The 476643-nt window shown below is 30.2% G+C and overlaps 12 protein-coding genes and 1 long non-coding RNA gene across 24 annotated transcripts; 6 read left to right on the top strand and 7 right to left on the bottom strand.

The window, feature by feature from the left end:
* Positions 1-10133: 10133 nt before the first annotated feature.
* Positions 10134-10742, bottom strand: LOC136969481 (uncharacterized). Its single transcript, XM_067263650.1, has one exon. It carries the CDS (start codon positions 10740-10742, stop codon positions 10134-10136), a length of 609 nt encoding a protein of 202 aa, XP_067119751.1.
* A 12864-nt stretch (positions 10743-23606) lies between these two features.
* Positions 23607-149097, top strand: LOC136969462 (protein Fe65 homolog). 6 transcript variants are annotated; one of them, XM_067263626.1, is made up of 17 exons: positions 23607-23803; positions 72783-72886; positions 81892-82171; positions 86390-86614; positions 94689-94951; positions 95505-95620; positions 96101-96210; positions 96279-96318; positions 98048-98203; positions 98442-98623; positions 109865-110151; positions 110219-110421; positions 115366-115436; positions 116894-117002; positions 117643-117717; positions 131384-131482; positions 146797-149097. In XM_067263626.1, exons 2-16 carry the CDS (start codon positions 72865-72867, stop codon positions 131441-131443), a joined length of 2199 nt encoding a protein of 732 aa, XP_067119727.1. In that variant the 5' UTR covers positions 23607-23803; positions 72783-72864; the 3' UTR covers positions 131444-131482; positions 146797-149097. The 6 variants fall into 6 exon arrangements, with proteins under 6 accessions (XP_067119727.1, XP_067119726.1, XP_067119729.1 ...); XM_067263625.1 differs by lacking the exon at positions 131384-131482 and adding an exon at positions 24262-24315; XM_067263628.1 differs by lacking the exon at positions 131384-131482 and having other exon boundaries at positions 98496-98623.
* Positions 149098-152250: 3153 nt separating this feature from the next.
* LOC136969461 (uncharacterized) lies at positions 152251-208076 on the bottom strand. 2 transcript variants are annotated; one of them, XM_067263622.1, is made up of 21 exons: positions 207694-208075; positions 190242-190389; positions 184115-184232; positions 182986-183051; positions 176816-176881; positions 176528-176709; positions 176033-176109; positions 175853-175929; positions 175621-175778; positions 175230-175496; positions 173709-173928; positions 173529-173636; positions 173385-173429; positions 172789-173322; positions 172589-172711; positions 172118-172235; positions 171897-172047; positions 171765-171827; positions 171628-171700; positions 152549-152602; positions 152251-152476 (listed from the first exon to the last, which is right to left on the bottom strand). In XM_067263622.1, exons 1-21 carry the CDS (start codon positions 208034-208036, stop codon positions 152303-152305), a joined length of 3165 nt encoding a protein of 1054 aa, XP_067119723.1. In that variant the 5' UTR covers positions 208037-208075; the 3' UTR covers positions 152251-152302. The 2 variants fall into 2 exon arrangements, with proteins under 2 accessions (XP_067119723.1, XP_067119724.1); XM_067263623.1 differs by lacking the exons at positions 152251-152476; positions 152549-152602; positions 171628-171700; positions 171765-171827 and having other exon boundaries at positions 171925-172047; positions 172118-172213; positions 207694-208076.
* Positions 204490-207677, bottom strand: LOC136969467 (myb/SANT-like DNA-binding domain-containing protein 4). Its single transcript, XM_067263636.1, has one exon. The coding sequence runs from the start codon at positions 207327-207329 to the stop codon at positions 206505-206507; it is 825 nt and encodes a 274-aa protein (XP_067119737.1). The 5' UTR covers positions 207330-207677; the 3' UTR covers positions 204490-206504.
* A 9001-nt stretch (positions 208077-217077) lies between the features above and the next one.
* eIF5B (eukaryotic translation initiation factor 5B) lies at positions 217078-337457 on the top strand. Of its 2 annotated transcripts, none has more exons than XM_067263620.1 (23): positions 217078-217290; positions 227347-227448; positions 236276-236366; positions 238193-239335; positions 239476-239611; positions 246096-246181; positions 246308-246424; positions 246722-246872; positions 246960-247064; positions 253063-253457; positions 261819-261926; positions 262012-262122; positions 262211-262275; positions 269453-269594; positions 269701-269832; positions 276153-276335; positions 330641-330802; positions 331653-331784; positions 333513-333644; positions 336087-336163; positions 336247-336550; positions 336766-336927; positions 337013-337457. In XM_067263620.1, exons 1-23 carry the CDS (start codon positions 217244-217246, stop codon positions 337118-337120), a joined length of 4191 nt encoding a protein of 1396 aa, XP_067119721.1. In that variant the 5' UTR covers positions 217078-217243; the 3' UTR covers positions 337121-337457. The 2 variants fall into 2 exon arrangements, with proteins under 2 accessions (XP_067119721.1, XP_067119722.1); XM_067263621.1 differs by having other exon boundaries at positions 238193-239339; positions 239501-239611.
* A 13763-nt stretch (positions 337458-351220) lies between these two features.
* Positions 351221-353887, bottom strand: LOC136969452 (protein sprouty homolog 2-like). The gene has a single exon (XM_067263612.1). The coding sequence runs from the start codon at positions 353288-353290 to the stop codon at positions 352448-352450; it is 843 nt and encodes a 280-aa protein (XP_067119713.1). The 5' UTR covers positions 353291-353887; the 3' UTR covers positions 351221-352447.
* A 5751-nt stretch (positions 353888-359638) lies between these two features.
* Positions 359639-362838, top strand: LOC136969451 (ras-related protein Rab-9B-like). The gene is made up of 2 exons (XM_067263611.1): positions 359639-359866; positions 361966-362838. The coding sequence occupies exon 2, from the start codon at positions 361969-361971 to the stop codon at positions 362641-362643; it is 675 nt and encodes a 224-aa protein (XP_067119712.1). The 5' UTR covers positions 359639-359866; positions 361966-361968; the 3' UTR covers positions 362644-362838.
* A 471-nt stretch (positions 362839-363309) lies between these two features.
* Positions 363310-387556, bottom strand: LOC136969471 (uncharacterized aarF domain-containing protein kinase 2-like). Its single transcript, XM_067263640.1, has 8 exons — positions 386792-387556; positions 378491-378585; positions 378247-378396; positions 374595-374723; positions 374321-374428; positions 363899-364129; positions 363688-363813; positions 363310-363609 (listed from the first exon to the last, which is right to left on the bottom strand). Exons 1-8 carry the CDS (start codon positions 387402-387404, stop codon positions 363502-363504), a joined length of 1560 nt encoding a protein of 519 aa, XP_067119741.1. The 5' UTR covers positions 387405-387556; the 3' UTR covers positions 363310-363501.
* A 780-nt stretch (positions 387557-388336) lies between these two features.
* LOC136969450 (mitochondrial ornithine transporter 1-like) lies at positions 388337-403904 on the top strand. Of its 5 annotated transcripts, none has more exons than XM_067263606.1 (6): positions 388337-388484; positions 389229-389348; positions 389586-389988; positions 391042-391214; positions 391292-391441; positions 402956-403904. In XM_067263606.1, exons 2-6 carry the CDS (start codon positions 389243-389245, stop codon positions 403084-403086), a joined length of 963 nt encoding a protein of 320 aa, XP_067119707.1. In that variant the 5' UTR covers positions 388337-388484; positions 389229-389242; the 3' UTR covers positions 403087-403904. The 5 variants fall into 5 exon arrangements, with proteins under 5 accessions (XP_067119707.1, XP_067119708.1, XP_067119709.1 ...); XM_067263607.1 differs by having other exon boundaries at positions 388348-388408; XM_067263608.1 differs by lacking the exon at positions 388337-388484 and adding an exon at positions 388667-388734.
* Positions 403905-416547: 12643 nt separating this feature from the next.
* On the top strand, positions 416548-417292 carry LOC136969468 (uncharacterized). Its single transcript, XR_010879832.1, has 2 exons — positions 416548-417014; positions 417181-417292. It is a non-coding gene; the product is annotated as an uncharacterized lncRNA (long non-coding RNA).
* A 3503-nt stretch (positions 417293-420795) lies between these two features.
* LOC136969449 (phosphatidylinositol 3,4,5-trisphosphate 3-phosphatase TPTE2-like) lies at positions 420796-467591 on the bottom strand. Its single transcript, XM_067263604.1, has 16 exons — positions 467446-467591; positions 447524-447781; positions 438777-438824; positions 438552-438713; positions 438325-438444; positions 437792-437946; positions 436340-436404; positions 428421-428481; positions 426849-426930; positions 426536-426686; positions 426145-426225; positions 423330-423435; positions 423134-423231; positions 422962-423057; positions 421503-421576; positions 420796-421439 (listed from the first exon to the last, which is right to left on the bottom strand). The coding sequence occupies exons 2-16, from the start codon at positions 447775-447777 to the stop codon at positions 421310-421312; spliced, it is 1683 nt and encodes a 560-aa protein (XP_067119705.1). The 5' UTR covers positions 447778-447781; positions 467446-467591; the 3' UTR covers positions 420796-421309.
* Positions 449424-451238, bottom strand: LOC136969480 (uncharacterized). The gene has a single exon (XM_067263649.1). The coding sequence runs from the start codon at positions 451236-451238 to the stop codon at positions 449424-449426; it is 1815 nt and encodes a 604-aa protein (XP_067119750.1).
* On the top strand, positions 451543-452832 carry LOC136969479 (uncharacterized). Its single transcript, XM_067263647.1, has one exon. The coding sequence runs from the start codon at positions 451543-451545 to the stop codon at positions 452830-452832; it is 1290 nt and encodes a 429-aa protein (XP_067119748.1).
* Positions 467592-476643: the final 9052 nt, after the last annotated feature.

Genomic DNA, 476643 nt, shown 5'->3' with positions numbered 1-476643 from the left:
TAGTTTTCGATTGAAAGCTGCAGAGCCTATTTGTTATACAGGGGCGCCCGTACATTGGGACACTTGGGGTACGTGCCTCCCACCTTTGTCATAGGATTGCCCTTTTCTTAATCCCCAAGGAAACTCTAAAATTTCATTTTATTTTTAAATTAGTTACATATTTTTATCATTAAAAACTTTTTTACTGATGTAAAAAAATTATATAAAAATATTTATTAATAACCGAAAATTTGTTCCAGTGGATCGTCATTATTCGGTCCAGTACCGAGGTACCACCTAATTTGATTAACGCAATTTTGATATACGCGGTAGCATCGAAGGATTAATTAACTACGTTAATCAAGGGATATTTGTATATATACTGTATATTTTACATAATAGTTTATATCCTTTTTTTTATAGGATGAGGGCGCCGCTGCTTAGGGCCATAAAATTTAGCCCTGTTCCTGTATAAATAAAAATATCCGGTATATGTACCATAAAATTATTGGAGACATGTTAATGCTATAGTATGAATTTTAATTATAGACACATACGTGTACGACACGACATCAGAGTTGCTCCGCGATAAGACCTTTATACTGAAAATAGAGTAACATTGAATTATAGCCTGCCGAGAAGCAAAGGATGTTATTGCGTGAATATTTTATTTTTTATTTGAAAATTGTTTTTCTTCGTTAAACTAACGTAAGTTAATAGATAGAGAATATTTACTTATAAGAGAATATATAGTGGATGCATCTATATTAAACTGACAGCATAAACATTTCTGTATATAGTAAAAACTATTGAAATTAGGTATTTCGAAACAATGCGAACCTTATTCGGATTCATTCAAATTTGAAATCGCTCTATAAATTGATTTTTGAAAGCACCTACAGACTCGTCTAATATCGTTTACTAATGTAAAAAATATGTAAATAAATTTATTTCTCAATAATAATTATTATAGTCTGTTCCTATTAGATAATAAAAGATTACAAGTTTTTTAACGATTATTTTTTATTTAAAAAATTTCCCAACGTAACTTTTATTATCAATGATGTAACGATTTAAAAAAAGGAGGAAAGATTGTTTACCGAATCAAATATTGTTTAGAAAAACTAATATAGCTTAATCCTTTAAAAAAAACAAGGTTGATCGCGCATTTGTATTCGAGTAGAAATATATTTATCTGTAACAGCACGATCGTGGAATTTAAAATATGGTCTCACGAACCATTTATTTGGGTTAATATCTTTTTTATAAACGTTGAAACAATTTGTTGATTATCTTAGTGATTTATCTTAAAGCAGTAATTTACAAATCATACTCGAATATTTATTACAAACTATATTGTTAATAGAAAGGCAAGAACGTTACACCTGTTTGGACTAATCTAATTTACAATTTTGAATAAAAGATAGCTTTTTAATAATCTATACAAGTGGTACCCAATCTACGACTCTGAACTAAATTCGGCCTGCAACACACGTTAAATTCGGCCCGCGAACATATTCGACACATCACTTAGAACTATTTCTATCACTTATATTTTTAGTATAGTATATACGAAATATACAAAATATTTGTGACCCGCCTCTCTTCAAATTATAGGCAATTTGCCCGCCAATCGAAAAGTTTTGGCACCACTGATCTACAAAGAATTTACATTTCGAATATAAATCGATGAATCGATTCATCATTCCTTTAAATCGATCTTACATGAATATATTAAACAATCAAGCAATAAATTTGTTCATTGTTTTAAAACTATATTCTGTATTAACGACTGCTCAAATTATAGCATTATTTCTTTATACGAGTTGCTTAGAAGTTAGATAACTAAGATCGGCCTATATTTAAAGAACAATTGAAGCAAGGCACCTAATTTTGCTCACTTCTTACAGAAATGTATTTTTGTTTTATTTATCTGTTTGCCGAAAAGATAAAATGTAATTTTGAACGTTAAGTCTGTGTACTATTATCAATAACGTAGGATATAAAATTGACAATAAACCGTAATTGTATGCACGTTCAGAATAGTGAACATTGGACTTTAATCTGTCTGTAAGCATTATAATAAAGCTACTAAATATATTGAGGAACATTTTAATTATAAGTAACTAATTCGAAAATTCAAGTGCTGTTCAAATTTAATAAACATAATTCCAGTTATTAGATTAATTATTTGATTTAGTAATAATTTTAATTATAATAATTTCGAGTCTGATATTAATTAAGAAAAAATACGTATATAATTTTTTGGTAATATTTTATTTGTTATGAAAAATCAATATATTTTTAATTAAAAATCTACTTATTTTCTTTTTCATAAATAAATATTTAAATTTATTTTAATAAAATGTTATCATCAGGGTCCTAGGCAAACTAGGCAATTGCCTACAACCGCATCTGATTGGTTCATAAATCGATTTTTAAATTCACATATTGAATTTACGTATTTCTTTAGCTTTCGCATATAAATAAATTTATGTTGAATTCATATGTGAAAATTAAAAATAATATAAGCGTATTCTGTATAGTAAATATATGAATACACTAACATTTTCAGTGGTAACCATAACAATTAAAACTACTCACACTTTTTGGGGTCAGATCGCAAATTTTCCCAAGGTTCGAAATTTCCACGATGCGGCACTGCGTGAATTTTAAATATTTTCTTAATAATATAATTTTAAACATTTTCCTAATAAAGTACATTTAAACTGTTTAAAATTTGTTCAGTGAGTCGAATGATTATACATCGAAAATATTTTCTAATCGTTTAAAAATTATCGATAATTACTGAAATAATTTATAAGGGTTCTACATGAAATGAATATTATTATTGAGCAAAATCAATATTGAACCTAGCCACATAATCATTATGCACTGCACCGTTTGAAATCAATAGATAAGAAAACTTCTACGCTCCAATATAATAAACCGACTGTTAACAGGGTAGTGCGAAAATATAAATAAATATATATATATATATATATATAAACTTTAATAACATTTACTTATTCATTATTACTCACAAGAGGAAATAAACATATTACATTCTTCGCAAGGTGAATAATTAAAACCTCTTAGGCATTCAAATTAGCCACCTGAAATTATATTCATTTCAGAAAGCAATTCAATCTGTTCACCTATTTCAGTAGACCTATTTCAATTATAAAAAAAAGAATAAAAATATAAGTTAATGGATTATTAAAAAAACAATTAATAATAATGATACGTCGTAAACTCACAAGAGAATCATTTAATCTAAAATAAATTATTAAATAAATAAATATTGTGGAATGACCTAATTATATTCAAGAAGTAACAGTAAAAAATCGATTGGCTACAGAAAAACTTATTGTAATCAAGTTTAAAATAATTAATGAGAATCTGTAAATTTTCAAATAAACAATAAAGAAATGATATGTGGATGATTCAGTAACGAATGTCACGGATTCTGACGAGTAAATAATTTATAAGGTTTCGCAACTTTAATTTTATTAACCAAGCGGGTCCCCAAAAACCCGGGTCTTTTGTACTGCACTGTATGCACCTGGTCCTGGTTAGTTCTATCACTAGAATGATTTAGACAGAAAACATTTTCCAAGAGATCTTAATTGGAAGCGAAAAATCTTGTAAAATTATTATTAAAAAAAATTCAATAAAAAAAATATATATATATATATTTTATCTTATTGCATATTAATATAGACGAATGCAAATTAAATGAGCGACAAAAATAGCTGAAATACATTTCTAACGTGCATCTACCATCAATAAATCCATATTCCCATCTGTTTCGATTGCAGACGATCGCAATAAAATATTAATTCGTTTGATATCCACAACACATTCTCATTAATATAATTTTAGTTTAGTTATTTTAGAGATATTTGTGTAAAATAATATAATAATTGAATTCTTTATCATAAAATGTGTGAAATATAAAGATCATTCTTCCCAAAATAATTATTTTTAGAATTACTTTTTAAAAATATTGTTATAAATATTTAGTAACTACAACTTAATAAAATTTAACAATTAAACAAAAGTAATAAATCCTTATTGTATTACTTAATAGAGAAAATAACTATCATAAACCTCTTTTATTCGTAATAAAAATATTAAAATTAAATATAATAAATAATTTAAAATATTATGGTAATAAGCGATAGTTTGTTTAGAATTCGAGAAATAGAGATTTAAACGCATTAAAATAATTTAATAAGTTTTTATTCTATTTTGAAATTAAAGTAACAATTAATTAAACAATCGTTACCTTAATTAATTTTCCTAATTATTTTCTGATTCCAACCAACAGAGTTTGTACAATTTAATTCTTGAATTTTCTCACATTAAATAATTATTTAGGAGCAACTTCTATGTATATATTTAAAACATAAAATTAATAAAAACAAAGAAATAATAAATAATCAAAGAAGTTTTAACTAATTTCACGTTAACAAGACTTATAAATACAATCAAGATTATTGAAAAATGTAGATAAATTATGTCAAATAATTACCTTTTTTCATTTAAATTATTAATGGTTTATGTTAAATACCGTATTTTACGGACTATAAGACGCTATGGACTATAAGACGCACCTGAATTTTGGAGGCAATTTTTCGAAGAAAAAAGTGCGTCTTATAGTCCGTAAAATACGGTACTGTATTTAATATGAAAATTAGAATAGGAAGAGATCACAACCTATAATAGAACTTATAAGAACTTCTTACTCCATTAAATCATTAACATATACTGTATAACTTTAAAATGGTTAGACATAACAGTAATTTAGGACAATTTAATTTAAAATAAAAATAGCCTTCAATGTGTTAAGAAAGCGTGTTAGAAATTCGCAGAAAATTTACCAGGAGGGGCAAAACCTGGAGATAAATAATTACATCAGTAAATTTTTATTTAATTTTGGAGTTTTTAAGACAGACAAAGCGTATATATCTCAATCACTTTTACGATTATCATTTGTGGATTTTTTTAATTCAATTCCAGGGGAGGACAAGTGTCCCGTTTGTCTCCTCAGCGGATCCCATGCTTATAAATCATTACAAGTTATGAAAAATATTAATTTAAAAAAGATTAATATTTTTCATAATTATAGAAATACGATTATTTAATTATAATAGAATACTCTAAAACAAACAATAGAAAACAATATTTTTTTTAAAGAAAATTCTCGTGTAAAATTTCTAAAAAAAGTTGTCACAAACTCGATAAATATGAAATAAAACAGCATATTCGAATGGAAAAATCTTATAAAAATATTGAATATCGGATAGTTTTGATATGTTTCTTTTTTATGTAAACGAAAAAAATTCGACATCCGTCTATCGTTCTAAAGCATAGAATATCAAAAATAACATTTTTGCAGAAGAGTCTCAACAGATGTCCTCTGCAAGTTTCTTCATAGGATATTTCTATTTAATCTTCTTTACACGGTTTAAAAGTGTTGCTTCTTATAAAAATATTTTGAAAAATATAAAATTTTTAAAATAAATAAATAATAAAAGATGAGTCATGAAATTTTTGATATTTAGTAATATTATTGAAGTTATTAGATATGTTATTGTAATTTTATAAAGAAATTTATCAACATCATAAACAAGATTTATATTTTTCTCTTATTAACATCATGTAAAATATTTTTAGGTATAGTATTTTGATATGTTTAATATATATATATTTTAAATTAAATACTGTCATGTATAGTTTTTATAATCTAAAAATATTTATATTAAATCTGTATATATATTTAAAAGTATTTATTCTATTTTAATTTTTAAATAAAAAAATATTCTTAATTTTTATTGAAAATAAAATGGAAGATATTGAAACAATTTATACATTTATAGAAAAATAAAAATTATAAATCTAATGTATGCAAACCAGTTATACATCACGTATTTAAATATTGTAACGCCATCTGTTGTTATTAAAATCAATTTTTTGTTTCGAGTGAAATATTTATTCTGTAGGAATAATATATAAAATAATATTTCTTCCCCTCAACTCTTATTTTGTACAACTTGTATATATCTTAACATTTATAATATTAAATTCAATATATATACGCATGGGAGGATGCGGCTTGTTCAAACAGCGTGGAAAATATATGGACCGGCTGCGGCGCATCTGATAATTTTCCGATTTTCTGATAATCCCATCTGCTCTGTATATACCGTATATAAAGTATTCTTCATGTCATAATGTAAAAATTAAGAATAAAATTATTATATATATATATAGAGAGCCTACTAGCAGTGGCGTAGGCTAATCAAATACTACAATACAGTATAATAAATATTAAAACGAAAACCATATAAAGAGTTTGATTTTTTAGCCTACGATTGTCACGTTTATCGCGATACTCGGATGGTAATAAATGGAACAATTTCATTGGTCAAGTAGACACCAATTGAAAATATGAAATCTTAAAAAATTTAAGATGTCGTATTCTTTCCTAATGTTAACTCTAAGAAACTATACCATTCACAGCCGAATATCAAACGGTAATCTTCTAAGAAATCAAATTTTGCGAAAAAACGGACCAAATATTTAAACTTGGCTCCCTCGAAAACCTCTTAAATTATATTTTGTGCTCGCCGGTAACCTCGTATTATGTAATTTTCCCATTCGAATGCCCCCATACTGCTGGTCAGATAGAAAAAACGAACTGTTGCGGGATGAAGTTGAAGTAATTCGACCAAAAGTAGTCGTTGACCTCCTCCCGGAACAGAGGATGCTCAGGATGTCAACGACTACTAATTAATACTGGTCTACTCTTAATATTGAAAAGTGATCCGTGTTAGACAGGTTGTGGTGGCCCCCTGCATGTGATCGAAGTTGCTAACCTTAACGTCTTTTTTTTTTTAACTCTTTCCGCCCTGTGGGCACTAAGAGGGCCTCTTTTAGTAGGCCCATTATGGGTTCGGCCAGGCCCACAATGGGGCGACCGGGTGGTGAGGGACGGGGCCCGACATATCCGAACGGACCACCCTCCCGAAAAATTCCTGGGGATTTTTCGACCCGTTTGGATTCGATCCCGGGTCCCCCAGAGCGGTAGGCTGCCACCTTGACCGCTCGGCCATCCGGCCATACCTTAACGTTAGAAACAGGGCCGGATTAAGCCTCTAGCGGGCCCTTGACAAAATTTAAATTGGGGCCCCATTTAAATAAGTTGCTTCTAAACAAATCTTATATAACGTGACATTAGCGTAGCTAGCATGGGTGACACCCGGTGCGGATATCGTAGTGTCACCCCAAGTCACACCGTAGTGTCACCCTTTTTAACTCTTTTATAAAACACTATTCAATTGTAATATCTTCGCACTCGAGCAACTTGAACGCTATACCGAATATGCGATGTCGCGACGTATAAGTTTAGATTTAGAAAATAAATCATAACCATATATCAGGAATATTTCTAGATGGTGCGAGAGATGTCGTAGCGTACATTACTTCTGAGGCACGGGTTGCTGTTGACTTTTTATTATTATTATTATTTTAGGTAATGGCTAGTCGGGTGAAGCTTAGTAGGAATTCTTAAATACAGCCTTTTCTGTCCTATCGAATTTCTTAAATAATTTTAACTCGTTTTGAAACAGAGAAATCTTCTGCACTGAAGCCGGGCCCCTCCGAATTACGGGCCCTAGACATTTGTCTACTTTGCCTATTCGACAATCCGGCCCTGGTTAGAAAGGCTTCACATGACTTGCTTAAATAAAAAAAACAATCTTGTCAAAATGCGAGAATAATTGCTTTTATCAGATAATAGTGTTTAAATTCTTACAACAAATTGTATAGACTTCGTGGGAAGGATGTTCTTGTGAATATTGCGTTTATAGAAAAATTATTCGGCCGCAATTTGAAAAAATTGTAGACCTACAAATTCGGATTGTCCTCCGCCTGATGTCTGGCTGTCTGCCCTTCCTTAATCTCAAGAAAAGAGTTAGATATTTGAAAGTAGAGACCAGATGTGGAACGTTTAGGAACAGGAGGCCCCGATTAACTATAAATGAACTTTTAGTTTGGAACGGAAGTCACGTTACATCGATTCAAAATTTTCCCCCCGAAAGGAATTAGATAGATGACCGACACGACTCTATTGCTAACAGGAAACGTACGTACGATGTACTGTACAGGAGTAAGACTACCACTAAAGGAATTGAGAACATTGTGACAAAAAGTCGCAGCCAGGCATTGTGACATCGTAACAATGCCGGGCTGCGACTTCTCGTTAGAATTAGTTTGGTTTATTTGGACACGTGAGCGAACTGCCAAGTGGGATGCATCCCAGAAAGACTTTTATGAAAGCGGAACCCTATTTAGGTATTACTAACGTGAAGAAAACCCGGAAAACTGCACATGGCCAGCCCGTTGGCCATACAGGAACTCATAACTAACTAACTACCAGTGTTTGGTGGTTTTATCCACTCGACTCTGGAAGACGCTTACTAGAATTAAGAAAGTATCGTTCAGAAATGAAAAAGCCCGAGTTGTTAGATGTGGAAAATTAAATACTTATATACTTACTATACACTTTTCACAGGGTAACACATTCGATTGCACGCAGGCAAGTGCTATATGTTACCTTTTTTTTTTATTTGTGGTTTTAGGCCCTTTACCGCTCAGAGAGCACTAAAAGGCCAGAGAATGTTGTATTTCAAGAGTGTGTAGGTTCGTAGATGTGTCCCAAGATGGACTCGTGGGCTTCCATATAGGGCTCATAAGAAATAACTAGTTCCTTGTGAGGGCTCATAGCATTACGTTTTATATGTTGTGTTTCAAATTTTATTCTGCATGGTATATTTTATTTTTGTGCTATTACAACTTACCTTCTTCTTTAATGCTGCCGAATGGCGTTTGCGACTTCATATTGATATAGTTCTCTGTCTTGCACTGTGTGTAGAATTTGTTCTGTTGTCATGTGAAGTCAGGTGTTGATGTTGTCTAGCCAGGCCATTTTCGGTCTGCCTGGACGTTTCTTGCCTTCAATCCTGCCCTCCAGGATGAGTGGCAGTAGATGGTATTTTTGGTGGTTCCTAGTGATGTGGCCTAGGTATTTGCATTTCCTGCTGATGATGGTTCTGATCAGGTCCCGGTCCGTGTGCATGTTCTGCAGGACCTGTGCGTTGGTTATTTTGGCCGTCCACAGGATTTTCAGCATTCTTCGGTAGAGCCACATTTCGAAGGCCTGTAGCTTTTTTGTAGTGGCTGATGTTAGAGTCCATGTTTCTACACCATAGAGCAGGATTGGCCAGATGTAGCATTTCAATGTGCGTAATTTGAGCATGATGTTCAAGCTTCTGTCGGTAAGGAGTGTTTTCCATTTGGTGAATGCGTGCCTGGCTTGTTCGATTCTGCTCTTGATTTCGGCCTCGTGGTTCAGCTGGTCATCAATGAGTACTCCGAGATACTTGAAGCGGTGTACTTGCTCCAACTTTTCGTTTTTTAATTTGATCGTGATTTCGCTTGGAGTCCTGCTGACCTTTATCACCTTTTTCTTTTTGTTGATTCGTAGCCCCCATGCTTGGCTTTCTGTGTCCACTTCATTCAAGATGGTCTGTAAATCTTGTTCGGAATCCGCTATTAGTGCTGTGTCGTCGGCATATCTTAAGTTATTGATGTATTGTCTCGTTAACTTTTATGCCGATGTTCTTGTCGGCCAGTGTTTGGTCAAAAATCATTTCCGAATAGATGTTGAAAAGAATGGGAGATAATGGGCAGCCTTGCCGGACGCCTTTTTGTATTGGTATTGGGTCTGTCAGGTCGTTGTCATAGCGGAGCCGGGCTGTTTGATTCCAGTAGAGAGTTGCGATAAAGTTGATATCGTTGTTTTCGAGCCCAAGTTTTCTCAGTTGGTCAATTAGGAGGTCGTGGTCTACTGAGTCGAAGGCTTTCTCATAGTCAATAAAACATATGTATACTTCTTTTTGGTGTTCATAGCACCTCTGTAGCAATATTTGTAAGCAGAAAATTGCCTCTCTGGTGCCTAGTCCCCTGCAGAAGCCAAACTGTGTGTTTCTTAGTGCGTTTTCGCATTTGCATCGTATTCTTTGCTGAATCACCTTCAGGAAGACTTTTAGCATCTGGCTCATTAGACTGATCAACCTGTAGTCTTCTCATTTTCGGCTGGTAGCCTTTTTTGGTAGGGCCACAAAGATTGATTGAAGCCAGTCGGATGGTATAACGTTGTTGTAGATTTGATTGAACCATTTCGTTAGTTGCTGGATGTTGTTGTAGTCTAGTTGCTTCAGCAGTTCCACGTGAATCTGGTCAGGTCCACAGGCCTTGCCTGGCTTTGCTCTTCGGATGGCATGTTCCACTTCAGACGTTAGTATGTGGAGATTGTCTTCCTGCACTCGTTGTTGCATTTCTGCTGGTTTTCTGTTGGTGCCGAACAGATTGCATATATAGTTCTTCCAGGTGTCGAGTTTGGCTCGTTTGCTTAATATAGGTTGATTGTTGTCCATATATAAGCTTGGGATAGGAGCCAGTTTGTAGATGCTTCCAGCTTCTTCGAGCTTCTTGTGCAAGTTAAAGTTATCATTTTTCTTGATTAGGTCTTCGATTTCTGCACACTGCTCTTCCATCCATTTTTCCTTCGCCTTTCTTGTTTGATTTCTTGTTTGATCTTTTGTTGTATTTCTTTGTATTTTTCCTGGTTGTTGTTGCTTTTGAATGTTCTCCGCTCGTCCATTAGATCTAGAATGTGCTGGGTCATCCACCATTGTTTCTTTTTCAGTGCCTGATGTCCTAGCAGGGTTTCTGCTGTTTCATTGATGCACTGTTTAAGTGAACGCCCAAATGCTTGCATGTCTGTTGTTGCTGCTTTAATCGATTGGATTGTAGTGTTGAGATGAAGCTGTAATCGTTGTCTGATGGTGTTGTTCTTCAGCTTTTCCAGATCGATTCTTTTTGTTGGGCTTGTGCGTTTTGCTGATAGTAGTTTAAGGCGTAGTGTACAACTTATCATAATCAATTATTAAATAAGAGGAAAAATAGATGGATAGGAAAGTTTGCAGTTTGCATTATTTTAGCCAACCAGACCTAACCAACGTTTCTGGGGAATTCGAAGCTACTGAGGAAAGGAAAGTAGCAGTGAGCAATCCATTGATAATAATGTCCAGCAAATTTTGAATAAGAATTTTGAAGGAAATAATACAACACGCCACACGGGTAGAATAATATTTGCCTTCCGGGAAGACTTGAGGGGAGCTAGCCCCCATTTGGAAAAAGAGGTGGAGGAAACCCGGAAAACTCCACTTGGCCAGCTAGGGGAAAAAAACCAAAAATTTAGTTGAGAAGTTTAACTGAGTTCAGAATGCTTAATAATGACATAAGGTAACAAATACAATAGGAATGCTGGAAATTACTACCAGGTGAAAAAGTAAATATAATGATAAGAGCAGATCCTAGAAAAGAAGTGACTTTACCATACAGTCTCCAACAGATGTGTAGTTCTGTGTGATGTGCGTTGAACTAAAACTTGCAATTTGAAATATTTCTTTGTTAGTACCTAGCAGAGGGCTGAAAAAGGAGCCCTACAGGGCTAGATAGAGAGGAATAAAAACAAACATAAAAGGACAAGCAATAGCAGCAGTGGAGAGGTACAACGGCCCGTTAACGCCACGCCAAAAAAGGCGCCCACGGATGGAAAAAGGCCTCGGGAGGCGAGATGGAAGTGCCCGTTGCCGACTGCTGACGGCAACCCCAGAGCTGCCGATTAACCGAGGGATACCCGTACCAGGATCAAAGCCACTACCCGAAGAATGAAAAGGCCATGCACAGTAGCCGAGGATGTGCACTCGACCGAAGTGACGGCCCCGAAGATACAGGACGGGCGAGTCCAGTGCAAGAACCTCCACACCTAACGCCCGACCAGAAAGAAAGAGAAATACCCGGCTAGCTATGTGCTATGCGTATAGCTATTGCACTAATGGTAGGCCTATTTCGCACCATATCTTTGTCGCAGTAATTAAATGAATATAATATATATTTTTTTAAATTATATTCTTTTTATAAAAATTATATTTAGTTTATTATTTTGTTAAATTTTTTGTCAATAGCTGGCGCTACGTGTAAACCATCAAATAGCGTGTTAATAGAAATTAATTGATTTACAGAAATTCAATAGATATTTTGGGTGGGATATACGACATGATCTATGTTAGAAGTATGTAAACGCAACTGCCGAGTTATGTAGCAATTGTTCGAACTGCTTAGGAGTGTATAGCGAACAAACAAACATTCTCATTTATATATATATAGAAGATATACAGGTATCACTTGATTAACGTAGTTAATTAATCCCTCGATGCTACCTCGTATATCAAAATCGCGTTAATCAAATACAGTGGTACCTCGATACTCTATCGAACAATCCCGACCCGCTGGAACAAATTTTCGGTTAATAACAAATATTTTCATTTTTGTCATCAGTAAAAAAGTTTTCTATTATAAAAATAAGTAACTAATTCAAAAGTAAAATGAATCCTTACAGCTCCCCGGAGGATTAAGAAAAGGGCAACCCGACGACAAGGGAGGTACGTGCCCCAGTACCCTAATGTACCGGCGTCCATGTATACTAGTTTCAACTCTGGCTTAAAAGTTTTGCCTAATTCTAATTACAGCCGATAGCTGATGCTCGCCAACAATTACAGGATTAAGGAGGAAATGACATGCACTGTATTTCTCATCACTTGACATCAAGGTCCTAGAATATATATTCTAGGACCTTGACTTAGCATGGCCATCGAGAGTTGTATGGGGTCCGGGGTAGAGCGGTCTCTTTTACAAATAGCCAGACGTTCGGGTCATCGAGTCGAACGAAACTTGGTGAGCACATAGCCTTAAACACAAACAGCTCCTTGTTTAAATCTGTGATCTCCAAACCTTTTTTGATCGCGTACCACTAAGAAGAAAATAATTATAAGTTGTACTGTACCTCCTATAATATAATAAAATTTGTTAAATTTTCACTATAAATACATATTTTCTGCTAAATTTCCCGCTACCGGCAATTTGAATTTTTTCTGTATATGATCGCTAGTGATCGTGAGACTACTTCTTGGGGAGGATGACTGTAAAATCAGACAGACTGTGAACAGGACACATCTACAGTATTTTGAAGGGAAACTTGGCGTACCCCCAAGTATCACTTTGGAGACCACTGGTCTAAATAATAGGACCCACTTCTCAATCGTTTCCCGGAAAGGGCCTCTGAAAGTTGAGCGTTTAGTTTATGTCTGAAAATTGATTGTTTAGTTTATAAGTCTGAAAGTTTCACGTTTCTGAGCGACGATAACCGAATGGATAAGACGCTAGGCGTTATAGGTTATACTTTCGGGTATTAGTTTAGTTTCTTTTTTTATGTGTAACATAATTATTTTATTATTTTACTTCATCATTAGCTTTATTATTAGAATTATTATTCCTCACATAGAAGCTTATTAAAACAAGAAATTAAAAATTGTGACGTTATTTCCCGTTTAGCGAAAACAAGTGTCCGTGGATTTGATTAGGTTGTTAGGTTGTTAAAGAAAGCTTATTTCATCACATTTACTTTCACGTATTTTTTTGTGATTATATATTATGTTTACACAAGCGAATAAGCTTCAGACGTTACTACACATGGACGTAAAAACAAATGATATGAAAATAGGGTAACATACTCGCACAGTTTTATTTTTTTAATTGTTACACTTCAAATATCACAATATCATTATATATGAAAATTAACATTTCGCTTCGACTTACCAAGCTTATCTTTACCAATGAAAAACTCGTTTGACTGTCATCTAAATTGTCATAATTTTTACTTGGCGCAATTTTTTTTTTTTTTTTTTTTTTTACATCTGAGGTGTTTTTGCATGGTTTAATAATTTTAAAACGCCAATGAATAAAGAATGATCTAAAACATTAGGTAAATGAGGTAATTCTAAGGTAATTGAGTAACATTCTCCGAAAACCACAGAGAACACTTGTCTTGGTATTTAGGACTCTGCCTTGGCAGCATCCATATTCCCAAAATCCTCGCTACTCTACTGTACTAGAGGCGAGTATTTCACGCCGAGTGCCCAGATAGTTTTTACCTGACCTTGAACTAAAAAGATGTTTCAAGAGTTTTTAGATATAATGAAATTAGTTTTGAGTATTTTAAATTTATAAATACGTTATTAAAATTTACATTCTTATTACAGTTCAAATTATTTGTTTTTATTAGTAACTAACAGACATTCGGCATTGCCCAGTCAAAAAGTAAAAGGATAAATGTTAAAATGAAAACCATATTAAAAGTTTGATTATTTCAATTTTAGCCTACCATTGTTATCACGAAGTGTTAAAATCAAATCAGGAATAGGGTGGGTTGTCCAGGTTTTATGGCAAATTGGTAACCTGTATTTTCCTCGGGGTTTCAGGGAATAAGTACGAAAAATTTGGTGCAGATCGATCAAAAAGCTCAGAACAGAGAGACAAAAACATTCTATTATACACTGGAGGGCAAAAGCTAAGTTACAAGTGTTATTTTTTATTCTTACTTTAAAACAAAATAGAAACTTTATTAAACTAACAAATTTATTCACTCAATAGGGCATGTGACCACTCCTTAAGCAATACATGCTAGACACCTGCTTCTCATACTCTTTACAAGATTATTGATCAATTCATTAGAAATTAAAGTCTATTCTCTTTTGAGAGCAGTCCTGAGCTCATCGAGGTTTCTGGGTGGGGGATAGAGACTTTCCACCAGTCTTCCAAGGGTATCTCAGGCATGCTGCATCGGGTTCAAATCTGGAGACCTGGATGGCCAGTCCATTCTTTGTATTCCAACGTCTTGAAGATACTGAGTTACCTAGTATGCTCTGTGGGGACGAGTATTATCGTCCATAAAAACAAAATCTGTGCTTTCTTTGTGAGCCATTGGACGAATATAAATGCTCAAGGATTTCATCGCAATACCTTTGACCTGTTAAGGAACCTCCTTCAAAGACAAGGAAATCGGTGCACCCAGTGAGATAGATGCCTGCCCAGACCATCACACCACCTACACCGAAGTTGTCTTTTTCTCTTAAGTTTGATGGCGTATATCGTGTTCCAGTCTCTCTCCAGATAAAGCATCATCGAGAATCATTTGTAGGCTAAAGCAGGATTCATCTGTGAAGAGAACTTTGCTCCAGTTGTGGTCTATCCAGTCTTGATTTTGATGACTCCAATTCAAGTGCGCTTTTTGTGGAACGGTGACAATGGAATACACACAACCGAGCGTCTTGCATAAAGACCAACAGCAGCAAGCCTTCTGGATACAGTTCTGACAGAAATTCTTTTTCCTGTGGCTGATTCAAGCTCAGAAGCAAGCATCCTGCGTGTTAGTCCTCTATTGCATTTGGCAGTTACTTTCAAAAATTGGTCATCTTGCAGTGTGGTAACTCTTGGATGTCCTTCCATGGGAATTCTGGAGATATCCCCTCTAACTGTAAACTGTTTCCAGAGTCGTAAAACCGCCATTCTTAAAACTTTTAGGTGCCTTGCTGCGTCAGCTTGACTAAGCCCCATTTCCATCCATCCAATAGCATGCTATCTTAAAGAATCATCTAAACGATGCCTAGAAGCCATTAGAATGTTAATGAATATGCCTTAATTAAACAAAAAAGCAGTTTAAATAAAGTTTGTTTACAAAAAAATCAGCAAAGTCAAAGGAGAGAACCACTAAAGGTTGAATTAAACGTACGTAATTTGAATATTGACAAGATATTTTGTTATTTTCTTATTTGTCATGTAAATTTGCATATATGTTTACATTTTCAAAACGTTTTGGTGCTTTATTTCAAAAGTTATGAGGCAAAAACTATTTGTAACTTAACTTTTGCCCTCCAGTGTATATACAGTATATTGTGTGTATAGATTTATCACGTATAATTATGATACGTATAAATTGCAAACAATCAAAAACATTCCATTTATTACTACGGTACATATTTTACGGTACATATATACGGTACTTAACTTATATACTCTCAAATAATCCATATTTGAGAGGTACGGTACATATATACGGTACGGTACATATATACATACGGTACGGTACATATATACGGTACTTAACTTATATACTCTCAAATAATCCATATTTGAGAGTAATATCATTTTCGTTATTTCGCTTCCTTACACAAAGAAATAATGTTTTCTATTTGTCGATTTCATTCCGGAACCGTCTAGTTTAGAGGTGGCCAACCCCAAAATGGCACAAATGAGAAATCACTTGGCAGGTAACGTATCGTACGATTTCGGTTTATCACTTGTCTTTTTCAACCATCCTTTCGGTTTATCACCAGATCATCTTTTTTCATTCAGCTTCTTTACATTTATTCTAATTAAAGCGTATTTGTTTCGTTTCTTTGAATATCGTTATTTGCAGTCTAAAACTTTGGCACGCATAAACATTATTATGTGGCACGCGTGTTAAAAAAAGTTGGTCATTCCTGATCTAAACCAACTAAGCAGTTTTCCGTCGAAACACTTCCAATAGTTCCAGTTCCAGAAGCTGAATTGGTTTTCCTGCTCAGCTTCTGGAACTGGCACTGCGCTCAGACTCTCGTATTACACATAATAAATTATAGGATTCGGATCGAAGTCTGGATAGTCCATAATCGTAAGCCGACATCTCATCGCGCGATGTTTTTAAGCATTAGCCTAATTTTTAATATTATACAAACCTACTTAGAATTTGATTTTTGCGCTAAACTATAAGTTTTAAAAATTAATAAATAGTTCTTCGTTTCCGGTTTAAATTTATGCACGCAAATGATACATCACGGATGAGTTATATACGGTATTATTGCAATTTTGTTGTTTTTAACGAGAAAAATTCAATATATAGACTATGGTCAGGACTAAAATTAATCGACTTCGAATGGATAAAACACAGAGAGAAATGATCAACATGGAATGGTTAATAATAATTAAAAAAAAAAAAAAAAAAAAAAAAACAAGCTCCAGTCTGAAGTTATAAATATTACATTGTATAATTATGTAACAAAAATACTCATTAATTTATTTACATCGAAACAACTAAAAGAAAAAAATTTGCGCTTATTCACGCAAAAGTGTGCTTAGATTCTTCCGCAAAACATGGGTTTATCTCTTATTATTTGATATGGTCTACACTTTGATCCCCCTTATCGTGATATTTCACACGATATGCTCACAATAAAATAAAATGTTTTCGAATAACAAAAATAACCATTTTCATTCGAATATATACGTCTGTTTTTACTTCTCCAGCTGTTATATATTCTATATAACAGAGGGGAAGCATGGCGATCGGTCAAAAAATAATCCCCCTAAGATTTTTATATTTTTGGACTTAGAACACTTTGAAATGTCGAGAAATGCAAAAAACTTCGGGGATAATTTCTATGTCGGAGAGCATAAGATGGCGCTACCAAAATTTTAGATGTTGCCGGGAAATGCCGGGAATGCCGGATAAATAAACCAGCAGCAACTCGCTGCTGGTTTATTTATCTTTATTTGATTATAAATTATTCATCGAAAGTGAATTAAATTCGAAATTAATTAAATAAACGAATAAATGAAAAATCTGTGTATTTAAATGTTTGGATTTTAACGATTAATTATTTATTGTGACATCGTCACAATGAAGAGCTGCAATTTTTAATCATGTTCCTAAATTTTTATTTAATTTAAAATATACGTTCTCCATCTCAAATTAGTAGTGTCTCTCTGCTGTACTGTACATCTTACTTTTCCTGATAACAACAGTCGTGCCGGTCATCTATGTAACTCCATTCAGGGAAAAATTTTTGAATTTAAATAATGTGACTTTCGGTCTGGACCGGATGTTTGTATATAGTTAATTAGTGTGTCCTGCTCCCAAGCTTTCTGTCTGTCTGTTCTTCCTTAATCTTGAGAACGGAGTTAGATAGATAAAATCAGAGACCAGATATGGAAACCTCAGGGAGTGGAAGTCCCAATTATATGAAGTTCAGATGCAAACCGAAAGTCATGTTATTTCAATTCAAATTTTTTCCCTGAAAGGCGTTAGCTAACTGACTGGCACGACTCGATTGCTAAGGGAAAAGTATGATGTACAGGGGCAATACACTACTAATTTGCGGCGGAGAGCACGTATTTTAAATTAAAAATATGATTAAAATTTTCAGTCCGGCATTGTGACGATGTCACAATATATAATTGCTCGTTATTTTTATTTTTTAATGAATCAATCTTTATAATTTTTAAAAATGCTTAAATTATTAGAATCGCATTCGTTGTTTCCCTGAACTGAGCGAGATTTATGCTTAAATCAAGACTTTACTTACTGTATTTGAAAACAGAAGCAATAATATCTGATTTGGTGGCTGATTTTGGAAACTCGGTGCCTTTCAAACTTTGCTTCCGAACGACTTAATTCATGTTTGCTAATATAAAAACGAATATAAAGCTGTTAAGCTGGAGTTGAGACTCAATTTTTATGTTAAATCGTTTAAAATGCGAGATATTTCAATCAAAAATTGAGTGGCATATGTTTGTTTATGCTTGCAAACAGGACTGAACTGCTGCGTGCGCTTTGTAAGCACTCAAAATCCCAGCTTGGTTAAAGGCAGAATTTTCTCGTGAAATTCCTCAAAGACGGTCTGATCAAGATTCCAAATAACTTATGACATTCACCGATCTGGGTGCCTAGTCTCCACTTATGTGACTAACAACATACGTATTGATAACATCATATTAGGGAGGTTGAAGCCGAAGTTTTCAACGCGAAAACGTGTACGTCGGACGTTCAGCGCCGCTTTCCTGTAAGCCTAGAAGTTTGACTGACAATGGCGTTTGGAAGGTCGAGCACGATTCCACTGACTTTCCAAACGCCATTGTCAAACTTCTCGGCTTACAGGAAAGCGGCACTGAACGTCCGACGTACACGTTTTCGAGTTAAAAACTTCGGCCTCAACCTCGCTATTGTATCAACTCGTTCAGTGAATGATCTCACTGAAGGAGTTGATACCACATGATGTTCTGAACATTTCGTGTTGCCACTCACATAACTAGATACCTCGGGCTTGATGTTCATAACAAATTTGGTGAAGATTGGTCAAGTGGTTTCGAAGTTTATTTAAGTCCAATGACATTCGAATGTAAAGAAATGAGTTTCGCTTACTCAGCTCAATAATTTATTCTCTTGTACTTTAACATTTCAAATATTTATAAACATTTTATACATTTTTATGAGTAGTGCATTATATATGTATTAAATACAAATTCAATTCAATTCAATTCAATTTTTAAAAAATCGCGACATGTTTTCACGATAATGATGTGTTAATCTCTAGTTGAACGTTTTAAGTAATATGTTATACATTGTAACGCAGTCATGTAAAAAAACTAAAGAATTCCTATTTTGATAAGAAATCACAACTTTTTTTAGTGTTCTAAAAACTGAATCATATTTAAAATATGAAACTCTACTGCTCGAGAACGTTTCTAAAAATGCACTACGTTCGAAAGTCGAAAACCGGCCATAGATAATAAAAATTCAATAAATTATGCTTATGTATGCATTTAAATTGGACATAAAATGATTTATTAATATTTATATTCGGCTTTCGGCTTTCAGCTTTTAGGTATAACTATACTTAAAATTAATATTTAAAAATAGAGGTCAATATATATAACAGACATGGGTAAATGCGGTTTCGAGAGCCCGCATGCGGCTCTTGCTGAACGTGTTAATTTCTGTTTTTTATTACTATTTTTACAATTTTATTTTTTAATTTTGTGAAAATATGTTTATTAAAAAAATTCAATATTTGTTTTATATTATATTTATATTATATAATAAAATCGCGCGCCTTACCATACTATCCGCCACGACAGTGCAGAACTGCGGCTCTCATGTACTCGTATTTCGCAAAACCTACATTTCGGCTCCCACTGAACTCTTGCTTGCCCACCCCTGATATATAATAATGCATATAAAATATGTATTATTACATATTTATATGAATAATGAATATTTTTACCGTAATAATATCATACTAATGATAATATAAATACGCATATTTTATAATAACTAAATAATGCATACGAACTATACATCATTTGATCATGCTTTCTCTCAATTGAATATTTCTAAAAATAAAATATTCTATCAATTAATTCCCGCAATATCAAATTGATAATGTAATATGAAAATTCACTTTTCTTTATGAATAAAACTGTTATTTTACGTTTAAACTAAGATTTGTAACGTAAAACGCAAGAGTTCTAATTGGAATTGTAAAGATTTTCGAATGACTACCGCTACGACTTTCAAAAATAATAGCTGGAAATCATGGCTTATACCTCATATTGACTTTATTAACATTCAGGCAAGCTATTACACTAAAATGACGCTGCCCAATTTACAATTTATGAAAAATTTTCATGGGTCGTTCCAAGTTACCCTTAGTGTATTTGGAACTTCAGAAATATTAAAAATTGTTCTTCAATGTTTGTACTTAATCATATTAAACGTATTTATAATAAATATATAATTTTTGTGATCCTCTATCAGCCGTTTTATTAATATGTAATAATACATTATGACCTTTCATATACTTGCTGATAAATGCGGTCTTTTGATTTATAGATGCTGAACAGAGCTGCATTGAAATATTAATGAAGCCTTTCGGCATAGAATGTGATGAATTTTCATTAGATTCTGATAAACTATCGATTCTTCATTTCGATTTTATTCCCTGTTTTATTTACTAAAAGAAGCATTATTTTAATTTTGATTTTTTAAATCATATTTTTGAATTAAATTTGATCAGAAATTGCAGTTAGAACAAAAGATTTCATTACTTTTAATAATCTATTCTATTCTGAGGAGTTTCAGTTTAGCCGAAAGCTAATAATTTCGAACTTTTTCATTTGCTTCATTTTGATAAAGTTATATTTAATGTAGATAAATTCATTCTTTATCTTATTATTGTCAAAATTTCATTACTTTTCTTTATATCGATGTGACATTTTTTAGTTTTCCGGCTGTTATACAGTAGCTTATATAATAGAGGAAAAGTATGGCGATCGGTCAAAAATTGATTCCCCAAAATTTTTATATTTTTGGCCTTGAAACATTGAGAAATACAAAAACATTTGTGTTTTCTTCCCTGTATGTATGAATGTTAATATGTGTGTGTGTGTGTGTGTGTGTGTGGGTGTGGGTGAATGGGTGGCACATCTTATTCGTCTAATTTGAAGCTTAATAATTCCAGTGCTTTTTCCAAAATTTCTGAAATTTTACAGAGCGGTTTCTATATTAGGAAGATTGATGCTATTAAATTTTGATGGTTAAATCACGGAGTAGAGAGATAGAGAGGGTCACGTGTCATATCTCGAATGGGGTTGGTCTTTTAATGAAGATTTTACTCGTTATTAGCATTTACAATTTTTTAAAATAAAACTCATCTTTACTCTCAAAATTAAGCTTTTTGCCATTTTATAATAATTAATAATATACAAATTTTCTAAAATATAAGATCATAACAGATGGTACCACATACAACTTTAAATTATTTTTCCGGGAAAGTTACGCAACTCGTATCTGGATTTTTACTATTGCTTCGTATAAATCGATTAACAAAAAAAATCGAGCTAGAATTTATTTTATTTACACCACCTTTCTTTAAATTTAATTATTAAAGTATATCAGAAGGACAAAGCGTTATATTATGGCGTTATAGTTTTCCAGTTGTTCGTAAACGGTTTCGTTTTGTTAACAATTTTATTTATGTAAGCATTTCAATAAAAGACTTGACCTTTTTAATCGTAACAAGAAAATTTTAAATATCATATGTATTTTATAGTATTTAATTAATTTATTTATATTTAAATATTATTTTTGTACAATAGATTAACTGAACAAAACATTATTGGTCAAATTATCTATATATCATATAATACTGTATATCCAAGGATGTGGTGGAGAGTATACTTCAATACATACGGTGTACCCCGTGCTTTTTTTGTAAAAATATCGTTCACTTTCTAATTTCACAATTTTTCGTATAACCAGAAGGTATATAGGATAGCCTAATAAATCTATAGAATAGTTTTTTTTTTAAATTTACTAAAACCATCACCTTTATTTTTTTTACAAGTATCCTAAATACCATGTTTTCTTCTTTCTAATAAGTCTTAAACGTTGAAAAAAAATTGTAAAATTTCATATACTCTCTGCTGAGTCTACGACTGTTTCCCTCGTCCTTCACCACCAGCCGAACCCATAATGGGCTTGCTAAAAAGAGGCCCTCTTAGTGCCCACAGGGCGGAAAGAGTTAAAGAAAAAAAGAGTCTAGACTATAACATTGCGTGTACAATATATACTGTAATATAATAGTTTTTGCCGTTAAGACAAATATATTGAAAAATAATAATAAATATATAGACTATATTAATATTTTTATACATGTAGTATTGTTTTCTGTAAGTTTTAAAGAATAAATGATAAGTTATGGTACTTCCTGATAGATCTTAACGCTAAAAACAAGGCATTTGTTTGTAGGATTTTTAAAAGGGTAAAGTTTAGAAAAAAAAATTCGTTTTTCATAACGTAGTTTATTAATTTTTACAATATACGTATATATAATAACACAATACAGTAGACTTAGAAGCAACTGAATAGATACAAAAGAAATTTAAGTTATAAACAATATACTGCTTAATTTTAATTTAATTTTATTTTTCAAATGAAAGAGGTTAAACCCCAAATCTTGCCCGTGTGCATGGCCCTGCTAAAAAAATTACTGTGGAAAAGTTTTCTTCTTATAGACAAAAGAAAAAGACAAAATTGATTTTACTCATTTAAATTTATTATTATTATTATTATTTTAAAAAATATGATTTCGGAGAAGGTTCGAATATTCACCGAACAGGAAACAAATTTAAATATTTTAGGCTATATAATTATTAATTATTGTTACTTTGGTTTTTATGAAAAGAAAGAATTTTACGAATGAAAATGCATTTACACTATAAAATTTTTACATTTAAATCATATGTAGTATATTAATTGAGTAAATTCAAAATCCGATTATATAACTTATAAGGCAAAACTATATAGATATGAACATCTCATTTAGTTTACATGATATATTTATTATTTTTCCTTATTAACTTATTTATTCCTATTTTAAATGTATATAATAATATTTTTTTTTTTTTTTTTTTTTTTTTTTTTTTTGTAATTTTTAGTAGTTCGCGTATTCAATTATTTTGAAATCGAATTTCATATAGAGGAAAATTAAATCTTAATGAAATCCATCAGTATAAACATTATACATGTAAAAAATAATTTAAGAAATTTACTAAATAAAATTGAATATACCATATTTTATAATTTTAATCTAGATTATACACACGATATATAATTAAAAGAAATTTCTTAATATAAAAAAATAAGATAATCGTATTGTAATTAATACTATTACGGATATCCTAGTTGAATGGAATTACGAAAGGTTATCTAAACATTTCTTTATTGTTTATTTCCGGTTACATTAGCACAGAAACTCGTAGCGCCATCTGGAGCCCCGCCGTGCTTGAGGGTGTAACCTTTGGGCGAGAGCGAGAGTTTCCAATGGAGACGGTGGAAGAGGTTTATGTACGACGGAAGATCGATAATACAGGTTGTAAATAAGAAAATAAATGTGTTGGGAATCTTTTTGTTACAGTATTACAATCTACATATAACGATGTTATTAGAAAATCGTCTAAAATGATAACAGTTGAGGTAAGAACTCGATATATTCCCATTTTTAACCCTAAAGTTAGGCCTAGGTTGTTTGTTTGGTTGCTAGGGTAATAGTTTCGCGGGGAAATTTTTGCATTTTTATCATTTCTTTTTTTTTTTTAAAAAAAAGTTAAAATAGTAACTTTTATCACGTAGGAATCGTATTACGTTTAGTTAATGCTTAAAGCCAGTAATTAATCTTTTAAATGTTGAGTTAACGTTTACAATATAAATATATTCACAGTATTTGTTGTTGTATGATTGACATTGATGCACGGATTAAGAAAACGTGTAGAAATAATTAAACTGGAAATGGAAATAATAATTGTAAATCGTGTTTATGTCGGAAACTGAACGTCGGTTATTACACTCGAAGTTTTCTAAAGAAATAAGAAAAGTCTTCGATTGGGATTTTCCCATCTCTGCTACAACTGTAATAAATTTAATGTTTGGGTTAGAAAAGAATTAATCGTGAACATCTTGAGATTTCTAGCCACTTTCCTTTGGTTTTTGTAAGTAAATTCTATTCGTTACTTTATTTACATTATAATAAATGTAAATAGAAATTAAGTGTGATTTTGTTTTCGTGTAAATAATATAAATTTAAAATAATTTATATACTGTATACAAACATCCATTATGAAACAAAAATATATGCTATGTGTAGTACGTTTTATATATAAGATAGCTATCACATACAATTTCTATTTTTCATTTTATTGTGGAAATAATATATTGGTTATAAAATAAAATATAAATTTGTATGTTTAGCTTTTTTTTATTTGGAAGTCTTATTACATCTACTGATATGAATGTTTGTGAGAATATTAAAATATTCATTAATTACTACATATTTAAGTTTATTAAAATTATATGAATTAATAATAATAATTGTAAGAAATGAGTTTCTGTATTTTTTTTTTTTTTGCTTTCTCGGTATGACTTTGCTCATTAGATTATAAGCTTTGTCATTAATAATTAGACTTATATAGTAGAATTAATATTGAAATCTGGATGGAAAATCAATTTATTAAAAATTAAGTTTGTAATTATCTTATTTTTAATTATAAAATATAACTTATTTTAATTAATTAGTTTTAAATGTATTTAACTATTATTATAAAAAAATAAATACAGATTCTATGTGCAGTAAACTAGAACTTTGTATAATAAGTTTCACAACACCTTTCTTTTTTTTTCTAGCATCTTTAATGTAACTAACGTTTTTGGCTATTTTAAATTTACGTTCTGATTTATTTTATAACTGATGTTCTAGTTTTATTTAACCCGAAGAAGACCATTTAAAATAGCCGAAAACGTTAGTTACATTAAAGAATTGCTAGAAAAAAAGAAAGATGTGAAACTTAAATACTGATTATTATAAGATTAGATAAAAATCCAAAATTCTTCTTTATTGAACTCTAATAAATAAATTTTGGGTTTTATCAGAGAAAAATTTGGAGTTTATTCTATATATTACAAGATTAGAATTATAAAAGGAATTTCACAAATATTTCACTTTTTAGCTTCTTTTTTACAAAATGTTGTATTTGTATATTGTAAACTTTATATATTACAATATATTACACATTTACTGTGTGTGTACACATACAAAAAATGAATTATAAAAAAAACTATTTTTTTTATGATTAGTATTTAATATTAGAATAATTATATATTTTAGAAAAACAGAATAGTTAATAATTATTAACATAGAATTGATAAGTAAATATATTTTATGGTGTCTTATAATATTTGTATATAAATAGATTGGTTGAGTTACTTATTTATATGTTTAAATAACAATGACAATAACATGAATATAAAATTAAATTTTGTAAATAAATAACATAATTTATTAAGGCTTACATATTTTAAAAACTGTACTGTAAATTTACAGATGTTTAGATCTTCAAGTGTTGTGTAAGAAAGTTATGTATAAATAACTAAAGTAAGATTACATTTTGAAATTTTTCAAAATAGACAAAATGTTTCAAAGATTAATTAATCGTTTCTTATTTATATATTTTTAAATGTTGAAACAAATAAAAGAAATGGTGTTGCTATATTTTAGATATGTTAGTAAATAAAGGTTTTACAAGTTGTGATGTTTATGTTATTGTAAATACAAAAGTATCATTTTTATTTTCTGTTTTCATATTTCTTACATCATTTAAATAAAAACATGCACATTTTCAAAATAAACTTAAGGAATTGTTAAATTTGATTAATAGAACAAAAAGAACTTAAAAATTTTATCTTTTTAAATTAAAATGTACTGTACCATACATATGAAGCATTTCAGAATATTTAAGAAATTTGATATTCCTTTCTGTTCCATTTAACTAAATTTATTATTCTTTCAGTTTGTTATCTTAAATATGTATAGTTTTTATTTTTCGAATAAAAGTATTATTTTTAGTTTTACTACACAACAGTAATTCTATAATCAGCAAAAATTTATAATTTTTCAAGTTTGTTGCAAAATAATTAGATGTTGAATTAAAAAATCTGATTTAAAATTATTTGTTTCTTAGATATAATAAATGCAATTGTTAGGACTGAATGTTGTTTGTTTCATTGTTTAATCTGTAATAAAAAGTTCTATTTTTCAATTAAGTACTGAAGGTAGTAGATATTAAAAATATAGTAAGGTGAAGTAACAATTATTGTCAATAAAAAATTTTTTGATGTTATTTTTATTAAAATAAATATAATAAATTAACATAGATTTATATAAAAAAAGAAATTATTTTCATAAATTAAAACAATCTTATCTTGCAAATTGTATGTCAAATAATGACAAAAATTTATCAAAATGAGTACAACATAAAATTAGCTGCAGGAGTGGTTTTTTGGTTTGAAAGTTCTAACATTTTGTTGGTTTACCTTGATTTTTTCACTTTAATAAGTCTTTGGCATGCCAAGAATTAAGTCTTGCATTTTTTGATGAAGCAAGTTTTCCAAGAATTTATGATTTAGTTAGAAGTTTGGTTATTGTGCTAAATTCAGGATGACTGTTGTAAACAGCATTGTAAGCAACATCCAAACATTCTATAGGATTTAAATCTGGCAAGAGGACAAGCCATTTCCTTACTTCTTTCCTTCTTGAACTACTACTACACTACTCAAGCTCTATTAACAGTGGCATTGTCATGCTGGGAAATCATTTGTTTCTTGCCACAATTTTCCCAAAATATAGAAAAACAGTTTTCAGCATGTGCAAATAACTTTGAACATTATATTGTCTTTTAAAAATTTGGTTAATGTTACCCTAGGTTCCGAGATGGCGACGGGGGAAATTTTTCCCTGCGTTGGAGACTGCGACGGGGAAAAAATTTTTCCCTCGATTCAAGATGGCTGCGTTTCCGTTCGCCATCTTGAATTTCTCTGCAGACTCTGCGGACGTTAACCAAAATAACCAAAAAAAAAAAAAGAATGTTTTTACTCACTTTTCGATGGTGGTTGCCTACTTCTTCCTACTTTTTTTTTCCTTTCCGATCCATTCTTTCTTCGGTTTTGCCAGCTTGGATACTTTCCTTTTCTCTTGGTACGGCTCTTTTCTTCCCTGTTCTTTTCGATTTGATTGCTCTTTTATTGGTCGATTGGCGTTTCCCTCTGTTTGATTTATTACTACTTGGCCATATAAACGACAGAATGCAACCCCAAGAAATGTGGCCAAAATTACTTTTAAATGTTCCTTCAAAGGCAGAAGTCTTCGTTCCACACTTACTACTTCGCAAGAAACAGCTTTCTCTATTACTCCGATGATATAATTTGCATTTAGAATCGCACGGAATGCAAACGGACTCGGTCGGCTGTATGCCTAATTTTACAGCAAATTTCGGAAATCTCAATGTGTTATCGATACGGGGAGGCAAACCTAGCTCCAAGAAGTCGTCTTCCATTAACTTGTAGAAATCACGTGTGGTGCAACTCGACCGAAATTCGTCATTGAAACTCAAATCGGCAAAACTACTCATTATCGAATAATAATTGGCAATAAACTAAACGCGGGGAGGTGGTGAGGAAAAAAAATGAAATATCGTAACCAGAAAAATAAACAGCAAATATTCCAATACGCAATTCGTCGCAACACTGCAGTAAACGATTCCAACTGGAAACTAGTCGATTTGCATAAAATTGCATTGAAATGAACAGAAATCACGTCAAAGAACGAGCATTTGCATATTCGTTCGTAACACAACTACGAATTTCCCACCGATATTACTCTCGCACGACGTCACGAAAAGGCTCCCTCTACTGTCGCAAATTTACACACGACCGTCGCCGTTTCGAGGTTACAAGATACTCGGCAACGTTGATCTCAGGGTTGAAACCTGAACGGGGAAAAATTCTCAACGGCGTCGACGTCACGACTCTAGGGAAAAAATTTTTCTCCGCCGCAGTCGCCAAGATAGGGAAAAATTCCCACCGCCGCCATCTCGGAACCTAAGGTAACATTAACCAAAAATTTTAAATTGCAATTTGTACTGTATCCTATTGCACCCCAAACCATGACTGAACCACCATCTTGTTGCTTTTTTTTAATAAAATTGGCTCTTTTTTTTGCAGAGACCATGAAAAAATATGTATATCCATCTAGACTATCAAGATTAAATTTTTTGTCTGAGAAATGACTTTTTTCCATTTGTCAGTCCATGACAAATTGCAACCTTCTTTATTAAGAAAAAGCATCAGGAATTGAATTTTTTATGTACAGTACAATGTGTTTGTAATTCTTAATAGCATGATGAGTCATAATTTTAAGGCAGATTAAGGCTGAAATTTAATACTGTTCTAATAATTTGATGAGTTGAATTCATCAAGAGTTCATGGTCTTCCAGAACCAACATATAAGCCATATTACTTAGGAGCATTAAAATAATTTTTTATAACTTCCTCATTTCTGTTTAAATGACAAGTAGTTTTATAATTTGAAAGATTTTGCAAGTTCATTGTATCAATTTGTCCTTTTTTGTAGTCTGATAAAGCAATGCCACATTCCATTTTTAAGCGATGATGGATAACTGCTATAAACTGAAATTTTTCTTCATTGAGTTATTTCATATTATTGCACAAACAGCATTATTTACCATTATAAGTAATACTGTTTGTGCAAAATGGAAATCTCTATGCATTCTATTTTGCATATGAATTCACATGGATGCAGCTAATATTTTTGTTGCATCTAAGGGGTCATCCATAAATTACGCAAGGGCGATTTAGGCCATTCTAGACCCCCACCCACCCCTGTTTAAGAAACTGTAATATTTTCTTTGATCCCTCCTCCCCTTCCCTACCTTACGTAATATTTAGGCATGATTTTATAGAAACATTTTAACAAAAACAAATTTTTTATGAAACCCTAAAAACCTTAGTTCCAAAATATATGATTATTAATTAGTTAATTAATATGTACTATTATTTATAAAAGACTTTATGTGAACAAATTTAAAAATATAAAAATTTAATGAATTCAAATGAACAATTTATTTTAAGAACTTTAATTTTTAATTATTAACACTCTTTTTATTATTGTTATCATTAATCAACGTCATAATATTCATTTTTATATTAATTTTAATTTTCACAAAAGGATGCAAAAAACTTTGACAGATTGACTAGCTAGTGCACATGTAAACAGAAATGTCATACAAAATAAAACAAGCGAGAATAGAGAGAAATCATATTCCGTTGCTATATTTACATCTTGGCTAAGGCCAAGAAAATAAACTACATGCTGCTAAAATGTGCTAGGTGCACTTGGGGACTAAATTATAAAGCTTGTAAAACTCTACATAATTGGGCAATACAACCAATGCTAGTAAAAATTCAGTAAAATAAATTATGCTCTCTTCAAAGACAGTTTGCCATCAGAATTTCAAAGTGCTGCAGAACTGTTTCTACTAATGCCTCTCTGATACTAGCAGAGCTCCTTCCTTTGCCACTATGTATTGTAGAAAAGGTTCTAAACTGCTACATCAGAACTACAAACATCGAGGCTCAACAACGGTCTCTACTCCTATCTACGGCTGTTCATATGCTACCACATTGCAATTACCCTACTATCTCTGATCATCACCCTGTAAACAAGGTTATTTGGTGTCATCTGCTTCCTCCATGGATAACCATGTAAACATCTACACAGATGGGTCCAAAAGCCCCCTTCATGTCAGCTCAAGTATCTGTATGTTCTTCCAAACTGATATATTTTGCCCAAAATATGTAGAATGTACAGATACCCCCACATACCTCCATCTATCAAGCTGACAAAGATGCTGTCTACCAAGCTGTTCAGTGAGCCACTTTACTACCAAACAAAACTCTGTCTATCAACATTTACAGTGATTCTCAGTCTGTCCTAAAAGCTCTAGCAATAAATTAAATCCCAATTGCAATAGCAATAAAATCACATATATCCAGCACCATACTAAAAGTCATGTAAATAAGATAACTTTTATATTTGTTCCTGGCCATACTGGCATACTAGGAAATGAAAAAGCCGACTTTGAGGCTAAGTCAGCTGCAAAGGACACTGACTTGGACTACACTCACATCCCTCTCTCATGTAGCAGCCTTAAAAATTATATTCATGACAATGCTATGCAAGAGTGGAATCAACAATGGTTGAGCAGTAAAACTGGTAGAATAACAAGACTATTTTCCTAGTGTTGAATGCAGGTTCTTATTACCACTTAGAGATATAATGTTTGCTACTGCTCAACTACTTACTTAGCACGATAATTTTAGAAGTTACCTGGCGATGTATAACCGAGCAGAAACTGCTCTTGCTTTTGCTCTACAGAAAACCTAGACACCGTTGACCATATGATTTATCATTGTCCAATTTACGATCAACATAGACTTATTCCGAAATTAAAAATCTTTACACATAGTTTCAGGTGGCCATGTCCACTCGATAAGCTTGTTCAGAAGCCACTGTTTGATGCTTTTTACAATTATGTTCAAAAAATATGGAAGAAAAGACTCTCTATAGTTTCTAGTTTTACATTTTAGTTTTCACTAAAAGCCGAATACTAATTTTATGTTTACTTTGCATCATGTATTTTGGTTTATGTATTCTTAGTGTTATACACCCATAGGAATAGTGCACTTATTCTAATAAAAGACAAGAGAGAGAAACCACCACATGGTCTTTCTCCCATGATAAATAAATGTATAGAGCGTAAATCTGCTAGCGTTATTATTCAGAACAGTGCGAAAACACAAATCTTCTTCAAATGATGTTATCATGTATGCACAAAGAATGGCTGAATGAGAGCTGAACTGATGGATGATTTCCTAAATGTCAAATGAAACAGAATTCTGGATGCTCTATGTAATCTGACTAGTATGTTAGTTGTTGATGCATTTCATTGATACATATCCAAAGAGTTTAAGAATGTAGTTGAAAAGTATATGAATTTGGTTTGGACACAGTCAACTCAGCAATAGAAATTATAAGAAACATTCATGTAAAATTTATTTCATGATTAATCACAATTTTCTTGTAATTTAAAATAATATTTAATCTAAGAAGCATGTGAAATTATCTTACATTAATAATTAATATATGTTGTTTTGGATTTATTAATCTTTTAAAATCTAAAAATTTGTAATCTTTTCAAATTTTAATTTTGCACTTTTATACTTTTAGCATCTTAAATTTAATTTGAAGAAATCATGTAAATAAAACAAAAAAAATTATTAATTATGTGAAAGAAAGGTGGGAGGAATCTAAAGTCTCTGAAACAAATGTTAACGAAATGAAAAGGTGGTTGGCATGAACCCTTAGGTCACTTAAGCCCCTGTGAAATTGCATAAGAGGGAAACAAACCAGATCACCATTTCTGAAGTGAAACAAAAAGAGATGCAGAGAAGTATTAGAACTGATTCATACCGACATTTGTGGACCAATGAGAACCAAATCATTGAGTGGATCGCAATATTTCATCACGTTTATTGATGATTATTCTAGATGGTATGAAATATATTTCATGAAAAACAAAAGTGAAGCTCTTGAGAAATTCAAAACATACTTAGCCTTTGTAGAAAATAAAACAGGAAGAAAAATAAAGGCAATAAGAAGTGACAATGGAACTGAGTGTACTAATAGAGAATTTCGGAACTTCTTGAAACATAAAGGGATTAGGCATGAGAAAACAGCCTGCTATTTGCACCACAACAAAACGGCATTGCAGAGTGGAAATAGGAAGATGCATGTGACTTCAAGCAGGATTGAGAGAATGTTTTTGGGCAGAGGCTGTTTATACTGCATCATATATTAGAAATAGATGTCCATCAAAGAGCTTGGAAGGCAACATACTCTTCAAATTATGGACTGGTAGAATGCCAACGTTAAAATATTAGGACATTTGTTCAAATGGCATTCTCATTAGAAAAGAAACCAGGAAAAGGAAAATTCCATGATAAATCCACCAAATGCATATTTATAGGCTATTCTAATGAAACAAAAGCATATCGTCTATTGAACATGAAAACAAAAAGAGTTATAACAAGCAGAGATGTCAAATTCATCAATGAATTCCCAAACAACTCAAGGGACAATATTGAAATGACTGAAGATGACAGGTCCTATGAAAGGGAAAGACTCAATAATAAAGAAGTGGAATTAGATATTGAACCTGCTAAGGAACAATTACAACTCGAAGAAAACGTCTCATCCGAAAATGAAGATGAAAACAAAATGAACGAATGGAAAGCGAACAGAATAATGAACTGGTAAGAGTGAGTGGGAGGCCACGAATCACTCGAACAGGACAGAGGGAGAGACCCAGAAAAGAATATAGAATGAAAACCATAGAAGAATCTGCCACAATTAGTGAAAAGATAGTCAGGGACAATGTAGAGCCTTTGACATATAAAGAAGCCATGGAATCAAATGACTCAGCCAGATGGTGGGCTGCCAAGGAGGAAGAAATGGAATTCCTGAGAAAACATAAGGTACAAAACTTAACAGAACTGCCAGAAGGGGCAACAACTATCAAATGCAAGTGAGTATACAAACTGAAGGAAAGTAACACAACAGGGACAAAGAAATACAAAGCACGATTAGTGGCAAATGAGTTTGCACAACAAAGATTCATAGATTACGACAAAATTTATTCCCCTTATCGGATTTTGACATGATCAGATTGCTAACAGCCCTAGTGATAAGCAAAAGTTGGTTCTTGGACCAATATGACATAAAGTCAGCCTACCTACATAACAAATTGAATGAAGTGATATATCTGGAACAACCAAAAGGATTCCGAAGAAAGGGCGAAGAACATCTATACTGTAAACTTAACAAACAAAGCAATCTATGGTCTTAAGCAAAGTGGACAGTGCTGGAACAATCACCTGGAAAAATGCTTGAGAGAATCTGACTTTAAAAGAAGCACAATTGGTCCATGCATATATAAACTGACAAGAAAGGAAGGGATGATAATCCAAGCAGTATATGTAGATGACATTCTGGTAATTTCACAAAATGAACACATGAGAAAATTGGCACAGGAACTTCTAAATAAGCATTTTGTCATTAAGTTTCTAGGACCTGTTTCTTAGCTTCTTGGAGTAAGGTTCACACGTCAGAAAAACAATATTACCCTAGACCAGGAAAAATATGTTGAAAAACTGCTAGAAAGGTTTAATATGCTGGAAGCAAAGGACATTACTACACCAATGGAATGTAGACCAGTCCTGAAAGCAGAAGTTAATAACTCAGATGAGAACTTAGAGAACTTATAGGCGGATTCATGTATATATCGCAGAAAACAAGGCCTGACATCACATTTGCAGTTAACAAACTCGCACAGTACTGCAACAAATACTCAAGAAAACATTGGAATGCAGCTAAAAGAATATTACATTATTTGAAATCAACGACGATTAGGAATATAGTACACAAAGTCTGGAGGAAACCTTTTCGCATACTCAGATGCAGACTGGGCAACGGACAAAGAAAATTGTAAAAGCACAACTGGATACATCGTATTTATGGCAAGAGGACCTGTGGCTTGGAAGAGCACAAAACAATCTGTAATGACCCTCAGTACGATGGAAGCTGAATATATACCCCTATCAATGTGTTCAAGAGATATAACCTGGATGAGAGAAATGCTTAGACAGTTGGATCAGCATGAATTACTGGAAGAACCCACTATCATCAAATGTGACAATCAAACAGCGATAGGACATGCCAAAAGCTATGGGATAAACTGTAGGACCAAACATCTAGCCATGAAGTATCATTTCATTCGAGAGAAGGTCACCAATGGAACAATATGAATACAGCATACGGATACTAAGAACAACGCTCCTGACATCCTCACAAAACCATTGGGGACTGAACCTTTCCTGATCCAATGGTTTTTGCAGTTTTTTGGCGCAAGGGCCACAAAGGCCAAGCTGCACCATCCAATGTAAATATATAACTAGAGAAGAGATCACTAAATAAACATAGCGTCTCTTTGAGAGGGGGGGGATTGTTAGGAAATACAAAACTAAAGCATGTGTTGATATAACAAATTGTGTATGAACTGGCAACACCCTGTGTAAGACAGCTTGAGGTGGGAAGAGACCTGTTGTTCAGTTGCATACCAAGTTATGGATGAGTAAACAAGTGTATATATAGTCTTAGATTAGAATAAAGTTCAGTTCTAAGTTAAAGGACTGCCTCATCATTGTTCTAACATGTAAAAATCTTCAGTTTTTGTTTAAAGATTTTACATATACAAATAAATTAGTGAAAAATATTTTCTGAACAAAAATTGAAAGAAAATTTGAAATTTTGTTTAGTTGCAGCTGATGACTTGTTGAAGTGAAAAATATTTATGAAATAATCCTCAAATGATATGAAAGAAAAAAAGAAATGTATTATTAATCTGAACTGCAAATATTTTGTTACACATTTACATGTTTTCATTTATTTTAATTTGTTCACATGTATTTCAAAACTTAGCATATAAATTTGAAGCAATGAACTAAATTCTATTTCATCACTAATGCTTATTTTAAAGTTTTTCAACTATCAATATATTACTCAAAAAAATTTTTATTAAAGATATTATTATATATGATAGAGGATTATAAATAAAAATATACTTGCTTGCTGAAGAGACAATATCATAAAGTAAACAACCATTCAAACTTCAGCATAAATTCTTTAATATTAAGAACGTTTTCAAACGCATTAAGCGTCCATCATCAGTTACTTCTTTAAATCGAATATGAAATTCGAACAAATATTACGTAAATTAAGAAGTAACTGATGATGGATGCTTAATGCGTTTGAAAACGTTCTTAATATTAAAGAATTTATGCTAAAGTTTTAATAGTTGTTTATTTTATGATAGAGGATTATAATGTTATTCCATAAAAATGACATTAAAAAAATGTTTATACAAAATATAATTAATCATCTTGTCTAAAATTATTTGTCTAAAAATGTAACAAGCAATCCTCAGTTAACATGGTAGATATGTTCTCTTGAAGTAGCATTTTATGTAAACACTTCCATGTAGTGCATACTAGTGACTCTCTCTAAAACTGCATTATGCCAAAAACATGGCACATGGTTTATCAATTAGGACAATTTTTGTACTATTTACTTTCAATTAAAGAAAATATTTTAATTGAAATAATGTTGATCAAATACTATGTGTACTATTATATTTTTTTTTATGTTGGTCATGAAATAGTATTATATACAGTAATAGTGGTGATACACAAAATAGTAATCTACAATGAGCAAATTACTTATTGTAACATTGTCGCAATGCCAAGCTGCAATTTTTAATTATGTTTTAATTTTCAAAAAATCATGTGACTTCTAGAGCAGACTGGAAGTTCATATATAGTTAATTTGGGCCTTTGGTCCCTAAGATTTCCAGATCTGATCTCAATTTTTATCTAACCAACTCTGTTCTTAAGATTAAGAAAGGATGGACAGATGACAATGGGAATCTACAGGTCTGCAATTTGAAAATTGTAGCCCAATAATTATAAATATCAATCTTTCTGTAAAGCTTCAATATAACATCAAATTTTTCTTCTTTTCTTATGTTTTTTATGATATGAGATGGAAGAAGCTTAGACCCGTGCAAATTAGTGCAAATTAAAATAAAAATTAATTTCTTGGTGTTAAAGTACAGTATAATTAAAACTCTAACATAAGTAAGAGATTCTTATAATACAAACATTTTTGATATTTCCAAAATATTATCATCAGGGATTTTTCTGAAGTTATTTCAAAACATTCAAGGTAAAAAATTTTTTCCAAAAAAAATTTATTGATAGGTTTTTTTCCCTTACCTTTTTATTGGATAACAAGCAATTATTTATTGTGAAATTTTTTTTTTTTTTTTTTCGGATTTTCGTAGATCGGTATTTCTAATTTACTTAATTTAAAATATATGCTCTCCACCGCAAATTATTAGTAGTGGCTTGCCCCTGTACATCATATTTTTCCTTTAACAATAGAGTCATACTGGTCATCTATTAACTGCTTTCAGGGAAAAAGTTTTGAATTGAATTATTGTAACTTCTGGTTTGCATCGGAAGTGCATATATAGTTAATTGGAGTCTCCGGCCCTTAAAGTTTCCATATCTGGTCTCAAATTTCATTTATCTAACTCTGTTTTTGAGATTAAGGAAGGACTGATGTATGACAGTGGGAATCCATAGGTCTACAATTTCAAATTGAAATCCAATGAAATAAAATATGTTGAAAAAGAAAAAAGATGTTTCTGAAGTTGGTTGATTTTATTTTTTTTTAGAAATAGTTTTTATAATTTATAATAAAGACTTTTACAAAAGATACAAATTATATTTGATAATGGCATTCTTTAAGAATACATATATAAAATTATTGAAATTCTATCAGAAATTCTGGTGTATCTGCATGTAATTAATTATTAATTGAAATGAGCATTTTATTATATAAAAATAATAGGTTGATATAATACTTTTCACTAACTTATTTTATAGATCCCTATTTAGTTTGTACAAGATGATTTTACTGTAGGAAAGAAATGTAGATCTGTTATGTACGAGTAATTTAAATCTATGTTTGTCACAATTCAAATTGCAAACTTGAAAAAAGCTAGCCACTAACATTTAAATAATGTCTTACCTTCACAAAAGTAGAAAGATTATTATATTTAAACAGCTTCTAAAATTTTCTTTTTTGAGATTAAAGCTTTTAGAAATGTTTGTTAGGTTTAATAGTGGTTTCTGATTATTCCAATATAAATTGGCAGTTGTAATAGAAGACTAAATCATTTTTGACATTTGAAGGAGAGGAAATCTTAGAAAAGATATATATGTCACTGTGAAAGACTGAAATTAGAGAATGTCAATATTCTCCAGTGAATGTTGACACATACAAAATACGTCAGTGAAAGACCGAATATTTGGTTATATTATTATACATTCAAACAATCGCTGGTGTATGTCGACAAGCACAAATAAGCTTTCGTGGAGGCCGAAACAAAAAGTTGCATCTATTTGTTATACTCTCGAACACTGCTGTTTGTCAGTCATATGCAAGATTTGTTGGTGCATGCAATGTTAGGTTAGGTTAGGCAAGATTTCTCCAAGAGAAGCAGCTGCAACTAATTCAAGAAGTGGAAGGCAAGGCTATACATGCTGTAATTGCAAAAAGAAGTGTTTCATGACTAAATGCAGTTGTAAAAGCAAGGGAGTCTTGTGCAATTCAGTGTCATAACAGTTTAAGTTGTTGCAATAAATACGATTGTATGACGTTAATCACATAATTTATGTCAAGTTTATTATAGGTATTATTTTTCTTTTCTGATTAAGAATATACTGTTTGTCTCAGGTTCAACAGTTTATTTACATGTTCTGTTACTTAAGCTTTCTCCTATTTTGATATATCATATAAAAAAGTAGCATTTTTGAATGTAAGAAAATATTTTTGTTCAGCATTCACCATCAGTGCATGCTGAATGTTGACATTTGCTGATGTAAGTGAGAAATAATGATATTTAGCAAATATTTCATACATACACGAAACAACTGTGTGAATGCTGACATTCACCGGAGAATCTCGACATTTGCCAGATATCGGTCTTTCACAGTAACATGTATATAGTCAGTTATTTACCATAATTACCTTTGCACCTGTTTGAAAAGTTGTTCAATGTGTTTTTATAATTTCCAGCTTATATTAGAAATGTTATAGTAGTATTTAACATATAAACAAAATTAACATTGTAATATTTTAATTATTATTTAAAAATTACTAAAATATTATCCATATTATGGTATTATTGATTAAAATTGATACTGGTATAAATTAATTTTGTTTTATTCTGAAAAAATAAACTGGATATGTCAGAAATATACTGTAAGTTGTTAGAGAACTTTTGGTTAGATTTGTAAAACTTTTGAGTTTTTCACTTTTTAAATGTTTAAAAACTCTCTAGTGAATAGTACAAGAAATTAACACTTAAATCTAAATAGAAGAAAAAAACATTGGATCTGGATCCAAGAATTTTTAAAGAATATAATGGCTTTAGATCCAGCAAAAAATGACTGCTCTATCTTCAGGAAGCTCTGACTGGCTCTGGCTTCAAAACCCTGCTCAGCAGTCTTCTCCAGTCTTCTCAACAGTCTATCTTATGATCGTCTGCTTTTGGATCTGCCTGAGGTCATTGCTCTTTGCCAACCCACTATCTTTTGCAGACAGTATTTTCATATATATTCATTTTTCTTTATCAATGTCAACTTTGTCCAGAAACAACTCATTCTTTTGCTCTTGAAGAAGATTTTTGCAATTGACAGTATTGATGTACTTTATTGTTGTCACTAAGAACATGCGATAACTTTCTAACTTGCTGACTTTTCTTAGTTTTCATGAATGTTGGGATACAGTGAGCTGTAACATGTTTGGCCTTTCTGCTAATGTCTGAGTTGTCTAACATTTTTCCTAAACAATAAGTATTTGCTACATTGACAAAAGTTATTTATAAACTCAATCCAGTCTACATATAGTATATAGCATTAACTAACAAAATTAAATAGTTTGTTCTTCAATATTTTATTGATGTAATAGTACAGTAGAGCATTGATTATCCGACTTAATTTGGGACTGGGGTTGGTCGGATAACTGAAAAGTATGAAAAAATACATTATTAGTATAGTGTATTAGGCCTGGTTTTAATACTAGCCTCCCTTTCATGGTCGAGCCAGTGCTGCCAGCTAAAACATGCAAAAATTTAACAAAAATAATATTAAAGTAGCCAAGACATAACCAAATATTGTAGTGCCACATCACTAGTGGACATTTGAATTTGCCGACTAGAACGCGGTCGGTTAACCGATAAGTCAGTTAATCGGGGGTTGTATAATTGATGCTCTACTGTATATAACATTGTTGTTATAAATATTTTTTAGAAATCATATTGTATACTTATATATATTATATACATATCAATATGATAAACAGAAGGAAACATGTGATAGGGTAGATGTACCAGTTTTGGCCAGTGTAGTACTAGTTCTGGTCAGAAAACAAATTTAACTTAAAAATATAATCACAAATGAAACAAACTTTTATTGTTAACTGTGTGAACAGTTAACAATAAAAGTTTGTTTCATTGGACAGATTTGAATATGTGGTGATTATATTTTTAAGTTAAATTTGTTTTCTGGCCAGAACTGATACACTGGCCAAAACTGGTACATCTACCCTATATAATATTTTTACACAAACATAAACCTTATTGGTATAAAAAGCAAGAAACTTGGGTACAAAGGTTTTTCTGCTGATTTAACAAAGGTTATAGTTTGAATTACAAGTAAAATAATATTTAAATTAAAAATAAAGTAATTAAAAGATATCTTAATAAATTTAATTTCAATAAGTTAAATTTATTCAACATAAACAGAATAGAATACTACACTAAAAAATTATAAACAAATTTTGCATACATTAGGAAGTCTAAGCTTTAAAAAATAAAATAAGATTATTCAAATGCCATATGATAAACAGAAATTATGACTAGTAAAAAGAAAACAGACAATTGGGAGAAAATTAATAAAGGAATATGAAAGCTTAATTTCAAAATGTACAAACATGTGATATATATATATATATATATATATATATGTTTGCACACTTATTATATATATGTACAAATATATATTCATTAATATTTCACTATTAAAAAAACTGACATATTGATATAAGGTCTTGTGAGTAAAATATATTTAAAACATAACTGCAATAATTTTTATGCTTGGCATAATGCCATCATTTTCCCCCTAAAAGTATATTCAAATATATTAAAGTATTATAATGAAGAAAGCTTGTATGTATGGATTTTTCACAATATGGCAGAAATCTGACAAAAGTCATTATAAGAAAAATAATTGAGAATAAATAAGAGTTGTATTTTTACTTTTATATACTGTTTCCAATGAGTATTAGTTTTTCACAAAAGTGATTTTCTTATTCCTTAATTTTTGTATCAAATAGTAATAAAAAAATACAGTACTCTTACATAGTTCTCTCATATTTATCCTTTTAGTTGTAAGAATATGTTTTTCTTGAACATAGAAAGTGCATTAAAAAGCTGGTGAATAAAAAAAGATCAGGTTTATATATATAACAGAACTTTGTTATATAGGCACAAAGTATGTCTTTATATTGATTTAAGATGCTTGGGTTAAGTGCAGAATGTAAAAAATAATATAATTAAAGCAAGCAATTATTTATTGTAATAATATCACAATGCTGGGTGCAATTTTTAATCATATTTTTAATTTAAAATATGTGCTTTCCACCTCAAATTAGTAGTCTTGTCCCTGTACTGTATATCATACTTTTCCATTAGCAATAGAGTCATGCAGGTCATCTATATACCTCCTTTCAGGAGAAAAGTTTTGAATTGAAATAACGTTACTTTTGGTTTTTACCAGAAGTTTGTATATAGTTAATTGAGCCTCTTACCCCTAATCTTTCCATATCTGGTCTTGGCTTTCATTTATCTAACTCCATTCTTGAGATTAAGGCAAGACAGTAGATGGATGACAGTGGGAATTTATGGGTCTACAATTTTTTCAAATTTCAGCCCAACAAATAGTGATACTTTCACAAAGTATAGTGATTAATTATAACCTGTTTTAGTCTGCTTACCAATCAAAATGCAGTTAAACCATACCAGATGACTTTCAAATAATTGAAATTCATTATAGTTTTTGTCATTTATAATTGGTAGTTTTCTATTCTATACTTGGTTTAGAAGAAAATTGTTACTAAAAAAGATTTAATGAGGTTTAGAAATTATTAGGAATGGTTTTTTTTTTTTTTTGATATAGTTGAACCTATGTATCCCAAACAGGCTTATCTCAAAAACCTCTATCTGAAAATTTAACTTTTTTCCTGCATTTTCAGCCTAAATTCAATATAATTTTCATGTTTATCTTAAATAATTTTCTCCCAAAACCCCTATATTTCAAATTATGGACTGAGTATCAGTTACAATTTCAAAGCTTGACAACTACATTTTAATAGCATGAATTGTAGTTGAGAAACATCTCTTGCAATACAGTACATAGTTACAATTAATGCTGTTTTTTCCTGATTGGCTACAGGTTTAGCTTGTGACTTATTGGTTGGAGAAAGTTGGGCATCAGAAACTATTGACAAACTATTCTTGTTAAGGTATGTCAAAAAATCTTTTAGTTATACCTAATACAGCTGTGTACTTGCTATTGTATTAATAAAATGCCCTACCTCAAATCAAACCTATTACTGTTTATTGTGGAGGAACCTCTATATCTCAAAACCTATCTCAAATTTTTTTTCTTGTTTCCATGAGATTTGAGATAGATAGGTTTGACTCTATGTGAAATGATAATCTTATAGTAATGCAGTCATATTTGGATTTTTTCCAGTTATCTAATTTGAAGTTAAAATTGTAAAAATTTGGCACAATAATTCTGATTTTGATGATAGCACAAATAACTTGCTTCAATAAATACAATATATTTTTATTAATCCAGAGAAAAAAAATTTTAAATGTTTTCATATACAGTGATATCTCGGTTTTCATTGATAATCCATCTGAAAAGAACTGACGAAATCTAAAACTGAGGCAATTATTTCCATATGAACAATGTAAAACCAATTAATTCATTCTAGACACTCCAAAATAATACCAAAAACATATTTTATAGAGCATAAATATTGTGTTTAATACTAAAAACAATAAGAAATTAATATAAAATGAATATAAAAGACTAACGTAAAGAATAAATGAGTGTTTAACATAGCATTTAATGTGGCATTCAAAGGGTTGCTGGCTCTGGAAACTTTCTTTTGTTCCATGATGGAGCTAAAAGGAAAGGAAAGCAATGGAATTGTTGTGCTAGATGCACGAGGTAATGCTCACGCAATGAGAAACAATGCTACACTGAGCTGGGAAATGCATGGGTTGCCTTATGTTTTGCAAAATTAGCAGGAGATCATGTAGGCACGCCGATGAAAACTGAGACAAATTTTCTGCAAAAAAAATCAACCATAACCAAAGTCAACGAAAACCAAGATATTACTGTATTGAATGTGGATACATATTTTTTTACTTTGACAAAATAGATAAAAAAGTTACGTTTCTTATTAAGTAGCTATATATATATATTAAAAATACATTTTAATACTATATTTCCAAAATTGGTTAATATTAAAAAGTAAAAATATTTGTTTTAAACTGTGTTTTTTTGTAAAATTTGTGATAAAAACATGAAGATTGATTGTTTTTAAGACCCAAGCTTAGTCTATTAAAGTATTTTTGTTCTATTAATAGTTTAATCCTTTTTATTTATTTTTTTCTTATATTCTCTGGTGAGAAGTCTGATTTCTGTAAGTAAAAGATATCATAAGCAACTTATCATATTAATAAAATTATTGTTCTAATCATTATATTGTTTTATAAGGTATTTTTGTGAAACTATATTAGGAGTAGAATGGCTTCTTATATATTTAAAATTCTAATTTATTTCTATGTAATTGAATTTCTTATATTAAATATTACATACATACATAATTGATTAATTAATATTTAATGTAAATATCTTTATATTTAAATTTATAAATTTTTAATTTAAAACTTTATGTTCCTTTTAAAGATTTTTACATTAGTGAATTTAAATGCAAATTTATAAAATTTTAGATAATTATTAATAATCTTATAGACCTATATAAAGAAAATTTAATGAAATATTTTTGTCATGAAACTTTAAATGTATGGTCATTATTTGTCTGATATCTTATAAGAAAAATTTTTGTTATAGTGTAATTTCTACAGTATTAAATAAATATTCTGTTGTTTATGATCATAACAGTGCTTTCTAAAATTTTTCAATTTGTAAAGATACTCATTTCAAAAATTTAAATTTTTTAAATATTATATAAAAACATTTGCAATGATTCAATCAAAATTTTAAAGAAGTTACTGTTAGACAATTATATTTTTAGTTTTAGATATAAAAATATTAAATTTAATAAAGTTTTAAATTAAAATTTCCTGAAAATTGTATATTTAACTGTATTTCTAGTTTTTCTTGATAAGTAAATCTGATAGTTTTTCCAGTTAAATATTTTAACAACAGATACATTCATACTAATATTTGCTGCACCTAAAAGGAATTCATAGTAACCTTGTAAACACTAGTAAGCAATAAATTCACTTCCTTTTGCAGTAAAAGCGAATATCCTTGACCTCCTCCACTTTATTCAAATTTTCTAAATTCCTATTATCCTTCATAATTCTTACTGTAATAATTAAATTTTATACAATGACGTTTTAAAATTATCAAGATATTTGGATTTAATATAATTTTGTACTCTTAATCGCTATTAACATTTTACGAAAAATTTTACTGTTGAAACTTTAAGGTTTGAGGAGAATTTCAACTGATATGTATTTTTACTATATATTATGTCATTGATTAATGTCAGGAATTAATTATGTTCTTATTTTTGTCAAGTTTTTATTACGTTTTCCTTTTACTATGGATTTCTATGAATTTATAAGGAAATAATAAATTGGAAACATTTTGCGCTATTTCACTACGACCCTATATTAGACATGTCGGCGCCTACTAATTATGAAAGAAACACAACTCCATATTGTCACGCAATATTAAACTTTTTTCATGCTGTGTATTGTATGGTGTGTAACGTAATCTATATAAACTTTTATCAGGTCTACAGAAATGGAAATTAATAATAATTAAAATTTGGATCCAAAGTATTTTGCATTTCACATTTTAAAACATTGTTAATAGAAATTTGTAGATTTGATTGGTTTGCAAGTTAACTTCTAGAGCAAAGTGAATAATGTCTTTTAATCATATCAAAATCAGAAATCTATTTTAGTGTGCATCTTATTTATAAAATGATCATTTAAATATTTAAACCATTATATATATTTAAAACATTCCATTATATTAAATACTAAACGATTTTTTTAAAATTTTAATGCAGTTAAGAGATGTACCTAGTAAATCATTTTTTTTCTCCCTTAGTCTACTACTATTACTACTACTACTACAATTGTACTCGTAATATATATTTGAAGGGCATAGCACAAAAAAGGTTGGGAAACACTGGTTTAAACACACTTAAATTTTCTCTTTAATGTTTTTTTACGCTTATAATTCAAGAGATTAAAATACTCACTTTAATTATTGCATCTTGTAAAGTTTTAGATTACATATGTTTAAAAAACTATACAAAAAATTATTTCAGTACTGTATTATTTCAGCTTTATCGATTTACTTTGAAAAAGTTTCATACAACCATAAAATTCCATAAATTTTCTAAATGAGAGAACAGAATAATTGAGAATTTGGTTCTTTTCTAATTTCAAGTAAATCCATTATTTGACCAAAAGCTCTATCACAATCCAATTCTTCCTATTTATTTTAAAAAAGTGTAGCTTTTTATATTTTCTATTATCTTCGTTCGTATTCGGATTACTGATTTGTTAAAGTTTTTGCAAAGTTCTTTATCAAAATGCTATGGTTTTCATTCTTGAAATTCCGAAAACGATCATTATTTTAAACTTTTTTGGTTATTTTCTATTTCCACAATTCTAATATTTTAAAACTAAGTTTTTGTAGTAAAATCGATGTAAAAATACTTTAATGACATTTGCATTAAAAAATTAAGTATGGCTCACAATACTACATTAATTTTACTGAAGAAATAATTATTGCTAATTATGAAGTCATTTTCTTGTTTTAAGTTTTGTGATTTATGGAAGAAATTATATTAATCATCAAAAGGATTTTCATATCAGTCTTACTAACTCATACACATATATGAACGGTATGGATATTTGGTCGAACTGGATTATACTGTTCCGAAAATGCATGAGAAACGAGTCAGAAACGAGCATCATTCCATCCGAATCAATCCTGATAAGCCAGGAAGTTCGCGATCACATTCGGACTCGGTGGTATGGAACTCTTGTGCAATCATTCAGAGTAAAAGCCATTTAATGCTACAAATGTAATTTGAATCTGTTGTTTTAATTTTTTTTATGAATAACGTGTGTGTGTATATATATATATATAATATACATATACACGTTGAATCGTATAGCTATTTAGATTTTAAATTAATAATTTTTATTTTTATTCATAAAACATTTGGGCTAATTTTTCATATGTAGAAAATGAGGGTTTTTTTTTAAATTCTAGAATTCTATGATATAAAGAAAATATTAACACAATTTTTGATATAAAATGCAGTAAAATTATTATTATATGGGAAAATTTTTATAATAATAATAATATTTAAGAATAAATTTTTTCAATCAAAATTCAATTTTTAAATGTAAAATTGCGATTGTTTAAATGAATATACGGCATCCCGCTCATAAAATTAACCTAGAATTGGAATATTGCCTGTATATATATATATATATATATATACACACAGGCAATATTTATAACTATAATTCAGTACTATTTATAAATTTGTGTTTGTACACATACACACACCAAAAATATTTATAAAAAGGTTAAAACAACAAATTTATACATAAATTTAATCCTGCAGTTGTTTAACTAGGATTAAATTGGCTTTTAATCTGAATGATTGCACAATAAAGTTTCAGTATCACCGAACATGGTTGAGATCCTTCTGGCTTATCAGGATTCAGGTTGGAATGACATTTCTCGTGTATTTTCGGAACTTAGTGCGGTACACTTTGATCATAATGGGCAAGATTGAAGTGTGTATCAAAAAGTTCATTGTACTGTAATAGTATCTTGGGTCAAAAATCAAATTTATATGAATATAGAATTAATTAATACAGGGAAAAATTAGATAGAATGATTAGAGAATGAAGATATTAAAAACTAGCAGGTAGGCCCGGCGTTGCTCGGGCAAAAGTAACGGTAGCGAAGATTAAGATTATTACATTATAGTCAACCTTACCCGTTTTCACAGAATGCAAGAATTGGGTCCCCCTGTTTCCAGACTAATTAGAGAATTGTTAGGTGGGTCTAAAAATATGTTCGATTTCCCGCAAAAACGAAAAAAACTGCATCTCTGTCTTGCACGTCGCTTTCTTTTAACAATTTCATTGTTACGTAACACTTCCATTGTTGACACTTCCACTGTTACTTAACACTTCTATTGTTACTTAACACTTCCATTGTTGATGGAAGTGTTAAGACTTAATCCTGTCCCACTCCCCCGTGGGGAGGAATTTCGAAAAAATCCCTTTTTAGTGTGCGTCCTTGTGACATACCCTAACTGTGTACCAAATTTCAACTTTCAACTCCTTACCGTTTGGGCTCTGCACTGATTATTATTATTATCATTATGATTATTATTATCAACTCGTTTCGATTATATATATAGATAAACAGTAGAATATTTATTTTGGCTCCAAGTATGATATTCAGAAGTTCATATTAGAGGAGATAAAATACGGAATTTTGTTAGTTAATATGCCTATGTGGGGAAAAATTATGAATAAGAAAAAAAGCAGAAGAAATTTACTTTGCTGCAATGAATCAATACTGATTGATTGTGAGGGATCATAACAATAAAATTATCCAAACAATTGTTTTATTTTGAAGTGAAAAAATTAGGAGTATTTTAGTATAAATTTTTATGACAAATTAATATTTATTAATTGTCATATACTATTAGTAATTCTAGTAGTGAGTGTTATATAAATTCTGTCATATTCTGCTTTGATACAAATAATAAAATAGCGAATGTAATTTTTTTTTTTATAAATTAGACCATGTAATACGTTAAAATCGAGTAAATAACGGATAATACAATAAAATGACTGGGCCAATCGAATCTTATTGAAAATAGTCGAAAAATTTATACAGGTTATAACTTATCCAAAATAACTATAGTGGAAACTCGGTTATCCGAAACGGTTAAAAAAAGTATAGCATTGTACGGTACATAATAGAGACCAAACTCCATTTGACTGGAAATCACTACGTCATCTGTCGATTATAGCGCCGCAAAACGAGGTCATGTACTGTACGTAGCATTAGTTAAATTTTGAGTAAATTAATTTACCTTTAAATACAGTAATTGCACTGAATTATTTACAATTCGTGAAAATTTACATGCACGGTGCTTGATATACCAAAAACACAAACAAACGAGTTTTTGGAATATTCGAAATTTCGTTATCCGAAAGACCTCTGGTTTCATCATGTTCTGATAATCGAACTCCACTGTAATAACTTGTAATTGTCATCAAAATCGTAATTTTTCTTTTGTTAATTTAATATAGAAATAAAACGATTTATCATAGGAAATGAAAATAAATTTGATCAGAAATAGAATTTTTAGCATTTTAATCATATGATATTAAAAAATGAAAATCTGACTTTTAATTAATACTTAATTGTTATTACTATTATCACTAACATCCTGAAATATATATATAAAAAAACCTTTATTATACTTTATTAAACCTTTATTAAACCTTAAATATACTATTAGACCCACAACAGAATCGACTGGTGAATGATAACCAATCGAATTTTCAAATCAAACTGCTCATGAAAAATTCGTATGGTCCTAGGATTCGTCAGTCTTAACAAACAGTCTTGGCAGTTTTGTAACAATTGAAAATACAGTATATCCAACGCGAATAGGTTTTTTTTGGCTGTTGATATTTGAAAGAAATCGAGAGAAAAAGAAAACAGTAAACATAACTTTTTTTTATTTTACCGGCCTTAATTGTCATTATTCAAAACACTAAAAATAATTTACATTTTTCAAATGAGAATAATGAATATGAAGTATGCTGTATAATAATATATGCATGGACTTTATAAATAGTAAAAAGAAAAAAATCTTTGCTGTATTTGATTTATAAATGAAATTTTAAAGTACAGTATATACTTCGCTATATTCTACTTATTTAGTTGAAAAATGATGCCAACTTTGACAATACATCATATTAGTTTATTTATATATGAAACAAGTGTGTAATACATTTTTAGTCTTACCTGTCAAGTTGTCAAATTTCAGAAAAGGTACAAACTCATCTTCGTCCTTCATGCCATTCATGATCATATTAGAATAGCAACTTTTATAATCGGCAAATATATTTTTAAGCTTTCTGAATATAGATTTTTCTACAAATTTATTATATTTACTTAGAACGAATGGTTTCTGATTTTATTTTATTTTTAGAATTCTGTACATGATCCGTTACAGATTCTTAGCTTTGTTTGTAGATTGAATTATTTATTATTTGGCAGCAGTAGAATTACCATATTGAAACTGGCTCGACTTAGTTTAGAATACATTATATGGGAAAAATGTAAGTCCAGCTTTTAAGTATGAATAGCTTTTATGTTTAAATGCATGGCGATAATAGTCCCTTATTATATCGCCCATTCGGATATATCACGTTTGTTTTTTGCCTTTCAAGTATAAAAATGCTTTAGCTAATAATGGATAGATACATCTGTTACAGCTATTATTTGGTTTGTTTCCCTATATACTCTGTTTGTATTCCTACATGCGTTATATCATTCATATAGGGAAATAAACTGAGAGGGACCACTGTAATAACGAAAGAAAATTCATAATTAATAATAAAATACAACTATTTCAATAAAAATGTTTATTTTTTTTAATTATGAGTTCAAAAAATATCTTTATTCTTACACAGAATAGGTTAAATGTTTTCTGTTTGTATTATTAACTTTCATAAAAAATATATTCTTTCATTGTGAGTACAAAAATGACTTCGATCTTATACAGCATTGGTTAAATGATCGCGTGACTTTTTCATAGAGCAGACGAAATAAGAGGGAAATGGCGCCTCGTTGGCGCACTTGGAATTCAGGTGAAGTCAGTTACCGATCGATATTTACACCGTAATTTCTATATCTTTAGAATGTACCAGCCCTCTATATGCGGAAAGTGTGGCAATACTGCCTTTTCCCTTTATATTAGACGACAACGAAATGTTAGCAGGTATGATGCCGCGTGCTGAAACGTCGTCAAAAAGTCTAGCACGACTGTTGAAAGGGAGGATGATTTATTTTACCATCCATCAAATAACATTTGATTATCATACCGTTTCAAAATTGGATTAAGACTTGCAGTTTTATTCTGTTGTAACTATAAAAATATGTTTGATCATTTAATTTCAAACGCTTCAAATTCATTAAAAAAGTGATCAACGTTGTCTATTAAAAAAATTTATAATAGAGTTTGTTTTAGTCTTTTCTTCGATTTTATCGATTTTGTTTTATTTCATGTTTCATTAATATGTAATTAAGACATTGTAATTTGAATATTTTGTGATCTCCAGATGCACGTTCTAATTAAATAATAACTGACTTTTTGTAGTACTGTTTATTAGATAATACTATGTTCTTGATTAAGAATTTCTCTACAAATTCTCTCAGACTTTAATTTACGATTTTGATGTATTCATCTAAAGTATACCGGAAAATTTCTCGCGCTAATTTAATTCAATGGTCTGTATAAAGTGAATTCAATAGTAGCATAATGATGTAATATTTTACGGAGGTTGAATTATCGATTATAACCTGGATCTTTATGCATAATTGCTTATAAGCAATTAAGGTTATAGTTAATAAAATATTCAGTTAGCTTCGGAATGTATCAAAATATCACGATTAATGTTAAATGTATATTTTATCTAAAGTATACATTTATTAGAGATGGGTGAATATCACTTTGCTCGAATTCGAGTATCAACCAGATTTCGAATATCTCGAATATTTAGTGAATTTAATTACCTTAGATGGCTTATTTAGTTAATATTTAACATTTATTATTTAACTTGTTTTATTTATTTCAATATATAAATTAATAAAATAAAACAAAAGAAAAACAATTTGTTAAATGTTAAGAAATGAAATTTCAAATTTTCAATTTTTTTAAGGTACTTTTATCACAGCTACAATAGATTAAGAAATAATTGTTATCATTCTCGCTTGCTGCTGATTTTTATTTAAGAAAAGAAGAATTCGAAAACGTTCCGGGTCTAGTCTACTTCTTTTCTTGTCACAAATTAAATCAGACCTGCTGAAAAGGCGGTGTCTATACACGGTGGCGGATACAAGGGGATACCATTGACACAAAAAAAATTGTTCGAACTCAAAATATTGTTTTCAAAAACATTTACCGGTATGATAGCAAATATGGTTTATCGGAACGTCCGCAATACATTCAGCGTGCAGGTGTTAATAAAAGATATTTATTAATCAAATAATTAAAATTTTTCAGTTAGTTTTCTTTGAATGCTTCTGGATCCGCCACTGTGACTATACGTATGACAGTTAGGGAGGGAGATACTTGTAGTATTCGAATTCATTTATTTTTTCCAATGTAAACTTCCAGATCTCTAATCTTTATACATATGCAGCAGCAGCAGCAGCAGTAGTAGTAGTATTTATTGAATTAAATTGTCATTATATTCAAACAGAATGATACTTTGTGGATCATTAATTTATTTGATATTCAATATGTTCTATATAAGTAAAAGTTAAATTGTCGTTAATACATAAGAATGAAATTGAAATATGCTTTATTGCCTGTTTGAATAAATTATATTAGATATGTTATCCTATTCTTAAACACACAATAAAAATATGGATTGGCTTCAATAAACTTTTTCGTTCCTGTTTGCAAACAGATCTGGTTCTCTATAGTTACGTTTCTACATTATTTCGGATTAACTGAATTAGAATGATTTGTTTTACTATTGATAAAAAGTTGTATAAGGTATTAAATATAATACGTTAAGCAATTATAAGCAGTTTATATCATGCACGTAACAGTTTATAAGGCATAACTGTTTATAAATAGTTATGAAATTTAGAATTATTTTTATAAAATGAAGCTTTTTACAGGTTTCCAAAATTAATGTTGCAAGCAATTTTGAACCGTAGCTGTAACATATCAAAAAAGAATCAGATATACAAGTATTATCTTCTCCGTAAATGTGATAAATGATATATTTTTATTTTTGTCTCTCGTTATATTGCGTAAAATTGTTGTAAAATCTCTTATTTAAATAAAACGAAGAAAATAGTTTTGAACTGAATACTTTTTGTTTTTATTTTCAAACGTAACTGCTTTAATATCAAATTTCATAAACAAGTAATATTATTTTGAAACTAGTTACGTAAATATCAATGTATAATGTTAAAAATGACATGCTTAAGACCCTCAGTTCATTTATTTTTATGAAGGAAAAATAATTCTAATTAAAAATATTAACTGCAACGAATTTATAAACTCTAGTAACAGACTGGAATATTTTTATAAATCTCTATTTATATTATACATTAATAATTAACTTTAGTGAAGAAAAATATTGCGAAAGTTTTTGAAACCAATTTTTATTCAGAAATCGATTTTTAGAAATCTTAAACGTTTTTCTTGGACACAATGTAAAATTAACGCTAAAAATATCGATTGAATTATGTGTAAAATGCAATCATATGATGATAACTTATTTTATTAATTCAATTTGAATTATAATTTATTTTAATATGTTAATTCGACTATTCGATTTATTTTATTTTATAATTACTAAAAACGTAATTCTCGAAATGTTTTTTTTATTTTAGTTTTTTTTTTTTTTCAAAGTCTAGACATCCTTTATAAACATATGATTGCAAACATGGGATGATATTGATCAAATTAGAACGAATTTAATAATATTTAAAAGTGTATAATATAATTTTTGATTTTTAACAGAATTCTTATTTTTCTTATTTTTTAAATTAGGTTTTGTCTAAAAGTCATGAAGTATTTCAAAATCGAGATCTTTAACAGGGAAGAATTAACTTTGCACACTTTCAGTGTGGTGTTCCATGAATCTATAATTTATAATAATATCTATTGCTTTGTTTGAAAAAAAGATAAATTTTTATTGAACAAGAATATTGTTTCGAAATAACGATACATGAGAGATGTTATGGAAACATTTTTAGCACAGAGAGAGTTTTGTAATACTGAATTATCAATATGAATAGTATTTAATATAATGCTATAGTACATTGGCTTCGCTGACTCACGCATTCGTTCACTGACACGAAACGTTTGAGCTTCTTACCAAAAAAAAAAAAAAAAAAAAAAATGAAATAATGCATTCGAAAAGAGGTCAAGTATATTACCAGAAAAATCTGAAATCTCAAAAAAGTCAAATATTTTAAGCCCTACGAGATGTCAATACTTGAATCCCGATGCCTCCTAGAATGTTAAGACTTCCATTGGACGAGTAATCTAAACGTTATATTAAAATCTGCTCCGCATTATTTTAAATAACAGCGTTTTTATTTTGCCATCGATTATTCTTTATTAGACTTTTAAAATATTATTTTTAGGTTTTAAAACTCTATATTAATTAAATAATTATACATTGCAACACATACGAGAACGTCGCAAAACGACGAGGTTAGGACTATTGAAGACGTTAAGGGGCTCCGTCTCTAGTATGTATGTATATATAGTACTTCAGTATATCCTGTAGAGAAGTGTCTCTTACTCTTCCGCTGCTTGTGCTCTTGAATTTTTAAAATACACTCGTACTTTACGAAAAAAAATTCTTTATAAAGGATAGGATCGTTTTATGTTCTTATATATATATGTTAGTCAAAACCCGTTTTTAGTTAGAACGCGTTTTGTCTAGTTGAAACTAGTTTTAACTCAAATTCATTTTTGACTAGCAGTAAATTCTAGTTTTAACTAGACAAAACGGGTTTTAACAAAGACATCCAGTATAAACTAGTTTCAACTAGTTAAAACGCATCCTAACTAAAAACTGGTTTTGACTGCAACATATAGAGTGATTCGGGGTAAGATGGTAAGCGGGGAAGATGCCTACTTTTTGATATTTTCAAACAGTGACGTCAGATATTGTCATGTGTTTGTATGATGAGTCGTTGGCCAATATTAAGTGCGGAAAGCTGTAGTTGGCTACCGTTACCTCATTTTCTACATCTGAGAGGAATAAAAGCAAGATAAGAACGAAGTTTTTGTTGTGAAATGTTTCTAGAATCATTTTAAAACTAAAAGTTAAAATAGAATTTATTAAAAATTGCGTAAAACAATTAATGTGTGATGTAGTTAAGGTTTTAAAGTTTCCATTGTGAGCTACTGCCGATCCCGATCGGACATGCTAGAACACGTGACTCCACTAGGCATCTTACAAATGGAAAAGATGCAACATTTTTCTTGGGGTAAAAAGGCCTATTGTTTGTTAATTGAACTCAAATATGCCTATTTTTAATAAATTTTTGTTTTCTCGTTTTATTGCAGGATATGCATAGAAATTATATAAGGACGTCTCAAAAAGGTTTTTGGACTGAAAAAAGCTTTCAGCTAGCTATAGAGCAGGTTAGAACGGGCGGAAACTTAACAATACTTATACTGCGCTGTTATACTTACTATGAAGTACTTTGTACTACATATGCAATAAATTAAATTTGGTTAAGATATTCGAAAATTAATTTTATGCAATTATATTTATCTTACCCTAATGGCATTTGGCATCTCACCCGGATACTTGGGGTGAGATGCCTAAAATGCCAGACAGTAAAAAAGTCGTCATTGCAAACACAATATACAATTATTTTTGATATACTCCAAAGTTTTATTTGAAAAACGTGTTCAAGAATGTGATATTTTCGTTAGAGGCCTCCAAAACCCAAATTATCGCTATAATTTCCTTCATAAGCAAAATGTTAGGCATCTTTCCCCGAATTACTATACATAACTTTATTTCCCCCAAACATATTTATGTAGCTAAAATTAGTTTTAACTAATGTTAAAAGTTAAAACTAGTTTTATCTAAAATCAAAACATGTACTGTACAGAAGTAAATTAACTAGACAGAACGGGTTTTGTCTAGTTAAAACTAGAATTTACTGCTAGCAAAAATGAATTTGAGTTAAAACTAGCTTTAACTAGACAAAACGGGTTTTAACAAAGACATCCAGTATAAACTAGTTTCAACTAGTTAAAACGCGTTCTAACTAAAAACGGGTTTTGACTGTAACATATACATATATTTTAGCGTTATTTAAGTAATTTAGCAATTAAAAAGGAAATTCGTCTGTTCTCATAACTTAAAAATATTTAGGTCAAAATTAGGAATTTTTACAGAAAAAATATATAATTATACAATTAAATTTGATATTGCTACATTTTTATTAAGATCTTATTTTAAATAAATACTTGGTCTGTGATGAAAAAGATGAAGAGATTTTAAAAATTATATTAAAGAGAAAAAAATTATTTTTCATAAAACGTGTGTCGTTGAAATCTCTCACCTCCGGGTGTGTTCATCTCAGAAGAATCACTACTATCGAGTATGTTGTGTTCTAAAACGTTCCATTTGCAACATCTGCCTTAGCATCAGGATTCCGGATAGTGTTTCAAGTTAATAAAATTTAAATTTCTCTTTTCATTCGAAGATGCTTTATGTAAACTTATTTACGAATTAATTGGTTGACTTGAAATTGATATATATACGTTGAATGTGTTTTTATTAATTTAAGTCTAATTCTCTTTGGTTTATTACATGTTTTTAAAACAGTTGTATGATTTGACTATAAAAATTTTCCAAATGAATAAATGTTTTAAAAAGCAATTTTAATATAACAAATATAAATATACAGTAATTAGGAGTTTCTAGAAAAATTAATTTTTTCAGAATTTTAGGATTTTCTGTTTATTCGATACAAAAATCTCTGCATATTCTGGAATCCCGATTCAGTCTAGTAGTACTATTATTTAGAGAATTATAATTTTTTTTTGGTTTAATTAATCGTTTGACGTAGGTAAATAAAATGATTTTGTTTTTTTAAATTTTAGCATTTCTTCATAAAATTAATAAACAATACTTGTTCTTGAATGTAGACTTGATTGTGGTAGGCTATGACTGTTTGTCTACTGAAGATTAAAATATATACTTACTTATTTGACATCATTATTTTTATTAATGTTGCTGTTTTAATATTGTTAAATCAGTCTTCAGCTTACATCTAACTATATTTAACAAAAAATAAAAACTTACTTAATAAATTTAATTCACGATTAATGAGACAGGTTTAATTCAACCAAATATAATTTTCCATTAATGACTGGATGTTTTAAAGTTTAAAAAATGTTCTACATAATTTCTAATTACCCTAATTTGAAGTTTGAAATTAACGTTCTTGAATCAACAAAATACAAATGGTTAAATGCTGGTTCGTTCTTTCTTTTTTTGACGAATTTTATTTTCAATATACTGTCAGGTTTTTTAAAAGAAAAATGTTTCAGTCGGTAATTAAATAAATGGTGTTAGTTACAAGTTTGTATTGTAATGGATATTCGTAATAAACTTCGTTTACAAATTATCTGATTCGATTGTCAAAACAGACATTGTGATTAACCTTTACCATATGTACGAAGTACTGTGTATAATTCATTGAAATCCAAGAAACTATAAATTTTATATTCAATATTTTTGTGTAATACAGGTATATATATGTTTTTTACTTCGAAACATTTATTTTGAGAATTGCCGTTAACCATTAATCCTACATTTCGAATTTTGAAGACGTTAAGGGGCGCCGTCTCTAGTATGTATGTATATATAGTACTTCAGTATATCCTGTAGAGAAGTGTCTCTTATTCTTCCGCTGCTTGTGCTCTTGAATTTTTAAAATACACTCGTACTTTACGAAAAAAAATTCTTTATAAAGGATAGGATATGAATATTTTTTAATATTTATACAGTATTGTGTGAGTGAGAATGAGATTTATACACCTAGAGAACAAAGGGCCATTTCTGGCAGAAGGGGTTGCAAAAGGCCCGCATCTGGACAGTCAAACCCAGGGGCGGCCGCAGACCGTTTATTACATGTAAAAGTTTGACTAATAAGAGCAAAAATTAAAATATACAGCGACAAGTTGCCTAACTTTCCCGGCAACATTTGGTGGCGCCATCTGTTATGATGTTTTATTTTAAAAAGTTTTATATTTTTAATTATTACAAAATAGCAAAAATCTTAATTTTTGAGGGTAGGAGTGAGTTTTATAAAAAATTGTAAATGCTAATAACGAGTAAAATCGTCATTAAGTCCGACTCTACTCGCCATACTTTCCCTGTAATAGATAACAGTTTGGAAAGTAAAAATATTTATTTTGCATGATTACTGTTTAAAACTAATACTGTTTATATAAATACACAGACACACACAGCAAATTATTATTAATTTATTATTATTTAATTAAGGACAGATATATTGGTTTTTGCATCTGGGCGGCCACCAACCCTGCTGTATGTGTTATAGAGTCTCTAGAACAGGGATCGCCAAAGTGGTCAATGTCGACCCCCAGGGGTCGATATAACATTATTGGGGGTCGATGAAAAGACTAAAACTTACAAATTTTGAACCGAATATTCCTAATCTTGCTAAGGATCATCAAGCTTATCTGCCTCATTGATTGTCAGTTACAAAAATTATTATTAACATATATACAATAAATGTAAAAAATGTGAAATTAAAAGAAATATGTTAAAATAGTAAGAGCTTTTTTTTATTTGTAACACAAACTTTTTGGTAGGGGTCGATGTGAGGTTTTGAAAAGTTGTAGGGGGGTCGACGATAGAAAAGTTTGGCGACCTCTGCTCTAGAACTACCGTTTCTACAGTTTAGGGTGTGTGTTTATTATACATCATGGACCGCAGTTTTACAGGCTCTGTATTTATATTCAAGTTTATCCACAGATCACTCGATGGAAAAAGTAACATTTTCTATATCGTATACAGAGAATTCCAGATTTTTATATTTCTGGTATCTTAAATGGTTTTGACTTTTGAGAACATTTACAATAAAGTAAAAGTTATTATTGGTTAAATAATAGCTTAAAAATAAGTGTTTCAAGTTACCATTGTGCTCATTAACGAGGTTACGGCCGAAGTTTTCATCTCTAAAACGTGAACGTCGAACGTCGAGCGCCGCTTACAAGATAGCGGCGCTCGACGTTCACGTTTTAGAGATAAACTTCGGCCGCAACCTCGCTATTAACAAGTATTCAAAATTATATTCATTCACTAAGTATTGAGTCTCAGTAAAGCTTAATAATAATTTTGAAATTATAAGATTATGTAAAGTATGTATTATAGCGATAGAAATAAAAGAAATAAGCTTGAAAACCAGTCCAAATGGGGTAAAAATTTCATTTCGGATTTTCCCTCAAAAGTTAAAAAAAAAAAAAGTAAATATAAAATAGTTGTTTTAACTTAAAAGTTATGCTTAATTTTTTAAAAATTTCTTTATTCTTTAAATATTATAACGTGATGTTACTAAGATGTGGATTAACTTTATTTTTGTACTTATATAAAATTATCGCAAAGATTATATTTTATTTCAAAAATAAAATAAAAAAGTAGCATACTTTTCAGTTATATCGTTACAATTTTATTATTCTATTAAATATCCTTTTAACTTTTTTCTTTTGAGTTTTGGGTTTACAGTAGGGATTTCGTTGTTTACATCTCGTGCCTTCTGACTTTAATCTCATGCTAGTGTACTGTACTGTACTGTACATCTCATTTGGATCAATATAGATAAGATGAAGCGATTGGATTTTTTAAATATTTTAATGTGGAGTTAAAGATTTATTTTCGTAAAATTTAAATTAATTAAAAGTTATACATTCGAGTTTTGTGATGATTTCATAGACAGTATCATTAACCATTATAAGAACTATTTTAAAAGTAATTTGAATATTAATTGAAATGTTTTGGAATAAAATAAATTTATATATATAGTTAAAAATTATGATTTTTTTTGGTATTTAACATTGGACTATGTGGAATTTTATACAATAAATATGAAAATATGTAACTTAATAAAACGTGTGTGTAGTTTACTATACAAATATAGTCTGCAATGTAAATGGTGCACTATCTGAAAGCTGATTAGCTACCACCATAATCAGACATATTTTCTCCTTAAAGAAAATATGCCTGATCATGGCCGATTCGATTTCTCGTCGTCATCGTATGTATAAAGAGAACAATAAACTATTTTCTTAGCTAAAACGAATTTCAAAGATGAAAAAAAATTTTGTTTTATGTTTACTTTTAAATAGTCATTTTTATTAGCGAAATATAATAATGGTTCTAAATAAAACTTTCTCTTTGATGCCATTTAATCCGTTTAGTTATAAAATGAATAATATAGAATAAGAAGAGATATATAGAATAATTTTGAGGTCGGTTATATGGTAAAAATTAACGTTATTTATTGTATTCAAAAAATTACCGGATAATGCATTTTATATAAACTGTATTGTGTAGAAAATCGAAAATTTTTAATTTTAAATTAATTTGATACAATTTATATTTAAAGTACATTTTGTTAAATGTATTGCTTAATTTTGTGTAGACCCATTATATGAAAATAAGTCTGCTTAACATAATTGATCATAAAAAAAAAGCTAAGGGAGGGGGAGAGATTTACATAAAATCGTTTTAAAATATTTCTAAATCATTTTATGTTTTAAAACTTGCAAAAACTTTTATATTAATAAGGGCACAGAATTTCACCATGTCATTGAATTCATTACATAATTGAAAAAGTTTTTAAATTTGTTATTTAACGTGTTAAATGTTAAATAAAATTTATCCTTTTGTGAACAGGAATTTGCTGAAGCGAATATCCTATCGTGTCTCTCGATGCGTGATACATTATACGGCATAAATATGTTCACATAAATTTTTACAGTGTCATGCAAAGCCACAGCAAGATATAGAACATTTAACATCTTGAGATAACTGCCGTTCAACATTTTCAAACTGCGAACATTTTTTCCTAACCATATATTTTACTAAATCGTTGGAAAAAAGATTTACATCTATATTGAAATTTATAATTACTATAAGTTTTCATTTAATGAAGTTTTTGGATACTTAATTACTCGAAAATACATATTATTGTTGTTATTCTATATTTAAAAAAATTTGATGCCGAGACGTCTTTGACAATCGCCGTACTTAATAGTACATGCCTGCTTATTTAACGAACAGTTGTCAATAACTGTTTAATAATCTAATCGCCCGATAAAAACTAATGTTGCTGAAACAAATTTTTGAAAAATAGACTGTAAGAATTTTTAATATCGTTCACAGTTTGTTGAAAACTCGGTATTTTTATTAACATTTTTATGTACTGCGCATTAGTGGATTACTTTCATGCACCTAATTTCTCTCCTCCGCTTGATACTAGTTTAATCGTAAATTTTGTTATATTACCGTTTTAGAATATTCCATCAACTTTATGTTAGGATTTTAGTCTAAATTATAAGTTTTGGTTTGCCTTAAGTTTTCAAAATCTAAAATTTTGTTGGACAAAACTGTTTTCAATGGGAAAGTTGTTCGTAGTAATAAATTACCGAGAACACGCCTAGGCGATCAACTCTGCTTTAGTAGAGGACAAAAGGACGTCGCCTTCTGTGTGTTTATTGGGACATTTAACATCTAAATATGCAACATTTTGTTTACTTTTACAGCGTAAAGCTTTTCCATTATAATTCTGGCGACTTAAAATCTATGTCCTCCATACTAGAAAATCAAACATACTGATTGTTATTTTGCAATTCATTAATTTGTTCTGTTTCAGAATATTCTTTTTGACATCATTTATCTTAATTTATCAAGGAAAGTACAATAGTTTATTCATCGATGACAGTTTATTATTGACGAGACAATGCCAAATTTGTTTTATTGATAACTTTAGATTAATCTTATAATATACGATAACAATCATAATACGTCTGTCATAAAATTTAGTTATATATTATTATTTTTTTAACTTTGAAATGGTCTTGGTTATCAATTTATTCAAAATGATTAATAATCCAATCTTGTTGGGTCTTCTCGTTAATAATCGTATCGGACATAAGAAATCTGTTGAAATATCTATAGTTATTCAATAGATTAAATTTAGAGAATTTATTTTAATGTAACTATAAAGGTTGTTGATCTACTTTGACTTTATCGAACGTGTCCCTCCGTTGACGTATAATTTTCTTGCGTAATTTTGATCTAAAACTTGCCTGATTTTCATCTTTTCCACAAACCAAAACATCTAATCGGTGACAAATTGCATTAATTTCGAAAAATGTGATTTTATTTTAATTGTAACAAGTTGTTTTTATACAAATGATATAACTTCAAACTGCATTTAAAAGTTATCATTTTTGTTTAGTTAGTTACTAAGCTTAAAAGAAAGGGGAAAGCGCTCAAAATGCTTCCTGCATTATATGTGAAAAATAACACTGATATCGATAAGTTATATTCATTACATTTTAAATAAATAAATGTGATTATAAATATACCCATTTTTATCTGACCTGAGCATTTTTGGCGGAAAGTGTTTCATTTTCATTCATATTTAATTATGTTAAAACTAGAATATTGAGAAGTGTTATTTAGAAAAATTTCGTTTAAAAAAATGTTTGAAATTTGCCATTTTTATGAAGTTATCGTCAAAAATTTTTACTTTTATTGTGTTACGAACATTTTCTCTTTTACCTACAGCATATATTAGTAGCTTGTTTTCTAAGCATAAAGGAAAATTAATTTACGCTATTAATTTAATGAAAGCGTTTTTAAATTAAATGAAACAAACTTAAACAGAATGAAAATATCATTATTTTCAATGAAAATGTCGGTAAATTGAATAGAATTATCGTTAAATTCGTTGAAAATACTATCAAACCTTAACATTAAATTACCTGAAAAACATTAGGTTAAAAATATTAAAATGCGTTGTGTAATAGAGAATATAATCAATAAAGGAAGAGTCTTGTACTGTGTAACCTAAAATTCTTTTTAAATTCCGCATTTGTTGAAGGTCTCTCTCATTTTATGGATATGCATTAGTTTAATTTCAAAAATAGTTTTCATTATTAACGAACTGTAAATAAAATTTAAATATTTCTGTATTAAATATAGAATTCGTTTCAATGCTTGTTTTAATTCTTTATTTTTTATTTTTTTTAACCTATTAAAATAAAAAAAAAGAAAACTAAAAATTTTAACATTTAGAATTATTATATCTTGTGTTTGTTGAATGTAACTTTCTTGTTGACCAGTTTGATATAGGAAACATCCAATCCAAATATCAAGTAAATATTTGAGAATCGACGTATTTTATCGACAGTTTTGCGATGCGACATGTTCAACAAATAAAAGTTAAGTTTCTCGACAGAGATTTTTCTTTTCCTATCATTCTATCGTATCTAAAAATGTGTTATTATTTATATCTTTGTGCATTTTTATTTGTAAAGAAGTTTTATTGCGTAAATTTTGTTTTTAACGAGAGTATTTCGTAATAAGTATTTATTGCAGTACCTTAGTTTATAAGGAAAGAAATCTCTCTTCTTATTCATGCTTACTCTACATTAACGTTTGTAACTGTGATATTACCGACAATTTTACATTCAAGTCTTATTTTATCATCGTCTTTCAACTGATTTTTTTTTTTGCCAGATAAGAATACTAAAGTTACGAAACTTGTATATTTTTCTGTTCTTAATACCTTAAACTTTACTTCTGTCGTGAATAAAATTATAATTTAACTTCGCATTTATTTTAGTATTCTAAATCACTCAAATATATATATTATTTTATTCTGTCGTTTGAATCTTGAATTTTGTTGGAGATTACATTTTCATAATTAGATCTTGTTAATTATAATTTCTCAAATTAAAATAGTAATATTTGTATCGTTTCATTGATGAAATAAACAGTTAAAACTAAACTAAAACTAGAATTTCGTTAACATTATTTATTCTAAATCAATATAAAACATTATGAATATTTTTATCGCTCAATATTGCCATTTATTCCGAAGTGCCGACTAATTAAAATTAATATCTATGCTATTTTCATCATCGTATTACTTCAAAAACGATTTAAAAATTTTAAAAATTGATTATACCGCAAAGAACAATAATTATCAATGGCTGTAATAACTTCAGTTAGACAAAGAAAATTGAGGATTTTGAATTATTCATCAGACATATATATAATGGCATCGTACAAAATCAGAAGTGATCGATGATGATAAAAAGATAATTTGTATAAATTCTATGCTTTATATTAAACATAAGATAATATTTCGTTTTTCTTGAGTATTAAAAGTAAGTTTCGATTTTTTCCCCCGCTTCTAGTTATTGCTATATTAACCTTTATTCCCGACTTTATCGATTTTACCTGTTTTGCGTTAGAATGCGCCTTCAGGTATCGATTATTTGATTTTAAAATATAAATTTCCTTTTTAACGCTCTGTCATCCCTAGCTATGTAACTTACTAACCAAAAACTGTCATGCCCAGCTTAGTGTGATCATTCAGACACGGTTACCTAGGCAACCTCCTGGTCCACCCAAATCACAACGCTGCAATTTGTCTGCCTTGATGTGGTAACAGTTAAAATCTTTCTGACATTCTGCCATTTATCTAATTTTTCTTTCTCACAAGTGAAAAAAAAGTTTTATTACTGATTTGAAACTGAAAATTTCAAGATAAATGCCATATGGCATATAAGAAAATTAAAATAAAACTTTATCACAATTTAAATCTTTTAAATTTTTTTTTTGACGAATTTTGTGTTGAAGTTTTAGTATTATTTTATATTTCTGCATTTAATCCTATAAAAGTTACGATTTAAATAGGAATCTTCATTGTTTGAAAGGCTTTGTTGGCTTAGGAAAATTCTTTTGACGTTTAAACAATATAAAATTCCTTATTCGTCCTTTCATATTTACATTCGGTAAAGTGTTTCAAGTTTAAAAGATGTAAAATTCCGGATTGAAACTTTAAGATTCATATTCTATAAGAAAGTGTTCAGTGCAGTAAGTACGCAATCCTGTGGATACAAATGAGAACATTTGGTCATCTAAAGAGTTCGGTTTATCGCTAACATATTTGATGTGATTCGTGTGATGGATAGTAATATATTGAATCTATTGCCATTTTGTCTAGAGCCAATATATTGTATTCGTTAAAAAATGAGTTGTTTTTATACTGTGAAAAGTAAATACTGGAAAAAATGATTATAAGAAAGTTTTTTTGTTATTTTACTAACTGTAAGATATAAATTAAATATCGTAATTAAAATAAAAATTCTGTTTGAATGTACTGTACTATGTAAGATAATTTTATTGGTTCAGAATTATATTTTAATTACCATATTATTTTATTTGTGTGAGTTGGTTGACAAAATATTTTTAATTGAAGCATTATAAATATGAATTTTAAAAAGACAAGATTAAATTTATTGATTACTGGTACGATTTTCTCGTGTTATTATATGTATTGTATCATAAAACGGACTAAAATGTTTAAGACTATTCAGAAAATTTATAGAATCTATTATTATACTGTGTATTGTTAAATTTCCACGTCAGTACTGAGTGAATTAGTTAATGTAAACGTATTGAAAGTTAATTTTAATGCGACTCACTTCATATTGTATTGTCATAACTCTTGAAATATCTGAATACTTTCTTACAATGAAAATTAAATTTATATAATAAGTCATTCAAATAACTACACAATGAAGCTTATAAATATTAAAAAGATACATCTTACGTAATTGTTACATAGGATTTTGTCATTTTTAATCTTATTAAATAAATATATATTTTAGTTACTAATATTTTCGAAATATAGCATTTACAAATGGATCTTATGGTAAAAATGTAAACGTATACTTTCTATACATTAAAATTTTAACTGAAAGATAGTTATTTTTAATGTAAATTTATAGGATTATAAAACGTAATACCATGTATATTTATATGATTAAATTTATTTACAACAATTATATTTTTTTAATTAAATTTTTTTAAAATTAAATAGCAATTTTAAAAATTTGATTTTTTTCCAATTTTTGAAGTAAGTTTTTTCAAGTTACTTTTTTATCATCGAGTTTTTTCAAGTTTGAAACAGTTTCTAAATTTTCAAAAAGCAGCGATAATAATAATCTAGTAATTTGTCTAGTTTTGAACAGTTTTGTAGATTACATTAGAAACTAATAAATTTTTTTTTTCTGATGCACGAAGATTTATGATCGATTCAGAGATTATTCAGTCAGATCATAGATTATCTTCTGCGATTGCTAAGTACAGAGTTCGAATTATTTAACGAATATATAAAAATATCCAGAATATTAAATATAAATTCTAGGTTTTTCTCAGTGATTTTATATACTTTTGTATTCTATATTTGTAATCTTTAAATATATTATTATACTGTTGTTTTAAGATCTCTTGAAACTCAAAATACTGTTTGTTGTTGTTATAAGGAGAGATGAACAAATATCACTTTTCTCGAATTCGAATATTAACCAGATCGAGAACTCGAGATACGCGAATATCTCGAGAATACCGCGAATACTTAGTGAAATATTACCTTATATAACTTAAATAATATTTGTTTAATAAATTTATTTATTATTTAACTTGCTTTATTTATTTAGATATATTAATAAGTTAATAAAGCAAAACAAAAAGTAAAAAAAGAAAAACAATTTACTAAATTTTGAGAAATGAAACTTCCAGTTGTCAATTTTGAATTTGAGTTTTAAAGCTTTTTTTTAGATACGTTTATCTCAACTACAATATATTATACAAATAACAAATAATTGTTCTAATTCTCACTTGCTTTTAATTTTTATTTAAGAAAAAACAAATTCGAAAATATTCAGGATCTAGTCTGCTTTTTTTCTTGTCTCAAATTATATCCGATGTGCTGAAGAGACACTGTCTATACCGTTACAGAGTGATACCGTTGTCACACACACACACACACACACACAGCACACAAAAAAAAAAAAAAAAAAAATTGTTCGAACTCAAATTGTTGTTTTCAAAAACATTTACCGGTATGATACAAATATAATTTATCTGAACGTCCGCCAATACAATCGTTGTGCCTGTGTTAATTAACGGTATTTCTTAATCAAATGCTTTAAATTTTTGAGTTAGTCTCCTTTGGTACTTCTGGATCCGCCACTGATTATACATGTGATGGATATTGGCAGGTATTCATAGTATTCGAATTTTTTTTACAAACGTAAACTTTGAGATCTCGAATACTTTATAGTATTCGAGTATTTGCGGACAGTACTGTATTTGCCCATCTCTAGTTATAAGATTGGGCGAGCTTGATTTATACTTGGCTTATCCTTTTGTGAAGATAAAATTTGTGAGTTTAAAAAATGTTAATTTTAAGAAATTTCGAGTTTCTAAGATAAAGAGTAAGCCAAGCATTATTTTTCCAAATGAAGAAATTCTGAATATTGTCTTAATAATAGACGATAGTTTTCAAAATTCATTTTATAAATGTTAATCCTCGTTAGTATCAAATTTCTGCCGATTAGTTTTATTATTTTCAAAGGATATTTACGGATTAAAAATTTTGTCATAATTACCCAAAATTTATGATTGTAAATACACTTAAATTATGCACGAATAACTAAAGTACTTCATTCTGAAGTTTATGTAATGCTTCGAAATTATAGGTTAGTTAAGTAAATCATGTGCCAAGAGGTTAAAAGAAAAAGAACTTTAATAAGTTATACGCAAAGGATATTAAAACTGTACACTAATTGTTTAAGAAATTAATTTCCTTTTAATTCGCTTGAATAATGGAATTTGTTTCGTTATGGCGCAAAAATTTATTATAGGATTACTTTAGAAAAATTCATTAGTTCTCAAAATCACGTACGTTTTTGTTCACATACAGACACTCCTGAATAATGAATATAGATACAGTAATTAAATTATGCATCCGCGGATAATAATATATGATTAGGCACTACTGTAATAGTACGTATGAATTTAGGAAATCTTTAAAATTTCAAGCATTGTTATAAAATAACGTAATAATATAAGAAAATCTAATATTGCACAAATTCTTTTACAAATTATATCATAGGCGTGTTGATAAAAAACTTCCGTTTTTAACATGTTAGACAGACATTTTAGTGTTTCATTTAAATTTTGTGAAGCTTTTAAAGTATATTTATTGTCCTGGAAGACTTTTATTAATAGTTAATTTTGGCAAGTAATTTAAAGTTATTTTTAGCTTGATTTAAATATCTTAAATTTCCTTACTTTACTTTAGGAATTTTTTTTAACCAAAATAATTTGCCCAGTTACGTAACTGTCGCCACGATGAATCCAACTTAAAATTCAATTGGAAATGAATTTTCAGGATTGGTTCAGATAAAACTGTTTTTTCTGTTCGTCGCCTATCTTGACCGACATCTTTAACTCCTGTCCGTCTGTAATGGTCGAAGCAGAGGCCCGCAATATTGTTTATATTCTTCGTATCAGCGAATTAGTTATGGAAAATAGGAATTGAACCGTCCAATTTTCAGTTCAGATTCAACGAAAACTATTCGGCCGTATGGTCGCATAGTGAGGTGAACTCTACCACCGTGATGAACCGGAGATTGAATCCGATTAGGGTATTCGTAATTTATCACATATATCGCGGATTAGAATGTTGCTCTCCATTTTTTTTTTTTTCACTTATGCTTGTCAACTTTATTGTTGGGAAGGTCCACTCCATAATGGTAAAATTATAGCTGGAAATGTAATCGTGGTGTGTCTCATATTAATAGAAAATCAACGAAAACGTTATAAAAACAACAACCTCGTTCTCTTTACCTGTTTTCTAACTTCGTTAAGTTGAAATATAAGTATTCAATCTTTTATGCCATTTTTTTTTTTTTACAATATATGAATTATGAATTTAGAGAACTAAACTAACATTAACGACTTACGTAAAATTTTACATGTAATTTTTTCATAAACTATTTTTATAATGCTTTAACGTTGAATGTATTTTATTAATTTTTATTCATTAATTTTGAAATTAAAATAAATTTTATGTTTATTAATAGTGTTTCAACACCGAATTTATGAGTAAAAGAAAACTATAAATTTTTTCGCAAATTACAAATTAGGTTTTGCGATTTGAACATTTTAATTTTAAAATGGCGTCGAAATTAATTTTAAACTGAATAAGTAATATGATGTATTGTGTTTATAATAAATTAGTATACTGAAAAAAAAAAAAATGCAATTTGTTTTCATTTTTAAAACATGATAAGAGATGTGTAGGTTAGTTTGACAAATTAAATAAGGGAAATGAGCAAGGTCATGCCGAGATTTAGTAAAATATTAAGTAATTAATAATAGCTATACTGCCACGTTTATAAGAAATTGATTTAGTGGTTTTTTTATTAAAAAATTCTGAAAGATTTTACATTACTAATAAAAATTAATTATTATTTTCAAATGATTGCAGTTGTTTTATCGACCCCAAAATATCAAATAGAAATTTGGTCGTTGGAGCATTCCATTTATAAACTATATGAAATTTTAATGTGATGATATCGGTAATGAAAATATGATAACATAATGAATTTTTTTGTCGTTTTGCCAAAAAAAGACATCCACGAAATTCAAATTTTCGTTATTAGAAAGTAAATAATTTGATAAAAACAATTTTTCTTAGATTACACAGTTTCACGTTATTTTTTAAAATGTTTTAAATACAGCAATAAAATGTATATATTCATTTAAGAATTGAATTAATATTATGCTATAAACTGGTGTGATATGAATTGTTAGGACAAACTTCTGGCAAATTTTAAAATATGACAGCGAAAAATATTGATTATTTACCGGATATTAAATTTCTCTTGTGAAAATAATACTAACAGATTGAAACTGAAAAGTAATATTTAATAATTTAACTTTAGGGTACAGATATGTGAACTTTTAAAAATTCAACTGTAGTTTGATTCAAGAAATAATTATCTTTGTTTTTTAATTCATTACATCATTCAAAGAATAAATTGAATTTTATCTGATAATAAAACATTCTAGAAAATCTTATCCGTTGTTTAAACTTGGCAGTGTCGAAAAGTAATTTGCTTTAATATCGATTTCAGAAGTTTCAAATCAAATATTGGATCAACAAAGTTTTATTGATGTTGCTTGAGATGTAGCCTTATCTGATGAGTATTGGATATAGCTCATTTTCTCAATGAGTACTCAATTTCAAATCAGTTTTCGAGGTGAAAAAATTGTTAAAGACTACAGGGGTGGAAATTGTAATTTACCATATACAGTGTAACCTCGTTATATTGTTCCCGTTACTTTCATTTTTTCACATATATTTTGTCTGACTTATTTGGTACCAGAAATAGCTCCATATAAATAACACTATTTTTTATCCCTTCATCAGTCCGCGAACTGTCTTTTTTATCGCATTGATCATCGAAAAATCACTGTTTTGATAAACACTTTCTCACATTGATAATTTTTTTATTATTATTTGAAACGATGGTTTAGTATCTCAGTGGAACGAAGGGTGATAATCTTGAACGAGTTCAAAAAATTGATGCTTCCAGTGTGCGCCTTTCTTTCTTAGTGTCACCTTGATTGCTTGTTGAGAGTTGCCTGTCGAACCATTGTCTGCAGCTCTCCGTCATATTGTTGGAAGTATATTTAACTCATAAACAAACACCAGAATGAGTAAATTGTCTTAATTTCTATTATTTTAGTTTTCCGCGAGATTGAGATGTTTGTATAGTCTCTTGCAGAACTGTTCGAGTGCCTCCAGGCGTCCTGAAATATGCAGGAGGAAGGAGAATAATAATAATATGGTAAACCGAAGTTGGGCCGAACTTTGCTGAGACGCATTAAGCTTTGATGAAAGTAAAATCTTTCTTAAGGTCGATTTACACACAACAGTGACGTGCCGGCACAGTGACCGTTTGTTGTATAAACATCGATAAATATCACACATAGCCAATCAGCGTTTCATCTACTACACGTGATCTGTATTCTGTCAATCATACAAGTGTCGTACATGAAATTCTGATTGGCTATGTGTGATATTTATCGATGCTTACTGCACTGTGCCGGCACGTCACTGTTGTGTGTAAATCGACCCTTATGTGTACAGAGCCCTGACAGTGAAAGTATTCTAGGCCGTAAAAATTCATACTGCGAATTGAAGCGTACAGTTTTCACAAAAGAAAAAGTTGCAATATTTCAGTATATTTAAAATACTGTATCATATATTTTAAAGAATAATGGCCATTAGGCTGTTCTTATTTTCTATGTAATTTTTTAGGGTTTTTCAGAACCCTATTTATTGTTTTCGTTTATTTCCCCGAAAAACGATGCATCGAGGTTTTAGTGTAAAATTTTTTATCACATGATAGAATATTGCATCATTCATTATCAGTTCCATAATTATATATTTATAATCATTAAATATATAGATTAATGATATATTTTCATATTTGTTTAGCTTTTTTGTGATTGGTTTAATATCTGTTTTGGATATAGGAAGTTTTCTCTTTCTGCTATTACTTTAAGTAGACGTTACTTATTCGTTGTTCCCTACCTTCTTTTGTTGTGATGTCTACGATTGGTTATTTACCGTACACGAATAAATAAAATGGCTTTCACCTGTTCGAATACCTTATTCTTTATCATTAAATATCGCACATTAGATCGAAACCATAATCTTCCTTTTACGACTGAATTGGGTTGCATAAAATATACCATCATTATCTGAAAGTGATTTTATAAGTAACTCATTTATTTAATTAAGAAAATTTATTTTTAATGCGACTATTTTAATAATTATTGTAGGCACACATTTATATAATTAATATTTTCGAAATTAAATGGCGGTATTAGATTTAACAATATTTGTGAAATATTTTACTGTTGCTGTAGATTCTCTGAGAAAATTGTTTTCTGTTTTATAGAATTAGTTTATAAATTAATTTTATTTCATCTCCTTTAAAATGTCAAATGATCAGTCAATAGCATTATAAAAGATAATGCTATATATCAAAATTAAGTTAATTTTAAATCTCATTTCTGTGTTACTGTTTCGCTTATCTCGTAACAAAATAAAAGAATGGTAAAATTTTTTATTTAATCTCTAGCAGTTCCCTCTAATTTTAGCCAACGATAGGTAACGAATCATTAATTTGGGATAGAATTCTCTAGTCAAGCTAGTTCTTGTTGATTAAAATCTTATCGGTCTGCTTGTCTCTGAATATTGATTAAGTAGAAACTTTAATTAAGGGCGATTCACATTAAATTCGAATATTTGATGTATCATACTGTCTGAACTCGTTGCTTGTATGTCTTTTATCTATTGTTTCTCAGACGTATGGAAATTTTGTATATTTGTTAAGTTTTATATATGTATTATCATCATAATTTTACAAGATTATAAAATTTTAAATTTCAGTTGACGTATAGCAGTGCTTTTTCATCTCCATCTTAAAAACAACAAAACGAATTTCAAAAATTATTAAAATTACAGTATTTAATCTGATATATATAATTAAAATAATTATAAAAAATGTTTATTTAAGAAAAATTTATTCCAATATAAAACACGAACAACTAATTTCATGATAAACTTCTTTATACACATACTCAAACTAATTCCATATTTCTGCGATCTGTTAATATAAATACTCGATTGTCATAGTCTTCCCAAACAATAAAATGAACTTGTTCGTTGCAATGGAAATAACAGCCTTGTCTCCTTTAGATATCTGTACCAGCTGCCTGGTTATCTGATCACGATGATCTGTGTTCACATGCCTGGAAGTGAATAACTAAGAGAAAATCGAAGAAGAGAATATTTTGTGAGATTGGAAACGAAATGAAACGTGTGCTAGAATTAATTGTAGATAATTTTTAATGAGGAAATAGCGCGACGTTTCGATATTCTGTTTATTATTTTTGATAAAATGAAGAGCTTATTATTTCTCTAATGATGTGTCAGGGAACATAAGTTTGTTTTATGATATTTCATATTAAGTATTTGTAATAATTACATGTGGATTATTAAATAACTTTTTAAAGATATTTTATTGTCCTATTTACAAGGTAAGAATATGTTGAAGATTTCACTACTTTTATCATAGACTTTTTTATCATTCAAAATATCAAACAAAATAGAAATTTGCAGGTTTACTACATGATTTTACTGTTAGCCATCTTAGTTATTTATAGAATTTATCTTTTTATAATTCAGTTTTAGTAGAGATAAATGTCTGATTTCATCTTTCTCTGTTTTATATAGACAATATCTTACTGAGCATCAAATTTCCGTTTTCAGTTTTTATTCCTAGCATTCGATTATTTAAATAATTCATTCAGATAATTTTCTTTAATGACCCACGCTCACGAATTCTTAAATCTGCTAGTGACAGTGCTTAAAGCATTTTCTAGATAAAATTTTTATACGTATTCATGAGAAATTATTAACTCCTTTCTTAAAACTTTTATTGTTATAATATTTCATTCTGAAGAATTGACGTTAAATGTATTTTTTCTTTAAATAAATTAAGGACCCTATCTAAAAATTAATGAAATCAGAATCTTCCTTTTTTTTAAAAAAAAAGAAAGAAAAACTTCTATTCATTTATTTAAAATGCTGACAGTTGCATATTTGCCTTATAGAAAAGCTGATTAATTTCTTTTACTAATTAGATTTCTTCTACTGTCTTTACAAATATACCTTATCCTAATCCACCTGAAAAAAGTTTGCTAATATGATTAAATGAAAATCGATTTTGATATTTCTGCATTTAATTCCAACCAGTTAATAATTATTTTCCGTTAGATTAAATTATTATTTTTTTTAAATGTATAAGATTTTCACGGTACTTTTTAGATTCAGTTAATAGAATTATCATCATACTTCCTAAAACTATGTAAGTAGAATGTGTTTTTTCGTTTATGGTGATTATAAATCTTAATGAAATTAATTCTAAGAAATATTTTCCATAAAAAAAGTCAATTTGAAGGATAAATCTGGTGTAAATACATATTTGAAAGATTTGAAAATTAGGTTATTTATACTGGCCGCGTTTGAATATTCAGCACAAAGTAAAAAGAAAGTGCACCACATTTATTTTATAGGACATTAATCCATTCATATACGCTGACAGACTTCCGGTCCTCTACTCCACCCCTCGGTCGGTGTCTGGGTAGTTTGTAATGTTTCGCTGTTCGTACACACGTTTAAATCTTGTAGAGAAATTTGTTTATAAATTACAAATTTTATTTTAATTAAAATGTTTACTTACATTAACATTTAACAGTCCATTTAGAAATTTCAAATAACATATCGTAAATTATTTGTGCATTAGAACACTGTTATACGATGACTACGAATTTATTTTATTTTAAAATGCTTTAAGATTTCGACGAGTTGTTATGATAATTTTATTTTATAATTTCATTATATATTGCTTTTTCAAGAAAATTGTATTTTAAAACTAAATATTTTATTTTATTTATTTATTTTTTTTTGTCTTCAGGTTGTCAAGTTAATAAGCGATTGGTGACTATCTGTTGATTGTCAAATTCCGATCCGTGAGAAGTGGACGGGAATCTTTAAGCATGAGTGACACGCTTGACATTGGTAGGTATCGAACATTCTACGGTTATTGTTTCTTGAAAGGAATGATGGTCCAGGTGGAAATCGATCGGAGACAACCCTTTCTCCCCAAGGAAGGACTTTCTATACTTTATTCTTGCTCTTGGGAAAAGTGGAAAATAAAGTGAAGCGGTATATTGTCGCTCGGGTTAGTTATCGATTCATTTCAAGAAACAATGAACTCGCCCATTGGATCTCTTGATAGTAAAAGTCTTTAGGCATTGTGTATATTTTTCTATTTATTATAATATATTGAATATAAAATGGCCGAAATAAATGAGTTGGGCTTAGGAGTAAACGAAAATAAAGCAGTTTTTTAAATAAAAATAATATAAATGTGTTATTTTATAATTCGGAAAAATTGTAAGATTCCAGATTTATCCTAATCTATTAAATTCGGAAAAATAATTTTGTGCGCTTTATTCAACAGTATTTGTCTTTTAAAGTGATTACACTTATAGCCTACGATAATATTTAAAATTAAAAATTTCGATAATAAAGATTAATGATCTGTTTTATAATTACGTATTAACTATTTATTTAAGCTTTTTTTTATTATAGATTAATTATTGAGGTCGAAACTTGTTTTAAAATAGTCCTTGATATAGCCTATTATAAAATTAATTGAAATTAACATTAAATAATCGTTACCGTTTAAAAATTTTTAAATTTAAGTCTAGTTACTCATTATAATTATTTAAAATTTTTTTTGCATTATAATTAATAGCCTTTAAATTATTATCGAATCTACATTTAGCATTATTGAAAGAAAATTGAATCCCATCTGTTTCTGCTATTCCAGTTAATCATAACTGTGATTAGTTTTCAAATTGCATTGGATGACCTAGTCGTATGGAAATTGAAGAATTTAAATTTCAATTTTAAACAAAATTTTCATTTCGTGAATAAGTGTCATTTATAAATTAGTTTCGTAATAAATACATTTCCGACTTAAACAATAACTTAGAACTAATTTATTAATAAAACAATGAATTTGTTTTGTACTAGCGCACATAAGTGTTTTTGACATTTTCTTTCACACGCTATGGCAGTAAATAATTTCTTTTTATTTAATTGTTGTGGCAAAAACGGAGCATATGGCAGTGACGCGCCATTAATAGAGTTCGAAATTTTAACCTCTAATTTCTTGATTATTTTATTGGCGTGAATAGAATGAGTCGTTAATGATGGTGGATCAAAAAATTAATTACAATTTTAAAGTTTAAAGGGTAATTGAATTTATTGATTTTTCGATATTTTCATCTGATAAAATATGCAAGAAAGTAGTAATTTTGTAGTAAATAAATACATAATGGAATGAGCAAACGATATTTATTATTTTTTATGATGATTGTTTTCTTGTTTAACTAAAATTTTGATCGAATGTTTGCTAGTAGGATCGTCGTCATAATAATATGCGACTGATAAGAAAGAGAACGATTATGTAATTAATTAACTTGCTATTTTGAATATTTAACAAATATATTTACATTTGAAAATTCAAATAAATTATTATTTTTAACAAAAAAAGTTTTTTAGTAAATTTATTTCTAAATTTGAATAGTTCTCTGAAATTATACAGATTATTAAAACAGTTGAATAAAACAAAAGCTCGTTATAATTCTCTTGGAAACTCGCTCAGAATTAGTTGGGAGTGTTAAAAAATTCGTATACAATTTTTCATATATGTATTTGTAGAGAATATTTTAATATTTAAAAGTTGAATGCGTTTGTTTTGAATTTTAAAAAGCTGTACATCATTATAAACGCACACGACTCAAAAAGGCTTGTAGAATTTTTAATCTTAATTTTTACAGCTAACGTAAACTTGTTATAAATAGCGTAAGTGACAATTTTGACAATAATAAGTGAAAAAAAATTTAAAATAATGTAAAATTAATTTTTGTCTTAACATCATTCACTTTAATAAAATCGAAAATTTATTAATTATATTCAAGATTAGTATTTGTTCCGCGCATTTTTATGAAAATAATACTCTATGTTTAATATAATTCGTATAATCCCAATATACAGTAGTTGCATTATGATATAAATGAACTTAGAAGAAAATTATAATTTTTTTTTAGTGTCATTTAAATTGATTATCGGTAAACATAGTTCAAGAACTTTATATACAACTGAGTAGGAATTATTTCATTCCTACTCAATAGAAGATCTACATGTTATTTTAGAGAAAGTTAATCGGCCAAAGCGAATGACCAAATCCAACATACTGGATCGATGAGGCTAACAAGGAAGGCAGTTGCTTAACTATGTTAGGGTCAGAGGACAAGTCGGTAAGCTTCTGCTTCCTGTCCAGTTAATTCTCTCGGATGTATTCTTAAAGGAAGCTTTGAATCACGAAAGATCGTAATTACAGTATTTTTTATCTAGTTTATTCTTTATGTTTTTTGTGTAAAAAATTTTTTTAAAGAAAATTTCTTTCGCTGTTACTTTCATTGAAATGAATGAGGTTGTTTTGAACATTTTCTGTAAACTCTGATATATATAAAGTATATTTTAAATGTTTAATGGTAAATCCGCAGGGAAATTGACACCAGCATTGTACAATAGCTATTAATAAAAAAAATCGTAAATCGAAAGTTAAAAAAATCGTTACAGATTTAGTCTGTGTATATGTTTTATATTTATAATTTTGTGAAAAGATTTTCAAAATGCAAACAAGTAAATTTTGATTGATATTTGTAACATTAAAATTTTATTAAAGCTTTTAAATTATTTAAATAGCAAGTAAAAATTTTGTTGTTTTTACATTTTAAATTCCTGTATTGTATAATTATTTATGAAATATTAATCATTTGAATTATTTTTATATTAAAATAAATTTATTATTTAAATTGACCTACTTAATTTAATACTGTATAGTTTTTAAATAATTATGAAGCTCATTGAGATTGTATTAAATTCATTAATATGATTATAGTTATTTAATAATCTTGATTACCTGAAATATGTATTATTTAATACTTAATACTATCTTCAACCAAAGCTGGCAAATATTCACTTTATATTATTAACATGTTATACTAATATAGTTTGACAAGAGATATAAGAGCAATGCTTTTTAATTATAAGTGCTTTTAACATAATAATTTTGATTAATATTGAAGTCAATAGGAATGAATGTCATATTCAGAGAAATTGATTGTAAGGTGATAGGACTATGTTTATTTTGGCTTAAGACCTTTCAATTTATATTTGAATTTTAACATGAAACTTTTAGAAAAATTATTAGAGAGCTGCCAGAAAAAATTTTTGAGGATTAAATAAATTTTAGCATTTAAATAAGCAGTTATTATTTGAATAATATATAATTCAGTCTGTGATTTGAAAAAGATAAATTATCTTATTTTATTAATAAATGATGAACAGAATTAAATATATGTAATTTCTGAAGCTGTTGTTCTTTCTTGATTTTCAGATTATTATTAGAATAATAATTTGTTTCTGTAACAGAGAATTTTGTTGAACAAAATATTTAAATGAAAATTTTTTTACAAATTATAATTCTGATAAAATGTATAGTTAGAGCTTTCTTACTGTCATTGGACATATTATAAAATTAGTTAGTGTGCATGACAAGAAATATACAATGATTAATATAAATTTATAATTATTTTAAATGGTTAATCAACTTTATTACAAGTGACTATTTGATTAAAATGTTAAATTTTAAACAAGTTTTAATTAAAATACTATGAAAGCATTTATTATTTCTAAAGAATTACTTGTAGAAATCATTCTTTGTTGTTAAATTTTATGCTATTCTTTCAGATAGAAGAATATAAATTGTCATTGCAAATAATATATAAAAGTAGGAAAACCCTGAACTGATACACTAAATTCAACACAATCATAAAATTTTAAAATTAAAAAGTTTACGAATGTGTAGAAATTATTTTAAAAAGAAAATTAAAAATTTTTTTTATTGCAATATATTTGCATATAGACAAAATGTTTAAACATATATTTAAACTTTTAAAATATTATTTTCTAAAATATATAATTATAAAGTTTTAAATATAAAATTACAAAATACCTGTAGTCAAAAATTAAAGGATTATTTTTTAATATTATTTTTATTCTCTTGATACTGCAGTGATAATTTCAATTAAATTTAATGTAAAAAGTTTTGCTTAATTTATGATATTTAAGTTTAAAAAGTTATAATTTATTTTAATTTTGTAATTTCTAGTAATTGATGAGAAAAATGTAATTGATTAATTTTGAAATAAATTTTTTTTAAATTAAATATTTTATTAAATTAATAGTAATGTTAATTTTTACATTTATTTCATAAAGTTAACGAAAATTATAATTTATCTTATGAAGTTTTTTATTTAGATGAATTCTGTTTTATTTAACATTTTCTGGTGCTATTTAAAAGATATTGCAGTGATTATTAATTATTTTAAATATTTCATTATCTAGAAAGAAAAAAGAATACTGATATTATATGCCTAATAAAACTATTTAGTGAAATGTCTCCTACATTAAAAGCTATTTCACAATGAGTGCAATTTGCTAGTGAAACACAAAAGAAGCAAAAGAAATTTCATACCATTAGTGATGTTTCCTGCAAGAATCACACTGGTAATCCAATGTGTTGAACTTTTGTACTAGCAAAAAATATTTCCACCAAGAATGCAAATTTGTTGATGTAAAGAGAGAGTGAAAATCCAAGATGGCAGCAATGAAGATAGCACATGAACCTACTGTATGATGAGTATAGGCTGGATTTTTAGTTGCAGAAAAGGTTCAAAAAGGTGCAGCAAAAAGGCTGAAAAGGGGCAGAAATAAGTGCAAAAATTTACATTTGAGAAAACACAATTAGTTTTATTCAAATAAAAATCTGTTGTAGTACATGATATTTATCATTTGAATTTGTTTTTCTGTATGATTTATTTGCTTGTCTCCTAACAAATGTTTATGTATGGAGAAAAATATTTCTACTTCTACAGAAACAAGTGGAGCAAACCATGTATTAATTCTCTGGTTCATGTCTTTGCAAAGAACAAGTTCTTGACTATCTGGGTTTTTCTGAATTGACTGATCAAGCTTTTCTTTTACAAATTCCTCTAATTGGTCTAAAATTTCTTTAACTATTCCTCACTGTTATTCCATAGTATTTCCAGTTTCTTCCAAACTTTTTATTGCTTCTGCTAAAAACTTAAATGTATGTACTGATTCCAGTTTTTTGTCTTTTATAACTTGTTGAATTTTATACATGGTGACAGTTTCTGGCTGCAATTTTTAAAGAAATTCTGAAATCTGAAAATTTCACAATGAAACACTGCAGCATTTATCCAAGTTTCCCAGAGAGTTACTATTGGAACATGTGGAAGTGGCAGACCAGTATGGTCCTTGTATTGATGAACTCTGGGTACCTTAGCAGAATTTTTTCATTTCAGACATATATGAATTTACTACAGAGTACTCATTGCAAATACATTCACACAAACTATGAATAACATGGGCTAAACAAGTAACATGTTTCATATTTGGGTACATTCCTTTCAAATTGTTAAAAGCAAGAGCCATATATGATGCTTTGTCTGAAAGAATAATAATCACTTCGTCATATTGAATTTCATATGGCCAAAGCTTTGAGCAGACATCATTAAAAGCTTGCATGAAGACTGTGTTGTTAGTTTTTCAAAAAATATGTTTTCAGCAACATAATTCACCAGTTAGAGGAATACCAAGATATTTAACACATGTCTATTTAAGGCATCAGTAGTCTCATCCAAGATAAAGCAGACTGGATTCTCATCCACAGTACTTAACACTTTTTGGAAAGTTGCCTGGTAGACAGAAGGCAAGTAATTCTTAATAGTACTTTCATCTAGCAATTTCATTCCAATATATTTTCAAGATAATTTTTAAATATAGGTTTATTGAGTTTTGATAATGGAATTCCTGCCTTGATAATGTTTCAGCAATATCAAGAAAAATTGATTCTTTGCAGAATTGACTGCATTTTGCAAGGCCTGTCCAATAAACTGTTGCTGTCATGTTCAAGGATTTGTTCTTTTGGTGTTTTGTACTACTTATATGTTGCTGGTTAGCCTTTTGGTGTTTTTCATCAACATTTATTGTCACATTGTAGACATCGCACTGAATATTTTTTCCATCGTATGTATCATCCATCGATTATTTTTTCATTTTTAAGTTCTTGCAAAATCTCATGAAGTTTGCCTGTAGTCAATCTTTGCCATTTTTCCACACTCCAGTTCCTTCACTAATGAAAATTTTGAATGTTCTTGCTACAAGTCTTTTAGATTTGCACTAAATATATATGAGGGTTAAATGAATGAAATTCCTAAACTGTTAAGAAAATAAATGAAGGGGTGCGGACGAGAGGGAGAGGAGAGGGACAACGACAACAGTTGAGAAAGGCAGGAAAATATGGGAATTTTCACCTATTTTGCTGACAATTGGATCATAATTGTACTATACCTTCCTTCATCGTTGTACTCTCGACATATATGAAAGTTTCCAATTAGAATATTTTTGATAGTATCCATAATTTTATATTATTTGTAACAAAGAAAATCCCTAGTAAATTGTAGTAATGATTTCTGTCAAATATTTATTTCTATTTAATGTTTTTATTAGTTATGAATCACTCCTTGAAAAAGAAATTGCAATTCTCTAATTAAATTTGAACTTGAGTTTCACTAAATTTTGACTTATCCTCTCACTAACTGTTAATCTTTCACTGAGCAAGGTGTGAATGCTTTGACCCTGGTAGTGATCATATTATCTCTGGAATTGTCATTTAAGTGCAAATATAGAAATAATAGTGCAAAAAGTACTAAACATAATAGGTGCAAAAAGGGGACAATGTTAGACCCCCCCACTATCATTCAATACATATTTATGTATGATATTTATGCTTAATTCAGATAGTTTTTAACACTCCCCTAAAATAAAAAAAAAAGGTGTAGCACCTAAAAATCTGCCTTTAATGATGATGAACAATTTTTGAATGAAATAAGCAATCCTCTGTTTTTGTTATTTTCCTTCTTTCCTTTTCTTTTTAATAAATAGATGCAAAATGGTAGCATTATTACAAACTCTGTCATTATCATCATCATCATTTATTTACCTTTCCTCATAATTGATTGGCTATACTGCTTTCTGTACTCATCTGTGAAATGTTTGTGAGGACCAAATTTGCTAAGTGAAAAAAATGCTTTTTGCTTTTGCTAGTTTATGTGAACTAAACTTAAATGTTTAATATTTATTTAAAATTTAAAAAAAAAAGTTGATTTATCAAATTTTTTTCACTATTACAATAAACATACGTGAAGAATTTGATATTTTATAGTCATTTTGAATATGTATATTTGCTAGATAATAATTTATAGGCAATTAGTAATGTATTTTAAAATACATTAAGAAAGTTAATATATTTATTTTTCATAATTTTAACATTTGAAATGATGTCAAATAATAAAGCTTAAGTATCAATATAAATGAATTTTAAAGTTAAGCAGGAAAAAACATGGATGGGCCATTGCCCACCCATTTCTTTCCTTGTTAAAAATCAAAGAAGTGTCTAAGTCTCCTAGTTAAAAAGCTCCTGCTAAACTATTTCATATTTATTCAGTAACTTTAAAACTCATTTGCATAAACATATAATATGTTTATTTAGGTTTTCTACATAGGAAAAAATATAGAGGTGGTTTCAGAGTTGAGTAAATAGATAAATTTAATGTAATATCATGTTTAATCTATCATTAGCTCTGATGAAAGTTCTTTCTTTCACAGCCATTGTTTAGAAATGTTATATTTCTGAAATATTTTTAAGCTGGTCTGTAATATTTAACAAAAAATTTATAGATCTCTCTTTTTTTTTAATTACTCTGCAAACTATAGTTATCCAATGATCATTTTCCAATCAAACCAGAATTTTTTGATAAATTTATGCAATATATAATAATTTGTATACTGTTACAAAATAGGTTGCTTGGCATTGATATTTTTGTGGCATGTAAATTGTTATAGTCAACAAAAATGACATTGCCGATCATAATATTTTAAAATTCTATTAGATTATGATTATTTTAATACTTTTGGAATAAAGTTTTTAATTCTTTTTGGCTAAAAGAGTTTTGGAAAAATTTATAATAATTATTTAAATATTTTTTTATAAATTTTAATATTAGATATATAGTAAATATAGTAAAGCTTTTTATTTACTATTAGAGATATATTAAAAATGTCTTTATATCCTTGTTTGTTTTTCTTAATATATTCTGTATTCTTATTTTTGATTGCAGATATTTCCTTTTAGTTTGATTTAGAAAAAAATTGCACTAGAGTATTCTTTTAAAAATGCTGGAACTTGTTTAAATTTTATATAAAAAAACATTTTGGAATATATACTTCTAATCAGTCTGTATTTTCTGAAGGATAGTCTGATTTAAATTTAGTTATAAATTTAAAGTTATTTTTGAATATATGTCTATTAGAAGTCATTTCATTTTAATATTGTATTGTCTCTAAAATGATACTGTTTTTTTAGGCTTATATAATCCACAGCAGTATATAATCTGCAAAAAAATTTGCAGAACAAAAATTTTATTTTTGCATAACCCATCTCAACATATACACTAGAGCAGAGCTCCAAGTTCATAATTGCAATTTAGTATAAGCATATAACTTGTTCTCATGCATAACCCATGCTCCTTTGAAGCTATCTTTTAAACATGAATAACCTATAGATAATAATGCATGAAAATAGAGTATATAATATACAATATGCGAAACTATTTATCATACTCAAATTTATTATAATGTAATATTCCGGTTTTTAGATTATTCCTGTATGTGATCTCACTTGCTGAATTATTCTGTTTTCAAATTAAACTTAAGCAAGTTCATAATATTTATATATTATTTTTTTTATAATGTTTTAAAGTTTGATATATTTTTTAGCATTATTAACTTATCTTTTTCAGAGAATGGTGTCTTGAGTTTTACCAATCCCAATTACCATTTAGATCCATCTGATGTTAATAGTAATCCAGAACCTATTGATTCTGAGTCCCCAGATCATACATTTGATGAATTATATGAGGAATTGGATGCAGTGTGCCGCTTCAGTAGCAAATCATCAATTAAAAGTCGTCACAGCTATGCCAAGCTTGATACAATTTCTATGGGTGTAGAACCAAATCCAGATCCATTAACAAGTTTAGAAAATACTCCTTTGTTAAAATCAGACAGAGAAAATAACATGTAAGTTTTATCAAGCATTTTAAAGTACTAATTTCTATTTTTATTAACTGTGATTTTTCTAATTTTTTTATTTTGAATTTCAATAAAACATTTATGAATGTAGTAAGTCAGTGGTTTCAAAACTTTCTGTACCTCTACCCCCTCTTTTTCAGAAAATATTGTTGCACCTTTCAATTTTTGTAATAATCTAATTTCATAAATACTGTCCATATAATTTATTTAATGGTATACAAAACAATATACCTTATTAAATAAACTATATTGTTTGCTGGGGCATTGACTCTTGTCGAGACATTTTGGCAGGAGTGTGGATGGATTTTTAGCATTTGTACCTGAGTCATTCGGACGAGGATTGTGAATTAGACATAACCATTTTGCTGATTCATCATCGATTTGACTGTATTTTTGTTTGTTTGTATTAAAAAATGATAATTTGGTGAAAGCTGCACCTTCCCTTGCAATATTCTTGCATCTCATTAGGTGTGTTGATTTTATTAATATCTGGACTGAAATACTTTTTCACAAAAAATGTACTCTTGTGTTTCAGAAATAATTAATAATAAGAGTAATCTTCAATGATTTAACATTATTTACTAATAATTAATATTTATTTGTTAAAAATTGATCTAGTAATAATTAGCAATCTTGAAGTAATAAATATTTTGATACCAGATTTTCTAGTACTGGTTTCATAATAAAATTGACTATTACAGAAAGATAGAGTAAAGAAATATGTTTTAGAATTCCACAAAAAGTAATTTCTGTGGAATTTATCCTTGTAGAAGATTATTTCAATAAAATTGAATATCAGCATTCTGTGGGCATTTTAAAAATTGATGTTGAATACAATATACATTCTTAAGGAGCATGAATCATCATCATCTTTTCTTCTAGCACGAAATGAACCAACCTGGAATGAGAATTCGATTTGCAGAAGAAAAAAAATCACAGATAATATGTTTGATAAACACGCCAAATGATATGCCAAATTCTTGGGCTATGTAAAGGCTATAATTAAATAATAGAAATTAATTAATTTGACTAGAGGTACTCAGTTATGTTTCCATCTCATATTAAATTTAATAATTATAATTAGTTAATTTTTAACTCAGACATTTCTAAAATTTTATTTGGAATCGGTCATTAAATTTAATGACCCAAGAATTTGGCATATCGTTTGGCGTGTTTATTATATAATGGACTTGGGTTGTTGATGTGTATAAGTAATATGTGTGAACATGAGTTTGGAGAAATATGTGATTGCAAGCAACACTAAGATGCTGGCAGAACGAATGTTAAACATAAACTGATGGAGCATGCACACAATTCAGGATTTCCCCTCTCTTCATCACTCGTTATCCAAAACATCGCTCGTTAAGTGAGGCAAATTTTTACAATTTGTTTTGCTCGTTACGCAAAACACTTGTTGTACAAGGTGCTCATTAAGTGAGGTTCCACTGCATAAAATTTACTGAAGCTACAAAATTGTTTTTGGAAGTCACTGGTGTTTGTAACAATGGAACAAGAATACAGCTTTACATAAATTTTATTTATATGTTTTAATGTAAATACTGTTGTCCAAGATTTGATTTTAGTGTTAGTGCACTTTTAGAGGAATAGATCTCAGTGGTTTCTAGCAAATGCATTACTGTGCCAAAGTAATAACTATTGCAACGGAAATATCTCCAGATTTCAAGCTTGAATTTCAGATCAGAATTTGACATAAACAGAAACAGCATGATTAAAATGGAGATATACCAATTGTTGACCCCTCCAAAAACTCTGAAGTAAGCATTTTTAATTATTTAGTGGATATTTGTATACATTCTGCAAAGGAAAGATTTTTCCCAATTGGAAAATCACAATAAATTATTTGAGTTTTTGTATGATATTCCACTGTTAGCTGATAAAGATTCTGAAGTTATTTTTAAAAAATTGTCACGATATATGCAGGATTGATGGTTGATAACAATCTTGATATAGAGGCATTCAATCAACTCTTAATTGTTAGAAATGTTTCTAAAAGAGAATGCCATGTAGGGTTTCTCAAATAGGATCCCAGTTGTTTTTTTAACTTGGGAAATTCTTCTCATCCCGGGAAATCCCGTAAATTTCTTAAAAGTTCACCTTTTTCTTATTTTGTGTTAAGGTTGAGGAAATTTTGCAAATAGAAAGTATAATTGACTCATAAACTGTCAGAATACATTTGTATTTATTAATTTTAAACCTATTTATTAATTTTTTTTTTAAATTTTTCTTTGTTATGGCATGTCATAAATGGTCAATAAATGGCCAAAATTCAGGTGCATCTTATAGGTATTTTTTTTTTAAATTGTTTAAAAATTAAGGTGCGTCTTATAGTCCATAGCATCTTATAGTCTGTAAAATACGGTATTACATATTTGTATTTATGAGAGAATAGTTTTTGTTTTCTGTGTAATAAATAATCACACACAATACATTTTTCACAATATTTTATTTTATTTCTGTTGCCACATATCTATAAAAAAGGTGTTATCACCTTTCCTTTGCTCTTACTCTTCCCGTCAACTACAAAAAAGGGTGTCATAAACTTGGCATGTAACAAGATGTGAATATACAGTTCTTATCAAATTTTATAAAAGAAAATTAATATTTTTATTTAGCCACAGATTATGATAAATTTATTACTGAATTAAATAAATTCATTATAAAAGATTAATTTACTATCCAAAAAGAAATATTTAACCTTCAACAACATGAAGTAATATTTTCACTTCAAAAAGATGGTTTTACAAATATTTTAGTTAATTCTAGGTTCTAGTGTTTCTTTTAAAGTTAATACTAGTGTTAATAGTTAGTGTAACTATTATAAACACTAGTTAATTCTAGTGTTTTTTTAAATGGTGAATATCACAAAGTTTAGTGGATACATTCAGGACCACAGACTTTATCTGCTTAGGACAGGTGTCTGCTTAACATAGACATGCACAAAAAATTACTGTATATTTTATAATTCCCAGTGATTTTTCAGATAATTGATACTTGATTTTATTTTGTGAAAAATCTGGTCTTTTATTTGTCTTTATTCATATGCAGTAAGTGCTACATACCATTGTACATTTACTACTATATAACAAGTTGTTCAATTGTTGAAGTTGAATATAAATTTCATGTTGAATCTAATTGTTTTAAAAAGTTAATGCGTAATATAGTGAATGCTGTTTGTTTATATGCAGTGTCATAAAGTGACAATATATTACACAATTAGTCATGGCTGTTAGTGTTTAAAATATTCATCAGTTTCAGCAATAACTTTTTCAGCTGTGTGTGATAAAATAAATCAGAAATAGCCAAAGAATTGCTGAAACTCTACTTTTACATGCTAATTAATTAATATAATTTAGCACTAGAAGCATTAAGCACATCCTCATACTATATTTAATAATTATAAATTAATGACTAATTAATGTAGAGAAATTTAGAGGAAAAAATCTGGCTTAGAGTAGAAAATGAAACTAAATTATAAGCCTTGCAGGCTAATCTGGTGACATTAACAATTAGAGTCTATATCTTTCAGGCAAGACTGCTACCAAATTTCCTAGCACACAATTCATTTGATTCATTATGTTTCTATTAAAATTTCTAAAAATTTTAAAATTCTTTTTGTTCATTATGTAAGGAGAAATGCCAACAGCAGTCTGTTAATGGTTTGTCTATCAAATCTAATCAAATCAGTTTGACATGTTGTTTTCAGAGTAAGCATGATGTTTTTAAAATGATATTTATAGGAAACATGCAATCTATTGTGTTGTCTTCTTAACAGAGATGCTAGAGAATGGCAAGGATAGTAAATTCTAATTCATAATCCATAAAAATGTTCACTTAATTAAGGTAAAAATATGTTAATATTCCTATTATTATGCTTTTCTGATGAGTGTAAGTCATCCAGTCCCAAGACTGGATGACTTGCACTCATTTATTGGTTATGTTGTTAATGCAATATTTTAATAACTTGTAAAAATTAACTGTAGAGAACTGATTTTGAAAAATTATATTATTATTTTAGTTACTAATAAATTTAATGTTTAAATATATTTGTTTATCAGTTTTTAAAAATTTATTAAATATATGATATGTGAATTATTCTCTTTATTTAAAATATATTCTTTCTTTAATTTAAAATATTCAAAAACTGAATATGAGTGATTAAGTTGTATTTAATATATTTAATTTTAGTACCTCCAATAAAACTGAAACACAAACATTAGAAGCCAACAATAATAAATGTTCTAACAATAATACTGTAGAAAATATGGGAAGAAGAAGTAGTAGTTTTCTTGATTACTATATCAATTTAGAATCAGCTGCTAAGCAAAGGAAAGAAACTGTTTCATCATTGGATTCGGATCTTGACTGTTCTCAGAATTATGAAGCAATATCAAGAACAGAAAATTCTGAAAGGTAATGTATATTTTACTTACATTTTGAAAATTTAAAAAATGTTTACATATAATAAATAAGATTTGTATATATCATTTTGTCGTTTTATTTCGTCTTTTTGAAAGAAATTTATTAAAAATTCAAATACTTTGACCAAATGTTCCAATGGACTTTGATTATCAAAGTCCAGTTATGTTTTTATAGAAAATTTATGGTAAACTTTTGGGGTTCTATTGATAGCAAAATAAGTCAAACTTTATAAGTATATAATATATTTAACTGTGTGATGAACTTTCTACTTTTGTACTGATCAATAATAAACAGAAGAATGAAAACATTATTAATTAAGAAATAGTTTATGTAAAATAATAAATAAGTAATGGCAAATATATATTTTAAATAAATGAGTTGATAAGAAACCAAGCATTATGATTTCAGATATATATATATATATAATATCAAAACTGAAAGATTATTGTAAAGAAATTTTGTTTGTTTACTGTCTTTTATATTATTTTCAGTAGATAGAAAATAAAGAAACAGACAAAATCATTTATTAAAAAGACAGCAATGTTTATTAACTGTTTTTGAATTTAATTAAAATGTATTTTAAAATAATTAAATTAGTCATAAAATTGATAAATTTTTATATTTAAATTTAAAAGGTGGTTTTTTAAAATTAAAAAGTTTAATCATGTATAAACCAAGTCTGGCATATATAATGGTATAAAATGGTAAATAATAATGGTATTATTTATTACTATATATAATACCATCAGATTTAATCAGGCTATAATATGATATGGTATCATTTGTTTATTATATATCATTTTTCTCAAAAATTTAAAATATTATTATACATATATAAAGTGTAAAATGTATATATATATAAGAGTAGTAATAATTAATTCATTATTGCAAAATGCATGTCAACTTGTTATCACTGTAGTGGAGAACTATCCTAAGTGATATTTTTCAGTACCAAAGAAACTTCATAGGGAAGACTTAGTGACACTCATAATGATCAAAATCTAGGTGTCATAATTGAAACTAATAGATAGAATCCTTCACTGTGGAAAAGTAAAAAATATTTGTTTTTTCTAATAAACATAACTCAGAATGTATCAGATACACCAACAATGCCGTAAATGATTGGGCTAAATTTTGGATATATGATTATAGATTAGAAATAAATTTGGCACCAGAGTTAGGCATTAGGCGCCATCTCTGATTAAAATTAATAATTATAATATTTAATTAATTAAGTTAGATTAAACTGGAAGAAAAGAATCGGCCCGAAGCGGGACTCAAACCCTCAACTCTTGCTTACCGTGTGGATGCGCTGCCAGTTATGCCACCCAGACCTTCGGTCTGATCTCCTCTTCCAGCATATATAAGTCTTAAGATATAACCATCAACGGTTATATCCAAAATTTAGCACAATCATTTATGGCAGTTGTTGGTGTATTTGCTTATGATATTGGGTTTTGTTTGATACGTATATCAGAATGCATCATTTTGCATTCAGGACCATTCTCTGTTACTGCAACATTTTATTCCAACACTTATTTTTAATATTTTTTACTGCATAATATCCATCTTTAGGTTACTAAACTATGGAGAGAAGTTCTGAATTAGATTTGTTTCCTGGAATTAAACATTGTATTCTAGTTAACATTTATGATCCAGTTAATAGTTGTATTTAAACACTTAGGACCTAAATTAGATATTAGTAAGCTCTATTCAGATAAAAAATTTATAATTTATATTTGTTAAAAACATAAATTTACTATTGTAGATAATGAATTGGTAATGGCTTAGAAGACAAGGACGTTTATTTGAGAATAACAAAATTGAAGTTCAAATCACAAAAAAGATTTTATTTTAATTTGTAATAATGATTTAATTTTTTAAGCTTAATTTCTGTTTATACTGTTTAATGTTACATTAATATTAATATGAATTATATAGGCCTACAAGATGATTATGGTAATTTTTGAAAATGAAAAAATACGTAATAAAATTTTTATTATGTACTTTACATATTGATAGGAAACATAAGCAGTTACAAGGTTATTGGAAAATTATTATTTATCGATGCATTGAAAGATGTATAATAAATTAGTCATAAATCTTTCCTGGTTTTTGATGTTATTTATGGATCATTATTAACAGTACAGTAACTGAACAGATATGTCTTATTTGGATAAAGTAACTATGTTTATATTGATTTATGATCATTCACATTATAAACTAAAAATACAATAAATAACACATAATATGTCTGTTTCTTTTTAACACTTTGTCTAGATCAAATAGACACACATGCATATGGGCTTATCACACCAGTGAATGAGATTAATTCACAAAATCTTTAATGATTAATTTAACACCTTAATAAAACTTTACAATAAATTATGGCTCTTTTAACTTGTACTGTACATAATATAGAACACTCAAAATGCATTTCGGACTCAATACATCCCTCTTTAGTTGGTGTTCATACATAAATATAAATTATGAAAATAAATTATAAGATTATAAAAATACATTAAAAGGCCATTATAAATATGACAAATTAACAATTATCACAGGTGATGTCTCACAAGTGTAATAGTTTCACAATCATCACGTCCATGTACCAGATGTCAACATTTAATCTATAAATTTGTTCATATCAGGAAGGAAAAAACACTGAGTATGGCGTTATTAACAGCTTTTAATACTTCTAGCACTTTCATTGAATCTATGATCGTCATCTTCAGGTGAACAAAGATTTAAAAATGAACACAAATGTTTTAATGTGAGATGGAACTTATTTAAATTAAAACTTTTAAAAACTTTTTAGAATTAAAAGCCACTACAAACTTCGATTACATTTGATGTTATGATGTGATGCAGCATGCTTGGATGCAGATCCATGCTAATGGTGTGACAGTCGATGTAAATCGCTGTTTAACCATTTGTACAGGGCGGCCCATATGTTGGGTAAGCCATGGTCCACCCTTGACCTGCCTCGGTTAGCATACCTGTCTCGACTTGTCCAGGATGACTTGCTAACTGTCCGTTTCCAGAAAATGTGCTTCGATGTGTGAAAACTTGACCTATCTTTTCACTACAAGAGAGAGCTCCTTGATAACAGTTTTTGCTGTATTATTCTTGTGAGTGTGTTGGTTTTGTCTAAAACAGGTCTAAGTTCCATTCCTTGTTTATGCATTTTGGCATAGGCAAACAGTCTGGGAACTGCAGGCGAGGCTACTGTCACGTTGTCTAGCTGTAACTTTCTTGCTAAATAGATATGCGTAAATCTGTGGACTCTTGACTGGATCTTATCAATGAAGTCCTTTCCTATCTCCTCACATTCTGCATTTCATATATACTTCTTTAAGATGGTGGTGTAGGAGTCTCTCTTCATCAATACTATAGCCTTATTCTTGTCAGCCCTCAGAAGGGCGATGTTATTTTCTCATAGCCATTTCTTGCTCTTATTTAAAGCTTTCTGGTACAGTGGTGCCTCGTATAACGTATGCCTCGAATAACGGATGCTGCGAACAACGGACTTTCTGTTTGGCCGTTACGTGACTCAAGCAACGGACTGGCTGCGAACAACGGACTTTCCGGCATAATTGGTGACTGCTCCATGGGTGCGTTCTTTAATAGCGGTCGCTCTGCTTCTCTGCTACTACGGGAGTGCGCTGCTGTTTGTAGGCATTTAGGAACGACGGTGAAATAAAGAAAGATGGCGGCGCCCCCACTATCAATAGTGTCGTGATGGAGGAATGCATAATTCTAAAATATGAGCTTTTGAAGACAAAAGAAGAGTCCCAATTGTAAAATTAAACCATAAAATGGATTATTTGTTGAAAGAGCATTCAAAATAGCCACGAAAAAAATTAGAATGTCGGCTACCATTCGAAAAAAATTCGTAAAGACACTTACATCACCGCGTGCGCTAACTCGCGCTTTCACAATTTCTAAATTTTCATTCATAAAACCACATAATGGATCCAGAAACAAAACTATCTGAGCTATGGAGGACGCCATGTTGCTTTCCACCATAAACTACTGCTACAAGCGGCCGTTTTTGTCGTTTGACGACGCGCGCTCCCACCGGAATTTAGGAACGCGTTCCGCAGGAATTTTTAAACGGATGTCGCTCGTGCAGAGTTATGCGGAGGAATAAAAGAACGCACCCCATGTTCATTTTTTTATGATACAGCACAGTTATTTTATGCTGCGGAACGAATTAGATGTTTTAACATGTATTTCTATGGGAAAATGCGTTTCGTATAACGGACGTTTCACTTAGCGGACATGCACCTGGAACGGATTAAGTACGTTATATGAGGCACCACTGTATTCTGTTTTCTCATGGTGCTTCCTTAGATTATACTGCTTCATCTGGAAGTATGCCTTCCATCTGAAGTGTTCTTTTTGAGTTTTGCTTAGGCTATGTATGAGGGTTTCAATCTCTGGCATGATAGCCTCTGGTGTTAGCTTGCAGGATCCTGGCACACACATCGGTCCTTTTCTAAGCACTGTTTTAATATATTCAGGAGAGCTAATTCCATCATAGCGGATTATTGGGGCTTGCTCACTTTTTTCACTCTTAGGTCTCTGGAATTTGAAGATCCAACATAGTTTTTTCTTATAACGGGATTTTAGTTTTTCCGCTAGTCTCCCTTGAATAATTATAACCCTATTGTTAGCCTCCACCAAGCTACTATATTCTTTCTCATATAGTTGATCTTCGAGTTTAATGAGGCTACTAAGTTTTGAATATCATAATGTATGCACTGCTCTAATTGCTTTCCGTAGGCATACGAACCACAATTTCGGGGCTACAATTTTGTAAGGGCTAGGACAAGTTTCCTATATATTTTAGCCAGTTTGGCCATTCCAATAAAATTCATCTTAAAAAACAAAGCGTTGATAAATATATCACTAGACTCACAACAACCTTTATGTCACCAGTAAAATATTTAATTATAAACAAACGTTTTTGACTGTAAAATTTCCTGTCTTCATCAGGTTAAAAGTTCTGAAATTCGAATAGCTGTTGTGCTTGAAGATTTAAAAATTTTTTTAGAACATATGTAATGTTGCGTATAGAAATTCCTTATGCGCATGCGTATCAAGCATAGCATGAATAAAAGAATATACAAATAAAAGCAAATATTAATCTCTTTTTCACACACAAAATGGTGGAGAGCTGCACTAACAGGAGTTACGGAGGTCTTCACAAGACCTACATAACAGATCTTCCAAGCCTTAGAAATATTAATCGCATCCCTGGAGTTGATGCAGTTATTGCGTAACCCCGCTTTGTATATTTCGAGAGTTTCTAGTGCCCATATGTGTTCTCTTCGGTGTGATATTTTAATTATTTGCGTGTTATGCAGGTCGACTCTTATGCCTGGAGTCGAAGCATAAGTAGATAGGGCAGTGGTATCTTTATTATGATCAATGTCGTACCTGTATTTGCGTAAACGCTTATCTAGAGAACGTATCATAGAGCCAATATACACAAGGTCCCTTTGAAATCTATGGTCCCATTTGAAATCTATGGTCCCATAATGGGACAGAATATACTCCTGGAGCCAATCGTTTGTCTATGCGGTCTTTGCAGTTGTGGATGATGTCATAAACTGTATTATGTCTCTTATATGCAATTTTTTGTTTGTAATTGCCGTAATTTCTCTATAAATAGGGTCAAGATGGTGGTTATAATGAATTATGGCCCAAGATCGAGTATTATTCAAGTTGCTAGTGCGTGCATTGTAGTTGTTGATATTATATGTTTGCGATGAATAGGCAAACACAAGATTATGAATTAATTTTTGCCCATATCCGTGTTGTGAGGCTATGTTCTCATAGCCTCACAACATGGCTAGGTAGAATTAAACTTTTTGTTGTATGTGTCATATTTATGTTCAGCAATCCTAGCCCAGTTTGCAAGTGAACTGAATATAATGGCCAAATGGGAAGAAGCTAAGATTATCATTCCTATGCTTGACTGTAACAAGCTTAGAACAATTGAAACAATAGAAATCTTTACGAAATCCCTCAAAGAAAACTGTATTAACAGCAGAGACGCAGACTCGCTCTCCCCCGCATGGCAATGACTCCTCGATAACCCCCTAAATTAAATAGGCCAATCCACCCTCATCGAACCCATTACAATCTTTCATGCAGTTTCTAAATTTACTTTGTTTCTTATTTCCACAATTATCACATTATCAACAGTCATTCGCACATCTTTATTAAACTCAAAAGATTATTTTTAATGTCAATATCGTTTAAACTTCCTTAGCGTTGATGTCACTTGTAAGAAGAAACCCTTCATAAACACTGACGTCACGTAAATATCTGCTAACCGACGTTCCAACCAACCTTATTGTACCTGAAAAAGGCTATTCAAAACGGCCAAAAACGTTTGTACTCAGTGATTTAATTGCTAGAAACAAAGTGTGAAAGGTTTTTTTGTGTTACTGTTTTTAAGTAGTTCTAGCTTTGTGTGCAGAGAATATTTGTTCTATCTTGCTTTTATTCTTCTCAGATGTAGAAAATGTGGTAATGGTAGCTAACTACAGTTTTGCGCACTCAATATTGGCCCAACAATCCATCATACAAACACATGACAATATCTGACGTCATTGTTTGAAAATAACAAAAATTAGGCATATTCCCCCAATTACCATTTTACCCCAATCTGCTCTATATTTAGAATATATTTTTAAAAACTTGTCACATATCTTCAAATTCTGCCTAGAGCAGCAGTAAGTGATCAAATGAAAAGTATTTGCAAGAAATATTATAAGTTTGACAATTCTGTAGGCTGATCATACTTGTTACTGCATTGCTATGCGTTAAGAGAGAAAATTATTTACTACATACTCAAAAGATGATATTTGAAACTTTAAATAAACAAGTAAAAATTTTATGAAAAATCCTTATTATATTACAATGCTGAAATTTGATTTTTTTCATAGCTGTATAAACAGAACTTTAAGATAATCCAATCGTTTTAGATGAAATCTTTAAAAATTTTACTGGATTTGCTTCTAAGTACATTTCAATGTCTTAATTTTTTCTGAGCTAATTTTTTGTTTACGACATATCTTTATTACATACAGAATCTGTTGGCTGCCATTTAATTAAAAGTTTGAAAACATAAACTTTTCTAAGCACAGAAGTTTTGAGATATTTTTCACAAACTGTCACTTTAATTTTCAGTAACCTCTCTTCTTTATATAATTTTCCACTACAAAAATTTTGTTTGTGATATAATGCATTTTTAGTTGTTGTAATACAGTAGAATATGGATAATTCAAATGATTTTAATTTGAATCTGGAGTTAATTCAAATGGTTCTTCCAGACCCTTGAATTTCCTATAGAAGTAATATAAAAAATTCCTTTTTAATTTGAACTGTTTTAGTTCATTTGAAGCATAATTGTGAGAAGTTTATAGAAAATCACTTGCAATATTGAGATAAAATGTGTTTTTAGGTATTAATGTTATAGTAATGTGAACATATTAGTACTATTCAGGGTTAAGATTATTAGTTTTAAATTGTAAATATATTGTATTAATTCTTATAAGTATTATGAAAGACATACATTCTAGCAACTTTTAATTATGTAACATTCTTACTAATTATTTCCCAATAAACAAATTAATTTGGTATTTAGAATAAAATAATAAACACCCACATTTTTGACAATGATTTAATTTAAATTAAAATGATCAATCTATTCAAAATTTAGAGAGATGGGACATTTAAATTCAACAAAAAAACTTAGTGGTATCAAAAGTAAAAAGTCTTGAAAGTACTTTTTCACAGATAAATAAAACTATATAAAATAAAGATTATTTAGAGATATAAGATTTTATTTAAAGATTTATAAAATTGCTTTTTATAGAGACTTTTAGAATCATGATGTTTCTTAAATGTTTTTATGATGTTCACAATGTCTCAAAAATATTAAAATTTTAATAAATATAACTTTTTTAACTTGACTTTGCCATATTATTTTTATATTTATATTATATGTTTATACTAAATTTACTTTTTATTGTTTTATAAAATGCAGGATATGTAAAACTTCTTCTATAGAAAATTTTAATGATTCAGAGAAAGAAAATTCTGGTGATATTCCTCATGTACATGGAGAACTCAATGATGATATTTATGCTGTGCCTGTAAAAAGAAAATCACAGAAATGCCAGGAAAATAATCACAAAAATGATGTATCTAATTTAGATAGTGAATTGGAAAATTCTTGTGAGAAAGAATTTTCTGTAGAAGAATTAAGGGCAGATGAGGCACTCCCTTCAGGATGGGAGAGACATGAAGGTAAGTAAAAATTCTATAGAATTTTTATATTATAATTAAATTTGTAAGTTATCTGGCTTTGATCCAAAATCCTGATTTATTATTTAAATTGATTAAAAACATATTTGATAATGCTATTTTAAAGACTAAGTTTAATATTTTCTCTCTAAATTTTACATTATTTTTATTATACAATGATACAACCTATATCAGTATATAAATTACAAAAAACTTTTTAGTACTAAATTTTCATTGTAGAATAAATCTTGGTATCACCATGTAAGAATTAACATAGAATTAACATGATATAGTAAGATCTTATATCTTAAAAATTCAGGATGGTTTTCGATTAAAACATCTTTATTTAAATATTCATAAGCATTTTATAAATAGAACTAACGTGTTTAATGTAGTATTTAAGATTCCTTTCTTATCTCGATCCTAAGAATGCCTTTTTTTAATTGTGAAAATGGTAATAAATATGTTTTGTTACTGAAAACTAATCTATATCTATTATATTTACTTATACTAATATTTATTTTTATCTAAAACTAAAATAAATCTTACATTTTAGATACAGATGGCCCATATTATTGGCATATTAGCAGTGGAACAATACAAAGGGAACCACCACAATTTCAACCTGGTCAAAAATTGAATTCCAAGCAATTAATAAGAGACGTTGATTCGGTGAATATATAACATTCAAAATATACAGAGTGATTACAAAAGATTACCCCATCTTTGAAAGGTTATAATCTCTGCAACTAAACAAGTTATAGTGCCATTTCACAAATTATTGTGTAGGAAACATTCTGAAGTTTCAGTTGTTTGAAACTCACGTTGAAACAGTCATAACTGATTCAGTTTTAGCAAACTCAATAACACAGAATGCCTTCTGTTGCGTGGTTGCCATTTTGGCACAAACTGACAACACACACTTCTAGCGTGATTAAGGGTGCTCATAGCGACATCTCTCCACAAACAACTGAAACTTCAGAATGTTTCCTACGCAATCATTTGTGAAATCGCACTATAACTTGTGTGGTTGTGGAGATATAACCTTAAGTTGGGATATTCTTTTGTAATCACCCCATATTTTAGTTGTCTAGTCATTAATCTTATTATTTTTATATGTGAAATAATAAATTTGTTTAATTTTTTTTAAAGATAAATAGTATGCCTTCATCAAAGTCCTCTAGTATCTCATCGTCATCATCATCTGATTCTTCTGAACTGTCTATGTGCAACAATGAACATAACATAGAATCTAATATGAAGTATGAGTTTTATATCTACTTGTAACATTTTAAAAATTTATGATGATTAATTTTTTTTTATCATTTAGGAGTTCTCAGGAAGGTACTTGCAGTTTAACTCCAGATAAGGTAAATGTTAAATTTTTTAACGAGTAAATGTTGGTAGAAAATTTTGTTTCATTGGAAAAATAACATCTCACTTAAAATTTATCTGCAATTACATTTGAATGCATCTTGTAAACAGATGCATTCAAATGTACATTGTAGAATCTTTTATTACAACAACTGTTGATTAATTGTTTTAATTAACAGCTGTTATAGTAAAAGATTGTTGTAATTAATTTTTCTGGTGAATCAAATTTTCACTCATAAGATTAAGTTTAATTGAATGTTGGTTGGATTTGGAAAAATATAGTTTGAAATAGCTACATTCTTCAAATAAAGTATGAAAATTACAATGAAAATTGCATATCTTTCTGAAATTTACTAACAGTATCAGTATATCAAATATTTATATTCATAAATAAGTTATGCTCTCTTTTACTTGGATACCGTATTTTACGGACTATAAGACGCTACGGACTATAAGGCGCACCTTAATTTTTAAGCAATTTAAAAAAAAAAAAATACGTATAAGACGCACCTGAATTTTGGAGGCAATTTTTCGAAGAAAAAAGTGCGTTTTATAGTCCGTAAAATACGGTAATTGTTTCTTTGAGTGCATTGAATTATTTTCATAATCAGACTTTTGTAATTTGAAATATAAAATATGAAGTGATTATATTTATTTTTTATATGCTATATACTATCATGACGATCAAATAGTTTTAGTAGACCACTTTTAACAGCTTCAAAATGCTTAATCCCTTCTCCAAATTTGCATTAGCTACAGTACCAGTAATACCAGGTTTTTGAAATCAACATCCGAGCTTTAAAAACCTGTTTGATTATTACTACCAATTTAATACAAGCTAATATAAACAACAATATTATAGAAAAAGGATTTATTTTACAGATTTCATTATTTTTATTATATATTACTGTGTGACACATAAAGATATTCATTTAAGTTAGTTGGTAACAATTTATTAGTCTTCTGCTTTTGCAGTCAGCTAGTGGCTAACAGAAGAATAACTTAGTTTAGGTTTAGTATTTTCAAAAAACAATTCACTTATATTGTTAAGAAGTTACACAAAAGAACAGAATGACTCATTTAACATGAGCTTTCAAAAGCAGTAAATAATTTCGTTTTCATACACTTCAACTATTCCTGCCTTCTAATGATTGTAAAATAGTTAGGACCACAGTGTTTTTTAACAGCTGTACACTAATACTTCACCAAAGCAGACTTGGCTAATAAGTATTTTGGCTGGAATAAAAAAAAAAATGCATGCAGGTACATCTCAGAAGTGGAAGGTGTTGTTTTAGAATTGACCATACATTATTTCTCTACTGTTTCTGCAAATTCTGTCAAATTATGTACATAATGAAATTTCAAAGTACAGAGACAAAGATGGAAAAGTTTTTCTTTTATTTTTTATTCAATACACAGATAATGATCTTAAAAATGACAGAATCTGATATTTATTTTGTAATTGAATATTATAAATCTGAGTCTTATGTTCAGAGTGCTCAAATTAGACTTAGATTTTATAGCATATTGCATGAGAGAAACACTCTTTCTTACTTAACTTACTGGACATGGACTTGACACTGTGATCAGTCAATGGTATTTGCTATCTACTTGAATCAAATTTGTCTTAATAATTGACTAAATAGAAAAAATGTTGGCAAATTAAACTCAAAAATATTTTATAACAACTTTATAAAAAACTAATTTTTATAATTTTTACTATAGAAGCCAATACGGTTTGCTGTAAGGTCAATGGGTTGGGTTGAAATAGCAGAAGAAGATTTGACTTCTGAACGAAGTAGTAAAGCAGTTAACAAATGTATTGTTGATCTTTCTTTGGGTCGCAATGATATTCTGGATGTTGTTGGAAGATGGGGCGATGTAAGTATCTTTTTTGATTACTTCTTATTTTCGGGCATCATTGACCAGAAAAAAATAAAAAAAAGGGAAGAAAAAAAAGCAAATATTAATTGGATGAATTGTGAAAATAGAATCCTAAAAAGAAACAGAAAGTGTAATTCAAATCAATAAAATATTTATTAAATATTTAAATTGGGGGGAGAGAAAATTACACTTCTGTTCGGTCAATGTTGTGGCATCAAGTGACTTTGTACTGCAGTACACAAGAGAGAGCATCGTTTCTTCTGACCCTCAGACATGTGCCATGTGGCAGGGAAAGGACTTGTACATGGATCTGGATGACTATTGCCTGAGGCTGACGGACCCACAAGACCTGACTGTCCTAAACACCCAGCCAATCCATACGATCAGAGTTTGGGGAGTTGGACGAGATAATGGCAGGTGAGGATTTCACTAATGTTTTTTTAATATTTATGTGAATACTTGTGTTTTTTCTTATGTTCTCTATAAATTACATAATTCATAATTTATATTGTATCTTTTATTTATCCAAACACACTCTACATTAAATATTTAATAGACCTCTAGTAGATATATGTATGTATATATATTCCATTTTGTTTTTGTCTCTTGACTGAATTTTTTAAATTTATTAATCATTTCAAATTTTAATTTCTAGAAAGTTTTTGTTTTAGCTCCAACAAGAGATTAGTTTTTCTCATTTCAGCACAATTAATACTCAACTGTATTTGATTTGAGATTTACTGGAATGGAATATGGAATCTTAAATGTTTTTATTTTTATGTAAAATATAAACAAATTGGTGAAAAGAATAAAAATTAAATTTTGGTAGAAAAGGGGGTAAAAATGTTATTGACAGTTATCATAAGGATTATATATAGTAATCTGTGATCAATATTAAATTGCAGAAAATTGATATTTAATGAAAGAAATCATAATTTATTGGGTTGCAGTTTGAAAAAAATGTAGACCTATAAATTCCCACTATCATTTGTCTGATGTCTGTTTGTCCTTCCTTAATCTTAAGAACAGAGTTGGATAGACAAAAATTGAGAGAAGGTATGGATTGATTAGGGGCAGGAGGTTTTGATTAACTATATAAAAATTTCCAGTTTGCACTGGAAGTCATGTTATTTTAATTCAAAAATTTTCCTCTAAAAGGAGTTAGATAGATGACTGACTCTATTCCTAACAGGAAATTCTGGTGTAGAGGGACAAGACACTACTAATTTAAGATGAAAAACATATTTTAAATTAAATAAATTAAAAATTGCAACCGAACGTGATGATGTCACAATAAAATAATTGCTTGTTTAATATTAATGCTTTATTGTATATGACACTTATACAATAACATAGATGAATAACTGAAAAGATTTTGTAAAACCTTGGTTTACAATATTCTTTTCCACTTTTCAACGAAAATCAGTTTTCGTAAAGATAACATCACATATATATTGCTTGTAAATTTCACTACCTTATAAGCTTGATATCCAATCACAAAAATCACTCACTGGGTAATTACATAAAAATAAAAAGCACAAGTGAAATTTAGTTATTCACCCATCTTTAGGAATAAAAACAAAAGATTAAAATAACAAAATAAGACTGTGTAACTTAAAAATTTAGCTTTTTTAAAATTTTTTTATATTTCTGAACAGAATCAATAATGGTTTTTGTTAAGAAGTCTCTCATGAGATGTTGCAAAATCATAAAAAAACATTAAAATCTTCAATTTGATATATTTGCACTTTTAAAGTCGGAAAATATATTTTTTCATGAAAATTGCTTTTATTTTTTTTAAGTTTGATTTGATGTTCTGTAATCTTTGACAATACAATAATTTTATCATAATTGCTTAAAAGTAATATAGTTTATTAAGTAATTATAATTAAACTGTTTTTTCTTATGCAAATATAAAGCAAAAAATACTTTTAAAATATATAGAAAATATTTTAAAAAACTAGAATATTTCTCAAAACATTAGAATAAAATTTTATGAAGAATTATAATTTCGAAAGTAACTAACAAAAAATAATATAACATGATGAATGATGAGAATAAAATACATAAGCATTACAATATACTGCAAATAGTTGCACACTACATTCAACTTCATGGTCAGCATACAACATGGGAATACATAATTATTAATGTAAGATATAAGTACACAGTAATTAGTACTACATGTAATAAAAATAAATATGTAATTATGTTATGTTATACAAACTATAAAAGATTTTTGCATAGGATACATAAGATATATAAAGAAAATTATGAGATGATGCAATGTATTTCATTGACAAGTATATGACATAACTGTAACATTGAACATACTGTTAAAAACTGTTCTATCAGAATGAATGTAATGTAGTGTAACAGTTTGAAAATACAGAATCTAATAGAATTTTTAAGAGAGTTCTGATGACATATTCTCAGATTATTTTGTGAAAAAGAGATTCTTGGAAGTAATGTCAATTCATCAATGAACAATTGACTAAAATATTACTTTTACAGTCATAGAATTAAAAATATGGATAATGCTAAATGATAGTAGTTCAAATGGGATAAATATCAGTTTGAGGAAAAAGCATATTTTTAATTCAGCAAAAAATATTTAAGTAAGCAAGTATTTTTGACCTATTTAACAGTTTATCTTCTCAGATTGTATACAAAAAAGATATTTAATTAAACAAAAAATATACTTTTATTTACTGGTAATTAAATAAATAAATTAAATAAATTTTGCTAGTTCCTTAAAATAACAGAATTTATTTACTTACAATAGTACCAAGTTTTATAATCTTTTGTTTAATTAAATATTTTTGTTGAATAAAGTTGATTTTTTTTCCTTATGATGGATATCATTATTAAACTGTTTTTAAATTAAATAGGAAATTATAGTAGAACCTTACTAACCCAAACTAAGTTGAGCCCAAATATGTTTGGTTTAGCAAATGTTTTTGGATTATCTAAAATTTTTTCCAATGTATTGTTTATTTTATTTGTTTATTTATTTTGTTAATGTGAGTTTCTCAGTATAATGTAGTTAGATGGACTTGATTATGTCTAGATGATTGATATCGCTCACTTTTTTCAAGACTGATAAATTTGATTTATGTATGTGGTAGTTTTCAATCGCTCTCTGTATGACCATGACGGACCATATAGGAGAAGAGAGAACAGTAGCTTTTGTATTCTGATAACAGTTTTGTACACACCATGTATTCTGGGCTGCATGAGTTAAGCATGACACCCACATATTTTGGTCAGGTTTCAGACCATACAGTTTCAGATCAGCAACATCTTACTAGAAAGCTATTCATTTCTAAACATGCATTTATTAGAAATAATAGCTTTCTATTTGACTTAAAAATTACTCAGCAATGAAATCTAATAATTCTAATATAGCTTGGTTTTAGCTAAATCAAAACTTATAATTTTTCTTGTACATATAATCTGTATAATGATTCATGCTGTATCATACTTTAATAATGAGATATGTTTTGTGTCAATTTTTTCACATTTGTGTTAGTTTTTCACCATTCTGCAGGGAGAAACATATGGTTGTTATTTTACATTGAAAGATCAAACACTAACAATAAGTGGTTATTCTGTATATAAATGTACTTTCTAGCTTAGTTTCCAACTTACAACGAAATGTCAGGAACTTAATCTGTTTGTAAATAGGGGAGCACCTGTAGTCAAACTTCAAATTGTATGTAGTTGGTTAAAATAATAGTTCAAATTTGGTCGGTTATAATGATGTTCCATACCTAAATGTGTTTGTGTAACTATAAATCTATTCACTACATTAATCACATTTGTAAAATATATCATCAAATAGAATGACTATTTTACAAAGAGTAAATTTTAATTAATAGTAATAATTGTCTTTGGATTATCTAAAATTTTTTCCAATGTATTCTTTATTTTATTTGTTTATTTAATAATAACATTAATAATCCAAATACACTTATAGAATATTATATAAGTGATCTTTGCTCTGGTTATATTTTGCATAAAAGTCTTATTTTTGGTAGAAAGTAAACAAATAAGAATTAAAATTAAGTTAAAGTACTTATGGACAATATTAATGATTTTAAAATAATTTTAATATTTTACCAATATTCTATTTGAAGGAATGTATATTAATATTAAAGTAAAGGAAATTGTCACAAAAATAATGTAATATTGTTTTAGAAATATGCAATTCTATTATGACTAAATCAGGAAGGAAAAGATATGGTTATATGTTAAGAAATCAAACAGTTTGTCGGAGTTTTTCCATACCATCTTCAGATTGGGCCCACCAGTGGCCAAGTGGTTTCATTCCCTGAACACTGGGAGTTTGGTCGTGGGTTTGCACCTTGCCAGGATGGGCTGGTCACGTAGAGTTTTCCAGATTTTCTCCATGTCTGTAATGCCTGAATAGGGGCCAGTTACCCTAAAAAGACCTCCTGGAAGGCATTCCTCCTAGGCAGATTGCCTAAGTGTTGCATTGCCATAACTTAACAAAACAAACAAACCCATCTTCAGATAAAATTACACAATTAGAACTGTTGTAAAGATTACAAATTTTTAAACTATAATGATCTAGACACATATGGAATTTAAAAGTTCAATCTTTCTAATTTTGTAATTTAATTTGAAAGTGGGGTAGAATAACTTTGAAAAATGTTTAATACAATAAATCTGTTTGACTTCTATAAATGAATTTTGTTCCTTCCTAATTTATAAAAATAATGAGCATATTTCTAAATTATTTATTTTTCCATCTTTATTCATCTTTCTAAATTATTTTATTTCTGAAAATTATTGGACTGCAATTTCAAAAAACTGTAGACCTATAAATTCCCGCTGTCGTCTGTCTGTTTGTTCTTAATCTCAAGAACAGAGAGAACAGAGTTAGATAGATAAAAGTCAAGACCAGATATTCCATATTTAGTTCCACTTTCATCTATTGATGTTCTTTAAAATTATGCATTCTAAACATATTTTTGCAAAAATTCTTCTTTGAAGGTGTTTTCAAAAATCAAAAATATGAAAGAAACACTAATAGTATAGTTCCAAAGATGTAATTATGATATTTAGATTTCTTTTCAGTCTGTCAGAACATTAGTCATCCATTTGGTTAGTTACATCACTTGAAATCTTACTTAAGTTAATTTCATCTCTCTTAAGTTTTCATATCCTGTAAGATAGCTTATATGAACTACTTTCAAAATGGGAAAGTTTTCATATGTTTTAAACTGATTACAAAAACAAAGTCGAGATTTAAGCTTTGAATTGGGCTTGCCTCTTTCCATTACTTGGTCATATCCAATAGAAGTTATCAATAAGTGGAAAAACAGTCTAAACCAAAGGCTTATTCTAGATCTTGTTTCTGTAATTATTCTTAATTTTCAGTAATCCAGTTGTTTAACCACATAGCTTATTACTCTATTGAAAGTATTTCTGTTTGTTTTATTGTCAAGATAAAATATTTTTTGATGACCACTTTTAAAAAATAAAGTAATATTGATATAACATTCCTTCAAGTTTTAATTGAAAGTAGTGAAATTAATAACACACTGTAGTTTATTATTAGTCTATTTACAATGTTTACTATTATACTAAAATTGTAATTAATCATTGTATTATTATGTATTATTTACATATTAAATATTGACAAAAGTATATTAATAATATAATTGACTAATTAATTATACAAAATTCATTCTATATAGTTAATATTGTAAACTTTTCTCATTTTTGTTTATTGCATTCATCCCGTGTACCTGTGTGGTGACTCGGGCTTTAGGGAAAGGTAAAATTATTTCTCACCATAGGCATATTTATTGATGCTTATGCATGGAATAGCATGGCAATGCTTTTATTTAACTGCATGAAATATTTTTATTGATAATTGTAATTCATCCTTTAAATTTTTATTTAAATATAAAATTTAAAAGTTGTTATTATATCATTACTTACAGTGTGTTGTAAGAAAGTAAAATAATAAAGCTGTAATGTAATTATGAACAATACTGAAAAATATCAAAAATTTAATAAATAAAAAAAACTTAGTTGTTTGAGAACAAATTCTTAAATCTAAATTTAAAGTTAGTAATTATCACATTTAAAATAGTAATAACTAAAACAGGAATTTTTCTAAATTTACAATTGAAATGAATAAGCTCTTACTTGTTACAAATTAGATGACTCCATGAGAAACTAATGAGTATTTGACACTAGAAGGGATTAAGGAGTCTGATTTTTAATTGAAATTTAAATGTTCATCAAGACTAAACAACCTATCATCAAAAAATGGAACACAAGTGTAGGCAATGTGTTTCAATGGTTCTTTTTTTGATTGAAAAATTCAAAGGTTCTTGAAGTTTCATATCATAACAAATTTATTAAATGTCAGTAACATGTTCTAAAAGTTTTTGAAAATTTATAATTTTAAACATTTGTTTGGGAATACTATGACATAACAAATAATATTAACTTGAAGTAGAAGAATGAGCAATTCACATCAAATACAGAAGTTTGCATCTAGATCAGTATGTGTACAGTTGGTGTAAATGGTAAATAAATGAGATAATTCAAAATGAAGTAAAATAACACAAAATAACATAAATGAATGAATATAAAAAAAAAAGAGGACACAATAGACTAGATAGAATCTTATTGGTGTAATATCAATTTAATTATCCACACTACAGATCCAAATCTGAATCTGACCTTTTTTAAGTCCAGGTTTGAGATAATTATGATAACCAGCTCTTCCACTGTTCTGATGGGAAAATTTTTAGTGGTGAAAATTACAATCTCCACATTTTTCCAAACTGAAACAGAGTTTTTGTTTAAGATCAACTCTTCTGCTTGTTGCTGGGGAATCTTTCTTGAGAATCTCCTTATTCTCTGCAAGTCTAACTTTTAGAATGCAGTAAGTTCTGTCAATGTAAAAGATAGATTCCTTGTTATTTTACACCTGACAGGTCTTAGGGCAAGGGGACTTTTTTTCATTTCTGATGAAATTGAACATGGTAGGCTCCAAAGAAGTTCAAAATTTTCAAACGATTGAAAGAAGGAACCACTGGAATTCCCTTCCTATACTTGTGTGTTAGTTTTTGTTTGGATTCTGATGATGGGATGTTCAGTTCTGAAAAACATTTAAATATCAATTAAAAACTAGACTCAATTCTTTCTAACATCAAATGTTCCTTAAATGAACAATACTACAATGAAACTTCAGTGTTTCCTTTTAGTATATAAGTTTTTAAAAGAACTACACAAAATAAACATACCTGATTAATGAAAAATTAATTTTAGTTTACTAAATTTCTGAGTTTTAAGAAGTGAAAAGTATATTTTTTATAAAGTTAACTCTGATTATAAAAATATTATTTGAACTTCAACTGAATTGGTAACTATCCAAATCTTAGAACAAACTAAAATTTTGAAGAAGAAAAAGAAATTTGATCATAATATTTGACATATTTCATAGTTAAGTTAACTATAGTGGTTGGTAATGAATTTTAGGGTTTGATATGTTTTATTTTTAATACTGTAGGTCTGGAATAAAGTATGAAAAACATTTTTTTTGTAAAGTTTGCATGTTACAATGTGGTTGTACATTTTAATAATTGTGAATGTTCTAATATTAATTCATTGTACATAATGATTTTTTGTGAACTTTGCATTTTTGATGAAAATAATAAACATTGAAAAATTCAGAATAATTTTTTTCATAATCATATTTTTGTTACTAATTGAAAATTAATAGAGGTAACACTGAAAATGCTTACCATTTTGCAATTTCAATTTGTTCATCATCAATTTGCAATAATTTTTTAAAATTATTCAATGTAAATTGAATAATTTAATTTAAACCCTAAATATCAATTAAATGATATTGATCATTTCAGAAATGAGATAGTAAATTTAATTGATATTTAGGGTTTAATTAAATACACAATCAATATTTCAGATAACAATTAATTTTGATAATTGATTGAATAAGTATCAGATATAACTTTTTTAATAAAGACTGATATAAAAACAGTTTTGATATAATTAAATTCAGATAATTAGAATATTATGAATTGATATTTCTAATTTAGAGGAAAGTTTTTATTGTTAGAGTTAACATAATCAAAGTAAAAATTGAAAGACCAGGTCTTTTCCACATCTTAGATACCAGCCAAAGACATGTGAGATCTGAATATTATTACTCATAATATGTCCTTTATTCTTCTTGTATATATTATTTAAATTACTATTTTCAGTATAGTACATGTCTGTTCTCAGTGTTCGTTTGAAACTGAATATGTTAAAATTAACAAAAAATTTTTAAATCAAAATTTAATAAAATCAAGCTTGATATGCTAGTTTATGCAATTAAAAATATATTTTCTTAAAAATTTTGATAGAAACATAGGAATAAAACACACACATTCTGCTCGAAAGAAATATATATTGAACATTGTATATTTTACTAAAAGAAGAACATATAAAAATTCCTTAAATATATTTATATTCATGTATTTTTATTAGTAATAAAATTTTTAATAAAAATAGTATTTGAAAAAATAGGTGGAAAGAGTTACTAAATCTAATCTAATTATTAAATAATGTTAACAAAGTTAACAAAGTAATCATTAATAAACTATTTTTGAAATAGTCAATATTCAAAAAGTTTAATAATCAGTAATCTGGAATAATATATATATTATACTAAATTCATTCCATTATTTGTGATATTCAGGATAATTTAAATTATATAAACAATAAACAAGTCAGATTGCAAGTTATGAGATATCTTACATAAAGATTTTTAATATATTATCAATTTAAGAAAGATTAATTGTGGATGCCTTACTCATTAAATTCATATTTTTATTTTATCTTCTCTTCAACTGTATTGTTGCACAAACCAACATGATATTGTAATACTGTATTGAAATTTACATAATGAACAGTAAAATCTGCTACTCTGATATACAGTCAATTCCGCTTAATTGGGACACATTGGAACTAATTCATTTTGGCCCAATTAAGCAGCTGCCCAATTAAATGAACGAATAATAAATCTATATTTATAATCAAGACGAGTTGGTAATAATAATAATAATAATAATCAGTGCAGAGCCCAAACAGTTAGGAGTTGAAAGTTGAAATTTGGTACACAGTTAGGGTACGTCACGAGGACGCACACTAAGAAGGGATTTTTCGAAATTCCTCCTCACGGGGGAGAGGGACAGGATTAAGTCTTAACACTTCCATCAACAATGGAAGTGTTAAGTAACAATGGAAGTGTTAAGTAACAATGGAAGTGTTAAGTAACAATGGAAGTGTGAAGTAACAATGAAATTGTTAAGAGAAAGTGACGTGCAAGACGCAGATGCAGTTTTTTTCGTTTTTGTGGAAATCGAACATATTTTTAGACCCATCTAACAATTCTCTAATTAGTCTAGAAACAGGGGAACCCAATTCTTGCATTCTGTGAAAACGAGTAAGGTTAACTATAACATAATAATCTTAATCTTCACTACCGTTACTTTTGCCTGAGCAACGCTGGGCCTACCTGCTAGTTCTATAATAAAATATGTAATACGTAGGTAAATAAACAAGTAGGTAAAAAATAATAATTAAATACCTATTTTAATGCTTTATCAAACCAAAATACAGAAAATATTTGTACTATAAATTTGCCAGACTTATGACGATAGATAACTGATTTTCATAATGCTAGTATTGCCAAATATTAGTAGTGACATACACAAGGGTTGACCATTCGATTTGTTCCTGATCAAACAATTTTTCCTTTCTTTCTTTTTACTTAGAACATGTTCTAACTAGAAAGGGAGAAAGAAAAGGGTTCATCCAAAAGTCTTTTTATGGTCTTTGAGCACAGTTTCCTTTACTTGGAGATGGGCCACTTCAGCGGGAGTGTCCATAGAATCCTCCAGCTCAATGCTGGTCTCAACAATCAGATGGCTACTGTCTGAATCTAGACGTAATTATGCACACAATACCTTCCAAGGAAACTCTAGCTGTCTTCTGACTCAGTTGAGAGAACTCGAAAATTGTCCGCTGATCTTTGTCCCTTTGCTTTTAAGGGGATCGTCTGGTCCAATCCAGAGCAGGATCAGTAACTTGCATTTAGGTCCACCTCAGACGAAATCCCCATGTGATACATTCCGCTATGCTGACCCCTTCAGAAAAACCGAACTCCTTTAGCAAAAGATAAAATCGCTTTGTCTCTGTTAACCATTAGGCCTATACAACATTAGTGTATGTAGTGCCTACATATTTTTGGAAGATTACTGAAAGATATCAAAAATTGCTAAATTCCTTTTTTGCTACTGTCCCAATTAAGCAAAAAGTTGTTCCAATTAAACAATTAAATTGTGTATTAATTTATTAATTTGAGTTTTCGTTCTTTGAGATTTGGCCCAATAAAGCGGCCGCCCCATTAACTGGTGGCCCAATTAAATGGAATCGACTGTATATATTTAAATAAATTTAACTACATTATTACTATGAGAAGTGTATCACATTTTATAACATTAAGTGTCTAAAATAACATACCTCATTAATAAAACAATAGCTATTCTGATAGTTTAGCTTACTATTATATTTGTCATGAATAGTCTAAAAAAAAGTTCTTCTTGATCTTTTTTTCTCTTTGCATGGGTATATGATTTATATTTTGATATGTACTAAAAATTATGTGTAATTTTTAGTTATACAATTATTTGTAAAAAAAAAGTTGTTAGAAAGTGAAAAATTCAACTATTCGTTATCTATGTCCTCTCTTATTGACAGTTATTGTTGATAATGTGTATTCACATTTATATATATATATACAGTAGACTTATTATTATCACTTGCAACTCATCTAAACTAATAACGATAACTGACTGATATTAAAAACTGAGTAACAAGATTAAATTAGAGGAAAGTCTGCTTTAATTGACTCTAACATTAAAATAGAACATATTAAAATAATTAAAGATTTATTAATTATATTTATTATAAATAAATAATACATAATTTATTCAGTGTTGTTTGTTACCAACTTCAACAATAGCTGGTATAATATTAACAATTAAAATTATTGTGTAGAACAAATAGTAATTAAAAGGATAACATTTAAAACACTGATTTAAGACTAATAACAACAATTGATTATGATTATGTTATCAGCCACATATTGAGGCTGATAGATCAAAGAGTGTAAAAAGATCTATTTACTCAACAATAATGACAATAACTAATTATGATTACATTGAGCAAACATTTTTATAATGTATTTTAACATATATTTTGCACTAATTTTGATAACAATAACTGATTGATAATATGACATCTATCATTATATTGTGGAGTTAACTGTATATAAATTACCAAAATGTGTGATTAGCTTTTATAATCTCATTAAAACATAATAAATGATTTTATTTGCCTTCAGTGATTTTTTTTTATTTAACATTTTGCACTTTTAGTATTTCAAAATATAATTTTATAAAATAAAAGTAATAATTTATTGTAATTATTGCATGTTGCTTACATATTACTGATAAGTAATTTACATAGTTAATTTCTTTTAAAAGACATTATGTCATTTGTCAATTGTAAATTTTTTTTATTGAATTTATTAAATTTTAGGGACTTTGCATATGTTGCTCGTGATCGTATAACTCGTAAGCATATGTGCCATGTCTTCCGCTGTGATATCCCTGCACGTATCATTGCCAATACTCTTCGAGATATCTGCAAAAAAATAATGATAGCAAGAAGCCTTCAACAAAATCTAGCAAAACCTGTTGGACCTGGTGTGCATAATTTTCATGGTGTACCTTGTCTTAGTGGTAGGAATATAGCAGCCCGCCCAACCAATTTACCAACAGAGCAACGACGTTTTCTTCACAGCAATTCACAGAGTTCCTATACAAGTAAGTATTTGTTCTAAATGTTTTGCTTGTTTAAATAGTTTGGCTCATTGTAAATAATATGTTGTAGGTCAATCATTTCCAACACCTATGGAAGAACCAAAAAAAGTTCTTAAAGTCCATTATTTAGGAACTACTCTAGTTACTAGAGCCCTAGGAATAGAAGTTTTAAATGCAGCTATTGATCAGTTAGTTTCGGTAGTACCCCAGGAACAATATAAGTTTGTAAATGTTGCAGTAGCTCCATCAACTATTACTATTCTTGAACCAGGAGTAAGTAGAAATTATATTTATAAAAAATGTTAAGTGATTAAATTATTTTTAGTTTGTATATGTAATGTAATAATTTAAATATATGACATTTAACTTTCTATTTTATAATTTTATATATTTTTGATATGATATATTTTTCAGCATAAATTATTCATAGTACAATCAATTGTTAATTCATTTCTTTTACTTACATAATTATTTTGTTTTCTTTTGGGTGGTATAAAATAATTTTAATTTAAATGTCTTATAATTTAGGAAAGTATATCAGATTTACAATGTTAAAATTTAGTATGATATAAAAACATTTATCATTTAATTTCATTTTTCTGAATATATTCACAGTTAGTATTTAGTGATCATAAACATTATTTCAATATATAGCTAGTTTAAGGGAGGTCAAGTCAATGTAATTGGATTTTATGAGCATATCAAAATTGATATGTATTAAATACAGTAGATTCCCCTATAACATGGTAGATACGTTCTGTGTTATATGAATTCGTGTTGTACGAGTCACTTAAATACATGAGCCAATCACAGCCCGGCACACAGGCTGTGATTGGCTCATGTATTTAAGTGACTCAAATTATATCATTTCATGGCCCTTGGCCAGTGAAATGATATAATTTGAATGTAAATTATTTATAAATATGTATGTCAAGTTATATTTTTATTACGACTCAAAATGTATTAAAAAGTTTATGACTGCTGTGCTGAGTGAGACGTTGTTGGCACAAAAAAAAGTTATGCATTCCATTACGTACATAAACAGTGTTGCAATTCGCCAAGTGCAAATCAGCAAATTCGTAAAATTTTTGTTTATTTTGAACAATCTGGATAATCAAGGTTCTACTGTACATAATTATAGTTTATGACCCTGATATGTTCTTGTAATTGCAGTTTTGACATCCTACTAGTTTCTTCTATATATAAATATAGAGTATCACAACTACATTGTAAACAATATACTGTATTATCAGTGTTCAGTATTTTTTTCTTTTTTATCACCAATTTCAATTTTTGTATGATTTATTAATGAACTGAAAAACATTGTATAAAAATTAAAGTATTATATTAATATTTTTATAAATCACCATTCTTTTTTCAAATTACTCTTCATACTATTATTTAACTATTTTTGTAATAAATATTTTGGATAATTACTTAACAAATACAGTAGAGAGTCGAAAATCGGCACCCTGGTAATCGGAATCGCCCAATAATTGGCACGATTTTCAGTCGGACTGTGTCGTGCTGAATCGAACGTTTTTGATACTAAATTTACTTCTAAAGTATAATTTTCATGTTTTTATATTCTTCAATATATTTATTTTGTTTGTACAAAATAAAGAAATAATTTTTAACGATACGATAGCCTCGATTATTATTATAAAAATTTTTGTTAGGCTTAAAATCGACGAAAATTCAACGCGAAGCGACACGCAATGGAGAAAAATTCAACAGGAAGCGACACGCAACGAAGAAAAATTTGAACATCGGACAGGTTAATATATTTTTTCGTACATAGACCGTAATCGGAACAAATCCCTAATCTGAACAACCCCAGTCCCCAATTGATGCCGATTTTCGACTCTCTACTGTACATCTTTATTACATATTTAATTTCGGCTATTTAGTAATATTCTTCTGTTGTTCTATTTATAATTTTTTTCAATATGCATTTTATACATATTATATTTTATATAATTAGTACAAAAGCTTTACCATATGCAGTAAGACCTTGTTTAGCACTTCCTCAATTAGCACTGATTCAATATAACATGGTCTGCTTGAAGCCTAAAAAACTCAAAATTTATGCAGATTCAAATTATCATGGCATTTCATTGATTCACATATAGTATGGTTATTCTCAAACACAAACCAATCAGCAAAAATTGACAGTTCGTCTTAGCACTGTACTTCCCCTAAATCTATGCTTGTTTGATGCAATTTTGGAAAAAATATAACACCATGAATGTCATAGGCCATATTGACTTCACTTGGCAAGAATCCTGGAGGTATCCAAGGATTCTCAATGAGAAGAGCCTATCATTGACCAAATTGTCAACTTAATTGATGTAGAAGATGTAGATGAGCAGGATATTGAGGAATTACTGCAGGTTTCTTGTGAGAGCCTTATCAATGATGACCTTCAAGAACTGGGAGAACAAGAAATTCATATAGAACTGGAAAATAGTGATTCTGAAAACAGAGAACCCAAAGAACTTGCTACAGATTTTCTTAGTAAAAGTTTGGTAATGATAACTGAAATCATTGATGAATGTGTGGTGAATGTGGTGAATGATTCAGATTTTGAAAGCAGTGCAAAAGCGAGACGAAGTGTTTTGGATGTAATCTCCTGCTACCAACATTTGCTGAACAAAAGAAAAAGAAAGTGACAAATGACACTAGAAGACTTCATTGCAAAAAAATCAAGAATTTCAGAAGAGGCAAGACCTTCATCAGAAAAATGAACTTTATATTTCTGTGTTATGTAACACACATTATTATGCAAATTAATATAAAAATAACTTAAAATTAAAGTAAAATTTTATTTTTGGTCACGTGTTCCCCTTTCCCTATTTACTGTGTGTTAAAATGACCTAATTTAACACTTTCATTTAGCGCTTTGTCATCTAGGGACACATCCTAAGTGCTAAATGATGTCTTAACATATAATAAAATTTTTAAAAATATTTTCTAGGAAAATTGAGTTTTCACATTTATTTGCAATTAAATATATATCAGTTATATGAATAATGAAATTCTGATAATTATATGATATTTTAATATACAAATGATATTGTCAATGAAATATTCAAATTTATATCTACAGATAAAATACTTTATGCCAGGAGTTGGCAACCACTAAATGATTGCTGACCTCTGGTATAAAGTATTTTATCTGTAGATATAAATTTGAATATTTATTGTATTTACTCGTATATAAGACTAGGTTTTTACATCTTCAAATTCCTAGGTCATCCTATATGCACAAGCAAAAGATTCTTTGCGTTTTTGCAAATAATTTTTGTGAACTATGTATTCACATTTTTTTACCGAATGCTTACCTTCTTGTATTTAAAAACATAAGTATTTTATCTGGGTCATTTGAATTGTTCTTGTATATCGTCGGGAGTAAAGATGGATAGCAATAGGAAAAGCGAAGCCTTTGAATTGAATTCCAGATTGAAATTCCAAAATCACAGGAGCCTGCTGTAAGTTTTAATCCATTCCCATGTGAAAACAGATGATTATTCGGAAATCAGAATTCAGAAAACTCGTAAGTGTAATCAACAGAGAGTGGATTCAACTGTTAAGAATTGGCAAAAAAATGTTCCCAATTGTTCAGCTTTACATGAACAAATTATGTTGTTGATTTTACAAGATTTTTCCTTAAAGTTTAAAATGCCAGTAATTTTTGCGGGACAATGTGTGCATTTACGTTCATTTGATATTTTACTTGTGATTAAACAAAATAAAATTAGAATTGTATTAATGAATCTAATTTTCTTTATTTTGATTTTTAAAGTTACACCTTATCCTATATGCGAGATTGTCTTATATGCAAGTAATTACAGTAAATTCAATTTTGTCATGTCAAACCTTATTTATAGTGTTATTCCGAGTGCCAACATGATTCTACCATGTTTATTATATATGTTATCAAAATTAGTCTGATTATAACAGACTTCAAAAATATGTAATTTTGAAATTAAGTTGTTAATTAAATTATGTTCTTACATGTGAAGCACTTGCATAACATGTAGATGATGATACAGAGTGTAAACGTATGTGCTGTAATAGAAATATACAAATGAGATTCGTTTTTAATGTACCACGGCCTTTGCTGAACTATGACTTCCATTTAAATGTGTAATTAATAATTAAAATATAACTTTTACTACACTTCTATTCAATCAGAGTGCCACTAAAAATTGTCCTGCATGCCACAGGTTGCCGATCCCTGCTTTATACAATACTAGCAGAGAATGCCCAACATTGTTCGGGAACTCTGGGAGAAGGTTGAGTTGTCCTCATTGTAAGGTAGCCTGTGTTTCCTGCAGGGTAGCAGACAATAAGTATGCAAAATTTAGTCCAAATAAGTCAAAGAATTTAGTAATTTGTGGGAGATGAAATCAGGAAAGGAGTGAGGGTCCAAGTTTTAAAGTAGCATATATTTTTTGAAGAATTGTAGATAGCAGCTATACAAAATTTGTCCAGATTGCTCAAAACATTTGGGAGTTTGGTGTAGGGAATGAAATCAGAGAGAAGTGAGAGGTCAGAGTTTTATGGTAGTCCATGTTTCCATAGAGTATCCAAAACTGAATAGATAATAAGTTTAAAAAAGTCTTCCAGATGGTAAAGAGGATTGAACTTGAACAGAGCTGACAAACAACAACAGGAGACAAATGCCACAATAAAAATGTTTTTTTGTGCATTTTCCTTTTTTAATATGAAAATAGCCTATGATCATTTGGAAGGAATAAACTTTCCAATAGCAAAAGAGCTTTAAAAATCTGTACAGTAGTTTCCAAGATTACTTCCAACAAACAAACAAACATTCTTGCTTTATATATCATTATAATACAATATAAAAATGATATTTCATACACGTATAAGATATTTCTACGTTATTTTTGCATAATGAGATTTTCTGCTGTAATGTTTTTACTAGACGACAACATAACTAATTTTTTGATAAACTGCTGAAAGCATCTTTTGAGATTGCTTTCTCTTTATATCACTGTCAAGTTAATGGAATGAAATTATGTATATTTTATTACTTTAAGATTTTAAATAAATCTTAAAACTGGTATTGATTTTAATTTAGTGTTCAGAAAATTTAAGAAAACTATGTAATATTCAGAATTTTATTCAATAATATATTATGAAATATTTTTTTGTATTTATTAAAAAACTTGTTAATTTATTTTATTACAGGAAGATGGAAAACAAATAGCTGAATGTAGAGTTCGTTTTCTTTCTTTCTTGGGAATTGGAAGGAATGTGAAGTAAGTATTTATTGCAATTAACATTGTTTATATGTGTGTGAATTTTTAATTTAGTTATATATTTAGATACAGACAATTAGAAACAATATGTGAAACTCTATTATCTGAAAATATTTAAGATTATTTTTGACAATAGAACCAAACAATGTAAAGATTACTCTCATATTAAAAAGATTTTTATATCTATTGTATATCTAACAATCTAAATATTTATTAATTTGAGTTTAATGAATGTAATTACTTTATTTGCTAAGTTTTAAAGTACCGTTTTGAAGCAATGGAAACATATCCAATATGTCATAGCACTGAAATATTAGATATTTTGGATTTTCATAGTCCAGCCTAAATGAAATATTGTGAGGTTTGCCAATAGAGAGAAGAGGGGAAGGTTCCCTCTTTTTGTCAAGATGAACAAGGGATGCAAAAGTAATATAGGTGTGGTTGTCGACACTGAGACAGTCACCTTTACAACACATTTATTTGGAAAGACAGTGCTTACACAATTCCAATTGAGAATTCCTTCTCTTGATTGGACACATAGAAAGTTCAGTCTATGGTCATCCATGCAATCTGACTGCGATCAGTCAGTTTTGATGATGATTGGATGAAGTTTTGACAGCAGTTGGTGGCCTGAGGCAAAGTGACTGGAAAGTGGTGTATAGTGGTGGGATGTAGGTGAAATGACAAAGATTGAGTTTAAGATGACAAGAAAATCGACACAGGACAAACAGGTTGAAAGAGAGAGAAGTGACCACTCTTGTCCTTGAATCTTGGGGCTTTTAATGGATTTCTCCTTGAAATTCTGAATTTGATTGGTCCGAAATTTCTCTCTTCACCTTCTGATTGGCTCCTTTCCTGTTTCCAGGTGAAATTAGACAACCAGATTGGGTGTGGGAAAGTTTGCTCTATATTAATCAATTTGACACTTCCATTTGACTTTGTCCGCAACTGCTAGTTGAACTTTGAAACTTGCTCATATCTCACGCAACGATATTTTCTTTTCTGACATCTAAGAATTTTTTTTGTGTGTTTATAACTTACAATGAAATAGTTTTTCTTTTAAAAGGAATGTTGCCTTTTTTCATTTATTTCTAAATTTTGTCGTGTCTATGATCGTTGGAGTCAAAGCTTGATCTTTCCAATTGACATTCTAAACATTCCAACCCATTAGTTCATGACAGCTTGTGACCTCGTGGGGTCAGCTATAGTGTTCTTTCATACCTTCATGACAGATCTATTTTGTACATTTTTTATAAGAAAATATTTTCTCAAATGAATTGAATTTTTGTACATTTAACGAGATTCGGACTATCTAGACCTCACAATATTAATGTAAACACTTCGTATATTTTTTCTAATTGAATGTATATTTTAATTTTTTTATGTGTGTTTAATTATTTTGTTGCTGTTTTATTATTTATCACTACTTAATTTTAATTCAAAATAATTTATAACAGACATTGTGCTTTCATAATGCATACTGCCCAAGATCAGTTCATAGCTCATGTGTTTCATTGTGAACCTTCTTCTGGAGCTATGTGCAAAACGATTGAGGCAGCTTGTAAGGTAAGTAAATAAGTTATTTTCATTAAGTGGATTCTCAAAATATTAACTTTTATTATTCATAATTATAATTTAAGCATTTGTAAATTGATTATTAATTTTAGTAAAATAATATATTTTACCAATAAATTTTGTAAATTATCTGTAAGGATTTACAATAGGCACAAAAGTTATTTTGATTTGATCAATATTCATTTTTATGGTTGTATTAGCAATAATTTAGAAGGAAATAACTGTTACTTTGTAAAGCTATTTTTGTTTTTATTTTAAAATGTTTGTTCTTTTCTTTTAACTAATTTTGTAATCTCTAAAAAGAAAGTATTTGAAAATAATTTACTTTATATTCCGTAAAAATAACTTTCTTTTTAAGATATATATTTTATATGAAAGTAAATGTTCTTATCTTTGGACTATTTAAGTTTTTAAAATTTACTATTTTAATAAGAAATCAGAAATTTTATGTTTGTTTTAATTACTGATTAACATAAATATAATATCTAATGTATGTACTGTACATAATTGAATGTGAATTTATTCTGAGTGAATTATATTAATTTAATTTTATGGCATTAAATGTGTTCAAAGATTAATGTAAACATATTTAATGAAAAATTTTTAATTCTTCTACTGAAACTTTTTCTAGTTGCGATATCAAAAATGTTTGGATGCACATAGACAGATTCAAGAAAAAAAGAATGCAGAAGCACAGCAAAATAAGGTAACGTAACAATTTATTATATAATAATTATTCAATCACAAGTTTAATATTTTAAAATTAAAGTTATAGATCAATCACAATATTGTTTTAAACTAAAAAATAATATCTAATCTAACTTGGCACTCATTGTAAATATCTATTGATTCAAAAATTAAAAAAAAATGTATGAGTACCTGAATAACAATATTTTTTTCTTTTTATTATGTTGATTGAGAGTTTCTTGCATACAATCAAATTGAGTTTGGATAATAAAAGAAAGTTACTATTTGGAGTCCCACAGTTACTTATACAAGTTTGTGATCTCTTCAATTGTGTTCAACTATCAACCTGATTTATCAATTATCATCATTAGGGAAAGTTTTCAAAATTGATTTATTGCAGATAGTTATGAGAAAATAGCTTTGGTAAACTTCTGAGACAAGTACATCATCCTCACGATTAGATAATTTATATCTTGTTATGTATAATTGTTTGAGATTGGTAAAAATGCTCATCTAAGTAATAATTTTATTCATTACTTTTAAAGTATCTAGTTATGTTAATCTTATTAAATTCTTGTGAAACAATAAAACTGAAGTTTAAAAATATGTATTTTTTAAAATAATTTTCAAGGACATCAAGAATACATTTATTTTTTGTTTTTTTTTAAATAATCATTACAAAAATTTTATTAAAATTTCAAAAGTTGATTATATGATGTTAAAATATTTTGGTAATAAATTATTATTAACAAACAATTTATTAGCAAATATTATTGTTTTAGATACACAAACTTGAAAGCTTTTGTTACGTGTTTAATAAACTTCAAACATGAGTACCATAGGTGGCATGGCCAATGTCTAAACAATAGTCTATTCAGCCCATATGTTGCAAAGCATATCTGATGTCACATTGTTGATTGCAACACAAATTCTGGTGCATAAATCTTAAAGTACTGAAGAAAAATTTGATGGAGTTAGACTTGGAGATCTAGGGGACCATGCTATGAAGTTGATTCTTTTTCAATCCATTCTGTACTGATCGTCCAAGAATTTACAGACCTCATTGGCAAAGTTGCAGGGAGCTCCATCTTATTGAAAAATTGTTCCTTAAGGCAGCTGAGGCACAGTAGTATATCTGTTACATGCCCAGATATGTTATTCTACTAATTATGGGTTCAGCAAAAAAGAAGGGACCAATGATTTTGTCCTTCATTATTCACACCACACATTGCATTTTAGAGAATCACTTTTTGTGTTCATGATCATGTGGATTCTCTGATTCTCCAATATGGCAGTTATGTCTATTCAATTTTCCAGACATATTAAATGTTGAGCACTAACCTTCTATAACATCTGGCCGGCATTGCCATCATTAATTACTATCACAACAAACTACTTCCAAGAACCTTTACTCTGCAGTTAAATTATTTCTTTAATCCAACGTTTTTAGTTAGCTTTACTAACCTTCTTCAGGATCGACAAAAAACCGTTATTTCAAAAAGTGCTTTCAAAAAAATCTTTACAATTTAGAATGCTTTTAAACTTTCCGGCTGCGCAATCTCAGATCATTCCCAGCTGCATGTCGGCTGCTCTCCAAGCAGATGGGATTCGATACGATTCTTTAAAATTAATGCTTTGCTCTTTTTCATTGTACTTGCAAATACACCACGTCCCCGTATATTTAAGTTGCCTTATATTTGCCACTTTCTGTATAATTTTCGCATCGTTCCATTTGATAGACACCTCGTCCGGATCTGCTATCGCATAGTTCGCTAACACCGTAACCGGTTGCCTGCATCTTACATTTCTTTTATGTTCTTCTATCCTTACCGCCAGCGATCTCTTCGTGGCCCCTATATAATACAGCTCCGTATTCTGCCTTTTATCCTGCACCGGTATTCTGTAAACCCTTGGAACTTTCATTTTGTCTATGGGCGCTTTGTCATTTTGTAGCGACTGAAATACAGTAGGGTTCCTCCTGTATGCTATTTTCTTATTCTTCTCTACTCCTATTTTTCTATATATGTTGCTTAATTGAGCTCTATACTCCATTATGGTAAATTGTAAATTGTAAACCATTATGGTTAATGGTAAACCGGGAAAAAACATAAGGCCGGTAGTAGATAAATGCTGTGCTCCTACGATAATGCTAGAAAAGGAGCTCAAAGAATTTATTATGATAAACATGCTTGCACATAAGTATAGTGTAACACAGACAGTAGGGGTATACAGAAGTTAAAGCAATTGTAATTAAGCAAAAAAAACTACATGACAGTTTTCGATTTTAAGGCAATGTACCCATCGGTAAAGTTGGAGCCATGTTTTTGTCACTTGAGGGATTTTTTATTAGAGAAGGTGGAAAATGCAGCAAAAGTTAGAAGGCAAATATTAGAATTGGCGCACTTAGCCACTTTTTTGTCGTTTTTCAAGTTTGAAGATAGTACATACAAGCATCATAGGGGCATGCCAATGGGTAGCCCTGTGTCAGGGTTATTATGCGAATTAGTAGTAAGATCTCTGGAAAGTAGCAAATTGCACAAATATGAAGGAAAAATATTGCTGTATGCGAGATATGTAGATGATGTATGTATTATATGGAATGAGAAGCCAGACGTGGAAAAATTCAGTCAAGATATAAACAACAATAGCTTTGGGCTGGAGCTAGAAATAGAACAGCAGAGCCATAGAAAAATACATTTCCTTGACATAGATATAGAAGTAGACAAAGAAGGAAAAATAGCTACTAAGGTGTATCGTAAACCATCATACATTCCAGAGATGTTACCGTGGACCTCCCATGACCCGGCGAACTACAAGTTGGCAGCCTTCAGAGCACTGCTTAGAAGAGCGTACACGCATTGTAGCAGGATGCAAGACACAAGAAAGGAGGTCGATTACATCAAGAAGATAACAGAAGGAGTAGGAATAAAGAGTAGCAAAATAAAAGGGTTGGTGCAAGAAATAGAGAAAGGCAATAACGAGCGTAAAAAAAAGGGAGAAAAAGAAGAATTTACCATAATGGAGTATAGAGCTCAATTAAGCAACATATATAGAAAAATAGGAGTAGAGAAGAATAAGAAAATAGCATACAGGAGGAACCCTACTGTATTTCAGTTGCTACGAAATGACAAAGCGCCCATAGACAAAATGAAAGTTCCAAGGGTTTACAGAATACCGGTGCAGGATAAAAGGCAGAATACGGAGCTGTATTATATAGGGGCCACGAAGAGATCGCTGGCGGTAAGGATAGAGGAACATAAAAGAAATGTAAGATGCAGGCAACCGGTTACGGTGTTAGCGAACTATGCGATAGCAGATCCGGACGAGGTGTCTATCAAATGGAACGATGCGAAAATTATACAGAAAGTGGCAAATATAAGGCAACTTTAATATACGGAGACGTGGTGTATTTGCAAGTACAATGAAAAAGAGCAAAGCATTAATTTTAAAGAATCGTATCGAATCCCATCTGCTTGGAGAGCAGCCGACATGCAGCTGGGAATGATCTGAGATTGCGCAGCCGGAAAGTTTAAAAGCATTCTAAATTGTAAAGATTTTTTTGAAATAACGGTTTTTTGTCGATCCTGAAGAAGGTATTAAAAAACAAAAACCGTAATGTTTCCAGCAATAAAAACTATTTAATAATAACGTTTTCGACTGTTTTAAACAGCCATCATCAGTTACAACGAACTTAAACAAAAAAGAATGCAGAAATTTGTATTGCTTGTGTTCTATTTTTTCTGCATTCTTTTTTGTTTAAGTTCGTTGTAACTGATGATGGCTGTTTAAAACAGTCGAAAACGTTATTATTAAATAGTTTTTATTGCTGGAAACATTACGGTTTTTGTTTTTTAATAGTTTATCTTTCCAGTACTAGTTTAATTATTGCCTGAAGAAGGTAGTAAAGCTAACTGAAAATGTTGGATTAAAGAAATAATTTAACTGCTGAGTAAAGGTTCTTGGAAGTAGTTTGTTGTGATATTAAATGTTGATTCATCTGAAAAGCATGCCTGGTCTAGAAATATACTATCAGCATCACTTTTCTGAAACATTATCTCTGCATATTATTTCTGTGCTATCCTATTATATGGATTAACTTATTGATGCAGTTGAATTTTGTACCTCTGTAAATGCAAAAGCTTTTATGGATTACCTGATGCACTGTTGTTGGTAGGGTGGATTTTATTGAGTTTTCTGAAATGCCTATTGTATCTGATTAATGTTTTCCTCAGAGACCTTACACTTAGCATGTTTGCCAATCATTGGTAACAAACTTTCCATTTCTCTGAGTTGCTTTTCCCATTTCACAATGGACACATAGGTCAGAATGATTTACTTTGCTCCAAAATTGTATTTATGCTGAAAATGCACTGTACATATGTCATAGACATTAATTCCATAAGTGATAACACACACGACATTTTCTTCTGTGAAGACCAAATGACTGATACAGAAGCTTTAACTGCAATATGCATGTGCTGCATCCTACAGTTCACCTTGTAACACCTGCCAGTTTCACATTTGCTTCTTCAAATGGAATAAACCTTTAGTCATTTGAACTCATACTTTGTATGTTTTGACTGTTTCTTTTATTATACTTCTAAGTGGAAAACCTGTATATAAAATAAGTCATTGTTATACACTGTACATAATTTTAAATACTGTAATTAAAACTTACTCTTTTGATTTATAAAAGAATATAAAAATATTTTGAATTTTTTTTATTGATTACCACCTAAAATAAAATGTATTTGAAAATCAAAGAAACTTTTAATGAATAACGACATCACCAAACACTTGATGTTTTCTGCATTTTAATTTTTATAAAAGCATCATTAATCAGAAACTGAATACTGTTATTACAAGCCAACCAATGCCGTATGTAGTTTATAATGTATCGGGTTGTAATGTTGTTGTTTGTTTACTGTTATTACATAAATTTTTACTCTAGTTGAGAATTTGCCTATGTGCCATTTAATCTATATTCAAGCTATTTCAAGATATACTTTGTAGAATTTTTTAATTGATAATTAAATCTTTTCTCTGAATTCAGAGATATATATATATATATCTATATGTTTTATATTTTTTTTAATACATGCAATGTCACTTTTTAGTTACCCTATCAAACACTTTTCATTAAAATCTGACAACCTCAAACATTCATGCCTAAAGCAGAATTTGAACCTACAATCCAACAAACTAGAAACATCATCTTTAACACATTTGGCCACCAAATAATCATACCCTAAAAAATAACAAATTATATTTTGAATATCATTATTATCCATTTGAGGTTCTGAGATGTTTTCAGGAGGCCATTCATTAAAAAAACCAGAATGATGGAAAAGCAGAGTGTGTGTGCTACACCATGACAATACACCTGCCCATATAGCATTACTTGGGTAGTAATTTCTGTCAAAACATGGAACAATGTAGCTATCACACCTTCCATAGTTCCAGGACTGGCTCCAGTGGATTTCTTGAGACTTAAAAAAGTTTTAAAAGGTTGCCAATTTACACTGTCATGGACATTAAGTAGAAGTCAACAGAGACATTAATAGTCATTCCCAAAGAAGATTTCTGCAAATGTTTCTAACAATGACCAGATTGTTGGGCTGTGTATGTCACTATAGACTCTAGTATACCTTTTAATCACAGCCGTTTATTGCTAATATTCGAACGTTTTCGGTTATTTTTAATAACCTTTCTCAAGAACGGTTACATTCGAATGCGGTCGTAAAAATTTGAACACGTCGCCAATCGAAAACGAGCTTTTGAAAAATCAAATTTTTCAAAAGCTCGTTTTCGATTGGCGACGTGTTCAAATTTTTACGACCGCATTCGAATGTAACTGTTCTTGAGAAAGGTTATTAAAAATAACCGAAAACGTTCGAATATTAGCAATAAACGGCTGTGATTAAAAGGTATACTAGAGTCTATAGTGCAAATCTACGCAGTCTTTGAAGAGTATATAGTTTGTGTATGTCACTGCAGGAAGGGCTTAGTTTGGAGGCAACTTAAACTAAACTTCAGTAAGTCTAATATGCTTCTCTGACAGATATTAGGCTGGATACTTTTGTGGGTACCGAAGAGGGATGACGAGGTCAGACCTCTGTTTAATTTCGGCAACAAGTCGGAGTGACTTGCCCACGTGTCAGGGATGGCTTTTTTGCCGGTAGGGATCCCATAGGGACAGGACTACTTTTTTATCCGGTCGAGTGTAGGAGGGAAGGTGGAGTCGTGGTAAGGCGATAAGCGAATATTCGAGCAAACAAGACACCATTTAACAGGATAACAACGATTTAATGGAAAACAAAATATACGTTACAAAAATCTGACATAAAAGGGGTGACATATAAAATAAGCTATATATCCCTATCACGCGAGGAGAGAGAGAGAGTTCACATAAGTGGGTTCCATACCTCTTGGACAATCAGTAATTCAAATATGCTGTTCGTCACGATGATCGAATATTCCCTTTTAGGGAAGGGTCCGTGGCACTTGAGGCACAATAGTCCAATATATTCCGCAGGCACACAGGGTAAGATCGCGACTCGATCTAAATCGATGATAGACTCCCCAGAGGGGGGGAAGGAAGCATCTTATATAGCTTTTTGCTGGGAAATTTGGTCACATGCATGTGCTTAGGCCATAGGTGTTCCCGGGATTGGAAACAATACGGCGAATTCGGGCGCTAACTATAAACTTAAGTTGCAAGATGATCTGTGCTCAGCGTAAGAACAATGGATAGTTGACAGTTATACGGCCGGGGACGCATATTTTCTCGTCCAGGACTATTTTTAGGCAGGATGTTTATATCCAGGACAGTTTTTAGCAGGATGTTTATAATAGGAAAATTTTCGATTCGGTATGGGAAACAATTTTATTATAATTCGTTTTATATTCGGATTATATCCGGATATAAGAAAGGGGTAATTATTAATTCGGATATAATTTAGTAAAACTTTACGTTCAAGGGGATTTCCAGATCTCACACTTTTGGACAAGCCATGCATTTTCTTTCCTACAGGCTAATGCAAGGACAGCACACCTAAAAACAAATATCTGAGACTTAAAGTATGTGTATCCTTGCAAATCATATGTGTACAGTTTATATCTGGAAAATAAATATTATATGTATATGAATCATTGTGAGTACTTGATTTTGTACAATAATGTGTTCAATAATGTTTTTGCAGTTTTTCAATCAATCTTAACACAGTATAGTCATCAGACTGTTAAGAGCACATGCAAACAAATCAGAAAGCATACAGCATCATACACTGGTATAAAATGTACAGTAATGTCTGCAATGCTCAGATTGCATATAGCTTATCAAATTTAAAAAAAAAAAGTTCAGTAATTCAGCATTTTGATAATCTGCTAAAACTTTGGTTACATAATGCCAATTTAACAAACTTTCACTGTAATAACAATAATAATAATAATAATAGAATCCAGTTTAAATTGAATTTAGAATACCAATTATAAAATAAAAATATTTTTTAACAAGTCAGATTCTTTGGTATTTGACTGTATTTAATATCAATATATTTTTAATATAAAATTTTATTATAAAATATAAGTGTGCATTGCAGTACTTTTATTTAATGAAAATTGTTTACATTATGAGATAGTATATCATTGTTTGCCAGTTTAGATTAAATATATGAAAGAAACTAGTTCTTTGATAATATAAACATATATAAAACGTTTATATTTCTGTTGATTAATATAATAATTTGTGTGTATTATTAATATATTTTTATTTCTTATAATTCTTTAATATATTATAGATTCTTCAGATATATAGAATTTTATCTAATTAATGAAATGCAATTTTGTCTATTTCAGTCCAGTATTTTACAACCTGAAAAAATCTAAATACTTAATTCTAAGATACCTAAAAAACACAGTTTTTTAGTTATTTTACTAACGAATTTTTTTAATGTTTCATTGATAAATTTTAAAAATTACCTTAAAAAATGACAAGTTTATTAATGAAATTTGTTAGAGCATTTAACACATAATTAAAAGATACAAATTTTCACTTTTATATGAAATTAATTGTTTCCTCTTTCAGATCTTGGTTTCTTTCTTTGAATTTTGAAAAATTCCTGTGCTTATTTTTGAATGTTACTTATTCATTTTAAACTATTATAAAATTATATTTTTTTTTCTGTTTTTAAATAAAATGAAAAAACGTCTGTTGAGAAAATATATTGCATATATTTTCAGAAACATTACATATTCTGTTTTTCTCAAGTCATAGTTGATTTTGGATTAATTAATATAAAAGAGTAAATAAAATAAAACAGTAGAGTGCTGGTTATTTAGATAAAATTTATGAAAGTATATTAATTTTGCATCTGTTTTCATGTTATCTTTTTAATAGAAACTAACTAATCAAACTTATTTTATTTAGTTCTATTTTGTAAGTTTAAAGCAATGTAAAATTTGAAATTTAGTTTAGTAAAAAGAGAATTTTTTTGCATGCTGAATTATATTAATTTATATGGAATTAAACTTTACTTATTAAATTTTTGAATTAATTAAATAGTTAAATGTTAATCATAATTTTTAAATTAATTTATATATTTTAAATGAAATAATAATTATTATAAACTCATGATTTAACAATTGAGTTTTGAAATCTATATGGGAAAATATTTAAGTTATATAAAAAGTATTTCATGAAAATTTTAAATAATCATTCATTTAAAAAGCAAACTTAATCTAACAAACCCATTCTTTTGTATTTTGTGATAATATTTGCCAGTTTATTTCTCCTCTGAGAAGAAAACTTACCAAATCTTATAAACATAAAAATCTAAACTAATGTATATGAAATTATATATACAGTATGTAAAGTAGATAATATATATTATATTATCTACTCCACATACATTATATCACTAGATAAAATATATAATATATCTATTAGTTTAGGGAATATAACTTACGTCAAATTGCTTAAACTTGTAGTAACTTTATTAACTGGATAGAAATATTCTTTTGATTGTTTCTTTTTCAAAATTACCAATTACATTTTTAATAATTTAAAATGCTGTCAGTTAATCAGACAATAACATTCTATTAATGTTTCTACCTAATTTTACTTAATAGCATATATGTGAGAATGGGGTTGGCACTGGAATACCTCTCGTCTCACTGAGGATGGCCATTAATTAATCATCAGAAGTTAATAAATATGCAAATACCTCAACTTTCTGGAAATTTATTGTAAAGATCTCCTAACATCAGTTAGGATAAAGCCTAACTAGACCAGGTGTAACAAAAAGGGAGAGAGCACACACATGCCAGTACACGCACTTACCATACAAAGAAGAGGTCATCTCTGAAGAACAAAGGGGTTATACAGCTCATACAACACCACCTAGTGACAACAATATTTGAATCCCAACATTATATTCTATGAAGTATAAAATATATTTAAACAATTAATAATGAGTAAAAAAATTTTCCATTACTTGTGATAACATGTTTACTTTATTTTATGACTGTCAACAGAAATATAAATTTAAAGAACTATTGATGTTTGATTTCCTTAATTTCAATTTAATATTTTTGGTTTGTTTTTTTTCATTATCATGTTTGTGAATAAAGATTAACTTTATATTTTGTTACATTCAATTAATTTGATAATTAGATAAATATTTTTGTAAAATGGTAAAGCCTAAATGACTGATATTGATATTACCATAATAATGGTGTTATCTCTACATTTCATTAGTTTTACAAAACTAAGCAAATAATAAATTAAATATTTTCAGTATCTTTTAAGCCTTCTATTTCTAGTTTGCTTGATGCATAAAAATTACCATCTGCTTTTTTTAAAGTGTATTATATATAATTTTCAAGTTGGAATTTGATAGATATTATGCAACTGCTACAGTGGCGTAGCGAGGGGGTGTATCATGCACCGGGTGCCACTCACAGAGGGGTGCTCAAATGATCTGCAATACAAACTATATGTATTTCTGGGGGGAGGGGGGTGCCAATAAAGTGTTGTGCCCCGGGTGCCAGTTATGTTTGCTACGCCACTGAACTGCTACAAAAAATAAACAGCTTTTTCAATATTTTTACAACTTAGCATTTAATTTCTGCATATTTTATATTTTTATTTTTTTTTAACACACTACAATAGAACTGATTAGAATTTTTATTTGAGTATTTTATTTTGATTAATACAATATAAAAAGTTTGTAGCTAAGAAAAATCTTTAGTGAAGGTCAGATTATATAAAAAGTATAACAATTTAAAAGAAAGTATTGTTGATAATTAAAAAAAAAATTGGAAAAATGAAGATTATGATAGAAAAAGAAAAGATATACAATTATATAATGTAAAAATTTCTAATATTATGCAAGCCAATATTACAAATATATTAAAAAAAGATATTTTTTTTAATATAGTTGTTAAAATTTTTATATTATGTAATATATTTAAATAATCTTATATATTTTAAAATATGAGGTATGAAAGTTTATTTCTATATTTTTTTTCCTTTGATGATCTTTATTTAATTTTTAAGAGCAGAAGGTAGTAAAATAAAATAAAATTCATTACATTTTGTCTGTCCTCAAGAATCTTTAGGATAAGTGTGTAAACTGAAATCATTTGAATGTTCTTTTCATTCTCTCTTCCTCCTCTAAAAACAAATTGTGTTGAATTATGTGTTTGTAGATATTTACTATTTTATAATGTAGACCAAACTTTACATATTATGTTAAAAAATAATAATTTAAAAATATTTTAAACAGTAAAGTTAACATGCTTACAAGAAAACAAATTGTATAAACAATTTAACAGATCTCAGTCCGAAAGTCTGTTAGAGACATCAAAGGACATAGTTCAATTTATATTAAGAAGTCATTAACAAATATCATAAAATTTAAATTACTCTTTTATGAATGTATGCTAGTAACATTCGCCAATTTAAAGGCATGTATCATTATTATTAATTTATTTTGTGAGGTTAACTGAGGGTAGGAGATGGAAGATGATTCTTATCTTCTCTACCTCTTAACGGCACAAGACCTTGAGGTCCGACCTCGTTAGTCGAAAGGATGACTAGGGATTGAGCGGTCAATGTTTATTTACGGATGAGGATCGTAGGATCCTGTTCACATCAGGAACTGACACCAATCTATCAAATTTCTCGCGGATAGATACGCGTTAATTTCGGAATCGTGAGATGCCAGATGATGATAATGGAGGAAGAAACGCACACTCTTCTATAGTTAAATAAAAATACCCGTTTATTTTGGGATTGATATGAAATACATCAATTAACATAATTGGAAGTATTATTTATATTATTGAATTGAATTATTAAACCACGTCTCGATTGACTAGAGAGAGAGAGTTTACAAAACATCGCGAGTAGGATAAATACCTTAGTAATCCTGAGATTGTTGATAAAGTCTGAAGAACGAGAGTTCGTTAGAATATAAGAGTCAAATTGACTGAAGATAGATGGGATGGACGGCTTCAACGGCGGGAGACGATATTCCACGGCACTCACACACACACTTGACAATTGTCGATACTTTTTTCTTCTTGCATCATCATTCGTTTTCCTTTTATTTCGGGATCTCGGGTTCGAGATTTCACGATGCACGTCAAGGGTGAAAGTCCTTTTTGACCAATGGTGAATTACATGATATAATTATTTTTCAACAGTTAACTCATCTTCTACAAGGAAGTATTACCATGGGAACAAAGGTTTATGATTACTTTTTATGAGAAAATTTGTCAGGTGTTTTTCTGTTTTTTGTTTCTGTGTTTGATTTAACCCTAACTTTTGAAAATCGGTTGGCAAATAAAATAAAAAAATTAAATCGAATCTTGTTATTCTTATATTCGGGTCTTTCACAATTTTTTATATGAAAGCTTCGATTGCAAATACTTAACTAAATTTACAATGTAAAAGATGTGTTTTCTCCTCCTTGTATATGCAATTGTGTTTTATTTAAATGACATAATTCGATTTTTAAGAATATTTACATATTTATTTTATATAGAAATTTAATTCAAAATGATTTTTTAAAATTATTTAGAAGCAACTTCAAAAATGCATTTTATAACGTATTTTAATTAAAAATTATTGTTGATGATTAAAGTACTGTAAATACACAATTTTTATGTCAACAGTCTAAAAATAGGAAAAGACTTAGTGTTTAATGAAACATTAGATAAAAACAATTTCCATTCTTTTTGCTAATAATTATACAGTTATTATAATTTTTTTAAATGATTTAATGGAGTATTAAAAAATAAATTTCAATGAAACTTTTAGTCTCAGGAGAAGCTTTTATTTTTACACAGAGGAAATATTGTCCTGAGGGGTTTCAACACAGGGATTATTGTCCTGATATGTATTTGTACATGATCATTTTTTGATAATTGACTTCCTTTTCTTTACATATAATCCTAGTAATTTGAACAATTTTATAATAGTTAGTTAACAAGAGTGCACTATACAGTAGAGCTCTGCCATACACAACCAGTATGTTTTAAGATTTTTTGTATAAGTGGAAATTTGCATAAAAATAATTAACCCTACTGATTGTTAAGTATTTCTCTTATGCTGCATGCCTTTTTTCTTTTCTTACTAAACATATAAGATTTTATTTTTTCTCTCCCACTTTGGTTTATCAGAGCTACCAGTATCACTGTCCTTGCATTTTGAAGCAATTTGCAAAGTAATTAGCATAAATGATATAAAAAGAAACACTGATATTACATGGACATGACATGTTACAAGTGACAACTCCAGACAAAGATTGATGTGAGTCACAGTAACACATTTCCAGAATGAGAATGAGCAAGATGCTGCAATACACTTAAAAAGTGAACAGATTTAGTCCACAGTTATGAATTTTTATTTGTATTTTTAATTTTTTTTATCACCAATAACATAAACCTGAAACCGCACAGTTCAGATTTGTTATTGCAAGTTTGCATATGGTGAAGTTCTACTATAATTATAAAATTATTCTAAATTTTGGAAAATGGGTCAGAAATCAATGTTATAATTAAGGATTGTATCATAGTTTTTAATAGGACCATTATGAAGCAGATTTGCATATTCCAAATTATCCCATTCAAAATGATTTGAAATTCATTTTAAGAGAAGTTATAAAATTGCAGTTATAATATTCAAAGATTAAAAATAATTTGATATCAGTTGTCTTTATAAAGCTGAAAACTTCATTACAAGATATTTACTATAATAATATAAAATTTAAATATTATGGAGTTATTTTCTATATGTATATTTTTTAATTTTAAAATATCTCTAATCAGTTATATTATAAAATGTTATACACTGTATTCACAGCATGGGCTTACAAAATTTCTGTATAATTTACTTCAAATTTAATATCGAGTGAAAAAGACCTTTTCTTTTTCATTTATTTAATGGATTTCATTAATTTCAATCACCATATGCTTAGAATAATAATAAGCCCATTTGAGAATATTGTGTGAATGAATGTAAATTGAGTTGCTCAGTTCAGTAGTCTAACTCAAATGTTTCATATTACCTATCCCACTGTTTGATATAAATTTAATTATTCCTGCAAGGCATAGATCAATACCATTTCACTATTCAAAGGCAGGGTAGATAGAGATTTAGTATTTCTCTCTTTTTTTAGCTGTGCAGAGAATATGAAAAAAATGGACGAATTCAAAATAGGCAAGTGGATACAATGTGACCTATAAGCATGGCTCTGATTAAAATCAATGCTTTGCTGGTAATGTTATGCATGTTTTCAAATTTGTAAGCTTTGAAATTTATACAGTTTTATTAATTGTTTTCTAATTTATATAATACATTAACCTTTAATTAATTCATCCAATAATAATAAATTTATTTATAAGTAACTCAAGTACTGTTTTCATGATAATTCTTAATAATTAACTAAATAATCTGCACTCTACTGAAATAATTATTAGGATATTTATGTTTCAATTGTTTAAAAATTATTGAAATTTTATCATCTAATTACTTAATTTTTAATTTTTATATGTCTTACATTTATATTAAATATTTAAGTAATAAATTATTTGAATTTCTAAATAAAGTTTTAAATTTAAAAATACATATTTATTTATTTATGACTAACTACAACATACTGGATGAACTTGTTAGAAGTATCCCAAGGAATAACAACTCAAAGCCTGATGAGTATATAATAAATCACCAAACGATCGCCTAAATATCGAGCTACAATTAGCCATATTGTAGCTTGATATTTAGACGATCGTTTGGTGATCTGTTGTATCACAAGGAGTTGGCAGTGCTGCAAGTTGAACTTTGCAATGTTATGAGCCAATAGTGTAACAAACATGGGTGGTTCACAATACAATGAAGTCTGACTTGTAGCATCACAAACTCCTCGTGCTACTACTTGTAAGTTCTTCCATTTTATCACTCTAGAAAAATATGAAATTTTAAAGTTTAATCTTATATTTCAAAACATACATATATATATGTAAAGGTTCCTTACTTAGAATAAAACTATTTTTACATTCATTTAAACATTCTTAAGTAAAATTATGTTAAGGGTGTGAATTACATTAGACAGCTTCTATAACTTAGAGTTAAATGATACTCTTTCAACATCCTTATTATCAGAAGAAAAATTAGAAATGAATAGTTAATCTTTATTTTTTGTAATAGAATATCAAAATATTTTGTGAAATAAAATTGTTATATAAGTTCTAAAAAAACTATTTTATTTTTAAAACTTATACAATATTTAATTAATAGTTATGCAACAAATATTTGGTTACTATTCAGTATTCGGCCTATTTTTCGCTATTCGGCCAAATACCAAATATTTAATCACTATTTGGCTGAATACCTAAAAACAAGAGTAAGAAATAACAAAAACACAGTAAATTAATCATTTTGGTATTTAGATTTAATGTTATTGGGTTATTGTTGTTTGTTTATATTTATTTATAACTTATAACCTGCAAAAAATAAAAAACAAAATAATATTAGTCACATGTATTTACAATTTATAATTACAAAGATCAGCACACATACACACCTATTCGTTCGAGAATGTTGCACATCTGAGGGTCTGACCCTGCCTATCCTTCTTTTTAAGCACTTGTCTTTGCTCTTCCCTTTCTCTTTCCTCTATCGCTCTAGTCCACATATGCCTATGCATACATCATAATGTGCACGTACGATACTTTCGATTCGTCACTTTTCTGTCATAGATTTCCCATTTTACAATTACGTGACTCATAGCCTGGTAATAACGGAGAGAAGAGACAGATAGGACATTGGTATAAGTCACAGTTATGATTTCACAGATTCGAGACAGCTTGGTAGCCTGAACGGCCCCAGGCTTTTGCCTGTTCATGCTAAGTGACTTTCATTACAAGCATTTAGCTTTCCGAAGTCTATGAGAACAATTATTTGGCATTGACAGCCATGAATTTTGTGCCAGTAAGCTGCCTCGACTTGTTCGCTTGTGTTATCAAATCAATTTCATATTTATTTTCCCATTTTTACTTCACGATCCTTCTCTGTTCTTTTTCCGTTATTTACATGTGTAGGTCATTTCATTGTTATCCACATTTGATATCATCACTTATAACATACTGCTATGACAGTCATGTCTGTCTGCCACAACTGTCAAGAATTAACGTGATTGGTGAAGCGTAGTGACAGCAGGCCAATAGAGAGCAAGGTGTGTGATCCTTGCCATAATGTGGTTTGTGCGCCAATTTTTGTACGTGCATTAATCAAGCCAAATAGTCAAAGTGGTTTATCTAAATTCAAAATTTGCTTTCTTATGAAGAATCAACACAAAACAGAGTTTACATAGTCCACAATACCAAACAAGACAAAAAAATAGAAAAAGATTTAGTATAGCACATACATTGGGAAAAGCAACTGAATACATATTGAGAAAATTGAAAGAAATTTGAATTAGTGTGTCATAGAACATCAAAAAGTCCAAAGGACAACAGCTTTAACCATCTTAACTTCATATGAGAATTTCCAACCAAAATGCGATGAAGTGAAACTTATTTACACCACAGACTAACAAATTTTATTCTGGCAGAGGTGTTATATATGAAAACATCTAATGCATGCAATGTTTCTATGCTTAAAATATCAAATATATGGAATTGCTTTATTGCATGTGCAGAAGTACGCTGAAGTGCCTGTAAAACTGGGATATCTCTCTAATATTTGGTAGGTCCACTTCTGGACATAGAACTGCAGAAATATGACAGGGCATGGACTCCATGAGCCTTCTGAGGAAGTTTCTTGACAATGGTGTTCATTGTCAAGAGACTTCCATGCCGTCTAAAGAGCAGTCCACAATTTTGGAATATTTATAGGTGGTGGATCTCTGCTTTAAGTGGAATGGTACAGTACATGGCAACCTAGATATACTCAATAATGTTCATATCTGGTTAACAAGGGGGCCAATTCATGACCATAAACTCTGATGACTGTTTTCCAAACCATAATTTGACAGCTGCAGATCTGTGTGCTGACACATTGTCTTGTTGGAAGAGGCCAAATCCATTCATGAATTAATGTAATACATCTGAATGAATATTAGCATAATGTTCACCAGTCAGAGTCCTTTGTAGCTATATAAGGGGTCTTAATTTGTGTCAGCTGAACTTGCCCCATACCAGAATCATGCCATCACCAGTCTGTATAGTCTCTTGTTGACATGCAGGATCCATTGATTCATGGAGGTTTTCTCCATATGCAAACTCTTCCATCTGCCCAAATCTGTTGGAAATGTAACTTATGAGGTCAGGCTACTTGTTTCTAGTCTTCCAGTGGCAGTGGTCCTGAGCTCAGAAGAGCATAGAACTCTTATGTTGTGAAGTAAACAATGGCACTTGGGTTGGAGATGACGTGTAGGGAATGTTGTAGTCCTCATGCTGATATTAGTAGCATCTCCAGCATTGAACTGTGATGTTACTTGCTTATTGTTTGAAATGAATCTTGACAGACAACAAATTACAATCATTGAGATTTTTTTGACGGCAACTTTGTAAGTTAAATGTTTTACTGGAATTATTGTATTCGAGGTACACCCTTGAAATGGTTGAATGTGAAAATCCATACTTTGTATTTCCAAAACACTATGACCCATTTCACAAGCACCTGCTATCAATCCATGTTGAAATTTGTCTAAATTGTGATAACTTGCTATTCTCACTGTGCATTCACCCTATGCTTCTACTGATGTCTGTCACTATGTACACTTTTCATACAGATGAAAACTGTTATGAGAAAGAGGTGCTGCTATGTGTGACTGGGGAGGGTCAGCACCTCTTTGGTGCCTCGTCAGGACTGACACCACTGTGTCTCGTGCAACACAGAAGCCACAGCAGCGAAATTGTTTTGGTTAGAAAGTAGGTCGCACGAGTGGCCACATATGGCACGATTGGATTCGGATGGAGGCAAGAGAGACATCATTGGAAGCAAGACACTCAGATACTAGGTTAACAAAACAAATATCCATTTATTTTTTGTTACTAGATTTACAGGCCAACAATAGCAAGACAATTAGACATTGGATATGAAAGTGACATGGATGCATTTTGGCATTTTGACATGGCCGTTTGTAAAAACGACCACAAAGCGAAATTTGTGTCGTGGCTTTCATGATATCTGACCACGACGTGTTATGGTGATTAAGAAAAGCCATAATGCATTCTGAATGTTAGCTGATGCAACCACGATAGAGGATCATACTATGCACAGTGGTTTGTAACTTTAAAATATGGATTCTAGCCTCAAAACATTTTTATTTACAATTTTTAATGCCAAACAACATTAGTTCTATAAGTTTTCCTAGAAATTTAATTTTCATACTTAAAAAGCTTTAAAAGAAAAATGGGTTAATGTTATCTTAGGTAGCCAGATGGCAGCTTGTCTCTGAAACAGTGGGGACGCATGTACTAACCTAACCTATTCTAATAAATTACCATAATTATTGCCAACCAAAATATTAGAATAGATTAGGTTAGGTTAATACGTGCGTCCCCACTGTTTCAGAGATGAGCCGCCATCTTTGCTACCTAAGGTATCACTAACCGAAAAATGTATAGAGAAAAATACACATTTTTTTCTTTTGTTTTGCTAAAAAGTGCTAAAGGTCTAACTACTTGTAGGTGCTTGATACACAATGAAATAAAAATCAGCTGCTAAAGTTAAAAACCACTGTGTGACGGATTTTTCATGGTTAAAAGCCACCACACATTCTGGATGTTAACTAATAACGAGGTGATGATAAGAAAATAAAACTTTCTTTTTCATTATGATTTATTTATCTTCAATCATCTTATATAAGTAGGTAACAAAATTATTCATCACATACAGAAATGTAACTTTGTTACTTTTCAACATTTAATCATTGAGGAAAATCTGTATGGTGTTTGAGATGTCAACATTTTCTAACAATTAATTTACTAAAAATAATTAGTTTGTCAACTTTTATTAATAAGGAACTTTTATTAATAAATCAGTCATTTTTATGAGAATCGAGAATGTTGCAGAGTTATTTTCACTGATTGTTTTTGAATTGATTATCGACGAAAACCGAGGTATCACTGTACAGTGTACATCCATGTACGTAGCATCAATCTGCATTATTTTTGGCTTCTGTTGTTCTATCCTAAAACCTTCCAGTTATAAGGGAAAACAGAATGGTTTCAGGCTAAAACTTTTTCCAGTGAAATTTGTGGAGCAATGAGTAATAGCATCAGAACACGGGTAGTTTTACCCTAGATTTACCCTAAATATAAGACTACCTGAAACATTACTCTGAGAGATTGAAATTACTCTAGAAAAGGGAAATTACCCTAGAAATGGCAGCACTGGTCAAGAATGAACATAATACAAACTTCGCAAGTGTTTGCAATGCGCCCGTTGACAAGTTACAACCTATCCTTCGTATCGTATCGCTAACATTCAGAACGTGTTATGGCTTTTCTTAATCACCACAATGCATCGTGGTCAAATATCATGAAACCCACGACACGAATTTCGCTTTGTGGTCGTTTTGAGTTAGCCATAACATGTTGTGGCCATTTTACAAATGCCACAATGCGAATTTCACTTTGTGATCATGTTTACAAACGGCCACGAAGTGAAATTTGTATTGTGGCCATTTTGAAACGACCACAATGCATTGTGGTCGTTTCTTTTTCACTCAATGAACGATTTCAGTCTTTGAGCTTAACATGTATATTATATATCCAACGTTTCTTAGTCCATTCTATGTTTTCACAATCATCCAACGTTTGATATCTCAGTTCATTCCCAATTTGTTTCCTTTTATAATTCTGCTATTTTAAACATAATTACTAAATTCTTGTAGGTGCTGTTCATATACTTTTAACTTTAATGTCTAATGTCATTACAGATCCTGCATATACAGTAAAACCAGAATCCCATGGTGTCAAATTTTCCCCATGTCTGCAGGTTTATGTTTTGAACAGATTTTAGTATTTTTCTTCTCCCCCTTTTTAACTTTAAGCTATACCAGAATAATGTTAAACTTATTTTTATAGTAAAATCATTTTTATTACTTATATAAGAAATATTTTATTACTAGCTTTAATCTAAATTAATCCAAAATAATTCCAACTAAAATGAGAGTATTCAAATGCAAGAACTGTTCAGTTCTAAAAGGTTCTCATTGTTTCCAAAAACTTGTACTAGATATTCAAATACTTCTCATACATGATGCTTATGAGCTCATACAATGATGAATTAACCAATTAATGTACAAAAAAACTAGAGTCTCACTCACTCTACTGTCAGAAATTCTGATCACATTACAATAATATGAAAACTAAGTTATCCTGTGATCTGACTTCTTGAGAAATTTTAATACTCTAATTAATTTCAATTTCTGTAATTATCAACAATGTTAATCAACTTGTTTTTGAATACTTGGTTCCAGATAGTTACTAACTATGTATAAGACAAATTGGCAGCACTGTTTTACTTTCAGATATAAAGATACTGGTTAGAACTATATGCAGAGAATTTTTGATTTAACTGATAACCAAAAAACCAGCTAAATTAAAAATCCATTACTTAAACGTTTTCATCCATATATAGCAAACATTGTCAGGTTTGATTAAAAGACTATAGAAATAGAATGCTAAGATGAAAGCCGGAACAGAACAAAGTAATGAACACACTAACCTTAGCAGGATGGTGAAAAAATTAACACAAAACAAATGCTTTCGGTCAAGTAGACCTGTTTGTTTTCACCATCCTGTTGGGAGAACATAAGGTTAGTATGCTTGTTATTTTATTTACTTATCTGGTTTGTGGAAGAGTGAAACATTGGAACAGAACATTTTAATTTAAAAAAAACACAAAGTGCAATAACATGACTGTTAGAATGATAAATCTGCTACTGGTTAGGAATCTCAAATAATGCTCTCCATGTGGATGAGATAGTCTTTTTCCTTTTGATTAACTGCTGTTCCCTTTTGGATGGCTTTATAAATATCAGAGTTTTTGATGATACCTTAGCTGCTGTGCAGAGAAGTTGCTTTCTAAGGCTGGAATTGTGTTCTATAATCCTTGCCCTGAGGCACCTAGCTGTAGCACCCACATATTCAAATGCGAGTATGGTCTTGCACGGGTATACTATATATACTTGGTAGGAGATGTCTTCATGCTCAGTGCTTTTCATTTGTAAGCGTTGAGAAGATAATAGGCATTCTTTTATAAGCAATCCTTTTGTTAGTATTAGTGATGGAATAATTAATTGGAGTTGGAAAAATCAGACATTTTCCGGGAATTGAAATCACGACAAGATTTACACGACTCCAGATTTTTAAAATGATTTTTTAATAAGAAAATTAATTAATTGTTTCAGTTGAGGATTAAAAATTTTTTAAAATTATGATTTTAAGAATTAAATATTAGTTTAAGTTATTAGAAACTTTCATACCGACAAAGCAGAATACTTGACACCCCATACACAAGGTGATGTCTGTTGTGGCAGACTTTTCTTTCATGTACTCAGAGCAGTTAGAGATTGCATTTGGTCAGTAATAACACAGGTCTGCAAATTTCAACTAATAAAAAAAACTGTTTGGACTTAGATGTAATTTTTACTAACAACTATAGATACAACTAAAAACAGTCTCTCAAATGTTTCCATCACGTAACATTTTGATATGAAGGCTTTACAAAGTTTTGTCAAAAATTCATAAAAGCATATTATGTTGATGTTGACATATGTAGTATATACATATGTATAATAATGTTTTAATTTATTTTAATGTGGAAAAAATTACCAATTTCAGTTTATTATTAATGTATATGGGTACAAAAATACAACATAAGCCACTAATTAGCTTTGGTGCATATATGTTCTGATATTTTTTGCCCTATAACTGCATTTTGTAGACCTTCTCTTATGTTCTGCATCTGGAATGGCCCTATGCATTATCCAACAGTAATCTGCCATCCCATCATCCCTGGTATCTTCTTTCCATCTCTTTAATGTCCTGATGGAATCTTTGGCCCTATTCTTCACTTACAACCCCTAGATTTTCAGGAAAGTAATTCAGGTGCAAGTTCAGAAAGTGTACTTTGAGGTTCATATTGCAGCCCAGTTTATGGTACTTAATTAACAAAAGTTCTCTACTATTTATTTATAATTGGGATCTGTTGCAATATTAACTTTATCTGAAATAAGATTAAAATTTATTTTGTAATACACAATAAAACATAGAGACTTTTCAGATTTATTTCAAAAGATTGATTCTGAATTTTTTATTCTTAAGCTTGATGTTTATTAATTAATGTTAATACCATGCTCATAAAGTAAATCATTAATTTTTCTAAAGTTAACTTTAGAAAGTATTCAGAAGAATTGGAATTGGGAGAGACCTTGGTATTGTCCCATCACTAATTAGTATGTCAGATAATTTTTCTGTAGACAGAACAAAGGGCTTTTTTAAGTCCGGAATGCTTTTGCACCAGAACTTAGAGGCTGAGCAATTGTGCTCTGACAACAGGCCTTCTCTAGGTATTGTATAAAATAAGGCCCTTCACTCTATCTGCAGAGAAATAACCTAATGTACTAATAAAAGGATTGCTTTTGAAAGAACTTCTGTGATCTTCTCAATGCTTACGAATGAAAAGCATTGAACCAAAAGAAGTCTCTTGCCAGGTGTTTGTAGTGTACCTGTGCAAGACCACAGACTACACTCTCATTTGAATATGTGGGTGCTACAACTAGATATCTCAGAGCAAGGATTAAAGAACACAATTACAACATTAGAAAGCAACTTCCCTGTGCTCCTCTTGCTGCCTATACCTTGGATGGTGATGTACAAGTGAACTTGGAGAATATGCATTTTCTGTACTACCCACACCAGCTAAGGTATCTTGAAAAACTTTGATTCATAAAGCCATCCAAAAGGGAACAGCAGTTAGTTATGAGGAAAAGGACTCTTATCTTGTCCATATGGAGAATGTTATTTGAGATTCTTAACTGGCAGCAGATATAACACTGATAGTCATTCACATATGTTTTTAATCAAACATGATGATGTCATTGTATATGATGAAAGCATTTGTAAAGGATTTTTAATTTTGCTGGTTTTTGATGTGTTGCATAACTCTGCTTACCTTGTTACTTTTTATTTTATTCTCATTGTTTTCAACAAATTACATTTATTGTTTATTTTCAAAGTCTCTTCTTAGAAACTCATCTGATTTTTAAAAGTGTTCAATTCTATTCCTGGTTTCCTAATATTAACAAAGATCCTATTCTCTTTTTCATGTGATCTTTGGTTCACTGAAAAGATTCAAATTCATTCTTGGAATACAGTTTATCTTGCTTTATAGTAACCAGTATATTTTGAGGTAATTTTACTTATTTGTCAACAGCAATTGGAATCTTAATTTTCTACTTTATCCATATTCAGGTTGAATTAAATTATTCTTACCATTTATGCATTAGACAAATTTTTTCTGGCTTATAGTAAAATTTAACATGGAAAAATTCTTCAGAATGGTGTAATTTTCTATCTAGACAGGTTTTACTGTACTAGTACAACATTTTTTCATCATTTCTTTTTGTATGAAAGTACTAAATATATGCCTGACATATCTTAACTTTTCTTATTGTTTATCATTCCAATCCATCATCCATTCAAGGCATATGAACTTACATCAATTGTTTGTTTACAAAAATGTTTACAGAACTCAAGATTGTCTTAATTTTTGAAAGAGTAAACATTGCACCAGGCTGTACCAATTGCCTGCACTTTTGCACAGTTGTATTTAGCTATATCCTGGTGCATAACTTCATAAAAACTCAATAAAACATTTCATTGAGTTTTTATGAAGTTATGAAAAACATTTAAATAAAAAGAAGTGTATAATCAATTGATAATTTTATATATGATTAATTTGTTATCCAGGCCTTCATTCAATCCTTGCTTTCACATGAATTAATTTACAACAAATAAGCACACAGGTCATTCACTACATAACTGAGGATGACAATTCACCCATGGTCCTTCAAGGAACTAAGCCAACTAAAGCAAGATATTTGAATTCAACTTTGTAGAGATGTCTACAGGCAGTGTGTATAAATAAATTAGAGAAAATAATGATACATGCAATTAGAAATGGCATAAATATATTTTGTATACTTTAATGGATGGAACTAAGAAACAAATTGTAGATAAACAGTATAGTAAGATAAATAGAAGAAAAAGAATTATTTAGAAATGAAAAAGAGAATACTTCCATGGTCATATATGTTTATGGTAAAATATATAGGGTTTAAAGGAAAGTCTGTACACCACCTATAATTTTTAAACCATTGCTTAGCACCATGGAAGTAATTGGCAACTATAGAAAAGTGACCATGCACAATCCTTTAACTGTGATTTCAGTGTTTTTAGTGGTAAAAAACAGAACTAAGGAAAACTAACTCAGAAACTAACAGAGTTAGGCTAAAAAATTCAATTACAGTGGGTGATTGGTTAACGAACAAATCAGATAACGAACACTTTTGCAAAAGATTTTTATGTTCGGACATCAAACACTTCACAAAACATACAGAAAAACAAGCAACGTAAATAATGAATACCGATTGGTCTTCCCTTGTCTTCAGGCAACAATTCGAAACTTTTCGGAATATCTGAGAAATAAAGAAGAGCTCATAATGGAACCTGCAACTGATCTGATGACAGAAGAATGCCAAGAACTCTTGAATGAAAAACACCAAGAAACTTGGCGAGATATGTTTTCTTTTGAAAAAGAGGATTAATGCCAACATCTGCTATTAAAAATCTTTTGAAGAAGTGGGAGGATGTCAGAACAACGGTCTTAGAATGGCATCCAAACCAGATTGAGGTTAATAGGCTTAGGAATCTCTACAATTACAATGCTATTAATTACTTCTGAAAAATCTTGAAGAAGAGAGGAAAGCAATTGATACTGGACAGATTCTTTAATCCCCCACAAACAGAAAAAACATGACTAATAAAAATGCAAGACTGTGTATATATGTATTTTTATTATTACATATAAATAAACATAGTAAGAAAGTATATATTTTTTATTTTTTGGGGTCTCCAGAATGAATTAATCAAATTCCCATATAAAACCTATGGTAAATCTATAATTGGTTAACAAACAATTCAGATAGCAAACAAAGTCTTGGAACGGATTATGTTGGTTAACCAATCACCCACTGTATAAAATAAAAGAGCATTTTAAGTAAAAAATAGTAAATATAAAACATGGCTGATGGTATTACATTTAATTGTATAAATGAATATAAAATTGCAACGTTTAACAAAAGTAAAATACTTTGCTTCCGTTATTCTTCCATCGTTTGCTCCAGTGACAGTCCACAAATTCACAAGCACGGAGGTGACGTTTCTTTTGGGGCTACTGCCTCCACAATAAAATGCAAATATGGTAAAAAATGTCCTCTAGCCTTTTGAGGCTAGAGGACATCAGGCAGTAGCCGAAATGAAACTGTCATTGAGCTAATGCGGACTTTGGTCATGATGGACTGTTGTATCACAGTCAGAAAATTTGCGAGCGAGACAGGAGAACATCAGTGGACAGCGAACTGCCTGAATGTGGTTTGCTGTCCACTGATGTGCAGCCATCTTTGAAGCGGTTGTACCATTCCTTTATCCGTGTGTTGCCCGTGGCATTGTCCTCCGAAAGCCTGTTGAATCTTGCGAATGGTTTCCTCTTGAGTATTACCAAGCTTTTGGAAAAATTTGATGCAATATCGCTTAATGGAATCTGACAAACGCTCCCTACACGTTCTCACTCATTGGCCAACTGCCAGCAACTGACGCTTCCTGCAGGTGAGAAAAAATTCAGGACTGCGCATGACTGTCCCCTCAACATCTCCACCGGAGGAGGCCTCCCGCACGTCATTGGTTTATGCGGGAAAAATAAAGGTTCAATACTTTTTGAACACTTCTCATATATGGCTTTTAGCCATATCTGTGTGCAAAATAAGTGTGGAAATATGGTATTACAGACCACTTGTCTTTCAGACAGGTGGTCGTCCAATTCTTTTTGAAGGAACCATGGGTGGTCGCCATAACAGGTTTTACTGTATATATTTTTAATTGTTTAAATTTATTTATTTTTATGATTGAATAATCAATATTTTTTGTTAGAATAACATTTAAAGATATCATAGAATGATAACCTTACTTTTAAAAATTATAAAGAATAAAAAAATAAAAATTATGAATTGTTTTAAATATATATCTACAAATTAATTAATATATAGAAAATTTTTCATAGTATTAAAGAAGCTATTGTAAAATAAATTTTATAGATTGTCATATAAAATACTGATGTAAATCTTTAATAACAAGAACTTACCAATAATAAGAGGATATTTATATTAAAAAGTTTTACCTTAATTGAGACATGTCATAATGATATTAAAAAATGAGAGGCAAAATGTTACAGTTGATCTCATTGTCTCCAAAATAAAATTATTTCAGTAAATTTTGAAACAGATTTACCTTCATATCTTGATGTATACATTTATATGAAATCATGTCAAAAAATTATAAAATTACCAAAAATATTTTCATAAGATTTTCATGAAAGCTATGTATGTATGTATTAAATTATTGGAAAAAATTATCAATTTGAAATTTAAAGATGAAAATTCATACATATATTTTTTTAATCTTTACTATAAAACATATTGTATCCATTTAACTTTTTTTAAATTGAGTAATATTTTTATATTTAGTTTTTTGAAGTTTATTTTGAATTATATTGGAAAATCTGATTAATTAATTAATATATAGAAAATTTAAATTTTAACCGTTAAAAATGAATAGAATCATAGCATTAATTTTCCTTTACTAATATTTATTCCAAATGTTTTGAAATACAACAGCGAATGCCAAGAGATGATTTTAATATTAATGCTAAAATGCACTAAAACATAGTACAGTATATGCATTATTTATTTTAAGATTTTCCTTCATTATATATATTATATAGATTAGCAATTGCTTATAACCAGCATAGATAGGCTTACCATAATATTTTTTTCTCAAACTGGGACAATTTTGAGAAAATACTTGCAACAGAAAATTAAGCCTGCTAGGATAAGTACTGTACTGTACTGTACCTGTGATTGAAAAGGCTAAATAAAGTAGTCAACAAAAACAACAAGCTAAAAGCAATTTTTAATAACTGAACTAAACATATCTTATTATTAAGAAGTCATTAATATTTATTACTAGTGTGAACTTTTTAAAAAATTCTTTGTCACTTAAATCAGTACATTTAAAATATGACAATATATTTGAGAAGTTCCTATTGCTTGCTTTATGTTTCGCACATTTCAAGTGATTTTTAATGTTTGAATGCCCACCATGAGTTACTGAAAATTCTGAAAAGCACAGTTCATATTTCACTTGTTCAACATGATCAGAGCCTTTTTTTCAATCATCAGTAAACATATGGTTTCTTTTTGGCATTTTAGAGATTAAATGAATTTAATGTACAGTACAGTATGAAATAATCGCAAATGCCACCCAGCAATTTGAACTCGACTAAGATATGACCTGCGCAACAATGACGTGGGCAGTTTAAGTTTCAGTATTGCGAACTCTAATTGAAACAAGATATGTAAAACAATGAAATAAAAATATCTGGATCTTGTAGGCTATTATAAATTCTGTGAAAAAATAAAACATCTAACTTCATTAGGCCATATGCTATAAATTTTGGGGAAAACATTAAAAGTACTTAGATCTAGATATGAAATATTTAGATTGGCTATGGTGATTGTAACGGGTAATTGCCAAATCGCCATTTTATTCTAGGCTGCACTATTTTTACTTCTTGTATATTCGGCATTTTTAAAATTTTACCAAACAACTGGGACAAAATGACAAACTGGCTGGGACACTAGAACAACATCGTCAAACCGGGACAATCTCGGTCAAAATGGGACGTCTGGTAAGCCTAAGCATAGATAAACATTTAAACACACACAAAAATTATGCAACAGAAAATAAAGATATATTTAAATTTTATTTCATATTTTCATTTTTATCATGCTTTATATTTGACAGTATTTTAGAATAAAAAATGGAAATATTAAAATATTACTAATGGTATCTTTTATTAGAATAATAATTGAAGCTATTATACTATAATTGTAATTTTACTTCTGAAAATTGTAAAGTATAAATTCAAGTGATAAATGTATTTATGAATTTTTACAAATGACATCCATATATTTATTATATTTGATTGTTTTTATATAATATAATATAAAAAATGAGCAAATATTTATTGTGACATTGTTACAATGCTGGGCTGCAATTTTTAATCATATTTTCTCCACCTCAAATTAGTGGCTTGCCCCTACATGTCGTACTTTTCCTTTAACAAGAGTCATGCCAGTCATCTATTAACTGCTTTCAAGGGAAATATGTGAATTAAATAATGTGATTTCCGGTTTGCATATAGTTAATCGGGGTCTCTGCTTTTAAGCTTTCCATATCCGGACTCAGCTTTCATCTATCTAACTCTGTTCTCGAGATTAAGGGAGGACAGATGGACGACAGTGAGAATTTATAGGTCTACATTTTTTTCAAATTGCAGCCCAATTAAAATATGATACAAGAATTTAAAAATTATTTACATTACTTTTAGCCTTTCTATAATAGACATTGGTAAAAATATCTAATTACAAGCTGTATAGCCCATAGTTTTTTCCTTTTTTGAAATTTTGCAGTTATATTTTTTAATATACTTTTTGAATAGAAATTCGTATTAAATGAATTTTGTATTGTCAAATTTTAAATATTATAGAATGCCTAGATTGTTGAAATAACCAACGATCGCCTTAAATATCGGGCTAAAAACTGGCTAATTAAATGATTGAGCCTGATATTTAAGGCAACCGTTGGTTATTTCATCATGCATCGGGATTTGAGTTGTTATTATTTATGCTTAGATTGTTATTGCTTATTATAGATACTTAGATTGCTAAGATGTACAGTATGTTAAAATGTACATCTTAGCAAGGCATATATTTGAACATGAATAGAAATCAATGTTAAAGAGGATTTACTCTGTGTGCCATATTTTCATGTATATAACCCATAGATTATCTGTTTTTAAAAGACAGCTTGAATGGATTTTGGTTTATGCGCCAATTTTAAAATGTAACTTTGGAGCAATGGCTTTTCATATAGGCACAAGGTATTATGTTGGAGTGGGTTATATGGAGTTTTATTTTTGTTTTAGAAATTTTCTGTAGGTTATATGCACGAAAATATGGTAATCAAGTATACAAAGCTGTTTATTGTATGAAGAAATATATCTTTCTAATATTTATGTATTAATGTACAGTAGTTGTAAATACTGTACATTCAAACAGCCCAAGTATAATTATAAAATTATTATTAATCTAGATTTTGAATATAGTTTTTAAATATTAATCTTTATAGTAATCTTTAAATAAGTTACATTTGATTAATGGAAAATTTTATTCCCCAGGGTATTGCAACAACAATACGGAATGTGCTTGGAAATTTAACAACACGTCTGAGTAAAAGTACAGAATCATGAAGCCACATTATTTACAAATATTTAGAGCCATCACACTTTGGCTCTAGAATATATATATTTATTTTTGGACTGCTTTCATATTATTCCTTTTCTAGTACAATGATTTATTTTCTTGTGAATCATGTAGATTTACTTTTAGAAATATAAGGGCACAAATGACTTTTATTTACAAAAAAAATAATAATAATAATAATTAATAATAATAAAAGGCAACAAACAGCTTTTTGGCTTAATGCCATATCAATTGTTATAATAGGTGTCAATAAGATAAGAATATTTTGTGTTGATTAGTTTGTCATCCTTCATCAATCATCATTTTCAACATTGCAATGCATTATCCAATTGACTGACTTACAGCAGAGTGCAACATTGATGGATATTTGCAAAATAGTGATATGTTGTTATATATCCTGTCCTTGTAGAAAATAGATGTTACTTGAAATGAATAATGTGGACCAGATACAGATTTTGATATTAAAACTAATGATAAAAATAGAGCATTTTTATCTAATTATAATTATTATTTTTAAAATCAAGCAGCTCATTATTTATGTGTGTGATTTAGAGTGCTTGATATGTGCCACTGTAGGAAAGTTTGAATGATTAATCCAAATAGTTTGATTATAATAATTTTATTTTCTATTAAAGGAAACCAAAATTATGCATATAAATAAAACAAGGTAACATATTACATAGCTTGACATCTCAAGCATTTAAGATATACCTCACCATTTAATCATTTCTGCAGGGATTAAATCTACCAGATAAAAATGATTTGTTTAGTGTAATTTATACTACTTTGTGAATATATCATTATAAAAAAATAAATAAATAAATCTACTTAACACGGTACTTAACGTATCACTCAGTAATTATTCCAGTAAATTATATCATATTGGTGAAATTTAAAAAAAGAGAGAGCGAGAGACAGACATCACTGTTAGCTTGTTGATGCAAAATATTTTGAAAAATATAATATTTATAAATTGATTTATTAGTTTTCAAATTTTTAATGAGTTGTAAAAGTATATATGAAATGAAATGCAAAAAAATTTATATTTCAGTGTAGCAAAAGCTACTGTTTCATGTAAGTTTTAAAGTGATATATGTATTATAAAGTGTCTTGTAATATAAAGTTGTTTTTGTTAACCTATTTATGCATTATTGTTCAACATATCCATTTCCTCATTTGTTAAATGTACAAAATGCTGGCTTCATTAATAGCAAATGCAGTTGTTTTCAGATATAAATTAGTATAATGGAAATACTGTTTTAAAATTTCTATTACGAAAATAGCTAAATTGCCTGGAATTTTCATCTAGTTCTTTAGGAGTCAAAAATAAAATATAACATGAAAAGATTCTCTCAAACTGTTTCATTAATTCAGATTTGCAAAATGTAAACTAAGGCTATACTTCTCTTAAAAATATACTAACTTTGCCAGCTAAGTAGAAATTGTTGTCTATATAGTGGTTAAAAAATGCATCTCTATTGTACAGATTTGTGGTTCGGTGTGAGGTAGCCTGGTGTTGGTATCGACACTTATGGCTAACCACATTCTTAATGTTTGATGCTGCTAGCAAATTGTTATTCTTCATGTATCAGCCTGCTTATCTGCTGTCATCAGGGAAATAAATGCAAGATTAAGCGACTAATATTCTTAATGCACTTCTATTAGAAAAAAACGAAGAATTCCCATTAAATTACATAATCCATTGATATAGAGAACTTGCATTTGGACTTAAATTTTCAACGAGCATTCGTCACTCACAGAGAGAGTTTAATGTAGACACCACAGTAAAATACAAAGATAATCTCATTATGCACAAAATATATCTTGTATGTTCAATAGATAAAGACATTAAATATTTTAATATCTTTGTGCTCTACTGTAGTCGTCTATTTTAATACTTATTTCCCAGAATAAGAGAGCATTTCTGTTGGAAAACAACAAGCAGTTATCAGAAAGCAACGTGCCATATAAGGATATGAATGATGTGTAGATTTATCATCTGTAGTTCTAGCTTTACAGCTGTCTGGTTTAAGGCAGTTTTGAAATGTTGCCTCCTTAACATACCTTCTGCCTGATGTGTTGAATGTTAGAATTGACATAATTTTTGTTGAAAACTGTACTCCAATTTTTAACTCAAGATAATCTTGCTGTAATGGTGTAACCATGTCTTTTGTGTATATGTCTGCATTGTAGAAAATAAAATGTTTTGGATCTGTTTTGTTGTAATTTATTTGTGTAAGTTGTAAAATTGTTTTATATTCAGTAAACATTTTTAGAAACATGTAGGCATATGCCATAATTTTGTGTGAAATCTTTGCATAACCTGCAGCCATTGAAAGTTTGATATTCATCAGAATGCAATTTACAAGGTAACCATCTCAAATTCTAAAATTCTTTTGTTGTATGACAATCAACGCCTAAAACCAGCAAGTAAGCTCCAACACTTCACTCAAATAAATGTTTTCTTTTGTTTTTAAACAGACATCTTCAGGTTACAACCATCAAATATAAAATGGAACTAACAATTTAAAAAAATAGAACAACTTAAGTTTAAAAAAGAATAACATTCAAATCTTTCCAGTAGAAACTGGTACATACACATTAGTGTTTACCAGACAAGAATAAACATAAATAACTGATACATTCATACAATTTTTTACATACCAGTTATCAGTTTAATGGCATAACCCTCCCCTCATACTAGGTATGAGGAGGGAGAGGAGGGTTCATTACTCTCCAGGCTTAATGGAAAGATTTGAATGTTGTTTGTTTTTAAACTTACATTGTTCTATTTTTTAAATTGTTAGTTCCATTCTGTATTCAGCAGTTATAACCTGAAGACATCTGTTTGAAAATGAAAGAAAATGTTTGCTTGATTAGTGTTGGAATTTTTATTTGCTGGTTTTGGATGTCAGTGTATAGTATTTTTGTTTTATTTCCATTAGCAGTTCATACAGATAAAAAACATACTACTAAAATTTTTAAGTATATCAGTTTATTTAATTTGGCAACCAGTTTCTTTTTATCATATTGCGTTCTTTATGAATTATAATTAATCCATATACAGGGTGGTCAAAAAGTGTGGAAACAACCATATAAAATAAAAATGGGTTGATAAACAGTAGTGTCTTCAACCCATTTTAATGTCTCAACAATGATACAGAAAAGTGGGGAATTGTTAAACCATGTCAACAACAAGGCAGCCATTTTGAAATCCATCATCTTAATTAAACTTCCAAGTTTTTAAATGGGGAAATGGTCATGTGATGTACAGTACCAAACTAGTGGAGAATTTTGCCAGAAAAACAAGGGTGTCTTAATTTTAACATAACATTACAATCTGTCTATAGAAAGAATCAACTCTCGTATTAACCAATGAGTATCAGCTATTGATGGCTTAGTTGTGGCAAGTTACTTCTAGTTTTTTCCTCATTTGTCATACCACCATTATAAACAGTGTTATGGATTCTTCAAGTTCCAGAATTGCAATATGAGGAAGTTTGCTATAGTAGTAGTTAAATGCATAATTCTTCACAGTTAATGCATGCTATAAAAATTAACACAATTAATGGAAGTTATTCTACCATCTAGTGAGAGAAAATGAAATAATATGTTAGGCAATATATGAATTTTAAGAAAAAAGTGCTGACATCATTAAGGAATGTGCCGATTGGTTTAACTGAGGTGGCATCATACATGATGTTGCTCTCAAGTTGATTCTTTCCAAACTATACTTATTCTGAAGGTTTAAATGATGTTTCTTCTTTCTAAATGATAGGAATGACAGACAGCCACATTTCTGAATGACAAGGACTAAGCAGTCAAGAATATCATCCAATATATATTATTACCACTCTTAATGTAGCCTCTCTTCAGTACATTTATATGTATGTATGTACTGTACCAGTACATACATAATGCAAATACATTAAGAATGGTACATATTTCTAGATTAACCATTGTTTTTCTGGTGAAATTTTCTACCAGTTTGATGTCACAAACACATTCCCATTTAAAAAGTTAAATCCTAGATAACAGATTTTAGAACATAGCCATTGTGTTGGTGACACAGCCTACTAGTTTTTCCCTTCCCATATTATGTATTGAAACATTGTTTTATATAGATGTCTCCAGACTTTTGAACCCTCCTTATATATGTTAAAAAATAATTTCATATTTAATTTTTTTCAATTTTAATGTTTAGCATCCAACAACAGAATCAAAGGTTGATTACTCGGTTCTTATTCACTGTAGAGAATGAACCTTATTCAATGAAAGATATGCGTCCAAAAATATCAAGCAAGAACAAACATTCATTTAGTTTATTAAATAAAGTTTGGTCCTGCTGAATATTTTTGGTTTGTGTGGTTTCGGCAGATGTGCTTCTTTAAATGGTAAAAATATGAAATAACCATAGAATCCATTTACATAATAAAATTCTGTAGTTCTGTATTGTTCATCCAACTACTGTCTAAGAAATGTTAGGGGGAAATTTATTTTACTGTCTTGTAACATGTTATTAAATAATTTAAATTGTATACGAAACATTATCTTAATTAATTAATATAAAACAAATTTCCTTGCTGTACAATTTAAAAACTGAAATAAAACATCATTTTGATTTATTCATGTAACAAAACAAATATTGCACAAATGCTAGCAATCATTTTAATCTTCAAAGATTAAAATGATTCACTCTATAGTAATGAAAAGAGCAAGCGTTTATAGTCAGCCTACTAGCATTCGAGTAGTATGAGTATCGAGCATCTAGTATCTTAATTGTCAGACCATCTTTCATTGGTTAGACTATAAATATATGTAATAATAATGTTTATTTTAGCATTTTTAAATTAATTTTTCATGTCAAAGACATTGATTGACACAATTTCTAAAATCAATTACTTAGCTTATAAACTAAACCAAAATAGTTTCTCAAAGATAGAGGGATATTATTGGAAACTGAGGAGGAATTAAAAGCTGAAAAAGTATTTAACATTGCAGATATAAATGCTCATAAAGTAAAACATCTTTAATAATGTAGAAATTTTCCTTATTAAAGAATACTTTGAAATTTTAATTTATTGGACAGATAATAATCTGACCCAATTCCTATTCATAAGATAAAATTTGGACTTAATTTTAAAAAGTTTAATTTTCATTACTATAACTTTTTGTCATCATACAATATATTGAATAAGATTTCCTCACAAGTTCTGTTTAATTGCAAAGAATGAAAAATTGAAGAAAGTTTGTTTATAAAATTGTATTGATACTGTTAAGATTTAACATTCCAGGGCCATGCAAAACAGTGTACAGAGAAAGTGTAGATTCTGGGATAAAAGTGGTTTCAAAGATCAAAAATTGTGTCATTTGATTAATAAATAGAAAATCTATTTTTATTTCAAAAATATGTGAAGACATTCATTCGCTGTCACTCGAAGCATCGCCCTCCTTCCCGTACCAAAATAAATTGCTGCTTTCGACGCCCGTCCTGTTTATAGACATGAGTGGATGCATTGCCGACTTCAGATTTAAATATAATCGTGGAAATAATATCTCTTGGGCGGCTAAAAGTTGCTTCGTGCGATGTCGCTCCTACAAGTGTAGAACAAGATACGAATGAGAAACGTATCAAAGACTTTAAAAACAATTAGTTAACGTACATACTTTAGGTGCTTCAAAGCATGCTGGACAATTCTCTGCAATGACAGGCAACTTTCTCTAGAAATTTAAAAAATATGTATTAGATCGTATTACTGGAAAGTATTACTAAATTAGTTGTAAGTCTATCCATATTCCAGCACTTTCACATAACATACTAATTAAACCTGGTAAAAAAAAAATAGTTTATAAATTATAATAAAACTTTTTCTGCCATTTAGTAATAGATTAAATAAAAACTGCTTTTCGGAAAATTTAAAATTCTGAGATTTTCAATAATTTTATTTACAATACACACACAATTTTCAATTCAACGGGTTGTTTGAAAAAATTAAATTAATGCCGCATAGGAATGTAGCATTAATTTGGGTGAAAATCCTGGATGAGGCCAAGGTCCTTCAAGGACTATGAGGGCCAGAGAGCAGAAGAAGAAGATTGTTTTAGCTAGTCGGAAGGCATAAAAATAATTTTGCATTTTTCATCAAAAATAGCTGTAAAAATCTATACTTCAGAAATGATTTATAAAAATGTATATTTTTCAAAATATCAAATTAACATTCAGACGAAGAAAATTAATTGCATAACTTTGGAAAGAAAAGACTAATAATTTACATTTATTTAAACAAAGATATCACACAGTATTTAGAATGTACTGTACTGTACATAACATAGAAATGTTTTTTTTTTCCCCATTCATGTTCATCACAGTGACATTTTCAAAATGATAATAATTCACAAACCTGTAGGAATGATGACAATAGGACATAAGCCAGACGTAAGAGTTTGGTGACTAAATAGATGTGCTACATTGGCACAGACAACAGGATATAAACGTGAATCTATTAGCATTATCAAATTAGAGGATTTACAATCACCTCAGAAAATACAATCCATAAAAGAAAACACATATATTTAGCACGTAAATATTGTTTCCAAAAGGAATGTTGAGGGTCAGTGATTCCTGATTTGAAATTTATAGAATTGACAGAGCTCATTTTCAATAGTAAGACATATAATGATAATCCAAAACTAGTAAATGAAATTATCTACAGTATATTAAATGCTTACTTCAGGTAGCAAACTGTTTAAACTGTAATGTTCCTTTGTGGAAAAATTTAAACAGTTGGCTAACTGAAATAAGCATTTAATTTGATGATAGTAAGTGATAAATACAGTAGAGCGTCGTTTATCCGAATCAGTTGGGGGACGGGTTGTTCGGATAACCGATTATGTACGAAAAAATGTATTAACCTATCCCATGTTGAATTTTTGTCAATTTTTATAATAATAATCATGGCTATTGTATTGTTAAAAATTATTTCTTTATTTTGTACAAACAAAATAAATATATTAAAAAATATAAAAACAAATAAAATTATACTTTAGAAGTTAATCTAGTATCAAAAACGTTCGATTCGGCACTACACAGTCGACCGGAAAGCTTTTGGTTAACCGACGTTTCGGTTGAACGGCTTTCGGATAAACAATGCTCTACTGTATATTATATCAATATTAACAAATATAACCCACGAGTTAATATTTGTTAGTAAATGAAATTTTGGCTACCATAATGGAATTAGGAATTCAAGTATAGCAGAAAATTCTATAGTCCTGGAAAATCAATAAATCTTGAAGCTATAATAACTAGCATTCATACATTACCCATCCAAAACAAATTATAGTTATGAATTTATTTTTGAAAGGCTTGCTCTAGAGCAGGGATGGACAACCTTTTTAAATGTGTGCACCAAAATTGCTAAATCTATGATGCAAAATTTTCTCATGCCAACCAAACTTTTTGGGAGCATATTATTATTTGGTGTCTTTTGATTATTTGAAAAGTCAAAACTTTATGTGATATTTACACTTTTAAGTGTTTATGTAAGTTCTTTATGAAACAAAAATATATAGAAAGATGATAAATCACTATATATGGATGCCAGGTGAATGATGCAACAACTGAAAAGAATAAAACTTATATAAGTTGGGATATTGCAGAGATAATGTCTTGGAGATAAAATGAACATCCTATTACTTATTATTATTGCTAAAACAGTTGATAAGGTGTTTGTTTATTGCATTTTTAATATTGCTGCTGTACACAATAAAATTGTAGTGTATTTTCACTTAATAGAAAACTCAAAAATTAAATATCCAACATCTTCATTAAAGTGAGCCCTGGGTTGAATGCCAAAAGTTGCTCACCTTGCTCTATAGAATCAAACTAGAAAGGATGACAGAGATCCTATTAAATTTATTACATTTGTGGCCTTTACTATTAATAATCTCAAGTCCATCACCCCTTGTATAAATTATGAAAATTTCAATACTTGGTGAGCATTTCTATTAAGTTATAGTTGATGCCTTGAAATTTCTGCAGGGCAAAATGATACACATTTTCTAATTTGAGGTGAAGTGTTTCACCTGTTCACAATCTATTTATTTGATACTTGTTAACTTGCAATAATATACCTTTATTGCCTTATTTCAAATTAACAAATATCAAACTATTGTAATCTAATATATAAGAATTCAGCTAAGGTAATTAATTTAGATATGAAGCAATTTGACTAGAGATAAGAGGTTAAACCACTATGTTGTGCTAAATTAATTAAGCTGTAATTTATACAGCCTGATAAGAATCAGGGTGTTTATTGATATTGAAATGTATACAAACAACTCTATAATTTTTCTTAAGTAATGATAAAACAGCTCCTCATTTATCTAGGAATATGACAGCATTTCCTTGCCAAATCAATATTCCATTAAGAATTTTTTTTTATTAATTTCAACATATTGAGGCTAACTATAGGATTTTCTGTTGTATGTCTTGGCTGTTTGAGATATATCCCCACTCATTTCTTTTAATGGTGATAGAATATAAATCATAAAAAGCGAATATGTGGTAGTTAGTTTATTTTTAATAATACAGTGGAACCTCGCTTAACGAGCACCTCGCACGAGTATTTCACATAACGAGCAAAACAAATTGTAAAAATTTGCCTCACTTAACAAGCGATGTTTTGCATAATGAAGGATGAGGAGAGTGGAAGTCCCAAATTGTGCGCATGTGGCATGCTCCATCAGTCTGTGTTTAAAGCTTGTTCCTCTAGCATCTTAGTGTTGCTTGTGACCACAAATTTTTCCAAACTTGTGTTTACACATATTACTTATAAACATCAACAACCAAAGTCCATTATATAATAAACACACCAAACGATATGCCAAATTCTTGGGTCATTAAATTTAATGACCGATTCCAAATAAAATTTTAGAAATGTCTGAATTAAAAATTAACTATTTATAATTATTAAATTTAATGCGAGATGGAAATATAACTGCGTACCTCTAGTCAAATTAATTAATTTCTAATATTTAAGTATAGCCTTTACTTAGAATTTGGCATATCGTTTGGAGTGTTTATCAAACATATTAGCTGTGATATTTTTTTTTGTTTCTGCAAATCGAATTCTCATTCCAGGATGGTTCATTCCACACTAGAAGAAAAGATGATGATGATTCACTCTCCTTAACAGTGTATGTTGTACAGTCTTTTTTGAATAAACGTTATACATAAAACATTTGAGCATTTATTCGGCATGGAACACATTATTGTATTTTACATTAATTTCTACGGGAAAAATTGTTTCGCTTAATGAGTGTTTCGCATTATGAGTAAGACTCTGGAACGAATTATGCTCATTAAGGGAGGTTCCATTGTACAGGTATTTGGAATTAAATGACTATAACTTCAAAAAACGAACCTGTTACCGGTGTAAATCTTCTTATGAGCGTCTGGCTAACGTTTTCGAACCTAAAACAGTTCTTCTTCAGGCGAAGATGGAATAATTTAAAAGATAGAATAGAACGTTTCAAATCGAACCGCTTCGTCCAATTCCGTCATGGCTGACATGCGCTGTAGTGTCGGGGTGTTGGTTATCGTTTATGCGTGTCTAAAAGGATTTGCCAGGCCGATGAAATGTCGATCTCTTCTTTTTGGTTGATGCAGATATTATTACAGCTCGTTTTATATATAGCGACCGCTTCTAACCATTTTATATGTTCCGGGTGGGGCGTCGTTACGATGATTTTAGCCTTATCCAGTTCCGCGTTGATATCTTGATCAGACGCGTATATACTTAGCGCCGTGTTGAGTTTCCGGTGTTGTAGGTCGGCTTGGTGTTCTTTTAATCTGGTCTTTAACGAGCGCTTAGTGGAACCGATGTAAACGAGCTCCCTTTGCCATCTGTTGTCCCTTAGGGGGATAGAGTACACTCCGTACATTCTGTTGGGATCCGGAGGGTCTTTGCAATTTTTTAGGATTTCGGCTATTGTGGGGCCTCTTCGATATGCTATCTGCATCTGCTGTTTTTTGGCTATTTCTCCATATACTTTACAAACGTATGGGTTGTATGTGATAGGAAGCCTTGTTAAATCTTTTTTGTTAGCGCTACCGTTTGCTTGTCCAGCGGATGTGCTTCCTTGGTGATGTTGCCTGGTTATACGCCGTATTAGGGAAGGGTACCCGTGGTCCGTTGCGACCTTTTTAAGATATGCCAGTTCTTTGTCTAGCGCTTTCTTAGTGGAGGAGTACGAGGTTGCCCTTCTTACTAAGGTTTTGAAAGCGGCCGCTTTATACGAGAACGGGTCGCAGGAACCCTTAGGTATGTATATTGGTGTTGCCGTCGGTTTTCTGTAGACGGACGTTTGGATCGTAGACGCTTCTATCCTGATGGCGATGTCTAGAAAATGGGCCTCCGTGCTGCTTATCTGCTCTACTTCTATGACCAAGCCATACGGGTTGTTGTTGACAGTTTGTACAAAGGCCGCTATATCAGGCTCCGTTTTCCATAAAATGAGTACGTCGTCAACGTATCTCTTATAGAGTAAAATATCCGGAAGATATCGCGGGATGACTCCACTTTCCATCCGCCTTACCACCATCTCACATAGGTCGCCTGATACCGGGCTACCCATGGGGACGCCTTTTGTCTGTTTATAAATCGTACTTTCGAAAACGAAGATCGAATTGTAACAGACCAGATGGGCCATTTCCAATATATGTTGGTGGAATGCTTGATCCTGAACGTATGTCATTAGGAAATCTCTGAGGGAGCAAAAAACTGCCGGGAGCTTCACCGATGGGTATAGTGATTTAAAGTCAAGGACTGTGATAAGTTTCGGACACTCAGGTAGATTTTTCAGTAGGCCTATGAGGTTTTCTGGGTTCGCAATGGTGTAAGGGTAATCTTCCAAGTTTGGCGAAAGGAGTTGGTGGGTAGCCTTCTCTAGTTTTCTTGTAGGCGCTCTTGCTTTGTCTACTATTGGACGAAGTTGTTGGCCCTCTTTATGAGTTTTAGCATGCGCAAAGAGCTTAGGTGTGTCCGGTGAGTCTACTATCAAGTCCTGTAAGGCTAGACGTTTCGCTAACTTCGATGTTGCAAAGCGTTTCACCCTATTCTGCAGTTTATCCACAACATCATCGTTTTCTCGTTCACATTGGGTGATATTGATGTAGTCATGCAGTTCTTGTTGGTATGTGCTCCGTTTCATAATAACCAAAGATTTCGATTTATCTGCTCTGGTGAGGATAATATCGTTCCTTTTCATCCATTTGCTGGCTAGCCGTAGTTTCGTTCTTAACGTCATCATTTCCGGGTTTTCTTTGGCTCTTATGGTCCTTAGTGTGGTTATCCATCTATAATATTCTTTCTGTTTATCGGGTAGGTTTTTTATTAAGAGCTCCAGGTCAGGAATTAGGTTTCTGGATCCCGTTTTCGGAGGCGGTAATGCGAAAGTTGGACCATACCCTAGTACATCCTTCACATACCCGGGCAACTGTATATCATCCCATACGGTGTAAGGGAAGGTTGAATGGCGGTGGCCTATTGGTGTCTGGAATCTTAAGATCCATTGCAGCTTTTTTCTGTAGCGCTCTGCTAGTTTGGCCTTTAATCTTTCTTGGATGGGAACTAACTTGGCATTTTCTTCAGCCAGCGTAGCTGGATCTACATCGAACAATGAATCTTCGGCCCGAATGAGATCGCTAAGTACCGAGAATAGGTGCTTTCTAGTCGACCTGATGGCCCTATTGAGGCATAAAAGCCTTACTTTCTTGACGAGCGGTTCACTGCCTGGTGGAAGGCGTATCCGATAAAAAGACATGGGCATTATTCCATTTTTCTTGCAATCCATAAGGAATTGAAGTTTAGCTCTAGCCCTAGTGAGGGCCGTTAGCTTCTTCTGGTATATATTAGCCGGCATAGCTAATGTTTAAAGTACTTCTCTGCTCCTTACCGACACCGGGTATTATAACTATAACTTCAAAAAACGAACCTGTTACCGGTGTAAATCTTCTTATGAGCGTCTGGCTAACGTGTTCGATTCTGAAACGTTCTATTCTATCTTTTAAATTATTCCATCTTCGCCTGAAGAAGAACTGTTTTAGGTTCGAAAACGTTAGCCAGACGCTCATAAGAAGATTTACACCGGTAACAGGTTCGTTTTTTGAAGTTATAGTTATAATACCCGGTGTCGGTAAGGAGCAGAGAAGAATTAAATGAATTGAGTCTTTAGAATAATTCCACTGTATGGTAAATTTTTATATGAAGTCATCAATACAAGATTTGCATAATTAATTTTCCTCGTTTTCATTCAAAGAGAATTGTTTTTGCTTGAAAAGTGATATAAGGATAATGTTTTATCTTTCCATCATATTTATTGTCATGCACCACAATCTTTCAAGCTTTTTTGACCATCTAAATTCTTAAAACATAGGTTATTTTGTATTGTCCTATTTCTGCTGCTAGAGAGCATCATTTGGCTGGAATTGTGAATTTTTTCAAGAAATAACAGACATCGTCAACAATTTAATGCACCTTCCTATCTTTAACAGACTTTAATCAATTAGTCAAACTCAAATACAGCCATCCCAATGAAAAATATTGCAAGAAAATCAGTTTCCTGATGAAAATCAAAAGATCAGTCCCAGATGAGAATGAAAAAAAACAGATTAAAGAAAAAGATTATCTCTGCTTAGTTAATATCAAGAGGCATTGATACATACAAGTATTTTTAGCATATCAAAGATAAAATGTGGCCTCCTTGATGACTACTTTGTAAACCTCTTCAAAAACTTTTGTACCTCTCTCCTGTCAACAATTAAATAAAATAAAATTAAATAAAAAATGGATACACAAGTAGCATTCAGTCAACTATTACAAAGATGTTCAGTAAATAAATACATTAGAGATAAAGAAAAGGACAATGAACAAGCCCAGCTTTGCTTAGAAGATTGGTCTGACAGCATTCACAAAAACAGCAGTAGTGTTGACGCAATCACTTTCCAAATTTATTTGTAGATACCCCTCTTTTCAGAAAAGTTAATCACTTGGGCCTCTCAAAGAAATAAAAATTTTGTATATATTGACATTATTATATATTTAAATAAGATCATGTAAACTGTAAAATAAGAAAATATGGAGATATCAGCTTTGTAAATCTCCAATGCCTCTAGTGTTATGAGTCAGTTAGCATGCTGGGATCTTGTGATTAGGGTGGCATTCTTTAGATCTATCTGTATGTTGTTCTTTGAGGCATATACAGAAATGGCAATGGTGTGTTTACCTTGTTTTATATCAAATTGATGTTCCAACAGCCTCTTACACAATGAGAATTTGGTACAGCCAATGTAGTCCAGCTCTGTACTAAATCTATTATCCCTCACCATAACAAAAAGATAAAACTCTATATCCCAGGTTGTTTGTTTAAGTTTGGATTTTGATATAGTATTTTCACTCTCCAAAATTTTAATTTTCCATTAAATAAAATAGTTAACATTCATCTACCAAATAAACTAATTGGAAACTTTATAGAAGGCATAGGAACCATGTACGACTAAAAATAAACATTGTGTTGTGTGACAACAAGCAGGAAGGGTTTCCAGATAGTGTGACTGTAATTGCCATTCAAATAAAAAAAAACTGTTTGAAAAAATTGTTTCATTTGATTGCTGATGGATTTCTCTGAGTAGCTGATGTAATTAATAAATGGATTTTTAATAAAATGATTTTAGTCTGCTGTGAAGTTTTTACTAGAATCAAACTTTTAAAAATCTAACAATCATTAAAGGTTAAAAAGCTGTTAATTTGTGATAAAAAAAAAAAAAAAAATAGATCATTGGCATGCAATTTAAAAATCCTTATTTAACACTTGTGAATGCACTTCTCAGTAGCTTATTTAACTATTTGAGTTTCTTGACAACACTGTTTATATTGACACAACAATTCTACATAAGACACAGCAATAGCATGTTGATAGTTTATACTCCTCAAGGTGAAATTGCAACAGCACAAAGGAATGTGCTGTTGCAATTGCAGGACCAGTAGAGGCACATTGCAGGACCAGTAGAGGCGACAGAGATATGCAATAGACACTTGTTTATTCAGTAATGAATATGGCCCCCACAAACCACTATATGGCAAGGCATGTTTGATGGGGGAGAGATCTGGTAAGGCTACCAGGCAGGGAAGGATATGAATTCCATTCAGGCTGGTGAGAGTTTGCTATGCAATGTGTGGTGATAGTTATCCTATAGACAGTGTTCAAACCGGGCTCCTCAATTAATCGAGTTGTGAAGCGGAAAATTTTGGTTTTGTGTCACGATTTTGGTGTCATCCTACTCAGCTAAGTGTCCTGCCCACATCGATGTCAAATTTGGCCTGATGTGGCCAAATTTCTCCTTGATTCACGACATTTTTCTTTCGGAAAATCGAAGCCTGTTATCCGGAGCAGGACAACCGCTTTTTCGGATCTGAATTCCACACTCGACACAGGACTCCAACGTGAGTGACCTGTCAAAATATCTACAAAATAGGACCAGTAATAATCATGATTTAGTGTCAGTATGTGTTTCTACGGCGGGTGTCGGCGGGCTCCCAATGATAGCTGTTGACGAACCCTTTGGTTGTTAGTGAGCGGGCCTCATCAGCACCTTCTGGCTAATTTTGACGTGAGTGCTTACATTATTTACTGTGATATCGCAATTTATATTTCACACAAAGTACAAGCACAGACAGAGGTCAACGACGTCAATGGTAATATCAACAGCCGTTCCAACGGTTTCTCCTAACGGATATTTTCATGGTTACCAACAGTTTCTTTGCTGAACAGCTGTGTTTACTACGTCTCCTCTACTTTCATTCAGACATTTACTACGATTTACTACAAATTAAACCAATTGTTACGCAAGTAGAATAAGTTAATTTTAAAAAGTCCTAGTTTAATTCTATCCTTTTCACTCTGCTCGGTCAGGTGATAACTTGGAAGAGTAGAGTTTCTGGAACAGTGGTTTCCACTATCCAATACACATCTTCAGCTTTGGGAATAGGTACTCCCACATACACGGGATATTTACTTGGACTCTAATTATTTAGTATTTGTTGTTGTTATTGTTGTTGTTTTTTTTATGGCCTCAGAGATAATTGAGGACTTCCTGAATAAGTCCACCCAGGTTATGGATGAGATAAAGAAATATGCAATCGAATTTCCGAAATCACACCTTGGAACCAGTCGTCATATTGACTTTATAACCGAGCAATTCATCAAATTTGTTAAACTCGCAGAGGATGCCATGAGAAACTATTACATGTCAATCACTATGGTGGAAAAATTGAGTAGCACGCAGCAAGCGATTGCAGAGAAACTGGACAATATCGGAAATAGAGTAATGCAAAGGACACCACCAGCTCCCCTGTATAGTACAGTAGTCAGTATGGGCGGGCAAGCTAAAGAAAACAGGAAAGTTCCGGAAAACGACAGTCTGAAAGAGGTCTTGCTGGCTTACAGCAGAGACAAAGATAATAAAAATAGCGATTCAGTACGAAAGATCATGCAATCTAAAATTAAACCAACTGAACTGAAGATCAAGGTACAGAGGGTCCGTCGGATTGGAAAGGGAGGTATTGCGGTAGAGTTGAGCGGTAGTGGCGATGCTGCTACCCTTGAGCGAAGCATCGAGAAGAACGTACCTGAGATAACGGCCCACAGACCGAAAAAGAGATGGCCACACATAGTGCTGTTTTCGGCACATACGAACATTACAAAGGAGGAATTGCCAAATCGTTTACACTCCCAAAACCAACTATTACAGGACAACTTCACCAAAGAAGAATTCGAAACACAGTTTCGACTGAAATTCCAGCTGGGAAAAAAGGAAGCCATATACAAGAACTGGGTTGTGGAGGTGTCTCCTGCTGTTAGAAGGATACTAATAGATCTTGGAAAAGTTAACCTGGATTGGTCATGCTGCAGGGTTGCGGATTTCTTTCCGGTCCTGCAGTGCTTCAAGTGCTGCCAATTTAATCACATGACAAAAGACTGCCCACAAATTAAACACACCTGCAGCCAGTGCACAGGGGACCACCCTTTTCGTGACTGCCCTAACTGCAGGGAAGCACCAACCTGCTGTAATTGCATATTAGACAAGACCAAGAATCACAAACACAACGTGAGGGATGTCAAGTGTCCAACATATCAACGGGTTAAATCAATTATTACTACAAGAACCGATTATGGGATATAATCAATTCAACAACATTTGTATACTGCAAAGCAATATTCAAAGAAGCATCCCAGCCACTTCCCTCATCTATGAAACACTACATAATTACGACTTGGTCTTTCTACAAGAACCGTATTGCCGTAATGGCATCCCCTCGTGTTTACCTACGTCCTGCCTGATCCTCAGTGGTACAGGACAGTGCCCATGGGCTATCACACTGGTACCCAATGTTAACTTAACAACATTGCACCACACTAAGTACAGTAACGAGCACATTGTGACTACAGAGACACTGTTTAATAGTGAAAGACTTATTATTATCAATGTCTACTTTCCAGGCTGGATGGAGAGCGAAGGCTTCCTCGAGGACCTACAAAGAATCTTAGATGCCTTTCAGGGAATCCACATCATAATGGTGGGTGATATGAACGCTCACTCCCCAACTTGGGGAGGGGAAAAACTAGACAGACACGGGAGTCTCTTTGAGGAACTTATACATCACAACGACTTCCTCTTACTCAATAATCCAATGTCTCCTCCCACATTTTGCTCTCCACGGGGAAATTCTTGGATAGACGTGTCGACCTGTAGTTCTGGCCTTTACACCAAAATCGTGAACTGGAGAGTTCTCCCTGACGAAACTTTGAGCGACCACGCTCACATTGCATTTGAAATCACATGCTCAAAGAATGAGCACTCCATGGAAAGCACCCCTAGGAGCAAATTCGACCCCAACAGAGCTGACTGGAACCGGATTAAGGCATATTTGGAGAGTCATCTCAATAAAATCTACTCTGAAAATCAAGGCGATGCCAGAGTCCAAATTGAAACAAATATAGACATTATTCGCAAGGCGTGCAAAACATACATACCCAAAAAGACGGCCAGGAGAAGGAAAGTTCCCTGGTGGACTCCGGAACTCGGAGAATTGTGCAAAGAAACCAACAAATTAAGACATATCTACCAAAAGTGTAGAAATGAAAGCAAACGTAACTGGCATAAAGAAGCCTACCTAAATAGCCAACGTGCTTATAAACAGACTATCAGAGGCGAAAAACTACGTACATGGCGTGAGTTTTGTACCATTACATCGAGGGCTCCGTGGGGTTTTATTACAAAAATGTGTACGAACAGATTGCGTAAAGTTAAAATACTGACTGACGAAAACACCGGAAGCAACCCTGCAACTATTACCCAGATTATGACTGAACAGCTTAATAAGTTCTGTCCGGACGACGATCCCAAGGAAGATACTGAATGGCAGAGGGAAATTCATGCTAATAAAGATAAACTTAAACAGAGTGAAAATACCCCTTATTTCACTGAAGAGGAGATAGGTATAGCCTTTTCAACTCTAGGGAAACTCAAGGCACCGGGTCTAGATGAAATTAGCACAGAAATAGCGATCAAGTTATGGGAAATTATTCCATTTTACCTTACTGACCTTTATAACAACTGTCTGCGACACGCAGTCTTTCCGAGATCCTGGAAGAGGGCTAGAGTCGTTCCCGTGCCTAAACCGGGACAGTCCAACGATGTCAGACCTATTTCCCTGCTTCCAATCTTAGGGAAAGTCCTGGAGAAACTCGTTAAAAATAAACTTGAATGGCATGTGGAACATCACCAAAAGCTCAGCGACAGACAATTTGGTTTTCGGCGTCAGAGGTCCGCGGAGAACGCCATAGAACAATCTGTGAACAATATCAAATGCCTCCTGCAAGATAACAAATACGTCCTAAGGGTCAGCCTTGATATCTCTAAGGCTTTTGACAGTGCTTGGTGGCTCCTAGTGACACTACAGCTGCGCAACATCGGCTGCGCAAACACGCAACCTACATAGACTTCTGCTAGACTACTTCAGAGACAGGGAGGCTATTCTCCAAAATGGCCAACAAGAAGTTAGTAAAAACATAACAAGGGGATGTCCACAGGGGTCTGTCTGTGGGCCCCTGCTCTGGAACTTAACGTTTGATACTTTCTTAAGAAGCAACTTTGGGCAAAACTCTTCCACCGCGTATGCAGACAACGTGCTCATGCTGATTGGTGGCAGGTCGAGAGCCGAGCTGGAAACCAAGGGAAATCGCTTATTACAACTCATCAGCACCTGGGGCGACAAGCAAAAGCTGACTTTTAATTCCCAAAAAACAAAGGCCATAATTTTCAATAAACCAAGGGAAAGGAACCTATATCTAAGACCCCCAACACTTAAAATGAACGTGTTGCCATCGGTGGAAAAACTCTTAAGTATTTAGGCATAACACTAGACCACAAACTTTCCTGGGACTCTCATATTGAGAACACCACAAAATGCACCAGGCTCATATTTCAAACGTTGGCGCAGGTGGCCAGGAGAGATTGGGGTCTCTCTCCTGAATCCCTTTCTGCCATATACGACAGCATCTTCATCCCGATCGTCAGTTATGGTTGCGGCACATGGGGATGGGCCGTTTCGAAGGTTCATCCCAGGAGGAAACTGGTGTCTGCTCAGAGGCGGGCACTTCTTTTAATTACAAAGGCCTACCGCACAATCAGTAATGACAGCCTTCAGGTAATTGCAAGAAAGATCCCCATAGACATCGAGGTCATTAGGAAGAGCAAGATCCAGCAATTCAGATGGGGAAAGGATATTCCAATTGGTGATGATATTATTGAATCACAGAGAATGGAAAAACCGTACCCATACTTTAACACATTTCCTGGCGTAAATGATAATTTCACTACTAGCAACTACACACGTATTAATGCCAACATCGAAATTTATACCGATGGATCCGGCATTGATGGGAATATGGGATGCAGCTACATGGCATACGTTGATCGTACGGAAGTGCATCATCAAAAATCAAGCTACATCCTATTTGTACCGTGTTCCAAGCTGAACTCCTGGCCATCAACAACACAGTAGACTGGTCCAATACCACCTACACCAACATGCAGATTTCAATCTTCACAGACTCTCTCTCAGCCCTCAATATAATTCACAGTTGCAAACTCCATCCTCTGGCCGTGGACATTAGGAATAAAATTAACACTTCTACAAACAATTTCCAAATCAACTGGGTCAGATCCCATCAAGGGACTGAGGGAAATGAGAGGGCAGATGCCCTTGCGAAGGAGGCAGCACTGGACCCTAACAACCAATACATCTATGACAAGATCAGTCAGGGCACCCTAAAATACCTACTTTGGGAAGAGGCCATTGGCAAATGGCAAACACACTGGAATGAGATGAATCAACACATCACTTATCGGTTTATTCCCGACCTTGAACAATTCCTCAAGATCAGCTGGTTTACACCTGATCACTACACAACACAGTTCCTGAGCGATCACGGTGGCTTCACCAGTTATCTGGCCAGATTCACCGACCACGCTTCCGAGCACTGCTCCACCTGCACCATCAGAGACGGCGCCACTCACTATTTATACGACTGCACCATCACCACCAGCGAGCAAACAGAACTATGCGTCCTCTTAAATGAAATTCATACAGACTGGCCCTGCGACATGAAGGATATATGGAAAACTACTGAAATTTTTCATACTTTCAAAAAGCTAGCCAAAAAATAACCATCAATCCGCTCCTTCAAAGAAGGCCTCATCAGACAACATAATGGAATTTAGTGTAAGGGCCATCTCAGCCTAACTCGTGCACATGGTATTTGTTATTTGACTTGGATAGCCATTCAGTAGCACACTCCTTGTGCTACTTCTATTTCTACTTACTCTATTCATATTTTATCATTGTAACTTGGTTTTCTTAATGTTTGTCTGCTAAATGCCTATGTTCTGCATCCAGTTTGTAATTGCATGTCATAAGCTATGACAGCATTCTCTCTTATGTTCATTTCCTCACTGTGCCTGCATGTCTAGCTGTATCGTGCAATTTTATGTTATGTATATATTGTTTCACCACTCTTATTGCTGCATGTAATCTACAATATCACAATTGCTTTACATTTAAATTGTACACTATCTCCCTGGTAGTGCCTCTGGCGGAACAGGGAATGTATGAATATACGTTAAATAAATAAATAAATAAATAAATGCAATGTGTGGTCAGGCATTATCTTGCTAGAACACCATGTCAGGTACAGCCTGCACCAGTAACCAAACCACAGGCCCCACAATTCATGTAACATACTGATCTGCTGTCAGAGTATCAGAAATGTGCACCAGGGCAATCCGCTAATCAAACATGCTAGTCCTTTTCTAGTCATGCTAGTTGGTGTGACACTTGGTGAAAAGGACTGGCATGTAGCTTTCCCTGGGATACCACCACAGCATCCACAGCAGTGGGATTCATCCATAAACAAAACCCAATGCCATTCAGTGGTCCAGTTATGATAACAACACCATGCCAGTCCTGCATTCATGTTGAATGGTTAATGGCATCCCTGTTGCTAGTTGCTGTGCATGCAGCCTGACCTCATGAAACATGTTACAAATGGTTTGGGCAAACATAGATGCCCCATTGATTACAATAGGAAGCATTAGATGCCACGTGCCATGGTAAACAGGTTTCCTGATGGGCCATTCAGTGAATCTGCCAGTTTCTGCACTCTGTTGTTCACCAATACAATTCACTTCCTCTTTGGTATGTTCACAGATGTTCCTTTGTGCATCATGTCACATATCACTAGATGGTACTGACAAACCAAGATTGCTTAGCTCCAGGATACAGTCTTGTTCCCCAGTTACTAACAGGTGGTATTCAGCTCGCTGGCATTTTCTAACTACTTCAAAAGTTTGAATGTCACAAACTGTTGCTGATAGCATTTATGGCCCAACCTGGCTACTGGTCTCAACAGCCCATATCCGATGCATACATGAACTTAATCATTTGCATATCTCTGTCAGTTCTACCGGTCCTGCAATTTGCATGTTGCTATGCACAATTCTTCATGGTGTTGCAATTTCACTTTTGAGGAGAGTATTATGGATCATCAATAAACCAATGCATGTAATCTTGATTTTCAGCCAAACCTCTATAATTCGTAACTTTTTAACTCACTCTTAATTTTTAGACAGTGGATCTTCCCAGACCTGGACAAATGCATAATGTCATGAGAGATGACAATATTCAAGCAGTGAACATTATGTCATGTGAGCATTGATGATATTGCTCACACAATCCACATCAGTGCAATGGAACAGTGATTTCAGCAGTTACCAGCATCTTTCTTCACTGCAGACAACTCAAAACTCATACACCATTTAGACTGTTGTCTGAACACTTGAGAAGACTATTTTTAAATTCTTCAGGCCCTGTAGTGAGTGTAAGTGTACTGTGTCTGTAAATCCTTACATATACAATAAATCAGACTCAGGCATCCAATGCAAGTATTTCTGTTTCACTTGAAGGAAACATATATGCATCTCTCTTTGCATTCATCCAGAAAATTGTTTTATTGTAAGTACTGTTCGTCAAATCATAAGTTTACTGCAGAAATTTGTTTAAGACAAATTACAGTGGGTGATCGGTTAATGAACATAATCTGTTCCAAGACTATGTTCATTAACCAATTATCGATTTACCATAGATTTTTGTGGGAATTTGATTAATTCATTCTGGAGACCCATAAAAATGAATAAAAAATTATATACTTTCTTACTACACTTGTTTACATGTAATAACAAAATAAAAGCAACCTCTCCATTTTTTCATGGATGGCACATCTTTGTTTCTCATATGCAGTTTTTATTACTCCTTTATCAGCTCAATTCTTTTTGATTATATCTTTCTTAGCTAAGATTTATCTACTGTAGACCTGTTGAAGTCATCTGAACAATACCAGACATTTGCCCATTTGCTCTACCTTGGCTATTATTTCTTAGTTTATATAGTGAACACAGTTCTTGACACCACTCTTTTCAGGCCCCATAATAATATATTTTTTAAACAAAAACTTCAGAAAAGCACTTACAAAAATTTAGAAACAGAAATTAACTAGTGCAAAAAAGGTTATGTATACAACTGTAAAAGCCTAATTCCACAAACCATGTATAGATGCCATTAAAATACAGTTTTACAAATCTTAAATGCAACATCACTTCCTGTTGTTTGTCCTGTCAAGTGTTCGTTGTCCGAACATAAAAATCTTTCGCGAAAGTGTTTGTTGTCTGATCTGTTCACAGTCTGAACTGTTCGTTAACTGATCACCCACTGTATATAATTTAAAGCTTTTTTTAAAGATTATCCATAATAGTACTCTAGATCAGTGTTCCGCAACTTTTTCAACTTGCGGCATATCCATGACTCAAAGTGGCACACCAAAATGTTATTCCCCCCAAAAACATATGATATGATACTAGTAATAGAATGATGTAATGCCACTAACCTATTATTATTATTATCATCATCATTAAACAGACATCAACACCTGTGAGCAAATTTATTTTACATTTAATTTCTTAGAAAAAATAAAAATGCATGACTTGTAATAAAGAATAAACAAACATCTTATTTCATCAGTGCTGTGGCAGAGAATGAAATACAAGCATAAGAAACACAGCAACTGTGATAAAAATATATAAATAAAACTTGACAATTAATAGAAGGTGTAAAAGTTCACATCACACCTTTCACATTGTGACGGCACACCGGTTGCAGAACACTGCTCTAGATCACTGCTACTCAAACTGTGGTCCATGACAAAATTTTATTATTTAATGTAATATTATATAGAAATTCTCCCATCAAGCATGATGGAATATTTTTTATGAGAAAGTAGATTGAAGAATTGAGAAGAGCTTTAAATCGAGCTTGACATTGTGATGCTGTTTCTGCAGCCCTTGACAAAGCCATTCTTACTTGATGTTGGCTCAAGTCAGACGTCACGGCCTTCAGGGGTCTCGGTTGTCCTTATTCTTTTAGATCTAGAATTTGCCTGACCAATTTTACTCTTATTCCCCTACTATACTCCTTTAGGCATTTTTTTTTCTTGACAAAATAGCAAGACTTTTTAATTCCACATTGATAAAATAAAAATAAATTGTATGTATGTTAATTAGGAGAGTGATAACACTTTCTAAACAACAGGCTTGTTAGATCATTACTTCCAATTGGATAATAGTATGTCATATGATCACACTATGGCATTTTTTTTTTTTTTTTAATTTGTTATAGAACTGACATGATGAAGCTATCATTTTTAAAGTTTAAATTCTAAATTTAATGAAGAAAGTTTAAAATATGCCATTTGCCAAAATATTTTAAAATTTAATTTAAGAGAAATTTCCTTGTCAACATGAACATCATGTGGTCACTGACATCACTGCAATATAAGCACAATCATCGTTCCAAAATCTATAAAACATTTATTCTAAAGCTAATATTTCTGCAAAATAAGTAGTCTATACTTTCCATCAGAACATAAAATGAATATAACCAGAATTTCATCTGGATTGGACAAAAATTGCAGAAATTGTAAGGAATTCACACACACACAACAGCTTTTATATTAGTAATTTTATGTTTTTGAATAGTTTTATTAAACACAGTGTCAGGGATGGACTAATGACTGAAAGCAGCTCACAAACCCATTTTTCAAAATGATTAAAACCAAATTTTGTCATCATATTTTCTTATTAATTCAATATAAAAAATTTTTAAAAATTGCATTTGAACTTTATTCTCTCCATTTTATAATTATTTTTATTTTCACAAATACTGGTCAATGACAGAATGGAATAAAAAAACTGATCTGTGAACACAAAGTTCAAGAAGCACTGCTCTAGGCAATTTCATCATGAGGATTGAAATGATTTTGAGTATAAACACTGTCTAATAAAAATACAAATTTTAATGAAAAAGTCTCCTTTATTATAATGGTTTCTCTGTTGTAAAGAAAAAGCAATTTATTTGTTTTATTATATAATATATTTTTTTCCAGTTTCTCTTACAAGTCACCCTGTGTAATTAATATATAATTACTAGAAAGACAAATTTTAACTCAACTTAGCACTTTAAAACCTCCATGAAATCATTATTTTCAACTATCAATTACAAAAATGTAGATTAATTGATGAAGAGAATTTTAAAATGTTTTATATTACTTTAAATATTCATAAATAAATATGTGATCCTTTCAAATAATTAAGATTTTTTTATAGCAGATCTATTACTAGAATTTGGCCAAACTGTTCAAACTTACATAATATAACTCAAAAGAAACAAGCTTTGAATCTATTTCATTTGAGACTAGAATAAGTCTTAAAAATTAGTTTTTATAGGAATATTTTTTGGCAGGTAAATTCAATATTATCAATGTAATGAATTCATTTTGATAGTATTGAGAACAAAGCAGAATAAGTTTCTCAAAATTGCAGTCATAGCTATATGTAACTGTATAAAGTTCACATGTAAAGTTTTAACTCTTGAGATGATTTAAAAAAAGTTATTTTTTAAATTAAGTCCAAAGTTTCTTTTGGGTTACATCTTGTAAACATTATCATTCATAAAACGTTAAGCTGCATATAAAAGTAAATGTAAAATATATAGTAATTTCAATTGAAAACTTACTTCTTCAGCAAATTTTCTAAGATTTTTTTCTCTGACATAAACAAATGGCCTTATTATTCGAATATCTTTCTCTCTAAAATATTTTAATCAGAATTAATATAATTTGTACAAATATTTTATTTAAAAAAATAACTTACTTGTTTGTATAATGTGCTTTCATTGTTCGGAGCCTTCCATTATGAAATACAGACATTAAAAAACTAACAGAACAAAACATTTGTAAATTTAAACATTTAATAAAGTTTTTTACTATTTGTTTCTTTAATTACCTCTCTGTCAAATCGTCTAAATGTTGGCCTAGAGCTATGACGTTAAAACCGCCTCTTCTTGCCGTTGCATAAATACGACCTCTCTTCATGCGACTACAAAAGCTACAAATTGAGGTGCATTCGTCCATCGAAATGGCTTGTTTCATTATAGCTATATAACAGATGTTAATACTGCTACAAAAAAAATTAATTAGTATATTATTTAATAAAAATCAAAATACCTTGTTCTTCATAGTAATAAGGAACTCCTAAAGATGCTAAATATGACTTTAGGGGACTAGGATCATAAGCTGAACTACCAGGATCGACTGTGACTGCTGCCAATTCAAAATTTATGCCCTAAATTATTTATTTTAATAAAACATTTAGAGTTAAATATAAAAAATTGAATAATATTTTATATAAATATATATAAATTACTGTATATCAAAAGCAGTAAATCATCTTATCATTATTGTATTGACAAAAAATATCTTTCATGTTCAATGAAATGCAATTGAATAAATAAAAATTGGTTAAGAAATCAGAATTACTGAAATGGTAACTTCAGTTGGTCTTATGTTCATTATTTTTATTAAAATATAAATTAAATACCACTAGGATTAATTAGGCTTTAATTCTGCAATTTCTGATATCTGTTATCAATATAAATAATGAGACAATTAAGAATGATTGATATTTAATGATCTTACCTTTTTGTTGCTATAAAACTGATATTGATGTAGTGTATGGAGTAATGATAATGAATCTTTTCCACCAGATAAGCAAACTAAAATCTTATCATTTGACTGTATCATATTAAATTCTGATACTGCCTGAAAACAATAACAAAACAAAATTATTTCTCTCATATCTGTAATAATATATTTTTTATAAAATTATCAAAAAATACCTTTAGAAATGGTTTAAATATTGATTTTGGAGGAGAATGCCAAAGAATTTTTGTATCATTCTTTAAAACTTTTGCTGTTTTTGATATTTTACTTGTAGGATAATTCAGACTGCATTTTTCATTTTCTTTGTTTGATTCACTGATTTCTTTATATTTGCATGGGCAGATACTGTTTGTATCTGTAATTTCAGAATCTGTGTCATTTCTGTTTGTTTTTGTAATTTCATTTTGATTTTGCTGTGTTTGATTTTTGTCCAAATTATTTAAAGGATTCTGCTTAATGACAGAAATGGCATTTTCATCACCATTGTGATTGTTTAATGGTAATATTGTTATTTCTTGTTCTTCCAGAATCTCATTATCAAACTCACTGGTAAAGTAATTTTTGGGGCAAAATGGTATAATCCTCAGTGACTGATGTCTCTGCTCTAAAAGGAAAGTTTTGGCTTCAGAAGGCAGAAGGAACCATCTTAATTTAGTAGCTTCATCATCAAACATTACTTCTTGATCGGCCAATTGATATCGCTGAGCTGTCTGGTTGAAAAATAAAATGTTGTGCTTTTACAATTATTAATTTTAAAAATAAAAATACTTACTTTTTTAGCAACAGAAAAAATTTCTCTGGCTTTTTCTAAACATTCCTAATAAACAAATAATTGGTTCAGTATATAATTATTTATTTATTTATTTTTGAAATCTCAAAACTTATTACAAAATTTAATTTAAAAATTAATAAATACTTGATAACTAGCTGGCAAAGGATTAGTTAATACTTCTTTGGGTTGAGTAAAATGAAATTTCCCACTTTCATACGAAATAGAACCAAGCCACTTTCTATCTTTAAACACCTAAAAATTAAACACATATAAACTTTCAAAGTATTTTAAATGCATAATTACTATTTTTAAAAATAATCATACTTGTTGATTTCTATGTTTCCATTCACCAGTTTCAGGATTAAAAATATACTGAGGAAGTAATTTCCACCCCTCTTTTGCAACCATAGAAACTGCTTCTATTATAAAATCTGCTTCTTCATCCGGAATAAAAAATGGAAAATTTAATCTTGTGAAACCAGGCCTAAGCACTTCACGTTCAGAATATTCCAAATATCTTCTCAAATGGATTCGGTCTAATGTTCTGTTGGAAAATTTATTTTTCACTGGCTATGTAAAGAACATTTAGTGCAAATGGAAGTTTTATTCATATATAAAATTGATTAAACAGATATTTTTATTTAAATGTTTAAACATTTTTCAAGCCTAATTTATCTCATCTTCAGATACATACTTAAAAACTCAATGGAACATATTAATATTTTCCGAATTTTGAGTAAATATTCAAAACAAGTAATGCATCATCCCTATACTGAATGAGATTTCCTACAGACTAGACATGTGCAAAAAGAAAGTTATGTGAAAGTTTTAACATTTAGTGGAAATTCAGAAAAACAGTCAAATGTTAATATGTTCCATTGCATTTAAACATTGAAAAATGTTTAAACATTTAAATAAAAAAATGTCTTTAATCAATTATGAATTATATATATGAGTAAGGATATGACGTCAAAGATAGATGAAGTGGAAGTATATATTCATATATAAAATAATATGACAAGACATCTTACTGAATAATTGTTGTTGTTAGTACAGGGTATTCAAAAAGTTACTGTGCAGTGAGAAATTTGTAATGACATTAACATTATACATACAGTATTACAAGACCTGTAAACTGTATGCAATACCTTACTTATAACTTTAATGTCATTACAAATTTCTCACTGCATGGTAACTTTCTCTGTATTATTGTTTTGTTAACTCTATTTTTTAGTTATTTGTTAATTTCTTTAATGCAAAGATGACATTGTAGCTGATACAGAGAGTTCCATTCTATTTTTTTGTATTTGTTTCCTTCCTTCATAGTAAAAACTGCATTCCTAATGATAAACAGTTTGTTCAAAAGTACTAAAATATTAAGAATTTTTGTATTTTTAAAGTATAACTTCATAAAAAAGCATTTTTCTGTTTATTTTTGTTTAGTTAAATATCAGACAGCTTTATCTAATTAATATCAATGATTGGGTGTAGAAAAACAACTTTTATAAATTAAATATATTCATTTTTCTAATGACATGAATTTTAACCATCTGAAATTTTTCAAAAATATGTATGAAAATCAAATGTAACTTAATTAAATTTGTCAAGTGATTATTTTTACTTATTCATCAATTACTTTAAAAACTTAAATCAAAATAAAAATAAGAATTACGATAAAGTACCATTTGATAAACATTTACATTATAAAAAAATAAAATTAACATTTAAAAAAATTATTCTAAAAGAAAAATAAAATTATTTATTTTATCTTTTGATCTATAGTAGACTAATATTTAAAACATTCTATATCTTAAAATTTTAATTTACTAATCTATTTAAAATTACCTGTCTTCAGCAAGAAGATCTTCAATATGCAATGCTAAAGTTTCATCAATTCCTAACAAGTCTTGAGCATAGGGTCCAGCACAGGCACATCCCCCTCTAGACTGTATTCCAAACACATCATTTAATATTGTGCTTATATAGTTGTGATGAAGCATTAGTCCAGATTCCAGATGAATGATGGAAAAAGAAAACACTGGCAAACGAGGCACTTTTGAATTTCCCAAAATAATTAATTGTGGTACCTTTTTCCAAGCAGACATTGCTTTACTGAAAGATTATAATAATAGTAATAGAATGTTTCATAAATAAAATGTTTATGCTTATTCCAGTTTTTGAATTTATTAATTATTAATTTATAGTTTTGGACAAAAACATATTCTATTATATTTACCTACAAAAATGATGTTCTTTTTTCATAATTACTTCTGATGTGATGGCTTCCTTTAACTGAAATATCATTCCTGCTCTGATAGAACCAATAATAGATGGTGTGCCTCCTTCTTCTCGCATTTCAATTTCTTGTAAATATCTATGCGTTTCTCTTGTCACCTATGAAAATGAAAGAAATTGAATTTATAATATCCTAAATTACTCTCATATTACTGACTAATAAAAATATTTACAAAAAATACACTTCCTCCGCCACCGCCACCCGAAGGTATGGGATTACTAAATAACTTTTTCTTTGCTATCAGAATACCTGAATTGAAATAAATACATTTAATAATTTTGCTTTAAGCATATTTAGGTTATCAATAAATTTTTTTAAAATTTACTAAACTAAAAAATAATTTGTGCTTTACCTGGTGTATCAGGACCTCCAATAAATTTGTGTGGGGATAAAAATATGGCATCTTTACATACAAGGCCTTGATGTGGTCTAAAAATTTAAGATATAATTTCAAATTCAGTTCTAATAAATTATGTAAACTAAATCTAAATAAATCTAAATCTTGGAGAAAGTCATTTTTAAATGCAATAAATTTATTAATGTATATTTTCTGAAATAAAATATTTCCCATGTTCAATGGCCTGATTAAGATTTATGTTTTAAAAATAAAAAAGTAAAATTTTAAATGAAATTTCCTGACATTCGAACATTGATAAATCAGTTTTATATCAAGTTATAATTACATATTCAGTTGTAAATTTGATATTTTTAAAATTTCAAATTGTATTATAAAAAAATTTTAATTAATATGAAAAACAACTCAACGTTCTTTAAAAATAACAAAAAAACAAACTGCTTTTTTGTTATTTAGTACTTAATTTTTATAAATGAAAAATAATAATCTTACCCTGTTACTACTGGATTCATGTTAATCTTAACATATGGTGCAGCTGCAGCATAGTCCCAAAATGCTAATGCATTATATTTATGTAACAAAGCAGTCACCTCTATATCATCTGTCAATATACCAGTAATATTAGAGGCAGCAGAAAAAGTGCCAATCAGTGATCTTTCAGAATTCTGATATTTCTAGCAGAAGAAATAAGATATATTTACATAAATCAAAATTTTCTCACCATAATATAACATTTTTAAAATAATTCAAAACTTATTAATTTCTCAATAAAATACTTACTTGTAATTCTGTTTCTAAATGATGTAAATCAAGTAAACCATCTTTAGTCTCTTTGATTCTAACAATCTAAATTTTAACAAAAAATTAATGCAAAATTCATTAATTTCAAAATTATTATTTGATTGAATTAAGATGGCATAAAGTAAATAATAATATTATGCTACATTATTGGAAATATTTTTGTTCTACTTTACATGTAGCACAGATATCGACAAAACTATAAAAAAATAATTAAAATTTGTATCTTCTTTCATACAAACAGATGTTTAATGTAATATATCAACTAGTGTAACAATATAAAGGATTATATAGTCAGGCCTATGTATTCATGGGAGTTTCATACTTTTACAATATAATCCAATCATGTGGATATTTTATCTTTTACGAGATTTACTGTGAGTTCTTAGGCCAAGACTCCACTAGCGTAAAAACGGACGTAAACCCCTCACCGTAAAAACTTTTAATCACGTGACCTATTTGCATTTGTGCTCAGATTGCATGGAGGTCCGGCTAGCAAACTTTTTATGGTGATGGTGCTGTCGAAGTTACACCTATACAGTTGTATACGTGATATATTAATATAAAGACAATGATTATATTCTACGAGTTTTTTCTGTACTATAATTATAAATGTAGTAAAAATAATATCTTTACTTTCATATGTTAACTTTTATTATCATATTATTCAGATAATATACAGCACTTATAAGCTTAGCTTTTTTATTATATACTCCTCAAAACTGAAGAATTTTCCTTTGGCCATCCATATCATGTGTTTTAGACATCCATTACTATAATCGGGATACCTCTTGTCGTAGACACATGAATACTTTCCTATGTTTTCGATAAATCTTTCCATAAATCTTGCGCGTGCTTATGAATACATTGCACTCACTACCATGAGAGAGTAGTTCCTCTCTCATTTCCTCCTGTTTCATCGTCTCTGCCTCTGCTCTAGTCCTACTGTAAATATTGCACATATGCTACCTCAATTGTATCTGCTTTCTATATTGATCCGTATTATTTTGTACTTTGTTTTTGTACTGTATTGTTCTGTATTTAAACTGCAACTGTATATAACACTTTATATTTTGTTTTGTATCCTCTTATTACTGTAACCTATTTTACAATTTGTTTTATGTACTCACAAGTTTTGTAACTCTTGTGTTTAATTCCATTTCTGCATCCAACCACATCTTTATGTTATATTATTATGTATTAACACAAGTATCATTATATTAATTAATTTGTATATCATCCAGGAATTTTATTATTTTAGATAATTCTGTAATCACCCAAATTTTTGCAAACAAGCTGTAAATTAACTGTACTAACACTTGTTTCTACTCCTCAAATTGTATCTACTCCCGTTTATCATCCCAAATTAGCATCTTAAATATTTCTGTAATTATCTGTATTTGTAAACAACTTGTAATTTAACTGTATCTTGTTTTCACCCCCGGCAGTGCAATGCGGAACTGGGGCATGTACTGATTTTGTACATAATAAATGATATTGACTATTGACTGACTGATAAATCTTTCCAGATCTATTGTAGAGTAGCCACGAGAGAACATACACAAAAGCTTGTTTTCCACCATTTTCACACCATGTCACAATGACCTAGATTTCATTGACTTCTGATTGGTGGATGATACCGTTTTACAGCCGTATCCACGTCAAAAGTGGAACACTGTTCAACTCACTTTTATGCTGGTTTTATGACTTGCTCAGGCGTAAAATATCATGGTCATGTGATTAAAGGCTTTTACAGTGAGGAGTTTTACGCCCGTTTTTATGCTAGTGGAGTCTCGGCCTTAGTCTCAAATAAAAGGCTGAACCTCAGTATGCTTTAGATGAATTCCTGTGTAAAAAAGGACAAGTGAGCAAACCTTTTGGATAGTCTAAATTCATGTTTTTAATGAACTTTAATGTCCAGATGATGGAAGGAATGATAAAGAAATTGGAAGAAGAATTGGAATTGCAAGGACTACATTTACAAACATGAAACAAGTGTTGACATCAAGGAAGATTAGTATACAAACAAGAGTTAGGTTGGCAAAACATTGTGTTTGGTCGACCCTGCTTTATGGAGTAGAGTTGGACAATGAATGCAAATAATGAAAAGAACTTAAAGGCATTTGAAATGTGGATGATTCGAAGAATGCTGAGAGTTCCTTGGAGGGCAAGAAGAACAAATGAAGATATCCTGGCAACTGCAAATCAGAAAAGAACCTTACTAGAAGTAGTAAGGAAAAGAAAAGTGAGTTATCTGGGGCATGTACTGTGACACCAAAGCCTACAAAAACTATTACTGGAAAGAATGATTGAAGAGCAAAGAGTCAGGGGTAGGCCAAGAATGAACTGGTTCAACAACATCAGGAATAGGACATACTTAACGTATGAAGAGTGCTCAAGAGAAGCACAAGATAGATCATGGTGGTGTGAAATGGTTGTCAACCTCCTGACAGGAAAAGACACCTAAAGAAGAAGAAGAATGTCCAGAATTTTCAAATGTAACAACATTAAAAACTGAATAGATTCAAATGTAGTAGCCATATTACTTTTCAAAAGTATTCAAAAGTACATTTACATATACTTTTTATTTAAATAAAACTTTTAAAATACTATGATTCATTTTCAATTAAAGGAAATTAAATGAATTAAATTCACATGACTTGAATGCTGATTCTAATTTGAATTTCATTTTTTTATTTGTTTAATTTTAAAGTAATAATGGTTCCATAATTCTATAATGTTTACTACATCTCTTATTTTTGGAGTTTGATTCCTTATGATAATTAGTTCAAACTTAATAACAGGCTTTACTATAATTAATACAGGATGTCTATATGTACAGAATATAAAATTTTATTGATCTATCTATCTTTAACAGTTTTGTCTCTAGAGTGGTCTAAAGTAGTATACATAAGTATATCACTTTAGACCAACAATCACCAACCTCTCTGATCTCATGAACCACTTAAACTCACAATTTTGAATCTTGCAGACCACTATCATGAACTTTTTTAATGATACAAAAACTATTCTATATCTACTATATAAAGCTGAAAAACTGGATTCTGCCACTAGGGGCACCCCTAGCTATTATTTAAATTAACAATATAAATTAATTTATATTTATTTTATATTATTACAGTATAATATTCAGTATATTATTATTTTTATTTGTAATTTAGTATGTCCCAATGCCTGCATCGGGCCTTTTGACTGGTATGATCATAAACTTTATTTTACTTTATTAATATGAAATTTACTTGTTTAATTATAACAAATAACTGTAAAGTTTGTTGCTGCTTTTTTGAAATAAGTTTATGGATTCTTGGCTTTTTTCCATGAAGGATGACAACTGCACTCACAACATTATTTACTGTTGACTATTTATTGATAACAGTCATTTCATGATTGGTTTTAGATTCATATAACCTTGAGTTGATCAATGATAAAATTTCTTCACAGACCACTGGCTGGTGACTGCTGCTTTAGACCACTCTAGAGACAAAAATGTTAGAGATAGATAGATCAATAAAATTTTGTAGGAACATTTATCTTGACACATGAAAACTATGGCCAGAGTTTCAAGAATAGTTACACTGTTACAACACCAACATCACATAACAGCAGCACTGTAAAGTGCTCAAAACTTTTGTCACCTCTAAACTACAGCAGAGATGATGTTTGATTAACATCGTGTACAGTGGAACCTCGCTTAACAAGCATCTCTCATAATTCACATAACAAGCAAAACAAATTGCAAAAAAATGACTCGCTTAACGAGCAACATTTTGCATAATGAGTGATGAGGAGAGGAGAAGTCCCAGATTACGCACATGCTACATCAGTCTGTGTTTAGCACTAGTTCTGCTAGCATCTTAGTGTCTCTTGTAATCACACATTTTTCCAAACCTGTGTTCAGACATATTACATATAAACATCAACAACCATAGCCCATTATATAATAAACATGCTAAATGATATGCCAAATTCTTGGGCTATGTAAAGGCTATAATTAAATATTAGAAATTACTGTATTTCAATTTTTTTTTTTTTTTTGTTTTCTGCAAATTGAATTTGCATTCCAGGTTGATTCATTCTGCACTAGAAGAAAAGATGATGATGATTCATGCTCCTTAACAGTGTATATTGTATAATTTTCTTTAAATAAACATTATCCATAAAATATTTTGAGTATTTTTTTCGGCATGGAACAAGTTGTATTTTACATTAATTTATATGAGAAAAATTTCCACTTAATGAATGTTTTGCATTACAAGTAAGATTCTGGAACGAATTATGCTCGTTAAGCAAGGTTCCATTGTATATTTAAAACTCTACACTTCAGTCATTATGAGAAATGTACTGTCTAACACACTTGGTGATGAAAAGATAATCTCAAGTCTTTTTTCAATGCAATGGCCTGCTCATTCACCCTTGAGACTTCTGCTTTTGAAGCTATTTGAAAACATTATTTATACACACTATATTTTATTAGACTTCTGTTATTAAATTTAGTACACATTAATGCCAAATAATGATATTTTACTTATCAATTTGCTTTCTCAAATCTCACTTAGAATATAAAATTGATTAATGTTTAGATAATTTCAATTTCTTTTATATGTAAAATGTAAAATTCATAAAATTAATAAAATAAACTTCAGTTTATTGTATGACTTTTCACTCATAAATAATGCTTCTGACATTATAAGAAAATAATTAAATAGAAACTATTAAAAATAAGCATAGTTCTGCCAATAATCTACATTAATATTCAATTATATAAATTCAGCTTTTACATTTACAAATTGCCCTCAAGATGTAAAAGCTGAATTTTTTAAAAATTAAACATTAATAAATCTAATCTATATATGCAGTAATACCCCGCTTAACACAGGGATGCAATCCTAGATGACAAAGAGCTAAGCAAAACAGTGTTTAATGAGGTCATTTTAACAGAGTAAATAGGGAAAGAAAAACGTGACCAAAAATAAACAAATTTTACTTTAATTTTAAGTTACTTTTATATTAATTTGTATAATAATATATGTTAAATAACACATAAACATATGCACATAGAAATGTAAAGTTCATTTTTTTGTGATGAAGCTCCTGGCTTTTCTGAAATTCTTGCTTTTTGTGATAAAGTCGTGTAGTTTCATTTGTCGCCTTTTGTTTCTTTTCTTAAGCAAATGTCGGTAGCAGGAGATTGCATCCAAACCACCTCATTTTGCTTTTGCACTTCTTTCGAAATATGGATCATTCGCTACAGTTTGATCAACGATTTTGGTTACCATTACCAAACTTTTACTAAGGAAATCTGTAGCAAGTTCTTTGGGTTCTTCGTTTTCAGAATCACTATTTTCCAGTTTTATATGAATTCCTTGTTCTGCCAGTTCTTGAAGGTTGTTGTTGGTAAGGCTCTCACTAAAAACCTGCAGTAATTCCTCAATATCCTGCTCGTCTACATCTCCTAGTCCTGATGTATTGATTAGGTTGACAATTTGGTCAACCTAACAATACAGCAATAGGCTCTTCTCGTTGAGAATTCTTGAATACCTTCAACCATAACTTCTTCCACACTCTGTTCATGCATTTATCAGTTAATTCTTGCCAAGTGAAGTTGATATTTCCTATGGCATCCATAATGTTATATTTTTTCCAAAATTGCATCAAACAAACATAGATTTAAGGAAAGTACATCACTACAACGAATTGCAACCTTTTGCTGATTGGTTCGTGTTTGGAAATAATCATATTATATACAAATCAATGAAATGCCATGATAATTTTGAATCAGCATAAATTTTGAGCATTTTTTTAGGCTTCAAGCAGACCGCGTTACATCAAATCAGTGTTAATCGAGGCAGCATTAAGCAGGGTCTTACTGTACTATCATTTTAACAAGAATGGAAAGTCTAAAAAAATTCATTTCAATATTTTTCTGAATTTATATTATAGTAATCTTTCAAAAACATTGTTTTGCCACATAACATATTAATTTAGGATATTATTTACTTTCTAAATTTGCAATGCTATAAAAAATTAAGTGCATCTACAAAATTTCATATTACAGTTAATTCTATTTATATTATATTTAAATGTTTAAAAAATTAATAATAAAAACAATTATTTCATTAAAAAAAAATTACCTGTGCTCCTAATTCTCTCCATGGTAATAAATTAGAATGATGTTCAAAAGGACCAACAAAGACAATCTAACCAAAAAAATTTTTTAAGAAAAAATATATCATTGAAGATTTAATAAATTTAAAATATTTTGATTTTAATTTAATCATCATATAAAAATTATTATTTTTAACTTAATTCCCAATAATAATACAGTAGACTCTTCATAAGTCAACACATTCCTAACCAAAATTTTATTTTTGTCCCAACTTAATCAGTGTATTGACCATTTTCATTCCAAAGTAAATAGAAGTGGCAAACAAAAGAAAACTAAAGATTTTGTCAATAGCTTTAAAGGTATCTCAAAGACTGTGGAGAAAAGCAAAAGGAAAAAAATAAGAAATTGTGAGAAACTTTGACATTCTATTACATGATTTTCTACTTATCTGAAAATCAAGATTTTGGGAAGCATTGACAAACAACAGAATCAGACAAAACAGAAAATAAAGCATAAATTTAATAAATTTAAGTATCCAAATGATGCTGAAGTGGTTTGTAGAGTAAAGAGAAAAGTCTATTCCTGTTTATGAAAAACTTCTTAGAGAAGAAGTTAAACAATTTAGACAACAGTTGGGACAAACCAATTCAAAACAAGTAGCAGATATCTGGATAAATTTAAGAGGAGGCATGGAATAGTTTTCAATAAAATCCGTAGTGAAAGTGCAAAAGTTTAAGAGCAAGTAAGATACAGCATTCTTTAATCAATAAAAAATTAAAAACATATTATATTTTCTAATTATAATATATGATGTAATGTATTTCCTGAAAGAACAAACATCTCTAAAAATTTATAAATATAAACATTATGTTGAATGTTAAATTAAAAATCTAAAAACTGGTGGATAGAAACAATACATTACTTAAATAATTATACAATACAATACATTATTTAAGTGAAAAATTAAATTTTAATAAATGTTTATTAAAATATATCTGCACCTTAATTTCATCAAAGGTTTATTAAATTCAGATTTCATTAAAAAAATAAATAAAATAAAAATTTATTTACATTTATTAAAAATAACATGTAAAACAACTATATAATGTAGTATTTTAATTACTTCTGTAATCTGTTTTTAATTTCATACTTACAGGAGATTTTTGTAGGTTTAATGCACTGATAAGTTTATGAACTGCACCAGTACAACCAGTTCCAACAAAAATTACAGAATCATGTTCACTTGCATTCACTGCATTTCTGATGATATCTCTATTATAATTCATTTTAAAATAAATAAAAATGAATATTTATTATCTTGTTTTTAAAACATACAATTTCATATAAAAAACTTATTATTTCTCAAATTTAAAGTAAAATGACAAAATATATTTATGATATCTCAGTATGTTTTTTATCAAAACTAAGAAAATTCCTACACTTATATAGCAATATTTTATATCACACTTTTTAATTATATAAATTTAAATTTTACAAAAAATAAATAAATAAATAAACAGCTTGAGAATACATAATCCATCATAGCTTGATATAAAATGTGAAATGATCTACATTTGTCTATTGTAACTAATTATGACTTATATGAATTAATCAATAATAATAAAATGAATTATTCAAATATATTTTCAAAAAAATAAGTAATGACATGGTTATTTTATCAATTTTATATCAAAAATATAAGCATTGAATAACCACAGAATATAAAGCAAATAAAAAATTGTGATTACAGAAAAAAAATATACTGTAATTTTAATTGTAGAATTTCGTCCGATGGCAATCTTATGTAAATTAATTAGAAGATACAGTCTGTCCAGAAACAAGAACTGCCATTTATTCACTTCTTTTGTTCCAGAATACAAACATTTGATGACTCGACCTTTCTTTTTAGGCTTCATGGCCGTCAAGTTTAAAAAAATTCCTTTAAAAAACACAAAAAAATATCCAATTAAAATTACAAATTTAAAATCAAAACTGGCTGGTCTTACAGACATCTTTTTCATTTCCATCCATACCACTCGGGGATGTTCAAACTTTTATCTACTGGAGAATGAGTGCTGGTAAATGTAGATTCTTAGTAAGTGATACATTCTTTGACAAAAAGTTACATACCAAGAAAGATGCATTGGAATCAAATGAAATTTTATTTGTGGGACCTAATGATGATGATAATAAGTGATTACAATATCAAAGCAAAGGAAGAATTTCCTCTGCAACAGTGCAATTTAAAGGAACCTTTGCCTGTGGCAATGCAATTGAGCATTGGTCATACTGGCATCATATGCCATCCTAATAGCAATCAACCCTCCAGATCCCTAATACTCATAGATGGTCCAAGCTGGCATTCCATCATTTCCTACAAACACTCAATGATTGTCACACTTTCTTGGCTCGTATGATCTCCAGATTTGTCAATGTGTCAGATATTTCTGGAAAAACCTAGCTGTCTGTGACAGAGCATTATCTTCCTGGAAAAAGAATGTTTGTAGTTCTGCCATTAAAGGCAATGCTCAAGAGTGCAGGATTTCCTAAAAATACTGCTGTTCCATCAATGTTCTTTGTACTAGGTGATCAACTGTCATATGAAATGGCTCCTGAGACCTGCATGTGAGCAGTAAGTACAATGTGTCATTGAACATTGAAAGCAAGATTAAATTACTCATAGTAAACCTCCACACACACTAACATGATGGTTGTCTATTCCCAAACAGAACTGGACTCTGTTATTAAAAATGACTGCTACCAGTCCATAGCAGTCAAGGATTATCTGCTACAAATCAAACTGCAAACAAATCAAGACATCACTGCTACAAAGTCAACAACGTTGAGATGCTAATGACAGAACATGTAATAGTTGCTGTGGATGCAAATTTTTCTCTAGTCATCTGCCAATGGTATGGGAAGAGACGGGGTTCTATAGAGAAGCTTATAGCTGTATATGGATGGTAAGCAAAGATGCCTCTTGTTTGTCTCATAATCAGACAATCTCTTCTGGTGATCCGTCTGGGATGTCCACAGCCTGTTCACTGTTTATATGTACCCTGACATATCTTCTGCCCTAACACTCACTCAGTCAGAACAACCCAGATGCAGGTCAAAGGCCATTTTCCAAATTCCCATCGTGCTCATTTGGCAAAACAACCATCTGCTTCCCTCAGCCTGATGATGCAGCCTTTTTTAAATGCCCATCAGCTGTGTGTATAATGTCTTTGCATCATACAGATATGCCTGTTGTTCAAAAATCTTCAAATAAAAAATATACTGAAAATTCTGAACACAGTGAGACTCTGCAAGCCTTTTTATAGGATATTAGGATAGCAATTTTAAGACATTCTGACAGTATTATCCAGCATGTAATCAGATTACAACTTCATTATTTGCATACCAGTATGAGACGTGTATATGCTGAGTTTTGCAGTAATCAGACAATTCCATCTGGGTGAACAGCCAGATTCTTTATTGGGCTACTTAAGGCTAATTATTAAATTTTACATGAGACAGCAACTTTACCACTTATCTCTATCCAAATTGCTTAATAATTAATGAGCTATAAATAGTCTGTTACAGCATCCAGCTGTTCATTTGATATTTAAATTAATTATCAAGTTGGTTACATATATTATTTTATCTTGGTACATAATTTTGTCAATCAGGTTGAACATAAAAGGCATTTATCATGTACAGTACTATACAAATAATTTGTCATATTTTTAAAACCATTAAAAATTTGAATATCCTATTTAATAGAATAAATAAATCAGTTTTTCCTAACAAAGAAATAATCAGAGAAGACCTAAATTCAGATTACTTATAGGCCTACTAGTGATAGATATGATTTTAGGTTTTAGCTAACTGAATATTAAGCTATGGTTTTTTTAAGTTTGTATAAAAATGTTATAATTTAGAATTTATTTTTCATTAGATCTGTAATTAAAAACAATTTAATGAGTTTAAAATTATGAAGTAGTAATAAAATAAATGTTACTAACCTACAATAGTGTAATAAAATTTAAAAGCTGTTTTATTCCAGATGTAGTCTAACATTAGAAAATAAAAAAATTTAAAAGCTTTCTATTAACATAAATATTTTGATTTATAGGTATAGGCTGTTAGTCTACACTTAAATCAGTTATATTAATACAAATATAGAAATGTTCTATATAAATTACAATTTTGTAATAATAAAAATTAGTGATAGTAAATTGAATAAAATAACATATAAAAAAACAAAAAAAAATGTGTTTGTATAATAAATTTTAGATTAAAAATATTTTATTATTCTTTCAAAACTATGCTAGTACATATATTAAATACAAGCAGCCCTGAACTTTTAGATAATTTGCTTTTATAAATAATATTTTGAAATCTCTAAATTATATTTTGTATGTCAAAATTCTACAAGTTTTAGTTTCAGTAACATCAGAATCATTTGTGAAAATTAATTTTGGTTTAAAATAATGTTTTACACATTTATAATAGTCATAAATAAATAACGACTAACCCGTTACAAAGCTATACATCCACAAGAGCCGAATTATCGGGCTAGAGTTGGCTATAATAAATAAATAATTAATAAGACAATTTGGCACTAGAGCTTGTCGTTAGGCGCCATCTCTTACTAAACTTAATAATTATAATTAAATTAAATAAATAATTTTAATAATTTGGAACTGGAGGAAAAGAAATCGGCCCGAAGCGGGACTCGAACCCGCAACTTCTGCTATCCGTGCAGACACGTTACCAGTTACGCTACCCGGACCTTCAGTCCGATTGCCTCCTCCAGTATATATAAGCTAACACGACGACCATCGACGGTCATTACAATGCCGGCTGGGGACACATCAAGTGCCCACGTCCTCCCAAGGCACTCAACCGGCCATCGCAACCCCGGCAAGGCGTATAAATATAAATAAATAACGACTAACCCGTTACAAAGCTATACATCCACAAGAGCCAAATTATCGGGCTAGAGTTGGCTATAATAAATAAATAATTAATAAGACAATTTGGCACTAGAGCTTGGCGTTAGGCGCCATCTCTTACTAAACTTAATAATTATAATTAAATTAAATAAATAATTTTAATAATTTGGAAGGCGATACTGGAGGAGGCGATCGGACTGAAGGTCTGGGTAGCGTAACTGGTAACGTGTCTGCACGGATAGCAGAAGTTGCAGGTTCGAGTCCCGCTTCGGGCCGATTTCTTTTCCTCCAGTTCCAAATTATTAAAATTATTTATTTAATTTAATTATAATTATTAAGTTTAGTAAGAGATGGCGCCTAACGCCAAGCTCTAGTGCCAAATTTTCTTATTAATTATTTATTTATTATAGCCAACTCTAGCCCGATAATTCGGCTCTTGTGGATTTATAATAGTCACTAAAAAAAAAGTAAAACTTTTCTATCTTAGAGGTGCCAACTCTCCTGGACTCACTTGGAGACTCCCAGAATTTGGCTAAAATTTCTAAATTATTTGATTCCTAAATTAAGGACTATTCTTCTCACATTTATTCAACAAAATGATCATCTTTTGGATTATATTGTGGCCGTCAGCCATATTGTTTTCTTGTTTGTTTTTTTTTAGTTTATAAGTTACAAAAACATATGCATATATATATTCTTTCTTTCTTCTTCCTTCATTTCTACTTTATTTCCGTTCCTTCATCTCAACCATTATTGCTGGAGGGGAAGGATTACCCCTTCTAAGAATTGAGGATATTAGGACTTCCCCGAATTTGGGGAGGGTGAACAAAAGAAGAGAAAGAGCCCTGAGGGCTCAGCGGTAAAACGGGGGACACTTTTTGGGTTGGACCTCGAGGAAGACAGACGTCGGACGCAGCGCTTCAGACTCGAAAGAGGGTGAAAAAGAGGAGACTGCAGTCAATGAGACAGAGAACCTGAGAAGACCAGGCAGAGAAATAGATACGAGGATCCAGACATAGAACTGCTCGTTTATTAGAGTAAGAGAAGGAATAATGATTGTGAGGACGAGAATCGTTAAGGACATCGATCAGACAACTTGGGCCCGAGTACTTACTACTTTCCTTCCTATCGTTCCCTTGCTTTCCTAAGTCTATCCTTTTCTTTTCCTTATTATTTTAAGTTAGATGTAAGTTTAGTTTTAAATTAGTCATTAAGGTTATTCATTTGTTCTTTGTTACGCGCGCATGTGGAATCCACCTGTAAAAATAATAGGAGGCGACTCACTCCCCTGTAAAGATATAGAAGTGAAATTCTGTCGGGTTGGGATCCATGTATTAAAAGAACCGCGTTCAGAGGAAATAAAAAGGAAAATTCATCGTGTAAATTTTTATCTCTGCATTGTTATTTGTAACCATTACTCGTGGACCCATAAATATCTCCTTCCAAACAACCACAATATATTAAAAGAGACTGAAGAATAGGCAACAGTGTTTTGATATTGCTAAGAGTAAAAAACATTAAATTTCCAAAATTTTTTACTTCTGAAATAAAAAATCCCAAAACCAACTCTGAGAGTTGGCAAGCTTATCCTACCTTAATGAGAAATTTTATAATTCTTTTTAGCTCTCTTGTAATAAAACTTCCATTATAACATACAGCTCTATTGCTCAACTTTAGGACATTCAACTTTTGTACAGATTTTTAGGAATGTATTACATTGCATGCATTACGATATAAAATATAGTATTTGAATCTCCAATTATGTTTTTTATCTAGAAATAAAATGTAATCATTTCTAATTATTTTGATAAAACATTCCTTATGCTACATCTAAAAGATACATAAAAAATTCTGAAAGAGGAAAAATAATACTTGTTACATAGATTTAATGCATGTAAAGCCAGGTCCACATTAGTAAATGAACCACACAGGAACACACACAAGAATGTTTTCCATGTTTAATGCACATGATACATTCACTGTTGGTTTTTGGAAAAATATCAAAGAGATTTGTGTGCTGCACCCATATTTGAATGTGGACATTTGCAAGATTTTGATGCACAGATGATTAATTTATTGTCTCTGTGACTAGGACCCAAAGGATTTACAAAAGTACTGTACATATTTTTTGTACTCTTGTACCAAAAATATCACATTTTCTTTGTTTAACTCCATCATTGTAATTTACAAAACTATACAATTGAGAAAAAAAATCATACAGCGATCTTTTAATATCTGTTGAGAGATACTAAAACAATTTACATTTGATGCACAATGCAAATGTTTACTAATATGGACACGGCCTAATACAAAAATATTAGATTTTTATTTATTGTAATACCTTGCTTCATGGCGAAATAAAGTTGTTTGTAGAGAAGTTACACTTGTTGTTGTATGAGTGTTACCATACATAGGCAATACTTCTTTCTGAATAAAATCTTCAATAAACTGTAATGGTTTACCTGAAGCCATGTAATCACAATAGACCACTATAAAATACAATATTTATCATTTATTTGAAAAATTTTTGAAATACTAATAAATTTAGTAGTACCATTTAAGCTTAGCATTTAAGATAAATATTATATTCAACTAATTTTAATAATTTCAAAGAAAGTAGCATAGAATTTTAAGTTTCCAAAAAGTTTCATAAGATAATATGCTGAATATGATCATTACAAATTCATCATTATAATGAATATTAAACAAATAATTATAAAAAAGTTAAATAATGAATATAAAGATATAAAAGTACATTTTGAATAAGTTTACTTGATATATGATTTTATTTTGTTTATAAAACTTAAACTAATAACATAAGAAAAAACTTGTATTAAGTTTGTATCAATTTTTAATTTTAAGAATTGCCATAACTAAAGAAAAATATAACAAAAACTTTTATCAAGCTATGAAAATATTAATGTAATTCAAAGATTGCACCTTTTTTAAATCAAATTGTTAATTTAATAAAATTAAAATGAAACTTCTTAACAAAATCTCAAAGAAAATTTTACAAACTTGACTTAACGAAGTTCAATATTAAAATGCAAGTTACTAAAAACCAAGGAACAGTGTTAATTTTACAATTACTTACAAACAAAAATAGTTATACTAATTTCATTAGACAATAAAAATAGTTAAACACTGTCAAGACTTACTGGCTGTTTTAAAAAGGCATTGTTGGCTATGCTAAGAATAGAAAAATAAAGAGTATTTTGTTTAAAGAAAAGTAATTAATGAAGTACTGTAGATGTAAAGCTTAAATTTAAGTTACTAAAAAAATAAAAAACTAGTTGTTTTATACTAAATTAAATAATATCAAAGAGCAATCTAGAACAGATATACCAAATATTTGAATGGATACTTAGGAAATATTTGAGATAATAAAGATCTACAGAATTCCTATTTATGATATAAGAGTCAAAAAAATGCTTATAAAATCACAAACATGTCTCAAGAAGGATTTACTTGAAATATGTCTGCAATTTGAAATAGTGTTAGAAGTCCTTAATGAAAAGCAGTAGCATTATCTAAATGAACAGAATGCTTGACAATCTCATACTATAGATGAGGCTGACTTGATAATTAGGAAAGGCTGTGAAATAAAAAAACAATCTGTAGAAAGACTACAGACAAAACTTGCACTTTTAAGCATTTATTCAATCTTCATTCTCGTTATCACAATATTAAGTTTATAACTTAAAATTACATACATTCAAACATACAGATTCTAATTTTCTAAATTAGAATCTCTAATGTTCTGTAAAGATCGACGCTTGATGACAGCTCCTAAAATGGGCTGAGAACATTCCATTTGTATTTAATTCAAATACATATTATTTGCTGGAAGATTGAGTGCATGATATGTAATTTTAAGTTATCTACGTTACAGATGTTGGAGACTTTTATAATATTGGCTTTTCCTTCTAGACAGATTTGTAGTAGTAAACAGATAGAAAATAGAACAACATTATACCATAATATATATATATATATATATTAGTTATATATATAATATATATATATATATATAAATATATTTATATAAAAAATAAAATAATAGAAAAAATTACAAAATTAAAATTCCTTATAGTCTACAGCAGCGTTTTTAAAATTATGCATTGTGACTCCCAGAGGGCTGTAGCCTTCCACTAGAAGTGTATTTAAACTAGCAAGAAAAACTTGTAAACAGCTATGCAGTTTATCTTGCTGGAAACTTCTGAAAGTTCTCGCATAGCATTTATGTTGGTTTGTCTAAACAAACATAACTGTATTTGCATGATTTCTCAAAATTCTCCTAGTTCGTTCCAATATTTCATGAGTTAAAGAATGCAAGTTTGATGTATGAGAAGGTAAGAAAGTAACAAAGAAATCCAAAAATTAAAATTTTAATATCTATATGAAGAAACCTATTATTGTTGGATGTGTGTTCTACAAGTTAATGAAATTGAAATAAAAAACAACAAACATTAAAATTAATTGCAACAAAACTTAATACAGATAGCAATTAAATTTCATAAAAATTACACAACCTAAGGAACCAGCTTATACAGGATATGAAGAAAATAAAAATAAAGTGGTTCTGGGATAGATGAAAATTTTATATCTATTTGGTCATATTTTTCTGCAGCCAAGTTATACTACAATAATCCAAATAAAGTTTTTAAATTGTTGTACACAAGACCAGATTTAACCTTTTGTTGCTGTAGACCAGTGTTTCCCAACGTGGGGCCCACGCCCCACAGAGGGGCAATTTGATTGTTAAGGGGGCAATTTGAAAATGGACTCATGTAGAGTTTAAGTTAACTGTATAGCTGCCTGTATGCCATAGTTATTGTAAATATTGATTTAAGTTAGTTTTAATTTTATTTGTTCTTTGTTTCCCTTTCCTTCTAGAACTTCCCGTTATAACCCTTTTCCCTTGGAGTGGGATTAACAATTCTGGGAACCACTGAAAACAAATAGATGAACAAAGCCCTGAGGCCAGTGAAAGAGGAGAAAGGACATTCTTTGCCCAGACCTCGAGGTGGGCAGACGTGAGTTGTGGTGTTCCAGGTCACGTTTGGTGATGACTGGAAAGTGCAAAAGACTGATGAAAGGATTGGGTTTTATTGTGGTTACAATAAAACAGTGTGGCAATTAAGTGCAAGAAAAACTTCAACGAACACGACAACGAGATACCTTTCAAAAGAGTTCAACATATATGTTGGGGGGCATAAGAACTTTAGAAAGGCTTAGATGGGGCAGAGCACAAAAAAGGTTGGGAAACACTGCTGTAGACATAAGCTAAACTTCTGCCTTTTCTGACTTAAATGTAAATATTTTGATACTAATTTGGACTTTAATTATAGAATATTATATGTATACTAAATAAATGTATTAAATTCAGTATATTTTTTTAATTATGAAAATGGAATATTTTACTAAACAGTAAGGAGCAACTCAAGCAACTCTGAAGGAAAACAAGAATGCTTACAAAGAATAAACATCACCCAAAATCATCTGTAGAAAGACTAACTTTTCCTCGTAAAGAAGGTGGCTGTGACTGTGGTCTTACTAATATAGTTAACCTACACTACAAACAAATTCAGACACTGTAGCAGTTTTTCCACAAAAAACAAGAAACATCAAAATTATATAAAACTATAACTCTGGCAGACAGTAACCACAACTTTAAACTTACATTCTGAGCACCTGGATATAGTTCAACACATAAATAACATAACCATTAAGCAGTTATGGGCCCAAAAGGCACTTTATGGTAGGCATGCCTATGACCTAGATCAGGACTATATTGACAAAACTGCATCAAACTACTGGCTGAATAGGGGATGTCTGTTTGGAGAGACTGAGGGTTTATGGTTGCCATTCAAGATCAGGTCATAAACACTAAAAACTATAGAAAACACATCCTGAAGGATAAATCATTAACAAAGGACTCTGGAGGAAAATTCCACATTCTGCCAGAAACAATACGACATACAATTTCTGGTTGCAGGCTACTTACATAGACATAATCAAATAGCAAATATAATACATCAAGAGCTTGCACATAAAGACAGATTATTAAACACCCAGGTACCATACTACAAATATACTCTACAGGCAGTATTAGAAAATGACACACACAAATACAACAACAGAACTATAATCGCAGATAAAACAATTCATCACAATAGACCTGACATCATTCTCATCGAAAAATGCAGTAAGATTGCTTATATAATAGACATTTCTGTTCCAAACAATCGTAACATAAAAATTGCTCACACTGAAAAAATCAACAAGTACTACACTCTACTAGCTCAAGAAATAAGACAGATGTGGAGGATGGATAAGGTATTTATTGTACCTGATGTCTTCTCTTCTACTGTTTTTATACCACATACACTACAGAAAAGCCTAGAAACATTAAACTTTAATAAAAACATATAAATGGCGATTAGCTGCAATACTGAACACATGTCACATTGTCAGGAAGTTTCTAGATATTGACATCTGTTTCTAGATGATGATACCAAAAACAGCTTAGTGTAACACTTGTTTGAGTATCTATGCTTTGACTTCAGTCCAGCATAGCACTTGGAACCAGTATCAGCTGAGCATGACATTTGCAAAATAATAATTATTAGTATTATTATTTTGCATATGTAATTATTATTATTATTATTGATTTATTTCTATTAGATGAATCACAACAAATAGATCATATGTTGGTGTTGACTATCATTTGCATCAGGTTCCATCCAAGAACCTAGGATGTCGTAACCCAAGCAGGGCAGCTTTTTGAAGTTGACAGGTGTTAATTTTGTCAATGTTGATTTGCTTCGTATGCTGCCCCAGGTTTTTGGGAACAGCACCCAGAGCACTGATTACTGATACTACTGCTGGTGGTTTGTCACAATCTGTAAGCTCGCTGACCTGGTGGAGATTGGGCACTTAAATTCCACTTCTCACCAGTGTAAGTTCTCCGACTTCTAGGGGGAATAGTTAATCCCACGACAGGATGATCTAGGGTTGTTCACATGTGGATGTGGGGGAAGGAGACAAGGACGACAAGTGTCTAACAAAGAAACCCGTTTATTTAAACACAAAACAACTCACACTATGCACAGTTCTTTACACCGGTGAACATTCGAACGTTTTTGTGTCGATGTGTTTCCTATCGTTGCTCGATAGTAGGCCCTAGGGCTGCGGCAGGTGAAGCGACTCGTCAGTTGGCGTCGGCAGATTTCATGATGGACACCTTGGCATACACATCTTGTCTCTCTTAAAGCCTCTCGAAAAGTCCCATTCTTCCTGCTCGGCGATTACATCAATCTCCCTTTTTCGTATTGTTCATGTTGATTGGCTCCAGGCCCCCTCTTTCCCACTTCTCAATTGATCCCTCACTTGTCTCTAAGCAAAAAACGACCCCTGTTCGAGTCATGAGAAAGAGCCGTTTCGACGAATCTACTTGACACCCTTCGTTACTTCTGGATGAGAAGAATTGATGAAACTTTGAAACTTGTGCTCATATTTTCCCCATTGTTGTCTGGTCTGAGATATTTTTGAAATTTAATGATTCGACGCGATGTTCCTTTTCATTATTAACCTTTCCCTTTTTCCAAATTTTAATGATCTAATATTTTGTATACGAGCGACTTGTCAAATGTCCATCTCTACTGGTGGACACTCGTCTACCACCTTTAATTATTACAATTATCGCGTTTTATTTTACATTAGGCTCTTTTTGCCTTTCAACATCTTTTCCTTTTTTGGCGTCGTGGTTTCAAATGACTAACGCGTCTAATCCGATCTTTGACCGGTTTTTGTCGTCTTTAACAATGGACGATTTTCTAGATTTGTTTTAACAATTTTCTAATATAAATGATTAATGTCAACCCATTTTTGGGACTTCACAAATCTTTGGAGTTCAATCTTCAAGTCCATGTATCTTGTAATTTTTCTTTTGTTCTTTATCATTAACCCTGCCATCACCAGAAATTGTGACATCAATAATCCACACCTTTTTCTTCTCAACAATGGTTGTCTGATGTGTTGTGCACTAGGACTTTATCAGTTTGCAATCTGAAGTCTCATTAAATTTTTACCTGCTTATTTTCAGTGACTTTTGTGATGTTATGATCCCACCAGTTGTTTGAGGTGTGTAAACCACAGTTTTTGCAAATGTTCCAGTGAATCATCTTGGCAAAGTTGTTGTGCCTCAATTTGTAATCAGTCTGTACAATCTTTTTACATGAGCTGAGAATATGATTTATGGTTTCATCCAATTCATTGAACAGTCTGCATTTAGTGTCAGCTGATGAATTTTCAACTTTAGCTTTGATGGCATTTGTTCTAATCACTTGTTCTTGTGCAGAGAGAATAAGACTTTCTTTAATGTTCCTGTTGTCAACCATTGCCAAGTTTTGGTTTTGTCCACTTTTCCATCAATCTTTTTCAGAAATTGGCCATTCAGTGCTTTATTTTGCCAACCTTCTGCTCTTTCCTTCAATGTTTTTTGATGGTATTCTTTTTTTTGTGCCTTGAACCTTTGGCAGGTTTCGATTCTTCACTTCCATTAGTACCCATTCTTGGCTATTGTTAATGTAATCAGCTAGGGCATGTTTTTCTTCTTCCACTGTTTGATGGATCTGCAAAAGACCTCTGCACAGATTTGTCAGGCAGGTACTGTACATGTCAGTGTCACTACACGGATGTAGGTTGTAGTAAATTGTCATCAATTTTCTTGTTTTCCAATCCAGGGCATCTAAATCAGCCTACATCCAGTTCACAATGCCAGCAGTAGTGGAAGGTCGGGTAGTATTGGACAAGCATTGTTTCTAACATTTGCTGCAAGTGGCAGAGCCTGTGAAGACACCAGCATGTTGGGAAAAGAAAGTTCAGATTCTACCATATTTAGTCAAGCAGCAGTGTTGATACATGGCAGAAAATTTGGTTTTTTTAATAGTGTTTTGAGTGAACGAAAATAACTTCTGGTTGTCATAGCTTGCCTGAAAATGAAAGTTGTTTTTTTTTTTTGTTTATTGTTGAAAACAACATTTATTGTTCTTTAACTTGTAGGCCTGAAATCTCCTTACACTTACTAATACGTATGTGGTAACCGATGTTTTGTTCCATGATGTTTTGGTTGTAACGGACAGATATGTTGTGGATTGTACGGGACAGAGGTGTTACGGTTGTTTCGGAAACAATTAAGGTTGATAAGAGTTATATTCTCGTGGAAAGTTTTTGTTTTATGGGACAATATGGGTAAACTACAGAAAGAAAGAAGAAAAAGAAAGAATCTATCCAGGTAAGAGAAAACTGCTGGGGGAAAATCGTCTAAATAAAGAGAGAGAAAGAAAGAAAACAGTAAATACGCTTAAATCAGTTCAAGAAAAGAGAAAAGACCAAGAGACTCACTGTATCATCTGTGGTGAAACCTTTGAAGAAGACTGGATTCAATGTAGTATTTATGAAGTTTTGGCTGACAAAAATTGTGCTGATCTTGAAGGAAACAAATTTTTGAATGAATGTGATGTTTGTATTACTAAAAAAAATAAAATAAATAAACACAAAATGCATTTGTCATTAAAATGAACTGTTAAATTTTCAGACTGATAATTTTTTAATTTTTCTCATTTATACCACTTTCTTACCATGTATTAACTTATTTCTATGATCTATAATTTGTGCTTTTATAAATTTCTCAATAATAACTCTGCCTAATAATAAAAAGTTGTTTGTGAAACCAAAAGTAATTCTCTTCTTGCGGATTTTTCTCACGTCCGATACAACTCTTCACAATTAAACTCGGTAAAAATGTAATGACTAAAAAGTGTAAAAAAAATTATTAATATTTTTATCTTAGAAAAATGAGTTTTAAGAGGTGTTTTTATAAGACAATGAAATTTTGTATGGAATGAAATCTAGACCAATTGAGCTTTAAAAATATTTTACAATATAGGAGAAGTTTAGGTGTCCAATACTACCCGACCTTCCCCTATATCTGACAACTGGAATAGCCGAAGAATAGTTGGCCTTTGTTGTATGATCCATTTAGCTTTGTCTTCAGGATTTTTCTGACCCTTTGGATGTATTCTTTGCTAACAGTTGTTTTTACTTGACTGTGTTTGATGTTATCTAACTCAAATATGCCAAGATATTTGTAGACCTCTTGTTGGTTATTTTTAATAATTTGGCCATTTGGCATTTCTATTCCCTGACTTTTTGTGAGTTTTCCTTTGGTCATAGTCACAGCAGCACATTTTTCTAATCCAAATTTCATTGAGATGTCTGAACTGAAAATATGGACTGTTAGTCAGTGAGTGAATTTCACTTTCTGATTTTCCCTATAGTTTCAGGTCATCCATATTAAAGCAGATGAGAAATTTTCTGAACATTCCTAGCTGATTGATATCTCAAATTTGTTTTCTGTAGGATCAATAACAACAGGATCATTGCTATGACAAACTGAAGAGGTAACAATGAGTCACCTTGGAAGATACCCCTCTTGATGTTGACCATTCCAGATTTTTTATTACAAAAAGCAGTTTGTCTTCCACCTTTTTGTCGCTTTTTCCAAATTTTATAAGATTTTTATTCACACCGACAGTTTTCATACATTTTATGATCCACCTATGAGGTAATAAGTCAAATTCTCTTTTATATATAAAACTGATTTAGATGTATAACTATATTTCTAAAAATTTTTCTTAAAAAAAATTAAAATTCAGATTATAGTCTTTGAGTAAAAACACTATCTGCACCAATTTCCAGGAAGATAACCATAGATGAAAAGATATCAAAATTAAATGGTATTTGTTTTTACACTAGATATGTTGATGATATATTATCAATATTTGATTTAAAAAAAATTTCAGCAAAAAAAATAGAAGAATATGCCAATGTAATAAACAACAATATACAGTTTACATATGAAGAGGAGGATGATAATAAATTTCCTAGATGTCACAATTAAAAAAAATAGTAAAACATTACAATTTTGTAAGTATAAAAAACTTTGTAATGTTAAAGAAACAATTAATTATAAATCTTATTGTCCCATAGATATAAAAAAGAATACTTTTCTCATGGAATTACACAAAATACTAACAAGAAATGCACTTCCTGAAGATATTAAATTAGAAGAAAAACAACTTTAAAAAATAATGTATTTTCCCAAACCTGTAACCGGTTTTCACCGGTTACAGGTTTGGGAAAATCTTCTTCAAATAAACTGTATTTTACGAACATTTTCGGGTATAAGGTGGCGCCATTTAAAGCCCTAATTAAAAGAGCGCATATGCACTCTTCTACCAAACGTGCTCTGCAGACGGAGATAAAGCTTACGAAGCAAATAGCCTCCGAGCATGGATATGGAAGGCTCATTAGCAAGTTACTACGTAGATACCAAAACCCGCCTCAAGACATCCTGCAAAGGCAAAAAAGACCAGATATAGACAGGATCATTATTGTCACCTATAATCCGTACGTAGTAAGACTATATTCTAAGATAGCTAAAAAGAAAAATGCACACATTGCCTACAGAAGATGTGCCTCAATATTCAACATTTTAACCAACAGAAAAGATCAACCAGATAGGGATAAATTGTCCGGAATCTACACCATTCCACTTATAGATAGCAGATGCGACAGAAATCTTGTGTACGTGGGCTCCACCAAATGATCCTTAGAGATTAGGCTGAAAGAGCACACCGTGGATATCCAGAGGCAAAGGAATACAATGGTGCTAGCAGTGTATGCATCTGATCCCAACATACATCCTGAGTTTAAGGAGTCCAGAGTTATCCGCACCACAAGGCATACACAGCATATCAAATGGCTGGAGGCGGCTACCATATACCTAGCCAAGCTTAAAGATCATCTATGCATCAATCATAAAAAGGAGATCATGCTTTCAATGGCATGGCAAGCGCTTATGAACACTAGTTTAAGATAATCGTATTGGTACTAAATGTGCATGCCTCAATAAGACGTAAACAGGAAACGTGCATTTGTTCCTTCATATTTCGAATTTGAAGTAGTACAAGCTGCAATTCCACGAAAATTCGTTTTTTACCTGAGGAATAACCATTGATTGGGTTCGAAAACGTTCATAAAGTACAGTTTATTTGAAGAAGAGGTTTCACACCGGTTACAGGTTTGGAAAGATTCATTATTAGTATTTCCAGTGTTAATAATAGGAGAATTGTAACTTTAAAAAAATATTTATTAAACGGATATCCAGGAAAGGCTCTAAGTAAGTGATATGATAATTATATGAGCAACAGATATAATGTAAAAAATGAGAAAACAACTTGTTGGTATGTCCTCTTCCCATAAATAAATTGTTTACATGAAAAATATAAAAACAACTTTAATGATACTTCCGTACACATTATTGCTTCTCAAAAAATAGTTTATCTAATACAATGAGTTTTGTTTTTAATAAAGAAGAAATGAAAAAGACCAACAACTTGATGTTGCAGGCATTATATATAAACTTTCAAGCAAAGTGTTATATAGGAGGAAGCAAATAAAAGCTGGAAAAGAGATGAAAGGAACATGAAGCAGCTATATGTCTAAAGTACAAAGAATCTCATTGATAAATATTCTGTATAAAGAAAATAATATAATTAAACATTGTGTAAAAGAGCACTATAGCATAATCAAATATGTAATAACATAAATTTAAATACAGGAATGTCAGTTGATGCATGCTGGGATGGCTTTGTAACATATAAAGGCACTGATGTAAAACAAGTATCAATATCCACTGATGAGGCTGAATAGTGCTGGTGAAATGCATTTGGATAAAAAAGGAAAAAAGTAAAATAAATTTCTTTATTTGCTAGTTGTTCATGTCATAACTTCCTCAAAATCAGTGCAGATAGTGTTTTTACTTAAAGACTACAATCTGAATTTTAATTGTTTTTTAAGAAAAATTTTTAGAATTATAGTTATACATCTAAATCAATTTTATAAATAGATAAAATTAGGCAATGGGATGGGTTATTTTGTATTTTAAATGTTTTTTTAGTCTAAAAAATTGAGTTTGCTGTTATTTTCATTTTCTATTTCGAAACATATATTTTTTTGGATATTGTTGGCGTGTTGAAGTATGATTTGAGGGTTGGTTAATTGTTTGTTATAAACAACAAAGCAGTCATCAACATAACAGTTGTTGAACATTATACCCTGTAGTTTATGGATAATATTGTCAATGTTAATCATGCACAGTTCAGTGAGTTTTTTTTAGACATCACGATACTAAGACATGATAATTACATTACCTTTAAAAAATATATAAAACCTTGTGATGTCAGTAAAGTAATAAATTACCACTCCAGCACACCCATGTATATTAAAAAGAACATTTTTGTTCCTTTCTTGCAAAGACACAATGCAGTAACAGTAGATTTAAAACACTGGGCAAATTTTCATCCTTTATTCGGTTGGAACGCTTTTTACATCACGCATTTCAGGCCGATGCCCCTCTTCAGCCAACTTATAATTGTCTGTACATGTTACAAATACATGTGTACAAACAGCACAGCAGTTATTGGGGGTTGTTACCTCCTAAATGTTGGTGTTAAGAGCTTGTATACCATTAAAGACTGGACCCCGTTCGAAAGCATAGACAGTACGAGTAGTCCAACAGCACGAATCTGAAATTCGTCTACTGGCATGTTATCTGGGAGTTCCCATGCATAGTGACTAGAGTTGTTTCTGTATTCAGATCTCACACACCGCCGCTTTAACTTATTAAAAATATTTTAAAATCCATTAAAGCAGTTATATTTTTATTTTTTTCATTTATAATTGTGAAGTGTATAATTTTTCTAAATAGTAAAGATATTGTATTGCATCAAAAAATGCAATTTTCTTACATGTTTACAATCATTTAATCATTCATTTCATAAAGTATAGCTTCTACTATAATATAATTTGTATTTGTCAAAATCTAAAACCCTATCTGATATGTCAGACAAATAACAGTACTATAAATCTATGAACTTAACAGCATTTATATATTTGTATTACTAAACTATATAAATCTATATACTTATTTACGTGAATTATATTACCCCAAGATTTGCTTCTGGATCAATCTTTAGTCCGAACAACCTTTGAATACATTATGTTGGAAATATACTTTTACAATATTTCTTATTACTTATTAAAAATGCAATTGTTCAATAGGCTAAATTTGATAACTACATTGGCTCATTTTTACAAATGTAACTTGTGCAATCACGAAGAAAAATATTATGTAGTTTTAAGAGTATAAATTCCGACATATATTAATTCTATTATTTTCTCTAAATTTTTCCACAAAAAAAATATTTAGTAGCAGAACTAGTAATAATACATTTTATGACAAAATAAAAATTAAAAATTGATCTCTAACATTGAATGGAAATGTGACTCATGTAGATTCTTACATGAAAAGTAATTTTACTTCTCATTATTTATTTGAACTCTTCACAAATATTTTATAACATTTTATTAGGTATATTCTTGAGACAAATAAGCAAAATAGCAGCTGTATTCCTTAAGTTTACGACAAGTTAGATGCAGTTATTTTTCTATAACATTATTAAAAATAACTCAATGCAAGAACCAACATATAAATATTTTGATACCAATTATTTCATGTCCTAGATATTATTCAGAACAATCAAAATTTTATATCCACATTGGCTTCTAAAAAATCTCAAGCACGAGAAAAACCTATTAATCTAAAATAAATTATTTGCCAAATCATTAAAGATAAAAAGATAACTGTCATATGACAAGAACAATCCTTGAGAGACTAAAAGTTATTAATGAATAATCAAAATTTTTAAAATTATTTCACAATACAAAACAAAAACAATTGGATAATCATCAATCAATTTTTTTGATTTTCTTTTAATATTTAACAATACAGAATCAAAATTATATGGAAAATAGATAAAAGAACGATAATGAATAATGAATATAATTTGTCTTATATTTATTAATTATTAAATTTAATAGCTAAGCTAAATTTAACAACCCACAAGTTAGAAGGCTCATAATTTTATTAAAAATTAAAATTATTATTATTGATGATAAAAGTACATTTAAACTATAACATATATTTTTTAATAAAATTACTTTTAGCCTTAAATTTTAGAAATCAAAATATTATGTTTCAAAGACACATTTAAATATTCAAAGTTTTGTTACTTAAAACTAGAAATATATAAAAGTTACTCCAAATTTTAGGTTTAATATTCTTTACTTATTTACTTAAATAAGCAAATTATGAAAATATTGATAAAATTAATTCCGTGCATCATTTTTCTTTTGTTTTAATAAATTCATAACTATTGAGAAAAGTTCATTAACAAAAAATACAATATTCAGTAATAAATGTATAAATTCTTAATAAAATTGACATACTTATTTGTAGGAGGAAATATAATTAATTTAGATTTTAAAATTAATTCTAATAAAATAATTAAAAGTATTTAAAAACTACTACTAAATTATTAAATATTGTTCTACTAAATTTGTCAAACATTCCTAAAATATAAAATCAAAACTAGCATGTAAAGTAAATCATTAACAATAGTTTTACAAGTAAAAATTTTTAAATCAGTTTCATTTATTATGAAACAGAATAAACTATTGTGTAATAAAAATTGCCTTTCAAATTGAAAGTGAAAGAAAAAAGCTGTTTAAGAAATTAAGATAAAATCAAATTTTACTTATTTATATATAGGCTTATTTTGAATATGCCAAATTCACATAAAATAAAAATTAAAAGTAAAATTTAAAATATATATTCATCAGTTTTATTTTTGAATTTCTTATCAAATAACTCTAACTGATTAATGTATACAAGAAAAATATATACTATTTAATACTGTTTAAAATTTTAAATTTAAGTCTGTTTTAAATTAATTGTTTAAATAAAAATAAAGTTAAAATTTCAATATTTAAATCTTAAAATTACAGTTTATTAAAAGCATTAGAACAAAATTTTATTTAGGCCTATACTAATATAACAGTAAATTCAAAAATCTACATCTAATTCTTAAATGAATAGTCTATTAAATGTTCTTAATCATTTCTACTATTCAGATTTATTAATATTTTAAAATATTTAATGTTTTTTGTTAATAGTTAATATATTCTTTCAGAGATCAAAATCTTATTGATATTTAAATCATAATCATCAATAGATTAGAAGTTAGTAATTAGATTGAATTCTGATGATGATAATCTGTCAATAAAAATTAGCTTGTTTTCTTTAACTCTATAATAAGTTCAGTAATTGTTCTTAATAAAATATACACTTTAATATTTCAAAGCAATAAATATCATTAAAACAAATCTGAGCAATATTCAATTCTTATTATATTTCATACTTAGGCTTATGCAGTTTAAAAAACTATTATCTAAAATTAATGCTTAATTGATAAAATTGTAAATTCAATAAAAACTTCAACATTTTACAAAACAATATACAGTTTACTATTCATATCAGTATACATAAGATCAAAATACAACACAAAAGTTTTGCTTACATGACAATTCACAAATATTTCTATTAAAATTATAATCTGATCACAATACAGCAAAAAACTGGCCACTTTTTTCTATATATGTATATGTTTACACATTTTATTTATATTTTTATATTTATATATATATATACATACATACATACATACTGCTCTTGTGTATCTATGTATATATACAAAGATTAAAATATTCGAGTACAAGATCTTCACATTAAAATACACTTTTTTCACATCTGAGGTAATGGATATTTCCCTGGCAAGATGATTCTATCACTTAGTCCATAATATTTTGAGATGGACTTGAGAAAAACATGGGCATATTTTTCCTGACCATTTTTAAGGAGGGATTAATGAGGTCAATTCCCTGATCTTTACAACTAAACATATTAAAACTCTCATCTACTACAAACTACTAGGCCTATCTAACAACACTTGATTCATAAAAGAAACAATTTTTTCTTCCCCTCTAACAAATATAAAGTTGTATACAATGATTCTAATTTCATATATTGGATTAAATACATTAATCCAGAATCATTTCTTTTATTATTTTTTTTTAAAGCAACTAGGCAGATGTTATCTTCACTAATACACAAAATACTTAATACAATTTCTGATACTTTGTGTGTATACAACACCCTGAGAATACTACAGTATCACTAATTTCTAAACTATTAATACACTACATATAATGACTATGAGCTATTGAGTACCTATAATTCTTTTTTCCAGTTATTACAACAACAAGATAGGTTTAACTACATGAGTACAAGTTTAACACAGTTTTTCTCAGCAACAAACTATGCTAAACTCTTATTGAATGCATCATGCAAGAATTTAGTGTTTATTATAATAAACTACATGATTATATATTTGTTATATTGTACAGATTTATTTCCTATGAACTTAATAATTCAGACTTTATCCATTATTAATAGTAAAGTAAATATAGCCTAATAGCTGCTTTGATTTTCCTTAGAATTTTTTAAACTAAAGTATCTCTAGTAAAATAATTGATATGTATAAAAAAATGCAGCATTTAATCTCCAATTAAGTTTATAACTCCAATTTAAATGAGGTATTAAATCACATGGATACAGTTTGTGGATGATACTGCAACTGCCACCAGCAATTAACAGTCTGTACACATAGCTAAGAAACTTTCTTTTTAAATATTACAAGCACTTTCTTCTCTGACAGCACAATAAAAAATGTTTGGCAGATTCTTTCTTGCAGCATATAAGTATAAAATCATTCATTTAATAGTGTCTTCAATCACTTTTTATGGAAGACAAATCCCTGATTTATATTTTTTTAAAGACATATATTCTATTTAATGATACACAATGATAATGGAGGAGCATAAAATTGTAGAAAATGAAAATAAAGGAACTATTTACATGACTATTTTAACATTTAGTTTAATAAACTAAGTGCACATGATTTAAAACTATGCTTCTATTGTTTACTTATTACTTATTTTACAAAATATAACTTTACAATTTATATATTTAATGGAATCATACTTTATTTCATGCATAAGTTATATCTTATAAGTAATTTTTACAATAGTTCCATTCTGTTAGCATTAAAATGATTAAATGCTTAAATTATATAACTATATTCTTGTATCTATTAAAATGGAAGCAATTTAAAAGCTGCATTCATTTAATTTTTAATAATATTATAACAATAATTATCTTGTTTTTATACTAAAAGTTTAAAATAGCCTTAAAAATAACTACTTTTTCTTAATCATAGTAAATTATGTCAAAACATATTTTAAAAGTAAGAATGAGTATTAAACATTATATTCAGGAAAATACATAAAATATAAAACAAGTACATAGACTATTAAGACAACATAGAAATATATATATATATATGTGTATATATATTTGTAAATTTAAGACATGCACAATCAAAATTTAAAATAGTACAGTATCTTTACTCTTTTTTCTAATGTGGCATTGTAAGTTTAATCATTCAACAATTATATTTAATCATCAATAAACAAGAGTATCTAATGAGGTAACAATACTTATTCCTGGCATCATCAATTACACCGATTCACTTCTTTCTCTTAAAGTCCTCCTTATTTCTATTCTCAGTCTCTCTTCTTCAATTTCTAGTCGCCTTCTTTCGACTTCTAATCGTTGTTTTTCAATTTCCAGTCTCTGTTTCTCTACTTCTAACCGCTGAGACTCAATTTCGATCATTCTAAAAGAGATATCATTCATGGGAAAGGGAATCTGTTGTATAAAGTTTCTTTCTGGAGGTATAAAAAATGGCTTAGTGGTAGGTATTCTGTCAATTCCCAAAACATTATCTGCCATTGAAAATACAGGTGGTTGAAATGTTCTGTTTGTAGATTCTTGCGGTTCATCAGTCACATTAGCACTAGAACCAGGTGCAGAAAGTAATGAATTATCACCTTCACCAGATAATGCACTAGCTTCACTACTTTGATAAAGAACAGCATCTGGACTCAAAGATACAACCCAACTGGCAACACCAGCTTCAATAGCAGTATCATTTAAGATATTAGCAACTTTAGCTTCCACAGGAGTAAAATTAGGTGGTGGTGTACCATCCCCATCTTTAACAACCCTCCTCCTTAAGATTTCCTTTCTTCTAGTAGCTGTCTGTAAATCCTGCCATTTTTTCTTGACTTCAGAAGCTGTTCTATCAGCACTACTATTCAAAGTATTAACTCTACATGCAATACCAGCCCAAATATTTTTCTTAACGTCTTTAGTAGTCGCATTATTAATTTTCGAAAACAACAAACTTTTGTTCCTTTTCACTTCTTCAATCAGTGTATCCACTTCGTCTTTGGTGAAATTTGCTTTTCTCTTCCTGTCTCTCTGCAATTGCGCCTGCATTTCTCAATTCCCGATCATTAAGCTGCCAATATTTTTTAAATAAATAGCTGTTTTGTATAAATATTTGAAACAACACGTGGTAACCACGTGGTTTGCATGTTTAAGTTGTAATCAGTTTCGCGTAACTGACATCGAGCACGAACAGTTGCCGACACGTGACATCAATATTCTATCCATCATACGATTCCTCATCTTTTTCTACCTCGAAAACGACATCTCCCCGAACAAACTAAGTGTCGTAAGGTTACGCTTACGCATGCTTTGTGACAAACAGAGGCCCGGGTTTTACCCCCAAGCTCCCCCAATCGCATAGACACGTGCCAACTATCTACACTTGGGGGCGCCCATGACGCCCGTAACTTACCTTGTCGATGACCGTACGGCCCTGCGAAAGACGTTGGCTGGCCGACTATGTTCCGGTAGATGTAGTCAAGAAAATCGTTCTCATCTTCAATTCTCTTACAATCTTCGCCAAATTGTTGCTTATAAGTAGAAGCGATGTCGTAAAATTTCCTATCGGCTGCTACGTGTCGAATACTGCTACAATCTTGCATCTTCTCACGCTTAATGTTTTGCGAAACGTGCGGCGATAAATCAGACTGGCTAACGACTTGCCTCGTACTTCTTAACCTTAAATACGCAGGACGTTCGCCGACTGTTAATACATTTCTAACCGCTCCCGACGACAACCTGACACTCATAAGCATTGCACATGTCTACCTGAATTTTCCTAGTAGCCAGCGCCATCTAAAGGAACTATATCAATATAATATTTTGTCAATACATATTCAAAAGGGAGGGAAATTCTTCTGTATCTATCCAAACGCGATTGCCGCTAGCGCAACTTTGCGTCACTCCTCGCAACCTGCGCTGCGACGCGCTCTTTTATCGTAAGCGATCTTTCCAAAACTTTACAAAAACGTCGAAATTCTACTTTTATCCAGTCTTTACGATTTTTAACAATCGTTACGGTCTTTTCTCTTTCGATTATCCGTATCGTTAACAACCGTACGACAATGCGACTGATAGTTGCGATGCGGCAGCGAGACTTACGCGATTTTTCATCTTTATCTTCACTCGCAGCCAACTTTTATCGTTTCAGAAGTTAGAAAAACAATCTTAAAGTCTATTAAAAGTTTTTACACCTTTTATTTAAATATTTTTTGTAAATCCCAAATAAATAAATATTGCAAATATGACAAAAAATACATAAATACATATAAATTTGTATATTGTCTGATTATCAAATAATATTAATTTCATTTAAAACAATATTATTTTTATATTATCGCATATTATTTTTAAAAATTAATAAATATTTAAATAAAATCTTTTAAGATTTATTTGCATTTTTTATTTAAATTTTTAATATTTTTAATCAAATATTTTTATTTTTTCTATACAATTCTCACATGTAATTCTTTACCATATATAAAAGTACTTAATAATTTGTTATAAAAAGCTTTATATAAAAATATAATTTTAAAACTATTATGTCTAATCTAATTTGTTGTCAGAAATTAACAAAAAATTAACTTTTTACCTCTTTTAATTTTGTAAATAAATGTGAGAATAATTCTTTTATTGAGGAATTTTAACTCTAAAAACTTTTCAATTTTTTTAAACTTAAATATAAGTTTATATATAATTTATAAAATTTTTATTATAATTTATAAAATTTATTAGTTTTAATTCGTAGTTTAAAAGAAATTTGCAAAATTTATAATTAAAAAAAGAAACTTTTTAATTCCATTTATACATTTTGAACAATAACTTTTTTATTTAATATATTAATATTAAGATTACTTTTAACTAAATATTTTATATTCCTTATAATGAATATTCTAAAATTAATATTTTAACGATATTTATAATAAAAAAAAGTTTTATTTATATTTTTAAGAACTTTTTAAAACTTGATAAGTAAAGCTTGTTAAGCTTCTTTCTATGATTTAATATTTATAATCATATTATTAATTTCCATTTTTAATTTGGATAAAATTGCATTTTTTTAAATAAAATAAAATGATAAAGATATAAGATTAAAACAATTCAAAAATTATTTTCTGTTAATTAATAATATCCAAAATATTAAAAAATTAATTTTGCTTGAACAAAAGAATTTCTTGCTTGTTATCTAATGAAATATGTTAATTTACGATCTTCTTTATGAGATTAATGATGTTAAGACAGTCGATTGACTATTGAATATACTATAAAAATACAATTTATTGCATACAATATAGCAAGTTATTTTATAATACATACCGGTAAATTTAATTTTTATTTCTTTCATGTATCGAAATTAAAATTATTCGGAATCAATCATGAAAATTTATAAAGAGAAAAATTGTGTTTACGTGAATAATTTGCGATGAATATTAATTCCATGAATTTAATGAACGCTTCGTTGAAAACATTTCGTCGTTTTGATTTTTCAGTTAAAATAATGAAGCTAAGATATCTCTAAAACCTTAATTTGTATATACCATTTTGATTTGTAAATAAAAGGTTTAAATGGTTTAATATTTGATTAAAATTATTTCTTAGAATATATACATATTAGGCAGAAAAAATTGTCAATATATGTAGATTAAAACATTATTGAATTTTATATCCTGTACACAAAATTTTTAAAAGTTTGGAGGGGAAACACATTAATTTTGCATAACATTAATTTTACAATGCAAGTATGTAGAGTAACACAATATAGTAGAGGAATTGAACGTTTTTTTTTTTTTTTTTTTTTTTTAATTCTTTCCGCCCTGTGGACACTAAGAGGACCTCTTTTTAGCAAGTCCATTATGGGTTCGGCCAGGCCCGCAATGGGGCAGCGGGGTGGAGAGGGACGGGGCCCTTCGCAGTGGTGTAGCGTGGGTGTCAGCCGCTCGGGGCGGAGGAAAATTCGCCGCCCCCTTATTTGGGCATCTCAATTTAAAAAACTAAAATATGCAGTAATTCTAAAGAACTTTTCGGCAAGAACAATCATCATTATTGTGTCTTCTTCTTCTTCCTCAGCTTTTCCCACTCTATGTAGGGTCGCTGTTTCTGATGAGTCGCCTCCACTGCTCCCTGTCTTGGGCTGCCTCCACATTCAGATGCCTCCCTCTCAAGTCCTCCGCCACAAGATCCATCCACCGTCTCCGCGGTAATAATACAATACACAATAATCTCTACTAATCTCTCAAATTAGTAGAGATTATTGTGTATTGTATTATTATTATTTATTGTGAATTTTTGCCGCCCGGGGCGGGCCGCCCCTGCTGCCCCCACCACGCCACTGGCCCTTCATATCCGAACGAAACCTCCGAAGAATCTCCAGGAATTTTTCGACCCGTTCGGATTTGAGCCGGAGTACCCCAGAGCTGTAGGCTGCCACCTTGATCACTCGGCTATCCGGCCATCTCATAAAAGTATTAAGCGAAAATAAAGTTTTTATCAGAGGCTGAAATCTCCATATTAACCATCAGACAAGACAAGACAAAACAAAGTTTTTATCATACTTATATAGCGCTAGATATAATAATAATAATCTTTATTTGGAGTAAAAGGCTATCGCCTGTTACAAGGGCGTTTTATTTAAACGCGTATTAACATCTCATATAATAACGTCTTAACAACGTTGATATATTCTATTTACTGGTCTATAGAATTTCATTAATATTTTGTCACAATTATCATTTAATAAATTGTTTAACGTAGTTATATAACATATAAATCGCGTTAGTATTAGCTCTGTCAAAAGTCTTATACATTTCCATCTCACTCTACAGTTAGCCATAGCACTAGATATACTTTTATTTCGTATTTATTTAAATTAAACTTGTAAGGTAGCGGTTTAAATATAAAAACAGACAATAACCAAACATTTTTATCGTTGTCGAGAAAGTTTATTTAAAACGAATGTTTTTTCGACCTATTCCATAGGCCATCGTCAGATGGCCTATGGAATAGGTCGAAAAACAGAACCATATAAAAATTTAACACATGATTAATGTTCAATTTTATACCACGTAAACATTTTATAAGAAAAATGTTTTAGCATTATCATATGTTAAATTTCTACAATAATATATAGAGTATATTATTGTTATTTGACGCGCGACACTCAATGCGCTACGTAGGCTGTATGGTTGGACGATTGTCATTCAAGCAAAGAGATTTAGTCCAGTCAAAACCGAATCAGTTCGCCTATCATGTGGAAAAATCTTGAGCTAGATGACTTGTCATTTTTTATAATTTTTTTACCACCCTGTTGTTAATATTTTCTAATTTATTTTTTATGTACCTGTACATCCAGATGGTCAAAACAATAAAACCATCGCACTTAGAGTTGCCATACGTCCTGATTTTTCAGAACATTGTCCGATTTGGAACACTTCATCCCGATCGGAAAATTTTTCTCGAAATGTCCCGATTTGTCCATTTCTCCACAAAATATTCTGATCCGTATTTTAAAAAGTCAAATGTGAATTGTAAGCGTAGGTGTCTGCAAATATCGCGCATGAATTGATGATGCATATGCTCTGTTCTTATGCGCACGTCTTTAGTAATCTGTGGCGCACGCGTCGTGTTCTATTGGCCTAGTGTAGTTCTGTCGATGGCTTCAAAACCATCTAGGCTTACGTTATAATTATAAACACATAATGTTAGATGGAATTTGCGCTTCCAAGCCCGTTATGGTGTAAAATATAACAAATATTTTTAATTTTCTAATCTGGTCTAGGATATGCTCTTTCATCAGTCATAGATAACAGGATTTAAACCTAGGGAGTTTATTTAGAGATAAATTAATTTCTATTTAAATTTTACATAAATTTATTTTATTTATAAATAACAAACACTCAAACTGTCTCGGCATAAAACAGAACGAGCGAATATTCTGCCACAGCGCTTCTTCGCTGCTCGCCCTGTCTTCGTACGCGACATAGATAATTCTTATGAAAGTTTCAATCGTTCTAGTGATAAATGTAAATCGAGTTTTTTATGCTGGTCATAATTAATAGACGTTAACTAGAAGCAAGATTGCAAACACACGTACGAAGCAAAAGCAATATGGCCGACAAACACCTAGCGCATTCTTATTTGCAAATGCGTAATGACGACGACGCATCGATGTCAATAAAGAATCAAATACGATTAGTTCCGCAATTTTATAAAATAAAGTTTTAACGCGAAACTTTTCTTACGTTTATACTGGTACGTTACGCATAAAGTTATAACGGGCCTTTCATAACGTAAAGTACAGTACGTCGTGCACAAACTGTAATTTCTAATGTTCACCGTTAGATATACTCGCATCAAGTGGAACTCATTTATTTCCAAAATAATTAAAATAAGAGCCCTAATTTGAGCATGCAATTTTTAATCACAAGCGGCAATGTTGGTATCTTACTAACTGACAAACTAAAGATGATGATTTCTTCATTTTTATTTTATTTTATTTTTAAACTAGAATAAAATTTAATTTTATATTGCTGTAATATAGTATAAATCTTATATATAAAATTCTCGTGTCACAATGTTAGTTACCGAACTCCTCCGAAACGGCTTTACCGATTTTTACCAAATTTCATATGCATATTCAGTAGGTCTGAGAATCGGCTACTATCTATTTTTCATACCCCTACACCATCTCCCCCCTTTCAAAAATATATTTATATATAAATTAAGGCTTTTATGTCCAACAGATGGCGCTACCTTCCGACGAACTAAGTTTGCTTTTCTGTCAGGCATTATGCTTTTCTGTGAGAATGGACTGAAGCAGATCATTTTCTATCTATCTATATAAATAATATATAACGTTCGTTTGTTCTTTTCTATGTTGTTTATATTAGTTTTAGTTTACGTTGTTTAGCATCGCGCGTGAGTTCTTTTGTATTTTATTTAAATTTGAAATTGGTTATTCGGAACAGTATTCGAATGTTGTTAGCCTGACGATGGCCATGGAATGGGCCGAAAACGTTTGTTTATGATTAAAGTTAAAGGTTCTCAGCATCAAGGTGTTGTTGTCTTACAGTGTAATAGAGTCTGAGTGAGGTTAGGAGAATAACTATTAATTATTCCTATTTTATTAAAATTATTACTTAATATAAATATTAATATAAATAAAATATAACGTTCGTTTGTTCCTACCGATTCCTTTGAAATTTTGACACAACGTTGCATTCGAATACGCACGTGTTTTTATATAATATACATGTCGAAATTCCCCCCAGTGGGGGGAGATGGACGGGATTAAGGCTTACCGTGAAGAACTCGGCTTCTATTATACTATTTTACATGCGTTTTTTGCGTTTTTAATTGCGTTTTAATAGATTACGTCAACAGAATATACACTAAAAAGAGATTTTTCGATATTCCCCAGCGGGAAAAGTGACGGGATTAAGGCTTACTGTGAAGAACTCGGCTTTTATTATACTATTTTAGATGCGTTTTTGATTGCGTTTTAATAGGGTACGTCAAGAGAATGTACACTAAGAAGGGATTTTTTGAAATTCCCCCACGGGGGAAGTGTTATACATTTATAATAGATACATTTTGAGCCACAACAACGTGTGGCCGGGTCAGCTAGTATAAAATATAAATATTTTTATTTCGAATAAAAAATTACTAAAAATTTTTAAAATTTTATCAAATTTGATATGACTTAACAAAAATAACATAATTGAACTAATATTAAAAATTTCCCGAAACAAGTCAAAAGAAGTTCTTCGGTTAAAGAATTAAATTTTTGGAATTTTGTTGTTAAGCGTATAATCGATAAATTGAACTGCCGCGAGTCACAGAATTGTTTTTCTCTAATTTTTTCGACTTGTGGAATTCATCGACTTGCCCCATATCAGAAAAAAAACACTTAAATATTGAACAGTACTAGACTAGTACTAGAGATACAGTACTAGAGATTTAAAGTACTAGAGATTCGAGGAATAACATTTGAAACTCCAAATAAACAAGATAATCATGGACAACTTTTATTTCATAAGGCCGAAATTTCATTTTTTTTTTTTTTTTTTTTTTTTTTTAAAGGTGGCAGCCTACCGCTCTGGGGGACCCGGGATCGAATCCGAACGGGTCGAATAATCCCCAGGAATTTTTCGGGGGGTGGTCCGTTCGGATATGTCGGGCCTCGTCCCTCACCACCCGGTCGCCCCATTGTGGGCCTGCCCGAACCCATAATGGGCCTACTAAAAGAGGCCCTCTTAGTGCCCACAGGGCGGAAAGAGTTAAAAAAAAAAAAAAAAAAAGGCCGAAATTTCATTTTTTTTTTTTTTCTTAGTTGTAAGATAATCTAATTTTTGAGACACAGTATATGCCTTATGCTGAATTTAAATTCTTGCATGTAGCAGCTAGCGTGCAGCACAATGACGTCAATTTGACATCATGTGCTGCGCGCTGAACGCTACACTGAAAACTCAGTCCGTCTTTAAAAATTTCTTGTAATGCGCTGCGTTTCTAAATGTCTTTAAATGTCTCGAAGTCTTTTCTCGCATAACTTTTTGTTTACAACTTCTTTTTACACCTAGACTTCGTGGGCCGTCATTTATTAAAGGGTTTGTAAAAATAATTCTTTACAAGAACAAATATGATTCGAGATATTGTTGCATAAACCGTAGCTCTAATGTTCAATAAATTTTTATGTAACTTTCTACTATGATCAGTTTTTATTCTGTAGCGTAAGGCAATTCCTGTTATTGCAATCTTAATTTAAATAATAATAACAGCTACGGTAGCTAACACTACACTTAGAACAATTTGGAGTGGATGATGCCGTGACAAGTCAGTTGGGCGATACTGGCTCACGATGTCACCAAACTCCTTGCTTTTCTCTCGAAAAAACTTTTTGTTTGCTCGCCTGGTATAATTTGCTATAAGTATAGGATACTGTAATAAATAATTTTTTTTTATATATTAAATTACCACCCATACAGTGAACGGAGCAAAACTAAATTACGTTTATACTAAAATAACCAAGGCCGTCTCCTCTTATTATCTTATTATTTTAACCTATTTATAACCTTGGTTATTCGATTCTGTAGGATTAAAATAAGGCAACGCAACACTTGGGCGATCTGCCAAAGGAGAGTGCCTCCCGGGAGTGCTTTCTACGTGAAATTTGTCCCCATTCAGGTTTTAAACACTTGAAGAAAATTCAGAAAACTCCACGTGCCTAGCTCGTCAGTCCGGAGCGACCTGTGTTCAATGATGTTATCTACTCGCCCATGGTGGGCTTACTCGGTTCTGACAATGATTGAACGAAGGCCTGATGTTGGAGGCAATAGGTTTATTTCGTCCCTGATTACCCGGTCACCCTCATTGTGTATCTGGCAGCAAGGGCGTCGCCAGAGGGGGGCAGAGGGGCAGTTGCCCCTCCCTTTTTTTTTTTTTTTTTTTTTTTTTTTTTTTTTTTTTTTTTTTTTTTAACTCTTTCCGCCCTGTGGGCACTAAAAAGGCCTCTTTTAGTAGGCCCATTATGGGTTCGGCCAGGCCCACAATGGGGCGACCGGGTGGTGAGAGACGGGGCCCGACATATCCGAACGGACCACCCCCCGAAAAATTCCTGGGGATTTTTCGACCCGTTCGGATTCGATCCCGGGTCCCCCAGAGCGGTAGGCTGCCACCTTGACCGCTCGGCCATCCGGCCTCAGTTGCCCCTCCCTAGACATGCGAAAAAAATTATTTAAATGCTAAGTCATTTATTGCCCGATTTATAATTCATGCGCGAAAAACCCAAGAAGATTATGTTTTAATTAAAATAATCTTCTTAAGCTTAAAATTTATGAATCGTTTTTATTTTACCTACATACAATTCATATCCTCTATCAATTTATATCATCTTGCCCCCCCTGGCCCATTGGCTGGCGACGCCCTTGTCTGGCAGAACTCACGATGAGTAAGATTAACAAGCTCTCTTAATGTCCACAGGGCGAAAAGAGTAAACAAAAAGAAAAAAAAAAAAAATGGATGACCCCGTTCCTCACCATAGACTTTCTTTTTTGGGGGGACTGCGCGAATGAACAAAATGACAAAAGATATCAGCCTACCGGTATAGAGACCCAAGTTTGAGTTCGGGTTGAATTTTCATAAACTATCGTAAATGGTTTGATTTGTTTATGTCAGTTCCATTCCATACTATCCGGACACTCAATTTTGAGCTTGATGAACTCATGATGCATTAAAAAAAAATCATGTTAGTGCCCCGGATTTTTTTCCAACACTTTCCGCTCTGCGCGCATTAAAAGGGCCTCTTTCAACAAGCCCATTATGGTTCGGCCAGGCCTACAAAGGGGCGGCCGGGTGGTGGGGAGAATGCGACATAGCCGGATTTAATCCCAGGTCCTCTAGAGCGGTAGGCTGTCACCTTAACCGCTCGGCCATCTAGCCGTCTATGCCCCGGCATTAATAGAGTTTTAAAAAGTAGCATGTTAATAAAACAAAGACACATTTCATTACAGTTTAACAAACACTGATAATGGAATAATTTTCTCAAGCAAATAAACATTTAATTGTATTTATATAAATTATCAATTATATTAATAACAGAAATTTCAAAACTATTTTTGTTATGGAAAGTGACGATGAATTGTAATCTATGGAAATTCATTTTTCGTATATTAAATTAAATGTTATATTTAATAATAAAACGAAATTAATATTATTTATTTTAAACGACAAAAGAAAATAAAATGTATTAACATTTTTTCTATAATAATTTAAAATTGATTTAAAATTGAGCAATTCCATATTGCGTAGATGGCGTGTCATATCTAGCCACATGTTGCTATTCAGCTTAGAAAGAGGAGACGATAATAATCGTGTGCTCGATATACTTGGTAAATTTTATTTTCGATTTCTAAACAAAGAGAAGAAGAAGTATAAGGATAGTTGCCGGTAACTTATGAAACATATATGCTATGGGAAAAGACAGAAAGTTGAAGAAAGGAAGACAAGAGGAGGACTTGTAAGTTGTCAAAAACTTTGTTATATATACTATAAATATATATATATTTGGAATTGTACGTGGTGTTAAATATAGAATCAAGCTCTATCATTATTGATACGTACAAAGCTAAGGTAAGAACATTCTTAATATAAGATTTAACGGCAGTCATTAAGGTGTTAAATATCTTTTATATGATTCTCATTTACATATGGCAGACTTAAACTTGTCTTTTACGTATATAGATTGTTTATGATCGGCCTTTATATGTGTGAAATCTATTATAGTATTTGTGTTTACAGATACATGCTAAAGAGGTTTTAAATTATATAATTATAATTAATTGTTAATTAGATCGCGACCTTTGCTAACTGTTTTTAAGAAGTTTCTTGATGCTTAATTTAGTTTTACTCATACATTAAGTTTATTTATGTTTTGATTTTCATATCGTCTTGAATGTTTTCCTATTTTGTATTGATAATCTATTTCAAATATTTAACTGATAAACATTTAATTCTTCGATATTTTCAATTAAATTGATATCTATGAAATGTTTATTTAACTCTGTTTAATTAAAACCTGTACAAATTTGGAAAATATTTATTTTTGAATTTTTTATTTAAGAAATAAGTTAATATAACTTTTGATGATAATTACAATAGGAGTTGGTTTGATCTATAGTAATTATTTAATGATAAGACATGATATGATCAATTTAAATGATTTTTCATTCTTATATTCTTTCTGAAAATAATCTAAAACAATTTTAAACATTTTGTTAAATTATATATTTGATATAATTTTAATTTCAATGAACAATTAAATTTTATTGTAATAACTTACTGTATATAGATAGTAATGTTTTTAATTACAAATAATTCAAATTATTATACTTTTTACAGACATATGTATAAAATACAGTTTTTTTTTTTTTTTGTTGTAAATCTCTAACAAGATACATCTGTTTGTTTATACAGTTGAGTCTACTTAATAGAAATCAGTTGGATTTGGTAAAAGAGTTGCCTACTAAGTGAAGTTTCCAACAGCCAAACTGTTTAAAAGAAACTTTGTTGCTTTAAACCAAATTGCTTTCTAAAACAACCAAAATGAGTCACCTTAAAAAAAGATTTTGTCATTTTGGCTTTGATCATGTGTATCAAAAGACTACATTTCCTTATTATAATGTGGTTTTTATTATATTAACCAATTTATCTAATCAATGATTACAGATTTTTCAATGGTAAAAAAAAAAATAGTAATTTTTACATTGTTCACAATTTTTCAAAGTATTTTTTGTAACCATATCTTCTATACCATAAAATGGATTATTCTTCAAAATTTTGTTTTAAATATTCCTGAACAACTTCCATTGCCTTTATTGCTTTTTGAGATGAGATCATAGGCAAATCCAATTTATCCTGATTAATAATATAAATTTCATCATTAACTTTTTCAGTGGTTTCTTCTTTCGCTTTGATGGATTTGCAGATTTCAGTATCAGTAATATTTCTATAGAATTTGGTGTTTCGATTGCAATCGATAAAAGCCTAAAATTCTGCTGGTGATATGGCTTCAGCAAGTTTGAAATTGCCTAATTCAAACTGATTCTGTATTTCTTCAGGATCACTGCAACCATTGTTTGTGGTAAAACCAGCTTTTTGAAAGCAATTTATGATCATTGAAAGTGATACAAAAACCAAACCCTTGATTGTATGCATTGCTTTTAACAAATCTATTGATTTTGCATAATCAGTTATCAATTGATCATCCTCAATTGCTTGAATTATTTTCCTCATAACCTGTGTGATAATGTTTCTTTGCTGTATAAATAACACCTTGATCCAATGGTTGTATCAATGAGATTGTATTTGGTGACAAAAAAATAATTTGAATGTTTTTGAATGAAACATTAGTCTTATGGCAAGTGGCATTGTCAGCAAAAAGAATAATTTTTATATTTTTCAATTTGCAATTTCTATTTTGCAAAATATCAGCCCAAATCCAATTTGAAGCATTTTTATTGTCTTAATAAGGCAATGGCAGCTTGACTTTCTAAAACAATGTGGATTCTTGAATTTGCCAACCAAATAAGTTTTCTTTTCTGTTCCAGTGGAGTTACACAAGAATAAGACAGTAAGATGATCCTTGGGAACTTTCTACTAGCTGCTTGTTTGTGATGGCACATCTTTGTAAAATAATCCACTTCTATCTGCATTGAAAATTTCATTAGGATCAGTCTTTGATGACTGGATCAAAAATACTTCACCCTCTATTTTTAGCATTTGCATAGTCAGCATCCACACCATCTACCTTAGAAACACATTTAAGATATAAAGAAATTTATTTTGAGTTTAAGAACAGATTATAACAACATATTGTTCAAAAAATGCCTTTTCTTATTTTAATAAATTTTATATTGTGACATTTCTTTAATTGTTTCAACCACCCATGGGATGGCTCGGAGTCCAGATGGCCCAGCTTAACAGCAAGTTTGTTTTGCTTTTTCAAGCATTGGGGGTTCATTAATAACAGCATTGTTGACTCTCATCTGACTAAACTAAGTGATCAATGCATTGGCAATTTCTTTCTTGCAGCTCTTGCATTTTCATTTTCTATTCATGTTACTATTTTCTAGAGCTGTTTTTTTGATCTCTTCTTCATCCTTTTTGATTTTAGTAATGATGTATTTATTGATCCCAGATTTTTAGTAACATAAATTGGATGTTTAATCTTTAAAGCATCCAGTATTCTAAATTTTTATGAACTGTTAAATCATTCCTTTTTTACGTGATAGAAGCCGTACTGATTGTTGAAACCGAAAGTAAATAACTGATTGAAAGCAAATAATTTTTAACAGTCACAAATTATTTGCTTTCAATCAGTTTTAAAACAGTAATGATTTTAACAATAAGTTTTGTTTTAACAATCACAAAAAGGATGAACTTGGATAGAAAAATCAAAACTTCTGCAATAAACTAATAAAAGTAAGGTGGTTACTATTTGTGCACACCAATAGACCAAATTGCTAATAGGCAATCATAATCAACTGCAGGATGCAATAATTGGTTTCTACTAAGCGGATGTTTCTAATTGAGATTTGAGGGTTGGATGTCTCGCTGATCTTTTGTTTAAGCAAGAAAGGAAGAAATTATCACAAAGGACTAAATACCATTAATTTTAATTCGAAATATTTTGTTTGAAAGGTTTATTCCAGTTCATGTTCTACCTGAGGACAAAAAATTATAAAATGTCGAAAGCAGATGTTTCTAATATCCAAGTTTCCATTATACAAAGCATAAAACTATACAAAAGATAGGCAGAAAAATTGTGGTAAAAATAGTTTCTTTTAAGCAAAATTTTCTATTATATGGGTTTCTTATGTGTGGATTCAACTGTTTTAATTCTTTTTATAAAAGTAGTCTTTATCAGTAAATAAATATATTTAATAATTTTGTTTTTATATTCATTATTTATTGTACTGCATTCATAATTTGTCCTTTTAATTAGAAACTTTGATTTTTAGCATTTTTATGTTATCTGCTTTTGTTGTTGTTCTAAAAATAAGTCAGAAAAAACTAGAGTAATATTTAATTTTTATAAATTATTCCAAATATGGATTCATTTTTATTTATTTGGTATTAATATTTATACCGTGTTTACTATTACTACTTGTTTTATAACTTTCATAATTTTCTTAATCTGCTGCCAAATCTAGTTTTAGGATCTAAGGAATTAATATATTTTATTATTAATTTGTTAACTATGTTCACAAAAAATATTGTGTAAAAATACAGGTATACCTCGTCTTACGTCGGTAATTGGTTCCAGGAGAGGCGACGTAAGTCGAATTTACTTGTGTAGTTACGACGTAAGTTGTAGTTTTGACTTAGATCGTAACTAAACGCCAATAATGAGCACTTAAAGATCGCTAAATAAGACGACAACACAGAAACACAGATGTTTTCATGGTTCGTTCCCTAGGATTTATGATGATTATATTAACATTTACTGTAAATGTACATATTTTAATATGATTTTATGTGCTTTCAACGGTTTTCTAGTGATATTACGACTTCAATGTTTATGGCGGACGGATTTAAAGTCGAATAAACTGACTTAAACTTGATTTTTATTTTTCCATATACTTTTTTTGACAAACGACGTATAATCGGGAACGACGTAACTCGAGAGCGACGTAACTCGAGGTATACCTGTATTATTGCATTAATGGATATTTAAATATAATTTGACTGCTAATATGTTTTATGATCTATATATTATTTATCTGTAATTGATATATGAAACTAACTGATCATTATTATTTACAAATTCATTTCAACAATATTTTCTTAATTACTGTTACACTGTAAATGTCTTTTTTCTGTTAATTCTGCAGAAATTACGATTTTGAGAAAAAGGAAAAAGTTTATTTGAACTTCATATTGTGGCATTTTCATTTGAATTGGTATTCCATTTAGTATTCTACACGGAGAAGGATGTTAAAGACATCTGAAAACATTACAGTTTTTTAAACAGTAAATTTTTTTGCTGTTTCAAGCTTATTGTTGTATGAATATTTTTATATTTGTAAGACATCTGTGATTTTAGCTCAAGTGTTATAATAAGATTATAGTCTCTTTCTGCTTAGTACATCAGGTTTGATTGATAACCATTATTCTATAAGCAATTTCTTCATTGTACCAAACTATATATTATGAGTTTGATCAGTTTACATTAGAATGATACAGTTTGAATCCATACAATGTTCACTCATAAATTTAAGATTTTTCGATCCAAGAAGACAGTCTGTTCAAAAAATATTTTTGAATCCACCATTTATTTCTTTTACGTGTTCCAGAACACCCTTTTTTAAAGAATGATTTTAATCCGACGACTTAGCAGCCTGAAAGGAAAGGTCCGGTCGTCAAAGGGTGTTCTGGAACACGTAAAAGAAATAAATGGTGGATTCAAAAATATTTTTTGAACAGACTGTGTCTTCTTGGATCGATTAAGAAAATTGCCTAAGGACGAAATTCAACAATTTAAGATTTTTATTTTAAAAAGATAATTAAATGATTAGTAAATTAGAATTATTAAAAATAATGTTTAATTGAATGAAAAATACAAAATGTTTCTAATTGTAAACAAGAAAATGCATCAGATTTTAAATCTGAAACTTTTATTCTATGTATGAAATATAGCCTAAGGTAAATAGCACCTTTCTGATCAAACCTATAAAAATTTCATTAAATTAAAAGGAAAACACTATTAAATTAATGCTTGCTGTAAGTTTATCATTATAATAAGGTATCAGTCCTAATAACAATGCCACAATATGAAGTGCAAATACAGTATATACCTTTTATTCAAAAACTAACATCATCTACTCTGTAGTAGTAACTCAAAAACTACTGTTGATGTGAATTCATAAATAGTAATGATTACCTGTCAGTTAAAGATAGATCTTACATAAATCATAAAACACATTATTAACACAAATTATGTTTAAATATTTATTATTGCAATGATAACCTATATATTTTTTACTTATGTTTGCTATAAAATGTATTTTTTAAAAATGTATAAAATTTTTTATGTTTATATTGCTTGAAATGAAAAAGTCTTAAACTAATGCAGAGTTGAAAAGTAAATAATAGACAATTTTATTTCTTAGGTTGTATTACAGTAGATTTAGCAATCTACTGTTATAAGATTTAAGGTATTAATAAAATAGTTTATTATTCACATGTGAGTTATGCATTACTTTGGAAGTATTTGTAGTTTTATGTTTTATATAATTAACCCTAGAACACAAAACTTTGTCATTTTTACAATGTGAGTTTGTGAATTCTTATTTTTCTCCTTGTCGTTTTGCACTGTCTTGCTGTTGTTTTTAGTACCTTCCTACACTGTTGCCAGGATTGTCATAACAAGTGCAGATTCTTAGAATAGTTTTTGTTTGTGGAATAATTGTAACTGTTGTTGTCAATTATATGAAGGTTTTTGGCTATGAAGCCAAATAAAGATAGCCATGTTTACATTTTGCTTGTATGTGAATTTTGTTTTTATATGGCATAATTCATGTAGATTCTTTTGTTATTCTTTAGTTTTATCCTCTGTCTGCTTCAGAAAATGCATATATACTTATTCCTCTAAAAATAATTATTAGAGAAAAAATAACCATTGCTACTCTGCATAACCTGCTACTCAATCATGTCTTATTCCAAGCAGAAATATTATTTATTTTATTCAGTCACCTTTTGGACACACAAAGGAAATGAAGAGAAATGATTTCTTCATCCATCTAATTGAAGAGCTAACCAAACCATGGATGAAGATGATACTAGAATCACACATCTTGCACACACAATTGCACCTCTTCATAGCAGGATTTTTTCTGTAAAACATTTTCTATTTCCACAGAGAATCCAACATCTGAAAATAAAATAGTTTATCACAATTACCATTCGATAACGTACTCCGAGAACCTATATCCGGATATAGGTTATTGGAGTACGTTATTTAACACATCCTGGTGTTTTATGTTGTTGTTTAATTACCATTCAAAAAAACAAACTATTTTACTACTACATATTGCAGCCAGTGCAACCTCATATACAGCAAGGAACATCATGCAAAGCAATGTGTTAATTGCTGAAAATAAATTTTATAATAATAATTCAGAGTCTGAAATTGTATCAAAACTAGTGTATTTCATCATATATTTATTATATTATTTTCAGTCAGTATTCTGACATAAAACTTATTAATAAAATAAACAGTTGTAAAATTTACAAAGCTTTGTTTTCCTGTACTAGTGATTTATGCTTTGTGATCTAAGATTAATACTTTTAATATAATTAATAGTTAATTAAAAATATACTTAATATTTTTTTTTTAATAAATTTTTCTTAAGTATGTAGCTTTACTTAGATAATCTTTTTCAAACTAAAATCCAATAAGATGTTTTTTCTTTTTAAAATAAAAACTAAAGTAACATTTTATTTTATTTTTGATTTATTTAATTTATTATTAAAAATTAGAATTAAGTTATAAAAGAAGACATTGCTTAATTCAGATTAATAAATATGGTTTATTTAAAAATTAGTTTTGATTAAACTTTGCCCATTGCTTTATTGACTGTGGTAAAATTGAATATTCATATTATTATTTGAGCAAATTGGAATGGAAGGAATTTTTTCCTTGTAAAGTAAAAAAAAAACTGAAAAAGTGTAATGAAGTTAAGAAGAATAAAACTAATTCTTTTTATAAGAAAAAGTAACATATCATTTATATAACAAAATGAATAATCTAATATTATTTTCAAAATAACCTAATACATAACCTAGTTTGATGAGAACAACTGTACTAACACACGATACATTGTAATACCGAAGCTAACCATTGCCATATGCCAGACATGGGCAAATGCGGCTCTTTTTGAGTTGCATGCGACTCTTGCTGAAAGTGTTAATTTCTGCTTTTTATTATTAGTTTTACAATTTTATTTCCACAATTTTGTGAAAATATGTAATTATATATATGTAATATTTAGTAATTTATTTCCAAGTTGGTGCAATAAATTAAATTGACATTTCAAATCTATTCTTTTAAAACAAGTTCTCAGCCCGGATGGAGGATACCCTATCCTTCCCTGCCTTACCATACTATCTGCCACGACAGTACAGAACTGCAGCTCCCATGCATTTTGCAAAACCTACATTTCGGCTCCCGCTGAACTCTTGCTTGCCCACCTCTGCTATATGCTATTGGGCTAAATGACGGCTATAATATTAATAAATTACCAAACAATTTGATACTAGAGGGAGGCGTTAGGCACCATCTCTTAATAAATTTAATAATTATAAATTTTTATTAGGTTGATGGTTTTGAACTTAATTTCAATAATTACATATATTGTATTCAACAAATTATAATAATTTATTACTGGTGTATGAATCATTAGACATAGAGAAAATATCTTTGTTAAATTTTTAATTTGTTTTCACATCTTTAATACTAAATAATAATAATGCACAAATACATATACACAATTTTATTTTTAGCACACAATTTTATTAAAATTGTTCCTTGACCTTAGTTTGACATAGCAGTTAGCATCATTATTAACTTAGTGCATCACATTTATATTATTATAATATAACTATGTAAATAATTTTGAATAAATTATGTTTAATTGCAAATTTTAATTGAGTGATAAAACTTTTTTATTATTGGCTCTATATGCTAAGCATTAAATGAAGAAACATGTGGTTATGTTAATTATAATTAATGTGACTGCATAATTTAATTAATATAATTACCCAATAAAAATTTTTAAACTTGTCATTAAATTTTCTCATCTTGTTCAAATTTTAAGATTTATGATTTTCAAAAATTTATTGACGGTCTTTTGAGTCTATAGAAATTTTATTTTTAAATTTACGATTTTAAATGACAAGATAGAATTACAGAAATAATTAAATTTATAATAGGAATTGTAATGTAAGGTTTCTGAAATCAAGGTTTCATTTGTGGAATTTGGAATTTAGGTTTATAGTTCATCCACTTTCAACTCTGTATGGAATTAATTTGTTCTACTTTTCTTTAAAATTATTAAGTTAAAGCTAACTTGTTTTTCAGTTTTTATTAGGATGCAATTTGAAAAAATTGCAGACCTATAAATTCCCACTGTCGCCCATCTGATTTTCCTTAATCTCGAGAACGGCATTAGATACATGAAAGTGAAGACCAGATATAGAAAGATCATGGACAGAAGGTCCCAGTTAATTGTATATGAACTTCCGATGAAAACCAGAAATCACATTATTTCAGTTCAAAAATTTTCTTCTTAAAGGAGTTAGCTAGATGACCGGCATGACTCCATTGCTAACAGAAAAGTATGATGTACTGTACTACTAATTTGAGGTGGAGAGCATATATTTTAAATTAAAGAAATTAAAAATATGATGAAAAATTTTAGTGTTTGTTTATTAATTGTGATTTTACATCACTTATATTTTGATATAAAATGTAATAAAATTATATAATTTTATCACTCATATTTCATGAAAATGTTTATGAAAGTTTCATGTTTTCATATTTCATATATTTTCAAATTTGAAATATGAAAACTAGATCAATTAAATTAATAATAAATAGATTTATTATGACTGCTGTTTTTTCATATTCTCATTGACTCAAAGTTTTATTTCATAATATAATAATCAGTGAAAAGATTAATGCTTGAAATATTAATTTAAAAATACTCAAATAATATGTGTACTTAGATATTATCTGTTCCACTCAGATTCACGAGAAACCCACTTCTACTGTCACAAAGTATTTACACTTTATTTAGTTTTATATATGCAGTTGCCAGTTATACATTGAAGCTCTCACCTTTGAATTCCATAGTCAGAATCCATGTTAGATGTGAGTCCATGACTTAGACTGCTTTCTCACTGACATGGCTGAGATGAGTCTCTGACTCAACTTGTCTCTCAGGCTGCTTGAGATCTCACTTTTCTTGTTCAATGGAGCTTCCTTATGAAGACAACTGGGAAGAGTCCTTGACTTAATTTATCTCCTTGAACAAACGAGATCTCTTACACTCTCTCTGGCCAAAAATTCCCAGTCTTTTTCTTTTATTCCTCTTGACCATCAGATGAAACAATCCGAATACTGGACAGATGACATGGGATCAAGGGGTTATTGTCCCAGAGTTAAAGATGCTGGCACTGTTGCTGCTGCTCTCCATTTTATGGCAGGAGACATTTTCAAGGGCCAAAAAACCAAGTCCAGTAAAATATTGGTTTGCTCTTTGTTTTGCTAAGCATAATGATTTATAAAGTTAGACCTAGCTAACTATATCAAAAAAAAATTAGGCAGTCAGACCAAGATTAAACTCTCAATCTTGATGAAAAATATAAATTAAATATATGTAATAATTACAAATTGTACATAGTTAATGCTCTTAGGAAATGATACCATAGAAATTTATTTAAAAATTAAATTTATATCATAAATTTTTCATGAAATGTACCATATTTTATTTAAAATTTTTTTTTTTTTCAGTGGAGAGGAGGAGGTTGAAAATGATAATTTAAATTCTGAAGAATCATCCACTACAGCTGGAATTAAAAAAAGGAAATCCAAAAAGAAGGATGATAGTGACAAGTATTTAACTATAAAGTTTTATTAATAAATTTAAAAGTTATTTTTATAATTATATAAATATAATTGTATTGTTATGTACTTATACAGATATCCCTTGCTTGAGATTGCTTTGCTTAATGTGGAATTTGATTAATGCACAAAATTAATTCTGGCAATCCCTTTATATATGCAATGGAAGTTTTAATATGGCTTTAACAGCTGTTTCATGCACAGAAAAATTCTTTAAAAAAGTTTCACAAAACCTTTCACTCTTTCTCTAGCTGTTTCTTTAATCCATTGGATAGGAGAACAAACATTTTTGGCTGTTTGTTCTCCTATCTAATGTATTAAAGAAATGGCTAGAGAAAGAGTGAAACTTTTTTAACAGCTGTCTTTACTTAACATAGATATGTTTTCTCAGCAAATAAGGTGTTGGTGAGTTTATTGTTTTCTTGCTGAGGGTGATTTCTGATATAGATATATAGTTAATTATAATAGTTTTGAAATTTTAGCACATTACTTATAATGTGATATTGTATTCTTTGTTTAGAAGCTTATTTTAAAACTTGTTTCACCTTTTGTATGTGTAAAATCAAATCAAATGTTTTCAGATTAAATGGATATCAGGCATTTTATGTATGTTTTTTAAGTTTCATAGAAGATATAATGCTGTACAAAAAATACTCATAATGTGTATGGGGAAGATACTCCTAAACATCAAATGTGTCAAATGTGGTTTTGATAGTTTTGTTTAGGATATTTTGAACTAAAAGATACAGCTTTTGGATGCTCAGTACATTTTGTATGGGGTACCCAAATGCTGTTGAACAAAATTTTCAAAAAAAAAAAAAATTGTTAAAATAACAAATAGCAACTCGTGAACTTGCAACAAGTCTTCATATGTCACCAACATGATGATTGTGTTCCACAAGCATTAATGCAAGCATTAAATGGAAAAAAAACAAACTGAATCAAGTATAATTTTGTCTGACAAAAATAGGTAGCTCTTTGTTTCATTGTATTTTGAAATTAGTTACACATTTTTATCATAGAAAACTTGTCTTACAGATGACAAAATAAAAATAAAAATATTTGTTCTAGTGAGTGGTGATTGTTCAATTGAGTACTAAGATATCACTGTATTTGATTAATGTAATTTTGATATACATAGTAGCATTGTGGGATTAATTAATTGCATTAATCAAGGGATATCTGTTATAAAACTAACTGTCTAGATACCTACTAAGACACTCACAATCTTTTTTAACAACGTTACCTTGAACCTGTTACCAGTGTGAGTGACACAAAGGATAAAATACATCACAAATGTTTTTGAACAGTTTAAAGTTCTTCCTCAAGTGATAAACAGAATAACTGATGGAACACAACAATAAATAGAACACGAAGATTTGAAAATTAGATCAAATCCATTTCTCATGAAATTGTTACGTTGGACATGTGCATTCATGTTGGTAGCTGATGTTTGGTAATTAAAGATTGGTGTCCATGAAGGCCTGTAAAGCAACTGACAAATTCAGTTCTTCCTTGTGCTTGATGCACATGACAGTGAGGCTAGATTTGTAAATGGAACCATCTCAGGTGTTCAGGGTGAGGATGACCTTTGCTTGGTAAAGGCCGCCTCGATGTCAGGATCAGTTGCGTAAATAGCAAGGATCATGGTGTTCCTTGCATGATGTATGTCTATGCAATGTTCATGCACTCTGACTTCCAAGGAGCGCTTGGTGGAGCCTATATAAATAAGGTCCCTATCTCATCTATGGTCCCTAAGAGGGATAGAGTAAATGCCCGGGAGTCTGTTCCAGTTGGGGGAGTCTTTCCCATTGTGGAAGATGTCAAAGATGGTTGGACATCTCCTGTATGTGATCCAAACGTAGTATTTGTTGGCAATCTCCATATATAACTGTTTAATGTACATATTAAACATGATAGGGACATGTGGTTCATCGTCTAGTCAGTTGTCGCCATGCATGGATGGCGGATGCGTGCTGTGAGCAGCAGTGGTAATGATCAATCAATCTCTGGGTCAGATTAGGTTAACCATGCATGGCTGCTACATGCTTTATATGCGTTAGTTCGGTGGCTAGAGCTTGTGAAGTGGATGAATGAGAAAATGCCTTCCTAACTAAAGCATTAAATGCTGCAGTCTTGTATGGAAATGGGTCACAGGACTCCACTGGTATGTAAACAGGGATCGAAGATGGTTTCTGGTATACAGAGGTGTGGACAGTCACTCCTTCAACCTTAATGCTTTTCCCGGCCAGGGTACTCGATTCTATCGTTACGCCTAATTGTTTACGCAAAACGGCCAGGGTAACGATTGAATCGTACCCTGTTAAAAATCGATTTTTATAAAATTTATCGACAACAGATGTCAGCACTTGATGGTATCGTCTTGTTTATCGTCTGTTTTACATATTTTTGTCCAGGTGGTGTTCTGTCGATTAAAAAAACTTTTAATTATCGATAGTTTTTCCTTAATTTTTCATTTTCTGATTATTTTTTATTTTATTTTTAGCATATCTATGCAATAATATTACTATAATAAGTTCATTAATGCTATAATAAGTTTATTCAGCTATAATATGTTAATGCATCATAAATATTCAAGTTATGACCTTCAGTTCTGATATTTTATATATTTTTAATTTTAATTTTTAATTATTTTTTAAATTTAAAATATCCGAAAATGTTACATCTATTGCTACTGGTAATCATATGTTTATTACGAAAATAAATAATCTTGTTTGATATAAAATGAATAAAGTATATTAGTTCATTATATTAGTTGAAAGCAGAATAAAGTTCAAATTTTAAACAAATGTTTGATATAATGTGCGATAATTTCACAACGAATAAACGTACATGCATAAATGTTATATCAAATTGTACAGAACAATATTCTACGTCGTATTGGCTCAGTGACAATAAGAATGGAGTAAGCAGGCAATGTTAATTTTGACAAATAGTAACAAATTTTCAAGTCTGAATGTCAGTTATCATATATTATTATTTTTTTCTCATAAATGTTTCAAACAAACTTTATTGAAATATGTTGTATTTAAAACTAACTATATTGATAAATATATGTAATTTTTTTCATATGAATAAAATAATAATTTAATTTTTAGTGAATTTTTAAAATAATATTGGGATCGAAGATGGTTTCTGGTATACAGAGGTGTGGACAGTCACTCCTTCAACCTTAATGTTTATGTCCGGGAAGTGGACTTCTGTGGTGTTAGCTTGTTTGATTTCCATGGTTAAGCCATACAGGTTGTCATTAACCAATTCAACAAACACTGTCATGTCTGGTACAGTCGTCCATAGGATGATGATGTCATCTATGTCCCTCCTATATAAAAGGATGTTTGGAGGAACCTTGGGATGATCTTATGCTCTAACTGTCTTATAACCATTTTCCATAGGTCCCCAGACACTGTGCTGCCCATGGGGACTCCCCTTTTTTGCATATAGATCTTTCCATTGAACAGAAAAAATGAATTATAGCATATCAGGGGTGCCATCTCCAGCACGTGTTGGTGTAGGGTGTGATCTTCAACAATACCGAAGAGAAGGTCCCCGAGGGCACAAAGGGCTGGAGGGAGCTCCACTGAAGGGTATAGGGACTTAAAGTCCAAGACAGTGATATATTCAGGTGAGGAGGTGCGTTCCCTCGAAAGGGGTCCATGGGGTTAATGACTACGGATATCCCTCAAGGTGGAGAGATAGCAGGATGTGAGTGACCTCAAGTTTACACATAGGAGCTCTAACTTTATCCATGACTGGATGGAGTTGCTGTCCCTGTTTATGGGTTTTGCAAAGAGCCTAGGAGTATCTGGGGAGTCAACAACTATATTACCCAATGCCAGGTGATTAACTAATTTTGAATGGGCAAATTGCTTGACCCTAGATTGTAGTTTGTGAACAAGATCTTTGTCCACACTATCACATTGGGTTAGATTAACATACTTCATTAACTATTGTTCATATGTAACCTGTTCATAAGGACCAGAGATTAGGAAATACTAAATTTAAGAAAAGTTCTTAAAATTAGACAATACATAAAAGTGTCTTCTGACTTTGTCTCTCTTCGCACACATATGAGAAAATTAAAATCTTTTTTAAGCGGCAAAAACTCTTTTAATAACTAATATTTTTGGTCTTATTGGAGAATATTTTCAAAATTGGAGAATCTTCAGGTTTACAAAGATTTCATCAAATATTATAACTCTTACAATGTTTTTGTTACTTAAACAAAGGTTGCGAGTGTCATATATACTTATGATAAAAAGTATAGTTTAGATTGTACGATATATTAAAACATTCTTTATCGATTAAATTTGCTATGAACTTCTATAATATGTAATGTTCTGATTTAATTACATATAGTTTAATCTTCAAAACGAAAAATATTTTGTTTTTCAAAATCTTGCTTTAGATGACTTTTTAGCTATTGCTTTTTTGTTATCTGTAAACAAAAACATCATTATATGTATATATAAAATAGAATCTGTTCTCTGTATACTACTAAGCTCTTTGACTGATCTGGACCAAATTTTTCAGGGTATTTATATTTTCTGCAGAATCTAGAGGGACTACTGTGAAATCTGAAGCCTCCTAATTTCCTTGATACTTAGTGATAATATAAGTTTAATACATTATTATATAAGCAAGAGTGATAATTAATGAAGGTGCCATACAGTCCTTGACTCATATTCTTAGTGATCACTTCAAAGAATATAGGATTTTCTTTTGAATTTGGAAGCTATGCCAAAATAATGCTGTTGATTTGAGTTGGTTTAAAATAACCAAACCTGTAATGATTTTAATTTTAATGTTTGTCCTTATTACTTTTTGCTCAGGCAATTGTGGGAATATCTTTTAGTATAAAACAAAATTAAAAAGTTTTCAGCCATTCCAAGATGATGTCTTTTCCATAAAAATTGAAAAATTTAATATTTTTAAATGCCTATAAATTGAAATTAGTCAATGTTGTTAAATGGTTTTTAACAGTTACTCTATAATCATTGATTTTTAATTTGCAGTTTTAAAGTACTGTGATACTTATTTACTTATTTTAATAATCAAAGTTAGTCAACAGAAAACAACGCTTAATTTTCTCGTGTGCATGCAAAGAGACAAAAGGTTAGAAGACACTTATGTATTGTATAATTTTAAGAATTTTTCTTAAAGTTTGTAACTATATGTAAGGCTATTGTTTATTAGGAAAAGTAAAATCACTGATCAGTACAGTTAGAAATTACAATAAACACACTGAAATATTGCATGATCTACAGAGAGATAAGCATTACATGTGTACTTGGATTTTCTATCAGCATTGCAAGAACAAATCACACATCTACAACGTGATGTGTTCTGTTTCTGGCTGGAGGCTGTCATTTCTCCAATAATACTGCTTATTTTTTTTTTTAATGCAAAATACATGGTATCCTTGGATTGTTCCTACTGCTTTTCATATGTTCTTTTACTAGCTCTAGTCTCAAACTCTAGGAACTCTCTTCTCTTTATCCTGTAGTCTCCTATATTCAACTTATAAACAACTTGTGAATTTATACCTGCAATGTTCAATAGAGAGAACATAATAGTAAGAGTAACCATCACCTTCCTCTTCATTTACACACTTGCTTTCTGATTCAATAAAATCTTTATCACTTTATACTAAATCATTCCAGATTTCTGGAGATGTTACTGTTCTTTTTTGTATGAATATGCCATATTCCAATAGAAATAGTAATACACATATAAAGACTAGAATTGCAAAGTAACTGAACTGAGATCTTCAGAAATGCGTACTGTTTCAAAGTTCATAAAAAAATTACAGTTAGCAGCTTTTAAGGACTTGGGTCTAGAAAATTTTAAATTGCTTGTATATAATACTTCTTTTAAAGAAAAAGAAATTAGTAACATAAATTGGTTGCCATTGCATAGTTTTTTACATACCCCAAGTTGAGAAATTTCTCTAGATGTTATTTCATATTTAAAGTATTATTAAAAATTAGTTGTTATTAAAATTCATTTAAACAGATATGAGTTTCAATATGCCAAGTTATTATCTTTAAGAAAAATATCAATTAAATATATCATTTTAATGTTTTTTGTTTCAAATGAATTTTCAAATATTGAATAAATAATATATTCTATAAACTACTGAAAAAGATTACAATATTTTTTTTTTTTTTTTATAATCAAATCAAATATCTTTATTCACAAAAAGGTGATTATCCCTGTTGCAGGGGGTTGTACAAAATTGACTTGTAAATTTTCGTATTATTAAAACATTAGATTACAATATTTTTTATCATGTGTGATATATATTGCAAAGGATTCATTGAATGTTTTCTAGATGTTTTGGCTTTTTGAGCATTTACAAAGTATTGGATTTCTGAATTATTAAATATGCTTTAGTTAATGTATCTTAGTTTTATTTTGTGATTTTAACTTTGTGTCTTTTACCTGTATTGATAAAGATTTTATTATTAATATTAAAATCTGACATAATTTTTAATAAATTTTATACTACAAGTATTTTCAGTCTACTTCACTTCATAAATTGATAATGATAAAGTTGTTATACAATTTAAGATATTATTTTTCTTGTTTTGCTTTTATAGTTAAATATATTCCTATTTTATTGTTTACTTTCACTTTAATTAGGATGTAATTTACTGCTAAATTCATTTTAAAATTACTCATTAATAGAATTTTGGAGAATCTGAATAACTTCTGTGGCAAAATGTATTATTACTATATATATTTTTATATTATTATATTTTTATTATATTTTTATTTTTTTTATTTATATTTTTATTACTTGTTATTCTTTAATCTTACTTTTTTTAAGAATTTAATACAATATCCTGCTTTTTTTTCTCAAATATTTTCAGTTGTAATTTACTCGTAAGGAAATCTGCTTTTAGTTGTATTTTTAAATTTAAGACAACTCTAGAAAAATTTGTTGTAAAATTTTTAAAATATAATTTACCATGAGTACATAGTGTTTCTTTTGTTTTTACTTTGGGGGTGTCAAGGCATACCCCTTTAAATTTTCCAAAAATATTTTCCTAATTAAAATTTAGTTTTTTATTCATATTTTGTTTCTATATTACTTATAAATTAGCTGTCACATAAGGTGAGACTTTTATTGAATTCTCATTGAAAATTTTTTTTATCTGTTCCACTCAGCACCCCAAGATTAAATCTTGAGTACACCACTGATTTCCATACTTGGAAGTCCTATTTATATTCCTTGTATTGAAAATTCAATCTTGAAATAAAATGTGTACAAACATGTTTAAAAGAATTTTATTTTAATGTAGTAGATTTTATCTAGCCATTTTCTTTTACTGTACTATCTTATTCATCCAGTCAGATCAAACTATATATATACAGTAGATATAGATATTGTTTATTTACTTATTTGTAAATCGGTAGATTTTTCTTTCCTTAACAGTATTTTATTTACTATAATACATAGAGATAAATGCATTTATATTATTTCAATTTCAAACTTTATGAAAATCATTACAATTGCAGTTTTTTAACTGATTTTATAAAATATTCAATATATAAAGTTCCCTTTCATTTATTATATTAAGAATAATGAATGCTGATTGTCATTCTTAAATCATAAATCATATTCACTGTAATTCTTTTCTTTCAAATTGAGTCTAATATGAATTTTTTAGAATTGACAAGATTCTCAAAAATTATTACATTTATTTAATAAAAAGTTAGGATTATATAAAAAATTATTATATTTCATGGGTTTACATAGTTTATCATTATAAAATAATTTAGTTATAAAAATAGTCATAAAAGAAAATAATGCTAATGTTAATCAAATGCAAATGTTTGGCCATTTTCCATTCTTCAGTTGTTACTTAAATGATAATTTGCTATTCTGAACTGCAAATGGTATCACTAGTTTTTTGTTTAAATATCAATGCTAAATTGTCAGATTAGAGAGATATAATATATCATGTTTATAGTTACTTTGTAAAATCAAATAAACGGTATGGCCAGATTATAAGTAAAGATGCTTTTTCATAAATACAGTTAAAAAAGAGACAGAAAAAGTAAAAATATTATAGTAACGCAAATACGACAACTTATAGTAACCAGTTAGAAATTTATGATAACAAAAAACTAACATTTTCAGTTTATGAATAAATTTGATTTCTCTGTTGTGAATGTTACTGTGTTGGAGATATTTGGAGAAGATAAATATCAGTTTTATTTTGGTAAAAGAAAATTAATGGTAACAAGATTGTTTTGATGAAAATTATGATTGTATTAAACTGTAATTCTGATTAATGGAAGCCATTATTTCCACTAATAATAATTAAATCAAAATTCTTAATCCCATATTATTTTAATTTGTTAAATTCCTTTTATGAGTAGTAATACTTATTTTCATACTTACAATAAATATATATGCATTTATTACATTAACTTTTAATTTTGGCTCTATATATAAAAATATAATTATAAATTCAGAGGAGATAAAATATATATAAACATACATTTAAAAATATGACTATAGTTTATTAAATGTTAAGATTATAAAATTTGTAGTGTAATGAATAAATTATGATATATTTTAAACATAAAAACTTGTTTGAATTATATCTGATATTAAGTGGAAACTGGCCAATTATTGTTTAATAATTTGAAATAATGAAATACACTGAATGAAATTTAAGAAATGTTGAATTTGAATTTTGTATGTATTGACTATTTAAAGTTTTTAAATATTAATATAAGGGAACAGTATTTTTTTTTAAATGATATATATTTTTTCTTTTAGAACTACAGATCTTGCACAGAAAATTGAATCTCTGTCTCTAGAAGACTTAAGTAATCAACGATCAAAACCTTCAAATAGAAAAGAAGGAAAGGTTGTTTATTTTTCTTTCATGAAAAATTTAATTCTTTTTATTTTAAGTGAACGTAGAGTTTATTATTAAATTTAAATCATATTTATTCTGTTAATAATTTTTGAATAGCTCAGTTTGCAAATGGAATTTATAAATACAATATTAATTAATTTTAAATTGAAAAAATTGTTTAAATTTAAAATTAAATATACCCCAAGTAGTTAGGATTAATTCATATACAGTAGAGCAGGGCTGCACAAAATAATAAATATATCAATTTCCCAACTTAAGGAAATATGCAGTAAAAATTTTATTATTATTTTCCACAACCTAGTAAAAATTTAGTAAAAAGTAAAACAAGAAATCGTATAACAGACTCATGTCAAAACTAATTTAAAACTAGCAGTGACCAATATTCAACCAAATATTTTGGATATATTACGTTCACACAGTGACAGTTAATTTATAATTATATATGAATTGTGATTTACCCGCATTCTTTGCTTTATTTATTTTTTCTTGTGTGCAGTTTACGTCAGTTAAAAAGTTTTAACTGTGATCCTTGCATAGGAAAAGCTTGCCCATTTCTGCAGTAGAGTAATGATTAACCAAGATGTTTTAACTAAGGTTTTTACTTTATATGATATGAACTGTGGAAAAGTACTTTGTTGCAAAGATGAGAACATGATGTGGTACAGTTTGTTTCATGAATCTTGACCGTGTTAGACACGGTACTCAAAAGAGACTCAAAGTTTTTTAAAAATTTATTCTGGTGACTTCTGGTTACAACAATACACTCAAACCTGTTTTTGTGCGGTGGATAGGAACCGTATAAAAGAAAATGCATTAAAAAAAAATTGCACAAAACTTCACGAGTAGCTATAAAAAAATAGTTTTTGCAACACAATTAAAAAGTATTTTTTCTATGCGGTGAATAGGGACCGCATAAAAAAAGTTTCGGGTAGAAAATAACTCAAAACCATACGAAATACTAGGAATTGCTTTTTTAACTCCTTGGGCCTTTTTCTGCAATCCCTAATGGGGAAAAAAATCCTCTAAGAATTTTATTTTTTATATTAATTAATTATTTCCACTTAAATACGAATCTAACATTTAAAAAATTTGCCAGGAAATAATTCCCGCGGAATAAACACCCTCTCAAAAAGTGGTTTTACAGAAAAACTATATAAAAAGTTAAAGATAATAGTTAAAAAATGATTTTATTTGATAAATATAGCTGCAGGAAGTGTTATTCTTTCATTTAACAAGGTGTGAAACTTCACACCTGCAGTCTACATTTAACAGGATATTTCTGATTTTTATGCTATTAAAATAAGAGGGGACTGGAAAAAAGGTATGAGAAAAAAATTTTACTGAATAAAAAATGAAAAAACCTGCTGATGTCATAGAAAACATCCAATAGAGTTTTAAAAAATTTTACAGATGTCAATTATGTTTCAATTTGATTGAAATTTTCATATACCGCACAAAAACAGGTTTGAATGTACAAATTTTAAAAAAGATTAAAGAAATTTTAATTGTAATTGTCATGAAACCTGATTTTATAACATTATTATTGTATTTTGTTGATTATTTTGTACAAAATATTATATTTTATTCAAATTTTTGATTATTCAAGGTACACTCACAGTTCACATAACCTTAGATAATGAGAACTCTTATTTTGATTTACTACTGTATTTTGATTTTGAGGAATAAAAATCTTTCATTATATAAATGAAATGTTTAATTCTTAGATCAAATATTTAATCTATTATCTTGTAATTTTATATTTATATAATTATTTTATACTTGTCTTTTCATACTTACGTATGTTATTTTAATAGAAAAATAAAACGCGAGCAGAGAAAAATAAAGGTGATGACAGTGAAGATGAAGCTATTGATAATAAAATTGAAAAACAAACTAAGAAAGGAGATAAAAAAAAGACAGTTGATGATGATAATGACAACATAATGGATGATAATATAAAGTCAAATAAGAAAAAAGGTAAAAAAAGTAAAGATGAAAGTGATGATGATGAAATTTCAACCAAACAATCCAAAGGAAGAAAAAATAAGAAAAAAGATGTTGTTAGTGATGACGAATATGAAAATCGAGATCGAAGAGAAGAAAAATTTAATTCAAAAAAGCAAAAAGAAAATAAATCAAAATTAGAACAGAGTGATGAAGAAGATGAATCAATAGTAGTAAAGGATAATAAGTTAAATAAAAAATCTAGAAAAGGTAAAAGTGACTCAATTGATGATGATGATTTAATTGAAACTGCAAAAGCTTCTAGGAAACAAAAAGGGAAAAAAGTAATTGATGAAATTAGTGGTGATGATTCTGAAAGTGTTAGTAATGTTGTAAGGACTAAGAAAAAAGATGATCATTCTAAAAAACTGAAGGAATCAAAAGAAGAAATTGATGATGAAAGTATAGTCCCAAAAAAGAAGTCAATGAAACCAAAGTCAGTGTTTGAATTATTAGATGTGGAAGATGATGACATGGATCTTGATGATGATGATGATGATGACGATGATTCTAATAAAGCTAAAAGCAAACCTGAAATGAAGAAACAATCTTCTGAAGAACAAGATAGTTCTGCAGTAGGAAAAGGCAAAGATGAAAAAGGTAAGAAGTCTAAAAAGAAAGAAAGAAGGAAGAAACACGATGAGGATGAAGAAGTGGAAAAAATGTTAGAGGAATTAGCTTTAGAAATAGAAGGAAAGAAACCTGCTGCTGAAAAACAGAAAGAAAGTACTCCTGAAAATATTGAACAAGATATAAAAATGGAAGAACCAGAAAAAGTATCTAAGAAGAAGAAAAAGAAGAAAAATGAAGTAGAAATAACTGAAACTCAAATAGAAGAAACTGAAGGTGTAGCTGATGCTGAGAAAGAAGAACATACAGTTAAAACAGCAGCACAGAAAAAGAAAGAAAAGAAAGAAAAAGAAAAACAAAAGAAATTATCACAAAAAACACAGGCAAGTTTAAATAGCATTTATTTTTATTGATATATTACATAAGAATGAAAATCACTTTATAATTTAATTATGTTTGATTGTCCAAACAATTAAACAAAGGTTTGTTAAATTTAATATTAATTATTGTATTTTTTATGAAGGAGCGTAAAAAGAATGAAGCTGAAGCAGTCAAGAATGAAGCTGAAATTGAAGTTTCAGCTACTACAGTCAAACCAACTGTTACGGAAATTGATGCAGAGGCTGCAATGGCTGCTGAAGAAGAAAAAGAAGAAGCTGGTAAATAATGTTTATTTTTATAAAATAACTTCTTTTAATAAACTTTATAAAGATTAAAATTTTCCATATTATGTCATATTCAATGCAAAAATAACTAAATATTTAAAAAATTATTAGGGTATTTAACCAGAAAACTTTAAAAACTTTGTTCTTTGGATAGTATGTGATTAATTAACTGGTTGAAAAAAATTATAATTCTATTTCACACAATGACACAAATAAATATGTTTTGGTGTTTATTTTTAGGCATTTTTTCAAAATCATGATACAATAAATTCAATGAATAACAAATTTTAACTATAAATAAGTTCTTTAGGTACTAAAGAAAATTACAAAAAGAAAATATTGCATATTATTATTGCAATAATATTAAATTCAGACAAGGATGAAAAATAAATGTCAATTTTTACATATTTACTAAATTGAACTTTTAGCTCAGGTTTTATTATATGACACAGAAATTCTTACACAACAATACCTTTATTTTTTGCTACACTTACATACTTCCAGCATCTATACCACTTGTCAAAGTAATCCTGGAAGCTGTTTTCTGTGCTATATTAAATGGCTTTTGTCAATTGTTTATTGGAATCTGCATTATTCCAACTTTCTTTGGGAAAATATAAAAGTATTAAGGACAAAATCAAGAGAGTAAAGAAGTTAGAAAAATATTATTATGCCTTTCTTGATCAAATATTTGCTGACTAGGAACAATTGGTGGAAATTAAAGTGGAAGTTACAATGACTGGAGAAAGTCCTTAGAGGTATCATAGAAAATTGGCTTACAGTATTGCTTTGATAAATGGCATAGCTGCAAAGAGAATGTGTAGCTGCAGATATCTATTTTAAAGGTGGTTTTCTGTAAATACTTGTAGCGTTAATATAATAACAAGTTATTAAAAGTTTGGTTAGTTTTAACAATCACATACTTGTTTTCATTGTTTTATGCTTGTATGCATGTTTGTATATTCTGTGCACTTTTACTGATATAAACATTTGTATATTGTGAAGTTTTGGACTAGATATGTGTATGATGTATGTGATTTTACTTTGTTTTTCAATGAATGGGTTTCTGGTCTGTTCAGACAAATTATTTTATCTATAATTAACCTGCTTATTTGCCAAATCAATTAACTCCACAAAACAAAAAGTGGAGAAATTGATAAAATTGTATATATTCTTTTTTAAAATTTTAAATTAAAAACACATTGTAAAATGTATTATTACAGGTGTAATTTTTATCTAACAACATATAAAATAACAATTATTCCAAGGATATACTATTTTTACATTTTTCTCTTAACTAAGGGAATTAATCAATTTGGCTTGTGAATGGCTCAATTATAACTCTCTCATAGTGTATTTTGTATATCATTTTCTGTTGTTTGTGATTTATTTGTAGTACGATGCTTTGTGTAGTAATGTGTGTTTTTGTGGAAGTTTTTTAATGTTTTACTTGTTATTTAAATAACAAGTAAGTAAAAAGTAAATAAGTAAAACAAGTAAATAGTTAATAATACAAGGTGGGAAAGAAAGTCATTCAACACTCTTGCTACAGAATATAGAATATACTCAAAGTTAATTCATTCATGTCAGGAACACATTACACCAAGGGGGAACAGATTGATGTGTTTTACATGCATGTAACACACATCGATCTGTTCCCCTTTCCTATTTACAGTTTTGGAGTTGCATTCAATATAGCCTCCATCAAAATGGTGGCCATATTGAATGCAACTCTAAAACTGTAAATAGGAAGGGGGGTCATGTGACACATCATTTAGGGTCAGAACTTCATAAGGAATTGATTGCTGAAAGATTTATTGACCTACCTTGAATGATTACAGAGTTATTAATGTGTTTCCTTTGTTGTTACACATTGAAGAACAGACAACACAATGCCCCTAACACAGGAAGAATGCATTGATGGCAGGGGAGAGAAGTTTCAGGGTGATTGCACAGACCCAAATGTTTCTTATCATGGACCAATTTTGTTTTCCTGAATTTCTGGAGTAGGTTGGCAACTGCCATTTGTGATACAAGCTCTCGCTGTGGATGACATTGATTAAAATCCTGTGCAATCACCCTTGATTAGAAAATGGTTTAGCTATGTTGTTTTTTAACATCTTTGAAAGAATTATCTGGATTTCATCTTTTATAACAATTGTATCATTCTATTTTATCTTTTATATTATTGCTAGATTTGTGAGGAAGCAATAATGGTGCCCAACTGTTGGGATTATTGGAAAGTTGACCTATAAAATTAGCACAATATAAACATTTTTTTTTTTTAATAAATATAATTAATAAACAATTAGTGTCACAAATAATGTCAAATAGCTACTCTATACAAATTTCAAATTGGAATTTTGATTAAAAAAAGTGTAACATGAATCTAAAAGCATGTACAATACAATATTTAAATATGTATAACAGAGTACTTAAATAGAAGTTATATTAATACAATACATTAAAAAGTGTTATGATGATAAATGCAAAGAATTCGGCTACTGATGCATTAATTCTAAAATTCTTTTTAAAAAAAATATATCTATTTTAAGATTTATTCCTTATGTCTATCTATCTCTGGACATAGGAAACGATTTAGTACAACTGCAATGTAGACCAGTGATTCTTAACAGGGGGTCCGTAAGAAGTTTGCTGGGGGGGCGCCAAATTACGCAAAATTTCCTTCAGAATATAATAAAAAGAAAATTGATGTATAGCAAATATCGTATTGAAAAGTGAAATAAGAAAGATAAAGTTTTTCCTATTTAGTTTTTTTTATTTATTTCTTATTTCTTCCTACACACAACTTTGTTAGTACAGACAAAATAAATGCAAATATGCTACTTACCGCAGTATTTACTTCTTTTATTCCAAATTAATTCTAAGAAACTATTAATGCTTGGAATTTTTTAAATAATTATGCAAAAATAGTAGGCTTAGTAGTAGGGTTTGAAAATTTAAATATTTTTGCAAAAGATATGCAAAATCTTTACGACAAGTTGTGGGTGCTTTAGTTTAGTTTTAGCATCGACTTTGGATCAAATAATAGTGCATTTCTTTCTTATATTGTGTGTTTAGTTTTAATTACTGTATATCTCGGCAGATAAGACGACCTTCAGATAAGACGAGGTATAAATTTTCGTCGAAGTTTTATAGTTTTAGCATATATCTGTCCTATAAGACGACCCCCAAACTATCAACGGCCTGTGAATTTAATTTAGATCAGCGATCATCATCTGAGTAATAATACTGCATAGCGTATATGGAATTATGTCCTATTTGTAATTTTTCGAATGAACAAATTTTATTTTCTTGCACTGCCTTGCGATTGTTGCAAACATTCGGGTAATGACCTTGATTATTCACAAAAACGTCGTATGAGTTATTCTATTTTGTGGACATATCCTACTCTCTACTAGTAAATAATTATGGTTTGTCTGTTCTTTTATAATGGTTTTAAATTAAATAAATTTCAATCTAATTTTTTTGTATCTGTCCAATAAGACGACCCCAGATTTTGGGGGCCTATTTTTATGATTCAACTATCGTCTTATCTGTCGAGATATATGGTATTTATAATTAACCCATAAAAATGAGCAAAAAAACAGAAAGGAACATTAGAAAATTTTTTTAATGTAAGTAATCACAGACCCGGACCTTCAAAAAGAAAATAGTGAAGAAAATACTAGTGAAAGTTTCGATGATGATACAGTGAAAAATGCAACGGAAAAAACCACAAGTCCTAAAACTAAAGGTATAAAATTAAGTAACATTAAAATTAGAAAATACGATCGTGATTATATCAAATATGGGTTCGTAAGTATAGAAGTTCAAGGAATTACAAAACCACAACAAATCTCATTAAATTATTTTCAAATATTTTTGGTTTTTTCTATGAATTTTTAATATTTTATTTTATTTTTGTTAAAAATAAATGAGTTTTTATGTTTAATTGTGAAGTTTGAATGTTATTTAAATAGATAATGAAATAATAAAGTTATTATTTACATTTATTATATAAAAAAAATAAAGCAATAATAATAAAATCAATTTATTATAGATAATTTAACAAATATAAATTATTATTAAAAAAATGGGGGTCACAAAAAAATTATGAAATATTTGGTGGGCCGCGAGTATAAAAACGTTAAGAACCACTGATCTAGACTATCCTATGATTTATATTTTTACACAATATTTTGTGAGATGATTTTTTGCAATTGGTCAGTTTTCTCTTACAGAGGAAATAGATGCTGTTTAGCAGATCTCCTTTCTAGGTCAGATATTACTAAAAGATCAATTTTGACTTTATTTTTTTCTGCAGGTTATAATGGCATGAATGGTTGTACTCAAGAATTAATGTTGTTTAGTTTAAGATTTTAAACTTCTCACTTACTACTTTAAGATTTTGTTCTGTTTGATAACATTTTTCAAAAGAAAGTCAGTCTTAATCAATATATCTTTGGTTATGACAATTTTGAGTTAGGCCAGGAACACACATGTGTAAAATTGTGTGGTAGAAAACTGAATCAGAAATCATCTTTCAGTTCAGTTTTTGTTTTACGCTTTTATGCCAGAACACACATATGTAAAAACTGTGGCTGAATAGGAAACACCACTGCCACTAACAGTGGTAATTTTATTAAATTTTTCCTCTCGTATATCTATCCCTTTGTACCTTCCATTTTTTCTCTGCTTCCTTTGCTATAATATAGAAAATTTAAATTAATAGACTTGTATTCCAAATTCAAATAAAGAACGTATGATCTAAATACTAGGCCTGTATATTGATTCTACTAGACCTACCTGTTATTGAAATTTTGCACCTATAGCCATCCATAAACTTTTAAATACAGTGTCTTTATACATGACACTGATGTGGTTGAATGGATTCAATAAACTCCTCTATTTCATTTATTTTATGTTATTTCGAGACCGTCACAATTGTAGGGTTAACCCTCATTGCCACCCAGAGCTGTAACTAGGATTTTGGACGCCTATGGCCAAGAATAAAAATGGCGCCTTTTTAATTTTTATTATTAAAAAAATTATAATTTTATTCTAAAAAAATGCTATTGTAAAAGAATTATCTAATGACATTCAAAATACTATATAAATATAAACATAAAAATTTTTTTGTGTTATTAATTTCGAATACATATTATTCCGAAACCTTCTCGTTGGCGCCTTTATTAAATCGGCGCCTATGGCGGGGGCCACATTGGCCATACCCTAGTTACGGCTCTGTTGCCACCATTGTTAAAATAAAAATCATGTGTCTACTTTGACATCACAGAAAAGACTTCTCTTTATTGGAGGAATTTTGGCATAAAAAGTAGAGACATGCTCTACTCTTTTTTTCAGTTTTGTTTCAGCCAAAATTTCAAAAAAATTTTTATATTTTCTGTTTTATGCTAGATCTTATGCCGAATTTTACGCACGTGTGTTCCTGGCCTTAAGTTAAAGAATGAATTTTGTCACAGATGAAAAAAATTTTTAATGATGATAACAGTGATATTGTATTTTTTACTGTTGCTAGTAATATTTAATTTTACATTTAAAATGTTTCAATAATTAAACATATAAATGAAATAAATGGCACCAAACATTGTAATATTATTTTTTCAATATGTAAATAGGAAAACCAAAGCTAAAAGATGAATGTAGTAATTTTACAAATATGAATGTAGAAAAAAATAATGTTTATTTTGATATTAAATAGCTGAACATGCAACTTACAGGCATTCATAAATGACTTAATTATTAAAGAAGCTCTTATATCTGAAATGCTAATTTTATATTGCATATGAAATATTCAAATATTGATTAGTTTCAACTACATCAATTACAATAATTCTTATTACTATTTTATTTAGTATTTGTTAAGCAACTTAATAACATTAGTAGGTGTCACATCAACATTCAATTAATCTTCCCATAATTTTTTACGTAAAGGATGATGATATATATAATGAAATAAAAGTATTCAACGTTTAAATGTGATAATTATTGATTTCATTAAAGATATTTGTATAGTTTTAATAGAAATTTAGAATATATATATTTTTAAAATATGGTTGAAAAATATATAGGCCTACTATATAAATTTAACAAAAAAATATATATAGTATGATTTGACAGAACAGCTTGATATTTACTGTGTATCAAAATATTATTAATTGATAATTACTTTGAAAACTTGTAGAAAAACAAATTAGAAAAATGACTACAAATAAGCAGAAAACAGCATAGAAAATTTTTTCTTTTAAAATTAAAAAATTAAGTATGAATCTTAAACTGTCTACTAATAAAGTTAGTAATCTGGTCATTTAACTAATAGTTAGATTTAAAAGATATTGATGCAATTAGCCATAAAAATTTTAAATTTTTTATATTACTAGTATTTATTTTTTTTTTTTTGCATGTTATAGTAAACATTAAACATTGACAACTATCATAAAAATTTTTTTAGATGATGATGATGATAGTAAACAAAAAAAGAAGAAGAAAAAGAAAGGAGAAGAAGAAAAGAAAGACAAAAAGAGACCTGGTAAAAAACAGGTATTAAGGTTTATAAATTTATTTAAATTAAAACACTTACTATTGAAAACTGTTTTTTTTTTTAAATAATAATTGATTTTTCGAAAGATGAAATTTTAAATATAAAATATTGTATTTTTGTTTTAGATTTTAGCAATGCAAGAAGCATTGAAAAAGTTAAAAGAGGAAGAAGAAAGGATTAAATTAGAAGAAGAAGCTAAACAACGTGCAGCTGAAGAAGCTGAACGAAAACGACAAGAACAGGTAAAATGCTTTTATACTTTTAGTAACAAATTTTAACATCAAAGATTTTATTCGAGAAAAGTAGTTTTTAAGAATCATTGTAATAATTGAAACAGTTATTTTTATAAAATATTGAGCATTTTTGTATTTTAAACTTTTGTATGTTTATCTCAATCTTTTATGTTACAAAAAATTCTATTTTTAACAATATGTATGATTTCTATATATATGACTCAGGACCTTTTTAAGACTTCCTCCTAACATTTATTGAAAGAGGGGGAAAAAATTAATAAATGTATTGATCAATATATTTTGTAGTTGAGACTTGAACAAGAAAGAAAAGAAAGAAAAAAACAGAAAGAAAAAGAAAAAAGAGAAAGATTAAAAGCTGAAGGTAAAATACTGACAAAATCACAAAAACAATCTCGTGCTCGTATGGAAGCAACTTTAACTGCTCTTCGTATGCAAGGTTTGTATTTTATATAAATTTAACATCTTATAAAAATCTTTGACATTATATGAAACATCTATTTACTTGTAAACATTTGTATTACAGGAATAGAAGTTCCTCAGATTGGGGAGAAAAGAGAACGTGCACCACGTCTTGGAGATAAGAAGAAATCCTTAAAGAAGAAGCCAGCAGAAGCACAGCCAGAACAAAGCAAGTATTTTTAAATAATGCTGATAACTTTTGATTCCATATATATTAATTAGTAAACTTTGATTTTTGTAGATTATCCATTTTCCTTTTTTTATAACATTAACTTGACATTATGAAATTACAGTAATACCCCAAGTTACGTAACACATGACTTATGTAAATTCACAGTTATGTAAAATGTAAATGTCAAAAATTGGGAAAAAATCTGAGTAGAGTAACATGTAATTATTCTGTTTCAAACATTTATTCATTCTCTCTCTCTCTCTCTCTCACCTCTCCCCTTCTTTCTTTCACACTGTACTGATTTATTACTTTATTGCTCTGCTAATCCTTTACTTTTTGGTCTAATTGTAAGCACATACGCAAGCATATGGGCACTCTTTCTCATAAATGAGATTCTTATACAGTACTCAGTGAAGGTTGAGCAGCAAAACCAAGCACATTTTTATTGCTTGTTTTTCTATATGTATTATTTCACGTCGTTAGTGTACAGTAGCTTGCCTCAAGTGATTTGTTTAATACATAACCTATTAATATTTCAGATTATTTTGTTTTTTTTTGTTTCTTTTATATATATATATATATATATATATACTTTGTATTTCTATTGTTCTTTTATAGAAAAAATAAGAAATAATATATGTACAGTACACATATAATAATAAATACAGTATTGAGTTATTAATTACATAGTTACACTTAAGCAAGTTACATATTCAACTTATGTAAAATATGAGTTATGTAAAGGTCTATGGTTCATATTACTTATGTAACTTGGAGTATTACTGTATTCAAGCAACGTTAAATTTATTTTTTTTTATTGCTGCAATTTTGCAGCAATAATTATGTCTAATTATGATAAATGCTTAGAATAATAATAGATAGAAAATGTAATTTATTTTTCATGTGTATTCTATTATGATACATTTAATTTTAGGTTAATATACTATTTTTAATGCAGCCATTTTTTTATTGTATACTGAAGATCTCAACACATAACTGCTAATAGTTGAAAACATAAATATTTAAAAATTTTGTGTTTTATTAAATATAATTTAATGCATTTTTGTTAATTTTCAAGTTTAACATTTCAACTTTGGTTTAACATTTATGATAAATTCACTCACAAAAGTAAATTTTAATTGAAAAATAATTTATATTTATGTTAGAAAGTGCAATAATAGTTAAAGGCTTTTAGGTAAAAAATTTATAGATTTGTTTATATGTGCTTTTATATGCAAAACTAACATTTATTATTATATGAATTATAATTTGCGATTAGATTTTCTTTATATCTCTAGATTAAAATTAGTTTTCTAATTTTATATATAACTATCAAAGGATGTCCAGCATTGTCCAGGAACTCAGGGAAAGGGTTGAGTTATTCTTATAGGGTAGCATATGTTCCTGCAGGGTGGCAGAGATGCTATGCCAATTTTGTCCAGATTGCTCAAAAAGTTTGGGAGTAGGGGGATGAAATCAGAGAGAAGGAGTTAGGGATCCAAGTTTTTTGGTAGTCCATGTTTCCTTAGGGTACCTATGAAAAATTTAATCCAGATCAGTCAAAAAGTTTGGGAGTTTGTAAAGAAGATGAAATCACCAGAAAGGAATGAGGGATCTGACTTTTAAGGTAGCTTACTTACTGTACATTGGAAAGTAGTAAGCTTTCCAGTGGCCCCTTGACACTGATGTATTTTGTGACAATTGCAACTTTCTTTTAGGCATTTTATCATTGATTAGGCTCACTTGCACATGTGTATACCTGAAAAGTAACCAACGGAACTCAGTTTATATAGATATCTGATAACATAAGACTAATTCTTATTTTTAAATAATGGTATGGCAGGATTAATACTAAAACTGAACAGATGAAAATACTGTAGGCCTACTTACAAAAGTTTAATTTTATATAAGGGAAGTAAATTTGCTTCTTATAGTTATAATTATCTGATAACATAAGAGTATTATTATAAGAAATGAAAGACCAAGACAATATAAACAAAGCATATACTAATCGAAACTGAAAATATAAGATAAGAAAGTTTAAAAAAGCCCACCAGATAGCATGGGGATTGACCTTGAATGGAGCTGCAAATGGCAATGCAAGACAAATGTTATGATAAAAACATTATTCTTGTGCATTTCCTTTTTTAATATGAAAATAGTATGTGGCCTGTGATCATCTGGAAGGAATAAGCTTTCCAAAGTGAAAGAATTTTAAAAAGTCAGTTTAATAGATTCTGAGATTACTTCTAGCAAATAAACATTCTTACCGTATATATTAGTGTAGATATAGATTAGAAAAAGACTAATCTTTTATAACATGTAATTATTAAAGTAAAGTAAATCAGTTTATAATTGTATTTAAACAATTAGCCAAGAGAAATTTGATATTTGAAATCTGTTTATTTCAGATTTATTAATTTATTTTGAAATAAATATTTACACATCTCAAAGCATTAAAAAATAAACAGTTTCTGATCATGATAGATATCCCAGTGTAGCCAAATTAGTGAAATCAGCATTGACCCTTTCTCATGGCAATGCTGATGTGGAACAGGGATTTTCAATTTCACTTCAGGCACCTCCTGATAAGAGTATCAATGTCGGAAAGAATGCTTAAACCAGAAGAAAAGTAGAAGAAAGTGAAATACATGTGACAGGACAAGTTATGTTAGAAGCAGCAAACAAAAAACTGGAGAAGGTCATTAACAGCAAGAACATGAATGAAGTACGTGCAGCACATGTATGCTTGTTAGTGTTAAAAGTGTTCAAAAGCAAGTGGAACCAAAAAAGCAGGAAGCAGAAAACATCCAGAATAATCTCAATAAATGAACATCATCTTTCATGACTGATTATTTACAGAAGCCAAAGACTTTTTACATATTCATGGTTTACTGGAAATACAGTAGCTTCTCATTATATTGCGCTTGTCGGGAGACAAAAAAAAGGTGTGATATGACTGAGTACTAAAAATTCTGTGCTTATACTAAACAGATTATAAATGCTATGCAATCTCTATCCTCTATTCCTTCATCAGCCAATGTTTTTCATATAAAATAAGCTTAGTTTTTCAATACTGAACTTTATTCTTGGTTATATCGTATTAATTGATATTTATGTAAACATAGATACCGCAAACAGCCGTTTGGAATTATTGTTTCTTTAATAATGACATTTAAAGACAAATACTGTTGATATAAAAACAAAATATCAATTGCAATTTTATTATACAGTACTATATTTCACAATGAATCAATCATTAAAAATTATAAATGCAGTAATTGAAAATTTAAAAAAATAAATAATGAACATATAATAGAACATCAAAACTAATAAAATTACAAAAAGTAAATATTCTCTAAAAAGCAAAATAAAGTTACTATTGTGTAAAAATTTTAGAACTTTCCATTCAGAATTAAAGAAATCTTTTCTTTACACATCACTGTTTGTGATGTGTAAAGAAAAGATGAATTCCATACTTTACACCTTTATGTGAATTGGCAGTATTGAATCAATTCACATGAAGGTGTGAAATTTTGAATTCACAGAAACTTGTAAATGAGGAGAAGGTACTTAAAACTAATAAATAAACAACTTTTAATATCAAAAGGAAACAAATGACAATTGATCTGTCCACCTGTTTTGCATATTTGGATCTTGACAAATTTATTGTTTTACCTTCAGTGGTAGTTTCAAGAACAATGGTAGAAATAAAATACCATATTTTGTTGCAAAGAGAAATTCAATGGCAATTGGTATTTAAAATTTATTGACTCAAATGCTTTTAAAATTTGGAAGACCAAAAAGTGTAATACAGTAGAGAGTCGTTTATCCAAATCAATTGGGGTCTGGGGTTGTTCGGATAACCGATTATGTATGAAAAAATATATTAACCTATTTGATGTTGAAATTTTTCTCCGCTGCGTGTCACTTCATGTTGAATTTTTGTCAATTTTAAGCCTAACGAAAATTTTTATAATAATAATCGAGGCTATTGTATCGTTAAAAATTATTTTTTTATTTTGTACAAACAAAATAAATATATTGAAAAATATAAAAACATAAAAATTATACTTTAGAAGTAAATATAGTATCAAAAAAGTTCGATTCAGCAGGACACAGTTCGACTGGAAAGCGTTCAGATAACCGGTGTTCAGATAAACGACTCTCTACTGTATATCCGAATCTGCAATATAACAAGTGGCTACTGTATTACAGCATATACAGAAATTTTTAAAATGTATTTAACCATAACAGAATAAAAAGAAAAAATACAACTTTTACTACTATTTTGCTGTTTTCCTCACATTGCACTCACTTTTTCTGTATTTCAACTCACTTTTCTCACTCTTTCAGAGGGAAAATGGCACTCTGATGCCTGTATTTACAATTAGGCATAGAAATTACTCTTAAATCTGATTTATTTAATGCATATAATTGATTTATCAACAGATCAGCAAATACTTTATTTTCTATATTATTATTATTTATTTTACTTTATTTTCTTATATAAACTACAAAATTTTTGTTAACATTAATGCATCACTTGAGACTGATAAAGTTCATCAGAAATTTGTTCATTACATGGAGGTCTGCAGTACTGTTTCAAATGGTTCTTACATATAGCTATCTATAGGAAACCTTTAATGGTATCTTCCTACACATACTTTTATTTAGAGTTCCTTTTAATTTAAATACAAAACTGCTATCTGTAGATCATTGTTCAGAAGAGCCTTTGCCTACTCCTTGAAAACAGCAGACATAAAAGGAGCTCAGCACCATAAGGAAAATAGCAATGGCATTTGGTTATCCATCCAAACTTGTTAAAAATCTGATGATGGATGTGAGACATAAGCTCTGGAAATCATCCACATATATTCACTTTCTGAGTAAACCAATAAGTATCAAAGAAGTCAATAATATTCCACCAGACTTCTGAGGAAACACTTTGAGGGACAGGATGTAAGACTGAAGACAATTCATGCACTTGCTATTTTCAGCCTAATGAGAAAAGACAGTATTCCATATGATTTAGAAGCCAGATTATATAAGATTCCAGTGACCCTGAATGAAAATGATAAGTTCTGATATGCAGGTAGCACTTTATGCACACTATGTGCTATACAAGTGGAGCACAAAGCCTTATAAAGGTCCAAATGTCTACAGCTATCGCTGAGAAACTACTACTGAATAAATCAGTGACATCAAACTGGAGTGATACCACAATTATTTTGACAGATTCCAAGCATCTGTCATATCTGGAGGGCAGAAGAGTTGATTACAGCCACTATGTAGAAACTGATACTAAAAAGAAAAGAAGATAAAATTCTCTAAGCAGAAGATTGAAAGGAAGAGATTCCAAGTGAAGGATTCCAAATAAGTTGATAGCATTGGTATACATTAGGTTTGACTGTTACTGATGATGTTATAATAACTATAAAAATGTTATGATAGAAGAATTTTATTTTTTGAGCCCAGTTAGATACACTATATGATATATTTGATGATTTATGTTTTTGAAAAAGAAATTTATTTCTTTATTTTTTCCTGTTGTTGTTGTATTTTTTTTTTTACTTCTATTTTGTATTTTATTTTAATTTTTAAATGTAATGTTCACAAATGTAAAAACTGATGCCTTAATTTAGTTTTGTAAAATGTGAAATTTTGATTTTGAAAATAATTCTGGAACATTGTTCCTAATCTTATATGCAGTTGGTCTGAAGGTGGAACATAATGGTTTCAAAAAACATTTAACTGAATAAAGAATTTTTTCTGGACCCTTGATCTAATTTACTAATGAGTTTATTTAGTTTAAATTTTTTAAGTATTATTATTGTTGTGAAAACCTTTTGTATGTCATTGTTCAATTTAATTATTTAAAGTTTTATTAAAATTTTTTATAGTTAATTTTTTTTTATATCACCCATAAAGATTTTAGAGATTTTAGTATATTATGTTATTCATTAAATGTAATAGCAATAATAATTTTTAACAGAGGAAGTTACAACTCCAGAAGAAACTTCATTACCAGAAGTGGAAGTTGAAATAGTAAGTCAAACAGAAAATAAAATTAAAGAAGAAAGCATTCCAGAAGAAAAAATTAAAGAATCTTGGGAAGATAAAGATGATGTGAAAGATGCTTGGGATGAAACATCAGAAGAGGAAGAAGATGATGATGATGAAGGAGAAAAAGAAACACAGCCTCAAGCTAAAGATAAGATTTCTCAAGAAATTGTTGTTAAAAAAGAGGAAAGTGAAGAAAGTGATGAAGAAGATGATGATGATGATGGTGAAAGAGATGATGAAGATGAAGATGAAACTTCTGAAGAAAGTGATGATGATAGAAATAAACAAGAAAAAATAAAAGAGAGGGTCCAGGAACGAATTCAGGTATTTTTAGTTGTTACATTTTAAACGTAATTTTGTATTTGTTCAATGAATAATAATTTTTCTTGAAATGAAATAGAAAATTTTTTAACCTTAATTATAACATTAAGAAGTTTTTATGATATTTCTGGCTTATAGTTATGAACTGATTAACTGATATTAAATAATTTTTATTAAATAACAAATTAATATCAATTAAATAACAGATTTTGATTTTGTGTGTACCGTCCTTGTAATCCAAATAATGATACTGGTAGACGATCATACAGCAATGGTTAGGGAAAATTTTCGTTTATTTACTCAAATGCATTTCGGGTTGGTTTATCTCCCAACCCCTCTTCAGTGCTGTTAAGGAATACAAAAATGGTAAGGTATCCGACAATATTAAAAATCGCGTAAATTGGAATACAACAAACATAAAAACTTACATATTATGTTGGTACATTTTTTACAATTATTTTTCTATATTTTAACACAAAGGTGTATTACATTCTCTATAACATAAAAAATGTGTGTGATTTAATACAATTTGCTAAAAAATATATATATATACAGTTATTCAATTTAGATTATTTATATAAAAATCATTGCTGTATGATCGTCTACCAGTATCATTATTTGGATTACAAGGACGGTACACACAAAATTAGTATACACATCAACCATACTTACTATGTTAAGAAGCATACAGAAGAAATAGACATGGAAACAAGGTTAGTGAAACTTACCAGGAAAACCAAAGTTTTAAAACATGGCATGAGTAGTTCATGAACTAAGATGTTTTTTGAGAGAAGAACATACACCAAACACAATGAAGTTAAAAAAATCTATCAGAAACATCATCCCTAAACATGCAGTGTGGAAAATCGAGCGGATGATAATAAAAGCTGTCATCAGATTTAAACATAAAAAGTGGAATAATTTTAAATACCAGTTGAGAAAGGTCCTACACAAATCTGATTATAACGTTAACCCATACCAAGGAATAGCGAATGATTATAAATATAAAAAAGATATGAAACTACATAAGTTATTTTCATACCCAACATCAAAAGTAAAAAACACTTGGTTAAATAATTTAATCATAAACCAATCTACTGTAAAAATACCGAAATATGTAAGTTGTCTCCTAGCATTAGGAATTGAATACAACCTCCTCGTCAATAATATAACCACTAACATGATTGCCAATATCGATAAATGCGTTTAAGATTTAACAATTAAAAAAGAAGAAAAAGGAAATTTAATCGCAATGATCATTCAAATGTTAAAATCTGTTAAACAAAATAATAAACATAAAATCAACAAATATAAAACTTATTTAAATAATACAATAAATTTCCTTAAAACTAATAATCTTTCAATAATTAAAGCTGACAAAACCGACCAACTGATCATAATAGATATTAATAATTTAAAAAAGAAAACTATAGAACAGATTAACAACATAAATTATATTAAATTAAATAATAACCCATACGAAGAAATAAAAAAGGAGTTAACTAACAAAATCAAACACGTTTACCTAAATAATAAAATAAGCGAATACAACAAATATTATATTCTTAATTTCAAAAATAATAGAACCCCAAACTAAATATAAGATTAAAAACCCACAAAAATGAAGAGAAATATAGACTTTTAGTTGATTTTAAATTTTCTATTCTTTATAATTTAGAACAATATATCAAGCAACAATTAACAGACATAGATTACTCTCGTTATAGCATGAAAAACACTGATGAAGTTATAAACAGAATACAGAAAATGAAAAAAGAAAACACTGACAAATTAATAAGTCTAGATGTAATAAATATGTACCCAAATATAAAATGGAAATTAATAGAAGAAAGCCTAATTAAGCATAATGTGGATAAAACTTTAATTAACCTAATACAATTTGCATACAAGAAAAACTATTTTACAGTTAATGATGACTTTTATAGACAAATAGATGGCATCAGTATGGGATCAAAGATGGACCAAAATTAGCAGAATTAGTCATGAAAAACATAGATGAAAAAATTAATAATATCCCAGGCATAAAACTAGTAATGAGGTATGCAGATGATTACTTACTAATATACAATAACAAAATAACAAACGATAATATCATCCTCAACATCGCCAACAATATTAACGAAAACATTCAATTTGACATAGAATTAGAAAACAATAACAAAATTAATTACCTTGACATAATAATCACGAACACACCTAATAATTTTTCCTTTATAACATACAAAAAACCCTGTAATGTTAACAAAACCATCAACTACTACTAATATCTTCCCGATAATATAAAAAAGAATATTTTTGTCATGGAACTAAAAAAACATTTACACAAGAACAACAGATAAAAATTGCCGGAAAATTAAATTAAGAGTTAGAAACTAAATTTTTACTTAATGACTATCCCAAATCGAAATTGAACACATGGCAAAAACAATACTGGAAACACAGATATAATACAAAACACAAACCAGACAAATTATATAAGCCCTTCCCATATATAAAAAACATCTTTGAAAACTGCAATAAAATCCTTAAAAAAGACAACATCAGTTTGGCTTCATCTCTGACCAACAAAATATCCAACTCTATCCATCATAACATTAATAAACAATACAGCAACAGAACAAACATCCTTAAGAGTGTTGGAACAGTTTACAAACTAGAATGCAACTGTCATAACCTGAAAATTTATATTGATGAAACTGGCCGAATATTGGAAACTAGAATTAAAGAACATGAAGCTGCTATCCTCCTTAAACATAACACTTCTCCTTGGTACACCCACACAATAGAAAATAATTGTCAAATTAATAAAAACAATATCAGAATTTTACATTCTGAGTAAGATCCATACAAATGGAAATTTAAAGAACACATTGAAATTAGAAAACACCCTAAAGAGCATCTTATTAATATTTCTGAGGATATGACAATAAACTCCCAATGGTACCAACTAATAGAGGACACCTCCATATGTTAAACATCGTTTAAAGCATCCCCCACTGTTCAGATTGCCAAGTGTATTGGCTAACATTACAACACATGTCTGTAAACTGTAACACGGTCAAGAACGATTAAACACCTAACTTTTTAGTCTTTACTCATCTTCACCCTCATTAGGAACAAAGCACTTTCACTGCAAATGTATGTTTTTATATAAATTATCTAAATTGAATAACTGTATGTATGTATATATATATATATATATTTTAGCAATTTGTATTAAATCACACACATTTTTTATGTTATAGAGAATGTAATACACCTTTGTGTTAAAATATAGAAAAATAATTGTAAAAAATGTACCAACATAATATGTAAGTTTTTATGTTTGTTGTATTCCAATTTACGCGATTTTTAATATTGTCGGATACCTTACCATTTTTGTATTCCTTAACAGCACTGAAGAGGGGTTGGGAGATAAACCAACCCGAAATGCATTTGAGTAAATAAACGAAAATTTTTCCCTAACCATTGCTGTATGATCGTCTATCAGTATCATTATTTGGATTACAAGGACGGTACACACAAAATTAGTATACACAGCAACCATACTTACTACGTTAAATAACATATTAATCTGTTATTTAATAGAAAGTTTTTTCCTACAACTAAATCAAATTTTATATTGTAATATAGAATATTTTTGAAAATGAAACTTAATGAAGAATAATACCAGTCTTTTAAACAGAGTGAAAAAGATTATCATGATAATAACAATATTATTTGTAATAAATAATAAATTATTATAAATAAAATATCACAATAATTAACATTTTGGTTCTTAAAAATATTTGCTTACTATAATTTTGAATGGATAACCCACAGCAACTTATAACCTGTAACACTGTATACCCAACAGAAAATTGCAAAAATGAAAATGAAATCTTCATATAACCTTCCCTAGCATATATCCCACATCTCTGGAGCAGCTGTTGAAGGCAAGATAATTACCTAAATTGCTATCTCAAGCATTAAACTATTGCTTTTTCTGTTTCATTTCTGTTAACAAATCACTATAGATATACATAAACAACCATGCTGAAATATTCTGTAATAATATTAATTTCCAGATTATTCAGTCTATAGTTTAGCTATTAATAATTAATATAAAATAATTTTTTCTACAGGTAGACAATTAGACTATCATCTTATACTAACAGTAATTTTTGAATCAAATTTAATAATTATTAAATTTAATTTCTAATAATAACAAAATCAAAACTAAAAATGGCATTACATTTTTTTGCTTTATTTTCTGAACTTTAATGTAGAAATTCATTTTGCATTAATTAAACTAATATTTGTATAAAATTTAAATTATTAAATAACTTTCAAATGAGCATGTGTTAGCAAAGACAATAGTTTAGTACAGTGGTGTATACAAACAAATGCATGCTTATTAGTGATTGCATTACTGGTATACCGGTAAATTAGAAAAATTATACCCCAGTAAATTTACCAGTAATTAATTTTTTTACCGGTATTTTGGTTAAAAAACCTCTTAATTAACTTGATACTTATTTTCCTAAAATTCCCACAGGAAATACTTGCAGGAAGCAGATTTCTTTTTTCCCTCATACCATAGTGAGAAAACTGCAGGTGGTGATGGGTCATTTCATTTGTAACTTACGGTTATTAAAAGGAATTTTTTCGTCTTTTTATAACTTGATTCCCTGTATTATACTCCAAAATCAAGACCCATTTTTGGAGTATAATACAGGAAAATAACCCAGAGAAATTGAACAAATATAAATCACACGAAATATCCAATAATGTTAAGAAAAATATAATTTTGAATAGGATTGTAGAAATAATCAAGCACATATCAGAAAATGAAAACGAATCACGACTTGCAGATGTCACTGAAATTAGTTCAGACTCAGATTCTAGTGAGAGATGTTCATTGCTTACCACACCAACTTCTCATGTCAACATGAGGACAAAGTGCACAATAGAAAAGTCAAATTTAACAATGAAAGAGAAATTGGACTTATTCGTTAAACATAAAATGAGTGTAGACACTGATAACAGTAATATAAGTAAGTTTAAAAGTGTGAAAGTTATAGTTAAGAAAGAAATTAATTATTTCTTAGAGAAAAAAATACAAGGAACTTATCTTAAAAAGGTTTTCAATGCTCTAATGACAGTACATCCAACTAGTATTGATTCCAAGAGAGCTTTTCTAATGCAGCTGCTATTTGTATGAAAATTACCATCTAGATTAGACAATGAGAGCCTAAATGTATTATGTTTTTTAAGAGCCTGCTTTCATAAAAAAGAAGAACATAATTATCAGCATTATTTCAATGTCTGTTATGTCATAATAATTGCTATTACAAGGATGTTGTTTGTCTATACTGATAAAAAACTTGAAAATAAATGGTTGTCCAATAATTCTGTCAGTAATTCAGTTTCATTTTAAATCATTTGTTAATATGAATTTATCGGTAAATTACTGATAAACTGGTAATCCCAAATATAATTACTGAATTACCGGTAAATTTTCAATCACTAATGCTTATGTATTGTCTTCATTAACACCTATTTGAAAAGTCCTTGTGTTTATGGTATAGTACTTGGCCTTAATAGTGGAATGGCTATTGACAAATCTCTGTGAAATACTGATAAATTCATTCCTGTACTCACTGGTCATCTCTGTAATTCAGTTGCAGGTACAGGTGGCCTTCGACTTTTGCACATAATTGGTTCCTGAAAGTGTGTGCAAATGTTGAATGTTCAAAAGTAGAGAAATGTAAAAAAATATGCACCAAAAACTGTGTTATATTTATTTATCTATATATATATATATACATAATGAAATTAAAAAGCATGTTTAAGTGCTTTCAGGTGTTTTCTTTATAAAGTTGTCAAGCGTTAGTTGAATACCGTATCTCATTTTAAATTTAAAGAACTAGCCATTACTTGACTGAGACATCATGTTAGAATCTTCATTTAATCTAGTCTTCCAATCTTCATGCAAACTAAGAGCCTTAGCATGAATAATTGAAAAACTTAGAGGGACATTATTTTGATGTTGATCATCAATCCATGATGACAAAGATCTTTCCATTTCATCCATCACTATGCCATGTCTTTTGGAAGCAATCTTTGAAGATATATTTCCACAATTTTGAATGTATTCCTTAATTTTACTCTTATTTTTCAAAATTGAACATATCCTAGATCTGTTTACATTGTACAAATGTTCGATTGAAGCAAAAGATTCACTGTTTTCAGAACGTTTAATTATTTCCATCTTTGTCTCGATCATATGAAGTTTATGAGTCCTTAATTTCTTTTTGTTCGTATCAATGCTGCAGATTCTTTGTTTCTCACTCATGTTTATCAATTTATAAGGAACATAAGAAATATTTATAAGGAATAAGAAATATTTAAACATAAAAAATAAATTGGCAAAACACACAACACATCGACGCACGCCTTAATGCAAGACTGAAACTGTTTTGACTTCTTGCTCGGAACAACACAGTAGTGATTAGGAAGCTCGAGAAGTCCGCTATTGTAGGAAGTAATGTGTGTGTCCGAGAATGTAGAGTGAGCTACCGCATTTTGTAGTGTATGAGCGTTCTGCATGGAAGCAAAGTTTTTCATTATACTGACAAAAATATTTAAAAAGTTGAATTTTTAAAAATTGTGCGAAATTCGAGGGCTGCCTGTAATAATAATAAACAATGCTTTTAGCCCACAACTTTAATTTAGATAGAGTTAGATAGCCTAATAAATAGGATTTAACAATATGGAAGGATTATCTTTTTCTGTCAGCCTTGTGTGATAAGCACTCCATATTGTTAAACCCTATTTATTAGGCTATCTAACTATCTAAATGAATTGTAGGTGTTTATGAACTGTTATAATTATGTAAATTAAGTGTAAAAATAAATAAATATGATTTATTGTTTTTATTTTTATGACTAATTTCTTTTGTCCAGTAATAATAATAAAATAAACTCAATATAATTAAATTAACAGAAAATGATTTTATTATTGATATTAAAATTATTTCTTAAAAACTTTTTTAATTGTAATAATTATTAAAAATTAATTATTTTTAGCTTATTATATTTTCTATTAGATTGAAGATATTAATTTGTATCTCAATTGCAAGTATTTATTAAAAAATTAAATCATAATTTATGGAATAGGCCATGGTTGTAAAAATGTGGGGAGTGTAATTAAACACTTGGAATCATTTCTTGCAAACATGAATAGTAATTTTTGATCCTGTGGATTGGTTGCCTGAGTCTGGCCAATTCTGTAATGTGAATCAACTTTAACTTTTGATTGGAATTTAAAATTGGCATATAACCTGCAGGTTAGCCACCTTAAATTGTAGTACGTTTACTTTCCCGGCTGCTATAATGGAGGGAAAGTATGGCAATCAGGCAAAAAATGATCCTCCTGATTTTTATATTTTTGGACTTAGGACACCTTGAAACATTGAGAAATGCAAAAAAAGTTCAGGGAATAATTTATGTATGGATGGATGGATGTTTTGCTTGTTTATTTGTTTGTGTTTGTGTTTGTGTGTGTGTGTCTGTGTGTCTATGTGTCTGTTTGTTTGTTTGTGTGTGTGCGCGAAGGGCACAATTTTGTTCACTCTCTTTGAAGCATAATAAACTCCTGTACTTTTTGTCGAATATTTCTGAAATTTTGCAGGGAGGTTTGTTTGTTAGGGGATTGATGCTATTAAATTTTGGTGATTAAAAGTTGAGAGGGTGGGGAGATAAATGGGATTGTGTTCATCTCAAGTAGGATCAGACTTAACGACATTTTTACTCATTATTAGAATTTACAATTTTTGTATAAAACTCATCTCTACATTAAAAATTAAACTTTTTGTCATTTTATAATAGTTAAAAGTATAAAAAGTTTTCTTAATAAAATATGATAACAAATGGCACTGCCAAAATTTTAAATGTTGTCTGAAAGGTTGAGCAACTCATTGCTGGTTTATTTTTTATAGATTTATTGTGTCTTAGTTTTTAACTACAGGGTCTTCATAGTCTGTGTCATATTTTATAATAAAATATCCAAATATTAATAGTTAATCCAGTTCTACCATTTGATTATTGGGCTAGAACTTAATAGGATTTTGTATAATTAATTAGCCATCATTTGATTATTAGTATAATTTGGGCTTAGTTTTCTATATAATTATATCTGAATATAAGTATGCAGAAGTTATATACCCTTGTAGAATTAATTTATCTAAATCAGTTTTGTTTCAGCATCAGCTATAATTTTTTTTAAATAGCATTAATTTAGACATTCCATTGTATGTTTTAAACTGCTATTATTTTATTATTCAAAAATTTAAATTTTTAGAGACGACGTGAAGAAGCAGAAAAGAAAAGAACAACTGACAAATTGAGATCTCCTGTTGTTTGTGTACTTGGACATGTTGATACTGGGAAAACAAAAATTCTCGATAAGGTAATGCAAATAAAAATATATATATACATTTCTTTTTAATTCAAAGTTAACATTCTAAAAAAGAGAATGAATTTTCTAATTGCAGATTCGACGTACCCATGTTCAAGATAATGAAGCAGGTGGTATCACTCAACAGATTGGTGCCACCATGGTACCTCAAGAAGCATTAAAAGAACAATGTAAAATGGTTAAAAATGTAAAATCATTTTTGTGTTTTATTATTACATAAAAATTTAAAATTATTCATTACAAAATTAAAATAATTATATTATTAATGTTTTCAGTTTCCTGAAGAAATTAAATTGCCAGGTCTATTAATCATTGATACTCCAGGTCATGAATCTTTTAGGTAATAATACAAAATTTTGCATTACTGATAATTTCAAATAAATCAGCATTATTATTTTCATTTAAACAAAACTATTTTAATATGTTAATTAATTGTGTAATAATAAATGAAAAAATTAATAGATATGAATTTTAAAATTAATTTTATGAAATGTCTGATACCTCATCAGACATTTCCTCATGACTTAAAAATCTAGATTCAAAATATTATAGTTTATTATATGCTATTGCACTTAATTCTGGATTTTGCTGATATATTGTGATATTTTTGTTAAATCACATAAACAGTTTTCTTTTTACTGTATTAGCAGAAAAGCCTGGCATTACCTAGGCAAAAAATAACAAGAAACATTAAGGTTTTTAGATTATTTCATACTTCTAATACAGTAGAGACTCGTTAATCGGAACCCCGGTAATCGGAACGATTTTCAGTCGGACTGTGTCATGCTGAATCGAACGTTTTTGATACTAGATTTACTTCTAAAGTATAATTTTTATGTTTTTATATTCTTCAATATATTTATTTTGTTTGGACAAAATGAAGAAATAATTTTTAACGATATGATAGCCTCGATTATTATTATAAAAATTTTCGTTAGGCTTAAAATCAATGAAAATTCAACACAAAGCGACACGCGATGGAGAAAAATTTGAACATCAGACAGGTTAATATATTTTTTCGTACATAATTGGTAATCGGAACAAATCACTAATCTGAACAACCCCAGTCCCCAATTAATTCCGATTTTCAGTTCTCTACTGTACTTATATTATATTATACTCTTCTCTAACTGCACTTAAATAACAACCAAACCTCGACAAAAATCTTTAATATGCAGCCTCTTTTTATTTAACTTTTCAAACGTTTTTGGCCATTTGAATGACCTTCTTCAGGAATAAAGAAATCGAATGATTCCGATTTCTATAAAACAGACTAAAGTAACACAAAAGATTTGGGACAAGAGACTCCTTAAATATGCAGAAGCATGGCAAATACACAAGACTAGGAGGGAAAAGTGATAAACTTTAGAGAATCGAGTAGTCTCAGTGGCATGAAGAGCGGGCATAATCTGAATATTTTAGTATGAAAAAAGAAATGAATGGTTAAAGAATTAGGCACAGTTGTGTTACTATTTTTATTTATTTATTTATTCTTGTATTATATTTATATATCATTTATGTGTATATTTATACAAGTAACCTGTATAGAGTGCCACTGTTTAGTCATGTATCAGCCTACCCATATATATATATATATATTGTATTTTTTATTTATGGGCTTGCATGCTACATTTATGGACTTGCACACTAGACATCTATGAAAATTCAAATGTTTAAAATTGTTCCAAAACAAATTTCATTTTATAGAAATCGGAATCATTCAATTTTTTATTCCTGAAGGTCATTCAAATGGCCAAAAATGTTTGAAAAGTTAATAAAAAAAATGCTGCATATTAAAGATTTTGTTGAGGTTTGATATTATATTATAGTATGATTTATATAACCACAAAGGTTATCTTGCGTAAGGATTTATTGCACCAAGTGACCAATCTAACACTTTTTAATAATTCTTTAAATTGCATACAGTAGACAAAAAAGAATTTTAAAAATGAGTTAGATTGCTCGAGGTTTTTGTTTTAATGTTTGTTATATATTATATTATAGTATATAACAAACATTAAAACGAAAACCTTGTAATGGTTTTTAGCCTACCATTGTCAAGTTTATTGTGATACTTGGATGGTACAAAGTGGCACACTTTCATTGGTCAAGTAGACAGGAATTGAAAATATGATATCTTAAATTTTTTATGTTTTCTAATGTTAACTCTAAGAAACTGTTTAATTCACAGCTGAATATCAAATGGTGATCTGCCAACCAATCAAATTTTGCAAAAAATGGATCAAATATTTAAACTCTGAACCCTCAAAAACCACTTAAATCATAATTTGTGCTGGCTGATAACTTTGTATTATGTAATTTTCCTATTCAAATGCCACCATACCCCTGGTCTGATAGGAAGAAGAGACTGTTGCAGATGTAGGTTGAAGTTAATTTGACCAAAAGTAGTAGTAGTCCTCTTTCCAGGAGAGAGGATGATCAATGACATCTAATTAATACTATTCTACTATTAATATTTGAAAAGTGATCTGTGTTGGATAGGTTCTGATAGTCCTACGTGTGATCAAAGTTGCTAATTTTAATGTCATATAAGATTTGTTTAAATAAAAAAATCTTTTAAAAATGTGAGAATAATAGCTTTCATGTGATCCTGGGAAAATCTGGTGAAACCAGGTTGAAAAGGTAAAGCTCAACAAAAACATTTAAGTAAAGGAAAGTTTTGAAAATTTGACAATAAGATTTAACAAGTGAATAAAGTACACATTATACAGACTACAACTACAGGAAATTTTGAATGAAACAATGTTGCCATGATAATAAATAGGAAAAGTAAACATCAGCACAGAAAAAACTTTGAGCTCTACTTTGTATCTTAAAATCGTTGCATGTACATTAATTTGGCTGTACGTTAGAACATCTTAAGCAGTATTAGTGAAAGAAGTTTGAGACAATGGGTTTATGAGTTAATAAGGGAGAGAAAATCAAGGGGGAGGCTGGGTGTCCAGATTTTCTGGTAGTTAAGTATGTCCTCATAGATATCGTGTTTATAGAAAAACTTAGAATTGGTTTGGTTTATTTGGTTAAGGCACCACAATATAAGAGCAATCTGCCAAGGAGGATGCATCCAGGAAAGACTTTTATATAAAGCTTGCTTTAATTTAAGTGTTACTAACAGTAAGAAAACCCAGAAAACTCTATGTGGCCAGTTCATTGGCCATGTGCGAACTCATGACTGACTACTGGTGTTTGATGGTTTTATCCACTTGGTTACTGGAGGTTACTTATTGGGCTTCAATTTGAAAAAAGTTGTAGATCTATAAATTTAAACAAGTGACAGTGGAAATTTATGGTCTCAACTTTCAACTATCTAATTCTGTTCTCGAGATGAAGGAAGGAGAGCCACTGTCTCTCCTTCCTTTATCTCGAGAACAGACTTAGATAGTTGAAAGTTGAGACCGTATATGGAAAATGTAAGAGCAAGAGGATTATATATGAACTTTCAGTTTGTACCACAAGTCATGTTATTACAATTCAAAAAATTTCTCCTGAACGGAGTTAGATAAATAATCAGCATGACTCTATTGCTAAGGAAAAGTATGATGTACAGTACAAGGGCAAAACACTACTTCACTTTGCACAGGCAAGTGCTATATGCTATCTGTTGCAGTAATGTCATAATGATGCATGTATTTTGCACTTTATCATTGTCGCAGTAATTTAGGGAATATAATACAGTATATATTTTTTTAAAATTATATCCTTTTTTGTAAGAATTATATTTAGTTAATTATTTTGTTAAATTTTTGCCAATATATAGTACATAGTACTACATGTAAAGCCAGCAATTAAATGTAGACCGAAATTAATCCATATTTAGAAATCAATCAATAATTTCGAGTTGGATGTATGACATTATTTTAACTTACAAGTATTTGAATGTAACTGCAGAGTTTCATAGCAAATCGTTGAACCGTCTAAGTGTGCATAGCAAACAAACAAAGATCATCTTTTATATTGTTATAGATTTATATCCATAAACAAATAATCCTTGCACATAAAAGTTATTTTATTTTAATACTTCAATATAATTGAAAATGCCTGTTTTTTCCAACACAAACTAATCTTCTTGTATGGTTTGTTCACAGCACACTCTTATAATAACAGTTGATAGCTTTTGATCAAGTGATAATCTCGAGACAGCCATAGAAATAAGAAACCTCGTCGATATAGCAAATTTATCAATGCCAATATGTAGAATTATCCATCATTGGACACAATTTATACAGTTTGTTATATGCTACTTTAACACAACTTTTATCATCTAATTTCAAAAGTCTAATCCAAAATGAAACTATTACTTTTTTTATTATTATTGATATTCTAGAAACACCAAATTCCAAATGCAACATGTAAGCTGGAATTTATTATATAAGATTTAAAAAAAATTTTTAAGATAAAATGGAAATTGTCTTTGCTTTATATCATAATAAGTAATTACCCATACAGGAGCAGCACAGTAATACAGATGAAATCATTGAGTGAAATAACTTTACATAGATATAAGCAGAATTTTTTTAGCTCTTGAAAGAATAGGTGATATTGAAACCATTGCCATTTTAGCCTTGCTACATATATTATAATTTTTAGCCTGTAAACATTTTCAGAGGATGAAAATAATACTCCAAGTATATGTAATTTGAAACGACACGTAAAGGCTGATTATTAAAAAACCATTTCTCTCTGGGTGATTGTCTACCACCCTTCTTAATTATAGAAACATTCATAGTTAATCATAGTTACAGCAAAATTTTTCCAGACTAGCAATTTTACTTTGTAACATTTGTGGGGTACAACAAAACTTAGTGTTGTCAGCATACATTAATACATGTAATAACTTCAGCAGAGAGAGAGAAATTCCAGGTAGGTCAGATGTAGCAAGTTGCACTATCAGACCATTAACATACAAATTAAAAAGTAATGGGCTCATAATTTCACTCTGCAAAACTCCAATGTCAATAACAAATAAATCAGTCATTTTGGTTAATTTACTCTTGCATTAACTTTGGAGTACATATCAATTATAAGGCCAAGAAACTGTTTATTCTTGCTCATTCTTTTCAATAGAGACCATAAAACTTTAGATCTGCTTTTGATACCGTTAATCATAAAGTCTACAAAAACAGTATAGGCACTCCTCTACTTGAGATCAGGTTAGGTTCCTGAGGTGTAATTGTAAGTTAAGATGTTCATAAGTTGAAAACTAACCAAGAAAGTTCATTTGTACACACAATAACCATGTATTGTTAGTGTTTGATCCTTCAATGTACTATACTTAGTAGAACACATTAAGCTCATTTATCCACTTGCTAGTACTTAGTAGGGGTGTTTCAAATGCAGATTTTTTTTTTTAACCTAATGTACTTAATTTTGTAAGAACAGGTTTAGTTTCTATGGTAATAGAACAACACTTCTTGCATTTTTCTCCACTACTAGACTTACTATTACGTTTTGGATGCATTTTTTGAGGAATTAATCGTAAAAGTTTATAAAAATTCCAAACAGAAAAATGCTATTACTCCTACTTTACCAACTTCAACACCACCTCCCGAGTGGCAATGGAACATCATAACTTGTGCAAAAACAAAAATTGACAATTTGTGATAGAAATAAATCCATATTAATTATTTAATTATTTATTACTTGTTAAAGTCTGAGTTTAACATTACCCCATGACCAGCAAGAGAATATGGTCAAATTGTAAATCCGAAAGTTTGTAAGTTGAACCCCATTTGTAAATAGAAGAGCGCTTGTATAAAGTTTTTTCTCCCTCTTTTTTTTTTGCAATTTTAATTATACCAATGCATTTAATACAAATATTTGATCTTGACACGATCATCCAGGTCAAAATCTGCTTGCTTCTGACTGAAGCTTTATTTAAAGCTTATATATTTATAAAAATTTATTTGTAGTACTTATGATAAAGCATTTTTATTTGTATATAAAGAGGATACATTCTTGTTTTGTTTATTCATTACATAGCTGAAACATTTTTGAAAATATTCTTGTTATGATATTTTAATTATTCAATTTTCATATCATACTGTCAATTTCTGTAACTTTACTGACACTTCTATTAATGCTATATTATGTTTCATTTGGGGTTTGAGTTTGTAAAGAATTTTCTATATAATTTCTATCTCAACATTTTTATAAAATTAACATTGAATATTTTAATGTATGTAATTTTAATCATTTATATATAAACTAGCGGGTGGGCCCGGCATTGCTCAGGCAAAAGTAACAATACCAAAGATTAAGATTATTACCTTACTCGTTTTCACAGAATGCAAGAATTGGGTCCTCCCTGTTTCCAGATTAATTAGAGAATTTTTAGATGAATCTAAAAATATCTTTGATTTCCTGCAAAAACAAAAAAAACTGCATCTGCATCTTGCACGTCGCTTTCTCTTAACATCGCTTTCATTATTACGTAACACTTCCATTGTTGACACTTCCATTGTTATTTAACACTTCCATGGTTACTTCACACTTCCATTGGAACTTCACACTTCCATTGTTACTTCACACTTCCATCAACAATGGAAGTGTTAAGACTTAATCCTGTTCCTCTCCCCCGTGGGGAGGAATTTCAAAAAATCTCTTCTTAATGTGCATCCTCGTGACGTACCCTAACTGTGTACCAGATTTCAACTTTCAACTCCTTACCATTTGGGCTCTGCACTGATTATTATTATTATTATTATTATCAACTCGTCTCGATTATATATATAGATATATTTATTATTTAAAGTAATATATTTAAGTCTGATAACTATACAGAATGTAATTATTTGTGTCTTAATGACATATCATCATATAATTATTCACCCACAGATACTGATGATAATTAAAAAAGTGAAATATGATGCAGATATTATTTTAAAAATATTTTTACCTAATTTCTTTAATACAGTAATATAATTAATATTTTTGTATAAACATAATAAAAGATGATATTTGGAAATCAAAAATTTAATATTCAAAATTTTAAAAATAATATATATAAAATAAATTAAGTTATAATTTTAATTTTAAAATTTTAACTAGGTAGCAGAATTAAATCTAATTTTGAAAATAGCAATATTATGATTTTACTAAGAATTTATAGCTTACTACTAAACTTCATCTCAACACCGGAAAATAATAACAACTACCTCTTAACCTGTTACCGGTGTGTAATCTCTCTTCATCCAAACTCGTAACTCAAAAAATAGGTGTATACAAACGTTTTCAAACCACAAACGTCAGTTCTTCCTTAGGTAATACGAATTTCGCTGGAACTGCCATTCAGATCACTTCAAATTCGTCGAAATTATGTTCAAATTCACGTTTCCCATTTATGTTATTTATAGCTTATGTTACATAATCATTATTTTGTTACCAATATTACAAATGAAATATTTAATTTTTTCAGTTATATTTAGTGAAATTAGTAATTATGTAAAATTTAATCAAATGCAGACTTTAGTAAAAATTGTTATTGAATTTTATTTCAGTAATCTACGATCAAGAGGATCATCTCTTTGTGACATTGCAATTTTAGTTGTAGACATTATGCATGGTTTAGAACCTCAAACTCTAGAATCAATTAATCTTTTGAAACAAAAGAAAACACCTTTTGTAGTTGCATTAAATAAAGTAAGAATTTATTTGTTAATTTACAAACTTATAATTTTATTCATTTTGAATTACATTATACTTTCTCAATGATTTCTAAAATCTTAAAATTTTTTTATTAATTTAGATTGATAGATTATATGATTGGAAATCAAGCAGAAACAAAGATATTCAAGATATTATAAAAAGTCAAGCCAGAAATACAAAATTAGAATTTGATGAAAGAGTGCGTGAAATAGTTGTTCAATTTGCTGAACAGGTAATTTCAGATAATTGAAAATTATAATAAAAAAAATAAATTTCTAAATTTCTACTGAGATGAGAACTTTTTAACAGAAATACATTAAAACAAAATATTTTAACTTTTGTTAATAAAATATAAAAATATAATTAACGGTCCAGAAAATATCTAGAAATTAATATTTTCTATAAAGAAATACAATCATATACAAATTTTAAAATTACTGTTGACCTGAATAAACTTTTAAATACTGAAATTTATTACAAGATTTATGAAGTATGTTAAATGTATACTTCATAAATCTTGAAATTAACACCTGCAGTGAAAGTAATGAATTTATAAAATGTTTTGGAAAGATAAAAAGGATAAAAAAATTTAAAACAAATATAAATAATCCTGTATCAGATAAAACTGAAAGATATAGAAAAATTTAATTTTTTACTTTTGTAAAAGTAACAGACAATACAACTCTGGCCATAATGCAACACTAAGAAAGACAGAACTGTTAAAACCATATTATACAAATAACTTATGGAACAATGCTGAAATGATTACAATTTCAGCCTGATTTGAGCTGTGGCACATACAGAAATCAGTATTTTGTGTAACCACCATGAGCAGTGATAACTGCTGTCCAGGCTTTTGGAGTTTTATTTCTTGTCACCTGATGCAAATGATTGATTTTACAAAATTACAATATTTTTTTAGCATTTCTCACTAAAGTTAATCTGCTTTTATTTTAAGTAGAAACTAAATTAAAGTTTATGATTACACTGGTCCCCATGTTTATGAATTGGGACTGAGTTTGACCCTTCATGAACATCAAATTCTTCAACTTTGAGTTCTATTTTCAATATTAAATTTGTAATTCATTTCAAGACTTTGTCAACAGTGGCCAAGCTCATAAACCTCATTCAGTTCTTCTAGACCCTTATTGCAGCTTCCATATACTTAAACAATTTCTTTTTATATACTTGGTGCGTATTACTTACATATATGTAATATTTCTGTGTGTTTTCTGACTGTTACCACCTGTGTGTATATTACACTATGTAAATGTAACTCAAGTTAAGTTCAAACAGGTAATTGAAAGCTTAGGGTACATTCATAAAGTCAAAGGAGTTAAATGATGGTTTACCTAGTCAGTCAGTCAGTCATAAGGTACCAGTGAAGTAAGAGTAATATTTTCTATACAAAGGTCACTCTGAAAGTTTCCAGATATGCAAAAAACCACTGAATGCAGAAAAACTGTCTGTGATGCTTTACTGTCAAACATTTTCTGAGCATAAGTTCAACAATATACTTGCATTCTTGAAATTTCCTGTGCATGAGAAGTGCCTGGAGACACCACTATATCTGGAAGTTGAAAATGAAGCTGATGCAGGAGCATTTCTGAGCAATGATGTTTTACAACTTTAAATCTGGTTTATTGGATCCCCATTGCTTCCACTGTTTGCAAGCAGTATTTCCTGATTCTTGTCCATCAAAAACAAAAGTATTTTGATACTTTGGAAAATATAGATGTAACAGAAACAGTCTTAAAGATGAAGAGAGAAGTGGTCGAGCTGCAGTGACTCTGGAAAATGTGGTTCATATCAAGAAATTGCTTAGAGAAGACTCCCTCCCCATATAACTCTTAAGGATATCAAGCACACCTTGGATATTGGATTTGCAGTGAATGCTAACTTGCACAATTATCTTCACATCAGAAAGATTGTGTCTCGATGAGTGTCTTGTCCTCTGACTGCTGCTACATGTTGGAAGAATTTCAATAGGAAAGCTCAAAATATGTGTGAGACATTGTCACTGGTGATGAGACATGAATTCACCAGTATGACCCCAAAAGCAAGAGACAGTCTGCAGTTTGGGTCTTCTCCAATGAATCACCATCTATCAAAGTCAAATGTCTAAGAAATTTCAGTTGGAAAACGCTAGTGACATTTGTTGGAAAACAGGGTCATGTTGCCATCAATAACTCTTGAAGATAGGAAGACAGTTAATGCTGAGTGGTATGTCATCATTTGTCTTCCTCAAGTCTTTCCAGAAATCTGCAGACAATGCCCTAAAACAGGTCTTTATGGACTCTCGCTGCACCACAACAATGCAACGATGCATACAGCAATGAGAATGGTGGACTACTTGAGTGACTTCAGAGCGCAATTGGTCATTCATTCACTTTATAGTTTAAATTTAGCACCTGTAATTTCTTTCTGTTTCCCAAAGCCAAGGAGTTCCTCAAGCGATGTTAATTTTGGAGTCCAAAATAGGCAGTGTTGTATACAGAGACACCTTGGCAGATATCTCAGAAGAAGAATGGTGTCAGTGCTTCCAAATCTGGTTCTCCCACATGCAATGATGCATCAAGCATCAAGGAGAGTACTTTGAGAAGATATCAGACAGACAGAAAGTAACAACAAACAGGGTTGTAGTATCTGGAAACTGTCAGTGTGACCCTCATAGCACAGTGATAACTATATAATATACTGTTAAAATACTATAAATAGATGATGCAACTCTCCAAATAGGCATTCCAATAGAGGATGTGGTTCTTGTTTATTTTCAATAGGCAGTGTATGACTCCTATTGTGACAGGTTTGGCCATCACAAATCATTCATTTTTCTAAAATTTCTTTTTAGAAAAATGAATGATTTTATTAAATAAATATACTGTGCATGGTTTTATAGTCCTGCAGAAGTAATTTTATTTGAGCCAAAAGAAAAAAAAACAAACAAAAAACAGTATCATAACTTATTACAAACACCATACAAATGAGTGAGTGCAGCGATGATCTATCATTGGGTGTATTCAAAATCTCAACATGCTGCCAGCATTTCTCAGCATCTCTGTTCAAAATCTCAAGCAACTTCCAGTTGCTGTCAACAAACTGCAAACATTTTTTTCGGTGCTCAATAAGCCAGCAAACAATATGGCAGCCACCTTGAGACTCGTAAGATCTCTATTTTGCATTGACAGTTTTGAATTTAATTTATTTGTTGATGAATGTACCCTGAATAAATTAAGATTAGATTAATAGAATATTTTAATATACTAGTATATTTATACATAAACAAACATTATGAAATTTGATAAATTTGTAAAACTAAACAACTACCAGATTACATTGTGCTATTTTTCTGTGATTATATTTAATTACAGAAAAATAGTTTGTCATTAGAGGAAGGCTAAATTATAATTTGTCACTAGAGGAGGGCTAAATTATTTAATAAATATAATTAAATTAATATTTGTTAAATAATTTAGAACAGTGTTTCCCAACGTGGGGCCCACGCCCCACAGAGGGGCAATTTGATTGTTAAGGGGGGCAATTTGAAAATGGACTCATCTAGAGTTTAAGTTAACTGTATAGCTGCCTGTATGCCATAGTTATTGTAAATATTGATTTAAGTTAGTTTTAATTTTATTTGTTCTTTGTTTCCCTTTCTCTTCTAGAACTTCCCGTTATAACCCTTTTCCCTTGGAGTGGGATTAACAATTCTGGGAACCACTGAAAACAAATAGATGAACAAAGCCCTGAGGCCAGTGAAAGAGGAGAAAGGACATTTTTTGCCCAGACCTCAAGGTGGGCAGACGTGAGTTGTGGTGTTCCAGGTCACGTTTGGTGATGACTGGAAAGTGCAAAAGACTGATGAAAGGATTGGGTTTTATTGTGGTTACAATAAAACAGTGTGGCAATTAAGTGCAAGAAAAACTTCAACGAACACGACAACGAGATACCTTTCAAAAGAGTTCAACGTATATGTTGGGGGGCATAAGAACTTTAGAAAGGCTTAGGCGGGGCAGAGCACAAAAAAGGTTGGGAAACACTGATTTAGAATATTCTGGAAGAAAAGAATCAGCTCAAAGCACGACTCGAACCCACACCTCCCACTTACTGCATGGATGCATTGCCAGTTATGCTACCTGAGTCTTCAGTCCAATCATCATAACTGAGGATGGTTATATCTTTAAATATGATATGGTTATATCATATTTAAATATGATATAACCATCTTCAGTTACATACGATACAACTCTTTCTGTAGTGACAAATTATTTAGTAATTAATTAAATATAATTGCGGAAAAGTAGCTCGATGTAATCCGGTGGTTGTTTGGCTTTATTAGTATATTTACATAAGACATCACATAATTTGGTTTAGTTGTTAAAATGTAATCTTAAGATTGATTTATCAGTTATTTATAATTCCTATGAAAATTTAATTTAAATCTTCATTCCTCTTTCTCTTTTCAAAATATTCATTTTTCATTAGGCTGTTCTTATTAAATAAGTTTAAAAATAAATTTAATGTAACATGGAATTTACATCATTTGCCATTTTTCTTGTTTTCCTTTCTCAATATTTTTGCAGTCAGTATTTGTGTTCTCTTGAAAATGCCGGCCAGCATTTGCATCACTTCCAGCATCTCACTGAATTGATCGTGAGATTATTAGTAAGCCTATTTGCATCTGCTTGAACACCCAGGCACTAACTCCAGTTACAGTATTCTGTAATCTCTCATTTCTCAAAATGTTGAAACCTTTCATAAAAGTTGAAATTTTGGTGCCTAAATTTCTGATCATGAATGATCAAATTCCTGAACATTGACATTCACAAACATTGAGATTGAGAGTGTAGTGTATTAGTTTTTTAAGTGTGATAAAATTAAAATATTTTTTTTATTTGAAAGAAAATTTGAGAAAATCATATTTTTTTTAAATTTATATGAATAAAATAAATTTAGTTGTAATTTAATATTTTAATTATTATTAAATGAGTTTGAAAACTTTTTATTTTATCCCAAAAATTTTTCTGTAGCAGTTACCAAAACTTGACTGATTCTGTTGAATATGATAAAAATGATCAACTAATTAATTATAAATAATCTTAATACTTAAATTCCCATATATAGTTTTCTGCCTGCAGCAAGATAGGTCACAATTTGTCATCAATTGTTTAGCAATGCTAAACAATTGATACACCAAATTTTAGTATCAGTTTAACTCTGACAACATGTACCACAGATAGTTATTGAAATCAAGGAAAACCTTAATTTGACTTGAATATAAATAGAGGCATATATATAAGTCAAGAACAATTTCTCCTTTAAAACTGGGGAAATAAACATCAATTAATATTTCAGTCAATATGGTGTTTAGCAGTATTTTTTGATTATTCCTATACACAGAGAAAATAATTTTTGGATTAGATATCTGTACATGAGTTAATTAGAAGTTGACAGTTCTGACAATATTAGGAGATTGATCTGGCAATGTAAATGATAAAAAACTGTCGCTGTATCTAGTGAGTCGATTAGATCATCATATGTTGGAGAAAATTTTTTTTCTATTTATAAATATGAGATCCCGCTCATTGATTCAGGATGGAAATATTTTATTTTTGTGAAAACAACTGAGATCTTTTTAATGTGAAGATTCTTGACACTAGTTAAGAATTTAAACATGCATCTTAACTTGCGTAAAGATTAGATTTTTATACACCGAGTGAAAGGGGGGAGTTATGGCCTGGCGATGGAAGTAGGAATTAACAAATTTAAATGGATCAAAATTACATTTACTTATACAAAAATATGAAGAATAGGTTACAATTCAATATATATCTTAAATGATTAAAATAAATGAATGTCTAATTAACTAAGGAAATGATGAAACTAATATATACATCTGATTCTAACTACTAATAACAAGTAATAACAAGAGAGCTTACAATAATTATTATTGTTAGCTCTTGGGATGTATGGTGAGAACATTTTCTTGGAATGGGAGAGACTTCTCGTATTATTCTTTCATAACTAGATCAATACACCAGAAATAAGGCAAAAACTGAATCAAAGGGCTAACTATAGCCTGTGGCTAGAAGCATGGCTGTATATGACTAAAAGCATGGATAAATGGTGACCTCCATCTTTTATAACAAATCAGTGGACCAATTGGGTTTGTCCACAATTTGTTTCTGTCCTTCCTAAACTTTCAGTTTAAAGGAACTCCTCCAACTTCCTCTGATTCATAGGAAGTTAAAGATGATGCATTCTGATAAACTTTCCTTTTTTTGCATTTAAAAATAAAATAATATTTTTAAGCTAAATTAATTTTTTACACATTTTAAACATTAAAATTTTCCCTAATAAAATTCCGGTTCTTACACAACAACAACATATAATATATATTATATATAAATTAAAATGCTGTATGTAATAATTATGTATATATTTTTCATAATTAAAAAATTTTATGTATAAAATCAATAAAGTTATTGATAAAACTAAATTGTTTTAAAGTAAATTAGAAATTCCTTTTTAAAATTATTGTTATTTTTATAGAGTTTAAATGCTGCCTTATCATATGAAAATAAAGATCCTAGAACGTATATATCTATGGTCCCAACATCAGCTTTTACTGGAGAAGGAATGGGAAATTTAATGGCTCTGATCGTTGAATTATCTCAAACTATGATGGCAAAACGTTTAGCATTTTCTGAAGAACTTCAAGCTACTGTATTAGAGGTTAGATTATTTTTAATAATTTATATCATATTTTTATTTTTTTTATTTCTTTAAATTATAAACTATAAATTATTTCTATAAACTAATTCATGAACTTAGTCATAACACAAAATTTTTGCAATTTTCATTATAAAACCACATATTGACTTTATAAGAAATAATTTGACACAAGATAAATCTGACACATTGATGAACATCTACACGATGCACAAAAAATATAGAGTTAACAATTTTATTATTATTTAATAAATATTTCAAAAACATTTAAACAATAACATAATTTTGGAAATATTTTTTTATATTTTATATTAAATATGTAAAATTAACATATGTAAAATTGTATCGTTTTGAAAGCAAATATTTTAATTTTGTTTTTATAATAATGTTATATATTATATGATATATTGATATTGTAGTAATAAATACATATGTATACATGTCAGTATCAATAAATATAGCATATCATAATAATATAGAATTATTATTTTACTTTGATAATGATCAATAAATAAAAATTAATCTTTGGTTTATTCAGTTGATGACATATATATTGAATAACTATTTCATTTTATTGATGTAATTCAGCTATCTTATTGTTAAAGTGTAATGTTTTCATGGCTCATTTATATTGACAATGTTTTGACTGAAGGGCATAACCTGAAAATTTCCCATTTTGTATGATCACAAACAATTCACTCCTACATAAATTGACTGCCACAGATATCACTATCACTTTTTTATTGAGTTATGCTTTGTTGTAAATTTACAGCTACTTTATATTATAAGTTACACTTACGTGTTGTGGCGTTACAAACGTTAACTATTTTGGATGAGTTCACAAGCACTTTCGATAGCATACAGCTACCATCTTCAGGTGAAATTCGAATATAATCATTTTCAATTTTTAGCTTTCGAACAGCTTGTTGATTTGAACGAAGAGGCCAGATGGAACACCAGTTTAATTTAAAAATTGCTGTTCAAAAATTGGACAGCAATTTAAATGATGTAGTGTTTGCAAACAATGCATGTCGAGCAACATTGGAGCACTAGAAATTTTAGAGCACAGCTACTTTATTGAAAAATGTGATTTTTCAGATGGTTTTTAACTTCTACTGAAAATTTTGACAAATATGGGTTATATTTTTGTGCCAATACATCACTGATATGTAGATTTTATAAATATTAATTAAATATTATACTTGTAGGTTATGATATCTTTTATTGGTTTATGTAACAATTTATTGAATTTCATTGTGAAGGAAACTATTGAGTTGATACAAAAGTTTCTGAAATTTTTTAGACCTCTCTAGAATATTTGAAATTGTTTTCCAGCTGGTGATTTCTATGAAGTTTCTTATGGGTTTTGTAAATGAAGGTTGTTGAGGTAGACAATCATAAGTGAACAGATATATTCTGTTTAGTTTCGCAGTACCAAGTTTTTATATATATCAAGTTTTCTAATGCTTTCTTGTGACCAAATTCACACGTGTGTGCTTTATGATCTTCAGTTTGGTATAAAAGTAGCTGAATCTTATCTCTGTATGCTACAATCATTTGGCAAGAATGTTGTCTACAAGCTACAATTGGTTCAGTAAATTTAAAGCTGGGCTATTTGAAGTCAAAGATAAGCCATTTTCAGGAAGGCATTCCATCTTATTACACGACAAGCTACAGCAGCTGTGGAAGCCAACCCATGCCTGACCATGCAAAAAATATGCTGTGATCAGTCCACCATAGTTCATCCACAGATGAACATTGTGTGCTTTTTTCATGCAACACAAGACCATATATGTGAAGGTTGACAGAAGATGCTTGATCTTGGATGGGGGTTCTCCATCATCCCCTGTATAGCCCAGACATTGAACCATTCGACTATCATTTTTTCTGCTTCATGCAGCACTTCTTGGATGGAAAGCATTTCACTGATGATAAGATGAAAATTTCACTTTCAGAATTCAAGTCAAAACAGCCTGAATTTTGTTCAGCAGGAATCCTTGAAGAAAGAAGGTGCTTGAATGTAATGGAAATTATTATTATTTTTTGAATAAACTATTTTTTTCTTTTTGAAATAAATGTCGTGCTATAAAACTCTAGAAACTTTTACATCAACTCAATATATGCTGAAAATTCTCTATATTTTCAAGTAATTAAAAACTTACATTGAATTAGCAATTTACAATTAGACTGGATTTTCATTTCTGTATGATATATGCATATGATATAGCATTTTCTTGAATGGCCATTCAAGAAAATGCTAATGTTTCAATGCATTATGATATTCTTAGTCATTTTATAGGACAATAATGTTTTTGCATATATATATATATATTAGGCAATAATGTGGTTCCTGTCATAAATATTTACTTAATTTTAACTTAATTTATGCTATTACTAATCTGTCACTATACATAGTCCATATTGTTAAATATTGAATATTTAATGATTCAGTTCAATAAACATGTCAAAATTATCTTTAGTTTACTAGAATTGAATAGTTACATTAATACTTATTACATTTGTCATTACTGTTTATCATATTTTCACATACATAATGAGTAATTTATAAAAGCAACAAAATTGAAATAATCACAGTTCAAATATTACCTCATGCATTTCTGGCTCTATAGTATTATCTGTTAAATGCTTAATTTCAGGTAGCCAACTTCTAAATTTACCATGAAGGAATGTTTTTATCCTGTTTTAGAACAGCTTAAGAAGATGAAGCTGTCCTGATGAAGATGAACAGTGCTTTCCTTCATGGTAAATTTAAAAGTTGGCTATTTGAAATTAAGCATTTAATAAAGATAAAATGCTGTTCTTTTAAAATTAGTCAAGCATTGCATAAAAACTGTGTGTACAGTATCTTGGCTATTTATTTCATACATATACACTATAATATCCCATATAATTTTGCTTAGTATGTATGTAATGTAGTGTTTGCATGATGTCTAAGTCACATAACATCTTGTTTTATAGAATGCATCATGGACATTATGCATATACAGTAAAACATGTATCATCTGGAATTGCACAGTACTGAATATTTTTCTCATTTGGAAATTTTCCATTTTGAACAGTTTATCTTAACAGAAACTTGCTCCATTCTGAAGACTTTTTCTGATTTAGGCATCTTTCTGTTTTATTCAGGTTCCATGTTAGACAGGTTTTACTGTAATAAGATTGAAATAAGAATAAATTTTGATTTATTTCTTATGATAAAATTAATTATTATTATTTATAATGATTCATTCTACTTTTTGATTAGCTATATTTTTAAATAAGAATAAATTTTCACAAAATTATTATAAATATTACCATAGATTCTCACCTAAACGTCAAATCTCCAGCAAAACACCTAAATTCAACATTTGAACATTTTCAGCCACTCGTTAATCGGCCTTCATCAGGAAAAGTCAAACAAAAAAACATTTGAATGTTGAATTTAGGTGTTTTGCTGGAAATTTGATGTTTAAGTGAGAATCTATATATATCCTTCTAGTTTAGTGTTGTTTTTTATAAATATTATCATAAAAAAAAACAGTATTGTTGTATATACTTCCAAATTTTTAAGTAACATGTCATTTTATGAATTAAAAATTTTGTATATTGTTCGATATTATTTAGATATTTGTCCATAATGAAAAATTTTCAACATTTTAGTTTGTTTTTGTGCATTCTTCTGTTGGAAACTAGACAAATTGTTTAATTATAACAGAGTTAGTTAAGTAAGTAAATAAATAAATAATGAATGAACATTTCACTTATTTAAAAAAAAAAACGAAATTGAAAAAAGAAGACAAAATGAAAAAAGAACAAAATTGACTCATATAGTATGTATAGTCTTAAGAAATGTATTTTTTCTAAAATTTCACGTATTATTTTGTGATTTAGTTAATATGTTAAGTAGTAATGTTATGCAGTAATTTCTGCAGCAGCAGCTGTACTTCAAAATATTTATTTTAAGAATTTTCTACTTTATTTATACATAAAAGTAACTTTTGCTTTAATGTAGAAAAAATTAAATTAATATTAGTGCATTTCAGTTAGTCATACAATTTCATAAAAATTTATGATATACATATACTTTATCAAATTAAATTCATGTTATGGATGTTTTCAAGTCATACATTTAAACAGAAAATGTTTACATTCATAAATAAGGTCCATTAAATGAAACTGAAACGTTATTGTTTATTATATATATATATTCCTAGATGATAAAATTTATTTCTGTGTTAATTTCCAATTGTAACAATAAAAACAAATTTCAAATTTAATTATAATTTAAATATTATTTATTTGTAAATAGAATAGATGATAAAAAATAACCAACAATTTGTTTGTAACAAATCTGCTAAATTATAAAATTTGATAAATGATTGACAGTTCTGTTTAAAGACAAACTGTGATATGTGTAAAAATTCTGTCCTGCATTCATATCAAGTAATGAGATTGTTGCAAACATTATTTATTCCTGCATTAATTTCTTCATTGTGATGGAAATTGACTTACTTAATTTAAAAGCTATTATGTAATATTCTTAAAAATATAAATATGAATTTTAATTGAAGAGTAAGCTTGATTACATTTGTAATGATATAGTTACAATTATTATATAAATAAAATATTTTTGAAAGCATTAATATTTAGGAAAATATGGCATAATATGAACAAAAAACCAATTCTAACTTGTAATAATTTTCATACTATAAGATCGTAGTTGATGTTGAAAATTAAATTCAAAAACATTTCAAAAACCTAGTCTTTGGCTTTTTAGAGTGATATGGTTTTATTTTATTTAAGTCGTCGTTAAATTTTGTAGTTTAATCTCCTTATTTTGCTATTGTGTTATGATTATTTTTATCAATGTAAATACTTGTAAATAATGAAGTTTATTAAAAACAATACTTCATATAAGAAATATCAGAAATTTGTATTATTTATAATATGACATTTTATATAACTGTCTAGTCAAAACAACATAAAATCTTATATTTAAAAGCTTTGCATTCATCTGTTATGATGATGATAGTTATTATACTAGTTAATGATTATTATAAGTATGATTACAACTATAATTATTATAGCTATGCTATAATTATGATTACTATAATGACTGTTTAGTGATTATAGTAATCATAGTAGATTATGTAAATTCTTCTAAAGGCACTTGAAATGTTTATAATTTGTATATTTTATTATTTGAATATTATTTTATACGAAAATATAAGAAAAACTAATTTTAAAAAATGAGTATAAAATTATAATGTTATGGTTTTATACCATTAATATTTCCATTTATAAAGTTGAAATTTAGAAAAGAAAAAATTAATGTATAACTATATATAAAAATGTAAAATATTATCATCATCATAATTATTCTACATTTATTCTTGCAAAAAATTTAACAATTTTCTTTCATTTATTTTAAAATTACTTTATATTTTGAATTTCAAGCCAAATAAATCTGCTTGGTCTCGATTTTATATATTATTTGGAAAGCAATGTTTATTATATGAATTTAAAATGTAAAAAAAAAATGTTTTATTTTGTGATAAACTTAATTCATTTGCATATTGCACAATAGAAATCATTTATGAAATTTTCATAAACACTTTTAAAAAATAATGATTATTATTTGATTTTATTAATATAGTGTTCTTAAAAATCATATGTTATTATCAGATCATTTTAATTAGAGCATGAAAAGAATTTATTATTGTCATTCAAATAAACACAATTACAATTCAAGTCAAAAACTCACAAATTAGTTCATTTAAAAAAAAAAATGAAATTATGTGGACATAAAACAGTTAAAATCAGATGTTTTCTTCATTTATTTTTTGTTATTAGTGAAAACTACACATTTATTTGTATAATAACTGTTTCATCATTCAGTTGATTTTACTTTCTGCATGTTTGCTCATCTATACTTGGAAAATGAAGTATTGCTATAACAATCTTGTTTTCTTCTTTTAATGGCTACTTTCTGTTAAAAAAAATTCAGGCTGTATTGTCTTGTTGACTGTTTTTTTTTTATTATTAGATAATTTCGAAATATCTGTTTATATATTTGTTCAATAAGTTGCCATTTTTAAAAATTTTACTCTGATTTTAATCTATATATATAAAAACGAATGTATGTCTGAATGTCTGTCTGTTTGTCCTTCATGCATTACTATACCATTTATCCGATTGCCATGAAACTTTGGAAAGTTGTTTAATACATTCCCGCAAAGGTTTCTGGCATATGTGAAGACCACCATTTCCCCCCTTTCAAAAATATATTTATATATGGATTAAGGCTTTTATGTCCAACAGATGGCGCTAACTTCCGACGACCTAAGTTTGCTTTTCTGTGAGGCATTATGTTTTTCTGTGAGAATGGACTAAAGCAGATCATTTTCTATCTATCTATATAAATAAAATATAACGTTCGTTTGTTCCTACCGATTCCTTTGAAATTTTGACACCACGTTGCATTCGAATACGCACGTGTTTTTATATAATATACATGTCGAAATTCCCCCCACTGGGGGGGAGATGGACAGGATTATGGATTACCGTGAAGAACTTGGCTTCTATTATACTATTTTAGATGCGGTTTTTTGAGTTTTTAATTGCGTTTTAATAGGTTACGTGAACAGAATATACACTAAAAAGGGATTTTTCATATTCCCCAGCGGGGAGAGGGACAGGATTAAGGCTTACTGTGAAGAACTCGGCTTCTATTTGTACTATGTTGCATGCGGTGTTTTGCGTTTTTAATTGCATTTTAATAAGCTATGTCAACAGAATATACACTAAAAAGGGATTTTTCAATATTCCCCCACGGAGGAAGTGTTATACATTTATAATAGATACATTTTGAGCCACAACAACGTGTGGCCGGGTCAGCTAGTTTGATATAAAATTAACTTAAAATTAGAATTAATTACATATTTGGTTAATAGTAATAAATATCTTTTGAATATTTTTACCAAAGATAAACTTTTAAAAAAAATCCGTAATCTTCAAAAAACTTTTATTATAATTCTGTTAAAGTGTATTTGTTGTTATCAGTTTAACATTCAATAGATCTCTCTATCTTTTGTATGTGTAATTTGAAAATATTTTTTATATTTAATATACTTTATTTATGTTTATTATGTATTGGATAGAAATACTTTTTGTATAATAAGTAGCTTTATTTCTATTACTTTGTTACAGACAGAATTAATATTTTTTCTAAATGTAATTGTGGGCTTCGAGGCCGTTATGATTTATATTACGCATGTTTTGGGTAGAGTCCTGCCACCAGGTGTGTTTTACCGGACACACCACTGATTGAGACAAAGTAAATGACTAAGGCATGAGGGTAAGAGTCACTCCGAAGTCCAGGAATGAGCCTCACAGGAGGAAGAATACAGAGTCAGATATAATCAATTAAAGGAAATTTATTAGCAAAAAAAAAAAATGAAAGTTGAGAACGAAGTTATCAAATCTGATTTTTGAAAATTTGCCTATCTTTATCTATACAACGAGGGGGTACCTAACGGGGGGTATTCGAACTACACAACTCACAACATACCAGGTAAACAAGATGTCTTCTCTTGTTTGTTCAGACAGTCGGTCAGTCTCTTGATCCTGTTTCACTCTCTCTCTTTCTTGCTTGTACTGTCTGGACTGGACTGCACTCTCTGGCTGCTTAGGTCCTGTGTCTGTCTGACTGCCTCTGGTCTACTCTCTCTGGTCTGTTGTCCTGAGTCTGCTCTCACTTACTACTGTACCACACTAGTCTGGACTAGACTAGCTTGCACTGGACTGGATTCCACTAGACTAGCTTGGACTTGCCTGTATGGGCTAGCACTGGCCTGGATTGGCCAGCACTGGCCTAGCCTCCACTAGACTAGATGCACTCAATTAGCTACACTGGCTGACTGCACTCTCTCTTCTGTCCTGTTTCATCTGTAGTGTCTCTTCTGTGTCTTCCTTCTCCTGAGTGTCTCTCTCTTTTCCTCTTTTTCTTCTGAGTCTCTTTTGTCAGGCTGGAGCTCTCCTTTTAAATACTTCCAGCATGAGAAGGTTCATCATCCGATGATGATTTATTGGTGGTGTCATCATCGGGTGATGATTTATTGGCGGTGTCGTCATCATAGCTGAGATGATGGTGGTCTTCACATAATTTATCCATCTTATATAGTATGTTGATTAATGTTAGAAGACAAGTTAAGAGGTTTTAATTCTGCAATTATGTAATTAGAACCTCTTTACTTCTAATCTTTTGATGTCTTATTCAAAAATATCATATCAGCATTTTAGAATGCTGATATTCTTGAATGAGGCATCAAAAGATTACAGTAAAAATATCAAAAATTTTAATATGTTAAATATAAATTTGTATCATTATATAATTCAAATTGTTTTTACTTTGTTAATAATAGAATGTCATTGTATTAAATAATTTTAGAATAGTAGAATGAGAAGTCATAAGGATGAAACAAATTTTCAGAATATTTTAGTAAATTAATATATAAATATTAGTATTATGAGATTGGGAGCCGTGAGACCCCACTCACTGATTCAGAGTATAAATATTTTAATTTTCGGAAAAGATCGTTGAGATCTTTTGAACATCAAGATTTCTGACACCAGTTAAGAAATAATGCGTCTTAACTTGCGAGAAGATCTGATTTCTATACATCAAGTAAAAGAAGGGGGAGTTGTGGTATGGCAATGGAGTAACCTGAAATGAGAGAATTAATTAAAACATATTCATAAATCAAAGTAAAACTAAATTCAATAGAAGAGAGATTAAATACATAAAATGAATATAATAAGTAAGCGACTCAAAAAAATGTGTGTGTGTGTAATACCTTTGATCTGATTGTGGTTTCTTGGACGATTTGGCCAGTTTAATAGGGCTTCAGGAGGACTGGAGCACTCTGAAGGAGCACAGAGAGAGCTGAGAGAACTCAACACAATGTTGGTGAATTCTAGGAGAGAACACCAGAGGATTTGAGGCAAGAACTTCAAGAAATGGGATGTTCTACCCTTTTATCCCTCAAACCTCCTCCAATCAAAAGTTATTAGACATATCATGTGATGAGATCCAAAGGTGAGTCACACCGCAAGATGTGTTAACAACATCTGAGATAATTAGTTTCATCACGGGAAATGATCTAATCTTAGTAAAAACAGAAGGAAGTTTTATTTTCCTCATTAACCAAACTCAAAAGTAAAGTAGAATTTAATGACTCTTTTAACTAAATAAATTCTCAATGTCTTTTAATAATTAAAAAGATCTTAATGATCTTTGAAACTAAATAAATTTCCTTTTTAAAATGTGGAAATGTTTTCCAAATATTGGCTTCGGAAATAGAAATAATAAAATAAATGGGTCAGATGGTCTCCAGGTTCTTACAGTATTTATGCACAAGATATGAATTTATATTGTTTTTTTTTATTGTTTATTGTTATTTATGTGGGGATGTTTAACATATCTAAAACATTATGTGTGTATCTATAACATAACACACTACATATTCCTCTAGCACAGAAACTGTATCTGTTGTATAAAGCATAGCAGCAAGGTCTGGCCAGAAGACAAACAGACCATGTGAGTGGTCAGTTTGTTTTCTGACCAGAATGGGATCAGTTTTTTGTAATACACTCCTTTATGTATACTCCTTTGTTGACACAGAAGAATGTGAAGTGCAATGAATGCTTGCAATGTTCCTTTTGGACTGATTACTATCCAAAACAACACTTTCTAAGGAAATTTTGCATGTTGTTTAAATTTTACCTGTTGTACTATTATAAGGATGAGGTTGTTCATGATTCCAGAACAGTCACTTTCATCAAAGCTAAAATACGACTCATCCACAACATTCAATCCATTTGAAGCTTTGAAATATCACCACACATTTTTTGCAGCAGTGTCTTTTGCAATTTGAATTGTTCTTTTGTATATTTTGGAGTTGATTTTTGCTTCTGGAGGACATTTTGCTTGACTAGCATTTTTCACACTGATGAGATATTTTAAACATTCTTCCAAGTTTTCTTAGCAACTGGCCAACTTTCCTAAAAACCTCTCTTTCCAACAACTCTTTTGCTGTCATTTTAATTCTTTCACTCACACTCTGGACATCTACTAACAGTCTTACCACTTTCCAGCCTTTCTATGATACTGTAAATAGTCTTTCTTGCCATTTCATATCTAAAAAATACTTGACTGTGTAAAATGTTTGTAAAATTTACCAGCTACAATTCTTTTTTGCTCTTCATTAAGCTACTTTATTTTGTTAACATTTGGAATATTGTTGCCATGACAACATGAATTTAAATCTATGGAGTCTGGGCAACATCTAGCAAATTCTCAAATTTATTTTTAAAAAACATATCAAATATGTCTACCAAAATTGTGCAGATTTTTAGTTTACATACTTATATTAATAAAATTTAACAAATAAGTCACAAATTTCTGTTAAATTTTGACCATTTATTTGATTTTATAGAACTTATAGTTAAATGAATATTTTGATGAAAAATACAAGTAAAATTAAGATTTCATTAAAAATTTCTTGCAGACAAGAAATTTATTATAAAAACTATATAAAAATTAATATTCATTGAATTATAAACACTGAATTTACACCAAAAAATTATGTCAATTTTATAAATTTGCATATTAACACATCTAGTAGAAATACCTAAAGTAAATGGTTGTGAAATATAATACAGAAATTCAAAGTAATAATTAATTAGTAAACTTAAAGAGAAATTAGGCTTTATATAGTTATTGTAATCAATAAGATATGAAAGTGTAAGAAATCTTTCTATAATTATTCTATACTTGAAAAGATTTAATATTAAGGAACCAGATTAAGAAACCTGTAATTTTAAAGATTCATAGTTGCATTGTTTTTATTGTTTATTGACCATTGTTCAGTTTTTTGTCCTTATATGCCATTTTTTATTTTTCCTTTTATGATCATAGTTCATTATCATAAAACAATTCATCTTTCTGTGAAAAATGTAGCCAGCATTTCTTTGAGTGTTTATTTTACAAATAATTCATTGTAGATATGAAACTGTGATATTACATAACTGTCTTTCTGTGATATATATTTATTATTGTTATTTTTTCCCAAAACATTTTTCAACTTGGTGTATTATGAAACAGTCTCTTAAATTATACTTAATACTTTCTTTGTTCTTTGTAATTTTTGATACTTTGTATTGCTTTATTAGAGTGTGTATAATTATTACATTTTAAAAGATTTATGTGTATATTATTCGACATAAATTATATTTTAAATATCCTTATTAAATATATTCTATTTTAAATCTCATTGATCATTGTATGAACTTAGTTGTGTATAATTCAATTTACAGTCTGTTAATTATTATTTAATAATTTAATGTTATTTACATACGAAAATAGTATACATTATTTTTTATTTGTGAATATGGTTATTTATTTATATTTTATCAATTTTAATCAAATTTTGAATTCTGTAACACACTGTAAAATTCTCCAAATGTCGTATAACATCAGACTATAATTTGGTAGTAATAATTATAAGTTACTAATAAATTTAGCACTGTTATAGCCCAATGTTATATGGCATTTATAGAATAATTATTGCTATGTATTGGGTTTGTTGTGGATGTTTATATTTATATACACTATAAAATTAAATTTTGATATTTATAAAGACTTTATTGTAACAGATATATGTTATATGGTATTATTGGGCTGCAACTTGAAAAAATTGTAGACCTATAAATTCTCACTGTCGTCCATCTGTCTTTTTTTAATGTCGAGAATGGTGTGAGATAGATGAAATCTGAGGCCAGCTATGGAAAGCTTAGGGGCAGAAGACCCTGATTAACTATATGTGAACTTCCAATGCAAACTGGAAGTCAAGTTATTTCAATTCAAAGTTTTCCCCTGAAAGGAGTTAGATAGATGACTGGCATGACTGCATTGGTAATGGGAAAATATGATGTACAAGGGCAAGCCTCTAGTAATTTAAGGTGGAGAGGATATATTTTAAATTAAATAAATTAAAAATATGATATAAAAATAGCAGCCTGGCATTGTGACGATGTCACAATAAATAATTGCTTGTTTATTGCTGCTGCTGCATCAATGACATAAAATGCATTTTAGCCTTCAAATGTAACACACTTTACACTCAAGAGTCCAGTGAAATTTTGTTATTCTAGAATTTATATTGCACTTCATTGCTAATTGTAATAAGTTTAATTTTAAACAGATGGTTTAAAAATAACTTAGAATGTCAGTTACCTTTAGTTTTTATTTTATAACTATAAAATATAATTTTAAATTAATTCTTTGTGCTACTATCTCTTTAATTTTTCAATTTTGTTTTTATATTGTCCACATAAACTTTGTTTATAAATAGGACTTATTATACTTTGCTAATTCAAAACTACACCAGTATAATAAGTCCTATTTATAAATAAAGTTTATGTGGACAATATAAAAATATAATTTTAAATTACAGTGGAGCATCGAAAAGTGGAACCAATTGGGGACTGGGGTCCTTCCAGTTAATGATTTGTTCCAGTTTCCGACTTTGTACGAAAAAATACATTAACCTGTCCGATGTTCAAATTTTTCTCCGTTGCGTATCGCTTCCTGTTGAATTTTTCTCCGTTGCGTGTTGCTTCGTGTTGAATTTTCATCGATTTTAAGCCTAACGAAAATTTTTATAATAATCATCGAGGCTATCGTATTGTTAAAAATTATTTCTGCATTTTGTACAAACAAAATAAATATATTAAAGAATATAAAAAACATGAAAATTATACTTTAGAAGTAAATTTAGTATCAAAAACATTCGATTCAGCACGACACAGTCCGACTCGCACTTTCCGGCCATTCCACTTACCGACGTTCCACTTATCGACGCTCTACTGTATTTCTGAAATAAATTTATTTAATATAATTATGAGAGAAAATATAGCAAATTTCAGTGTATCTTAAATAAATAAAAAATTTTGTTTTTATTCAAGATCAGGGATGGCGAACCTTTTTGTGTTCGCATGCCATATTGTAAGCATACTTAGCTTTAAAGATGTGTGCCAAAGTTTCAGACTTTGAATAACGATATTTAAAGAAATTAAACAAATACGCTTTAATTAGAATAACTGTAAAAAAGCTGATTGAAGAAAGGATGATCAGGTGATAAACCAAAAGGATGATTGAAAAAGACAGAAATCGTATGATACATTACGTGCCAGATGATTTCTTCTTATGTGCCATAGGTTCGCCACCCCTGTTCAAGATGACGCTTCATTAATACTTTATGCTACAATTGTAATTCACTTCAATTTATTTTTAAAATTACAGAATAAAGTGCATTTCTTGTTGTATTGTGTAATAAAATAATAATGCTGTAGTAAAAAATTCAAAATTTTTTTACTTTAGTAATTCTATTCTATGGAGGTAACTATAATTAATTTGTAATTGTTTTATTACATAAATGTTCTCAAAAGATTAAATGAATTAAATATTGTATAATAAATTACTAAAATATTAATTTATTTATATACAGTATTTAGATGTTTATGAAACTATGGCTTATTTTAAAAAACAAAATTAAAGTTTAAAAACTTTGAATTAGTAATCAAGAACCACTTTCAGTATGATTTTAAATGTCCTCTGTAAACTGAAGCTAAGAATATTGATATTAATGAATCTATGTGGTTTTGTGATTGATAAAACCCAATATAACTGTCTGTGAAACGTTAAATGTTTCAAAATTATTCACTTAGTAATAATTAGAATTTGAAAAACATATTTCACTTTATTTTTATATTAAAAAAAAATATAAACCTATTATAGCAATGTAGATAGAAGCACAAATATTAAGAAATTATTCATTTAATATCATATATAAATGCTAGGATAAGGTGGCAGATTCATAACTGACACTGTAAAAGTTTTTTTTTTTTATTCTAAATATCTCTTGATTAGAATATTCTAATTAGCAAATGCCTTACTTAAAACATTGCTACTCTCATTTTACAATTTAGATTGTTTTTAGTTTGAACTCAAATTGTTTGTTTTTAATTATTTAAATAATAATTTTAGATTCGATAAAAATATTCAAAATTTTTAATACGAACATTAGTTTTAATATAATTAAGTAATAAATATGTTATTACATTTGTTCTACATTAGTATGAAAACTGAGAAAAGGTAAAAGAAAGAAAGAATAATCTGCTTAGGATAATTAATTTATTTCACAAAATTATTACAATAATTGAATCTGCACTAATCAGGGAGTATATTTAACAGGAAAAATAACAATTTGTTTAAAGAGAGATTTTTTCACTAAAGAAGTAATTAGAATTGACTTAATAATGGGTTATAAAATTGTAATTTTTATTACTTTATTTTGTAACTAAATTTTTAAGTGCTTTTACTGAAAGAGAAAAATTATCTAATGTTGTTTGGACTTGCTTCCTCCTCCTTTTCTGCATGAAGATCTCAATAGCACATAATTACATTTTCTAATACTCTTTTGCATAAATGCTGCATTCTTCATTTGGATCATTATTCAATTTTGAATAGTGTTCCAAATAAATATTTTGTGTTGATCTTTTAGAAATGTCAGTATCAAAGGATAACAAGTAGGTAGTGAGGGGATGATCAGCTAGATTCAGTCCAGCTAGTTACTTTTGCTGTTTTCATTATAAATTAGCAACTTAACTATTGGCATTGTGTAATACAGCATTTCATTGCTTTAAAGTGTTTAATTATTAAATAGGTACTTACAAGCAAATACAAATTTTACTACACTTTTAGATACATGTAGCTTTTTATTAAAATAAATATATAGCATTTAGGTATTTAGTATTAATTATGATAAATAAAACAAATAATGCAATATGATTAAAAAAAATTGTCCTAATCAGCCAACTCATTTAAAAAATATGCTTCCTTATATGACAGACTTGATGGAGTGTATGATCAGGTCCTCCAACAGAATGCAGAGATTGTTTCATTTATTCAATTGCTGTTTAAAAAACCTTGTGGGGTAATTTATTTTACTATGTCTTTTTAACTCTAAATATGAAAATTATCACCTTTAATTGTCCAGCACAAATGTTTTAACAAAAATAAAAACGTTTTCGATCGTTTTCAACGGTCATCTTCAGTTACAACTCAAATTAAAAAAGAACGATAAAATAGAATTAAATACGAAAATAATAAATGCGCATGCGCAACTATAAATATATCGCGCATGATGCCTAATATACAGAATAAATGAATAAAATTATGTAAACAAAAATACGTGGCCGCATCTCTTGTATGTTATTATTGTTTATCTTTATAAAACGATTTCCATGCGGTTGATAAAGAATCCGCGTCTCTATGATTGATACATCCCGTTTTTTCTTGGGCTTTATATATTTCTAGCTTTTCTAGATGTTTGATTGTATGTCTATTGTTCGTCGGCTTGATGACGGAAGCTTGGTCCCACAATACCTCAATATCTTGTTGCTTGGCGTATGAAGCTAGAACCGTACTGTCCAGATTCTTATTAATCGAGTACTGGTGTTCTTTGATTCTTTGCTCTAAGTGCCGTAAAGTAGCTCCCACATAAACAATATCCGAATTAAATCGTTGGTCCTTTATTGGTATGGAGTAAACCCCTGTTAAAGAGTTCCGATCTTCTCTCTTCTTGTCATTCCTTAACAATTTGTAAACTGTCGGATTACGCCGGTAAATGATACGTATATTATTGGCCTTAGCAATTTCGTTTATCATTTTGTTCAAGAAGGGATAATAATTGATTACCATCTTCTGTTTACTGTTATCCGCGGGAGAGTGATTACTTCGATTCTGGAACGTTGTGATAAGTTTTTCTACTATATTTCTCTGGTAACCTTGTTGTGTTGCTATTTCGAGTATGTAATCCAATTCTTTATAGGTATCACATATGTTTGTGCAATGAGTATAGGCACGCTTGATCCAAGATCGGAACGCTGCATACTTAATATGCCTGGGATCCACCGATTGATTCGGGATGATGATAGTATTTAGACCCGGTTTCCGGTAAATGTTCGTCTTGATTTCCCCTTCTCCGCAGGTGATATTAATATCGAGGAAATGAACATTATTATAGCTCTCCTGGTCCAGTTGTAAAGTTAAACCATAAGGGTTATCATTGATATCATTTAGGAATCGTTGAGTGTTGTGCTTATTATTCCATAGAATGAATATATCGTCTATGTATCTAGTGTATAGAATAATATCATTTTGGAATCCGGGAAGAATAGTATTTTCGAGTTGTCGTAACACCAAATCGCATAGTATAGCCGACATCGGACTGCCCATTGGCACCCCTCTACCTTGCAGGAAAACTCTCCCTTCAAATTGAAAGAAGGATATATAACATATTAAATCAGACAGCTCCAGGATGTGTTGATTTACGGCACTTAGAGCAAAGAATCAAAGAACACCAGTAATCGATTAATAAGAATCTGGACAGTACGGTTCTAGCTTCATACGCCAAGCAACAAGATATTGAGGTATTGTGGGACCAAGCTTCCGTCATCAAGCCGATGAACAATAGACATACAATCAAACATCTAGAAAAGCTAGAAATATATAAAGCCCAAGAAAAAACGGAATGTATCAATCATAGAGACGCGGATTCTTTATCAACCGCATGGAAATCGTTTTATAAAGATAAACAATAACAACATACAAGAGATGCGGCCACGTATTTTTGTTTACATAATTTTATTCATTTATTCTGTATATTAGGCATCATGCGCGATATATTTATAGTTGCGCATGCGCATTTATTATTTTCGTATTTAATTCTATTTTATCGTTCTTTTTTAATTTGAGTTGTAACTGAAGATGACCGTTGAAAACAATCGAAAACGTTTTTATTTTTGTTAAAACATTTGTGCTGGACAATTAAAGGTGATATATTTCATATTAAGCCTAATTTCCAGTAATTTAAAGTTGGTTTTAACTCTAAAATTATTTAATAGTAATTTCAATTATACTAGTGTTCAAAATTAAGAGAATTTGCACATTTTGTCAATTTTAACAAAAAACTGAAAGTACAAATTATGCCACTGAATAAGAATGCAAATTTTTAGTGTTAAATACGTAAGCTTACACGTGTGTGAGTGGAGCTTTTACAGTGGAGGGCATGAAATGCACACATGGCTTTGTTTTGCAATTAGTTCACTCATACTTCTCGGCAGTGGTGATATTCGAAATAGTTAACAAAGGGTTCGCTAGCAGAAAATTTTTCCCTGACAATCACAGACAAACAAAATGGAAGTTTTGGCTAGAAATAAATACAATACCTTTTCTGGCGATATATCTAATAATCAGTGGTGTATTTAGAACATTACAAGCTCTGGGCGAAGACCAGGTAACAATAGTATATTAGTGCTGTTGACCTTTTTTTGTTTTAGGCAGAGAAATTTTTCACCTCAAATGGCACTACTCATAGTAGACAGATGTCATCATCTCTCGTAATACAATATCCTTTTTATTTCGCTATCTATAGCCCAACACGTCTTCCACAGCCATCATGTATTATCTCGCGCGCATGGGATTGTGGAATCTCTCTTATGACTGGATCTAGTTTCAAGAACTCTCTTGAATCGATCGCAATTAAACCTCGTTTTGGTCAAGAGAGATCGCACCAAGACATAGTCCCCAACCTTGCTCACAATCTAGATTGAAATGCTCGGTGCGAACGGGGTATAAGGCTCTAGTTTAGTAGTATTACAGAGTATAATACGTATATTTTAATATATTTAAAAAAAAAAAAAACAAAACTACTGAGAAATGTTCCGTGTGTTTAACAAGGTTCAGAAAACTGAAAATTTTAACAACGGGTTCGGCCGAACCTGTGCGAACCCACTGAATATCACCACTGCTCCTTGGTAACATTCATTGTTTTTCTTGGAAGAGTTGGTTCAATTTCATAAGCAGTCAGGTAAAATGAGTAGCCCCAAACATCTTGATGATGGAATGAGGTGGAGAATTGTGGATAGATTGGAGGAAGGGCAATTACAAGTGCAGGTTGCTACAAAGCGTAATGTAATGTCCTGTGTCATCTGCAATTTGTGGAAACAGTTTAAGGACACTAGATCTATATTGAGAAGGCCTAGGAAAGGTCATCCAATAGCCATAACGGAAAATAAAGAGTGTTATTTAGCACTTTCAGCGAGGTGCCACAGGACTACTACAGCTATCTCGTGAGCTGCATGCTGCCAGGGAACCTGAGTTTCAAGGATTGCTGTTTTCTGGAAGCTTTATGAGAGAGGGCTTTTTGCCAGAAGACCCACTGTTTGCATCACACTTCAGCATACAAGAGAGTACATTTAGCATGGTGCAGACAGCATCAGCCTTGGACCAAACTTCAGTGGGGTACAGTTCTCTTCACAGATGAGTCACAATTCAGCCTGGACACAAATTCTTGACGCATCTCTATCTGGAGAGAACCTGGAACCCAATGCCTTTCCTCCAACATCCAAGAAAGAGACAGCTATGGCAGTGGAAGTGTCATAGTCCAGGCAGGCATTACATTGGATGGTTGCATGTCTCTCCATCTGTTTGACATAGGCTCCCTGATTGCTGGGAGATATAGAAATGAGATCTTACAGCCCTATGTTTGACTTTTCAGGGATGCAGTTGGCCCTCAGTTCATTTTTATGGATGACAATGCTTGTCCACATAGGACTCATCTAGTTGATGATTATCTTGAAAATGAGGATATTGCCCAGATGGATTGGCCAGCCAGATTTCCAGACTTAAACCCTATTGAACATGTCTGAGACACTGTTGGGAGGGCAATTGCATCTCACAATCACCCTCCAAAAATCACCTAGGAGCTGAAAAATGTATTGCTGTGAGAGCTGTATGACTGAGAGGTGAATATACTTCATATTAGAGTTATTTTATCTTGCAATGTAGATTTTGGACATTCCTGCACTGATGAGCCTTACTGAAGTTCATAAGTTGTATAGTATACTTTTTTCTCTTATATAACCATGTATCCACACCAAATTTCATTAAAATGTGTCCATTAGTTTTCAGAAATTTGACAAAATGTTCAAATTCTCTTAATTTTGAACACCAGTGTATATACAAATATTATTTTAATTAGTATAAAACAAATTTCTTCACTTTAAGCCAAAATTATAATGTCATCTTCAGTTTTCATTTTGTTAGCAAATGATGGTAAGTTGTTTGTAAACAAAATGAAAAATTGCACAGTTAAGCTAAGGCTATTGTTTCAAATGTATATAATAGTTTTTACTCATTAAAATTCAACGACATTTAGTGTGTCACTGGTTTTAACCATCAAAAGTTATCTGAAATGAGTTTATTTTATAGATAAGGGAAAATTACTTGAATTTTATTAGTTTTCAAGATAGAATTTAATTAATATTATTAGACAGTTTTATTCAAAGCATGGAGTAAATGTAATAAAAATAAATAGGAGAGAACTAAAGGCAAAGTATGAATATATGTCACATTACTACTACCCAAACCTTTGAAATGTAGTACAATTTTAATTTTTAAATGTTCAAATACTGCATTTTAAAGTTTGAGTAGTAGTAATGTGGTTTATGACAAGTGCAGTTTTCAGAAATATGAATATATGTGTTTTTGTTTCAGGAAAAATTGCAATAGTAGATAAATATGTGTAGAGTGTACAAAGTATTTTTCACATTTTCTAAAGACACTCTTGAAGACTGGACAAATGAAAAGCTGTTTGATAAGTTCATAATTGCAGTTTAAAATTGACATATAATCTATCCATCACGTAACTTGCACCCTCTTTTAAATTATCTTTTATACACAGATAATCTGTGGGTTATCTGCATGAAATTACAGCAAAACTGATATTTCACTTCAGAAACTTGAACGATTATAGAAACATTAAAAATATCATGATATATTAAGTGCTAAAATAATTTTTTTCTTGGGGAAAAAATTGAAATTTGGAATAATGGAAATTTGTTGTTAATAATACTTTCCAAACTGAAGACATTTATTGAAAATACAGTTCACTAACCTTTAACTTCAACTAACAGTTCATATAAACAAAATGTTTTCAACCTTTAGAAGACCAACTTCAGTATGTTTTAGATGGAACACATCTTAAAAGAATATTTTTTTTTTTTTTTTTTTTTTTTGGAACAACAAACCTTATTTCAGATTTTTCAAACAGAAAATTCTTTAAAGCACTTTTAAAAATTAGATCATGTGACTGAATGTCTCCTTGGAGGAAGCAAAATCCATTGGAAAAATTATTATTTCTAAAAGTTTAAATGATGCATGGGTAGAAAGCCAACAGTGAAAACATAGCTTTTTTTCATTGATTTTCCATCTATTTCAAAGACAATTTTCTTTTAAGAAGTGTTCTATCTAGAAATCACTGAAGATGACCTTCAAGCATCGTCTTCAGTTTTTTCTAGATAGAACATTTTAATTATAATTTTAATAAAAATTATAATTAAAATGCTTACAATTACATAATAAAAGAATAAAAACATTTTAATTATATGAACTGTTAGCTGAAGCTAAAGGTTAGTGAGTTTTATTTTAAATTTATGGTTAGTCATTCAAATCATTATTTTTATGATTAAAGTATATGTGTATGATTTAGAATGAATTAAATAATAACAGAAATTATTATTGCATTATATTCAATGTTCTTTTTTTAATTACAATATAATGCAATTGTTAGTGTTACTAACTAAATAAAATGTGATTATAACCAAGAAATGACAAACAGTAATGGTAACTGAAATATTTGTCTTGATTTTGACATTAGTGTTATTGCAGATATCTATTGTTGCAGTAGAACAAACTAAATACAGCTAAATAAAAATTCTATTTATTAAGTAAAATAATATAAAAATTTAATTTGTATTTTGTACATTTTTTATATTATTATTTAAACTTAAAAATATCAACATAAAGCAAATTGTGCATGCTACAGTTTGTTATCTTAATTAATCAGTGATTTCACTTTTTACTTCACGTAAGAATGTTTACTTATGTCTACTGATTGTGTTCGGACTTTATTATTATTATAAATAACATAGTATATATTTTTTTTAACAGAAATTATATTTAGGCATTCAAATTATCTTTAATATAAATATGATTTTGAATATTTTTAAAGAAATATATGAAAAATTAACTGATTTAATTTATAAATATTCTTTATTGCATGTTTAAAATTATAACAGTTAAAAAATTAATAGTTCTTAAATTTCAATACATTATTATTATTATTTAGATTTTTTATCTTAACGTATCTAAAATATATATAATTTTAGTTGTAAGATTTTATTTATTTTACAATATCAAAACTTGTTTAGAAATTTCATTTGATGATAACAGTTTGTGGATAGTTGACCATAACGATAAAACAGCTTTATCATTATCATTTGATTTCTGTAAAATTTAAGGTGTGTATGATATATTTCTCTATCAACAAATGAAGTACATTCTTGCACAACAAGAATAATGTTTTTTTGTTCATTGATGTTTAATAAGTAGCAATAATATTTTGGTACAGGTTGTAATATTATTTAACCTGATTACATCAGTTTGGAATAATGTTGTGAATAACCATGTCAATTTATAGAGTTTTATATTATTTCAACATATTTAAAAATATGTTAAAATCATTTAGTGGATTTGAAAATCAAAAAATGTTGATGCAATATCCTTCTTTACAGATTATGATTCATAATTAACTAGTTGGCCTCATTTTGTTTTTGAAAAGGAATTTAATATTGAAAATATACATTTATATAGTTTCATACATGAATTAGGATTGCATAGATATTTAAACTCTATCTGTCAACTTGATATAACATTTGTTTAATACATAAATTAAACATTATAGTCATTCATATTATCTGTAAATAAAAATTTTATCTAAATTAATTTAATTTAAAAATTACTGTAGTACTGTTTAATTTTATTTAATATTATTTAAAAGTAACGATATCAATTATATCATGTTATATTTCATATACTGTATTATTAAAAATATAATGAATTAACTTATAAATATTTCATCCAAACTTATTACCAGTTGACAAACTAATTCTAAAATTTCTGTAATTTTGTACAAAATATATATTTATCATTTAGCAATGTCAACTTTTTTAGTAATTAGCAAATATTACTATTATCACATTAAAATGCGTTTTCTCTTCAGGAAAGTGCTGGTTTTTCTGTTGGACTTGACAAGCAACTATAATTTGAAATAGAAGGTTAAGTTTTTATTTATTATTGAATACAAAATGTTTAAGCAAAAATGAGAGCAATGTACTGTCTACAAATATCATTGTTCCCCTCTTTTCGAGATAGTATATTCTCTCAAAATACACGGATAAAGTCAGTCTCTTTTGTTTTTAGGATTGAGAAAAACTTTCGTTTTTTATTAATGGTAGAATTATTTCTTTAAACTTAACAAAATAAAATAAACAGTCAATGAAAATTTACAGATAATGCTGATCTTTTGAAAAATACTCTTTATTTGTAATATACTGTATGACTAGGGTTGCCAGATGTCATGTATTGAAATGAGAAAAGATGTAATCAGTCCTTTATATTTATTTTTTAATGCATGTGTTTCAGTGGCGTGCCGTCATTGGAAGCGATGGAAGCGCCGATTCCACCTTCCAATGACCTTCCCTTGTATTTTATAAAATATAAATTTTCATATTTTAACGTACTTTAAATTAATTAAAATGAATATTTTATTATAACTGCATTATGTATCTTTTACAAATTTCTATACTACATGTGAAAAAAAAAAAACGATAAGATTGCTATTGTATATTCGAATAATTCGGTGGCGGAAGGAATGTCGAAACCGGGTCAGTTTCTAATCAGCCAGATTATATAGGCATTAGCACATACGGTTTACAGAGCACCAACCTCACCCGGTTTAGCTGGTAGAAGCGACACACACGTACGGAGTCCAACTTTATAACCCGGACCGGTTCTGAGCTGTTAGCCGCCTGCTTGTCAACTTCCAAGCAGCCAGATTATAGGCATTGGCGCATGCGCTTTACAGAGCACCAACGTCACGGTTTAGCTGGTAGAAGCGACACACGCGTAAAGAATACGCGACTTTATATCCCGGAGCGGTTGTGGGCTGTTAGCCGCCTGCTAGATATTCGGCCACCCTCGCCCAATTATGTGAATCATGAGCAGACTAGATCAACGGCGGGCAACCCGCGGGCCAGCTACGGCTGGCGAAAAGTTTCTATCCGGCCCGCGAGATCTTTTAATAGATTATTAAATTTTTCCAATTCTTTGTAATTTTCAAAAACGACAAGAGAAATAAATGTAGTAATTAACTTTTTATTTATTTATTTCATATTTGCAGACTAAAAAAATTACGAGTCACAAGAAGGCGTCAATTAACTACTACGGCGCGGAAAAAAACGTAAAATTTATTCTGGCCCATGTTATAAAAAGGGTTGCCCACCCTAGACTAGATTTATAACAACCCAACCGATAGGAGTTTACTGGCACGTTTTTATGATAGTTCTGTATAGTTGACAGGAGTTTTAAAAAAACTCCATTAAAATATTTGATATATTTATTCTGCGTTTATTCCGCTCTCCCATCTTATATTACTTACGGATTTCAATGTCAAACCGGTGATATTACGATTTAGTATGTCCCATCTGTAAGGTGATGCAGAAAAAACGTGTACAATTCTAGTACAGTGTTAAAAATTAACTGTTACTTTAGCAGCATCATTTACAACCAAATTTAATGAATGAGATGTACAGTACATACAATGGTACAAAAAAAAGCTCTAGAATTTATTTTCCTTAAATTTACGATTTATATATCCGTTGTCATAAAAATTTGTCTTTCCACTGTTTTCCCAAGACTACAGATATTCAGGTACAAAGTAACTGGTTTCGACTTATTTCTACTTAAGAAGTGACTAAATAATTAAGAGATTAGGGAATGGGGACATAAATAAAATCCTGTTGAAAGAGCCAGAATTTTACTTCAACAAAAGCTTAACAGAACCAATCACTCGCTCAGTACAGTGGGAAACTGATTTCTGTGTACACCTGGTATTAAAACGAATTAGTTAGAAAACGAATGACTATTAAGTTTAACATAGTTAGATTTTTACAGCTACGGTGAGAAACGTTTAAAATTTACAACAGCCCTGTGGCGTCCTTTGAGATATACTAGTGATGCAACAAAAGAGGCATTTGACATTGACCGGTATCGGCACCCTCGGGATTTGGCACGCACACACTCACTACACACCTACCTGGACTGTCACTAGTTCCATCCATTAGCTACTTGTATCAAGATATTTGACTAAGTGGATTGTTTTAAGATTTAAAAAGTAAAGAATATTTTATGTTATTTTTATGTACGTTTCTTTACAAAGCTATATTTTAATTATAATTTTCTTTAAAAGTATATTAATACAGATCGAACAATACATTGTACCAGGTATGTATATCCATCGCACATTTTATTTCACCGAGTAAGTTTTTATAATTTATTTTTAATTTTAGCCCTTATATCGTGGCTAGCGATTCAGAATGTAATTGTGATATTAAAAATACATTTAGAGAAGTCTACAGTTTTTACTGGCTTATCGAACAAATGAATACGAATGGACCCTAGACCAGTGATTCTTAACAGGGGGCCGCGGCCCCTGGGGGTCCATAAGAAGTTTGCCGGGGGCCGCCAAATTATGCAAAATTTCCTTCAGAATATAATAAAAAAAAAATTGATGTATAATCCGAATATCGTATTGAAAAGTGAAATAAGAAAGATAAAGTTTTCCTATTTAGTTTTTATTTATTTATTTTGTATTTCTTCCTACATACAACTTTGTTAGTACAGAAGAAATAAATGTAAATATGCTACTTACACCGCAGTATTTATTTCTTTTATTCCAAAGCAATTTTAAGAAACTATTAATGCTTGGAATTTTAAAAATAATTAGGAAAAATAGTAGGCTTTGAAAATTTAAATATTTTTGCAAAAGATATGCAAAATCCTTACGACAAGTGGGCGTTTTAGTTTTAGTTTAGTTTTAGCATCGACATTGGATCGATTTACCGACATGTTTCTTATTTTATTTTCTGTTAAAAATTAATGAGTTTTCATGTTTAATTGTGAAGTTTGAATGTTATTTAAATAGATAATGAAATAATAAAATTATGATTTACATTTATTATATAAAAAATAAAGCAATAATAAAAAAATCAATTTATTATAGATAAATTATCAAATTATCAAATATAAATTATTATTAAAAAATGGGGGTCACAAAAAACTATGAAATATTTGGTGGGCGGCGAGTATAAAAAGGTTAAGAACCACTGCCCTAGACCATCACTGACGCGCAATTAACTGATTGCCCCTGGAAGTCGGCTTCTTACAGAAACACAGCTTCCCTGTCATCAAATGTCACGGCACGCCACTGATGTGTTTTGTAATGGCAATAGCAAATTTCATCACAGGATATGCCTATCCTTATATAGTAATCCATATCCTTCCCCATAGAAAACTGCCATTGGTTTACCATTAAATATTTTAAATTATAAATTAAACTAAAATTTTCGAATATTTATAGTCAATAGGAAAACTATTAGTTTTAAATCAAAATCTAAAGAATATTAATATATAATACTTAATTATTAACTGAAAAAAATCATTCAATTTTACTTTTACTTCATCCTGTCCTATCCCAAAAAATTGGGAGAGTATATTAACAGATCATTTTAAATGCCCTTTATTCTAGTTGTAGAAATTTATCAACTCTACATATAACTGATATGTTACTTAGATTATTTCATCTTCAGCACTTATAGATTTTAAATGTCTGTTCATTTTTCTAATAGAAGAGATTTAAAAAATTAATTTGTCATTTAAATTATTACATTTACAGAACTTTATTGAATTATATAAATAATCAAGATCAAAAATGAAAATTGCATCATGACCATCATACTATAATACAAATAATAGTTATTACTTACAAGTTACAATAGTTAGTTAGTTACAAGTTGACACTAAAATGAGCATAAACTTCACACATCTGCATTTTCTTTGATAGGTTTGTATAGCATGGTGATTTTGAAAAAGATGCAAGTCACTGATTTATGTCTGTTTCAATATCAGTGTTTCAGTCTAAAGAGTTATAACACTCTTTGCAAATCAGATATGCTTCAGAGAACAATGCCAAGTAATCCAAGCACTTCTGATGCTTTCATGTCTCAAAATGTTCCTAATTCTGAACCAACAAATGAAAAAAGGTATCAGAAGAACTGGACAGTAAACCAAATTCAAATCCTAGTAAACCAAAATTCAAATTAAAAAATCTAAACTAGTGGGGGAAAACACCTTAACCACAAAGAGGAAGTTCTTGCTTGGAAGTACACTAACATGAACAAGAAATGAGGAAGACAACTAGAAAAAGTTTCCATTATATACTAAAATCCAGATTATTAATTAAAAAATATGAAAAAAATATTGTTTGTCAATTAAAATGTCACTTAAGTACAATGGAAATGGAAAGATTTGAAAAGGGTATGTCTTCTCTGTTCCGTAACATCTCTGTCTTAAATATCATATACAGTATAACCTTGAATCATTTCTGTAGTATGATTAACATCTTAAGGTACAAAACATATTTTACTTTCATTTATTCAGCATTTGTATAAATATCAAGCAGATTTTTTTTTGATTTCTTTCAGAATGACACATTAATCAACCTAACTTATTTTTAAACTAACTGATACAATTATAATTAATAGTTATTTATTTTATAATCATATTTGCAATGCACTACTAATTGTTTTGTTAATGAGTTATTACTATTATTTCATTTTATAAATATATAGAAAATAAATTTACAATAATGGTTAAATAAGTAATTTATTTAAAAACAAATTGAACGAACTAGAAACTTTTTTTTTACCTTAACAATCCAAACATTTTTTAGTTAGGTATTTAAGAAAGTTATTCACTTAAAATGAAGGTTTGGTTTGTTTTTATTTTTGTAAGTACAGCATATTATCTGAAGCTGAATCTGTAGATCTAAAAATGCTTAGGATATTATCAATACATATGAAGTGCCAGTATATTGCTTAATTCCATTCTTCTTCTTTGATTGCATCTTTATCCCAGTTACCAGCAGTTTGCCTTTTAGATGGCAAAAAACAAAAAACTTTGGAAAGTTACAATGCCTGTATTACATCACATTTCATCACATCTGCTCCAACAGTCTATCCATCTTTTTCTTAATCAGCCTAGCAGAAGAAGATTGCACAATTTTTTATAGTGTTGAGCAAATTAATATTTTATGTAATGCATTATAAAATGCTATATTATATATTGATTAACCTTTATTAATGAGCTTCATTTTTAAAAATATATATATTTTTATGTAATATTACATTTTAGTGTAAGTGTTTACAGTGAAATTTATTGATTTTTCTCTCCAATTATAAAAGAAAAATAGTGTAGAAATAATATAGCAAAGTTTTAAACAGGGAGTATTTGGAGCTCTATGTAGAAAGAACTAATGGGCCAAATGCAACCATATTTGGTATGCATACTTTCCTGATCATGGGATTTTAATTTTGCAATCAAAACTGAATTAACTAATGCACCTTTAACAATGAGTGAAGTTAAAATAATAATAATATTTTTGACCCAGTTGACAGACCATACTCAGACATGGATAGTCAAAAGTGGAATGCTAGTATCAGAATGGACAAGGAGATAGACACTGTCCCATCCAGTTTTGTTATACGAGTCCTTGCACATGTAGAAAAATTCTGTCTTTTAAGGCAGCTAAGTTAGGAACATTACCCTGATAAACAAGGCTTTTCAAGTACTTCCATAAACCAAAATTTACAAGTCTGGAGGTCATGATGACTATGCCATTGAGAATGACTAAGTGCTGATGTAATAACCTTTGTAAATTGACACTGGTGTGAAGGGGTACTCCATCTTGCATAAAGACTGTGATATCCAAATAATTTTGTTACTGAAATGCAGGAATGACAAAGGTTTGAAGCATGTCTCCATACCTAGTGGCATTGACAGAACATGTCACTGGATCAGATGCAACATGTTTCTTCAAAAGAATATAGTTTAGTGATGAATGAATGATAACTGTTAACCTGAAGACCCATTGAAGAAACTTTTATAAATTTTTTTTATTAATGAAATCATAAAATAAATTATAAAATAAACCATAAAATCATTAAAAGATTGATTCAAAGAATTTACTAGATTTTATTATTTAATTTTGTTATTTACTTAAATTCAGTTAAAATTATTGCAATTATTAAATTATTACAATTATTGTTGTTATTACTATATAAACTTAGCAGATGAAATAATTTTACTCTCCTCAAAACTGTTATGAATAAGATAAATTTCAGGATTGTATTAAAAGTATGTTTTTTGTTATCAATGCTATATTTAATGTAAGTATAATAGTTTCATTTTTTGAACTTATTTTGAATGATTTAAAAGCAGAATAAATTAGAATTTTTGTATTTATAAAATAAATCTTTGATTGAACTGATGACAAAACTTAGAATAATGATTATTTTTCGTGTAATTCAAATAAAATGAAATTTATTTATTTAGAATTTGCATTTGAATTTAAATTGTAAATATTCTTTCAATTAAGATTTTTCTCCAAAAGAATATATTTTTTGAAACATGTAATATAACTTCATTAAGAGTATCTCTAAAATTATTGATAATTTATATACAGTAAAACCTCTGTAAACTGGAATCGTGCAGTACTGAATATATTTTCTGGTTGGCAGGTTTCCATTTTGAACGGGTTTTTTTTTAACACGAAAATTGCTCCGTTCCAAAGAATTTTTCCCTTTTAGGCAGGTTTTTATTTTTTTCAGGTTCTGTCCTAGACAGATTTTATTGCATAAATGTAAATTTCTTTTAAAATAATAAAAAACTTATAACAAGCTATTCATAAAATAAAATTTTAAGTTTAAATGCAATTATATCCTATTGAATTCATTCCATGGAATTGTAGATGTGTGAATGATTTAGTTTCTATTAGTAAATTTAAATTAATTTTAATAAGATAAAAAAATTTTTTTAATAATATAAACACACAAAAATATAGTTGTAATAATTTTAATATGTCATAAAATAAATAAATGTAAAAAGACTAAAAATAAAGATGTTAACATTCAAATACTATAATAATTCTAGTAGCCTTGATGGAAACTGGATGGTTCTGTAACTAGGCAGGAAATTGATGAAATTATCCAATGTCTTCATTGCAGATTTTCTTTGGTAATAAGAGATTAAAATAATTAATCTACAATGATTTCTGTAAACGCAATACTTTAGTTGCCAGTATTGATAATAATAAAGTATAGTTATTATACCAGCAATAAAAAATTTTCTATTTCATAAATTTTAGGAATTTAGTCTTTTTCAATTAAAATTTGCATTAGTTTGTATAAATTTATATATAATTTTTGCTGATTTCTAATTATTCTGTAATTGTTGTATTTAGTATATTTTAACCATAATTAATACAATTTGGATACTATTCACATTACTAAATAATTTACTTAAAAATTGTTTAATGAATTTAAAAATGAATAATTTATATTGCTCAAATATTAAATGAAGCATAACAATTAAGAAGTTTAACAATTTTATAAATATTTATGCAAATTAAAAGGATTTTTTAGTATGTACTCAAAACTGCTAGTTTATTTGTAAATTTTAAGATTAAAAAAAATTAAATTACGATGAAAAATTAATAATAATCATTAATATGTAGCAAAGAGGAGGAAATTGTAGTAGAAAACATTCCAAGTGCTAAAAACAGGACAGTGACCTAAAATGTAGAGAATTTTGAAATTTACCATTATTTATTTGTTTGTTGGATAGTTATTACAAAAATTCAAACAGCATCAATGTTGTAACTACAGATATAATATGAATAAGAAACTTCGAGAACTGTAAAAAAAATTTTACAGAAAAATCTTTCTTGGCTAAAATTTTGAGACTAAATAGATTATTTTTCATCAAATGTCAAAATTACAAAATAAAATTTATTACATAAGTAAATATTTTTAGTATCTTTTTTATAATAATTGTCAATTATTTGAAATGAAATGTTAAGTATGTTTCAAATGAAAATATTTAGCATTACTTTTGCTGCTATATTTTAATGAATCGTAAATATTTTAATATGATAATCTAGTTTTATGTCAATTATTATTGATTTTAAATCATTGACTTGAAAAAGTGGTTGTTTTAAATTTCTTAAAATCAAGAATTCATTTCTTTTTCTTTAATTGTACTTATGAAATCATAGAAAAATGGATAATCTTTTTAATCTGTAGTTCTAAATGCATCTATATGCTCTTATTTTTATTTTATTTATTTTTAATTAATTTAAAGCATTGTTATGAAGAAATAATTGCTTTCTCCAATACAATAAATATATAAAACAAAGGCTATAAAAAAATAAATTAGAGTAAGAAGTAAACATGTGTAGAATCTTAAAATTAAAGGATTATAAAATACAATGTTTGATAGTGTATAGTATTTGTCTATGATACAATTAGATTTGCATATATAGTGCTTGAAATACATTTTTCAATATTGACAATTGATTTATAATAATGGAAAAAGAAAAATCTAATTTTAGTATTGAGGCAACAGAAAGAGACATAAAGCCATGGAGAATTTCTGATACAAACAGGTGGAATTCTTAAACTAATACAATGTGAAGTAAGCAAGCCATTATAATAATTATATGTAAATAATTAATCAAAATAAAAAATGCATTTAAAAAGATGGGGGAATACTAATTGAATATAAGCACATCAGGCAAATTAATAAAGGGCAAATAATACATGTTATTTAGTAAATAGTACAGTATATTTTAGAAATTTCAGTATTTAGTTTTTTCAAAAGAGGAGAAACAGATGGCCATACAGGTAAAGCATAATCAATTAAAGATAGTGCTATATTTTTCACTAATATTTTGTGGAAATAGTATCAAAGTTACACCAAATTATTTCTTGAAGAATGGAAAGTTTTTATTAATTTATCAATGTGTAAATTGAAGGCAAATTTTGAGTCAAATATTATCTTGAACTTGGAAAACAAATTCTTAATCCTGTTGTTCTATTTGGATGTGAATATTAGGTGATGATTTGACTCCGCTGAATATCATTACTTTAGTTATTCTTATATTAATTAATAGGTTTAATGTTTTATAGGATCAGTTTGATTTATTTGTCATCTTGTAAAATTGTTTGGCAGGAGTCTGCTATTTTAGTGTTATCAGCATAGGTATTAATAAAAACAATTGTGAAAGTTAATAATAAATAAATACACATGTAAAATATACAAGATTATTCTACAAGCAAAAATATTATTTCAGTATATTTGACAATTTTTTGTCAATTCCATTTTGAGACCCTGCTGCCTAATCACCTGTTGCACCTGCCTAGTTACAGTACTGTATACTATCGTAATTCCACTGCCTCATTGTGATATTCTGTGTGTGGGTAGTGATTCATAGCCAAGAATATTAATAATATATGAAATATCAGAAGAAAAAGAGAGATATACAGGGCGATCAAAGTCGTGCTCGTGGTGTTATGACTTAATTTTATTTTGTGAAGTTGTATGAAAATACAGAAGGTAATAAAAGCAAAATTTATAATCTGATCTTTAAGAAAAGCAAAATCAAATCCTATTTTTACAACATATGTTTGAAATGGCCTTCTCATTCATGAGTGCAGGTATGAGCTCTTTTTACCATGTTTGAATCCACCTTGTGAAACACCTAAAAACTGATGCCGACAATTGCCATTATAATGTTCCTCTCATCTATTGTGTGTGGATCATTTTTATACAAAGCTCCTTTGAGATACTCCTAAAGGTAAAAATCTGGGGTGACAAATCTGGTGATCAGAAGAGCCACAACCCTTTAGAAATAAGACAGTTGTCAAAGAATTCTTGCAAGAACTGCAGTGTTTCATTCGATGTATGAATGTGGCACTATCTTGCTGCAACTATCACTCGTGTTCATTAATCTCCAGTAGCACAATAAACTGTGATGATGATGTCTTGGTACATTGTGATGGTTACTGTCTTTTCAAAGAAAACAGGTCTCAGTATTTGACAATTTGATACAGCATACCACAGTCAAATTTTTTGTGTGTATAATAGTTTTTCATGCAAAATGTGTGAATAATCAGAGAATCAAATCCTATTGTTTTGACTAATCACATGGCCACTGAGGTGGAACCATGTTTTATCAGTGAAGGAAACCCTATTAAACTGCTCGGTTCTGTATTCTTCAACAAATGACTGAAGCCAGCTGCAGTAGAATACACACTTTTCTTTATCCAGGTTTTTCAGTTCTTGGATGCAGCAATATGGTATGCACAAAGGTGTAACTTCATAGCTTTCTGAGCACTTCTGTATGATATTTCTGAATGCACTGATAGTTTTCTGAAGCATTTTGAAGGAGAACTCTTCAATGCACTATCCACATCAGCCAGTTTAGCTTCTGTCAAAATGAACAGTCTACCAGACTTCCTTTCCCAACTGACCAACATTCCTGAAAATCATTTATTAATTTAGTTATTGTTGAATTGATGCAGAATCTAGATATTTCTAATGAAATTAATCTGCAACATATACATAAGAATGACTGGTGAAATAATGCTCAACAATGAAAATCTGTTGTTCCTGGGAAAAGACTATTTTATGTTCTCATGAACAAAGCTGTACTGCAGCCAATTTCATGACTTTCACATGTGTTCAATGCAAAAGTCAGTAGTCCCTACAGTGTCACCATGTGGAGGGAGATTTAAAAAAATAACTTGACACAATTTATACAAAGTAATATTTTGATAAACATGACTTTTTGATCATCCTCTATATATATAAATACATATATAAAAACAGTAATCTTTTTCTTAAAAAAATTACTGCTTATATGCATACATGGTGACTAAACATATAGAATTGTTTTTACTGAGTAGCTCTGATACGATACTTCTTATGCTAACTAGTTTTAACTTTTTGTCAGGCACAATATGTATTTTAAAACAAGCAGATGCAACCCATCCAGGGGACAGTTTTTGCTTCCAGATGAAATATTTACCATTATTTTTCTTCATTATCATACATTATAAACATTTATTTAAAAAAAACCAAATAATATTTACATGAAAAACAATACAAAGCATTAAGAAAAATGGTGAAAAAATACAATATGACATATCACTACTTTGATCACCATTTGAACCATACATTGAGATTCACTTTCATGATCACTTTCTAAAATTTTTTGCACTTAGATTGCTTCACTTTTATCTTGTATAATAGTTTTGGCATTTTGCTCCTCCTCTTCTGAGTGATCTTGAAGAATGCAAAGTATGTCTTGTAGTAGGATGAACCTATAGAAATATCATACTTGCAATTAAAAGTATAAAAGTTTTATAAATCAGTAGTAAAATTGAACCATTCTATTCCTGTAGTAAAAAGTATAAAAACACAAACATAATGTAACAGTTGTAACTTATAATTTGTCACTTATCTACAGTACAAAATAAATGTTTGCTTTTATTCAAAAATAAATTTTTTTTAATTCTTTGTTTACACAAAGTCACTGACAAAAACCTTTTACAGTGTTGTATACGACAGAGAACCAACTAACATTTTCAGCCTCCACCAAGGCCTTCTTTAGGTTGAGAACTAAATGTCATCTCCCTCCAGACCGCTAGAACAATGCATCCGAGAAATAAACATAGTACATGTCACATTTCATCCCTCCACCTGGCTTCGTTTGAATTCCTTGAACAGGTACCTCCATGCATGTGCGATTGTGTCCCCGTCCTTAAAGTTGATGCAGGTGCCTTCCACGTTGGCCTTATATATATCCCAGGCCTCCAGGTGCCGTATTTGATCATATTGAAAGGCCTGCCAGATCAACTTAGTGCTCTGGAAGTCCGCCCAAATTTCCAGGCCGGAAACGTACATTGCCAGGGCAGTGGTGTGCCTGTTGTTTTTAAGATCAGCTTGATGCTCCCATAACTGCTTCTGCATTGAATGTACAGTTGCACTAATGTAAACTAAATCCCTACTGAGCCTATCGTCCCTGATGGGGACAGAATAAACCCCAGGGGCCCTGCCAAGATTTATCCCGTCCTTAGCGTTGCATAGCAGCTCATAAATCGTGCTGGTTCTCTTATACGTGATACTGGTGAGACAATGTCTAGCAGGTACACCACTGCCCTGGCGACGTATGTTTCCAACCTGGAAATTTGGACAGACTTCTGGAGCACTAAGTTGATCTGGCAGGTCTTTCAATACGATCAAATACGGCATCTGGTGGCCTGGGAGATATATAAGGACCAACGTGGAAGGCACTTGCGTCAACTTTAAGGATGGGGACGTGATCGTGCCTGCATGGAGGTACCTGTTTGAGGAATTCAAACGGAGCCAGGTGGAGGAGTGAAACGTGACACGTACTATGTTTATTTCTCGGACACATCGTTCTGGCAGTCTGGAGGGGGATGACATTTAGTTCTCAACCTGAAGAAGGCCTTGGTGGAGGCTGAAAATGTTAGTTGGTTCTCTGTCATATACAACACTGTAAAAGGTTTTTTGTCGGTGACTTTGTGTTACTCACTGCAGTGTTAATAGAAGAAGACGTTTATTGTGTTCTTTGTTTACTAACAAAAGTAAGGTAAGAAAGTTAAAAATAGAAGGAAATAAATGAAAGAATTACTTACATCTTTTTCACACATCCATCATAACACAAGCAGGTGCAATATGTAATGAGGACAAGTTATACCTATTTCTTCTGAAAAAAGTAACTGTTTTTCAAAACCAAAACACATTCCATTTCTGTATTGTTTAGTACATTCAGCCCTTCAAAAATACATTTATTCTTCAGGCTGATCACATGCACTTTGATAAAATCAGTGGTGTACATAAGGAAAAAAAATAAATCTGATGAAAGGTTAAATCTTAGTTGAAAGAGCAAATTCTATCCTTCATCCCTTCATTCTGACACTAGCATTTCATCTTTGACTGTCCACATCTGAGGAGTCACAAATTAACCAGGTCACAAATGTTAGTATTCTTTTAACTTCACCTGCTGTTAAAGATGCATTTAGTCTATTACAGTAGAGCATCGTTTATCTGAAAGCCGATCAACCGAAAGCTTTCCAGTCAGACTGTGTCGTGCTGAATCAAACGTTTTTGATACTAGATTAATGTCTAAAGTATAATTTTTTTGTTTTTATATTTTTCAATATATTTATTTTGTTTGTACAAAATAAAGAAATAATTATGTCTACTCTAATAACCTTAAAAAGCTTTGCAAAGTATAGTTATCCACAAACGTTTTTGGTTTCATTTGCGAAGCTTTTTAAGGTTATTAGAGTAGACATAATTATTATTGCTTCATTTCTTAAGATGGGTTTTAAAGAAATAATTTTTAACGATACAATAGCCACGATTATTATTATAAAAATTTTCATTGGGCTTAAAATCAACAAAAATTCACTGTGAAATGATATGCAACGAAGAAAAATTTCAACATGGGGATAGGTTGATACATTTTTTCGTACGTAATCGGTTATCCGAAAAATAAGTTATCCGAACAACCCCAGTCCCCAATTGATTCGGATAAACAGAAGCTCTACTGTAGTTCTTTCCACACAGCATTAGTAGCCCTAAATGCAAATTCTAAGAATTTTTCTTTTAAAAAAGAGCAATGTTTGAGAAAAGGAAGTAAATATTTTTTTAGAATTAAAATAAAATAGAGATTTTTAAAAAGGCAAATTTATTTAAACATTTTAGATCAAAACAAATTATGTAAAAAATTTGTGTAAAAAAGAATTGTGTATACATCTCATATTTCAAAAATGAAACTCAAAGGAGAAAGTAATATATCATTGATTGAGTTACAAAATACATATATATTTCAAGGATTTTTTAAAATGCTTGTTTTGTAAACTCTAGGAGTATGGATGAAATTGTCACGTTTCAATTTTATTGTCATTTATGTCTTCATAATTTTATAATTATAATATACAAAACAAAATGCATTTTAACATAATAATATGCCTTATCTTGCTATTAATTTGTGGTTTTAAATATATAATAGAATCATTAAAAGTTTGAAACAGTAAACAGATCACATGTTGCTACTGAAATTGTTTTATTTGAATATCACATTCAAACTATTTGTATTAAAGAATTTTATAGAACAATGGAAATTTATTATATTTTACTTTTTATTAATGCTAAAATTAATTATTTAAATTATTTTTATTTCTATATTTATTATTTAATAATATAATTTTAACATTACTGTATGTGCTTATTATTATCTAAAATTTGTTTTTGTATTTTGAGTAATATTGATTCTCGGTTAATATTATTTATTTAATTTATATAGATGAGAATGATTAATTAAACAGTTGAAAATAAACAGACTATTGAAAAAAATAAAAGTCAAATAATGGTTGCTCAGTTTCTAATTATATGTATAGTTGTGTAACTATAGTTAATCTTAAATAACTTGTTTATTTTTGTTCTTTTCATATACAATTTGGTTTATATTACAGTGAAATCTGAACATGTACTTTTCAGGACTATTAAGTTCTTAATTTGTAAAATTTTTAATACTTTAAAATTTTTATTATTATTATTATTATTAAGATGAAGATTTATAATTTTATTGTATAATCAGTAATGGTTTAAATCATATTTTATCAGAAAAAAAAAATTTTAAATCTACTATATAAAACTGAAAAACTGGGCAGTCTCTGTCACACCAAAAATGGCCACTAGGGGTGCCCCTAGATATATTTTCTCATGTCATCACTTGTCTACATATCCTTTGACTTTCTCTCTACTATTTTTTTCATGTTCACCTATTATTCTAATAGAATGTAGCTCGTTTTGTTTTATAATTCTTAGTAAGCTGTATGACTCTTAGTATGACTAATTCTAAGATTTCATTTTTTCCCCTTATCAATAGGATCATTATTATTCCTTTTAGAAGCTACATTCAAAAGCCTATAGCTTTTTTATTATCAATATCTCAGCTTTGCGGAGAAGAATTAGGCTTGGGATATTGACTGTTAGACAGTCTTAACTCGGTTTTCAGTTAGTTTTTAGTTTTTATGATTTCAAGATATTTTTTCATTCTCCAGGATGGTGTTTTTTGCAATTTTGTATTATTTCATGTATTCTTTATCCTCTTCCATGTTTCATGAAATTCATACATTGGAAAAACAGTACATTAAATGGAGGGGGATAGAATTTAGTATTCAAGGTAAACATTTTTATATTTTCAGTGGTATTCTTCAGTGTGAAAATTTATTTATTTCTTGTGATTACAATTATCATCATCTTTCTGATGTCAAATGAAGTTTAATTAAAGTATAATAATTTTAAGTAAGAAATGTAAACACATTTCTTATTTAATATTATTATACTTTAGGTTGTCTGACTTAGTTTGAGTAAACAGCTGGGCTAAAAATATAATGCAGATATCAAATTAAAGGTCTTATCATATAGATCAGTGATTCTCAAAGTGGGGGTCGCGACCCCAAGGGGGTCGTGAAAAATATTCGGGGGGTCGCTGAAAAATTGATTCTAGATCAATTTTTTTTCAAATATTTTATAAATTTACTATGGATTCATGTTTAGAAATAATAGAAATAAAAACTATATAAAATAATTTTTACTTAAATAAATTGCACATATAAATAATAAAAAGAATATAAATATTTAAATACGAGCTTAACCCTCTCCCTCCGGGATGTTTTTCGACACATACTCATTCTTCGGGAGTCCTTTGAAATTTTTAAGTGCAGATCGGGGGGTGCGGTCCAAAAAGTTTGAGAAACACTGATATAGATGATGTCACTGAAAAGAGATTTGAGAAAGATGCAATGGTTCAAGCATGGCAAAGTGGCAAAGATATAATGTTAAGTCTATGAGACAAACAAGTCAGGGTACCACCTCCCTATTAGCTTTAGCCTAAGCATTTTTTTTTTTTTGCAGTTTTATTATTGTAAATACTCAGGTTTTGGTACATTTTAGTTACTTAGACCATTGTTTTTATCACTCTCTCCCAACTTAACCTCACTAATCTCCCATCATCTCAAAAGCTCAAGCAATGCTGGGCATAAACAGTAGTTGCTTTTACTAGCAGGGCCATTCCACAATATTAACCTGCATTATGCAATTATAGCCATTTATTATTTTTATATGTTAAACTGAGTAATGTACACAGTGGCACCTGCAGGGTATACAAAAAGGAGGGCATAGACTATAAAAAATGGGCATCGTGCATTGTGCAAGAAGCTTCAAACAATGTTCAATGTCATATTAGCACTTCCACAAGGTTGCGCTGGTTGCAATTGGGGTCAAGTGTTAGTCAACACAGGACAAAGTTGCATGAGATAATGGACAACTATCATTCATTAATTTTTTTATATTTGAAGAATAGGCTAGAAGTCATGAATTTTCTGTTGTTTGTGAATAATGGAATTTGGGGTCCCTGGGGATTAGAGAAAAAACTTGGACAGAAAGGAGGATTGCTTGCTTGAATGTGCTGCACATACACACTATATTTTTCAAAAAACTAGCATTAATAAAAATAAGTGAATGGAATTACAAACTTCAGTCATATAAGAAATGCAGTAGCGTGTCGTTTATCTGAATCGATTGGGGACTGGTGTTGTTCGGATAACTGATTATGTATGAAAAAATATATTAACCTATCCCATATTGAAATTTTTCTCCGTTGAGTGTCGTTTTGCATTGAATTTTTGTCGATTTTAAGCCTAATGAAAATTTTTATAATAATAATAATCATGGCTATTGTATCATTAAAAATTATTTTTTTATTTTGTACAAACAAAATAAATATATTGAAAAATATAAAAACAAAAAAAATTATACTTTAGAAGTTAATCTAGTATCAAAAAAGTTCGATTCAGCAGGACACAGTTTGACTGGAAAGCGTTCGGATAACCGGTGTTCAGATAAACGACGCTCTACTGCATAGCAAGTATTTCACATATTGGGTGTATAAATATGACTCTGCCCTTTTTTCAGTAAATATAAGACATTTGTTTGTTTTTAAAATGAAAGAAAAATTTAATTAAAGTATTTTCCATCAGAAGTTACAACATATGCCCATCTGTCAGGCAACAAACGGATTCCATGAAGGAAGAAGTCTGGTTGTTTTGAAGCAATCCAGTTATCAACCCAATTTTGAATATCCTCATAAGATCTGAACTGCTTTCCTGAAAGGTTGCTCTGCATGGATCAAAACAAATAGTAATCTGAAGGAGCGACGTCTGGAGAATATGGCGGGTGGGGCAATACATCCCAGTGAAGCTTCTAGAGTTTCCTTGACTGATCTTGCAACATGTGGGCAAGCGTTGTCATGTTGGAAGACAACCTTGTCATGTCTTTTGGCATATTCTGGACATTTTTGCTTCAATGCTTCGTTCAATTTGATTAACTGCTGTTTGTAACGTTCGGCATCGATTGTCTGACTCGGTTGCAACAGCTCATAGTACACGATACCCTTTTGGTCCTACCAGATACGCAACATAATTTTACTTCCATGAATATTCTGTTTTGCCATTGATGGACCTGGGTCACCTGGATGCACCCATGTCTTTGGTTGTTTAGGATTGTTGAAGCGTATCCATTTTTTGTCTCCAGTAACAATTCGGTGTAAAAAAACCTTTTCTTTTTTGTCTTTGGAGCAATAATTCACATATGGTTTTTTTGACGTTCAATGTCTCTTTCTTTCAGTTCATATGGGACTCAATTTCCATGCTTTTGAATCATTCCCATTGCACATAGATGTTGAGAAATACATGGTTGAGAAACATTTAAAGCAGCAGCCAGTTCCGATTGTGTTTGGCAAGTATCATCGTCAAGTAATGCTTCCAATTCTTCGTCTTGGAATTTTTTTGGTGGTTTTCCATGCTCTTTGTCATGTGTATTGAAATCATTATTTTTAAACCGTCGAAACTACTCTTTGCTTGTTGTATTGGACAGAGCATGTTCACTGTAAATTTCCAACAGCAAATGATATGTTTCTGCTGCAGTTTTCTTTGAAATAAAATAATGAAGCAAGACTTCCCGCAAATACTGCTTTCCTGACATAAAACTTGACATTTTTAACCAAATAAAAATAATTATTTTTTACACTTTAAACAGATGTCTGGGATTTATTTTTGAAGAATGCTGTAAAACCTTTCAAATAAAAGTGTTGCCAGAATCAGTTGCATTGCAAGCAGTACTACTAACGCAGTCTATTAAAAAAGGGTGGAGTCATATTTATACACTCAATATAAAGATGATAAAATTATTTTTGAAGCATGTAAACATGCTTTTACACTGACTTGAAGAAATAATTTAAAAAAAATCAATTACAATATTGCATTGAAGAATTTTCTATTGGTCATAAAGAAGTTTTCAAAATAAAGTTCTAGTTAATATTTATATTCACCATTAAAGAATTATATGTTTGTCATAATTTAGTTTATAAATTATTTTTGAAAACCCAATATAAAAACATTTTTGATTTTGATTTTTTTGATAAAAATATGACAAATTATATTTATATCATGTTGCTATGAAGAACTTAAAAATTTCAATGAACCATATTGGCCTTCTTGTAATGTTTAGTTAATTGGATATCTGTTTCATATGCTTATTAATATCTCATGTTAGTCAAATTAATTTTTAATTTTAATTTTAATTATTCTTATTAGTCTAATTAAGTCTAATTTTTTTTTATTATTCTTAAGTCCAGAAACAGTTTTAGTTTCTTGCTAAAATTTAATTTTTTTTAATCATTAAGTTAATTCAATGTAAGCTTAATTAATTTATTTATCAATTTTTTCAACTTAAATTTATTAAGAAAGGATTACTGAATTTGATATTATCAAAATTGACTTGGTCAAGATCTCAAAAATATGAAAATTTTAAATTTAAAATTAAAATAGAACATAAATATAATTAATCTAATATAAATAAATTAGAGATTTTCAAATGATCTGAAAAGAATATATAAAATCATTAAAATATTATTTAGTCAATCAATCGTTGGTTTGCTAATTAATTGTTCAGTAAAACACAATATATTAATATGTTTTTATGCAATAATTTAACTAGTTAATTTATTAAAATGTTTATAATATATATGAACATTAAATTATTTGTTTCAATGATTGAAACAATTAAAAACATGCATGATTTGAAATCAAATAAGAAAACAGAACTAGCTGTTTAATATTTGGTCTGCAATTTGAAAAAATTGTAGAACTATAAATTCACACTGCTGGCTGTCTGTCTGTCTTTCCTTAATCTCGAGAACACTGTTAGATAAATGAAATCCGAGACCAGCTATGGAAAGCTTAGGGGCAGAAGACCCTGATTAACTATATGTGAACTTCCAATGCAAACTGGAAGTCAAGTTATTTCAATTCAAAGTTTTCCCCTGAAAGGAGTTAGATAGATGACTGGCATGACTGCATTGGTAATGGGAAAATGATGTACAAGGGCAAGCCTCTAGTAATTTAAGGTGGAGAGGATATATTTTAAATTATAAAAATATGATTAAAAATTGCAGCCTGGCATTGTGACGTGTCACAATAAATAATTGCTTGTTACAGTATGTTATTTTTGAAATTTTGCTTTATATCTTTATAAAAATAATTCTTAAGTATAAATTATATTGAGTAATTAATTAAATGATACTAATTTACACTATGAAAATAATATCGAAAATAAAATAAATTGAAAAGTACTTTTAAATATATTGATTATTAAAGCAATTATACAACTTAAATGCCTGAAAAAGTATTTTATTTCTTGCTTTTTTTTTTGTCGTTATAAAAATTGTTAAAGTTTATGATTGATAGTATTAAATTTTTAAAATTACATCTTGGAAATAAACAACATTAGAATACCTTCTTTTATCAGATATTTTTTAAAGTGTAAAATGATTTGATAACCTTGATATTTAAAACATCTTTTGTCCTTTTGCAGATATAAACACTTATAAGGTGTACCTTTTGTCAGATCTTGCATCATATTATTAAGAGATTTTATGATTACTCTCAAATTTATTCTAACTAAAAAAATACTTATATTATTGTTATATTGATATTTATTATCTTTTTTTTGTCAGCAGATTTGTTTAGATATTTTAAAAAATTAAGTAAAAAGTACGTAAAAATTAAAATCATTCAACGTAACAAAAATAAAAAGCTATAGAATAAAAACAAATATCTAGAACTGAAAAATTGTTTTTTATTTTGTAGATTAGTGTAAAAACTCTGATAACAGTTATACAATTAAAACACAGAATCAATATGTGTTTTCAAATTAATATAGAAAATAATAGGTCAATATTCAACAATTTCTATTGTGTTGTATATTATAAATTACAAAATCCATAACCATAAAATAAATAAGAAAAATATTTATTAAAATATTCTTTATTAGCTTAAGTATCTATGAAATATGAACACTATGATAATACAGTAAAACCTGGATTTAACAAACAAATTTTCTGATCTGTATGTCATATATGAAAATTAACATTTTGTTAATTTTTATATGTAATTAAATTAATAGGTTATTTTTTCAAATTCAAGACTCACTGCTCTTAACTTCACATTACAATGGAAGTGTCTTGATACATCATCATCTAAAGACAAATAAATAGAAAATTTATTTGTGCTTTTGTTTTCTTTCTAAGAACATTATTTACTTGTTTAGTAAAATTAAAGTGTTTTTTTTTAAATTTTTGGTTATTTATTTTGATTTAGATTGTGTACTTGTTTACTACAGTCCCAGAACTATGGTTAAGTACAGTACACAAGCAATAATATATATAGAAAACTTTCCTGTAAAATTAAATTTCTTGTACATACATACTTTTAATTACACAAATGTACTATATCTATGTAAGTAAAAACAGATAAATGAACTAATTTGTCAATTTTTTAACATACACATTTGAAAACCTACTTTATTATATAACTGACTTTCAGCTTTAATGGACATCATCTCCTTGTCCAACTTAGTTTGTTAAATTGAGGTTTCACTGTAAGGCTTACCCCAGGTTACATACATAATGCATTCTATCAAATAGTGGTTGTATCTTGAATTGCCATTTCCCATACATTCATATACATTATTTTTTAATTTGTACATATGTTTTGAATTGAATTTTAAATAAATGCATACAACATCAATAAACAAATAAAACAGAACTAAAAGCTTGGATATAACTTACACACATACATTTTATAATGGATTTACATAACATAAAATAAACATCTTCTAACAATTAACACTGTAGAGAGTAATACACTGTCACAAACAAAAACCTTTTTATCAGTGTTGTATTTGGCAGAAACACACTAACGTTTTTGGCCTCCACCGAGGCCTTCTTCAGGTTGAGAACTAAATGCCATTCCCTCAGATCGCCAGAATGATGCTGCCCGAGTTATAAACATAGCACGTGTCGCATTTCACCCCTCCACCTGGTACTGTTCGAATTCTTTGAACAGGTACCTCCATGCATGTATCAACTTTAAAGACGGGGAAACGATCGTGCATGCATGGTGGTACTTGTTAGAAGAATTCAAACAGTGCCAGGCGGAGGGGTGAAATGCAACACGTGCTATGTTTATAACTTGGGCAGCATCGTTCTGGCAGTCTGAGGGAATGGCATTTAGTTCTCAACCTGAAGAAGACCTCAGAGGAGGCCGAAAACGTTAGTGTGTTTCTGCCAAATACAACACTGATAAAAAGGTTTTTGTTTGTGACAGTGATTTACATAACTTTGTATATTTATAGAAAACACAGTTACATATTTTATTTCGATGGCAATCTAAGAAAAATCCAATTTTAACTGGACAACTGCCTTCTTTTCATCACTTACTGTTTTATTGCATGTCATTTCTCATTTAATTCCTATTTTTACAGTGGCCCTCCTATGTTTGTCAGGAACTCATTCTACTAATAATTGAAGAGGTTCTTATTTTCCAAAATTAATGCAAGCCTTTTAATTTCCAATGTTTTGACTGGTGTTTGATTGGGTGTTGTATTGTTGTGTGTGTCTTCATCATTCATCCTTAGAATATTATTTTCATGTAGTATCTCCACCAGTATTGCATTTGCTACTTCTTTCTCATGGATTTCAATTAGCTGTTCAATATCTGCTGTATTAATTTCTGAATTCAGTTTCCTGCCCAGTTGAACAGCTTGGTTAGTTATCATATCAGAAGTTTCAATATCATCTACATTATATATTACAAATTTTGAGATAAGCATCCACAATTGTCTGTTACTCTTACATTGTATAAAATCATCTATATTATTAAAAAAGTAATTAATTATTGACAATCTGTCAAATTTTCTTAAAACCCAAACATTGTTGGTCTTTAACCAGATACGCGATGCAAAAACTGTACATGTGGTAGCAACACTGGGAATAGACAAGCGTTGTATTGTTGGGGATTGCTAAGTTGGATCATGTGAGGGACAGTGGCATATTGCATGTCATTTCTCATTTAATTCCTAATCAAAAATTTAATCTTGGGGGAGCCAAGTCAAATGGATAAAAAAAAATTTTTTAATGTGAATTCAATAAAATTCCCACTTTATGTAACTTCTAATTCATAAGTAATATAGAAATAGAACATATGACACAATATAAAATCAAAAAATTAATTTTCATTAGGAAAATAGTTTTGGAAAATTTACTAAGGTTTCTTTTTCTTTCACTTTGGTGGGTTCCAGGGCTCTATGATTAAGTAAATAAAATTTATTTGTGCCCTGATAAAATTTATTTACTTAATCATAGAGTTATAATATCAAACAGTTGTCCGTAGATTTTTGAAATTTAGGTATTTTGATATGATAAAACCGAGGAAATTGAGACGAAGGGATAAATGGAGAATACTTACAAAATGTATGTATTGATAAACTAAGAGTTTTTTAAAAAGTTGTTTTGTTTTAATACAGTTCAACCTGTCTATTTGAAAATGTTTATTTGTCATGTTTGTCTCAAAAACCTCTTTGTTTCAAAATTTATTTTTTACCCTGCATTTTCAGTCTGAATTCAATATATTTTTCATGTAGAGAATCACACCTAAATGCAAAATTTCCAGCAAAGAAACAGCCAAATTCAATATTCAAACGTTTTCGGCCCTCTTAAGGGAATGTAAAATGAAAAAATAGAACAGTTATTTTGTTTGACATTTTCTGAAGAGGACTGATAAAGTAGTGGCTGAAAACGTTTGAATATTGAATTTAGTTGTTTCTTTGCTGGAAATTTTGCATTTAGGTGTGATTCTCTACATGTACAGTTTCAGTTTTCTGGTAAAGTGGTTGTTTATATATTTTTCATGTTTGTCTCAAATAATTTTCACCCAAAAACCTCTATATCTCAAATTATGGACTGACGTAGCAATTACAAATTCAAAGCTCAGCGACTACATTTTAATAGCATAAATTGTAGTTGAGAAATGTCTCTTGTGATACAATATATAGTTGCAATTAATGCTGCTTTTCTCTGATTGGCTACAAGTTTGGCTTGCATCTTATTGGTTGAAAAAGTCAGGCATCAGAAACTATTGACAAACTATTTCTGTTGAAATATGTCAAAAATGTTTTACTTATATCTAATACAGGTATGTACTGTACTTACTAGCATATTAATAAACTACAATAGCAAGTACAATATACACATCCCATTAAACCTATTACTGCTTACTGTATTGAAACCTCTATATCCCAAAACCTGTGTATCTCAGATTTTTTTCTCATTCCTGTGAGATTCAAGATACAGATTCAACTGTATTTTAATTTAATTGTCCATAAAACCTGATAGTTGTGTATATTTAAAATGAAATATTTAATGATTGTAAATAAATTTAATAAACTTAAATTGTATGCAGATCTTTCATGAAGGAAATGTATTCATAAGATAGATAAATAATTTTGATAAGTTTGCTTTATTTTGTGGAAAAACTAACTTTTATTGCTACTGTTAAAAATTCTGACAAATAGTAAACACAGCTTTTATTTCATTTTTGTTTTCTTTTTTAGGATTAAAAATAGTTGAGCAAAAATTTGTAGATAGGTTCACATATAGTATTTGTTATATCAATTTTTTAGCCCATGAATTTATTTTATATTAAATTAAATAGCAAGAGATTTTTTTTATTTTTAATGCTAATATTTGTATTCCTGATGTAAATTTTTATTGAGACATAAACATGCATGGATAATCAAGAGTATGCTGTAGTTAATCCAATATAAATAATTGTGCAAAACAGTTATTTGTATAAAATATTTGCTATTATATATGAGTATACATGGAGTCCATGTATACTACATAAATGCATTCAATATACAAATTTAAAAATACTATTTTCTTTTGTAAATTACAACAGCGTCATATTAGTTGCACTGTAAATTGGGATTTGTTAATATCTTTACAGTTAAAATTTTCAATTTTAACTGTAAAGATTGATTTATGATATGATGACTACTGTCTATTGTCATTTGAATGTAACTCATGAAACTAGATTAGCAATACTCATGAAAGAAAACAATACATACATACAAGAAAGACATCAGCCATAAATGAAGTGTTTAGCCGGCAGAAAAGAGGGAAAGGGAAAGGGAGGGAAGGAGGAGGGAAAGGATACAGACAGTACAGAAAGGTAAGATACCTCTAAATGGCATACATATGGCTACAGTATCCTCCATGTTTGATGTTGGCATGCAGTTTTTATGCTGCAAGGCCGTAGTCCCCCAAAGGGTCTAAAAGAAAACCTGAGTGTAACGAACACCAATAATTGAGTGCTGCCTCGAATAGCTAAGTGTAGAAGTTAGTGTGAAGTGGCTGTTAGTAGGAAAACTTATATCTACTCAATATGAATAAAACTGAACACGACTGCAAATCTTAATACTACTTAACAGATAGACAGACAGTGCGAAAAGGAAATGAACACAATGACAAACTAGACAAGACAAACGAGCAAGACCCTTTTTTTTATTTATTTTTTATTTTATTTTATTTTTAAACATTAACTTACTTATTAACTAAACTAACCCACTATAACCTAGAACGAACCTAACCAGAGGACTAAAGATAACAAACCCTAATCTAATTTAACCTAACCTATCATATCCTAATTGGAAACCAAGCTAAGAGTCCCTAATCTAACTTACAATTAGGACTAACTGAATTTAGACTGAAAAAGAAAGACAAAAGAATTAAAATACAAAGTTAAAAGGCAGCTAAATGCTGACAGTTGAAACAAAGCAAGGAAAGGCTAATTGCCATCCGTGCCCCTGGAGTGAGTACTCTCAAGAGCCCCACTAAGGGATATAAATGTGACTAGATGATGGAACATTGTACATGTGTGAATGAGTTGGTGTGGATTGCAAGGCCAGTTGTACCCTTCAAGAATAGCAGCTCTCATTAAACTATCGCTAATGTGATTGTACCTATTGCAGCGAAAAACTAAATGAAGTGGTGTTTGGTCCTCCTGAATACCACAATCGCATTGTGGATTGTCCCCAAGGTTAAATCTATGCAAGTATTGCTTAAAGTTGCCATGTCCTGTAAGTAGCTGAGTGAGAGTGTAACTAGGGTAAAAGTGGCAAAGATTTGCAGTACTGTCAACCTTGGGGATGAAAGTGTAGGTGAGCCTACCAGTAGTGTCATGGTCCCAGCTGTCTTGCCAGAGAATGAAAATTTGCTTCTTGATGTGATTGTTGATGTACGACATAGGAATGTAACTGAAAATACTAGTGACTGAAGACTTTGCAGCTTGTTTGGCAAGACAGTCAGCGGTCTCGTTGCCAAAAACCCCACATGACCCGGGACCCATTGGAAATCTATTCTAATGTTGTTGTCTAAGTGTCTGAGAATGGACGAGTTTTAAGCGGTTTTCAGACTTCACAATCCTGTGTAAAGCTACCCTGCTGTCAGAATAAATGCAATAGTGTAAGTAGTGTCTTTTGTCCTTCCTATGCCTAATGTGAATTAAGCTCATATAAATAGCTAAAGTTTCTGCCTGTGCTATTGAGCAGTGTGACCATGAACCTAGATGGAAGCATGCGTTGTGAAGCTCGCGGCTTATGTCGGAGTAAACTACAAAAGCAGCACCCACATTGTCACCCATTTTGGAACCGTCGGTGTAAATCCTAAACATGGGATGATCACCTGGATCTTCGAAGTAAACGTCAGGGGTAGGCTGAAGGGAGGGGTGGTAATCGTAAGTCGGGAGGGTATTTTTGTCGATGCTGAATTTTTTGATATCATCAATCAAGGCCAAACTGGGGGGAATCTTACCTACTCTAATCATATTGTCGACATCTGAGTCGCTATAATCTCGCCAGGGTAAAGTGACCAGATTTTCCTGCCAAATAATGCATTTAATTTCTAAGTCGACAGGGGTCAATCCTGACATTATCAAAAGGGTACTAGTGGGTGTGGTCCTATAAGCCTTACAAATGCAAAGAGCTGCAATCCTTTTAACAGATAACAGTTTTTTGCAGTTATGGACTTTGGCGGCCACGTTGCCCCATATCTGTACAGCATAGATCTGTGGCTGAATTGCACCCCTGTAAATAAGCTTAGTAGCATTAGGGTCAAGGCCCCATGTGTTCCTAGCAATGCTAATGAGGGCGTTGGCCATCTTTTTAGCTTTGTCTGTAATGTATTTGATGTGGGGTGTGAAGTTAAGTCGCCCGTCAAGAATAATGCCTAAATATTTAATTTCCATTGTTTGCTTTATTTTGTGAGCACCTGTTTGAAGGATAAGCTTCCTGACAAGTGGCACGTTCCTACCAACTATCATGCTTTCGCATTTATTTGTGTTAAAGGGTTGCCTATATTTAATATTTCACTGGTGAATGTTATTGAGAATGTCGTTGCATATGTTCTGTAATCATTCACTGTTCCTATGTGAAGCTAGGATAATTGTGTCGTCTGCATAGCCCTGTATGCGGTTGCCAGGAGGCAGGGTGTCGAATAGAGTTATAGGCTATGTTCCAGAGACCAGGACTTGATCTGGATCCCTGAGGACAGCCTCGAGTTATGGGTATGGCTACGTTATTTTGTGTTGTATAAACACCTGCACCCCTGTTGCTAAGACTGGATTGAAGAAGTTTATAAAGATTTTGAGGGCAGTGATGAGCATGTAATATGTGCAGGATAGAAAACAGTAAAAGATTTTTCTAGAAATGAATAGTTAGAATTGCTTTAAAAAATTCTTCTAAAGAAAATGCAACCTTTTTAAAAATTGTTGTTCATCAGAAAACTTTTAGTGACATTTATCCATAATTTAATTTGGACTTATTTGTATAAAAAATTTATTTATATTCCAGAAAACTAAAATCTAATATGATATCAGTTTTACAGAGCATGTGTAAAAGAATATAGTCAATGTAATCGTAAGCTAAAGCTTAAAATAAATTCAAAAGATGCAATTTTCTTTTTACAGTAAAATCCACTTAGTATCATCATGGATATTATTATCAGTCATTTAATGTTATTAAAATTTATAATATCAGAGTTAATAAAACCAAAGGTTTTTATAAGTATTAATAATAAGGATTTTTAGTCTATTTACTCTGCTTAATGGTATTGGTTGATCAGGAGAGATGAATCACAAAATAATCATTTTGGGTTCTGCTCTCTATCAATTGTAACAATAAGAGAATTCTATTGTACATTTTATATATATGAAATAATATTTTTTTGTATATTTAGATGATCTATATTTTGTAGATTCACAATACAAACATGTTATCATACTAAACTATTTTTTGAATTTTCAATATTTAAATGTCAGTTAAACTACAGTATATATTAAAAATAATAAGAATAATGGTAATTATTGTAAAAATTTTAGTAACTTCAGAATGTTTAAAGTAACTAAAAATATATCTATGAAATTAATTAATTCGTAATGTTAAAATATATAATTGACTTGAACAATATTTCTGTTTATTTTAACATCAAGAATTTTTAGTTACTTTTAAACATTATTTGTTTTTCAATTTAACCAAAACTCAAATGTGAAGGTAGTGCTGGTGTGAAAGATTCGACTTTCACTATTATACATATTTACATATTTTTGATTTTTTTTATTCAGCTATTATAGCTAGATTATACTATATTGACTTCTCAGGAGAAAAACTTAGTGAATACAATTTTGATATTAAAACTTTTCATATAATGAGACCTGTTGATTTTTAGAATGGTTTAAAGTTATTAATATATTTAGCTTTCATATGTATCACATCTTCTGTGTCATATTTGTAGTATATCCAGTTTACAGTGAGTCACATCCTGTCCTGTCACACTTTTTCTTTTTTCTTTGCAGATTTTTAAAAATGATGTTGACATTTGAAATTATTTTAGATTTCATTCTTATTTTGGAGTGTTGTTTGTATTTACTATTTTTTATTTTAGGTATTTATTCTTATCATAATAGATATTATGAAGAGTCATGTAGTAACAATATTAGATTTTTTAAAAATTTAAATCTAAAGTTTTGATATTTAATAAATTAGTCAATAACATTGTATGAAATGTTATTGGATAATTTAACATAATTAGAGTTTTGCTAAGTTTTAAAATGTTTGAGAAAGTTGTCTATTTAGAAAATGATGATACAATAACTTAAAATTAAGGATATAACTTTATGTTTAAATCCACTTAATCAATTGCTTCTTTTTATTAGATAGTTGTCTTTAAAATATCTTTTTTTGTCATGTTAAAAGTAAAAATCAAAATAGATTTTTAATTATTACATCTTAATAAAAATTCAAAATACAATGCATTGCTCTTCCATATCATCTACAAATAGATGAATGCTTATTTATAAATTTATTTTCAGTGCCAATAAATAAATTAATCACTGTTTGCTTCCTTAATATTATCAAAATATTTGTCATAATCATTGAAAAAAGATGTATGAATTATAATTTTTGATTGCTTGGGATTAATTGGATACAAGTAAATGGCAAAGCCATTCTTGTGATGAGACTATTGAATTGAACTGATGCTACTTCAGAAAACCAAAATTTCAGATCAAACAGATAGCCATGGCCATTTTGGATTATAAATTACAAATGTAAAAGATTTATACAGTAGCACTTTTAAGCCTCTTTTTATACCTTAGTGAATTTAATTACAATATATATAAGAACAATAATTTTTAAAAAAATGTTTATTATTGTGGTTTGTCTCAAATTGAACTTTAAATGATAAGAGGTAACAAAATCAAATCCTTTTTTTAATACATGTTATTGTTTTAAACTTTCTTTTATGAATTGTAATATAAGAAAAGTAATGTATTCATTTATAGATTTGTCTCAGATAATATAGAACTTCTCTTAAGGTTTGGATAATTGGGGCTTTACTGTATTTGATTATAATGGTTAAAGCATTTAATATTGTTTACTCAATTTATAATTTATATTTTAGCTTCAGATTGATTTAAAATAGTTTGAAATTAAGACAACAAACAACTAAGAAACATTTACAGTATATTAAATATATTATCATTAATACCAGTTTTATTTAAATTTTACACTTGAAATTTGAAGTTTTTTTTTTTCTTTCAAATATTATAGCTGAAATAGTTTAGCTATTCGATCAAAAATATTTACACATTTTTGTTTATTTGTTTTCCTGAATTAAACTTGTTGGATAAATATTTATAGTTATAGTTTGACTTGATTCAAAGTGACTTATAATTTGACTTGATTCAAATATTCAAAGTGTCTTTAAGTTCAATTTTAAATTGTTCAGAAAATTAGTGGTTTTTTTAATTATTTTTTTATTTATGCTTGCTTTAAAATTAAATTGAAGTTTAGATTTGAATTTAAGCATTTTTTAATCTTAAAGACAAAAATAATTTTTATTAAATACTTATTCACACTAATAAAATTTCGTGAATTGGCTTTCAAACTTCGATAACTAAATTATTAAACACAAGAATTTAATAAACATATAATTAAAAAAATATATAAAATATGTATTTCTTAAATCCACAACCTTTATAAATAGAAAATTCTATTTACAGCAACAGCTTAGGACTTTATTATTTGATTTTATTTTTAATTTATAAGTTTTCTGATTGGACTTATTAGAAAATTTTGTTTTGTGGCTTTGATAAATTATTTAATTGTAAAATTAGAATTTTTTATAAAAAAAAAACAAGATCTTTGAAATATAAAATAAAGTTCTGCATAACTTATATTTTTAAATTTGAAGATAATTTTTCTATATCCAGGTTAACCGAAATCAAAGATAAATTCTCCACATAGAAAAAATAAAAGTAAAGTTTTTAATAGTTTTTAAAAAACTGTATTTAATTTAATTTATTTTGAGAAAATAATTTTATTCACTTGTGAAATGTACAAGTGATGATAATGTGATACATGTATTTATTTTAATTAATTATTAATCAAGGGCATATTTTTGAATGGAAAAAAATAAAATGCATATATAAATATTTTATTAAGAATAGGTTTCCCCCTTCCTTCGTAAGAGCCTGATTCTTATTTTTTCCCCTCTTCTTTTTTAAATAAAACACAATTAATGATGTACCATATTTATAAGTTTTAAAATTATTAAAGATGATAATCTGTTTTGCATGTGATTTTTAATATAAAACTATTTAAAGTACTTTTCTTAATAATGAAATGAATTAAGTAATGTGTAAATGAATAATTGTGACATTCTTATTTTTTAAGTGATAAGAAGTATAATAACTGATAGGACAATTGATAACGCATGAATATCCTAGAATAATTTTTCTTAAAAATTTTCATTTAAATGTAGCATGTATACTTTATTGGATAAATTAATTTGCATTATTAATTTCTACAAACACCAAGGCCATTTTGTGAATTTATCATTTATCTCTAACATAAATATTAGCAAGAAAAACAAGCTTGAATTATCATAAAATATCAGGTGTACTTCTGAATTAAAAATGATGCCTGTTTATTGTGAAAGATGATATCAGCAAATACTATCCGGGTTATCTGGAGTTTATATTCAAACTATAAAAATAGTCCAATAATAATAATAATTTTTAATGAGGATTATTATTTATATCGAATTACTTTTATTTCTAATTGTAATAAATGATTTAAAACAGTAAAAATGTGTTTAAAATGCCATATTTTCATATTGCATTTTACATTTATTAAGTAATTGCTATGATAACATTTAACATATGATTCCTTTCTTTGAAGTTATGTTGGAAGACTGTAAACTAAGCAAACATCTGTAACTTAATTGACCAAAATGATACGAGGTATTATCGTTAAAATGACTACATAAAGTTGTTAAGAAGGTCACCAAGAGTTTGAAAAATAATTTATAAAGAGTGTGGATATAAATAAGCTTCCTGTTTTCACACTGAGAAACTCTCCTAAGGGATGATGCTATCTGGTTTCTATCTTTTGCATTTTGTTTGTTTTCCATTAAAAGGAGAAAATAGATTCTTTTTGGATGACCTTCTTGTTTAAAGGTTTACTCCTGCATTTATTCTATTATTAGTTTACAATTTCAAAGAAAAATATGCATGCCTCTGCATCTGTATTATTTTAATTTCTATTTCATCACTGAGTGATTGATAGAATGGTTAGTTTACTAACTTCATTCTTTTATTAAAAAGAAAAAATTTTGAAACTGAAATCTGTGTTTGTTTTTCTTCTGTAATCTAATTTTCTGAAAGCATCAGAATTTGTAAACATCAAATGGTATATATTTACAAATTTGTTATCTTTTTTTTTGTCAGTTTGACAATGTTGAAGGGATTCAGAATGATAATTGTGGAAATGTTAAAAACCTATTTTAAGATACATGTATGATATTCTGTAGTAAATATTTAAAATTTTGTAAAATAGCAATACAAAATTTTTATTCAAAAATTTCATATTTTTTTTTGCTGAGATTCAAAACACTTGGCAGCTGCTTATGAATTCTGAATAATTTGTTGCAGTTTTGCAGATTTATTCCAATTTATTACTTTATCCATATTTTAATTAATATTTTTTCTGTAAATATTTGATTAGTGTTTTATAAATACAGTAAATTATATTCTTATATCAACAATTTCAGGTGAAAGCAATTCCTGGTTTAGGTACCACAATTGATGTTATTCTTGTTAATGGACGATTGAGAGAAGGTGATATTATTGTTGTTGCTGGTCAAGAAGGTCCAGTTGTGACACAAATCAGATCATTGCTTATGCCTGAACCTTTGAAAGAGTTAAGAGTGAAGGTAAATATATTGACTTATATATTTGTTTTTTTTTATGTATAATATTTATTTGAGTATATCATTCATGAGAACTATATTTTTTAAACTGTAATGAAAAGTTAGAGTAATTGTTATATTTAGCTATCTACTTTTTAAAATTTTTTATCAATTTTTTTTTTATCAGTTAAAGTTTTTCCTTTCAATTATAACATTTTTCCTGCATTATAACAGAGTTAGTATAAACATGTAATTTACCCAATATGTATTATATAGATTGTTGGGAAGTTAATTCATAGAATAAGCATTTTCATTTATTTGCATTAATTGCTTTCACATTCTCCTAAAGGCTACTCATTACCAAATGAAATATTTATGGAAAAGCTAATGTAATCATTGATGTAAAGAAGTAGTGAATATTGTAAGTGCAAGTGCATTTTAATCTGTGATGCAACCTTCCAAGCAAATCATTTAATATTTGCTTGGTAAGTTTCAATTAGGGGTAGCATATTATAATTTTGAGTTTTATTATAATGCTTTTATTAATGAAATTGTTTTATTAATAAAATTCTTTGCAATAAATAAATAGATGATGATAAACATTTTTCTAATTAAAAACGAAAAAGTTATGAAAATTTAAAACCCCTTAGTTATAACGTAACTGTTATATTTAGCCTGTATTGCATTTTAAATCTGGCTCTCAAAATGATAAATAATGTTGTTAAAATATTTTAATAATCTAAAATTATCAGTTATTTAAATTTTTCAGACGTAGATGTCTGAAACATTGAATAGATGGAATCGATTATTTTGTACGTATGTCAGTGTACAAAACATTATATCTGCATGATTAACAAATATTATTTTATTTTAGAATCCATATAATGATTTTAGAGAAGTAGAAGGAGCACAAGGAGTGAAAATCGCAGGAAAAGATCTTGAGAAAGCTATTGCAGGTCTTCAGTTACTTGTAGCCTATCATCCAGATGAAGTAGAACTTTTAAAGGTTACCTATTTATATTTTTACAATTTCAATTTGAAATAAGCATACAATAAGATATATGTTAGAAGAATAAAGATTAAAGTAATTTTCATGTTGATAAATGACAATATGTCATTGGAATAACTCTTTTTATTAAGATATATAGTTAAATTAGTGTATTAATTATGAACCATTTACAGCCGAATGTAAATATTTGTGTTTCAAGAAATGAATAAGATCCAGATTTTAAAAATTGTTATCAATATTTATTTTGTTTCATTTGCATTAGTTTTCTTCTTTATTTTTGCTACATTCATTTCATCTGAACTTAAAATATTTATATTCCAACTATTTTTGATTGTCTATACTGCCTAATGGAATTGCTCAATCATACCAAATTAACCAAAATAATTTTTTCAGAAGAAACAATTGGCCGAACTTTTCCATATTTTTAATTTGTCTATTAATTAAATTTAAAATATACTTTTATTAGGATTTTTAACAAAATTGAAGAATAACTTTTTTAATATTATTTATGTAATATCAACTTTAAAAGTTTAAAAAAGATCATAACTGTTCAAAAGTTCATTTTGAGAAAAAAGTCATTAATAATATTTTAATTGGATTTGCAGAGTATTGATTATTGTGAAAAAGAATATTGGTTATAATATTGACAATAAATATTGTATATTTTGTTAAATACAATAAAATTTAGGAATAATTCTAATTAATATATTATATAATTAGTTTTATTTAATTATATTTTCTGGAATTGTTTTAGTAATTAAAAATTTTAAAATTAAATTCAAAAACATTGTGATGATACTCATTCCATTAATTTATTTTTGAAATCAAAAATTCTTTAAGACCAAAAAAAAAAAGTATGCATTTAAACCTGTTCTTTGAATATTTTCTGGACAAGACAATGCCTAATTGTCACGGGATGGCAGAGTAAATCATTTATCACAAAGATGGATCATGAGCATTAACACGGCAGTGACTAAATTATTTGATGATGGGCCACCCAAATTTCTGGCATCCCATTCTTTTTGTTAAGGAAAATAATTTTTTTCCTTGCAGTCTCTGTCTGTATATAGAGAGATGGTGAAAGGTGTGATTTGAAAATAATAATATATAATTATAAATTTATAGGATTTAGTTAAATTTTATTTCTAAAATCTTATATTCAGATAAATTTTAACTTACTTTTAATTGATTTTAAGTTAAAAAAAAAATTTTGACTTCCATAGTTGAGATCTTGACAGTTATCTTATCATTGCAATTGTTACCTCAAATACCTGTATTTGCCAGCAATCATTATGTAAAATAAATAACTTGTGGCTTTTATTTATTTTTAAAAGCAAGATAATTAAATTAACCTAGTTTTTCTGGCGTTGAATATAATATAGATAAAAGAAAGAAGTAAGATAAAAGCTTTTTATGTGAATTGCTGAAATATTTTTGTTTTTATGAAGTACAAAAATATTTTGATAATTTGAAACCACTGTTAATAATTAGAAATGTTTACTATTACCAAATAGTATTTAAATATGTAGTTGAAAAAGATAAAACTAGTTAAATTATAATCACAAAATTGTTAGGTACTTGAAAATCTCTTGGTTACATGAAACCTCTAAGAAGAAAATGTCCAAAACATTGCATTATAGATGCAAAATTCTATCATTCCTTCAAATTTTCATTTTAAATTGTTATATATAAAATTAATAAATATTTTCATTTATTCTTTTCCAGGAAGAAGTTGCTAATTCTCTTCGAGATGCAATTAATTCCATCAAATTAGCAGAAAGAGGAGTTTACGTCCAGGCATCCACTCTAGGTTCCTTAGAAGCATTATTGGAATTTTTAAGGACGTCAAAAATTCCGGTGAGTGGTTTTTGTGAGAAGGTTCACCATTTCTAAGATAGGAGAAATCAAATAATATACATATCACATCTCTAATTTAGTCGTATTTTTTAATATTTTACTGTCATTTTGAAATCGAATTTTATTTTATTAAATTTAAATATTAATTGTATCTGAATCTATTTTATTCAGTTTTAAAAAGTCGTTAAAAACTGTAAATTAAAATTCATTAATAACGAACCAGAATATGGGGAATTTTTTGTCATTGATATATTTTGAAACTGGGATTATCATACGAGCTGATTTTAGTCATGTAAGATTTGCAGGCAAACTCGTAACGGTTTGGTAGGTAACCGAATGCCGGATGTGGATACAGTATAAACACATAACTTTGGGAATGCTGTTAAAGGATACTATATTTAGGCAAATATCTCGAATCTAATAAATAAAAAAAAAGATGCCGCATTAAAAATGTTTATCCAGATTTAATTATTTTTAAGATTTGAACGAAACAACAAAGAAAATATTCTCAGAATAAGTTAAAGTTCTGAGAATGGTTTATTGACAGAATTTTAATGATATACTCTAGGATACCGTGTTACACATTTCATTGAGTCAGAATGTAGAGATTTAACTTGCATAACTTTCATTTTACATTTTAATCGCATTAACTCCATTCGTTTTCATGCTTACACGTGTTAATGAGATTAAACGATATCCGGTCTGGTCATTCACGTGTTTCTCTCTCTCCTTCCGCTGAAAGTTCGAATTTTAAATAGTATTTATGTACATTGATTTCATATTGTTGTTTTGGCAAAAAAAAAAAAAAAAATGTATAAATTTTTAATCGTTAATGAGGATTAGATGTAATTATCAGATTATTTCTTATAGAAAACCAATAATTTAAAATCGATGTTTTATTATTTTATAACAAAATATTAAGTTATGTTAATCAACTTAGGTTTAGAAAATATTTGCTCTTCTTCTCGTATGGTACATTGATTTCAGAGGCGCACCAGGGGGGGCCAAGAAGCGCTGGCACCCTCCAAAGGAAAAGGAACACTAGAAAATTTTCTAAATCTTTTCCTAATTAAAATTTACCTTTTATATTTATATTGTATCGTTTCTTCTATTTCTATACTACTAATGAATTAGCGGCCACGCAAGGTGGGAATATTATTGAATTCCGCATTAAAAATGTTTTTCCGTTCAACTGGGCTTCCCACAGATTAAATTCTGAGTGCGCTACTGATTGATTTATATAATGTTTTTATAATTGAAGATACAATATTTATAATATATAATAAATCCAACAGTTTATATTAATGGGCTCACATTATTTATATATTTGACTACTAAGGTGGATAAATCTAGTATAAATCATATTCTTACAAATAAAGAATGCGCTTTTCGTTTATTTATTTATTTTCCTGTGAAAAAATAGAAAGATCGGAAATTTTTTGCATCATATAATCGCCATTAGTTATCGAAAGATATCCGCTGTTACTATAGTTTTGAAATTCGGTCGATGGGTGTTGCCTCTCTTTGGACGTTTCATTAACGGGAAACGGTGATTAGTAGCAAATTTCCTGTTACTAGATCCAGAATATGCTATCCGATTCTTCGGATATCATTTCGTATATATTGATAACTTCCGGATATTCAACTTCCCGTATACGTTTCGGATATATATCTGGCAATAAACACGCTTCAATGCTTCCTGCTGACGTTGATATGGACCGATGCATCCCGTTTCTCAGATCAACAATATGTAGATACTTCGATTAACGAATTCCCAGATATAAAATGAAGCTTGTGAAATAAGTATTCTTCTCTGTAATCTATTCAAAGCGTCATTTCTCTAAATCATTTAGTTTTTCTCTTTTAAACAATATTTTTAAATTTCCTTCAAAGGAGCAACGGATGTAGACTTTCGGAGACCAAGAGACTCTTTAATCTTTTTCGCCTTGTCATTGGCACAAAAGCGCCTCTTTCCGGATGGCTGGCAGAATTCCGGAAGATTGTTTCCGGAAAGGGTGGGAAGCGTGAACGGTTTTGCAGCGGGGGAGGATCCATGCTTGACCGAATGGAAACGAAGGACGCATCTATTAACCGGCGGCTCTAACTTTGGACCCTTTTCTCCCCACCGTTTCGTCTCTCCCTTTTCCTTTCTGTCCGGTGACCGTCTGTCGGTCGCGCGCCGGAAGCGACGCGCCCTTTTTCTCCCCCTGACCTTACGGCCGTCACTTTACCATTTGGGATTAGGGATTTCCCCTTTCCCTCGTTCTCGACGAATATCGAAAGAAAGAGAAATGGAATTTTTGCGCGTTTCTAATGACATCCAACGTGCTGTGACTTGCGCGAAACCAACCGGTCGATTATTGTACTGTATTTAATGTATCCATATCTTAAGCTTTATTTCCACATTTATGTTGTTGACGTATTTTTGATTTTTTTGATTAGTATTCTGGTGTGAGAATCGGACCCGTAGTCAAGAAAGACGTTATGAAAGCTTCCATTATGTTAGAACACGAGACACAGTAAGTTAACAAGTTCTACGATTCGATATAGCCAAAATTAGTCGTTTTCAAGTATATAAACGCCGTATATTGAAATGCTACAGGTACGCAGTTATTCTAGCTTTCGACGTTAAGGTAGAGCGCGATGCCGAAGAGTTAGCTGAGAATCTGGGAGTGAGAATCTTCCAAGCCAACATCATCTATCATCTGTTCGACCGTTTCACTGCCTATCAAGACGAGCTACATCAGAAAAAGAGGGACGAGTATAAGCACATCGCCGTCTTCCCTTGCAAACTTCGAATTTTGCCCCAATACATCTTTAACAGCAGAGATCCGATAGTCATCGGAGTGTCCGTCGAAGCGGGCGTCGTCAGAGAAGGAACCCCTATCTGCGTACCCAGTCGAGAGGTAAACGACTCTTCCGAAATCCGAGATTCGCCCTTAAATCAAATTTATTATCACTTGTAAACTCCCGCGACATACGGGAAGTCGTACGTCTCGCGTGCTCTCCTACAATTTCCCGATTAGTGTCGCTACTAGACATTTCCAAACGCTCCCGCACTCCGTGTTCGAGTTATCTGATCTCAATTTTTTTCTTTCTTTTTCTTTTCTGTACCCGCTAGTTCCTGGATATAGGGACGGTGACCACTCTGGAGCTCAACCATAAATCGATAGACTCCGCTCGAAAAGGTCAGGAAATCTGCATCAAGATCGAGCCGCATTCGGGAGAGGCTCCCAAAATGTACGGGAGACATTTCGACGAGACCGACATTCTGGTCAGCAAGGTGAGTTTCTTTCAAATTCTAATTACCGCGGCGATCGTCGTCGTCTATTTACCCACTCCTGTGTGTATGTGTGTGCTCGTTTCAGATCACGCGTCAGTCCATAGACGCTTGTAAAAACTACTTTCGAGACGATCTGCAAAAGCCGGACTGGCAATTAATGGTCGAGTTGAAAAAGATGTTCCAGATATTGTGATGCACCGGGAGAGATGTAGAAAGACAACTCGAACATCGACGTAAAGTTTCGCGCGTAAATGTATGTACAAAAAAGTTTGTAATTATGTGTGTATACATACATAAGCAAGTCGACGCCATCGTTCGTTTACGCGACCCTTTTGTTTTATTTTTTCTCTGTTGGCATTTATCACGTTTTATGTTTTAAAACGAAGAAACGACCAAAAAAAAATTTAAAAAATGTAATAGCTACAAATAACTTAAACGACTGAGGGATGGGATTTATTAATGAATCAGATAAAAATTCTTTCCTGGTTTTCGGAAAAAAAGGAAAATAAAATATTGCATTGTACATAAAATCGGTGTTCTAAGAGGTTTTTTTTTGCAAACCCCGATGCCGTTTGAGGCCCCGAAAGAGCCCCCCCGAAGATGGGTTCTTCCGGCCTTAAAAAATAGGAACGTGGCGTAGAGCGGAATGTCAATAATTAGTGGATAAACATCTCGTTATTGCTCGTGGGTGTCGAGTTTTTTCCGCCTCCGAGGAGACCCGATCAATAGGCGTTATTATTATTTTTTTTTTATTTTAATGAACGACTGTTTGATTTTTTGCTGTTTAATTCGCGCCTAAACGGATTAACGCGTCGCTATAACATTACAAGACTTTAACAATTAATTTCGGATATGTTGTCTGTAATATTTTAAAGCTGCGCATCAAAATATCGAAAATGGTCGGCCTTTCTTTTCATTAAACAAAAACTCTTGACGTTGGGGCTTAAGAAGCCCCTGTGGTGTCGCGATTTTTTTGTGCGGTCTCTTTTTTTTTACGTCCGATTTTTAATATATAATACCGGGCGGGTGCGTAAGTACACATTTAGCTATCGTAAGTTTATAGGAAGGCAGAAAAAACGGCAAAGAAAAGAACGGCGGTAAAAGAAACGTGTGAGACGAAGCGTGCGTCCGAGCGGTAGACGTGAAAGGTTCGGGGGAGGACTTTGAAGTGGAGTGATCCCGTCAGACAGACACACGGTTTCTTTGTGGAGACGATCCTTTTCGGTGCGGAAGGAATAGCGCGAACGCGGCGAATTCTCTCGACGCAATAGCGGAGGAATGCGTTTTGAATGGCGTTAAAGTTTCGAGTCGGTTTTAATAAACGTTAGACATCCCTCGTGTTTTTTTCTTGCCGTTCTTCTTCGGTTCCCATCGATATTGCCACCAAATTCGGTGCCGGAGTCTTCCGCGCTCCGTGCCAATTTTGGTAGCCCGTGGCGAAACCGGAAACGGAAATAAAGGAAGCGTGGAATGTAAGGCGATTACTCCAAAAAATCTGTTCGATCGACGAGTTTCCTTAATAAAATTATACTAGGCCAGTTTTTGGCGTTTTTGTTTTCGACAATCTTAAAAAGTAATTTAAACTCGCGAGTTTAAATTTAGAAATTATACGTAAAAATAATTGATTCTGTTTTCGCTTAACACAAATATTTATCTGTCTTATTAATATTGACGAAGCTCGTATTTTAGCATTACAGCAACGGACTGATTATCTTGTTTATTCAAATGGTCGGAGATAAAAACGATGCCGAAGTACGAATGACATAAAACTGGTCATTCAGAAAAATTCTTTTTTTATTACAAAATAGTAAAAAAGTATTAACCTTTTACGCAAGGTTATCGTTAATAAATGGATTTCTTTAGTTGGTTTCGTATTATTGTAGGCGTATTTTTTATAAGGAAAGGTTTCGTAGCTTTCCACGTAAAAATCACATTACTTTCGTCGTTTGTTACAAATAATTGGACCGTTTTTGAACAGCTTTATATAATTAGAATATTTATTTAAATAATTCTATACATATATTATCGAATTTTCTTTTTGTTACTTCGATTAATTTAGACATAATTGGTTCTTAAATTGGCCGTTGCTGTTCTGTCCTCTACCGAGTGCACCGGTAAGTTTACGAACGCCTTTTTTTATTAGATGCCTTCTTAGTTGGCGTTCGAAAACTCTTAGGCCATAATTGTTTCTCGAATGTTCGTGTTTTAAAACTCTGAAAGAATAATTAAGGTGGAATTTCGGGGATTGGATTCGCGAACTTATTAAATGGAAAAGTTGGTGGATTGTCTTGGGACGTAGGAAAAATATAAGAATTTACGCGGGCCTCCGTTCCGCGGCCGTGTGAAACCCGAAGGACGAGAGAGAAAAGCGTGGAATCGAACGGACGAGGGGTGGTCCCGAGTGCGAGGGTAAGTGGGCAATTTGGGCGTCGGGCTATCCCTTTCCCTAATGGGAGGCAATTTAGCCGGCCATCTGTCGCCGTAAAGCGCCAAAAGAGAGCCGGTCCGGCGGATGATTTAAGGTGGGTCGATAAATCGGGGCGTCTTCCCCGACGTCCGACAAAAGAGCGCGAATAATTACGGGCAGCGGCCCTCCCCCCGCTCCATTGTCCGCCGCTTCCGGTGCCGTGCCCACCACCCTCGGAGCGCGCCGGAAGTCGTTCGGAAGTGTTTCCCCCGGCGCTTTAACGGCCCTTCCATCCGGTGGGTCGGGGCACAATACCCGCGGCCGGGCCCCCTCCTTTGTCTCGGGCCCGCCGCCTCGCGTCTATTCCGTCACGCTCCGGCGACCCCGGCTCCGCGCCGCACGCCGACGACGCGCGGCGAAGCCCTTTGCCTTCCGGGTCGGAGGTCGAAGGGCTCGACGCCAATGCTTATATCCCGATGACGAAACGTACGCCAAATAACCTTTCTTTAGAACATGGCAGACACCAGACTAGTCTAATAGTCTGCCGTATAATTAATTTCGCTTCCGTTCGTCCGTCGGTCTGTCCCTACACCTTTACGTAGTAAACGACGTTACAACGCGGAAACTCTATTTAACGTATTGCGTTTTCGGTTTTAAAAAGAAATTCGATTCGATTAAATGTTACTTCGTTGCGTGCAATTATCCGATCATTTAGGAAACTTTTTCTTCGGGTTTTTTCTCCATTTAAATTATAAACATTTCTGATTTCGTCGACGAATAAAATCAGTTGAGGCAGGATATGCGGGTCAGTTGCCTTCGGGCCACAACAAAAAATATTAAAATTTTTCGAAAAGAGCGGGAAAGCGAAGGTCGTTCGTTGGATAAAGAAAACCAAAGAGAAGAAACGTCTCTCTCTTTGTTACAACTTTTTGAATCATTTTAAATTACATAAATTAGTTTATTTTACACGAATAAAATTATCTCCTTCGATCCCATTTTTGATATATTTACAACTGAAAATATAAACATTTTGTCTACTTAAAAATATGTTTCCGTTGGTAGAAAGTAGGAACAAATATTGTTTTTTTCTTTTTCCGTTCGATTTTAACTAATGTAATAACTGGTTTATGGTCAAGAAAACGTCTTACGGTATCGTCGTTTCTGTCTGTAAATCGTTACATTTGATTTTATTTCTTTATTGTAAAGTTATGTGGATATAAAATAAAAAAATGTTGACACGCCTTCCTTCGTTTAAGGTTTGGCATCTTTTCCTGTTTACATCCGAGAAGATAGAACAGGACATAAAAAATTGCATTCTTTAAGTGTTAATTCGTCGTGTGAGATTTATTTTTTTGTTATATATTATAGAAATGAGGATCTCTTGCATCTTTCTCCGGGCGACTCGCTCCCTTTTCGTGAAATTCGAATAAAATCTGCTATAAATGCGGAGAATGATTTTCATTCTCTTTGTTTTTAAATCATTTCGCTATTCTATTGCAGTATTAAGAATGGGGCATCTTTGCCGCGCTCTTTAGATAGGTAAATTATTCCCTGCTAGGAATTAAACGAGGGAAATTCGCAACGTTTACCATCATCACTCGACGTACAAAAGAGCGGAATTTCGTCTTTCGATACTGAAATTTAGTATTTTTTTTTCCTTTTCTTTTTCGAATCCATTAAGTATTAATTAAAGCGAACGACTGTTGCATTAGGTAACCGTAAATCCGTTTCCGGTCGGCGATTCTGGTCAACTCTAACAGGAACCGAACATTATTCCTGCCACGTAATCGCCATTCTTACACGTAGTAAATCTCTTCAAAGAGGGGGAGAAACGAGTTGGACGCTCGCCCGTGTCGTTCCCTCGTCGTACAAGAACGAGATTGGAAGTAGGAAAAAAAAAAAAGCGTTCTTTCCACTTTTTTCCCCCGAACGTCCCGTTTGCTAATCGAAGAATTTCATTAACGAGTTTTACGGTGCGAAGTTTCTGTGGGAATCCAGCTTCGGTTTCGTCAACCGGAAGTGCTTCCACCAGTTCCCGCTTTCTCCCATTTCCGGTGACAAATATTTTTGTTAACTGCTCGATAAATTCGTTTACTTATTTCTTCGTAGAAGTATTTTTTTTTTGCGTTAAAACCCGTACTTTTTCCTATACCCTTCTTCGTTAAAAATTCCTATTTTGCCTAATAAAAAACTTCCGACGTTTTTCCGATTTAAAAAAAAAACAAAATGGCTGTTTTCCCCTTTACAAAAAATTCCCTACTAGTTTTTTTTATACATATTTTCCTCCCTTACCCGAAACAATCCCCGCATTTAGAGAACATAATGATTTCGGTCCGATCGGCAGGTGTTTCCGCACCGAAAAGTGGCGTGGGGGAGGTGAACTGCGAGCGGAGGGGTGGAAATAAATGACATCAGTGATGTGTGTCCTGCCGATTTCCGGCCATCTGCACTCCATAGAATCGTGACGGTCGTCCGGCATAAACACAGAAATTGATTTCATTACGGCGTGAAGATTTCTCTCCACCATCTTCGAGTTACAATGTACGCCAGAAGGAAGAGTACCGCGGTGTCTACTAAAAAAAACAAAAAACAAAAAAATGAATAGGGAATATCCGAAAACATAAAATTTCGCCTTTAATTATTGTACTCGAGAGGCAAATAACCTTTTCCCGCACGTCCTACATTTGCCTGTTGGATGAATGAAACCAACGCGCGATATCTAGGCCTGGCCCTATTTTTAAGCTACAAAACCGGTCCCGGTTCCAAACCTCTAAGTTCGGTTTTATCTGACACAACATCTGATGAACAAGAACTAAATATCGAGGTCGTCAGCCTTATGTATAAGAAACAGAAACAAAAAAAGAATATTTTGAATGAACAGGGATAGTAACCTTTAACTAGAACTACATATCGAACGTTTGCCGCCGCTTTCATTCAGGAAAGAGTACGAATTGAAAAATGTTACGCGTAACAAATCATTCAAACGTCTAGCTGGTTTTATTGTTTCCTCCCTCCCTACCGGTTTAATTTTTAATTCTTGGAAATTAGCGTCGGTGTCGAAGAATTTGTAGGCACAACTGGTTCTACAACGTTGTAGAATGCGCGCCAGAATAATAATAATATTAAATTCATTCACAAGGATAATACAGTTGTTTGAAAACAAACACGGGCATTTACAGCTTTAGCATAATTTCGCCATTACCGACGGAAACTCAATAATAATAATAACTTTACACGCAATCCAATAGGAGGAGATATATATATATATTAATTATTTACGTGTAAACGCGTTTCCGATTGGTTATAACGTATATATATATATATATATTGTAGTAGTGAACGAGTGATAAACATTGTGTAATAACACAATTAAAATCCATCTATGGTAGCCGCTTAGAGTAGATAAACGTTACACAGTTTCGAAGCAAAAGTTCGTCCTTGACATCTCCTCCGTACCTAGCGCGCCTCCCGAACTCGATAACGTCGACCGGTCCACTTCCGTTCCGATAATCGACCAATCGGGACGAATCTAAACGCGTGCACATCGCCGGTCCGGATGTAGCCGACGAGATTTGTTTGTTTTTGAACGACGGCTTTTGATATTCTGTCTCCTCGTGCGACAGATAACAAAACGGGGTAGCCGCTTGTTTACCACTTTTCGCGCGACTCCCCCCTTCAGACTCTCGATAGAGGCATTTTTTTTTCTTCCGAATGCCGCCGTGCGTCCTCGTTAACGAGGATATGCCCAGCAGGACTAGAGAACGCGTATGAATGAGCATTCGGCAGTCATTGATGGAGAAGGGACGTTGCAGGCATTTGGCAGGCTGGTGGGCGCGTTCTCCTAGATAGCCAGCAGCGATAAACCCAAACTAGCAGGAAGTAGGTGGGACATCGCGTTTCGAAGAATTTCTTCCATGTCCGAGCCAGCTCGCGCGCTTACGAACTTGGCCCATATTTCAATTATTATAACGAAGAGGTTGGAGTTTTTTTTCTCTTCCAAGATTGCTTCCTTACGTATAAACAAATGGATATATTGTTACGTGTAACTCTTCTAGATTTTTTTTCGGATATGCCCTCGAAATTTTTATTTACTTTTTAATTTAAATGAAGAATAAACATTTTTATTATTTAGGAAATTTCTTCCGTGTGTGGCGCTTTAAAAATTCGTTTCGCTATTCCGTTTCGTCTAATTAATTTATATGACAAACCGTAGTACAGTATTTTATTCTAAAATCGAAATTTTTTCCGTTTACAGAAAATTTTCAACCAAGAAAAACTATTTTTATTTTCAAATTTAGTAAAAAAAAAAAAAAACATTTGGTTCCACGCTTTTGATACGTATAATAAGACTAATATACACAGCATATTTCTTTGAAGGTTATATAGGCTGAATTCTATAAAATATATGAATTTGATTGTGTTTCTTATGTTATATATATATAACAAGAAATAAGTAAACAAAATAAAACTCTGGACGATAAAAGTGGAAGCGCGAAAAACGACGTGGCGATATTGTAAATTCGACTTCGTACACGTGTGACGTCTCTTGTCTCCAATTACCGGATATCCGGTTGGTTTTCCTATTTACCGGAAATCGTATCTGTTGATTTAACGTCGAAGTTTTCCAAAAATCGCTTTATTTAAGTGCGTTCGAGGACGTGTTCTGCGGTGGAAATCCACCTTCAGTTAGTTTTTTTTTAAGATTCTGCGCGTTTAAGTATCAACGTGTTTTATTATCTGCAGTTTAAATTGATAGATATATAATAGATGGACACGCTCGGAGACGAAGCGTAAAGAATCGCTGATGCCAACATCGTCCAGAAACATTTCCAAAACGTTCGATACGCGTACACATAGACGCGTAAAAAAAGCCGTCTCGGCAATTTACTATCAGATAATTTTATGCAAATGATCTTATAACCCGAAGTAATCTCGGTTTATTGGTAGATAAATGCACTGGTTAAACAGAAACCGAGAATTTCAGTTTTCTTGGGAGAAAAATTTTTAAAAAAAAGGAAAAATGGGGGAGTCGGTCGCCATGACGACCTGCCAAGGTCGTCTCTGCCGACGGAAGCTCGCAGATAAAAGGAAGGGGGAGCAAAGATTGAACGAGAGAGAGAGAGAGAGAGAGAATAGAAGAGACGACGGCCGAACGGCGCGGGCTCGGCACCTAGCAACAAGGCACGCGCTTACACGTGACCCATGGCCCGGGGCAAGGTGGCTAAAACCAGCGCGTGCTTCGCCCATTAGGAATGGTTTATGTGGGGCGTCCTCGCGTGTGACGACCTCTGACCTGTCGCCTCCCGCAAATCAACGACACTTTTTCTGTCTCTCCCCCCTCGGCTCGGGCTCCTCCCCGTCCCGCCCCAAAGCAGCGTGGACTGGAATGCGTTCCGGTCCACCCCCGACTCGTTCTTTTCTTTTGTCACACCCCGGGGACCGTTTTTGGCGTCCGAGTCCACCTCCGACCACGGGCAGGACGACATTCCTTAACGGTTTTTTTCTTTTTCCTCCTCCCGAGTAGGGGGAGGAATCGCCTACTCGACGCGGATCTTGGTCGTTTCTCCTTCCTTCTTTCACCAACCCACTTTTTCCTATTCCAGTGTTATTTTTGCTAGGTTTAAGTAAGTCGAAGTTCTCCCGCGAACTCTGAGCACACCTGGCGAACGTCTGGCTTGATTAATGGAAGGAAACGAAGCTTCGGTCCCGCAGTCGGGGGTGATGTCATCCTAATGACTAGCTGTCTAAGATGCGGGGGATTCGTTTAATAACCACCAGTTCGTGTGTTTCTCTTGTTTTTTTTTTCTTCTCCTCCCTCCCCAAATTTTTATATCGTTAGTTAAAAATTCCATCGGAACAGGAGAGCGTTTACTCTTGTATCGTCCTATAAAATGGGATAAACTGACTTTTTCCCTATAAAAAACTGGTATTTATCTTATAAAACAGAGAAATTGCCACTTCTCTTACGAAAACGTTGGTATATTTCTAGCGTTTTTTCCCTAATCGGTGTTAAATGTTACGCTTTTATATCGCTTTTGACACCGATTAGGGAAGAATTCTGGAAATCGATTCCCGTCACGACGGCTCGGACACGGAAAACGTGGCGAAAATACCCGACGTTTCCGTCCTTCCAAACCAAAATATTTATAACAGACGATACGATTAGGGCAAAAACCCTACCGCGTCAAAAAATAGATTTACGAGTTTCCTCTCTTTACGCACCTATTTTTTCCCTCGGCGCGTGCTGCGCGTTTTAAACGATTTTCCCGATTCTTCCGGAACCGAGTCGTCTCTACGCGTCACCAATTCGAATTTCCAGAATCTACGACCACGAAATATTTATTAATATTCGATTTCGCAACGGCCACTCGATCATTCGTGGGTGGAAATTCTCCAAATAATTCGAAAATTTCGGAAACTTAACCTCGAGTGGAGAAATATTTTATGGTCTTACATCGTCGAGGGTGTTTCGTCACGTTCTTAAACATTCTCGACTACCGGATAAACTCTAAAATTTACACTAATGTCCAACTATTTCGTCCTGGCAAAAATCCGTCTAGACGTTACGAAATGCCAATCTCCCGATACTTTTTCCCTATATTCATCTATCGACGGATAATTTTCCAGATATTTCCCTAGACTAGTTTGGCGATAAATAATTTTCCACAGTTTTCTTTATATTAGCGGCAATAGATAAATTTTTCCAGAGAAGCCCAACGGCGGATTTTTCTGTATTAATCGGTCAATATTTATATTTAGAAGCTTTTCTTTCTATACGTTGATTTAATATTTGTTGTATTAATTTAATATATTTACCCCTTACATTAATCTGGAAACGCCTATAATTTTCTAGATTTTTCTGGAATAGTTACTTTAAGAGACTTTATCGGGATTAACTAAATTCGCCTAGTTTTTCTCTGTAATAACTGGAATTCTTTTCCATATTTTCTCTATCCTGACAAACACTTCCAGATTTTTTCCCGGGACATGTACTTTTCCAGATTAATTCTATATTAATTAGATTCTTCCATCTGTTTAAATTAACTGGGATAATTATTCAGAGGTTTTTTTTAAACTAACCGGGATATTTTTTTCATTTTTTTCCTGATACTAACGGGGATAATTTTCCAGATTTTCCCTAACACTCTAGTTAGTTAAAACGCCACCGGGAACCAATTAGTGCACGACGGTATTTGTTTACAGTTTGGCGTATATATATATATATATTTACAGTATATACGTACATATATAAAACTGCACGGCATACCGACCTTGATTTCAAGTTTCTTGTGACGCATACGTGACGTAGCGGATAATGGGGCGCCTACCTCGAACGTGGTCAAGCCTACGCCAAAAACATCGATTCTTCTTAAAAAGTTACATCAAAGCGCACTTTAATACGAAAAGCACGCGCCATTCCTGTTACGGAATTACGCACGCAAATCCCATTATAAAATTTTTTTTAAAAGTGTGTGTTACGACAAAGCTTTAAACAGAAAAGGAAAATAATAATAATTTAAATCGGTACGAAGTATTACAATAGTTTTATCTAATCGGGGTTGGGTTTACGGACGATAATTGTTATTGTTTAGCGTTAAAAACTAAAAATACACTTTTAATTGGATGCTTTAAAAAAACATTTAAAAGTAAGATTTACAATAGTTAATTCCGTTTCTCTTTAAAAAAAACAAAACTTTCTTTTCTTTTTATTCGCTTCTTAACATTAAAATGAGTACTAGGAAATGAATAAATGGCTGTAAACAGTTAGGGAAAAAAAGAGGGAAATTAACTCTGTAATGGAGTTAAGGCCACTGAAATTCGGTAAGTGTGGAAAAGAATCGGGATAAAAATTATTATTATTTAAAATTATCTTATTACACGGCTCTTTTTTGTTACTTTGGAATCTTTAATATGCCGTAAAGAAGAATTAAACACCGGCGCAAAAGGGGGGGAGTTTAAACGCAATTTGCAACGATTTCCGACGGGAGTTTTTTGCATGTTTTGAAAATTCGAGAGCGTAATTAATTCTATCCGAAACATTTTAATGTGGATTTCTCACGCGCTGGAATTTAAATCATAATTTTAGTAAATTTGGCGGTTCGAAAAAACATATTAATTAATGTCGGTTAGTCACGCGGATAGGAAATTCCGAAAAGATGCTCGTGCCGTTACGCACGTGCGAAATGATTTAAGAAAATTGGAAGGGAAATTTTCGTAGTTTCGGCGAGGGACGAGAAGGGAGGGGAACGAGCCGAGAAAGGGAAAACAGGAAGAAGAGAATTAAAATTTGTAAAATACTATTTATATAATTCATTAGATAAGAATTTCCGAGTAAGAAATATTGGAATGGTTCCAAGCGTCGGGTCGAAAGACTGACGAACAGTGGTCGAGTTGGATGTCCTCGTCAACCTCCTCCGTAATTTCGACTGGAAAATTATGAGGTTATCGAAAAATATGAGATAATTAAATCCAACTTACAGAAACGTGACGCCGGTCACGCGTACGGCGTAACGTTCCTAGAAACAGGTGACACCGCTGCTGTATTTTTGAATGAAGTCGACGATAGGGAAATTTCCCTCTCGAAACGACCTTCGGATTTTTTTTTCTTTAACTGGAACCGTTTCGAAGGTCGAGTCTTTCTTTCTCTCTCTCTCTCTCTCTCTCTCCTATGGGAATCGAAGTATCGATAGCCCGGAAGGTCGACCCGCCCTGTCCACTTCCGTTCCCGATACAACCTAAGATATATTCCCGTGATTCCAATGTTAGCGATATTAAACGATGTCTTCAAAGAGACGAGAATTTGATGCTTATTTTGGAGGATGAGTGATCGGATAAACCATTCCCGATCTAGTTTTATGATTTCGTCAATACGACGGATCGATCTGTTCGAAAGGCATTATCGACATCCACTTTTTATCAAAGTTTACGTGTGTAAACAGGAGAAAGAGCGAAAAAAAATACATTCCGATATCTAATCGAATTCCAACAAGTTTGAGTCATTGGCTTGGCATAGGATGGACTTTCGTCTCTGGTAGATACAGACGGAAAAAGATTCCAATCCGTTTTCCAATGACGTAGTAAAGGAGGGAGAAAAACGCGCGAGGACGGGGCACACCCTGCTCTAAACTTCGATCGGGTGTAAGCGAACACGAAACCTCCTCTTCTATCGACTTATTCGACGTCATTAATTTACCGTCTGGCGATTGCCATCAACATGTGTTCCCAATGTCAGAGATCCTTAATTGGGGAAGTGCAATTCAATAGTCACTCCCAGATACAAACACGAGATGACGACGAAGAAGAAAACAACTCCTTCGATGGGAATTCGCTGTCCTTAAAACCTTCCGGCATTTTTACTTTTACCGTTTAAAAAAAAAAAAAAAAAACAAGTCGGAATAATCGAACGTTTAAAAAAAATCAGGTCAAATTTCCCTTCCGACTATAAATTTGTTTCTCGTTAAACGTGAATTTTTCTAAGGAAGATTTCGCAAATCTTTGGCTCCGGTAGATCATGTATATATATATATATAGAGAGAGAGAGAGAGAGAAAAAGAATTATCGGATGTTAGAGGTGAAAGGGGTGTACGCGGTTTCCACAACATTACCGCTGCGTGTCGTTTTAACAGATAGCCGAGAGGGACATTGTAAAAGAAATACATTCTGTATCCCTCCCAATGCAGGGGTTAACATCCGTCAAAGCCATCACACTCTCAAGGCCGCCGAGACCTGTTAGGCCTCCTCTTTCACAAAGACTAGACGATTCGTCTGATCGCGCACGTGCTGAGCGTGTGACGTCAATCCGCGGATGACCAATCCTACCCGCTATATTTTTTTAACCCCCTAGTTCAAAAAAAAATATTTCGTGTTTTCAAAAAGTATATATATATATATATAATGTTTTGTTACGTTCCCCAACGTTTTATTAGCCAGATAAATCTTGGTTTTTACCAGTTAATTCTCTGTTACGTCTTCTTGTTTGTCGGGATTAAGTTAGGACCGTTACGAACCGATGAAACTATGGAATATACTTAGATATTTCCAGTTTGTTTTTCAATGTTTACTAAAATTAAAAACAATAGCTCAAAGTTGTAAATTGTTATTAAAAGACTCATATTTATAAGGTATATAATCGAAGTAATGAAGTTTTTAACCGTGATAATGGGATTTTTTTAATATATAACTTCAGTCTTTGTACAATTATCATCGTATTTTTGAAAAATCTGTACAAGTACAATACGCTAAAATAGTGATTTTACGAGTGAAAACGGTAAAATTCGGGATTGATAAAAAAAAGAGTAGCAAGAAAACTTTTAGTAATAGATATTTTGGGTAATGTTTGGTTGGAATTAATTAAGATTTCGGAGGAATAATCATTTCCCTTTCCTCTGAAATCCCAATTAAATCCTAATAAACATTACTCAAAAATTAGTCGATAGAAATATATTTTAAAATTTAAAATAATGATTATAAAATACGACTAAAATCATTTTTAAAGTAAGAAATTGCAATTTAATAAAATTTCAATCGTTTATATTTTAAGGGGGGCGAAATGATAAAAACGAGAATAATAGAAGCGTAAGAAGTGAGAAATTTCGATGGAAAATGAGTTTTTAAAAGGAGGACGGCACCGATCTCCGTATGCCGGTATATAAAAATAGAGTATGGCGAATTACGGTAAAAGGGAAATGAAAATGTTCGGGTTATTTATTTAGGGATTGATTTCGATGACAAAAGAACAATCGCACAAGTAGAAAGTGCTAATGGTCGCAGCACTAACCGACCAATTGTTAGTCCAATTCAAGCGATCGTGGCTGGAGGCTAGAATGGTTGTCGAGGCGACAGGAAGTCCGGGAGGTCACCTCCACCCACAGGATATCCCGACCGCTCTCCCTTCTTTCCTCGCGTCCTCCCTCCTCGCTCTACCACCTGGTGTGGTCCGGGTTAAAGATCGCGCGCATCGCTCATATTTAGGTCGCCCTTCCTAAATTTAATAACAAATAATTACCTCCGCGCATCGATCTCGAATTAGCGGATAACGCTGCAGGAAAAAAAACCTCCATCGATTACGCCAATTACTCCCGTGCCACGTTCTTCTCCATTCGGAGGTGAAAATTTTGCGTAGAGTTACGCGTGTTTAAATTTTTATAAAGACGTAATATGGGCAAGGACACGGCGACACAAATACGAATAATCGAGTTTAAGGTTATGCCTTACAGATTAAGAGGAGAAGGGAAAAAAGGGGGAACTAACCGATTTTTAGCGACCTCGAAAAGGTCTCTAAACACATTTCGAAAATTCCGTACTTTGTAAACAAGTGACCTCTTTCGTAATCGATCAAACCGATCTTTCAAAACAGAAAGCTCTTAAAGCTTTTTAAATTCGAAGAAGACGTTTCGCAATCATCCCTACTTTTTTAAACATCATCTCGGAAATATATGATTTCGCTTTAACCCGACTCGTGCCTTTCCCCCATTACATCGGGTGGGGCATCTCGCCCGCACCGTAACTAGCGAAGACGGACGTTACGCGGCCGTTTTAGCGCGGTCGGGACCAACTATCGGGAAGAATCGATCGGTAAACGAGAGACGGTCGCGCGCGTCTGGATTGTATATAATCTGTAATCGGTTGCGGCGATCTCGCGCGCGGACGCGACGCGTTGACGAAACTTAACGGCGCATTTCGGAAAAAGAAAAAAAAAAAAAATATATATATATATATTAAAAGAGGGGTGCGCTCACCGGAGCGGGGCGGCTGGCGGCTACGCGCGGCCACACCTGAATGAAGCCAACGTCTGACTTCCCACGCGTGCCAGCTGTCTACAACCTCCGCTCCGCCAAAAAGTTCCACGAACGAGCGACGCGTTTCTCCACAGAAATAAACTGTAGCAAAGACTACAAGTAATCTTTATTGACAAAATTCGGTTCGTCGAAGCATTTTTTAATTCTTTTTGTACCTCTCGAAAATAAATATATAACATATTTTTCTCTTCAAATATAGAAACTCGCAGCCGATCGAGACAAAATAAATATCTTTTTTTTTTGTTTTTTTCTTTTAATGATAAAAATACCGGCCGTAGAGTTATCCTTTCTTTTGTTTTCTTTTTTTTGAATTATTTTCATATTTACAGAATACGTAGGCCCGTGGAAATTTCGGCCGGTCCACATATATAAATCTTTTATATTTTTTCTACGCGGATCGTCGGGGTCACGGGTATTCTATCCAACTCCAAAATGGTAAGTTTTTCGTCCTCCGTTAACGTAACTTTACAACAGTTCGCATCCGTTTACGCGGGAGAGGGTTCGACGTTCTGGCCGTCTACAATCGTATATCGTAAAGGCGGCAAGACCGCTCGTCCCGGTGACAGTTTTCGCCACGGTCCTCCCCGTTGCGGATTCTTTTCGGTCGATTAACGCATATACTTATATATATATAATATATATATATATATATATAAATAAGAGAAAATCTAATTGTAGTCGGGACTAGAGCGCAATTTATATAACGAGAGTTAAAAAATACAAATAAAATAATAATAATAATAATAATATAATAATATTGGATTTTTACCTCCCGCTATCGTCGGGCGCTATCTTAGACCTTGGAACAAACACGACTCTTAGAAGGATAAGACATATCTCGAAAGTTAAGCGGAGGCAACGTTCATCGAAAATGTCTATCTAAAAGACGTTCGACGAAAAAAATATACGCGCGTACGCGATAGTTCCTATTCGTAATAGGTCTAATCGTTGTTTTACTATTAATAAATTAGTTAAAAAGACGAGACGTCCTGTTAATAATGGTGGTAGGACGCGTTACATCGGTCGGGTTCGACATCCTCCTTTCTACTACGCTCGTCCGTCCGCGTAAAAACCTGCGACTTTTCCATCCACCGAAAACCCATTTTAGGAACAAAATTGACGAGGCGGCGTCCGGCCCGACGTATTGTTTTTTAATGTTCTTTTGCTCAGAATTATATACACGGTGGCGGGCCGGTCGCGTTTCTCCTTCCGCACGTAAACTGCTTCTGTACAATTTCGCGTCCGTACCTACCCGGCGGGGGAGGGAAATTCCCCCGTTCCCCGACGTTTCATCCCGCGAACGTTGATGGCACGGTTAACAGTCGGAGTTTGTGTCCAAGAGAAGTTTCTCCGGTATCTTTTCGATGGGTGGCACCGTCCTTCCGGGCGAACATCGACACCCGTGGCCCGAATAGGCCGCGTAGCAAGTTTCGGTGGTCTTGAGGCAACCCCTCAGAGGCCAGTAACAACACAGACAGGGCAGAAAGAGCGAGGCCAAAGCCAGACAGCTCCAACGCGGGCACCTCTCGTGCGGCACGCAGGAACAGGGCCGATCGGCGCACGAGGCTTCGTTATCCGTTTCGTAGTCTTTGGCCAGGTGATAGAACAGGCCCTTGACGCAACACAGACACGAACAGTAGTCGATGCAGTTGTCGGCCGAACACAGGTACTTGTCGTTGCAGATCCACTTGGCGGGTAACCTCTTGGGGCTCCGACACGATTCGCACTTGCAGCGTCCGCACTGTCGGCAGATGATGGAGTCTCGGTGGATGCCTGGTTCGGGCAATCGGGCCGAAGGCGGCGCCTTCTCCTCGTGCGGGCCGGCCGCACAGGGCTGGCTGGTGACGGGCGGCCCGCCGCCGCCGAACAGCGCCTGTTTGGCGCGCGCCGGGGCGTTGGGTCGGCGCGGGCCCGACGCGTTCAAGGCGGCGGCCGAACCGTCGGAGGCCGAGCCGGAATCGTCCGAATCCTTGGCGGCGGGCCACTCGGCCCGCTGCCGTTTGCAGCGCGAGTGCGGCCTGAGGGGCGTCTCGATGTAGTCGTTCTGTCTCCTGGCCATGCCCGGCCGCGGCTGCAGCAGGCTGATGACGCCGGCGCCGCCGACCGCCTGCGCCGTCTCCACGTTGCATCCGGAGAGCCTTCCGCCATGTTGGGCCATGGAGGGCCTTTTCCACGTTCCGTCGGCCGCGCGATCACTCGCCGCCGGCGTCACCTACCGTGTCGAAGACTCTGCCAGCGGAGCCGGTCGTCGTCATGGCATCGACGTAGCTCCTGACCGACGTCTACCTTGCGACTAGTTAGGCCTCGTGTACGACGCCGACTCGATCGATGATCGTACACACGCTTTGTAACTGGCGTACTCCTAGAGACTAGAATGCCGGACGCCGACTCCACACAAAGAATAGTTAGCCACTCTTGTGTATTAGAACGTCTATCCCATGCTCAACGAACTGTGCAGCTGCACAGGAAACTGCCGACTATCTTTCCCGTGTAACGTCGATCGCACCACTCCTTAGGAACAGTCTCGGCCAACGAGAAACGTCGCTGCCTCGATGACGTTTTTATGAATGGGGTGGCCGAGCTTTTCTCTCCTTCGCTCTCCTCAATGAAAACGTAACTTATACTAAACTTGGCAAATAGCCCGTACGCCGCTTTCTAACGTCGTTCCGCTCTTTAATGTTTCTTCGTTTTTCCGTATTTCCGCTCCGAGTGACCTTCCAACTTCTCGCCCTACTTTTTTTAAACACTCCTTTCAATTTTTTATAATAACATATTTATATACATATATATACACACGCGCGGTCGTAACATCCGTCTACGCGTCACTCTCTACAAGCACAACGTATGGCTGTCTATTTATTTATTTATTATTATTATTTTATTTTTACGTTTATATTTTTTATAAGGCGGAAAATTTAAATTTTAACAGGCATTGATAGCGTCCTTTTGCTGTTGGATGTGTTACCGACACGATATGTATCGTACGATGCGTGTGAAAAACGGCACGCACTTCGATACGTCTAATGAACGTCGAACAATAGACAATCGGAATATATTCGGCGATTGGCATATCGAAATCACGTGGATAACTTGGCCATGACGTCATGGGACAGCAGGTGCACGAGACAGTTAAAGACACGCGAAGTAAAATACAGTAGTGTGGGGGTTTTCCCCCTTTTCTGTCGGTACTTAAAAAGTTTCTGTCGGCTCCACCACGACAATTGTTTCGAAACTCGAACCATTATCGACGCGACCGATTCGGGAGGAAATCCAAGTATTTTTTTTTTATTTAAATTTTTTAATTATTGTAACCCGTCTCGTCCCGTCTAAATATTTTGTTAATCCGTGCAAGATGTAGGTTATATGTGCACCACATGGCTTCCACTCCGATACTAATATTAGCTAGGGGTACCCGAACTAGAAACGACTTCCTGTGACCGGATGTGACGCAAATACTAATTCCAGTTCGGTTCGACATCTGTTAATTTTTCGTCTCGGCCCGGATGGTTTTACGAAACGATGTTACGCCACCCCTTCCTCCTCTTCTCCCCCCTTCGTTTCGCTAATTACCGCGTGCCGTTTTTAATTATAATACGGCGCCTGTCTTAGCCTGGAAATTTGATTAGAACATTTCGGATAGAGTATTCCACACGCCATTTTGTTCTGTTCGCATGTCTTGCTTGGTAGGATTAGCGAGTCGCTGGCCGGAAGTGCATGTGAATCTTATATCCGGCCATTGTTTGCCATCACGTCAAGCATTGGCTCGGCTCGTAGGTCATGGTTGCTTGGACGGTGGTTACGCTACGGGCGGCCATTACGTACGGGTCGTAGGGAAAAAATGCCATGAAAAACTGGAAGGACCTTAAACGCGCTACCGAAAATTCGTGCTGCCAAAGAATTTTATTCGCGTCGATGTAGCGAAATCATTCATTTCTACGTATTTTATAGGCTGAGTGAGAAATTAAAGGTTTTTTATGATAATTTAAAAATAATTTCGGCGCAATTTTTTATATATACTTTTTTAAGTGTCACGGGTCACGGGTCTAAGGAGCCATTCTAGCGTGTGATGTTTTAATTACGTACACAATCGTCTGACCGTCTAAAGAAAGGAATATCTTAGAAATTCGATTGAAAGGTATACAGATAATTCCATCGTTTAACACAGTTTCCTTTCCTACGGAGAAAGTTTATGTTCCCGCGTTCCCCCAAAACTAGGCTAGGCTTTCTCATAATGGTAGGAAACATGGTCTCCCCTAACTCAATTGTATGAAAGACTCGGGTTTTTCCTTATTTTCTATAGCAGTAAACACTTTTACTCCGATTTTCAATGGTAAGAAACGTTCTCCCTTTATCGATAGTAAGAATATGGGGCATACATTCGACACTCTTCCTTTCTTTGGCGAAAACAATACGAATTATATCGCGAAATATGTATTTATACGCGGCCGTATCCTGTTTAAAATGAATATTGACCGTTTCTATAAACACTACTAACGTATTTAGTAGGATGTTTACAAAACAAATTTTAAATATAACCCTGTTTTATCGATAGGTGAGTTGATAATGCATCCGCCTATACATACACACTACATACAGTAGAGTTTGGCAATTACAGATAGGGGCACACGGCCAAAAATTCCTCTTCGTGCGTTGTGATACAGAGTAAACGATGTAAATTACACTTTACATCGGTCGAAACAAGTCATTCTAATTACAGACAATAGTTCCATTGCCTTAATTTACGTTCATTCATAAATGCACAATACCTTTGCCTGTAGGCCAGGCGTTTCCTATGGAACAGGAAGTCGTCTTTATTTACATTCATTGTTTTCTACCATAACTAAATTTTCCAGAAACAATTACAAATTAAAGGAAAATTTCCCTATCGGAAACTCGTTCTTCATCGGATGTAATAACAACAACAACAACAATAATAATAATAATAAAGTCGATATTGAGGTTTTAAATTGGAAACAGGAAGAAATGCGAGAAAGGGGGGATTCTCTTCTCTAGCTCGCTTCCTGTCGAGATTGGGGAACGAACGAAACAGCTTCCGCTATTTCAAGGATATTTAAGAAGTTCGTTCGCAATAAAAGTAAGGACGTGTTTATTTGATTTAGGATTACCGAAGGGAATAAAATGCCGGTTTGTTCTATCTCCCTCTTTCGATAAAATAAACATAAAACTCTACTATTAAATTTTCGTTTGGAGAAAAGTACAATTACTTTAGTTTTCTTTCCATCTCAGAAATCCTGGCTTATAGCTGGCAATCTCCTTGTCTCGGGCTCATTCAAACGCGTTAAACATCGACCCAAATTTATAAATTACCCGATAAATTAGAAAGAATGCGTCATTTTCTCACCATGCAGGTCTTTGCTTGGAATAATGTTATACTACATTCAGTTGGCTCCCGTCGGGATCAACAGCCAATAGGTTTAGTTTCCCTATTTCGGAATGAATAACCCAATACAGGTTTATGTTTATCGTACTGGACTAAAGTATAAATAGTTGTAGATGTATACGAGGATAGACGACACCGCTAATTATAGGAACTAATTAAAAACTGATTATTTTTCTACAAATATTACAAATACGGCAGTTAATAGCAATTTCATATCAGTTTTCCATAAGAAATTAAACATAAACGCTGGTTTGGAACCATCTTAAAGCATACGATTAGCCCAAAACCTATCATTTTAGTTAGATATAACGCAGTTTCAGAATGTAAATTATCCTCGCATATTTATTTTTTCTATTTTAAGGAGTTGTTTAAAATTATACCCTCGGTTATATAAGCTTAAGCAATGTTAATTATATAAGTTTCAAGGGTTATCTTTGCTGCTGCTGCTGCTGCTGCTGTTTCGATCGTTTTCTTTCGATTAAATTAAGCTTTTTATCCGATAAAGCGGGGTATTTTCTCGCATTATCCCAGGGAAAAAGCATTTAAAAAGATTCGGATTGCATAGAGAAAACATTAATTAAAACAATATGGATCGAGCAATTATAAGTTATTAGGTCTATAAATATAAACAGATTCGAATAAGGGCGGAGAGATGGCACATCCGGATTCCTACATAGAATACGCGAACCCCCGTTGACAGGAAGCAAATCTGGAAAATTTTCTTAGTTAAGGGCTAGTTTCAATTTCTTAAAATCTTCCAGATGTCTGCGATTATAAGAGAAAAAATGGTTAAAATTTGGAGAAACTACGACCATTTGAAAAAAAACAAAATGTGAGGTGACACGTGACGGGAAATGTTTTTTTGTTATTTAAGAATCGGCTCGGAAGATTTAAGTAGGAGAAAAAATGCGTTTTATTGTAAAAAGTGTGATGTCAAATGCCATAAAAATACTTAATTCTTCATTTATTTCACGAATTTTATTTAAAGTGTCGATGCCGATAGTACCTTATTTTTAATACTAAATATACTACCGACTTTTAAAATTTTATCAAAAAATTCCAGTAAACATTAATTAAATTGTTGTTTTACTTTTAATAGAGGATAAGAAATGTGTTTTATATCATTTAAGAAAACTTGTACTTTTGTGTGTATTCTTTTTTCTCTCGAATAAATTGTATAAGAAAGAGAAATAAAGAAAAAAAAACCCCTCTCGATTATATTTTATAAGGAAAAATAAATAGGGATATCAACGAAGTAACAGATACAACAACAGGAACTATTGATCTGTAACGTTGTCTGACGTTTATTGAAAAACACCAAGGGATGAAAATGCGTCCCGCCATCTGGCGTCACGAAACGAAAGTTTACGAAAAATATAAATAAATAATTTTTATATTTAAGGCAAGAGTACTGTAATTTTGGAATATTTTAAGTGATTTACACTAAGAAAATTTGTGGCTTGCAGTCTACGACGATAAAAAATGCAGGCCGAAGGAAGAGCGGGAAGATATTTTGAATGTCGGAAACACTGACAAGGTGTTTGTAATATATAAAGAGGAGTCAAGAGTCTTTAAATAATAGAGAATCGAATAGTTTACGAAATAAAGTAGCTAATGTATATGGTCCATAAGTAGTCATTGCACGTTATGATTTGTGAAATCAACGCCAATATTCCATGCCAAGAGAAAGATAAAGTGATGAGAACTATAGCGTGGACTACAAGAGAAAAGAAAACTATTCGAGGGTAAAAGACTCGATTTATGGAAGTAAAAACATTTGCTATGTATTGTCACTTCCTAGTGATAATCCGAAGATACAGCGCATAATCATTCATGAGTAGAAGTATTCATCGAACTGGAATTTTAGGAGAATGAATCACAAGTTTTTTTTCTTTTCTTATTTTGGCGGAAGAGACTACCATGTGTCACTGCAATGTCACTTTAAATAAAGAATAAATGTAAATCAGACCGTCGAAATAAACCAGAAAAATGACTGGATTATTTATATCTTTTGTTTTTATTTCTTAATCTTGGTAATTGTCAACGATAAATAGCTAATAAAAAAGTGATTATTAACCCCCTCGGATATGTCGGGCCCCGTCCCTCACCACCCGGTCGCCCCATTGTGGGCCTGGCCGAACCCATAATGGGCCTACTAAAAGAGGCCCTCTTAGTGCCCACAGGGCGGAAAGAGTTAAAAAAAAAACCCTCGAGAAATTTACGTAGGTAAATAAAGATTTTTAGACAATCGGAATTCGCAACAACTCAAAATCACAATTTTAAATAAGTTTTATTATAAAAATCTCTGCGTAAATTTTGCTAATTTGAAGATAATCAGAATCAATGTTATGATCATAAATATGAGAAATTAACATTTCTATTTGTTTTTTAAGTCATGTTTCAAACTTACATTATCAAAGTTTATTTATTTAATAAATGCAACAACGTTCCTCATTAGACAGAAAAAATAATTAGGCCAAATATCGGTTGCGTATAGCTACAAAAAGCAAAAAGACAAATCATGATGATAGCATCAATACTTACACTTTTGCTATTTGTCAAAGGAACGCGTAAGTAAAGACAATACAACTAAGAAATCCGACTTTAGAAAGATGTTTTAAAATTTATATTTTTATCAAAATTTCGAAATATTAAATAGCAATAGCTTCAATTAACACAAATTTCTCGGACGCGAAGTCGTAGGACAATGGCCTATGAAAACCGATTCTTCCTTTTACTTTATTCCAAATATCAGATTTCATACACCGTATCGAATTTTTTTTTTCCAGTAAAATAATAGTAACACAATATACCGTACTTATATAACTAAGACCAATAATACCATTGGGTCGAGATGGTTAAGGCCACTACTGCCTGTTTCTCTGGGGAAGCCGGAATCAAATCCGGACCAGCAAGCCCGAGTTTTTCTGTCCCGTCCTTCGCCCCATTGTGGGCCTGGCTTTTATTTTTTGAGTTGAAAATAAATCGATTTCGATTAAATTTCTCAATTAAACGAAATAAACAGAATGAATGAAATATTAAAAAATAAAACCAATTTGTGCGTGGTGCCATCTAGCGGCAAGTCTTCGAGTTATTGTATTTCCTTTGTTTTTAATCTTGCAGAAGGATCGCGGATCGTATCGGTTATAGTATTGTTGCTATAAGAGTATTATCACGTGATTTACTTATGTTTGTTGATTGTAATTGATGTATTTTATTACTCACTCGCAGCTGATAGACAATTGATAGAAATCGATATATTAACCTTGTTAGCGGTGTGGGGGTTGCTTTCGTTTTTGGCTTTTCGTCTTCGCTATTCTTTGTCATTAACAGGTAAAATTTATTATCGTTATTATTATTATTATTATTTTAAATCGTTTACAGTGAACGAATGAATGGTTACGAGTAGAATATATAAATTTAGAAATTATTTCATAATTTTCAAGGTCGTCCTTAACAAAACGTGTTCCAAGTATTCAATTTCCTGTCATCTTATTACTTTCGTTTTTCTATGGCCATTTTGTAATGGAAAATTTGAAAATTTTCAATGGAATGGTGTGCCAAAAATTATAATAGTCTACCAATATCATCAGAGTTTCATATTAAATGTAGAAAATACGGCACCTAAAAGGAATTTCTACTCAGAATTTTAGCTAATTTGTGTATATGCAAGCAATAGGAGATAATCTACCTCCATATGTATACCTAAACATAACTTCTACCAAATTCTAGATGTGTTTTTATTTACAAATTTCAACTGTTGATGTCAGTGAGTTTTATTAATTAGCATACAGCAATAAGCACTGTACATCTATAATTTTGCTTCTAGAATTCTGAATATTGCCTACATCATCAACAAACCAGTTGTTATAATTTATGTGCAATATCATATATTTTGTTACTGTGTTTAGAATTACTGGTGATTGAGAATAATTTTTATTCGTGTAAATGTACTATTAGGTACTTAAAAATAATCTCGTAAAACAAATTACGATTTTAAATTAATCGTTAATGGGTTCGTCAGTATCGGACGGGTACTCGTTTAGTGGAATTGGGACGGCTGTTGTGACTCTTGTCGGAACTAGAGTTTTAATCGAACTAATAGGTTTGCCTTTTGCCTGGAAAAATATAAGTAAAATAACGTTTTTCCTTTTTCGACATAAGCGGCTTTCTAGAATAGCAAATTTTATAGCCAAATTTACGTTTAATAATGACGATATTAAAGAACTCGGAATAGTCTAGCCAAGCAGGGCCGGATTTACATAAGGGCATTTGGGGCCTGTGCCCAGGGCCCCCACAAAACTAAAAAAAAATTATGTTTAAACATAATTTTCTATTACCGCGACAGCCTAGTGTGGCCTAATCATGAGGGCAACAGGCAGAGAAAACCAAACCCGGGAAAAAACCTATGAAACATCGGAAAATTTCTGGAAAAAATTTCACATAGGTATTTTTCAGTTAAATTAAAATAATTAGTTTTATGCTATAAAATATATGTATGTTTACAATAACCTTATTTTTAAATGAAATTTACAACTTCCTAGTTCAAATCTAATTGAAAGTACAGTATTTTGTGTAAACTTTCTAAATCATCAAATTTGCCTACTCTTAAAGGGGGGACCCCCACCGAATTTTTGCCCAGGGCCCCTGGATTGGTAAATCCGGCCCTGTAGCCAAGTATATATTTTTAACTTATGTTATTGTTACTAAGAATGTTGTTGATTTTCAAAGTAGACAATTTTTTCCCCTTTGTCGATGGTGACTTTTCATTTCTCACTTTAATTTAGTAATTTTTTAATGTTATTATGTCTTAATACAATTTTATTAGAGATGGGCAAATACCACTTTTCTCAAAATCAAATATTAACTGGATCTCGAATGTTCGAATATTATAAGTACTCTAATACTCTGAATTTAATGATCTTGTATAAATTATTTAGTTAATAATTTCATTTAATATTTACTATTTAACTTGCTTTATTTAGATCTTTGTATTAACAAAGTAAAATAAAAAGTAAAAAGAAAAACAATTTACTAAATTCAAAGAAATGAAATTTCAAACTTTTTATTTTGACTTTTATAGTGCCTTCTTTTTAAGGTACTGTTATCTCAACTACAGTAGATCAAACAATAATTGATCTCATTTTTGTCAACTGCAAGACTTTTATTTACAAAAAGAAAAATTTGAATGCTCGGGATCTAGTCCGCTTTTTTCTTGTTGCAAATTAAAGCAGAGATGCTTTCTATATATATATGGCATGATATTGGAGATATTCGTGGTATTTTTTCTAACATTATATTTGAAATCTTAAATACTTTGTAGTATTTACCCATCTCTACATTTTATAAAATTAACCTGATATTATTCTATATTTAAATAAAATTATTATTATTTTTTTAAAACAAAGTTTTACTAAAAATATGTTTTACAGACGATGAAAGTATCTAATGAACGAAATTCAAAAATGATATCAAACAAAAATAAGTACGATAAACACTTGGGAAAGAAGTGTCCCCTGCTGAAAGTAGTATTACTTGGTGATAGTAATGTCGGGAAGACTTGTCTAATGAGTCGTTTTGTCAAAGATCAGTTTAATTTTGATACGTACTGTACTATTGGTGTGGAGTTCCTAGAGAAGGATGTTTACATCAAAGATAATGTATATAAGTTACAAATCTGGGATACTGCCGGCAATGAACGCTTCCACAGTCTGAGGATTCCTTTCTATCGTGGTACTGATATTTGTATACTAACGTACAGTGTAGACAATATGCAAAGTTTTGAAAATTTGAGTATATGGAAGAAAGAATTTTTATATTATGCAGATATACGGAATCCGGGAAATTTTCCTTTTATGGTTATAGGAAATAAAATAGATTTAGGCTCGGAAAACAAGGTGGTCACTACCGAACTCCTGACGTCGTGGATAACCAATAACGGATGTCCGCCATTTGTAGAAACGAGTGCTAAAGATGCAACAAATGTGCCATTGGCTTTTAGATTAGCAGTTGAACACTGGTTGAAAATGGAAAACAAAAATGAGAAACAGTTTGAAGGTGAAACTGTGATATTAACTGATCATTCACAAAATTCAAATTGTTGTAATTAAATTTTATAATAATCACAAATTCTTACCAAAGACAATTATTGCTATTTACTGTTCATTAAAGTTATATTATTATTTAATATTTTTAAAAAATGTAATTTTATACACTGGGTTACTTTTTTCAAATTTTGAATTTGTTTTGAAATTATATATGAAATAAATGTTATTAAAATGTTAAAATTTTGTAATGATTTAAAAAAAATAAAGGTTATATTTAATTTTTAATAATGGTTTTTAATTAATACTGTAAAATATCAGTTTTGTCATTCAAAAGTTAAAAGATTTTTAAGGAAAATATTACATGTTTTACTAAATCTAAAAGCAAAAGATATTCCTAATTGCTAAAAACAAACAAAGTTTAACTATTAAAACCTCTCAAAAATGCATATGTAAATTGCTTTTTCATAGTTATTTTTAAGAAATTTTAACGACTAGCTATTTGTTATGATGTCACTCTTAATTGATCCCTTGATAAATGCTAAGCTACTGTTTATTTTCATTTCTGTTTTGACTACACAAATTCATGAATCATTTATAATTGCTTATGCAATGGTCAATATCAAAAAAATTTTTTTACTGAGATTCTGAAAAATGAATAGTTTATTTTGAAAATTACTGATGTTTTTTGTTTTACTTAATTCATTTTATGATGATAAATCAGCAAACAAAAATTTTTCATTAATATATTTTAACATTGAAATTTGACCAGTATATATTTACATATAAAAAAATCTTTGTAAAGATTTAAATAATTTGTAGTAATAAATTGAAAACTTTTTAAAGCATTTATTGTATTAAAGGAGGTAATTGGTTGCTTCCTGCAAGATATCTAAATTGGGATCAAGTGATCTACCCATTCCCTCAACTATCATTATCGCAATCATGACGGAGAGAAAAATTACTTTCTAGTTTGACACGATGACTCGTCAACAGATTAAAAACGCTATTCAGTAATTGACCAACATTGATCTAGCATAAATAGAGATTAGAATGTGTTAGAAATATTTATAGATCTTTACTTATAAAATATTTAAAAGGAAAGCTTACTGTTTTTAATGAAAGTGTGCTTTCTCTGGCTTTTGTAACTATTTCATTCATTTGGTCCTTAAATTTTTCTGGTTCTTTGCACTCATGGACAGAAAACCTCAAAAATATTTCACCTACTTCTTTTCCCTAATGTAATATTATATACAAATTAAATTTTGTATTAAATTAATCCAATCATTATCATCATCATAACAAAGTTATTAATATTTACCTTTCCTAATGCTACTGCTTTAAATACTTTACAGAATTTTACAAAATCAACAGGATTCAATGAAGATGTAAGTCCACAGTCTAATATAACAATTTGTAATGAATACTTAACTTTTGCTAAAACATTAGATTGCCTCTTTATAAAAGAATTGACTTTTTCATAAACTGGTAAGCTTTGTACAAGAATGTTTCCTGGATGTAAATCACTATGAACTAAATTATCATTAAATATCTGAAAAAAATTTTTTTTATATAATTCAGTAAACATAGCATTACAACTAATTAAGATCTATATTTGAATATTTAAATATAATAAATAATAATAACATTTTATATATACTGTAATTCTATATTTATTCGATATTAGCTTTTACCCATTTGAGATCATGGTAAGAATAAAAAATTTATTATATTATATATTTTAATTTTTAAGTAATATTGTATCAGAATACTATTCCAAGTGACATAAAAATATATGAAGAAATGAGGGAAATAAAAGTCTAAAAAGATAATTATACATTTAATTACTATAATTTTTTATCTGATATGTCAATATGTTTTCTCTCAAAATTGCTTCATTTCTATTTTCTTCCTTAAATATTTTTCTTGAAAATTCCTTTTATTATACATTTACAGAAAATTTATTCTTAGAGTATTCTACATAAATTGAACAATATACTGTAAGTTCATTTGTTGTTATAAAATTAATTTTTTCTTATTGTCAAAACAGTTATAGAAAATCAACTGGATGACGAGGCCTGTAACTTTCGTGGTCTGAAGTTGAAGTCTGATTCAGCTCAGATATTTTTCTCGAACGGATTAACTCATTTACAGTGGTACCTTGAAACTCAAATGCCCCAGAGGTTGAACAACTTGAAATCTGAACACTTTTTTTGAAGAAATTCTGCCAATTCAAACTTTTCTTCAAACTCAAACACAAACAAAGATAGCCATACTGTACGGGTGCAATGTTGGCAGATTGTGTTAATTTTTATCTTGGGCCACAATGAAAATCTATTACTTTTCTAAATCCATTGATATGAGTTTGGGATAAGAATTGAATGAGTGCAGCCACATTCAGTTCACTTCCTTAATTTTATTGCATTTTTTCGTTGTTTTTAATCTATTATTATTTTGATTGTTTTATGCATTAATTAGGACATTTACTTCTGTTATTTTAGTTTAGGTTATGATTTTTTAATTTACTTTACATTATTCCTTATGGAAAAAATAGCTTTGGAACTCAAACTCCTAGGAATGAACTGAATTTGAGTTCTGAAGTACCACTGTTTGTAGCATCTATCTCTCAACATCTGGCCAATTAATTGAGGATTTGGTCAAACCCATAATGGCTGAGAAAAAATATGTAAGGTGGAAAGAATTAAAATTTAAATTATAGAAAACCGACCCAGGCTTACTGTGGAAGAACTGGAATGGACATTGTGCTAGTGAAGGTGTCATCTGACGAAAATGAGTCATTCTCTGCTTGCAGACATCATGCAGTGAGTAGAGAATTCTGCTCACTGCACAATACCTACACTGCAATTCTGCTTACATTTGGAATACAGGTGGCCTCGACTTTCGCACAATTTGCTATTTTGCACATTTTTTAAAAATTCAACTTTTTAAATATTTTTTTTGATAATGAAAAAATTTGCTTCCATGCAGAACACTCATACACTACAAAATGCGGTAGCTCACTCTACGTTCTCGGACACACATTACTTCCTACAATAGCGGACTTCTCGGAATCCTAATCACTACTGTGTTGTTCTGAGCAAGAGGTCAAAACAGTTTCAGTCTTGCATTAGGGCATGCATCAACCTGTTGTGTGTTTTGCCAATTTATTGTTTATGTTTAAATATTTCATCTGGAGAAACTGCAGTGTTGATACAAACAAAAAGAAATTAACGAGTCATAAACTTCATATGATCAAGACAAAGATGGAAATAATTAAACATTCTGAAAACAGTAAATCTTTTGCTTCAATCAAACATTTATACAATGTAAACAGATCTGCAATATGCTAAATTTTGAAAAATAAGAGTAAAATTAAGGAATACATTCAAAATTGTGGAAATAGAAATATATTTTCAAAGATTGTTTCCAAAAGACACGGCATAGTGATGGATGAAATGGAAAGATCTTTGTCATCATGGATTGATGATCAACATCAAAATAATGTCCCTCTGAGTTTTTCAATTATTCAAGCTAAGGCTCTTAGTTTGCATGAAGATTGGAAGACTAGATTAAATGAAGATTCTAACACAGTGTTGCAAGAAAGTACATGGCATGTTATAGAAATCTTTATCAAAAAAAGAAAAAAAAAAAAGGGTGGTATTCAACTAAATCTTGACAAGTTTATAAAGAAAACACCCAAAAGCACTTAAACACACATCATTAACTTCATTATGTATACATATTAATAAATAAATACTTTAAAACACAGTTTTTGGTGCATATTTTTTTACAGCCCTCTACTTTTCAACATTTGCACACACTTTCAGGAACCAATTATGTGTGAAAGTTGAGGGCCGCCTGTATCAAATAAACAATTCACTCAGAAAAGACAACAGACAGTGATTCAATTTTTAAGCACTGAGGGGTACCATCTGTAAAATACAGACAGTATGAAGAAAGAAATGAGTTGCAAAAACAATACTTCAAATGTTCTGAAGCAGCTGAGAAAGTACAATTGATTTTCCATGTCCTGACCAACTGTATTATGATTATAAATAAGAGGAGAGAATATTTTCTTGCCTCACTCTATTTTTTATATTAAATTATTTTGTCTTACATTCAGTTTTAATAAATTTTGATGTATTTACTATTCAATCATAATAAAGATAACCCAATATAAAAGTTTATGTATAAATAATAATGATTAATATATATTTAATATACAATATTGTAATATTTAAATTATTAGTTACTTATTAAACATCTCAAGAACTGGTATATATTATCTAAAAACACACCAGTTAAACAAACAACAAAAATATTTAATATAATGAATGTTTTTGCTCATATCAATCAGACGTCTTCAGGTTACATAAACATATTAAAGAGCAAAATACCAAATTGAATTTTTAAATGCTGAGGCTCAAGTGTGCACTCTATGCAGAGAATGTACATCATAAAGAAAAAACATTATATAACTAATAAACTAAGAATATTTTGATTTATAAACTTGAGCACATCAATGAAGTAATTTACTATTACTTTGAACCATGCTCTCCACACCATTGATAGATTGTCTGATTCCCTGAAGTTGATGGCAGTCTGATTTTTCTCAGTTTTATGAATTTCTAGAGACTCGAAGTATTTTAAATGTGCGGGATCTGCTGAGCGGTGTAGTAGTCTGGTATCATTGTAAGAGACCAGAAAGCCATTGTCACTTGCCTATGTGCCTGGACAATGCTATATAGTTTTTCTAACACTATATTTATTTTTTTTTGATGCAAGTAGTCAAGAACCTCCAATGTATATAACAGTCTGTCCTTGGGTCATTAGGAGAATAACATATCTGTGGCGAGTGGTAATCCTCTATATTGTTATTCTTTAACAAAGAGGAGAGGGTGGGCTTCTCCTATTTGCCAATCTGATGTTAGAGACACTACAACTTCTTTACATGTTAAAGAACATGTTTTCTTTACATGCCAAGGGACATTTTTTGAACCATGAAAAACTTAAAAAACAGTTGGCTTGCAATTGGATAAATATGGTAAATGGAAAATGTGGACATAATAAATAATTATGCAGATATAAGATTTGTATTATTTATATAATTATCACTCATCATTCAATCTTAATAGTTAGACATGCACACTGTGTGCCTGCAGGTGATATAATTTATTTGATAAGTTGCACTGTGGTTGGAGATTATAGTTTTAAATGATAATACTAAAGTTATGGCTGCGTAAAAATACCCATTGTATATGTTCTATACAAACAGTAAATCCTATCAACATTCCTTCCATAGCTCTTTTTTTGCAGGCCAAATAATATAAACATTGTAATTTTAACTTTAATATAACCAGAAGAAAGAAATACTTATAAAACACAGAACTGGACAATTAGTTACTGCAAAATTCAAAATTCCCATTTCACATCTGTCCAGTTACACATTAGAACATGCACTGATTGAGTGATATATTATGAAGTATATTCAATAAATAAAGTTAGTAGCATTACTAAAGAAAAATAATATAACATACAAGGATGAAACTAATAATACTGAAAGAATGTACAGTAATAAAGACCTATACAAATAATTATCCCTGCCAGGTGGCATTTGTGTTCATTATATGGTTTACAAGATGGTGTCGCCCATATCAAACTGCCCCAGAATTGAACAGCAAGCCATTATTCAATTTTTAATAACTGAAGCATTACATTTAAGAGTTAGTGAGATCCATTGTAGATTTGCACACAATATGGAGAGTCATGCATATCATTGCAAAAAGCTTGCATGCGGGTTTGAAAGTTCAAGAAAGGCCAAAACTTCGAAGGTTTTTTAATTGAAGCTTTTTGCAGCAATATGCACAACTCTCCATATTGTGCATATATCCTATCATGAATTTGATTAGTTCTAATGTTTGATTTTGGTACAGTTTCATATGGGCAATACCATTTTGCAAACGGTGTGGTGGATGCAAATGCCAACTAGCAGGGATGACTATTGGTACAAGATTATATTACTGCATATATTACTGCATTACTGCATACATTACTGCAAGAAAAGTTATAAACTTTAAATCTTATTGTCCAATTAGTCAGAAGAGAAATATATATCTGATGGAAATATGAAAGATCTTTTCCAGAACGACTAGACCCGATATAAGAGAAGACGAAATTAGAGAAATAAACAAGAAATATTTATTGAATGGCTATACGAGAAACTCCTAAAGAATTGGTATGATAAATATTTAGAAAACAGATACGAAGTAAAGAAAAAACAGGAAGTGGATAAGTATGTTTCTTTTCCATACATTAAAGGTCTCTTTGAAAAATACCAAAAAATTTTTTGTAATAATTTAATTAAATTAGCTCTGATCCAAAAAAATAGGTTGTTCGGACCTGTAACAAGATCTCGTGTGAAAAAAGAATTACTGCAAGAAGGTGGTGTAGTTTATAGACTTCAATGTACATGCAGAACGCCAAATTTTTACGTCGGGGAAACGAAAAGGCTAATAATATAACGGAAAGGCATACTAAATAATATGAAAACATAACTGTTTTTATGGAGAATGTAGATTACTTCCTCTTTGATTGGAGAACATGGAATGAAAGTGTAATAATGCTTGTGTATGACTATCTGAAGCAGTTATTGTGCTGAAAATGACATATCTGTGTTGAAGGAAGCAAATGCTTACTGATGTACACTTGCTGATACGCATTTGCCAATCATCAACTGATATAGCAAATTCAAGTTAAACAAGGTCATGTTAAATGTGGAAGTTTAGGAAATGTTTTGTAAGATGTAAATAATCTCCTAGACAGACAATGATCTTCAATGAAAGTATCATGTAAAAGAATAATATATGTTCCAATTGGTAATGTCACTTCCCATGTAATTTTTAAACAAAACTATTTCTAAGAGATGACAAGATATAACTTTTTAACTGAATAAAAGAAGCTTGACAAGATAAACTTTTAAATTAAAAATTAAAATATATTTTAGAATTGTAATATATTAATAATTAAACTGTTTTGTTATTATTTGGTAATTGCATATTTAAATTAGTAATGTTTTTGAAAACTTTCTTAAATAAATACTTCAAGAAAAACATTTAATTAAATTATTTTACAATATTTAACAGGAACTCAGAAATGCTGCTAACATAATAATTTCAGTAATATTTTAAGATTTTAGAAAAAAAAATAACTGCTTAGCATATTTCTAAATATTTGTTATATATTATAATATAATAACAAATTTAACAAATATAGAATATATATTTAAATATTTAAAAGAAAATTTTAATAAATTAAATTAATAAAAATTACAAATTCAATGCTTTCTGAATAGATTCATTATGACATAAAGTTTAAATAATAAATACAGTCAAACCTGTTTTTATGCGGTCTTTTTATGTGCGATTTTTATTTGTGCGATTTTTTTTATGCGAAGTTTTAATTTGTGCGATTTTTTATTTGTGCGGTATAGTTGGCGACTAGTCTCGTGCGATTCGTCATGTTTCAAGTTGACTTATTATAGCTAAATAAACTTATTATAGCATAAATGAACTTATTATAGTAATATTATTGCATGAATATGCGAAAAATGAAATAATTTATTTTTTAAGTCAACAAAACACCACCTGGACAAAAATATGTAAAACAGACGATAGACCAGACGATGCAGTCAAGTGCTGACATCTGTTGTCAATAAATTCTATTTCGTACAGTTTTGAGTTATTTTCTATGTGAGACTTTTTTTATGCGGTCCCTGTTGACAGCATAAAAAAAAATATTTTTTTAATTGTGTTGCGAAAACTACTTTTTACAGCCATTCGTGAAGTTTCGTGCGATTTTTTTAATGCGTTTTTTTTTTAATGCGGTCCCTATCCCCCGCATAAAAACAGGTTTGACTGTATAATGCAAAAATATAAAATTATATATTACTAAATAATATGAAAACATAACTGTTAAATTTTTGAAAGAAATAGTATAATATAGAGCAGCGTTTATCGACCTGGGGGTCGCGGTGATATTAAAGGGGGGTCAAACGAAATTAATGTGATGATTGTATTTGTTTTTCATTTAAAATTTTCCCCATACATGGATCAAATTACAAAGAGCACATACACATCAAGTTGGAACTTGTAAATTGCTCATGTATGTTCATACCCGTCACTATAAATGCAGCGACATAAAATAATAGGAATAGTTGTATTACATTTTTTATACTGTCAGTATTTTCTTAATGTATAAAATTAGTACAATGTGATTATATAAGATTTAAAAAAATTTACATTTATAATTACAGTCAGCACAGTCGCTTACTGTTGTTATTCATTTGGATGGGGGTTGCAAAATATTAATTTTATTTATATTTACTATTTGGGGGGTCGCGGAGCTAAGAAGGTTGAGAATCGCTGATCTAGAGGATTAAATTTATAAAAATATTTTTCTTGATTTTCTGTCAGTTTCATTATTATTATAAAATCTCAAAACCAAATATGATCATCATTTTTGTATTGGATAAGTCAACTATAAAACTGATCATAAAATCTGTCAAATATTTATTGTTTATAGCAATGTGATATGACCTTAGAAAAAAATGTATATATTAGTATATTATGCAATTAGTTTGTAATATAGGCAATTATGGCATGAATGGAAGTTTGGCACATGAGTGGAGCGAGTGGATCAACTTCCATGAATGCCATAATCACTAATTATAAATGAATTGTCATACAGTATTTTGTGGTTAGACTACACCTATAACAGTATACTTATGGAACTCAAAATCATGTACAAACACAGTGTTTGCTGCACCCATGACATAAAGCCATGCCATGAAATATTTATGGCATGGATGCCACAAACACTGAATTTATACATGATTTTGAGTTCCATAAACATAGTGTCATAGGTGTAGTCTAACCACAAAATATTTTATCACATTATAATTTCTATGAAATAATTTCCAATCTTGTGCTAACGTGGAAAAATTGCAAAGAAATTGAGACCTCCTACACATAAAAAAACAAACTTTAGTTACAGGTTTTACACAAGTATGTTATTCAGACAACTGGTTTTTGAATATGTATCTATAATAATATGTTTATGTTCTTTAGAATATGAAACAAACACTTTAAAAGTTTATATGAAATTATATCGCATTTAATTAAACATAGAAATACTTGTAAACAGTTAAGAATAAACCAAAATTTTTTAAATGAAGTTTTATGTTTTTATTTGGCAAAAAACACTGGAAATATAATACTTAAGATATGTACATTTTTTGTAAAAAACTGAAAATGGGTTTGTAACCAAAATTGCAGTTTATTTTAAAAATATGATTCTTCTAAATACAATTTATTGAAAAATTTTACATAATGAATGAAAACTAAAATTGACTAGGATTAAAAAGAACAAATTAAAAAGGTTTTGAGATAATGTATTCTTATTTTCACCATAACTATAACAAGATTTATTGATAACTGACTAATTTATGCTTTATTTATTATCATCATTAAATCAAAATGAAAATGATTTCAATATCATTAATAGTAGATCAAAATATTATTTTAGTGATGAAAGCTACTGAATTTTACAATAATCTAGTGCTAGACATAGGTATTATCAGAATTTTTATTTCTTGAATTCTTTGCAATTTATTATACTTATTCCATTTATAATGTGTGTTTAATTTAAAATTAAATGTTATAATTTGTGCAACATTCTTAATATTATATATAATATACTTATTATAACATCAATAATATAATATACAATATTCACTAATAAAAGAAATATAAATTCTTATATTCTTATTTATATTTGTAACATTTTAATTTTCAAGTCTCTGAATCATTTAAAATATTCTAGTAAATTTAAATACAGTGGGTGATTGGTTAATGAACACTTTCATGAAAGACTTTTATGTTCGGATAACAAACACCTCACAGAACAAACACAAGAAGAAGCAACGTAAAATAATGAATACCAATTGGTCTTCCCTTGTCTTCAGACAACAATTTGAAATTTTTCGGAGTGCAGGAGACATTGACTCAACGCTCAACCCAGTATATACTGATCGAATAGTATTCCTCCGAACTTTGAAACTCTCCCTTGTAATTCCAACCTTTTATTTTCCTAACAGAAGCAATTCTTTGATAGTATTCACGAGACTGTCAGGTGGGCACTCATTAAATTTTTATTTTCGAAAGGTGAGAGTATAATACTAAAGATAGAGAGTGGGGCAGAAGATGTCTGATGTTGCTGGGCAGTATGGCTCGAACAGGTCTACAGTAGACCACAGTTCAATCTTATCTAAGAAAGATACTGTATAATCAAGAGGACTCAAGCAGCTAAAGGAGTAACAAAAAACATAAAGAACGTTGAAGAGCTCATAATGGAACCTGAAACGGATCTGATGACAGAAGAACGCCAAGAACTCTTGAATGAAGAACACCAAGAAACTTGGCAAGATATGTTTTCTTCTGAAAAAAAAATTAATTCCAATATCTGCTATTAAAGATGTTTTGAAGTGTGAGGATGTCAGAACAACAGTCTTAGAATGGCATTCAAACCAGGATGAGGTTAATAGGCTCGGGGATCTGTACAATTACAATGCTATTAATTACTTCTGAAAAATCCTGAAGAAGACAGAAAAGCAATCAACATTAGACAGATTCTTTAACCCCCACAAATGGAAAAAACATGACTAATAAAAATGCAAGACTGTATATATATGTATTTTTATTATTACATATAAATAAACGTAGTAAGAAAGTATATATTTTTTATTTTTTGGGGTCTTCAGAATGAATTAATCAAATTCCCATAAAAACCTATGGTAAATTGATAATTGGTTAACGAACAACTCAGACAGCGAACAAAGTCTTGGAACGGATTATGTTCGTTAACCGATCACCCACTGTAGTTTGTTATTTGTTAAGAATGATCTAAATTTTAGCAGACTAAAATTTTTAAATTCAATTTTTGTAATCTTAGAGTAACAGTTTTTTTGTTTGTTTATTATATTATAGTATAAAGTTTTGTCAATTTTTCAACTATCCTATTTTATTAATACTTATTCCTTAAAAATTTTTTAAAAATATACTCAACATTTTGAATTATTTAAAATAAATTTCACTATCATTTTATGATTAAGCATTTTATATTTTTAATTACAAATTATATTGTTTCAATACTATATTGAAATTATGCAAACATATTATACTGAATTTATTGTAATTTAGATTATACAATCAAATAATATATCCGAATATCTATTCGTATTAGGGAGAAAGTATATTTAGATTGTATCATACATAGATTTCCTAGACATTAATATAAGATGTTAAAATTGCTTTTACTTGGAATATACTTTGTGTCATCATAAAATTTTTAAAATTCATTTAATTATATTAAAATACATAACCTTGTGAATCATAACTAAAATATATTTTTTATAATTTTTTAATGAGATAATGTTAATTATTATTATTATGATATTCACTAAACTTTAATACATATTTTGATTTTTGAAAAAAAAAACAATTACATGCCTATAAAAAGAAATTATAAGAATTCATTCATATATTCCCATTGTATACCATTATTTATTTTTTTAACAAATTACAATACATATTTCATTTATGGATGTCTTTTGTTCTTGAAATATAATAATAAATTTTAAGATTAAAAAATATTTAGCATTTTAATATTAGTTTAAAGATATATTTACCATTTTTAGAATCACATTTGCTCCTAATTCAGCAAGTTGTTGTTTTATATCATTGCCTTTATTAACTTGACTTTGGTTAGCTATAATTTTTGATATAGGCTCACCTTCCTATTGTTGCAAAAGATAAGAAAAACATATTAAAAATCTTTCATTATAAATAATATAAAAATAAAAATTTAATATTTATATTTTTTTAGGACTTGCATTAATTTCATTTTCTAGTATTATTAACAAGAAAGGTAATATTTTAATAAATTTTCAAATAACATTTTACCTCCCACGTTTCTACTAAAACTTCTCTTTTAACATAAGGCCAAATTGGTTGAGGAAATTTTACTGAAGAAATTCCTTGAAAGTTTTTGGAAAATTTGTCCAATATTCTCCCTTCCTGTTCCAAATCCATCTAATAAAAAAATACATATTAATGTATTTATTCTTATATAAATTTTGAATTTAAAAAGTATAATATTTTGAAGTATTATTTATAAATTATTTTGAATTAAATGAAAAAAATAAAAATCTATAAACATGGAAAAACACTTAACTTGCATTCATTCAATCATTCTGATTGTATATCATTAACTAACACAATTTCAATTTCATAATGTTTGCATTTTAGAAATAATGAAATTTAACAGCGTAAATAATTTCAAAAATTTTCTTTTCAATCTGTAATATTAGTTCTTTGAAACTTAATTTCAGCATTAGTTGACCAACTCTTAGTGAAGATAATAAATTATATATATATGCTCAAAATGTTCTTTGGAGGAACATAAATTTTGCTCAATTCCGAGTTTTTGACCAAAGATATTTTTATGAGATATAAAAATGTTTATATACTGAAATTTCAAACAACTTTAATTTGAATTAGTAATGAATTAAAAGTAACAAAAATTAATTTTCAAATTTTTTTAATTTTGGAGGTAGCAAATGCATACTTTTCAAGTATAAATTTGAAATAACTACACTGGGAAACAAAATGAAAGCTCAATGCTATCTCCAACCTATTAACTGGAGTAAAAATTGCTAACGTTTACGTCGCCCCTTCCAGGCACTTCTTCGGGCTTTCGATAAAAGATCGTTGCGAGCTGTATATTGACCTTCAAACCTCCCTTTCAAAGGTGAAAAGTTAGTGAATTTTAGAACAATTTTTACTCCGGTTAATAGGTTGGAGATAGCGTTGATTTATCATCCCGGGGTATCAGAAGGATTAGAAAGTAGATCAAAATGAAAGCTTTTTTCGGCACACAAATGAAAATACCTGATCCTAATAGAATTTTTTATGCTGTTTTCAAATACATAAACAGTTTTTCTCCATCACATCTGGTTTTTTTGTGACAGCCAGTTTAAATGTAAAATATATTTATTTAGACAACATGCATACACTTATTTATTTATCTTGTCTAAAATGGCAAGATGTGGAGTTTCTGCTATGTTTGGCATTTGGAGAATCCCTCTTGAGCGTTTAATAGTAATCAGCAAGCATTCTTGAATTCCACTGGCCCTGATACTTCTTTTCCATGATAGAGATGTCTTATAAACTACAAGCCAACCGATGCAATAATAAATTATGAGACAATTTATTAGTATTATAGCTGATATCTAGCCTGATAACATACAGCATTGTTTGGCTTGTAGTTTATAATGTATCGGGTTGTAACGTTGTTGTTTGTTTAGAGATGTCTTGATGGAAACGCTCTCTGTGTTCATCACTGACAGCACCAAGATTGTCGAGGAAGAAATCCAGGTGGAAATCCAAGAAATGCATTCTGAGGGATACATTACATCCCATATCTTTGTAAGATTGTAAGAGCCTACACACAATTTCACAGTAATTTGGAGCTTTGTGATTATCCAAGAAATTTTGTGCAACATCTTTGAATGATTTCCATGCTGACTTTTCAACTGCACTTAACAAGCTTTCAAATTTATCATCTTTAATTAAAGTTCTTTTTTGTGGGCCCGTGAAAACTCCAGCTTTGATTTAGCATCACTTATATGAGGAAATTTTTCCTTCAAATAATGAAATCCAGCATTGTTTACATTCATTGCCTTGACAAAGTTTTTGAAAAGTCCTAACTTTATATGAAGTGGAGGTAAAAAAATCATGTTAGCATTGACTAATGGAGCATAAACTTTATTTTTCTGGCCAAAAATAAACATTTCATGCTTTGGTCATTCCTTCATGACGTAATGATTTTTCTTGTCTCTGCTGTTCCACTCACACAAGAAACAACAAAATTTAGTATAGCCAAGCTGCATTAATAATACAATGATTTTTAAATCACAACATATGATCCAATTGTACTTGTGATAATGAATTTTTTCAAGTAAGAGTTTCATATTTTCATAGGTTTCTTTCATTTTAGTTGAATAAGCTAATGCACAGAAGGAAATTTGTTTCCATTGTGTAAAAGCACAGCTTTAAGACTACATGAATTAATGAAAAGTCTCCATTCCATGGTATTATGTTTATGATCGAGTGCATCCACCACACTACTAATATTATTGCAATAAATTAAATCACTTTCTTCAGAATAGTAGTCTTGAAAATCTTCTTAACAATTACGAAAGAAACACACCTTAGTTGTCTGATAAAGTAAATTCCAACCTTTCAGTCAAGACGCTAAAAGTTCAGTCTGTTTTTTAGACACATTTAGATCTCTAACAAGATCATTTAGCTCACCTTGAGTTAATAAATGAGGTTCACAAGTACAGGTGGTAGCTAAGGCATCAGCCTACCACTCTGGGGGACCGAGGATTAAATTTGAGGGAGCAAATCCCCAGAAATTTTTCATGGTCAGTGTGTCCTGTTCTTCACCACATGGTTGCCCCATTGTGGGCCTGACCAATGCAAACAATGCACTTGGAAAAAAGTACTGTTTCATGCCACATTTAAAAACACAAAAATTGATTAACATCAAAGCAAATTTTATGTGCAAAATAAAAAGATTAACAATTTTAGAACTGAAAATGAATTCAGCAAATATAACAATAAATTAAAATATAAATATTTTATTTATTGTTTTTAAATTACTGATGTTCCTATAAATAATTTGTTCAATCATTTGGAACTCAAACAAAATTACGAACAATTTTTTATAATATGTGAGTCAAGCTAAAACAGAAAATGTATTATTATATAAATAATATCACTATTTAGCAATGTTATTTATATATATATGCCTTGCTGGGGTTTGCAATGGCCGGTTGAGTGCCTTGGAAGATGTTTATAGGACGTGGGTGCTTGATGTGTCTCCAACCGGTGTTGTAATAACCGTCAATAGTTATAACGTTAGCTTATATATGCTGAAAGAGGAGATCGGACTGGAGGTCCAGATAGCGTAACTGGCAACGCATCTGCACAGTAAGCAGGAATTGTGGGTTCGAGTCCCGCTCTGGGTCGATTTTTTCTTCCAGTGGTTCTAAATTATTTAAATTAATTAATTAAATATTATAATTATTAAATTTAATAAGAGATGGTGCCTAATGCTTCCCTCTAGTGTCAAATTGGTTGTATAATTTATTTAGTATTTAGCCATATCTAGCCTGATAGAATTTAGCATTTGGTTGGAGTCTAGCTTATAGAAAATGTATTTTGATTAACTTATATTAAGAAATGAAAGGAATGCTATATTGTACTTATTTTTTGCCTTAGAAGGATATAAGTTAATAAAAACATATTTATATACATGCATTCAAATACACTGCAAAAATATTTATATGAATGAATGTCATATTTGGTGTGTTTGTTGCTCAACTGAAAACAAAAACTGTAAAATAATAACCTTTGTGTAATAATAATTCATGCAATTAATTCTTCTTAATTATAATCTTGATATTAATAAAACTAAAATGACTAACAGAATGAAATATTTCATTTTCAACATCTATGATTATGATGAGAATAAATTTAAATTATTTACTTGACTAATCATAAAATGACTGAATTCTTTTACACATCCATTGAGGTCCAACCATTTTAAAAAAGGAAGAACAAATTCAACTAATTGAGCAAGACTTTTAAACAATAATAAATCTTCATGAAATCTTTTATGTATATTTGGATGCAGGACCTACAAAAGAAAATTTTTAAAAATATATAATTATTTTCTATTTTTATTTTTTGAGATAAAGAATTGTATTAATTACTGTATCTGTTTTATTTACTTTTATAGCTACTGGTACTACTTTTTCGTCTTTTATAAAAGTTTCTTCTTTGACTTCTTTATGAAAATATGCTTTCAATGAACTAAATATAGAATCTGTAAAATGGATAAACATTTTAATAATAAAAATAAACTGATATAAAATTTAATGAGAAGAAAAGCTATAACATAATAAAATATAAATTTTTTAAAATAAAAATTTACATAGAAAATGATTTCCATTTATAAACTTGCAGTGTAAGCTTCTATGTGCATGCTGAAAAGTTAATTATTTTATTTATAATTTTTGAGATTAGGGCCAGACTGGCTATCTGGCAATTCTGGTAAATGCAGAGAGACGGGTGCTCTTACAGACTAGTTAACACACTGGTGGAGTTATACAAGAAACGCTTAATTCTAGAAACCCCTTAGAAATGTCTTTATATAAAATTTTTAAACATAATATTAACAAAAGACATTAACATTTTCAATTTCTTGATCTGAGAGTATAACAAATATGCTATTATCTTTGTCTTTACTTAAAGATAGCAATATAGCAATATACAAAGACATGTTTATGAATAATTACTCTCATTGCTGATCATATATCTATATACATAATATCTACAGATATAATGTATTTGTACACTTTATCATAAATTTGAATATTTACAAACTTTGTTATAAGACTCGGAACACATTTGACATGAATATACAGTACTTAATGGATAGATTCACATACAAACTGTCTTTCTGCATTGTCTTTTTGAACAACAGGGCATATGTCCTCCAAGACAAATGTGGAAGTTTGGCTGGAAAACATTTGAATACCCATCTTATTTCCCCAAAGTGACTACCATGTCTTTGTACCTCTGAAGAAGAAACTTAAAGAAAAGTACTTCATATTGAACAATAATTTGATGCATATGAAGACATAAAAAAAATAGTTTTGAGAACAACTGAAGACTTTCTTCCATAATCCATAAACTAATTGTGAACTGGAACAATTGTCTAAACATCAGCAGAAATTTATTTTAATTGTACTACTGTTTCCCCAAAAATATTGAACTTGAACAATTTTTGGTATGAGCCAAAAGTTCTATATACATGGTATATATGGTTATAAGAGTTCATGTATACATGGTGAACATAATTAATGTTCACATACTTTAACTCTTGCATAACACATTTGTTAAACTGACAAATGTAAAACTTGGTAAGTATACTTATATATACAGGGTGTTTTTTTAAACTGACGGTACTCAGAGACATCTGTAGAACAATCTAACAGCCGGACTGTTGCCAAATTTGGGAGAGTGACTAAGGACAACATGGGAAAGAGATTCCGCAAAGAACAAAAGTAGTACCCAAATTTGCCAGTGGGGTGGATTTGGCGCTGTTGTAGCGAAACAGCTAAGAATTTGTTGAAGGTTCACAGACTGCACTTGTTGAAGGTTCACAGGGACCATTGCTGGTAGTAGCAGCGCCTGGGGAGTGGCATGACAATTGGAAATGACGCCTTCGATGGTATGGCAAGTTCTGCGAAAAGTTCTCAAGTTCTATCCATACAAGATAGGCCACCTGCAAGAATTAAAACCAAACGACCATGCTACACGGTTGACATTTGCTCTGACATTTTACTTAAATTCAGGTAAAAATGGCCCTCATCTCCCCAGAGAATTATCCACGGCCAAGCATTGTCCACCTCTATTCTGGCAAGAAATGTCAGAGCAAATGTCAACCATGTAGCATGGTCATTTGGTTTTAATTCTTGGAGGTGGCCTATCTTGTATGGATAGAACTTGAGAACTTTTTGCAGAACTTGCCATACTGTCGAAGGCATCATTTCCAATTGTCGTGCCACTCCCCAGGCGCTGCTACTAGCAGCAATGGTCCCCTGTGAACCTTTAACAAATTCTTAGCTGTTTCGCTACAACAGCGCCAAATCCATCCCACCAGCGAATTTGGGTACTACTTTTTTCTTTGCGGAATCTCTTTCCCATGTCGTCCTTAGTCACTCTTCCAAATTTGGCAACAGCCCAGCTGTTAGATTGCTCTACAGATGTCTCTGAGTACCATCAGTTTAAAAAAAACACCCTGTATATATGGTATGATATGGAAGACATTTATGAGATAAAAAAATGTTTATATATAGTTTAAACATATGACAATTAAGCTAATAGCTATACAAGGTAAAACCAATGGCTATAAAAGGTATCAAACATTTTGTATGCATTAAGAAAGCAACTGCCCAATGTGCATTCTGTTATTGTCTACAATACACTGAAAGCCCAAAATTGCATTAGAAACTGTTGATCAAAGATTGTTATAAGCTATGCTAGTGATATGACATATCATGCTGATGTTAGATCAGTCAAGTTACAAATGTCATTTTGAAAGATATTGGCTATTAATAAACCTGAAAGTCAGAAGATGCATAGATTCAGATATGGTAACTCGAGTGGCCATGCTAAAAAGAAACAACTGATAATCCTATCATTTTCATGAAATTTAACAAAACTTGGCACCATTATAATAACAATAAACAACTGCTAAAGTTATGGTTACCAAAAAGAATGTTTAATCAGAAATGTTTACAACCAAGATTTAGGCTACCTTCAACTCACAAAATAAATGAAATAGAATTCCATTTTTGTGAATTCTATTCTGTTTATTCTGTGAGCTGAGGTCAACCTAAGTCTTGATTGAAAATATTTCTGATTATCATTTTTGGTGACCAGAACTGTGGCAGTTGTTTATTATAATAATAATCCTATTAGTTTTGAAATAGGTTCAAAGTAGTTCCATTACATATATAAGGGGCCATCCACAAATTACGTAAGGTATTTTGCGGTGGGTGGGGTCAAGAATTTCTTACTCAGGGGTAGGGGGGTAATAGATCTCGTCTTATGTAATATATTGTTTTTATTTTTTGATCGCGTTGAGTGGTAAAGTTTTGAATTTGGCTTTAATTTGGCGGTTTCTATTAAGAACGCTCGTTGTACTAATGCCATCAGATGTGACGTGATAGAATAATAACGCTAGCAGACTCACTCTTTACACATTTTTTATTGTGGAAGAAAGGCCGTGTAGGGGTTTCTCACTGTTTTTTTTATTTGAATAAGTGTACCACTCCTATGGGTATATAACACTAAGAATACATAAACCAAAATACACGATACAAAGTATGCATAAAATTAATATTCAATTTTTTGTGAAAACTAAAATGTAAAACTAGAAATTATAAATAATCTTATCTTCCATATTTTTTTAACATAATTGTAAAAAGTATCAAACAGTGGCTTCTGAACAAGCTTATCGAATGGATATGGCCACCTGAAACCAAGCATAAAGATTTCTAATTTCAGAATAAGTCTATGTTGATTTTAAATTGGACAATGATAGATCATATGGTCGACAGTGTCTAGGTTTTCTGTAGAGCAAAAACAAGAGGAAGTTTCTGTCCGGTTATACATGCTCAGTAAGTAGTTGAGCAGTAGCAAATGTTAAATCTCTAAGTGGTGATGAGAACCTGCATTCAACACTAGGAAAATAATCTTCTTATTCTACCAGTTTTACTGCTCAACTATTGTTGATTCCACTTTTGCATAGCGTTGTCGTAAATATAATTTTTAAGGTTGCTGCATGAAAGAGGGATATGAGTGTAGTCCAAGTCAGTGTCCTTTGCAGCTGACTTAGCCTCAAAGTCGGCTTTTTCATTTCCTAGTATGTCAGTACGGCCACGAACAAACATAAAAGTTATCTTATTTACAAGATTTTTTATATGGTGCTGGATATATGTAATTTTATTGCTATTGAAGTTGGTATTTATTAGAAATTTTAGGAGCTTATTTAATAGAGCTTTTAGGACAGACTGAAAATCACTGTAAATGTTGATAGATAGAGTTTTGTTTAGTAGTGAAGTGGCCCACTGAACAGCTTGGTAGACAGCATCTTCTTCAGCTTGATATGTGGAGATATCTTCTAACATATTTTGGGCAAAATATCTCAGTTTGGAGGAAGATACAGACACTTGAGCAGACATGAAGGGGTCTTCTGGACCCATCTGTGTAGATATTAATGTCTGCATGGTTATCCATGGAGGAATGTACCCTGGGGATAACCTTGTTTACAGGGTGATGATCAGAGATAGGTAGAGGATATGATCCAGGAATCCTGATCACTTTTTAGTCCCAAAATTTTCGGGATTAAGTTTTCCTGATCCCGAGATTTTCGGGATTGACATTATTTTTAAGAAGTTGCAAAATAGACTGTATGAAGCGAAACGTTCAGTGCCAGTGCTCTTAACAGAATTGCTTGCCTACAATTTCAATATAAAACTTCTTGTATTTTGAACTAAAATGATAGGCAAGCAGTTCTCATACATTTACATCTATTTTCGTTAAAATTTTTCTGGTAATATACTTCATTTGTGCATTTTTGAATTTTTGCGGGCGCCAATCGATTTTCTGGTGCAGTCGAGAGCACTTTTGGTTGGCTGTAGAGTTCTAACATGACCCTTCAAAAATTCTAATAAGTCATTTGATGGAGGAATATCACCCTTAAGTAAGCGCTCCCACCAGCCTCTGGTTGTTGCATCCAATTTGAATTGAATAATGAACATAAATAATATGCTCAAAAACTCATTTATACTAAAATTTAGAGCTTCTAAGGATCGAATACACTCTGTAGTCAATTAAACAAAATTGTAACACTTGTCATGTGTGTTTATGTTATCTAGCACTGATGTACAGTCACACATGTCAGGTATATTACGTAACTGTAGACTTAATAATGCGGGGTGAGATCTTCCCACCTAGTGCTCAGTGCGTTTTATCTGTCAATGTGTCAGCCATCTTGTTTTGCCAGCGGATTTTGGTAGCATTTGTTGGCACAAACACTACTAAATAATTCTGAAATAATCCCGGGATTGACTAAGTATAATCCCGAAATCCCGGGATTAGAAAAAATGACCAGGATCGAATTCCCTAGAGATAGGGTACTTGCAATGTGGTAGTGTTGAGCTTTGATGTTTGTAGTTATGATGTAGTAGTTCAGAACCTTTTCTACAATACATAGTGGCAAAGGAAGGAGCTCTGCTAGAATCAGAGAGGCATTAGTAGAAACAGTTCTGCAGCACTTTGAAATTCTGATGGAAAACTGTCTTTGAAGAGAGAGTAATTTACTTGCTACTGAATATTTACTAATTACGTGATCCCAGCTAGAGGCCGCGTAAAGTAGCATTGGTTGTATTGCCCCATTATATACAGTTGTATAAGCTTTATGATTTAGTTCCCTGGTGCACCTAGCACATTTTAGCAGCATGTAGTTTATTTTCTTGGCCTTAGCCAAGATGTAACCAATATGGCAAGAGAATGTGGTTTCTATTTGTTTTTTGTTTTATTTTGTATGAAGTTTCTGTTTACACGTGCACTAGCTGGTCGATCTGTCGAAGTTTTTTGCGTTCTTTTGTGAAAATTAAAATTAATATAAAAATGAATATTATGATATTGATTAATGATGATAATAAAAAGATTGTTAATAATTAAAAAATAAAGTTCTTAAAATAAATTGTTCATTCGGATTCATTAAATTTTTATATTTTTAAATTCGTTCACATAGTCTTTTATAAATAATAGTACATATTAATTAACTAATTAATAATAATATATTTTGGACCTAAAGTTTCTAGGGTTTCATTAAAAAAATTTATTTTCGTTAAAATCTTTCTATAAAATTATGCCTAAATATTATGTAAGATAGGGAAGGGGAGGGGGATCAAAGAAAATATTACGGTTTCTTACACAGGGATAGTTGGGGGTCTAGAATGGCCAAAATCGCCCTTACGTAATTTATGGATGGCCCCTAACAATGTGTGAAAAGTGAAGGTGAAGAAGCTCTTTCATAAATAAAAATGGTAAATTGGATTAGCTGAATCCAAGTGTCAGATGACAACATGTCTTTTGTGTTGCTACATTATTCCCAGGGCTCTTATCAACATGTGTAATTTGTCAAGAAGATAACACAGTATTTAGTGTTAATCACTTTAATAGAAATATAAGAAAATATACTTAAAATTCAAATGTTTTTGACATTTACAAAGATGACTTTCAGAAACTGATTTTGGAATAAATTATGCATATAAAAAAAATCAGTTTTTGAGGAAGACATCTTTGTAAATGTCAAATGTTTGAATTTTTAGTATATCTTCTTACATTTTTACTATAGTGATTAACACCAGACTATGTGATCTTCTTAACAAACTATATTTTGTTGGTATATGCCATAGTAAAGTTGGCTCAAGTAAAATTTTTTAAAAATTTTTATTTCATAAAATCTTTTGCATCATCTCATTAGTGTACCTACTAAGTTTTTGTTGAGCTAATAGGTGTCACTCTATGAGACTCAGAATAGATAAACTTATAGTCACTGTGTATTTTAATTTCCAATACTACCAAAATGGTAGATAAAATAATAGTTCTTAAACTATTAATATATAATTTTGCGATCAATAACATAGTTCACATGAATGATATAACTTATTAACTTAAGTGTTTTAAATATTACTCTACATGAAAATGGTACAGATTATAATAAGTCTGTAGATAAACAAAATATCTATAAGTAAAATGTTTTATTGAGACATTTAAAGTCTTATATCGCATTAGAAAATTTAGTTTACATCATTCAATTAATTTTTTATCATAGTATTGTACAATTTTGAAAATCAGTATAACTTCTATGAAATTAAGATTCATTTTCTACTAAGAAGAAAAATTGATTATTTCCTGGGCCCCTATCAACATGTGTAACTTGTCAAGAAGATAACTCAGTATTTGAGGTAATCACTTTAATAGAAATATAAGAAAATATACTTAAAATTCAAATGTTTTTGACATTTACAAAGATGACTTTCAGAAACTGATTTTGGAATAAATAATGCATATAAAAAAATCAGTTCTTGAAATCTACTTTATTGAATCTGCTTTATTCAAGATAAAGCAGAAAACAGTAGATTAAAACACTGAATTGTTATTATTATATAACTATTAAGTTCAAATTATTTCAATGTTTTTATCTATGGCATTCTGTTCCTTATTATAATTAAACTTTTATTACAATGATACTACTAAATTACTTTTACAACAAGCAAGTTTCTGGCATATTATAACTGACAAGACTATGTCTCGTCTCTAAAATTACACTGCTGTCAATGGCTGCACACCTTGGAGGTATGAAGGAGTACATGTCAGGAGTTGCAATTTGGCACAGAGTATTTGGTGCCCAAATCATGCACACATAAAATAAACCAGACTTGTAGGTAGTCAGGGAACCAAGAACTGGGTCAAAAGAAAATATGAATTGCTGAGTCTGTTTCTACAAACAGGCACGAGTGTGAGATTTGCACGTGCGTTACTTGCACTCTCCAAGACATAGTCTAGTCCCAAAAATGGCTTTGTTGTTTTACTTGTTTATTATTTATGAGTTATATTTTCTGTCCTAAGTTTAGTTTTATTTATGTTACAAATGTTAAACAGAACAGGGGCATATCAATGGGATGCTAATGGTGCTACAGCACCCACTTGATACCAAAGCAATTACTTTTGTTACTTTGTAATACCCCATTCGCACCGAGCATTTCAATCTAGATTGTGACCAAGGACAGTGACTATGCCTTGGTGTGACCTCCCTCAACCATTTCAATTGCAATCGACTCAAGAGAGTTCTTGAAACTAGATCCAGTCATAAGAGAGATCCCACAATTCCACGTGCGCGAGAAAATACAAGATGGCTGCGGAACACGTGTTGGGCTATCGACAGAGAAATAAAAAAAAATACTGTATTTGGAAAGACGATGACATTTGTCTATTATTAGATATAAGGCAAGAAAAAGTACTGTATTTATTTCTAACCAAACTTCCATTTTGTTTGTTGGTGTTCATGTTCATGACTTACTGTGTAGTTATGTCAGTTTTATCATCACATGTAATAGCCAGGTTCTTCTCAAGCCAACTGCCTGTGCAAACAGCACGACATTTGACTGGCGACAGTCACAATCCAAATTGTAGGTAAATCGAGATCGAAGTGAGTCGTGGATTGTGTGCGAACGCAGTATTATTGTGATAAATTTCTAGTGAAAATAAATGTAATGATTTTATACCTTTCTATTCTTCCTTTTAGAATCACAGAGTTTAAAATCATAATTAGATTGATTCTAACATAATTTAATAATCTATCAAATACTGTAATGATTATAGTATTAAAGATATCATTATCAGCATTTTTTGAAATTATCCAAACTATTTTTTTTAACAAAACATACCTTTAGAATTAGGAATTTCAATCTTCTCCAATATATTTACAGGAATATTTTTACATTTCATTTCAGCTTTGTATACTTGTGCGACACAACCAGAACCAACAGGAACTTTACTTTCGAAACTGAAAATATCATTCCACCCATCTCCGAACGATTCTTTCAGTTGTCGAGCAGTAAAACACCAAGGGTGAGAATTTGTATGGCGTTGCAAGACCGATAATTTATCGCATATTTCAGACGAAAACAAATCTCTCCGTGTGCTAGCCCACTGCCCAAGTTTAATAAATACCGGTCCGGATAAATTCAATGAATTAAGTACAATACTCCACCAAATATTATTAAGTCTGTAATTTATACGTGATACAGGATATAGCAATAAAACAGGACAGAATAACAGAATTATACCAATATATCTTACTGATATCCTAGCTATATTATATATTTTCTTGGGAAAGTCAAATATAGAAGTCAATATTAATTTTTTATGAGTTAATTGAATCAAATGGTCTTGTTTTACAACCGCAAAACGAGTCTTTCCGGAAGATTTATCACAATAAACGTATCGGCATTTTGTAAATTTAACAGTATATATCCCTAAACTATATAAAAAGGGCATTATTTAATTAATTAATAATAAAATTAATGCTTATTAAACCCTAGACTCGTAATTTCATTATTAATAAGCTTGTTAATCATACTAATTAATTAAGATTATTAACATATTCCCTTTAAAACTTAACAAAATACACAAACTTAACCCCTAACACACCACGTGGTTAATTAATAACAAAACATCACAAGGCGCCCTCTGAGATTTTATAACGTAATTTTATAACTTTTTTTTTTTTAATTAAAACGTTTAAATTAATTGAAATTTTCGTGATAGATATTTATTTATTACGAAATGTTTAATTTCGTAAATTAATTTGATGTTTTGTATTAAAAAATCGAAGAATCGTTCTGATAAATAAAATATGGTATTAATTGGAAGAAAAAATATTTATTCGTAAATATGAAGAATGTAATGCCATTACCCCATTTATTACCTCATATGTTAATGGCTTTCGATTACGTCGTTTGTTCATTGTGAAATAACACACGTAACATACTTGGCATGTGTCGGAGAGTCGCCACATAAAAACTAACCTTGAAAATTCAAGGTCGCTAATGTGAATATCGCTTAACTCATATCATAATAATAGTTTAAATTCATTTTATTTTAAATAAACGAGTATTTATAGAATAATCGCTTATTTAAATTCAAAATAATAAAATGAAGATTTTTCATCGCTACCGAGGAAAAAAATATTGAAGTTTAAATCAAATAAACCTAAATTTTTGTACGAAAAATTAAATCAGGGACAACTATTTATAAGTTCGGTTATAAACAAACGTATCAAGGCGTAAAAAAGTCTTGAAGAAAAACATGTTTACGAAAAAGCACGTGCTTAAAAACCATTTCTAATACGCACGTGCATTACCGGTATCTAATTATAATTATTCATTGACGTCAAGTTAAATAAGCATGGTGTGTTTGAATTAACCAATAAGATGGTAAATGGATGACGACGTCATGGCGGTAGGAAGAAGAAGGAGAAGTGGAAAGCCGACAATATATAAGTGAGTGAGAAATATATTGATACGTGAGAATATTATTATCATAATTTATATAAACTGTAATATTTTTACGAAAGAAGTAAGTTTTATTTTTATTTATTATTTATCCATTTTTATTTTGATTTATTCCGTTTAAAATGCTTTTTTGCAACGTGTTCGGCACGAGGATTTTGCCGGAAGGTTATTCAAGTGCATTTTCGAAATCTGTCTCGTGAAGTTCCAATTACGTGTTAATTTTTAGATTTTGCATTATTTTTCATGAATTTTTCCACTTTATTTTAAAATGATAAACAAATTGCCTGATTTAATTTTTAAAAACTAATTTAAATGTATGTACTGTACAGTACATATTGTTCAGATTTTAAGCATTAAAATAGCAATTTAAAGTTATTGAGCTGAATAAAATAGATATAAAGGCATGTAATTATGCATAAATTCTTATTATTTTCAATTTTTGGGTCTGATCGTAGCGTAGCCTTGGATTTAATAATGGAGAATGAGGACTTGAAAAGCTTCTATATAATTTTTAAATGGAAAATGAGTTTTTTAAATATGGCTACTTCACTGCTATGTGCTATTTCTGGTGTCAGATGACATTTCACATTGACAACTGTATAACTTATTTTAATAAATTTAATTGTATTATTTAGTGTTGTATAAGATTAAAGGATATTTATACATTTCTATTTACAAATAATGCTAATTCAATAATAAAAATTAGGTTGAATTCAGATTTATAGTAGTACGTATTTTAAACAATAGTCTAATTCTTATATACTTTACACATCTTGTAATTATAATACATTTATTTAATTAATTAAAGGACGTAAAAGTAGAATGGAACAGATCGAAAGAACTCAGTCGCCGGAAATAAATTTGTCCGTGACTAACTCTTTTCATCGTTATATCGTATCTTTTATCAATCTTACAGCAGGAGCCGCAGGTGAGTGAATAATAATTGATAAATTTATTGATGATAACATTATTTTAACATTAATTGTTGATTCGTATTAGTAAGTATGTTAAAAACAGTTATCTTTTCTTGATAAAGTTAAAATTCTTTCTCATATTTTTTCATTGATAAATTAAAATAAATATCTTTTCAGATTTGATATTATTTTTTTATTAAAAGATTTTATAGTTTTATAATATATATATATATATTTTTTTTTATGTACAGGTGGAACTGCCAATGTTTTAGTTGGACAGCCGTTAGATACAGTTAAAGTCAAAATGCAGACATTTCCACACATATATTCAAACGGTGTGCTATGTTTCAGGCAAACATTTGTCAATGAAGGCGTTCGTGGACTTTATGCAGGAACGGTGCCTGCTTTAGCCGCTAATATAGCAGAGAATTCTGTACTGTTTTGTGCTTATGGCGTATGTCAGAAAGGAGTACAATATGGTGTCCAAAAACATAAAATAGAAGATCTAAATCCTATTGAAAATGCAACGGCTGGAGCTCTTGCAGCATTTTTCTCTTCGCTTAGTCTATGTCCTACTGAATTGATTAAGTGTAAGCTTCAAGCAATGAGAGAAATGAGTTTAATCAAAGGTGCAACCGATCCTCCTATTAAAATGTAAGAAATTTTTTTTTCAATTCTTTTAGAATAATTTTGATTTTTTGATTTCTTTTTTACTGATTTAATACTTTAAAGAACTGTCATAAGTTAAATTTGGAGCCAAACCAAATTTGCTGACAGAATGAATAAAATATTGGAACCGGTACAATTTAGTCAAGGCAATCTGCCAGATTTGTCTTGAATTTGTCTGCGAAACTTGACGTGAGATATTTCCTGGAATTTGTGTCAGAGTTACCATGACATAAATATATAAAAGAATTTTGAACTTTAAGAGAATTGACTCCCATTTTTTTTTTTTTTTGTGATAAATAAAATATGTTGAAATGTATTCTTCATATCTAATTATCTTATTTGAGTATATTTGATAAGATAAAAAAAAAATGTGAGCAACAGATATTTGCTGATTTAAAGAAATTTTGCATTCTTTGAATTTCCTTTATTCATTTTTATTTTAGCAGCAATTTAAAACATTTTACTTATATATATATTATTATATAAATTTTTCAGATGTCATTAATTAACTAAAAAATATTCCATGTTTCTAAAAAAAAGTTTAATCAAGAAGGTTAAGAGAATCAAGTGCAGTTTTAGATAAGTCTTATTTGTTTACAGTTTACAAAGTTTGGTGTAGATAGTTTTATTACAATAATGAAAGGAAACAATAATAATAATTTATTTCGATAATTTTGCACTTCTGCATATCTGGGTGATTATAACCTTGAAAACAACTTGATCGTAGATACAAAAATCTAGAATTTCATCCTTTTAACCTTTTGTTACATATATGCAGTAAATTAGCACCTTTTTTTATTTGCATTATACGAGTGTCTACTTTTAATAAATTTTCATTGGGAATGTTTAAATAATTTTTTTTATCAAGCTAATTAATGTCTTCGTTTGACAGAAACATCTTGTTTCTTATCTCGCTATCAGATTTAAAATAAACAGATGATATATCAAAGAAATTTAATACTTCTAAATATTTAATTTTAAGTATTTTTAATGTTGTTAAAAAATTTTTATTTTTAATATGAAATTTTAATTTTTTAGAGGACCGTGGGAACTGACAAGACAAATAGTAAAGAATGAAGGAATACCCGGGTTATTTAGAGGTCTAACATCTACAATATTTCGTGAAATGCCAGGGTATTTCTTTTTCTTTGGAGGATATGAAATATGTAAAACTCTTATCACACCCAAGGGAAAAAGTAAAGAAGAATTAGGTAATTACATTAAAAATAATATATTTACAAATGAAAAGAAAAATAAATAATAATAATAATTGATTTTATTCTATTAGGACCTTTAGAGATATGTTTCTGTGGTGGAATTGGAGGCATTGCCCTGTGGGTTTCTATCTTTCCAGCTGATGTTGTAAAATCAAGAATTCAAATAGAAGGATTGAGGGAACCAATGCTTTCTGTTATGACAAGAATTATCAAAAATGAAGGTAAAATTTCAATACATCAGATTTATTTAAAAGTAAAAATTTCATTTTAATACTAAAAACAGAATTCATTGTCTGTTATAGGATTATGATTTTTTTTTTTATTATGAATGTTCATATATTCATGAAATAAATTTATTACAAGGAAAACCTTCCAATTCATACACAAAATTAATGATGTTTCAAGAGTTATTGGATGTACTTTTTTTCTGGAAAAACTGAAAATAAGATTCACTTAGAGGAGCTGGACTTTTCTGTGTCTGGCTCCTCTAAGTGCCAAAAAATGACATTATTTAAAAATAACAGCATACATTTTTATACACAAATAGCACATACTTATGACAAAATTGTAATGCTCATGATTTCTTTTTTTATCTGTGCAGTATGCATGGTTCAAAACAATTTTTAAAAAACTTTAAAATATTTCCGTTTTCTGCAGATTTTTAGTATTTAGACTGTTGTTTTCTTACCAATTTGAGATTTTTGTTACAGTTGTTGCAGTGGAAACAATATTATTTTTTTTTTTTTGTAAAAAGTATAAAATAATTCATAATATTCTATTTAATTTGATGGTGGTTACTTTATACACACAATTTTCTATAATTTTCAACAGTATTAAAATTCATATAAATTGTATATAACTATCGGTGCAAAGTCAAACTTTTGATGAAACAATTACATAAAATTAATCAAAAATATTAATGAAAATTCCATAGTTTTGATGACTAACATTTTTGTCAAAAAACTTCTTCCAAAACTTGTCAAAAATCTGTTAAAAACATACCAATATACACAGAAAACAGATCAGCGAATATATATTGAAAAAATTATAGGTTTATCTATAAATTAGATTTGAATCACAGTTACCAGAGGTAGATGAAAAAAACTGTGCGCTCTCGTTACCACTTTGCCAACAGGATAGCTAGTTAGGTAGACAAAGTAGTTTATGTTAGTGTCAAAATTCACAACATATACAATTTGTTTTTTTTTTTTGCACTTGGAAAGAAAATGAACCTCATTTTTTGTTTTTGTCAGAAATGAATATATTGAATAGCTCCTGAAACATCATTTATTTCATGTATGGATTGGAAGGTTTTCCTTGTTAGTATGATTTATGAACAGAAAAAGAAATTTTAAATCCAATAATAACAGATTTTTGAAATTGAATGTAATTATTATAAAATAGGAATTAATATATATATATATATAGTAGAATTTACTTACTGCAATCACTTTGGAACTTGCTGTACTGATAATAACTGATATCATTAAATGGGGTAAGCATACAGCTAGTCGGTATTGACTCTGACATCTAGTAATTTAAATCGTTTATACATTTTTACTAACATAAGTATTACTAACATACTTCATTTAGTATATAATTGAAATGAAGAAATTTAAACTACTGTATTATGAACAAGTAATAAGTAAAATAATGTTTGTCTTTATTATCATCATTATTAAAGTTCTGATTAACCAATAAACTAATTATTAATTTCATATCAGCCACATGTTAACGTTGATAATGCAAAAAATTTACTTGAAAATAACTATAACTGAAACTATTTGCAATAAGTAATGCTTTGAGTACATTTTTAAATTGTTTTGGGACATGATAATTTTGACAGTATTAAATGACTGATAATAATAAGCAGATTTTACTATACTAGAATTTGATTCAAATTTTACTTGATCTCCTCTAATTAATAGTATAAATGATAAGCATATTTTATCATTTTCAAATTGGGTACATCATAATTAGAATGATAATCTTCAATTCAAAATCAAAATTTTATGTAATATTTATTATTGTTGCTTTAATTTTAACTATTTTTTCAAATATATATTGCAAAAAACAATCTGTTATACAATGCATTCTATACAGTAGTTTCAGAACAAAATTTGAAGTTAAAAATCTTTCTGATGGAATTAAGTTTTTAAAATTTATTATAAATGTAATATTTTTTATCATAAAATTTGTCCAACTAGACTGTTCAGGAATTTTAGATTTTTATTTTATTTTTTGGATTCTCAGGAGTAACTCTTAAGATTCTGAAATCATTCACAAAAGCATTTTTATTAAAAAAAAAGCAATTCTTTTTAAACAAAAAATGATTCTTTTTTGTTTTTAATGACTTCATTACAAAATCATCATTTCTTTGAGATTAAATTGCTCTTCTCCATATTTACATGCATGACATCTTTATTCGTGAAATTCCAAAGTTTTTGCTATTTTAAAAAGTCTAATTTCCAGGGTTCAGATTTTCAGACTTTTACAATACACTATTGCATTCTATTATAGTCTACAATGTCTATAGATTTATTTACGAAGAGAATTTTTTAATTATAATTTCAATTAAAAGAAGTTAGATATTTAAAGCACGTGCATGTGATGAAGGTCATCATTATTGTTTATTAAAGATTGTCAACTGTTCTGTTATAGCTTTCCATTGTTGTAAAAAAAATTATTGAACACCTTTTTTTTTCAATATTATTGATGTAATCAAATTTAAAATTTAATTTATTAAAAAATTTTAGGCATTTTTAAGCACAAAGTCCATTAAGTCTCAATGTAATTGTTGTGAAAACATCAAAGTTTTATCAATCAAAACATCAAATTTTCATATACTTTATCTTTCCACTTCTGTTTTTTCAAATATAGATATGTAACCAGTTCAAACACCATTATTCTCTAGGAATTATCACATCCACATATTCCAAAAATACTAGCCAATGTGATAATTCCTAGAGAATAATGGTGTTTTGAACCTGTTAACTAAAAATTTGATATCAATATGTAAGTGTGGCAGTGTTCTGGGGAAATGCAGTGTGCTCTTTTATTGGCCTTTTAGAAATAATTTAATTTTGAATTTAAAATTTAACATTATTGGAGGTGTCCAAGTGACACAAACTATTTTACACTCCATAAAAGTGAAATTGCAACATCATGAGAGAATGTGCATAGCCACATGAAAATTACAGGACTAGTACAGATGACAGAGATATGCAAATGATTAAATTTGCATATGCATCAGGTCATATGGTACCCAGTTTTGGGCTATAAAGACTGGTAGCTGGCTCATGCCATAAATGCTATCAGTGATTGTTTGTGGCAGCCAAACTTTTGAAAAGGTATAAAAAATGCCTCAAATACAACAGTGAGTTGAATATCATCAGTTAATGGCTGGGGAACGAGACCATATTCTGGAGCGTGTGACATCGGCTTGTTGATGTGCACAGTTGCCATACATGTTGGCATGACATGAATACCATCTAGTAATGTATGACATGATGGATGCAGGAACAGTTGTGAACATGCCGAAGAGGGAGTGGATTGCACCAGTTCACAACAGAGTGCACAGACTGGCAGATTTGCCGAATGGCCTGTCAGGGCTTGTTCACCACAGCATATGACATTTTGAAGCCACCTGTCGCTGTCAACAGGTGCATTTATGTCTACCCAAATCATTAGCAACAAGTTGCATGAAGTCTGCTGCATGCACAGTAACCAGAGTGCCATTAACCGCTTGACACAGGGCTGTATGCCTGGCTTGGTGTCGTCGTCAATGCAACTGTACCACTGAATAGCATTGGGTAGTGTTTACAGATGAATCCCGCTTCTGTTGGTGGAGAAATAATGGCCATGGATGGGTGTGGCAGTGTGCCTGTAGCAGTATGCTATATATTTTTGTTGTAAATATAAATTTAAGTTTAGTTTAGTATCCTTTTTTTTATATTCTTTGTCTCATCTCCTTCTAGAACTTTCTTGCTTTGTCTTTCTGGTTCATTATCCCTTGGGTGGGATTACCAATTCCAAGAAAGGTGTATGTAAACAAAAGGTGAGGCAAGGCCCTGGGCCAATGAACAAAGGGAAGAGACACTTTTGGTCGGAACTCTCAACGAGGACAGACGGAGAGAAGGAAGGCACCAGATAGCTAGCACGACAATCAGAGACCACTAGGTTTCGAAAAAGAGACTTGGACTCGAATTCCGAAGAATAAGGGCGGAATTAGGGTAGTCACCCGATCGAATTTTGGACGATTGAAGGCTACATTCACCCCAAGGAAGCTGGTGAAAGAAACTGAAAGGAGTGTCGACAGATAACACGGGGAGCAACGTTCACCCCAAGAAAAGCATCAAACTAGTATCTCACCCAAGTCTTTGAAAAAAACAGGAAAGTCCTGGGTATTTCTACTTTTTTTTCCTTCTTCTATTTTCCATCTTCTCTTCTTTCCTTAGTTATAATTAGCATAAGAATTAGTTTGTAAGTTTTGGCCCGCGTATAGTTGTCGCGCTCATTGATCTTTTGTTTGTTAGGATAGATTGTAACATGTGTGTGTATAGAAATCACTTGTAGTTGTTGGGATCCAAAGAACCTGTTTAGAGTGAAAATAAATTACTTTGTTACGAGAATGAAATCTAGTTATTTATTTGTACTATCCCGCTCGCTGTACCTTGTACTTGTCGCCCTAAACTTCACATGCCAGCCCTTTTTACCAAGCATCACACCAGGCATCATGTTTGATCAACAGAGAGTCCTTGTGCACATTTCTGGTACTTTGATGGCTGACCAGTATGTCTCATGAATTGTCAGGTCTGTAGTTTGGCCACTGGCGCAGGCTGCACCTGACATGGTGTTCCAGCAAGACAATACCCCACCACATATTGTACGGCAAACTCTCACCAGCCTGAACGGAATTCACATTCTTCCCTGACCAGTAGCCTTGCCAGATCTCTCCTCCATCAACACCTGTGGGACTTCATCTGACATGAGGTTCACTGGAGACCGTCACCATGTACTGTATGTGGTGACATGCATGCCGCAGTTGATGCAGCTTGGCAAGAGATACCTCAGGCAACCATTAATTGCCTCATTGATAGTATGCCTTGCTGTATTGATAGTATGCCTAATCTGTAGAGGCCATACTCATTACTGAATAAACATGTTTTTTGTATGTCTTTGTTCTTTTAATCATTTGCATATCTGTCGTCTCTACCAGTCCTTCAATTTTTATGTGGTTACACACATTCCTTCATGATGCAGTTTCATTTCTGAAGAGTATAATGCTGTAAATGTTCAAAAATTATACATAATTTAGAAAATTTTTTTGTATGGAAATTTTATTGATGTATTAACTATTGCTTTTAAATATTTTAAAAATTAATTGTAAAATTTTTCTAAAGTTGGCATTTTTTAAATTAATTATTGCATTGATCTATAATTAGAAAGTTTTGTTTTTCCTTATGCTGAATGAAATATATAGTAATTAGACATTAGACATTTAACTTCAAGTAGTTTTTTATACAGTTGACAGATTTTTAAGGTTATTATTAAATTGACTTAACGATCCTTGTTAAATAAAAATAAATTTGGTTTTATTTGAATCATCTAAAAACTTTTATGTTTTGAACAGTATTGCTTAATAGAATATTTATATTATTAAACTTTGAACCTCCTCTAAAAGATTGATTGATTTATATAAAAATATAAAGGAAAGGAAGTTCAAAATTTAAGAGGTGCTATCTTATAAAGGAAAGTGATTTCTTATTATTTATCTTATCTATAAGTGTTTACATATTGCCACAGAAACCTGTTGACATCAATGTTCAAAAAAATCAATATTTTGTAATGTTACACTAATAAATTAAACAATTTTTTATTTGATTTCAAGGATTGTTGTTTTACATAATAAAATTTATTTTGAAATAACTTGGAGAAATTCTGTTTAAAATGTATCATTGACTGTCATTATTCAAAAAGAATTTTATGTTGTTTAATTATAGCAATAATCCTTTTGGTCATAAATGTTTTCAAGCAAGTAAACACTGAAATTCTCAATATAAGTTTGAATATTTTGTTCATTTTGCATAAATATAAACTTTTTAAATAAACTTGTAATTTCAAATGTATACAAATTTAACTATTTATGATAATACCGTTAAATGTATTTTCAAAACTGTGAGGTCTTGTGCATATTCATTGTTGCTTACATCACTATCAAGAAATATTTAAAATATGACTGTCTTTTGTGATGAATGAATTAAAAACTACTAAATTTTTCATTAGCTTTTTGATAATTATCAATTTAACAATTATCAGAGCAACTATAACAACAAGTTTTTGCAATTATTGATATTACAAATAAGTTAAATCTGAATCTTATAAACTAATGAACAGATTATATATGTATGCACCAAAATAGAATTTTCCAGTTTACTGCAAAACTTTGCATACAGCTCTCAGATCTGCAAACTTTGCATACACTTCAGACATAAATGATTATGGTCATGATCCAATTGCATGCTAGATATTGCCAACAGACTGCCTTAAAATCACTGTCCAGTATCTTTATAAATATAAAAAGGCCTGCAGAAGCTCACTGTGTTCAGAATTTTCAGTGTATGCAAGCTTGTTTTGAGGTCTTCAAATGCCAAGCATGCCTGTACAATGCAGTCAAAGACATACACAGCTGAGTTTTAAAAAGCCTCCCCCTTATCAGGTTGAGGGAAGCAGGATGGCATTTTGCAAAATTTCCCACCATCTGGGCCATTCTAACTGTGAGGTGTTGAGGACAGTGGATATAGGAAACACATACTTGGTGAGCAGGCTATGGACACTCCAGACATATCAACACCAGGAGAGATGATTTGTCTGATTGTGAGACAAACACAAATAGCTGCAATAACATTTTCATCCACTATCCAGAGACAAAGGGAAGATTCACTATAGAATTGTATCTCTTTTCATGCCATTGGCACGGTAGTCAACTAGCAGAGACAAATTTGCATTAACACCATCTAGACTGTTAGGCTGCTAATGACAGGATGCATAACATTGTTGGCTTTGTTTGGTGTGGATAGACAAGCGTGGAGTGCTAGAGATTAGCAACATATTATTATCTTTAGTGATGAATCTCAGTTTCATTAGGAATGGATAACAATCAGTGTGAAAGACCACAGTAAGTGATTCAATCCCACTTTTATTGTTGAGTAGACTTCCCCATGCTGGTCTGTGCTAGTCTGGGGAACCATATCATATGACAGTTGGTCACACCTTGTAGTGGTGTAAGGAGTTGATTCCAACCTGTTATGTAACATCTAATTTTTTCAAAGCTTCAAAAAATTAGATGTTTTTACATTTGTGATGCTATAGTGGTTCAAGGGACATTGAAGAAGACTCAGCAGTACTTTCAGGAAATTCTTCATCCTCATGTGTTGGCTGTTTACAACTGTCATAAAAAGCATTTTTTGACAAGATAATGTTCAACTGCAGACAGCTAAGGTTTCCCAGGAATGTCTTTGTCACAATGGCAGTTTCTTGCCTTATCCAATCTACAAATTTTTTGCCCATTTGAACATTTGTAGAACTAGCAGGGATACCAGGTTAAACCATCTACAGAGATTTGGATGGCAGTTGCAGGATAACATATAGTATCTGAATGTTCCATGTTGCTGCATGTGTATGCAGGCAAAAGGTTTTTCCCTCACAAGATAGTAAAGGTTCCTTTAAATTATACCATTGTTTCACAGGAAAATTCTTTTTTGCTATAATATTGTAATCACTTAATGCTAGTGGTAATGTAATATGTAAGAACCAGGGGGTAGAGCAGCAAACTCTAAAACCCTCTTATCAGTGACGGGATGGCAAATCCCGTTCATGGTGTCAATGAAAGCACCACCCAGTTAAAAAATTTTTAAAGCTCTGTTACATGTTTAATTTCCTTAATAATACTAGTTTAAGAGATCTTGTAATTTTATTTAAATTGAAGACCACTGGGCAAGAACATATGAACACAGTTTTTGTTGAACATTTGTTGAATTTCTACAAACATGGCAAATATTCCAGACTCAGGCCAATCTGAGAAATTATGGATCATATCTACCTCTAATTTCATTAATCATCTGTGATTCTTGTCCCAATTTCTTCAATTATATTAATTTATAAACATTAAGATTTAGCATTCCATACCGTATGTGGATGACTTCTATAAATTTGTCTGTTTAAAAAAAAGTGCAAACATTTTGGTACAGCTTATGCCAAATTTAAGTTTTTTATAATGATAAAGCAGACTTAAATGGAAAAAGTTGGAATATAGTCCATCCCACTTACATCCCTCTAATGTCACACCCATGTAGAATGTACTGTTTTTGCACTCAATTCATATAAGTATGAATTACTGAGGCAAGAAAGATGAAAAATGATACTTCTGTAGGAGTTGTGAAAATTAGTTATGTTGTATTGTTTTATGTCAGATTTAGTTCTGTCAAACTTACAGCTTGTGTTAAGAATTTAGTCATTTTCTTAAGTCATCGTTGAGAGATTTTTTGTATTAAGCTTCTAATATATTGAGGCAACCCATCTGAAATAACTGAGTTAATTTTACTGGTCATTCAATGTGTTTTTTAGTTGTGCTAAAATTTTAGTTTATTAAAAGTTTTATTATTATACATTTTTCTTATAATTACTGTTTTCGTGTAAGTAACAAAATGTTGTAATAAATTATGTAGATTGATTATTTTTTCTACATTTTGCTTTTGTTCTATTATTTTGAATTTGAAATAATTCAATCCTCTAACCCTGATGACGTTGAGCAAAATTTAAAAAATCTTTTTAATTAAAAGCACTTTATTTAAAACTTTATTCTGTTTCAATTATAACTGTTAACATCCTGAAGATTGTTCACTTTTTCAGATAAAAATTAGATATTGCTACATAAGATGTATAGATAAACAAACTGTGCTGTAACTAGCAGGTGCAATGGGTGTGCAGGCCAGTGTGGTGGATGGTAAACCGGTAGTCAGACTTTGGCAAATTTGAAATGTGCGACTCCAACTCTGACCTGTCACACTAGGTATCCGATTATTTTTATCTAAAATTTCTGTATAAAATGTTGTACTAAATGGTGAGAATCAAAAAAATGGATATATTGAATTTATATCAGAAAAAATTTTTGAGTACATGAAGAAATATACATCTTAATCAGCCAAATAAATTCCACTTTTAATAGTTAGTTATCAAAAATTGATTTAAATTTAATCATTTTAAAGAAAAGATTTAAATACAATAAATGAAAAAAACAATAATTTGATTAATGAATGTCGTAATAAATTGGTTTTGCAAAATTCAAAACCAACTGTCTAGTGGTGTTATTTAATAATAAGACAAAATTACAGACACAAACACAAGCAATTTTGATAAAATAATTTATTGTTGCCATGCAATGGATCAAAATACAGATTCAAATTAAATAGAATGTTGTAATTTTGTTTTGTTGGGCTGCAATTTGAAAAAATTGTAGACTTATAACCACTGTTATTTTTCTGTCTGTCCGTCTTTCCTTAATCTCAAGAACAGAGTTAGATAGATGAAAGATGAAACCAAATAAGGAAACTGTGTGGGCAGGAGGCCCTGACTAATTATATATGCACTTCCAATACAAACTGGAAGTTATGTTATTTCAATTTAAAAATTTTTCCCCGAAAGGTGTTAGATAGATGACCAGCACGACATTATTGTTAAAGGAAAAGTATGATGTATGGAAGTAAGCCACTACTAACTTGAGGTGGAGAGCATATATTTTAAATTAAATAAGTTAAAAATGTGTTTGTCACAATGCCGGGCTGCAATTTTTAATGTCACAAAAATAATAGCTCATCTTTGTTTAAAATTTAATGGTGATTAAACTTTTATATCAGCTTCTAGTCTGAAGACTTAGCACACCTTTTTGAAATGTTTTCACTTAGACACCAAGAGACCTTTTTTAGCTTTTCTATTTTATCAACTAAGCATTTTGATCATTTTAAACTGAAGAGGAATAACCTCTTCAGTTTAAAGCAGATGCTTTTTGGGTTACAAGTTTTTACAGATTTGCTGAAGACTATACATCAAATATACATTTTTTATTACATTCTCCATTTTATTGGCTTTATCTGAAACAATTCTGAAAGTATATTAGAACTTTTGCTGTTTTAATTTTCTAAAAGAGAATTTTTAATTTTAGAAACTCATTTTTCTTTTTTTCCTTTTTAACAATTTTTTTTAAATTTTATTTTATACAAGACTAGAATTTCTCATTTTTTCCTTAATAGGATCTCTAGATCATTTTATCTTGTATTAGTAAAGTACAGGTTTCATCTTGACATGTATATTCTGAGCTACTGCGATGTTTATACGAGCTATTATATACATTCCTTGTTTTTCATTATATTGAAAGCCAGCCAGATGACTGAGCAGTACACTGTCTCTGCAAAGGATCTGCAATGATTGGTCAAGGTTGCTGCAAAAAATTTTCCACATAGAACCACCATGTATTTTCTCCATCCAACACCCATACTGCACCAGTGGCTTAGCAGATTCAATCCCTAAACAATGGTAGTTGGATCGGGTTGGCACTCAGACCAACGGGTTGACTGGTACATTTTCCAAGTTTTCTTCACTTAATAGAGGCCACCTTTCCTTAAAACATCACCCAGAAGGCACATTCCCTCAATTGCAGATCATGTTGCATGCCAGTATCTAAAACCGATCGATCGATACATTAGCACATTGAAAAAATTATTTGCTTTTTGAGTAGTTCATATGCTACTCAGTTTCAATTTCAATTTGCATAGCATACAAGCTACTCAAAACAAATAATCTTAATATCTTTTTACAAATGCAAAGTTTAATATAAAGTCAGTCAAGTATTGGGCAAGTTTTTATTTCCATGTTTCATAATTTTTGTTGGGTAATAGCAAAAACATACCTAGCCTGGCATGTGTTATATAGAGAATACAGCTTTCTAGGCAATGTGAAAATATTCATTTAAATTATAAAAGCTATTTTCTGAAAGTATGGGGGCATGTTGCGTGAGATATGATTAAAACTTTGGTGTGAAATGGCCTTTATAGTTGAATATATTTTGATATCTACATTTATCGAAGTGTCCATTTTCTAAGAAATTTCTTTAGATACTAATTATAAAGTATTTTTCGTACTTTACATTTTACCAACAGTAAAATTCGGGGCTGGCATCAAAAATTTTAACAAATCTGACTCTGCTCTAAAACGTCAGACTCCACAACACCGGTGCAGGCACAGGGCCCAGGACAAAGGAGGTCCTGAAATGGGGGTATCAAAAAAATTAATCGGTATTATATTTTCAGACTTTAAATTTTGTTGTCCCGCGGGCTAATTCTGTAACATTTTTGGTTAAAGTTAAAAATTAACCAGCCATGTCTAGTCCCATTTATTTTCAGGATCCCATTTGTTGGAAAAAAAAAAATTTCCAATAAATGGGGGCTAAAAAATAAAATCTTGTACAGGGCACATGAAACCTTGTTGTTATTAGCACTATAAACAAATACTCAATTCTGTAATGCTACTTTTGAAATCTTATAAATATCATAGATATATCACGACTGAGAGTTAAAATATATATTGTCTAATTGCTAATATATGAGTATATAACAAATTACTAAATTTATACTAAATAAATATGAGAAGTGATTGCTAAATGTTTATTTATTTTTTAACAGGATTCAGAACACTGTACAAAGGGCTCGGTCCCACCATACTCCGGACCTTTCCATCTACGGGAGCACTATTTGTTTCTTATGAATATACCAAGAAGTTCTTACATTATGTTACAGGAACAAAAGAAGAATGAAAATGAAGAAACTGCCAATTGCAAAAACATTTGTCGTGTGCCTTTTTAAACTGGATATTTCACATTCCATTTTTTAAAGTTTTATAAATGGTGAAAATCATTTTGCATATTTTGATAGATGATGATGATAATATTGAGAGAACTAGTTTACATGAAAATTTTATTAATTAGAAAGGAATGCTGTTATACAATATTTGTATATATTTAATAAAAGCAAATATTTTGTTATATGCCATTTAATATAAATCAAATTTTCTGATGAGTATTATTTCAAGATAAAAATGTGTTATATTAACACTAGTACTGTGTAAAATTTACACCGACACTAATTTCAGTATTCTGCATTTTACTTGCTACTAAGTCTTTCAAAACGTTTGAATCTCTTCTAGTAGATTCATTTGTACATAGATAATATTAAATTTAGACTTTTTCTAAATACTTGTGTAACTTAGACTAGACTATGCACTGTAGTTTACCAAATCTTTGAAAAGATTTTTAAGGACTGTTTTCTTACTATTTATCTTATCAAGTGTTTCAAAGCTGTTTGATAATGTCTTGAGTGCCTGTTTTTATTTGAAATTTGTACTTTATACTTATGTACAAATATTCCTTAAGGGGAACGAATGTAGAATTAGTCATATTTTAGTTCAGAAAAAGATTCATTATTCTTTGAATTTGTTTATTTAATATATTTGTAAAAGTATAACTAAATTCAATAAACTATGCTTTAGATTTTAGAAATATTTTTGTACTTTACAAGAATAAAAATTGTATTGTATTAACAGGATATAAAGAATAAAACATTTTGAATGTTTTAATTACTATTATTAATCAACTTTATAAGATTATTCAAGTTTTTAAATAAGTTATTTAGTTTTTTATGTGCAATTTTATTTAGCATTATGCATGACATTTACAATCAAGTTTCAGACTAGAACAAAAGTTTTGATTGTTACAAGATTATAAGCCAATCAAAAATTATTTTTGGTTCTAAAGTTTTATAAAGTCATAATAATTGGGGAAAACAAATCCAAACTAATTCAGATATTCAGCATCAATTACATGCAAAAACTATTGTAAATAGTACTGATTAAAACTTAATTTTTAAAATGGTAAATCTAGTATACTACTACTAATAATAGTAAATATTATTATGTTAATAAGGAAAAAATTATTGTCATAAATTTTAATTTTCATAATGACTATTTTAAACCAAATTAATTTTGCATTAGGAGAGAGACTTTTTCCTGTTCTAATTTTGAAAATTTAAAAGTTTTTTAAAATTTATAATTTAGTAAATTAAAAAAATTTAAATTTTTTAACATTGGATTATAATATATAATTAATATCTTCTAAATAGAGCAAAACAAAATAATGTAATATTTGATTGAAATTTTGTTAATCACACCTTTTGTGTACCAAACTTTCAGTATTCAAATACCTAAAACAAGTTTCTGGAACAGTTAAACTTTTTGGGTTGCAATTTGAAAAAACTGTAGGTCTAAATTTCCACTGTCATCCATCTGTCTTTTGTTAATCTCAAGAAGAGAGTTAGATAGATAAAAATCAAAAACAGATATGGAAAGCTTAGGAGCAGGAGGTCCCGATTAACTATATATCAACTTCCAGTTTGTACTTGGAGTCACATTATTTCAATTCAAAAATTTTGCCCTGAATGGAATTAGATGACCAGCATGACTATCGTTAGTATGAAGAATATTATGTATGGGGGCAATACACTACTAAAAAAATTGCAGCCAGCATTCTGACAATGTCACAATAAATATTTGTTCATTGCAATTGAATACTTTTCAATTATTGCATTCAAATACTCTTGTCTTTAGTTAAAATCACTTTGAATTAATTTAGATTAAGCCTAGTAATAAAATGTTTAAATATGTAATAAAATTATTTTTACTATAAAAATGAGTGTAACTGTACAACATTTATCTAGCATAATTTAAAAATTAAAAACAAAAATTGGTATTGATTCCAGTTTACACAGACTTACTGAATTTAGAATCAATAAATCAAAAAGATGCTGAAGAAAACTCTGAAAAACAGTGGCATGATTCTATAGTAGAGTCATTTTTAGTCACTTACGTAACTCCATTAAGGGGAAAATTTTTAAATTGAAATCAACTAACTTTTAGTCTAGACCGGAAGTTCATATATAATTGAGGCCTCTTACCCCTAAGCCTCCCTATCTGGTCTCGCCTTTTGTCTATCTAACACTGTTGTTGAGATTAAGGAAGGATGGATAGACGACAGTGAGAATTTATCTAATTTTTTCAAATTTCAGCCCAAAAACTTGCAGTGGACTACATACTGTTAAGAAATTGTATCAATATGCATGACTACCAACCAAAATCTACACTATGTTCTTTATAACTTCAATTTTTCTGCATAACCTATTTCAATTTTTGTTTAAATAAAACATTTAAGGCACTCTGGTTGCATTTACCTGGTATACAATTAGATATGTAAATGATCATGATACACATTTATTTTTGTAATTAATATTTTTCATAAGTGTCTTGTTGACAATTGACATGGGGCTCAATAATTATAACTCTAGTAAGCTACAAACATTTCCTTTTCAGTCACTAAGGTGAGTTTTGAGGACTAAATTTTTAAGCTGATATCCCTAGCTTAACTCTAACGTTTTGCCTTGTTTTGATGAAAGATAATGCAGTTATGCAATTTTGTTAATAAAAAAAAGTCATTAAAAATGAAGAAAATAAAGTAAAATGGTAAACCAGTGTAGAAATACTTTTATATTAATTAAAATTTGTGTATAACTTAAAAAAAATAAATTTCCTACCTCAAGTTGTTTTATTCCATTATTTTTTAAACAGTATTTGACGAGTAAAACAAAATTTCAACATTCTATCAGATCGCCCGATCATTACAATCCATCAGATTTTTATCAATATCATTTGCTGTAGAGAATAGATCTCCTTCAACAAACAAGTGATTTTATGTTGATAATATTCGGAGTCAAATTATTTTTTATTTAATTTTTGAATTTATATTTCAGCATTTATAATTATTGAAGGAGACAGTGCAATATTAGACATTGAGATTTTTTACAAGATCAAGTAAAGATCACTAATAAATAGGTTAAAAAGTATAGGGCTTAAAGGATCACCCTGGTGCAATCCTTTATTGGAAGATACTGCTTCTGTATAATAAGAGAATCCATCTATGAGATACTTAACTACAATTGGAAGATAGTTGTGTAAATTAATGAATGTTGAGGACATTCCTTTTTTTTACTGAGTTAGAGCCATAAAATAGCATAGTTGATGGAATCAAATGGTTTAAAAGTCTATAAAGCTTGCATATAATTTATTTTGGAAAGAGCTGATTGGATAAAACTGTTCAAAATGAACAAATTGCATCTGATGCCTTTCTCCCTGATTATAACACCTTATCTCCCTGTCAAGGTGTTTTTATCTTCAATCTATATTTGTAACTGACTTGCTAAAACAGCTGGAGTAAACAAAACCTTCCTAAACATGTTTGTTAATGCAATTAGGCAGTAATTTGTAGGTAGTGATCTGCTTTCTTTTTTTGTATATCATTTTTAAACAAATTTGTTCCCAAAATGGAAGGAAAACTCTGATTTAAACAGGTTAAAATATATAGTTAAAATATCATTGAAAATATTGATGGGAAATAGTTTTATTTCATTTCTAATATCAAGTCCACATGATTTCCTTGCTTTTAAGTTATTAATGACAAATTCTAACTTAGCTAAGGATCATTTAGGATAGGGATATAACAGGAAGGAAATACATTTAAGTAAATTGCTGCATGGGGACTTGCAAAAATTCTTTCAAATAGTCTATCCATTCCAGGTTTTGAAAACAGTATGTCTGCAGAATTTCCAATAATGTTTAGTCTCTTAGGGTTAGATTTAGAAGTTTGGTAATTCCAGGAGAAAATTTTCAAAAACTTAGATTACTACTAGTTTCAGCTTTTGTTATTTTCCTGCAGGCTGATATTTCTCTAAAAAAAGTTTCAATTTCTTGTTTTCAATTGTTAGGCAATCTGCACAGACATAGGCTGTTTTATTTTGTATGTTTGCTTCTTTGAATAATTTATAAGGGCAGAAGTTACCTGCAGTTGAGATATTGGGTCAGATCTTCAGAGACTCTTACTTGGGAGTATTGTTGGTTGGCTTGTTTCCTTTAGTTTCTAAAAATTACACTTTTGTTAGTAGTAATGGAGTTTGAAAATGCTACAATGTTATTTTTTAGTGTTTTATGATTAGTTTTCAAAGGAATATAGTCTCCATTTGGTCTTCAGAAACTTTTACAGTAGTAGTGAGCTTCATTCAAGAGTCCTTTTCCACTTCCATTCAGACTAGAAATTACAAAGTTATTCTGTTTTTAATTCATTGTGATCAGAATCTACATAACAAAGGAGTCAAAGCTTATCTATGAATACCTTTTTAAACATAGTTCTTCTATTCTCTCTTCCACACAAATCAAACATTTTTTTGTATTCTTTACGTAAATTTGCTAGCCAATCAAGTTTAGAAGACAGTTCGGCAAGATTCAAGATCCAAATGAGGGGTTTTTCGATCCCCCAAATTGTAGAACCCTTGTATGAGCAGAAAAGTCAAAGGAACCATACCTGTATGTATGACCTTTTGCGAGATATTCACCTCCAAAGGTCAGTTTGGTAAATGTTCGTCTAGGTATCCCAAATGGTTGTACAGGTACCTGTTATCGGAACAATGGTTGTTTTCACTATTTTTTTTTAGCAAAATCTATGTTTTATTTTGTATTTTTTACATAAATCACAACATCCCCACAATATGACATCAAATACTCCACGAACAGTCAAGTGGGCTACTTGAAACTGGCATAGTCACATGGGCTAAATTGTTAAAAACAATTATTCTTAGTAGAGCAATGCAACTCGCAATCTTGCACGACCCAATTTTGGGAAGCTGTATCTCAAAGGGTCACTTGTAGAGGTATGGTTCCTTTGACTTTTTTGCTCCTATAGGTATGCTCTACAGCTCTGATAAGGTCCCAAATGTCTCAGAGCTTGAATTGAGCTGACAGTTCTTCCAGTTTACTTAAGATAGTTTCAAAAGGATCTTTGAAAAATTTCATATTTTGAGGAATCACATAATGTATGCTTTGGGACAAAAAGTAGTCTTCTAGGTGTGAAGTCTTTAATGGCAGTTCACTTGGTGAACATCTATGCTTACCTGAGAAAGATAATGTTTTTCAGAGGGCAATCTCCATTTGGTCTGCTTCTAATTGAAATTGAACCTAATCCTGGTCTGATGTTATGAGCACCTCCAACGTCTTGATGGAGGTGTTTGTGAAATCAGACCAGAATTAGACTCAATTCCAATTAGAAGCAAATAGTTTATTTATACTGAAACTAACAGTTGTGAATAAATGTCTTCTAATTATAAGTTCTGAAAAAACTAAGATATCTGAATTAAATTTTACTAACAGTGAGATTGACAAAAAAACTTGCCAGCACAAAGGTACATTGAGCAGCATCCCCACTTATAATTATTTTATAAAACAAAAAGATGTGGTTAAAAACTTTTGTTGTTTGGCAGTCACTATTTTTGACACACAAAATTTAGGAGTTTCTATTTCATTTGTTTTATAATTATTTACAACAAATTACTAATGGAAATTAAAATATTGTTTATGTTTGAGATAGTAATTTCTAAAGTGTATAATGGTAGATATGCTTTCAATGGTCACTTCAGAGGCATGTGGTAGGCAGTGGTGCCAAGTTATGCAAAGGTTTTATTTTCTGTTCCAACAATTTTGTGCAGATTAGGATGTTGATTTATAATTGTGTATAAACTATTGCATTGAGTTTTAACAATTTTGTGAATGACTTGCAAAAACAGTACAATTGAAGGAAGCAACTTTACAGGTGTGTTTCATAATACTGTAGGTATCTTTGCAAGGCATGCAATTTTATCATTTTTATTTCATTTATTTCGAAATGTATATACCGTATTAGCCCGAATATAACGCGACCCCGAATTTAACGCGACTCCAAAATTTTCATAAAGATATTTAGAAAAAAAAAATAATACTCATAAAAGAATTCAAAGAAAGTAAAATTCAATCAGATAAGCATTTATTTAGGTATTTATAGCTAATAACACAGGTTACATTCATGTCAATGATCGAGTTAAGCCTAACACACGACTATATCACATAAAAAATTAAAAATAAAATTCATGTGTAAAAATGTAAAGAAAATATCTGTTAAATCTTAAACACAACATTTTTCTGAGTAAAACAAAATAAAAACTTAGTCAATTGGTCGATTTACAACTCCGAAAGAAGCATTTGAAAATAGGGTTATAAAACAATTAGCGTTTATTGACTTTCGCGTTAGGGGGTAAAGCGGGTCTATTAACAAATTTTCTCGTAGTAGTACGAAATTTCTACTGACTTAACTTGAATGAGTCATATTTCTTCCCCATTTACAAACAAACCCGATGGCAATCGGTGAAACATGAGATAAATTACAGCGAGTTGAAATTTGATATGTTTATTTTTTGCGTTTTACGTATCAAATTACATTAAATTCGACACAAATAAAGCATTTTTGTCAATGTACAAATATTTTACATTGTTTAAAAGTAGAGAAAATAAAGAAAAGAAAGATGTAATAATAATTTTTCGAGCGAAGCCAAAAATTTCACAATTTTAAGATAAAAAATGGCGTCTGTGAGAGCCCACGTGACTAAAAGGCGGTCAAAAAATCACGTGACTAATGAACTTCGAACAAGCGGAAACATAGCCTTACTATAGTAGCGCTATGCAAACAAAAGCGCAGGCCTACTAACTAGATCACACGGTTGTTTTGAAGTGGTCGGTCGAGCTAGGTCTGACGTTCAGTCGCGTTTCAATCTCTGTAGGAAAATGTCCTTGTTTATATTACATTCCATTACTTAAACCCCGAATTTAGCGCGAGTCATTTTTTAACGGAAAATAAATGGTCGAAAAATATCGCGTTATATTCGGGCTAATACGGTATTTTGACAATATATTAACTTAATTATTTTAAATTTAAAGTATGTTTTATTAAAGTCTATACTTTTAATGTACATTATTTTTTCCTGTGAATAAATATAATCAACTTTACAAAGATTCAATCCATTATTGTCAGTGATAGCCATGTGCATCAATTGATCAAAGACAAATATATTTTATTCTATTTATTTATTTATTTATTAATTACTCAAAAATAATTACATTTAAATTCACAAAAAATAACTTCAGACTTGACACGTATAAAATAAAATGTTTCTTGATGTACAGTACATCAGCTGAAGGGATGGATATTTGATTTTTCACAGCATACAATAATTAAAAATGTAATGACAAATTTTTATGTATTTGGTATATTTCTGTAAAAATTATAGTTTCAATAATAAAACAAAAAATTTAATTTTTAAACTTTTTAAAACTTTTTAACATTTATTTATTTTTATATTCTTACTAATTTCAAATTACAATTTCATTTATATAATTTTTGACAGATATGAAAAGTCAATTAAGAAAAGTAACTTGATATTTTATGTATTTCTATTCCATTTGGGCTACTTAATTTTGATTTTATTCATCCAAATTATATTTGAATTTTTCTATTATTTATTGGATAATTCAGATCAAACTGATCTGAGATAGAATTTTCTTTTTCCTCCTTCCTCACATGGTCTTGTTATTTATAAAAACAACAGATTTAAATACTCCTTATGAAGTTTTAGAGAACAGAATCAAATTCAATTTCTGGTTTTTAAATGTGTTGTGTTTAAAAACAATTCATAATAAAGTTTAAGTTAGATAGCATTATATATATATATATATATATATATAGTCAATTCTGCTTAATTCAGACACATTGAGACTAATCCATTTTGGCCCAATTAAAGTGGCTGTCCCTATTAAACGAACTAATAAATTCTAAAATAAAATATTTATTTACCTACATATTATATAAGTAGGTAAAAATTAATTAAGTACCTAGTTTAATGATTTATTAAACCAATATACAGAAAATATTTGTAATATAAATTTGCCAGACTCATGACAATAGATAACTGATTCACATCATGCTAGTGTTGCCAAACACAGTATTAGTAGTGACGTACACAAGGGTTAACCATTTGTAACGTCCGTGAATTTACACATTTATCGGACATTAAACTTTGTCAGAAATTGAAACAAATCCGATGGAAGAACGCTCCAAGTTAGAAGTAGATCATTATCACTGTTTGCAATAAGAAGAGGATGGAAAAATTGACATGTAAATGCCAACTCGGCACCATTAGCGTCAACATTTGACGGTCAGGTGACCCCCCTTCCCGACAAGGGGATAAAAGTGAGAGTTGCCAGAACTCAGGGAGAGTGATTAAATGGGAAGTTAGATTGGGATATCATGCATATTCCATCTCCTGAACCTCTATACATTGGACTTGATCCAAGAGGAGGAGAAGGCACCGGTAGAAGACATAGACAATGCCCACCACTTCCATGAAGAACTTATCACCGCATATAGCTCTCTGCTGACTTTAGAGATAATTATTAACGGACTGCAAACTCTCTCCCCTGTAACAGAAGTAGACATAGCCATCATAGAGTAGACTAAGCAGTTGTTACTCATAGACTTTGAAACCTTATGTTAACTGCATTTAGTGGCACTCAGCCTATATAACCTATATGTATTTTACCCCATGTAGTCTCATGTTTATTATATGGCTAACACTGAAATACCTTTATTTTGTTATTTGTTAAACCTGTCTCCTGTCTATCCAAGGAAACCTGTCGACTTACAGACGCCTCCCCACTCATTTTGCCCTCCTAGCCATCCGAAACAACTCAGAGGTCAGGTTTTACCAACCCGTGCAGTGTAAATGGTCATTAGGGATTAACCCCTGACCCCTTGCTTATCTCATACATTCGATTCATTCCTTTCTCCCTTTTTAGTTAGAACATGTTCTAATTAAAAAGGGAGAAAGGAAAGACTTCATCCAAAAGACACTATGGTCTGCCTGTGAGCACAGTTTCCTTTACTTGGAGATGGGCCACTTTGGCAGGAGTGTGTGTAGAATCTGCCAGCTCCAGATACTGGTCTCAACAATCAGATGACTGCTGTCCTAATCTAGACATAATTATGCATACAATACCTTCCAAGGGAACTCTAGCTGTCTTCTAACTTAGTCGAGAGACCTCAAAAATTGTCCAGAGATCTTTGTCCCTTTGCTTATAAGGGGATCATCCAGTCCAACCAAAGCAGGGTCGGTAGCTCACATTCAGGTCCACCTCAGATGGGATCCCTGTGTAATACTTCCTGCTATGCTGACCCTAGAGTTTCTCATTTCCCAGTCTTTTGCTTGTCCCAGGATTCTGGGATAAAAGTGAACTGTTTACCGAGATCCTGGGATAGAATTAATTATTTTTAAGATATTTTGTATATCTTAAATATATGATACTAAATTACTTTAAAAAATGAAAAATAATTATATGTTCTGAACCTCCAAAATCATATTAATAATGCTGTGTAAGATATATTAAAAGTTACCTTTGGGTTACATAGAAATTTTCACAAATAGAAAACATTTATTAAAGTTTGCTGGAAACTGCATACAACAACAACAAAAATTCCTTTGAATTGAGTTGGAAAATTTAAAGAATAAAATGAACTTAGATCAAACTTCTAAGTTAGAAGGTAATTTTCAATATTTAAATAAAACACATAAAAATTTACAATATTATTTTGTATTAAAATTTTAAAAAGCAAAGATGGACAATATTCTGATCACTCAATCTGATTCTTATATTAGTAATGAAAAATCCTGCTACGGAGAATGCCATTTCCAATTCAATTGATGTGAATGGAATCATGTTTAATGCATTTAAGAGAAGACAGATGTTGTGTGTTTTTTTACCTGTAGCCTGGAAGATTTCTAGTTCGTTTCTGAGATTGTAGTACTTCTTTTGCTTTCTAGTATTCTTAATTTGTCTTCCTCAGCTGTAGCTGCTTTAATAGCGGCATCAAGCTTATATCCTGATAATTTGGCAGTTTGTTTGGCTTTAATAATTGGGTTTATGAAGAAAAACTTCATACTTGCAGACTTCATACTCGTTTTTATCCTTGCCCAATTTGCATAACCTGGCATTATGCAGTTATTGAAGCTACTGGGCATGGTTAAAAATTAAGACAGTGTGAGATGTCAGACTCAACAAAAAATTTTTTATTCATAAATTTTTCAAAAGAAAAAAAAGATTGCTGTGGATATGATTATATCCTTTCCCATGGACTTGCTTCCTTGTTTGGGGGTAACACATTGAATGTGTCACCAGGAATCAAATACAAAAATCGCCATTGGATGTGGAGGACGACTTTACCAAAAAGGGTCAAGAGTTGTGAGGGGGAGGACCCCCAAATAAAAGAGAAGGTCAGATGACACGACAGAGGAGTTTGCCATCATCCAGTTATTATTGAATTGTGTGTGCGACCAGCTACTTGCCATCACTGATCTTAGCCAATGCCATTCAGACAAATCCATCCCTCGCTAAAGAAAACAAAACACCACTCCAGAGGACAGTGACTCCATCAATCTAGAAAGTTCAGAACTTCAATCTCTATGAACTCTTAAGGTTCAATCAATGCGTGAATGATTGCAAACTCACTCTCTCGCGATCAGGGTTGTGATGATAATGATAAGGTTCCTATATTCTTAGTATCCACTAAGCATCTCTATAACGATAAGGTTCACCCTTCTATATGTCCTATTATTAGCATCTGCTAAGCATCTGAATTGTTATCGTAGAACTTGTAAATAATCTTGATTAATAAATGGGTATTTTTGTCAAGTGATAACTTGTGGAGTGTACTTCTTCCTGTTGTCTCTTTCCATCTCCATTCCAAGTCCAAAAGCCTACAAGTGCGACCGCTCATGCAACTTCTATCATAACGGCCATCGAAATTTCCATGTCCGAAAGACACAATGGTGTGTCCTGACAAGGCATCGAAGAGGTGCCGACCCCGCGGTCACACAGCATAAGCACAATTATTCCATATATTACAGGTTCTGACAAGTAAAGAATTTTCAGAATCCTGTCACAAATAGGCTACATATTGATTATTGACAATCTGTGATATGCAATAATGAGGAAAAATTTAAAAACAAACTAATAAGTAGGTTTAAAATTAATAAATACAAATGTATTCTGACAGTTTTTGAGTTAATTATACTTTCTATTTGCAAAATTTCCTCAACCTTAACACAAAATAAGAAAAAGGGTAAACTTTTAAGAAATTTGCAGATTTCCTGGGTTAAAAAACAACCATGATCCTGTTTGAGAAACCCTAGCTGACCCCCTCTGGAAAAAGCAAACTGCCCGAGCAAAAGACAAAATCGCTTTGTCTCTGCCAACATTAGGCCTACATGACATTAGTGTACATATTGTCTACATATTTTTGGAAAATCCTTAAAATATATCAAAAATTGCTAAATTCCTTTTCTGTTACTGTCCCAATTAAGCAATTAAATTATGTATTAATTTATTAGTTTTGTTTTTGTTCTTTGAGATTTGGCCCAATAAAGCAGCTGCTCCAATTAACCAGTGGTCCAATTAAACAAAATCAACTGTTTATATATTATGCTATGACACAAACCAATAAATATCAAAGTAAAATTCAAAACCAACTGTCTAGTGGTGTTATTTAATAATAAAACAAAAGTACAGACACAAACACAAGCAATTTTGATAAAATAATTTATTGTTGCCAGGCAATAAATCAAAATACAGATTCAAATTAAATAGAATGTTGTAATTTTGTTTTGTTGGGCTGCAATTTGAAAAAATTGTAGACCTATAAATTCCCCCACTCGTTCATCCAGCTTTCCATAATCTCAAGAACAGAGTTAGATAGATGAAAGATGAGACCAGACATGGAAAGCTTAGGGGCAGGAGGTCCCAGTTAACTAGGTAAGAACTTCTGATGCAAACTGGAAGTCACATTATATCAATTCAAAAATTTTCCCTTGTAAGGTATTAGATAGATGACTGGCACGACACTATTGTTAAAGGAAAAGTATGATGTACAGGAGCAAGACACTACTAATTTGAGGTGGAGATCCCATATTTTAAATTACATAAATTATACATATGATTAAAAATTGCAGCCCGTCATTATGACAATGTCACAATAAATAATTGCTCATTTGTTATTAAACACGACTACAAGGCAAACGGTTTTGCATTTTGCTTTAATAATAATAATCAAAAAGCATTAATATTTACCAAAATATCAACTTTTTCTCTATTTTAATTTCATAATTATTGATAAAAATATAATTTCTGAACATCTAGAGAGAAACATTTTGACATTGCTGCTGCAAGCAAAATTTTTCAGTTTGAATATTTTCTAATGTTTTTATCTCATTTCTTATTTTAAAAAAATGTTGTTTCATTTTATTGAATGAAAAATAACTAATTACAATTTTTTTAATGATTAAGATTATCATCATTAAAAAATAAATTATTATAAATCACTATTTCACTCAGTAAGTATACACTCACAACCAAATTAGTTGTGAATATGTAAACTTACATTATTGGTTGTTAAAACATTAAATTGATGTAATAATGTACTGTACATCTCTTCAGTTTTATAATTAATAAGTCTGAATAATGTCAAAACTGATATAACTATGCATTATCCAAATCAAATAAAATTCATAAATTTTAATCTCTCCATGTTTTTCTTGAAATGTTATTAGCATCTTTTCTCTATTTTGTTATTTCTATTGCATCTCTGGCTGTTTATATAATTATGTATTTACTTGATCTGTCTTTTGTATATACTAGAAATAGGAAGAAATTGCAGAAATAAGCTTGTTTGGTGCTAATAGTTTATCAAATTTCAAATATGTATGCAAAATTTTTAAAAACAAATTTAAGAATTGTGTGTAGGCTAATTCGTTATATAAATTTTTCTTGAGTCCATTAAATAAAGTATTTATATTAAGATTTTTCATTTTGGTTGGATGAAATTTTATTGTACAATTTTGACAAGTTGCAATACAGTAGCTCTACCATAAAAAAAATAAAATAAAAAAAAATACTGACAAGAAATAATTCTGCTATCACATTATTCAAATTAATCTTATTTTTTGACAAATTCAATTAATTAAATTTGTATTCCTAATGCATATTTGAAGACAAATGTTATTTAAAGCTAATCCAGGCTCATTTGTTTAATTTTATATTTTTGAAAAAAAAAATTATAATGCTTACTAAGAAATTGTTACTAAGAAACAGAAAAGATCTACATTTGATTGCTCTTATTTTTTGAACTGTTAAAAGGTTTATGCTATTTTTATAATGTGCTAAAAAATAAAAATATGGCTTAGAAATATTAATAAAGTATAAGATGTACCTAGAGCCCTCTATAAACAGAGTATGGCCAACTGGGGGGTCAAAATATGATTGGCTACTGCCGATCACGTGGTTTATGGACGCCATTATGAGGCCAGCTTTCGATCTGCTTATGACAAGTGAGTGTCAATCAGCTATTTATTCCGATAAATAACAGAATTAGAAACTTTATATACCACGTAATTCCGATCTAAAATAGATTTTAAACATCGAGTTAGTTATTATTTAGCTATACTGACGTTATAAATCATTATTTTAGCCTTTAGATCTGCCGATACATCTAAAGCTACCACATAAAAATAAATCATGCCAGGTTGTTCAGCCGTTAATTGCTCAAATAGAGCTCCTAAATTCAAACTTCATCGATTTCCTAGTGATGAAGCAAGAAAAAAAATATGGGCAATTAAAGTAAACAGGCTGGATGAAAATGAGAAATTATGGATTCCTGGAAAACATGCAGTACTTTGTGAGGTAAGAATCAGAATTTTTATGAGAAAGGACTTCTCTTTGCCTACCTATTTAATTGTACATTGCACATTAATAAACTAAGGCTAAAATGTATTAAGCCTGTTACATTTTAGCCTTTATAAGTTTATTGGTTTAGTGAAATGTGAATATTTACAATTAACTCTCATAGGCTCATTTTGAGAAAGATCAGTATGAGAATCACAGGAAGGATGGAAGAAGATTGCTGAAGCGTGATGCTGTGCCTACACTTTTTTCTCATAGACCTGCACCTAAGAGAAGAAGATGCTCTGGACCAAAAACAGGGCATAGAACATGATTGTGAGCATATAGATCCGACCTTGGACCACAGTTATGCTACAAATTTATCTCCTATGACATCTATGCAGCCCAGTACAGGTATATTTATAATATAAATTTAAAATATTCTTATTAAATATTCTATTTTTTCTTATTGCATACTTTGTTTCTTTTTGAAGAAAATGGTGATGGCTGTAAAAGCACAAATGAAGATGAAGATAATGAGACATCTGGTTTAGTATTTCGGGACTCCAGTAATTTTGTTAGCCAGCCACTGTCACCAAAATCAAAACAGATTAATGAACTAAAATCTCAATTGCATAATGCATTACACAGAGTTAAAAGAGTGCAGAAAAGTAAGAAGGGTCTCTACGAAGAGATAAGAAAATTAAAGTCTAGAGTCAATACACAGAATACAAACATAAAATTAATTTTTAATCCTGATCAAATGACAGCACTTGGAAACGTGTCAACACGGGGAATAAAATGGCAAAATAATACAATAAAAAAGGCCTTGCAGTTAAAATTTGCTTGTGGAAGATCAGGCTATGAAATGCTAATTGAACAAGGCTTGCCTCTTCCGTCTTTACGGACATTGCGAAGACGACTACAGAACATTAATTTTGAAAGTGGAATACTTCACAATGTGTTCTCATATTTAAAAATAAAGTCACAGAAAATGAATAGCCATGAAAAATTCTGCTGCTTATCGTTAGATGAAATGGCTATTGCTCAGGGTGTTCAGTATGATCCACAGGGTGATAGATTTTTAGGTGATGTAACACTGCCAGAACATGAGGGATATGCAAGTCAAGCATTAGTCTTTGTACTTGGTGGTATCACTAGTCGATGGAAACAAACTGTTGCATATTTTTTCAGTGGAAATTCATGCAAAGGAGTTGTATTGCATGATATTATCCTTAGTATTATTAAAGAAGCAGAAGACATAGGTCTGAAAATTATATGCATTACATGTGACATGGCTAGTGCAAATAGAGCAATGTGGAAGGCCTTTGGGATCAACGTGGGCAAATATGCAGAAACTATTAATAAGATTGTTCATCCTTATGATTCATCTAGATCTATCTACTTCATAGCAGATCCGCCACATATTTTGAAAAATTTCCGTGCTGCCCTGTTACATAATGTAAATATTATTCTATCAGCTGACACTGTTCATAAATATAATCTACCAACGAATGTTGTGGATCTGAATCATGTTATTAATTTAGCTAACTATCAAAGTGATTGTGAGTTGAAGTTAGCACCTCAACTTACTTTACAGCAACTTAGTACACATCATTTTCAGAAAATGAAAGTTAATGTTGCCTTGAAATTATTTAATTGTAAGACTAGTACTGCAATGCGATACATGATTGATGAGGTTGGTTGGAGTAGAAATGTTGAAACTACAGCTTGGTTTATTGAAGTTATTGCCAAATGGTTCAATCTCATGTCATCAAGACATCCTGTTACAGCACTCAGTCTACATGATAAGAACAAGTATGATGAATCGATTGTCTTCTTAAAATCATGTATAGAAATTTTCAATGGCCTCACAATTGGAAATGGTTGGAAACCAGTACAGTCAGGGGCTATATTGTCTACCACTTCAGTTTTGGATTTGGCAGACTTATTATTACAAGAGCATAATTTCCATTTTTTTTTTGACATCCAGGTGTAGTCAGGATTTCCTTGAAAATTTGTTTTCGTGCATTAGAAAAGGTAATCCTACACCAACTGCACTTGAATTCAAGTATAACCTGAGATTGCTGACTATTGCTCAGTATCTAAAAGCTCCATCATCTTCAAATTATGACGAGGATGATGGGAAATTTCTTGCAGAGTTTTTAGATAATTCTCAGGACTGTCCAATAACAGAAAGTTACTTCAGCAAAGATGAATTTCTTTGTAAAGGAGAAGAGGTGGTGGACATTATGAAATTTGAGCAAGATTGCTTGTATTTACTTGCAGGATATGCCATAAGGCAAGTAAAAATTAAAGACAGTCACTGTAACAGTTGCTTACAGTCAATTGAAAGTAAAAGTACAGAGACTATGCCTCAACATATACAAAAACTGATAGAGGCAAGGGAATTTAAAAAAGATGCATTGACCTATCCAACAGTTTCGGCATGTAACATGCTCCTATGGGTGGAAGAGTTATTTAGATGTGCTGAAGAAAAATTTTCTAGAAATGCCATTAATGTAAAGAAACAGTTTCTTAATCAGGTTAAGGAATTGGCCCAAGAACAATTTCCACATTGTCATGATATTAAAGGGCATTTATTGAACAGATTTTTAAATGTAAGATTTCATATATTTGCGCAAGAGTTACAAAAGAAAAAAACAAATGATGCAGGTATAAAAAATAGGAAATCTAGTTTTTCAAGTAAATCCATGTCAGGATACAAATGTCCAAAAAATTAATTAAATTACTAGTCTTTGTTTATTGTCTATATATATATTTTTTTGCTAATGTAATAATTTAAATATTTTCAACCTTCATAACCTTCATAATTATTTCATCAACTTTAAATTTATATTTGCATAATTATAGATATTCGCCCATTTTTCATAACTCAGCATTTGGTCATGGCATCTAATACTAAGAAAAGATTTGGCCCATTAGAAAAAATGTTTGACAACCCTGGTCTAAACAATATTTAGTGATGATAATCACTAAATAAATTCCTATTACAAATAAAAATAATAATATACTAAATTATACTGTTAATTTAATTTATATCAGAAAAATAACAATACACTAAATAAGTGAAAAATTTGTTACTATATTACACTATGTTATGTCACCATGTTACGCTGTGTTATGTTACTATGTTACACTGTTACTTGAGTTTTCTTGTTTAAAAATAAACTTTATTGATTTTTTTATAATTTTTGTCTTTAGATATTATATTTTTAAATTTAAATACATATTTTTTATATTATTTATATTTCAATAGTGCTGTGAATAAACGTGATCCACTAAATATAATTTTTAAATATTATTTTCACTTTTTTGCTTCTAGTGATTTTGTCCATCAATTATAAACTACAATTACTCCGAACATAATTAAAAGTTATTTCTAAAAATGTTTAACTTAATATAACTTCTTTCTGAATCTAATTTCTGTTTCTAACATTGTTCATTTAAAGGCTAAGTAGTGCTATGGCACTGCACTTTGGCCTCAAGATGGCATCCACACGTTAGAGTGGCCATACTCTGTTAATATAGGGCTCTAGATGTACCACAAAATACATTCAATCACAAAAATTATTAATTAAATCACAATTAGACAAAAAATGTTTTAGCAACAACATTATGAAATGTATCTCAGATTTGAAAAAGTGATTTGATTTTGGAATATTCGTAGAAAAAGATTCAAGAGAAATATGATTATTATACATTAACATTAGAATTCTACATAAATGTAGATATATTTTTATTATTAAACTTTAAAAATAAATAAACAAACTTTTTACCATTTACAATATAAAACATTTAATTCCCATTACTGCACATTTGGAGTATATATAACTAATAAGCTTTGGCTAATTGTAATATACTTTAGGATATAATTATATTTGTTACAAGTTTCTTTTAAATTTAATCTCTTAAATCATTAAAGGAAACAATTACATCAAAAATATTGGTAGGATTATAATAATAATAATTATTATTATATAATAAATAATTTCAAAATTATCAATAACATTAAAATATAATTTTTTAAAACAGTAAACATAGATTCCATCAAAAAAAAAAAAAAAAGTAATATTTCACATAGAAAATTTATATATATATACATTATGAAAATATTTTCTCTATATATTTTTTTGGATTTTACATATCTACATCTTGATAAAAATAATTGCTTATTTTTTTTTAATATATATGATGTATACAGTAAGTACTCGGAATACTGCACTTACATTTTCTTAAAGCATCAAAAAATAGTGATATGACATTAAATATAACTGGATGAGATGAATATCACATTAATTTAATGGAATATCTTGATGGTCACTGGGTGTGTTGAATAATAATTCAACGGCAAATTTTTCTCTGAAGGTTTTCCAAGTTTTTGGTTTATGAGGATTATCTAATTGATCCCTCTTAATTAATAATCTGAAATGAAGTTATTATATGTATACATAATATTTTAAATGTATTTTTGTAAATAAAACTTACCTATTGTCTTCTATAAAACTTGTATGGAACCATAGGTAAAAAGGGCAATTTTCATAGCCTCTAGGGACATTTTTCTTAAAAAAAAAAATAAGAAATCTTTCTTAATATATTAATAGGAAAATTATATGACAGCAATTTTTAAAAAGTATACCAGGTTGTTCAATAAGTTTTGTCGTTCGATAAAAAAAACACAATTTTATGGTTTGAAATACATTTTATTATTCAATATAATTTCCCTGAACTTCAATACACTTGTTCCAGTGATCTTCTAATTTATGGATTCCATCCCTGAAGTGAGAATCCGGAAGACTGTCGAAATACGCTTCCACGGCTGCTATTACCTCTTCGTTCGATGAAAATCGTTTCCCATGCATGAATTTTTAAGATGTGAGAACAGCCAGAAGTCAGAGGGAGCTAAATCTGGCGAATAGGGAGGATGTTGCAACAATTCGTATTTTAATTCGCTGATTTTCGCAATGGTTTTTTGAGCTGTATGAGAGGGTGCGTTATCTTGATGAAAAATGATTTTTTTCTTCTGTAAACCAGGTCTTTTCTCACGAATTTTTACATCCAGCTGGTCCAAAAGATTACAATAATAGTCTGAGTTTATTGTTTTACCAGTTTGGAGATAATCCACGAACAAAATTCCTTTTGCATCCCAAAAAACTGATGCTAACACCTTCTTGGCCGATTTCTGGACCCTAACTCGCTTCGGAGCCGAAGTACCGGGTTCACACCACTCCTTAGCCTCTTGTTTTGATTCAGGATCATGATGGTAGACCCAAGTCTCATCCATAGTAATGAAACGACGCACAAAATCCTTTTTATTTTTTCTAAAACGCTCCAAATGTTGCTGAGAAAGTTGCATTCGAATGTGTTTTTGCTCCATAGTTAGCGAATGCGGCACCCATTGTGCACACAGCTTTCTGTAACCCAAAACATCAGCCAAAATATTGCTCACACTGCCTAATGAGATCCCTAGGGCTTCTACTAAATCTCTCTCAGTTAATCGACGATCTTCCAAAACCATATGCTGTATTTTTGCTACGATTTCTGGTGTTGATGCACTTTTTGGACGTCCTTCACGTGGATCCTCTTCAAGACTTGTACGGCCACGTTTAAATTCAGCAACCCATCTTTCTACTGTTCTAATTGAAGGTGAAGAGTCCTTATACACTTTTACCAATTGTTCATGAATTTGTTTTGGTGCTACACCTTCCAAAAATAAGAACTTTATCACTGCACGATATTCAATTTTTTCCATTGTAAAAAAATACACTGACACGTCAACTTTGAACAGCTGCAAATATAGAAATGAGTTGACAGATCTACATGAAACTTCACATGTGTTTATAAAAAAGTAGTACTATTTTTAGAGTAATAAAACGACAAACCTAATAGCGCCATCTCTTATTGAACGACAAAACTTATTGAACAACCTGGTATATATAATACTTACAGATGTAGTAGAAAACCTTAGCTTTATATCTCCTAAAAGTATGGGACAATTAAGTATCATAACGTGTAGAACATCCTGCTCACTATGATATGTAGCCTAAAAAAAAATTACTTTTAATTGTTTAATTTTTTCTAATTCAGAAAGGTATGTTATTTTAATTTAATCTTATCACCTGACAATTTTTATTTGCACCAAAATCACAATCCAATACTTTCTTCCTTCCAATAAATATTTCACAAGTGAAATCATAGCCATTTCCTTGTCCCACACCTGATTTAATAAAATTTTTTCATTAACCTTTATCAAAAGTTATATTAAATAACTTCAAAAACTAATTTTAATACTTAAAAATAAATATATCTTATTACCTGCCATTGCATAAATTTTTATTTCAGAGAGTTTCAAAGGAATTTCTTCAGGTGGTTTACCTTCATATTTTTCTTTCACTTTTTGGAAATATCCCACATAACGACTCTGAAAGTGAAAGAAAAAATATTAAATAATAATCAAATCTATTTCAGATATTAATTGCTGTTAAATAAAATTATAAAAACATTTTATAAAATAGCAATTAGTAATCAGTATCAAATTGATTTCAACATGACAATGAAATTTTAACAAAATATGACATCTGTAAAATTAATATAAAATAATTTTACTTGATATAAATTGGAATTTTTATATGACTAACAACTTTGGATTAGATTAAATTAAAATTGAGGTATTGTACTTAGTCTTAAATATATGAAATTGGAATTTAAGATACAGTGCTAATGAACAAAAATAGCATACATTACAAACATTTGGTATTCTCTATAAAACAATTAATCTAAAACAAATTCTCAAATGATTGCTAATGATCTCAAGGAGTCACTTACTGTGACAACAATAAAAAAATCTTTTATTGTGCAAAAGTAGGCATATTTAAGAGAAAAAATTTATGGTTGCCAAAGTTTTGAGTCTGAAAAGCTATTTTTAAAGAAATGAAATTAACACACTTTTATCTTTTTAAATTTGCTCTAATTAATCAACTGTAAACAATGACTAATATTAATTAAGCCAAATGATCTTGCCAAAATTATTGGGCTACATTAATATTTAATTAATTAATTTGACTAGAGATAGGTAGTTAAACTATTAATTAAAAATCGTATTAATTATTAAAATTGATACAAGATGGCAGTTAATTTAATTTAGAAATTTCTGGATTGGATGGAGTTTGAATAGCAATGCATCCACACAGTAAGGAGTTGTGGATTCAAGTTCTGCTCTGGATTGATTCTATTCTTCCAGAAATTTCTAAATTAAATTATTATAATTATTGAAATTAATATGAGATAATGGGTTAACCACTTACCTCTAGTTGAATTAATTAATTAATAATTATTAATGTAGCCCAAAAATAACCTAGTAATTTCAGTAAGATCATTTGGCTTAACAATTTGACTATGAAAACAAAAAACTGAAATTAATATAGACCTAAAGTGAAATCAAATCATGTAACTTTATTGTCATTTATAAAGGCATTTACTTCATCACAACGAATTTGTTAAACTGATTTTGAAGTATTTTGTATTGAAGAATTATATACTGTAATCATTGCAATATTCTATTATTTATGATTAGTAATACTTATTCTGAATACTATACAGTAAAAAACATCTTAACGTGCAACATGTCATATGTTTTCATATGACCTGCTGTATGTCAAGATGTGTATGCAAGCAAATTCTCCTGGCATGCTAATTTTAACACCACAAGTTCACCATCCCTGTACTATGGGCTATTTGGGGATAGTAAACAAATTATATTTTTAAATATAATAAAAATAATAATATAATAATTGATATATCTTTATAGTTTAATTAAAATTTTTTCTTTTCTTTATTTATTTTAAAATAAATAAAAAATCCAGTGCCATCTGTTATGATATTTTACTAAAAAAACTTTTATATTTTTAATTCTTATAAAATGGCAAAAAGTTTACTTTTGAGAGTAGAGATGAGTTTTATGAAAAATTGTAAAAGCTAATAACGAGTAAAATCATCATTAAGTCCTTTTATTTCCCCACCCTGTTGACCTTTAACCACAAAAATTTAATAGTATCAATCCCCTTAATACACAAACCTCCTACAAAATTTCAGAAATTTTTAACAAAAAGCACCTGGAGTTTCAAAGAGGGCAAGCAAAATAGTCTTTGGTTTAGACATAAAAATTTATTCCTTAACATATTGCAAACTATAGAAGAATCTCATTTTAACAGATTGCCTGGGTCCCACCCATTGTTCTAAGAATCCATTATATTGGAAATAACGAATTTTCCACACACCCAGAAAAATATCCATTATTTGAAAAATTTTCATTTTTAACTTTATATATAAGAAATACCAGTACTTGAAATTATTCAGTCTCTTGAGATCTCTATTCTTTAGCATATAGTAACATGTATGTTTGTAATGTACTATACATGTATATTATGCCATACATATGTACAAAAAAGCTGATAAAAACTGTACATACTGTAAGCATAAAGAGGCAAATTACTTATGCTCATTAGCACTTTGTTTGACTTCACAATTTGTTAAAAACTCGTCCATCTTGGTTTCTTTCAATGCTGCCTTTCTGTCTATTGAATACAACACTGCTTGATATTAGCAATGTTGTGCACAGCACAGCCTGTTTGTTTATGCTGAAACTTGTCAGGAAGGTCTTCATGACTTGGACATACTCAATATCCTCACTAAATTTTGGCACTATACTTGGACCAGTGACAGATTGTTCACTAGGTGACTCCTCCTCAATCGTATCAGTTGACTGATTCTCTTCATACAATTCTTCAATTGTACATATCTCAAAAGTAACAAGTGCATTGTCAAACTCTACAAATTTCCAGAAACACCCAAATGTTAACTAACTGTTGAAAAAACAAAAGTTTACAATAGATTTGGGGTAGAAAAAAGTTGCAGGTATAATTGCATTGATTTGGTAGGACCTGGAAAAAAATCTGTTATTCCAAGAAATCCATTATTCCTTGATCTGTTAAAACAAGATTCTACTGTAATTGTAAAAAATTGTAAAATTATTTATGGCCACCTTGTATAACTTAATATGAAAATTTAACAAAATAAATTCAGAAGTAGCAAAAAAGAAGAGTGCTTAAAAGGCTTCTTTTTCTAAACTTACTTGACTTGGAGTTTCCACACCTTGAAATTTATTTCCAACACTTAAATCTGTTCTTCTATTGCCAAAATAGTCCAGACTTGCCTAATAAATTTTCTTATTAATAAATTATATATATATACATATATATATATATATAACACATACACACACACTTTTTTTTATAAATAGTTAAAACTATAATTAAATTTCATTAAATAAAGAAAAAGTAATTTACAATTATTAAATATATTTGATTTGAAATGAAATAATCTATCATGATTTCTTTGACTTAATTATCTGCAAATGTATAGCTTTAATTAAGCATAATAGTTTGTTAAAATATCCTTGAAATGAATTCATTGTTTAAAATATCACAAATTTGAAAATATTTTAAACAAAATTATAAACATACTTCAGCACTTCCAAAGAGTCCTGCTTCTACAAGCCATACACAGATCATTGTACCAGTTCTTCCTTTTCCACCTTTGCAGTGAACAGCAATTACATTCTCTTTATCTTTTGACAGCCAATCTTTAACATTTTCAACAAATCTAACCATATCTCTAAATTAATTTAAAAATTTATAATCAAACATAATATCTCCTACAAGATCATCATTGCATTGTATTGAAGTAATTTTTTTTATTGCAATCAATATTTTAAATTAATTGCATAAGACATATTTTAAATTAATAAATACACACTATATAAAAATAATTACTTACTTTAAAGAAGGAACATTATGATCATCTATGATGAATCGCTCAACAAATCCATGGAAATAAGAATCATCATAAGTTCTTTCACCTGTGCAACAAAATTCAAATTATTTTTCCTATGTATAGTTCTGAATTTTGTGTTGTTATATTATTAATTTAGTAATAATTTAATGCAAATTTAGAAACAAATGAAAATTTATTTCAAAATTAAATATTTCAGATAACTTATAAAATATAAACACTCATAAGTGGTGGTGCTGAATTTCCAGTATTCAGGCACCACTAAAAATTGTACACAGTATATTTGTGAAAAAAAATTGTAAAAAATGGTTAGATTAAATCATAAGTATTTACTACCTGTTTTTTAATTAAATGCATTGTCTAATAAATTATAAGTTTTATGTGACAAAAATTTTAATCTGCAAGACTTAAAAGTTTTAATTTTATATAAATACAAAATATTGAATATTTCATTGACAATATCATTCTTTTAAACAGAGCTGGAAATTATACTTTATTTATCAAATTCAAAAAAAAAACACACACACACTGAACTAATGGATAAATATTAAGATTTTTTTTTTTTGAAACTTTTATTTAATTTGTCAAATTTTAAAATTTTGCAACAGGATTAAAGATTGTTGATCCAGAGGACAAGCATACTGACCACAGCAATATAAATGATTTCAGATGTTGATTTAAATGATATTTCAGTAAGATATGAAGTGAAAATCTTATTATAGTTTTATCAAGAATGTTATAATGATTTTAAATTAATCTACTAAATACTTAATATTTAGAGATTTTTCCAAATACAGTAAGCCTTCCATTTATGTAAATTCCTTTTAATGCAGTTGAAAAATTTTTAAATTTTTTTTTTGTTATTAATAAACCCTTATATAGACCTATTAAAAAAATCTTAGTTTAAACTTTTCTACTTTAGTAAGAGTAAAATAATCTATTCAAGAATATGGAACAGACTGGTTTCTTTCCATGGCTATATTTATGCAATTTTCATTTATATGCTGTTTTTGTGGAATCCAATTACTTAAGTAAATGGACAGAATTATGGAGATATTTTTCAGTAAACTTTTCTTCCTATCAGAAAATGGAGAGGAGAGAATTTGTCCAAGATTTGACATTACAATCCATACATAATCTAATAGAATTCTACATCAATTTCCTCCTACTCTAGCTAATAATTATAATGAAATGGACAAGAAGTTTTAAATAATTTCTATAATTCAAATGTAAGACTATAGATAAGAAATTTAATATGTATGTTTATGCGCTTTTAATTTATGATTATTTTGATGATTTTTAATTTCTACTAAATTATGTCCTTAAACTTAATGCTTACTTTGAAATATGCCAATAAATATTTATGACAATTATTATAAATTTAAATTTGATACATTTGCAAGAAAGAAATCAAAGTGTAAATAAGAAAAGAAACAATGTATGAGTGAAAAAAATGAAGGTAATTTTTTATATTTTGCTTCATGTTAGAAATACATAAGATATCAGAAAACTATTTATGATAAGAAAAGTATTTAACAAAAAGCAAATTTCACTTACTGCAGAGATTATAAACTTTATAATGAGCATAATGTTTTGTATCTAGAAATTTTGCCACATCCTGAAAATAATAAAGAAAAATATATGTAAAATACTTAACATTACAAATAGTCATTGTTTTTTTTATCATCATACTATACTATATGAAAAATTTTAAGCAGGCTAAGTCAAAAGAGTGTATACATAGAGATTTTATTTTTTTTTGCAGTTGATATGATGAGATATATTTTGCATTTGTCCCAACAGGAACATATAGAGATCATTCTCATCACAGGATTAAAAAACTGTTGCTGAGAAATTTAAACACACACATGTAGTTGGAAGGAAATTATGTACATTACTAGAAAAATCTAAAACTATACATTTTACAAGGTATCAAATTTTAATAATTTTAAGCACAGTGTATTTATTTTATTATTAATTTGCTCTATGTTATTTGCAATTAATTTTTTCTTTTTTATTACTATTTATCATTTAAATGTTTGTTTATAGTTATTTAACTTATGTATGATTCTAATACTATTTATAAAGAATTATTATAACAACTCAACACTGAGTATTATAAAACAATGCAAAATGCTGGGTGCACTACCAAAGAAAGTCTTTGATGGAACTCCTAGGATGCATGCATGATTTTAATTCTACAATTTATTATTTAAACATTTAGACACAAAAATTAAAGCTCTTGTTTATATAACAATGACAAAATACATATTTTAGTTGTTAACCTTTAACTCTGAAGAACATGTACAGTTCTAAAATGTTGAATTGTTATATATTTGAAAAAATAATGAAGTTAAAATTTAACAATTTAATGATAAGTATATTAAGTTTTAATTCAAGTTGATGAAACTGAAAATAATTGATAAAATGAAAAGATGTATTGACAGAACTTCTGCAGTGTTAACAAATGGCAGAACTATGTGTCATAAATTAGTGTTATAATCAAATGAAAAAACCATTATTAAGACATCTTTTTAACTAAAATTATATATATATTTTTTGCTATAATATGCTCAATAACCAGATTCTACTTTAGTTTCATTTGAATCAAATGATAATAGCAAAGTTTTTTTTTTTTACTTCATAAAAATTGCTTACATTTTTTTATGTATGACACCACACACATTTCAAATCTTAAAACTTACTTCAAATTCATAAAATGGAATAAATTATGAAATACAGTGGAACCTCACTTAACAAGCATAATTCGTTCCAGAATCTTATTTGTAATGCAAAACACTCATTATGCAAAATAATTTTCCCCATATAAATTAATGTAAAATATGATAATGTATTCCATGCCAAAAAAATACTCATATTTTATGTATAACATTTATTCAAAGAAAATTATACAATATACATTGTTAAGGAGTGTGAATCATCATCATCTTTTCTTCTAGCATGGAATGAACTAACCTGGAATGTGAATTCAATTTGCAGGAAAAAAAAAAAATTTGAAAAACAGAAATTTCTAATATTTAATTATAGCCTTTACTTAGCCCAAGAATTTGGCATGTCATTTGACATGTTTATTATATAATGGGCTATGGTTGTAGATGTTTATATGTAAAAAAATGTGTGATCACAAGTGACACTAAGACGCTAGTGGAACGAGTGCTAAACACAGACTGATGTAGCATGCGCACAATCTGGAACTTTCCCTCTTTTTGTCACTTATGTGAAACGCTCTCCTTAAGCAAGTCATTTTTTTACAATTTGTTTTGTTCGTTATGTGAATAACTCATTACAAGAGGTGCTTGTTAAGCAAGGTTCCACTGTAGAGAAAAAATTCTATATTAAAAGAATATTTTTTAAATTATTATTTTGCAATATTGAAATATTTATTTCATCAAATATGAATGTGTTTTGAATAAACTATAGCTTTAATCATCATTAATTTTCATTAGACAGTACAGAATTTTTCCAGATTTAATTTAACATAATCTGGAAAAAAATTTAACTTTCTTTTTACACTGTTTGACAAAAACTTGTCAATCAAGTTACCTTTTTTAAAAAAATCCTATTTAATTTTACAGCTAAGAAAAAAATATTCATACTTCTTTTTCTATAAAATCATTCTTTTTAAAAAAAATTCTTAACATTAATAAATTGCTAATCAACAAAGCTCTTAGCTAAGATGAAATAATGAGGGTTGCCCTTGAGGCTCCCAATCTCAAAGAGTGCATTTACTTTTGAGCTAATAGTGCTACTTCTGAATGCTGGAAGTGACATCATTAGCATGTGTATTCGTGCTTGCATGTCCAGTTTGAAAGTAAACGCAAACGCTAACAGTTAATATGGTGGTTTCCTGCAAATAATATTGTCAAAGCTACTATTTTAAATGTTGTATTACAAATAAAACTACTGTACTTGATTTTGAATCACACGAGGATGATCTTATTGTGGATATAATTGTAGAAAAAAAATGAAAGAAAAAAGAAAAGTAAGGTCAAATAAAAAAGATAGAAACTTTTATTGAAGAGATTGTACTTTTTTTATAATCCAACTGACTTTAAACAGCACCTTAGACTTACAACAGAATCTTTTGAAAGTCTCCTTTAAAAAAAATAAGCCCAATTTTAGACAGAAAAATTCTCTTGTGGAATACGACCTCTCTCTCCTTCTCTCCTTAAAAGCAGCTTTTATGCTGCCTATGAACATTGGCAAATCAAGAATCATTCAGGTTTGTTTATATGAAGCAATATATGAAATTAGATGCAGTATATAAGAGAATAGCAGATTACACATATTTAATGCAATTGTTTTACCCAGTGAATGGATGTGACGTTGCTCTTTCATAGTGTAACTAAACTGACTTTAAAATCAACAAATAATTGATATTAAATATAAAACTTTTTTTTTCTTTCTTTTCTCTAAGGGTATTGGTGATCATTTTAATATGTCTAGACAGACTGTGTGGAATATTTTAAATAAGGTTGTTAATTCTGCCTTAGTGTTAAATGAAAATGAAAAAATAATCTCTTGGCCATCACAGAGCAGAATGATGTAAGAATAATGGAATTTTTTATACCCAAATTGGTTTTCATAGAATTAGAGGCTCTATTGATGAAAAGCATATGGCTATTAAGACATCAACTAAAGAAGCAGCAGCTTATTTCAATAGAAATAAGTATCACTCTGTCATCATATAAGTTTAGTTTGTAATGAGAAAATGGTATTCAAATGATACAATTTCTTGAGAAGTCATTTCCCATATGTAAGTGAAAATTTATTCAAGTACAGACAAACCTGTTTTTATGCGGTCTTTTTTTGTGCGATTTTTTTTATTTGTGTGGTTTTTTGTGTGATTTTTTTATTTGTACGTTTTTTTGTGCAATTTTTTATTTGTGCGGTATCATTGGCGACTAGTCTCGTGCATTTTGTCGTGTCTCACGTTGACTTATTATAGCTAAATGAACTTATTATAGCAATATTATTGCATAAATATTCAAAAAAAGATATAATTTATTTTTTAAGTCAACAAAACACCACCTGGACAAAAATATGTAAAACAGACGACAGACAAGACAATGCAGTCAAGTGCTGACATCTGTTGTCAATAAATTTTGTGTGTTTTAATTACGTTAATTAAACTTTCAAAGTGCTTTCACATTCCTAGACCATTAAGATAAGATTCATTTCAAAGCGTAAATTGAAGGTAAATGTACTGTATTATTCTTTCTATTTAGATATAAAATTTTAGGATTTTTATTTTATGTTTAGACATAATCTGTGAAAATGAATAAGGACAAAAACAAAGCGAAGAGGAAGGTAATTTCCTTAGAAACTAAGACTACAATTTTAAAATGAGTTATTTTCTATGTGAGACTTTTTTTATGCGGTCCCTATTCACCGCATAAAAAAATATTTTTTTAAATTGTGTTGCGAAAACTTTTTTTATAGCCACTCGTGAAGTTTCGTGCGATTTTTTTTATGCGTTTTTTTTAATGCGGTCCATATCCACCACATAAAAACAGGTTTGACTGTATACGAACTTAGCGAAATGTAGTTTTGGATTATTGTTAATTCTGTTCATTTCTTTATGATTTATTTAATGTTCTGAACATAACATTTCTGAAGATTCCAAACGCGTATAAGGTAAACTTCACTTTTAATCATAAATAATGAGTCAAACTTGACTTTTTTCGTAAACAGATGTGAAAAAAATTATCTAAAGTTATTGAACCTTACACTAAAAAAAGATCATTGTAAACATTTTATACAACAAATAATTGAAATTTATCAATAAAAATACTTTCTGCCATTTATTTTTCCAAAAATAATTCCATTTTTATTACTTTATACAGAAAATAATTTTTTCATGGGAGCAGCCATATTGAATTAGCGCAAAGCTCGACAATGAACTAGCTAGCACTCCGAGCCTACCAATTTCGCTAAACATGACGTCACATAGCACTAAAGTAAACACCAATGAGCGTGGCGCTTGGATGAAAGTATACAGGCTGAGCGAGCTGACAGTAAAATTAGCTCAGAAGTAAACGTACCCAAAGAAAATAGTGATGATAATAAAGAGGTTCCATTCAACACAAGTTTAAAGTAACATCTGTAACCTAAAATATTGGAATTACCAAATAATTTGCAAGATTTTAATCTATTTTAAGTCAAATAAATAATCCAAAACAAAGTAATTTGGCTAAAAAAAAAAAGACAGTTAGGTCACCATCTTGTAATAAATTTAATAAATATAAATGAATTTTTGAATTTTAATTTAGAATACTCTGGAAGAAAAGAATCATCCTGAAGCAGAACTCATGCTGCACATGCTGAAGCAGAACTCATCCTGAAGCAGAACTACAACTCATGCAATTGCATTGCTAGTTATGTATCTTCAACCTCTGTCCAATCTTTGCTTCCACTACTATTACAGGTAACCTTGTATAACACAATACTTAGATTTCACAAAATTGTCATGTCAGTGGATTCACATTACATATAAAGAGTGGATTTACTTTCCAAAACAATTTTTTCTCTAATTATAAATTTTTCTATCATGTAAAAAATAAACAGTTTTTAATTCAGAAAACTTCATTTAATAAAAAATGAATTAAAAACAAAAACAAACTTATTAAAATTTGTAAGGTAGAGAACTATACATAATCTTTCATTGCACAGAAAAAATAAATTTTAGTCATCTTCACTATTATTTTCCAAAACATTTCACTGATATTCTTTACTTGGCAATGGCCAGATGTCTTCATCACTTGAAACCTTTTGGGTAGAGCTATAACTTTCAACTTCAGATTCTTCTTCTGACTTAATTTTCAAGAAGTCACTTATGAGAATTTGCTAAGTGTTTTATTGCAATTGTTTTTAAAGTTCATTATATGGTACTAAACAAACTTCCAATTATCTTTGAATAAGATAAACATATTTCATATGAACTCTTATATTAAAACTGCATTGTATAAGTACCAAATTATACAAGGTTTGCTACAATTTGCAAACAATATTATAATGAAACTGTGTTGTGTAAGTACACCATGGATTACTTGTAATTAATGTATCTAGATACAACTGTACTTGGTCATTCAGAGCACTGACTTAGCATCCATGGCCTTCCGAGGCTTACAACCAGCTTACACTTTAACCCCAGCATGACACATTAATAGTTCTGGAAGCAAAAATTGGATGAAAGTTTGGGTAGTGTAACTGGAAATGCAACTGACAGTAAATAAACTGCAAATTCAAGTATTGTTTTTGGTCAATTCTTCTCTTCCAGAGTAGTCTAAATATAAATAAAAATTTAATAATTTAAAATTCAAAAATTTATATCATGAGATGGCAACCTAACTGTCTACCTCTAATAGGTAAGAAATCCATAGACAAGAATGCAGAAAACAAAAAAATATGTCTTGAAAACTTTACTACCCAAGTTACCCAGCTTTATTCAGAAAAAACCCCAGAAGAGGGTGAACCTAAATCCACCCCTACCTATCTCTAGTTAAATTACTTTGTTTTGGATTATTAGATTTAAAATAGTCCAATAAAAATCTGAAAAATCATTTCTGCAAATTTAATTAAAGAAGGAATTCAACAGGCCAGTAAATCAGGAAATCATTTTCTTACACACAATCCCATTGTCAAATGAGTTGAACAATTTAAACATGATCTGAGATCATCTGTAAACAATTACCAAGAACTGTACAATGATCTAGCTAAAATGGGATCATAACAACTGAATTTGTTATTAAAACTAATAAAGCTTCAACAATGCCAAAAACAAATAATTTTGTTCAAGATGCCAGAAAGAATCTCATTACTTGGTTTACAATCTTATGCAAAAGAATGCATTTATTATCAGAAAATGACAGTTATATGCATAATAACTAGATTTTATTGATGAGACTATGTCTTATCTCTAAAATTGTGCTGCTGTCAATGGCTGCACACCTTAGAGCAGTGGTTCTTAACCTTTTTACACTCGTGACCCACCAAATATTTCATAATTTTTTTGTGACCCCCATTTTCTTAATAATAATTTATATTTGTTAAATTATCTATAATAAATTGATTTTTTTATTATTGCTTTATTTTTTTATATAATAGAAGTAAATCATAACTTTATTATTTCATTATCTATTTAAATAACATTCGAACTTCACAATTAAGCACAAAAACTCATTAATTTTTAACAAAAAATAAAATAAAAAACATGTCGATAAATTGATCCAAAGTCCATGCTAAAACTAAACTAGAACCCACAACTTGTGGTAAAGATTTTGCATATCTTTGGCAAAAATATTTAAATTTTCAAAGCCTACTATTTTTCCTAATTATTTTTAAAATTTCAAGCATTAATAGTTTCTTAGAATTGCTTTGGAACAAAAGAAGTAAATACTGCGGTGTAAGTAGCATATTTGCATTTATTTCTTCTGTACTTACAAAGTTGTATGTAGGAAGAAATAAATAAAAAAAAAAAACTAAATAGGAAAACTTTATCTTTCTTATTTCACTTTTCAATACAATATTCGGTTATACATCAATTTTCTTTTTATTATATTCTGAAGGAAATTTTGCATAATTTGGCAGCCCCCCGGCAAACTTCTTATGGACCCCCAGGGGGCAGCGGCCCCCGTTAAGAATCACTGCCTTAGAGGTATGAAGGAGTACTGTACCTGTCAGGAGTTACAATTTGACACAGAGTATTTAGTACCCAAATCATGTGCACATAAAATAAACCAAACTTGTAGGTAGTCAAGAACCAAGAACTGGGTCAAAAGAAAATATGAAATGTGAGGCTGTTTCTACAAACAGGTGCAAGTGCGAGATTTGTGCATGTGTTGCTCACACTCTCCAAGATATAGTCTAGTCCCAAAAATGGCTTTGCTGTTTTTATTGTTTACAAAGTCATATCTTTTGGTCCAATTTTTGTGTTTATAAATTTGTGACATTTTCTTTATATATGTTAATTACTTATAAAAATTATAGTTAATAAAATAAAAAAAATGCATATAAATACAAAAACCACATTAAGATTTTGACATGTGTGTTCAAACTATTTAAAAATCTATTATATTAATTTATTTACCATATTATTTTCATTAGTTTTTAAGGTGTGAAATTAATTTTCCATTTTTCCATATGGATGGTATCTCTCTAATAATTTCTTTTCACATAATTTTTCTGAAAAGTTTCTACATGTAAAAACAGAAATGTGTATATGTAAACAAAATAAATATTTCTTTTCCAATATGATTAAAACATTTAAATTGCTTCAAAACACATTTTGTAATTTCTTATTACTTTAAAATAAATTCTGTAATTTGTTTTACTAATCTGACATTCCAAAACTTTTCATGAGCATTCCAATCACATAAGTATCGCACTTAAATATTTTATTAAATCAAAAAATTTTCTATTAGAAATAAAGTTTTAATAGCTTTTAAACTATTTACCTTTATTGGATTTCTATATAGAGACATCTTTCCTGATGATGGAAATGACATTGCTATCACTCTCTCTTAAAAATAAAAATTCGAACATATTGAAAATATATGTAACAAAATAAAATCGCTACATTTAATTTTTTTCTAATAGTAAAAAAGATTTCTGACAAATATTTTCTTAGTCCCTCCTTTGGCAGAAATCAATCAATAGAAATAATCTTTTTAATTAAATTTTTTAAATTACAAATTGAAAATTAATGAGAATAACTTAAATTCTAATTCATAAAATGTTTGAATATTTTAATATATTATGGGCATTTCATTTCATTGAACAATATGAGTACAGTGCATAAAGGAACTTTCCAATATAATTATTAAATAATAATGAATGTCTAATAATTGTATTATAGTGTTTGAAAGTAGCATTTTATTTTTCATTATATTAAAAATATAATTTTGTTTAAAATGTTAAAAGTCAAAGTTAATGAGATCAGAATTTTGAAAAAATTAACATTTAAACTTTTCATTCTGAAAACACAAGTGAACCTGTATTCTAATAAAAATTAACAAATTTTTTTAAACATATTTATTAATTATGACAATTTGTGAAAAAAATTTTAAGATATGGATATAAAATTTATTTAATGAGCTTTAATGTCAAATCGAAATTACTGCTAATTATTTTTAAATAAGCTGAAGAGATTTATATTAATAAAAGTAAGTTTTATTACAGTTAAATTTTGTAACATTATATTTTATGAGATATAAATTATAAGTAATTTTTCATAAAAACTTTCCAAATATATTTATGAACAGTTTTCTATTTCATATTCTAAAAATTGAAAAATTGTAATGACATCCGTTAGTGTAGTGTTTTGTTTAAAAATTACACAAAAATTCATATAATCTTTGAAATGATTCAATTGTTTTAGTATCTAATTTCAATTTAGCATTACTGTTATGTGTTCTAAATATTTTGTATAAAAGGTAAGTGATTTATAAAAGTAATAAGATACTGAAATAATAATTGGATAAATTTAGCATCTCTAAATCTATTCCATTATGATTATAATAGAATAGATTAATTAATTATATTGATATTTCATTCAATCTACTTATTACTTCATTTTGTCTAATAATGATCCTTCAGAAGAAAATTTTTGAATTGAAATAACAGAACTACCAGCACAAAATGGAAGTTCACATATAGTTAATTGGGGCCTCCTGCTCCTAAGCTTTCCATATCTGGTTTCAACTTTCATTTATCTAATACTGTTCTTGAGATTAAGGTAGGACAGACAGATGACAATGGGAATTTATAGATTTACAATTTTTTCAAATTGCAGCACAAAAATTATAGTAAAGATAGAACTGAAGTGGAAAAAATCTGTATAAATTTAGAAATTATTTCTACAATTGTTAATGTATTTAAATTTTAAAAAAATTAAAATTGAAAACTACCTGTCACATAAGTCAGATCTAAATCAAATCCATCCTTTTGATATCTTCTTTTATTCTGGGATACTAAATGTCTAGCACCCTTCTCAATGTTCTTTCGTTCCGTAAACAATCGAACAAACATAACGATACGTATCAATCGTCCAATAACAATAAGTCTAAATTAATAAATATTTATAACTTATTAATATATATTCTGAATAAGAATTTTTAAATTCTCAAAATATATCAAATGTACAGTAATATTCATTACTTTATTTATAGATAAGTTAAGAATTTTTTCAAGGTAAGAAACATTAAATATACTTAAAAACTAACCTTATTTATTAAATAGTAAATAGCAGATGAGTTTTAGAAAAGTCTTGAGTTAAAGATAGTAATGAAGAAAGTCTGTTTCATAAAGAATAGGAATTATGAAAAATATTTAATTAGCATTTTTTCAATAGTAATGACAGATTCATATTTACAATAATAACTAAACTTTAATATTTCTAATAAATTAAATTTTAAAATGGAAAATTAAAAATGTATCTTACTTGGCAAAACCATAATTTGAAGAAAAGTCTACGGCTGTATAAGTTACAGTTACAATAAAAGAAATGAGTACAACAACAAAATCCACTGAATTAAACCATTCACTAAAAAATTCTTTTGGACTAAAAGAACAAAAAATATTAAAAAATTACATAATATAAAATATAATTAACATTAAAAATTAATTAGGAATTACTTATTAAAAATAATAAACAAATTAGTTATTTACCCCTTAGCAAATATTCTAAGGCAAACTTCTAAGACAAATACACAAACAAAACAAACAGCAACAAGTTCATATGCTAGCTGCTCATCTTCACTTTTATCAGTGATAAACAAATCAGCAAGTAAAACACTGATATCGATTATGATCAATAATAGACCAAACACCCTTTAAAAAATATTGTGCATTAGTAAATGAAAAAAAGTTTCAAACAAAAGTATGATTATTTACCTGAATATTAAATGTTCAACAACTCTTCTTAATTTATATTGTAATTCCCTACAAAAAAAATTCAATTTTATAATTACATGTAACTCTTATGTAATAGAGTCAAAAAAATAAACCAAACTTTTGGTACAGGTTTTATTACATAATACATAGAAACTTATACCTCTCACACCATATCACTTTCAAAATAAGCTCCTGGCGTAACTACCCATGATCAAAAAGTATCAGAAATGGTTCAATAAAACACAATACAGGTACTCCTCACTTTACGACCGAGTTCCGTTCCGACGACTATGTCGTTAGGCAAATTGGTCAATAAGCGAGGAGCATGCGCTGGGAATTTAGGATCGTTATAAAATTATACAAATTATGCAACAAACTTCAAATTTATTCATAAAAAGACATGCACATGTACATATTATCATTTGTCGGAATGAAACTGACTGAAAAAGCAGATAGCAAGACTATTATAGTATGCTTAGTGCGCATGTCACCATTTGCCACTGACCAACACTCAAGCTGAGAAAGGGGATTCCCTGAATTGCAGGTCGAAGCTCAATTGGTCGTAAGTGCGAGTGGTCGTTAAGCAGATAGGTCGTAAAGTGAAGAGTACCTGTATTTAAATTTATTCATCAAAATTTATTTTGTCCCTTTTCAATGTAATCCTCTCCCACTGCAATCAAGGTTCCCTCTAAGCTGTGTGGCTGCGCACTGCTCAAATTGTTGCCACACATGAGAATTTCTGCACTGCGCAGGTGAGAATGCACACTGATTTGAGTTGTTGTTTACTGATTTCTCACTCTGTCTGTGACATGATTATTGCTACATATATTTCAATTAAATACATTAAATCATTCACAAAATATAATATTTTGTATGGAAGTATGTTTTAAAATGAATTTTAATGTTTATTTTATAATTAATTATTTTAATTTTTAAAGGAAAAAAATAAGATTGTCTATGTATCTGCTCAGCAAAAATTTTTTTGCTCAGAGAAGTACATGTTCTGCTCAGCTACAAAAAAAAATTAGAGGGAAGGTTGACTGCAATGCACTTATGCCAATGTTTCTTCCAATCCTTGAAACATGCTTTAAAGTTGTTTTTGTGAAACCTGTTCAGGACTCTCAGCAAATTTTTGTTTTTATGACATCAATCAACTCAAAACAGTGACCATAAAGTGAAAATTTTAGTTGAGGAAACAAGAAAAAGTCACATGGTGTCATTGTTGAATTTTTGGCCAAAAATTCACAAACTACAAGAAAAATCCATGCACTTTCTTGCCACAAATCAGGTGCATTTTCTATGAATTGCTTTGGTGCAAACAAGGCAAAACACCCAAATAATATTCTTTGTTGACAGTTTGGCCAGTCAGAAAAAATTTGTGATGAACAGCACCATGACAAACAAAGAAAACAAACAACATGACCTTGATTTTTGTCTGACTTTGACCTGGTGTTTTTGGTCTTGATTTTGGACCTTTTGAGTGCCATTCACTTGATCTTTGCACTGTTTTGGTGTCAAAAGCATAGGTCCATGTTTCATCACCTGTAATAATGTGTTTTAAAAATGATTCATCTTGAGAAAGCATTTCCTTGGATACTTGAACATGATTTTAGAAAATATTCAACATTTTCAGGACCACTCAAGAAGCAGTGCACCACAAGTCCAAATGATCTTTTAAAATTGCTCAATGAGATCTAAATGATATTGGAACATGTTCAATAATGTCCCTAATTGTTAAATGATGATCATTTAGACCAAATCTCTGACTTGAGCAATGTGTTGTTCATCAATTCAAGTAGATAGTCTACAAGAATGTGGTTCATCTTCAACACATTCTCTGCCATCCTTGAATATCTTGTACCACTCAATAACTCTTGTTTTTGATAGACTATCACAACCAAAGGCTTTTCCAGTAATTCTGTTGAGAAAACAAAATTTAATGAATGTTCTTTGCTTGGCATTTTGAAAAATCACCAGTGAAAAATTCTTTACACACAAAACAAGCATTTATTTGCAAATGAATATAGACTATGACATACAAGATTGCTGCTAGATGTCAATGAAAGTTGTATGTTAAAAAAAATGACAAAAGCACCTTCTTGCAAGTGTGCAGTTTAAATGAACCATTCCCGATATTTTTTGATCACAGTAGTATACTTCTGCTTGCATCTATACTTCTTGTCATAATATTCCTACAAGCCATATTTTTTTGTGATATCATTAATTAAGGATTCTCTTGTTGCTGTTGTTGCTGAAATTTCCTCCATTGCTGTTAATTAAAACCAGAAACTTTTCAACTTCTCTTTTATTTTAAGAAACAGATAAAAAGTATCCAGAGGAAAGATCAAAGGATGCAAAGGTAGAAAACACATTGTTATGTCCTCCTTAGATATTCATTAATGAGAAATGGCCAACAGAAGCAACTGTGGAAACTAATGACAAAACTCAAACATTACAAAAAACAATTTCCATTACTGCTTTCACATGTGGTGTGGGTATTTGCTGAAATATATAGCTGCAGATGGAGCTTAATGGGTCTTTTGCAAAAATTTTAAGGTAATAGTGCAAGTAATGTTAAAGTTTGATTTACTTTTCACTTTACCACTTATAATATACAATAATTAAACTTTAAATTATATAAAAACACACAAACATTCCTACATTCAGCAAAAATTAGAATACGGCATACAGCTGTTTTAAAATGACAGTAATAAAATTTTTATACCTTTCTAACCTTGAAATTTTATATTTATAAAATTTTATTTATTTAATATTAATTTAAACACAGACTAAAATACCAAAATATTTTATTTAAAAATTGAATTATTTTTATAGATATAACCATTATTATTTTGTAATATAAAAATGTCTTAACAGACAGACAAAATATTGATGACATCTAACAAGAATTTATAGCATTTAAAATTTAAAGAATGTTAGAATTTTAAAGATAATCATATAATAAGAGGAAATATTTTATGAAATTAATAGCATTTACTTTTATTTAGTTTTAATATGCTTTTAATATATTTTTTATCATTAAATTTTTTTATTTGAAAACATTATCATGTCCCATAAAATTAAAAATATTAATGAATATCAGATATGAAGGAATGCCAAGTGACAGATTGATTACACTACATAGTGTTTCACAAACAAATGATTCATTTGATATTGACATTGGAGTTCTGCAGGGTGAAATTTTGAGCCCATTACTGTTTAATTTGTACATTAATGGTCTGATAGTTCAACTTGCTATATCTAACTTAACTGGGATTTCTCTCTCTGATCAAATTGAGTTACATGTATTAATGTATGCTGATGACATTAATTCTTGCTGATACTCCACAAAATGTTACAAAATAAAACTGCAATTCTGGAGAAATTTTGCTGTGACTATGGATTAACTATAAATGTTTCTAAAACAAAAGTATTGGTATTCAAGAAGGGTGGCAAACGATCACCCAGAGAGAAATGGTTTTTTAATAATCAGCCTTTACAGATCGTCTCAAATTACTTATACTTGGAAGTATTATTTTTGTCTTCTGGACAATTTTTACAAGCCAAAAATTATAATATATGTAAGGCTAAAATGGCAATGGGTTCAGTATGGCCTATTCTTTCGAGAGCTAGACTTAATTCTGTCTATATCTGTGTAAAGTTATTTTGTTTGATTTCTTCTATATTACTTTATGCTGCTCCTGTATGGGCAATTACTTATTACGATAAGCTGAAAACTGTCCTTGCTTTATATCTTCAATAAATTTTTATGTTAAACCATAAAATTCCAGCATACATGTTATGTTTGGAATTTGATGTTTCTAGAATATCAGTAATAATTAGATGATAAAAGTTATGTTAAATTAGCATATAATAAACTGTGTAAATTGTGTTCAATGATGGACAATTCTACATACAATTGGTCGTTGGCATTGAAAAATTTACTAGATTGACACGGTTTCTCTTTTCTACGGCTGTCTCAAGATCCTCATTTAATAGAAAGCTATCGAATGTTAATTATAAGAATGTGCTGTGAACAAACCATACAAGAAGATTGGTTTTTTCTAGCAAAGACCAAACATTTTCAATTATATCATAGTGTTAAAAACAACTTTTATGTGTGAGGATTATTTGTTTAGAGACACAAACTATCATAAAATGTTCAATACTGTAAATTTGATGTGATCAAAATTATAATAGTAATCTAATGATAAATCCTGAGAAATTTTGTAATAATTGTACTATGCAGGTGTATGAAACCTGGGAACATAAATTTGCATTTATTTTTGCATTCCATTTATTTTATAACTTAATTACACCTACAATAAATTGCTGATGAAAATAAAATAAAAGAAATAAAGGAAAAAACAATGTTTGAGATAATATCTAAACTGTATAGGAAATGTATCATCATAGCTGTGCAAATCTTGCTACTGCTTGACAACACACTGCAATGAAGTTCATTCAGAAAGAATTTTGAGGATAATTTTCTGGAATTTCTGTTTTTATACATCTTCTCATACATCTTGCTTATAAAAGGCAAATTACCTTTAGCAGTTCATATTAATGTCTAAAAAATGGCAAGAGGTAAGGCAGTACTGGAACCAATCAGGAAAATTATTACCCAGAAGTATAAAGAAGGAATCTCTCAATGCAGTATTGCATGGGATGTACAGATATCTCAGTCTACAGTCCAGGGAATCATAAAATGTTTTTGAGAAAAGAGACACTTGTCTAGGAAAAGCTTTAGGAAGAAAACTACCACTAACTCTAGATAACTATGGTCCTTTCAGCACTATATTTTTCAAAACAGGCAAGTTTGCATAGATGATTTGACAAAGTAGAAAAGGGAATACCTTAATATCCCATTATTTGAATGCACAGTGTGGAGATATATCCAATGATGCAAATACAGATTGTATAAATCCAAAGGAAACCTCTCATAAATGAATCATGCAAGTACAGACATTTAGCTTGGGTCAGAACTCATTTGAAGTGGACAAACATTGGTTAGAAGAAAATACTAAAATCAGATGAATCAACATTTCATGTAAACAATGGTAATATAGGCAAGAAAGTCATTTGTGTTAAAGATGAAGCTAATAATCCAGCACAGTATTAAAGACAACTCCAGAAGCAACAGTCTCTAATCTCCAACTCCTCCTGCACTCATGCATCCCCAAAGGATGCATGAGTGCAGGAGGAGTTGGAGATTTACATTTCTATGATGCTGTGAACTCTGAAGCCTATATTCTAATTCTTCATCAACATCTACATGAATCAAAATGTAAACTTTTCCAAAGACGAGCCTGTATTTTTCAGCATGACATCTGTCCGCACAATGCTAGGAAAACCAAAGCCTGGCTGTAGTCTAATCATATACATGCATTCCCATGGCCAGCATCGAGCCTGGACCTGTCTGATTTAAAAAATATCATACATTTTCTAAGAAAGATGACTCAACACTGTCCTCATGTGTTAGAACAATTACATGTATTTAAGAAAAGAATGGGAAAAAATTCCCATGCAGTTGATGCATAAGTTTGTATCTTCCATGCCTCAACACTTTGCAACTCTTATTAAGTGAAAAGGTGATGCAATTCCATGATTATTAGTCACAAGATGATTAATCAAAATTGGACAAATTGGACATTTTCCAGGAATTGGAATCAAGAAATCTCATCACAATTTCCAACTCTTAAAAATGATTCTTCCACATTTTATAATAGAATTAATTTTTGTTTCAATCAAAAATTAAAAGTTTTAAAAATTACAATATTAACAATTAAATATTAATTTACTGGAAACTTTCATGTCGATAAAGCAGAAAGTATGCAACGGCCCACATACGAGATGACGCTTGTCATTGTGGACTTTTCTTTCATGTAGTCAGTGACGAGAGATTACACTCAGTGAGTGCTAACTGTCCCTATTTAAAGGAAGAAACAGTGACTTTAAAATTGCCATCCAGTCAGCATTGGGCCAGTTCGACTGGCAATCTATATTCTGTATATTTATATAAATATTAAAAACAAAATGTTCCATCACCACCTCACACAAATAACATAACTTTTAAAATTAATTTAATTTACAATTTGAAAATTTCAAAATAACTTTTAAATGGTTTTTAAAAACATTTTTTTAATTTTTGATTGATTTGATTATATTTTTACTTTTGCTTTCAGTGTAAAAATCAGAGTTTTAATTATTATTTTTAATAACTTTTATTTATTTAATTTTTGCCAGCATTTTTTTAATTCTTAATTACAATTTTTTAAATCAATTTCAACTCTTTTTTTCTTTTGCGATATAACTATAAAAATTGTTTTAGTGTTGTTTCGCACAAAAAATAACCAAATTTAAATTTATTTTAATTTTTTAGTAATTTTATTAATTTTTGTTTTAGAAACTTGCCTGCTTTTAAAAAATTTTTTAAAATTTTAATTGTAAGTGAGTTAACATTAATTGAACTATTGGGCTATCTAGTTTCAAATCAAGGCTGGCAGTCAGCAAAAATATTTAAGCGTCAGAAAAAGTTTAAAATATAAACAAAAGAATATTTTGATTAAAGAAATATTATATAAAATTATTTTTAATATTAAGTAAGTTTACTTATAATGATAAAACAACTTTCTCGTTATAATTATGGAAAGTTTTTGTTATAATTCACAGATGATGTTGTAACACATTAAATTTTTAAATGCGATATGTGCGTTCTGAGTAAAAATACTTGTTCAGGCTAAGTTTGGCGTGAACGGCTAAGTTAAAAATTGGTTAACTTGTAATGATGATATTTGTTTGGCTCGTTGCATCGTTTTCCAAACTTCATTTAGTATTAAATATGATGGAGTTAAATCATTTACAAGACATGCCCATTGCAAAGAGTATGAAAAAAGTGCATCTTCTCATTTAACCCATCACTCAATAAGTCTCCGGTCTGACACACATGGCAACACTGTTGACAGACCCATATGATTTCTGGATAGTACCAACCTTCAAACGATATGTGTAAAAATTTCATGACATTGTGACAATTAGTTTACAGGTTACAGTGGTTTTAGTGACCCCAGTTTTGTAATTTTCAAAACAATGGATAAAAAAGAATTTCGTGTGTCGATTAAACATGATGATGCTGAATGCTCTGCTTTCCCAAAATTGGCAGTTGTTCTGGAAGACATAAAAAAAAAGTCCACAAAATAGTTTTGAAAGACTGTAAAGTGAAGTTGCGTAAGATAGCTGACACCTTAAAGATATCAGAAGGTAGCATGTTTACAATTTTACACAAAAATCAGTTTGCGTCAGTTGCTTTCGAAGTGGGTGCCATGTTTGCTCACACTGGACCAAAAACAACAATGCGTCAACAATTCAGAGCACTGTTTGGAGCTGTTCAAGAGAGATAAAAAAGATTTCTTGTGTTGGTATGTGATAATGGATTAAACATGGATCCATTACTACACACCTGAATCAAAAAGGTCATCAGCTGAGTGGACAGCAGCCAGTGAAAGTCATCCAAAGTGACCAAAAACTCAAAAGTCAATGGCAAGGTTATGGCATCCGTATTTTGGGACATGCATGGTATTTTGTTCATCAACTATCTTGAGAAAGGTAAAACTATCAATAGCGAGTATTACATGGCACTATTGGATTGATTCAGTGTAGAAATCAAGAAAAAACGCCCTCACATGCAAAAGAAAAAAGTGCTGTTCCACCAAGACAATACCCCATGTCACAAGTCAATGAAAACGATGGTTAAGTTGAATGAATTACACTTTGAATTGCTTCCTCACCCACCGTACTCTCCAGATTTGGTCCCCAGCAACTACTGGCTTTTTGCAGACATCAAAAAGATGCTCCAGGGAAAGAAATTTGGCTCAAATAAAGAAGTGATTGTCGAAACTGAGACCTATTTTGAGAGCAAAGACAAATCGTTCTACAAAAAAGGCATCGAAAAGTTAAAGGAGTGTTGGAGTATGTTGATGAATAAAGTCAAATTTCTAAAAAAAAAAAAATTGTTTTTCTTAGTTAGACTGGAGACTTATTGAGTGATGTGTTACTATTCCATCCCCCGATCATTGTGTCAGCCAACAAAGCAGTTTCCAAAGATGGCAACCCTACATGACATGATGTGATAGTTCATTGAGTAAAAGGAAATTGGCTGTGATTTCTTGGGGAATAGTGTTGCAATATTAACTTTATCTGAAATAAGATTACAAATTATTTTGTAGTACATAATAAAAGAATGCATATCAACATATAAATGGAGAATTTTCATGTTTCTTTCGAAAGACGGAAAATGTTTGGGAAATCCAGAATCAATTCTTAAAGTTTGATGTTAATTAATTAATGTACTGTGCTTGTAATGAAAATCATTAATTTTTCTGAACTAAAATGAACTTTAGAAAGTATTTTAAAAAATCGGAATCTGGAAAAATTTTGGTATCATTCCATCACTAGTGATTACAGAATCTTAACATATTGCAACATGTTAAGATCATAAATTAAATATTTTAATAGGAACACATTTTCCTGAAATCTGAGCTCCTGATCTGTTTGTATAAACACTTATCTTTATAATAAATTACTTTTTGTTAAGAAAAAAAAAAAACATTTGTGCATTGTACTACAAATTATTTTAAGTTTTTATAGATGAACAAAATTCATTGCAAGTGGGGTTGTATATTACATTACATTTAATATATGACATTCCAATAATAAAACTTTTTATAAAAAAAATTATAAATTATTACCCAATCATTTCTTTCTCCACAGTTTCATTCTCAGCTGGATCAGGTATTGTGACAGTAACTTTTCCGTCCTCGTAATCATCTACAAGTACTTCACGAAAATTTGATTCATTTCCATTAGCTATGGTAACCGAGTTTGGTTTTGAAGCCTTATTTTGAGAATTAATATCCAAATAAGCTGAATTTGATGTCCCCAGGGAGTCCTCATTGTCCATTTCTTCATTATTAAATTTTTGATAGTGTTTTTTACTTTCCATTTATCTAAAACAGTTTAAGATTGACATCATAAAAATTATTATTAATATTATTTACATTAAGGATTAATCAAAAATCAGTAGTAGTAATGATTTTCAAAGAATAGTATTCAATGCAGAAGCATCATAATATATATTAACTTTACATACTATAATAATGTTCAACTCTTTACAAACACCAGGAACTTACTACACTCACAACATAAAAAACGAACCTGTTACCAACACGTATCTTGTAAAAAATCGTCTCACGATATAGATATCTATGCATGCATTTAGAAAATAAATTATAATTATATAAAATATACATAATTAAAACCAAAATATAGTATTAATAAATAACAATGTTATTCAGTAATAATTTATTTTGCTTTAAGTTATAGGAATTAATTTTAGTTTAAAATTTGTAAATTAAATAATTGGCATTCAGGAATTCTATTAAGATTAGATAAGAAAATTAACTTGGTTAAAACTTGTTCAGGATCACATTCATTCATATTTTAAAATTTGAATAATGTAATTAAGATGTTTTCATATAATGTATGAAACACACACACACTGAGACTCACTTATTATTACTTCACTTATTACAATCACTGAGACTCACCTACACTGATGATAACTGATTGATAATATTAAGCAGGGTAACTACAATTAGTAGAAATACTGGTTTTATTGACTAACAGCAACGAATTTTTAAAACAATTGAAAAATGTGTAACTGGAAGATTTATTACTGTATTTACTTGAATGCGATATGCACATAATGTTCAAAATAACCACTCAGTCGGTTTGACGAAACACAAAGTTTATATTTACAATATAAATGTACAAAATAATACAGGTTAGAGTCACAATTAAATATGCACAAACACTGATCCAACAACAACCGACTATTCCCGTACAAATTCGTTGAAAGAACTCCTTACGATCAAACAGACTTGTAATTAACAAAACCTCCGAGTCAGGAACAAGTTCGTACTAAACTACTGGAGTTACTTTCCCCAGATTTCCGTAGCGTCCAACGAGAGAGTTAGTTAGCACTTCGATAACGACGATCCCTAATCCGATCCGATCTCCCCGATACGAGCTGAGCCGATCCCAATACGATACCTGTTCCCGCTGAAACTACTGCTTAAATAGTGTCCAACGTTCGAATCGTCCGCCAATCAAATTTGAATGTTTCCACAACGGCTGCCAACGGTCATTCCCCGCCAGCCAATCGTCCGTCTGTCATCGACTTGAAACTCAACGCTTCTTCTAACGGTCGTTTCTAACGGCCGATTCTAACGGCTTTTCCGTTATGAAAGTTTGTTATAATAAACCAGGGCGGAAATCGCTCGCCTAGCGATTCCAAACCCTACACACATTATAGTTGAATAAAATTTCTAATATTTATGAATTTGATCAAAAAATACACTTACGTAAAACCAGATAACCGGAGTGGTTAGTATTCGGGTCGCAAACGTTTTCGTAGCCTCTTCTAGGCTCTTCTTCAGGCTTAGTAGTAATAAATTCGAATATATTCCTTTTTGAAAGAACCGAGTTTCGAATTCCGTCACGTGAAAACGTTCCAACATATTTTTTAAACGAAACGATCGCCGTTCTGTGTAGCGCGCATGCGCTTCGAAGCGGCGATGATGTTAATGTTTAAAAATTATCTTCCAGCAGTAACTGCCACGCTGCTGAAAGGGCCAACTCGTCTTTAAAATTGATGCACGTGGTGTTACATCCTGCTCTGTATATTTCCATAGCTTCCAATAATTTGAGATGTTCCGGGTGGTTAGTGGTGAGGATAATGCGAGCTGCAGTAAAGTCCGCCGTGACTTCTTGATCGGTGGCATATGTTGAGAGAGCTGTTGTGAGCCTTTTGTGTGCTATGTCCGCCTTATGTTCTTTAATCCTTATCCCCATTGTACGTTTGGTGGAGCCAATGTAGACCATATCTCTGTCAAATCTGTGGTCTCTGAGGGGGATGGTGTATATTCCCGGTAGTCTGATTGGGTTCGGAGGATCTTTTCCGTTACGGAGTATTTGGAAAATGGTCTGGCATCTTCTGTAGGCTATACGGACTTGACGTTTTTTGGATATCGTAGCATATATCGATTTTAATCGTGGGTTAAAAGTGATAGGGATCCTTTCAGTATTGTTTTCTTGAATATTTAAGTGCCTTTCTGTCTGATTGTTACACTGTTTCTGGCACTTTCTGTACTTTCTACATAGTCCCCTTATCAGGTTGGTGTATCCGTGTTCTACCGCTATTTCGTTTATACGTTTGATCTCCTGATTTAGTGCCTGGTGAGAGGAGGAGTGCGTAAAGGCCCTCCTAACCAATGCTCTAAAGGCCGCTATTTTATACTGAAATGGGTCACATGATCCCATCGGAATATACATGGAGGCAGTATCAGTTTTGCGATACACCGAAGTGTGTATGTTTGGCCCTTCCAAAGCTATATCTATATCCAAGAAATGGATTTTAGAGTTACTATGCTGCTCCACCTCAATTACCAGACCGTACGGATTTTTGTTCATCGCTTTAATAAATTGATCTATATTCGGTTCCGTCTTCCACAGGATGATGACGTCATCAATGTATCGTTTATAGAGCAGTATGTCGGGTAGGAAGGTAGGAAGAGTGATGTTTTCCAAACGTCTGACCACCATTTCGCACAGATCCCCCGACACCGGGCTCCCCATAGGAACACCCTTATTTTGCATGTAAATAATCCCATTGAATTGAAAAACCGAGCTATAACAAATCAAGTGTGCCAGCTCCAGAACCTCTCGGTGTAGTGATGTATCGTTGACCTTAGAGAACAGGAAGTCTCTTAGTGCGCAGAAGCACGGAGGTAGCTCAATGGAGGGATATAATGATCTGAAGTCCAATACTGTAGCATAGACTGGGGAGGAGAGAGTTTTAAGCTGTTGTATCAGTTCAATGGAGTTGGATATGGTAAACTCGTAATCCTCTAGGTGCGCGGTGAGCAAGTTGTGTGTGGCTTTCTCTAATATTTGAGTTGGGGCCCTGGCCTTGTCTACTACCGGTCTTAGCTTCTGCTCCTGTTTGTGTGTCTTAGCAAAGGCGAACAATTTAGGAGCGTCGGGGGCATCCACGATAATATTCTTTAAATTTAGCTTGCTGGCGAGCTTCGAGTTGGCTAACCGTTTCACCCTGGATTGTAGCTTATCAATATAATCCTCTTGGACCTCTGTACATTGGGTCTCTCTGATGTATTCATTCAAGTGCCTCTCATAGGTATCACGTTTCATCAATACTAATCTTTTGTCCTTGTCTGCTCTGACCAATGTGATACGATTGTGACGTAACCATCTTGACGTTCTCCGTAATTTATCGCGGAGGGAATAAACTTCGGCTGATTCTTTGGTCTGTCTTAACTTAAAGGTTGCCATCCATCTATAATATTCCCTTTGTTTCTCCGGAAGTCCTTTTAAGATGATCTCCATATCCGGAATGTAAGATCTTGTAGCCGTTTTTTCCGAAGGTGGCGGAGCGTATGACAGTCCAAAAGCTAGGATTTCCTTGACAAACGATGGTACTTGAATGTCGTCCCATACCACGAAAGGATAGTGGTTTTGTTTAGACCTTTTGGGAATTTGGAAGCGCAAAATCCACTGCACTTTTTTGTTATATCTTTCTCTCAAGTTGCAGCTCAATCTATGTTGGATGTTGAAGAGTTTAGCGTTTTCAATGGACAACACACTTGGATGCTGTTAGAACAACTCATTCTCCGTGGATATAAGTTTTGTCATGGCGGAGAATAGAGATTTCTTGGTACTTCTGATAGCCCGATTCAAGCACATCCATCTCATTAGATCATTATATCCCTCCATTGAGCTACCTCCGTGCTTCTGCGCACTAAGAGACTTCCTGTTCTCTAAGGTCAACGATACATCACTACACCGAGAGGTTCTGGAGCTGGCACACTTGATTTGTTATAGCTCGGTTTTTCAATTCAATGGGATTATTTACATGCAAAATAAGGGTGTTCCTATGGGGAGCCCGGTGTCGGGGGATCTGTGCGAAATGGTGGTCAGACGTTTGGAAAACATCACTCTTCCTACCTTCCTACCCGACATACTGCTCTATAAACGATACATTGATGACGTCATCATCCTGTGGAAGACGGAACCGAATATAGATCAATTTATTAAAGCGATGAACAAAAATCCGTACGGTCTGGTAATTGAGGTGGAGCAGCATAGTAACTCTAAAATCCATTTCTTGGATATAGATATCGCTTTGGAAGGGCCAAACATACACACTTCGGTGTATCGCAAAACTGATACTGCCTCCATGTATATTCCGATGGGATCATGTGACCCATTTCAGTATAAAATAGCGGCCTTTAGAGCATTGGTTAGTAGGGCCTTTACGTACTCCTCCTCTCACCAGTCACTAAATCAGGAGATCAAACATATAAACGAAATAGCGGTAGAACACGGATACACCAACCTGATAAGGGGACTATGTAGAAAGTACAGAAAGTGCCAGAAACAGTGTAACAATCAGACAGAAAGGCACTTAAATATTCAAGAAAACAATACTGAAAGGATCCCTATCACTTTTAACCCACGATTAAAATTGATATATGCTACGATATCCAAAAAACGTCAAGTCCGTATAGCCTACAGAAGATGCCAGACCATTTTCCAAATACTCCGTAACGGAAAAGATCCTCCGAACCCAATCAGACTACCGGGAATATACACCATCCCCCTCAGAGACCACAGATTTGACAGAGATATGGTCTACATTGGCTCCACCAAACGTACAATGGGGATAAGGATTAAAGAACATAAGGCGGACATAGCACACAAAAGGCTCACAACAGCTCGCTCAACATATGCCACCGATCAAAAAGTCACGGCGGACTTTACTGCAGCTCGCATTATCCTCACCACTAACCACCCGGAACATCTCAAATTATTGGAAGCTACGGAAATATACAGAGCAGGATGTAACACCACGTGCATCAATTTTAAAGACGAGTTGGCCCTTTCAGCAGCGTGGCAGTTACTGCTGGAAGATAATTTTTAAACATTAACATCATCGCCGCTTCGAAGCGCATGCGCGCTACACAGAACGGCGATCGTTTCGTTTAAAAAATATGTTGGAACGTTTTCACGTGACGGAATTCGAAACTCGGTTCTTTCAAAAAGGAATATATTCGAATTTATTAGTACTAAGCCTGAAGAAGAGCCTAGAAGAGGCTACGAAAACGTTTGCGACCCGAATACTAACCACTCCGGTTATCTGGTTTTACGTAAGTGTATTTTTTGATTGAATCACCGGTGTGTAAGGAAGATTGAATTTATGAATTTATTAGAATTTCTTACAAATTTATGACTATTGCAGTAGAATCTTGTTAAGAAATTCAAATTATATAAATTTGAGTTAATTAAAACTGGATGCTAGTCCCCATCTGATTCCTATTTAAATCAATGTAGAATTCTCTTAGCAATCAGAACTTGATTGTGCTGGCTCCTGTTTATTTGAATCAAGAGCACCTGTTAGTACAGTAGAGACTCGTAAATCGTCACCCCGGTAATCAGAATCGCCGGTAATCAGCACAATTTTCAGTCAGACTGTGTCGTGCTGAATCGAACGTTTTTGATACTAAATTTACTTCTAAAGTATAATTTTCATGTTTTTATATTCTTCAATATATTTATTTTGTTTGTACAAAATGCAGAAATAATTTTTAACGATACGATAGCCTTGATTATTATTATAAAAAAATTTTCGTTAGGCTTAAAATCGACAAAAATTCAACACGAAGCGACACGCAACGGAGAAAAATTTGAACATCGGACAGGTTAATATATTTTTTTGTACATAAACCGTAATCGGAACAAATCCCTAATCTGAACAACCCCAGTCCCCAATTGATTCCGATTTTCGGTTCACTACTGTAGATTGTCATCATCTTCCCATTTTGAAATTTAAAGATCAAATTCAAAAATTAATTAATTTAAAAAAATTAAATCAATTAAAATTTAAAAACATTTCAACTCAATGCACAATTAAGATTGTTTATAGTTGCCCTGTGGCACTTGTTCATTATGGCTTCTCTTGGGCAATATAGAGACCTAGAAATTCAAGTGATCATTACCAAGAAGGTCGAGTCTGATGTAATAAAATCCATCAGGTTCAACCTTTTATTCTGTAAAAACATTATTTTTTGTTCTGTAGCATCCAGAAATGGTCTCATTTTAATTTGAACTGTTAAGGCCATCCCTCTGAGTTCAAATTAATGAGAGTCTACTATATTATTACTCATTACTATTTTTACGTTATTCCATGTAAAGCTAAAACATGACAAAATATTGAGAAAAAATATGCCAGTAGAGGAAAACCAGTTAAAAATGATGACAAAGAAGAAACAAGATGAAAAATTTCAGAATCATTCTATTAATTACAAGCCTAACACATTTTGTTTTTTTTACATTATCAATGAACTTAATTAACTAATAATTTATCATCATTTTATTTTACAATATTTTCCTGTAGACTTTGAATTTTATATGATATTTGAAATTATTAATTTAAAAATAAGTAATAAATTTACTTTAATAAATAAACAAATAAAAATGGCATTTATAAAAACTTTATTCTTACAAAATTTTCAGAAAATTCTTATCAAACAATGAAAATGCTATATAACTTAACATTAACTGACAAGAAAAATTCAAAATATCAGTTTAACATTCATACAATTATATATACAGTAATTAAATTGCAATTAAAATTTAGTATTATATCTAAGGAATAAAATAGAAAGCATATTTGAAATTAAAAACATTCAGAAATTAAAAATTTACATAGCGAGTCACATGCACAGGAGCTTAAAATATATTAAATAAAACAGAAAATAGCAATACATAATTAAAAAGAAAAGTTAAATACAAAATAAAAAAATAAACACAGTGATATATATATATCTATATCACTGTGTTTATTTTTTATTTTGATATATATGTGGGTTTTTCCAGTTAACAGGTCGATGAGACCTGCCCACTGTCGAGGATGGTGGTTTGGTTTTGTCACACGTTACGCAAGTGGAGGATAAGAGTGGGTTTGTCGATACAGCAGAGGCGACATTCGAATAAACAACACCATTTAAACAACAAACAACATTTATTAGTTAACAAGATTAATGAACACAAATTGAATCTCAGAGCAGAGGAACAGCGGTTGTCCCAATAAAGGGGGGGGGGTAATCCGGGAGAGAGCTCACAAAGGGTTATAATCATACCTCGTTGCTGGTCAACCGGGTCTTCAGAATTCCTAACGGGATCTCGGACAGCGCGGCGTAACAGACACTACATGAAAGTTCAAATCTGGCCCACTGATTAACAATGAACGACCCCTTTGTCCTCTGCGATTACCCTTTTATTTTCTTTGGTCACGTTACCCCTTTTTGCCAATTACAGAATTTAGGATTTTGGTTCCTTTTGACTCAGTCCCGAGTTCTGCGGGGAGGGGAAACAAACTTTGGGAAAGGAAGTACAGTCATTCTCCGGTTGTGTTTTAACAAAATTTCAAGTTAAAAGGAAAGAATAAGATTATATCAAAAATTTTAAAATTGATTTACATTGATTAATTTCGGATTTTCACTTATATTTTATATAAGTATATATATATCACTTATATAAAATAAGTAAAAACAAATATAGAAAAATGGTAAACAAAACTATAAAACTTTAAAGATTCTGGAGGGCATTATTCAAAGTTAATTGCAGTCCCTTTCTTACTAGTCTTTCCATTCTAGATCCTAAAGACAGTTATTGTACTGTATATGATTGAAAACATTTGTCAATTAATAAGAATTCTATTTTTAGTAGATTTAAAGGTTTTTTAATATTAATTTTAATTAATACATCCAGTTTTCGGAATTTTTCAATCTAAGAAATAGTTTAAGTACAAAACGTTCATTTACATTAAAACTAAATTCAAAATTCTGCACAAACTGATGTGTAAATGAATCAAATACTACAGAAAACCTTGAATCAAATACTACAATGTTGCCTGGGGACACATTCAGCGTCCCCAGCCGGCATTGTAATAACTGTCGATGGTTATATCGTTAGCTTATATATGCTGGAAGAGGAGATCAGACTGAAGGTCCAGGCAGCGTAATTGGCAACGCATCTGCACGGTAAGCAGGAGTTGCGGGTTCAAGTCCCGCTTTGGGTCAATTCTTTTCTTCCAGTAATTCTAAATTATTGTTTAAATTATTTAATTAATTTATAATTATTAAATTTATCAAAAGATGGCACCTAATGCCTACCTCTATTGCCAAATTGTCTATTAAATTATTAGTATTATAGCCATTTCTTGCCTGATAATATTCGGCTTTGGTTGACGTATATAACAGAAAACCTTAATTTAAGACCAGTTAACATGAAATAAATGAAGCATGCAATGCCATAATGTTGTAAATGCCAAAAAACAAACTTTTCAGGAGAGAGAAAAAACACTTTTTCTAATGAACAAACTTTAATCAAATGCTAGAAAAATTATTTTAACAATTTACACTTTGGAATAAAATATTGGGTTTAATTTCAAACACCTAAGTATGATGGTAAGGAAACAAAAAAAGTTTAAAAACAGGGTTAGAGCCATAACGTTGTAAATGCCAAAACTGTGCAAGTGCATTGTTGTAAATGCCAAAAACAATTGCAATCATAAAATTAATGTTTCTACAGCTGAAAAACAGTTTTGAATACCAAAAACTTACATTTAAATTATTAAACACAATTTACAAATTCAATATCAATTTTAACATTAAAAACTGGCAATAATCTATTAGTGACTGCTTCCTGGCTTCAACAATGTTGGGCCCACAGTTTTGGTACTTGAACTGGGCTGTAATCTTTATCAATTGTAATAATTATGATAAATAATTATAATTATGATAAATAAAGGAAAATATAAACAATAAGGTATTAATTTAGTGTAATAAAAGTTAAAATGTATTTAAAAACTTCAAATTTAACAGATTAATGAAAGTTCGAATATCGTTTTGAAATATCAAATAATAAGATGATACAGGTTAACTATTAATAAACTGGGATTCAGTTATCCGGTTCTGCATAAAAAACTCACTGCATTACAAATTGGAATAACAAAATGATGTAAATGTAAACCGTAACATTTTATGTGCCAAAAGTCACGTGGCTTACACTTTCGCACTTAAAACGTTATGGCTTGCACATAAATTCATCTTCAAAATATAGCCACTTAGAGTGCCACTATCGCCACAATATTTTTTTGTAGGAAAAAACATTGCATTTAAAATTCATTTCTTCAATAAAATGTATTTTGAGAAAAATGGCATTTACAACCTTATGGCATTGCACGCTTCAAATAGTTTTGGATTTTATATTGTTACACCTTCAATCAAATTACAATTGTGCTTTTAAAGGAGTAGTTATTAAATATCAAGGATCCTACGCACTACTATCAAATTTTAGAACTAGCACACCTTTTACGTTACTCCTTGTTTTTCAATATACAAAAATGTGGAGTACCTATGGGTAACTCTATCAAGGGATATATGTGAAATGGTTATATGCTGCTTACAATGTAAGGTTTCGCCATTATTTCTTCCAGAAATAATAATATACAAGAGATACATTAATGTTATCTTTATTCTTTGGAAGTCAAAAACCTGACATTGATAATTTTTTACATTGCATGAATGATAATCCGTAAAGGACTATCCCTTAAGCTAGAACAGTTGAGAGAGATGTGCACCCAAATTTTTAGACAAACAATTTTTAAGAAGAGTCACATTGAAACAAATATTTACTACAAACCTGATTATCACCCATTATTTATCCACATGAACTCAAAAAATTCTTACATGTACAAAATAGCTATGTTGAAAGCTCTTACAAAAAAGGACATTTATGAATAAAACACACCTTTAATAATCCAACAAATGAATATTAGCAACATAAAAACGTTTTCGACCGCTTTTAACAATCCTCTTCAGTTAACATAAAATAGAACACCAAAATAGAATGTAAATATGAAAATAAGAATTCCGATTTTTGGGGACGATCAATAATAACCATTACTGTTTGTTACTACAAGTAGACCAGGAGAGTGAAAGTAATGTAAATTTTTTGGACATTTCCATCGCTTGCAGGCAGGGAGAAATCTGGACCAGCATATACAGAAAACCAGGTTTTCAACCCACTTTAAGCCCACATAAATTGATTGATCTGCATCACTCAAGTTGGCGGCCTTTGGGTCCTGGATAAGAAGAGTGTATACACATTGTACAAACATAAAAGATACAATAACTGAACTAAATTACATTCTAAGAATTGCAGAAAAACAAGGATACTGAAGGGAAATCATAGAGAAACTAATCACAACCTTCCAAACAACAAAACAACAGCACGCTAAGGTGGACCGAAAACAAAGGATAATTTTAAATTATATCCCATTTTTAAGGCAAATACATAAAAAGGCAGCCAAGATTAATAATTTCCAAGTAGTATATTGACGCAATCCTACGGTTTTCAAGCTCTTAAGAAACAATACGACTGGAATTCAGCCACAGGAATCTAGTCTATACCATTACACGACCAACGTTTTGATTCTGATCTATGTTGGCACCACATGTGCAACTTGCAGCAAAGTCTCAAGGAGCATAAATATATGATTAATAAGAACCTAGACAACACCATGCTATCAGCTTATGCAAGACAGTAAGACATTCAAGTCCATTGAAATCAAGCAGCTATAATTAGACCAACAACAAATTTACACACAGTAAAACATCTTGAATGGTTGGAGATCTTTAAAGCACACAAGAGAATTGGTTGCATCAACCATACGGATGCGACATTAGCTACCACATGGCAGTCCTTTTATAAAAATTAATATTAAGAGACTTTTGTTTATTTTAGTTTTATTTTATTTTATTAAGTGACATTTTCAGCTTAATTTATATTACTTCTGTGTTCGTTTATTTTATTGACCACAACTACTTTTTCTGTTATTTATATTTTTATCTCTGAATCCTTATTTTCATATTTACATTCTATTTTATGTTAACTGAAGAGAATCGTTAAAAATGGTCAAAAATGTTTTTATGTTGCTAATATTTATTTGCTGGATTATTAAAGGTGTGTTTTATTTAAATTATAGTTATCCAGTACATACATTATATATAAAAAGGACATTTATCCATTGCACTGATATAATTAACATAACAACAAAAGAGTTACAATATATTGAGACCATGGCAGCCACATATGGATATTGTAAAGAATTAATCCAAAAACTGGTCCACAGTTTTATATATATACATATGTATATAAAACTGTGGACCAGTTTTTGGATTAACTCTTTACAATATCCTTATGCATTTATATATATAAACAAAAAACAAGGTATAAGTAAAGACAGTGCACACACAACTAATCTAAACCACATACTAATTGGTTATGACCATAAAATGCAAGTGTTATACAAAGAAATAGCAAGAAACAGAGATAATAAGATAGAATATAGACATACCCCTTACCTGTATAAATTGGTCCATAATTGCAAGGACCCCCATAAACACTGATAGAGAACCGATAGAATACTATATGCTCTATCAATGCTCTAATACATTATAATAGGTTTCAGTGAGATTTAGTTTATACTGAATCAACCAAATGATTCCTTAACAAAAGATTAGCCAAGCCAAGTACGAAACAGAAAATAAAAATGATTCACTGCCCTGTTCAACTGTTTCCATGAATGATGTAGAAGCAAAATTACAGCAAGTCAGCTCATCATAAAACATACCCTCCATACATATCAAATCAGATCAATAGATGGGCTGGAAATTTTCAAAGCTGATATGAAGGGGGATACATTAATTTCAAAGAACAACAAAACATCTCTAATACATGGTAGGCATATTACACAATCCAAATCAAACACTTAAAAAATAAAAATCTTGAATATATCTATATTAATATATTATTTGTACAATTTTATGTCTGCATCTGATTATTGTAGAATTTTGCATGAAACATAAACCTTCCTCAATTTAATTTCTGAATTTTTAAATTCATAATTCATCATTGTTTATTTAAATATTCTAATATAGAATAGAGAACAAAAATGACCTGAACAGATCTTAGGTGTAGAACAAAAATGTTTGTTTTGAATATATTTAAAATTCTTAATTGGTCTTAAATTAGGCTGTATGTAGTGTTTGATAAATTGTACTTCAGCTAAAATTTGAACAGGGAATAACTTAGAGACAACTTTTAAGCTAAAATATAATATAATTTGTTCTCTTTTTTTGTCTGTATTCTTCAATTTGGAAATTTTAAAATTATATTAATTATTCCCAACTAAAATTATTATTATTTTTTAAATGAAAACTTAGAAACATTTAAAAATAATTATTTAAATAATATTCTAAAATCCGAATTTTACATGTTATAGAAACATAACCAAACAATTGCCTTAAATAATCTGACTATAACTCTGCTAATTTAATGATTAATACTAAGTAATTTGCTACTAGAGGTAGGCATTAGGCACCATCTCTTAACTAAATTAATAATAATAACTTTAATAATTTAATAAATAATTTAGAATCATCTATACACACATTGAGCTTCACAATGTTTGATGTATTTACATATTATGATCATATTGTTATCTTATGATTCAGTTATCTTAACTGTATCCAGTTTTTAATAAAAATATTTTTATAATAATAATTTAAAGTAAAAGAAAATACAGGTATCCCTCATATAACACAATAGTTACGCTCCAAAAAAGTGCCATGTTATGCAAATCTGATCTATACAAAACAAAGGACTAATACAAAACATAAGGTTATATTCCAGAAGTTAGCAAAGTATACCATTTTTTTTTGTTACTAAGAGAAATATGTTTATTAAAGCAATCAATAATTAATTAACAATCACAATTAAAAGTACTGAATTACATGTTAATATTAATTTTAATTAAATAAGGGCATTTTCTTTTTACAAAGTATTGTTGTCATCTCAGCTTTTTTGTTGATCTTGATCACAAGTATCAGCAACATTTTCAAATTTTTATCATAAAAATATTTTATTAATTAATTGAAAATTTGTTACAGAAGGTTACATTTATTTAGTTGAGTACCAAGTGACCTTTTTCCAGAATTTGTGTTCAAATACCGAGATACTGCCATATTTCGTTTGTCATTTTTACAAACAAACAAAGTAATCATTCTTAGATAATACCTACAGTTAAAAAAGAGTTTAATAACACTTTACTAAATATGAAGATTAAACATCTTTAGGTAAGTTTATTTAATATATAAAAAGAAAACACAATGACAGTCAAAAGAGTTAAAGTCTGAAAGCAATGACAACACCACCTGGTTGATAGGACAAGAAAAAAAAATTGCGCTAACTTTCCTATCAGTTTTCATTAAAGTAAACCTGAGGAAAAGCACAAAATAATTTGAAAATTTCAATATTCAAAAATTTATGGGCAAATTTGAGACAACAAGTGTGCTTACCTGAATAAAAAAATATCTAATAACGAAGTTTACACTTGAAAATTGTCAAATTTTGTATAGAGGATTTTCAAAACAGTGTTAGAGAGAAACCAAAATTCATGTTGTACAGGGGATAACCCCAATTTTCAGTGTTAGAGCAAAACCTTGTTGTACGAGGGATACCTGTATGTTCATTTTTTATACTATCTATAGTAATTTTTTAATTAATCTTTCCTTTTTTCTTTTCACATTCAAATAAGTATCAATATACAGTGGTGTAAGGGGAGGGCTACAGAGCTTAAGCCATCCTTATTGACACAGAAAAAATGACAATTAAAATTTATTTGTTCGAACGTCAAAACATTATTGTTAAAAACATTTATGATAGAAAATATGGTTTATTGGATCATCCACAATACAATTATTGTGCCTGTGTTAATAAATGATAAAAATATTTGAATAATTAATAAGTAATTTTTGAGTTAGCCCATTCCTTTGAGTACTTATGGATCCACCACTGCCCACATACAGTAGATTTCTTAAATAGAAGTCACTAAATAAAATAGTCTATACAAAATTTGTTTACGATTTAAAATTATAAGCATTAATCTAAATAATAATAAAAACTCTTATTATATTTCTATATTAATTTAAATTAAAGTGTAGTATATAATGACTGACACAATACAGTGGGTGATCGGTTAACAAACAGTTTGGACTGCAAACAAATCGGACAACAAACACTTTCAAAGATTTTTACGTTCAGACAACAAACATAAGAAGTGACACTGGGTTTAAGATTTGTAAAACTGTATTTTACTTACTGGAATTTGAAACAAGACCTACACAATTGTATACATAACCTTTTTTGCACTAGTTGTTTTCTGTTCTCTGAATTTTTATAAGTACTTTTTGAACTTTTTATTTTAAAAAAACTGATATTATGGGGCTTAAAAAGAGTGGTGTCAAGAACTGTGTTTACTATAAAAACTAAGCAAGAGATAATAGCCAAGGTAGAGTGTGGAAAGATGTCTGATGTTGCTAGGCAGTATGGCTTCAACAGGTCTACAGTAAGCATAATTTTAGCTAAGAAAGATATAATCAAAAACACTCAAGCAGATAAAAGTGCAATGAAAATCAAAGATGTGATTTTCATTTTTTCATGGATGACACATGAAAAAATGTTTCGTGAGATTTTTTTTTAATGCGGTCCCTATCCCCCGCATAAAAACAGGTTTGACTGTAAACATAAAAAAAATTATATAATTTCTTACTGTTTATTTTTTGGGGACTTCAGAACAAATTAATCAAATTCCCATAAAAATCTATGATAAATCGTTAATCGGTTAAGTTAATTATTTAAGTGTATATGTTAAGTCTAATTTATGGAGAGCAAAATGATTCTATTTTTTTTATAAAATTTAGAAATTCTTTACTAAAGAAAGAATTTTTTCTACATATAAATTATTTAATATTTTTATAAGATGTAACCCATTTATAATTATCATGTAATGTACAAGTTAATCTGCAGCTAAATATAATAAATATTTATAAAGTTTTTAAGTATTAAAGATAATTTAAAAAAAGCTACTAAAATATTCAGGAAGTGCAAAATTTAAGGTTTCCTTATTACATCTAGCTGTTATGTGACGTAATACTTATAATATATTAAACTGAGAAACTGTACAGCTATATCTATTTATTTAATCATAAAAATAAAATTTATATTGAACAATATACAAACTTAAATTTATTAAATAAAGAAAACAGATTTGAGTTAAAGTTACAAGAGGTTTTAATTTATCAGCTTAATACAATACTTATATAATCATATATAATTTTAAAAATTTCAGCTAAAATTCTGTGACCAATTAAAACTTAAAATTCAGTTTTATCAAATAAAATTACTTCTTTTCTTTACGTTTCTGAATTAAAAAACTCACTTTTTTCGACAATTATTAATACACTATTATTTTTCAATGAAAAATATTTTATTCATAAAAAGCAATTTAAATCCAAATCATCCATGTTATTATTCACTTATTTATATTATATCTATAACAAAAAGTTTCCTATAATAATAATAATAATAATTTGACAAAACTGCATCAAACAGCTGGTTAGCTCGGGGATGCCTCTTTGGGGAGACTGAAGGATTTCATGATCGCCATACAGGATCAGGTCATAAATACTAAAAACTACAGAAAACACATACTCAAAGATGCAACACTCACAAATGACACATGCAGAAAATGTCACATCATGCCAGAAACTATACAACACATCACTTCTGGTTGCAAGCTCTTGGCACAGACAGATTATTTACACAGACATAACCAAGTAGCAAATATAATACACCAAGAGCTTGCAAAGAAACACAAATTAGAACCATACTACAAATACATTCCACAGACAGTATTGGAAAACAACATGCACAAAATGTACTACGACAGAGCCATAATCACAGATAAAACAATTTACCACAACAGACCAGACATCACACTCATTGACAAACACAATAAAATCACATACATTATAGACATATCCATTCCAAACACTTACAATATACAAAACGCATGCACTGAAAAAATTAGCAAGTACACAGAACTCACCCAGGAAATAAGGTATCTGTGGAGGATGGATAGGGTGCTTATTGTACCTGTTGTTCTCTCCTCTACAGGTGTCATACCACACACACTACACAAAAGCCTGGGCACATTACAATTGAATAGAAACACATACATCACACTACAGAAGGCCACTATATTGAATACATGTCATATTGTGAGAAAATTCCTGAATACAGACACACACACTGATACACTTCTTTAATTTCTGTTTTGGTTACTATGCCTTGACTTTGGTCCGGCATTAACCACCGGTGTTAACTGAGTATATCTCACTTAACCCAACATAATAATAATAATAATAATTTAAACAAAAGGATGGAAAAATAGTGTATTAATGTATATTTTCTACATTATTTGAAAGAAATGTTTCTAATTCATTCAATATTCATTCATATATGCAAATAATTCTATTTGATTGCTAAACAAAAATAAATTTTTCTCTTAACAGCTTTTGAATTACAGTATTAATAACAAAATGCTATCAACACTATTCATATCTAAAACATTAAAAGATAACATAATTTGATTTGATGAGTTAGTTATATGTGCACATATGGAAGTTTAAAATCAACAATTATTGTTTATATAACACTTAAATATAATTCAGTAAATATTTTCATACTAATCACAAAAATTAAAATATTTTTAAGGATTTTATTATCTAATTATGCCTATAACAGGAAATTACAAAGTATGTTTATTTAATTACAAAGTTAAACACAGAAGGTAAATAAGTTTACAATAGGAACAAAAAATACAATGTAACTACAATACATTTTTTAAATCTTAATATAAGAAATATAGAAAAATTATTTATTATACTATTAGAAACAAACATCCTAAGTAATATTATTATTAAGTATTGCTTTTTGGATAAAAATTAGCAAATTTTAAATTCAAAAGTGTACAAATAAAAAATGAATTTAATTTCTTAACTTAGTTTAAAATCATAAAAAAATTGTTTCCTCTCTTTAAATAAAGATCTCACTTTACTTCTGTTATATATATTGAAAGAAATATTCTAGTTTATTCATAAATATTTCATATATTGTTCATATAATTTATGTCATTTTTATATTATGTAATTTACTGTTTACAAAGAAAGTGTTTGAAACATTTTAAATCTCAAATAAATTTTTTATTCATACTTTATAACTTAATAATTTAGATATATTCATACTTCATAACTTTATTAGGTTATAAAGTATCTAAGTTATAATTACTAACTATGAAAACTTTAAATTAATAATTTAAAGTTTTCATAGTTAGTCTTATTGTAAAATATTGAAATTCATAGAAATATTCTAGCATGTAAAATAATAAAACAGATTTAAAATGAATATGATATAAAATTGCAGCTGTCAAGAGTCAAACATACCAAAGGCCATTGGGAAACTAACTCAACACCATCCATTACATATTAAACCATCTTGATATGTGATGAATGTTTATCATTAAATACTGTGTATAAAATTAGTCATCAATTAAGCATTTAGCATGACACAATTTCCCCAAAAATTATGCATTTTTATTTAAGATTTTCAATTTTATTATTAATAAAATATATAGATTAAATTATAAATATATTTCTAAATTAAATTTAAAGAAATATAGAAAAGTTTAGCAACAGTTCAATGTCTAAAATTATGTTTGCCTCATAACTATCAAAGTAAAGCATAAAATTACAGACCAATATTAATTCATAGAAGAAAGCATTGAAAAATTTTATATATTAATGGTTCAAAATTTATTTTTATTAACTAAAATTATATCATACTAAAACATTCATCATTGTTGCTATTAATGCAAGTTAATTATAAAATTATTATACTTTTACTATTAATTTCAAGCTTAAATAAAAACCAAAAACTTTAATAATATAGCCTAGTAATTGTGAAAAATATTACTAAGCCATATTATTTATTTACTTCCAGACAGATAAAAATTATATATCGTTTTAAATCATATTTATTGCATCCAGTCATACTATTTCCCTTTTCATTGTAATAATAATGCATTCATCATCATATAAAGAAATATTTTGCATTATTAATCATTTCATTCATAACAAATTTTCTATTCATTAATACTTTTTCAAATAATAAGTAAATTATATTGTTAAATATAATGCATTTTCAATTCTCATTATTAAATTTATAAAATAAAAATTTCAAAACAACAGTATTGCTTTATAAATACAAACATATTTTTAATAAAAATTTACTGAACTCAAAAATTTTCTTGTTACAATTTTCTGATAGAATTTTTATTTATCAAAATATTTAAATTGTTTCTGAATACAAAATTCAAAGAAAAATTTTATATACTACTGAGTAATACTGTATTAACTTTAACAGCATAAGTCAATTTATAAATTGATCATAATATGAAATTTCTAGTTATAAACAGTGTAATAATGTTATATAATAAAAAAATATCTTAAATATTAATAGTTATATAAAGAGATTATTTATATTTCAACTAACAAGTTGATTTCATATTTAATAATGTCCGTAAAATTAAAGCCATTTAGTTCTTACTAGTAATTGGAATATTTTATCATAAATAATAAAAAGTATAATAAAGTGTATATCACATTATTTTGATAAACATTTCTAGAAATGTTTATCAAAATATCATAACATAGTAAAATACTAAACAAAACAAAAATATTTTAATTCAACTTATATAAATTGAAGTGAAATTAAACAATGTTTTGTAATTTTAGTTGCTTATGATGAAATTTTTGGATTACAAAGGACATTAATAATTAAATAAACTGGACAACAATTTGTATATTACATATATTCTTCTGATACTTACAGCCACATCTGATACATATATGTAGATTCACTATCTTTGACTAAATATATAATCATAAATTATTAGACTCTTATAATTTGTAAAACTAATTAAAAACAATTTAACAACTTCACAGAGTTACAAGCTAAAGACTAATAAGTATTCACAAATATTTGTCTTTTTCAATTTTGCAACTTTGAATATTAATCATGTTTTATCAGCTCAACATTTCCATTAAGAATTAAAGGAAGTTGCCAATTTTTTAATCTTTGTAATACAAACCAGTTGTTATCAGTCAAATACTATGTTTGTTCCTATTATAGCAAAAAGAATTCACCTACATTTCATAAAATATCAATTAAATAATACATAGGATCCATAAACTGTATGCTCAACAAATTAATGCATTTTACTTATAAAATGAATACAAGTCAATTAAAGATAATTACAACCTGCATTTTATGCTGACAAATCGATTAAAATTGATGGAAGTTATGATTAAACCAAGAAAAATTGAGGCTGTTGTAAATAATTTGTCGTCGTCATTATTCCAATAATTGACAAGAAAAACTTTTTTTCAAACCTAAAAATTTCTATCAAATTTCTTAGAAAGTAAAGTTTCAATTCGTTCAACTATCGTAAAAGAATAAACATACTTATTATAAATATTGACAAATGGTAAGTTGGTTGGATATTTACCTGATGTTCGTAAATTCGATAAGTTTATCAGAATTTAATTAAATATTTTTAAAGGAGTACAGTAAACATTCCAAGGAGCAGAGACCTTGATTTACTCCCATTAACTGGAAAATCCAATCCGCCTCCTAATAAACCGCCATCTGCTGGCCATTTACTGAATTTTAAAAATTAAATTGAAATATTAAAAATCTTCAGAGTTATCAAAATTCAAATCTTTTTAATTTTAATTAAAATTATGTATATATATTTTACGTATTATTATTTAAAATAAGTGAAAAATATTTTAAATTCTAATATATATATATATATATATATATATATATATATTCCGATGTTTGGTATATATGAAATAATAGTGATAGGATGGCACATTTATACCACATTATTTGCTTTGTATTTAACAAATGTAATAAATTAAATATGTTGTAATCTAATTTACTTATTTAATAATTAAAAATTGTATATATAAACTGGAACAAACAGCTGTAAGGTAATATATCAATTTATAATACAAAAAAAGTGATTATCCTATCAGATTTCAACAGAACTTTTCTGAATACATACATATTCCGTCTCATACATGATATTCCGAGGTTTTATAATCATTTTTTTTTTATTTTATTTATTTTTTTTTAACTCTTTCCGCCCTGTGGGCACTAAGAGGGCCTCTTTTTGCAAGCCATTATGGGTTCGGCCAGGCCCACAATGGGGTGACCGGGTGGTGAAGGACGGGGCCCTACATAACCGGACGGACCACCCCCCGAAAAATTCCTGGGGATTTTCGACACGTCGGGATTCGAACCCGGGTCCCCCAGAGCGGTAGGCTGCCACCTTGACCGCTCGGCCATTTTATAATCATAGCTAAATGATGATATTTTTTCTAATGAGGCTTTTTTAAGTCAAAATTTAATTGCAATTTAAGAGTTGTTATAGTATTAACGATTTTTTCACTTTTGCAGTATGGGATGTGCGAGATCTACTACCAATCTCCCGCCGTAGTCATAAACTTTTCTACCTAGAACTTGAAAGTCAAACTAACATTCTCCGATTACAAACAAACCCGATGTCAATCGGTGAAAGTTGAAATAACTTACAGAGAAATTTGAAATTTGTTATGTTTATTTTCAGAGTTTTTGGATCAAATTACATTTAAATAAAAAACTAGCAACGAGTTGTATAACTTTCCCGGCTGTTATGCGATTTTATTTTTAAAAAACCTTTTATATAATTAATCATAATAAATAAATGAAATTGTGTGCGGCGCTATCTGTTATGAGATTTTGTTATAAAAATTTTACATTTTAATTATTATAAAATGGCAAAAGACTTAATTTTCAGGGTAGAGATGAGTTTTATTTAAAAAAAAAAAAAAAAATGTAAATGCAAACTACGAGCTAGAATATACTACATAGAGTGTCTGTAACCTTAGATACAGCACTCTTGGAACGCGTTTGGAAATTGTAACCGGTGTTACCGGTAACTGCCGGTAGTTACCAAGGCATTTAGAAAATGTGACGTAAATAACCAACCGCGTTTAAAAATCATTGTTATGAGTGATTTTGGCATGGTTTGGAAATTGTAACACCCATTACAACTACCAAACGCGCCTTTGGTGGCAAGACGGGCACTATCGGCCGCCATTTTACTTTAAGTCAAAACATTTAAGTCTATACCACATGTGGGCAAGATTGTCACTTTAGAATCTATTTTTCTCATTTATATCTAGATTGTTTTGTCCATCCCTAGATTTGAGATTTAGGCAATTAGATAAATAATATAAATCTAGATTGTTTCATCTCAAATTTAGCTATTTCATAGATTTTATTTAATTATTATAAAGAAGGTAAGTTCAGAGTTTAAACTGGTAAGTGTAGTACTTAACCCTCAATATAACAATATTTTTTATAACGTACAGTACGAGCCAGGTCTTGAAGGGCTTAACCATGGCCTAACCACGAACGCCATCATTTACTAAGATGGTCGACTTAAGATTTACTTAAGTAGTGACCTATGATTCTTACTTAAGTAAACAGCATTTACGTGTATCATTAAACGTTCCAGCTATTTTTTACACATAGTTTAGTTTAGTTCATTTTTATTATATTTTTTGTTATAATAAAATGAAACATGTAAAACGGCAAGGCCGTATTTAGGACAAGACTATGTCTCGGAGACATTACTAAGCGGGATCACTTCGACGCTCACGGCGGGTCTCGTTCTCATTCTCCAATCATCTTTGGTATCGCTGGTTTTGAGCACGATCATTCAAACTTCGCCGGCCATAGCCACGACCACGAGGTCTTCCACAATGAATTTTTATTGAAATTAACCTATCGAATGTTGGAATTTCTCTCCGTTGCATGACGCCCCAGGTTGAATTTTTGTCAATGCGAAAATTTCCCGTTTTTGAAAAAAATAATGGTGGCTATAAGATAATTAAAGGGGCAGGATTAACTATATACAGAGTTCCTACTCAAATTTTTGTTTTAAATTCCGTGACATTCCCTGACCAACTTTGTACATTTTCTCCCACAGTACAGCACATTGAAGAAATGAAACAGCATACGACTTACTATGCAAATATGCTATTGCTTCTTTGGCCTTTTAGTCAGTTGTTTTTCTAATTAATTATTCAGCAATTATATAAATTATGTGATTGTTAAATCGCATAATTTATATAATTGCTGAATAATTAAAATTAAATAAAAATGTTTTATTAAATTAATCCACAATGTGGCTTTAATAAAAAATAAAAAGCCATTATTTATTGATTTATGTAAAAAGTATATATATATTAAATTTATCGCTTAAGAAATTTCCTGGACTTTATAAAATATTAATAAGATCAGAAATTGCTTTTATAACAAAATCATATAACAGATGACGCCACACACGGTTCTATTTATTATATCCTAGTTAAAAACACAAAAGTTATTTTCTAAATAAAATCTCACAACAGCCGAGAAAGTTGCGCAACTCGTTGCCGAATTTTCTGACTATAAAAAAAATTTCAAGCACTAGGCCCATCACTTTTCTCTATTTCCGTACAAGATTTTGATTCCTTAATGTATAATACGTACACAATATTTTCTATGGGGCAGGTAAATTCATAAAATTCCCTTATTTAATATACAGTGAAACCTCGCTTAACGAGCATAATTCGTTTCGGGGTCTTACTCGTAATGCGAAACACTCGTTAAGCGAAACAATTTTTCCCATAGAAATTAATATAAAATGCGATAATGCGTTCCACGCTGAAAAAATGCTCAAATGTTTTATGTATAACGTTTATTTAAAAATAATTGTACAATATACACTGTTAAGGAGCGTGAAACTCATCATATTTTCTTCTAGCGGGGAATGAACCATTCTGGAATAAGAATTCGATTTGCAGAAACAAAAAAAAAAAAAAAAAAAAAAATCACAGTTAATATGTTTGATAAACACTCCGAACGATATGCCAAATTCTTGGATTATGCAAATGCTATAATTAAATATTAGAAATTAATTAATTAATTTCACTAGAGGTAGGCAGTTAAGTTTCCATCTTGTATTAAATTTAATAACTATAAATAATTAATTTTTATTTCAGACATTTCTAAAATTTAATTTGGAATCGGTCATTAAATTTAATGAACCAAGAATTTGGCATATCGTTTGACGTGTTTATTATATAACGGGCTATAGCTAGGGTTACCAGATTGGCTTTTTTGACGCCAAATTTACGAAATTTGGCTTTTTTTTCAGTCCGATTGGCGTCAAAAATTTTGTTTGGCTTTTTGGCTTTGTTTTGGCTTTTTTCGAATAACATCATGATAATTTTATTTTTTAACAAATCTGATTTTATTTTTTCAGTATCCATTCTAAGTTGTATGTTATAATTTTTCATCATGGTTTATCGCATTTTGGCATTTTTATTTTAGCAAGCTGGCAACAACTGGTATCCTATCAGCGACTCTACTTCACGCTTTTATAGCTCTATATACCTTGCTTTTATAGATTTTAATCTGGCAACACTAAAATAAGAAATTTTGCTGCTTATTACCCAAGGTCCTAGAATATATTCTAGGACCTTGGCTTATTACTCTTGTCGTACTAATATTTAAACTAAAACCTTAAATTTAATTAATTTTTTTTAATTTAATCTTTACCGGATTAGACACTTTTCACCCGGACTCGACACCTTTTCCCGGACGTGACCCACGGACTTGTCTCCCGAACGTGACACTCGGTCGACGACAACGGATTTGACTCCCGATTGTGACCACCCGGACGTGACACGTTTCTTCACCGGACGCGACATTCGGCCGACCTTTCTTCCCAAACAGCTGTTATGAGGATTGAGCTTCCGGTTAGGGTAGGTTAGGTTAGGTTAGGCTAGGCTAGGTCAGGTCCTTCGTTCTTCTCATAACACTGTTCGGGAGGAAAGACTGTCTGATAAACGTAATAATCTTCACCTTAGGTAATGAATGAATCGACTTCTCCTTTTCTCATTGTTTTTGTGTTTTGTAGGAACATTTGGGAGAGAGATTCTTCTCCCTCCCCAACTTTACCACGAAGAGGACCAAGTGGACGTGTGAATATTTTCCGAAATCTCCGATAGTAAGAACTCTTTCGTTTCATTTTTTAACACATCTTATTCTCGTATCGTAATTTACTGTTTCTCTGTTTATAGACATGCCGAAGACGTTCTTCGATCACACACACACACACACACACACGGACACAACATCACTGTACACGAAGATATACACCGTTTAACCTTTACTCGAATTCTCGTACTCACGCACTTACACGTCAAGCGCCACGTTCTGCGTAATTCGACACAATGAAACAACCCGAACATTCGCTTCCCACGAATCCAACCCCTGGGTCCTCGTCCCGGGAAGTGGAAACGCCAATTTTAAAGATTAAAAGACTTTAAATTGGCGGCCGAAGGGGCTCTGGTATCACACATCTTGCATGGATTAAATAGAATTTCAGACATTAGCACCAATAATCGTTTCGTGATAAATTTTTCTGTTAAATTTAGTGTGGTAAGAAATTATCAGCGCACAAATCTCGCTCGTATTTTAGTATGGCTAACTCTTACCTAAGATCATTAATTAAAGATCTTCGTGCTCATCGTATATTTCATCACACTTGCAATATGGCAGCCGGTGATTCTTTGTTTTGTTTTGTTTATAGAGGGCCGTTTTAATTTTACCCATCGTCGGTTTCTGAAGATCCACAATTTGGGCTGCTGGACTGTCTTGACACATCAGGTACAGATAGCCCTGGGTTTTTCAACAGCCCGAAATCGATCTCAGAGCGGTAGACTGAAGTCATAATCGCTGAAATTCCGACCGTCGTTATACAAAGTGTTGAATGTATAAAAAGTAGCGATACTTTTATATAAACAGTTTCTTATTTCACATAAATTGGACATAAATTGTTTTTAATTTGTCTGCAATGTACCATATCTCTTACACAATATATTATTTCGGTGAGTAATTGACACCATTTTGTTCATGACGCGTTTTAGGATCTTAATAGCCAATTATTTCTAACACGACCGGATTTTAACAAATCTAACCAAACTTGGGTCAAAGGTTATACTTACAACACATAGGAAAGGCCGCGTTTCTTTATGCAGCGAGAGTGTAGCGAAAATGACGTCACGAGCAGCTATCGCTACACGTCGCTGCATCATAGTTTAGAAACGCTTTCCGCTCGAGCGAAACATGGATGCCGTAATCTATCCTTTAATTCCACAGTTACAGCCGAAAGTAGTGATTTAGTTAAAGAACTTCAATATTTAAATAAAGAGATATAAAGAATTGAGCATTTCTCTTTCCGAAAATGTGAACAAAGTAAAGACATAGATGTGCTGACGGCCGGATGGCCGAGCGGTCAAGGTGGCAGCCTACCGCTCTGGGGGACCCGGGATCGAATCCGAACGGGTCGAATAATCCCCAGGAATTTTTCGGGGGTGGTCCGTTCGGATATGTCGGGCCCCGTCCCTCACCACCCGGTCGCCCCATTGTGGGCCTGGCCGAACCCATAATGGGCCTACTAAAAGAGGCCCTCTTAGTGCCCACAGGGCGGAAAGAGTTAACAAAAAAGACATAGATATATAATTATATTTAAAATATAGTATTTCCTTATTCTAGATGACTTTCAGAGTCATTTTATAAAATTTAATCCTTAATGTTTCCATAATATTTTTATCAACAGTCACTTCGACTCTTTTATTTTCGCAGCATAATATCGTATTATACACACAAGCGTCCATTTTGCTTTACACGTGTAGCGAAAGTAAAAGCTGCTTTATCTTCGCTGCAGCGACCTCTTGCAGCAAACGTTTAGAAACGGTTCGCTACATTTCAGCGCTGCATTTAGAAACAGGTTTCAGAGTGTTCGCTGTAAAGCGCTTCTCGAGCGCTGCATAAAGAAACGCGGCCAAAGATGGATGGGAGGCCGACAAAGTCACGGTTGGAACGACTCGGGGTTGGTTTTGGTAGGTATGCAGTGCGTGCTTGCATGCTGGCGGCGATAGTGCACTAAAAAACATAATTTTTCATACTGTGAATATAATTAACTGGCTCCTACCGATCGTTATCTAACTCCTTTCCGGGGGGGGGACTTTTTGAATGATGTATAGTTAATTGGGACATGTTGCCCCTAAGCTTTATATTTGGTCTCGAGTTACATGTATCGAACTCTGATCTCGAGATTAAGGAAGGATAGTGATACGGACAGACGACAGTGGAAATTTATTGGTCTTAATTTTTTTCAAATTGCAGCCCAATTTAAATGAACAAAGAGATGCGCACCAGATGTTGTTAATTTAAATAAATTTTTATATACAGGTATACCTCGAGTTACGTCGTTTGTCAAAAAAGTATATGGAAAAATAAAAATCAAGTTTAAGTCATTTTATTCGACTTTACATTCGTCCGCCACAAATATTGAAGTCGTAATATGACTAGAAAAGCGTTAAAAGCACATAAAATTATATTAAAATGTGTACATTTACAGTAAATGTTAATATAATCATCATAAATCTTAGAGAACGAAACATGAAAACATCTGTGTTTCTGTGTTGTCGTCTTAAGGTCGATTTACACACAACAGTGACGTGCCGGCACAGGGACCGTTTGGTAACCTTGACGTCGAGCACGGCACAGTGATGAGTATTCACATACAACAGTGACCTAACCGTACAGTATTTGTTTCGTTCTCTCGGTGAGTAGTCATGCAGTTTTCTGAGGAAGAATTGGTTATCATAGCTATATGTTTGGACGATGAAAAAGAAATCCAACCAAGAAAGCGCTGCAAGTGGGTACATCAAGCATGGACAAAAAGGTCAATAGAAAGGGAATTTCATACACTTTATAAAGAATTAATAGATGATGAAACTAAAATTTTTGAATATTAATTAAATAATTAAATAATAATTAAAATAAAGAAATAAAGTAAAATACCTGTATTTGATTATAATTAATTATTGATTATTTTGATTTAAAATTTCCTTTGATTTCCTTAGAAAACAAAATTTACCGTCAGTGAAAATATCGTTTCCGAGAAATGTACTTTCACGTTACAGTCACGCCACTGCCACTCCACAGCACTGTAACGAACGAGTCTGGACAGGGTGGTTTAAAACTAGGTCAACGATTTCCCACAGGCAAAAATTTATTGTACTGTGCCGGCACGTCACTGCTGTGTATAATCGACCCTTATTTAGCGATCTTTAAGTGCTCATTATTGGCGTTTTCCACTGTACGTCGTAACTACACAAGTAAATTCGACTTACGTTGCCTCTCCTGGAACCAATTACCGACGTAAGGCGAGGTATACCTGTACACATATTTATATACTAAATAAGAAAACTTTCATTTTAGTCTGCAGCTTCTATTTTATGGCGGCGCAGAAAGGCGCCTATTATAAACGGGGAGGTTTGATTTAAATAAAATGAAAATTATTATATATCAAATATTTTAATGTTTTTTTTTTACCCTCTGTCAACTACATGAAACAATCGATAGTACGCTGTCATGGGTTGGCTTGGGTTTTGAATTTACCCGCGATCAGCATTGATAGGGGCGGTCAAATATAGCACGCAGGCGGGTAACAGTTCAAAACATGTCCTGGTGGCGTCGACAAAAAAAAAAAAAAAAAAAAAAAAAAAAAAAAAGAATTCTACTTGCAGGTCAACATCCGCCTCCCACATATTGCAGTATTTTCCATTATCAGAAATTGCTTAAACAACAGCTACCGTGAGAAACAAAATTCATTTCATATTAACATGATCACCATGGCTTTGCATACAACATGGTGATCTGACTTCAGTTGTTTTAAAAGAACTGAAGCAAGATCACAATGTTGTATGAATTCGGCGGAGTTAACACTTTGCTACTTCTCGACGGTGCACTCGACAGTGGTCATCTTTGATACGACATTACATTTGTACTATACATCTAGCAGAGTTGTCAACATGAACAGGTAATGTGCTCGGAAAACTGGTTTATAATATCATCCGGTAGATTTCAGGAAAACATCGGTTTTGTGTTCATTATATAAAAATTGCATTTAATTAATTATTTTCTTTATCTTTTCGGAGATTTAGTAAGAGCAGAATATTATTGAAAACCGAACTAACTTTTTGATTTTTTAAAAAATCTTTCTGCCCTGTGGGCACTAAGAGCCTCTTTTAGCAAGCAAATTATGGATTTATTAAGGCCCACAATGGGCGGCTGGACGATGAGGGACGGGGCCCGACATATCCGGTCGGATCACCCCCTCCGAAAAATTTTTGGGGATTTTTCGACCCGTCTGGATTCGATCCCGAGTCCCCCCAAAGAAGTAGGCTGCCACCTTAACCGCTCGGCTCTCTGGCCGTTTTTCTTTTTAGATTGCGATACCTCGCTTGAAATACGTGCCAGGTATACATTGTTTATTTTTAACCAAAACATGTTTTCCTTAATTATCACATTTTCTGGCCAATTTTTAAAACTACAATGCGTCAAATAATCGTTAACAGACTCGGCCGGATGGCCGAGCGGTTAAGGTGCAGCCTACTGCTCTAGGGCAGAGGTGGCCAACTTTTGTGTACATAAGATCTACTTTTTATCGTAAAAATGTGTCGCGATCGACTTGTTGTCGTAGGCATAGTCTAAGTGGCGAGGGGGGTGTGAAATACATACTATGTTTATA

The sequence above is a fragment of the Centruroides vittatus genome, unplaced genomic scaffold (assembly GCF_030686945.1).
Source record: "Centruroides vittatus isolate TY-2023 unplaced genomic scaffold, ASM3068694v2 contig_1788, whole genome shotgun sequence".
Lineage (NCBI taxonomy): Eukaryota > Metazoa > Arthropoda > Arachnida > Scorpiones > Buthidae > Centruroides > Centruroides vittatus.
Note: the sequence above shows the minus strand (reverse complement) of the source record. Positions and strands in the feature narration are given on the sequence as shown.

Coding starts and splice junctions, on each gene's coding strand:
- LOC136969481 (XM_067263650.1), bottom strand. CDS start 10,742: ATGGTGGATGACCCAGCACATTCTAGATCTAATGGACGAGCGGAGAAC.
- LOC136969467 (XM_067263636.1), bottom strand. CDS start 207,329: ATGCAGGCGCAATTGCAGAGAGACAGGAAGAGAAAAGCAAATTTCACC.
- LOC136969479 (XM_067263647.1), top strand. CDS start 451,543: ATGGCGGAGAATAGAGATTTCTTGGTACTTCTGATAGCCCGATTCAAG.
- LOC136969452 (XM_067263612.1), bottom strand. CDS start 353,290: ATGGCCCAACATGGCGGAAGGCTCTCCGGATGCAACGTGGAGACGGCG.
- LOC136969450 (XM_067263606.1), top strand. CDS start 389,243: ATGGAACAGATCGAAAGAACTCAGTCGCCGGAAATAAATTTGTCCGTG. Junction 389,989..391,041: donor ACCGATCCTCCTATTAAAAT/GTAAGAAATTTT, acceptor TTAATTTTTTAG/AGGACCGTGGGAACTGACAA. Junction 391,215..391,291: donor AAAAAGTAAAGAAGAATTAG/GTAATTACATTA, acceptor TTATTCTATTAG/GACCTTTAGAGATATGTTTC.
- LOC136969471 (XM_067263640.1), bottom strand. CDS start 387,404: ATGCCCTTTTTATATAGTTTAGGGATATATACTGTTAAATTTACAAAA. Junction 374,724..378,246: donor GTCATTTTATGATTAGTCAA/GTAAATAATTTA, acceptor TTTTTTTATTAG/ATGGATTTGGAACAGGAAGG. Junction 364,130..374,320: donor CAAATGTGATTCTAAAAATG/GTAAATATATCT, acceptor AATTTTTTTCAG/ATATTTAATGATAATTTAGT.
- LOC136969449 (XM_067263604.1), bottom strand. CDS start 447,777: ATGGAAAGTAAAAAACACTATCAAAAATTTAATAATGAAGAAATGGAC. Junction 438,825..447,523: donor GTGGAGAAAGAAATGATTGG/GTAATAATTTAT, acceptor TTTTTTTTGTAG/GGAATTACAATATAAATTAA. Junction 426,226..426,535: donor GACTCTTTGGAAGTGCTGAA/GTATGTTTATAA, acceptor AAAATTTATTAG/GCAAGTCTGGACTATTTTGG.
- LOC136969461 (XM_067263622.1), bottom strand. CDS start 208,036: ATGCTTATGAGTGTCAGGTTGTCGTCGGGAGCGGTTAGAAATGTATTA. Junction 172,712..172,788: donor TATTTAAACCATTTCTAAAG/GTATTTTTTGAT, acceptor TATTGTTTTCAG/GCAGTATCAGAATTTAATAT. Junction 172,236..172,588: donor AGTTTTATAGCAACAAAAAG/GTAAGATCATTA, acceptor TAAATAATTTAG/GGCATAAATTTTGAATTGGC.
- LOC136969480 (XM_067263649.1), bottom strand. CDS start 451,238: ATGGAGATCATCTTAAAAGGACTTCCGGAGAAACAAAGGGAATATTAT.
- LOC136969462 (XM_067263624.1), top strand. CDS start 72,865: ATGAGTGACACGCTTGACATTG. Junction 98,204..98,441: donor TTGTTGGAAGATGGGGCGAT/GTAAGTATCTTT, acceptor TTTGTACTGCAG/TACACAAGAGAGAGCATCGT. Junction 98,624..109,864: donor GTTGGACGAGATAATGGCAG/GTGAGGATTTCA, acceptor ATTAAATTTTAG/GGACTTTGCATATGTTGCTC.
- eIF5B (XM_067263620.1), top strand. CDS start 217,244: ATGGGAAAAGACAGAAAGTTGAAGAAAGGAAGACAAGAGGAGGACTT. Junction 246,182..246,307: donor AGAGACCTGGTAAAAAACAG/GTATTAAGGTTT, acceptor TTTTTGTTTTAG/ATTTTAGCAATGCAAGAAGC. Junction 269,595..269,700: donor TTGTAGTTGCATTAAATAAA/GTAAGAATTTAT, acceptor TTATTAATTTAG/ATTGATAGATTATATGATTG.
- LOC136969451 (XM_067263611.1), top strand. CDS start 361,969: ATGAAAGTATCTAATGAACGAAATTCAAAAATGATATCAAACAAAAAT.